This window comes from Mauremys reevesii, linkage group 20 (assembly GCF_016161935.1).
Source record: "Mauremys reevesii isolate NIE-2019 linkage group 20, ASM1616193v1, whole genome shotgun sequence".
NCBI lineage: Eukaryota > Metazoa > Chordata > Testudines > Geoemydidae > Mauremys > Mauremys reevesii.
The window spans coordinates 24,429,325-24,962,871 of NC_052642.1; the positions used below are offsets into that span (position 1 = coordinate 24,429,325).

General features: G+C 44.8%; 6 protein-coding genes and 9 long non-coding RNA genes across 52 annotated transcripts; 10 read left to right on the forward strand and 5 right to left on the reverse strand.

The window, feature by feature from the left end:
- The first annotated feature begins 2,665 nt into the window (after positions 1 to 2,665).
- SLC43A2 (solute carrier family 43 member 2) lies at positions 2,666 to 61,182 on the forward strand. Of its 3 annotated transcripts, none has more exons than XM_039507448.1 (14): positions 2,666 to 4,322; positions 13,980 to 14,176; positions 24,498 to 24,702; positions 26,016 to 26,071; positions 27,110 to 27,186; positions 38,053 to 38,145; positions 40,169 to 40,302; positions 41,270 to 41,469; positions 42,038 to 42,184; positions 49,173 to 49,311; positions 49,638 to 49,770; positions 51,969 to 52,042; positions 53,456 to 53,579; positions 55,451 to 55,612. In XM_039507448.1, the coding sequence occupies exons 2-14, from the start codon at positions 14,017 to 14,019 to the stop codon at positions 55,610 to 55,612; spliced, it is 1,704 nt and encodes a 567-aa protein (XP_039363382.1). In that variant the 5' UTR covers positions 2,666 to 4,322; positions 13,980 to 14,016. The 3 variants fall into 3 exon arrangements, with proteins under 3 accessions (XP_039363382.1, XP_039363383.1, XP_039363384.1); XM_039507449.1 differs by lacking the exon at positions 2,666 to 4,322 and adding an exon at positions 11,101 to 11,189; XM_039507450.1 differs by lacking the exon at positions 2,666 to 4,322 and having other exon boundaries at positions 14,017 to 14,176; positions 55,451 to 61,182.
- Positions 23,307 to 25,421, reverse strand: LOC120387165. The gene is made up of 2 exons (XR_005590049.1): positions 25,319 to 25,421; positions 23,307 to 23,559 (listed from the first exon to the last, which is right to left on the reverse strand). It is a non-coding gene; the product is annotated as an uncharacterized LOC120387165 (long non-coding RNA).
- A 9,725-nt stretch (positions 61,183 to 70,907) lies between the features above and the next one.
- On the forward strand, positions 70,908 to 112,599 carry PITPNA (phosphatidylinositol transfer protein alpha). Of its 5 annotated transcripts, XR_005590048.1 has the most exons (13): positions 70,908 to 71,239; positions 78,218 to 78,248; positions 88,830 to 88,975; positions 92,374 to 92,465; positions 94,310 to 94,317; positions 95,362 to 95,436; positions 95,858 to 95,941; positions 100,033 to 100,110; positions 100,372 to 100,482; positions 106,254 to 106,376; positions 107,443 to 107,512; positions 109,680 to 109,817; positions 112,214 to 112,599. XR_005590048.1 is itself a non-coding variant. In XM_039507453.1 (12 exons), exons 1-11 carry the CDS (start codon positions 70,932 to 70,934, stop codon positions 107,488 to 107,490), a joined length of 1,104 nt encoding a protein of 367 aa, XP_039363387.1. In that variant the 5' UTR covers positions 70,908 to 70,931; the 3' UTR covers positions 107,491 to 107,512; positions 109,680 to 112,599. The 5 variants fall into 5 exon arrangements, 4 of the variants coding, with proteins under 4 accessions (XP_039363387.1, XP_039363388.1, XP_039363389.1 ...); XM_039507453.1 differs by having other exon boundaries at positions 109,680 to 112,599; XM_039507455.1 differs by having other exon boundaries at positions 70,963 to 71,120; positions 109,680 to 112,599.
- Positions 112,600 to 114,132: 1,533 nt separating this feature from the next.
- On the forward strand, positions 114,133 to 144,602 carry INPP5K (inositol polyphosphate-5-phosphatase K). Of its 9 annotated transcripts, none has more exons than XM_039507893.1 (14): positions 114,133 to 114,258; positions 115,045 to 115,119; positions 121,206 to 121,313; positions 122,178 to 122,286; positions 124,257 to 124,373; positions 124,763 to 124,938; positions 127,267 to 127,378; positions 128,024 to 128,133; positions 132,033 to 132,059; positions 134,007 to 134,199; positions 137,047 to 137,184; positions 137,808 to 137,891; positions 140,585 to 140,689; positions 142,329 to 144,602. In XM_039507893.1, the coding sequence occupies exons 2-14, from the start codon at positions 115,064 to 115,066 to the stop codon at positions 142,425 to 142,427; spliced, it is 1,434 nt and encodes a 477-aa protein (XP_039363827.1). In that variant the 5' UTR covers positions 114,133 to 114,258; positions 115,045 to 115,063; the 3' UTR covers positions 142,428 to 144,602. The 9 variants fall into 9 exon arrangements, with proteins under 9 accessions (XP_039363827.1, XP_039363828.1, XP_039363831.1 ...); XM_039507894.1 differs by having other exon boundaries at positions 114,151 to 114,258; positions 115,042 to 115,119; XM_039507897.1 differs by lacking the exon at positions 114,133 to 114,258 and adding an exon at positions 114,385 to 114,392 and having other exon boundaries at positions 115,042 to 115,119.
- Positions 144,603 to 160,448: 15,846 nt separating this feature from the next.
- On the forward strand, positions 160,449 to 285,700 carry MYO1C (myosin IC). Of its 8 annotated transcripts, none has more exons than XM_039507876.1 (32): positions 160,449 to 160,612; positions 222,246 to 222,401; positions 223,087 to 223,202; positions 225,835 to 226,033; positions 226,854 to 226,934; positions 228,827 to 229,006; positions 229,692 to 229,790; positions 230,031 to 230,144; positions 236,660 to 236,731; positions 237,024 to 237,143; positions 237,424 to 237,506; positions 238,270 to 238,375; positions 239,997 to 240,077; positions 246,524 to 246,615; positions 256,808 to 256,902; positions 257,154 to 257,200; positions 257,525 to 257,605; positions 257,821 to 257,926; positions 262,137 to 262,254; positions 262,489 to 262,602; positions 262,777 to 262,853; positions 262,993 to 263,061; positions 263,293 to 263,377; positions 264,161 to 264,320; positions 265,474 to 265,557; positions 270,388 to 270,481; positions 270,602 to 270,657; positions 271,477 to 271,612; positions 275,384 to 275,454; positions 276,229 to 276,326; positions 283,185 to 283,284; positions 284,416 to 285,700. In XM_039507876.1, the coding sequence occupies exons 1-32, from the start codon at positions 160,538 to 160,540 to the stop codon at positions 284,440 to 284,442; spliced, it is 3,192 nt and encodes a 1,063-aa protein (XP_039363810.1). In that variant the 5' UTR covers positions 160,449 to 160,537; the 3' UTR covers positions 284,443 to 285,700. The 8 variants fall into 8 exon arrangements, with proteins under 8 accessions (XP_039363810.1, XP_039363815.1, XP_039363814.1 ...); XM_039507881.1 differs by lacking the exon at positions 160,449 to 160,612 and adding an exon at positions 174,025 to 174,111; XM_039507880.1 differs by lacking the exon at positions 160,449 to 160,612 and adding an exon at positions 174,244 to 174,390.
- Positions 162,909 to 165,544, reverse strand: LOC120387324. The gene is made up of 3 exons (XR_005590120.1): positions 165,301 to 165,544; positions 164,597 to 164,727; positions 162,909 to 163,854 (listed from the first exon to the last, which is right to left on the reverse strand). It is a non-coding gene; the product is annotated as an uncharacterized LOC120387324 (long non-coding RNA).
- LOC120387323 lies at positions 238,416 to 254,720 on the reverse strand. Its single transcript, XR_005590119.1, has 3 exons — positions 253,202 to 254,720; positions 243,541 to 243,784; positions 238,416 to 239,499 (listed from the first exon to the last, which is right to left on the reverse strand). It is a non-coding gene; the product is annotated as an uncharacterized LOC120387323 (long non-coding RNA).
- LOC120387322 lies at positions 274,471 to 293,632 on the reverse strand. 2 transcript variants are annotated; one of them, XR_005590117.1, is made up of 5 exons: positions 293,264 to 293,632; positions 292,631 to 292,712; positions 289,289 to 289,387; positions 276,273 to 276,368; positions 274,471 to 275,576 (listed from the first exon to the last, which is right to left on the reverse strand). It is a non-coding gene; the product is annotated as an uncharacterized LOC120387322 (long non-coding RNA). The 2 variants fall into 2 exon arrangements; XR_005590118.1 differs by having other exon boundaries at positions 274,472 to 275,535; positions 293,264 to 293,631.
- On the forward strand, positions 293,580 to 350,916 carry CRK (CRK proto-oncogene, adaptor protein). 4 transcript variants are annotated; one of them, XM_039507885.1, is made up of 5 exons: positions 293,967 to 294,056; positions 315,980 to 316,535; positions 318,261 to 318,342; positions 331,304 to 331,839; positions 349,668 to 350,916. In XM_039507885.1, the coding sequence occupies exons 2-5, from the start codon at positions 316,515 to 316,517 to the stop codon at positions 349,803 to 349,805; spliced, it is 777 nt and encodes a 258-aa protein (XP_039363819.1). In that variant the 5' UTR covers positions 293,967 to 294,056; positions 315,980 to 316,514; the 3' UTR covers positions 349,806 to 350,916. The 4 variants fall into 4 exon arrangements, with proteins under 4 accessions (XP_039363820.1, XP_039363818.1, XP_039363821.1 ...); XM_039507886.1 differs by lacking the exons at positions 293,967 to 294,056; positions 315,980 to 316,535; positions 318,261 to 318,342 and adding an exon at positions 293,580 to 293,693; XM_039507884.1 differs by lacking the exons at positions 315,980 to 316,535; positions 318,261 to 318,342 and having other exon boundaries at positions 293,701 to 294,056.
- A 12,302-nt stretch (positions 350,917 to 363,218) lies between these two features.
- Positions 363,219 to 425,129, forward strand: YWHAE (tyrosine 3-monooxygenase/tryptophan 5-monooxygenase activation protein epsilon). 2 transcript variants are annotated; one of them, XM_039507281.1, is made up of 7 exons: positions 363,219 to 363,453; positions 382,186 to 382,385; positions 400,900 to 401,006; positions 402,865 to 403,071; positions 410,236 to 410,372; positions 422,213 to 422,259; positions 424,130 to 425,129. In XM_039507281.1, exons 1-6 carry the CDS (start codon positions 363,390 to 363,392, stop codon positions 422,218 to 422,220), a joined length of 723 nt encoding a protein of 240 aa, XP_039363215.1. In that variant the 5' UTR covers positions 363,219 to 363,389; the 3' UTR covers positions 422,221 to 422,259; positions 424,130 to 425,129. The 2 variants fall into 2 exon arrangements, with proteins under 2 accessions (XP_039363215.1, XP_039363214.1); XM_039507280.1 differs by lacking the exon at positions 422,213 to 422,259 and having other exon boundaries at positions 363,228 to 363,453.
- On the reverse strand, positions 410,371 to 412,211 carry LOC120387091. Its single transcript, XR_005590028.1, has 3 exons — positions 412,072 to 412,211; positions 410,831 to 410,948; positions 410,371 to 410,591 (listed from the first exon to the last, which is right to left on the reverse strand). It is a non-coding gene; the product is annotated as an uncharacterized LOC120387091 (long non-coding RNA).
- A 24,567-nt stretch (positions 425,130 to 449,696) lies between the features above and the next one.
- LOC120387496 lies at positions 449,697 to 451,426 on the forward strand. The gene is made up of 3 exons (XR_005590207.1): positions 449,697 to 449,811; positions 450,873 to 451,002; positions 451,296 to 451,426. It is a non-coding gene; the product is annotated as an uncharacterized LOC120387496 (long non-coding RNA).
- Positions 451,427 to 462,163: 10,737 nt separating this feature from the next.
- On the forward strand, positions 462,164 to 464,087 carry LOC120387495. The gene is made up of 3 exons (XR_005590206.1): positions 462,164 to 462,382; positions 462,681 to 463,544; positions 463,859 to 464,087. It is a non-coding gene; the product is annotated as an uncharacterized LOC120387495 (long non-coding RNA).
- Positions 464,088 to 465,716: 1,629 nt separating this feature from the next.
- Positions 465,717 to 469,423, forward strand: LOC120387493. Of its 10 annotated transcripts, none has more exons than XR_005590200.1 (5): positions 465,717 to 466,669; positions 466,777 to 467,821; positions 468,137 to 468,255; positions 468,659 to 468,751; positions 469,077 to 469,423. It is a non-coding gene; the product is annotated as an uncharacterized LOC120387493 (long non-coding RNA). The 10 variants fall into 10 exon arrangements; XR_005590196.1 differs by having other exon boundaries at positions 465,717 to 466,194; XR_005590198.1 differs by having other exon boundaries at positions 465,717 to 466,194; positions 468,137 to 468,176.
- Positions 469,424 to 471,365: 1,942 nt separating this feature from the next.
- LOC120387492 lies at positions 471,366 to 473,936 on the forward strand. 3 transcript variants are annotated; one of them, XR_005590193.1, is made up of 3 exons: positions 471,366 to 471,520; positions 471,636 to 471,686; positions 472,036 to 473,936. It is a non-coding gene; the product is annotated as an uncharacterized LOC120387492 (long non-coding RNA). The 3 variants fall into 3 exon arrangements; XR_005590194.1 differs by having other exon boundaries at positions 471,639 to 471,686; XR_005590195.1 differs by having other exon boundaries at positions 471,653 to 471,686.
- The last annotated feature ends 59,611 nt before the right edge of the window (positions 473,937 to 533,547 follow it).

The window sequence follows — 533,547 nt, forward strand, 5'->3', positions numbered from 1 at the left end:
CTGACCTGCAACTGTGAAGGAACCTTAGAGCAAATGTAGTGGTCTGAGTCTGACAGGATTTGTAAATTTAGTGCTGAAGGAAAATATTTTATTTTTCCTGACTCGCATGAGGAGTTCATGTAGAAAGCAGCATTGCCAAAGTTTCTCCAAATCATTAACTTCTATCCAATGGGGAAATTGTAATTTCAATTCCCTTAATTACAGCTTTAAACCATACGCTGTCAACAAATGCCTCAAACGTGACACCATTACACCTGGACCATGAGGTAGTCCCGCTTGGGTGGACAGGAGCAGCCCTGTGCACTCAACAGGCGACAAACAAGGTGAGATGGAATGAGGCAATCCTCAGTGCTGAGGGAGCTAAGAGTGGCTCAGAAAACAGTTTATTTGATTCTCTGAGTAACGAGATTTGGTGTTAGACACCTTGAGAAATACTTGAAACTAGTTGTAATTCAAGAAGCCAAGTCTAAAGAGCATTTATAGCACTGAGCTGAGTTTGGGTTGATTTGTCTGATGTGGTTCTTGTATGTTTTCTTGTGTTCATCTGAGTGATGTGGAGGCCTCTGAATGTAAACAGTTCTTAATTAAGCCTAAAATGAGCTCAGTTCCACAAAATCAAAGACATGCCCAAAAATAGTCTCAGAGATTTAGGGTGACTCAGCTCTGCTGTCCTGTGCATTGTTTCAGCTTCTGGTTTGTTTAATTCTGAAATTTAATGTATAAATCTGAACATGCAGAAACAACAATAGCAGTAAAAACAGAGCTGTGAGAGAGGGACAGGTTGGGAATGTCTCAGCATGAGTAAATTGCCATCTGTACCTCATTTATTAATCCTTAAACTGATCTCAGTGGTCTGAAAGTCATTGATTTTGTCTTTGGACCTTCAAGGTTGAAATGCTTTCAAATAGTCAAAGTTGGCGGAACAGATTTGGTCAGAGATTTTAGTTGTTTTTCTTTCTAGTAGAACATCTCCAAACAGGAGAGTACTTGTGTGCCTTGGATCCATTATTTCCTCATTGGTGGTTTAGGAAAATTCCACATCAGGGTGTTTCAGTTTTGAAACTAATAGTTGTATTTGTTTAAAGTGCCTTTGCCATATGCCCTGTAGTCTGCTTGACAAGAATTGTAGCCACATCATCTAGGGTTTGTGGAGGTAGAATTTAATGCTGTAATGTCATTCCAGTAGAATCCTAGATTTGCACATGCCCCATGTGATCAAGTCCCTTTTTGATACATTATTGGCTTCTGTTTTTAAGGTATTTTTATTACAATGGCAGAAATGTATCAGAATAAGCTCTATATGCAGACATTTTTCTAATCAGAATGGGATATTTATATCCAGTGAGCGGAGTTATGTTTTTACTGTGATGCCAGAAATTAATCTCATGTGACCTAAATCACTGCAGGTCCTGTGTTTACAAAGTAGCTGCCAGCAATTAGACTGTCTTTCCTGTCAAGCAGACAACTATCAAGCTTGAAAAGATCTTCACCATGATAGGAATGTGTTCTGTGTTCAAGGATCTAATTTGCTAATCCTGGTGTTTTCCAGATAAGAGGCAAGGACACAGAGGTATTGTGTCCCCTCTTGCTCATGTCTCAACAGCACAGGTGGAGAGGAGAGAGGTAGATTTTCTGTGCACACTTTCCATATTCTTTCTAAAGATAGTTCTAATGTCATTTTGCCAGTGCTTGTATGCTGCATGTAGGAGACCTATGGCCTAGAACCCATGAATGGGCAGTACTAGTTCCTTATGTGCCTCCTTTTTGTTATTCTGGCTCTGATCCTACAAATTCCATCAACAGTTTTTTTTTTTTTAGTGATAATCAGTCAGTGACAAGTAGCTACCCAGATAAACAAAGCTGTGTTAGTGTTCTCTGCTATTGGAGCAATTGAAAGGTTTTTTATTTGGTTGGCATTACAGTGATAACTTTAACAGAGTGAGGGACTCAGAGGCACAAAAGGAGCAAAGATGAGTTGCATCTTGGGCCTGGCCTTTCTTAGGATAACCCTCCAGTGAATTCATCTCCTTTCGTGCAGGCACTCAGCTACTATGGTGATGAGCGTGGTAGGAAAACTTACTAGACAGAATTATTTTTCTGTGTTCACACTGGTTACAAAACACCAGGGATCCTGATTTCAGTGCATTATCCTCCTCCGGCCCTCCAGATGTTTTAATCTGGTCCTCGAGCTCCCACCGGGAAGCGGAGTCTGGGGCATGCCCCACTCCGCATGGCTCCTGGAAGCAGCGGCACGGTCCCCACTGTGGCTGCTACGCGTAGGGGCAGCCATGGGGCTCTGCATACTGCCCTCACCCCAAGCACCACCCCCACAGCTTCCACTGGCCAGGAACCACAGCCAATGGGAGCTGCAGGGCGTGGCGCCTGCGCGCAGGGCAGCACACAGAGCTGCCTGGCTGAACCTCTGCATAGGAGCCGGAAGCGGGACATGCCGCTGTTTCTGGGAGCTGCTTGAGGTAAGCGCCACCGGGAGCCTGCCCCCTGCCCCCCTCCTGTGTCCCAACCCCCTGCCCCAGACCTGATCCCCCTCCCGCCCTCTGAACCCCTTGGTCCTAGCCTGAAGCACCCTCCTGCACCCCCAACTCCCCAGCCCCACTCCAGAGCCCACACCCCCAGCTGGAGCCCTCACCCCACCCCAACTCCAATTTCATGAGCATTCGTGGCCCGCCATACAATTTCCATACCCAGATGTGGCCCTCGGGCCAAAAAATTTGCCCACCCCTTCTCTGAGCAATAGTCAGCATAGTCACCAGCACTACCCACCCCATCACCACCACCAGGTAAAGTCATGCAGGCCCTTCTTGGGCAAAACACCCACTGTTGAGGAAAGGTTAATCCATGATTCAAAGACGTCCAAATAGTTGCCTGCAAAAATGCACCTGCTAACAGTGCCTGGTAGATGATCTTGCCGAGAAAACCAGGTTGGCACCAGAACTATCTACTGTAGTAGAGAGCCACCTGGCCTGTTTGCTTTAATTGAGAATATAATGCCAGCCTGCTTGTCCTAAGTACAGAAACAGCCCTGGCACGTATGGAGCACTGACTTCCTCATAGACACATGCTAATGACAAGCAATGGGGGACACCAGGCTGCTGTCAGATATTCCAGATCAATACATGATTTGGGTAGAAGGCCCTAAGAAAAGTAACCTGAAGGTGGATGGATCCTCCCTGCTGATTCTTCCTGGGTCCTGAGCCTGGCTGCACAAAGGAGAAGAATCCACTTAATAATATTAAAGAGGTCACTGATGAAAATGTGTCTGAAGCAGTATATGGACAAGGGTGGATGGGAGATGGAATAGGGAGAGAGCATGGTTGTTTGGATATAAACTCTGCAAAATTTTTGATAATTAAAAAGAATATAAAAAATAGTAGCGTTCTGGTGAGTCAAGATTGCTGCTGTTCCTGCAAGGGTGGATGTTTATAGGGGTTTGTCTCCTTCATTACCCACTTGTTTATTTCTGAGCATATCTCAGAGAATCTCTACAACGTGCTCATCTTTAGAATGACTGAAAATGAGGCTGACGTGAGACTAGAGCCAGCTGAGCTCTGTGTATATATGAGGGAGAGTATGATCAAAAGATTATGGTTTTCATCCAAGTTTTAGTCTGGGATTGCTGATACTACAGGTGATAATATCTTTATAAAAATTATAAATCCACAAGGCAGTGCATCATATGATTAGTCCCACTGCTTTCTTACCCCCCAGATGGCAGATGGATGGAAAGTTGGACAGTTGTTATGTGCAGAGATTTATGGGACTGTTGTGGTGGATGTGAGTGTATCACAGCAGAATTAAGGTGGGCCCTGTTACTTTTAATTCAGTTTATAGTTTGGTCTCTTAGTGCACGTTCACTTGCAAAAAATAGGCCCTTTACTTCACTACAGGTGCAATTCCACTGATAACAGCAAGATTGGAAGCTGTAGTGTAGACAGGGCTTTGTCGTCTTTACCACTGCCTTACCTAGCTTTGCTTTGAGCCATGGTTAGGTGACACAGTGGACAAAGGCATGTGCCTTGTTTGCCATAGTACTTGTCCTGTTACTAGTACTGGTGGAACTGCATGGTTCTGAATGTTGGGTCCCCTTCACAGAGCACATGTATCTGTAATTTACTACCTGTGTATGTTGGGAAGCAGATTCTCACAATATGATATAATACATTTTTTTGTATATCACTTTCATACACATGCTGATACACATACTTCTTCAATCCAGCCACAGCTACCCTGGAAGTAAATTCCATCTCATCTTGTTAGTCTGGACTTTCTCCAGCAGGTGGAGTAAGCGCAGCAGTAACTCAGAGGTAGGTGCCCAGTAGCTGCTACTGTATTCCATTTAGACTGCGGTAAAAGAAGCTTCCTTGCCTGGTAAGTCTGATCATCTTACAAACACACCCTTAATATTTTTCTTTTGTTACAATTAAACCATCATAATTTTTCAGGGGGGAAGGATAGCTCACTGGTTTGAGCATTGGCCTGCTTAAACCCAGGTTTGTGAGTTCAATCCTTGATGGGGCCACTTAGGGATCTGGGGCAAAAATCAGTACATGGTCTTGCTAGTGAAGGCAGGGGGCTGGACTCAATGACTTCAAGGTCCCTTCCAGTTCTAGGAGATTGGTATATCTCCAATTATATATATAATGTGACAGATTAAACATTTGAAACTTTAAATTAAAATCTGGTTTCTTAATTGGTTCAGGATTGGGCCCAGCATGTGTAAACAGTACAGGGAGAACAGTTCTTTAAAGTCAGTAGGACTTTTGCTGTTGATTGAGTTGAGAGCTGGCCTACTGGCTTGCCACTATAGATTTACACAGAGCTGTGATGCAATACTGAAATTTTCTTTAGAAAAGCATCATGTTTGAAACCCACCCTCCACCCCTCCATATGTGTAAAGAATTCCAACTTTGCAAACAGAGATATGAAGAAAAGGATAGGCCAAATTTTAGTTTTCCCAACATGAAATGCATCTCAGCACTTACAAGGCTGCCTGGCTGTGACAGTTTGAATGAATTTTATGTATTCAAGATAAATGAAAATAGTTACATGGGACTCAGCACTGTATGTTATATCAGAAAACAGGAGTAAAATTTTGTTAATGTGTGCTCAACATACATCAATGTGTAGTTTTATTTTTACAATTTAATAATATTTAAATGTAATTACAAATTCTACATAATAAACTTCCCCTTACATCTGTTATTTTGTATAAATCTACATACTAGATATGAATAACACCTTGGGTAACAGATTTACGTGAACATTAGAAGGGTAGTCAATTGATTGGTAAAGTCCCAGGATATTTATGTATTTCCCTGTAGTTTATAGAGGCTTTCTGCTTGGTGGTGCTGAATATGTGTGTTTTCAGTGGAATGGTAGATATGGCAATAAGCCTTCCTTAATATGGGCTTTGTTAGTACAGTCAGTAGATATAATTTTTTTGCCTTTGATAGACATCATGTTCTGAACTCTTAACTCAGTACCAGAAGCTGGTCCCAGAGTGCATAATAAAGGGCGAAGCACCTCTCAAGTGTGAGGGGCAGCATGGGAGGAAGCACAAAGGTGCTTGTTTGAAATTTTAACTGAGCAATGGAAGTTGGTACCATGGACTGGTTGGAGGCAAACATTAACAGCTCTACAGCATGTAAAAGATGGTAGGTGGGTAGCTTATGTTTGATGCAATAGAGAAGGGGAAGCCAGTGAAGGGTTGCAAAGAGAGGGGAGATACGGTCAAAGTCATGGTCTAGGAAAATTATCTTTGTAGCAGCACCCTGAATGGATATCAGTGGGGAAAGATTGCATTTGTCAAGGCCAGAGAGAAGGATATTTTAGTGAGACATGAGATGATGAGAGCATGGACAAGAATTTTAGCTGTGCAGATGGACTGCAGAGACTCTAGTTTAGAAAGGTTATGCAGAAAGAATCTGCAAGATTTAGACGTAATCTGGATGTGAGGACCTAGAAGAGAGGTTACGGGTTGAGTGACAGGTAGATGATGATATTGTCTGCAGCGATCAAGAAAGGAGGTAACAGGGAGGACTTGGGGGAGGGGGAGATTAGGAGAAATGTTTTAGCCATGTTGAGTGTATGGGTGAGTGTATGGGTCAGAGACAGAGGCTGAGGTTTTAGTTTGGATAGGAGACAGGTCTGGTGTAGACAGGTCTGTGAGCCGTCAGCACAGAGATGATAGCTGAATTTGTGTTTACAGGTGAGATTACCCAGAGGTAAGCTGTCAAGGGAGAAGAGAAGGGGACCAAGGATAGAGACCTGTGGAATCCCACAGAACACTGGCGGGGGGTGAGAAGAATCTTCAAAGGACACACTGAAGGAGTGATTAGAGAGGAGAAAAACCAGGAGAGGACAGAGTCACGGAAGCTAAGATTTCAAGAAGAAGAGCATGGTTGATTGTGTTGAAGGCAGCTGATGGGTCAGGGAGGATGAGGATGCAGTACTGGTTTTAACTTTAACTAAAAAGAGGTCATTAGTGACTTTGTCAAGGGCAGTTTCATTGGAGTGCAAGAGGCAGAAGCCAAATTTGGAGAGGGTCTAGGATGGAATTTGAGGAGAGGAACTCTGGACAGTGATTGTAGACTGCGTATTCAATGAGCTTAGAGACGACAGAGAAGGGGGTGGTAGTTGGAGAGGCAAGCAGGGGCAAGGTGATTTTTTTAAGATAGGAAAAACTAAAGCACACTTGCATTGTGAAGGGAAAGAACCAGAGGAGAGTGAGAAGTTAAGGAGAAGAGTAAGGGGAGATGAAAGTGAGCACAAGGTAGACCCAAAATGGTTTGGAATGGAGTCACTGGGGCAAGTACAGGCATTAGAGGAGGAGAGCACACAAGAAACTTTGTGCCTGTGATGGGAGGCAAAAGTTGTAAGAAGGGGAGGGCAGGGTGAAGGACATGTCATCTTTTGCCAGTTTCTCCTGGAAGAAATTGGTGAGATCCTGTGTGGAGAGAGAAGTGAAGGAAGGAGAAGGGGAGGGCTTGAGGAGTGAGTCAAAAGTGGTGGAAAGGTGTCTGGGATTGTTAGCGTGGGATCCATTTAAGTTGGAGAAGTAGAGTTGTTTAACAAGTAAGACACCAGAGAATTAATTTGTAAGGGAGGAAGTCAGCCTGATCACAGGGTTTCCGCTAGTTACATCCCACAGTGTGAGAGCAGGAACAGAGGAAGCCAATGTCATGGTGAGTGAGTTATGGGGGCTGGCAGGGTGGACCTTATGATGGAAGAGGAGCAAAAGTGATGTGGGTGGAGGAGAATGAAGGCCTGAGAAAATCAACAACCATATCAGTGGAAGAAAAGGAAGAGAGGAGAGGGCTGCGAGCAGAGAAGTCCTTAGTGCTGATGGATTGGAAGTCACAGAAAAGCTGGATCAGGGTGAGCACTGATAAAGCACTGCTCAAAGAGACCAGGTGACCAGAGAGGGAGAACTCAGCAACAGAGAGATCAAAGAGAGTGTGCTTGGTGAAGACCAAGTCAAGAGAATTACTCATTTCTGAGTTGGAGGGTTGAACAAGACTACAGTCAAATGTTGAGGGCAGGGCAGGGCATGGTGGACTAAGGAACTGGATAGATCAATATGGGAATTGAAATGAGGATGTTGAAAAAGGAAAAAAAAACTCCTAAGAGTAATTAGTGTTATTCACCATTCCTGCTAACGGTGTTTGTTATTACTATGTTTATTATTAAGGAGAGATTTTTATAAACTGCCTTAAAACCAATCCCTATTGAGAGAGTTTCTTACACTGAGTGAGGCTTTGGAAGTCTGCAGTTACTCAGTATAATGTTTATATGTGTTTGATGTGCCTGGTCAGTTAACTGTGCTACCATGCAGGAAGATGACCTGGAGATGGTGCAAGAAACTGGACTATTCTGTGGAAATCCTTATGGAACGAGATCGGTATTTACACCTGCCTGTCTCACACAGCTGCAGAAATGCAATCTCTGCCAGTCCCTGGGTAATGTTTCTGTGAGCAGGAAGCCAGGCTGTGCTGATGAGATCCAGCAGGTGGAGCAGCTGAGCCTTCCACGTCAGCTCACGCAAGACTAGTTCCCCAAACCGGTTCTAACAGGGCTCTGCCCCTTCCCACAAGCCTTACTTGCACTTTAAATCTGCTGCCATTGACACTTTTCTATATCTTGTTTTCAGCATGTTTGGTATCTACAAAGGCTTAGTCAGTGGATTCAGACTGGAACCCAGTACAATGCTGCTCCTCTCTCCCACCCCTTTCAGGGTCCTTTCTCTCTCTCTGAACTGTGCCAACTCCCTGGTTCCATACCCAAAACTGTATCACAGATACATCGGAAGGCAGGTCTGAAATAGTGAATACATATGGTACAAGCCTCAAATGACCCCAAATCAGTAAACTAAGAACTAGTAACGACAACTGTAGCATGCTTTACTTAGGAAGGGTATGTAATCTCACACACATACAGAATAGGGAAAATGGGATGACTGAGGAGGGTGTAAGGGTTATTGCCAATGATAAATTCAGTAAGAGACAATGAGGTGAAGCTGCAGCAAAGGTGACATGAAGGCTGTATGTGACTATAGCAATAGGAGTCTCCTGAGCAAAAGGAAGGCTGACAGACTGGCTCACTTGGCAGCCCTGAAGTTGAATAATGACTTCAGTTTGGACTCCACAATTTAAAAAGATCAGAAGATGTTCAGGAGAGTTGAGAGGGGAGTGTTGCCAAATCTATTGATTATGTTTTAATTATACTGATTACTTTGAATCCCCAATTAACACTGAAATTCTTGCCCCAAGACCAGGCTCACTAGTATTGGAATTACTGCTCAGTTGGATGCTCTGATGTGCATGACAATCACACCACCACTCACACTGAAAGAAGACTTTGGAGTTGTAAAATCTTTATTTTCATGACGATTAGTCCTATAAGTAAACCAATCCAAGTAAGGTGAAGTAATACAGTCCTGTAATTATGTCCAGCACTATTACATATGTATACTCCCTCTATCCTTGGGGAGGACTCAAAAGGTTGAGGCAGATCCTAGTCTGGCTCCAGCATGCCAGTGGAGAACTCCTATGGCTTAACCCATGACCGGATATTTGATAGGCCTCATATATATGTATAAGCCAATTCTTCTCATACATATGTATAAGCATCTCCTCCCTCCTTTACCACATCTCAACTTCTTCACCCTCATAATGTTGGAGTGTTCTTATTCTATAGGTTATTATATTAATTAGTTTGGGCTCATTAGCATATATATCAATTGGTTACTATGGCTATGTGCAGTTGGACATCTGATGTTTTCTTCCAAAAATACCCTAAACTGGTACCAACTGACTTCTTGCCATCAGCTGTCAGCAATTTTATGCGTAATCTCAGCATTTTGAATATTGCAAAACAAACATCAAGTTTTATGCCATTTTATGACTTAAGGTCACTGCTAGTTTATTTACTTGTGCTAACTCTATTAAGCAACTTCTAAGACTGTTGGGCCTTGCCCAATCTAAGTGCTTAAGCTGATCTGTGTAGGCCTAGACCTATCAATCTCTTGCATTTCTCCAATATCTTCCTATCCTGTATCTTATCATTGTTACATGGGCTACAGGGCCAAGGGAAATGCCCCAAAGTTTGGAAAATGAGACCAGTCATAAATGGCCATGAATATGGGCCAAGGTCAGTCCATCAAAGAGTAGAGTACTGGGAAAAGCGGGAGGCCTACAGGTAGGGGAAAGGATGTTACAGAAAGGAAAGGGGGTGGTAGTTCTCATTAGTGACTCAGGATGGGATGGAGAAGGCTACAGGAGACAACAGTGAAATAGTAGTGACATTTTTGTGACTATAAGAACAATAAAGCAATGGAGTGAGCTTTCAAGGGGGCCCAGATACCTCACAGTTTTGGGTACCTAGATCCTGTAGTAACAGGAAATTAGCTACATCCTGGCAAGGAATGCCTGGGTACTCCATGCCCTGGCAATGGGTGCATGGAAGGGCCCAGGCGATGGGGATGCTGGGATGGGCCCAGGCAATGGGTGGCACTGGGTGACAGGCCCAGGAGATGGCGCACCAGGCAATGGGGGCGAGTAGCCTGGGCAATGAGGGCGAGGGTCCCAGGTGATGGTGCACCAGGCAGTGGGGGCAATAGTGCAGTGGGGGTGAGGGGACCAGGCGAGGGGTGCAGCGGGCAGTGGGGGTGATGATGCCGTGGGGGCGAGGGGCCCAGGCGATGGGTGCAGTGAGCGATGGGGACAACGGGGCAAAGGACCCGGTCGATGGGTGCAGTGGGGGCGATGGTGAGGTGGGACGAGGAGCCTGAGCGATGGGTGCAGTGGGGGCGATGGTACACCGGGGGCGAGGGGCCCGTGCGCTGGGTGCAGCGGGCAGTGGGGTGATGATGCAGTGGGGCGAGGCCCAGGCGATGGGTGCAGCGGGCGATGGTGGGGACCGGGAGCGAGGGGCTCAGCGGGCAGTGGGGGCGATGGTGCAGTGGGGGCGAGGGGCCCGTGCGATGGGTGCAGCGGGCAGTGGGGGCGAGGGGCGCAGGCGATGGGTGCAGTGGGGGCGATGGTACACCGGGGGCGAGGGGCTCAGCGGGCAGTGGGGGCGATGGTGCAGTGGGGGCGAGGGGCCCGTGCGATGGGTGCAGTGGGGGCGATGGTGAGGTGGGACGAGGGGCCTGAGCGATGGGTGCAGTGGGGGCGATGGTACACCGGGGGCGAGGGGCCCAGGCGAGGGGCTCAGCGGGCAGTGGGGGCGATGGTGCAGTGGGGGCGAGGGGCCCGTGCGATGGGTGCAGCGGGCAGTGGGGGCGATGGTGCCGTGGGGGCACGGGGCCCGTGCGAGGGGTGCAGCGGGCAGAGCAGGCGGGGATGCAGCGGACACCAGGGGCGAGGGGCTCAGCGGGCAGCGGGGGCGATGGTGCCCCGAGGGTGAGGGGCAGAGCGGGCGGGGGGCGCAGCTTGCGCAGTGGGGGTGATGGGGGCGGGGGGCGCAGCAACCCCTCACGCTCCGCTTCGGGACCTCAGCGGCGGTGCGGCCTCGAGGCCGCCCCCTCCCATGCCGGGTGGGCGCTGATTGGCCGCCGCCTGTTTCCAGCCCCTTCGCAACCAATCACCTGCCGCCGCTGTTTTGTCTAAGGAGCCGAATAAAAAACACCGGGTGGAACCGGAGCGAGCGAGAGCGGAGCGCGCGCTGGGCGGGTGAGCCGGGGCCGGGGAGACGCTGAGGGGAGCGGGGCGCACGGAGTGGGGGAGCTGATGGAGACGGGGGAGCAGGGGGTACCCGGAGGGGGGAGTTGGGGGCAGTCTGGGGAGGGGACTGATGGAGAGGAGGGGTACCGGAGAGGGGTTGGGGTACCTGGAGGGGGAGTTGGGGGCAGTCTGAGGGAGGGGACTGATGGAGAGGAGAGGGTACCCGGAGAGGGGTTGGGGTACCCGGAGGGGGGAGTTGGGGGCACTCTGGGGGAGGGGACTGATGGAGAGGAGGGGTACCCGGAGGGGGGGGTTGGGGTACCCGGAGGGGTTGGGGCACTCTGGGGAGGACTGATGGAGAGGGGTTGGGGTACCCGGAGGGGGAGTTGGGGGCACTCTGGGGAGGGGACTGATGGAGAGGAGGGGTACCTGGAGAGGGGTTGGGGTACCCGGAGGGGGAGTTGGCACTCTGGGAAGGGGACTGATGGAGAGGAGGGGGTACCCGGAGGGGGTTGGGGTACCCGGAGGGGGTTGGGGCACTCTGGGGAGGGGACTGATGGAGAGGGGTTGGGGTACCCGGAGGGGGGAGTTGGGGGCACTCTGGGGGAGGGGACTGATGGAGAGGAGGGGGTAACTGGAGGGGGAAGTGGTGGGAGGGGGGGACTGATGGAGAAGGGGGAGCAGGGAGTGCTGAGGTTTGGAAGCATATTCTGGAGCCAAGTCAGGGCTGTGTATGGGGGAAGCTGGGGGGCTCTGTGTCAGACCCTGGGATTCCCAATGTGGGGGTCAGTCCCTGCATATTCTGTGGCTGGCATGGTTGCCCTGGCGCCTGTTCTTCCCTCTCTTTTCAGTGCTGTGGCCAGTTCAGACTGGTTTTGGCTGTTGTGGGGGGTGAAGAAGCATCATGGTAGCACATGTGGATGGGGCAGGACTGCCCCTTGTGCCGGGTGACATGGGGGTTCTGTGAGTGGGGAAGTACATGTGGTGGCCAGGGGTTGTGTTCTGCCTCTCGTTGTGGCATTAGGGGTGAGACCTACTCCACACTCATGGCTCTAGCTTCTTAGTAAATTGGGTCAGACCCTCCATGCTGGGGGTGAGCCAGGAGGAAGGGACCTTATAAGTTGGGACTTGCTCTAGATCCAGTAATCACAGGCAGCCCTGGTGTTCCTGACTTTTCCTCATGGCCTTCTCTCCCTCATCATAATTAAAGTGGAGTCTTCTCTGAAAAGTGCCTAATAATAATAATAGGAGATATACCAATCTCCTAGAACTGGAAGGGACCTTGAAAGGTCATCAAGTCCAGCCCCCTGCCTTCACTAGCAGGACCAAGTACTGATTTTTGCCCCAGATCCCTAAGTGGCCCCCTCAAGGATTAAACTCACAACCCTGGGTTTAGCAGGCCAATGCTCAAACCACTGAGCTATCCCTCTCCCTTATAGGGGTGGCTTCTTCAAATGGGGCTATGAGTCTCATCTAGACCAGTGGCCCTCAACCAGAGGTACTTATACTCCCTGGGGGTATGTAGAGGTCTTCCAGGGGGTAGGTCAATTAATCTTATTTGTCAAGTTTACAACAGACTCTAGAGCCCTGCAGGACCCACTGCCATAACAGTGGGAGAAGGATAAAAATTCAACAAACAATGTGGGTGTGGATACTGCAGGGTGGGACAGGCACAGGATTTAAAAAATAGCCCTCCTGTGCTGCAAACAACATGAACACCCTGGCCAAAAGCCACCACTCTCCAGCTGCTCAGCTCTGAAGGTGGCGCTACTGCCAGCAGCGGTGGTATGGTATTGCCACCCTTACTTCTGTGCTGCTGCTGGTGGCACTGCCTTCAGAGCTGGGCAGCCGGAGAGGTTTTTATGTGAGGTGGAACTTGGGATACGAAAGACAAATCAGATTGCAAAAGAGGCACAGTAGTCTGGAAATGTTGAGAACCACTGATCTAGCCAGACCAACAAATCTTCCCACAGATATTTGAGGTAGAGACCCTGAGCCTAGGAACTGAAATAAAGTCCAGGTTTTCCAAAATGGCCACTGATTTTGGAGTTCCAAAGTTCTTGAAAACCAGGCCCAGACTGTCTCAAATAGGGAAGCCAAAATCAGTGGCTGCTTCTAAAACACCACTTTCACAGTTGCTCTTCAGAGCAGATCTGCACTCCAGTGTAGGGGGAATCCATCATTTGCTCAAGCTTGATGGACGCAAAATGATCAAGAATGGCTGAGACGCAACAGGTATAGATAACCATATCGGCGCCCTTGCAGGGGCCCAAACCTCTCCTGCCTTCAGTGCTGCAGATAAACTGATATGTTGGATGATTCTCCATTCTGCAAGCTGCTGTATTTCTTATTGGAGCCACCTTAAAAAGGTCTGCCTTGTCCTCTCTCTCCATCTCGCTACAGGTGTCGGCAGGGCACTGGGGTTGCCATAAAAATGGGCTCTGAGCAGGCAGTGGGAGACATCTCCTACTGTGGTTTCACCCAGGCTGTGCTTTCATACCTGCTGTTCAGTATATGCAGCAGAGAGACCATAATAAGGCCAGGTTCAAGTCAACCTGTGCTCCCTTCCCTCCTGGACTGCTTGACATTGACTCTTCAAATTTCATTCTGCAGAGCTTAGTTTTACACCCCAATGGCTTCTATTTTGTGTGTAGTTTTGCACATCTGTCAGAGCAGATATCTGTACTTGAATTATGTTCCATGTAGCACCTACCTGCAAGTAGCAACAACGAATATCTAATTCTATAAATACTGACACATGGGGATGAACTTAAGAGTCCTGTTTTCCATTTGTTACAGGTTTAGATTCTAGAGAAATAAGTCCTCCCGTGTTGCAATGGCTCCCACACTTGCTACTGCGCATCGGCGGCGCTGGTGGATGGCATGCACGGCTGTTGTAGAGAATCTTCTCTTCTCTGCTGTTCTTCTGGGCTGGGCATCACTGCTCATCATGCTGAAATCCGAAGGATTTTACTCCTACCTCTGTCATGAACCAGGTAAGGAAGAAGTCTGGGGGCTGTTCACATGAATTCAGCTGAGTCTGTTGTTCTGGAGATTTGACAGTGTTGTATGTCAGGGCTGGGACGTGGCAAAGCAGCTCGCAGTCTGTATGTGCTGGTGTGAAGAGCGCCTACGTGATTAGGGTTGATGCACTGATCAGACCTGGAGGAATGCATTCTCCCTCCCTAGATTCTCTTGGAGACTTGCTGACATAACACTTGTATATAACATCCTTGGTGTGTCATGTGCTTTGCAGTGAGAGTGAAGATTGGGCCTTGTCCTGAGGATCTTACAGTCTAGGCAAACACAAGACTCCTAAGCCTTCCTTTACTGTGTTTCCTCTACCTTGCCTCTCTAGCTGGGGTCTTGCTGATCTTTCAAAGAGAACATTCTGATATGCTGTTTGATTGGAGTTTATGGAAAGAGGTGGGTGTGGGGAAAGTGTGACAAAACAGGGAAGATGTTCTAGGTGCACAAGAGATGCTCAGGGCTGCTCGTGGTATGAGACAAAAGGGGATGGAGGAAAGCAGAGCCAGTGGGGGTGCAGCACATGAGCAGGAGAGTCTGGGGAAAAGTCATTGGGCCCACCTTTAACTCCACCCTCTCTTGCCCACACATCCAGGCTTTGGCCAAATCCTGCTACTTCTCCCTCCATGATGTTTCTGAGATCTGTCCTATTTCTTTCTGTCCAGCTAGTAGGAACATTCATCTAGACCACCTCCGCCTCTCCCCACAGTTACTGTAACCTCTCAACACTGGTCTCCCTGGGTGCATCTACACAGCCCATGACAGTGAGTCTTAGAGTCCTGGTCGATGGGTTTGGGTTACCGTGCTAAAAATAGCTGTGTAGACATTGTGGCTCGACTCTTAAGATCACCCCGCTCCCTAGGCTTCAGAGCCGGAGCTCCAGCCCAAGCTGCAACCTCTACACAGCTATTTTTAGCGTGTCAGCCCGAGCCCCACAAGCTTGAGTCTGTCAACCTGGGCTCTGAGACTTTCTGCTGTCGGCTGCCACTCACTGTGTTCATGTATCCCAAAATGCTGATGCCACCCCCTACAGTCCGTTCAGAATGCTGCTACTGAGACCATTTTCCTTACCCATCACTCTGACCATTTTGTACACACACCTTTGATCCTTCTACTGGCTCCCCCTGCTTCACTGCATCAAGTTCATGTCTGTTATCCTCACCTCTGAGTACTTCACAATTTTGCTTGCTGCTACTTCTCTCTTGTCTTGTATAGCATCATCTGCTCCGCCAGGAGTGCCAATCTCTGGTGAAGGGAAGTGATGAGCCAAGAACTACCCTGTGACTGCCTCTGTTCTATGGGGAGGATGCTAGCTGGATTATCACTTGTGATGGCAGAGTATGGGAGATGGGATTGGGAGTGGAGAGGAGAGGTGCACCTAGTCTGAGCAAAGAGGGGTTTGTGAGCTGAGGATCAGCAGAGGGAATGGGAGGACGACCTTCCCTTGGAGAGTTCTCTTCTGAGAAACTTGACAAGATCTGGGCTGAAAGAGAAATGGGCGAAGGAGGTGGCACAAGTTTTGAGGAGCAGCAGTGCTGTGATGGGGGTTGTAGATGTGTGGAGCCAGTCAGGGAGGGGAGAGTTGATGAGGCAAATGGCAGAACTGAAAGAGGAAAGAACAAACTTTTAGTGCAGCAAGTTGAGCAGCATCTCTGGAGTCGTGATTGGCCATGCATGAGTCAGGGAAGCTGATGTAGGGAAGAGTCAGGGCTGGGGGTTGTTGGGATGGATGGAGTAGTGAGGGGGGGGAGAAGAGAGGTGGTGGAGGTGAGTACGGAGAGGAGAGAGTCTCTATCAGGATCGGGGCTGAGAGCAGCAGAGAAGTCTGAGCTGGTTGACTGGTGGCTGTGGAAGGAATATGGTCCGGGGGGAGTGAACAAAACTTAGGGAAGAGGTGACTGAGAGTAGATGGATTAAGGACTCTCCTGTCCTAAACTAGCAACATACAGCAATGTTGCACCCTAAACATCTGCCTCTTTCACCCTAGCTTGGCTGCACTACAGTGCTGGCTAAGTATTTCGTTTCACGTACTATATACATTATGATTGTAGAATGCTGCAAGATGTCCTAGTCTTACAGTTTTGTATGTTGCATTTTTCTTGCCATCTAGTCTAAAATTTATAACCATTAATAACCTCTGTAACTGTGCGGATTAAGAGAACAAAGGTAGTAAAATACCATCCTGCATGACGATCTGATTACTTGTGGTGGGTGGGAAGGAATTGGCATGCACAGTTGGTTAGGCTCATTAAGAATAGCTTGACTGACTTCTTTTGGAGTATCTAGCATTTGCCAGTTCAAGAGGCAGGGTACTGATCTAGCCCATGGTCTGATCCATCACATCCAATACTTAAACTGTTTCAGTCAGGGCCATAACGTGTATCTCCCTCTTCCATGTGCTGTTAGGTGGTTATCACAGTTGTGTGATAGTATGGGATGCTGTGCGAATAAATCTCTGTTTATTCATGCTTCTCACCCCAGCTGTTGCTTATCTGGGATATTTATGTTCCTACCTCCATTTGTTAGGTGACACCACTAAGGGTGTGTCTACACTACAATTAAATACCCATGGCTGGCTTGTGTCAGCTGACTCAGATTTGCAGGACTAGAGCTATGAGGCTGTTTAATTGCATTCAGGCTCCTTCAGCTGACATGGGCCGGCTGTGGGTGTTTAGTTGTGGTGTAGACAGGAGCCCTTTTGTTATTTACAGAGGGATAGCTCAGTGGTTTGAGCATTGGCCTGTTAAACCCAGGGTTGTGAGTTCAGTTCTTGAGGGGGCCACTTAGGGATCTGGGGCAAAAATCTGTGTGGGGATTGGTCCTGCTTTGAGCAGGGGGTTGGAGTAGATGACCTCCTGAGGTCCCTTCCAACTCTGACATTCTGTGTTTTCTATGGTACTTCCCTGTGCACAAGGTATAAATAATTGATTGCCAATTAGATAGCCATTCACCTTTTTTAAATCCACCATCCAGTTCTTCTAAGCTTCCTGGGTTGAGTTAACTATTCTAGAAAATTCCATTTTATACGATTGTGAAAGACAGCAGGTGGTATTGCAAGTATTCTCTCAGCTGTCTGTGCTGGTGAGTTGAGGCTCAGCAGATCTACATAGAATAACCTAGTTAACTTCTCGAGTTCCACCTCTTTAAACAGAAACATCGGATTTTTATCCTTTCCCCTGCATAGGCTCCTCACCAGCTGGAGCTGGGATGGGATGTACTTTGGTTTTGTAATTCATGCAGTCTAAACTCTTCCACAAGAATAGCCACTCTCCAACCCTTCCCCAAATTAGCCAGGACCCAACTTTATTGTGAGCCCCAAGTAATCCTTTTTGATTGTGGTGTGTTTTGTTTTGTTGTTTTTTTTTTTGCCATCTTCTGCCCATCCTGCCCTTCCTCCCCCCCCAACTCCTCCCAGCTCAGTGATATTCTAACATACTTTCTGTCCTGACAGTTTTCCGTACCATAGAAATTGCCAGACCAGTTTAAAACAATGGTCCACCTAGTTGTGTCTCCAAGAGTGGCCAATGCCAGATGTTTCAGAGGAAGGTATTAAACCTCCATCCTGGTCAATGATGAAATAGCTTGCTCACAGGGGAAGTTTTTTTTCCTCACCTTGTCAGTAGTTAACTCCTGCCTCAGTGTATAAGCCATATCTTATACACTGCCATAACTACTATCTAATATAACTAGATGTTCTCTTTATCTGTGTAAATGTCTAATCCATTTAGAATTCTGCTAAATTCTTGGCCTCAATATCGCGGCAGTGAGTTCCATAGACCAGTTATGATCCGTGTTCTCTCTCCCTCTCCCCACCCTCTTCTGTCGTAGGAATTCTTTATTCTGATGCCTATAATCACAACTGCTAAATGCGGGGAAAGATGTATAAGCTCAAAGGCAAGTAGGTTCCCAAAGATCTTGTTTGGTTTTTGGTCACTCTGAGACTCCCTTATAATTTTCCTTCAGTTTCCCTGTGTGATGGGACCTGTGCTACAGTGATGGATACTGTTATAAGAGCCTCAGTAGATAGGCAGATGAGAGAGGTGGGCTGAATTCTAGTCTAAGCTCATTGATTGATTTAACTGGAGTTATGCAGTGTAGGTGACCCCTTTCCCCAGCACTACCCAGTAATATTTATAACCAGTAGCCCTTACCAGGATAGTTAGAGATAAATAGGAGAGGGATTTCCAGCTAAAGATTGGCAGGGGAATGAAATTTTATAACTTTTAACCTTTGAACATTTGTCATTCAGACTCTGCTGCTCACACTATTGCATAGAAAATTTCCTAATTAGTTAAAGATTACTAGCAGGGCTTTCCCTCTCGTCAGCAAAACCTGTTCCCTGTGATCCCTTCAGACTGAAAGAGAGTTAGACATTGTCCCCTTTGCAGCCTCGTTTCTGGAGATTTCAACATCAGTCCTGAAAGGGGCTGTAATTCAGAAAAAGGCTGGTGTTTTTCATAGCAGAAATCCTTCCAGCTATGTTATGGATCTCCATCCAGATGCTCTGCCAAGGGCGAGACTACGGATTCTTGGTAGCCTTATTTAAAGGAAAATGGGGAGGAATTCCTGAAAAAGTAAGAGAATCAAAGTAACAAACTATTTAGGCCAGGTCTAGACTATAAACTTGCATCAGAATAACTGTCACTCAAGGCTGTGAATAATCCACACCCCTGAGTATCACAGTTATACCAGACCAGTGTAGACATCACTATGTCGACAGGGGGGCTTCTCCCATTGACAACGTAGCTACTGCCTCTCATGGAGGTAGATTAACTCTGCCGATGGGAGAAACTCTCCTGTCAGAGGAGTAGCATCTTCACTGAAGCACTACAGTGATGCAGCTGTGCTGGTGCAGCATTTTAAGTGTAGAACTGCCTTAGGAAAGAGTGAGTTCTGTGATGAGGTTGGTGAGTGGAGGACTCCTGTCCTGGGCTAGATGCCATCCTTGGGCACTTTCTGGGAGGTGCATTTAGACTAAACTGGCTGGGAATCTGATAGTGACACTTTGCTCCACTTTTAATTTTACTATTAATTGCCCTTCAAAAGTGTTTGAACTTGAACTTTTTTCCATTGAGTGACTGCTGATTCTGCACACTTTATCTGGATGTGCAGCCTTTATTGGTAATTACTGGGGACTCTGAAGCCTGATGTGTTCAGGGCCATAAGTTGCTGCATTTTTTTTTTTTCTGAAATGAGTTGGGAGGCTGATGTTCAAGGACTTTATAATATACCTTGAAGTTGGCAGAGATAAAGAGCTAGTTAGATAAAGGGTTGCTGAGGTAGGGTTGCAGGATACCAAAAAGCTGATTTTTTTTTAAAAGTAGTAATTGAATTACAGCTTGATGGGTCTGTAATACAAAAAAGTAGAAGGAAAAGGTTGCCTGTTAACTCATGTTTAGAATTTAGCACTAAACCATGACAGTGAAGGTATGTCTACACTGCAAAGGAAAACCTGCAGCTGGCCTGTGACAGCCAACTTGAGCTCAGGCTACAGGGTTGTTTTATTGCTGTGTTGGCTTCCAGGCTTGGACTGAAGCTTTGGCTATGGGACCTGCAAGGTGGGAGGGTGCCAGAGCTCAGGCTTCAGCCTAGAGCCTGGACATCTACACAACAATGAAACAGCCCCACGAGCCAGCACAGGTCAGCCTCAGGTCTCTAGTTGCTGTGTATGCATACCCACAATCTGCAGCCATGAGTGGCTCTTACAAATCACACAGTTTGAAGTGACTTATTTGTGGAAAGGCCAGACATGTGACTCTGCGATCATTAATCGAATAAACCTGGTAAATGTTCGATTTGTGTGGCAGTGTTCTGTTTTTATTGTTAAAGCAGTTGTTACTGAAATCACAGTGCTGTGGAGAAGGTGTTGGTACCATGTAACTGTCTCAGCAACACAAGATCATACTGGGGGGGTGGGGAGGGGAGGGAGTTTTTTAAATTAACTTTGAAAGTCTGACTGTCCAGATGGAGGGAAATTCCATCAACTGGAAGTTCATCATAATGGTATAAGCAGACAGAGTGCACGGTATGGGTTGGAACACAAACTAAATTTAGGGTGTAATGCATAAAATATTAAAAAGAAAAGCCAATTTCTTATGGACATAGGAAACCCGTGTATTGCAAGTCAGTTGTTCACCCATACACAGCCCCTTCACTTTAGTTTTCTATATGCGGTGTCTGAGAAATCAAAGAAAATATGGGAAGCAAAAACGGAAATGAGAGACAGTTGGGCACCTCACGTGTTTATAAGTATGTGTTGCAAAATAAATCTCAGATTAGAAAGTCTGCATGTTTTGGAACCCTCCATCTCCCAGCTGTTCTTGTCTTTTCTCCCCGCTCTCTCCTCTCCTTCCTCCCCACTTCTAGATTAGGTTGCTTGAAGCTTTCCTGACCCAAAAGATTTGGGAGATGGCAGTTACCATTGTTAGGAGGGCCAAGGTCATCCCTGGTGTACTGTTTGCTTAGGATGCATAGAAGTCAGCAAAGGGCAGTTAATGAATGACCTTCTTATGGAATACTTAACTTTTGGTCAAGGGAACCACATGCTAGTGTTTTTTTTGTGGTGGGGAGGGGAATGCAGATCCAGAAACGGCCAAATTCTGATGGGCACTGCGGGGCTTCTGTTGCACCTGAGTTCCCTCATCCTTAAAAAGTTTAAATAATTTGAGCTGGTTCTTAGGCTGTGAGGCTGCTAACTGTTGTTCTGCAGCTGGTGTTGGAGGGTCTGTAAGTGGAATAACTGTTGGCTGCAATGAGTCATCTTAATACTGCTGATACTAGCTAGTTGTTTCTGTTTAACAAGGATCTGAAACTGCTCTAGTGTGTAGCAGAGTTCAGGCCACATCTCTGTTCTGATTTACTCAAACTGTAGCTTCCTGAATGAACTTCATGCTCAGGAACAGTCTAAAATGTTTGTTACAAATGGGATCTGGCTGAAGAAGTCAGAAAGGATGGTGCTGTCAGACCAGAGGACCCTTCTTCTCTGTAGAGTCTCACAAGAGATCGAGACTAGCACTGTGATAGTGCCACACAATGGTCTACAGCAGGATGTGAGCTGTGTATGAGTGAGAATTGGAGTCTTTTCTGTAGCTATCCAGGTTCTATTCAGGGTAATCTCATCCTAGCTCCTTGTCATGTGATGTTGCTAATTCCTATCTGTTGACTGAGTGTGAGAGTTCTCAGGGGTACAGTGCATCTGGGGCTCTCATTATTCAGTTTACTCTCCCAAATGGAAAGCCTTCAGATTAATCTTCTGACGTGCATGTATTGTATACACTGGTCTGGTTTTTGTGTAGACACCATTGTAAGGGGCAGGGAATAACAAGGTGCAGAGCCCCTTGTTGGGTTTTCTTTCATTGCTCTGGGCAATTCCTATTTTTCTGCAATAAGGTGGTGTCTTAGTTTCTACGTGATACCATCAGCAGGGTCTTCCTTTGAGATGGACACAAAACCAGATGATTTACTGAGGCACAAATTGAAGTGAAGCACCCCTGCTCCCAAACATTTCTGGACAAGTGACCTGCACAGAGTCCGTTTAATCTCAGTGGGAATCTGGCTGCTGTTTCCAAGACTGTGCCCCACATTGCTGCCCTCTTTGTGTCTGCCCTTCACGCTTGTGTCCCTCTCATTGGAGTGCATGATGAGGATCCCTGTTGTAAGGGTAAACACTAATAACATTACAACAACAATGAATGAGCCATCCTTAAAGTATTGCCTGTTCTGTTTTCCTTTTCTCCTGAAGAGAGCTCCCTGTTTGACACACACAATCAAAAGTTATAAGGTCACTGCATTGCCAGTGTTCTCCCACCCTCCCTCCTAGCCCACAACTAAGCACTGCAGCTATCTTAATAGAGGGCTAACACAGGGAATTCATTTCTGTTTTGTCTAATTCTTGTTTGTCTGAGTTTAACCTTTCACCCGCTGTTTCCTATGGCCTTATCTCTGCGATTAGCCCAAAGCATTGAGGCTGTGGGTGAAGTGACCCCTTTGTATCCCTGCCTCCCTGACAGGAGTGTTGTAAGGCTTGCAGTTTATCAAGTACTGTGAGATGGGAGTCTGGTAGGACTTGGAGCCGGTCTGCAGTATTTGCAGTGAATCTGAAATTCTTTTGTGAAGAACACCTCAAATGCGGGGGTGATTTCTCTGCATCAGATGTGGTGAGATTGCTGCTGGGGCACTGTGATTACGTCTCCATTCTGCACTTGTAGAATGGATGCTGATAGGCCAAAAACACAAAATGGGTCACATGGACAAAGGGACTGGACATGATGACATGGAAAACTGGCAACAGAGAGGGGACAGGATAAAGGTTTATAAATATTGGCATGAATAACAAAGGGGAAGAATAGGTCAAAACTTGTTGTTCCTTGTGCTAACGAGAGAACCTAGATGAAATAAGGTAGGGAGACTCCAGTACTTCTGGGGGGTATGTGGAGTACCTGTGCTTGTATATTAGGTATGTGCATGTAGAAGGCACCTTCCCAGTCCCCAAATATTGGTGTCACTGAGTATCTGTAGGTATTTGAAACCTGGAGGGTAGAGCAGAGTTTATTTCCAGTTGATACAAAGCTGGGAGTGATCAGGCTGGCAGATGGAACTAAAACCAGAGCTCAGCCGTGTAGAACTAGTTGGAACTCAATAACGACATTCTCTAAAGGTAGAGAGGCTCTGGTAAGAGGGGAATATTCGGAAGCCTGACTTGCAGGGTTGCTGGGCTGTGGGACCACTAGGATTAGAGAGAATCATGAAAGCCATAGATTTGGTAATGCTGAACCAAAAGGCAAATGTCCTATTCAGCTGTCTCTCACAAGATGATTTCTTTTTTCTTGGTGCTGATTAGATCTCACTTAAGTAATGAGTTCAGTTTTGGGCACCATTCTCATATATACTCATGCATAAAAAAATGTCTAAACTTGTAAATGTTAAACTTTGTCAGCTGTATTTGGCAATATTTACTATCGTGAAAACAGTTTGTTATTAAGTACCATAGAAAAGTTCTACATGACATTGATTTTCTCCAGCTGGGGAAAGACCAAGTCCCTTATCATGCCAACAAAGCTTACTTGACTTGAAAATTGATTCTGCCAGAAAATAGAAATGTATAGAAGGAGTGCATCCTCAATTTATGTGAATGACAATGAATGCGGCAGGCTTTCTTTTTAGAACTTTCTGGGAAGTTGTTGCAAGAGAATGAAAGAGCTGACAAGAGGCAGTGAAAACTGCTAATGTAAACTGAGATGAGCTTATGTAGAACTCCTCCTTTTCAAACTGCCCTGATTCCATAGTTGCCATTTTGTGTAAGATAAATAACAAACTTCATTCTATAGAGGAGTTTGCAGCTGGCGTTCTTCACCTGAAGGCGCAAAAAAAAAAAGGCAAGGAAGAAATACGATCAATGTTTTGGACAAAACATTTTCAATTCTCTTAACTCCCAAATTGTAAAGTCTGGGGAAAGGAGAACTGTCTACAGGTATATAGAGACTTCAGCTGAACCATCCTTCCCTGCCATCCAGGGAGCTTGGAAGGTTCATAACTAGAAGAACAATTGGGGCAATGAAATAAGTGACCTGGGAGGCTGTTGAATCACCATCTTGGAGAAGCAGCAAAGAATCCTGTAAAAGCAATAAAGAATCTGCTTGCATCCGAAGAAGTGGGTATTCACCCACTAAAGCTCATGCTGCAAAACATCTGTTAGTCTATAAGGTGCCACAGGATTCTTTGCTGATTCTACAGAACCAGACTAACACGGCTACCCCTCTGATACATGACATCTTGGAGAGTCAGGCCTAAAGCTAGAGACTCATCTATTGGGACTAGCTAGAGTGACCAGATAGCAAGGGTGAAAAATTGGGACAGGGAGTGGGGGGTAATTGACATGTATACAAGACAAAGCCCCAAATATCAGGACTGTCCCTATAAAATCGGGACATCTGGTCACCCTAGGACTAGCTGTTCTTAAACTGCTCCTATCCCAGTGCAGGGAGTTGAGGTGACAGAGCTCATCTGAATGTCAGGCTTTCAAATGATTGTTCTAGACTAAGGGCTTGTCTACATGGTGACTAGAACAGAAATAATTGTATGGGGTATAATTCACACCTCTGGTAATCTTGGTGCAAATCTGTGTGTGCACACCTTTATTCTGGATTAAGATTGGTAAATTGTGTATCTAGGCAATTGCGATCTGTGCCTTTTTGTGTGCAGGGCTGTTCTACCTGCCCCTCTTCTTGTAACTGGGTTTAGTGTGCTGTCTTCCTCACTACACTATAACAATGTTTCTTTTATCCCATATAGAGAATTTTACCACCAGCTCTGCACATGGAAACACGACAGAGCAGGAAGCTGTGATTCGGATTAATGGGTGGCTCATCTGCCCGGAGCAGGATGAAATGCTGAACCTGGCTTTTACCATTGGATCCTTCTTGCTGAGTGCAATCACTCTGCCTCTTGGGATTGTCATGGACAAATATGGCCCTCGCAAACTGCGTCTGCTTGGCAGGTTGGTGTTATGAAACTTACCAACTGTTTCAAAACTAGAAGTTAATTTTGAGCCAGAGGTTATGCTTAGTCCTCAGTTCAATAGTTTATGGCAAGCAGCTCATTCCACTCAGGTTCTTGTATCATGCCTATCACCAGGGGATCTCATCATTTCCATGGTATCTGACCACTATTTTTGTCTTTGTAAAATGGATACTCAGGGGAAAAAACAGCCTGTCTGCTGTTGGACTGGACTGGAAATCTCCCAGAACTCCGTCAGCCATGAATAGGGTAGGGTTGAGGCTGACAGGTGAACTCATTTAGCATTTTAAATTTCCCTATAAGGAGAAGGGGATGGGACTTACATCCATGTTCCTAGAGTCTCTGACTTCTGAATTCCCTGGGAACAAGGTTCTAGGGGGAGAGAAGAACTATTCCACTGTGTCAGTAGGGATGGGAGTCAAGCTGATACTAAGTGAGTGCCCCACCATGGTGCTAGTGGCACAGTGCTGCTGGGGGTGCTATATTACACAAGAAAACAAGGTCTGTCTTGCTTGTGGTTACTAAATTATCCCATCCCACATGACTTGCAAGAAGTGAATGTTACCCCATTTACTCCAGAGTTAATTGCGTATTACCTGTCTAAAGCTTCCCTTGTGCTTTCAAGTGGCAAAGGAATATCCTCACTTCCTGTCTCAAATTATCATGTGGAGTAGGTATTTACAGTTGCTGTGATAGAATGCAGGGGAGAAGTGGTTTGTTGGGTAACTGGGTTCCAGACTGTCTAGATCTGTAAATATTCTAACTCTGTGAATTGCACCTGGAACTGAGCCAGTACCATGTGCTAAGCACTGAGGCCAGGTATTTGTGCTCATTGACCTGCCTCACTTGGGAGGTAGGCAGGTGAAGGCTCTGAATGCTCTTCATACAAACTGCTGCTTTACAGTAAACCAGCCTGGAGGTGACTGAAGTCTGGATAGATGTTAGTAGGGCCATGTCGTAGGGGAAGGTTGTTGCAGTCTCCTTGTCATGTGCAGATGATGGGACACTGACGCTGCCTGAAAATTCAGAATCTATTAGGACCTCAAGTTTGAGTTTTGCATTGGGAAAGGTTGACTCTTCAATACCCATAGAAGGTGCATGAAGAACTTTCACCCATTACTCTAGATTTTTGTCTCCAACCCATCACCATCCCTTCCATCTTATCCAGATTTTGCTTCAGCCAATTAACTCTCAAAGTCTCAGCCTTAGCCAGGCACTGAGACTGCGGAGACAGTGTAACTTCTCTGTAGTAGGCTTTCTGACATGTGGTTAAAGGCTTCAATTCTGTTTCAGTGCCTGCTTTGCTGTGTCCTGTGTGATGATTGCATATGGAGCTAGTAACCCAAATTGTAAGTACTGAGCTCTGTGGACTCTATTGAAAGGGCCTTGGGGTTGTTACACTTTTGAGAGGTTTAGCGAGTAACTGGGGGCTGTAGTGTGCAGAGAACACTAAAATAAGGGCACATACTCTGATTATAGTGTCCTCAGCAAGCTAAAGAGATCACCCGAAAGAAGTACAGCATAAACTTTGCGTATTGCCTACTGGGAGGGTGCAGTGGCTCAAAGGCAGGCCCCAGCTCCTCTTGTAAGCACTGATGGGAATGCAGCCAGCGTCCCATACCGCAAGAATCCTGTGAGCAAAAAGTTCAAAAAACCTGCCGCCTGCTTTGTATCCTGTATAAAGTATAATAACCTTGCACTGCAGGCCAGGCCTGCCAGTGACAAGTGAGATACAGAGCCCCATGGTGTGTTGAGGGGGCATTAAGCTTGGTCTCCAGAGGGAAGATTTTGGGGGTGCTGCTTGTACGGTCCCTTGCTTAGCAGTGTCAAAGGTGGCTCTGAGGCAGCTGTCTCTTTCCCAGCTTCACTCTTTTGCCAGGGTGAAGGTGCCTCAGCAGTGGTGAGCTCACAGTGAGAAATTTAAGAAAAAAAGTTCAAAGGTTCCTCCAGAATTAAGAGGTGGGCAGTAACCAATGCTGAATGTTGAAGTCTTCCCCCGCTCCAGGATAAATGTAGCCACATCCTCTAGCTGAGATAGTGAGGTAGTCCCTGGAGCCCAGTTCTAAGAAGTAATTTTTTCTTTTGAGACCAATGAGACAGTTCAGAGGGGCAGGAGGAGAAGAGACCTTGGGTTCCCACACATCCCAGAGGGAAAACTAGTGTCCACAGCTCTGCAAACTGATGCCCACATCGAATTCTGATTCTCCTAGTACCTGACCTTCTTTCCCTGTGACTTTGGCTTAGAATGAACAGTGTGGAGCTAGAATGAGCCAGTTTGGAAGGAATCTTTCACTCTGTGCAGGGCACTGGCTCAGTCCTTGCTGAAACCAGGATTTTTGGGGACACTGTGATTCTATCCAGTAAATGCTCTTGTTTTTCCACTGCAGCACTGTCAGTGCTGATCTTCATCTCACTGGCTCTGAATGGCTTTGGTGGAATGTGCATGACCTTTACCTCACTTACGGTAAGTGAAGAGTTATTACGTGAACAATTGTGAATCTGCCCTCCCTTCATTTATCCTCTTTGGCCTCCACCCCACAGCTCTTCGCAAGGCCCCACCTATAGGGAATAGGGAGATATTATTTCCCCCTTATTAGTTCAGTGGTTCTCAGACTTTTGTATTGGTGACTGCTTTCACACAGAAAGCCTCCGAGTGTGACACCCCACCCCCCAAACTAAACACATTTAAGCTGGAGGCAAAACGGGGTTTGGAGGTGAAGGGTGGGTAGCCGCTTGTGACCCCTATGTAATAACCTTACGACCCCAGTTCGAGAATCCCTGTGCTAGCTGGTGAGCTGAACTGGCAGGAAGGTGCCAAGTGGATCCTTCATTTGCTGAGTTGAACAGTTTCATGCTCACATGTGTTTTGATACAAATAGGGTAGTTGGCCTATTGAAAAGCTTGATATTGGATGGTTAGCCCAGGGCTCACCTGTCCCTTACCAGTAGAGATAGTTGGTGAGAGGGAAGAGAAGGCTCTTTTCCGTCCTTTGAGCCAGAATCTGTGTTCACTTACACATGTGCAGTGCAGCTGACTGAAGCAGGGCCCACATGTAATGCGTTGAATTTAGCTCTAGCTTACTCTTAGGAGAAGGTGGAGGGGCACAAGGCTCTTGAAATCTGAAGGATGTAGTGAAATCTTGGGTAGGAAGTACTGTTCTTTTGTAAATGGCAGATACTGTTGTGTGTAGTGCTGCATTGACCAGCAACAAAGCACTTAACAGCATAGGGAGTTGTTCTGAGGTGCGGGACAGTACTAGTACAAACCAGTTCCTTTTGGGCATGGCTGTGTGACTTTTTTCTCCTTGGATAGGGAAGGAGAGTTCCTTGGCACAACGGGCTTTGCCCTTTTATATGGATGAGAATTACTCCAAGGTGCTGACAGACTCTTTCTCGGAAGTGCTGAGCTGTTGAAATATGCCCGGCCCAGCTCCATCTGTGCCGCATACTTATGTCTGTTTACTCAGTCCATTGACTGGAGCACAAACATCGACCAGTGACTAAGTCTGCTGCCTCTCTGCATTTTGGGGCTCTTGTTGCTTAGAGATGGGAGCAGATGCAGCAACCCATTTGAGAATAAATTTTTCACCTCATTACTCTTACCCTTGTTAGTGTGGCTGGAACTAGGTGTTCTGAGCTGAAAATCTCTCATAACTGCTTCACAAGCAGTTTTCTATTACCTGTTTTGATCAACAATGTCTCAAAGGTTTGGACCCAGCTCACTTTCCCCTTGTTTCTAAATTTCTGTCTAACCTGTGGGTTACACACAGACTGAGTTCCTGTGAATTGTCATGGGCAGAGGCTGAGTTTGGAGGCTGTTGTATGTATTGTAATGTCAGAATTGTGGCAGCTGCTTTAGATAGCAAGTAAAGTTATAGTCCAAAAGTTTAAAAAAAATGTATAAAACCAGGCTTCTAAATTCATCTGAAAACCCTGCCTGTGGCCTGGACCCAAGGAGTGTGCAGGGTAAATGGAGTATGACACAGGCAGAACATAAGGAGACAAACAGCTAGGAGGGGCCCATGAATAAGCCTGTGGGGCTACTAAGGTGACTCATATCATGTTTGTGTCAAGGGTGGTGCTTTCTAACTTTGTGTTTATCTGGGTCGCTATTGGAGAGATTGTAGGATCCGAAGGAGGAGATGGAGGTTGCATACTATATGGGAGAGGCTGTGTGTGGAGAAGCCAGAGCCCCCGTATGCAGGCATCTTTAACTATCTCTTTCCTGATGTTTTGTCTGACTAGCAATGAAAATTCCACATATGGCCCCTCTTATACTGAAATAATGCAACTGGGTGAGGCCTGGGGAGAACTGCAGGAGCTGTGCTCCTCTCTGGCAGCTCAGACTTATTGCAGTGCACTTTGGTAACAATCAACCTAGCTGCCACACAGGTAGACTGACAGCAGGCCTCCCTTATGCACCCCTCTGCATCTTTCAAGTTCCTCCCCACATGGCCAAATTCAAAGTACTCTTACAGGGAGCGTGACAGTGGTCTGCAGCTCTAGAGCAGAATCCACTTTCACTCGTAAGTGGGGCTTGGTCTGTTGCAATGTCAGAGCATTCTGGAATGGTATGGGGGCTTAGATACGAATGTCATTGGTTGCAAGTGGATGTACTCTGACACTTATGAATTGCAGGTAATAGGATACTTTTCTGCTTGGTGTTGCCACTCTATAATACAGCAAGTGAGCATTTCATGTATCTATAGCTTTTCATAGAAAGAGAAATACAGCAGCTTATTAATACCTTCATCACTGCAAATGATAACAGAAGCAATAAGGAAACTGGTCTTCAGAGGTGAAGGTAAAGCCTTATAAGAATAAAGGTTAGAGTCTGAAACAGTTCTAAAAGTAACTGTTAGTAAACCTTTGTGACTGCCAGTACCCGTCTGGACTGAGCTTGCACCGAGAGTTGTGACTTGGGCTGTGGGGCAGTGGTCTTCAGAGTGCTTTTGTATAACAGTTTATCTCAGCAGGAGACCCATGTTGTAGCCACAGGTCCAGCATTTCAAAACTTGTCTCTAAGTTTGTACCAGTGTCTAACTTCCCAATCTATGCATGGAAATGCAAGTTTGCGGGCATAAAGACATCAGGCTGATTTGCCAGTGTAAATTCTCTTTTGGGCATGTAATAGTTACACATGTAAATGTGGGAACTACTGTGATGGCCCTTTCTAGCTGTGACCTGTGAGCTGTATGTAGAAAGGTGAGAAAAGGAGAAAAAATCAGAGCATTAATCCTGTGCGTATAGGTATTGCAGTTACCAGGGGATGCCTCCTGCTCTGGGGCAGTGTGGATGTTACATACGCAGTGTAGATACTCTGTATAATGAGAAGGGAATTTAGAGGTGAGCTGGAAACAATGAGACTGAAATGAGCTTTAGGTAAGGAGACCTGAAGAGCTTGACATTCATTGCCCAAAGTCCAGATGATGCTGCACTAATGTCTCCAGTCCTAATGAGTGTAATGTGGTGTGAGGAGCCCATTCTGGCTGGTACAGGAACTAACTGCTGAGTGTGCTGATGTTTGTGTATGTGAGTCCTGAGGAAAAAACCAAAGTGACTTCACCACCTCCTCCAATTGCAATGACCTGTAGTGCTGCTTAGGTTGGGAGTGCAAATTCTAGGGGACTCGCCCTCTGCTGCAAGAATGAATTTTGTGCAGCCATAGTTCTGGTGAAGGTGTGTGTGTGTGTGTGTGTGTGTGTGTGTGTGGATATAGATATAAAAAGGCAGCACACATTGAAACTCAGCAAGATGAGTTTTTATTCAGACTCTAACTGCTCAAAGGAGTGGATCCTTTGTGGTTGATGCTGATGAGATTTCCAACCCTTACAAGATGGGTCACAGGTATTGAGCTACGAGTTGCTTGTTTGCTCGGGTTGTGGCTCCATCCTTATCTACTCCAGCCAATAGGTGGAACCCCACCTGGGTGCATAAAGATACTATCTGTCCTCAAATGTGTGTAGGTCAGGTACCCTCCTTGCTGCCCTTAGTCCTGGAAAAGTGAGTTGGTCCTGCCTGTCAGCTGTGGTAGAGGGTGAAGCTTGTCCATGATGCTTGAGGAAGGATGGTGCATATGAACAGCTGTGTCAGGGCAAAGGAGGATAAGATGTGGGACCCTGTGTATGAAATTTGCCAAATCCTTGGGATGTAATAAACAAATGGCAGGCTGTATAGTGTCTTTGATAAGCTAATGTCTGAGCCTGCTCAATCTGTGTTTCCTGGATGTCCTGAGGTGCAGGGCTGACAGGTTGGGGCAGAGAGTGGGAGGGCAACAATGGCTGGTGATGGTGTTCCCAGTTCTGGGAAGGTGGTCAGACAGACTCTGCCTGTTACAGTGCAATGCAGAGATCCCTAGGGAGTGACTTGGACTTAGCCATTGTGAGCAGGCATTTGTAAATGGACAAAGAGCAATGTGTGCTGGTGGCTGACCACAACACAGGAATCTAAGAGCACAGGGAGCTCAAGCCAAACAACACTGCACAGAGATAAACCGATGTGATAAATGACCATAGAGGGCCTTTTATAGATTCTAGCAGGGAGCATCAAGAAGAAAAAAAAGCTGCATTTTAAAATGAGAATAGGGTATAAAACAAGCTTGTGCCCTTTGCTGCTGTTCTGTAATGGGGAAGGGCAGCCTTGTAGTGTGTCTTTATTACTAAGCAGTATTCAGAATATCAAGTTGTTGGTTTTTCCAGAGAAGTGGAACTGGAACTTCCACTGGCCTTGATGGAATGATATGTTCATAGTGAACATTTCCCTAGGGCTTGGAAGGAGTTCAAATTAAATAGCTATTAACAGAAAACCAAGTTTAGACATTGACTAAAAATGCCTTCTCCCAGATGCTCAGATTTCAGTCTCTTGGGATTTCCCATTAATTCTCGCCAGTTGTCCCAGCAAAAACCAGGAAGTCAGAACTTTTATTTCTAATGTTAAAAACAGAAAAGAAAAAATGACCCCAAAACCCAAGCATACACAACTCTTTTCTGCCACATTCATATACTATGAGGAAGCAAGAAGTCCCAAACATGCTTTTTCTTTCTTTTTATTTTGTAGGTCATTTTTACATGAAGTCTCAGTATTGCAACCCCAAGCATTCAAAACATGTGTCAGGCCTTTAATCATAAGGTCACATGTACAGAATGGGGACTCACTACATCTTGAAGAGTGGTTACTCTTAAAGGGACATAGGGGTCGTGGTGGCAACTGGCTGAATATGGGCTCTCGGTGTTAAGAGGCACAATCCTTGGTTGCATAAGCAGAGGAATATAGTATAGGAGTAGGTAGGTGTTTTTGCCACTGCATATAGCATCAGTGAGACCATTACTGGAATACCATGCCCAGTATTGGTATCCACACATCAAGATTAGAAAGGGTTTAGAAATGAGGTACAAGAAAGATTCTGGATCTGGAAAATCTCTTGTATGATGGAAAAAAATCAATATATTTAGTTTATCCAAGAGACGGTAAAGAGGTGACATGATCGCTGTCATTAGTATCTATGTGAGGAAAATATTTCTGATAGTGGAGGGCCCTTCAATCTTGCAGAAAAATGCATAACAAAATCCAGTGGCTGGAAGTTGAGAAGCTACACAAATTCAGATTAGAAATAAGGTGCAGAATTTTAATGGTGAGGGTGATTAGCCACTGGAACAGTTTACCTTGCAATGTGGTGGATTCTCTGTCACTTGGAATCATTAAATCAAGATTGCCTTTCTTTCTAAAAGACGTGCTGTAGCTCAGCCAGAATTTAGGGCTTGATGCAGAAAGTGCTGGATGAAATTTTCTGGCCTGTTATTCAGGAGATCAGACTGTATGAAACTGTCCCTTTTATAGCCTTGAAAATATATGAAAAATAATAAAATTTTGGGTCTGTCTGCCTTTTTATGGTTCACTTTTTCAAGTCTCTTCTGCAACCATGAGAGCTAGAAAATAATTTCATTTCTTTTAAATAATGAAAGCTCATGATTGTGTAACTGCCTGTCCCTAGTAGCTGGAGCTTTAAGGAAAAACTCCCAACATCAAGAGTTGGCAACAGTAATGGGGAAACAGGATATGGAAGGAGGATAGCACCAGTGCCCTTTTCCCAGTCTATTTTGAAGGTTTTCCTTCTAGGACCAGTTCTTCCTTCCCCTCCCCACAAAAAAATCTCAGGTTCAGATAATCAAGTGGTCAGGGCCAACAGTTAGGGCCAGGCTTTCTACAGAGTTCATCCAAATATGCTGAACTCTTGAAAATCCAGCTATTTATTTTAGTACCTAAATGGGAGCTGTGCTCTTTGGAAAGTGAAGTATCAGAGGGGTAGCTGTGTTAGTCTGGATCTGTAAAAGCAGCAAAGAATCCTGTGGCACCTTATAGGCTAACAGACGTTTTGCAGCATGAGCTTTCGTGGGTGAATACCCACTTCGTCGGATGCAAGCAGGACATGCATCCGACGAAGTGGGTATTCCCCCCACGAAAGCGCATGCTCCAAAACGTCTGTTAGCCTATAAGGTGCCACAGGACTCTTTGCTGCTTTGGAAAGTGAGTCTCTCAAAATTCTGCCCTAATGCAGAGAGGAGCACAGGTTCTGCCTTCCCTCCTTGCCATAAAAAGACTTGGATAGGATGGCAAAGGCTGTTTTGCATCTTCAGGCACACTACTAAAAGTTGCCACCAACCACTATGGCTGAAGTGTCACCTAGGCTTGGTCTTGCTTCTGTGCTGTGTAAAAAAGGCTCTTTGTGTGATCTCTGTGGCTCTGAAAGAAAACCAAGCCATGAAGCAGCTGTGTTTGTGGAGTCCTTGCCCTGCTCCAAGCCCTTCCCACAGCAGCTGTTGTAATTCTGTAGGCTTATTTAGGTTTAGGGTATTACTGAGTTTAAATAAGTAGAAGCTGAATTCCCTGCCTGGTGACAAGGACCAGCCTCTTTCTAGAGCAGTGATTCCTGAACTTTAACAACCTGTGAACCCCTTTCACAAAAATGTCAAGTCTGGCGAACCCCCTCCTAAAAATGAATATTTCCAGGGATTTTCTCCTTTACCTGAGTATAAATTATAAAAGCAGTGAGCTTGGAAATACAGTTTGTTTTTTATGACATGCTTATTATACATTATTTATCATTACAGTATTTTTATTACATTATGAAAACGGCAACACTCTTCCAAGATCTCACTTTTGTAGCTTGTATCGCTTTGAATAAGCCTGTTATAAGACAAGGTTTCTATGTTTCATCAAGGAGTATCAGATGTGAAACAGCAGGAAGGTATTTAAGAAGCCAACTCAAAGAGTTCCTCCTACACAGGCATTCAGGTCTTGAGCAGTCCAGGCAAACAACGCACGTTACAACAAAGCTTCAGCTTGTTCTTCATAATAATTTAAAAACAACACTAGCTGCCTATTTAATTTTAAAAACAGCAAAAAATATCCACCTCCCTTTCCATTTCTTATAAGGAGTCTTGAAGTTTAAATCTCCTCAGTGTGATAGAGATGTTTGCTTTGATCTGCTTAGTTCTTGGAAGTCCAGGGGCTCCGGGCTGCCCGGGGTCCCTAGGGACAGCTCTGTCCACCATTAGGGATTTTTTCCCTGAGAACCCCCTGTAACATTTTGTGAACCCCCTGGGGTTCATGAACCCCAGTTTGGGAACCACTGTAAGAGTAAGACAGAGAGGTTACAGTGTGACAAGTGTGTTGTGGTGCAGATTTAGGCCACCACACCCAGAGTTGCAATTTCATGCCAGGGAAGAGATCGCTTTGTATGTTTCCAATGCACGCCTCTCTAAGACACTAGGTTGACAGCTGTTCTGGATGCAGGTATCTGGGTGTGGGCATGTCCTACTGTAGGACCCTGCTGCCGCCGAGTTGTTTTCTCAGGATTCCCCAAAAGTACAGTAAGGGCTAGTCCACACTAGAAGTGCTACGTGGTGCCCTGCAGCACGTCTGGTGAAGATGCTCTTTGCCAGTGGTCACCAACCCATAGATCGTGATCGACTGGTCAGTCCTGGAGCCTCTGACAGTCCATCGCAATCTCCAGTCGCTAAGTCTGACGGTGCAGCAGGGCTAAGGCAGGCTCCCTGCCTGCCCTGGCCTCTCGCTGCTCCTGGAAGTGGCCAGCATGCCCCTGGGAGGCGGCAAGAGTCTCCATGCGCTGCTCCTGCCTGCAAGCACCGTTCCCACAGCTCCCATTGGCTGGGAACTGCGGCCAATAGGATCTTTGGGGGCAGTGCTGCCAGGGGCCACAGGGACATGCTGGCTGCTTCCGGGAGCAGTGTGGGGCCGGGGCAGGCAGGGAGCCTGCCTTAGCTCCGCTGCGCCAGCAACCGGTAGCTGCCCAAGGTAAGTGTTTCCTGGTGGGAGCCCAGAGCCTGCACCCCTCTCACACTCCAACCCCCAGGACTGAGCGCCCTCCTGCACCCCAAACCTCCAACCCTGAGCCCTTTCCCAGAGCCAGCACCCCAAGCCCCTTCCTCCACCCCAACCCCCTGCCCCAGGCTTCACCTAGAACTCCCTCCCACACTCTGAACCCCTTGACCTCAGCCCAGAGCCTGTACCCCCTCCCGAACCCCAACCCCGTGAAAGTGAGTGAGGGTAGGGGAGAGCAAGAGATGAAGGGTGGGGGGAATAGAGTGAGCAGGGTGGGGCCTGGAGGAAGGGGTGGGGTAGATCCTGGGTTGCACTTAAATTAAAAGTGATCTTGTGCATAAAAAGGTGGGAGACTACTGCTCTATGCTGATGGGAGAGCTCTTCCATCAACATAATAAATCCACCTCCATGAGAGGTGGCAGCTTCTCCTACCAACATAGCACTATTCACACAGGTGCTTAGGTCGGTGTAATTTACACTGGTCAGGGAAATGGCTTATTCGCACCCCTGAGCAACGTAAGTTATACCAAAGTAAGTGGTAATGTAGGCCCGGCCTAAATCTCTAAACATCATAACTGCTGCTCCTGCTCTGAGATGATTCAAGGACCTGGAGATGAATTCCATACAAAAGTTTGTAATGAGAAATAACCATGACAAATAACTGAGCCAGATGGAACTTCCAGAGTGTTCCTGCCTGAGAAACACAGGAGGGATAGCTCAGTGGTTTGAGCACTGGCCTGCTAAACCCAGGGTTGTGAGTTCAATCCTTGAGGGGGCCACTTAGGGATCTGGGGCAAAAAATTGGTCCTGCTAGTGAAGGCAGGGGGCTGGACTCGATGACCTTTCAAGGTCCCTTCCAGTTCTAGGAGATTGGTATATCTCCAATTATTACCTTTTATTACCTTTAGGAGTACTTAAAAATGTAAACAGGCAGGAGATCCTGCCTTTGCACAGACTGGCATACCTGCCTTATTACTGGGAAAAATTGATTTGTTTTCCTATTGTAGCACGTGTTTGTGAGAACTGGTCTCTTCAGGTTCGGTCTAATTTTTCCCAGCTCAGCAAGGTCCCTAAACAGCAAATAAAATAATAATATTGCTTTATTTATCAGTTTTAGAAGTGGACAACTGTATGTGTCTGTGGATGTCGACTAAGGCCTCTGTTTAACATGCTAATGATGCCATTTTAATCCCTGAACTCATTTTGAGATGAAAATTGGAAAAGCCGCTCTACTTGGAGCAGAAGTTCTGCCTGTTTATAAGCTGCAGGAAAGAACCAATTTTAGAGACTTCCCAGCACCCCTCTGATTTGAGTGATTTATTTTTTTGAATCCAAGCTCACAGGTATGGGGACTCATCCCTTTCTGGATATTGAAAATATTGGTGGTGTTTCTTCTCCATAGCTCTCCTGCTGTTCCTGGAGTGGGACACATTTTGTGAAGTAGATTCTAAAAAAAGTAAATTGTATCTGGATACTTGTCCTGCCCAGTTGTGTGCTAATATGCTGAGCTTTGTCCCAGCTGCTATTTGCTGTATGTTAATGACATGGAAGAGGACCGGTAGCAATGTATGAATTTGCAGGAACCATCAAAGAGGAAGATTGGGGCCTGGTTAGATATGGGAGCTTGGGCTTCAGTGCAACTTGCTGAAGAAAATAGGTCTGAAAAATTATAACCCAATCATGCCCTTTTACCTGGGTACCTAAGCAACCTAAAAACATTAGAGGACACTGATCCAGGGTAGGATTTGGGATGAGGGTGGGCAGAATCTTAAACCCATCAGCATAAGGTGTTGCAGCATTTGCATCTGCATTTTCTTTGCTTTTCTGTCATTAAGTGCATTTTTTTAAAGTAGTGATAATTAACAATTTACCAAGGATTGTGGTGGGTTCTCCATCACTGTCAATTTTTAACTCAAGATAGCATATCTTTCTAAAAGATATCCTCTAATTCAAGCAGGAATTAAGTGAAGTCCTACAGCCAGTGTATACAGGAGATCAGAATAGATGATCAGTGGTCCCTTCTAGCTTTATGATCTATGAACACTTGTGGCATTGTAGAAAGTGTAGAGTTGGAGGGACCGTGATGCAGGTAGGATGCAGAAGAATGAGAAATAGGGAAGTGAGTAGTGGAGATCAGTATCCTGTGGGTTGTGTTTGTTAGAGGTTGGGGGTATTATTAATCAGGGCCGCCCAGAGGATTCAGGGGGCCTGGGGCAAAGCCGGGGAGTGGACATGGGGGCGGGGGGAGGCGCCACCTGCTCGGCGTTTGTACTCACCAGGTGGTGCTCCGAGTCTTCACTCCCCCTCCCGGGCAGCCCTGTTATTAATTTTATTAATCTCCCCTTTTCTAGCTAATAGACAGGACCGAGATGTATACAATTCAGAGGTGTAGAGAAAGGTGGTGAACACAATGTTTGACATGGAAACTGGTTGGAAAACAGGAGCGTGTAAGAGTGGGCAGTGCGGGAGTAAAGGACAGACACCTTTATGCAGAGGGTAATTAATGTGTGGGGAAGACCTACTCCAAAGGCAGCAAAAAAAGATGCAGCCATGGACATGTCTCTTTTGGTTTACAAGCTGGTTACTGAGGGCTTTTCTACATGGGGAAATTTACTGGTATAACTAGTGATATACTTATAACTCCCTGTATGGACACTCTTATTCTGGAATTAAAGTGCTTTTCCAGTTTGTGTGACATACTGGTATAATTATACTGGTAAACTGTCCTGTGTAGGCAAGCCCTGATGGGGGAACACTAAAGGCAGCAGAGCAGATGAGCACTTTCACAGCCTCATTGCATCCCAGTGTACTGTTGTGGAAAGCCAGATAAATTCTTGAATAATTAACATTTCTTCTGTTTCCTAGATCCAGAGGGAAAATTTTTGGTGCTAGGGGCTTCTCAAAGCAACTTTCTTCCTTCTTCCATATTACAGTTTCAACAAGTTTGTTTTGTTTTTTTTCTCCTCCTACTCCCCCCCCGCCCGCTTCAGCTGCCCAACATGTTTGGTGACCTTCGTTCCACGTTCATTGCTCTGATGATTGGCTCCTACGCTTCCTCAGCTGTCACTTTTCCTGGAATCAAGGTGAGGATGTGGAATCCTGAGCTCTGACAAATTTGTCTCGGCAATTCTGATGTTGCTGTCTTAGGACTCCATGTTGCATGATGGTCATAAGAAAGGATGGTCCAGTGGACAGAGTACTAACCTGGGATATGTGAGACCTGCGTTCATTTCCCTACTGCCACAGACTTCCTGTGTGACCTTGAGCAAGTCATTTTAAATAGGGACAATATCCCTACCCTACCTGACAGGGGTGTTGGGAGGATAAATACATTAAAGATTTTGAGGTGCTCAGATACTATGATAATGGAGGCCAGATAGTACCTCAGATAGGGCTATAAACTGGGCAGGATGGTTTTTAGAAGTTCTGAGATGGTTTTCAGTGAAAAGTGCACAAGTCATAGGATTATAGTGGTGTTAAAGAAACAAAACGTTTTTCCACCTTTAGTGATATAAGCAATCTCGAGTTGAAAAATATAAATTTTAAATCCTGGAATCCATGGGACCAGTTGTAATAAAATATCAGCTTTTGATTATTATCTGGAGGTGTCTGTCTACCTTCAGATAGTGATAAGACTAATTATAGAGTTTTATGGAGAGCTCTGAAAGGGAAGGAGAGCCAATAAATCTGTGCTATTTAATACATAGCTTCATCCACAGAGGCAAAATTAATACCATTTAGCTTATGTAAATCCAAGACTCTGATGGGTCCGGACAGTAGGTCAGATCAAGTTATACCAGCCATGCAGCAAAGTTCCTAATGGGTTTCCTAAGAAGATCTAGATGTAACTTCTCAAATGACTGTACAGTAACTCCTCTTTTAACATTGTAGTTATATTCCTGAAAAATGCTACTTTAAACAAATCCAATTGTTAAGCAAATTACTGTAAATGGGGGGGTTAGGTTCCAGGGAAATTTTTGTTGCCAGACAAGACTGTATTTTACATACAGAGTATAAGTTTTAAACAAACAATTTAATACTGTACACAGCAATGATGATTGTGAAGCTTGGTTGAGGTGGTGAAGTTAGAGGGTGGGATATTTCCCGGGAATGCCTTACTGCTAAATGATGAACTAGCACTTGGCTGAGCTCTCAATGGTTAACAAGTTGTTGTTAATGTAGCCTCACACTCTACAAGGCCGTACGAATAGAGAGAGGGGAGACAGCATGGCAGAGAGAGAGACTCTCTCTTTCTCACACACACCCTGTGTGTGTGTGTGAGAGAGAGTCGCGCATTGCCTTTTTAAGTACTCTGACCTCACTTTAAGTATATTGCCTTTTTAAGTAGATCAGCAAGTTGAGATAGCTGCTGCTGCCAGCAGGCTCCCTCAGTCCTGAGCCCTGTCATGATAGGGTATAGGAGCAGGGGAGTAGGGTGACACCCTGACATTAGCATCCTTTCTCCTCTCCCCCCACCCCACCCTCCATGCAGCAAGCAGGATGCTCCCAGGAGCAGCTCCAAGGCAGAGTGCAGGAGCAACACACAGCAGTGTGGGGAGGGACAGCTGAACTGCCCAGCAGTTTCTAGCCTGCTGGGTGGCTGCCACACAGGGAACTTAGGGGAGCGGAGAGCTGATAGAGGGGTTGCCACCCTGGTTCTAAGCCCCCACCATCTAGCTTCAAAGGGCTGCTTTTTCTGCAAGCACTGGACAAAGCAGGCGGCTGCCAAACAACGGTATAAGGGAGCATTGCGCAACTTTAAACGAGCATGTTCTCTAATTGATAGGCAGCGAAACAACCTTAACCAGGATGATTTTAAGTGAGGAGTTACTGTATTGTTTCTGACAGAGCTGGGTTTCAATTTCAGTAGAAGCTCCTTGTTTTCTTGTACTGATGTCTTGTATAAAGATGTGTGCATAAATTTGTGCAAAACTTTTGTGCTTACATGATGTCACAGAATTCCTTCCTTCCTTAGATGTCACCGTGCAACCCTGTTTTTAAATGCCACATGCTTTCCCCTCCACCTTACTCCCAAATCTACTTCAGCAAACACTAGAGCATAGGATATTTTACGTGCTAATGATATTATTCTGTTGTGAATTCCAGGTTATATATGATTTTGGTGTCTCTTTCATCCTCATTCTGATTGTCTGGGCATCCTGTGCAGGACTAGTTTTCTTCAACTGTTTCTTCAACTGGCCACTGGAGCCATTCCCAGGACCAGAAGACATGGACTACTCGTAAGTGTCTCCTTCTGCTCTTCATTCATTCATTCATTCATGCCTGTCACCCCAACCGGGGTATGGGCCGCCAACCACAGATCTCTCTTCTCTCTCTCCTGGGGGGCCATTCGCCTGGTTGGGTATAGCCCATTTTTTTTTGCTATCAACCTGAAGTCGCGCGCCGCCAGGTATTTCTTGGGCCTCTTTTTTTTTCGCTGCTTTGGGGTCCACTGCCAGTGCCTGTCTGGTGATGTTGGCTTGCTGCGTTGTGTATGTATGTCCCCCCACACCCCACTTCTCTCTTCTTCTCTTCTTCTGCTGCTGGGGTCCTGGGTGGTCCTCTGGGTTAGTGGATGTGTGTCTGGCTGTGGCTGGAGGATCTCCCTGAGGCCCAGCTATATGCTCTCGCTAATGCTGTAGGGTCAGGTTGTTGCTCCTCATCTCTTGCTCTCTGCTGCTGCTCCTGCTGCTCTTGGTGGTCCTCACATTCCATGTGCCATGTAATCCTCCCCTGGTGTAAGGAAGATCGTGTGGGTGGTGGCTTCCCAGCTTCACCACACTTCCCACCACACAGCTTCATCTTCGATCACTTGATTCCAGGCCTTTTCTCTTAAAAACTCTCTCTACTCTTTTGTCTATTGTTCTGGCAGCTGTAGTTTTTTGATTTTTTGGAGTTATAGCCCTCCCCCCCCCCTTTCCCTCCCTCCTTCTGCTCTTAGGAATGTAGAAATTGCTGGACTGGATCAGACATGGGGTACAATCTCTGAGAGAGGCTCGCATCAGCTGCTTCAGAGAGGGAGAGGGAGGTTTCTCTTTGGTAAGTGGGTCCCAGGCTCTTTATTGGTTAAAATCAACATCTGGAAATCCATAGTCAGCCTTCCTGCATCCTGTGATTCCAGTATCCTTAGATCAGTCCATGAATCTCAGCCCTGCTTTGCAGCTCTCACTTTTTTTTTTTTTCCCCCGCCCCCTTCTGCCCACACAGAGTGAAGATCAAGTTCAGCTGGCTGGGATTTGACCACAAAATTACAGGGAAACAGTTTTACAAGCAGGTGACCACAGTGGGACGTCGTCTGAGTGTGGGGAGCTCCATGAAGAACCCCAAGGAGCTGGTAGCTCAAGAGGGAAACAAACTCTGTCTGTCAACAGTGGACCTGGAAGTGAAATGTCAAGCAGACGATGCAGGTATTGTCTCTGGATTGGTGCATGTGACATTCACCCTAGTGCAAAGGGCCAGCACAAGGTGAGTGCACCACTTAACTCCTCAAAATAGGAGCTAAGCAATATTTCAGCCTTGTGCAGGGCCTTGCATGTGGTGAATTTAACCAATGTGTGCAACTCATCCTTGTCCAGATAAGTGTATGTTCAGGCACATATAGCCCCCTCCCCCTGCCTCAGATGCATGCACGTACCTTGATGGCATATGTTGCCACCCTGGCAGATGTCTGGGTGCTGGTGAACATTACATAGTACATAATGTGTGAACTGCTATAGCTAAAGACTGATGTGCTAAATTCTTATAGCTACTCATCATTGTCCTCCCCACATGATCCCTTTTTTAGGGAGTCCCTTCTGCACAAGTTAGTCACTGGTGTGAACTCCCCATTGGACTGTCCCTAGAGTATTGTGTTTATGTAATGTAGCCAGTAGAAGACTACTGATCTAAACAATCCAGTCTGTTCTGATGTCATGTCTGTTTAATAACCGTTACCAGAGGCTGCCTTCTTTAGAGACTCTCATGTTTCCTCTGCAGCATCTCCATCCTTTATGCACAGTGTCTTCAGCCCAATTTTGCTACTCAGCCTCATCACCATGTGCGTCACTCAGCTGCGGCTCATTTTCTACATGGGGGCCATGAACAATATCCTGGGATTCCTTGTGGAGGGAGACCTGGAGACAGGTAGAGTAACGCCCAGAATTCTCACCTCTTCCCTTGAAACAGGGAAATGATCCTGACCATTCACCTACCGGGGATGATAGTTTCATATTAGTCACCAGATGCCATTCTGTTTATCTGCCTGTCACCAGCTCAGTGGTCAGAGTGTAACCGACAGCTGCTGTCATGGTCTGATGGGTAGCTGGAACCTGCTAAAAGCAGAGGGGCAACAAGATGTCAAATAACAAGGTGAACGCTCGAATATCAAGTTATTTTTAGCCAAGCTTGTATTAAATACTTTCCATGTTGTGTCCTTAAGCAGGGGTTACCAAGTTTGGCAGGTCAGGGGAGGGCCATAATAAAAACCTGTTCCACTGAGTATTTTTTATCACAAGCAAGCACAAAATACAGAGCAGCCGAGTTCAACTGCAGATACTTTTCCTTCTCTCCTGTGACTCAATCCAAAGCACTGAGGGGAAATGATGTCATGATAGCCTTGTGCATACTGTTGTGTGTCTGGGAGGCTGACGGGCAGCTTCTGTTCTGGGATTTGTTTGTGCCTGATTCAGTGAAGAAAGCCAACAGGAAAGAGTACATTAGTTTAGAGTTTACTTACTGAAAGTACCCAGAATTGCAAAACAAAATATAGCCCAATTTTGTCTTGTGCAGTAAGATCTGGTTTGAACTTGTTAAATCTGGAATTTTGTGAAGCTGATAAATCAAGAGGCACTCTTTCAAAACAGTCATGAGGCACTAGGGGAGGAGAGGAGAATAAATGCAAGAAACTCAGAATGCCCCAGCATTCCATGAATTGCTTTGTTTCTTTAGTCCAGTGCTTGACAGACTGTAGCATTTGGCTCTCTCTCTCCTCTGGCTCAAGAGGCAACATAGACATTAAACACTAAATAGGAGAATTCCCAGGGTTGGATGCCTTTCCCAAAATGGGCTCCATGCTTCTCACTCACTTAACATTTCTTCTTTCACTGTTACTCTCCTCCATTTTGCTTGTTTTACTGCTTGAGGTTAGTTTGGGTTTTATGTTTAGTCCCAACTTTTTTTTTTTTTTTTAAAGCATGAGTGTTAGTTTTTGTGACAATTTCTGATTTATTGTCTTGGTACAACTCTTATTTGGACCCTGTAATAGTTCAAGTGAACAGATAAAACTCTAAAATGCTGAGAAATGGGTTGTGTCCTATAGACCTGGTATCTGTTTCTGTGCCACCCTCTGGATTTCTCCTGTGGTGTAGCCTGGACCCAGTGTGCTAGTTGCTGTCTTTAGAGTTTCCATAGTATCAGGAAAACAGTAGGATGGTCCGAAGTCTTAGCATTGTTTGGGTTGTGTCTGCTTGGTTCACACGAAGAGCTCTGAGAAGGATGCAGAGGTGTAGAAATGTGCTTTAGAATCAGAAATGTAGGGCTGACAGGGATTTGGAGAAGTCATCAAGTCCAACCCCCTGCACAGTGGCAAAACCAAGTAAATGTAGACCGTTCCTGACAGGACTTTGTCCAACCTATTCTTAAAAACTTCCAGTGATGGGGATTCCACAACCTCCCTTAGAAGCCTGTTCCAGAGCTTAATTACCCTTAGAGTTAGAAACCTTTTCCTAATAGCTAACCTAAATCTGTCTTGCTACAGATTAAGGCCATTACTTCCTGTCCTACCTTCCCTGGACATGGAGAAAAATGTATCGCAGTCCTCTTTATAACAACCCTTTACAGTTTTCAACTATGTTATCAGGTCCCCCCTCCATCTTACTTTCTCAAGACTAATCAGGCACAATTTAAAAAAATCTTTTCTTCATAGGTCAGGTTTTCTATATCTTTTATATCATTTGTGTTCCTCGCCTCTGGACTCTGTCCAATTTGTTCACATCTTTCCTAAAGTGTGGCACCCAGAATTGGACACAGTACTCAGTGCTGAGTAGAGTGGAACCTCCTGTGTCTGTCTTACATCCTGTTGATACGCCCAAGAATATTAACCTTTGTTCCACAGCTACATCGCATTGTTGATTCATGTTCAATTTGTGATCCACTCTAACCCTCAGATCCCCTTCAGCAGTACTACCACCTAGCTGGTTATTCCCCATTTTGTAACTGTGCATTTGAATTTTTTTTTCCTTCCTAAGTGGAGTACTTTGCACTTGTTTCTATTGAATTTCATCTTGTTGAATTCAGACCAATTCTCCAATTTGTCAAGGTCATTTTGAATTCTAACACTGTCCTTCAAAGTGCTTGCAACTCCTCCCAGCTTGGTGTCATTTGCTGATGTTATAAGCAATTCTCCACTCCATTATTCCAAGTGATTGAATGAAAATATTGACTACTACTGGACCCAGGACTGACCTCTGCAGGACTCCCCTAGATATGCCCTCCCAGTTTGACAGTGAACTGCTGATAACTAGTCTTTCAGGATGGTCTTTCAGCCAGTTGTGCACTCACCTTAATTTCATCTAGACCACATTTCCCTAGTTTGTCATGTGGGTTAGGGGAAGGGCTGGACAAATACACTTATTAATTACTTACCCTTTCCTGCTGCTTTTACATACTGTGGTCTGTTCACAGAACAGACCCTGTAACAATGGTGGTTCCAAATGTTTTCAGATTCAAGAGGATGCCCTGAACAGGACCGAGTGTAGGGTAGGCAGTGATGGTTAGAGATAGAGGGTAAAATCAGTAAGCTACAGTCTGACACTGATACTTCCTGCATATATTTATTGCTGACTCAGACCTGACTGAAACTTCCCTGCAGCTGGACAGAGCAGTGGGTTCAAAGCTTCTTATGTTCTAAGAGATAAGAGAGCAAACATGAGTGCAGTAACCTCCTAAGTGACTTGCATGGTCCTCTTGTCCACTCCTCTCCACACCTGTGGTGTCTGAGGCAGGAAATTTGCCTGTCTGTGTCGAAAAGTGCCATCTTTTCCATGGTGGTATAGAAGAAGTAATATTACAACTATATTGTGGTAACACCCCAAAGCTCGTCAGGGGGCTCATTGCGTTGAGTACTGCAAAAGAACAGAGGTGCACATAGTTCCTGCCCTGAGGAGCTCACAGTCTAAGACTATGATTTATGAATGTGTGTGTGTGTGAGACAATTCCCATGTATGTACAATTATATCAGCTCTGCCTCCCCCCAAAAGCTTGCCATCGTTTGCTGAGCCTTTTCTTGTAGGTATTGAGTAGAAGTGGGTTTTGAGGGCTCCCAGTTTTAATTTATTATCCTGTCTGGAGCAACTGCAGGACCAAAGAGAACAGTCTCTCCCTCTCTCTCCCCTCTCCTAACCAGTCCCCACAGTTCGCCTCTAGATGCCAAGGCTGGAGAGGGTTAGGCGTGATATGGGGGAAATGCTCTTTGCCATGGGGTGAACTTCTTGGCCTCTTATTAAAACCCTTGCTAGATGGCTCAGTCTTTTGGGAGGGTGATACTCCTTCAAACCCTGTTGTCTTAGCTGGAGGAGGATGCTGTGGTGTGAAAGTGCCTGTGGATCCAATAAGGACACATCTGCTAGAGCAGTGGTTCTCAGACTTTTGTACTGGTGACCCCTTTCACACAGCAAGCCTCTGAGTGCGACCCCGCCTTGTACATTAAAAACACTTTTTAAAAAAAATATTTCACACAATTATAAATGCTGGAGGCAAAGCAGGGTTTGGAGTGGAGGCTGACAGCTCACAACCCCCATGTAGTAATCTCACGACCCCCAGTTTGAGAACCCCTGTGCTAGAGGGCTAGCAGTGTGTCTGCTTGAGACTGGAGCTGCAGATTCCTTACTTTGTCCTAATGATGACAAATGCAGTGACTCCTGGCATCCTAGGCAGATCCTTGGAGACAGTGTGCCAGGTGCTGACCCCACCTACAAACATTCCTGAGCATGGTGGAGATGAGGGGCAGCTAGAGTTCTGCTCTTTTTACACAGGGTAGAAGAAGGGTTTAAGTTCTCCGCTCCAATGCCTCCAGCATGCCTCATGGGCATTGTACATGTTTGTATTTCTTTGTGATGAAGACATGTAGGGAGGAGGGTACTGAACTTAGTCCTGTTCTGCTTGCAGTTGTGGGCACTTAGTGCTGAAGTGGGCAGTTTCAGATTCTTGATCCTTATTCCAGAACTGCACTGGCTCTGATTTATCAGCCCCTCTGTGTCATGCACAAGTCCACAATCACATGATATGTGGCGAGGAGGGGTAGGGGGAGCATTGTGGAGAATATTCCCCAGTGACTCACCAGAACTGGACGCCGCAGCGTTTCCTCCTGAGCCTACACTAGCTGTTGCACAATGCTGCTTGTAAACTCTTCTCGATTAGCTGGGGAGCTCTTTATATTTATTTATATATATTTATATAGCTCAGGAACCAATCCATGCAACAAACCTCGATGCCAACTCTGCCCACATATCTACACCAGCAACACCATCACAGGACCTAACCAGATCAGCCACATCATCACCGGTTCATTCACCTGCACATCCACCAATGTAATATACACCATCATATGCCAGCAATGCTCCTCTGCTATGTACATCGGCCAAACTGGACAGTCTCTAAGGGCTTGGCTACACTTGAAAGTTGCAGCGCTGGGAGTTACAGCGCTGGTCATGCAGCTGTGCAGGAACAGCGCTGGTGTGTGGCCACATTTGCAGCGCTGTTGGGAGTGCTGCATTATGGGCAGCTATCCCAGCATTCAAGTGGCAACAACGTGCTTTTCAAAAGAGGGGGGTGGAGGGTGGTGTACTGTGACAGGGAGCGGGGAAGATAGAGAGAGTGGATTTTTGGAGCCAACACTGTGTGTTAGCTTTCCTGGATTGAAAAATCACAAAATGTTCGTGAACCCTTAGTCTTAATTGCAAACAGCCTGCCTCCAACGCTGTTTCTCTGTCAAGCAAACATTCACTCCCTGCCTCTCATTTGATCGTTCACAGCCAGGTACAGATAGCTCCTGTTTGCTGTGATCAGTGTTTGTTTTTTTAGATAAGCAGTTCAACGGACCTCCGATCGAGTTCACAACAAAACAAAGAGGCTGCATAACAAAACAAAGAGAGTAATTTAGTTAAAAGCATTCTGGGATATCTCCTTATTCCCTGGAGGCCAATAAAAGCACTGGTGTGTGTCCACACTTGATGAGCAGCGCTGGATCACCAGCGCTGCAATCGCTACACCCCAACCTGGCCAGGTGTACAGCCAGCGCTGCAGCCAGGGAGTTGCAGCGCTGGATGTGCCTTGCAGGTGTGGACGGTTACTAATTGCAGCGCTGGAAAGCCTCTACCAGTGCTGCAACTTGCAAGTGTAGCCAAGCCATAAGAAAAAGGATAAATGGACACAAATCAGATATTAGGAATGGCAATATACAAAAACCTGTAGGAGAACACTTCAACCTCCCTGGCCACACAATAGCAGATCTTAAGGTGGCCATCCTGCAGCAAAAAAACTTTAGGACCAGACTTCTAAGAGAAACTGCTGAGCTTCAGTTCATCTGCAAATCTGACACCATCAGCTCAGGATTAAACAAAGACTGTGAATGGCTTTCCAACTACAGAACCAGTTTCTCCTCCCTTGGTTTTCACACCTCAACTGCTAGAACAGGGCCACCTCCTTCCTGATTGATCTACCTCATTATCTCTAGCTTGCTTCTTGCTTGCTTATATTTACCTGCCCCTGGAAATTTCCACTCTTGCATCCGAAGAAGTGGGCATTCACCCACGAAAGCTCATGCTGCAAAACGTCTGTTAGTCTATAAGGTGCCACAGGATTCTTTGCTGCTTTTACAGAACCAGACTAACACGGCTTCCTCTCTGATACTTTATATTTTAGGTTCTGCTGTGGAATGAAGCAATTGCTCTGTGAGCTCATTTCCTATCTGTGCCTCTCTGTCTGTCCTGGTGGGTATAGTAGGCTTCTGGGGTTTCTGCTGCTAATCTCTTTTTGCTTTTCCACATTTCCTCTCTTGCTGCTGCTGCTTTGCCAATGCAGTGATGGATACAGGTAAGCTGGGTGTTTTAAGCACACTTCTAACATTCCCTTCCTTCCTGTATTTCGGTGATGCTTGGCTGCATGGTGTGTCTAACAAACATGTAGATAAAGTGCTGTTAAGTGTTTCTTTGGGGGAACCTTGCAGTAACAGCACTGAGGGTCCTGGCTCCTGTGACTGCTGACCACTGGCTATTAAAACTCTTCCCTTCTCTAAACCCATCCCTGATCCTGGTCTTTCTGTGGCTAACAAACAGTGATAGGCAGGGAGGTAATTACCAGTCTCTGCTAATTACTCTTCTGACAGTTAGCCCTTAGGGAGAAGATACCCTTGGGCCCTTCCCTTGCTAGGAATCCTACTTCCTCCCCTGCTCCTCCCACCTTCCTCTCCCTCACCAAAACAAGCCCCCTCCCTAAGCATGCAGCAGGCAGCTAGCTTTTTCATCCTGGCCTGTCTTCCAAAAAAACCATGATTACCTTCCCACAGTGGGTCCTACCTGCCCCGATGACTTCCCCTACTAGTTCTTAGCCCTAGGGCAGAATTGGAAACCAGCAGCAGAGGGAGGCACAGCTAGAATCACAGGGCAAGGGAGGGGAGAAGATTCCTGGCTGGAGGTTGGCAGGCAAGGACTTACTCCTTCTCAGACCAGGGTCAGCAGACTCTTCACAGTCAGAAGCCTCTCTGCTGCATATAGTGCCACTCTTTGGCCACTGCTCTATCCTGTAAATTAGCCAGCTTCCAGGTGCCATCTTCCTGGGAACTAGCTACTGCTAGAGTTTTTACTTCTTCTTGGAAATGATGATATATATCCCTGGCTAGAGTGGACAGGTGTGGCAAATCCAGTGTAACACACTTTTGCCTGCAGGGCTACAGTTGATCTGGGACTCTGAGCAATAAATAAGACAACACCCCCATCCCCCTAGTCTGAGGCTACCAATGATCTGGCCTGAGTGGATAAAATGACCAATTGTTATGAAATGGGACCTGCTGCTGTTTTCTGTTACTGCTGAGTCCCATTGGGGGACTTTGACATCTTGTCTCTTTTTTTCTCTGCAGTGAGTCTCTACACCTCTGTTTTTGGGGTGTTGCAGCTGCTCTGCCTGATGACTGCCCCCATGATTGGATACATCATGGACTGGAAGCTGAAGGAATGTGATGATGGTTCAGAACAGGCTGATGAGAATGATGCTAATCAGTAGGTAGCACACATTGCAGGTCCAATCTGATATCTTTAACGGACCCAATTAAACTAAAAGATCTAATTCTGTAGTAAATTGACTATGAGTCCATATAGGGATTTGCACCAATTTAACTAAACTGATTGATTGCCATAAACTATTTTAGTTAAATGATGGAACTTCTGTTTGTAGATGAGGCTGGAGTCTCAGGTACAGGCCAAGACTCGGGTATGCCAATGTGGGGATTTTGGTTTCTTGTATCCTCTGACTTCTCAGGTTCCTAGTTGTGAGTTCTAGTAGCTGCTGCACTGCCTTTGTTATATATTCCTTGCTTTCCCACCAGAGATGGTAAAAAAAAGAAAAAACGTGATCGCCAGATTCAGAAGATTTCGAATGCCACAAGAGCTTTTGTGTTCACCAACATACTACTAGTTGGATTTGGAATTACCTGTCTCATTCCTAACCTGCCTTTGCAGGTGAGTATTTCACAAAAGGAGTGGTGTACTGCAAGGTTCCTCGCATAGGTGCCGACTCTGGGGGTGCTCCAGGGCTGGAGGAAAAATTAGTGGGTGCTTAGCACCCATCGGCAGCCAAGCTCCCCTGCCGCTGGCCCCACTGATCACTCCTCCCCCTCCTTCCCAGTGTCTCCTGCTCACCGAAAACAGAATGCAGGGGCTGGAAGTGGGGATGGAGCATGCTTGGGGGAGGAGAAGAGGTGGGGTGGAGTAGGGGCTTGGGGAAAGGGGTAGAGTGGGGGTGGGGTCTTGGGCAGAGGGGAAGTCGGTGCCTATGGTTCCTGGGCTAAATGTGCAATGAAACTGTCTTGGATAAATTAGAACATAATATAGAATGACAGGCTAAGACAACTGGGTCTCCCTTGTCTCTGCCCCAGTGCTGTGGCCAGACTCCCCATGCCATGGCTACAGCATGGCTCTATGTCTGTGTGGTGGGTGGGTGGGCTCTTCCAGTAGAGCCATGATGCAGCATTGGTCACCACATTCAAAAATCTTGAGTCAGAGACTCCAAAAACTAGAAGGAAAATAAAGAGACCCCCAGTGTTTACTACTTGTAACTCTATTTTAAACCACTCTACTAGCTTTTCTCATTAACCACAAAAGCTAGGAACTTACTTTTATATTTAAATTAAATTTGAGACTCCCTGTAATCATCTGAGTCCAGAAGCTGGGGCTTTAGGAAAAATCACTGGAGTTGGCAACACCAAGGGGACTAATGGCAGAGATGCATCTCCAAGCAGAGTCCTCTGTTGGGCTAGTCTTGGCAGGGCCCCCCAGTCCAGTGAGTTTCAGAGATAATCCAGTTAAAGGTATGGGGGCAGTTAACACCTTTTTAGAGCTGTTGCTTTGGGCACTCTGCAGGCTCAGGCAGATGACACTGAGTTGGTCTGCACTGTGTTCCTGTTTTCAGGCCTTTACAAGTATGAGGACTATAAACACACACACTTTCATGTAAAATAAATAAATAAACCCTGAGATTTAGGCCTAGAGCACCAGCTCTTGTCAGTAGTGCCTTTGTTAATCCAGGCCTGAGCTACAGATAAGCAGGAGATTCCTAGAAAATCTGTAAAGCAGAACAGCATGATACCTGCACAGACTCCACAGTTCAAGTCGTGGGCCAAATGTTGTCCTCCGTTACGCCCTTTAGTATCTGTGGGGTTATACCTATGTAAATGTTTGGCCTGTGGTATGCACCTGGCAGAGGTATGAGACATCAGGGGACAGGACTTGATGACCTCTCGAGTTTCCATCCAGCCCCACATTTCTATAGCACAAAATGCACTGGGAGGATGCCAGCTTTTCCTCTCCTCACCCCCCCTGCACACACTGAATGGTTTTTTTTTTTTGTTTGTTTGTTTGTTTTCATTTTTCTCTCAAAGCTGTTAGAGAGGATCAAGCTGGAAGTGAGTGAATAAAGCTAAGGAGAGAGCAGGCATGCAGATCTCTCTTCAACTTTGGCATTTCCAGTAATGGTTCAAGTGCCTGAACCATTTTAAAACCCGAGGATACGCTTTCAGAACAGCAACCTCCCTTCTGCAGACAGACTGAAGTGTGGGATATACTCCTTGGCAGAAAGGGGAACTGTAACTGGGAACAAATTCCAGGCAGCATTAGGAACTTGGGGTGAAAGGGTACATTCTAGGGTACAAACATGATGATGTTAACAGAAGATTAACTGCATGGTGTCCTGTTTCTTAGCATTGGGGAAGAAGGTATTGACTAGCTGGACCACAGCTCTAGCTGAATAGAGGGGGAAGAGAGAGATCTTAATTTTAGGTGCCACTCAGCCATGTGGGTACCAGGGGCCTGATCTAAAGCCCATTGAAGTAGATCAGATCAGGCCATGTTAGCTAGCTAGATCCAAGAGTGTAATCCATATGCTCCTATTATATGGAACCTTTAAAAGAGATTGCTGTTCTGCTGCAATTGTCAACATCTCAGCTGACGTAACAATTTTCAGGAGAAAAAGATAAGTCAGGTTCAGAAAGCACAATGTGCCATCGTCTCAGACAGTCTGTGTCCTTGTGCTGACCCTAGTATGTGAAGGGGGCTTTGTTTCTGGAGCCGCTTAAGCCTCTCCTGGAACTGGAGGAGCAGCAGGGACAGAGGTGGAGTGGTGGTTTTAGACTGCTATTCAGCATTTTTTCTGCTTCTTTCAGATCCTTTCCTTCATTTTGCACACGATAGTGAGAGGATTCATCCACTCAGCGGTGGGAGGCCTCTATGCAGCTGTGTAAGTCTAACCTTGCTCATATACAGCATGTGACTGGCCTGAGGGTTTGATTACCCAAAGACCCAGGGTGGAAGGGACACATGATGGTGAGATCCTGCTGTCAGAGGGAACAACCGAGTCCACTTATGGCTTACTCTGTGTCACCATAGGACTTGGCAGCAGGACTGCAGTGTCCCAGGTGATTACTTTCCTTGCTTGTGCCTAATGCTGGCCTGTAGTTACTTATTGCAGTGAAACAAGCACAGATATGCTTAATGTGGACCTCAGGTGCAATTCATCCTAAACTGGCTTCGCCACCATATGGGTTAAAAAGCTTGAAATGTTTAGCTAACTTTCCCTAATTATGAGTACTTGTAAGTACAGGTACATGTCTTGATTAAATATTGGTCAGGGCACTCTGACTTCTGGGGCACATAGCTAGTCTGCTCTGAGAATGGAGCTGTTTCTAGACATTTATCAGCTTGTCAGAGCATTGCTCAAAATAAACACATAGTTAATGAGGCCTACGCACCTTTACCCAGTAGAGTGGACCATCCATTCTGTATCCAACATGTACAAGTTCTCAATATATATACATCAGTGTTCTCTTCCAAAACTAAAAAAAACTTTCTGAGCAATGGGAAGATCGATTTCCTCTGACCTGAACTCTTGGACTGATGGACAAACAGATCAATAACCTTTGCTGTAGATAACTTTTTTTTAAGATGTTAGTTTTGTCCAACCCCACCTCTTTTTCTAAGTGTCAAATTTAAAAGTTGCACAATCATGGAAAAACAAAGACATTAACCTGTCCTAAGACTTGCTTTTCATAAGTAATATCTACTACTCAACGACTTTCCAATCAACAACCTAGTTGAACTTGGCAGAGGATCAGACTTTTTTTCTAAATAGGAAAACATGTCTGGCACATGCTAACCCGTTGTACAGCATTTTGGTGATTTCCAGAGTGAGTTAGTTGTTGTGCCCAGATGAGCTGTGGGAATGAAATTGATGGCCTAGCCTCAGATGCTGGCTCAGATGGATGTACAATTTGAAGAAGCCCCTACAAAAAACTATTGTTTTCCCTCTTTTTTGTTTCCTTTGGGTACTGAGAAGCACTCCAAAGAGTTACAGAATACAACTGGCCTGTGCTGACTATGGCACTATGTTTAATCTGCAATTTTGTGTGTTTAAAAAACAAACAAAACCCCCTAAATTTGAAAATTCAGGCAGAGAATAATCCAGAGAAGAGACACTTCGCCCCTGAATTGCATCACCTTAAATGCCAATCTTAATACACATAATATTCATACACAAGGAGAAATTCCTGAGTTCTGTACAGCTGAGCTGGGAGAGATGCCCAGTCTGGTCCCCTGAGTAGCACAAAAGATTCAAGGTGGGGTGTGGTAATTATGTTGCTTTCTGCGTCGACAGATACCCCTCAACGCAATTTGGCAGCTTGACGGGACTGCAGTCTTTGGTCAGTGCCCTCTTTGCTCTTCTGCAGCAGCCCTTGTTCCTGGCAATGATGGGACCATTGAAAGGAGACCCTCTTTGGGTAAGGGAGGAAAGAGTAAATATAGTTTGCCCCAAACTTAGCATGAAGGGTTGGTGGTGGGGTCCACTTTCATTTGTGGGGAGGGGATTCCTTTTCAACAGAACCAACCAAAATGAAGGGGATTCTACGCACAGACCTATGCTGTGATCAGCTATCTAGGGGTGGGCACTGATGTTTGACTGTGGGTCCTGAAGACACTGCTCACCTCAGACTGTGACCAATAACTGCCCTAGAGGAAGGCAACCTGCCCACCCAAGTGCAATGCTGTTTATTTCTGGGGTATGTTTTATAGATTCCTTCCTCATTAATGCCTGCACAGACCAGACTATGCCTTATTAAACTTCTCTTAACTCACATTATCTTTAGTAAGATGTGTGGTTAAAGTTAATGAGCCCTGTGTTAAATCTAGCCATCGTTTTGGCTGATGCCATGTGCCTGGGCATTCCAGGGTAGATGATTCTTTATACGAGTAGCGGTGAGTGCTGGAATCTGACCAGTGAAGATATGGGAAATGGGGATGAGGAGAATCCAGTTCATACTTCCAGCTCTGCTGGGGTCTGTCATTAGCCTTAGGAAACCTGGTTGTAGGGCCATAGGGCTCATGTTCTCCTTGAGAGGTCAGGAGTAAGTCTGCAGAAAGGGGTTCTGCTCAATAAAGGTGAGGAATCAGATGTCTTTCCTTTGGGAGTGCTGGCAGTGATGATGGGCCCTCCAGGAGATGTTCCTTTCCTGTGCAGATGGAGGTATTCTAGAGGCTATTCAGCAGCTCTCAGATGTGTTAGGAATTCTGTATGCTTTTGGACCTGTCTGTTTTGTCTTTGGCTGCCCTAAATGCCTTCAAGAAGACAGGCTGAATTTTTTTTTCTTTCTAGAAGTTCATTATTTATTTATGCACTGAAACACCACAACCACCAGTATGAATGGAAAGGACCTAAGAAAGGGAAGGGAAGCTGCAGCATTAGTTTCTGTTACCAGTTCATGTGCAGCAGGTGTAGTGAGATCGTTTGTTAGGTGGGAATCTCTCTCTCTCTCTCTCCATTTGATAGCGAGTGCAGCAGAACTTCTCGCCAGTGAGCTGCAAGCCTCAGTATTTCCAGTGAGCACTGAGTTGTGGGTTGCTGCTTGCACTAATCTTGAGTTGTGAAGGTCAGGTGCCTGTCCAGGATGGGGGCTGTGTGTGGTCTTTCTCACCAACCCTGTATCAGGCAACTTGCTTAAAGCCCTGAAGCAGAGCTGCTTAGAAGGGGCAAGGATAGATTGTATCAGAAGGATTACATGGCTCTGTTGGAGGTGCAGGAATGAAGAAGAAGCCTGCAAGCAGTCTCATGAGTGAGTTGGAGTCAAACTAGACAGGACGAAGCTTAATTCCTGAGTATGACAGCCAGCTCTTAGGAAAACCACCACTGCAGATGCTGTGTGTACTCCAGTAGTACTTAGCTCAACTGCAGGGCCAGCAGTGTTGGCATAGAATAGCCCCAGTCTCTGTTCTGCCTCTTCCCCTTCTCCTTCCCATGAGCATGAGAGACTGAGAAAATGTCAGTGTTATAGACTGGCTGAAGTCTGTCATAGCCATGGCTGTGACTGCTCTGCCTTGCCTTTTCTGTCTAGCAAGAAATTCTTCAAACATGGCACTGACTGACATGCTTTTGCAGCATTTGCCAGTAGCTCTCTATGCAGAGTCTGCTAGTAATGCTGTATAACTAAAACGTAAGCTGTTGCAGATGTATTGAGCAGGGCATCTCTCACGTCCAACATAAGTGAGTGAAATAATGAGGCCCTGGGGCTAGCTTTGGGGGGGGGGGGCGTGTGTGTGCGACTGGATTGTTTCTTTCCTACCTATCATCTAATGCTGCTTGTCTCTGCCCTTGTAGGTGAACGTGGGGCTTCTTGGAGTGAGTATGCTGGGCTTCTGCCTGCCGGTCTATCTGATCTGCTATAAACACAAGCTAGAAAGAGAGAAACAGCAGAGAAGTGATGATGCCAAACTCTTCCTCAAAATCAATGGCACTCCCAATGAGGAAGCCTTTGTTTAAGCCAGTGCTTCAAACAGAGCCTCCTTTTCACGAGTTCCCCTGCCACTTCAATGGGTCTACCTCTGGCCCAAGTCATGATCCTTATCTCCATGCTCTGCCAGCTTCACACAGCATGGTCTGCTGGCTTAGAGTGAAGACTGAGTATGTTTCTGAGACACATGCCAGGAGGAGGCCTCTCTTCTTTCCTTTTCTAAAAGCTACACAGATCACAAATTGAATGAGCTGAAGCCTGCCCTAACTGGCACTGTCTTGGCTGCAGGAGAATATTTTACTCACCATTACCAAGCTTGGCTACAGGACACTAGTCCCTTGCTTGAAATCCCTGTGCTGTGCACACTGGAAAGGGGACTTCCTGCCGTGTCTTGCAGAAGTAGATTTTCAGTTCATTGCTAAACACTAATCTCTGAGGCTGAACTCAAACTTTTTCTCCATATAATGTAAAGAGATGGTTAGTGAGCAATGGATTCTGCCACATGTGCCAGAACGAAGGGTCCAGCTGACTGCTCTTCCCCCTCCCCACACTCCAGCAGCCGGAGAGTCCTCTACCCCTGCCTGTAAGCTTTCTCTATATGGTAAGATGCCTGCAGTCTTGAACCATTCAGCTGGAAATTGGACCTTGTCTGAAGTGCTTTAAGAAGTGTTGCCTTTCTTCTCCTCTCCCTGCAGTGACCCTGGGAGAGGAGCAGCAGCTGGTAGTGTGGAGATAATCTTTGAGTAGAGCTGAAAGGCTTTTTCAAAACTGGGTCCTATGGTGCAAAACAACTTTGTTTCTAGGTGCTGGTTTTGTTGATTTGTCTTATTGTTGAAAAGAACCAACAGTGCAGAAGTGGACTTGCATGTAGTAACTGGATCCTGTGACCACATGGAAGATTGACATGGTGAGAAAATTTCACTAAATATCAGCAGTACCTCACAGCAGTAGCCTCTTAACATCCTGTGCTCAGAGAACAGCCCCCTTTGAGAGAATCCATCACTCTGAACTGCTGAACACCAGCTTAACTGTAACTGACCAAAAAGTTGCTGGTTGGCAGTGTGAGAGGAGCCTCCTAGGATGTCTGTGCTCTTTCTGGACAGGACAGATGGAGATCACTGACTGTGGGTTGGGTAGACTTCACAGAAAAGTGGACTGGGGGTACCTGAGGAGATCACTGCTCAGAAATGGAGAGAATACAAAGGGAATTTTTGGCCTCCTTATCTCTTCTAGCCATGTCTTTCCTAGGCCTTGTCTACACTGGACTTTGTTTTTCCATAACCTTCCTGCTATTGCTATCAGTGACTCAGCTCTATGGTGGGAGCACTAGTGCAGACAGGCTGCCTGTGTTCCATCTCGACCTGCTCTGAGCAGGGTTACACAACACTGGTTAAATGCCAGTGGCTGGTATGCATTAACACTCCTAGTGGCAGAGCTGAGCTAGTGATTGTGATAGTGGGGAGATTATGGAAAACCCTGAGTCTGGTGTTCTACGGCAAATGCAGTAGTGGTGCTTTCTCAGTCTTACAGTATCTCCAATGCCTGGCACAGGGGAGAGAGTTTCTTGAACTTCACCTCTAAACCAAGCAGGAAAAGCACAAGACTCTGCTGTCACTGTCCAGTAACTCCAAACTGGGATTAAGAAACAATGGTGCATCTGAATGCTCTGTCAGAAGTGACTTTGGAACTAGGGGGAAGAAGGGGAGTTTGTCAGAGTGAAAGCCAACATCTTTGCTATACAAAATTAAAACATTCAGGTGAGCAGACTACCCGAGCCCTTTCCATTTAAAGAGTAAGCTCTGCAGGCATTCTAAATGGCACCATGGAAAAGAATCACTGTTAGAATCCTTAACAGACTCATCGCTAGTTAGGTTGCCTGTGGATAATGATTGAGCAGCGGCGCCCTCTGGTGTTACTATATTGTAAAATCCCATAAGCTGTTTACAAAACAATGACAAAACATTTATTTCAGAGCTGCTTGCTTGTTTTGAATAGATTCCTGCCACTTAAAGAGTATATTTTAAACATTTGTGGGTTTTTACCTGTTGCCTTTATCAGTTGTCACACTTCAAAAGCAACCATGTCTTATGCTGTAATACTGCATCAATGCAAAATTACTTTATTCTATTCTGGTGGCTTCTTACAAGTTTGAGGAGCTTTGGAGATATTTTACTGCCCTTCTCAGCTTCTTTTCCTTGTGTCGAGCAACAACTAGGGAGTACAGCTCAACTTGGCAATTTAGGCCTTAAACGGTAGAGAAAAATCTGAAGTACATACATGCTTGGAAGACACACCAGCAATAATTTAATTTCCTTGTAATGAGAGTATTTCTGGATGGTTTTCTGTAGATTTCTGCATTCTGTATTTCCAAGTGTTGCTACACCTAACTGCTCTGATATTGCACACCTGCTCACTCCCGGACTGTTTACGCAACAAGGAAAGATCAGCTCACATAATGCATCAGAATTTTAGTAAAATCTTTGAGTCCGAATTGTGGCATGAACTGCAGTCAGCTTACTCCATCAGCTTTAGAGAATAATGTGGTAAAGACAGAGACCTAATTTTCAAAAGTGACTGACTAGTGATTTTAGATGCCCAATATGAGAGAGTTTAAAGGGGCCTAATTTTCAGAAAGTGTTGAATACCCACCCTCCCTAAAACAGGCCCTTTTAAACTGGCTCTGAGCATCCAAAGTCAGTAGGTGCTTTTGAAAATTGCAAGCAGAATCCTTAGTTCCATGTCTTACGATTGCAGACAGTCTGAGAATCACAGCCTGCCAGCTGCATGACCTTACAGCTTAGTTGCATGGAAACCTTATTAACTGGGGTCTCAAATTCATTAGGAGAGCCCAAGATTCTATGTTTAATCATGGTAAGGGGACTAGGATATAAATTCAAGGGGCACGTTCCCCTTGTTCCACAGCAGAGACCACACTGATGTTTGTGGGAGGCTCACACAGAAATTGGGACAATACAGCATTTATGGAATAACTAAACATTTATTCCTGCATTTACATCCCCTAATTGCAACTCCTAAATCCCTCCTATTCCAGCAATGCAATCATTAATGTTGACATAGATGTGTGATCTCTAGGCTTTAGAACTGATACCCTATTCACTTGAATAGAAGGCAGAGGAATTAATGCCAGAGTCATTGTTTCATAGTCTCTGCAGCCTCAGGCAGGCATTGTGGTGATGGCTTACAATTGGTTCATAGGTGAAGGTTACTTCTGCCCTCATGTAGGTTAGAAACATAATTTACCAAAAAATTAAACTGAGATTGTGGAGAACCTAGTTATGGGGCTCTCATTAATTAGTTACCTGGACCAGATCTGGCCACAACTGTTTGATAACCTGGCTTTATAATATTTAATATTGTAAAGGGCTAAGATGCCATGGTGATGAGTGGTATAAGTGCTGAGAAACAAGAGACTTCTGTGTCTATGTAAAGGTCTAACTGGACAACCAAAATACTCCCACCCCTACAATGGTGAATATAGTCCTTTCCTGTATATCATGTGTATTCTGCAAGGACACTTCCTACTTAACATGTCTTGCTATCATAAATTAAGCTGCCCATGAACATGTTTCCTTAACAGCAGAGTGAGTTTAATGAGGTATTTGTCCTCAGTGTGTCCAGAGACATGATCCAGAGAAGAACCCCTAATACATGTGCACAGGTCCTTTAAATGCATTAATGTTGAAATTCTGGCAAATGAGTTGCATCAATTTCATAATCTCCAATTGCTAGAAAAGTTTTCTAGCATTCAGATGCTTTCTGTGCATCACTCTCAACTCCACGCACTTCCAATCCAAAAAGAGACAGCTCATCTCATCAGTGTATGTCCCCTGTATGTCTGCAAACAGAAGACTGGCCCACAGCTGGTCTGCAAATGCTTGTTTCAATGATGTGGCTGTCTCTGAGAGTCTGTGTTTAAGGGGTGCCTGTATAGAAAGTGTGCATGCATTTTGGGGTGGTTCTGGCATTGATATGGGTACTTTTTTGCATATGATTGGCCTTTTTATTTAGGATTCTAAAAATCCAAAAGCTGTATGGAAAACAGGCCTTAATATATAACTGGTTGGCCAGTGGATATTTGCAGAAAACAAAGGCAAACTTTGCTGAAAGATTCATTCTGACCTAAACACTTTTGCAGTAATTAATATAACTGCCCCCAGCATAGTGAGAGTGGCCTCTACTCCACAGGTCTTTTTAGAGGAAAACTGCAAAATAATGAGATTATAATTAAAACAACATCAGTAAAGTAGAAAGCTTCCATTTTGACAAGCTGACTAGTTTAGGAGACAGAATACAGAGACAAACATTGGAATGCAGGACAAACCAAATACTTACAATATTTTTGTAGCTACACCTTTCAGTGATACTTTCCTGGCTGCCTGTATCCACATGAATCTGTATTCCAATCTAGAAGTGCAGAGTTAATATGAATTTATTAACCTACATCACTAGGTGCTTCTGCTGGGAAGTGGCAGTAAAATAGCACCTTTCAATGAAAACTTCACAACATTTGCTTCTGTGGAACTAACTGAAACAGTGACTGCTTTTATAGATACATATTCTTATCTACCCCATCTCTGTGCACACTTCAACCCCCATTGTCCTGCACTCCACCCAATCTTTTTCTGTTGTCCTCCCCCCCCCCCACTCCCCTTGGAACAACTTCCCATGTGCCAAGCAAACCTCCCTTTACTTCCTCTAAACTTACTTCTTCTCTTCACCTTGAAGCATTAATCCCCTCCCAGTGCTGTGATCATTCCTCTTTGCCTTTTGTATTTGTCTGAGTTATACCATATGTTCCTTGGGGCAGGGTCTGTGTCATCTTATGTGTTTGTAAAGTGATGTGTATTATTACAGTACTCTAAATAATAAATATGGTATTAAACTAATCACTATAGTCTTTTTGAGGCTGAGCATCATAAAGGTAACACCTTGATCTCTTGAGGGGAGAGACGGGAGATGTAAGCATAGGACATTACACAATACCTTCTGACAAATGGATTGTACTGCAGTTTAACCAAAGAGCCACTTGTCCATTATTTGTCAAGCTAATGAAAAAACACCAGACTTCAAATGCAAAAAGCCCCACCCCAAAGCCAACAGAAAATTAAGGTTAAAAACCACAAGGGTGGGAATTAGGACCCCAATTTCTTTCCCCACCCAGAAACATGAGAGATTCTTGTTTAGCAATAATTTGTCAGGTTTGCATCAGACTGAGCCTGGTGCTGGTGGGTGCATTTCTGCTCAAGGTACCATTTTTCAGATCAGACGCAGACTTGGTCCTGACCTCCGTGTAAGTGAGATGACAACTTTTGCAAGAGTATGCATTGTTAACCCCAGTATTTCTGCAAAATTCTAGCTCTGGCAATTCTTTGTCTGTATTCCCCTATGCTGAAATAGGATACAGGTTAAGTACGTACGCACCCCCAATTGTTTTGTGTTTTCTCTCATTGAATGCCAAATCCTTATTGGAACTAATGCCTTCTTGAAGGAAATGGGAAATGTAGTTCATACCTTTACTGCTATATGTTCTTAAAAAGAATAAGTATTTGGGTACTTTTTAATTAAAATAAAAAAATCATTACTGTGTGGGACAATTTTCTGTGTAGCTGACATAACAGAGCCCTGTACTTTAGAAGGCTGGTACCTTCATAAATAAGTCTGCATGCATTTTTTTTTAATTTAACATCATAAACTTGGCTTCTATAGAAGATATTCTAAATCATAGCTTTATTTCACTGGGCCTGGCTGCAGGATGAGGTCATGGTTTTGGCATAAACAGATGGACTTTGAGAATAGTTACTGATAGTCAGCTACATACCCCAGCTTGCAGACTTTAGCACAGTAACTTTCTTTAGTGAGAAGACCGGGATCAAAAATAGAATAATCTGAGGGATGTGTAAGTATCTATTATTTTTTTTAATGGGATCCTGGCCTTCTACCATTTGTGACTGTGGTATAGAAGGTTGCTATTGTCGAGATGATTCCAGAGCTAATGGCTGAGTGTTGGGTTAAAGTGTTGTATGCTGGCTTTGGAGGGTGTGAGGATATCTCATGCAGACTAATCTGCAGCAGTATCTTGAGTTTGTAGGAACTAGAATCTCAACTGCCAAGTAGCAGAATCCATCTGGGCTTTAGAGTGGCCAGAACTTTGTTTGCCTCACCCCATGCTCTGACTTTGCTCTAGTACTGCTTTCCCCAAGTTCTTGTGTAAAAAAAGAAAAAAAATAAATTTCTTAGCACTGCTTTGATCCCAGCTTTTTAACTGCCAAAATCGCCCCCCACACATTCATTGTTTACTTGAAGCTTTTGTAAATCTGTATCACTACTTTGGAAGGCTAATGTGGTTAGGTAAATTAGTGTAAGTTGTGTGTGGTTCTTGTAGTCTTTATTAAGATGTTTAAAAAAGTGAACGGTACAGAGTTTAAGTGTAGAAGTTTCTGGTTATCGGGGAATAACATACAGATTATCAAGGGGTGCGAAGTTCGGTTTAAGATCAGCTGGTGTAAGGAATACATAATCCCCAATATCCCTGATTGGGGGTAAAAGGTTAACAGGTCAAAGTACAGACATTGAGATATGAGATATGATCATATAATGGCTATGTTCATGTGTGGAGTATGAGTGGATACGATAGTGAGGATGGATTGACCCTCATTTGGTGAGATTTAATGTTCAGTGGTTCTGAACATGGTTCTAGTTCATATGGTCCAACGGAAAAAAGTCTCTTGGTCCCTTTCTCGTAGGTGATGGACGATGTCGTTCTGGCTCATGCCTCCTGGTACTGTCAGTGGCCAGTGATGTGTTCGGTGTAGATGTCCCTGGACCATTGGATGGTGTCTGAGACCATGAGGCGCCAAATGAGCCGTGCGTAGTGGCGACTGATCCCAAAGCACATGCTCGTTGCAGGGATCCCAGGCGCCCAGGGCTCCGATAAGCAGGGCATCCATCTGCACCTCATAGCTCTTCGCTCTCAGGGTGTCAGCCAGGGGAGCATATTTTCCAGCTTACGAGCGTGGGCTTCACAAAAGGCCGGGGTTAGTACATACAAGTTTTGAGCACGCAGGAGGCTGGTTTTATGTTGAGTTTCTTCTAGGTAACTTCCAACTAAGACTATGGTAGGTAATAGATTTCCCCACCAGGCTGAAATAAGATGACCCTATTTCATCTGAAGGGAGAGGAAAGCATGATTTCGTTTGGAAGAAAGGTGTGGCCTGTTACCATATACTCCCCCCCCCCCCCCCCAAACTAGACTTTAGATATTTACTAGTTCATTTTAATGTAGCAGCTGTCTGGTGACTGGATGAGAGGAATGCAATGATCTTCCCTGTAGTTGTTGAAGTTTTGCTTCATAGTTTGAAGGTATCACTGCTGTTGCAGGCCCTTTGAAAGGTCCAGAGGCCTGGCCTACACTACAGGGTTAAGTTGAATTTAGCCACGTTAGCTCGATTTAAAAAATGAACGCATCCACACAACCAACCCCATTCAGTCAACCTAAAGGGCTCTTAAAATCGACTTCTGTACTCCTCCCTGTTGAGAGAAGTAGCGCTAAAATTGACTTTGCTGGGTTGAATTCGGGATAGTATGGATGCATATCGATGGTATTAGCCTCCGAGAGCTATCTCGGAGTGCTCAGGTGTGACTGCTCTGGACAGCACTTTGAACTCCGATGCATTAGCCAAGTACACAGGAAAAGCCCCAAGAACTTTTGAATTTCATTTCATGTTTGGTCGGCATGGCGAACTCAGCAGCGCAGGTGACCATACAGTCCCCCCAGAATCATAGAGCGTAGAATGTTTCTACGTGCCCCCTGTCATCACCATCCCTGAAGTTATCGCAGATTAGAAGGCAAAAAAAAACGAACTCGCGATGACATGATGTCTGAGCTCATGCAGTCCTCCTGCACTGATAGGGCACAGTTTAATGCATGGAGGCATTCAGTGGCAGAGGCTAGGAAAGAATTATGTGAGCACAAAAACTGCAGAGGCAGGATGCAATGCTGAGGCTAATGGGGAAGCAAACGGACATGATCAAGCATCTCTTGGAACTGCAGGAAAGCCAGCAAGAGCACAGACCCCCGCTGCATCCACTATATAACCACCTCCTCTCCCTCTCATGTTCTATAGCCTCCTCACCCAGATGCCCAAGAACACTGGGGGGAGGCTCTGGGCACCCAGCCATTACACTGCAGAGGATGGCCCAAGCAACAGAAGGCTGTCATTCAAACAGTTTGCTTATTGCAGCCACACTAAAAATCAGTGTGGCCTTGTCCTTCCCTCCTCCCCAACCCCACCTACCTTGTCTGTTTTTTTTTTAAATAAAGAAAGAATGCATGGTTTCAAAACACTAGTTACTTTATTTTGAAGGGGGGAGGTTGGTTGGCTTACAGGGAATTAAAATCAACAAAGGGGGCGGGTTTGCATCAAGGAGAAACACAACTGTCACACCAAAGCCTGGCCAGTTATGAAACTGGTTTTCAAAGCCTCTCTGATGTGCAGCGCGCCTTGCTGTGCTCTTCTAATCGCTCTGGTGGCTGGGGTGAAACGATTGTCTGCCGTTGCTTTCACAGAGGGAGGGGCGATTGATAACATGTACCCAAAACCACCTGTGAAAATGTTTTTGCCCCATCAGGCATTGGGAGCTTAACCCGGAATTCCAATGGGTGGCGGATGCTAGCCCCAGTAGTGAGGACACACTCCACCGATTTAATGCACTTAGTGTGGACATACGCAATCGACTGTATAAAATCGATTTCTAAAAATTGACTTCTATAAAATTGACCTAATTTTTAGTGTAGACATACTCCAAGATTAATCAATTTGGTAAATTGTCCTTAAGGCCCAATTTGCTAACCTTAAAACACCACCCCTGCCTATAAGACTCTAAGATGAGGTTTTTGCTTCCCTCCAGCCTAGATGTCTGAAGTAATAAGTCCTTCTACTACACCCCTAACTTCCATAAAAGGTTAGCCCCTGTGAGAGGGCTTTGCTGCCTCAACAATGATCCCTCTGGCCACTTGAGGAGTGACAGGGGCTAGGACTCCCTTTTTCAGGCCAAACTCTTTCACCCTGAAAGACACTGGTTCTAATCATAAAACTGGAAGGGACCTTGAGAGGTCATTAGTCCAGTCCCCTGCACTCAAGGCAGGATTAAGTATTATCTAGATCATCCCTGACAGGTGTTTTTCCAACCTGTTCCTAAACATCTCCAATGAGGGAGATTCCACAACCTCCCTAGGCAATTTATTCTAGTGCTTAACTATGCTGACAGGAAGTTTTTTCTAATGGCCAACATAAACTGCCCTTGCTGCAATTTAAGCCCATTGCTTCTTGTCCTATCCTCGGAGTTTAAGAGGAAGACTTTTTCTCCCCCCTCCTTGTAACAAACTTTTATGTACTTTAAAACTGTTATGTCCCCTCTGCTTTGAATTCTCCAGATTAAACACCCCCCCCCTTTTTTTTTTTCCCAATCTTCCCTCATAGGTCATGTTTTCTAGACCTTTAATCATTTTTGTTGCTCTTCTCTGGCCTTTCTACAATTTGTCCACATCTTTCCTGAAATGTGGTTCCCAGACCTGGACACAATGCTCCAATTGAGGCCTAATTAGCATGGATTAGAGTTGAAGAATTACTTCTTGTGTCTTGTTTACAATACTTCTGCTAATACATCCCAGAAAGATATTTGCTTTTTTTCCCCCAACAGTGTTATACTGTTGACTTATACAGTAACTCCTTGCTTAATGTTGTAGTTATGTTCCTGAAAAATGTGACTTTAAACAAAACTATTAAGCAAATCCAATTTCCCCATAAGAATTAATGTAAATGGGGAGGGGGGTTTGGTTCCAGGGACATTTTTTTCACCAGACAAAAGACTCCATATATATCACACTAAGTTTTAAACAAAAAAATTAATACTGTACACAGCAATGATGATTGTGAAGCTTGGTTGAGGTGGTGAAGTCTGAGGGTGGGATATTTCCCATGCTAAATGATGAACTAGCATTTGGCTGAGCCCTCAAGGCTTAACAGGTTGTTAATGTAGCCTCACATTCTACAAGGCAGCACAAATGGAGGGAGTGGAAACAGAATGGTAGGAGGCAGACATACACATCCTGTGTGTGAGAGAGATGTGAATAGCCCCTTTAAGTACACAGCCCCCCCCCCCCAAGTACATTGCCTTTTTAAGTAGATCAGCAAGTTGAGAAAGCAGCTGCTGCCAGCAAGCTCCTGCTGTCCCAAGCCCTGTTGTCTCTCCTCCCCCCCCCACCCCACTCTATGGAGAGGGGTAATGGGGGGGCAGGAGCAGGGGGGAGGGAGACACCCTGACATTAGCACCCCTCTTTCCCCCCAACCCCCCCATGCAGCAAGCAGGAGGCTCCCAGGAGCAGCACATTGCAGTGGTGGGGAGGGATAGCTGAACTGCAGCAACTGACAGCCTGCTGGGCGGCTACCACATAGGGAACTTTGGGGAGCGGGGAGCTGATATAGGGGGCTGCCAGTCCACCCTGGTTCCAAGCTCCCACCAGCTAGCTCCAATGGGCTACTCTTTCTGCAAGCACTGGACAAAGCAGGCGGCTGCCAAACAATGGTATAAGGGAGCATTGTGCAACTTTAAATGAGCATGTTCTCCAATTGATCAGCAACTTAACAACATTAACTGGGATGACTTTAAAGTGAGTTACTGTATTTAGCTTGTGATCCACTATGACCCCCAGATCCCTTTCTGCAGTACTCCTTCCCAGGCATTTTCCATTTTGTATGGGTGCAACTGATTGTTCCTTCCTAAGTGGAGTACTTTGCATTTGTCCTTATTGAATTTCATCCTATTTACTTCAGACCATTTCTCCAGTTTGTCCAGATCATTTTGAATTTTAATCCTATCCTCCAAAGCACTTGCATCCCATCCCATCTTGGTATCATCCACAAGCTTTATAAGTGTACGCTCTATGCCATTATCTAAATCATTGATGAAGATATTGAACAGAACGAGACCCAGACCTGATCCTTGCAGGACCCCACTCGTTATGCCATTCCAGCATGACTGTGAACCACTGATAACTACTCTCCATGATTTTTCCAACCAGTTATGCACCCACCTTATAGTAGCTCCATCTAGGTTATATTTCCCTGGTTTGTTTATGAGATGGTCATGCATGACAGTATCAAAAGCCTTACTGGGCATAACCAAATTATTATTGTGATTCTTGGTGAGGGACCATCTATCACAAAGGTAGACTCGCCTGGGAGGCAAGACAGATTGGAGTACTCCAGGGGACTGTCAGCAACTTCACATTAAGGCTCTTATAGTGCCTGAGTTTACACCTGATCATTGTGGAGTGAACTCTAAATATAGAACTCACATCACATTTGGATTTGTGTCCTGATTCTTAACAATCTGCCCTGAGATTAGAAATCATGCTCTTGATTCACTGTAGGCAGCTTGACAGCATGGAAACATCTCAAACAGTATTTGTTATGCTGAGAAAGATGTCTCCTAAACTGGTTACAAAATATAGGGTTTTTTTAGACTGGGCCAGGCAGCTCTTTTAAAACTCCTGAATGCAACTTACATGTACTAGCTATTTAAAAAATGTCTGACTTCAGCAGTTGCTGTTTAATATCCTTCAGAGGTACTAGTGAAAGGGAAAGTGTGTTATCACCATAGGATGAGACTATCATGTTTTTTCTTCAAATAGAGAACAAATATTTATTGAAAACTTCTGCCTTTTCTGCATTATTATTGATAATTCTATATTCCCAGCTAGTAATGGACCAATAACATTATCAGGATTCTTTTTGTTTCCAATATATTTAAAACAACCCTCCTTATTGTCTTTAACTACTGGTCATAGATTTTTTCTTGCATCCTTTTGCTTCCTTTATCAATTTTCTACAATTCCTAACATCTGATTTATATTCATTTCTATCAGCTTCTCCTTTTTTCCATTTGTTATATGTAATCCACTTTCAAATCCCCAATTCAATTCAGTTTTTTTAAACAGTATGGCCTTCTTAGGCATCTAGTAAGGCGTTCTTAAATGATTCCCAATTATCTTTCATATTTTTCTGATTTAATTCTTCCTCTTAGAAGTTATATGGATAACAAACACCATCAGAGTTATAATACTTAATGCTAACAAATTTTGGAAACTATATTTGACCTCATGTTTCAGATATCAGGAGACAAGGTGTGTGGGGGGAAATTATTCTGAGAAGTTTTTTTTTTTTCCACCCCTTCCTCTGAAATAGCTAGTACTGGCTGCTGCTGAAGACAGGATACCCTAACAGATGAACTATTGGTCTGATCAAATATGGCAGTTCTTGTCTTCCCACGAGGATTTATCTTATTGTGAGGAAGAAAATGGGTACTGACAAACCAGAAAGTTCTATTTGTATATACATTACTATGGATTTATACTCTGGATTTTTATGCCAAGTTGCCATAGTTAGCTCCCGCATTATGAATAATGCTCAGGATACTTTGTACTCTAAACAGTGTTGCAAAGACACTCTACTGCATTACTTCCATTAAATTGAAGATTTTCACAAACACAGAAAGTATTCCTGATAAAAGGATTCTTGTGGACATGCCGGGAGAGAAGGCTGCGCTCAAAGAACTGTGCATGTGCGGGCTAGATTCACAAAGCGGATTTAGGCTTAGCATTGCAATACTTGGATTTAGGTGCCCTGCTGCCCAATGGAACTCACAGCCCTGAGTTAGGTACCCAGGCTCCCCATGTAATGCAGAGGGGAAGTTAGACACCTAAGACTGGGATTCACAAAAGCCAGCAAGCTGAGCAGGCAGCTATTTAAGATAATCAGTAGGAAATGCTTCAAAAAGACTTAAATGCCTAACTCTCGGACAGAGGGGGGTATCCATCTCTGCTCAGGATTCATAGCTGTGAATCCTCTTGTGGCGTTCCACGCCTAAGCCAAGTTACCCCCTTCTTGCAAACAAAAAAACAAACAAAAATTAAAGTGTGCGAGAGAGACAAGGCAGTGGTGCTCACCCCCTTGCATTCAATAAAGCACTCCTAAAGGTGGAAGACCCAGGTTCAAATCCTTACCATTTATGATTTGGAACAGGACTTGAACCCAGGTTTCACAACTCCCATGAGTGTCTTAAGTATGGGCACATAGGGTATTGTATAGTGAGACTCGTTCCTGTTGAAGTGGTTTCATTTTGTATAAACATTTAGATAGTCATGGGGCCAGAGTGAGTAAGAATGACTCTACCGCCTAGTGGTTAGTACATTTAGGTAGAAGACCCAGATTCCAGTCTCTGTGCCAAATCAGGCACAGTAGAGATCTGAACCTGGATCTCTTACATGAATACTAACCACTAGGCCAGTGGTTTTCAAACTTTTTTTCTGGGGACTCAGTTGAAGAAAATTGTTGATGCCCGCAACCCAACGGAGCTGGGGATGAGGGGTTTGGGATGTGGGAGGGGGTCAGGGCTGCAGGCTGGGGCCAGGAATGAGGGGTTCAGGATGTGGGAGGGGGCTCTGGGCTGGGGCAGGGGGTTGGAGTGCAGGAAGGGGTCAGGGCTCGGGTGCAGGCTCTAGGGTGGGGCCAGAGATGAGGGGTTTGGTGTGCAAGAAGGGATTCTGGGTTTTGGGGGGCTCAGGACTGGGGTGGAGATGCAGGAGGTCAGGGCTCTGGACTAGGGATGCAGGCTCTGGGGTGGGACAGGGGATTGGAGCATGGGGTGGAGCATGGACTTACCTCTGGTGAATCTGGTCAGCGGCACAGCTGGGGTTCAGAGGCAGGCTTCCTGCCTATCCTAGCACCGCAGACCGTGCTGCACCCCGGAAGTGGCTAGCACCAGGTCTGGCTCCTAGGCAGAGACACATGACTCTTGCCTGCAGGCACCGCCCCCTCCAGTTCCCATTGGCCGGTTTCCAGCCAATGGGAGTGCGGAGCCGGTGCTTGGGCAGCACACAGAGCCCCATGGCCCCCTGCCTAGAAGCTGGACCTGGTGCTGGCTGCTTCCAGGGAGCAGCACAGTGTGGAAACAGGTAGGCACTAGCCTGCCTTAGATGGATAGCACTGCTGACGGAACTTTTTAGCGTCCTGGTCAGCAGTGTTGACCAGAGCGACCCAATGCCTTACTTTGAAAAACACTGCACTAGGCTACTGGGTATAAAGAGAGCACTACCAGCACTTCCTCTGTGTTTTGTGCAAGTTAGCCATGCTCTGACCTCACCTACCATATTGGACCCTAGGCACTGAGGAGACTTTACTGGTGAAAACTTAGGCAGCTGGAGAATTCAGGCACCTATAGAGCTGGGCAAGATGAGTGGACAGTTTGGAGAAGTAAACTTTTGGCCTCAGGTGCTTAAAATGGCAGTTAGGCACCTAACTCCCTTTGTGGATCTGGCAGTTGGTACGTGGTTGCTTAACATGGAGTTTTCACAGTGACTACTACAGTGCTGACAACTCTACTGATATTTGCTGTTTTTCTTAACACACCAGCTATTGGGAATGTGAGAATCTCAGCATTCATTTAAATAAAAGAAGTTTCTAGCCCTCTTGGTTGTGGAGACATGCTGGAAAAGCATGACCCCAAGTGTAACCTAAACGCTCAAAACCCAGCAAGCAAATAATACCCCGAGTTTGGCTCCCCCGACCCAAGTGTGATGATTTCTTGGGCTTTTTTTTGGTTGAATGCTTGGGGTTACTGATACTGCAGCTAACATGATACTAAAATATTAAATTCAGAAGCAAGTTACTCTTTCCAAAGTTATCCTAATTGCTGTTTACTTAATGACCAGGGAGCCAGGAGCCAGCCTGTGCGCCAGCTGAGCTGGGAGGGGAGGCAGGAGAGGGAAGGTCCATACTTGTCAATAGGGCTGCCCCCTCGGAGGAGCAGAAAACTGGGCTACCCAGGCTACATGGGAGTGGCCTGGCACATGTCCCAGCACAGCCACCTCGCCCCACGGAAGCTGGGCGGGGCCAGACCGGCCCTGAGGGGAGCAACCGGTCCCTGGTTAACCTAGAGTTGATCCTGACCTCGGACTCCGGCTCCCATCTCTGTCCGTAGCCTCCGCGCGTCCTTCTGGGCTGAGCGACGCAGCCATGAGGGGTGAGGCCGGCTCTCCTCACGCCCGGCCAGGCTAGGGGCCTATCAGGGCAAAGCGACACCCTGGGTACAGCTAGCGCTCGAGCTTCGACTCCCGCGCCCAAGCGCGAGACGGTTACCCGCCTTCCTTCCTTCCCGCCTACCCAGGCACCGCCCCGCGCACATGCGCGTTGGACCCCCGCCCACGACTACCCCTTTAAGGTGGGCTGTGAGTGGGCGGGGCAATGCGGCGGATCGCGCCCCTACGCGATGACGAAGACATCACGTTTGCGTGCCGCCGTGACGCAGTGGTTGCCGCAGAAACGCTCCGCTCCCCCCGCGCGGTGCGGTTCGCAGTGGAGTTGCCGGGAGGCGCCTGTCACCTTCAGCGCGAGCCGGAGCGGGCGGGAGACGCTGCGGCGGCGGCGGCGGGGCCGCCATGGTGCTAATCAAGGAGTAGTGAGTGCGGGCCGCGGAGCCGGGCGGGCGCTGCGCTGCGCTGCACACGCGTCCCCAGCGCGGGCTGTAGGGAGCCCGGGGCCGCGGTCAGGTCCCTTCCCCCATGTCCGCGAGTCCAGGTGCCGGTTAGCGGTGAGGCCGGGGCAGGGTGAGGGGCGCTGTGCTCGGCGACCCCGGGTTGGCGCGTCGGGGTCCCTGCCGCAGCCGGGGGCAGTGCCGGGTCTGTCTGCCGGCGCTCGCTGAGTCGCGGATCGCTCCGGCAACCCGGGGGAGGCTCCGTTTCTCTCCCGTTACGTGGCCTTTCCTCGCCCGCTCGCCTCGTAGCGAATGGTGGCTTCAGGGGCGCGGGCCCTGTGGCTGGAGCCGAGAGGGGGCTCTGAGGGGGAAATGCCTGTGGACGCTGCTCAGCGCTTTGCTGCGCTCATGACACTGGCACGGAAGCTTCAGGGAGCCCCAGTGATGTAATACACCCGCGTGACGCTGCCCCTTCACCCGTGTCCGCGTGTGCGAGTGTGGATCTGGGGACAGCAGCTCACTAGAACGGCATGCTGCTGCCCCTCTTGGGGAGCGGGGTAAGGGGAAGGTCACTAAATCAGTACAGATCTTGTGTTCTTGCTGTGTGGATAGTTGAGTCTATAACACTATACGTCCCTTTGAGATATATGCTGTAGAGCTGAGGGTAGCTTAAATTCATGAGACTGTTGAAGACAATAGACAGGTCCTGCAGCTGTAATATAAGCAGCAGAATGAGGGATCCAGCATTGGCCTGTTGAGAGAGCCCCTCTCCCTACAGGTTTCAGAGTGGTAGCCATGTTAGCAGTGATGAGCTGCCAAAATCTTAACAACCGGTTCCCTATAAAAAGTTCTGATTTAAGGGGGGGGGAGTGGGGGAGGGGCTGGAGTGGGGGGAGACATACCCATGGGGCCGGGGGCCCCTGCAGGGCCTGGGGCAAATTGCCCCATTGCCCCCCCCCCCGGCAGCCCTAGAGCTTGCAGCCCCCTCCCCCCTTACCTTGCCGGCAGCTCAAAGCAGCAGGACGACTCAGGATCTCAGGTGAGCTGCCCAGTTGGTGCCGGCGGCTGGCCCCGCTGCAGCTGGGGGAGCCTCAGCCTCCCCAGCTGGGAATCCTGGGAGCAACAGGATGGTCCAGCCCGCAGATTGGAGTTCTTTGCCCACCCCTTGGCCCTTTAACAACCGGTTCTCCATGGAGGTCTAATTTTAGCAACAGGTTCTTGGGAACCTGTGGGAACCTGCTCCAGCTCACCACTGCATGTTAGTCTGTATCAGCAAAAACAACAGAGTCCTTGTGGCATCTTAGGGTACGTCCAGACTACCTGCTGGATCGGCGGGTAGTGATCGATTTATCAAGGATCGATATATCGTGTCTCATCTAGACACGATGTATTGATCCTTGAATGTGCTCCCCATCGACTCCAGACCTCCACCAGAGTGAGCGGCGGTACTGGAGTCGATGGGGGAGCCGCGGCCGTCGATCCTACACCATGAGGACAGGAGGTAAGTTGGAATAAGATATGTTGACTTCAGCTACAGTATTCCCATTGCGTATCTTACATCGACACCCCCCTGCCTCCATTGTAGACCAGGCCTTAGTCTCCAAGGTGCCACAAGGACTCCTCTCCCTACAGTGACTCTAATTTGACCATTTCTCTGTCATTAGGAGAGCTTCTACCTTTCCAATACTTTTTGGATTAACTCTGGAAACTTTGAATTGTTTTTTCCCTTTTTGGTATTGAATATGTCAAGCTAATTGTTTCTAGTATGTTTCTCCTTATGATGCAAGTTTCCCCTTTAAGAACTGGTAACCTCTCTGCACCATCTTTAGCTTTTCTTAATTAGAGATGGTTGAGTGTTCCTGAACTGAGTTGTGATTTCCCACGGTACAGATGACTGTCATTGCTATTTGGATAGCTCTATTAAAATGCTATTAGTGATCTCTGTTCTGTCCAAGACACAAAGGAAGACTTATGGTCAGGCCAGTGTACCATCTTGTCCTCTATCCTGTCTCTGATAGTGGTTGCAACCAGATGCTTCAGTGGAAGTGTAAGAAAAAGAATCCATATACTGGACTCAAAAAAATAAACTGCTTATAGGGACAGTTTCTTTTTTACCCACTATCAAAGGTTGGCTTATACCTGAAGTATGAAGGTTTACAAGCCTTCTCTTTTTAATCTTGTAAGTGTAGATATTCCTCATTAGCCCAGATCCTCAGAAGTCAGTGGGAGTTAGGTGCTTAAATATCTTTGAGGATCTGGGCCATTATCCATATAAATAACTAATCTATTTTAGAATCCAGCTAAGGTCTTGGCTTCTGTCTTGTGGCAATGAATTCAGCAGACTACTTATACTTTCCTGTCTTTTTTTTAAATCCTGCCTTTCAGTTTAATTCAATGGCCCTTCTTTTTGTATCATTAGAGAGGGGAAATGGAGCACCCAGTTTACCTTCTTCAGTCCATTAATTGTTTTGTATACCCCAATCATACCTGTTCTTATTTGTTTGCTCTATAAACCAAACAAGCAATCTTTTCAATCTCTCATCATGTGGAACTTTCCCTGGCCCCTCTAGCTTTTGCTGCCCATCGGTACCACCTGTTTTCTGTGACATCCTTTTTGAGATAGGGTGACTGGGACCAAACGTAGCATTTTTCCATCCCATTCCTTATACATCCTAGCATTTTTCAGTCCCATTCCTTATACATCCTAAAATGTTGAGTACTCTTTTGACTGCTGCTACATGTTGACAATCCACTGTAATGCTCACATCTCTTCCTTGAGTAGTTACAACTACCTTAGAAGCTAGTAATGTGACTGAATTGTTCAAATTATTTCTTTCAATATACATTACTTTGCATTTTCAACACTAAATTCAATCTGTCACTGTCCTGCTTATTCAATTATCTTTAAGTTCTTCTGATGGTCCTTGCAGTCATTTTTAGTTTTGACTAAGCTTAATTTGTGTCACTGCAAATTTTTGCCTGCTCACCACTTCCCCCGCCATATCTGGATAACAAATATGTGCAACACTTGTCTTGTTAAGGAATGTTGGGATACTCTGGTGTCAGCTCTTTGCTATGTTTAAAACTGACCATTTACTCTACTTTGTTTTTTTATCGCTTAGCCAGTTTCTAGTTTATCATAGTACTTTACCTCATGCTAATTTCCTTAATAGATGTCATGAGCGGCTTTATCCAAGATTTTTTTGGAAGGCCAGATAATCAGTTTTTCTTTAAACACTATTTTGTTGACATGCTCACAGAATTTTATTTGGTTTGAAAGACAAGTTTTTCTCTTACATAAGCTGCACAGGCTTATCCCTATTTATGTGCTTCTATATGTTTCATAGTTCTGCTTAGTTATTTCAGTCAATTTACCTTGTACTAAAGTGAAGCTCATCTGTCTGATCGTCCCACCATTACCCCAGTAGGTATTTTAAAGATAAGTACAACATTTACTTCCCTCCACTCCTCTGATGTAATAACTGATTTTAAAGAGATTGCACTGCTAATAAAAATATTCAGTCATTTAATTCTTAACATTTTCCTGACCTCTTGGGTATGTACCATCTGGGTCTAGGGCCTTGCGCTTTAATTGATCAGTTTGTCTCAGTACTTTTTTTTTTGGATACCTCAGTCTTTGACAGCACTTCTCTATTACCTGAAAAGAGTAGGTTGGAACAGATAGCTCCTCAGCATCCTTTGTAGTGAGGAGTAATGCCAAGAAATCACTTTACTTCTCTACAATGTCCTCTTCTCCTTAATTGTTCCCTTCTCTCCCTGACAAAACAGCAGATTCACAGACTCTCACAAGCTTTCTGCTAGAGCTATAAAATAATTTCTTGTTGGTCTTTCTTATGTCTTTGACTATTAGCTCTTCAAATGTCCTCTTACCGCTTCAAATTTCCTCTCTACTTTTACCTGCCATAGTGTGCTCCTTTCTGTTGGTTTCACTGAGGCTGAACCTTGCTATTCAATCATGGTGTGGTGGGTTTCTTCATTCCTGATTCCTTTTTGAGAGGCGGGGAATGTATGCTCTTTGACTGTTATGATTGATCAATCTAAGGATTTTAGCTTAGTTTGTTTTGACCTTGTAAGAGAAGTATGAAGGTTTACAAGCCTTCTCTTTTTAATCTTGTAAGTGTAGATATTCCTCTTTTATTCGGCAACCTTTCACAAGTGGTGTGCCGAGTCTTCATTTATTCACTCTAATTTAAGGTTTCGCGTGCTGGTAATACATTTTAATATTTTTTAGAAGGTCTCTTTCTATAAGTCTGTATATTATATAACTAAAGTATTGTTGTATTGTAAAATAAACAAGGTTTTCAAAATGTTTAAGAAGCTTCATTTAAAATTAAATTAAAATGTTGATCTTACGCTGCCAGCCCGCTCAGCCCACTGTTGGTCTGGGGTTCTGTTCACCTAGACCAGCAGTGGGCTGAGCGGGGCCTGCAGCTGGGACCCCGGCTGGCAAGGGTCCAGCAGCCAGAACCCCAGACCGGCAGCGGGCTGTGCGGGGCCGGCTGCTGGGACCCCAGACTGGCAGTGGGCTGAGTGGCTCAGCCCACTGCCGCTCAGGGATTCCATCCGCCAGCTCCTGCCAGCCAGGATCCTGGCTGCCAGACCCGCTCACCCCGCTGCCAGTCTGGGGTCCCAGCCCTGCCCACATACAGTGGGTACCTACCTTCTCCTTGGTTCTGGCCCATTCTCTTCCTCTCTATGCACTGAGCTGAGGGTGGGAGTGCACTGAGCACAGCTCTGGGGGTGAAGGGTCTGGCCAGGAGCTAGAATGAGGGAGGGGGCTCAGAGTTGGGGCAGGAGGTTTGGGTGTGGGACACTTACCTGGGCAGCTTCCATATGATGCGAGGAGTGCAGGCTGGAATGTGGGGGGTGGGTGCAGGAGCTCCCATTTGGTGCTCAGGGTGAGGGTGGGGATGTGGGGTGTGCATCGGGTGTGGGGGGCTGGGGAGGTGGGGTGTGCAGGTGTCAGGGCAGAGGGGGGGCTGGGTATGTGTAGGGGTGCCAGAGTCAGGGCTGGGGTTGTGGGGGGAGATGAAAGAGTCAAGCAGAGGTCTAGGTGTGTATGAAGGAGGTACAGGGCCAAGGGCAGGGGCCTGGGGTGGGGGTGGGGATGCGGGACTCAGGGCAGAGGGCTGGAGAACCTCCAACCCCCTCGCTCCTTGTCCCCTGACTACCCCCTCCTGGGACCCCTGCCCCTAACTGCCCCCCAGGACCCCATCCCCTGTCTAAGCCTCCAACCCTTATCCACACCCCCAACCCCAGGCAGACTCCTGGGACTCCCATGCCCCATCCAACCACTCCCCGCCCCCTGATAGGACCCCAGAACTCCTGACCCATACAACCCTCCCCTGCTCCCTGCCTGCCACAACCCCTCTTCACACCCCTGCCTCCTGACAGCCCCCCACCCCGAACCTCCTACTCATCCAACCCCCCCCAGGTCCTTGCCCCCTGACTTCCCCTCTCCAGAGACCCCCGCCCCTAGCCACACCCCAGGATCCCAACCCCTATCCAATCCACCCTGCTCCCTGTCTCGACTGCCCCACCCCTTATCCACCCCCCCTAGACCCAGACCCCTTACCTTGAGGCTCCAAGCAGAGCCAGATACACTACCCCACGGGAGCACACAGCCCTGCCTCTCAGAGCGCTGCGCACGCAGCGGCAGGGCTCCAGGTGAGCGGAGAGCGTCTTTCTCTCCCCGCGGAGCTAACGCTGCCTTGCGGGAGCGCGCAGCCCCGGCCCCCAGAGCTCTGTGTGCACGGCGGCAGGGCTCCAGGGGAGGGGAGAAGGCTGGAGAGGGGCCGGTGGCTTGCTGCACTCAGCCCGGTGCTCCAGCCTGGGACCGCGGACCCCGTGGCTTGCCGCGCCGGGCAGGATTTTTAATGGCACGCCAAGTCCAAGCAGGCAGCCGCGTGCCATTAAAAATTGGCTCACGTGCCGTCTGTGGCATGCGTGCCATAGGTTGCCGACCCCTGGTATAGAGGGAACAGAAGAACTAATAAGGAGGCTGTGAAGTCTAGGGGATAGAGCACTGGACTGGGACGCAAAAGACCTGGGTTCTAGTCTTAACTGTGCTACCAGACTGCTGGGTGACCTTGGGCAAGTCTCTTTAATCTTACCTTGCCTCAGTTTCCCCATCTGTAAAATGAGGATGAAGATATTGGTTGACCTCTTTTGTAAAGCTTTTTGAGATCTACTGATGAAAAGTGCTATATAAGAGCTTATTCTGATTATTTTATTTATTAGTTATTGTGATACTTGCTCATCACCTATTAAGAGAGGGACTATGGGGGAGGAATTGGGAAGCCAGCTCTCTGTGAGGCTTGTTCACTTACTACGCTTTTATTACCACATTTATCAGATCTTACAACCCAATTAGAGTTGAGCCTGATCAGTTTTTCCATAGGAGACCTCCAAGGAAACCAGAGGGTACAACAGGAAGTGGTGTTTGTGATCATAATGGTCACTCTTCCTTCACCACAGAAACAGTGCTCTAGCAGTGGCACATGGTGTGCTGTACTGGAGTAGCTGTCTACTGGATGAGACAAAACCAGGGTCCTTGCTGCTTTATTAGAAAGCCTGTGAAATGTCTTGCAAGGATTAGGGGCTGGAGTCTATGGAGATAATTACACTGTCTCTCTAAATACCTCTCCCCAGTATAGCCTGCTATACCTAGGACCTTTATTTGCTTCTTGGCAAACTACTGTCTAGTCTTACTGTACACTGTTAACCAGCTGTTGGAATTCAGTGGTGGATGAAGTACTCTGAGAAGATAGCCCTTATGCTTATACAAAGATCGCTATTAGGCTATTTCACTTACATTTATGGGTTTGGTATAAGGCCATTTTTTGAGTTACCTAACCAATGGAAGGCAGCAAGCTCTGGGAAAGACACTGTGTTAGGTTAGAAGGAAACTGGTATATCACACAGATAAACCCAAGCTAGCAGAGTTCTGGAGGCAGCCAGGAACAAGTGTTGCTATGTCTGCAGTGTGAAATGTTTGTGTGTTCTAAGTGGTGCAGGTTACAAGGGCTGCAGTTCATTTCCTGTTTTGTGTTCTCTTGCAGTCGTGTCATTCTGCCTGTGTCTGTGGAGGAGGTAAGTCCTTTTCCTGCCGCTTCCTTTTCAGGCCTTTTGTTTAAACAAAACAGTGTTTAAGCTTATGATTGACCAGCCAACAAAAGTCAGGAAATGCAAGAAAGAAATGCATCCACCTTCAGGATTATCTTGAAACAGTATGATCCAATGATTAAGACTGAGGACTGGGAGTCAGGTTTGTGTACCAAGCTCTTCTGCTGACTCAGTCTGTGATTTTTAGGCAAATAATTGAACTTATCTGTACCTGGGTTTTCCCATCTTATCTAAAATAAAGCTAATGATATTGTCCCTCCTCCTATAAAGTGCTTTCAGATCCATGAATTACAACTCCTAGAGAAGTTAATGATAACTTAGATTTGCCAGATTGTTCCAAAGCACAGATTCCTTCTTTGTCTAATATAATCATTTTTCTTTTAAGGTGAGGAAACTTTAATAAATCTCTGAGGTTCCTTTTAATCTGGGTTTGTCTACAGTAGAAAATTTAATTGTGTTAAAATGTGTTACCTAACAATTGTAGTTGTGGACTGTTGTGTTTAAAATTGTCAGTTTGTTATGGTCAATCTTGTTGTCTACCGTATGGTAGACAACCATGACCAACTGTTGTGATTTTTAAACCTCACAGTACAAGAAATGTTCAGTCAGATTAGTTTAATTTGATTGAAAACACACTTACCATCTTTGTAGACACAGTGTAACACATTTCAGATTAAGGGCATATCTACATGGGAAAATTTTTCCAGTTAAATCTACATAAGCTCATGGGTGAATTTAAACTAATAGGGGGATTATACTGGTATAACTCCCTGGGTGGACATTTTTATTCTGGAATAACAGTAGCTTGCTTGCTGGTTTACCTTATGTCGCTTTGGAAGGGGTTTAAGTTAACCCAAAAAAAGTTTAGTTAAGTTAGTCTGAAATAATAGTGTATATCGGTTTAATTTCACACCTTAGTTTATACCAGTATAACTTTCCTGTGTAGACAATCCGTAAGTTTTCCACCTAGGGCAAATCTACACTACAAAATTACGTTGACCTAAGTTGCATCGACATACAGCTGCCACAGTAATTGAAGTGGTTTTACACATCCACACTATGCTCTTTGTGTCAGCAGTGTGCATCCTCACCAGGAGTGCTTGCACTGATTTAACTGCCAGTGTGAGGCATTGTGGGATGGCTTCTGAAAGGCAGCAACAGTCAACTTAAGTAATGCAGTGTCTACACTGACTCTGCATCAACCCAACTACATCGATTTAAGCGCTATGCCTCTCACTTAGGTGGGTGAGTTACATCAGTGGTACCTACGTTTTAGTGTAGATGCTTACAGTTAGGTCAACATAAGCTACCTTATATTGACCTAACTTTGTAGTGTAGACCAGACGCTAGACTACAACGTGCTGAGTTCAAACGAAGTATTAAACTGTGTTTTTGTAGGTGTTAAAAGGATTTTCAGTCATGTTAATCTAAATCAATTGAGTTAATTTAGGAAAAATCCACCCCCCTGAGAGATGTAGCTACATCACCTAACCTCCAGTGTAGACAGTGCTAGGTCAAAAGAAGATTTTCAGGGAGGTGGATTAACTACAGCAATGAGAGATCCCCTCTCATTGCTGTAGTGAGTGTCTACATTGAAGTGACACAGTGGCGCAGCTGTGTGTCTGTAGCGCTTTAAATGTAGATGTACCCTTAACTGAAAAACACACCTTTTTGCCCAGGTAGACAAAGCCTCAGGCCTTGTCTAGTTTAGGATTTTAGGTGTGATGTTAGCATAAATGTGTGCTACTACATCTTAAATCCTAGTCTAGACAGGGTATCGGCATTTAACATCATGTTAGTAGACAAGCACTGAGTGGCAGCTCATGAGTCGCTCAGGTAAATGCTGAAGCCGTGAACTGGCTCTCAGGTATACAGCAGCATAGTATTATGGCTCTATTCACACTGTGAAAAATGGCCCTTTGCTGACAATGATTGTCTGAGTGGGTCCTTCTGTTTTTCATTCCCTTCGCCTGCCCTCACGGCAATGTTGAAAATGGCTTAATTGTAGTTGAGACAAATCCCTTCTCCAAGAACATGATTACTGGAACAATGCTGAATGCAGTTTTGTCCTGTCTGTTCTAGCAGTTAAATCACTGTCAGCACTAGCTAAAGCGACCCACTGAGACATCCATTGTCAAAAATTTGTTATGCTCCCAATGTAGATTTTGGGGCTGTGTGCATGGTGAAATGCACAAGATATGTGGTTGATACATGTCTACCTAAGAGTAGTATGTTAATGTTTAGTCCTGACATTGTGCTCTCACAGTTAGGCTGTCTCTACACCAAAAACATTAATAGTCTAATGGACCTAGAGAAGACACTTCTCATTGGGAAGGAATAACTTGCATTTCAAACAATTATTGCTATGAACTTGTAGTATCTAGGCAGTAGTAGTAGTATCTAGGCAGAACTTGTAGTATCTTGGTTTTGAAAATTCTTATCTAATTATTTTCAAATGTATTTCCTGGGCCAAACATGTACTTTGCTTTTTCTTGGAAGACTGCAAGTCTGCATAGGGAACTCCCTTTGGATGTAAACCATATTTCTAAACAAAATAGCTAGGTTACATTTAAAAAAAAACAAAAAACCTAAAATTCCTAAAGCACTGCATCCATGTTATAGACCAATAGCAGTGAAAATTTGAAGAAGTCCCCCTCTCATTTAATCCAACTCATAGAGTGAACACTGAATCTACACTTCATGGAACTTGCAGCTGAGCAGGTCTTTTCCAGATCTTGTAAAAATTACATCCCAATTTTTGGCTTTGTTTATAGTAAGTTTTAACGGGTGTAGGAGATGGAATTCTGAGAATAGGTGTTTATAATGGAGATGCTGATCTGATTATTTCTTCACTGGCCATTAGACAGCTGTGGAGAACTAACTGTTACTGCTCCCTGGACTTCTGTCTTCTGAGCAGGGGCGGCTCCAGGCACCAGCACGCCAAGTGCGTGCCTGGGGTGGCAAGCCACGGGGGGCGCTCTGCCAGTCACCGTGAGGGCAGCAGGCAGGTTGCCTTCGGCGGCTTGCCTGCGGAGGGTCCGCTGGTCCCGCAGACCTCCCGCGGGCGTGCCACTGAATCCGCGGTACCGGGGACCTCCCGCAGGCAAGCCGCCGAAGGCAGCCTGCATGCCGTGCTTGGGGCGGCAAAATACCTAGAGCCGCCCCTGCTTCTGAGACTGCGCCCCTCTTTTATCTTCCCTCCCTCCTTGTGCTCTCAGCACCACTTCTTTGTAGAGAAATTCTGCCAGGCAATAAATGCTTTTCCAGAGACCTACCTTCACATTCACAAAGTGGCCAAGGAGTTGGAGTGAAAATTCTAGCCCCAAAGCATGTCAGTAGCAGATGCTTCACCAGGCCTGGGCCCCTCTTGGGATATATTTCTCTGTTGCTGCCTCACTAGAAACCTTTCATTTGAAATGTCAAAGTCCAGGGTTTACTTTACTTTCTAATGCCTTTTGATGAGAGAGCTGTGAGCACCATGCTCTTTGTATGTTTCCTTTCTCTGAATGAAACACCTACAGGTTTGGAGAGACACATGCTCTGAGTTTTGCTTGAATAACCAATGAAGAACTGGCTCACTGCAGCAGCCCCATCCATTTGGTCACTACTATAATAAATCCAACCCTTTTGGTGCTCTTGTGCTCCTCTCTGATCTTGACCATAACACTCTGGGGCCGAATGTAGCACATTCCTTTGAAAACATGGCTGGTAGTAAAAGAACAGAATTGTTGCCCTCTAGTAGCTTTTTTCTCCCCTCCAGGCTAAAGCAGCATCATGTTAGTCTCTTCTCCCTAAAGACCAGCCCAAGAGGGCACACATTTCTCTTCCCTCCCCCATATGCACATTTTGGCCATGTGGTCAAATGGGGTGATGCTGAGTGTTTTCTGGTCCTGCAGTTGAGAGCTGATCACAGCAGGCGAAAGTATTTCAAGCAGTTTACAAAAGAAAGGAAAAAAGTCTGTTTGTCTGAACTAATAAATGGTGAGCAGAATCGTCCTCTGTTCTCTTCCGGGGTGACATCTGTGCAAGGTAAAGCTGTTGAAGTCTTTGAAATCCTGCCTCTGTGAAAGGCAGTTGGCATGTGACTGCATCTAGAATTTTGCCTCAACATTTGGCATCTTATTCCCAAATTGAAGAGCACTCAGAAAAGCAACAGAAGTAGTCAGGGGCAGAGAGAATGAGTTATAGGGAAGATGAAAAGAGTTAATTATGCAATATATCTTGAATCAGCAATGAGTGGCAGGAGATACGATTCTGCAGGTATCCAAAACATGTAAACATCCAGATGGAAGGGGAGTCATTTAGGAGCATCCAAGGGGCTATAACTAGGAGCAAAGGAATTTAATCAATGAAAGGAAAATGTAGTCTGAATGTGAGGAAATCCTTCCTGACAGTGAGGTGACTCCAGCCCTGGAATTGTCTGGGGGGAGCCAGATCATCCCAAAGTAGATGGGCCAAAGCACTAGAATATGCTCTCTGATCCTTGCCCCCAGGAGACTGGACTGGCTGGAACCTAACAGGCTTCTGCTTCTCTAAGTTCTCTGATACTGGAATTCAGCTTCATCAGGGTAAAGTGAATCTGTTGTTGGTGTTTTATTCCTCCCCTTGCTGATTTATTCAGTGCTATGAATGTTTAGAAATGTAGGTTGTGTATGTGTAGAAAGTAGAGACCCCAGGCAATGTAAAGACTTATCTTTTGGGCACCCTTTGTGTCTGAGAAGGTTGTCGTCTGAGCCTGAGGATGCCCTGCAGTCAACTCTTGAATGGCCTTGTTGATTTGGAGTGAAGGAATCCAGAATTCCAAAGAGTTCAGTTATAAATCTGCTTAGAAGCCTGTAATGTGAGGAGCAGAAGGGGTGCTCTCCCCATTGGCTCCTTGCTGCCCTAAAGGAGAATAGGAAGTCTCAGACAATATAAAGTTGGTGAGTCTTTGGATTGCCCAGTTAAATGTTGGTTTGGGATAGACCTCCACTATCCTATCCCTTGTGAGGGAGCCCCTTCACAATGAGTGTCACATTCTGACAGCACTGGCAGGAACTGTTTCCTGTAATCTAGCCCAGCTGATAAGGCATGGGATCTGGGCCCATTTTATGCTTGTTGCTTACAAGAACTTGATGTTCAAAGCCACAGAAGAGTGAACATGATTACCATGCCTCTGAAAATCCCAGGTGAAGGAATGCACCCTGTGTTTCATGCCTGACAAGGTCAGTGGACTACCCACTCCAATCCTGGGGGAGAGGATGCTGGGTGAGCTGTTTGCTGCTCTTAGGATTCAGTTTCCAGGCTGCAGGAAGTAGGGTATATTAACTACTACACCTTTATTGCTATTGTAGATTCACTTTTATACACAAAGCTCTGACTAGACACACATGATACTGTTTATGGGTTTTGTGATTATGTCAGTTCTGAAGCAGAAATGGATGAGAACTTAATTCCAACTTCAGTTTAATAGATGGAAATCTATCCTGGAACACCTGGCAGCTGGACACCCAGTGTGTTAACTGCTTCTTGAGGGCCGGTGTCAGTGTATGTGATATAGCAGTAAAAAAGCTGATGTGATGTTGAGGCGTTGTGGCCTGGGCTAGGGAAGAGAGAGTTTCTGTCTATATGGTTCTGATGTGATACACTTGGGATATTGTGTTCCTCAGGGTACCTCATTATTAGGAAGATCTTGACAAACTGGAGGAAGTTGAGAGAAAACAACAAATGATCAGGGAGGCCAGAGGAATTGTAGCTTCTGAGGAAAGAATAACGGCTGAATACCAAATAACTTGGCCAGGTGAACACTAAGGTGAGAATGTGACAACCTACAAATACTGAAGAGAGAGAAGTCCCAATTGTGGTGAAGAACTTAGGATGATTCAAGGACTATAAGTATGAATAAAGTGCGAGAATTTAGGCTGAATATCAGGAAAAGCTTTCAGATTGTGGATCTATTGGACCATGAGCCTGCTGAATGTAGACTGGAAAAAAAAATCTGGATGGTAGGAACAGTATTTCATTATCAGGGAGCGGACAAGCTATCCTATCACGTCTTTCTATGAATCCTTCCCCTTGGTTTGGGCACCTCAGACCAGCATCTGTCTAGCTGTTTGAGCTCTTTCAATTTCTGAGATTTGCAATAATGGGTGCATGGACTTGGCCAGCTGTGTGTGGGTGTCTGACCAGCTGCTGCTTTGAAAGCGTTGTTATGGATTAGAGCGGTGTGTGTACAAGTTCTCTACTGCCTCCTTGTTCTTCTCACATGAGAAAGAGCTTGCCAAACACAAAGGATTCTTTTATTTCTGTATTGAGTTCTAAGCTGCTTCTAGGGAACAGCTTTTTTCCCCAGAGGGGTTGCTGTGTTGAATTCCTATCTCATCCATGAAATTCTGCTAATAGAGTGGACTCTGATCTCTGTGTGAGAGGCCTTACAACACACCCCTGTGGTGGGGTGGCTGTGGAAGTCAAGAGCGAGCTCTCAGGAGTTCCAAAAGCAAGTTTGTATGTCATGTCTACTCTTCCCAGCAGTTCCAGGATTCAGACTTTCGGAGGACACAGCCTGTGTTTCTATTAACATTCCCCTTATTTAACAGACAAATTTATGTGGCAGTCCTACCCTTGTATGAATGGGACTAAAGGATCAGGAATATCAGGGAAGATTAAAGGGTGAAGATGCCAGCCCAGTGGGCTGATCCTCTTAGGACCTGCACTTTGTCTTGTATACCTAAGGTGGAATGAATGAATGAATGAGAGACTGTTACTAAAAGGGATTAGTTTGTACCTCCCAGAGACTCACTGCAGAGTGGACAAAGCCATTCTGTTTGCTCCTCTTTCTAGTGCTGGGGTCACTGAGTTGATGACACTTTCTCTTGCAAAGGAAATACAATCTTCTTCTTCTTCTCTGAAATAAACTCCTGATTCATAACTCCACTGAGTTCTCTGTTGGAGAGAACTGTGTTCTGCTTGTATGGGTCAGCCATAGGAAACCACAAGGAATGCAGTGTGTGAAAAGACAGGAGATGGAGCATTTTGATATGCGATGAGACTCAGTTTGTTGGTGGCAGTGAGGGAGCTGCCCAGAATTACTTCAAAAGTAAAGTGTTCGCACAACTCAGTGCAACATCTTGTGCATATGCAGCAGTGCTCTGACTGAACTTTCCATTTGATTGAGTGGGGAGAGAAATCATTACAGAAATGTTTTTATTCTGGCACACTTCTATGCAGAGGCTTTCTAAAAAGTCAAATGATTCTGCTAAATGTGCTGCTGAAAGGGATTGGGAAGTGAGCCTGAGCCTGAACCTGAGCAGATCCGCTCTGGTGTGCTCTCTGACTCGTCCCCAGCTACCCAAGGGAAGGAGACCTAGACATACCCTTGGCTAGGGGTGGCTCTAGCTTTTTTGCTGCCTCAAGCGCAGCAGACAGGCAGCCTTCAGCGGCTTGCCTGCGAGAGGTCCCCGGTCCCGTGGATTCAGCATCATGCCTGTAGGAGGTCTGCCGGTCCTGTGGCTTTGGCGTACCTGCCGCCGAATCGCAGGACCGGTGGACCTCCCACAGGCAAGCCGCCGAAGGCTGCCTGACTGCCACCCTCTCAGGGACCAGCAGGGCGCCCCCCCGCAGCTTGCCTCCCCAGGCATGAGCTTGGAGCACTGGTGCCTGGAGCCGCCGCTGCCCTTGGCACACCATCAGCTTTCACTTGCTGGGAACAGATCTTTGCTGTTATTTTCTAAATTTGTTCTTGTTCTGTTAATACTCGATGGAAAAAGCCTGCAATGCATATGGGCTGCATTTTATGTTAGATGCTGTGGTAACAGAACTTAGCAGGTATGGAAATACTTCTTTTCAAACAGCTGTTGCTGGACCCGGAAGCGAGAATGCTACACTCTCACTACTAGTTTGGTTTTGTAGGCTTTTTGATCATTCATTCATTCATTCATGCCCGTCACCCCAACCGGGGTAGGCCCCCACACCAGATCTCTCTTAGTCTCTCTCCTGGGGCCATATTCTCTCTTGGTTCCCAGGGTATTTTTTTTTTTTTTTTGAACCTGAAGGTCGCCAGGTATTTCTTGGGCGGCCTTTTCGCAACCTTCCTTGCGCCTGACCTCTGGACTCGTTCTACATCCCTCCCATGTGCCTGCCGATGGTGGCCCTCCTGGCCCTGAGGGTGAGAGAAGTGTTTTGGCTTCTTTTTTCCCCCACCACACCCAGCATGCATCTTCGAGTTGTTGAGTTTCTTTTTCTTCTTTTCCAAAGTCTCTAATCTATTGTCTGTTGTGTTGGTTTTTTTGTTTTGGCTTTTTTTTTTTACAGCCCCCTCTCCTCCCCCCCCCCTCTCCTCTTTACTCCTGGGGGACAGGCAGATGGCCCCAAAGGACCTCTCTGGTGGAGTTTTTTTGATCAGCACCCTGCTTATTTTGTGTGAGGGTATGTATACCCACAACAGCACAGCTCTGGCGCTATGCCATGGTGTAGACACTTCCTGCATTGACAGAAGGGATTTTTTTCCCTACATGTAGTTAATTTACCTCTGAGAGGCAGTAGCTAAGTCAATAGCAGATACCTTCTGTTGACATAGCTGTGTCTACACCAGGGGTTAAGTTGACCCAACTACAGTGCTCTACAATAGACTAGGCCTTAGTTCAGGCATACAGAGCGATGACTAATCCCTATTCCTTTTTCTTCAGAATTTAATTTTTCCTTACTTGCTACACAGTGCTCTGTCTAGGTGAGGGAAGAGTGGGCAGGGTGGATCCCTCTGTTTCATTGCATTTAGATTTATTTTTTTAATGCGCACATCAGCTATGATGCTAATGTTTTTTGGTCTACCTAGCATTTTGTTGACTACCTTTTGTTCCCTTTCAAATAGGCTCTCTACATTTACTGCTTTGGTCAACCACTCCTTTGCTTCTGATACTTTCACCTCTCTGAACTGTCACTTTCCATCCACATCTTAAACATCCCCTTTCAGACTATATACTCTAATTTCCTAATCCTCAGACCTCTCCACTGGCTCCCAGATCCACTTCAGGATCAAGTTTGGAAAATCCTTCATGGATTTGCTTCACCTGATCACATCTCTCTTGACAAGTCTGATCATTCCATCTTCTCCATTTCTGTATATAGTCATGCCACTGATGGTGAGAGAGCCTATCCCTTTATGGCTCCTGTCACCCAGAACATTCCCCCTCTTATGACTCCATCAACCTCTGTTCTACTTCCCCTATCCTTCTGAATTTCCTTCTGCTATTCTTTTTAAAGCATTTGGGAGACACTTTATATGAAAAGCTGTATAGTGTAAAGTAGTGTTGAATTTAGTTGCCAGTACTGATGGAGAAAGGGCTAAGGCTATAAAATTTTGAGTGTCTGCAAGAGGCTCAAAGATCTGGGCAGGAATGTTACTGGATGTTTAAGGCTCTGTGTCCTACATGATAGTGTAATGCCAAAGGCCAGGAGGAGGGTGTTGTGCAGAAAGAGCCTGCCTATAGAAGGTGTAATAAGGAATGGGCCCATGTAATTGGGGTAAATTCAACCATTTTGAACTATAACCCTCTAGCCAAAAGATGATGGTATGCGTGGTGGGGAAGAGAACAAGGGCAATATGAATCATATGGTCATTTGGGAAGCTAAAACTTGTTCAATTAAACATGAGTGAGGCTTTCTTTGAAGTGAGTTTTGGGAAAGAACTGAAGTGGTCTGAAGGAGAAAATGTGGGTGGGAGTAAACTGAGCAGAGGAGGGGAGGAGCTAGGTTATGGAGGACCTGGAAGGTGAGAGCAGGGAACTTGGGTTGGGTTCAGGAGGCAAATAGACATTCAGTGAATGGATTTTAAGGGTGTTCTGAAAATGGCTATGATGCTGGCAGGAGAGAAGGTTTTTACAGCAGAGGTTTGGATACATTGGGAGGAGTGAGATGGGTGTCAGGAATGCCAGCGATATAGAGACTGCAATAGTGAAGCCACCCACAGATGGCTGGCTTTAATTGGTAAACACATAATGAAAATTCCTTTGTAGGATGACTTGGGATCCTTCACAATGAAGTGCTGTATACATGTCAGGGCCTATTGGGAACTAGTGGAGTGTGTGTTATGCATGTCACCTGAACAGCAGACACATCTTATCTGGTTTTATACACAGTGAATAGAAATGAGTGGGTTTGACTACTGCAGAGCTGTTGTCTTCCTGACATTTTGTAAATGGCAGCCAAACACCCATTCATCTTCCACTTCTGGTTTCCTCTGTAAATTTCTCCACATATTGGGTTTCTTTGAGTTTGAGGCAGAGGTTGGAGGATAACATCACTGTTGTTGTATGCATTCTCCTTCTTGTACACTTGAGAGCGATCTGTTAAGTTCCTAAGGGAAGTCATGAGTGAAATTATGCTTAGATGGAAATGGATATAAAAGTGGTACCCATTCTCCAAATGCTTATATTTTGGTTGATACTTGACATGGTTGTATGTTAGGAGTGGGACACAAATCTCATTTATTTTGTCCCCAGCTTCTTGCAGTTTAATTATGTTGACACCATCTAAATTATGACTATTGCAATAATGTGTCTTTAACTCCTTCAGTATCAAGTGGGACAGCTGTATTCTGTGGCAGAAGCCAGTAAAAATGAAACTGGTGGAGGTGAAGGAGTGGAGGTTCTGATGAATGAACCCTACGAGAGAGATGGAGAACGTGGTCAGTACACACACAAGATCTACCACTTACAGAGGTATGTGGGATGGAGAAATGGCCTATTTTCAGCTGTGAGTGGGATCAAAGGGTAAGGAGAACTGTATAAATAGGATACAATTTAGAAAACTACTACACAGGTTAGAGATCATGCAGATTTTCATAGATTCACAGCAACTGCTAGGGCTTGCTGTTGTAGTGAAAGAGAAGAACCTAGGAACTGCTTCCTGGACTGGAAGAGTTACTAGTGGGACTAAAACTCGCCCACCATCACAAGAGAAGTTCAGAGCTATCACTGGGTCTTGGGCTTTTGAGCAGGGGAGTAACGCCAGAGGGAGAAAAAGAAAATAGGCAGTCATGTAGCATGAGTCAGGGGAGAGGAGGGCTCGGTGATGGAGCAACATATACCAGGGTATCAGCCTGAGATTGACAAACACTTCAGAGGACCAAGGTGGTGGAAAGGAACAGAAGAGATGGGGCTAGAGGTGTCACTCTCAGGGCTGAAATCCAGACCAGTGAGGAGTTGTGTGGTGTGGTTCTCGTGTAAGAATGCTTCCAGACTGCATATAAGCATGCAGTATCTGGAGTGTGTGCTATGCAGCCCTGGTTCACCGCTCTGACCCCATCAGCCTGTCTATAACACAATAGCCTTACTCCTTGGTTACTTCTTGCAGAGGTGACCCCAACATACTCCCAGTCCCAAATTTTCCCAAAACCTTGTGCTCTGCTATGATCAGCTGTCTCCGGGAGCATTCAGAGATATATTAAATTTGTTTGCTTCTTTAAAGAGAAGAAAAAACATTACAGCTTACTAATTTAACTGGGGATAAATACATCCTTTCATTCAAGCACAACATGGAGTTGGTTTATTGTGAAAATAAAACAAGTGTATCAACAAGCGGACTGTAGGTTAAATGATACCAAGTACTGTAGAAGAAATAAAGTTTGCTTTACAAACAAAAGTAGAAATAAGCTTTCTAATGGCTAAGACTTAACTTAACAAGTTACAGTCTTTGTTCAGAGTCCTTATCAATTTTCAGTTCCTTCAGCCCCTTTGGTTGAAGGACCCATCTTTCTTAGCTTGCTACAGCTGTGGTCTCAGTGTCTGTCCAGAGATGGATGCCAAGATGGCTTCTCTTAAATACTTATAGCTTCCTAAACTTACTGTTTTGTCCCCAGACTCAGGATGACCTCATGTTATTCTTCCTTTCCTGTGGACTTCCGATCCCTTTGCTGATTTGTATGGAAATAAGGCATCCATTGTTTTTGGTCACACCTTGCTTAGTTTAATTGGAGACAAGTAGACAACTACATTCCTTTCTGTCTGGGAGGGAACCTCTTAAGAATTCATATTTCCTCCTATCTTGTTAATACATACGTTTCACAATAATATTAATCACCAGTGTGTCATTAGCTTTGAGAAAAGACCTTACTTGATTTTTTTTAATATAGTAATGTTGTTTACAATCAGTAGATTCAATTACTTATTTGAGGTTCAGACCCCCATCTTTGTAGCCCAGATAAAATTTCTCTTGCCTACTGAGGTGTAGATGCCATGCTGTCTTCTCCCCTGCTTGATAGCTTTGTTTACCTTATATGTAGATAGAATCATAAAATTGTAGGACTGGAAGGGACGTCGAGAGGTCATCTAGTCCAGTTCCCTGCACACATGGCAGGATAATCATTATCCCTGACAAGTGTTTGTCTAACTTGCTCTTAAAAGTCTCCAATGTGCTTAACCACTCTGACAGGAATTTTTTCCTTATGTCCATCCTAAACTGCCCTTTCTGCAGTTTAAGGCCATTGCTTCTTGTCCTATCCTCAGAGGTTAAGGAGAATAATTTTTCTCCTCTTCCTTGTAATAAGCTTTTATGTACTTGAAAACTATTCTCATGTCCCCAGTCTTCTCTTTTCCAGACTAAACAAACCAAATTTTTTCAGTCTTTCCTCATTTTTGTTGTTCTTCTCTGGACTTTCTCCAGTTTGTCCACATCTTTCTTGAAATGTGATGCCCAGAAGTGGACACACTACTCCAGTTGAGGCCTAATCAGCGTGAGTGAAGAAGTACTTCTCGTGTCTTGCTTACAACACTCCTGCTAATACATCCCAGAATGATGTTTGCTCTTTTTGCAACAGTGTTACCCTGTTGACTCATATTTAACTTGTGATCCCATCACCCCCAGATCTTTCCGCAGTACTCCATCCCAGGCAGTCATTTTCCATTTTGTATGTGTGCAACTGATTGTTCCTTCCTAAGTGGAGTACTTAGCGTTTGTCCTTATTGAATTTCATCCTATTTTCTTCAGACCATTTCTTCAGTTTATCCAGATCATTTTGAATTATAATCCTATCCTCCAAAGCACTTGCAACCCCTCCAAGCTTGGTATCGTCCACAAACTTTGTAAGTGTACTCTCTAGATAGACCTTCACTGTCTCTGCCTGACGACCAGGGTGGGCAGACAGACACATACTCACATCTTTGTCTAGGGCATACTGAGCTTATGCATTGCTTGCCAAACATATTTTAAGAATATAATTCTAGCACATATTCGTAGCTTTTTGTACACACCATGTGCGTACCTCACACAAGAATATTAAGTGAGTTATTAATTTTCCAGTGATATCTTACATATCACCTTTTTTCATTTACAGATTGACAGCTGTGTATTAGGTGTAGTGAGTATGTCTGTCTGTCTGGCCTGAGAGCGTAGTGAACCACAAATGGGCCTCTGTGTCACAGGCAGATAGGAAGAGGGCTTTGAAATTAAATTACATAATGCTGTCTTTCTGTTCTTTTCAAAACAGGCAAAACAGTGATAAAACACTTTACTATCCTTAGTTGTCACTGGGATGTTTCCTTACAGAAAATGAGATTGTGACTGAGATGTTGTGAGGAGAGGCATCCACAGGACTCTTTATTAGGATGTGGGCCATACTGTGAAAGTTTGAGACTCTCAGGTGTAAAATCTTTTCCTGCAGCAACCTGTAGATCCTGCTGTGGCCAAAGTGTGGTGGACAAACTCAGACATTTTCTGTGCCCTGCTGCTGTCTTGGGAAATCCAGAACCCATAGTGGTTTTGATCATTAATTATAACCATGTTATCCAGCATTGTGGTGCTGAAGCTTGGGTAGAAAAATGTTTCCAAGTTGTCAGCCTGCTTTCAACATCAGGTGTGCCCTTGCTCCCCTGTACAAGGCAGGGAAGGGTTGGCACCTAGCCCATATACATTTATCCAGTGTCTGAGCATCCTACTAACAGAACAATGAACAATCCTAGTGACGATAATTTTGAAAACGGAAACACGTGCAGGGCATGGGGGTCTGTATTTCAGAATGGGTGTGTTGCATGTCTCAAGCAGTGTCTGAGTCACAGTCAATTGAATATGGATATAAAAACTCTTTATCTTGCTTCTCTCCCCTTCTCCCCACAAACTGCAGCAAAGTGCCGTCATTTGTGAGAATGCTGGCCCCAGAAGGAGCCCTGAACATACATGAGAAAGCATGGAATGCCTATCCATACTGCAGGACTGGTGAGTACTGGGGAAGTTCTGGACCATGGGGATGATTTTTTTTTTTTTTTTTTTAAACCCAAAGAGGGGCAGTTAGTTTGATTTGGCTGCTGTCTGCAGTCTGTAGTCCATAACCCCTTCCTGTGGTTTGAGAATTTATAGCTAAGGGGGAGTTAAAAGAAATGTCCCTACCTGACAGTGGCAGAGCAGTACAGTGGCAGTACAGAGTTCCTGCTAATAAACAGGGAATCCTAAGTAGCCTGGGGATTGGTTAGGGGCAGGGTGTGAGAAGGGGCAGAAGTAAGAAATGGATGTGATCCTAATACTGCAGGTTTGGAGAAATAGACTTGGTAGTGGGAGAACCACAGTATGACTAGAACTGTGAGAGGTCATTCAAGTGACTTGGCAGCAAATGCATGACAGAGAAACTGTTATGTGCTCCAGTGCAATGGAAGTACTTTGGTGCAGATGTTTGAAGGAGATGGTGTAAGAGAGGAGCTGGGGAGGACATAGTTATCTTTTGCTTAGTGCAGTTTGAAGGGAACAGTATCATCATTGTCCCAATGGTCCCTCCAGTAGTAAGGATAGATCAAAGGTGGTGAAGCTGGAACTGAAAGTACAGCTAGATACTGGTGTATTGCCACTAGAGCAGCATGTTTTATGGGTCTCCTTGCAAAAGCAATAATGTGCAACTTTTAATACAAAATCTCAGCCAGCAAATGCAGAGTTAATCTACTACTGAACTTCGGGATGGTGCCCTGGAATCTACTTGAGGTGGATCGTGAAGATGACACCATCCCTTTTTACTCTTATGTGTTAGAATATTTTAAATCCATGTGGAAAAAGTATTGCTGCAACATTATGGTTGAGAACTTTAATGGACAAATCATCTATTCTTCATTTATTGTTCCCACAGTAACTTGATCTCCTTGTGTTTATGTAATATTTGGGGTTACTATTTATGCTATTTTTTTCTCTAAAGTATTGGGTTTACTAAATGTTCTCCTTAGTGGAGACCTTGTGAATCACATTTTAGTGTCAAATTTTAGAGCCTTGTTCTAACTCAGTGGAAATCATTATTTTTATAATGGAAATACTGACAGACCCTGCGGGCACAAGATAGAATTGTCTATGGCTGTTACAAGATCTTTAGTTGATTTTTCTCTGATGAATAATTGAGTTTTGCTATCCAAGGAGTCTGATTACCACAAGCAGGAGAGATGCAGAGGGCAAAGACTCTAGTTACCACATGCAGGAGTGATGAGGTCTGCATTGGCTTAAAATCTGGCATTCATTTAGTTGCAGAACTGGAGAGAGGCTTATCTGCAAGGTGAAGAATGATTGATCAGCTGACTGCATTTTACCAAACTTATTCCATTTTCTCATCTAGCTGGATGAAATCCAGAAGCAAACAGTCGCAGCACATAATTAGTAGTGCTCTGGGTTTCACCATGTGTGAGAATTTATAGAAGGTTTTGAGTTGAGTGGAGCAAGTTTATTTTTGATAGACTGTAGACACTGACAGGAAAAATGGATTTCTTCCTTCAATGAAGCTGGCAGCTGCCTAGGAGCACTCTCCAGAATTCATAGAATCATAGAATATCAGGGTTGGAAGGGACCTCAGGAGGTATCTAGTCCAACCCCCTGCTCAAAGCAGGACCAATCCCCAGACAGATTTTTGGCCCAGATCCCTAAATTGCCCCCTCAAGGATAGAACTCACAATCCTGGGTTTAGCAGGCCAATGCTCAAACTATTTGTCCCCTTCTTGCTGATATTGGGTAGAAGTGGTTTGCAACTGTTAACTTTTCTTTCTCATTAATGTAATGTATCTCTTTCTTTTCATGTGTTTGGTTTCTTGGAGCAGTTATTACAGTAAGTATTGCTTTTATCAGTGATCTGTTGTGCTTGGAAGTGTGTGTAAATCTGTCTGGAACAAGGCACTGCGTATATGTATAGGGAAGTCTCTGACCTGAGCTAGTGGAGTTGCTACTTTCTCAGTTAGCTGGTTACATGGATGAGGAACTGAGTCTCAACATCTCCTCACAAACTGATGCATTAAATGACAGATGATTCTTTATTTACTGAAGTGGCATTTGACGTTGCATCTTTCAGAACAAACCATTGTGGCAGATAGGTGGAGCAAACATAGGGCACGTCTATCCAGTCCTGCTGCCTTTGGGCAACATGATCCCATGAGTAACCTGCCCTCTGAATTCCTTAGCTCCTTTTATATACCAAGTGCTTCACTAGTCTTTACTCACCCCACCCCAACCACCAAGGTTATATAGTGGCTCCTCTTTTCCTATCATATCTGTCATTGTTTGAAACTGACGTCTCTTGCTCATAAGGGTGGAGAAATTCAAGTAGCTGTGATGAAAGCTCTGCACACTGGACTGTCTGGTTTCAGTGCTTACCTGCAGACTAAGGTGCATGTTTCCAAGGACAGTTTGAATCCAGTTCTGGATCCACATTTTGTTTTTGAAAAGCCAACTTCTTCCCTGTTTCTTCCACATCTATCATCTAGTCAAAGCTGTACTTGGCAGTGTCTGGTTTACTTCTGTTAAACAGGCTTCCTCCCTTGAGTCTTCATTCCTTTCTTTAAAAAACAAAACAAAAAAAACACCCTGTAAATCAAATAGATAGCAAGCTCCAATGCTCTGGGTATCAGACTTAAGTGTCTTGTATGGACAACTTATGCTTTGACCTAATCTTGTACCTGGCCACCAGTGATGGGTGCTTTCAGAAATGTACATACAAATAGAAATCGGAAATCCCATTGTCACTGCATTCTAACCTTGGTCCTAGACTTGGGACCAGCTGTTTGATAACTTTGATGCTATACATCAGTCAATCAGCAATAAGATCATGTTAGTCTCTTGGATCCCAACAGGTAACCAAAATTTTTCTTTATGGCAGAATGAATACATGAAAGATGACTTTCTGATCAAAATTGAAACCTGGCACAAACCGGACCTTGGAATGCAGGAGAATGTAAGTGCTTTCAGTGAGGAACTTTGTGGCATTAAATGGCTAGATCTGTTGCTTGTCCTGTTTTTGAATTCAGTGTTGTTCTCTTCGCATTCCTGGGATTAACATACCTCATGTCAGGTTAGCAAGGAGACTATGCCCCTTACGATTAGACTCCCTTTTGCTTGCTCTGGGTGGGAATGGATGCTTATTAAAACTGTACTCTTGTGCAGAAATTTGTTGGGTTTTGAATCTTCACTTCTGAATTACTCTTTTCTTTAAGTTGATTTTATGTTTCAGCATTAACTGATGAAGCCCTCAACTCTGACCCCTGGTAGTGGGTGCTTGATGCTCAGATCTTTATCTCTGTTCTCCATTCTAGCTTGGAGTGGGAATGATGTGTAGATGGTTTGAATTACAAATCTGACTCCCACTTCTACTGCAGGTTCATAAACTAGAGCCAGACGTATGGAAGAATGTAGAAGCAGTTTATATAGACATTGCAGATCGGAACCAAGTGCTCTCCAAGGTATGCTGGTGGATAAAGTATTTAATGTGATGGCATTAATATTACAAAAGGAAGATTGATGCAAACCTCATTTCTGAAAATTAGCATGACCCTGCAGATAATTGGACAAGGAATGAGAAGGGAAGGAGAGACTTTTTTTAATGGGGGCATGACCATGGTTGCTGGAGGGGCTATACTCAGAATGCTTGATCAGGGCAAACTGCAAAGCATAGGGCAGATGATCCCCAAAACTGGTGGTTTATTCTATAATTAGATTTCACCAAGCCAGTAACTAAGCAGCTTCTGTAACACCTTAATGGTTACCAAGAAGTTAAAACACAGTTCCGTTTAACCAATTCAGCCTTTGGCTCCCACCCAGACAGCCCAGTCTGTTATAATGAGAGTTACTTTACATATGGTAAATAAAGTTTTAAGTTCTACCAATCCTGTGAGATCGGACACATTACCCACCAGGTCAATGAATATTTCAGATCTTACCCAAATGCATGCTTAAAGCCAATCCTTATTAACTAAATCTAAGATTTATTTAAAAAGAAAAGTTACTGTGGGTAAAAGATCATTATATATACAGATATGAATAATGTTCTTGTGTCAGTTTCATAGCAGAGATGGTGAGGCTGCCGATTTGTAAAAATCCTTTTAGAACCCATTCAATAGGTTATAGTCCAATAGGCAGTCCGTGTGCATAGTTTTGTTCAAATTCTTCCATGAGAATTGCAGTGCTAATCCAGAAGAGACCTGGCGACCTCGGTCTTGTGATTTAGACTTAGACTTTCCCTGATGAAGTGTTAAGCAGATCTGAGATAGTAAGGATCAGGCCCGAAAGTTCCTTTATAGCTGAAGTTCAGCTGATAAGCCTCTTGGCAGCAAATAATCACAGCAGGCATTCTGTGGATCAAGAATAAGTAATGTACATTGTTGCTTTGAAGTAAATCTCTATTTCTTAAGCTCACATGGATAACTAGTTGTATTCATTAGCATAAGGCAATTAACTGTTCAAACAGTTCATAGGTAGCTTACTACAAACTTCAAGGAGCAATAAAGACAATGATATTATTACATCACAAGTTCTGTCTACGGGTCAGTATCCCCTTTTGATCTCTGAATCAATGGAATATAGTAATGAAATATCATAGACAGGAACAGAAGTTTAGCATTTATAAGCTAATTAGATAATTGTTAAACTTCTAACAAGATATAGGTAAACACAAGCAATACAATTAGTACCTACTTCTAATTCTCTAACAATACAGGCCTACATATCAAGGGCTCCAGTCTATTTAACATGGCTTTACTAACTATCTACAAGGAATAGCCCTGTTTACCATTTCAGTACTCTTCTAATATGTCTTTGTGGGTTGTTTTCAGGTCACAAGGCTTGCTTGTCGCTTAACTTTTGCTGGCTGAGCATGGCAGAGGGCTAAAGCAAACTGTGGAGAACAGTTGAGTCCTTCATGGACAATTTTGATGTAACTCTTAATTTTGTATCCAGTGCCTTGATACTACAAGGGTGGGCTTGGTAGAAATGCTTAGTTAAGTGTTCTTCATCTGTATATAGCATTGTAGTTGGCCATAGCACTTTGCTTAGCAAGGACTGACATTGTCCTGGTCTTGAAGAGCTTGGATTTCAAAGCAGCACAAAATAGACAATGGAGAAGAGAACAGGCGAGACAGGAAGAAATTCACAAAATAAGGTTATGGGGTTGGTTGGCTGGTGCTATATGCCTCACATTGACTTTTTTTCAGTATTTTCACCTTTTAAAGAGAATTAAGTTGTTTTTGTTTCAGTATAACAAATGCAGTATTCTGAAATGGACACAATATTCAGATCTTTAGGGCCTTTAAATTACAGTAATAACAAATCAATTCCGTCTCAGGGTTCTTGCAGCAAATCTCCATGAGCTCTGCCTTCATGGCTTGTCTAGTCACCAGAACCCTTCCATGGAATTATAGCTTGTATCTACATATCAGAGGTGTGTGTGTGTGTACACATTCTGGTACCATGCACAAAAAAAAATTCATAATTCTCACCCACATACCTTCCAAGTGTAATTCACAGAAATGACTTGTCACATCCGAGGCATGAAATTACACATGCAAAGCATTCTTTGAACAGGTGTTTGAGGCACATTTATCTGGGTATTTTGAAATACGAGTGATATTGAGCAAGAGAAGAGGACTGCATGGGCATTAGGGAAGATGGGGGTGGGGTGGAGGGGAGGAGGAAACTGTTAAACACTTTGACCCATGTATTCCTTCCCCCCCCCCCCCCCAGAAATGTGTGTTGGCGTGGGAAGGGGTCTAAACTAGCCCAAATACTGTGGCAGCTAGTGATTTGTTTACCACCTGTTGGCATCACGACCATTAATTTATGGTTGTGAACATTAAATTAACATTTTTCAAAATGTTTCCCAAGTTTTATGCACTTTAAATCATTTCCATTAATTTCCTTTCTCTCATTTGCTTTCTGATGGTATATACCATATGTATAATATGGTATGTCAAATAAATCCAGAAAGACAAGAATCCAAATCATGTGCAATGCTTACCACTACGTTTCCTGACCCTCACTTTTAAACTAACTCCACTTTAACAGGTCTCTGTGATTGTATAAATAAGGAAACTCAATATCTGAATCCATAGATAATGCTCCACCTCAATATCCAGCCTAAAGTTTTACTAATATGCTGATTAAATCTAGTGTACTATAAGGTTCCAACACTGTTGGTGACATGCTATTCAGAAAGCAATAGAATACAAAATAACTGCACTTTTTTCTATGCTGCATCAGTAAGACTGTAAATAAGTTGCATTACCTTGTTTAAACGGCCTTCTTCCTGTAACTTAGATGCACAGACATAGCATGTTATGTTACTACATTTTTACTGTGTGATCATGTAATTAATATCCAATTGTAGGAAGAGTTAGTCACTGTAGGAACCTAAGGTTCAGTTCTGCAATGAAAAGTATCTGTAAAGATGGCATGGTGTGGTTCCCCATTTAGTGACTCAACTGGAGTAAAGAAAGATATTTTCTCTAATTTAGACTGGCATCAGAATGCAACTGAAGTTTCATTGTGGTTTGTGCATTATTTCTAGTAATAAACCTACTGCAAAACTCTGATTTGAGTGATACTGGTTTAATTCCATATCTCCAATTGGGTTACATTCGTGTAAATCAGGGCACAGTTTGGATCTCCGAATAGAACTGGACTAGTCTGTTGCTCCAGAACAATTCAGCTTGCTCTCTCAGGCTGTATTGGCTCTGCAGTGATGCCAGGAGTAAAGGCTTTTTTGGTCACCAAAGTCTGTAGCTATTACTTGTAATATGCACAAAGAGCAAGTCTCAGTAAGAAGGTGCCACATCTCAATTGCTCTTCTGCTCCTAAATACACTTAAAATTTGAATTTCCTGGCCTTTTTGCAGTTTGTCTCATTGGGAATATTGCCAACACCAAGTGTTTAAAATAATTAATTGGTCCCCCAAAAAATCATGGGATTTAAAAATAAATAAATTTGGAGTTAGTTTCTAAATTAATCTCTTGGCTGAGCAATAAGGAACTTGAATCCCAAAGCAATTGGTTTGGAAGATTGACCTTGAAAATAGGGATTTAAACAAAGTGTCTTCATCTACACTTCCCTGCATCATAGAGAAGGAGTGCATTCTGACATGAGTACGGTGGTGATGCTGTTTGTATAGCACTGACTGATACTGATGCTTAGAAATACACAGGGTATCTCTGCATCAGAGTGCTATGTACGTTATTTCTTACAACAGCCATGTGTTCTAGTCGCCTCACGTTATAGGTGATAACGTGAACCCTGTCTTGAAAACTTTAGAAACTAGTATCAGACACAATGTACTAGTGGATTTGGTAGGGGTAACAAAGGTAACATTAATTTTATAGTACTCTTACTCAGCTAGGGCTAATGTACAGCATGGGGGAGTGCTTTTTTTTTTTTTTCCCTTTGCCAATTTCTTAAAGGCTTCATGGAAAAAGTGGGTCTTGAGAAGGGTTTAGAGTTACTCTAGACATTAACCTCTCCTCCAAGATTTGTTTCTTATGGCTAAACATGTTTATATTTACAACAGGATTACAAGCAGGAAGAAGACCCAGCCAAATTTAAATCTGTCAAGACTGGACGTGGGCCTCTGGGCCCCAACTGGAAGGTGTGAATCACAGACCTCAGCACATCATGTCTGTTTTTGTGACTGGAGTGTGGTTGTCGGGGTCGGTCAGGCGTGTGGAGCTCGGGGTGTTAATTTGTATAAACAAGGGAGGAGGTATTGTCTTAATCTGTGTCAGTGGAGGGTCTTATGAATGTGTACTGAATGAGTGGGCTACTAGTTCTGAGGGTCCTGTCCCAGAAGAAGCTTCCTCCAGAGTTTCTGATTTCAGCTTGTTATATGAACATTCTTCTATCTTTGCAGAAAGAGCTGGGGAAACAGACAGATTGTCCGTACATGTGTGCTTACAAACTGGTAACAGTCAAGTTCAAGTGGTGGGGTCTGCAAAATAAAGTTGAGAACTTTATACAGAAGGTAAGTGAAACGGATCAGTACTGGGTTTTAATGGCACTGCGGCCCCACTCTCCAACCCCACCCCAAGGCCCCGCTCGGTCCTCTCCTCTCCACCTCCTCTCTCCCTGTGTGAGCAGTGGGCAGGGCCTTGGAGGGAAGAGACCAAGTAGAGGAGGGGCCTCCAGGCGCAGCGCAAGCAGGGCCTCAGGACTGAGTGGGGGGCAGAGCCACAGTCTGGGTGCTGGGGCCCACAAAAGTTTAATCGGCCCTGAACCTGGTGCTGATGTGGGGTGGCAAGGAAAATGGAGAAATTCATGTCTGTCTGCAACAAGTCTTGTGGAAACCCACTTCCTGTCAGTTCAACACATCATTTTACCTGATCCCACTTCTCACCTGAAAGACACCCTTCACTTGAAATCTTGTTCATTTAAAAAAATGAGTTAAATTGATTCTGATAGTACACCTGATTGAGTCCCCCGGCAGCTCTTGTGGTTTTTACAGTCACATTTTCTGAATTCGTAAGATTAGTTTCTTCCCTTATTGCTGTGTGGCGCTTTATACAGCAAACTAAAGGAGAAACTTACCAGGTACATCAGCGACCCAGTGAATCTGACTATATGCAAAGTCATGTCAAATGTACAAAGCAAACCAACTGAAAAATAACATTCTGTGTTTTAGTTGTGACACCAAGTGTTATTGTAACAATGGAGAGGGGGAAATCTTTCAGATCATTGTGATTTATTTTGTTGTTCTTAGAGTGCTTGCTCATGTCGATTCCAATTAGGTGTGTGCGCGCCGCGTGCACAGTTGTCGGCAGGTTTTCCCCTAGCACTACCCGTTGGGTTGGCTGTGGAGCCCCCTGAAGTCGCGCCTTCATGGCGCTGTATATAGGGCCCTGCTGACCCTCTGCCTCTCCAGTTCCTTTTTACCGCCAGTGACGGTCGTTGGAGCGTTCTCTTTTCTTCTTGTCTCGAGTGATCTTCTAGTCGTTGTTTTTGTATATTTACCTGCAAATAGTTAATATAATAGTTTAGTGTTAGCGTAGTTTGAACCCTTGTTACCGGGAGTTTTCTACTCCATTTCCTTTCCATTTCCCGGCATGCCCCGGCCCCAGGGATTTAAACCAGACGGGGTCTTCCAGAAGCCAATGCCAAGTGGAGATCTGCACGCAACCTGTCTAAAGTGCTTGGGGGGGGGAGTCCCATCAAACGGACAGGTGCAAGATCTGTAGGGGATTCTGCCCCTGCGCCAAGAAGGAAAGGGACCACAGGTTGAAGCTGCTGCTGATGAAAGCAACCCTGCAGCTGCAGTCGGAGTTGAGCCCCATGGACCTGGCATCAGGGTGCAGTGCACTGGCTTCTCTTAGAGATGCGGTGCAGAGGAAGGACTCTGGGATCAGAGACTCTCAGGATTGGCACTCCCCGGCATCGAAGGCTGCCTTGTGGGCAGAATCGCGGCACCACTCTGTTGCCTGTGCCACATAAGAAGCACAGGAAGATGGACAGGGGGCACTCCCCCTCTACAGCACTTGAGTGCGAGCCAACTAAAGGAGTGCGACCTGTGCTGGGCCACTGCTCCCCACTGGTCCAGCAGCCACCACCGTTGATTCCGGGCCCAAAGAGGGGCCTGTTAAGTCCAGTGCCTCTGGAGGAGGGCCAAGTGGAGGATTTAGACCTTCCCTCCACACCAGAGACCTTCAAGGCAGCCACAGATCTCATAGCCCTGATGGGGCCACACACTCCCGACCAGCGTGAGAGATCGCCGACCTGAAGCCTCTGGTGCCGCAGAGACCACCCATGCTGTCCAGGGATAAACCAGAAATGATGTGTCACCGCTGTCCCTCTCCCCGGCACTAATCGTGTGCACCGTGCCGCCTTGGTCACCATGCTTGGATTCCTCAGAGTCCGACTCTGAGGTGGACTCCTATGTGTCCTGGAGGAGACAGCACTGTGGTCAGTGGCACGCTCAGAGAGCCGCATCCCTCCAACGCAATCTTCAATTCCCTTTATCTTGGACTACCTGCTAAAGCTGAAACAGCAGGGCTTGTCACGCTCATCGATAAAGATTCACCTGGCCGCCATCTTGGCTTTTCACCCAGGAGAGGCGAGCCACTCCGTCTTTGCTAGCCCGATGGTGCAACGTTTTCTTAAAGGACTAGACAGGCTATATCCTCAAATCCTGGCAGCCAGCCACTGCTTGGGCTCTTAACCTGGTACTCTCAAGGCTGATGGGGCCTCTGTTCAAGCCCGTACTGACATGCTCACTGTTCTATCTGTCATGAAAGTGGCTTTCCTGGTCGCGATAACTTCAGCCAGGAGTGTCCGAGCTCAAGGCCCTCATATCTGACCCGCTTTATACCATCTTTTACAAGGACAAAGTGCAGCTTTGACCACACCTGATATTCTTCCCAAAGGTGGTATTAAATTTCCATCCCAACCAGGACATATTTCTCCCAGTCTTTTTCCCGAAGCCACACGGTAACAGCTGCAAGCAGAGGCTCCACTCCCTGGATGTTTGGCAGGCATTGGCTTTTTATTTTGAATGGACAATGCTGGTTTGCAAGTCAAACCAGCTGTTTGTCTTTGTGGCAGACAGGATGAAGGGCCTCCCAGTGTCCTCCCAAAGTAGGGTTATCAGATAGGAACTGTGAGAAAACGGGATGGGGTGGGGGATAATAGGCGCCTATATAAGAAAAAGTCTCCAAAACCAGGGTTATCCCTTTAAAAACGGGACATCTGGTTGCCCTGTCCCACAGGATATCATCATGAATCACGTCCTGTATACGGGCATGCTACGACCTAGCGAAGGCCTCAGCTCCCGCACTGACCAGCGCATTCCACCAGAGCCCAGGTGTCCTGGGCGGCCTTATTGGCCCAAGTCCCAATCCAGGAGATGTGTAGAGCAGCAACGTGGTCCTTGGTCCACACATTCACTTCCCTTTATGTTATTGCCCAGCATGCCAGGGATGGTGCAGCATTTGAGAAAGTGGTGCTTCAATCATTGATTCCATGAACTTTGACCCCACCTTCTAGGTAAGGCTTGGGAGTTACCTAATTGGAATTGACATGAGCAAGCACTAGAAGAAGAGAAAATGGTTAGCTACCTCTCGTAACTGTTGTTCTTTGAGATGTGTTGCTCATATCAGTTCCAAACCCATGCCTTCCCCTCTGTCGGAGTAATCCGGCAAGAAGGAACTGGAGAGTCAATGGATCAGCAGGGTCCTATATGCGACACCATGAAGGTGTGACTCCAGGGGGCTCCACCGCTGACCCGACAGATACTGCTGAGGGAAAAGCGTTCTGACGACCATGCATGTGGCGCGCACACACCTAATTGGAATGGACATGAGCAACACATCTTGAAGAATAACAGTTATGAGAGGTAGGTAACCGTTTTTGTTTTTCTTTTTTCAGTTAACTGTGGCCCTTTAAAAGAAACTTCAACTGCCCACTTCTATTTGAGTGAATTAGTAGGTGTGACTAAGTTCTTTATGATGCCATATATGACAGCCCTTCTAGGCAGGGTACCCAGGAACACCTTCTATGATCCTGGTTATATGTCTGAAAACTAAACCAATTAAGCACTGTGTCTCTAGGACCTGCCATTAATGGGCTATCTATGCAAGCTTCACATGCCATGAATTACAAAGCCAAGAGACTTCTCCTCCAACAATTGCATGTGAAATTGGAGTCTCTTATCATGATTACAATGTGGATCTTCACTATTAAATATAAATAAATCACTTCCTCTATTAAAAAAATCAAAATTCTGTAATTTTTATGAGCAGCAGAAAATAGTATTTAATGGAAAAATATATTGCTCTTTGGTTTTTAAGCCATCTCCTTGTTTTGACTCACACCCCAGTCTAGATGCTAGCCTGGCTCTAAGAGGCACATTGCTCACATCTAAAAAAGCAGGAAGTGTTTAATACTCCCAAAAGAATCGTCTGTACGAAATGCAGCTTTAAATGAAAGTCAGGCCAAATTTGATGTAATATTTAGGCTCCTGTAAAAAGCTTACTTTTATAAAACCTAAGATCAAGGAAATGCCTATTAAATTTAAAAAAATGATATTTTCAAGAAGTCTTCCCTTGCCCTGTTTATAAACTACACATTGCAATTGGGCTAAGCATAGGAACCAAATTGTGAAATTGACTAGAAACATAATATATGTTTGTAAGGCATTAGTGTCTCCATTGCCTTAGTGCAGGGGAGGGCAAACTACGGCCCGCGGGCCGGATCTGGCCCCTCATGGCTTTCAGTCCAGCCCGTGGGATTGACAGCCCCGTGGCGCAGTTAAAATTAACCTCAGGTGCTTGTAACTGGTCAAGGATGAGTTTTTAAAAAATCCCACACTCTTACTTCAATAGTGTGTTTAGTATGATTCTCCTGTCCTGCCCTGTTAGTCCTGAATGTTGTTCAAAAAACAAACCTGGAATGCTTACTTAATCTCACACAGACACACACGTGCGATCAAAGGATTGCAGTCTCCTACCCTCATGAATGAAAATTCAGCTGCAGGTCACTGGATGGGGCACTTGGAAAAGATGCATTTCTTTGGGGATTCAAGACATTGGGTGATTCCGTTATGTTTCCATTGACTTTGGCAGGAATTGTCAAGTCTCCAGTTGCAGCAGCCATGCAGGAAGGTAGATGAGGGCAAGTCAATGCTGTTCTTCAGTGCTGCTTTTTTATCAAGAACCCAGAGTGGGTGTGATACCTAACAAACTCAATAACAACATCCCTGTCCAGAAGAGTTTACAATCTAAGTAGACACAGCAGAGAATGAGGGAAAGGAATGGAACATAAAGGCAAAATGACTGAACAGATGCCTCTTACACCAGGAATGGAAGTGATCTGATGAGCAGACCTGGATTAGTCAATGTGTACTTGGTGCAGATGTGCACAGTCCCCATCTTGTGCAAGGCACCTCTTTTCCCCCCCCCCCCCCAAAAAAAAAAACAAAAAAACCCACCAACCCAGGGCCAGGAAGGAGGTGGGGCATTGTAGGTGGAGGGCCCTGTCTGGATGCAGTAGCGGGAGCTAATGGATCAGAGGAGGGAGCCAAGCCAGCCCCACTGGACTGGCACTGCTGCCGGGTGTGTGTGGGGTGGGCTTGCTCTCCAACACACACACACACACACCCCCCGCAGGGGGAAGGACCCAACAATCCATCCCACCAGGGCCTCGCACTCTCAGAGGGGGCCGTGCTGGGGGCCGGTAAGGTGTGGGGGGTGGGCAGTTCTCATAATGCACAGGGCCCCAAAATTCTTTAATCTGACACTGCTGATGGACTTCCAAATTAAACAAGAGGAATCAGAGTCCATAACTGCATGGCAAATCACTAACACTAATTATTAATTCCTTCTCTTTTAAGCCTATTATGTAGTTTCAAGAGACTGAGTCAATTCCACTGTAAACCTTATTGCATAAACCCTGGCTGTATGCAAGAACACAAAAAGATCCAGTTATGGACATTTTAAAAATCTAGAACACTAAATCACAACATCCATGGCTTCTCTAACAGGGGCATTTCGATTATAATGAACCAGAAATAGTTGGATTTTTTCTTTTTCCCCCTGTAGCTTTCCTATGCTAGGCAAAATGATCCCATTCCCTTATAAAACAAAATGGCAAGCTCTGAGGTTAGACCTGTAGCAATTCCCAGTGCACACATCTTTATGACAATGCACATTAACTGACTGTAAACATATTGTGCTGCATGCTGAATTGTGTGGGATTCTTTTTGCTGAGCTTTTTAAGTCGTTTGTTCCCTCATCTTTGTTTTTGCAGCAAGAAAAACGTCTTTTCACAAATTTCCACCGGCAGTTGTTTTGCTGGCTTGATAAGTGGGTTGATCTGACTATGGAGGACATTCGCAGGATGGAGGAGGAGACCAAGAAACAGCTGGATGAGGTAAGTGGGGAGGAGAGCAGGTGTGGGCTGTGAGGCAGTATCTGTGTATTCTGAGCCCACTATGGGGTGGGAAAAGAAGGCCCTGCCATGGTATGCAATGCGCTCACTTACCACACAGGTCATGCTGCTTATGGTGGTTTAGGTAGTTGGATCTGACTTGTAGAGTCAGCTTCTTTGAGTTCTGGCTTCCTGGTTAGCACAGACTCCTTGTATTGCTATGGGACAACTTTTTTATTGGTTTCATTGGTAATTTAGAAGATCTGTTACTGACTATTTTAAAATAAATGAAGATATCTTCTTACTTGTTACCCTCATGAATGTTCAGCTCAATGAGTCTCAGGGTAGGTTTACACTTACCTTCCGGGTCGACGCGGTGAGTTCGACTTCTCGGAGTTCGAACTATCGCGTCTGATCTAGACGTGATAGTTCGAACTCCGGAAGCGCTGCGGTCAACTCCGGTACTCCACCACTGCAAACGGCGGTGGCGGAGTCGACGGGGGAGCCGCGGAGTTCGACCCCGCCGCGTCTGGATGGGTGAGTAGGTCGAACTAGGGCACTTCGAATTCAGCTATGCTATTCACGTAGCTGAATTTGCATACCCTAGTTCGACCCCCCCCTTCTTAGTGTATACCAGGCCTCAGTAAGTTATCGGCAAAATCAGTCTCTGGGTACGGGGTGTGTTGTTTTTTGTGTTTTTGTTTTTTTAAAGGGAGGGGTGCTTTGAGAAATGTATGAAAACTCCAGCACCAAACCTACACTTGTAATGAATATTCCTTTTAATTTTTTCACACTTCAAAATTTACTTAATTGTAGTACCATGTGCCTTTTGCCCTTTGGATAATAGAGCCCTAAAAGGGGCTGTGGCTTTGCCAGAAATGGTTTCAGGACCTGCACAACTTGTGTTTACAAACTGCTTTAAATTAGGACAGTTTTCAGGGATGTGAGACTTCACCTCTGAGGCCGAGAAACTCTCACTCTCACACCCGTTTTTGATGTGGAGCTGACAGGGAAGCCGATTACCAGCATATGTTGGAACAAATAGCTAAAGATGCTTATTTTCTTTCAGATGAGAGAAAAAGACCCCGTGAAAGGAATGACAGCTGCAGATGACTAACGTGACTTCCTCCTTGTGCACTGTATGTACCCAGAGTATCTGTCACACATTTTGTTGTGACATTCAATGCCATTTAGAGCAAAAATCAAATCGATTCAGGTCAGCAAGGAGTCAGTACAGAAATTGTGCGAGTCAGAAATCTGTAGAGCTGCTCACTTTGCCTGATAATGAATACACTTTTCACTATGCCAGCTGAGTTTACTGTACTGTTTCAGAATTATTTTAAACTGTTTGTGAGTATAAGGAAAGTGTTAAGGAAAGCATCATATTAGAACAGCAAACACAAAGTTACACTGGTGCCTCATTTCTGTGCAATGTACCCATCACTTTGCATACCCTGTTACAGGCCTTTTCAAGAGTCCCAAATAATTAATAAATGAGCTTGAGTCCAGCAGCCCTGCCCTTTTGGACATTTGAGGGTGTATTGGCCTGGATTGTGCCCAGGAACAATGTTCATCAATGGACAAAGGCCTGGGGCAGCATCCATAGTCACAGGACAGAGAAGGAAGATGTAGATGTTTCTTGAAGCTTCTGTTTTTGTCTTGTCTGTGTGCATCACTGTGGACACGCTGACTGTAGTGCTTTGATCCTTGGAGACACAAGCATTTGCATATTTCAATTTTTCCTTGTTGGCCAAACTTTGTGCCAGTGCTCTAGGAAATGTACAGGTGATGGGGACAATTTTTTTTATACTTCTGAACTGCTGACAAGAAGCAAACTTGAGTGGCTGTGGGATAGGAAGCGATGTTTTTATCCATGACTGTAGCAATATTAGTGGGAAAATGGTGGAAGCTAAATGTCTGAAAGGCACTACTGATCAAGAGGAAAAAGTGTAGAAGGTTATACAAGCTGCCTGTACATTATTTATCTAGATGGCAGTAGCTCCCACAGTGTGCTCTGTGCTTTGTAAACAGAGCAAGATGCAGTACCTTCCCTAAAGAGCATACAGTCTAAAAAGGTAAGATAGACAAAGGGAAAGATGTTCAACATGCAAGCCAAATGGGCAGGAAGATGATAGGCATATCTTCTTAATCTCACTCTTTGTTAATATTTAAATTGTTCCCGATTTCTTTGGAGACGTATTAGTTTTGTTCCAACCCATAGCTACAAATCATCTTAATTTAAATTTTAAAAATTCAAGCCAGCTAAAATCATAGCTTTGCCATTCTTTTTCCTATGAGCCCTCCCCCTTCCTTCCTTAACATAATGAACCTATCCTCCTACCCTACCTCCTTGATACACCTCTCCTGAAAATCTTCTACCTCCCTTTGCTCAACATTGTTCTGGGTACCATACACATGTAGAGTAGAAAACGGTCTGTGCCTTGATGAGCAAACAATCAAAATAGACAAGACAGACCCAGGTTCAGGGAAAGGGATAAGAATGTAAAAGCAAACTGAAGAGAATGTTCTCCAGCATCATATTAATTCCACAATCTTTTCTTTGTTCACTTTTAATAAAGAAGTTTTGGGCAGGTTTTTGTTTTGTACACTTTTTCTAAGGTGGGAGTTAGTGAGGGGAAGGAAGGAGAGGTTCCCATTCTGTAGAAAGATCAGAAATTTAAAGGCACTAACATTGGAGGAATTTCTGGTGCAGTGTGGCTCCCTTATTCTGGCTGTTTCAAAGGGCTACCCATGGAGGGATATGGCGCTGGGCCCTGGTGGCCCTGTGTTCCCTTTTCTGCTGTGTCTGCCTGAATGTTCTCCTGTTCCCTTGCCATACTACCTGTTGGCTGGTCTGGGAGTTGCAGGCTCAGTCTCTGGGCTTCTGGTTCAGCTTCAACTTTCATCTCCCTCTTCCCTTCCACTAGCCCCTGATTGAGTTGCTAGTTAAATTCAGTTCCTGTCCATTACCTAACCCCATACTCAGCTTCTCCTTCCATCTGGAAATGAGTTGGTAGCCTTGTCCGATAGGTCTTTTGGGATGAAAGGTGCTAGATAAATATATTATAAATTGTCCTCTTTGGCAGCCTCTGCAGATAGACTCTGGATTGAACTCTGCGCTAGGTTGGATCCGAGGCTTGTTGATGGGACAGAATGGAGTAGCCTGTCCTGCCACTGCTTATGCTGGATTCAGTCTGTGACTAAATGAAGGACTTTTCCTTCAGAGCTGTCAATATTGCACCTTTACTGGCACATTTAATTTCAGACATGGTTTTAAAATGTTTTCCTGTTGTCTCTTTCTCCTAGTTTGCAAGACAGTCAGCAGGAAGGCCCAGAGACTCCACCCTCTTGACCAATGGACCATCTCTGGATCAAGCCTTTCTATATCCAGTTGGCAGGCGATTTTAAATCTCCCATAGCTAATTCTAGATGCCCTTTAATATTGTGAGCAAATAGACAGTCTGGTACTAAGCACTCCAATGTTAACATGTATGTGAAGGAGGCAGCTCCTTGAAGACGTGTGACTTATAGATTGATGTATTTATGACTCCTCCCTCCTTTTTTCATTGTGTTCAGACCAATTTCCATGTGGCCCTGTTTGATTTCCAAGTGGCATTTTTAGCTGAATTAGTCTTGTGATGTGGTGATTTAGATTTATTTTGTTTGTTTTCAAAACTGGGATAAACTGCTGCCTTTGTCCTGTCCCAGCCCTTCACCATTCTTTGAGTGTCCATTTATGGAGAGGGAATTGTCAGTATTTATTTTAGAGTGCAAAACTATTCCACAGAATTCTAGACTCTGACTTTTGCTCCCAAGGTCACGATATTACTGGCATACAGGTTCCAACACGCACCTGTGTTGCTAAGGTCAAGTCTGCTGTTAAGAGACCACCATACGTGGCCACTGCAACAGCATTACTTGGTATGTCTAAACACACACAACTTAAAGGATACCTGCTGTTCAGTCCCTTTATGTGTGAATGCTGAGACCTTGAATGCATCTTTTGTCTAGATAGGTGTCTTTCCTTTGGCCCTTGGAACTATGTTGGTGTTCTATAGTTGTGTGTATAAATCAGCCTTTTAAAATTGTTATGATAACTTACCTGATGAATCTCACAATCTACTGGACTGCCCTTTATTATGATTGCTCATAATTTGTAAAACTAACGCTAAAGAAAAGAAAATGAGTGTCCCAGGACAAGCAGAATTTTGTGATGCTGATAGGCATAAATAATTTCCATATCCAATCACGCTCAGATGTCTGGATTTGTGCTGCTGTTCAGCAATAATACTTCTCTGCATACTCCCCATTATGAAATTGCTAGAACTTAGTTTGCCTTTCTGTGCTGCGAAAAGACAAGATGTAAGGCCAAGCAATCTCTGCACAAGATAATTGCAATTTCCCAGGGTTACAAAGGATGTTGCTAAGTGGCAGAAAACAGCTCCAGGACTCATTCTTAGTCTGTGTCCTTATGGTGGTATCTCAGTTTTAGACAAATAAGCTGGACAGAATCAAACAAACATTACTTTATTAAATACATGAAGAAACATAACTAGGAGAAACAAGGGCTTTCCTGGCTGATTGGTAGAGGCCAGTGTTTGGCTTGCTTCTGCCAGCAGCTATGTAATCAAACTTCATTCCCTTTATCTGTATTGGGTTGAAGTAAAGTGAAATGTAAATGCCAAAGGCAGCTGTGATGATACCATTTCCACTTTCACCTCCACCTCCCCACTTTTTATTTTATTTTATTTTATTTTTTTTAAATAATGCTGGCTCCATGCAGTTATGCCTGACTTGTACTCAGCCTCTTACAAACCTCCATCAGATAGCAGATTCTGAATCAGTCCCATGCCATGCTGAATGAAAGTGTGGGCATGAATTGTGTTCGGTGTAGGAGAAAGATGCACAGGGCTTGCTCTAGAGGAAGAGGCTGGTTTTCAGTCAAGAGGCAGTTTATTCCCCCTCTCTCCATGCCCCCCCCTTTTTTTTTGGGTGAGTCTGTTCTTTTGCCTTACAGATGTCTAAGTGCAATAAGCTCTGTTGAATCGTACTGGTGACTCTAGCTGATCCTTCTCAGTGACCTCAGAGGGTTTTTGGGACGTGGATTTTAGCATACTCATGAAGTAGAAGTAAAACCAGCTCATTATTAAATAATATTAAACCTTAATCTTCAAGACTATTTGGGACCAGGAAAGTTGTTTTTGTGGCACTATTTCTCTAGGGGTTTGAGAAGCAGAGTCCAGGAGTGTACACCCCTTACTAGAGTTCCCTCAATCTAGAATATTTTAATTGAGAATTAACGCATTGACTTGTTAACATCTTGTCAGTAGCAGAGTTTAAGGAGGGATTCTTACACTTGGGGAAAACTTGAGAATATATAACATGATTGTTCTTAGATACTGTTTTTATATATATATATTCAAGAGGTTTTCTAGCTGACATTTCATCCCCATGGAAACAGATTGTGACATTATAAAGACGGGATCAGAAAAAGATTGTGTATGAGGGTGAAAGCTTGTATTTAAACACAAAGCTTTCCTGATTAGCAGTAATTACCAGGAAAAAATGCAGGAAACTGCAAGCTAAATACATGATTTAAAAAAAAAATTCACGTTTATCCAGAGTGAAAGTTTTCCTCAAAGTTGGGATAGAGAGATCCTGTAGAGACCTCTCTCAAGGGCAGTCTTGATCCTTGGTTCCCACTAGTGAGAGCATAGCGAAATGTAACAATCTTCACTGATTGTATTCGTGTGATGTATATCTCTTGCATTGGCTTTGGCAAGAACCCAAAACCTGCTGACTCCCGGAGGGGTTAATGATTGGATGTTTGTTTGTTCTAGGGGGATCGTTGTGCTGTCACATTCTCTTCAGATCCAAACCGGGTGCCCTGGTTGGATTTTAAACACTGCAGTTCTGATCGGAAGCAGGTGCCTTGGTGGAGAGGCCCATGGGCTGGGATGTTTTAGCTGGAGTTTACCTGATGGAGGCCACAGTGACACTCTGTATTCCCAGCATACTTGCACCTTTCTGGGTTTATCCTCCTACAGCCCCTGCTGGGACTCCCTGACAAGTTTTGATTGGTTCATAGTGCTATTCCTTTTACAACATACACTTTGTAGAATTAATTAGATTATCTTGTTTCTTTAATGTGAGTTTGTGCCTTTTTGTCTCCTAATCTTCCAATACAGGCATATTGGAAACAAATCAAATAAAATCTTAGACAGAGCTTTTTGGAGTCCGTTGTCTATTTTATACCTTATTATGTGGGTCTAATATTCCACATGCATATGCTATTGTGTAAAATCTAATGATTATAGAATTATGTACAGAGGACCTACAGTTTGCTGGATTCCTTACAGAACAAACAAGGCTTGATTCTGATCTCACACTAATGTAAATCAGGAGTAACTCCACTGAAGTCAATGGAATTACTCTGTTGTAAAACTGATGTCAAATAAGAATCTGACCATGTTACCTGTATTTACAATCTAATATTAGCTGTAATGTAGCAAACAAGTGGAGAGAGAAGACATAGGTAAAAATATTAAATGGTTACTTAAGTCCATTATGTGAACAACTTGCTGGTCTTTAATATTAATCTTGGTGTAGTGGGTATTTGAGAGGGAGTAAGGGCAGCATAAAAATTAGATTAAAGTAGGGGTTCTGTCAGTTCTAGAGTGACCATATGTCACTTGGGCATTATTTATGTTATTTTTCACAGGCCAATTTTCTTGCTGTGGGTTGGGCCTGGGCCACTCTTCTTTCTGTGAATGTTCTGGGTGTTCTAGCCCTACCCCTGCAGGTGTGGCAGCTCTATCCTCAGACTAGAGCTGGGGTCTTTGGAAAAGGGAGACAGGTTTATGGTGGGGTGTCTTGTTGGGGTTTAAAGATTACTTACTCAAGGGGAAAAAATTCTGGAAAAAGGAGGGCAGAGCAAGCTCTTCCTGTCTATTTTAAATGGTGAAATATCATTGCTGTCAAGCCAGGATTCCCAGTTGGGGTGGAGGCTCTTGGTGGGGGTGGGGACTAAAGCCCTTCCTCTCTAGTCTACCTATGGTTCCTGCACTGTGCTGACAGCAGCTGTGTTTTTCAGGCAGACTAACAAGCAGAGTTTATAATGCAGAGAAATACCACAGTGGTCTTTCCACACCACTTCTTCTGTCCTTTGTCACTGTAGGCTTGTTCCATTTCCCCCAGTGTGGATTGGACTGGGAGGGCTATCTGGACTCCTGGAGACCAGTGGCCCATCTAGCCTGCACTCCTCTGTGGATGGGGCTGTTGCAAGTTGTGGCAGAGGAAGGGGGCAGCATGAGCCCCTGGACTCTTGTGCCAATACCTGCTGGCCATAGTGGGAGTGGAGTGGTTTGCAACAGGGAGTCCAAAGAGCAAGTGTGAAAAATCAGGATGGGGTGGGGGGTAATAGGTGCCTATATAAGAAAAAGCCCCAAATATTGGGACTGTCCCTACAAAATTAGGACAGCTGGTCACCCTAGCTTGCAATCCTTGCTGTCAAGTGGCAGAGAGCTGCATAGGTTACTCCCTGGTCATGCCCATGTAGGGTGGCCAGATGTCCCAATTTTAGAGGTACAGTCCTGATATTTGGGGATATTTATTCTATAGGCGCCTATTACCCCCCCCCCCCCCGATTTATTGCTATCGGGTTACCCTACGCCCACGTTGGCCTCTGTTTGTGTCACGTGATCTGCGCTCCCTCTCCTCCAGCCTGCAGGGAAGCCCGCCCCCATCTTCCCATTGGCAGGCAGCGGCTTCCCCCTCGTCACGTGGGCTGTGGGTGGAGGGTGTGAGCGGGACCGTCGCAGGCCGGGACGCATTGCCGCGAGCGCCGCCGGCCTGAGGAGAGCAGGGGCGCGAGCTCCGCCCACAGGTGCGGCGGGTTAGAGTCCGAGCTGGCCTGAAAGCGCCTGTCTGGGGCGGCTGCGGCCCCGGCCCCGGCCCCGGCTGCGCCGCGCTCGGGTCCCGCTGCCCGGGGGCTCAGGCGCCCGGATAGGCCCGGCCTTGGTGCGGGCCCCCAAGGAACCTGGCCCCGCCTCTCGAGAAGGGCCTACGGAGTCGGGACCCCCCCCCTCGGAGGGTGGGAGCGGGCTCGGGACACCCACTCGGAGCGTGTGCGCGCGGGGGGAGCGGGCTCCGGACCCCCCCTCGGTCGGGGGTGTGGGCTGGGGGGCGTGGAGAGGCTAGGGAACACCCCTGTCCGGCCATGTAGGTGTGTGGTGTGGTGGCGGCGACCTGGGAATGACCCTCACTCCCTCCCCCATGTACTTGTGTGTGGGCTGGGGATGATCCCCCATCTCCCCTGCATGCAGGTGGCTTGGGGACAACTGTCCCCCTGGGTGCATATATACCTTGGGGGGAGGGATACCCTCGGGGGGGGGACTCGGGGACACCCCCATGTAAGTAAATAAATATATTTGAGTTTTCAGGGGGATGCAGTACCTCGGGGCTCCTGTCTGGTTTACTGATGAGGGGAGGGGAGTAGGGGCCCAGGGACACACCTCTGGTATAGGTATGTGGAAGGAAGGGGACCAAACTCCTTTTTTTTTTATTTTTTTTTTTTGTGAGAGGGCACCCTGGGATCCCACTGGGCTGTTGGTTCCTGGCACTCAGCCTGCTGACACCCATTTCCTGACAAGAGCTCCTACTTTCCCAGCAGGTCTTTGAGGAGGGCAAGGATGGAACCCAGGGGCCTGGCCCAGCCAATTGATTTAGAGATCATGAAGAATCTCAGGTAAGCGAGTTTTGGATTGAGCTCCATCAAAACTTGGGGGTTTTGATGAAGTGGGAAGTTTTTTGTAATGTGTTTGTGCCTGAGTTTCCTCCTACTTTATATTGCTTCCTGGCAGGAAGAGGAAGAGAATTGTTTGCTCTCTGGGTAGACTAAGCTGGGGTAGCCAGAACAAAATTAGGTTGGGATAACTACATTGCTCAGGGGCGTTAAAAATCCACATCCCCATGAGCAGTGCAGTCAAACCTACCTAACCCCCAGTATACACAGCTCTCAATTAATGGGAGAATTCTCCAGTTGACTTAGTTACCACCTCTTGGGAGATGGATTACCTGCGCCACTGGAAACCTCTCCGGTTGGCATTGGTAGTGTCTATATTGAAGCGCTACAGTGGCCCAGCTGCTGCGGTTTAAGTTTAGGCATACCCTGAGGAAGGAAGTCAGAGGGAACCAGAGCCTGAAAATGGAGTTCACTACAGCTTGACTGGTGAATTGTGGCTTGACTAGAGTGGACTGTGCTATAACTTTTATTTCTTTGTATTAACCTAAGGACTTTGAATGCTGTGTTCTGTTCTGGTTGTGACTGCAAATACTGGCTGGGTTGCATTAGTCTCAAAAGAGTATACAAGTCTTCTCTACCAGGAGTCTGTCTTGGTTAGATTTGCTGAGCAGAGCTCACAGTATAAAGCAGGAATGCTGGAACCCAGTAGCTCAATCTAGGACGTGGTGAGTCTGTGTGGCCTACCTTGAAGGAAGAGTGAGACCACTTGGGGGTCTGACACCCTAAAGGGGCTCCTCCAAGAGACTGTTTAAAAACTGTAGATCTGTGACGGGTCATCTTCATTCTTTCACCCATTATCTTCATCTGTCTTCATGCACTTTGTTGAGCCAGCTCTTCCAGGGTTCAGGGGCTGGTATATGTTTGTGTTCTGAAGATCTCCCTCGTTCATACTGGTTGCTGCTTCACTGCAGAAAACTGCTTAATTTTATGCAGCAGCTGCAATATTAGTGGCTATTACTAATGGAGCTTAGTGGTTTGTGTCAGCAGTGAGAATTAACCTTACAGCTGTAGTAATATATGGACTATTCCCCTTCTTAAAGAAGAGATTAGAAGATCTCATGACCTGCTGAAATCCCTGATTAGATCTTTTTTTTTTAAATAAAAGCCCTTGAAAGTTTATATAATGGCTTGTAATTACTGAAGCATGTGATGACTGTCCCAGCTCATTAGCAAGGAGTTATACTAATTACCAACTTTGCATAGTCACATAGAGTAAAGAAGAAAAGCTGATTTTCTACTTTTTAAACTTTTGGAACTTGAGTAATTTCAGACAGGAGAACTGAACATTGTTTGACTATTTAACAGGTTTTTTTCTAATTAAAAAAGGCCCACTTCTTAATTTTTAATGTAGAGAGTGAAATCTGCTGTACTTGTTTAGATTCAGAACAACATACCAGAAACCAAAATTCTTCCCTTCACTGGCAAATACAAAGGGAAGGAGTTAAACGAATCTCTGACTTTATTTTTGCTACAGGCCAGTGCTTTTAACATAATGGCTTCTGGGGGGTTGAATTGTGATGTCACAAGCACTGGACTATGGACTTGACAGTGAATGGAGAAAGCTTCTGTTTACAAACCACTATGGGTAATTGTCAGTAATAGACAAAGAAATACAGAAAATGGGTGTAAAACTTAAACTGGGATTTGACTAAGATATTAAGCCCTTTGTGAAGTTTCCCAGATATGTCCTCTTCCCTCTGAACCAAGCAACTGAGGCATTTTGAGGATGTGTAGGATTTCCATTTGCCAGTCTTTTCAGGAGAAAAGCTAGGGCACCAATGACTGCTTATGTGATCTTAGAGTAAATCTATTAATATATGTTGAATAATTGTTTTTTTAAAAACCCTCACAATTTGATTTCTGTAGACATATTAAGGGGAAATAAAGGAAATTCTATTTACTAGAAATAAATCAAATGACGATAAGGCATCATAGATTGTGGAAAAGTTTTTCCAGAGTGCTCTATTTGTCTAGAGCTATGAGGAAGGCACTATAGCAATAAATATTTCTAACTCAGTTTCTCTGCTGTCAGGTAGTTAACAAGAATTTATGGGACTGGGTGCTCTCTTAAAAAAAAAAGCAGCATTGTTCAGTCTTGGAAGTTCATATAGATTCTTTATTTTTTTTTTTTAAGGCTAGAAAGGACCATTGTGATCATCTGCTCCAGTGGTTTTCAAGCTTTTTTCATTTGCAGATCCTTAAAAAAATTTCGAATGGAGATGTGGATCCCTTTGAAATCTTGGACATAGTCTGTGGATCCCAGGTTAAAAACCACTGGTCTAGTCTGACCACCTGCATAACCCTGGCCAGAGAACTTCCCTGTATTAATTCCTGTTTCAAATCTAACAGCTGTGTTTGAATTAGAGCAGATCTTTTAGAAAAAGAATCCAATCTTGATTTAAAACTTACCAGTGATGGAGAATCCACCATTGCCCTTGGTAAGTTGTTCCAATGATTAGATACCCTCACTGTTAAAAATTTGCACCTTATTTCTAGTCTGAATTTGTCTTCATCTTCCAGGTATTGAGTCTTTATACCTTTATTTGCAAGATTGAAGAGCCCTCTATTATCAAATTTCTGTTCCCATTGTAGGTACTGATAGACTGTGATCAAGGCACTCCTCCTTCTCTTTGGCAAACTAAGATATAACTCCTTGAATTTGTTGCTATAAGGCATGTTTTCCAAACCTTTAATGGTGCTTGTGGCTCTTCTCTGGACCCTCTTCAATTTTTCTTCATCCTTGTGGACATCAGAACCAGTGTCAAATACAGAGGTAATATAACCTCCCTACTCTACTCAATAGTCCCCTGTTTATACATCCAACAATTGTATTAGCTTTTTGCTACGGTGTTGCCCTGAAAGCTCATGTTTAGCTGATTGTCCACTATGACCCCTCAAGTCTTTTTCGCAGTCACTGCTTCTCAGGATAGAGACCCCCTTCCTGCAAGTATGGCCTACATTCTTCATTCTAGATATATAACCTTACATTTGGCAATATTAAAATGTACATTGTTTGCCTTCATGTAGTTTGCCAAGTGATGCAGATCACTCTATATCAGTGACCTATTCTCTTCATTATAACCACTTCATGTCATCTGCAGACATTATCAGAAATGATTTTGCTTTTTTCCAAGTCATTAATAAAGATGTTAACTAGGGCCAAGGACCAGTCCCTGCAAGACTCCACTAGAAATACATCAGCTGCTTGATGATTCCCCTTTCATAATTACGTTCTAAGATCTGTCAGTTATCTAGTTTTTAATCAATTTAATGTGTGCCATGTTGATTTTTGTATCATTCTAGTTTATTAATCAAGATGTTGTTCAGTCCCAAGTAAATGCATTACAGAAGTCTAAATATATTACAGCAACTTTATTACCTTTATAAACCAAACTTGTATCTCATCAAAAAATATCAAGTAGTTTGCCTAGACTTATTTTCTGTAAACCATGTTGATTGACATTAATTATATTTACCCTTCTTTAATTCTTTATTAACCAAGTCTCATCTCATCCATTCAATTTTTTTGCCTGGGATTGATGTCAAGTTGACAGCCCTATATTTCTGAGATCCTCCTATTTACCCTTTTAAAATATTGGCACAACATTAGCTTTCTTCCAGTCTTCTGGAACTTATTGTAAATCAGTGTCAAGCAGAAAGCATGCTTGGGAAGGGCTCATTTCTGGGGAATACTGTGCCCCATGATCCAAATGTCTAAAATAGGGTTCTCCTGGCTTGAACAGTGTTCTGACACGTCACTAGGTGCTTGGATCAACAGAGTACCTTGAGTAGCTTCTTTATTTTGCAAGAGAACTTACTTGTGATGTCAGTCAGGTGAAGATCTTATCCTACCTACTCACTGTGATTGTTGAGGATCAGTTAATGTTGATAGAGTTATAAAGTGCTAAGCGTTTATAGAGAATTATACCCAGTCCACTGGGATTGCCTAATGCCCTGTGGTGGTATGCCTTTTGCATTCCGTTTCTACAGCTACATTTTCACTACTCTGAAATTTGTCCTACAGTGATAGCTCACCAGAATGCTTAATCCTCGAATTGTTTGATTTTATTTTACCTCATATTTTCTCATTTTTTGGTGTGGATCCTCAGGCTGTCAGCCCTTTTCTTCTCTTGTCTAGTGACATCCTGGAATTAAATTTTCCTCAATATTTGCTGATATTTTCTCCTTGAACTTTTGTATTCAATAGTTTTTTGGCTCTGTATCTTCACTGCCATCTGGCTTTCCTTCTGAATGCTAATTTGGAGAGTTTTCTCAGGTAATCCATCTCTTCCCTAGTAGAGGGTGAACTGTAGTATATATGAAAGGCCCATCACTTACTGCGGTATCAGCTTATTCTACTGTAGCTTCTGGCTAACTTCAGTATAACATTTCAAAGGGAAATTTTCATTGAGGAAAGATATTCCAGTGGTTAGGGCACTACCCTAAGAGTGAGGAGATACAGGTTCAATTCCCTGCTTTTTCCGAAGACTTCCTGTGCGACCTCAGTCTTTCTGTGCTCCAGTTGCAAAGTGGGAAGAATAATACAGTAGAATCTCAGAATTATGAACACCAGAGTTACGAACTGACCAGTCAACCACACACCTCATTTGGAATCAGAAGTACGCAATCAGCAGCAGCAGAGACCAAAAAAAAAAAAGAAAGGCAAATACAATACAGAACTAAACTACTTAAAATGCTGCTTTCCCTTTATTTATTTATTTATTTATTTATTTTTCTTGTGAATAGTAAACTTTCAAAGCTATATTAAGTCAATGTTCAGTTGTAAATTTTTGAAAGAACAACCATAACATTTTGTTCAGAGTTACGAACAACCTTCATTCCTGAGGTGTTCGTAACTCTGAGGTTCTACTGTACTGCCTTGTATCGCAGAGATGTTGTGAGGATAATTACATTAAAGATTGTAAGTTATTCAGATACTTTTGTAATGGATACTGTATAAGAACCTAAGGTAGGTGGAAATTAGCAGCTTAGTGTTTTAAAGACCACCTGCAATATTATAATAATGGAAAATCCTTTCTCAGAAAACTGTGTACAGTATTAGATACTGTTTGAAAAGTTAGGTGGCAGGTCTGTGCTTTTGGAATCCCTCATCAGAAGCTCTAGGATCTTTGTGGCTTTTTATGCTTTACTCAGATAGAATTGAGTAGTGCACACGCCTGGAAGTTGGAGATTACATTTCTTCTAACTGCCGAAAGAAACATGTGATTCAAATCACATCAGCAATAAATTCTCTTAAACCTCAAGCTCTTAACAGAGTTAAATCTGTTAGGAAGAAATGTGAGTTAGTATGTGAGGTGGGGCGGGACTCATCAGCTTTTGTCAGAAGCAGTAGAGTGTGACTGATCTTAATGCTGTATTTCTTTCAGCTTTACTGAAAGAATGCACCTATACGTTTTTGCTAGGAATAATGCTGAATTTCATGTGAGTTAAAACTTGAGCTGAAGAACCCTGTGAGTGTGCCACTGAGGGTTTTCCTGTACTCAGGATTTGAAGGGTAATGTGGCTGGCACTTTGGAGTATAGTTGTGCTGCTCTTTTGCCCAGATGGCGTCCTTGAATAGTGAAGATGCGCTTCAGGATTCATCATCCCTCTCCCTGTTTGATTTAGAAAGCCTGCACCCCTTCCGCAGCCGTTCTGCAAGTTTCAGCAGTACAGGGTCCAGTGGTCGCTTACAGCTCCGACAACGAGTGGCACAACTCATGGCTTGTGTGGAGGACATCAGCTCAGATGATGAGATTCATGAGGAAGTCTCTCGCACGCTAGATGAGGCTTTCCTGATTTGGGGGAAAAAGCTGAAAGACAAGTGTCAAGAGTTCAGGTTTCATTCTCTGATTGGCGAGTTGTTAAATTTTTGTGTAGCTAGTAAATAGCTTTTCTGATACTTTTCAATTTGTCATTATTTGTAAATCTTGTTTTTTTCCCCCATATATGGGAGGTTTGCAGTGGAAAAGTGCTCACCTGTTTAGACTTCAATTTTGTCTTTTTTTTTTTTTTTTTTAAATATGTAGACTACACTTGGTAACCTGGAATGTGGGCACAGCTTCTCCTCCTCCTGATGTCACTAGCTTACTTCAGCTCAGTTCACAGGGACCGAGTATGGATATGTATGTTATCGGGTAGGTATGTGATAAAGGACACCATGGTCAGTTCTCTGCACGTTTACTGCCAAAATTTGTTTTTTCAATAACTGCCCAATTCTTTTGAACAGCCATAATTACTGTGACGGTTGTGAAAGGTGAAGCGTTGGATCATAATATCACTAAATGCAGAAGTCTAAAGGCTGGGGGCTAGTGACTGTGAAATTAGGAGCATATTGTGATGAACTGTCTGCTTGTTTCCCCGACTCGCATCTTGATCTTTTTATGTAGCAGAACTACAGGCCTTATGTGCCTTGATACAAGCTCACTTACTCAACCATCTACAGCTTTTAAAAATTCTTACCTCACTGGCAGTTGTTGACAACACTTTACAGGGCAGAGTTTTTAAAGAAATCAAGGCGAGCCAAGTGTTTGAGCAGAATCTTCCTTGCCTACTGTGTCAGTCAAGGTGTTTCTGTCCTTGCATCAGTCACCCCATGGCAGTGCCAGTGGGGTTCTGATCTGTCAGATCACCCTGTAGTCAACTCACCCACTTCTCTTTCCTTCAGCTAAATTGCAGCAACACCTTGTAATGGTATCGTTTATCACTTCACCTTCTGTCACCCTGCATTTGTCATGAATTTTGACATTGAGCATAAGTCAGGGCTCTGGTTAAGACCCTGTAACTTTCCTGTTTTAAAAGTTAGCACCACCGATAGATTACACTGCCTATTGTATCATGCATGGGTAAGAATAAGAAACATTATAACTGCTTTTAGGAAAGTCTGTTAGGATGTCATGGTATTAGTCTTACCTGTTTGTGCTCCTAAAACTTATGAGGACTTTGCCAAAAGTATGGATTAGATTGAGCCCAGGATATATGAGTAACCCTGTTGTATTCAGTTTACAGGAGGTGAACTCCAAGATCATAAATTTCCTTTCTGACTTGGCATTTGATGATCCGTGGAGCATTTTCTTCATGACTGTATTCTCTCCTTTGGGTTATATCAAGGTAACTTCTCAATTCTATAAATGGTTAGCACCCTCCATTCATTATTTTTCTCTCCAAACTCTTGATTACTGTGGGTAGTAAGGAGACACCTTGGCAACTGGTACTGAGTATTTTTGTACAGACGCTGATAGTTATCTGTATACACAAGTCTTTCCATTAGACTTGTAACCTACTGGCTTGTTGGCACAGGCACTTTCTGAAGTCAATGGAATCTCAACACATCTTAAAGTAGAAACGGTGCCTTATTTGCCTCGTGGGCATCATAGCTTTAGTAACATTCAGTAAACTAAAGCTTCCTTGCAAGAGGAAGGGTATTTGCACTGCTCATAGTCAGTTCTGCAGATGCCTAGCATTACACACCTGTCGGTTAGAGGTTGAGCTTTTAAAATAGCATTTGTAACCATCTGGCAACGCTGGGATGCAGGGGCAGTTGGCAAAACTTATTCTTGACTTAAAAACTCCAGCCGTGTGTGGCCTCAGATTTTGAGTGAAATGACATGATTTGTTCCTTCTAAGCATGAGTATTGTTACAGATAGTAGCTGTAGGCTAGTGAGGCAGAAAAAGATTAATATTTGGTCTTTAATTGTATGAAAAATATGACAGTTTTCAGTATTCTGAGATCAGGCTATGCCTATACTAGGGGCTTCTGCAAGTATAGCTGTATTAGTCAGGTCTGAAGGGGTCTGATCCCTGACCAATATAGCTGTGCTGGTAGAAAAACCTAGTGCAGGGGCAGTTATTTCAGCAAAACTTCTTTTGTTAGTATAGCTTGAGGGAATAGTTTTAAGCACAGCTTTGCTGGTGAAAGCTGTGTCCACACTGAGAGTATGTCTACACTGCCCATGTTACAGCATGGCCGCCACAGCACTGCTGCAGCAGCTCTGTGACGTGGGCAGTGTAGACACACTTTATCGCCAGGGGAGAGCTCTCCCGGTGATTTAAAAAAAAAACACAAAACCCCGCCCCGAATGAGGGGTGGTAGCTTTATTGACGGGAGTGCGGCTCCTGGCGGTAAAGCACTACTGGCACTTTTCAGCGCTAAAACTTTTGTCGCTCAGGGGTGTATTTTTTCACACTCCTGAATGACTAAGGTTTTATTGCTGAAAGTGGCAGTGTAGACCCAGCTTTAGGAAATCTTTGCGAGTGTTGTGTTACTATAATATGACAGCACTTCTAATAGACATAGCTCCAGTTTCACACTTGGAAATGGTGTGGAAAGTGGAAACATTGGGGGGTCAGGATGCAGGGATTAGATATTCACAGAGTTTAGTAATATGAAACACTCGACGTGGACTCATGAAAAATACCAGCTCAAGAAAAAGATTTTGTCCTTTAGAGTTGTCTGTCTGAATCTCTTTGGAATGGAGATTTCAAAAGTGACTAGTGATACTGGGCGTGTCAATTTTTGGTGTCCATCTTGAGAAGCACTTATGGGTCCTGCCTTTTAGAAAGTGCTGAGCACCCAATCTTTAAAGGTTCACATGAACTAATTTCTCTGATTATTTCAGCAGAAATATCTAGTTAAATGTTCACACCTTCGTAGGTGCCAAAAGCTCCAACCCTCAGTTGTCCAAACATCCAGTTTCCCTCTGATACGTTCTACGATACAATTTAGGCATTTTCAGCACAAAATTCTACAATACATTTGAAAATTAAAATTTTAGGGACAGCATTGTATTTACTTTCAGTTTAAGTAACAAGGAATACTGTACTGATCAGTTTAATATTTAATTCAACAAAAGAACTCCCTTTTTAATTTGAGATTACCTTAGAATTTCCAGTCAATGGCACTTTCAGAAGCTCTTCAGTGTGTGCTTTACCATAAACTTTAGGTCAGACTTGCTGTAGGAAATATGCGACCTTGGGTGTGGCATTCTCCAACTAAAGGCCCGAGGAGCAGACTCCAGTATTTGTGGTATCCCAAGTACTCCATATAACCTGACTGTGGCCTTTTTCTCATCTTTTGCAGCTCTCATCCGTTCGAATGCAGGGACTCCTTCTGCTGGTCTTTGTGAAGCATGCTCATATCCCCTTCATACGGGACATTCACACTCACTACACGCGCACAGGCCTTTATGGATATTGGGTAAAGGATATCTGAGAGCTGATGGCATGGATTACTGCATGACTACATGATGTGGATTTCTTAGGGAGCTTTTTGGGTTTTTTGGCAATAAATGTACTAGAGACTTGTATAGGTTCTTCCCCCTTTCCCGCTCCCTCACCCCCAAGGCCAGAAGGGATAGTTATGATCACGTAGTATGACCGGCATAATACAGGCCACAGAATTTCACCAGTCTATTGGCTGAGAGATTTCTGAATGATGGCTACTGAATATTGCTTTTGTAAATTTAAAACAAAACCCAAATATTTATTCCTTAATAGCACTGTTTGAAATTACAAATGTTGTAGCAATGGATAAATTTGCAGCTGTTGACCGTAATTTCAAAGAGCGCTGTTATTTTTCCACTTCAGGGGAACAAAGGAGGCGTCACCATTCGCATGTCCCTCTATGGTCATATGATCTGCTTCATGAATTGCCATTTGCCTGCTCACATTGAGAATGCTGAGCAACGACTGGATGACTTTGAGAAAATTCTGGAAATGCAGCAGTTTGAAGATGAGAATGTGCCAAATATTCTAGACCATGAGTGAGTGTTACACCCAAGTTCTAGAACAGTTTTATTTCTTCCCCATTTCTGAGATAATTGTGTCTGTCATAGGTTCATTCCACAACATTCTCTTAAGTAGGGATTTATCTGAGGACTTCTTCCACGTGTCACACTTTTACTTTAAATGTCTCTTCAGTGGATGTGTTCCTTGAATTCAAACGGAAAGAGCTGGAAAAGATCTCCTGGAGATCTGAGGCTTGTAGTGCAGGATTGTATTCTCTGCTAATCTCAAATAGTATTTAGTTAGCTAGTCTGAGTAATATAGTTTTCTAGTGGTTGGAGGCCTTTAGAAGATAAAACCCATATATGCTGAGATTCTCCTTTCTCTCTGTGAGTAGAGGTTTTTTTTTTTCTATTTTGCTCTATTTTTGCCATTTTATCTACCTAAATGGATTTGATAGAACATCTACTGATGGATCCTCCATCCACCAGTTCTTGGCAAGTTATTTTATTACTTAATTGCCCTGGGTGTTATACTGTCTCTCAGATTTCTAACCTAAATCATAGATTATATAGATTATATGGGTTAGAAGGGACCTCAGGAGATCATCTAGTCTAACCTGCTGCTCAAAGCAGGACCAATCCCCAAATGGCAAATATTCCACTATCTGTTTCAGGCCACTAGTCTGGTTTTTATTTTTTAATTTTACAGGAATTTCAGAAATGAAAAGAACAGGCTCATTTCCGTGCTTCTTTTGTATTGTGTTCAACATTGTCAATAATCTACTCCATGAGGATTTCATTTCTCATCTCCAACAAATTAAAAAAAGCAATATGTACTCCAGGTTCATCAAACTTGCGCTATAGTGCAAAACCTTAACAGTGCCTGAAGATGTTCTGGTATCAACAGATTGATGTAGCTTATTATCACACATACTGGACATTTGGAAGTTACTCTGCCTCAGTGTTGTTGAAGGTGCCATTAAACTTGCAGTCTAGCACAAAATGTTGATGAAACTGGAGTATTGGCACAGGTGGTGAGTGACCGACGGGCTTGGGTAGGCTAGCCCCCAGCTGGCCTGCCCCTTCTGCCCGGGGCCCACTGCCCTTCCCCTGCCGGAGCCCAGAATGGCCCCCCCCAGCTTTGGAGCGCCCAGCAAGTGGGCAGGCAGGCAGCTTAGTGCACCCCATTCCCATCCTGGAGCGCTGGGTGGGTGGGCAGCGCGAGCACTGGCTCCAGCCGCCCAGGGTCCCTAGCTACAGGCCTGCCTCCACTAGCCTCAGCCTGGGGCAAGGGTGCCGGAGCCCTCCCAAAAGTGGGGGGGGGGGGGCCAGCCCGAGGTGGAGGCAAAGGCAGGCACCTGTCTGGAGCTCTGGCTGGGGGAGGTGGGCCTCGGAGCTACAGCCCAGCCATGATAAGAGCTGGGCAGGAAGATGTGGGGAACTGCAGCTGACCCTCCGCCAGCCTGAGGTGTAGCGGGCTGAGAGCAACCCCTGGCCCGTGTTTCTGCCCCTGGGCTTCTTGCCGCCGCCCCTGCCCCTCCGGGACAGATGGAGGGTCTGCGGCTCCTCACAGCTTTCCACATGTGGCTCTTACCATAGCCGGGCTTTAGCTCCGAGCCCCCCCAGCTGAAGCTGGGTTGGGGAGAGCTGCTGGTGTGGAGTTGTGGACCCTCTGCCTGCCTGGGGCGGATCTGGGGACGGGGACTCGGCCTGGAGCTGCCTGGGCAGGTGGAGGGGCTGCTGCGGCACTCCACAGCGGCCTGGGCTCCCCAGCTGTGCTCCATGCTGGTCTGGCCAGGGTGGAGAGGTGGGGGCTATGGCCCCACACCACACAGTTCCAGTGCCACTGGCCTGGGGCTTGGCCACATGAGAAAGAAGAGACATGGGCCCAGTGGGAAGCAGGAGGGGACCTGGGGGTGGAGTGTGGGCGGGGCCACAGAGGCAGTTTGGGTAGGCTGAGCCTTCCCCTGCCTTTGATACCCACTGCCCATGAGTATTGGTACCTGTTGAAATTGGAAGTATAGGCCTTGTGGAGTGCTGGAGTTTGTTGTGTAGTAGGCAGTGTTGAAAATGGCAAGGAATGTAGGAAACTTTCCCCTTAATTTTGATTACCATCCCTTTAAAGTTTTGGACTGGTGGATTTGACATTCTGTAACCTTAACTGTTACTAAATGAAGATTTTGTTTGTGGTGTTTAGATTAGAAATATAGAAAAGTATCTAAGCAATAGAATAACGCATATTTTTCAACATTCTATTGTAATCTCCCTATAGTCATGATTCCCCTTCCCCCCCCCCCCCCCAAAAAAAAAAAAAGTTTATAGGAAACCATGAACACTTACTACTTTTTTTTTTTTTTTTAATAGCATTCTTTTCTGGTTTGGAGATCTAAACTTCCGGATAGCAGATTATGGAATACATTTTGTCCGAGAGTCAATAAGCAATAGCCGGTACAATCTACTATGGGAAAAGGACCAGGTATGGTCCCCTTTTAATGTTCTGCTGGTTCCAGTGCTGACGTGCTAAAAAATAGCTTACACTGGTGCTTCTGCTCTCACATCTTCTGTCAAAGTTCCTACAGGGACTACAGGGTCCCTTCAGAGAGGCCAAGTTAGAGTAGCTTTGAGTTCCCACTGCTATTCCTAACGTATTCCCTACTGGGACTGGTACAGCTGTGAAGTCTTGCATTTCAGTCCTAAATATTACCTACTTAACTTATATATATTTGTTGCTGTTTCATTCTGACTCAGGTGCAGTGCTGACTGAAGATTTCAGTGAACTTTACTGGCTTGTAAATTGTCCTATTGTCTCTGTCTGTCTCCCTCTCCCTGCACCCCAAGAGGTCATTTAAAATATTAGAGGGCTGGCCCTAGCATATCTGCAGCTCAGAATAACTACTTCAGTATTTCTAGAAAGATTGCTTTAAAGGCTCTAGCAGTTGCAAAGAAGCCCCTCTGCCTTTTCTTTGGAAGATGTGTTGCAGTGTGTAAAATTTTGAATCCTTTTTAGAAGATGCTTCATCATCTCCTTCATGAATGATTCTTTAATCTCTGTTTTTAAACATAATCTTTACAAGTTGCTCTTTATAACACATTGTTTATAACATTTGTTTTATTTCTACAGTTAAATATGGCAAAGAAGAAGGAAGCTTTTCTCCAGGAATTTATAGAGGGTCCCTTGCAATTTAAACCCACTTATAAGTTTGACCTTCACTCTGATGTGTATGACACAAGGTAAAAAGCACAATATATTGTTTCAGGCAGGGAACAGTCTGAGATAAGCCTTGTGCCTCAGTAAATATCAGTCTGATCAACTAAACAGGCTTAGATTTGTCCCAAATTGCTAGTTGACTATCATGGGCAATGGGTGAACCCTAGGCTCGGGGAGGCCCCACTGCTTCTGCCAGAGGCTCCACCCCTCCTGCCTGAGTCCAGAGCGACGACCCCCACGCGGGCACCTCCCCCCCCAGCCAGCCCTGGGCTGCCTGAGCGCCTCAAGCCCCAGAGTGCCAGGCGGGTGTTGTGGCCCCAGCACTGGAGCACCGAGTGGGTGGGCAGGTGGTGCGCCCCCTCCAGCCCTAGAGCACAGGGTGGGCGGCACCCCCTGCCCTTCAACCTCGGAGTACAGGCCAGCCCCCATTAGCCCCAGACTGGGCCCCCCCGCAGCACAGCGCCAGGAAACAGGAAGGGGTCTGAGGGTGGAGTGTGGGTGGGGCCATGCAAGGCTGTTTGTGGAAGCTCAGCCTTCCATGGTCTTCGATATCTGCCGCCCATGTTGACTATGAGGCTATTAGACCCCTTAGTTTATCTGGTTTATTTAATGGGCAATGCTGAATAAATGAACTCTTCTGACTGAAGAGAGCTGTGTTTCCATGTCACATGAAGGGAATGGGAGTGGCAGCGTGGGCCTGGGCTTGCATTTGGAAGGACTAGATCAGAGGTTCTCAAACTTTTGTACTGGTGACCCTTTCACATAGCAAGCCTCTGAGTGCGACCACCATTATAAATTAAAAACTTTTTTATATATTTAACACCATTATAAATGCTGGGTGCAAAGCAGGGTTTGGGGTGCAGGCTGACAGCTGGTGACACCCTGTATAATAACCTCACGACCCTCTGAGGTGTCCTGACCCCCAGTTTGAGAACCCCTGGGCTAGATGGACAATGTAGGCACCAAATCTTTTTATTCAAAAGCGTTGTCTTCAGGGGCCCAACTTTGTTCTTTAATAAAAGAATATCCTTTCGGTTGAGACACTCCTATTTTGAACCCATTTTCTTACTTCTTAAAACAAAATGTGTTTAGCTTTTTTTTCTTATCTGAATGTGAAAACTGATTTTCATTACTTCATAAGAACATAACAAATTACTGTCATCATCCTGTCTCTTGGAATGGCCTATACCAGATACTTCAGAGGAAGAGTCAAGAAACCTCGGAGCACAAAGCTATGAAATGCTTTCTCTGTGGGCAGGTTATCTTCCTAAACCCCATAATTTAGTGGCCGACTCTTGCTAAAACATGAATTTATATCCCATTAAAAAAAACAAGAAGTGCCTTATCTAATACAACTGTGAATGTTTCTGTTATCCATATAAGAACATAAGAATGGCCCTACTGGGTCAGACCAAAGGTCCATCTAGCCCAGTATCCTGTCTTCCAACAGTGGCCCAGGGCCAGGTGCCCCAGAGGGAATGAACAGAACAGGTAATCATCAAGTGATCCATCCCCTGTTGCTCATTCCCAGCTTCTGGCAGACAGAGGCTAGGGACACCATTCCTGCCCATCCTGGGTTGATGGACATATCCTCCATGAATTTATCTAGTTCTTTTTTTAACCCTGTTATGGTCTTGGCCTTCACAACATCCTCTGGCAAGGAGTTCCACAGGTTGATTGTGCATTGTGTGAAGAAATACTTCCTTTTATTTGTTTTAAACCTGCTGCCTATTAATTTCATTTGGTGACCCCTAGCTTTTGTGTTACGAGAAGTAGTAAACAACACTTCCTTATCTACTTCCTTTACACGGATCATGATTTTAGAAATCTCTAATCCTTTCATGAAGCCCTCTTAAGATCTTGGCTTCAGTGGTATCCTGTGGCTGAGTTCCACAGGTTAATTATGTGTGTGTTCCTTTTATCCGTTTTAAATTTTCTGCCTTTCAATTTAATTGGATGTCCCTTTGCATTTCTATAATGAGAAGATAAATAGGACCTCCTGATATATCACCATTCAGTCTGTGTATTTCTGTCATGTCCTGTTGTCTTCGTCTCCTCTCTAAACTAAACAATCCCAATTTTTTTACCCTCTCCATCAGAATTCTCTCCATACCTGTAATCATCTGTTGCCTTTCTCTGCCCCTCTTCTGTTTCTACTATGCTTTGTGAGATAGTTATCAGAGCTCAATATGGCATTCACAGATACAATTTTTAAGTTCAGAAGAGAGTCACTGTGATCATTTAATCTGATCTTCATATGACATGCCATAGAACTCCATCCAACTAGTAATTCCTGAATAGAGACATGTAATTTATGGTTGAACTACAGTATAACTTCTAGGAAGACATCAACTCTTGATTAAAAGACTTCAAGTTGATCACATCCCTTGGTGAGCTATTCTAATGGTTAATTACACACAGCTACACTTAAAATAAATTTACACATACTTTCCTGTTTGAATTTTTGTAGCATCAGCTTCAAGCCACTGGATCTTGTTGTACCTTTGAGGGCATTACACTGATTTATGTAATGGCTTCGTAATATTTGTGGTATTTTTCTCACTCATTTTTTTATACATGAAAACTCTTTCTTTGCTGTTTGACTTTTGCCACACTATGATGCCCAAGTTTTTCCCCAGGTCTTTTAGAACCCATTAAGGTGTATGAGTAGTTTATATTATTCCTTGAAATGTACATTACCTTGCAGGTAAAATTTAATGTTAACAAATGCTTTTTTGTTGCCTGTTCATCTAGCTTGGCTAGATCTTTTTATAGTTCGTTACCCGTCTCTAGTTTTGACTAACCAAAATAATTGTCATCAGCATGTTTTGACACCGCTGTTTACCCACTTTTCCAGATTAATATATCAAACACTGGACATAGCAGAGAACATTGGGACTTTCCACAGTTGAAATCCTATTTTCCTTTTCTTAGCCAGTTTCTATCTTTGTTCAGCATGCCAAAAAGTCTGATCACTTAACTTTGTTAAAGCCCAAACTAGGCCTATAAATTGTCATCAGAGACTAATGTTGCCTTGCAAAGTTCTGGGGAGAAACAAATGGCCTGATGCTTTTAATAAATTAATCTATGATACTTCACATTTGCAGTCCATTATTTTCCTGGACTGCTGGGACACCACAGGGAAGTTTTCAGTTGCTTTAAATCAGTGGCTCTCAACCTTTCCAGACTATTGTACCTCTTTCAGGAGTCTGATTTGTCTTGCATACCCCCAAGTTTCATCTAACTTAAAAACTACTTGCTTGCAAAATCAGACAAAAAAATTACAAAAGTGTGACAGCACACTGTTAACTGAAAAATTGCTTACTTCCTCATTTTTACCATATAATTATAAAATAAATCAATTGGAATATAATACTGTACTTTCATTTCAGTGTATAGGATCAGAGGGGTAGCTGTGTTAGTCTGGATCTGTAAAAAGTAACAGAGTCTTGTGGCACCTTATAGACTGTATTCACCCATGAAAGCTTATGCTCCAATACGTCTGTTAGTCTGTAAGGTGCCACGGGACTCTTGTGTTGCTTATTTCAGTGTATAGTATATAGAGCAGTATAAACAAGTCATTGTCTGTATGAAATTTTAGTTTGTACTGCCTTTGCTAGTGCTTTTTATGTAGCCTGTTGTAAAACTAGGCAAATATCTAGATGAGTTGATGTACCCCCGGGAAGACCTCTGCATACCCCCAGGGGTACACGTACCCCTGGTTGAGAACCACTGCTTTAAATCGTCCATAAAGGTATGTTTGAAACAGCTTTTTAAATTAAGATTGTAAAATATTTAATCTGTGAATTTAATTTGTTTCCCAATTGCTTTAATATTTACAAGATCTGCAGGGCACATTGCAATGGAGAAATTAGCTCCTGACCATCAGGAGTCTTATACTTATCTTTATCTTTATTTTCAGGGGGCAGAAGACACTGTTTTGGTTTAAGTAAGAAGAAAACTCTCTGGCTTTCTTAGATTGTAGATATTGCAGAATCAAAACAAAGCTCAGAGATTTTGATTTGATTCTTGTGAAATATTTGAAAATCAGATTTCTTCTGACTTTCTGTAGGAATTTCCTGAATCTAATTGAAAGTTGTAGTATCATCTTCTCTGCTGTAGCACTTCAAGAGAATCACTCAGACTAATCTTAATTTATTAGTCTGGACTGAAAGCACTAGGCTCTTTATCTGAGCATTAACAGATAGCAGTAGTGTAAGCCGCTGTAAAATTCAGTAACCAACAAATATAAGTAATTATGCAACTTGAGAAATCTTGACACAGTAATTAATGTGGCATTAGTTTGTTAAATATGAATATCATAAACTCTCTCTTTGTAGCTCAAGTTACTTCACTTAAACACCTCTAATGTGTGCATTCAATTTCTGTTAATATTAATTGAGATTTTTTGATTCACCTAAGGTCGGGGACAGGCAGACATTTTTACATTCTGAGTATGTTCTCAAAGGATGCTTTAAACCAGCCAACCACTATCTTTCAATGGATTGCTATATTTTATATTGTTCTGGATAGTGGTGTGTGTGTTCTGAGCTTCCCTTCTCTATGTGGTTATTCCATATCATCAGATAAAGGAGACCGTGTATTAACTTTTTGTATTTAGGCTCTTCATTTTGGTATTGCCTTGCACAGCAGAGCAGACATACTGCAGCTTTTAAAGATTTCTGTCAGTTTGTATTATTACTGGAATACATGGGATTGGTTCCCTCATGTACAGTTACTTAATCACTTAAAATCCTTCAATTTCTCATGTAAGGTGAGTCAGACCTTCATGTAGGGAGGGGAAAGGGTGCTGAATTTTAATCTGAGCAGTACCTCTGGTTTATGGTAGTTTGTCGAAAGTTGTCAAACTGACAGTTTTCCTTACGCATCATGCTACTTTAACCCTTGTAATTCAATTCAGTTCAATGCAATGCATTCTAATTCCTCTTCCATAGGATATGATCTTTTCTCCATTTCACTGTGAAGTGATATATCCATACAGAGGACTGTTGCTTTAAAGTCGTCTTCCCATCACAGAGAGAATCCGGAAAGGCTCGTGTCTTCTCTTGTTGTTGATATATGGTATTAAAGGAAACTCCAAACCATAGTGGTTGCAGTTTTGACATGACGTGTGGTTGCAAGCTACTTAGATGCAAGAATCTGCTGCCTGTAGACAAACTTTCCTCTACTTGATGTTATAAAGCATTTTATTAGGGAAAAGCTTGTATACCAACTACAGAAATTATGCTATCATTATAACACACTGGAGTAGCTTGCCAGAATCCATTGCTGTCTCTCTTCTACATAACAGGTGATGATAGTATGGAAAAGCTACTAGCTACATAATTAGCATCAGTGAAGTTCTCCAGATGGCTATTAATACAAAATTATTCCTGTTCTTTTAAAAATATTGGAACCAAGAATATATAAAAAATACTCGACGTGTGACACAGCTCAGCAAAAGGCAGGAAGTGTCTGACGGGTGCTGTACCCTCCCCAAGGATGGCCATTGGCTTGAGGTCAGGACAGTTTCTGCATTAACTGTAGATTCTTGCATGTTCTTGGAGTGAGTTCTAGGAGAAAGCATCATTTCCTGTATGAAACTGACTGACTAATCCAATCCCACACTCCTTCATTTTATTTCTTTCCAGTTAGAGGGACCCATGAAAGCTGATCTTACAGTGGAGTTCAATTGAAATAAAATCATGGGTCTGGCTGTAGTGCATGCTAGAGCAGAGTTGTAAAATGAAGTTGAGATGTGATTGCTTTGAATGTTGTAGTAATTTTTGACAATTTTGGATCACCTTTGAATAGATGTTATATAGTTACATAACATTGTAGCTTCTGGCCACTGTTTTTTCTTCTCCTTTCATCCACTCTGCTTATACTCTTGTAGTGGGAAGAAACGGAAGCCAGCATGGACAGATCGAATTCTTTGGAGGGTGAAGAATCTCTCCCAGCATTCATCAGAGGATGGAGATTTGTCTGAAGGAGAGCAGACAATCTCTGTGACCCTGAATAACTATATCAGTCACATGAGCTATGGCATCAGTGATCACAAACCTGTTACAGGAACCTTTGGGCTTCAGGTATTGTTCCATTTTTATAATTCTGGAGCCAATATCTCCCCATTAACAAATGGTCATCTTAAAGGCAAAACTAAAATTAATCCTAATTGATTAAATTTAATTCTCTGAATCTTTTTATGTAAGTCATAAGCAGAAATGAGACAAACACAACAAGATGAAGCCCTGCTGGTTGCAGTCACACAGATATTTTCTTATGGATTACAGAATTTGTTTGCCATGGCTTTTTTTTTTTTTTACAAATGAGCAAAGATTTCTTCATCCTCAGACTTTTAGGTTCATGACTCAGGTTGAGAATTTCTCTTCCTTAATGGCTTCCTCTTCCTGAGAGGCAAATCACACAGAGTGAGGTAGGTATTTCAGGGATTCTAGAACTTTTATTAAGCCTTTGCTCCTGAATATAATCATAGAAATGTAGAGCTGAGAAGGACCTCAAGTGGTCATCTAGTCCATCACTCCACAGTCAGGCAGGATTAAGTATACCTAGACCAACCCTGACTGTGGAGTGATGGACTAGATGACCACTTGAGGTCCTAGTTAATTTTGTATATCCTGGTCTCAACAGTGATGGGGGTTCTACGACCTCTAACAGGTAACCTGTTTGAATGCTTAACTATCCTTTTAGTTAGAAAGCTTTTCCTAATATCCATCCTAAATCTCCCTTGCTGCAAACGAAGCAAATTACTTCCTGTTTTGCCCTGGTATGGAGAACAATGGATTACTGTCCTTTTTATAACAACTTTTTACATATTTGAAGACTGTTATCCTTCCTCCTCCTCCCCTCCAGCTGTCTCTTCTCTAGACTAATATGCCCAATTCTTTCGCCCTTTCTTCACAGGTCATTCTTTCTAAACCTCTTATTTTTGTAGTTCTCCTCTGGACTCACTCCAGTTTGTTCACTTTTTTGTTAAAGGGCACAGAATTCTAGCTGAGGCCTCCTCACTGCTGAATAGTGCTGAACAGTTATTTCTTGTTCTTACATATGACACTCCCGTTAATACATCCCAAAATGACATTTTCCTTTTTCATATCAGCATCACACTATTGGCTCAGATTCAATTTGTGGTCTGCTATAACGCCCAGATCCTTTTCTGCCATACTGCTGCATAACCAGTTATTTCCCCTTTTTCTTTATAAGTATGTTTAATTTTCCTTTCCTATGTATAGTACTTGCACTCGTCTTTATTGAATTTCATCTTGTTGATTTCAGACCAATTCTCCAATTCATCAAAATAATTTTGAATTTTAATCCTGTCCTCCAGAGTGTTTGCAGGTTCCTCCCTCCCTTCCCCCCCACCCCCACTTGGTCGCATCTCCAGATTTTATAAGCACACTCTCACTCCATCATCTACATTGTAAATTAAAATACTGAACAGTGTTGGACCCAGGATAAATCTCTGCGGGACCCCACTTGATATGTCTTTCCCATTTGACAGCAAACGATGATTACGCTTTGAGAACAGTGTTTCATTTAGTTGTGAACCCACCTTATAGTAACTTTATTTAGACCATATTTGCGTAGTTTGCTTATGAGACTGTCATATGAGACTATCAGAAGCCTTACTGAAGTCCAGCTATATGTCTACTGTTTCTGCCCCCCCCCCCAATATGGTTACCCTGTCAAATGTTCTCCTCACCTTTAAGCAACTAAGGGCCCACAACAGATGTTGCTGAGAACTAAAGGCAAAATATTGGGGGCTAGTCTACACCAGCAGTTCTCAACTGGGGGGCTGCAAGCCAGTTTCAGGGGGTCCCATAGTCCCATGGGAGGAGTTGGGGCAGGCATGAGGGGACATTGCCCCCACCCCTTCCAAAACTGCAGTGCTTTAACAGAGTGGGACAGTCTCGGGGAAAGCTCAGCACCCCTCAAGGCCCCGCCCCTGGCCAGGTTGCAGGTGGGAAGCTGAAGCTGGACAGTGTGAGGCAGCTGCTGTTCTGGCTGGTGCCATGGAGCAGGCAGCCATGGTGCTCCACTATCTCCTGCTGCTGGTGCCCAGGGCTGTGGCTGCTCCTCAGCTTCCAGCCCCCTTTGACTTCTTGCACAGCCGGTAAGAGCTGCCTGAGAGGAGGGACCTAGCTCTGGGGCCTGGAGAGCTTTTGGGGAGCAGTGACTGCAGGGGGGGCCCTCCTGGCACACAACTTCTAGCTACCCCTCTCCCTGCACCCTGAGCCACCCCCCCTGCCTTCATACAGCCTCTGGCTATCCATCTCCCTGCTCCTTGAGCTACCTCCTCACTGCACACAGCTCCTAGCTACCCCTGCCTGCACCTTGAGCAGTTTTCAAACTTTATGCTGATCCTCTCCCCCCACCTTTGAGTTATAATATTTGGTTGCGCCTCCCCAACCCAGACATGGCCCACTGAGGTGAGTCGGGAGTGGAGGTGGGGCTCCCTCCTCTGGCCCCATGGGGCAGAGCTGGCTCGAGCCCCGCCAGACCCTTCTCCTCCCTCTCCCCCAGTAGAAGTCAAAATATGCCAGAGCCTGTCCACCTTCCCCTCTGTTCCCTGGGCCTGGTGTTTTTATAGCAAATTGGAGGGGCCTCAGAAAGAAAAAAGTTGAGAACCCCTGGTCTGCAATACAGATGCTACAGTGGCACAGCTGTGCCAACATAGACACTTTGTACAGGCTTTTTTCTGTAATTAATCCACCTCTCCAAGAAGTGGTAACTAAGTCAACAGAAGAATTCTGCTGTCAACCTAGCTGAGTCTATGCTGGGGGTAGGTCGACCTAACTCATTTTTCACACCCCTAAGGAATGTAACTAGGTAAATATCATTTTTCAGTGTAGACCAGGCCTAACTGATGGATATAAAGAGATGCATTATTTAAAACAATCTTCCTTTTTGTCTAGATAAAACCTCTTTTTTCCACTCCATTGGTCACTCTGAATCCTGAGGGTGAGTGGAATGCTGCGCAGGATGTTCTAATCAGCTATTCCACGGTATCTGAATTTCCAAGCAGTACCTGGGACTGGATTGGGCTCTACCAGGTGACGTTACCAGACTATCATGCCTCTCTGCAGAAGGAAAATGCCTTTGCAGTAATGCAGATGGGGGTTGGATATGGGGAAGTAGTTCATTTGGCATTGCATACTTCTGTTAATTAGAGACCTAAAATGCAAGTTACTCTCTAGTGTCACTGGTCGCTGATAGTTTCAGTATGCCTGGAACCAACTCTTGAATTATTTATTTGGTAACATGCCTAGGTGGACAGAAAAATGATTTTTAACATCTCTAGAAATAATATTTTGTAAAGTGTGATAAATTATTATTTATGCAAAATGTTCTAGGTATGAGACATAGTGAAGAATGATCCCTTCCTCAAAGTGCCCCTGCCTGCTGGTATAATGTAGCAAAGGAGAACAGAAATGGAAGGAAGAAGGTAGAGAGATTAGGGTACAGAAATCTCTCTCTCTCTGACATGATAAATTGCTAACTAATGCTCAGCGCATGTTTTGAAAGTAGTTTAATTTTTAAAATGAATGGCTTTTGGTTAGAATTATAGTAATATATACTAAAAAGAGCAGATACCTTACTCTCAGGTGTTCCATGTCGCCCCAGTTTGTCTTGCTTTACATTTTAGAGAGCTGATGACTTCTGTCTTCCCCTGCAGGTGACATTCAGGCATGTGAATGACTATGTGACCTATGCCTGGGTAAAAGATGATGAAATTTCGTCCAGTGAAGATGTTACTCAAGTGAGGAAATTACCTTTTTTTTTTTTTTAAGTGTGGGCTTCTAATACCTTTGGGTTCAAGGGCTCCTGCCTCTGTTGTTTTCCCCCATGCTCATTTTCAAGGCTCTGTTGTAAGAGTAATCTTTCTTCAACTGAAGGAATGCTAGCTGGTAATGGAGTAGGTCTTTGTAGCCCATCTTCACCACTCCAACTTAGTTTGATTAGGGTTTTTGCAAAGTGATGCAACACATTTTCTCTGTTCCTACTTCTCTCCCAGGACTGAGTGTGCTGCCAAGACAGTGTTTTATTTTTATTTCTTCCCCCCTCTACTGAAATGACTCTTCATTGCATAGAGAACTGTTGTCTGTACTGTGGTTTTATTTTGATAAATCTGCTTCTATCGCTGAATAAATGGCTGACTCTCTTTACCTCCATGACTGCTAGGTTTGCTCATTACAGTATGGATATCATATGGTTTAGTCATAGCGCATCAATAAATGTCCCACTAATGTTGCTTTTTGTTGTAGTCTTCTTTGGTCCTTTTTTCTCATTGAGAATTTTGGCCTCTTATTAGATAATTTAATCACTGTCTCATAGAAAGCTGTCTAGTAATACTGTTCTAAAAGTGATCAAAATAAGGGTGAAATCTGTATTATTTTTTCATGCAAATTATTTAGTTCCAGAGGTTTTGTCAGATTAAATAGAGGTTCAAATTAATTGCAAATAAAGTAGACCTCCTTTTATTCTCAATCTTGAGGGTGCAGGATTAGTGGACGGATTGATCAGATTTTCCAGTCCAACACTCCAGTAGATACTCAGAACCTCTGAAAAGAAGGAGCTGCTTAGGTGACAGTGCCAAGGCAGGTCTTGATCAGTTACTTTCTGGTGTCCCTGGTCACTGATAGTTTCAAGATCTGTGAAATGTGAGGATAGTTATATAGCTTTTACAGATATGCAGTGTAGTTGTAGCTATGTCAGTCCCAGAATATTAGAGACACAAGGTGGTGAGTTAATATCTTTGATTAGACCAACTTCTGCTGGTGAGAGAGACAAGCTTTGAAGCCACAGAGAGCTCTTCTTCAGGTCTGGGAAAGGTACTCCAAGTGTTGCAGCTAAATGCAAGGCAGAACAGATTGTTTAGCACAAGTAGTTAGCATATATTCTAGGGGGACATTCAAGGTTGAGTGGCCTGTTAACACCTCTGCAATTGTAGGACAAAAGCAGGGGGTTAGTGGGTTACAGATTGTTGTAATAATAAACCATATACCCAGGGTCTCTGTTCAGTCCATGATTTTTAGTGTCTAGCAGAGTAAGCTCCCAGGCTCATCTTTTGAAAGTATTATGCAGATTTCCTTGTGGATGAAGACTGATAGGTCTCGATTGCTTTGTGAAAAGTGTTCACCCACTCTTCAGGCCTTCAGACAGTCCGCCAGCCTCTCCAAGCTCATAATCGGAAGCAAACTCCCCACAGATCAGGACACACCAACTCCAAGCCTCACCATACCATGCCAGAACAACCAATGCAAACCACACCTTTCAAGACCCATGGATCCTAAAAATACCTGTCATAACATGTGGCATACCTCATCCAGTGCACACATGACGTGTGTGAAACCAGACAATCTCTACACTTTTTGAATGAACTCTCAGAGGAAAATGATAAAAGGCAAAAACATCCTATTCTGTGGGTAAACCCTTTTCACAACGTGATCGCTCTATAACCTATCAGTGCTCATCCTCAAAAGAAACCAGTGCAACACTTTCAAAAGATGAGCCTGGGAGCTTAAAGTTATAACTCTGCTAGACGCTAAGGGTATGTCTTCACTGCCCGCTGGATCGGCAGGCAGCAATCGATCCAGTGTGGGTCAGTTTATATTTATAATTCGACCTCCGAGAGCTCTCCCGTTGACTCCTGTACTCCAGCGCCACAAGAGGCGCAGGCAGAGTCGATGGGGGAGCGGCAGCAGTCGACTCACTGCAGTGAAGACACCCTGGTAAGTCAATCTAAGTGTGTAACTTAGATCGATTTCTCTCTTTTCCACCCCCACCCCCCCTCCATGTAGACCAGGGCTAAAAATCATGGGCTGAACAGAGACCCTGGATTTATGATTTATTACAACAATCTGTAACCTACTACCCCAGTCCTCTGCAGTTGTAGGACAAAAGTTGTTAACGGGCCACTCTACCTTGAATGGTCCCTTAAAATATGTGCTGACTACTTAAGCTAAACAACCTGTTCCACCTTGCATTTAGCTGTGATGCTTGGAGTACTGAAGAAGAGCTCTGTGTGGCTTGAAAGTTGGTCTCTCTCACCAACAGAAGTTGGTCCAATAGAAGATATTACCTCACCCACCTTGTCTTACTGAGTGGGAGATTGTCAGCGTACAAAAAGTTGAGCCAAAATAGAGATTGTGAGGTAATGAGTGGCAGCCCATGACTTCATCTCTCTGGCATATCATGAGCGGAGAGAGAAGCCTTTGCGGAGACCTGCAGCATAATAAGACTGAGCATTTTTGTGCTTTCCTGGAAGAGAGAAAGTTCTAGCCCCTGAACGAAGTGTTAAGAACTGCCTTTTCTCCCTCCCTCATTTACACGTATACAGTGGATCTGTTGTAAAGGCTTTATGATCTAGTTCTAGTGGATGGTAAAGGCTGCTTTTTATTAATTGCTTTGTCAGTGGAATTGCTGATTATCTTCCTTCTTTCATATTGACAGGTTTACATCAGTGCTGATGAGATCCCCCATGCAGGAGGAGAGTTTCTCCTTTGTTATTATAGCCATAATATGCAGTCTATAGCTGGTATGAGCCAGCCCTTCCAGGTAAAATGTTCTGGAGTTTTGGATAATGCTGAAGGAGTTTTGTGTGCCTTTCCTAGTATGTGCAGCTGGATGTTTGTGAAAACATATGAACTGCCATATTGGATCAGACCAATGGTCCACCTAGCTTAGTGTCCTGTCTCCAACAAAGCTTCAGGGGGAGTATACAGAACAGGGCAATTTTGGAGAGATCCACCCGTCTTCCCTTCCTGGTTTCTGGCAATCAGATGTTTAGGATTGCCCTGAGCATGGGGTTACATCCTCTACCATCTTGGTTAATACCATTGATGGACCTGTCCTCCATGAACTTACCTAGTTCTTTTTTTGAGCCCAGTTATACCTTTGGCCATCACAACATCCTCATGACAATGAGTTCCACAGGTTAATTGTGCATTGTGTGAGATGTAAAAGGGAAATGTAGTGGTAAACCTCAAGCAAAGAAAGGTACTAATGCCTAGAAGCAATCTGAGTATCTATTCTATCTGAATGTCATAGCGAAATAAGGCACAACTGGTTCTCTCACACATAGGCTCCAGTTCATGAAACCTCAGGCCTTCTGTCACCTAGATGCCTGGCCCACAGAAAGATGGGAATTTAACCTGATTTTCAAAGACTTACCTGGTTTCTGACTGCCGGGTCATCACTCAGCTCCCCTTAGCTACTCCTATAGGACATTTCTACAGCAGTGTTTTCCAGATGACTGGTCTTTTTAGTTGCATCTCCAGGCGTTCATTGTACCTCTGACCTTTCTTTTGTTCATCTCTGAGGAGGTGGCCCATCCTCACAGACTGTAGAAATACACGTACACTGAAACGTAAACAGCAGGCTATCTATCTGAGGAAAACGTTGCAAGTGTGTAGACTACATGAAATGGCTGTTTCTTGCTTGTCCCTAAACCAGCGTTCTTTGCCAGAATCATTTTGACATATCCATATGTAATCTGTCTTGCAGCTGGGGCTGTGTACTCTGGGATGCTTGAAACATCAGTGTCAGCACTATTCTTGGGAGCAGGGGCTTTTGGGAGGTTTTCAAACTCAAAGTACTACATTGTGGGATGGAGTGAAGAGTAGAGCCCTGCAGATCTGAATATATCCGCTTTATATCCATGGACCATGTTGGCGGATCAGATGCGGATACAGATTTTGTATCCGCGCAGGGCTCTAGTGAAGAGGACTGCCTGAATTGGGGAATCTGCAACATTTGTGGCTTCCTGCCCATATCAGGGAGAAAATGTTGCAGACTGCAGCAACATCAGCTGGATGTGAGCTAAAGATTTCCTATGGGTTGCAACCAACCAATACAATCTGCTTTTGCAGTGTGGCTCTCAGTTGTGTGGAGGCACAACATACTGTATAGGTCTGGCAAACTCAAGCAAGAATGTTGTTTGGCATGCCTTTGCTTTTTTCATGTTATATAGTCAGAGCCTTAGTGCGCAAGTTTAAAATTTTCCCTATACTTTCAAATAGTTACGTCAATGAAACATTCATCACCAAATAGAATCTATTTGTACTACTTGTCTCAGTTCTGAGGAAGTCTGTGTGGGACATCTAATTCATTTAATTGTATATTGACTGTTAGAATAACACTGTTCCTAAATGTGTGTCAAATGTCAACTTTTAAAAACATGTTCCTTTTCTTTTAGATTCAGCCAAGCAGGAGATCAGCAGAGAAGGAACTGGCACAGGAAAACATCAATGGCATAGAGAAACCTCACAGTCCCAAGCCATATGATGAGTTCTGAAGTCAGAACTTAGTGATATTGATTCAGGTGTCAGAGATGCTTACCTTCCCTGTGTCTTAGCAATTATAGACCTTCTTCTGTAGGAGATGGAGTCAGGCAGTGCAAAGGGTCCCACAGGTAGGGCTGTTCAGATCATAGACTTAAAGCTTTATAGAAAGTAATTTCTTGTGGAAATGACTCTTTCTGTTGTCATCATAGGAGGTAACTCTCTAGAGCCCTGGTTCCATGCAGGACCACTAATGACAGCTCCTGATCAGTGCTGGCCAACATGAGATCATAGTGGAAATCTCTGTTCCAGTGATTTAATCTGAAGTAGTTGCATTCTGCAGCAGCTTCCAAGTCTGCTGCTTTCCTGCTTTTTTTTGTAGGAGATATTTTAGTAACCATGCAGTTGACTGATTTTTATTTTATTTTTTTAGTGTTTCAGAATTTAAGTGAAATTATTTAAAAAACAAAGTGTTATTTATTAGATATACAATTATTGAGTTTATTTTAAAGTATTTTTTAAATTTGATGAATAAATGTTAGCAAATGATATCTTTGGAAGCAACCAACTATGGGGCAACAGAAGTAATATGAAAACAACGTATATGGGTCACATGGATTTTTCCTTTGACTTTTGACTCCTTTTACGTTCTGCCCCACATTTCAATAATAATCTTTCTGAATAATTTTCCTGCTCGAAATGTTAAAGACAAGTACATATCCAGCAAACCAAACTTTTACTTGATTTCTGATGCCTCTTTCATTGGTAATGAAAATCATAGAGGAATTTGCCTATTATCCCCATGGACAAGAAAGACCTTTTTGTACTAGCCGGCAACTTGGAGTCAATCCAGTATCATGTGGTTTCAGAAATAAATTTGTTTTTAAATGCTGTTGCTTAATGACATTAAAATAGTTCTCAAATTGTGGTCCATGGAGCACTTATTGGCAAAGAGCTGATTGGTCACATGCTAACTCCTCCTTTCCAGCTGTTAAATTATATTAAAAGAAGCTTAAAAAAAATAGATGGTTTGTTATCTTATTGCAATTAATTTGCTGGGGAGGAAGGGGTATGAAAGTTATATGAAACTTTTGGAGGCCATTCATAAATCTCCATAGACCCTTAGATTGCAGAGCCAGTAAAGGGTACTTGTTGTGATTCCTTGCTGCCATTCTCTGCTTTTTACAGGGGGTACACAACTTCAGTAACATACAAACTTGTGATAAGTAATTGATGTTAGTTATCTCTCAGTGCATTGTAAATAATGGCAATAGTGAAAATACAAAACTCAGATCAGGAAAAGGAGCTGTAGAACCAAAAGACATTGGTGTATATATTTTTGGAGACTGGGTGGGGGAAACAGGATGGATTCCTTCCTGCTCATAGTCTTGAAACCTTGGCTAGCTATCTTAGGGCTTGTCTACGCTACCACTTTTGTTGGTATAATTTATTTAAATTTGTATATAAAACACCCCTGAATTACATAAGTTACAATGACAGACATGCTGGTGTGGACAGTGCTATGTTGGCAGGAGAGCTTCTCCCGCCAACATAGCTACCCCCGCTCATGGAGGTGGCTTTATTACGTTGATGAGAGAGCTCTCTTCTGTTGGCATAGAGGGCTACATGAGCGATCTTGCAGCGGCATAGTTGTATCGGTAGAGCTGTGCCGCTGTAAGCTCGCTAGTGTAGACATGGCCTTTGGAATTAGAAAGTGAATTCCCTGGTAATTGAATCTGTCTTAAGGTGCTGTAGTTATGGCTGGTGTATAAGATGTTCTGGGTTAAGAAGGCCTTAGCTTTAAGCTTTGGAAACAGCAGCATGTAGAATGCTCTGGTTAGCTTGTCAAGAGCTTTTTGGATTAAAGACCACCTAGTTTTTGAGGTTTCTAGTTCCCATATAGTCAGGTGTCGGAACTTAATGCTTTGGCACTGGGAACTGTTCACTTGCCAGCAGCAAGTGTGGGGGTGGAAGATATTGTATGCCAGCACAAGAATTAATACAGCTCTTAAGGATAAAACATGAAAAATGTAATAATGTTGATCGTCTGCTATAAAATGAGATTGTTGTATTGTCCTATTTGTACCATTGTTGTGTGAAAATTGCTTTACACTAAAGAGAACTTTTTTCAAAATTTTCGTTTTCAATAGAAATATACTAAATGCCCCTACTGCATCACAAAAAACTAACTGTAGTTTTTAAGCTCTTTTTTTCTGAATTTGAAATTGATTGTATAAATCTGTTTTCATGCTTTCCATGAGGAGGTTCATGGGGAAAATAAAAAAAACTAGGGAACTGAGTTCTTCAAATTCCCGACCACAGCTGGTGATAGGGCAGGGACCAAAATCCAGTTTCTGCTGCTCAGACACACATTGAATTTGTGGGCATCTTTGTGGATATTTTAGGAGCTGAACACTGACACAGGTAAGTTTACATGGCTCCCAACACCCCCTGCTTCTTAACACCACTTGAGGGCTGACCGTTGATCAATTATTGGAGTTGGAAGGTGCTCCTTATAAATTTAGGGCTTCATGTCACAGGACTCTGATTGAAATCACATCTGTTGTGGGCTTTTCCAACAGTAAGATCTTTATCCACTAACTACATAAGACTTGAATATGCTGGGATCTTGGTGAGGAGCTTTGTATCACTTTTATAGATTCCTTTGTTAGGCACTGTACATACAGTAGCAAATTAATTCTAAATTTTGTCTGTTACCTTGATCCCTAAAGGATTTTTAAAGAATATTTTGTGACCAGTGTCATGCAGCTTCTTGGTGGAATTTAATTTTTTCTTAAATACTAATTTTACTTGTATAATATTTAGAAATGGCTTTTAAATCCATTTACTTTAATGCACTGCGTGTCTGTCTGAAATGAGTCTTGGTAATGAAGAGTCCATGAAGTGCATTAATCACTTCTTGTATGTTAAACAATTGAAGACTGATTTTTTCGGGGGGAACCTGGGAGGAATTCTCCCCTGTATTGTAATGATTTTCACACAAACCCTTGATAACCATTTTTGGTGTGCAGTTGGATACTTGTATTTTAAGAGATGATTCTGCAGAGGGGTAGTAATAAATACACTGTAAGGGACTCAATCATTCCAAAGAAGGGCCCAAGGGGTAATGTAATTCTCCTTTGGAGAAAATGGATTTATCTTGAAATAAAATTCTCCCCTTTGAAGGAGTTCTGTATTTAATGTCCCTCCCTCTGAACTGGATCCTAAAGGGCCAGAAAGTCCTTCAACTATAAGGGTGTCTGAGTACAAAAATCATATGAAACTTTAAAATGTTTAGAATGCTGGATATATAGAGCAAAAGCAAGAGGTGCTTGCCTGGAGTGGGTTGGGTCTGTTGAGTAGTATTGAATTTCAGACTGCAAGTTGTAGGCAGAAGGAAACTACTTTAATCTGGTCTTCCACATAAGGCTGAAGCGTTCTTCTATCAGAAACCTTGAGTTAGGGGAAAGGTGTTTTTTACACACATTAGTGTCATTGGTTTTGTAGCACTTCGAAGTTCTGGATAAGTCCAGTCAGCAAGAAGGTTTCTGGTAGTTCAACAGAAAAAGTATATACTCCATGTGGGTGGCAAGTATGTGCAAATTCAGCCCTAGTTAACCCAAGGACAGGTCCATTTACTTTACTGGATTTATCCCTGGTTATATCAGGAATACATTTGACCTGGTATGGTGGTGGTGTTTGAATTTTCTGAATCCCTGAAGGAAATAGGGTAGTTTTCAGGAAACTTTTCTTTAAATAGCATCATAAAGGGCTTCCGTATACTGTGCAGCTGTTTTAATCCCCTTCCAAAACTTTATAAATTAGTGAAATAGAAGTCTTAGGCTTCATCTACACTACCAACTTATGTTGCTGTAACTACGTCACTCAGGGGTATGGAAAATCCACACCCCTGACCAACGTAGTTATACAAACCTAACCCCAGGTGTAGATAGTGCTATGTCGACAGAACGGCTTTTCCTGTCAACATAGCTACTGCCGCCAACGGGAAAAGTTCTCCAGTCGGCCTACTTAGCGTCTTCACTAAGCATTACAGTGTTACAGGATTTACAAGTTTTAAGTGTTGACAAGCCCTAAGTAATACATTCAGATTTGAACAGATTTCCTAACAGATTTCGGAACTTTGCTGATTGATGACTTTAGATGTAACTTCTGATCAGTAAGTATGAGAAGAAATGGCCCATGGATGAGGCTTACTTAAGTCTTTCACGCTCTGTAGACAACATCTTGCAAACCTGGAGTAAAATACCTTCTTAGCTAGTATGGGAGAAGATGAAAGCACATTTAAGATTTTCAGATCTTAAATGTAAGTTCAAACATAATAAAAAACCTGGATAATTCACAGTTCTTTGGGGAAAGATAGAATTATGAGGTAAGCAATGTATCTGATGAAAATAAGGTGACCCTAACTCTCAGAAATTGCTGGAATATATAGTCTGTTGTATTTTGTTTATCCAAAACTGGCTAATACAAATGGCACATGGTTCATTAGTTACAAGTTTGGTTGTGTTTGGGTTTTTTTTCCAAATACTCTCGGTGCTTTTTTGCCTTTCTGATTTCATACTGCCCTCCTCTTATACATGATAAATAGGAGCCCAGCTGGCAGACAACATATTTCCTTACTTTTCCAAACTTTAGTCCTAATCATTTTAATTTTGTTTCATATAAAAATCTCCAACCCTGCTGTCTCCTCGTTCCATTTCCATTGGCTCTTTTCTATTTCTGGTATGTCTTGTTTGAGATAAGTTGGCCAACTAAGTGTAATACAAGATGAGGATCTAATGTCATTTCATATAATGACAGTTTCTGCATCTTCACCTCCCATATTTTATATATTGTATAACATCTTATTTTACCACTGCTATACATTTAGCTGCCCATCATGAAACCTAGCTCTGATTCCTAATGCAGAATTGATCAATGTGTTACAGCAGTTTAAAGTCTACGTAATGTTGTGCTAGGATTGTTTTATAGTTGCATTCTCTTTCTGAGATTTTCAGAATTACTACAATTCTAAAAGTATTAAAATGTACATATGGTTGGAATCCTATTGAAGTTACAGGAAGTTGAGTGTAGATAGACCAATATGCAACATATATATTATTTGGTTAGTCTATAAAGTTTGATCCGATCTTGTTTTAATATTTTGTTCCTATTTAACAAGAAAATCTCCATAATCTCTAGGATTTTATAAAGATGTGATGTAACATGAATTACTGTGTGCCTTATAATAAAATTACTCTTTTAATAGAACCTGGCAAGAGTCTATAAAACAGACCACTTGTACTTAAAATAGTATAAGTGCATATTAGAATTGTGAATGTAATCCAATCTCTGATAAGTGTTTCCATCTCTGCCATACACCAGATTTGTTGAGGTCAGTTGACTGCAAACCAATACAATTTTCATTTTCAATTTCTAGCATTTATTAATGATCAACAAGAGAAGTAAGCCACAAGGTGGCATCACTGAGCTCATTTGTTCTGCTCCTTAAATAGGCAGAAAAATTGTTTCAGACTGTAGAAGAGAAGTCTTTGGTTTGAAGTTTCAGGGGTTTTTTTAAAATGAGGAAAGTACTTTAGTGTGGTCTCTAATGCAGGATACAGCTGTTTTAGAGCCAAATTGCTACAAATACCACTCCAGGACTAACATTTAGGGCCTGGTTTTTAAAAAATGACCCACACTTTCATGAGTAGTATGGGTTAGAGTGGCAGACGGGGGGCAGATTTGTGGCTAGGGGAAGGTGGCGATAGATCAGCGCTCCAGAGACAGTCAGTCCTCACCTTCCTCTGGATTTGAGCCCTCTGTCCATTGTATATCGGAAGTTTGTCCTTTTCTCTGGCTGGGAAACCCCTGGAAGGGAGTGGGCAGCTTAATGGAGAGTGAACAGCTGGGAGTGGAGCAGGATGCACATGGGGGCAGGAAGTTGCTTTTTGCTTAGCAGTGCTCTCCAAACTGGGGCACACCCCCTATGGGGGGGCATGGCAGGCTCAGGCCAGCCCCACAGGGCGGTGGGGAGGGAGCACCACCCTTTCATGCTCCGCTCCCATCGCTACTTTGGCCTCAATTCCGAGCTGTGGATCTGCTCCCGGCCCATCCCCAGCCTCAGCCCACTTGGCCATGTCCACACACACACCCCTGAAGCTGCAGCCCTGACTTCCAGGGGCGTGCATGGGGGGCATGACCATGAAAAGTTTGGGGGCCATTGGCTTCCAGGCTCACTGCTGGGGGAGGTACTGTCAATGGAGAGCAGGAGGCTCTCCTTTGGCTCAAGGAGGGGAAGAAGTTTGAATAAATGTTTGTAAAAGCACCTTGAAGATGAGTCCCTATATGAATGCTAATAAATTATTGGTATTAGAGATAGAAGGGATGGTGTCTTTTCCCTTAGTCCCCATCCATGGTAACATTTAGACTCTGTCTACATTACATCTTATGCTGGCATAATTTCTGTCACACAGGAGTGTGAATAAACCACCCCCTTGAGCAACATAAATTACGCTGGTGTAAGCGCTAGTGTGCACAGCCCTATGCTGGTAGGAGAGCTTCTTCTGGCGATGTAGTGTCTGCCTCTTGCGAGAGTGGATTTTTATGCTAATGGGAGATCTCTCTCCTGTCAGCAGAGAGCATTTTCACCACATGTGCTGCAGCTGTAGCACTCGTAAGTGTAGACATGCTCTTAGACTTGAACAAGAAGGAGAAATGTGTTTGATCGAAGTGTGTGGTTTTAAAAAAAAAAAGTTGCAGCGAGGGAATGTCCTTCCTTGAAAAACTAAATTATCAAAGAAGCTTTTTTCATCTCAGAAGTTGTACAGACAGACACACGTTTTTATGCAACAATGTTCTAACCATGCTAGTGGCAAGCTCTAGTAATGTTTTGTACGTGCCGCACAGCCAATGGGCCCTAGTTGTTTTCATATTTTTTCTCCAGATTGCATGGTAAATATAGTCAGAATGCTAGTGACAGCTACAGTTAAGTTTGCCTAAGCCTTTCATTTATAAGCATCAGTTTTCACTCACCTTCCTGTGACTATGAACTCTGTCCACTGTTGTTTTGTTTTGCTTTGCTTTGTTGGAGAAGTTTGCTAAGATTCCTTGAAGGGCATGGGTGACTTAATGTCATGTGCCTACAACTTAGTTTTCATTTTTCAGGCAGAACTTTTCCAGGTCTGGTCACTACCCAGAATTTAATCTCTAACTTTCCCAGGCAAAAACAGTTCACCTGAGTGAGTAGTAGCAAAACAAAAATTCACTTTCCATTTAAAAAAATATTTTATTTTTAGCAGCTCTAATACTGAATAAGCTGGTGTTAGAAAGCTGGCAGTGAAATAGCCTTTAGTCAGAAATGCTGAGTGTTCAGCTGAAAACTGGTTTATTTGCTTGACTTATGAGAAGAGGTGACAATTTAATTTCATGCATTCTTTGCACCCAGGGTCCAATTTTTTAAACACTGTTTACTTTCTTCTAAGCAAAGGAAGGGTGTATGTGGATACATGGCTAACTGAGCAATATGACATGCAGTTAAAGAACAGTCTCATTCTCTTTGTAGTAAAGAGCACATAGAAGCTTTGCTTCATTCAGTGCATACTGGCTTACATGATAAAAAACTATGCACTTGACATAATGTTTCAGTTGCATAAGACACGTATTGAATAAAGCAAGGGCTCCACAGGAATCCCTTGTTTCAGTTTTCATTGTACCTTGCAGAGGATATATGGTCCCAATGGTGTCAAGCCAGAAAACAAAATTATGGATTTTTTTCTTTAAAAACAAAACCCACCTGTTGTGAATAGTGTTTGCATTGTTAAGCATTCAAATTAGGAAACGCCAAAAATAATGTTTGAGCTGGGTGAAATCTTGTAATGGGTTGAGTTAAAACCCATGGCAATTGTTAGATGTGAACTCACCCTTTAAGTAACATAACCATAAACTCCACCTGAAACAAAAGAGATTTTTGAACTTGCCCAGGAGATTTTGACTGACTGTTGTTTTGGGTACAGGTGTAGGGAGGGTGGTGGAAGAGAGATCAGAAACGGGAGTCAGATAAGAACAGACTGAGGCTGTCTCTACACTAGCACTATTGTCAGTAAAACTTTTGTCAGTCAGGTCTGGAAAAAAACCCACTCCCCAACCGACATAAGTTTCACCAACAAAAGTGCCGGTATGGACAGCGCTGTGTCAGTAGAAGACACTCTCCTACCAATGTAGTTACCACTGCTCATTGGGGGTGGTGTAATTATGCCAAAGAGAGCTCTCCTGTTGGCACTGAGTGGCTACACAGAAGGCTGCTGCTGTAAAATCTGTAGTGTAGACATAGCCTGAGAGAGAGAGAGAGCCTAAACAAGCAGCTGACAGCAAATGGTTGACCCTGGAAGAAACCTGGGAAGCAGTTTTTGTGTTGTGGTGCAGGCTAAAAGAGTGCTCTTGGTGTTGTGACCACAACAAGCTGTTTCTTGCTCTTTGATTCCCTCCATGTTCAAACACAGGACATTGTACATTCTTTGATGCAGTTTTGTTTATTTACTATCACCAATTTCTGTCCCCAAACTTTGCCTACCTAATCAGGTCGAAACGGGGCAACAATAAGGTTTCATGAGCAAGCTCAGCTGACCCAAAAATGTGTATGGGTTTCGGAGTATAAGGAAGCTTTTATACCTTTCTTACAGTTTTTATGAGCTGCTCTTCCTCTTCCCCTCCACCACACACCACCCAACAAAATGAAAGATAACACAATATCTGCACACCAGATAATTCTTAGAATTTTAAAACTGAGCAATCATACAGTAGGGCATAAATTGATCACTGTCTGAGGTAAGAAAGCTTCTCGTTATGGTACAGCATTGCACAATAAAGTGCAGTATTACTCTTCAGAAGAAAAATTGGCCACTGTTGGAGACACATACCAGGCTAGATGGACATTACAACAATTCTTATATTTAATAAATACAGGAGCATTTTTAAAAGGTGGTGGTAAAATTGTTTGTATTAGAATAGCATGTAGAGACCCAAGTCAGGTAAGAGTTCTGTTGTGCAGTGATGCTATACAGATGTATAGTAAGTGACTCTTGGGGACAGGGACTATCTTTGTTAAAGAGCAGACATAACTGGTAGAGAGACCAGCAAAGGGGCCAGGAGGATAAGGTTAAAGTAATAGAGTATGTTTTTCATAGCCTAACTATATGCACAATACACCTCTACCTCGATATAACGCGACCCGATATAACATGAATTCGGATATAATGTGGTAAAGCAGTGCTCTGGAGGGGCGGGGCTGCGCACTCCGGTGGATCAAAGCAAGTTTGATATAATGTGGTTTCACCTTTTATGCGGTAAGACTTTTTGGCTCCCGAGGACAGCGTTATATCGAAGTAGAGGTGTATGTAGGTATAGAGTATGTTTATTGTTTATAAATGAGTGACAGGTACATAGCTATGAGCTCCTGCAAAGCCCAAGAATATTTTGTTATAATACATTCATAGTGTGCCTATCACTGCAGTATGAGTACTTTTATAAATCTTAAATTGAGACGTTAATCTTATTAGGAGAGATAAAGAGCACCCTCCTTTCCATATTGTGATGGATCAGGAAAGCTTGGTCAAATAGATGCATGCTCTAGCTTTTCCAAAAGTGGCCAGTTTCCTGTTTAAGATTGTTTCCCTAAGAAACAGATTCAAGAGGCATAGAGCCTGCTTTCAAGAATACCCTTTGGACTTTGCATTGGTGTTCTTTAGATTGTATTTAGATTGTATGAGAGGTCAGAGGTAGAGATAAGATCTCAGGAAATCTGGACTTACGGCTTTGTATATACAGAAACCAGTACCTTGATTTTTACACCCTGCAGTTTACTGGCAGCTAGTGCAGAGAGCAGAGCACATGCAGCTGTGCTGCTATTGGCCCGCCCTACTTGGAAGGCTGGTGGTTGCACTGTGGAATATCTAGGGGGTTGGGGTTTACAAGTAGTTTCAGAGCCTATTTGTAGTAGCCCAAACTTGAAGATCAAGGGGAGATCCCCATCTGACAGGCAGTGGGCCTTGCAGTGCTGTATGAGCTTAATTTTTTCCTTTGCTTTTCAGTGTTACCAACTTTCATTATTTTATTTCAAGTCTTGTGATAGCTGTTGGGTTGTCATTCCCGTCCCCCTCATGTTCCCCCCCCCCGCCCCTCCCAACAACTTATGTTCTTCTAGGTGTTTGACAATTTTATTCTTTACTATTATTTCAACTAATTTGCCCGGTACTGACGTTAGACTTATCGGTCTGTAATTGCTGGGATCACCTCTAGAGCCCTTTTTAAATATTGGCATTACATTAGCTATCTTCCAGTCATTGGGTACAGAAGCCGATTTAAAGGACAGGTTACAAACCTAGTTAATAGTTCTGCAACTTCACATTTGAGTTCTTTCAGAACTCTTGGGTGAATGTCATCTGGTCCCGGTGACTTGTTAATGTTGAGTTTATCAATTAATTCCAAAACCTCCTCTAGTGACACTTCAATCTGTGACAGTTCCTCAGATTTGTCACCTACAAAAGCCGGCTCAGGTTTGGGAATCTCCCTAACATCCTCAGCTGTGAAGACTGAAGCAAAGAATTCATTTAGTTTCTCCACAATGACTTTATTGTCTTTAAGCGCTCCTTTTGTATCTCGATCATCCAGGGGCCCCACTGGTTGTTTAGCAGGCTTCCTGTTTCTGATGTACTTAAAAACCATTTTGTTATTACCTTTATCTTAGAGATGTTCTGCAGAAAGAATTTGCAAGATTTAGATTTAGTCTCAATGTGAGGAGCTATAGAGGGATCCAAGTTGAAGATAACACCCAGATTACGGGCAGAATGGTGGTTAAGAAAATAAGTAACTGAGAGGACTTGGGTGGCTGGAGAGGAGGCTAAAATTAGTTCTGTTTTAGCCTTCTTGAATTTGAACTGATGGCATATCCACAAGGAGATGTCAGAGACAGACTGAGATTTCAGTTTGGACAGGAAAAGAGAAGTCTGGAGTAGAGAAGTAGCTTTGTGAGTGGTAAGCATAGAGTTGATAGCTGAATTTGTGTTTGTGGATGCGAGAACCCAGAGATAAAGGACAGAGCTCTGTGGAACCTGCATAGAAAGCTGGAGGGGCCGGTGAGGAGGATCCTCTGAAGTACATGCTGAAGAAGTGATTAGAAAGGTAGGAGAAGAATCAGAAAAGGACACAGTAATGGAGGCCAGAGACACAAGGTTTCCAGAAAAGGAGCATGGGCGGCAGTGTGGAAGATGGCTGTCAGGTTGTGGAGATGCTGGTAAACTATTTCTGAGTTTTGCTAGAAAGAGGTAATTAAAGACTTTGGCAAGAGTGGCTTCGATGGAGTACACAGGGAGGAAGCCTGAGGGTCTAGCATGTACTTGGAGGAGAGAAACACTCCAGACAGTGATTGTAAACAGCACCTTCAATGATCTTAGGGTTTGGCCACACTTGCAGGTGTGCAGCGCTGGGAGTTACAGCTGTCTTCGTACAGCTGTGTAGGGAAAGCGCTGGAGTGTGGCCACACTGACAGCTACCAGCGCTGCAGTGTGGCCGCATTTGCAGCGGTGTTGGGAGTGGTGCATTATGGGCAGCTATCCCAGCGTTCAAGTGGCTGCAAAGTGCTTTTCAAAAGAGGGGGGTGGGGTGGAGTGTGACAGGAAGCGTGTGGGGGAGAGAGAGTGGATTTTTGGAGCTGACACTGTGTGCAACCCTCGGCTCCTCTCACCTCCTCGTTCATGCTCCCTGCCTTGCAAATTCTGACCACTTCCCCGACCCCTCATTCACTCTTAAATTCAAATAGCCTGCAGACCAGATAAGCAGCTGCTCTGGCTGACTCCCTTCCCCTCCCTCCCCCCCCTCGCCGTGCTGTTTCTCTCCTCAAGCAAACACTAGGCTGTGGACATTCATCCCCCTGCCTGCCTCATTCACAGCAAACAGTAGCTGTGTTTGTTTTTTAGATAAGCAGCTCCGGGAGCCCTGAGTTCACAACAAAACAAAGAGAGGCATCATAACAAAACAAATAGTTATTTAGTTAAAAGCATTATGGGAAAATTCCGGAGGTCAGTTACAGCGTAGTAAGATTAATCACTGTTTACACTGGCACTCCAGCGCTGCAACACCAGGCAGACGTGGAGTACAGCCAGCGCTGTAGCCAGGGAGATACAGCGCTGTAAGTGCCTTGCAAGTGTGGACGGTGAGTGAGTTGCAGCACTGTAAAGCCACCAGCAGCGCTGCAACTCTCCAGTGTAGCCAAGCCCTTAGAAGTGAAAAGAGGAAGGTGGTTGGGAGAGGCAAGCTGGGTCAAGGGTGTGGTTTGTTTGTTTGTTAAAAGCTGGGAGAGACTTAGGCTATGCCTACACTGGCAATTGAATGACACAACTTTTGTCTTTCAGAGGTGTTAAACCCCTCCCCTCTCCCTGGAAAAACACAAGTTTTGCCGCAACAAGTGCCAGTGTGAACAGTGCGTTGTCGGCAGGAGTGTGCTCCTGCTGACAAAGCTAAGCCTACTCATTGGGGATGGAAGTTTTTTGTCGTCGGGAGAGACAACAAACAGCGGCTACACCGCACAACTTTTAGCAGATGTGGTGATGCAGCCGTGTTGCTAAAAGCTATGTAGTGTAGACAAAGCCTAAAACGGGTCAGCAACCTTTCAGAAGTGGTGTGCTGAGTCTTCATTTATTCACTCTAATTTAAGGTTTCTCATGCCAGTAACACATTTTAACGTTTTTAGAAGGTCTCTTTCTAGAAGTCTGTAATGTATAGCTAAACTGTTGTTGTATGTAAAGTAAATAAGGTTTTAAAATTTTTTAAGAAGCTTCATTTAAAATTAAATTAAAATGCAGAGTCCTCTGGACCGGTGACCAGGACCCAGGTAGTGTGAGTGCCTCTGAAAATCAGCTCGCGTGCCACAGGTTGCCTACCCCTGGCCTAAAACATGTTTGTATTGTAAGGGGAAAGAGCCAAAGGAGAGCGGGGAGGTTAAGTGCAGTTAGGGAGGGGATCAGAGTGGGCATGAGGGAGATCAGGAGATGGTTTGGGAAGGGGTCAGCAAGAAGAGGAAAGCTCTCAAAAAACTGCATCTGTGATGGGAGAAGGAGAGAAAGAGAGGGAAGCTGAGAGGAGGGAGGTCAATGCTGTGTATTGTCAATTTTCTCTTGGAAAAATTGTCAAGATCTTATGTGGAGAGACAAATGAAGGGAGGAGTGGGGTAAGGTTTGAGGAGTGAGTCAAAAGTGGTGAAAAGGTGCTGGGATTGTGAGGGTGGAATTGTTCAGCTAGGAAGATGTCAGAATGTATTTGTAGTGCAGGAAATCAACCTGATCATGGGATCTCTGCTAGAAAGGTTCTGCAGTGTGAGAGCAGGAGTGGGGGGAAGTGGATGTTGGGGATGAGCTGCGTGTTGGCAGTGCAGAAATTGCAATGAGGGAAAGTAGGAAAAGAATTAAGGGTGAAGGAGAGTGAAGCATGGACAGAATCAACAACCATATCAATGGAAGATAGGAGGAGAGGGCTGAGAGCAGATGAGACATCATCAACACTGATGGGAGTGGAAGTCACAGAAAGGCAGTGTGTTTTTTGGGGGTGGAGTGGGAAGTTGATGGGTGATATTGAAAGAGACCAGGTAATCAGAGAGGGGAAACTCAACAATACAGAGATTAGAGACAGAGCAGTGCTTGGTGAAAACCAAGTTGAGTGAACTTCGTGAGTGGGAGAGTTGAACCAGGCTGCAGGTCTAATGACCAGGTTAGGGTGAGGAAATGTGCAGCTAAGACATCCGATGGAAGCTGAAGTCACCAAAGATGAGCATGGGAGATTGATGAGAGGAAGAGAGAGAGAGCCAGGAGTCAAAATCAGAGAAGACGGCTGATGGAGGAGTTGCGTGGATGGTAGATGACAGTAACATGGAGGGGTGATGGAGAAAAGAGTCAGATGCAGTTCATTTCAAAAGAGGAGAAAGAGTAGGAGGAGGGAGGGTTTGATTACTTAGATCCTTGCCCAAAGCACTTTACCACAATTACCTTTTATTCGTTAAATAATTGAGATTTTGACTCCAGCCATGTTTCTTGGCATGTTCTTTGTAAAAATGCTTAAGCCATTTAAGTTGTTGAATTAACTTTAGAATAAATTTATTCTATACGTGTATCCCACATTGAGAACCACTGTCTTAAATCACAAAGTTAAACCAGATTGTTAGAAAAACAGTTCTCTTACGCAGAGGTCTTCCAGGGGGTACATCAACTCCTCTAGATAGTTGCCTAGTTTTACAACAGGCTACATAGAAAGCACTAGCGAAGTCAGTACAAACTAAAATTGAATACAGACAATGACTTGTTTATACTGCTCTATATAATATACACTGAAATTAGTACAATAGTTGTATTCCAATTGATTTATAATATGGTAAAAATGAGAAAGTAAGCAATTTTTCAGTAATAGTGTGCTGTGACACTTCTGTTTTTTTTATGTCTGATTTTGTCAGCAAGTAGTTTTTAAGTGAGGTGAAACTTGAGGGTTTGCAAGACAAATCAGACTCCTGAAAGGGGTACAGTAGTCTGGAAAGGTTGAGAGCCACTGATTTAAGAGGTAAGAATATTTTGTCTTCTCCCTGCAAAGAAGCAGTTGTATCTTGACATATATTTTAAAGTAAATTAATTTATTGCATGTTAAATTTAAATTGCCACTTACTACTTCTGTCCATAAGGTGGGCAGCTCTTCATGGGTCAGCATTGTCAGAGTACACTTTTTGTTTTCTATTAAAATAGGAAGGATGTTTACCATGGAACTTCAGCAAGCTTATCCTTGTTTAGCATCCACATTGGAAATTTCTAATTCTCAGCTGACTTCAGGATAAACAATGTATCTCTGGACATAGATAGTACAGCTGTGTGTAAACAGGAAATACTTCTGAGATGTATTGTGTGTTTTCTATATCCTAAAAATACACTCTGATAAGGGCTATTGTCTGCACCACCACTATTTCCTTCTCTGCTCCTGCAGCAGTGACACTCGGATGAACCTGCCCTTAATTAATACGCTGCAGTGGAAGGGCCAGTTCAAGAAAGCTTGAATTATTATGTTTTCCTTGAGGGAGAAATTACTCCGTGGTGGCTTTTTTTGAGACACAGAACTGCATGACTACCAGGAATATTTCAAATCATCCTTTTGTACCCTGGCAATGGCAGATTTTCTACCTTACAGTGAATGAAATGAGGCAATTGTTTTCAGAATAACAGTATATGAAGGTCACAGAAGAACTCATCAGTGAGTTCTCTTCCAGTTGGTATGCATACTTCCACCTTTTCATGTTCTCTGTATGTATAAATATCTCCTGTCTGTGTTCCATTCTATGCATCCGAAGAAGTGAGCTGTAGCCCACAAAAGCTTATGCTGAAATAAATTTGTTAGTCTCTAAGGTGCCACAAGTACTCCTGTTCTTTCATCAGTGAGTGATTACATTGCTTTTAACAGACTTGTAGCTCACACTCTATGCATTAACATAGAGTACTACTTCATGTTCTTGTTTCTGTTTCCTCAACTTCTCATTCTCTCCAGCTCTCTCTCGGAGAAGAATGATGTCCATTGTGTTCTGTGGAAAGTAGGATTTAAAGGAAGTAATTGAGGCTAGTTATTTAGATATAGTTCATCTTTCCTCTCCCTCCACATTCTTGGATCTTGCCATTTTGGGGAAAGGTCCAAACCTTAGAAATCAGAATGTAGTACAGAGTACCGTAGAGTTGTCCCCAGTCTTTCAGTAACTGCTTTGTCCATCCCAATGCTTAGGGATATCCTGTCTGATAACACGAGCAGTGTTTAGTTACAGTAAAAGCTAGTTTTCCAGGGAGAACTCTGTAGGTTTTGTCTGTCCAGAAGCCTCAGTTTAAAAAAAAAAAAAAAAAAATCCCATGTACATTGATTGTAACAGAGTCCTGCCTTCTTTCTACCACAAGGTCTACTACAACTTAATGTCAAGTAATGTATATAGTGAAACCAGAAAACAGAGGAAAAAGCAGGAAAATTGGTTTAGGGAAACTTGGCTCCTCTCTCTAGCTTATATGGTACTGGAGGAAAACGTTGAAGTCATAGAGGAAATCTCAGACATAGAGATAAAAACGGGAGAGAAGCAAAGAGGGGAAGGAAACAGGGAGATGCCGGAAGAATAAAAATATGAAGTCACAAGGAAATTTCAGGAAGAAAGAGAGACATTCCACAAAAATAAAAATTTAAGATCATTTTAATTGCCGGCCATTCCTCTGACCTGAAATTGACTGACTGCATCTGACTATTTGTGATTTATTACACTCTCTATGTAAGCTCAACAGCTTGTCTCTCTCACCAACAGAAGTTGGTCCAGTGAAAGATATTACCTCATCCATCTTGACTCTTCAATATCCTGGGACTGACATGGCTACAACAGTGCATGCATCTGACTATGTCAGTCCCACACAAGTAGTGGTGAGGACTTCAGTGTAGTAAACAATTGCTTCGCTACAACCTTGGCTTCTCCTTTAAGGTCTAATGCATGGCCTCCCCTTTCTCCTCTGTTTGACATTTTACCTTTTTTTATGAGTCTCTCCTCTTGCCTATTTGTATTTCTTTATTCTCAGTCCTCTTCTAACTTTTTCACTTTCCTCTTCTGTTTTTCTGTTTACTCTGTCTTGTTTGCTACTGAGATCCAGAAGTTTTATGCATATAATTGAAATTATCCCTTTTGAAGATCTGAGAAACAAACTAGATTTCACATACAAAGATATGAATATTTAAGTACCTAGATAGGAAGGCTAGATTAGGCACTGCTTTATGGTTGTGGGAATAGGACAGTCCCCAGCTGGAGAAATGATGAAACAATGATTTTTATCCTAGGAAATAGCTCTGGAAAAGGAACCAATAATTTCTATCCTTTGAAACAACCTTGAAGGTAGAATGAAAAATGCATGACCAGGGAAATGCCTCTTGGCCTAGAACAATCTTTCCTGTCACATAATACCTACAGATAGAATAATAATTCCAAGGGCAAGAAATACCAGTGCAAGCAACAAACTATTTGTTCTCAGACCGGCAATGGAATGATCATCTGTGCCATTCTTTTCTTGTTGATCCTTTCATTTGTGGGTGACATTTAAGGTTTTATATATTTATAAATGTTTTAGGATTTAAGTATTCTCAGTAGCAATCCTCCTCATCTGGAATGACCTTCCTCTGAAAACAAGTGTTTGGGCTCAAATATGGCTACTGAGAGTCGATACATCTACCAACAGCAGGTTTTGAAATATCCAGCGTTTAGCCTATTGGTTGGTATTCTTTCTTTGGTCTGCTCAGGATATCTGTTTAGAGGCTTAGAAGGTGAGGGGTCATTTGCAGTATTTCTAAACGTTATCCCCAAAATAGGGAGTAAAGTACAGCCAGGTGCAACACTGATAGATGCCTCAACGGTATATATGATGGTCGCCAACAGTTTTACCTTGTACTTAGAGTAAGAAATGCTGTGGGGTAACTTTTTCTTTTCTTTCTTTCTTTTTTTTTTAATGGTGACTGCTATGTTTGATTTTGTCAGAACTAGTTAACAATGAAGAGCTTAATAACAATTTAGTTCTATAGTAATTTGAAGGACTTGCTGGAGTTACAGGGGGAATAGTTGGTATTTTCTGTTGCACCATCTCTTTAAATCCAATATCTCACAGTCCAACACAGAGAATCTTTCCTGCATAAAATCTCAGGGCAGTGCTTACAAAGTCTACTATACAGTACTTTTGTGCCAATATCTGTTAAATTCCAGCCATAGCAACCTGACTTTTCTATGTCCTCTGGGTCTGAAATGGAACATCTAGAGTTAACAGCAACAAGCAAGGACATAAATTAATGATTCCTGGAACTGTCTTGACTCACTGTAACAATCCAGAATTTAGTGGAAACTAGTGCTTGAACTTAATTGTAGTTTGAGCTCACACCTACATTTAGTGTAAATACAAGGATTCAGCTCTTCCGCTCACAGTAGGACTTCTGGACCAAAGAACCTACTCAGTCTGTTGTTTCATAGAATACTGTTGCTGTTCCTTGATGTCAGCACCCTCTTCTAAAGGACAGAGAAATCTACTAACTTAGTTCTGGAAAGATGGAACTGCAAATTGAGTACATTCCCACAGGAGAAATCATCCGTGTGGTCAGTCAGACTGGAGAGTGCAAGACTGTAAGCCTGTGTTTCTTATTGTTCTCTTTTCACTTCTTGCTTTGGAGTTAGTTATTTTCAAAATGAGCAATCTAGTCACCACTGTTCTGAGTTCAGGAGAAAAGTTAATGTCAGAAGGCTAATGAGGCTACTGCAAAGACTCCTAATTAGAATGATTGTGACCATCTTTTAAATAGAATTTTTTTAAACTCGGCAGCAGTATAAAAGAAGAGTGTAATTGAGAATTAAGGAAATGGCAGAAGTGTTCAAAACAGTGTTGTATGAGTACACCACACTTAGCATGATTTGTAATTGGTATGGCCCAGGAGCACTTAGCTGGTGCATTAGAATTTGGAAAAGGATTTATAAAATAACTGAAAGGAAGAAAACCAGTTTTAAAAAGAATACTGTCCAGCCTCTTAGATATTCATTGCCCATCTTGCCACTGGATTAATGTCAGAAATTTCATCCAAAAATTAGTAAATACTAAAGAGTAGAAAATAGAGGTAGAACACAAAAACAACAAGGAGTCCAGAGGCACCTTAAAGGCTAACAGATTTATTTGGGCATAAGCTTTCGTGGGTAAAAAACCTCACTTTTACCCACAAAAGCTTATGCCCAAATAAATCTGTTAGTCTTTCAGTTGGCACCGGGCTCCTTGTTGTTTTTTTGGATACAGACTAACAGGGCTACCTCCTGATAGAGGTAGAACAATGTATCAAGAAAAATAAGATGAAAATTGTCCGCATCTTGGTGAACTGGGTTTCCGATCTAGTTACTTCATGACCACTTCATTTAATTATGTTTAGAATCCTGTGTATATGTGCATTGCTAATGGAGAGTCAGTGTTGGGTGGGTTTTTACCTATAGCTCAACACACAAGTAGAGTTAAATGTTCCTGAGAGCATTTAAACTCTGCATTGTTTTTAAAAAAAGTTACAAAATATATTTTCTCTCTCATTCTTTAGGCTTCCATGTGAACAGAACATCTTTGTTGTATTTAGACTGTATTCAAAGTATTCAGTTTTCTAATATCTGTGTAAATTTCACAAAAGGACCTAAAATAAAATGGGCAGTTCAGGAAGGTTAAAGCCTACAGCATAATTTTATCTTGATTTCTGAAGGTCAAGTAACAAATTGTTGTTTTTCCTTTACTGTCAAGGTATGCCCTGAGTAGGAAATTGCAGTTGTCAGTTTTACTGGATTAAGAATACACTGCACCTAGTTATAGGGTGTTTTTCTTTCAAGTGAATAAATCTCGCTTCTAAAATAAATTGACATTTCACTCCTTTACATTTCTGTATTAGTTTTTGTTTGTACAGTCCAGAGCTACTCAGGACACAATTGTGAATTATTTGAATTATTTCTAGTCATTTAAGCCAAATAATTTCATACCTAAATGCAGCTACGTACATATGTCCCTGTCTGTCTATTTTAGGTGCTTGTATGGCTCCCATTACCATAGTATCTGAGTGCCTTATGAGAATAAATACATTAAAGATTTTAGCAACCCTGTGAGGTAGGGAACTACCAAAGAGGATGGAGCTAGGCTGTTCTCAGTGGTGGCAGATGACAGAACAAGAAGCAATGGTCTCAAGTTGCAGTGGGGGAGGTTTAGGTTGGATATTAGGAAAAGCTATTTCACTAGGAGGGTGGTGAAGACTGCAATGGGTTACCTGGGGATGTGGTCGAATCTCCATCCTTAGAGGTTTTTAAGGCCCAGCTTGACAAAGCCCTGGCTGGGATGATTTAGTTGGGTTTGGTCCTGCTTTGAGCAGGGGGTTGGACTAGACACCTCCTGAGGTCCCTTCCAACCCTGAGAGTCTATGATTCTATACATTTATCCCCATTTTACAGAGACGAAATTGAGGCACAAAGAGGCTAAGTGACTTGCCCAAGGTAACACAGGAAGCCTTTGGTGGAGCAGAGAACTGAACCCGTCTCTCATATCCCAGGCTAATGCCCTAACCGTTGGACTATCCTTTCTGTCTTAATACCTCTCTGTATGCAGTAATATGTAAAAATAACTTTCCATTTCCCTACGTGTAGTATTCAAACTTTATTTTACCCAGGTCTTGATTTTACTCTAAATTTCTGTGATTGGTGTTGCAGTTATTAAATATCTTTGCAATACTGATTGCACAAGTGCTTTGTGCTAAGCAGTTGCATTCTGAAGCAAGCATAGTCTGCTACTCCAGTTTCCTTTCACTATCATTTTACTAAGCAATTTAAAACTTCCATATGAAAACTGGTGAGCATACCTGTAAGGCAATCTGCCTTACAGATTGCACAAACATTCATTGAGTAAAACTTCCCTGACCCCCATAAGAAATCCTATACCTCTGGCTTGCCAGAACGTCATGCTGCAGTGCAGACACCATTAGTCTTTCCCATCCTCCTTTTAAATGGCCTGCAAGTTGCATTACGGACAAAGTGGGTATTTACCCACGAAAGCTCATGCTCCAATACATCTGTTAGTCTATAAGGTGCCACAGGACTCTTTGCTGCTTTTACAGATCCACACCAACATGGCTACCCTTCTGATACTTGATTACCATCTGTGTGACAGCAGAGGATGTAGGCTGGACTGGATGGTCTCTCCCAAAGAGAGAGGTTCACTCAGGCCTTCGCCTGAATGATAGGTACGTACCTACATCTTGGGAGAGGATACAAAAGAAAAGCTGTTAGTTCAGCTATTTAAAAAAAGTTTAAAATATTCATTAAAACTGCATAAAACAATAATTTGCTAACTTGAGAAAAGCATCTGTTATGGAGAAACTTTTGTGCCAGGAATTATAGAATAGGTGCCTCAGCAGTCTTGTACAGCAACAGTTGAAGAGGGTGCTGTGAGTGGCATGATATTCTTTTCTACAAAACCCAGACTTGTTAGCATGGCTATGCTGAACGGTTGTGGAAATAAAATGGTTCTCACAGTGTTTAGCTTCACTATTTCACCATGAAATGATGTAGGCTGCTAGAGTTTATAGGTCTAGAGAGTTTCTTGTAGCCTCGTCATTGGCCTGCAGTCAGCTCTGCCTCCTTACCTTTCCCCTATTACCTGTACATGGAGAAAGTGAAGCTGGGCTGGAGTTAACTCATTGCTTGCTAGTGATCAGGTAGGGCCTTTACACCCTGTCTTACAATCTGATGGCTGATTGGTTGATGTCATTCTTTCTGGCAGTTGCAAAAGATTCTGTTGTCATGGCGACTGAACTTGCTTCTCAGTAAGAGAGATGGAGGTCCTTCCATAATAAGGATGAGGCCTGTTGGCAGACAGTATGGATCAACTTGGACCAGCACTGTACTAGTTCTGTGGTTACTCTCTATGGTTGTCTGTCTAACACTTTCACCATTACAAAATATACATAAGCATTTAAAAAGAAACACAAAATAAAACACAAATATGGGGTGTGGTAGGTCCTACATGTAAACAAAGCTGATCATGTAAGTACCCAGTTTTGTTGTCTTGGTTTTCTTGTCTACATTATTTTGCTTGCCTTGAATTCTTTTAGTTGGAGATGAAATAATCAATTTAGAAATATGTGGGAAACTCATGATCTAAAAGCTGGTGAAGATATGATTTCTGTTTTTGTGGTATAAGTATTTTGGAGAACACACTCTTACAAGGGTATTCAGCATTTGAAAGCATTCTGGAAAATCTGATCTTGGTTTTAAAGAACAGGGATTAAGAGAATCACAAAGACTTTGTGGTTTGGGGTATCAGAATCTGCCTTCATTATAGATTGGGAATCTGTTCTCATTGTTTGGGAATACAGGTGTAGATGTTATGGGGAACATGCTCTCATTGTGAGGTAAGAGAAGAGGGATTTAGTGTGCTATGAAGAACCTGTCCTTAGTCTTAAGTAATAAAACAAAAACAAAACACAAACACTAATCCATTTACTTGTCATTGTTCTGTTTCTTCATCATACAAAACAAGATTTGTGACAACACATTTATAGCGCCATCTACAAAGAAACAAAAGCAAAAAAGATTTTTACTCACAGGAAGTGTTGTAAAGCTCTGTCTTTCTCTTCAGTCGTTCCAAAAAAAAGACTGAAATCACAAGAATGAGATGCGTGTGTAGAAAGTGCCTAGTAAAATGGGGTCCTGGGCCAGGACTAGAGCTCCTAGTGCTGTGATAATACAAATAATATATTAGGGAATGGGAGTAGGATGAATACAACAAACACAATTACTCTTATGTAGTTCCTTGACTTATGTCCCTTCATTCCCCATCCCTATAAAACAAGATTCCATATTGAAGGGAGAAATGCCAAGTAATGAAAAATTGAAGTGGCCTTTCCATGAATGGCAGCCTGGAGATATGCAACTAAAATCAACCTTGGAAGAGAACCATAGGGCAAACTAGGAATTAATAAAAAGGGACGAGATGAGAACCAGGTAGCCACACACAGAAATTGTCATCACCTGACCTAAAGTGTGGAAATTTGTGTGTGCCAACAATTGAAAAAGAGGCTCATTTTTTTTAGAACACATGGAATTGCAGTTGGAACCAGATCTTCACTCTAGTCTACATCATAAACAATTCCTACTGTTTTTAAGGAAGAAATACAGATCCTTTTAAACTAAAGCTATGTGTTTAGCTAGAAGAGAAAAGGAAAGCCTTTAGACTAGAGCTCCTAAATCACTATGACTTTTAAATGGCAAAATAAAATTGTTTTATAATAAAATAAATGAAAATTTACCTGCCAAGATCTGAACTAATTTTCAACCTATGGTTTGTTTGCAGTTTTTTACAAGAGAATGTCTATTTACCCTTTTAAAAGAAGGTCCAACTTGCCAATAAGGTGCCACTTCTGTTGGAATGAAGGATTAATCCTGCATGGTGCGCACAAGTAGTTGATGCTGCCTCCAGCATGTGGTATAGTGCAGACAGGACATGGGGAACATAATGCTATTTTTGACACAGGGTGGGATATAGTGATGTTGCCTCTGACGTGTGAGTGACACAGCACAGTGCTATCTGGCTCTCACAAAATTTTCTGTGCTCTCTTCCAAGCTACTTATATGCATGGAACACCTTCTCTGAATCTATTCATAAGCCCAAACCTTTTCCTTCTACATATTCTTCCTCAAGACTCACTCTGCCACAATACTTAATAAATCAGCTGATTTAATGACGACTTTGGGGGTAGATCAGGATGGTTGGCACTTTAATTTTAAATAATTTTAAATGTTTGTGTATATAAAATTGTACATTTGACAGTATCCTTTCACCTTTTGTATGTCACTTTTCTTCTACAGCTGTAAGCTCTTCAGGGCAGGACTGTTATTTATTTGCATTATTGTAGTATCTAGGAGCCCCAGTCATGAACCAGGACTCTGCTTAGCCACATTTTTTTCAGATTTATTCCAATTAATGTTCATTAGATTTAAAAGTACATGTTTAGCTTGTAATACAATTGCATCTGATAGGAAAAAATGAACTTTGCAGTTAAGTTCTGCCCAAAATATCTGGGTATAAGAGCATTCCCAGAGCATATGCATTAAGTTTGCACCTGCTGAATCACTATGTCAACATTTGTCTGACTAGTTGGACCTGTTTTGAACAGTTGGAGAGGGATACAATGCATCCTCCATATGACTTTCTGTTGGATTAATCTTAAATGGAGGTTCAAGGAACAGTTCAGTGCACTGGCTAAATTTGTTTCCATTGGTTAGCAGTGTGTCTCGGGAGGGAAAAATTCTCATGTCGCTTGTGTATTATCAGAGATTGATCGACCTGATTTCATTATTAAGTACTGAATCCACCAGTATTATATTTTTTAAATATTATAATTATGGTGAGGAGATTTGGTGCAAGTGAGTGATGGGCTTTTTCAATGTCTAAGTTCTGATCTGGGCGCAGAAAAAAAAGCGCAAGCAGCATGGTGCAGAAAAATTTCACAGACCTTCCTTTTTCCAGTCCCTCTGGGAGACCCACAATTCTCAGATAGTTCTCCTTGATCTTCCCTCAAGATCATTAACCTTTTTTTTCAGGGTTGAATGTCCTTTCCTGTTTATATTCATAGTACGCACTGCGAGGAGATTCTGTTCTCAACTTCGTCTAGTCTTGATGCCAAGCCTTGCAAATTAGCTTGATGTGTACTGGTAATACTTTTGATTTGTTATATCTTCAGATATTCTTCTCAAGGTAATTTGTTCACTTGAGATTTATTTTAGCCAGTCCATAATTTCATCTAGTCTCAGAGGGGCAGCCTCTCCCTTATCAGCTGTCTTGGCTGAAAGATGGCTTTCCAATAGCTTCTGCTTTTTAGGATTTTGTAGAAAGTCTGGAGCTTGAGAAGCAACTGTAATGGCATTAAACTAAAAGAAAATAGTTGTAGAATAATATCTGATGAAAATTAGATGGAGAAAGTGATTCAGCTGCTGATGGATTTTAGAAGGTTGTGAAGAGAGCTGTAAACTGTGCAGCCACCATCCCCCTAGTGTCTCCCAGAAATCCCTATGCTTTTGGTAGATTGAAGGGGCATTGGCTGTGGTTATTCATTAGATTGGATTTCAGTAAGAACAATGTCCCCATGGTTATAGCTGACTGTTGGGTCCTGCATAATATATGTGAGGCAAAAGGGGGGGAAAGTTACTGCCATGATAGAATGCAGAGGTGGAGTGGCTCTCTGCTGAGTTTGACATAATAGCCACTAGAAGAGCTCAACATGAAGTCTTGTGGTTGACAGAGGCTTTGATAGAGCACTTTAGCGATCAGCGATGGTACTGTTCTGTTCTCTAGGCCTGATGCTTTGGGTTCCGCTAGGAATTGTGTGGCACTTGTACATTTACACATACTGTGTACTTTGAGTATGGCTATGCATTCTGCAGTGTGTGTTGTGAACTAATAAAGGTAATTGTATTCTCCAAAAATAGGAATTTGAGTGCCAAAATCAGTGCCTGTTTTTTTGTATATTGTTTTTCTGCAATGCAATACAAACTTTAAGCATAACTTAATGGAATGGGACTTTGAAATTGGAAAGGCAGAAAACACTTCTGTCCATTTTGGTGCATAAATATAGTCCTGTGTGCCTACACACACACTGACCTGTGAGAACCATATCTGGTGTATGTCAAGCTGTGGTTTTCCTTGCTGTCCCCCCCCCCCCCCCGTGTGGAGTAAGGATGTGGCCCATTATGCCATGTGGAATGTTGGGGAGGGAGTAGGGAGCTCCTAGCGTGGAGTTCTCTAAGAATGGAATGGAATGGAACACTTGCGTAAGTTGGGGCTTTTGTAATTATCTACACAGATTAACATAAGGTAGCCCATTTTTCATGATTCTCAGGTGATTTGCTGTACAATTCAAAGAGACGAACACAGTGATGTTACTATATTTACAGTTCATCTAAATGTTAATGTGTCCTTTTCATCTCTGAATCAATATCTATAGTGACAGACAGGAACTGTCTGTTTACATGACTAGTATTGAACAAGATATGAGTACACACATACAATTAGTATTACCTCTAGTTTCTAACAATATAGGTTTGCATTTCAAAGTTCTAGCCTATCTACCATAGAATGGCCTTAATTAATATTTACATACTGTTCTGACATCTCTCTAATGGTTGAAGGATGCTTAATGCTTTCTGGCCATACATCACACTTTGTATAAGATTTGTTGTTATATAACAGTGGTAGCAAGAATGCTTTGTATGGTCATATTTTAATTAAATAACGTCGCAAGGGAGTTGGACTAGATGACTTTCTGAGGTCTCTTCCAACCCTCATCTTCTATGATTCTTCTGTGATCTTTTCCAAAGGACCATTGCCCCATTCAATGCAAAGAATGGGAAGTTCTCCGTGAACAAGGCAGCTCTTCAATATTTTCTTTTACCCTTATTCAGTATGTGGTCCCATGTTGTATTTACTGCACATCACCCAAACCCTGCACTGAATAAGATTTTTTAAAATTTCTTCACCAGCTTTGCTATGCCACTCAACCTAGTAAGTGTGTCTCGCAGTCACTAATGAATTAATCTTCATGACACCACTATGAAAGAACTGAAACAGAAAAATTAAAGGTAAATTTTCAAGTGTGTACTAATGTAGGAGTGCTCCCAACTTGTAGATCCTGATTTTTTTCGGAGATGCTGAGCAGCCACAGTTCCCGTTGATTGACTTAAATTGGAGTGATGAGTGTTCAGTGCTTCTAAAAATCAGGCCATAGGTATCTAAAGTTGGACACAGAAAAATGTACGTAGTTAGTGGCCACTTTTTTAAATTTGGGTTTAAGCAGCTTGCCTACTTTCATAAAGTCTGTGGTAGACATAGGAATAGAGCCAATTCTTCTGGGTCCCAGGCCAGAAATTTATGTGCAAGAGCATTTATGTTTAAAATTGAAATTTGTTTTCTCTTTTCATCCCCTACCTAATTCACTACACATCCTTGAACAGGAGTCTCACATCTGATACCCTCACCCACTGAATAATCCTACATCACTCGTTGTCCATGTTGTGCACTAATTGAAGCAGATTGTATCATAATGTATACACACAAGGAGATAGAATTAAGGTTGCATTGACAATCTTAATTCTGGCATTTTCTTGCAATTTGAGTGTTTGACTTTGCAAGCTAATGTTATTCAAATTCAGTGGGTTTGTGGGTTTTTTTTGCTGCTTTTATTTTAGATCTAGATAATTCAAAAAAAACCCAAACACAATCCCAAATTCTAGCACATACCACAGCAAACTTATCTTTTTCATAGGGCTGTAGCAGAGTTTGAACCTCTGGGCTCTTCAGATTCTCTGCACATACTGCTACCACTTGTTTTAAGAGTAATCATGTTAGCCGATTAACAGTAGCGGTCAGTTATTCTGTCTCTGCATCAGCTGCTAGAAGGGGATACAATGCATCATTTGCAAGTAAGTTCCGTAATTAAGTGCTAGACAACAGTGGAACGTTGGGGATCAGTATTTCTGGCTTCTCTTTTTAGCTTTGAGTGGGATGGGTTAAATTGCTAAAACGGGGGGAGGAGGGGACTGGGAGCAGTGGCTCCTGGATGCTAATTTGTTCATCTCATGCTCCAGAAATTAAACTTTAACTTTAAGAAGGGCCAGATTCATATGTACACTGTTTCCCACTTTCCAGTGAAGCAAATCAGATATAAAACCAGTTTAACTGGCTTGTTTGACCATATGGAATGTACCAGTGATTTGACCTTTAGCCTTTATCTGCTCTGATTGTGAAGAAAACCTACAAAATGTGACTTGAGTGTAACTTGCAGGTTTCCAAACTTTTTGCCAGCACATCCCCATTTTAAAGAAGTATTTCCAGCCGGGACCTCAGACAGCGTGGAAGATGCCATTTTGCTCTACAGAATGGCGCCATTCACACATCATGATCATGCTCCACATGTACAATTCACTGCATGAATTAAGCTATTTTCCTCAACAAAATGATGTCCTCTGCACAGTGTGACCTCGTACATATGGTGCATACAAGGTTGTGTTGGGCAGAGGGTGCCATTTTGTAAAGTAAAATGGCGTTGTCCATGCATCATGTCGTCCCCCACACTCTACATGCAAGGTCACGCTGTCCAGAGAAAAATCGCATCCTCCACACACTAGGGATTGCTGTGACCCCTTCTGCTGAAATGGGGTCGTTACCCACAGTTTGGGAACCACTGGTGTAACTGATGCAGTGATGTCTGCCTCAGTGGGCAGAGATTCTGAAGCAAAAGCTCTGAAAGGGATAAATTGCACAATTAATTTCAATTAGGTGTTAATTTAAATGCCCAATACTAACTCTTTCACTGCTGATCAAATCATGGAGGAAAAGAGGTATAATATATACTATGAAGATGTGCACAATCTATGGATGACAGCTCACTTGAGCACAAGGAGTGTGTGCTGCTTTGCAGTGATGTGTTGTTGCCATGTTGGTCCCAGGCTATTAGAGACACAAGGTTGATGAGGTAATATCTCTTATTGGAACAACTTCTGTTGGTGAAAGAGACACACTTTCAAGCTTCCACAGACCTCTTCAGGTCCTTGGAAGCAGGGCTGGCTTTAGGCCTATTCCACCAATTCCCCCGAATCGGGCCCTGCGCCTAAGAGGGCCCCGCGCCCAGTGAGAATCCCTTCCCTGGCTAGAGGTGCCTTTTTAATTTTTACTCACTCAGCGGCACTCCGGGTCTTCAGCGGCACTTCGGCGGTGGGTCCTTCACTCGCTCCGGGTCTTCGGCCGCACTTCGGCAATAGGTCCTTCAGTGCCGCCGAAGACCCGGAGCGAGTGAAGAACCTGCCGCCGAAGACCCGGAGCGAGTGAAGGACCTACCGCTGAAGTGCTGCCGAAGACTCTGAGCACCACCCGGTGAGTACAAGCCCCATGTGTTTTTTTTACTTATCCTTGCCAGGGCCCTGTCAAAACTGTTTGAATTGGGCCCCGCACTTCCTAAAGCCAGCCCTGCTTGAAAGTTGCCACTGCTTATTTTTTTTCCCCTAATCAAGAAGGACTCAAGCCCCGGTGCCTAACAGGGCCCAGCAGGGCATCTAAGCTCCTTAGGGGGGCATTGTGCCTGAGGAGCTCAGCAGAATGTACAATAGATTACAATGTTCAAAATACATTTGTATGTGGCATCTCAAGTAGGTGGAGCTTGGTTTGTGGATGGAATTTGAAGATATAATTTCTTTCCCCCACTAAGATTTATGTGCACTTCACATCTGTGTGTGTATGTAACGTGCTGGGGAGGTGAGTGAAGATCCCTATTGCTTCAAACAGCTGACGGCCACCTAAATGTAAGGGGATGATTCCTCCCATTGACTTCAGTGAAGTTACACTAAAGCTTGATTTGGCCCAGGGGGCTTACCATGAGTTTATCCTGATGATGCTTCATGCCCAGTAACGAATCACTGGGGAGAAGAGGTAAAACTATCTTTTCCATCTCCTTAGAAATTTTGTCTGTACACTTAAGAATGGGAGCACTCCCCAACAGAGGCTTTTCTAATAAATAAGCTCATGTTGTTTATATTATAGTAGTGTCATCAGTCCCAACTCAGAGTGGGTCCCCATTGTGCTAGATGCTCTGTAAATGCAGAATGGGAAACTGATCCTGTCCCAAAGAGTTTACAGCCTAATAGACAATACAAAGGGATGGAGGGAAAACTAGAAGTACAGAGAAGTTAAGTGACTTATCTGAGATCACACTGTAGGTCAGTGTCAGATCTGGGAATAGAATCCAAGTCTCCTGACTCCCAGTCCTGTCTGGTATCTGCTGGACCAGTGATGCTGCTTCACTGCTTGTCTCTTATGTATGCAAAATAAGTGAAGTGCCCAAGACTGGTAGGAAAAACAGCCTGATGGTGGCTATGGAGGCTAGATTACGGTAGGTACAGCAACATCATCGACAGGCAGCCAGTTTGTGTAGCTCTTTGCGCAGTTCTGTGAGAAGAAAATTTTAAAATGACTCTTTTTCTCCTTTTAAACAAACCAAGCAAAAGAAGCACGGTCAGCACCTCCCCTTTCATCCTGGCTTCTGTTCTCAAAGTTCTCATATATAAACCCTGTACTGTATGATCTTCACTGCAGAACAGATAAGAAATTTACTGAAAATTAGGGCTATCAAGTGATTAAAAAATGTAATTGTGATTAATCGCATGGTTAATTGCTCTGTTAATATGCCATTTAAATATTTGTTTTCTACATTTTCAAATATATTTCAATTACAACACACTACAAAGTGTACAGTGCTCACTTTATATTGTTTTTTATTAAAAATATTTGCACTGTCAAAAAGAAACAAAAGAAATAGTATTTTTCAATTCATCTATTACAAGTATTGTAGTGCAGTCTCTTTATCATGAAAGTTGAATTTACAAAGGTAGAATTATGTACAAAAAAATAACTGCACAAAAATTAAACAATGTAAAACTTTGGAGCCTACAGATCTATTCAGTCCTCCTCCTTGTTCAGCCAGTTGCTCAGACATACAAGTTTGTTTACATTTTCAGGAGGTAATGCTGCCTGCTTCTTGTTTACAATATCACTTGAAAGTGAGAACAGGTGTTCACATGGCACTGTTGTAGCTAGGGTTACCAGATGTCCTGATTTTATAGGGACAGTCCTGATTTTTGGGTCTTTTTCTTATATAGGCTTCTATCTCACACACACACACACACACACCCGCCCCCTGTCCCGATTTTTCACACTTGCTGTCTGGTCACCCTAGTTGTAGCTGGCATCAAAAGATATTTATGTGCCAGATGCACTAAAGATTCATATGTCCCTTCATGCTTCAACCACCATTCCAGAGGACATGCGTCTATGCTGATAACAGGTTCTGCTCGATAACGGTCCAAGGCAGTGCAGACCGAAGCACGTTCATTTTCATCATCTGAGTCCGATGCCACCAGCAGAAGGTTGATTTTCTTTTTTGGTGGTTTGGGTTCTGTATTTCCACATTGGAGTGTTACTCTTTTAAGATTTCTAAAAGCATGCTCCACACCTCATCCCTCTCAGATTTTGGAAGGCATTTCAGATTCTTAAACCTTGGGTCCAATGATGTAGCTATCTTTAGAAATCTCACATTGGTACCTTCTTTGTGTTTGGTCAAATCTGCAGTGAAAGTGTTCTTAAAATGAGTAACATGCTGGCTCATCCTCTGAGACTGCCATAACTTGAAATATATGGCAGAATGCAGGTAAAACATAGAGCAGGACACATACAAGTCTTCCCCAAGGAGTTCAGTCACAAATTTAATTAATGCATTTTTTTCATTAACATAATCTGCATGGAAGCATGTCCTCTGGAATGGTGGCCAAAGCATGAAGGGGCATATGAATGTTTAGCATATCTGGCACATAGGTACCTTGCAATGCTGGCTACAAAAGTGCCATGGGAAGGCTTCTCACTTTCAGCTGACATTGTAAATAAACAGGCAGAATTATCTCCGGTAAATATAAACAATGTTGTTTGTCTTCACGCTTGGCTGAACAAGAAGTAGGACTGAGTGGACTTGTAGGCGCTAAAGTTTTACATTGTTTTGTTTTTGAGTGCAGTTTTGTAACAAAAAAAAATCTAAATTTGTAAGTTGCACGTGCAGGATAAAGTGATTGCACTCTAGTCCTTACATAAGGTGAACTGAAAAATACTATTTATCAGTTTTACAGTGGAAGATGTGTAAAATGTAGCCCAGTTTAGGATAAGGATGATTGGTCAGTAGAGGTTATTTTGATTAATTGAACTAAACTTTGTAGAAGAACCCCTGTTGGCCCGATTTTTATATAGTCTGTCCAGTGTAAACAAGCTCTTTATTTGCTACCGAGGAAGCAGGTTGTGGGGAAGGCGGGCGGGCTGGCAGGGGCTCCAGTGTTTGGCAGGCTCTAGTCAGAGCAGGAAGGTGTGTGAGGCGGTGGAGGGGTGGGGCTCAGGCAGGTATTTCCTTCCCGCGCCTGACTTCTGCCCTGTGACAGTCCAGCCGCTTTAGGAAAGCAGCAGCGACTCGGCGCGCCGGAGGGCGGAGACTCAGCGCTGCCCGGCGGGAGGCCGCCTGGCCTAGGCTCGGCGGGTAAGTGAAGCACTTGGAGCTGGTTTGGCTCCACGGGGCCGCCCGCCCGCCCACGTTTCCGGGCTGAGGGCCGCGCGGCCCCGGCTCGGGCCCCGCCCAGCGCCGCTGAGGGCGGAGTGAGGGCAGCGGCTTCACCGCGCGCTCTCCGCATGCTCCGGAGCGAGACGGGCGCAGGCTCCGAGGGGAGCTGGCCGTGACGCGCTCTCCGCGAGACCCTCCGCTGCTGCCGGGCCAGGCGCCTGCTTCCCGCGCGGGGCGGGCCCGATCCCGACCCTACAGGTGAGACGGGCGGGCGGGCTGTCCTGCCCGCAGAGCCCCCGTCGCCCGGCCCTGGGCGGGCGTGAAGTCAGCAGCGCTTCTTGCAGGCCCCTCGCTAGTGATCCCGGGAGGCTCCAGGGAAAGGCGGGACCTAGCGACCAAGTTTCACTTTCTGCGTTTGCAGGCGAGGGAATAAGCGGGGGTGGGGGTGTGTGTGTGAGAGCCCCTTACACCGAGCGAGTCCCTAGTGTGCGTAACTTCACCCGCCCCAGTCGCCCTGTGCGAGAGGCCCCCAGCCTCGGAGAGCCAGCCAGTGTGTCCCATTGGATAGTTATACCAACATTGACTCACAAAATCAGTGTGTGTGTATTCACCTGATGCCTGTGTGGTGTCGAGATAACGCCTTCTTTTATTGAGTTTTGTGCTGCTTCAGAGAGAGGCGTCCTGGGTAATAGACATGAAAGCTGAGAGTGAACTTCTGTAGATGAAAGCTTATGCTCAAATAAATTTGTTAGTCTCTAAGGTGCCACAAGTACTCCTGTTCTTTTTGCAGATCCAGACTAACACGGCTGCTACTCTGAAACATGAAAGATATTGTTCCTCAGACCCTTAAACTCTCTGAGTGGTATGGAGCTGAAGGCAACAGGCAAAATTGCCAGTCTACCATTTCCTAAATTGAGAATGCTTTGGTTAATTCTTTAAAATTCCAGTGTAGAATTAAAAAAAAATAATAATAACCTCATGGTATGTTTCTCAGATAATCAGCAAAAAAATTCACTCCAAAATGTTACAAATTGCATTTCAGAGTAGCAGCCCTGTTAGTCTGCATCCGCAAAAAGAACAGGAGTACTTGTGGCACCTGTTCTTTTTACAGATTGCATTATTATTCTGTTTATATTGTAACACCCTAAATTGTTTTAATTAAAACAAAGTGAAGTCCCCAAGAGGACCTGTTCTTCAGGAGCCTGGTGTGAGTCTTAGATAGCCTGTTAATAAAATCATCTAGAGGGATGATTAAGAGATGGGTGTGGCTGAGTGCAGAAGAAAGAAGCTGATTTTGCATTTGCTGTAACAAAGGTGGTAATGCCATGTAACTTTAAAAGCTTTGTTTTATTCCTTATTATCCGAGAGAGAGAGAGAGAGAGAGAGAGAGAGAGAGTGTGTGTATTTTAGGTTATTATATGGCTCCCATTGTGTGCCTTGGTGACAAAATGTGCTTTTCTGGAAGGGTCTTAAACTATGTTGGAATAATAATACTTTGCTCTTATTTAGCAGTTTGTATACACAGATCTCAAAGCACTGTACAAAGGAGGGTTGGTATAATTAGCCCTATTTTATAGATGGGGAAACTGAGGCACGTCTTGTCCAAGATTTACACAACAGGTTAGTGTCAGAGCTAAGAATAGGATCCATGGTCCTGGCTCCCAGTTCAGAGCCTTAGCTGCTGCACAATGCTGCCTGCCCACTTCACAGTCATAATTAGGACCCTACCAAATTCATGATCCAGGTTGGTCAATTACATGTCATAGGATTTAAAAAAACGTAAATTTAATGATTTCAGCTATTTAAATCTGAAATTTCACTGTGTTGTAATTGTAGGGATCCTGACCCATAAAAGCATTGGTGGGGTTTGCAGTACTGCCACCTTCACTTCTGCACTGCTGCCAGCAGTGCTGCCTTCAGAGCTGGGTAGCTGGAGAGCAGCTGCTTCTGTCCCTGAGCTCAGCTCTGAAGGCAGAGCTGCTACCAGCAGCAGCGCAGAAGGATGGCATGGTGTGGTATTGCCCCCCTTACTTCTGTGCTGCTGCTGGCAGGGCACTGCCTTCAGAACTTGGTGCCCGGCCAACAGCCGCCTCTCTCTGGCTGCCCAGCTCTGAAGGCAGGGCAGAAGTAAGGGTGGCAATACTGCAACCCTCCTAAAATAACCTTGTGACCCTCTGCAACCCCTTTTTGGGTCAGGACCCCCAATTTGAGACAAACTGATCTCCCCCATTAAATCTGTATTGTATAGGGCAAGGGTAGTCAATAGGCGGACCATGGGCTAAATCTGGACTACCTGATGCTTTTGAATGGACCCCAAAATATTTTAATGTAATTATTATTATTATTTATTATTTATATTTTTTATATTATTTTTCTCTGGAGTCTGGAACTTGACTATACCTTGACCAAGAAATTTGGACCTTGACAAAAAATAATAGACTACCCCGGTATAGGGTAAAAGCGCACAAGAGACCAGATTTCATGGGGGGAAACCAGATTTCATGGTCCGTGACACATTTTTCATGGTCATGAATTTGTTAGGGCCCTAGTCGTAATCCCACATAAGTGGATATGATTATTTGTAAATAACAGTAATTTAAGGAAAGTATCTGACTAGTCTGCAGAAAGGGTGCATCTTGTTTTAATGATTTTAATCTTCTCTCCTGTAATGTGATTGCAGTTACTTTGTATTTTTATGAGTTTGCAAAAAGACAATGAACCTGGGAACTGGTATGGACAGTTTTGCGCTATTATAGTTAAGGAGGCTTTGGTTGGGCAACTACCTCCATCACTACAGATCGATGACACATGCTTTTAGTTTTCAGTGTCTTTGGACTGACTCAGTAAAGTTCTCAGATTGATGTGGCAAGCAGTGTGTCTAGAGCAGGGATCGGCAACCTTTCAGAAGTGCTGTGCCGAGTCTTCATTTATTCACTCTAATTTAAGGTTTTGCATGCCAGTAATACATTTTAACCTCTTGAGAAGGTCTGTTTCTATGAGTCTATAATATATAACTAAACTATTGTTGTAAGTAAAGTAAATAAGGTTTTTAAAATGTTTAAGAAGCTTCATTTAAAATTAAATTAAAATGCAGAGCCCCCCCGGGCCGGTGGCCAGGACCCGGGCAGTGTGAGTGCCGCTGAAAATCAGCTCGTGTGCCGCAGGTTGTCTTCCCGGGTCTAGAGGTAAACCTAGCACCAGAGCAGTCTGGAGAGAGTGGATTGTTCTCACATCTAGTGTTTGGCTATTTCCCCCCCCCAGTGTTAGATACTTGGGTACAGCCCTATGTTTTTGTGATAGCCTTACTCTGCACAGGCGATGTCTATACTACCACTTATGTCTGCAAAACTTATGTCGCTCAGTGGTGTGAATATTCCACCGCCCAAGTGACATGAATTACGCCAGCATAAGCGCTAGTGTGCACAGTGGAGATGGGAACCGTGAAGTCTGGGTCACCCAGTAGGTCCATAGCAGAGCCAGGGATAGAACCCAAGTCTTGTGAGTTCCAGTCCATTCATGGTTTCTCAACCTGGGAATTGTGAACTGATCCAGAGAGGTCACAACCATATCCCTGCTTTTATGGCTAGATGGGAGGTTCTGAATTTTTTTTGTTCTGTTGGAACATGGGGTCACAGCATGGAAAATTTTGAAAACCTAGTGCACCTTGCCTCCCCATTTGGAAGAATGAGAAGATAATTGGCACTTTTCAAAACAGCCAATGCCTCCTTTAGGATAGCCTGATGTCTGGGATAGAAATTCCAGTATGTCACCGACGAGAAAGAAGTAGAGGCACTTGCTTTAATATCCCTCTCAGTAGATGACAGCAAATGAGGAAACTTTCCATGCTGGTGTGAGCAGTGGGATTGGCACCCTGAGATCCTGTTTTCACGTGGCAGACAATCACAGTTAAAACCATATTTATATACAGCTGAAATGTAGTTGCAGTGAAACCAGTTTATTTATAACATGGCTTCACTCACTCAAATCATCTAAAGAACAGCTCTCTGTAAACTTCTCTCGCTTACCAACAGAAGTTGGTCCAATTAAAGATATTACCTCACCCACCTTGTGCCTTACTCAAATTATGTTAATTTCATGTTTGGAAACCTGTGTTTGAGACTATGCAGAATTACTGTTTATGTACAGTCATTTGGGACTGGACCTTCTTCACAATGTAGTGTATCTGCATTCTACAACAAACCTGGACATGTAGACTGAAGTCAAGCAAAGTGTCTTTCTCCAGGTTTGTTGCATTGCATCTGGTTAGTCTTCTTTTCTTTAAGTCCTGTCCACACTGTGGTTTTTAACTGTTTGTAACCAATTAGTGACATGGTAGGCTCTAAACATGATTTGTGTCTAATCACAAACATAGTTAGTATGGTGATAGTAACCACGGCAGCTAACCTTGTCTCACCCTTTCCAGTGGTCTAGGTTCATATGTGATTCTTTGTGTAACAAAGCGTAACACTCTTATGTTATGGAGTGTTGGGGCCACCCTCACTGTGCCTCAGTAACTGGATTGATTGATCCTTCTGGCTCTGTCTGCTGTAGGACATTCCGGAATGCATTGGCTATGTCCTCTGGGCACTCTTTCCTTTGTTGAGGCAGTGTGGATAGCTTCCCAGACTTTCCAGAATGTACTGACACAGACATGCTGAGACAGCAAATTTAGGTGTTACACTGACAAAGTTTGTGTTATGACAGAAGCTACTGGTGGACAGAACTCCAGCAGTCTTTGTTGTCATTATGTCACGTGTATCATGTTCTGGTGGCAAAAAAAAGCTTCTATATTCTTCCAAGGCTGCCCTCCATTATTTCAGGGGCATTAGTTACCTTGGTCACTCCGGTCAATAACACTTGCTCTATTGCAGTTTACACAGTCCATACGCTCTGGCTCACTGTGGTCTTCTCCATACCAAAATCATCTGCCAGAGAGTGCTGGTCTCTAGAGTGCTTGGGAACACTTCCACCAAGGACGGCTGTCATAGGTAGCTTTTCTTCTGTGCGACAGCTGCTCATTTCACACACCCACTCATAAAGTGCACTTGGCTGGTCACTATCAGTTTGGACTTCACAACACTGGCCCACCAGCAGATAGAGCTCAGTCTGGCTCATTTTCTGCCCTCCCTGTAGTTCAAATCAGCAATGTATGAACACAAACTTTAGCACACCTCTACCCAGACATAACGCGACCCGATAGAACACAAATTCGGATATAACGCAGTAAAGTAGCGCTCCGGTGGGTCAAAGTAAGTTCGATATATCGCGGTTTCACCGATAACGTGGTAAGATTTTTTTGGCTCCCAAGGACAGTGTTATGTCGGGGTAAAGCTGTACTTGTCTCTGCCTTCTTGTCAGATGGCACCTTGGGATGCATGTGGGGTGCTGCTTTCTGCCCTACTTGGCTTCTAGGCACTAAAATGAAGGAGGTGGAAAAAGCAGCAGCTTGCAGTGACTGGAAGACCTAGATGCTAAGACTTCTGTGGCAAAGGAATTATGAGTTTTGCCTAAGAAATCCCCTAATCTTAGGCAGAAAGTGGAGGTTGTCTGGAAAAAAAAACCAACCTGCATAGTTTTGGCATGGGCAGCTGCTGCCAAGACACTGCAAAAGATTTTCCTAGGAAGACAGACAGAATGCTAGGAGTGAACACAAAAACACAATTATGATGGCAGACAACCTGTTGTTTGGATGCATGCTGAATATTGCAAATTGCAGCTGATTAAAGAGACCATGCCTCTAACTGGTCATAAAATTATTATTTCGGCCATAGTGTGGCCAGTTTACCAAAGGTATTTGAGTGTCTTCATTTAGCAACAGTATTCTTGCATCTAGCCCAAGGCTTGACCCTTATAAAGGGCAACACTGGGTATAGATCTGTTGTTTTACGATAAGGTGTGTTTGGAACAGCTGAACAGCTTCAGAGATAGTAAGAGTCCAGGAAGGCCATTGTTTCACAAATACTGAGTTGCTGTGACTTTTATGGAGCTATCGCACTTTGCACCAGCTGAAGATCTGCCCCAAGTGTATTTGGCCATTTAGGTAAAAAGAGCAGAGTTATCTAAACAAACACAACAGAGCTTGAAAGCAGCAAGTGTCCCACGGCTTTACCTCACTTTAAAAATCAATTGTACTCTTTATTTCCATTAACTAAGAATTTAACAGTTGTCTTTGGAGTTTTCATGACTACCTTCTATTTAACTTAAACAGGACATTTCTGTCAAAAAAGGAAGTGTACGTACTGACGCATTTCAACACCAGAGCGCCTGACAGGAGTAGAGGACAGTAAAGTATGAAAATTCAGGTGTTTGACCTTTACTAGTATGATTGTCATTCAAAGTTTAAAAATTTAGATAAATCAGTTTCCTATAGCATAATAGTGAGACCCTGTTCTGTTTAACCTCTAAGAAGTTCTATTTCATTGAAATAGAATAGCTGCAAACCATAGAAATAGGGGGAAATTCTTTTCCATTTTGAAATATTTCTCTCTGTAGTGCAATGAGTTGGTTTTTTTAAAACTTGCTAATGGTTACTAATTAATCTTATATTGTACATTCTGCACTGAATCAGTGTTTACTCAAGGAAGTAACTTTCAACAGCGAGATGTGTTTGTTAATTTTCATAACTAAAATGAGCAATTTCACAAATTACAGAGCACCATTCTGTAATCAACTTTCTGTTTAAAATAAAAGTAACTGATACATATTTAAAACACTAAACAGTGGACCTTACAACCTATATTTCTGCAGTTGAAATTTCTAGTTGTAGCAATTGTTGCTGTGACCAACAATGCAGTTTTAAAAAACAAAATGTTATTGTACAGTCAGAGGTATTAAAGGTTATTAGAGAATTTCCATAGAATCCTATAAATCAGGGCTAATCTACACTGGCAACGCTAAAGCGCTGCCACGGCAGTGCTTTAACATGCCTTGTGTGGTCGCAGCGCAGCGCTGGGAGAGAGCTCTAAAAAACCCACTTCAGCGAAGGGCATAGCTCCCAGTGCTGGTGCCTTGTCTACACTGGCGATTTACAGAACTGCAACTTGCTGCATTCAGGGACGTGTTTTTTAACCTCCCCGCCCCGAGCGAGAAAGTTGCAGTGCTGTTAATTGACCTTAGAAAGAGAAAAACCTTGTTCTGTCTGCTATCTCCAGTGTTCAATAGCAGGTTGTCTTCTTTCCAGGCACCTTGCAAACAGTTCAGAATTGCTTCTTCTGTGTACTGGGAGGGGAAGAAATGCCTACGGATCCTCCTGCCAGAAGTTATGTCTCTCACCAAGAATTTGGATGGCAAGGCAGACCACTCTTTTGTTTTGTTTTTCTAGAAGCAGTGAAGGTTAAGAGGGAGTGGTTTATTGTGGTGCTCAGGGGCAAATTTTTTCACATCTGTGAGCAACATAGGTAGGTTGATTTTTAAGTTTTGAGTGTGGATCAGGCCTGAGTTGGGGAGCAGTGTCCTGATAGGAGGAGGGTAATGAAGGAAGTGAGAACAAATTGGAGAGAGCATAGTTACATGTGATTGGAGAGACCAGTTGCAGTTACCAGAATGTGTGTGCACTGCAGAATGGAAGCGCAGTGCCCCTTCCCTGTTTTCTTCCCTACTTGGAAATTAACAGAGCAAAGAAAAGAGGATAATGGGTCTATCCCATTTAAACTAAACCAGACCACCTGCCAAGTGTCAGTGTATGCTTATGGTATTCTATGTCCAACTGGATTATGTGAGAGGCTCCTTCCAAATCTCAGTTGTTGACCATGTTTACCTGGCAGTTAGTGCTATTCAACCTTTTTCAGCTCAGAGTGAGCCGCACTGAGGATATTTCTGCTTGGTACAATGTGGGACAAAGAATGTGCTGTGTGTTCAAGCTAAAGCAATGAGAATTCAGAAGATGCTTTTGTGTGCCTGTTCTCCCCCCCCCCCTTCCGAGGCTTCAGCTAAGTTGGCTTTGTGTCATCAAGTAAATTTTTGCCTAAAATACTAATTGTCTGCCATCTGAGATAAGCAGCATCTCTAAAAATATCTCATTGGTGTAGATCAAGGAGGGGCGCTGCTATTTAGGGCATATCAGTGGAAAGAAATATTTGCACAACCTGGACATTACTTTGGAAAGATCAGTTCTGCTTGTAGTAAATACCAGGAGGGATGAGCTGGAGTGCCGATGAGAAGCGCAGATGGGAAAGTAATTCAAATACTTCCTGGATGGATTGTATTTTCTAAGGGCTTGTCTAAGGGTGTGGCTGGCATTGAAAGTCCGGCGGCGCAGAGGAGCTAAAGCAGGCTCCCTGCCTGCACTGGCCCCACGTCGCTTACAGAAGCAGCTCACGTGTCCCTGTGTGGCTCTTGGGAGGGGGGAAGGTGGCTCTGCACGTTGCCCCTGCCCCCAGCACCACCTCTGCAGTTCCCATTGGCTGGGAACTGCAGCCAATGGGAGCTGTGGGGGTGGCGCTTGCGGGCACGAGCAGCACGTGGAGCCCCCTGAGCCCCCTCCCTCCAGGGCTGCAGAGTTGTGCCAGCTGCTTCTGGGAGTGGAGCTGGGCCAGGGCAGGCAGGGACCCTGCCTTAGGCCCACTGCATCACTGACTGGGAGCTGCCCGAGATAAAACGCCTTCTGGCTGGAGCCTGCACCCCGCACGCCAACCCCCTGTCCTACCCTGGAGCTGCCTCCCCCACCAAAACTCCCTCCTCACCCCCTCCCAATCCCCTGCCCCAGCCCTGAGCCCTATCCATCCCCCAAACTCCCTCCCAGAGCTTGCACCCCACACCTCCTGCACCCCAAACCCTTGCCCCAGGCTCAGCCTGGAGCCCCCTCCCACACTCCGAGCCTCTCAGCCCCAGCCCAGAGCCCCCACCCGCACCCCAACTCTCTGCTCTAGCCCCTGTGAAAGTGAGTGAGGGTGGGGGAAAGCGAGCGATGGAGGGAGTGAGGATGGTGTGAGCACTGCGGAGCAAGGGTGTTTGGGTTTGATTAGAACAGAGGTGGCCAACCTGTGGCTCCAGAGCCACATGCGGCTCTTCAGAAGTTAATATGCAGCTCCTTGTATAGGCTCCAACTCGGGGGCTGGAGCTACAGGTGCCAACTTTCCAATGTGCTGGGACCTGGCTCTACCACAGGTCCTGCCCTCTCCCCTGAGCCTGCAGTGCCCTTGCTCCTCCACCTCCCTCCCAGAGCCTCCTGCACTCCACAAAACAGCTGATCGGGAGGTGTGAGAAGGGAGGGGGAGGCCCTACTCGCAGGGCTGCTGGTGTGTGGGGGGGCGCTGGGATTGGGGGATGGGGGAACTGATGAGGAGCTGCTGGTGTGTTACTGTGGCTCTTTGGCAATGTAAATTCTGGCTTCTCAAGCTCAGGTTGGCCCACCCCGGATTAGACAGTTTGCATCCCTAGTAGTAGGGAGGGGTAAGACAACTCAAGGGCCTGGAGTCGCATGGGTGGACGCATGGTTTAGAGCCCCTTAACTAGTGATCACTGAGCTTGGCCATCTGTTTGGAAAGCAAGTTCTGATTTAGGTATTTTCTAGACTTTGACTGTATTGTTTAAGATGTGCAAGATTTAGGTTTTGTTTATTCCATCTCATAAAATAAAGCCTCCAAGTGGCTACTTCTACACAGAGCCCAAGTTCAGTTTGCTGAAGTGTTTGACTCTGCAGCCCCCACACCTATGTAGAAGGCACTGAGACTGTTTTATTTGTGCTCTTTAGAAGGTTACTGATAATACAGTAGCCAGTAGGTTTTCTGGATTAAACTGTGCAGAAGGTTTAGAGTTTGTATGTGGTTGATCTTGTGATCCATTTTCTATCCCAATAATTCCCCAGAATGTGGAATTTGTAAGACCATCAGACACCTGTGGTCTCCTCCGATTGCCTGTTACATATGAAAGGAATCCTGGGAATGTGAAGGACTCCCTGTCTGACTTTTCATCTCTGTGTGCTGTTTCTTCCCTTCCCCCTCCAATATATATTGTTGGAGGGGAACCAGAGCCCGCTGGGATAAAGTCAAACAGGAGGAATTTCTGAACACACAGAAAACGCCCATCAGCTTACTGTGCTTTGCCACTCCTCCCCCTTTGTGGAAAGTATGATTAAAGTCAGCCCTCCACCCCTGAGTGCATGAACCATGCACACACAGACGCTGATGCCAGATTCCCTTCATTCCATGATGCTGACTTCAAGAAAGGCTTGCTGTGACAAGCTGGAAATGGGGGCTGTCGGCTCCGTCTGTAACCCAAAGGCTACATCTGTGCCAGACCTTTACCCTAAAATTTCCCACTCCTGCTGTTCTACTGGTAGGAGCTCTAGTGTCGATAAGGCGCCAGCAGCCACTGGTATGTTAGGCACCATTTTGTGTAACCCTTTCAGGACTGTCTAGATCAGGGGTCCCCAACACGGTGCCCGCGGGCTCCATGGCGCCCGCAGGGGCATCTAAATGCGCCCGTGTCCTGGCTGGCGGTGGAGCATCCACTGAAATGCCGCTGAATTTCTGCAGCATTTCGGCGGTGACACCTCTCGATGACGCTTCTTGCCGCTGACAAGTGACGTCATCGAGAGGCGTCGCCACAGAAATTCGGCGGATGCTCCACCGCCGCCACGGTCCTTCATCTGGCGCCCACCAGACTAAAAGGTTGGGGACCACTGAGGGTAGTAAAAATGTCAGTAGCCACTGCCATGATATCTATATCTACTCTTCCTGTCAATCAGGCCCCTAGTTGGGGGGTGGGGGAGGGTCACTTCTGACGCTCTTGCCCCAACATCCGGGTGGTGCCCAAATCTTGCTGCTGCTTCCTTCACAAAATGCTTACAATTTGTGTTTTGTTTTGTTTCTTTCTAGGCATCCGTAACTCCCTGACACCCACATTGCCTCTCTCCCATCCATATAAAGTGCAGCTGCTGAGATCCTCTTCCTTGCCTGTCACACAGGGACTCTGAACTCCCCCCTCGCCACCCACCCTTTGAATCCTTCCACTGTCTCCCCATTTCAAGACATCAAGTACAAGCATCATTTCCTTCCCTTCAAGGCCTTTCATATCTCTGCCCCTCCTTGCATGTTCACTCTTGTCTCTTATCGCAACACCTTCCCCGTCTCCCCCGCTTTGCAAATGATGCCCGCTTCATCATGTTAGTTTGTCATACAAACATCTCCGCACCTTCTTTTAGGCAGCCCATTATGTACAGGTTCTATTGGGTTTCTGGGAACCGGGCGGGCAGAAGCCCGCCCAATGCTAAAGGATCTCCCCCCCACCCCCCCAGCCTAAGGGGAGGATCTACAGGACCTCAGAAACCCACTAATATGTACAGTACTCAGTCTTTTAGCTTCTCCTCCAGTCCCATTTCTGCCAATTAATGATGCTGTGAGGGGTAATGGGGAATAACTGGTATTTTGTTTATAGTTATTGGAAGAGGAATTGCACAGTGTTGTTTATTTATCTAAAAATTGTGTATGTTTAATGGTAACTTTATTCTTACCATCCCACCCTTCACAGTAGGTGTTTTTTTTTTTTTCCTCCCCTCTTGGATTGTGAGCTAGTTGCGGAAGGGAACATGTTTCCATAAGTGTCTGTATAGCACCCGGCACGGTGGGGTCCTGATTCTATTTGAGGCCTCTGACTGATACTGTACTATAAATATTTGATATTAAATGGATGAGGTATATTTTCATGTGTGTAACACAGTTGTTACATTTTAACACATTAGCCTGTTTGCTGCCATCATAAATTTAATGATGAACTATAAATAGTTCATCCAGACATAGGAAACTGTAACAAGCAGAAATTGACTGAGCGTACCTGTGGACTATTCCTCCCTCTGCCCCCCCCCCCCCCAGCAGTATCTCTAGTATTGAGCTTCCTCTCAGCAGTGCCTTGCCAGTACTATGTTAGGATTGCAGCGGCTGTCTACATGAATACATTTATTCTTCTGTAGAACCATAGGAAAACCTACCAGTATCAAGTATCTACAAAGTACTTTACAAATATGTAAGTCTCACAATAGCCCTGTAGTAGACAAGCAATATTTTCCCTATTTTAAGGGAGGGATAGATGCACAGAGGTTAAGTGATTTAACCCAAGATATCACAGCAGGTCAGTAGCAGATCAGGGAGGAGAACCCAGGAGTCCTAATTTAGTCCTCTGTTCTGACCATAGACTGTACTACCATAGAATCATAGAAGATTAGGGTTGGAAGAGACCTCAGGAGGTCTCAAAGCAGGATCAACCGCAACTAAATCATCCCAGTCAGGGCTCTGTCAAGCCGGGCCGTAAAAACCTCTAAGGATGGAGATTCCATCACGTGACAGTGCTTTACCACCCTCCTAGTGAAATAGTTTTTCCTAATATCCAACCTAGACCTCCCCAACTGCAACTTGAGACCATTACTCCTTGTCCTGTCATCTGCCACCGTCTTCTGCAGACTAAATAAGCCCAGTTCCCTCAGCCTCTCCTCATGACATTGTGTATAAGAAAAAACATCCTTCCCTTTTACCCTGCTAATATTTGGGGGGGAAAGCGCCGTCTGGAAGCATTGAAGTGAGAGAATGTGCTGCCAGTGCTAGAACTGAGAATTCTGGAGGGGAGACTGGCACTACGAAGAGCAGCTGTCATGTTTCACCTGTGTGGCTCATTTATTATGTAGCATGTGTAACTCCAAGTGGCACCCCCATAATTGATGAGGCTTCTCTTTGCCATTTGTTTTAATTACCAGTGACATTATCACAATTCACAGTGATGAACTTCAATGATCCAGGTAACATAAACTATTAGAGCTTTCTATTGTCCTTTTTTAAAATTTAATTTAATGTATTCATTTTTATTTTTACCTCTAGCCATATAGGAAATTTTGTTCCAACTGAACCAAACCCTCAGACTTCTCATTCTTTCCTTTTCTCCCTGAGTAGGTTAAAGGGGTGAGGTGAGTCCAGTGCTTAATCTTGCCTAATTGAAGTAAATGGAAAAACTCCAATTAGGAACATGAGAACATCTAGCCCAGTATTCTGTCTTCTGATAGGTTTCAGAGTAGCAGCCATGTTAGTCTGTATCCGCAAAAAGAACAGGAGTACTTGTGGCACCTTAGAGACTAACACATTTATTTCAGCATGAGCTTTCGTGGGCTACAGCTCACTTCTTCGGATGCACAGAATGGGACACAGACAGGGGATATTGATACATACAGAGAACATGAAAAGGTGGAAGTATGCATACCAACAGGAAGATGAGCTATCATCAGCAGGAGGAAAAAAAACACCCTTTTGAAGTGATAATAGAGATGACCCATAGAAGGTGTGAGGAGAACTTAACATAGGGAAATAGATTCAATTAGTGTAATGACCCAACCATTCCCAGTCTCTGTCTAAGCCTGAGTTAATTGTATCTAATTTGCATATTAATTCGAGTTCAGCAGTCTCTCTTTGGAGTCTGTTTTTGAAGTTTTTTTGTTGCAAAATTGCCACCTTCAAGTCTGTCACTGAGTGGCCAGAAAGGCTGAAGTGTCTCCCACTGGGTTTTGAATGTTGTGATTCCTGATGTCAGATTTGTGTCCATTTATTCTTTTGTGCAGGCTCTGGGCGGCGCTTACCTCAAGCGGCTTCCAGAAGCAGCGGCATTCCCCCCTTCCCCCCCGATTCCTTCATGGAGGTGCGGCCAGGCCTCTCTGGGCGCTTTCTCGTCTGCAGGTGCCGCCCCTGCAGCTCCCATTGGCCACGGTTCCTGGCCCCAGTGTTCATGGAGCGGGGCAAGCCCCAGACCCTGCTCCCTGGCTGGAGCTCGAGGGCCAAATTAAAACGTCTGAAGGGCTGGATGTGGCCCCCAGGCCGTAGAGTGCCCACACCTGTACTACAGCATATAGTAAAGCTGTCTCTATCCTGGAGTGCTTATTTATGGGTTTAATATGAAGTCTAGAAGAAGACATTTTCCTATGTAATTAAAGGATTGTCTTCAGAACTGCTCATATCTTTTGTGTGTTCTGATACCTGTTGTATACTTAATACAGCACTAGCACATTTTGCACCTTGAACTCTGTCCAGCATGAAGCAGAGTTTTTAATATAAAAATCATATTTTCACCAGGTATTTTTTTTGCAGCAAGTGACTAAGTATCTGATACACTGCGCTATTGTGCTGGAAATCTGGAGATATTTCAGAGATACTGTGTTCCAAAAACAACAGGGGGTGGGGGTTGGGAACATGCAGAGGCAATTCTCACACTTACAGTCAGAGCCCTATGTAGTCGTGGCACAAGTGGAACAAATTCCACTGCAACAGCCCTGTATTCCATGGCAGCATTAATTTATCCTATTTGTCATGAAATACTCATGATTCCCATCCCCCATACTCCTACATAGACACACACAGCCATGACTTATGGTTGAAAATACTCATTGATGTAAAATTTTGTCTGATTATTTTCAACAGTAACTGTATTCAAAGATTTATTTTCCCTGTTTTCCAGGGAGCTAGGTCCTCTCCTCAAGCCTTGGCTCCCTTAATATTGTCCAGGCGACTGAGCTCAGACCTCCTTCCTCTCTCCCCCTGTTGTATGCCAGGGAAGAGGGGAACTTATGGGCATCTTCAGCATTTCATCTCTCTTGCTCCCCAGGCCTCAACTGCTGCACTCTTCTGCAGGCAGCGCAGTTCACCAGCTTGTGCTATTGGCTCCCATAGCTCCCTGACTGCAAGCTGGACTGCAGGTCTGGCTCTCCATCCCCATGGTGCCTAGTTCCATAGTTCAGTGAGCATGCTTTGAAATCCTATTAAAACTTCCCCTTGTGGGAAAACCTGGAGCATAATGGGCAGCTGCAGGCAGGTCTTGGTAATAGTTCAGGGAGACTGAAAAAAGAACAAAAAAAAAAGTAGGGTTCTTGGCTACAGCAAAATAGTAAAAACCATTACATTTTGGAAAAATGCCAAATTCCACATCTGCAAAATCTGAGTCCATGGGTCCCTGGTTGTGATGCATGGGGCGTTTCTACCACTTGTAGCTATTGTTTCAGGTTGTCTGCAGACTCAAGCAGGTAATACTGGATTGGTTACACTTGGTCATATTTTTCAAGGTTATCTCTGCAACCATAAGGGCGAGAAGCGTAATTTTTTAATAATGAAAGCTGAGTTTCTGGTCTAAAATTCTGAAGCAAGGAATGAATTCTGCAGAATACCCAGGGCACTGCTTATGGTACATGTACATCTGAGCTTTGGGAACTGTTTAGAAATTAGTTTCCCACATGAGCACCCTCGTACAGCACTGAAACTTAAGAGATGAGGTTAAAAAGAGGCACGTGGTCCCTTCTACTTCAGCTTCTTCCTTTCTACCATTAGCTGTGTGTGCAGGGACCCTCTCTCTAGGGCTGGTAGGATTTACTCCCCCCTCCCTGAAAATTTTGTATTTAGTGTCTTTAGTTAGACTTTCTGGTTTTTGGACTGCAGCACTACTAGACTTGGGTTGACCCAGATCTTGGCACCAGCAATATCATGGCTAATGCAGGTCTCAAAGACCCAGAGGAAAAAGACCAGTTGTAAGTAGACTGTTTCTTGCCCCTCTGTGTTCCAGGAGTCATAGGCACACATCCAAAACTTAATTTGCCTTAGGGAGACTCTCTCTTATGAGAAAAACCTATCACTGCCTGTAACAGAGACTATATGCTAGGATCCCAAATCTGCCTTCAGATCAGCAGCAGTTCTGTTTTCCTCTGGTTTTGAAGATGTTCACGCTGGGGAAATGGGGCACCTATGGCACAAAAACAAATGTACTGGACCCTTTGCAGTCTGACAGGCACATGGGAGAGAGCCATGTCAGGAAAGGAGTTCAGTTCTGGGACCCCACTGGTTCCAAAAACTTCCTTGGCTTAAAAAAACCAAACAAACCCTGCTTCAGACAGGAGCAGGCCAGTGCAGGGCCCTCTGAGGTTGGAGATTTCCTTGGCACTGAAGAGACCTGCTTCAGAGAAGATACAAGCTAACATGGAGCCATCTTTGGTGCCACAAATTCTGTCAGAAAAATCCTTCTCTCTGGCAGAAATTAGTTGGTGAGAGAACCCGGTTTGTGCTAGGACTTCCCGTAGCACTGAAGAAACCATGAGGCTGTTTGTTCTGAGTCTTATGTCCATCTCCTGGGCCTCTATCAGTCTCACTTTTTTTCCTTTAAAAAGAGATATTCAGTCCTGTTCTCCTCTGTACTTGAGAACAATGGCAAGAAGAAAAAAAGCATGTAGTGATCTCATGCTGGAGCCAAAGCGCTGCCCATAAGAAGAAAAGACACCGTCACTGATCCAGGGAGCACTTGGGTGATCATTCTAGCCTCTAGGACTCCCAAGGTGTCTCTTCCTTGGGGTGGGGGTGGGTGGTATAATGTAGGTCCCCTAAACACTGATGTGCTACACTCTCTTGACCTATCATTCTTCCCCAAAGGGATCTGGTAATCTGTGCATCTTCAGGTCTGGGAAGTGACGCCACCTCTTTGCTCTTGTAGTGAGGGTTTTGAGGACTCCCTTGGTTATCTCTGCTGCTGTCTGTGATGGGCTGTGAGGTTCACCTGCATAGTATTAGAGCCCAGACATTCATGAGTGCTCATTCTCCATATAGCTCTATGAGGAGATTCTGTAGCCCTGGGGAAGAGGTCACTATTTCAGGGACTGCCACCTACATGTTGGTGGCCTGGACAGTATGAAAGATGGTTGAGGCCTGTGAGAAACTGAAGGACCCAGATCCACTGTTGAGATCTCTGGGGCTTATTCAGCCTGATCAGAAGAAGTAGTGTTACCTCAGACAACACTTTCATGTCATTGCTTCTACCCTCCTGTCTAGAACCTCCAGAAACAGCAGAAGAAACAGGGTAAAAGAAGGCACTTCAGAGAGCCTAACTGCAATATCTGCTACCTACATGCTCTCCTCACCTGCCAGAGTGTCAGTCTTTACTTTCTTCTCTATTTTCCTTTCCTCTCCTCCTTTTGGTGATTGACTGGGCCATTTCTTTAGTGCATTGTGTGGAATTGCCACAGATTATTGGATGCTCGAGATTCATTTTGGGTACACAATCCAGTTCTCCTCTGTGTCACCATACAAGCGCCCTTACTTTTTTATAATGGACTTACTTTTTCAAGAGTCAGGGGCTCCTTTGCAACCAGCACCAATGCAAACTGCCTTCGGTTTTGTTCCGGAGTGGTAAACAAAATCTCAGTGAAAGATGTATTCCTAATAGACTGGAGCAAAGGGCTTCTGTATGCCTTTTCACTGATCCCAATAATTCTGCAAGCAGTCAGAAGGATGCAACAAAACAGAATCAGGTCATAACAATTGTTCCACTTTGGGCTGGTAAGAGTTGAGTTGGGGTTGGGAAGAAAGGTGGTGGTATACTTATAAGTTCTGCCCATATGAATCAACAAAATGAGGTGTTGCTTAGTAGATTGTGCAGATGTTCAGACTATGTTAGTTCATGTTCTCTGGGCTCCCGGAGCGTGGCTCCCCCTCATTATCCTCATGGTCTCTGCTAGGCTTGGCCCCATTTTGATTGGGGATGAATATAAGGTGTAGTATTTCCAAAAGCCACCCACTTGTGGCATCAAAATGAGAAGTCGCAGTAAAATTTGCAAATCTCCCTTTCATAAGACTGATATACACACAGGGCTTGTCTACATTTGAAATGCTACAGCAGCACAGCTGCTGCACAGCACTGTGTCACGCTAGTACTTTGGCATAGACACTCTCTGCCGCGAAGGGAGGGGTTCTTCTCCCTGTTTGTACTGGTGTTTAAGTCGGGTTAACTATATCACTCAGGGGTGTGGATTTTTCACATCCCTGAGTGACATCTCTGGGTCAACTGTAACTTTTGAGTGTAGACCTGGCCACAGTTTTTGTCTCTTAACTATATTGGTTTCTAGCGAAAGTGGCACAGATCCCTAGTATGCATGCCACTATACTGGTATAAAGATGCATGTAATGTATATTTGCCCCCCCCCAAGATTTAGGAGTATAAATTGTACCTATATAAGCACCTTTATGCTAGCATAAAGGCATGTCTACATGCGCATTTTCTGCGCAGTAAACCAGGGTATAAATCTACAGTGTTCCAGTGTGCTGTGCACTAAAAGTACTGCAGTACATCAAAACGGGCTATCCTCAAATGTGGGATCTAAACCTGATACTGTATAGACTAACAGACGTTTTGGAGCATGATCTTTCGTGGGTGAATAACCACTTCGTCGGATGCATGTATTCACCCACGAAAGCTCATGCTCCAAAACGTCTGTTAGTCTATAAGGTGCCACAGGATTCTTTGCTGCTTTTACAGATCCAGACTAACACGGCTACTACCCCTCTGATACTTGAAATCTGATACTGACAACGCTAACAGATGTGCTCCCTGAGACTTAACTATCTTCCACAGGGATAGAGTCCTCATAGCAAATTTGTACCAGACATGGTTCTGAGTTCCACCCTTATCTGAATCTTGGTCTCCCAGTATTCATCACTAGACCTGGTTCTGATTCAGGGCTTTGAGCTTTCATTTTCATATGACAAAAATGTTCCAAACTGGAAATTCAGCAGCAATTTAATCCAAAGTGTTTAAAAAAAAAAAAACCAACAATTTTAATTATTAAATGGAAAGAAGTTAGTTCTGCGGCCTCTGTTATTTATTTTTATATCAAATTCAGTTTGTTTTATGCTGCCCCCATTTGTTCATTGTATCAAAGAATTTTGTAATAGACAATGCACAACGGGATTAATGAAGCTGTCAGGGAGAAGCTGGAGACTGAGCAGCTGGGTAGTGGCCAATTATGTCTTTTGATACCTGGAAAGGTGCAGACGACAGCTTGAAATTCTGGAATAAACCCAGCAGCTGGTTGTCTTACAGTGATCCACGACAAAATGGTTAATAGTGCTGACATTTTAAATACGGTTCTCTAGATTTCAGGATTAACCCACTGAAATGAATGAGACAGCTCACAACTCAGATCTAGTGTTTCAGACTGGCTACAGACTTAGGCAGACAATGCTATATAAGTTTATAAGTTACTCTCAGTTCATGTTTTCTTTGGAATCAGAAGGGGATAGAAACATTTAAAAAAAAAAAAAAGCAAAAGCTGAGATTCTGCTGCACAACTTTGCATCAAGGGACAGCGTCCTCAGCAAATTGTGTGTCCAAGAAATTGCAGGATGCACAAGGCCTTGCCTCTGTGACATTTGGTTGGGGCAGTTGAAGTTAATCTCCGCTTTCTCATCTGCTGTTCTCATGTTGATGATCTCTCTTGATACAGGCACAGCACAAATCTATCATTTCTCCAGGAATAGACTTTCTGGAACTGAACAAACAACTTATTAACTGTCTCTTGAGACTCGGTACCAAACATCAGTAGGGAAGGCAACAATTTTAGGGATTAGGACTAGAGCTGGGACTTTGTACCAATCTGTCACTGGGTACACAAGAAGCTGCTTATCTACACTCTCTGTTCATTGTCAATGTCCCAAGACTATTTTGTTCTTAAATAAATTAGCTTTCATATGCTAATGACTGCAAACAGCACCAGCATGGGTTGCTTTTCTGAACCGTTTCTTAATAATCATACAGTGGGTATTGCTCAGTCAAGCATCTAGATTGGCTAGGAAAAATTAAGTCCAGGTGGTTATCTTCAGAAATCTGGTTGGAGTGAGTTTTGCTCAAGTTTCATGACAAAGTGTGTCATTCAGAACAGATATGAAACTCTTCCCAAAAACAAATATATAATAAGGCAAGCACTCAAGTGCAGTTTAGAACTCTTTAAGGACTCATAGAGTCCTCAATTATAAGCTGAATATGAAACATCAAGAAGGAAATGCTAGATGAGTGGAAAGGCATAAGACACTTTTAAGAGCAGACCCTTTCTTATATGTGTAGGATTGTGATCGGGCTAAGGTTTGAGCAGCAGGTGAAGATTCCAACAGTGGGCCAGGTTAAATGGAAACAAAAAACAATCCCTTTCTGGGGATTCTGACTTGATCAACCAAAGGAATATAGACCACCAAAGCCTGGTCACATTGTTCAGCTGCTGGAAGAGAATCTGTAAACTAGAAACATGACATAAAGCAGCGCTTCTATCTGCAGAACTCTATTCTGGCTTCTGGTCAGCAAAGCTCTCTCTCGCTTACTAGACCAATGCTCAAACCACTGAGCTATCCCTCCCCGTCGCCCATCCTCTTAAGTCTCTGAACCTAACTATGCTTAGGTGCAGCTGACTGCTTCAGCTCAGGGATGTGTGCCTATCTTGTCTTGGTGTTTATATTTTGTTTATTATCATGGTATCTGAGGTACTACATCAGCTTGTGTTATTTCAGCAGGCCTTGGCTACAATGGAAAGTCTATGGCCTTATCCCAAGACAAGAGCAAGTATGGAACTTAAAACCCATTGCCAGGAACTATAGTGGAACATTCCTGTTCGATCACATCCTGCAAAGCAGTGCTTTGTGGCATTTATTGTAGAAACTCCCTTTAATTTGCATGAGCCAAAGGACAGTCTTTCTTTAACTGGGCTTGTGGGTTTTGCATCTCAGTCAGTCTGTGTGAGATGTATGTTGCTTCAGCTACAATTACAGCGTCAGAGAACAACTTGGTTTTGACATCTTTGTAAAATTTACATAACTCTTTGTATAGACGATGACTATGTAATTGCTGAACTGTTAACCTGCTTAGCATGAGCCTACAAATCATTCAATTATGTGGAAGCACTGAGTGAGGGAAGTTCTCAGCTATTCTAATGCCAGCTCCTCCCATTGGGAGGTCTGCAGGACGTTGGTACCTTTCAGAGCCAACAAGGACTCTCTCCTTGGGGTCCCAGGGAGAAAAATAATCGTGGAGTGGTCCTGCCAGTGTGTATAAAGCAAATGTTACAGCACAATTCAAACACACAATGCAGTGTAAGGCCATCATCTAAGGATTATTTTACGGCTTTGAGATTCCATTTTGCATGTGTGCTCTTTCTCTTTCCTTATTATGCAGGGAGGAAGCACAGCAGCTCTTGTCAATTTATTCTAGTTTCCCTGTGCTGCTATGCATACATTTGGGCTGTGGGAGTAGTGTTTCTTGCTCTGGAGAGGAGAGCTGATTGAATTTGAGACATCTAGAATAGCCACATGTTGAGTATTGCTCCAATGCCACCCTCTCCTGGCTGTGGTGAGGGGAGTTGCCAGAATACCCTATATTAGTCTTGGAGGATAGCGAAGTGTGAAGAACCCCATTCTGAGAATTGCTTCCCTCCTCACCGCTGTTTTGTTTGTCCTTCTTTTCAGATTGCAAAGAGTTTTAGTGCTGATCTGGCCTTATATAGTCATTTCCTATTATTAGAAACATCTCCCTGGGATCTTGTTGGGGGAGTAGCAGAGGGAAATCCTGTTTCCTTCATCTGAAATGCAGGGCTAGCAGCACTTTTCATACACTCCATGTCTAATGTCCATGGGATAGGGGGGTTTCATTGTAATTCAGTTTCTGGCCCCAGTCCCTTTAAAAACTATTACCGTTTCTAGAAAGATAGAGCTCCTATTCTTGCAGGTTTCTTCCACTCAGTCACATATGCTGAAACTTAAAGCATTGTGTGTGCACCCTGTAAAATGTGCCCGGTTTTTCTCAGCCAACTATTGTCTTTCTCTGGGTATCAAAGTCTTTTCCTAACGATTTGGAAAACTGACTCACCTCTTTGTTGCCACAGATGACATGGCAAGATGGGCCTGTTCCACCCTTGCCTGTGTCAGAATGGAGCCTGTGCAGGAAGCGAGTGATGATTATAACAGCATTTGGAGAAAGAGAGGAGCTGCTTCATAATGAGGAGGGAATGGATTCTGTTTTGTGTGTGCAGACAGAATGTGTTTTTAGAGAAGCAATTGGCTGCTGAAAGTACTAACATATGCACAAACCTTGGACACTTAACTTTTCCTGTGAAAACATTTTTTCCCCATAAAAGGAAGATTAGGTCCTGCCACTGGGAGGGACTGTTGAGAAAGTCACTTGTGAGGAATGCACATCAGCTGAACTGGGTCAGACTGTTCGTATTAATGATTTTTTTTTAAAAATAATTCTTCTAATAATGCCTCAGATTAAGCAGGGGAGCCACCCAACATTGCAATAAAGTAGGGTAAAGAAAACACTGAATTATTTTTAGGCTCTTTATTATTGAGACTGGTGCAGCAATTACTGCAGGGTTCAAAATGAGTGGTGCTACTGGGACATTCTATTAAGTTATTTGAACAGGCATCAGATTTGGCTGCAGTTTGGTAGCAATCCCCTGAACCACAAGTGTGGTGACATTTAAGCAAGAGTTGGTGATACATGGGATAGAATAGTCACATTCTAGTAGTGATGGATTACATGTGAGATGTACTGTTTAGCCCTGTAATTTTGTGTGGAGACAATTTATAAAGGAGTGGAACTTTTGTTTTGATAAACATGATTAGTGCCTGTCATGCAACTCCTGTTTTATTGATTCAGTAGGAAGCAAGGATGTTCCGAGTTCTTCAGGTTTATTAGGTCAGACCAGCTTCTGTTTTCCAACCTAAGTATCGTAGGGACACAATTGCTCTGTATGTGCAGTAGCCAGATTTAAATCTCAGTGTAACAATTGTCTTGTTTTATCTGTGCCTTTTTCTCGAAAGCGCCTAGTGTCTTGGTATCTGAATGCTGAACAGCACGTAAGGAACATAAGAACGGTTATACCGGGTCAGACCAAAGCTCCATCCAGCCCACTATCCCGTCTTTCAGCAGTGGCCAATGCCGGGTGCCCCAGAGGGAATGAATAGAACAGGTAATCATCAAGTGATCCATCCCCTGTTGCCTATTCCCAGCTTCTGGCAACAGAGGCTAGGGACACCATCCCTGCCCATCCTGGCTAATAGCCATTGATGGACCTATCCTCCATGAACTTTTCTTTTTTTGAACCCTGTTATAGTCTTGGCCTTCACAACATCCTCTGGCAAAGATTTCCACAGACTATGTGTTGTGTGGGGAAAAAAACCTTCCTTGTATTTGTTTTAAACCTGCTGTCTATTAATTTCATTTGGTGACTCCTAGCTCTTGTGTTATGAGAAGGAGTAAATAACACTTTCTTATTTACTTTCTCCTCACCAGTCATGATTTCATAAACCTCTATCATATCCCCTGCTTAGTTGTCTTTTTTCCAAGCTGAAAAGTCCCAGTCTTCCTAATCTCTCCTCATATGGCGGTCGTTCCATACCCTCTAATCATTTTTGTTGCCCTTTTCTGAACCTTTTCCAATTCCAGTATATCCTTTTTGAGATGGGGCAACCACATCTGCACACAGTATTCAAGATGTGGGCGTACCATGGATTTATATAGAGGCAATATGATATTTTCTGTCTTCTTATCTATCCTTTTCTTAATGATTCCCAACATTCTGTTTGCTTTTTTGACTGCCGCTGCACATTGAATGGATGTTTTGAGAGAACTATCCACAATAACTCCAAGATCTCTTTCTTGAGTGGTAACAGATAATTTAGACCCCATCATTTTATATGTATAGTTGAGATTGTTTTCCAGTGTGCATTACTTTGCATTTATCATCATTGAATTTCATCTGCCATTTGGTTGCCCAGTCATCCAGTTTTGTGAGATCCTTATGTAACTCTTCACAGTCTGCTTGGGACTTAACTATCTTGAGTAGTTTTGTAACATCTGCAAATTTTGCCACCTCACTGTTTATCCCTTTTTCCAGATCATTTATGAATATGTTGAATAGGATTGGTCCCAGTACAGACCGTTGGGGGGGACACCACTATTTACCTCTCTCCATTCTGAAAACTGACCATTTATTCCTGCCTTTCGTTTCCTATCTTTAAACCAGTTACCAGTCCACGAGAGAACCTTCCCTCCTATCCCATGACAGCTTACTTTGTATAAGAGCCTTTGGTGAGGGATCTTGTCAAAGGCTTTCTGAAAATCTAAGTACACTATATCCACTGGATCCCCCTTGTCCACATGCTTGTTGATCCCCTCACAGGAGAAAGAGGAAAAGGTCTGAAGATGTATATCTCTGAGCCTAGGATTCCTGGAGTATGCATATTTATTTCTGGAAGAATGGGATTCTCAGGGGTTGGTTGTGGAAAGCTCTATTAGAAACGCACATCAGTAATGCCAACAACTGGTGTTCAGTTGCCTTCTGTGAAGGAGGCATTGGTGATTTCATTTATCATGGAGGTCAGGTGTTCTTGCTAGTTTCAACCATACATGAGGACAGGAGTAGTTTTTGTAAGTGGTGAGTTAGATGTCCTTCACAGCGTCAGGGCCCTATTTTGGGTTACTTTAGAAAGTCAAGGTGCTGTTACCAGTCTGGATCACCTAAAGTATGCAGCACAGGGCACCTTAAGAATGTTTTTGGTTGATGAAGAGACCTATTATCTTCTCCAGCTAAAGAATTCCTATGACATGCTGGAGGGAGCCTTCCTTTTGGAGCCCTCCTAGCCTGTGTTGGATGGGTTGGTTCTGATAGCATCTAGCCAAATACTGTCAGACTGTGGAATTTACATGTATTTGCATTTTTAAGGCAGCAGAACTTGTAGCAAAAAATATTGAAAAGATTGTATTATGTCAGAAATGGTACATGAACCTATAACTGTGTCCTGTACTTGGCATCTTCTTACTTTTTTGAGTACTTTAACCATGAAACCCATCACTCTGCTAATGAAGTATTGTGTACAGAATATACTAAAGGCATTATCTTAGACTTCCAGATTCATATTGTATAGCAAAACCTGGAATCCTGAATGTAGGAGAAGATGAGTGCTTTGCCAAAGCCAGTTTAATGGGACTGGGTTCAGATTCATTTATTTATTTAATTTAAATAGAGCCATCAGTTGCTGGGGCAGGTAGACAGTTCTAGAGCCAGCAGTTGCTGGGGCAGCTAGGCAGTTCATGTTCTGCTTTCTGAGCCTTTCAGTACAGGGCTCACAGGAAGAGTTTCCTGTCCCTTTGTTTTGAATGTGAATTTGCGTGCAGGGAATTCACTGCTTATCAGTAGTGAGCAGAACAGTCCCAGTGCTCTCATCCAAGGCTTCAATGAATCACTACTGAGTGAAGGGGCTTGGAAAAGTTGATTCACATCTCTGCCTTTAGTAGCAATGGAACCTCCATCTAGCCTTAGCACCAGGCACAGATTGTCATTGACCTCCACCTAGCTGGCAAGGAAGAAACTGCTTGGATTGCCTTTGAGCCACATTGCTCAAGGGTCAGCATGTTTTAAACAGAAGGCATTTTACCTGTATGGCTTTCTGACCCCTCCTATCTACCCTCAGTTGGTTCTCTCCTAACTCCAACTTCCCCAAAGATAGGATTATGTTCCCCTCCCATAGGAGTTGATCATATCCTTTGCAGTCTTCTAGCCTCAAAACAGGAATGTTGCCTGTTCTGTCCTGATCGGGGCTTTGGCAACTGTGGAGAGATGTTTTGAGAGCTTGCTTGTGTGAACTAGAGGCAGATGCAGAGCAGTAGGAAGGGGAGGATGTTAGTCTGAAGAATGTGGAACATGGTTCAATGTGGCTTAACACTGCTCAGATCACTTTTATTGATTTATCTTGCACTGTCTCAAATCAACCTGTAGTCTATGGTCTGTATTGGACTCTTTTCCTTTCAGTAATATTCCTGCTAGCACCTAGTTGCTGTTCTTCCATCCATTGTCAGTGCTTTTAAAGCCAGAAGGTGAATTGCACTGAAGGTATGGTTATGGTTGTTAATTATTTTAGTGCCATCAGTGTTCTGGGCACAGTCCAAACATAAAGAAAAATGCAGTCTTCCTGCCCACAGAGTTTATAATCCGCATCTCACCCAGAAGCACAATACACTTGCTGATGGAAGGATGGTCGTGTGGTTAAGACACTACACTGGGATGTGTGGAAAACTGGGTTCAGTTATTGTCTCTGCCAGACTTCCATTTTTGTCCTTGAGAGGGTTAATCGATCTTTCTAGCCTTCAAGTTGATGATCTGTAAAATGGTGACTAAACTACCATTCTCTCTTTGTCTGTCTTGTCTATTTAGACTGTAAGCTCTTCTCATCACTGGTAATTTTTAAATCAAGATTAGATGTTTTTCTAAAAGGTATTATCTAGAAATTATTTTTGGGAAGTTCTGTGGCCTGTGCTACATCGGAGTAGATGACAACAGTGGTCCCTTCTGGTCTTGGGATCTCTGAATCAATAAGCAGAGATTGTGCGTTGGTATGTGTATGAAAAGCACCTAGCACAATATGATCCTGATTTTGGTTGTGGCCTCTAATGTGACTATAATAAAGAGTGATAATGATGGTCTAGTCCTGAGGTGTGGCACAAGTATCTTGGTGAGATTGAGGCAGAATTTTGTTCATAAAGTGGGATTTTTCTGAAGAGAGGGAAGCTGTTGTGTGTGAGGTGCCCGATAACCTAATAACCTGTGGTGCAGATGTGTAATTCCCCACATGTATTTGCATCTCTCTTTTCCATGGTTGGTGGAATCAGGCTAACAGATGTGTAATTCCCCACATGTATTGCATTGTCTCTTTCCTTCCATGGTTGGAATCCAGGCTAGAATTACACATTTTTAGAAAAATGCTAATGGGAATTAACTCTCTTCTGAAAGGGCCGTAGAAAAGCTGAAAGGCTCAGGTGCCAGCCACCCTATAAATCTCGTCAGAGTATGCTGTTATAATGCAGGGGTCACCTGACATGGTTAAAACATGGTTTATTCTTGGAATGTAAGTTGAACTCAACTGGGTTTTAACTGTGTTCCTGAGTTGAGCTACAGCACCAAAAGTCCAAAGCTTCAGCAAGATTTTTGTGTATGGTTTGGTCTCTTCTGTGCTGCAGAACTGATCAATGTTTCTACATTTTTTTCAGGGATCCAGGCTATTGTAACCATGCCCCTTCCCACACACACACACACCAGACACAAAATTTGGTATAGTGCAGAAGTGATCTGAAGAAGAAGCCTTAATTAACTGGGCAGCTCTTTTAAACAAATTCCTAATACACTAGCTCTCTAGTTTTGAGGCTTATTTTAAAGGCCAAGTCACTTTCCATATTGAGGGAGGTTAACTACAGTACTCCAATTGTAAACATACCAGGCCCTTTCAAGCAGGGGGCTGCTTAGGAGCCAGGATGTTGGTTGTGTCAACATGTCAGTATAGCATAGTGTACTTCAGTGCTTTCTGAAGCCAGAGTACAATAAACATGAGACTTAGAATGGCATATTTTAAATAGTGCCTCTCAGCCAGGATCACAAAGCTTTTCTGATCTATAGGAATACTTTCACCCACTGCTGAAACACAGCTTGCTTTTTAGTGGGATGCAGCAGTTGTTTAACAGTTCACCATAACTCCATAGAAGTTGAGGACAAGAAGTGAAAAGAGAACTTGCAGCCAGTTAGAACTGTAGGGGAAAATAAGGGAGACAGTGTAATTATTCAAACTAGAATCTGGCCAGGACACCAGGGCTGATGCCCCAACTCTTTTCAAAAGTGCCATAGGATCCTTGTCACAAATGTTCAGGGCCTTGGTATTCTGTTTCCTCTAAAAGACGGCACTTGCAACAGTACAACGCCTCCTAGCTGCAGACTGTGGGATTGGGTCAGTATGATCAGAGTGCCACACCAAACAGCTAACACCTCTTCCACAATTATCTGGGTTTTAAGATGGCCCCATCCAAGTATTATCTGTGTCCAACCCTATTTCATATAAGACAAGATGAGCTTATAATGGAAATCTAAGGTATACATATTGCTACTGAGAAGATGGGGGGAAGAAAACCTTTACATGGGTTGACTTGAGGTGATGCCAGCAGCAATGAAGACTTGAAATGGGGAATTTCCTTTACCTTTTGGAGCTGAAATGCTTGGAGTACATGGAAGTTTAAGGTGGACTAACCACTGGGTAAGAAACTTTAAGTCTTTAGATTTTTTTTCCAGGTTCTGCTCCTCTCCATGAGGAGCCTGCTAGTAAGGGCATTTGATCACTGCCTATTAACAAGCTATAAACCTTAATGGTCTCTCAGCAGCTCCTAGACACACATGCCAGTACTTCACAGATGAAAAATACAATGTGGTTTGAACAGTAATGCTAGAATATGACCTTAGATCCTCAGATGTATGAGAATCACCAGCCTAATGACTGAAGAATGAACATATCTTCACTTCTACTCCTAAGAGTATCCTCAGGGAAGGGAACCAACTTATCTTTACTACTGTCTCCCCTCTATCCTGCACTGAGCTCTGCCTGCCAACTCTCCTCCCAAGCTTTACAGTCACTGAATAGTGAGGGGCTTTGACTGGGTACCCCTGTTGGCCTCCCTAAATCCCTGGAAACTGGCCCGTACTGGTGGCTAATCTCGGAGAAGTTTTAATAGACAACACAGGGCACCAGGAATAGCCTCAGTTATCAGACCTGAAGGTGCAAAGAAGGGTGTGGTTTCTGCAGAATACCAGGGAATCCAAACTGGGTCTCATTTGAGTCAGAGTAGAAGTCCCTCTATGTAGATGCATACAAGACATTTGAAGCACAAATCTCTTCAATTGGGACTCTGAACAACGGCTCAGTCAATGAAGGCTGTCTTGTCAGTCTATTAGGTTGACATGCTATAGATTTCAGGACAAGGACTTTGTCTTCCTCTGTGCGTGGACAGCACCTGGCATGTGCAAGTGCTCCTTCAGTTTTAATAATTTGCCCAGATAGTGTGTAGCTGCAGCACCCCATGTTGTGAGCTCTTTGAAGAGAGGGATAGTCATGAAACAATATAAAAGGGAAATTCACGGCAGTATGGTTTGTGTAGATTGCAGTTATCTGGATTCTGAGACATACCGCCCAGTACTCATCACTTTTTGAGAAACTCCTGTAGTTCCTGGCATTGTTGCTGTGAATCAAATTGTATGGCTGGAAAATTGTATTGCCTTTAAATACTTTTGGTTATGGAGGACTAAATAGAAGGGAAATCAACTCTCCTGACTCAATGTGGAGTTGATCCCCTTCAAGAGACTGCTTGGCCTCCAACACAGCTTACGATAGCTCCAAGTCTGCCCTAAATTACAGCAGCTTTGTATGACTACCTGGGGCCCAGAATAGCTGGAGTGCAGTGTGTTTCATCCATGCCAGCACAGTGCAGAAGGCTGCAATACCTGAGACCATTTCACGCTCTGATGGTGCTGAATTGTTGCCATCTTGTGACTTCTCCCCAGCATGGTCAGGAAATTTAGAGCTTTGCAACTGCCCCAATGTAGGGGGACTCATAACTCCATGCTATAATGAAGTGCCTCGTGTTGGGAAGTTATCCAAAAGCCCCTGCTGCCAGCAGTAATACTGGGCATTATGGGATAAGTGCTGCAGGTGTGCTAGCATACACTGGTGCAACTCTGGTTGTAAGGAGCTTCAGGTGTGGATGCTTCACACCTGTTCTGGAACCGAATGTTTCTGGGTACATGTGCTAAACTGTTTCAAGGACAAACAAGAAAATCAACCATTTCCTACTACCAAAGTTTCTGTAATGGTTCCTTTGGTTTGCTGGAGTCATGAGAGGAGCTACAGCTTGAGGCACTGGAACTTTGCTGTGGACTTGCAGGTCAGTGTATTTGAGTTTGATTCAGTGTAGCCCACTTGATGTTCCTGTTTGTAGCTGCCTTTTTGTGCAAATTTTGCCACAGCAGAACATATGGCTGCTGTCTTTGCTTTTTTCCTGTGGTGTTCGGTTGTAGGCTCTGGCCCAAGGTTTCCAGCCTCTTTGATTCCTTTTCTTTCCGTTTTCTCTGTCATTAGACAGCTTGTGCTCTACATACAGGCAGCAGGCTTTTTTTATCTTGAGCTTCAGCTTGTGATCTATGTGGCTCTCTCTCTTTCTGTTTAGAAGGGGAGGAGAGTTTTTTTTGCTCACTCTCCTTCTTATACAACGCCTTCTTTAGCAGGCTCCAGTAGGAGTTGGGTAGACAGGAGTGGTTCCTGACAGTACCAAAAATGTCATTAAAAATAAAAAAGGCAGCTGATTGAAGAGAGTTGTCCTCAGATTTCTCGCTTTGAGACAGCGTAACTGACTCTCTGACAGTGACTTGTGAGCTGAAAAGGATCAGAAATGAAGTTCAGGGCTGCGGTAAGATTTGTTTAACTGCTGTGTTCTTCTGCAGTCTTGCTAATATGTGTCCAGCCTGAGAGGAATGGAGAGAATTCTTCAGGGTTTCAGCAGGAAGTTCCTGTGTTTTTACACACTTTCAAATGGAAAACTCCTTCTTGGAAAGTTAAGTGTGAGTGCTTGAGATGAGGAGAAGAAAAGCAAGGCAGGTTGGGGGCTTATATTTTAAGGAGGTGAGTGTATGTGGGGGTACAGAGGGTGGGAAGAGACTGAGACAGGAATGTGCTGGGGTTCTGGGAAGGGCATATGCATCATGTTCTGGAGAGCTTTGTGTGTGATGTCACAGAGATGCCAACCCTTACTAACTTTCAGTAATTCTTGACTTTTTTTTTTAAAGATGTAATTATGAAATTACTAATTTAGGTTTAAATCAAGTAATTTTACAATCACACACATGTAATGTATATAAAGTGTGTGTGTCACCACTCGGGTCTTACGAACACAGCAAATAGCACGGGGGGGGGGGGGAGGGACGCGCCTGGTGCATTCTTCACAACCCCCATGGCACAAGTGCATACTATGCAGCGAGGTTCTGACAGGAGGCAAGTCAGAGTGGTTTTGAATGGGTTGGGGCACCGCTGGATTCACCACCAAAGCCACAGGCTGTGTTGCACTTGAACTGCCCCTTGTGGATGCTGCAGGACTATGTTAGAATGTTCCAGGTCAGTGGCTCTCAACCTTTCCAGATGACTGTGCCCCTTTCAGGAGTCTGATTTGTCTTGCAAACCCCCAAGTTTCACCTCACTTAAAAACTACTTGCTGACAAAATCAGACACAAAAATACAAAAGTGTCACAGGACACGATTACTGAAAAATTGCTTACTTTCTTATTTTTACCACATAATTATAACATAAATCAATTGGAATATAAATATTGTATTTACATTTCAGTGTATGGTATATAGAACAGTATAAACAAGTCTTTGTATGAAATTTTAGTTTGTACTGACTTTGGTAATGCTTTTTATGTAGCCTATTATAAAACTAGGCAAGTATCTAGATCAGGGGTTCTCAAACTGGCAGTCGTGACCCCTCCGGTAGTTGCAAGATTATTACTTGGGGGGTCGTGAGCTGTCAGCCTCCACTCCAAACCTTGCTTCACCTCCAGCATTTATAATGTTAAATATAAAAAAGATTTTAATTATTATAGGGGGTTGCACTCATAGACTTGCTGTTTGAAAGGGGTCACCAATACAGAAGTTTGAGAACCACTGATCTAGTTGAGTTGATGCATCCCCCGGAAAACCTCTGCATACCCCCAGGGGTACACGTACCCCTGGTTGAGAACCACTGCTCTAGGTATCTAGATGGGGAAAGTTCAAGCACAGTATGCAGTCTGTGGCATGGGCAATGAATACAATTCCCCACTGACAATCTCTACAGCTTGCTTCCTGTCAGACTCTCCCTGCACAGTCTGGGGGGGAGGAGAAGCTGGCAGAGGCAGTGGTGATGGAGGAGAGAGGGAATGTGACAAAAATTAATCGGCAGCCTTTTAAAAACAAACAAAGGGAAATACTTCTTCACACAATGCACAGTCAACCTGTGGCGCTCGTTGCCATGGAATGTTGTGAAGGCCAAAAATAGAACTGAGTTCAAAAAATAATTAGATATGTTAATGGAGGATAGGTTGGTCTATCAGTGGCTATTAGCCAAGATGGCGAGTTATTTGGATGCCACTAAACTTCCAACTGCCAGAAGCTGGGTCTGGATGACAAGGATGGATCACTCAAAACTGCCCTGTTCTGTTTATTATCATAGAATCATAGAATCTCAGGGTTGGAAGGGACCTCAGGAGGTCATCTAGTCCAACCCCCTGCTCAAAGCAGGACCAAACCCAACTAAATCATCCCAGCCAGGGCTTTGTCAAGCCTGACCTTAAAAACCTCTAAGGAAGGAGATTCCACCACCTCCCTAGGTAACCCATTCCAGTTCTTCACCACCCTACTAGTGAAAAAGTTTTTCCTAATGTCCAACCTAAACCTCCCCCTCTGCAACTTGAGACCATTACTCCTTGTTCTGTCATCTTCTACCACTGAGAACAGTCTAGATCCATCCTCTTTGGAACCCCCTTTCAGGTAGTTGAAAGCAGCTATCAAATCCCCCCTCATTCTTCTCTTCTGCAGGCTAAACAATCTCAGTTTCCTCAGCCTCTCCTCATAAGTCATGTGCTCCAGCCCCCTAATCATTTTTGTTGCCCTCCACTGGACTCTCTCCAATTTATCCACATCCTTCTTGTAGTGTGGGGCCCAAAACTGGACACAGTACTCCAAATGAGGCCTCACCAGTGCTGAGTAGAGGGGAATGATCACATCCCTCGATCTGCTGGAAATGCCCCTACTTATACAACCCAAAATGCCATTAGCCTTCTTGGCAACAAGGGCACACTGTTGACTCATATTCAGCTTTTCGTCCACCGTAACCCCTAGGTCCTTTTCTGCAGAACTGCTGCCCAGCCATTCGGTCCCTAGTCTGTAGCAGTGCATGGGATTCTTCCGTCCTAAGTGCAGGACTCTGCACGTGTCCTTGTTGAACCTCATCATATTTCTTTTGGCCCAATCCTCTAATTTGTCTAGGTCCCTCTGTATCCTATCCCTACCCTCCAGCGTATCAACCACTCCTCCCAGTTTAGTGTCATCTGCAAACTTGCTAAGGGTGCAGTCCACACCATCCTCCAGATCGTTAATGAAGATATTGTATAAAACCGGCCCCAGCACCGACCCTTGGGGCACTCCACTTGATACCGGCTGCCAACTAGGCATGGAACCATTGATCACTACCCGTTGAGCCCGACCATCTAGCCAGTTTTCTATCCACCTTACCGTCCATTCATCCAGCCCATACTTCTTTAACTTGCTGGCAAGAATACTGTGGGAGACTGTATCAAAAGCTTTGCTAAAGTCCAGAAATAGCACATCCACTGCTTTCCCCTCATCCACAGAGCCGGTTATCTCATCATAGAAGGCAATTAGGTTAGTCAGGCATGACTTGCCCTTGGTGAATCCATGCTGACTGTTCCTGATCACTTTCCCCTCCTTTAAGTGGTTCAGGATTGATACCTTGAGGACCTGTTCCATGATTTTTCCAGGGACTGAGGTGAGACTGACTGGCCTGTAGTTCCCTGGATCTTCCTTCTTCCCTTTTTTAAAGATGGGCACTACATTAGCTTTTTTCCAGTCGTCTGGGACCTCCCCCGATCGCCATGATTTTTCAAAGATAATGGCCAATGGCTCTGCAATCTCATCGGCCAACTCCTTTAGCACTCTCGGATGCAGCGCATCCGGCCCCATGGACTTGTGCTCGTCCAGCTTTCCTAAATAGTCCCGAACTACTTCTTTCTCCACAGAGAGCTGGTCACCTCCTCCCCATACCGTGCTGCAGAGTGCAGCTGTCTGGGAGCTGACCTTGTCTGTGAAGAAAGAGGCAAAAAAAGCATTGAGTACACTAGCTTTCTTCACATCCTCCGTCACTAGGTTCCCTCCCTCATTCAGCAAGGGGCCCACACTTTCCTTGACTTTCTTCCTGTTGCTAACATACCTAAAGAAACCCTTCTTGTTACTCCTAACATCTCTGGCTAGCTGCAACTCCAATTTGGCCTTCCTAATTTCACACCTGCATGCCTGAGCAATACTTTTATACTCCTCCCTGGTTATTTGTCCAATCTTCCACTTCCCTCTGAAGCATATGGTACTAGCCATTGTCAGAAGCCAAGATATTGGGCAAGATAGATGGGCAGTTGGGCTGATCCAGTAGGGCTGTTCTTATGTTTAAAATTAGCATTTGTATTGGAGAAGCAGCAGCCAGCCAAACTCCGTCTATTCTCAGTATTCGCAGAATTAGAGGCGGTTCAGAGAAGGTTGGTGAAAATGATCAAGGTCCTGGAAAATTTGCATATGAAGAGAGATTGAAAAGACGAGGATTGTTACCTTAAACAGGAAACAAATAAGAGGAGTCATGACAAAAATATATAACACAATTAATGGCCATTGGGAACTTCTTTTCTCCCTGTTTCATAACACAAGAAAAAGGCGACGGTCAATTAAATTAAAAGGTGGCAAATACAAAATTGATATAAGGAAATATTTTTTCATGCAATACATAATTAGATTGTGGAACTCATTGCCACAGGAAGTTGTTGAAGACAAGAACATAGCAAGATTGAAAAAGTGATTGGATATTTACATGGATAAGAATATTCAAAGTAGTCATATTTAATGCTAACAGATGTTGAAAGTGGTATTAAAAACTTCATGGTTTTGATTTTACACCAATCCCTAACTGTTAGGGATTTGGAGGAGACCTAATGTGGGGGCAGATTATCCATCATCTGCATAATGTTAGGCATCTTCCCCTGAGGCATCTGTTACTGGCCACTGTCTGAGGCAGGATACTGGATTGGATAGGATCCAGGTCAGATCTAGAAAGGCAATTCCTATCTTCCTATTTTTCTTTAGCCCCAGTGCAGGCCCATTGTTGGGAGCAACAGCATAAATAGGCCCTTGGTGTTCTAACCATCGTTCTGACACAGCTCAGAGCAGATTTTGTGATATGGTGATAAAACCACTTGAGTCTCATCTACACTAGAACTTATTTTGTTGCTATCATCAATACATCTGCAGTCTTGGTGGCATTTATTGTAATTTGGATACTGATTTTTCTTGTGTAGATAAGACCTCTGAGACCAAAGTGGGCTCTTAAGTGAAGGTGTGCTGAATCCTGGTAGTGCCTTCCTAATCCCTCCCCATGCGTATGAACTGGGCATCTGAAGACTGAGCTCTAGAGGTTTGGTTTTGGGATTCTTCTTGCAGAGGGGCAATTTGAGTGACAGAAGGCATGTCCCCACCAGTAGACACACAGGGCAGGATTCCCAGAGGTACGATGTAAAAGGCTATTCATAGCAATGAGTGTGCAGTGAGGAAGCTGATACTAGCTAATCTAATGCTTGTCAGGATGTTGTTTGATGTTCTCCATAAGAAGAAAGGAGATATAGAGGAGCTTTTCATATCCACTGGAAGGTGTGCTGTAATGCTGGTTCTATTATGGAATGTATTGCTATCTCTGAAGGACATCATAGTGTTAGATCATTGTGTAGGGCTGGAGAATTGGGGCAGCGTCCAGCTAGGAGGTTAGTGATGTCCATATGAGAAAGGGCATAGGGCAGTAGTTATAATGAAATGTGATGCAACAGCGTTTGGGGTGAAAGGGCACTGGTGTTTATAGAGGGGAATAGAGCAATGTTTGGAGGCCAGTAATCAAAAGGTACAGCAGAGCATGAGATCAGGATGCTTTGGTGGTGGCGAGTTGATATGGGTAGGAAGGGATGAGAATGGATGCCATGAAGTTAGTGTGTATAATCCTCAGTAAAAGTTTCACTAGAGCAGGGTCTTCCTCTTATTCCTTCCTCCCTGCCTGACCTGGAAGCTACTACAAAGCTCATATAAAAGTGATGTGAAAGGGGATGTTCTGGCTTTCTCATGTTTGTCATAAGAACTCTGTGAAGTTGCCATGGGATCCACAGACCCATGGCTTGAGCTTTGTGTAACACCATAAAATCATAGAAGTAGGTCTAAAGAAAACCATTTTTTTTTCAATCTTTCCTCATATGTCATATGTTCTAGACCTTTTCATAATTTTTTTTTGCTCTCCTCTGGACTTTGTCCACAGCTTTCCTGAATGTGGTGCCCAGAACTGGACACAACTCTCCAGTTGAGGCCTAATCAGTCTGGAGTAGAGTGGAAGAATTCTTGTGTCTTGCTTACAACACTCCTGCTAATGCATCCCAGAATGACATTTTCTTTTTTTGCAACAGTTACACTGTTGACTCATTTAGCTTGTGATCTGCAGTAACCCCTAGATCCCGTTCCACGTATTCCTTCCTAGGGAGTCATTTCCTATATTGTATGTGTCCAACTCATTGTTCCTTCCTAAGTGGTGTACTTTGCATTTGTCCTTATTGAATTTCATCCTATTTTCTTCAGACCATTTCTTCAGTTTATCCAGATCATTTTGAATTTTAAACCTATCCACCAAAGCACTTGCAACTCCCCCCACCTTTTGTATTGTCCGCAAACTTTATAAGTCTACTCTCTGCCATTATCTAAATCATTTAGAAAGATATTGAACAGAACCGGACCCAGGACCGATCCCACTCATTATGCCTTTCCAGCTTGACTGTGAACAGCTGATAACTGTTAACTGGTTGGAAAACCGTTCCCAGAGATGCTGGATACTGGAATAATCGTGGATACTGGAACTAGCAGCATCTTTTTAACTGATTTACACAGCTGGTGCCACTTGGTAAAGAGCAAAAATGCCAGCTCCCTAAATATAGAAATCCACTGTGTTGGCTCTGTAAGTTTCCCTGATCTCTTTCTGGTTTGCCCACTTCATTTTTCTCACAGATATTTTCTGTTTAGCTTGCTGACTGAAATATGAGTATCCCTTCTATGCAATAAACAGACTCATTCTCATCCTTAAAATTCTTTCTTAAAACTGCTTTACTTTCCATTGTTAATCTTTGCTCCATTTTTATCTACACTTGCTCTCTGACATTTAAAAAAAGAAAATAAAGCAACATACAAAACATGGAACAAAGTATATGATCCGCTTCCTTTGTAAAATCAGCATTACCTTGCTTTTTTGTTATCTCTCATTTAGATTATGAACTACGTGGGGCAGGAACCTTATTGTCAAACACAAGAAGTTTCAAATACATCTCTGGTACTGTATGAGTAGTAATAAATTGCAACGTTCAAACTCCAGCAGAATTATTCAATGACGTACCTTTCTCTCTACACTTCTGATTCTCCCTTCTCCCTGCTTCAAGTCCCTGTGACAAACATGTAATATATATTTAAAATGCACACAGCATGATTTAATTGCCAGCATTTCCTGTTCTACTTTGCATTTTAGGGGATTGAATGAATCTGAAGTTTAGATAGCTGGAATAACAGGAATTCCACATCTTCAGTTTTAAAAGCAAAAGCTGCCAGGAGAGATGTTACAACAAACTTTACTAGGACAAAAGTAAGGCTCTTTTCCCCTCTACTGTGTCATTAGTATTTCTAAACTGTTCCAGCTTATGGTCCTTTATTATTTAATAGTCAAAATATGAAGGGCCCTTGAAATTAAACTGCTTAAAGGCGTCAGTCAAAGGAGTGGCATTCCTCTCCCCCTCAAACATTTTTCAGAACAATAGCATAGTGTGGAAGTAAATTCTAAAGAAATGGTGAGTGAATCAGGAGGGCAACATCAGGGAGAGAAGACCATATTCTGAGCATGAGCCACCATTCCCCAAACTCCCAGCAATAACCTCTAGAACACCAGCTCCAAGAGTTACCTATATTTACTATAAAGCAATCAAAAAGAGAAAATTATTTTATAAACAATCCTTGAGTGAGGCAGCCACTGACATACTCACTTCTCTGTGAGTTAAAGGTTACACAGTTGTACTGTGCTAGTGGTGATTCTTTGCTGTTTTTGTTAAAATTCTGATTTTTCTCTTGTCCTTTGCTCAAAGTGGCTTACCCATGTTAGGGGTAGCATTGTTCTAAATGTCCCTTCCAGACCCTGATATTCAAATGTAGAATTGAATATTCATTTAGTTTTTTCTCTCTGCTTCAATGTCAAACAATACATATATAGAATGAGATTTATTATTGTAAAAATAATTATTTGTGCACAGTTAGCTTCAGGGCAGTTCAGCTACTACTCACATGTTCAGTAGCAGGGTACTGTTCTGTAAGACATTAACATGTTGTCTTGCCAGAGAGCCCCCTCTCCCATACCAGCCACTGACCATCTAATTAGTAACACACTGGCTTTTGCTTTTTGCAATGTTGTAGCCATGTTGGTTCCTTGGATTCAGGAGTTTGGTACAAAGACACAACAAGCACAATTAGGCCGCATTACCTACATTATAAATAGTCATGTTGGGGTGCCCAATTACAATGCAGCTGTCACCCAAGTCAGGGTTGGATTAATTTGTTGTGGGCCTGGCACCAAACATATTTGTGGGTCCCCCTGGGTCAAGGTGCAGGGGGCAGGATGGTCAGTCTCCAGAGTGAAGGGCGGGCTGGGGGCAATGAGGCACGGCACGGCGGGAGCGGTGCAGCGGGAGCAGCCCTGCTCCACGCAGCCCAGCAGGAGGGCACTGTTTACAACCCTGCAGCTGCCAGATGCACACTGGCCTGCCCAGTCCTGCGCTGCCAGCATGTCCCTTCCCCTGGAGGGAAGGCCTGCACCCCCCACCCTTATGCCCAGTGCCCCCTTGCCCAGAGACCTCCACCACAGATCTCTATGCCCAGTCCCCACCCCTCCCAGAGACCTCCCTCACTGGCCTCCCACCACAATTGCACAGCACCCTGCACACCACACTGCTTGCCCAGTGCTCCCCATCCATAGACCTCCCCACTGCCCACCATCTTCCTCACAGACCCACCATCACAACTGCACAGCACCCCATATTCCTGAGGGGATTCTGCACCAAAAAATTAAAAATTCTGTGCACAGTATTTTAAAACTCTGCAAATTTTATTTGTCAAATAAATGTGGAGGCTCCAACATGGCAGTGGGGAGCACAGGCCACTGGCTGCATGGAGGTGGGAGATTACCCTGCAGCCTCCCCCCCAGCCCACCCCGGGACAGGGACTCGGAAATGAGGCTGCACCTGACCCTGACACAGTGCAAGGGCCAGGCCTGCCCCAGAAACACCCTGGGGCCCTGCCCCCCTGTGCCAGGCACAGCTGGTGTGGGTGAGCAGGCTCAGCCCGGCAGCAGGATCCCAGTGCAGAGGGACTTAGTGTGGGGGGATCCAGGTGGGAGTAGGAGAGTTCTCTGTGGGGCAGTCTGGGTGCGGGTGGCCCAGTGAGAGATCTGGATGCACAGAAGCTCATTGGGGGTTTCCAGGTGCAGGGGCAATGGGACTCTGCAGGGATCCAGGTGAAGGTGTTTCGGGCTCAGCAGAGGGGTCAAGGTGCAGGGTAGGTGGGGTTCATTTGGGTGGGGGTCCAGGTGCAGGTGGTTGGGGCTCAGTGGGGAGGGTGTCTGGGGGGGGCTCATTGGGTTGGTACAGATGCAAGGGAGGTAGGGCTTGTCAGGGTGAGGGATCGATGTGTCTGCTTAACAGGGGAGCCCCAGCTTCTGCCAAGGGGATGCTGCATGCTGGGCTCCAGCTTCCCCCCCTGTGCCACTTCCTGCTGCTGGTGAGTGCAGGTCAGGCACGACCCCTGCTGCAGTCCCCAGGATGTGTACCTCAGGGGAGGGGGCTTGGCCGCAGTTCCTCATCTGTAAAAATGGGAGTAGCACTCTCCCACTTTACAGAAGCATTGGGAGGATAAAATTCATAGCCATTGTGAGGTGCTCAGATACTACCGTACTACTAGTCATAAAAGCCCGAGACAGAAAAGGGAGTTCCAGAAGCTGACTCCCACCCAAACAGCAAGAAAAAGAGTGATTTTTTTGGTGCAATGGAGGAGACAACTAAAAGAAGCAGCCAGGGTGTACTGGGTCTGGAGAGCTTAAAGACCAACACTTTTCTGCCCACCTGCAATACCCCTAGCCTCCATTCGCCTTGTGACTTCCTTGGGCAGTTGTGCCCAGCAGGTTGAGAAGCTCTGCTTCAAACCACACTACATTTTTAAAGAGAGTTTAAAAACTACAAGCAAAAGACAGCCAAGAGGTGTGAGATAATAATATATTACAGGGGAGATTTTCAGAAGTGCCTAAGAGATTTAGGAGCACAAATCCTGTTGAGCTTTGAGTGGGACTGGTGATTTTAAAGTCTCTTCTACATTATATAACACCATTTATTGTGAGGGTTCCCAAGTGATTCACAAACTCAGAGGGTTGGCCAAGGCACTGGGGTGACACTGAAAATGCTTCATTATGATTTCTAGCTCATTTACCCTTTTGTGTAAACTCCAAAATGGGATTGTTTGGAAATTTTGGTATAAAAGAAAAGACTCTTGTACCCAGGGCAAGGTATTAGTGCATTGTACAGCCCCTGCCCTCAGGCAGTTAGTGGCTGGATGTTCACCAGATCATATCATATCCTTACATTTACCCAGTACTCATTTAAAAGAGAATCTCATCCTCTTCCCTCACAGGGAAAAATGTCAAACTGGGGAAGCTCAAACTAACTTTTAAAAAAGGTCACTGAAAAAAATGCTCTGTGAATTTGTCATGCAGCGCTTGGAAGGCCCTGTTTGTCATTTGGGTTGTGGAAGGTCTACCACACGTCAACATTTAAAATTAGTTAAAAATAAAATGGTTCCACCCCAAAACACTATATAAGGATTTAGTGAGCCAACCTAAATGCATGTTTTCTCAGCCCATGCCAGGCAGTACCATGTGTTCAAGTTATATTGTATTCAAAGGAACTAAGTTCTAAGGAGGCAAATTCTGATCCATTATAGTCCATCATTTAGTCGCAGCTGGTGTAAAGGAGTCATAACTCTATGAAACTACACCATTTGACACCAGCTCAGAGTCTCCCAAAGTATAATTATGGAGAAGAAAAGGCCTGTGGAAGTAGGCTGCTTTGCTAATTGCATTGGCTCAGTCCCATCTTTCAATAGTAACTGCTTTGCTTTTCTGGCTCTGAGCCACTGTTGTACTGACTGTTCTGGAGAAGAGATTAGAAGCATAGAGTGGGTTAAAATAAGGTGGGAATGGCTCCTCTATGATCATACACAATCATCAAGTCAAAAGAAAGTTAATTCTACAACTGTGAGCTCTGCAACTCCACAAAAGGATGGTAACAAACACCTGTAATGTCCAGTAAGCACTCAGGAGGCAAGTTTGAGAAAGAAGGCACAGAGTGCTCTATTAGTTGGACAGGCAGTAAAATCAGACTGAGACTGCTTGGATTTCTGGGGAAACCCTCCTCTAGTTCACACAGGGCAAACTGAGAGGCCCAGAATCGAGATTAGCATAGTCCCTCCCATACCCAGAAGACATCTCAATAGCATAGTCACTGCCATACTTGTAACACGATATCTATCCTTACAAGAACCAGGCTTGTGGAAACAGTTGTCACTTTAGCTCAAGTATAATCTTTGGGCAGTGAAAGTGCTGAAGCAGAGCTTTCTAGATGCTTGGGATCTTTGAACTAGGGAATTGTTGCCACCTAAGGTGGTGGTAGTAAAAACTAGCAATGCCTGAAAAATATGTATTGGCCGCTCCCAGAAATGCTCTCATTGTTGAACAAGTGATATCCAGTATACTTGCGCCACTTCAGAGCAAGCCTTGACAATGTTTCTGCTTGCATCATTTTGCAAGGATGCTGTTAGTGAAGCCAGTGTGGATGGGAACCATGTGATGGACACTCAGCACCAAAGTTGTAATTACAATGGAAAGGCACTTGAACTGCATGTCCATACAGACTGTTTTTTCACCTGATGTTGACACGTGGCTTTAACATACCATTTCCCAACAGTGTCCCAATTATTATTTTTTTTCTAATACACCTTTACCCCAATATAACACAACCCAATATAACACAAATTCGGATATAATGCGGTAAAGCAGCGCTCCGGGGAGGAGGGGGGCGGCTGCGCACTCCAGCGGATCAAAGCAAGTTCAGTATAACGCGGTTCCACCTATAACGTGGTAAGATTTTTTGGCTCCCGAGGACAGCGTTATATCGGGGTAGAGGTGTATATAGGAAGTTACAAGGGGTAAACAGTGATTTTCAGAAGAAAGCAGGCAACCAGAGAACAGGACTTTCATCAAAGGTAGCGTCAGATTTAGAATCAGTCTTTGCTTTAAATTCCATTGTTTTGCTTTGTCAGTAGGTGAGATGATACGATAGAGCAGGGGTCGGCAACCTTTCAGAAGTGGTGTGCCGAGTCTTCATTTATTCACTGTAATTTAAGGTTTTGCGTGCCAGTAATACATTTTAACCTTTTTAGAAAGTCTCTTTCTATGAGTCTATAATATATAACTAAACTATTGTTGTATGTAAAGTAAATAAGGTTTAAAAAATGTTCAAGAAGCTTCATTTAAAATGAAATTAAAATGCAGAGTCCCCCCCCGGCCCAGTGATCAGGAACTGGGCAGTGTGAGTGCCACTGAAAATCAGCTTGCATGCCGCCTTTCACACGCATGCCATAAGTTGCCTACCCCTGCCATAGAGGAAAGACATAGATGTTAAGGCCAGAAAGGACATCTAGGTGACCTCCTGCATAACACAGGCCATAGGATTTCCCTGTATTAATTCCAGCCTCAAGTCCCATAGCTGTGTTTGAGCTAGAGCCTATCTTTCAGAAAAACATGCCATTTTGATTTAAAAATTTCCACTGATGGAGAATCTACCACAGCCCTGTTCCCCAAAGAGGTTACAGTTGAAATAGACCAGATAGACTCAGGGAGGGAAAAGGGGGGAGAACACACAAGCAGCATGGAGAATGTGATGGTAGCAAACAGTGTGTTAATTCCACAAATTTTTTTGATGGGTTTAGTAAGAAGTGAATTAGGTAAATTGAAAGAAAAGTGAAGGAAGAGGGAACACTGAAAGGGCACCGAGGGGTCAGGATAGGGGAGAAGGGGGGCAGATCCCCTTAAGTTAAGATGAAAAGACTGTAGAGGAACCGGAGGGTTGGTGCAAACAATTAATCAGTACAGGTCAGAGAAGGTCCAATCAAAACTACAGAAATTTCTCTGAACCTCCCTGCTTGGCTGCTTCTGCAGCTGCTCTTACTGGCTGGCTTCTCCCAACACTTTCCCCCCCTACACATACACCGCCCACCCCCCAAAGCCCAGGGGGGAGGAAAGTAGGGGAAGCACCACCTGGGTCCTAGTGCACCCAGAGTTGTGTGTGTGTGGGGGGGTCTCTTGCATAGCTCTGAATGGGTGGGTAGAGGGGTAATGGGGAAGGGGTGGCCTTGGCTGGGGCCTATTTTACCCCCTCCCCCTGCCCCAATGCAGCAGTCCCTGTTTTGACAGCTGCTCATAGGAGCTGGAGTCTGTGGCTGATTCCTTTGTCCTCCTCCCACCAGCTTGAAAGAAGCTGCTCAATGTGCTGGGGAGAGTGGAGGAATTGGTTTATGTGACTCAGGCATTTTGCAATAGAGGATTGGTCAGGAGGAATGGATTTGAAGGTTGATTGCAGAATTGCCAACCCCCAGCTTTTCAAAACTCAAGAGTCAAGCTCCCAAAAATCATGAAATCAACTTAAAAATCACAAGAATTAACCAAAAAAAATTTTTTTGGTGAGATTCTTTACATTTGCCCTCTTGCTTAGAGTCTTTCTCCACAGCCATGAAGGATAGAAACTTTTATTTTTCTTAATGAAAGCTGAAAGTCTCTCAGAATCACTTGTCTCAAAGGGCAGGAGCTTCAAGAGGGACACCAAATATCATAAGACTCAATAAAATCACATGAGTTGGCAGCAGTGTTTGTGTGATGCTGCATACTGAGGCCGCACATAGTGGATTTGGGCCAAACTTTTCTCTTTGTGAGGGATTGTCTTTGTTAACGTAAATAACAAAACACAAACCTTAACCTAAACTTTCTGCTGAGTTTTGCTGCTGCTAGGGTTTTCCCCTGCAGGACATTAGTCCCTGTCCCAGAGGCGTACTCCAGACCCTCTTATATCTTGGGATGGAGGTAATAGGACCCATCTGGCAGTGTGAGTCAACAAAAATAGCTCTGCATCTTTGTCCAGGGCTGTAGCACCTGATGGTAAGGTTGGCTCAGCGGGAAAGCCCTGCATTCCTGGCTTGTTGCATTAGCAGAGAGTGACCCAGGGGCTGCTGTGACTTGCTTGGGTCCCCTTAGGAATCTGCCTCAGGGTAGTTCCTGGTAGTGGTGATACAAGTGACTGATGAATTCTGGGGTATATAAGCAGAGTGGAAGCCAGCTGGTGTGACTTTTTTCAGACTAGCCACTAACTTCGTAGTTATTTTCCCAAATACTTCGTTTAAGTATTGGTCAGATAGCAAAGTGGATTTGGGTATTTGTAGATTCCGTGGCCAAAAAGGAACATTGTGATTTTCTAGTCTGACCTTCTGTACGACACTGACAACTCCCCCAAAATAATTTCTGTTGAACAAGAGTATATTTTAAAAAAAGAAATCCAATCTTTATTTTAAAAATTGTCAGTGACGGAGAACCCACTATGACCCTTGATAAATTGTTCCAGTGGTTAATTATCCTCACTGTTAAAAATTTACCTTATTTCCTGTCTGAATTTGTCTAGCTTCAACTTCCAGCCATTGGACTGTGTTTATACCTTTGTCTGCTAGATTGAAGAGCCCATTATTAAACATTTGTTCCTCATGTAGGTACTTACAGACTGAGCAAGTCATCCCTTATCCTTCTCTTTGTTAAGCTAGGTGTGTCTTGAGCTGACCTAGGAGATTATCTCCATTCTCCTATTCCCTAATAGTAACAGCCTAAAATGCAAATAAAAGGAAGTTTAGAAGTAATAGAAATACGAATTTGGCAGAACTGGAGTTGGGGTCACATCCTTGAGGTCAGATAGAAAGCGATTGAAGGGAATACATTTAATTAAGTAGATCAAATTAAAATATAATAAATTAATGGGCATTGGAGATTGGAAAAAAAACCAGTGGGGGTACGATCTATTTGATTTTGCAAGGGCCAATATAGGATTGTTTCCTACATTAGATATTTATAGTATCATTATTTATGTACTTATCTATTTGTATTAAAGTAGAACCTATGATATGCTAAGAGTTTCATAGATTCCAAGGGCCAAAGGGACCATAGTGATCATCTAGTTTGATCTCCTGTGTAGCACAGGGCATAGAACTTCCCCGAAATAATTCCTAGAGCAGAACTTTTAGAAAAACATCCAATTTTGATTTTAAAATGGTTAGTGATGGAGAATCTACCACCACCTTTGGTAAATTGTTCCAATGCTTAATTGCACTCACTGTTAAATACGTTATGCCTTATTTACAGTTTGAATTTCTCTGGTTTCTCTCTGTCACACAGTTTTTGGTGCCACAGCTGTCAGTCAGGAGTGTGGGGGAAAAAAACCCACATCCCTTACCTGACACTTCTGTGCTGGCAAAAACCACAGTATGGATGCATCTATGCCTACAGAGTTCCTCTGTTGGCACTGTGAATATCATTGGGGAGACAACATTACTATGTTAGCAGAAAAACTCCTGTTGGTATGTGCTGCATCTACACTAGGGGGCTCTGCAGATGTAGCAGGCTGGTCGAGATGACCTCTTGCAGTCCATTCCAGCTCTTCTTTTCTATATTATTTAATAATGATCAAAGGGTGCTCAGAGCTTTGCTCACACTACAGCTGTTGCTGGGGCTGCAAGTGAAGCAATGGGATGTAGTTGTGGAGGTGATGCCCACTACTTCCTGCCTGTAGTGACACTTCAGTTTAAAAATTGCAAGGTATTACTCTAGAGCAGGGGTGGGCAAACTACAGTCCACGGGCCACCCCTGGCCCCTCCCCTGCTGTCCCCACTCCCCCGCTCGCTCTGCTGCCAGCACAATGCTCTGCGCTGCGGTCCTGTGAGCTCCTGGGGCAACGCAGCTGCACAGCCCGGCCTGACCCGGTGCTCTGTGCTGCGTGGTGGCGGTGGTGGCATGGCCCAACTCCAGCTGGGCAGTGTGGCTGTAGCACTACCAGCCACCTGTGCTCCAGGCAGTGCAGTAAGGGGGCACAGAGCAGGGGGAGGGGGTTGGATAGAGGGCAGGAGAGTTCGGGGTGGTGGTCAGTGGTCAGGAGTGTGAATAGGTGTTGGGGAGGGGAATAGGGGTTGAATGGGGGCAGGGATCCTGGGGGGCAGTCAGGAAGGAGGGGGGGTTGGATGGGGTGGCAGGGGGCAGTCAAGGGACAGGGAGAAGGGGTGGTTGGATGGGACAGGGGTCCTGGGGGGGGGCTGTCAGGGAACGGAGGGGTGGATGGGGCAGGAGTTGGGGTGGGGACAGATAGGAGATGGGGGCCGGCCCTCCACCCCCTCCTCTAACTGGCCTTCCATACAATTTCCGAAACCCAATGCGGCCCTCAGGCCAAAAAGTTTGCCCTCCTGTGCTCTAGAGGAAGGGTAGGCCATTGGTTAGGGGACTTGCATAGGACTTGGGAGTTCTGGGGTCAGTTCCCTGCTCTGCCACAAACTTCCTATGTGACCTTGGGCAAGTTATTTAGCTTCTCTCTGCTTAAGTTCCCCTGCTCTCCTGGGTGTTGTGAAGATAAATACGTTAAAGATTGTAAGGTCCACAGTTACTACAGTGATGGTAGCCACATAAATACCATAGATAGGGAAATGTTTTCAATTCATAATCCCATATAAGTTTCTTCTTAACATAGTTGCCCAGGAGAGTCAGTTTTGAGATTTGAGGCCACCCCCCCCATTAAAAGTGGTCCCTTCCCATGTGAAAGAGTTCAGTTGATTGTGCCTGTGTAGTGCTCATTAATGATGAGTTACTGAACTTGTCTCTGTGCTGCTCCCTCTACTTATTTAGTCCTGATTGCCTGTTTTTCCTCACACAATCTGGCCACTGTTAGTGTGAGAGTTTTCTTCTCTGTGTCCTGGCACTTGGAACATCCTCCCTATATCTGTTTCCTGAGCCCTCCATCTCATTCAACCTCAACAGAAAATGTGCCTTGGCTGCCTGTAAGTCTCTCATTGTGTATCTATATTGTTGAGCTCTAGAGCGCTTTGTGGTACAATTGATGTGAAGGATGCTACCAAAATTAAACTGGTGTGTGTTGGCTTTCACAATATTTATTGCTCGTCCAAAACACAGATTTACCCTCCACAGCTCTTACTGAAATGGCAGAAACAGGAAAGGGAGAGACTCAGAGCAGAAAGCAGGTTGAAAATCTGAGAACCATATGTGCTTCTCCTTAATTTTTCCCTCTCTTGGGGAATCTGAAAGGGAGGGATGCAATTTTATTGATGAAGGGGGTGTTCTCTAAGGGTTTCTACTGTATTGGTGAGATGTTATTGTGTACATCAAACTGCAGTCAGGTTAGGGCACTGCACTGAGGTCTCTTCCATTCCGTATGATATAGATGTCCAGGGCATGAGGTTATTTGTGCAGGAGAAAAGGGCTCTGATTCCTGATGGGTACTTTCTACGCCAGCATGAAGAAGAAGAGGTAAGTGCAGTTGAGGAGAGAGAAGTAATATGTAAGTGAGTTTGAAGGAGCGGTCTTACTAGCTTAATGATGTGAAAAGAGGCAAAAGAAATCCCTTTTCTCATATTTATTATTGTTTATAGATCTTTGTTATAATTTCAGTTGTGCTGTTGTCAGAAATCAGGAAAAGGTGCCTGGACTAGAGCTGCCAACGTGTTAGCACTTTGGGCATTTACTGCTCCATGAAAGGCTGTTTACCTCAAGGCAGGTCCTTTACCACAGGGTATGGAAATAGGAAAGCAGTTCAGACTCAGGCTATGGCTATACTTGCACTTCAAAGCGCTACCGCGGCAGCGCTTTGAAGCGCTAAGTGTAGTCAAAGCGCCAGCGCTGGGAGAGAGCTCTCCCAGCGCTGTCCGTACTCCACCTCCCTGTGGGGAATAACGTACAGCGCTGGGAGCCGCGCTGGGGCTTTGACCACATTGGCGCTTTGCAGCGCTGGAGAGGGTGTGTTTTCACACCCTGCTGCAGCGCTGCAAATTTGCAAGTGTAGCCATGGCCTGAGTCTTAACTGAAAGATCCTTGGGGAGATCTGGATTCAGTTTAATTCTTTGACAAGAATACTTAATCTCAGCACTGTTTACTAGTTCCTGGAAGTGGTGTATCAACCAGTATAAATATTTTCAAGAATGAACAAAGTATCAATCATTGTTCTTGTGACGTTTATTTGATCCTGCTTTAATACTGATTGGAATTTTGGCAACAACTTTTTCTCCCAAAGCTGCCTGGTCTTCTGGAAAACTGGCCATTGCTAGTGTGAAGTGGATGGGGGATTGCTTTATTAATGGGGGTTGCTTTATTTCCCTTGTTTGTATGCTGGTCCTGTGTCTGTGGTTTGTGGGCAAAGTGCTCAGTGTGTCGTGAAAGTCTCAGCCTTTTGATTTCACTGGTTTTGGTTGCAGGCAGCAGGGAGTGACGGTATCCGGTTGACAATGGAGAGTGCTCTGACAGCCCGTGACCGTGTGGGGGTTCAGGATTTTGTCCTGCTAGAGAACTTCACTAGCGAAGCAGCCTTTATTGAAAACCTACGTAAACGATTCAAGGAGAATCTGATCTATGTGAGTAGCAGAGAGCAGCCAGAGTGCTGATCTTTGACTAGAATTTGGATATTTGCTCTGAAAACTGGACATAGTGATTTTGTTCTGCAGGTGTGGGATCTGGATGTGGTGGTGTCCACCAGCTCCCCTTTTATAGCCCTTGATCCTGTTTCTCAGACCCGTTCTGTGTACTGACATGTTGGCATAGATAGGGCCTGATGTTCAGGTTGCTGAGCATCTGCAGCTCCATTTAACTTCAACTGAAATTCTGAGTGCCCGGCACCACTGAAAATCCAGCACATACTGTATTCTTCTGACTTCATAAAGCTATTCTGTTGTGGTCTTAACAAACCCAGGCTTAGCTCTGATCCCAAATATTCTAATGAATGGTCAAAAATAACCCAGAACTGAAGTTGCATTGCTGGGATGTCCAAAAGCACTAAAGCAGTCACTAAAGGATGTAAGTGGAGCATTTTCAGTAAAAGGGACCCATCCAATACAAGTTCTGTATTCCCACATTTACTAGCTGTGAGGTTGTTTCTTCAGACTCCCAATTCACTCTCTTCAAAGCGGTTAGCAGCATGCCAAATGCCCTTGTTGCAAGCTGGCCCTGTAACAATATCTGGGGTTCCAAAGTAATTCTGAAGGCTCCTGTAGAAACAGATGCTAGCCTTCATGTAATGCTTTTCCTTTCGGTTCTTTTCAGACTTACATTGGCTCAGTTCTGGTGTCAGTAAATCCATACAAGGATCTGGAAATCTACAGCAGACAACACATGGAGCGATACCGTGGCGTTAGTTTCTATGAAGTCTCTCCTCACCTGTGAGTGGCCTGTGGGTAAACAATACAGTTTGTGCTATTCCCACCTGGCTTGTTTAATACTGGTATACAGAAAACAAGACTTTTTTTCCCTTCCATCTTCCAAACAGAGTACTGGAGTGGGGGCAAAAGAGACCTTTAGAAAGGGTGGGGTCTGGCTGTTTTATTCCTGCTTTTCTTTCCAGAGAGAGTGAGTTACCTTTGACAGTGTTATTTGGAAAGGGAGTTTAATTCCTTCCTGGCCAAATGATTTGAGACTCAGAGGAATCTGAGCTGCTGATCAAGCCTAGGCAGGATCACAGACCTCATAGTTCCAGGGTTATTCAGTGTCTAGATGATCTGGTTCTAAGTTTCCCTTGCTGCTAAGCAGCTTATTCAGCTTATGACTAAACTGGGGGAAAGTGTGTGTGTGTGATGGGTTTTTTCCTACCTCCTCTGTCACTGCTTGACCAATATTAATCTGGTATTTCCCTTGTTGCTAAGATACCATGAGCCCGTTGGAACAAGAAATGTATTTATTTACATGGCCTGGTGAACATTCCCAATTTCCTATTTAAAATAAAAGATTTTTGAAGCTTGAAAGTTATTTTTGAACGTAACTGAATTTTTCTGTCAGACCAAAAGAGAGAGAGAGAGGACACAGCTGAGTGAGCCTAGCTAACCAAAGTGCTCGCCGAGCCGGGGCCCAATCCTGAGATACCTCTTGAAGACTCTTTCTTCCAAAGACCTTTGAAGAGACAGGGAGAACTATTTGGGCTGTTTCCTGTTGTTGGCAGGTGACTCAACAGTTCAAGTGAGATGGGAGTATGTTACAAGCATGATGAGGTGGTGCTAGAAACATGGTTGTTTGGGAAGATCCAGAATCCTGTCTATACATATGTTAATTAGAACGTAACATTTCTGGGACAGGGGCTGTTTATTTGTTTGCAGTGTACAACATTGAGGATTCTGTCAGCACTAAACAAATCCTTTAAATATTGGAGCATTACCCTGTTCTGCTTCTATTCAGTTATACATTGTACCAGGGAAGATGTGCCCTGCAAAGTACTACTCTTTCAAACAGTCCAAGAATTAAAAAAAGTTCTCACCCTCATTGCAACCAGTTCATGAGAAATTGTAACTGTACAGCTCAGTAAATCCTAAGTGCAGGGACTGCCAACACTATTCTGATATACGAGACAGTATTTCCAAACCAACTCCTTTAGGGGTGTTTTTGTTGCACAGAAAATAATTTGAATATTTTTGAATGTTGTGGGAAACACTCATTTTAAGCATTGGACTGTGTTCTGTTTCATCGATTACTGTTAGCAGCAATTCAGACCATTTTTCCGAGGCTTTTTTTTTAAATGGGCTCTATAAAATGAAAACAATTCTACCTTGCTATCCAAATATCAAAATACTTTAAAGCTAGTGGGAACACTTGAGAGTCAGATTATCTGTGGAGTCTGTAGTACCTAGTCATTGAAAAGAAAAAAAGGTTTATCTCAATGAACTTGAAATGCTGCATGTCTCTGTGACAATCAGGGTCCAGGCCCAAAGAGAGAATGGGGGGTCTGATCTCCCAAGAGTAAACAATTTAATCAGCTGGTTGTGTACAATGTTATTGTGTATAAAATTTTTGGATAAGGTCTTCTATGAAAGCTTGTAATGTTCTGAACTTAATAATCATTATGAGATAGGTATACACGCTGTGTTTATGAATGTATGTATATAGAGAGCTGAGTTTGTAAAGCTTTACCTCTACCTCACAGTAGGGCAGTGGTCAGCCAAGCAGGGAGGGACGCCTCCCCAACCAGACAAGACTAGTTCCAAGCACCTACCATTGTACTACCCAGGAAAAGACAAATTATGGGCTATCAGAGTTAATGGGAAAACACTTGAGGCATCCTGGCTAGAATTTCCCCATCCAAAGTAAGAATGAGGCACCATGCAAAGGGGCGGGGGGAGAGAGGGGACTTGAAACTGAAGTTGTGATACCTATTATATTGTTCATGGATTCACAGAGACTGTGAATAATGATGTGGACAGCAGTCATCCCTAAATAAATGAGATGCATCACAAAATATAAGGTATGCAGTACTCTTGGCCTTTCCCTTGCACTTAAGGGTGTTATAAACCCCATACATAAGAATATGCAGTCCAGAGGCAAACTCTAAAACTAAAATACAGTTTACATTTATTCAACTGTTTTGATTTGGGAAATGCCCCGGAAGTGGAATTTGGATAGAGAAGGGAGAGGAATTTGATAAACTATAATAAATTACATTTTTACAAAGCAAAACCTTAAGTAGCAAAAGAAGAAATTGTTGCTCGCTAATGCTCCTTTCTTTGCAAGGAATGTGTTTTGAAATTCTATGATCCATCTTGATTTAAACAAGACTTGAAGGTACTCCAGAAAACTGGTGTGAGCAATAATTATAGAAGCTTTGGATCAGTCGTTTCTCAATCCATATAAACGCTATTCTCAAAGAACCATCTTTTCTGGGATTTTGTACTGTTAGAATATTGGGCTGGAATTGGCATATCTTCTGGTTGTGATTGTGACAGTATGGATACTCTAAAAGCCTAACTGAGGATTCTCTGCCTTTCATATTTGTGAAAGCAGACTTAATTTCCAATTATCATTGTTCCTTAGTTATGCTATTGCTGACAACTCATACCGTTCCCTTCGCATTGAGAGGAAGGATCAGTGTATCTTGATATCTGGGGAGAGTGGAGCTGGAAAAACTGAAGCCACCAAGAAAATCCTGCAGTACTATGCAGTGACATGTCCAGCCAGTGACCAAGTTGAAACAGTGAAAGATCGCCTCCTACAGTCCAATCCGGTCTTAGAGGTAATTTGAAGTCCAGGATATGAAACTTGGCATTGTGTAGGCAACTCAGTCCCCTGATTTACCACAGATACGCATTTGGTGCTGCATTTTTCTGGTGTTATAGTGACCTCTAGTGTCAAGTTCTGTACAATCCTTACAGTTCCCTTTACTGTTTCCACCATCCGTTCAAACGTTCTGGGTGTGGGCCTGTGGGAGGGAGAAGTTTGGCAGGTTTGGGCAAGGCTAGGATGTCTGTGACCATTGTGTGCAGGCTAATGAGTTCCTATGAAGTCATAGTGGTGATGAGGGAAGAAGCTTTAACAAGACACCTTCGAGTGGCACATTTTCCTAATGGAGTGGGATTAGGATAAATCTATGCAAGGAGGAGAGGAGTGGTTTAACAGCCCCATGCAAGGTGGTAATCTTACATTTGCAGTATGCATACAGCTCAAACAATCAGAACTCAAGTAGCTGATTACTTTCTTCTTAGGAGATATTTACCCTAGAGAGCTTACAGTGGGGTAGCTGTACCACTGTAAGATCTCTCATGTAGCTGCTCTATGCTGATGGGAGAGAGCGCTCCTGTTAATGTAATTAAACCACCCCCAAAGAGCAGCAATAGCCATTTTGGCGGGAGAGCTTCTCCCGCCGACATAGCGCTGTGCACACTACCACTTATGCTGGCAAAACATATGTCACTCAGGGGTAGACAGACCTGTGTCTGTAAGCCAGTAAATAAGCCACTGGCAGGTTTGTGAAAAATATTTTAAAATGCCCTATTTTGTGGTTTCCTTGTTTTTGAAGCTTGTTTACTTTTTTATCTGGTATCTTTTTAATTTAGGCATTTGGAAATGCAAAAACCCTTCGGAATGATAACTCCAGCCGATTTGGGAAATACATGGATGTGCAGTTTGATTACAAGGTGAAAATCTGTTTTATATACTTCATTGTAGCCTTGCTCGGATGCCCAAGCACATAGATAGTGAGATCTGCATCAACAGTTCAGGTATAGTAAAAACCCTAGCCTCTTGTGAATGGAGTCTACTGTTTCAGAAAAGTTTGGGTACAAAATGTTTTCTAGAGTTGTTCAGATTTATAATTGTGTATCTCTCTCTCTCTCTAGATAGATAGATACACACATTTCATTGTGAAGCAGCTAGAATTGCTACAGGCACAGCATGCCTGACACAAACATAAAAGTTAAGAAAGTGAAAAGTCAAACCAAAAGTTACAGAGACTCTGTTCTTCCACCTACAGGCACTCACCTTACCACTACCACAACTATTGTGCACCACAGACGATGCACCATGACCATAACACTGCCCTGTTTTCATCCTGGTTCACAAACACTTTTACCAGCTAATTTTTCCCAACCCTAGTGATTGTGGATTTGTAGTGCAGTAGTTGGTTGCGCTGAGGAGAGGGTAGTTTAATAAAGGGTTGTGTGTACAATGGTTATTAAAGGAGGTGATGAAAGGCTTGTATCCCTAGGGGGGAAGAGTTAAGATTGCAGTGTATGGTTGTAGTGGCAGTGGTAAGGTAAGTGCTTGTGAGTGGAGTAGTAGAGGGTATTTAGTGTTAGGGTTTTGAACTTCTCCTTCCCTTGCCTTTGTGGGTTTGTTTCAAGTATGTGGTGTGTGCAGCAACCCTCATAGCTTCCAGCAAATTTTTGTGTATGTATTAATACCATGGAGTTTTTTAAAGTTTAATTGGTGGTGGGTATTACTGGCAGAGAGGAAAGAGAGGAAGACCTGTGGAGGTAGAAGTGTGTTTGCAGTGTTGTTGTAGTTGTGGTGATCCTGAGATACTAGAGAGACAAGGTAGAAGTGTGGCAGGAGAATATTTTATCCGCTAATCAGTGTTTTGTAGGAAATATGTCCATAGTGAAAAGTAAGACAGCCCAGGCAAGATTTCAGCCAGGGCCCAGATTCAAAGTTTTCCTACTACAAATATATATTAAGAGAAACCAAATCAAAACTACATAGACAGTTTAAATGGCATAAAAATTAATCCAGTGAAAAATCTTACCACAGAGAACCACCTACTTTTAGAGAAAAATAAGATCTCTGCTCCATTTTAGCCCATGTTAGAACATGGCATTAACTAAATCACCTCCATTTTTATATATACAGATATATAAAAAAATATGGAGGATGCTGGGGTCCTGTGGGAGGGGGCAGGGCGGGAAAGCATGTGATCCTGAAATTAAAGACTATGAATATGCACAAAGAGACAGAATTAAGATTGTAGAGGCAGCCTTAGTTTTCTGTGTAGAGTTAATGTATATAGCTTCATCTTGTGTATTTTGTTTGTTTCCTTTCTAAACTAAATACCACAATGCCATGAGAATTAACATAGTGTAAAACCTAGATAGACAGAAATCATCCTAAGCTTTTAAATATCTCTGGATCATGGACTCCATCCTTGTCTCTAATATAGCAGAAATGGAAAAGGTCCAGAGAAAAGTAACAACATTATTAGAGGCAAGGATGGAATCCATGTCAAGAGACATGTATAATTTTTTTATGGTGGGGTGACCAGAAGTGAACACAACATTCAAGGTGAGCTGTAATATTGATCTGTGTAATGGTTTTATATTTTGAGTTTTATTCTCTAATACTTTGTGTTTGATCTACTCTGTGGAAATCCAAGAGCTCAAACTCACACTCAGTATTTGTTAGTTTATGAGATAGTTTATGCTATTACATGACAAAGATTACTTCTACTTTTTGTGACCCATTATTCCAAACTCTTTGTCTTTGATAGCCTACTTCTTAGATGGCAGAATGTTTCAGCTTATCTTCTTTGGTTTAGGGGGCACCTGTGGGGGGTCACATCCTGAACTACCTACTGGAGAAATCTCGTGTTGTCCATCAGAATCATGGCGAGAGGAACTTTCACATCTTCTACCAGCTGCTAGAGGGAGGGGAAGATGACCTACTGAGGCGTCTGGGCCTTGAGAAGAACCCACAACAGTACCATTATCTAGTGAAGGTGTGAACAGGGTCCTGCAGTTTGCTAATTTCTTCGTTTGCATGTTCAGTAAAGGGAAAAACTCTCCTTACCTGATAGACTTTGTTGATGTTGAAGGAGAGATCAGAGTGTTGATCTGTAAGGAGATAGAAACTTTCTGGGTGAAAGTAATGATCCTCATTATTAAACTATCTATCCTGTATTATAGGATAGATGTAATTCTTAGGTTGCCTGCCCCTGTAATAAACTATGGCATGCGTGGCGAAGGCAGCATGCGAGCTTGATTTTCAGCGGCACTCACACTGCCCGGGTCCTGGACACCAGTCCGGGGGGCTCTGCATTTTAATTTCATTTTAAATGAAGCTTCTTAAACATTTTTAAAACCTTATTTACTTTACATACAACAATAGTTTAGTTATATATTATAGACTTATAGAAAGAGACCTTCTAAAAACGTTAAAATGTATTACTGGCATGCGAAACCTTACATTAGAGTGAATAACTGAAGACTTGGCACAGCTCTTCTGAAAGGTTGCCGACCCCTGGTTTATTACTTCTCAGTATCTTTCCCTTACTTCACAGAGTTATAAAGATATTGGTGAGATGGCCCCTTCTGTAACAATCAACGCATGATAGAACTATGCGGGCTGTATGTACAATGCGTCAGGCTGTAAGGATTACTGTATCTCAAAATCTGTGTTTTTAGGGTCAGTGTGCGAGGGTCAGTTCCATCAATGATAAAAACGACTGGAAGGTTGTGCGAAGGGCCCTGTCAGTCATCAACTTCAACGACAATGAGGTAGAGGTAAGAAATGCCTTGAAGTGCATCTGAGTCTTCTCCCCTTAGAGGACTGTCCTACTTCAGTTAGTTCTTTCTGCCAGGAGGCAGCCTTTGAATGAGTGCCCTGCAGAAAGCTAAATGTAAAAATGTCTCCTACTGATGGACATGTAAAGAAACTGCCCTCTTCCTCCCCATCGCAACTAAGCTTTAATCCATATTGATTCCCATCTTCTTGACCATTATTTCTTCTTTCTCTTGTACTAGGATTTGCTGAGCATTGTAGCTAGTGTGTTGCACCTGGGGAATGTGCAGTTTGCTGCCAATGAACAGGGCAATGCTCAGGTGACCACAGAGAACCAGATTAAATATCTGGCCAGGGTGAGTATAATCCATTGGAGACATTCCCATATACTAATGTACTTGGTGCTGTTGCTGTTGTATTACTCCAGGGCAAGATTTAGTATTTATTAGATCTTGACACTATTAAAGGGACGCAATCAATTGAAAGTCACTTTTCTATATGAAATAATTAAGGTCAGAGGTTTAAAATTTTACCCAATTCCTATTAGCCTGTGTGAAAAATACTTTCCATGCGCTTTCTCCAAGTTTGTGCCTCTCTGCCATTATAGAAATAACATAATTATGTAATGTTTGTGTATAATCCTTAATAGTCATATATTTTGTTAGTAAATGCAAAAGAAATATTCTCTGAATATATTATTCATCATATTTTATCTTGTTTGTTGATTAACATATTTGCTGAGTAGTATTTGACCTATTGTGAGCTGCAGCAGTACAGCAAAATATTTCTTGCTGAATAAATAGTTTCATGACTCCTTTCCCATTCATTACATGAACATTCCTCAAGTACCATTTGACCAGCCCTACTTGCACTATATATCTTGCTTATGTTAGATATTTCCTCCTCTCCCCTCCCCTGCCCTATTGTGCTCTCTACCTCCTCCCTTTATTTTCTGACTCTTCTCCCCTTTATAATGGCTAGTCTACAGTACAGAGCCGTTGCTGGTATAGTTATCCTGGTAATGCCTTTTAGTGGGGGCTCAGTATATACCAGCAAAAGGATTTGTTTTGCTGGTATAGCTATCCGAATGACATAAGCTATATAAATAAGGAGGACTCTTTTTTATTTTTATTTTTTCCTTTCCCCAGTATAAACTGTGTCTGCATGCGGGGATTTGCCAGCATAGCTATGCTGGCAAAACTTTGTAGTGTAAACCTGGCCTAAATATCTTGCTTTTCTTTTCTAGCTTATTCACTGTTTTTCTGCTGCCCACCCCATGCCTATCTATGCATCCATATGCACGGCCTTGGAATTTTACCATAGTCCTGATACCCATAAACAGATATTCTACTGTCTTGGAGCATTGCCCAGTTGAGATCCTAATATACACTCCCAAGTTCTGGGGTTCCTGACAGTATCCTGTTCCTAGATCCCACTCAGGGGCTTCATTTTTCATGTCAACCTTAGGCTGTAGTAGGCTTCTCATTAAATTTAGAACCTATCTTCTCTCCAGAAACCCTCTTTTGGCTGCTGGGAGAGAGAGAAGCATTCTCTCTTTCTCTTCCCCCTTTCAGCCCCAGAGACACCTATTTGCAGTGTGGGTGGGTGTTTGAGCTACATAACCCTGCTCCCAACCTCCTAGCTGCTGTGATAAGGCTTTCTCCCCCTATAGTAACACCCCCTCAGCTTTCTCTTACTCTACCCTTCCCCCCCACTAAATAGATGGCATGCCTGCTCCTGCTGTTGTAGTGTCCTGATGATCTGATTAGGATTGTTGTGTCTGTGCTGGGTGCAGTACAGATACCCTCCTTCCCCAAAGAGCTTACAATTTAAGATAACTGACATGTGGAGAGTGGGGGGAAAAACGGGATACAGTCAATGACAAACAATATTTATATGTATTTGCATTAAAACATTTATAAGTTGTCAACGTTCCCCATTTGCTTCTTGGTCCACATTGATTAGATTATTTCTTGTAGGCATCACAGCAGAGAGGGATTTGGAGGAGAGGATAGTGGCCGTACTGATCAGATCAGAGAGTATGATCCATGTGTAAGGGATGGCCAGGAAGAGGGCACAGAGGTGTTTGTGTGAAAAACTGACAAACAGGCAGATAAGGCTGATATCATTGCTAGAGCAGAGGAGGCAGAAAGACTAAAGGGTGATGCAGTAACAGATGAGAGGAGGAGAAGAGGGAGGAGCAAGTTGTGAAAGGTATTGATGGTGAAGATGGGAAACCAGTGAAAAGATTCAGAGTGTGGGAGTGATGTGGCCATAGCAATAGGTGAGGAAGATGATCTCACAGCTAGAGAGGAAGTGGTTATTGTGAAATAATGAAGTCTGGGTGAGTGTTTTGACTATCTGGACTGAGAGAAAAGGATGGTGACATTAGTTCTTCTTCGAGTGCTTTTTCACGTCGATTCCATTCTAGGTGTGCGCACCATGTGCACAATTGTTGGAGACTTCTACCTTAGCGGTACCCGTAGAGTCAGCTGTGGTGCCCTCTGGAGTGCCACACTCATGCGTCGGTATATCAGGCGCTGCCGGCCCTATGCCCTCTCAGTTCCTTCTTACTGCCCGTAGTGGTCAGTTGGAGCATTCTTTTACTTGCTTCCCAAGTGGTCATCAGTTTTTTCTTCTCTCTCTAAACCTCCTATTCCAACTGTAAATAGTTCCATTTGTTGTTAGTAAGTGCCTGGTAAGTGTCTGTCAGTCAGTTGAGGGGGGATGGAAGGGGCACAGGACTTTGCCCCAAGTGGGGCATGCCCCGTCTCCAGGTTTTAAGCCCTGCTCTGACTGCAACAGGCCTACGCCTGTTAGTGACCCGCACAGTAGCTGTTTAAAGTGCCTGGGGGAATCCCACATAAAAGAAAGGTGTCGCATCTGTAAGAACTTTCGTCCCAGGACACAAAGAGTGCAACATTCTGTTAAGGGCCCTTCTGATGGAGACCGCCCTTCGTCCAGATTGTGAACCGGCACAGCCCAATGCAGCACCCAGCACTTTGGCTTTGGAGTGTAGTGCACCTCCAAGCACCAGGCTACTCCCGGTACCGGCCCCCATCGCCGGTTCCGAAGAAGAAGGTTAAGAAGATGACACTGAGCAAACCTAATCAGGGGCTGTTGGGCAAAGGACCAAGCTTGGGCCACCTGCCAAATCTGGACCTGCAAGGAGGCTCCGCCTCGGGGAATTCCTCCCCCAAAAGGGACCCACTACCAAATTTGCGGAGGGGTAGGGAACCCAGACTGACAGTGCAGTCAACACCCGCTCAGCTCCTGGCACCAGAAGAGCATAGAGTGTTCCTGCTGCAACTGGCCCTGCATGTGGCGTTGGATCTGACTAAGTCTCCCTACAAGTGCAAGCCCGCCGGAAAGGCCTTGCACTAGTCAAGCGAGCGCTGCCAGTCTCCGGAACCAAGGGAGAGCCCTATGTTGCCACGTTCTTGGTCTCCACATCAACCCAGGTCTCCGGCTCGCCGATACGAGTCATCTGCCCTGCGCTTCTGGTCTCCGCCTTCACGCTGGAGTTCACCCAGGGACAGACTAGCATCCCACAGTCTGCACCGGTCATCATCGCGCCATCAGTCATAGTCACCAAGACCCTGGGGACGCTCCACAGCATGGTGCCGCTCTCCCTACTCCTGGCACCTGTCCTCCGCGGAGACAGTTAGACCCCATACCCAGGCTTCAAAGACCTGGTCACCAGAGACAGAGGACTTCTCCGGCTCAGAGAAGCAGTTCAGCCCCTCACCTAGATAGTAGTGCAATTGGGCTCTGGAGGGTGCATCAGCTGCAGCAATGCCAACCTGGCAGCAAGGCCAGTGGCTGACGCAATGGCCTTATTGGAACGCCTTGCGGGTACCAATTATGCCAATGCAGGTGGAACGAGGCTGTTTGGGAGGATGTCCACGGTGGGTGACGCTCCCTGGCCAGCTGGAGGAAGCTGCTAGAAGCTCCTTGATCGCCGCGTCGGACAAGCCCAGATCGGCACCAACAACACTGGGATCGGTGCAGGATGCACTGGGGGGCGCTGTGGGCGAAGAACCAGTGCCTACCCCAAGACTTCTCTCCCTGGTGGGTGATGATACCCCGGGACCTCCCTTGGTAGTCCTCTTCCTCCCCAGACAAGGCAGTGGCAGGAGTCTCCTGGGCTAGTCCATCTGATGACTTCAGGGAGCATCAGGTGCTGCTCCGGAGGGTGGCTGAGAACTTGGGCCTCAAGGAGGAGGAAATGGTGAAGCAAGAGGACACATTGTTTAACGTGCTTTCCACATCCACCCCTGCTTGCGTGGCATTCCTGGTGTACGAGGGGGTCCTGAACATTGCCAAGACCCTCTGGCAAACCCCATCCTCCATTCCACCCAGTTCCAAGAGGGCAGAAAAAAAATATTTTGTCTCACAAAAGGGTTTGAATATCTGTACACTCACCTGCCTTGGTGTCATTGGTCATGTTGGCAGCCAATGAAAAGGATAAGCAGGGGACGGTCAGTTCAACTCTCAGGAATAAAGAGGCAAAGAAACTGGACTTGTTTGGTCGCAAAATTTATTCCATGACCAGCCTCTAGTTTCAGGTGACAAACCACCAGGCCCTCTTGGGGTGTTACAGTTTTAACTTGTGTGACTCCCTCCTCAAAATTCAAGGACTCCATGTTCCAGGAGGCAGCCTAAGAGTTTGGGTCTCTGGTGGAGGGAAGACACTGTGGCAAGCCGGTGCTCCCTCTAGATGGCCTGGGATGCAACCAACTTAGCTGCTCGGGTGGTGGCCTTGGTGGTGGTCACGAGGCACAGCTCCTTGCTCTAGACTGCTGGCCTGTCCCAGGAGATGCAGGCCTCAATTCAGGACCACCCATTTGACGGTGTCGGACTAGTCTCTGACCAGATGGACGTGAGGTTGCATGGCCTGAAGGACACTCAGGCTACCCTCCGCTCACTGGGGATGCATATGCCTCAGGCTTCCAGGCCGCCGTTCCAGCCTCCTCTGCTGCCAAGGCAGTGGCTGTCTTGGCAGGGGCCTGCAAGAAGGAAAGATACAGGGTTTACCTGCCGCTGACTTTCCTCTTCCTGCTCTCCTGTGCAGCCTGGCCCAGTGAAACATCATGGGGGCCAAAAGCACTTGTTTTGAGAGTGTGCTCAGGAGCAACGCACTAATCAGCGCATCGGATCTGCCCTTCCCTTTTCCTAAACTGCCTCTGCCCCTTCTGTTTGGCTTGGTCGAAGGTCACCTTGGACCACTGGGTGTTGGACATAGTGTTATCAGGCTACACCCTCCAGTTTACAACCGCCCTTCCCTCCCACCCCCCCTCTTCCCTATCCCTCTTCAGGGAACCTTCTCACGATTAACTCCTTGTTCAGGAGGTAAACAACCTACTGCAACTGGGGGCAGTGGAGGAGGTCCCTCAGGAAATGAAGGGGAAAGAGGTGCTACTCCCATTATTTCCTGATACCAAAGATAAAAGGGGGCCTACGTCCCATTCTGGACCTGCTACGGCTCAACATATTCCTCAAAAAGTTGACGTTTCACATGGTGTCCGTGGTCTCCATGATACCTTCCCTAGATCTGGGCTACTGGTATGCCACTCTCAATTTGAAAGATGATTATTTCCATGTCTCGATCTTCCTGGGACACAGATGGTTCCTACGCTTTAGGCCAGTGCCATTTCCAATTTACGGTGCTTCCCTTTGGCCTCTCCTCGACCCCGCAGGTCTTTACAAAGTGCATGGCCCCAGTAGCCACTTACCTGAGATGCTGGGGGGTTCAGGTATACTCCTATCTCAATGACTGGCTCATCATGGGCAGATCACAGGATCAAGTACAGAGCAGTCTTGATCTGGTGTGAGCCACATACCGTGACTTGGGCCTGTTAGCCAACACGCAAAAGTCAACCCTTGTACTAGTGTAATGGATAGAGTTCATTGAGGCAGTTCTGCACCCCGCAAGGGCATTCCTCCCGGAGTCCTGCTTCCAAGCCATGTCAGCTGTAATATCCTGTGTAAGGGATGATCCCTTACCACCGCCCATACCTGTCTATGGCTGTTAGGTCATATGGTGGCCTGCACCTATGTGGTTTGATGTGCCCAACTCCATCTCCGGCTGTTGCAGGTGTGGTTGGCATCAGAGTACATCCCCAACAGAGACAACCTAGACTCGGTAGTCAAAGTGGCTGAACCACATTCGGGCATCTCTGGCATGGTGGCTGGACCCTGTGTTGGTCTTGCAGGGAGTTCCCTTTACGGGCTCATCCACGTTGCTGACTCTGGTGACCGACGCTTTGGACCTCAGATGGGGAGCCCACTGGGAGAATCTCAGTACTCAAGGCTGCTGGTCAGGGGTTGATTTCTCCCTTCACATAAAAGCCAAGGAGCTCAGGGCAGTTCACCTGGCCTGCCAAGGTTTTCGGTCCCAATTGCAGGGCAAGATTGTTCAAGGAACTGAGAGGGCATAGGGCTGACAACACCTAATATACTGATGCATGAGCATGGCACTCTAAAGGGTGCCAGAGCTGACCGTATGGATACTGCTAAGGCAGAAGTCTCTTGACTGTGCACGTGGGTACGCACACACCTAGAATGGAATGGACATGAGCAACACATCTCAAAGAACAGTTACGAAACATGTGTAACAGATTTTTTTCTGTGCACTCTGCTGGAATGGTCCTAGTAAACCAGTAATGGCCAGTCACCCTATCTTACTGTTGAGTGCATGTGCTAGGAATGAGGAGTGAATCACTGTGAATCTCAGCAGTGGACAGGATGAGTTAATCAGTGAAGAGCAGGACTTGATTAGCTATGGGGTCTAAAGTTTCTAATGTCTCTCAAACAGATGTGAAATTAATAATACTTTCTCTAACTGAGTTTTTCTTTTGGTGGTTTGCAGCTCCTGGGGGTTGAGGGCTCTGTGCTCCGGGAAGCACTGATCCACAAGACGATCATAGCAAAAGGGGAAGAGGTGAGAACATGAGCTGGCAAACTGGGAGCCATCCAGAACTGCAGCCAACTAATATGGTCTTCTTTGTAACCAGGTGAAACGGTTCTCCTTCCGGCTGCAGATTTCTCACAGGTCTGAGAGGAAACTGTCTCTGTATTTCTTGGTCTCATGTAACCTACTTGTGACTGACTAGTAATCAGTACCTCTGGGAGATTGTGATGTGTGCACAGCTAGTTATTAGTATTGTGTTATGAAGATTGCATCAGTCAGTGGACTGATTATTTGAATTTGTCTCTTCTCCTTCCACATACAGTTGGTCAGTCCTCTGAATCTGGAGCAGGCAGCCTATGCACGGGATGCTCTAGCCAAGGCAGTATATGGGCGCACCTTCTCCTGGCTAGTGAATAAGATTAACAAGTCTCTTGCCTACAAGGTACATTTATCTCTCACTTGCACTCCCGTGATCATGCTATACGACTGTGCTACTAAGTGGGTGGGAAGAGCGAGTTCAAACCGCTGAACTAGGAAGCAGAGAAGGGGTTCAGTTCAATACTGAACAATGATTTTCTGACTGCATTCCTCTCTCTCAGAGAGGAGTGAGGACCAGACAGTAGAATATTATGGGAAGATAGCAGTGGAGGTTCACGACTGTTTTGAGCCTAATGATTAAAGCTACACCAAATGTGACAGAGTATTCGGTGTCTTTGTTACAGGGGGCAGAATGCCCAGGTTGGAGGAGTGCAACAGTTCTAGGGCTGCTTGACATTTATGGATTTGAGGTTTTCCAGCACAATAGGTTTGTTTCACTTCAGTGTCTTTGAACTTTGGATAACCTTGTTTCCTTTGATCTAATCCTGTTATTTTGTTTCATTCCCTCAACATTAGAATAATAGTCTTCCCCATGCCTGACACTTCTTTAATAGGAGAGGTTTATGTAACATGAGATTAGATGTCAACTTTAGGAAATCAACAAAATAGCTGCTAGTAGTAGGCAAACACCTTCTGAGCGAGAGGCCTAGTCTTAACTTCTCTGCATAGGGACCTCTGTGCCGAGTTGGGACCCTGCTAGAACGCAGCATTCACTACTATTTATCTTAATGTTTCAAGGATGCAAAACTGATTTTTGCCCATCTTGGAACCTATCTACACGATAGCTGTAATCACACCTGCATGCAGTTATGTGGTATGGGTCTGGGGTGTCCTCCTAACTCATTTTTGTTGTAGTGTGAATAAGAGAGCACTATATAGAATTATTTTATGGAATTATATCGGAGCCTGTAACCTAACTATGGCAGATATCCATTGTTGGATTTTTAGTGTAGATAGGCTCTTATTTATATATACTATACCCACCTTCCTCCTTGCTTATCTCTGATGGCTCTTTCTCTCTTCTGGGGCAAATCTGACTATTAATTGGTTCATCTCTGTAGAGTTCATATGAGTCTCTAGATCTCTTGATTTGTACCCAGATTATGCATGGTGCCCGACCAAAATGGTGCAGACTTTGTTTTACTGACAATACAGCGTGGGAGTAACTAATTCTTTCTGATTGTTTACAGCTTTGAGCAGTTTTGTATTAATTATTGTAATGAAAAACTGCAGCAGCTCTTCATAGAACTCACACTAAAATCAGAACAAGAGGAGTATGAGTCAGAAGGCATAGCGGTAAGAGCTAAGACCTCCTTTTGTATTGTTTCCTCTGTAGCATCTCCTATTGGGAGAGGCCAGTTAATTAAAGGGAGCTGAAAATAACTTACAGTATGTAAACCAAGAATTTGGAAGTAAATATTTATTTTTACCTTATTTGTCTGTGTGTGATCCACCAGAACTGGTTCATACCAAAGGGGCTTCAAACTGGGCTCTGTTTCTGCACATGCAGTCACCTTCCCACAGGTGATAGCATTTATTCAAACAAAACCCATTCAGATTAGAACTAGTCCTGTTCCAGCATTAGTGATTATCTTGTTCTGTAGTCCTTTGTCTAGACAATGCACAAAAATCTTAATGCTGCTCTCAGCTAAGGAAAGTTGTCTTCTAGCTTGCTAGGTTAGAAGCTGTGTGTTTGGCACTGAAAGTCCTGCAGTTTTGCTCACAGCTATGATATTTGTAACTTTGAGGCTATCAAACATCAAAATTAGTCCATAAATTATTGTCCTGTCAAGAATGTGATGTGACATTGTGGCCCTTTGGCATTTTGCTGCCAGAAAATGTAGATCCTACCAATTTATTTTTGGAAAATTACTGTTTTCTTCTTGCCTTGCTTCAGAAAAACCCAAACTCCTGCCTTTCAGACTTCCAAGCCAGACTTGTAAGAGGGGCAGAATGGTGATTGAGTTGTGTTTGATCCTTTATGTGCTACTGTTGGGATCCTTGCAGTCATATAATCAAGAAATAGCAGAAGCGTCTGTGGTGGATTCTCTGCTTACTTACTGTCTGGAGATTCAGTGCAGGTACCTGGTGCTGGCTAAAAGGCACTCAGATGCTTCACTGATGGGTGCTATAGAAGAACCCAGATGGATAGGAGAATAAGGATGCTGTAAGACAGCCCTTTAGAAATTTCTTTGCTCCTTCCTCACCTTTTTGTTGCTACCACCAACTAAATATATTTTGTGAATGGCCTGGTTCCCAGTTTCTGAAGAGGTTCTTTCCCTTGAATCTTGCGTTCAGAATTTGGAGACCTTTTTCAGAGCAGCAACCACAGAGATCGGCTGCCCTTTGAGTTAGGGAGACTACCTTTCACAAATCTGAATGAAAGATGAGAAACTGTGATGACGTGACTCAGTGATGCCCTGGAACAAAGATAAATATTTCATTTTAGGGGGTTTGGTTTCAGGAATAGTCAGTCTTTTTGTGTGGCATATGCACAGCAGGAGCAACAATCCCAGCTCTGTATTATTTAGTTCCATAATATAAGCTTTTATATTTCTAGTTGCGACTGCCTAGTGTATTTGAGATAGACTTCTTCTAGAGAGGGACACTGTCCACTCCAGCCATATTTCAGAATAAAGAGCATGGTTGCATAGGTTTCCCCTTTCCTTTTGACTGTGATGGGACAAAGATGTTCACCCTCTCTCTGGCAAAGCAAACAAACCCAGGGATCGGAAAAATAAATGTATATTTATGAAAGAAATAGATCTTTCATACTTGACATGTGGGCCTCAGGAAGACTGTGTTTTAAATATTTTCTATCCTCGGATATACACTGATCACTAAGACTATTTCCTTCCAGTGCAGAATCAAGACCTTTTAATCAGTCTTTAATTGTGTGTCTCTTTGTGAATGGCAGTGGGAACCTGTCCAGTATTTCAATAACAAAATCATTTGTGATCTGGTGGAAGAGAAATTCAAAGGCATAATTTCTATTTTGGTGAGTTGACAAACCTGTATTTATTTATATCTATTTTTAATAGAAGATATTTAGGAGCATAATGGGAAGTGACTAGTCGTAGGTGAAAAGGAAGTGGAGGCTGGTGTACAGGTTGTTTGTGGGAGTGGGGAGTCTGAGGATTGCAGAGGAAGGTAGAGAAGTGAGTAGAGCCCAGTGTTAAGTATGAACCATGTGTGGTAGACCCAGAGGATAACGGTCTTCCATGCATGTTTTTGCATTTGTTGGCATTTCTAACCACACAATACTGTTTAAGAGCTTTACACTGAATAAGATAGAAGTTGCTTTTGAAGCAAAAATGTTGTAACTTATATTTTGATTGGGGTAATACTGAGACCTGTATAGCTATAATGCCATACAATGCATATGCACAAATAAATTTCTCATTAACCACATCTGAGAGTATAGAAGAAGCAAGAATCTTCCAAGAAAAAAAAATCATCAGAAAACAAATGTCTGAATGCACCAAAGCTCCCCCCCCCCACACACACCTTTAAACTGGCTGTCTAAGAGTGTCCTGCAGAGAGTCTGTCTGTTGGGGGAGAGGGGGATTCTGAGCAGAGCACCTATAGTCAAGAGCACTCTTTTTTTTTGGATTTTTTCTACATTTTTAAAGATATTGATTTATATTGCAATACAGAATACAAAGTGTACAGTGCTCACTTTATATTTTTTTATTACAAATATTTGCACTGTAAAAATGATAAAATAAATAGTATTTTTCAATTCACCTTATACAAGTACTGTAATGCAATCTCTTTATCATGAAAGTGTAACTTACAAATGTAGATAATTTTTTTTATATACTGTTTTATTTTTGAGTACAGTGTAAAACTTTAGAGCCTACAAGACCACTCAGTCCTACTTCTTGTTCAGCCAGTCGCTAAGACAAACAAGTTTGTTTACATTTACAGGCAATACTGCTGCCTGCTTCTCATTTACAATGTCACCTGAAAGCAAGAACAGGCATTTGCATGGCACTTTTGTAGTCAGCGTTGCAGGTTATTTACGTGCCAGATATGCTAAACATTTGTATGCCCCTTCATGCTTTCATGCTGATGATGCTCATTAAAAAAATTATGCATTAATTAAATTTGGGACTGAACTCCTTGGGGGAGAATTGGAGTGATGTGAGATTTCTAAAAAATAGCTACAGCACTCGACCCAAGGTGTCAGAATCTGAAGTGCTGTCCAAAATCTGAGAGGGATGAGGTGTGAAACATGTTTTCAGAAGTCTTAAAAGAGTAATACTCTGATGCAGAAACTACAGAACCCTAACCACCAAAACAGAAAATCAACCTTCTGCTGGTGGCATCTGACTCAGATGATGAAAATGAACATGCATCAGTTCTCTCTGCTTTGGATCGTTATTGAGCAGAACCCGTCATCAGCATGGACGCATGTCCTCTGGAATGGTGATTGAAGCATGAAGGAACATATGAGTAGTGCCATACAAACACCTGTTCTCACTTTCAGGTGACATTGTAAACAAGAAGCGGGCAGCATTATCTCCTGCAAATGTAAACAAACTTGTTTGTCCGAGCAATTGGCTGAACAAGAAGTAGGACTGAGTGGACTTGCAGGCTCTAAGATTTTACATTGTTTTGTTTTTGAGTACAGTTTTTTGTACATAATTCTACATTTGTAAGTCCAACTTTAATTATAAGGGACCTCGAGGTCTCTTCCAGTCTTAGAATCTATGAATAAAGAGATTCCACTACAGTACTTAGGTAGATTGAAAAATACTATTTCTTTTGGTTCTTTCTTATAGTACAAATATTTGTAATAAAAAATAGTGAGAACTGTACACTGTTTTCTGTGTTGTAATTGAAATCAATATATTTGAAAATGTAGAGAATATCCAAAAATATTTTAAATAAATGGTATTCTATTATTGTTTAACTGCGCGATTAATTGCAATTTATTTTTTATCGTGATTCATTTTTTTAATCACTTGACAGCCCTAATTTTAATTTCTCCATCCTGACTCTCAGGTTGTAAAAATAATACAGCCATAGCAGTGTGTAGATGGGATGTTAGATGGGGTGGGATCTGAGTTACTACAGAGAATTCTTTCCGGGGGGCTGGCTGGTGAGTCTTGCCCACGTGCTCAGGGTTTAACTGATCGCCCTATTTGGGGTCAGGAAGGAATTTTCCTCCAGGGAAGATTGGCAGAGGCTCTGGACTTTTTTCGCCTTCCTCAACAGCGTGGGGCACAGGTCACTTGCTGGAAGATTCTCTGCACCTTGAGGTCCTCAAATCGTGATTTGAAGACCTCCAATAACTCAGATATAGCTTAGGGGTTTGTTACAGGAGAGGATAGGTGAGATTCTGTGGCCTGCATTGTGCAGGAGGTCAGACTAGATGATCATAATGGTCCCTTCTGACCTTAAAGTTTATGAGTCTTTGCAGTTCCGAAGAAGCAGAATGAGCCACCACCAAAGTAGCCACCTGACCTTTGATCTCCTGCTTCCAGCAGCAGTGAGAGAGAGCAGCCACTGTGGCAGCTTAACTAAGTGGCAAAATGGATTTGCCTGGCTCTGCTCCCCAAACCTAGCTGTTGTTCCTTCTGTGAAGATGGGAGAGGAATTCTCCCACCGAAGCAGCTGGGATGGGAGAGGGGAGCCAAGGAAACCCAGGCTACAACATTGCTGAGCTCCTGCTGCAGGTTCGAGTGATTTTCCACATGGGTTCCACTCTTGGTGCACATGTCCCATAAATGGAAGATTAGATTCTTTAGGTCAGTAAAAGCAGCAAAGAATCCTGTGGCACCTTATAGACTAACAGACGTTTTGCAGCATGAGCTTTCGTGAGCTTGCATCCGATGAAGTGAATATTCACCCACGGAAGCTCATGCTGCAAAACGTCTGTTAGTCTATAAGGTGCCACAGGACTCTTTGCTGCTTTTACAGATCCAGACTAACACGGCTCCCCCTCTGATACTTTAGGTCAGTAATATCCACTTGGGCAGTACCTGCACCCTAGATGTCCTGGATTGTCCCCCCCAGCCCAAAGGCATAAAGGGAAGAGCAGGCCCAACTATTCCTCAGTTCCTTTTTACCGCTTGTGGCAATGAGACAGAACTTCTGCAGTGTCCATTTTCCTATGCACTGTGCTGGTGTTAGTTAGCAACTTTAGTTGTTTGTTAGTTCATATAGTTATTGCCTGTTGGCTAATATCTAAGAAAAATTATATATAAAATAAGTTGCAGTGTAGGTAGACATATACCAACCCTCCTACCCCCCCCCCCAAAAAAAAAAAAGGTGCTAGCAATATGGCAGAAGCTAAATCATCAGGGTTCAAAACCCGCCTCTCATTAAGTTTCAGTGCTGCATAAAAACTGGTATTCCCAGTGCCTGCTCTGCCTAGGAAAGGGTCATATCCCCAAGCAATATTCCCTATATTGTCTTTCTCTAAGCACAATCAGAATGCTAGAGAAGCCCACCTGAAGTTGTTCCTCTTCAAGAGTTCAAAACGCCTTCTCAGACACTGTGACATAGCTAAAAAACAGTCTATGGTCCTCTGATCAGTTCCTCTCCATTAGTGGCCTGGTGAGCTGACATTCCACCCTGAACTCTTGGGTCATATCTATTAAGAGACCCCAGTTATCCATCTTCATTCTGGCATCTGTCTTCCGATGGGCAGGAATGATGGGAGAAGGGATGAGCCAATGTCTCCTTCTCAGATGCCTGGCAAGTCAAGACACAAGCATCATCAGATTTCTGACTCATCTCAGGCTCAACCTCCTAAGGGCCAAAAGTCTGAAAAGGTCCCATGAAGTGCCCCAGTACAGATTACTAAGAGAGTCCCAGTTGTACCTACCATATCTGCAGACTGTTCTTTCTCTCAGTACCCAGAACCGTGTTCTTCAGTACCCAGCAATACTTACTGTCTTGGTACCCAAAGCATACAGAGTACCAAGTGACTTTGGGCCTGATATTACAGCTGTGTCTCCTAGAGAGGCTGAGGATGGTGATATCTAAGCCACCAACTACTGCACTGTTGGTACAGCAAGTCAGGGAGGTATCTCCTGTACCAACTTCTCCCTTTATATGCAGGGCACTCTGGATAGAATGGTCCCTCACTTGGAGGAAGTGTACTCTTTCTCCTCATCCCCATCTAGACACATCTCCCACCCACTCGCCTTCCCCCTGGGGTACCATACTGGGAATCAGGAAGGTACTTGAGGGAAGAGTCTACAAAGGAAAGTAGGGGAAGACCTGGACTCATAAGAAACATTTATCTTGGTACCCTCCTGTGTGTCTCCCACCTCAGTACTTATAACCCTATTAACACTGTCCTTACTGGACACACTGGGGTGTACAGCCGTATTTGTGTAAGCCTGCATCATCTGCGCCTTGCAGGGTTAGACCCCCCCCTTCAAAGACACAATATGGACCATCCCAGCCAGGCCAATTAGTGAAGACCCAGATCCTGGAAAGAAATGAGGAGGAGGAAAATGATGAGGAACAACCACCACAAGGGGAAGAACAACTTGTTCCTGCTGTGAGCTCATCCTCCCCTGATGAGGCAATAAGCCCCTCTAAGTCTTCCTCAGTGAATAGGCTTAAATTATTCCAAGAGCTCATTAGACACATGGCAGAGATAGTGGAGATACCTCTAGAAGTAATGCAGCAGCAGTCCCATGAGCTCCTGGATATCTTGCACCCTTCCTTGCCCAACAGGCTCCCCATGCCAATTAATGAAAGACCATTGGAGCCCACAGGTGACGTATGGCATACACCAGCCTTGATACTGGTCACACCCAAGCTAGCAGAAAGAAGGTACCGTGTCCCTTACAAGGGATTTGAATACTTTTATTCCCTCCCAGTACCACATTTGCCTGTAGTGGCTGCTGTCAAGGAAAGGTCAAAAATAACAAATACCTCCTAGAGACGGACACAAAGAAACTAGACCGTATCTTGTGCAAGGTTTACTCATTAGTCAGGCACCAGATGTGTGTGTGGCTAATTATCACCCTCTCCTCTCCACTGGAGCTGGGATAAGCTGTCTTAGTTCCGGACAAGCTACCTCAGGACCATTGAGAGGAGCTGAGAACGATCATGACTGAGGGGCATTTGATAGCCCACACTTCCCTATAGGCGTCACTGGATGTGTCTGACAGCACAGGGTGTACTGTGGCTATACTGGTGACAATGATGTGGTCTCCCTGGCTCTAGTCCTAGGGAATCCCCAGGGAGGAACAAATAACAATCACAGATCTTTCCTTTGAGGGCAGTGAACTTCTTAATTCTAAAATGAACAAGACCCTCCATTTTTTTTAGAAGACCCCAGGGCAAATGTGTGTTCACTGGGTCTGTATTTTCCATCCCCAAGAAGGAAACAAACAAGACAACAGGTTTGCTTCAGGTGGCATCCTTGTACCCAGTATTTTCAATCCTAGAGCACTTCTGAGCTGCCTTAGGGTGCTCTACTAGTTCAGTGGCATCATCCTGCACTGCAAACTTGTGAAGCAACTATCAGGGCTTTGCTGCAGATATATTCTCTAAACACTATAAATAATGTATTCATGCCAGTTAAGCAGGACTCAGTAGGAGCATCTTGCAGGCTGTTGTTGGATGCTAAACCGCCTCCTGTATTGCTGTTGTGAATGCAAAGCAACCAGCGAACTAGTGATAGGTAGGTTAGGGGCAGTTGAGGATAAGTAGATCTTGGGTTATCTATTTATAAAAACCAAAAAAAATGTAAATGTGTATAGAAACTGTATATATTTAACTGTTTTACTCTTCTCCCTTTGGAGGTCATTTGTATTCTTAGGTTGTCAGCAATTGAAGCAGGAAGCATGTCTTTTTGTGTATTTTTACAACATTCAGCAAAATGGGGCACTTCTTACAGTTATGGGCACTGCTGTAATACTAGCTCTAAATAATAAATCATATATTCTTGCTTAACTAGCACAGAAAATTGAAGGGCAAACCTAATCAGTTTCTATCTGTGAGACTTCCTAAACCAGTCTAAATTCCTTTCTTTTTTAGAATCAATTCTGTGCATAGATTAGAGTTACAGGGCTTGATCTGATTTCATTTTATGGTCATATTTGAATAGTGCTGCTCTTGAAAACTCAACTGAACTGTGGGAGTAGGCATGTTCTTTGTATACAGGGAGACGACCTCTCACCAAAAGTCAAAGTGTACTTGTCTTCATCTGCTGGCTGGAAAGAATCTAAAAGTCTAACTAGTCTCCAAGAAGAAAAAACTTCTCCTTTTCAACACAGCAGTTCTTTATTATGTGAGTGAATTAGGCAGCCTCTCTAGTACAAGACAGAAAACTGCTAGAGAAACCAAATGGAGGGCAGCATTTTAGTCCGATGGGGGTAGATCTGGCTTGCATGCTGACATGTGTAGAAGGAAATGTTGAACATGTGCATTTTGTTGTATTGCTGTGTGTGTTGATTCCTTGCTGTACAGGATGAGGAGTGTCTGAGACCTGGGGATGCCACAGACATGACATTTTTGGAGAAGCTGGAGGAAACGGTGAAGAACCATCCTCATTTTCTCACGTGAGTGTTCAAGTAGCTGTTGCTAGTTTTGTCTTTATGAGGAGGGACCAAATACAGAATAAAGCTAATGGGTTTTAAATATACCCAGTCTCTGCTGTACCTATTGCTGTATTTGTATTACAGTAGCACCCAGAGGTCCCAGTCATAGTGGGGCCCCGTTGTGCTGGGAAGTGCATAAAAGCAAAAGATACTTGTTGTCCCAAAGAGCTTAGATTCTAAGGCTAGGTTTATACTACAGCTGGGATTGACTCTCTGAGATTGATCCACCAGTGGTAGATTTAGCGGGTCTAGTGAAGACCTACCAAATCAACAGCAGATCACTCTCCAGTCAACCCCTGTACTCTACCCCCGACAAGAAGAGTAAGGTAAGTCAACAGGAGCGGTTCTGTCGTCGACCCCCTGCGGTGTAGGCCCTGCGGTAACTTGACCTAAGATATGTCGGCTCCAGCTACGTTATTCATGTAGCTGGAGTTGCGTAGTGTAGGTCAACTTACCATGGTAGTGTAGACATAACCTCAGTTAAGATAACAGAATAAGTGGGTATAACTAACAAAAATAAGGCTAAAAAGAGAAAAGAATAGTAGTGATGTTATGGTGGAAGTCTGTTATAGACCACCAAATCAAGAAGAGGAAGTGGATGAGACATTCTTCAAATAACAAGGAGCCCAGTAGCACCTTAATGACTAACAGATTTATTTGGGCATAAGCTTTCGTGGGTAAAAATCCACTTCTTCAGATGCATGGAGTGAAAATTACAGATGCAGGCATAAATTTACTGACACATTCTCTCCTCTTCTTGTACCAGTATATTTATGCTGGCATCTGTAATTTTCACTCCATGCATCTGAAGAAGTGGGTATTTTACCCACGGAAGCTTATGCCCAAATAAATCTGTTAGTCTTTAAAGTGCCACCAGACTCCTCGTTGTTTTTGTGGATACAGACTAACACGGCTACGCCTCTGATATTCTTCAAATAGGTAACAAGATTAGCTAACACACATGAGCTAGTATTAATGGGGGATTTTAATTTCCTTGATATCTGTTGGAAGACTAATACAGCCAAAGGTGGTAATGGAATCCATAGAAATGTAGGACTGAAAGACAACTCAGTAGGTCACCTAGTCCAGTCCCCTGCACTGAGGCCAGACTAAGTATTATCTAGACTATTTCACAAAGCTGAAAACAATTATGGACCAAATCAACTAAGAGGAAGAATTGAATCAGGAAAATATGAATGATGATTGAGAATAATTTAAGAACACCTTACTAGATGCCCCAAAACCACAACCCCATGATCAAGGGTGAAGGCTACAGTGGTTAAAAATAGAACCTGGATTAGAGGGGAAGTGAGGGTAGGGTTCCTGCTGCGCACACAGTTGATAGTAATGACTATAAATCAGAAATTAAGAATTGTAGACGGTTGATAAGGGAAGCCAAGGAGAACACATGCCAGCATAATAAAGAACAATAAGAAGGTGTTTTTAAATTCTGATAATGATTTTGGTCCTTTACTAGACGGAAGTGGTAGAAATGTTAAATAAATGTTTATTTTCTGTATTTGGGGGAAGAAACAACTGATGCAATCTCACACAGTGATAAGTCTTTCCATTCCACTAGTATTTTGGGAAGGTGTTAAACGGAAGCTATTAAATTCAGATGTTTTAAAATCAGATGGTCCAGATAACTTGCATCAAGAGTTTTAAAAGAGGTAGCCGAGAAGTTCACTGGACCATTAATATTGATTTTCAATATGTGTGGTTAAATTCCAGAATACTGGAAGATAGCTAATGTTGTTCCAATTTTTAAAAAGGATAAACTGGGTGACCCGGGTAATTATAGTCCTGTTGGTCTGACATCGCTCCCAGGCAAGATAATGGAGTGATTGATATGGGACTCAATTAATAATGATCTAAAGAGAGGTAATGAATTAATACAAATCAAGATGGATTAATGGAAAATAGATTTTGTCAAACTACTTTGATATCTTTTCTTGATGAGATTACAAATTTGACTGATAAAAGTAATAGTGTTAGACTTCTGTACAGCTTTTGAGTTGGTGCAGTGTGACATTATGATTAGAAAATAGAACGATATTAAATTACCATGGCACACGTTAAATAAATTAAAAACTGGTTAACTGATAAGTCTCAAAATGTAACTGTCAACAGGAAATTGTAATGAAGCATGTCTGTTTCTAGTGCTGTCCTGCAGGGATTGAATCTTAGCCCAATACTGTTTAATATCTTTATCAATTATTTGGAAGAAAACATAAAATCATCACTGAGTTTGCAGATGAAACAAAAATTGGGGGAGTGGTAATTAAAGAAGAGGGCAGGTCACTGATTCAGAATAATCTGGATCACTTGGTAAACAGGGTGCAAGCAAACAATATGTGTTTTATTATGGGTAAATGTGTAAAACTGGGAAGAAAGAATGTAGGCCATACTTATAGGATATATCCTGTAAGTTCTTAGTATGTGTAGGGGATATCTGAAAGTTGAGGAAACAACTAGGAGGTTATCCATTTTGGATCTGGTTTTGACCAACAGGGATGAATTAGTTGCAAATGCGAAGGTGGCTGGGAACTTGGGAGGAAGTGACCATAATCTGACAGGATTCAAGATGCTAAGGAAAGGAGGACATGTGAACAACAAAACAAGGACACTGGACTTCAGAAAGGCAGACTTCAACCAACTCTGAGAAATAGTAGGCATGGCTCCACAGAGAGACCAGTTAGGAAGAAAAGGAATTGAAGGGGGTTGGCAGTTCCTAAAAGATGTAATACTAGAAGTTCAGCATCAAGTAATTCCTATGCAGAGAAAAGAGTTTGATATCTAAAAACCCAATTGGATACATATAGGAAATGGAAGGAGGGGAATGTCACTAAGGAAGTGGACATGAGAATAACATGAGCGTGTAGGAACAAAATCAGGAAAACCCAGGCAAGGAATGAGTTGCAACTGAAAAGAAATGTTAGAGATAACAAGAAATATTACAATAACAAGAAATAACAAGAACAATAACAAGAAATCTACAAATATTAGACAAAAAAGAAAGATCAGGGATGGCGTGGGTCTGCTGCTTAATGGAGAAGGTGAACTGGTAACTAAAGATGATGATAAGGCGGGGATGTTCAGTGCCTACTTTGCTTCAGTCTTCACACAAACAAAATAACATGACCAGATGACTGACTAAGTTATCAGAGACAATAAAAGGGAGGGGACAGAGATCAGAGTAAGTTTAAAAAAAAAAAAAAAAAACCCCCACATCAGAGATCTTCTGACTAAATTGAATGAATTCAAGTCATCAGGGCCTGATGCTATTCATCCCAGGGTGCTGAAGGAATTAGCTGAAGAAATCTCAGAGCCACTGGCAATAGTATTTACAATCTCATGGATGACAGTAGAGGTCCTTGAAGGCTGGAGAAAGCTAATGTGGTGCCCATCTTTAAAAAGGGGACAAAGGAGGAGCCAGGGAACTATAGACCCGTCAGCCTCACCTCCATACCTGGGAAGCTAACTCGAGCAATATATAAAACATTCAATTTGCAAATATATGTCAGATGAAGGGGTGATCACTAGCAACCAGCATAGATTTGCTAAGAACAAATCTTGCCAAGCAAGCTTGATTTCATTCTTTGCCAAGGTAATTGGTTTGGTGGATAGGAGGAATGCGGTGGACATAGTACAAGTGGACTTCAGCAAGGCTTTTGACACAATCCCACATGACATGCTCGTAAATAAACTGGAGAAATACAGGTTCTTCTTTGAGTACTCATTCATGTCAATTCCAATCAGGTGCGTGCGCGCTGTGTGCATGACAGCCGGAAGATTTTTCCCCCTACCAGTATACAGAGGGTCGGCCTGGGTGCCCCCTGGAGTCATGCCTTCATGGCACCCAATATAGGGCCCTGCTGACCCTACCCCCACTCGGTTCCTTCTTGTGACGGCTATCTGGAACTCCCTACTGCTCTTGCCTCAACAAGTGCATGCTTTGCAGTATCTCTGTCCTCGTGTACATAGTTAGATTTAGCAGCATAGTAGTTTTATAGTTTAGTGTAGGTTTTCTTACAAGTTTCCTTTGGGGGTCTTTCCCCCTGACGTTTTTCCCTGGCACTGTGGTATGCCTCGGTCCCCGGGCTTTAAACTGTGATCAGATTGTGGCAGGTTTATGCCAAGAAGTGATCCGCACTCGTCATGCCTTAAGTGTCTAGGCAAGGGGCATCTCCGAGATTGCTGCAAAATCTATAAGGGTTTTTGCCCCAAGACCCTTAAGGGCAGAGAGCAGCACCTCTCTGTCCTACTTATGGAGGCAGCTCTTCAGCTCCAGTCTGAGCACGCTGCGCCTGACTCAGCCTCGAGCGCCGCATCCTTGGTGCGCAATGCGCTGGCACCGTCACTGAGAGAACTGGTGCCGAGGAAGGGTGCAGAGACCCTCGGCCACGGCTCCGCCCACGGGGAGGCATTGGTGAGGCACTGCTCTCACTCCCCAGTGCCCCATCAGAAGAAAAAGGCAGATAGAGGGCACTCCCCAGCTAGGTCTAAGGATCATTTAACCAGCAAACCTCCATCAGGCACTCAGTCACCTCCCGTTGACTCCTGCCCCAGGAGGGGTGCAGTCGAGTCTGGACCTGCGCCATTCACCGGGCCGCAACTGCAAGGACATACAGCTCCTCTCCATGCTGGAAATGTTCGATTCAGCAGTGGACCTGTTGGCACTCAGGGCACCACCCTCACATCCTAGGAGGGAGAGGTTGCCAGCACTGATCCCAGGCCCAGTACATTCTGTAGGCAAGCTGGGGATAATGTCTGCCATAAGGCCATCCCCTCTGCATCGACCACTGACAATGGGGTCTCTGCAGGGGAGCTGCTCCAGTCCCCAAGCTGGCACCGATCCCCAGCACCGAGGCTCCACTCCTCCCCTGGTCAAAAAATCTCCCAGCTGTCATGCACGCAGCACGTAAACACCTGATTGGAATGAACAATACATCTCAAAGAGAAACAGTTACAAGAAGGTGAATAACTGTTTTTTCAGGGGAACTACCATTAAGTGGATACATAACTGGTTAAACAACCACAAAGAATAACTATTAATGATATCAGATTAGAAGGATGTCTCAAGTGGGGTTCCCCGGGGATCTGTTCTGGGTCCCGTGTTGTTTAACATCTTTATTAATGATCTGGATGCAGGAATGAGTATGCTTCTGATCAGATTTACAGATGACAAAAAGCTTGGGAGTGGGAGGATTGTAAACACTTTGGAGGATAGAACTAAAAATCAAAAGGGATCTTGATAAAATTTAGAGAACTGGGCTGCAGATAAAAAAATGAAATTCAACAAAGACACATGTAAGGTGCTACATTTAGGGAAGGAAAAACCAAATACAGAATGGGGGATAACTGGCTTGGCGGCAGCAGCAGCACTACTAAGAAGGATCTGGGAGTTGTGGTGGATCACAAGCTCAACATGAGTCAACAATGTGATGCTGTTACAAAAAAGCAAATGCAAGTAATTGGAGGTGATAGTATCGTTCTACTCAATGCTGGTTAGGCCTCAGCTGGAGTACTGTGTCCAATTTAGTCATCACTTTATGGAATGGATCCTTTCCAGTTTCTCTACATCCTGAGTCAAGCAACAAAGATGATCAAAGGGATTGAATACAAGACACATGTTTAGTTTGGAAAAGAGGAGACAGGGGAGACATGATAGCAGTCTTCAAATGCTTGAAAGGCTGCCATAAAAAAGGATGGAGGAAAATTGTTCTCTCGAGCTACACAGGGCAGGATAAGAGGCAATGGGTTCAAACTACAGCATAGCATATTTAGATTAAATCATAGGGAAAACTTCCCAACTGACTGGGAACTCCTTGTATTGGTGGAAAGATCAATTTAATGTCTGCATGGGCATCCCTTTCTTCTGCCCAGGTCTAACTATGACAATGGGCACAATACTGTTTTGGGTTAGGAGCACACCTCAGCACACTCACAACTCGGCAGTACAGCCACCTCAGGAAACCAGCCTCCATATCAACTTGTTATAACTCAGGGCAGTCAGAAATGACTGCTTTCAGTTCCTAGCCCTCATCAAGAGCAAATCAGTCAGAATCATTATGGACAATGCGGCTTCCATGTTCTGTATCATCAAACAGAGAGGAACAAGACCGCTTCCTTGTGTGCTGAAGCTATAAAGTTATGGTACTCATGTGTAGGCCATCAGATTTAGATCTCAGCCATTTACCTTCCTGTAGTCCAGAAAGTCACAGCCAATGTGCTCAGGAGGCGCTTCTCACCACACTATAAATGGGAGTTGGACTCTCAACTCCTTCATGGGATATTCCAGATGTGGGACTTCCACGGAAACTATTCACTACATTCAGTGACAGGAAGTGTCCCTAATTCTGCATAAGATGAGACCTTGGTCACCTCTCTTTGGAAGATGCCTTTCTGCTTCCTTGGACAAAGGGCCTGTTCTGTGCATTCCTTCCGACACCACTAATTCTAAGCGTGATGAACAAGATCAGGCAAGGACATGGCCAAGGTTATCCACGTAATACTGACCTGGCCAAGGCAAGATTGTTAGCCTTACCTGCTTCATCTCTGTGTCCAACTGGTGCTCAAGCTTCTGACCATTCTTCATCTTCTTTCCCAGGATGTGAGTCATGCTTCACCCCAACCTAGAGGTCCTCTGTCTCCAAGCATGGCTCCTAGATGGCTCACAGGATTAGAATCCACCTGCTCAACAGCATTACAACAAGTATTACTAAACAGTAGAAGGGAGTCAACTCATATTACTTGCCTTCAGATTTGGAAAATGTTCAACCACTAGTGTCACTGTCACTACCTTGTGCTTGAATCTTCTTTGTTCTCAGCCAACTTGAATTATCTGGCGGATTTAAAAATTTGGTTTTATCAATTATCTCGGTTAATCTCGCCACAATACCAGCATTTCATTCCCCACTAGAGGTTTTTTTTATTTTTTCTCCCCCTCTGTTCTTGAGGTTTATTAAGGGTCTGGGGAATCTTTATTCCCAGGTTAAGGATCCTACTCTGACATGGGATCTCAATCTGGTACTTGGATACCGTATCAGACCTCCGTTTGAACCTGTGGCAGCTTGCTGCTTGCCTCACTTATCTGTTAAGACATCCTTTCTAGTAGTTATCACACCAGCCCACAGGATTGGAGAAATTGTAGTCTTGATCGCAGATCTCCCACTTACTGTATTTTTCAAGGACAAGGTCTCCCTATGACTGCACCCAGAGTTCTTATCTAGGTTGCTGTCAAATTTACATCTTAGTCTATTCATCTACCGATATTTTTTCCTAAACCACATAAATCTCAGTGGGAGACTTCCCTTCATATGTTGATGTACGATGGGCATTGGCCTTTTAACTGGACAAGACCAAACAATTTTTGATATCACCTAGATTCTGTCTCCATTGTAGATGGATCAGAGGGGTCCATGATCTCTTCACAGAGACTGTTGAGATGGATCTCTGAGTGTATTATTTCTTGCTGTGGTGCTGCCAGTGGTTTGTCTCCCCAGAGGATTATAGCACACTTTACCAGATCGCAAGCAACTTCTTCAGCTTTATTCAAAAACATTCCAGTGTGTGAGATATCCAGAGCTGCTATATGACTTCAGTGGGTACTTTTTCTAAACACTATGCCTCGGTCCATGCTGTAGATCTGATGCAGCACTTGGTTCTGCTGTACTGTCTTCAGTCTTCGACTTGATTCTGAAGCTTCCTCCTTGTGAGTATACTGTTCAGGAATCACCTGAAGTGGAGCACCCATAGGGATGCTACTCAAGAAGAAGAAAAGGTTACTCGCCTTGTGTAGTAACTGTGGCTCTTTGAGATGTGTCCCCTGCCGGGTGCTTCACTATCTCCTCTGCTTCAGACTGTTTTTGATGGACATTCGGATAGAGAAGGAACTGAGGGCAGTTCGCCTGTGCAGCACTATATACTGTTGCAGCATGGCATAAGGTTATATAGAGCGCATGCACAGGCTGAATGGACACTGCTAATGAAAAATCTCCCATCAAAGGCTCAAGAGGCACATGTATACCTGAAGTGGATAACCCATAGGGGGACACATCTCAAAGAACCACAGTTGCTGCACCTTTTCATTGTTTTCATCAATACCACTGCCTGCCCAGTTATTCCCCATTTTGTATTAGTTTTTAATTCTAATCCTGTCCTCCAAATAGCTAGCAACCCCTCCCAGTTTGGGGTCATCCAGAAATTTTATAAGCATAGTCTACATCCAAATAATTAATGAATCATTATTGAAAATGTTGAATAGTTCCATACAAAGGACAGACTCCTGTGGGACCTCACTAGATACATCCTCTGAGTTTGACAAAGAGCTATTGATAACTACTCTTTGAAAACAGTCTTTCAACCAGTTGTGCAACCACCTTATAGTAATTTCATCTAAACCTATTTCCCTATTTTGCTTATGAGAATGTTATGTGCAGCTGTGTCAGAAGCCTTGCTAAAATCAAAATATATCACAACTACAGCTTCTCTTCTATGCACTAGACCAGAAATCCTGTCAAAGAAGAAAATAAGATTGATTAGCAGGATTTCTCCAAATCCATGTTGACTATTACTTATCACCCTATTATCCTCTAAGTGCTTATAAATTGATTGTTTAATAATGTGTTCCAGTATCTTTCCAGGTATTGAAGTTAGGCTGACTGGGCTATAATTCCCTGTTCCTCTTTGTTCTCAGTTTTGAAGATAGGCACTTCTGAACTTCTCTGGGACCTCACCCATCCTTCATGAGTTCTCAGTAATAATCACTAACTGTTCCGAGATTGATTCAGGTACTTCCTTAAATACCCTACATACTTCATCAGGCCCTGCCAACTTGAATAGATCTAACTCATCTAAATAGTCTTCAGCTTGTTCTTTCCCTTTATAACACAACAATAAAAAAACAAGCAGCATAAATACAGTAAACAAATACAAGAAATAAAATTACTTATAACACAGAAATGTAGAAAGAACTGAGATAATCATCCGTACACATTTCATACAGGAGAGAGGCCTACAAAAACAGAGTAGGTACAAGAGAAATCAGACACTAAAGGTCATTGTTAGTCAGGTTCCTCAGATAACAAGAAATCTGAAGAACTTTAAAGAAGTTTTTAACTTAATCCTCTATTTCAAAAATAGACAATGCAATCACTAAATAAAGTCTTAACACAGGAGTCAGGAGAGCATAAATATCCAGACAAACCGATGAATGTTAAATAGTTTGCAAACCAGAGAAACAGTTCAGGACGATCAGCCAGAAAACTCTTGCAAGAGTCCAGACTAGGAATAAGTAGAGCATGGACTGGAAATGTATGATTTTTAGTGAGATTTAAACAACGCTACTGCTATTGTAATGAATCTTCCTTAGGTTTTTTTTATATAGCACCATTCACCATGGCTTTCTGCTTTCTAGTTGACATTCTGGGATATTGCCCCTTCTTTGACTCTAATAAAGTATCTCTACAGCCTCCACACAAATTTTGTGGGTTTGCAGTCCCTAATTTTGCCCTTCAGGTTGCTTTATCTCCATTTCATAGAATCATAGGAATGGAAGGGACCTTGAGAGGTCATCTAGTCCAGTCCCCTGCATTCATGACAGAACTAAGTATTATCTAGACCATCCCTGACAGTGTTTGTCTAACCCGTGCTTAAAATTTTTAGAATGGTAATTTTAAAAACTGCAACACCAATAAGCCAGGTCTTTTCAGTCATTCCTGAACCTTTTCATATTCTCAATTCAGGGTCTGAATGGCATCATCCTTGTGACAACCTCCCAGGGTGGGTTCCCTGATAACTTAATCTCTGTTGCCAGAAACCTTCAGGTCTCTGGCCTGCTGTCTCCAGTGCGATTTCACATGCACACAGAGTTGATTCCCTTTCTTCTAAAAAGTTAATCACTTATCCCTTTGGAACAAGTCCAAATATTTTTTCTGGTACTGGAGTGATAGTTGCTGGTCTATGGCTCCCATTTACCTTAGTATTGCTGTTCCTAGAGAGAAACACAGTGTCAGATTACCTGTTTTCCTCCGGTCCCATCCCTCTGCCAAGAGCTGTGATGGTTCTGTACTTAGCATCAGTAGTACATGTAGATGAATCCTATTTGAGGCTAATATCTTCTCCCCGTTAAGCCTTTTTGCTTTCTCCCCAGACATAAGCTGGCTGACCAGAAGACTCGGAAGTCTCTAGGCCGAGAAGAGTTCCGTCTCTTGCACTATGCTGGAGAGGTCACCTACAGTGTCACAGGTAAATGTTACACAACAACTACACCATTGTCTGGCACCAGGGTCACTTTTCATCCCCATTTTCCCCCACTTCAGACAGTTACACTTCCTTTTTCTCCTCCTGTCTCCTGTTGTTTAGATTAATACATTCACACAATATCTAAATATGTAATTTGATTAATCAAATTACTTTTCCAGCTCAAGGTCCTGCCTTACGGAGGAGGACTTCCCATGAAACAGCCACAGCAGATTGAGTTGTTTGTTTTTCTTTAGGTTTTCTGGATAAAAACAATGACCTTCTGTTTCGGAACCTGAAGGAGGTGAGTGTCGATCGAGAACTGCCTGTTTTGTGGAGCATTGTAAAGGATCAAGTTGAGAATGGAGAGGGCTGTGAAGGTATCATCTCTGTCTTGGACCTTTCAGTCTTCAGGATGTATTGTTCACATGGCTACACTATGCAGAAAAAAACCTGAGGTCTCAGAATTTGTTTTATCTTTGGTGTTTATCATAGAAATTAGAGATATAAGAGACAAACTGGGTCTCATCTGTTCCCCTGCCAATTCCCAAAAATATACATTCTAGTACTTTGTCCAGTCTGCCTTTAAATTTTTTTAATGCATTTGTCCTCTGCTGTTTCTTTCTAGACCATGTGCAGCTCAGAGAATCCCATCATAAATAATTGTTTTGAGAGGACTGAGTTGACAGATAAAAAGAGACCTGAAACGGTAAGAACACAAGAGTTGGACTGAAGCATAGTCGTTTCCAATTGCTGAAGATAATGTCTCATTCTCTCTAAGATTGTGGTATAAAATAGGACTTCCATGATGTTTGAAGCTTTGATACTGAAAAGTTTGTTCTTAGCCTTATGCGTGTGGTGCAGTGTCACAAAAACTAGTCATAATCAATCACTACATATCTGAGTCTGTCTTCTTTCTTCCAGGCGGCAACTCAGTTTAAGAACAGTCTGTCCAAACTAATGGAAATTCTGATGTCCAAGGAGCCATCATACATTCGCTGCATTAAACCTAATGATGCTAAACAAGCTGGTAAGGTTTTAGTGACTCTCTCTCTCTTGTATGCTGCTTCAAAGGTAATAAAGGTAATAATTGGAGATATACCAATCTCCTAGAACTGGAAGGGACCTTGAAAGGTCATCGAGTCCAGCCCCCTGCCTTCACTAGCAGGACCAATTTTTGCCCCAGATCCCTAAGTGGCCCCCTCAAGGATTGAACTCACAACCCTGGGTTTAGCAGGCCAATGCTCAAACCACTGAGCTATCCCTCCCCCCAGACAGGAAATTTCCAGTCTTTAGGAATGTGTAAGAAATTCACACCAAGAGTTATAACTTGGGAGCAGAGGTCAGGTAAAGATGCTGTCCAAAGTCCGCTAAGATAAAATAATTGATTTGTAGAGCGTCAAGATGGGTGAGGTAATATCTTTTACTGGACCAACTTTTGTTGGTGAAAGAGACAAGCTTGTGTCTATTCTGTATTCATTATCAGTTCTTTTCTTGCCCTCATCGTACCCATGACTTAGTCACTGGAGAAGTGCTATCAGGATGTAGAATGACCATCATCAACGTTCCCAGCCTCTCCATTCTGATTCTGTACCTAGTTCCTGTCTCATAAGAATCCTAAATAGTTATTAGGTTGCTTTGTGGCCTGTGTTATACAGGAGGTCAAACAAGATGATCTAATGGTCCCCCTTCTGGCCTTAAAATCTATTAATCTGTTTTTTAAGCTTTGCTGTTTGTTGCTGCCTGTTTATTGTCATCATATTAATAGTAATTTGAGTTTGGGTGTTATTGCCAGGGACTTTATTTTGCTTGGTGCCAAGCAAGAAATGCTCAATAAAATGTATTAAACATATATAAAAATAAAAGGGAAAACCATTAAAACTTGTCAGAGTTGAAAAATTGAAACATAATTAAATTCTTCATTTTAACAAGCTTTCTTATTCTCCCTCTTTCCCTTCTCCCATTGTCATAGCATCTTTTAAAGGGAAACTCTTGCTTAGAAGTCTCTTAAATGGCATCAAGTATCCTTGTTGAGGAAAGAATCCATCTCAGGTGGTATCTCTGATATTTTGTCATTGATGCTGTTTCTTTTTAAGACAAAACATGTCAAAAACACAAAGGGGAAGAGAGAAAAGAATAGCAACAGATAGGAAAATGCAACTTCTATTCTTGGTGCTTGCAGTTCAGTTACAGGAAGATCATAGGCACAGCACATGGCCCATGGCCCAGTTAGGTACTGTTGGCAGGCAAGAATTGCTGTTTGCTGTGACCAGTTCAATAAGCTAAGTTCTGAGATGTGACTCTTTGCAACAATTATTCAGAATATAGCTAGAGAGATGTTGATGTTATCCAGTTTCCCCTTCTTGTGTAGTCTTGTCAGAATGTCTAGGAAATAGAAGACCCAATGATGTGATGATAAATCTTCAAACCTCCATGTGTGGTGGTGGTGGTGATGATGGGGATGCCAGTGCTGGTGAGATAGTGGATAAAAATTGATTATTTTTTATTTAAATCATACAGGTTTATTTGTTAAAACTAAATCTATTTAAAATAAAATTTAAAACTGGTAACCTATATCAAAGCATAATTTATGATAAATTAAAATTTAAATACAAAAAATGTTATTAAGCAATACATGATTGCTACCAAGTTTTAAAGAGGGTTCAACCACTGAACTACAGGAAGTCACTGGCTAAGCCCCTGGAATCAGGGTTTGTTGAATTGCTAAAGCAGCTTTGGACAGCAGTAGCCTCTTCTGAAGGTGAAGAGAAAATATTTTCTTCATTCAGTTTATTCAGCTAGTTCAGTTCAATGACTAGTTGATTAAAAATTAAGAAACCAATTGGGAATAGAAAAAAGCAGGAAAGCATGTTTTCCTCTTCCAATCTATGAATAAAACTAGGTGGAAGAGAATGAAATTATCTAGTTCTAACATCTTGAAGGATGAGGTGACCAGAAACAATCCGTTCATTTCACTCACTACAAATAATACTTCCTTTGTTTAATAAATCAGGTAATTTAAAATGCAAAACTTGTTTTTGCTAAAAAATAAAAAAAAATGTTTTTTTGTATATATCCAAAGGTAATTTTGTTAAAAAAATTAAAATGCTGTTTTTGGTGCATTTTTCCATTGAATTTGAATTGCCTTCCAAACTGAGCTTGACACAAATCACAGGTAAAACGTTAAGCATTTAATAGATAGGAAATGCATCATTTACCATTTTCTAGCATAATTTTAAAAATGTAAAAATTAAGAATGTAAATATAAGTTAAGCTATGTAACTGATTAAATAATGTGTGTGTATAGATTGTATCCTCGGGACTAGCAAAAAAAAAAAAAAAAGCACCAAAATTAATGTTTATTGAAAATAACATTTTTTAATGGTTACCAACTAATGAGAATCAATAACTAAAAAGTACAAATACAAAACATTATTAAAATCAAATATATCAATCATGGTTACCTGCTTGCTGGTTTAAATGATTAAAATTGGTGATTTAAATCAGTCCACCTTGGTTGGGTAATGTGGGTGGTGGTGGTGATGATTATGTTACGCCAGTCTTTGTCACACTAAAAGGATTGCTGTCATGCTGAGCTGTGTAAGTTGCCCAGTGCTCCTGAGAAAAGTCCAAAGAAATCGAAGCCTTGTCCATTGTCAGATTTCCACATGGTTCATATGTGAATATGTTTGTCCCCATAGAAAGGTTTGAGTGTGTTGCTGTAACAAATCTGTAATCTTACCAGAAGCCTTGAAACCACCTATTTAGCAGCTCTTTTAGCTCCAACAAGCTGTTTATATTTCTTTGAATCTGTTTTGTGCTTTCTTTCAACAATTTTACTGAACAACCTATAATAAAGCTCAACATAACCATAGGGTTGCCAACTTTTTACTCTCATAAAACCGAACACCCTTGCCCTGCCCCCTGCCAGTTCCCTCCAGTGAGGCTCCTCCCCTCCAAATGAGGCCCCACCCCCACTCCCTCCATCCCTCCCCGTCGCTCACTCACCCCACCCTCACTCACTTGGTCATTTTCACTGGGCCGACTCAGGGGGTCGGGGTGTGGGAGGATGCTGAGGGGTGGGGCCGAGGAGTTCAGAGTATGGGAGGGGGCTCCAGGCTGTGGCAGGGGGCTGGGGTGTAGGAGGGGGTACATGCTCTGGGGTGCAGGTTCCAGTGTGGGTCTAGAAATGAGGGGTTCAGGGTGCGGGAGGGGGCTCTGGGCTGGGGCAGGGCATTGTGGTGAGGGCTCCAGCTGGGGGTGTGGGCTCTGGTGTGGGGCTGGGGGATTTGGGGTGCAGGAAGGAGCTCCAGGCTGGGGCTGAGGGGTTTGGAGTGCAGGAGGGGGGATCAGGGCACTGGGGCAAGGGGATGGGGTGCGGGCTCTGTGGTGGGACTGGGGATGAAGGGTTTGGGGTGTAGAAGGGTGCCCCGGGCTGGGACCAAAGGGTTCGGAGGGCAGGAGGAGGGTCAGGGCTGGGACAGAGGGTTGAGGCACTGGAGGGATTGCAGGCTATGGGAGGCACTTACCTCAGGCAGCTCCCAGAAGCAGCAGCATGTCTCCTCTCTGGCTACTACGCGGTGGTGTGGCCAGGTGGCTCTGCGTGCTGCCCCATCAACAGGTGCTGCTCCTGAAGCTCCCATTGGCCGCCTTTCCTGGCCAATTGGAGCTGCGGAACCAGCACTGGGGGTCGGGGCAGCGTGTTGGAGCCCCCTGGGTGCCCCTACACATAGGGGCCGGAGGCGGGACATGCCGCTGCTTCTGGGAGCCGCAGGGAGCCTGCCTTAGCCCTGCTGCACCACCGACCAGACTTTTAACGGCCCGGTCCGGGGCCACCAGGGTCCATTTTCGACCAGGCATTCCGACTGAAAACCACACACCTGGCAATCCTACATAACCAGCCTTCAAGTCTCCTCCTGGTCCCTGGAGTTCTTAAGAATGACACTACCCAACTGGTACTGAGCTTTTTCAGCCTTGGATTCGGCCATTATATATGAGGAGAACTTCTTAGTATTGTATGAGTGAGGAAGGCTGACTTTGCATGGCAAATGGAATGTTCACTTAGTTGATACCTTGGCTGAGTTCCTGATGGCAAAGTTAGTCATTATCTAGTTGGTTAGTTGGCAGAGTGATTACGAAGAGCTGATACCAGAACAGTTCCTTTTCCAGACTGAAGGACCCTTTTCCAGATTGAAAGACAGTGTAATGTGATAATTTTCCACCATTAATGTGATTTCTAGGTCGGTTTGATGAAGTTCTAATCCGACATCAAGTGAAGTACTTAGGACTGATGGAGAACCTGAGAGTGCGCAGAGCTGGTTTTGCTTATCGCCGGAAATATGAAATATTCCTGCAGAGGTAGGATTTACAGTAATTGTCTCAAATCTGTTCTCCCTCACTATCTCTGCACTGATGTGTTCAGAACAGGAAGCTTCTCTACAGCAAACAACATGTAGTCTGTTTAACTAAAAGGCCTTGGTTACCAAAATGAATCTCTGTCAGAGGGAGAGGCACTGTGACTCCCCCTTTGTACCCTGCAGAAGTACTCCAATTTACTTCTCATTATAAAGTCTCTCACCTGTTTATTTCCAGGTACAAATCACTCTGTTCAGAAACATGGCCCACGTGGGAAGGGCGGCCCCATGATGGAGTGGCTGTGCTTGTGAAACATCTAGGCTACAAACAGGAAGAGTATAAGATGGGCCGGTCAGTTATTTCTTTCTTCCCTAATTTGGGGTTGTGAGTCATAGGGAGTCTGTGTTTAAATATGGCCCCTATGTCTAGAGGGTGGAGGAGAGAGCAGAAGCCCCAAGGGGACAGTGAGGGCAGGAAGTAGGTCCCTCTGGCCTCTTACACATAATCGTACATTTCCATTTCCAGAACAAAGATTTTTATTCGTTTTCCCAAGACTTTGTTTGCAACAGAAGATGCTTTGGAGATACGGAAGCAGAGTCTTGGTAAGTCGTACACATTTAACCAGCTGGTTTAGGAGACAGCTATCAGTGTGCTTTGTTTTTTGAATTTACCTATTCTCGGTCAGAATCCCAACCTTGGCCACTATTTCTAAGAGAGAGCTTGTCTCTTTTACAATTTCAGCCACAAAAATCCAGGCCACATGGAGAGGCTTCTATTGGCGACAGAAATTCCTGCACATGAAACATTCAGGTATGTGAGGGCATGGGAAACTGAATAAGCTTATGGCTAATTACATGTATAGTTCGAAGCCTGTATTCTGTTTCTAGCAAGGGGATGGATGGAAAGGGGAACAGAAGTTGATCTGAGTTTGAGATGCAAAAATAAAAAGCCAGAAAGCATAGAGTAGAGGGGAATATTTTGGATTATATGGAATTAAGGAGTTCTGTCCAATGTAATGCCTTTTGTTTTTATTGTCTTCAGCAATAACTATCCAGTCATGGTGGCGTGGAACCCAGGGACGCCGAAAAGCCGCCAAGAAAAAGTGGGCAGTGGAGACAATTAGACGGTATGTTTTTAAAAAAAGAAAAAATTGTCACATAGATTGTAATGTAGACGGAGATTCTCAAAACCTAGTTTCTAAAAATGAACAGATGAGGATAAACTGTCTTCTCAGTGTAGTTTCTGTGACTTTTTTTAAAAAAACACATTTGTTGAACAAAGCTCAAGAAATGTGGGAATTTGCCTGTTTTCAATAACACAAGGATTCTGGTTCCTCAGTGGAATGGAGAAGTTGGTGGATCTGTAGTTATTTTCATACACTCAGGACTATGATGTGAAGTTTGAGTATGGTGGCTGAAAACAAGCACTGTTTTTCCTATATGACAGCACTGATTACAGATCTCTAATACAAACCTCTAAAACTGGGTTCCAGTGCAACAGGGGAACTGAAACATTACCCCTGCATTTTTTATATATGTTGAATCCTCTATCCCTATGGACAGTTTCCTTGTACTATCCGCTCTCAACCTTATATGCCCTGGGAGTTGCTTATAGAGCACATGTTCTCAGTTCTTCGCAGATCCCTGCCCAGTTCCCATTCCTTTGCAAAGTGTGTCTTCTGTTTGTCTGACGGTTTCCAATTAATTTGTTTTTTTTCCCTGCAGATGCTAAATTTCTTGTTTATAGTCAATTGCCTTCAGTAATGGGGGCATAGGAAGTCTTGGTGTTAAACAGGTTTGTTGTAGAACCATAGATGATTAGAGTGGAAGACACTTAGATTCTTTAGTTGAATAATCTGTATCAAACCCATCCATAATGGTTACTGATCTCCCTTCTTCTGTCCATTCAGGTTTATTAAAGGTTTTATTTACCGGAACTACCCTCGCTGCTCAGAGAATGAATACTTCCTAGATTACATTCGCTACTCCTTTTTGATGAACCTCAAACGCAATTTACCAAAGAATGTTTTGGACAAATCATGGCCAACTCCCCCTCCATCACTCTGCGAGGTAGGCAGAAGAAAAAGAGGAGGAGTTGACTACTTTGCATAGACAGAGTCCTGCACTGTAGTTTCAGTTATTGAAGGCCCTGGGTCACACACGTCACTGAGAGAGTGAAACCTGTAGAACCTTCATTAGTAGCGGTGATGTGTGAGAAAGAAAGAACTATGTCTGACTCTCATTCTACACTGAATTAGCAGAACTGGCAGCAAAAACAACCAAAACATAAGTTAACAATGTATACTGAGCATCTTTGTGAAATTACAAAAATGAAATGACTGTTGATTATTTAATTTATTTTACGTATAATTATTACTGAGGTCAGTAAGTGACACTAAAAATGGAATCCAATTATGACATTGTTAAAAAGCAACTTTTCAAAGTAGAACTGCACTTTAACACATTGGGTATGATTTTCAGAAATGCCTAAGTGTCTTAATATTTTAAGTGTTGGACAATTATCATTTAGCTCAGAATAAAATTTTCAAAAACACCTCAGGGACTTCTGTAGGCATTTTTGACAATTTTACCCATTTTGTTCTGAGTTAAATGGCTTTTGCCTGAATGGTTAAATTGGGCTGAAAAGCAATGGAATGAGATTTGATTACCCATAAAGAAAGTAATTAAACTTTGTTTTCCTGTCCAGTATATTACTTTATGTTTTGAAGAGTGGCCTCTAACCCAGAAAGGTGACTGTGCCGTGGATACATGCTTTCTCCACCTGAAAGTTCACTGAGCTGCAATATAATCCCATAAAATCTTATCTAAAGGCCCCATTTTCATGACATTTTCCAAAAAATTTGTTCCTGGGAGTGGATCTTCTTGGCCCCTTAAGATTCTTGTGTGTGCCTTGTTTGGCTCATAGGTACCTCCAAAATAGGCTGGAGGATGTGAGGAGGAAAATTCCCAACCCCAAGCCCAAACAATCTGGTTGGAGTACAATGCATGACAAACTGTCTCAGCACAGGGCAATAGATTACTTGTTGTTTTTAATTTAAAAAATATTTCTGCAATAACATACAGTGTTGAAGATGAATTGTCCAAATTCAGCCTTGCATATTCTGCATTCATATCTCTTCTCTGTTCTCTCCTTCTGCTCTGTTAGAATTGTTTTGCCTTTGTTCAACTGAAAGCCATCTTCACTTACCATTTATTTCTTCAGGTATCTCAGCTCTTGAGACAACTGTGTATGCAAAACATGGTGTGGAGCTACTGCAAGAGAATCAGCCCAGAATGGAAACAGCAGGTGCAGGACACTTACGATACTTACCAGATCTCTCAAGTATTGCTAAGAACAAGAGGTGGGATCCACATAGGCACTTAGATGCCCAGAAAAATCACACAGCACTGTGATCCACAAAGCCAAGTTAGAAACCTAGGCTCCCTATATAATGAACGGGTAGAGATGGGTACCTTAGAATGTGATCTACCACACTAGGTAGGGAGCCACATAAACTAGCCAATGGGCAATACAAACTGGGGGCAGGGGCGAGGAGTCCTAAGCAGATTTAGGGACCTATTTCTGCTTAGTGATCAGTGATACACAAACTGCCTGGAGTCAGGTGGCTTAGGCACCTAAAGTGTCTTGTGGGAATGAGTTAGGCACCTGTTGTGCTCCACACAAAAGGGGGAAGTGGGGAGGATTGGTGGTGCCCACCTTATAAGTTTTAGCCCAATGGCTAGCAGATTTGCTTGAGATATGGGAGACCCAGAGAGAAAGAAAGGATTTGAACAGGGGTCTCCAGGCTCTCAGGAGGGTGCTCTGACCTATGGGATATTGTGATGTGAGGCTCCTTCAACCTCTTCTGTTGAAGCTGTTTCACTGTTAACAAGTGATGAACAAGTGATTGGAGCAGCAGAACGGGATCCTGGGTATCCCACCCCCATGCCCCCAGTGCGTGCCCTAGCCACTGGACTACAGAGGTGTTCTCCCTTTCTTTGTCCAAATGACTATTTACTAACCACTGGGCTAGATGTTATAAGGTAGGTGCTGCTGCAGCTTCCTCCGCCATCACCTCCTTCCCCGGCAGCCAGATTTTGAATGAAACCTGATCTGGTAGACAGCCTGTGAGCACACCTACCAGATTGGGCCTCACAAGTGACTTGGCAGCCAAACGCTTATCTTCCCCCAGTTTATGAATCACTTTGGGGCTTAGGTGTCTGGGCACTTAGAGGGAGGCAGCAGTGAGCATCCCAGAGGCAGAAACATGGGTACCTAGGGAACCAGGTTCCCTAGGTACCTAAGTGCTGAGTAAGTTTAGGCACGTACACAGTTTGGTGGTAGTTTTGTGGATTGCACTGGCGCTAAAACTGGGATTTAGGTGCCTAAACCTGGTATTTTGGAACCCAATCTGGGTTTTAGGTGCCTAAGTACGTTTGCAGATCTGGGGCCTAGCAGTTTTTCTCAATTAACATTATTTATTAAGGTGAAGCAGGGGCTGGGGGATTGATAGAGGAGAAAGGAGATGAGGCATTGGAGAGCAGTTGAATGGGGGGCAGAGGCAGATAAGATCAGAGGAGGAGAGGGCAGGAGTCCCAAGAGGGTAGCTAGAAGCAGCAGGGAAAGAGGGCATCTTGTGAGGAAGAAGCTGTCATCAAATGCCCACTGACAGTCAGTTTCACAACTGTCTCATCATCTTTTAGTGGCTAGTCCACCTAGGGGATAACAGCCTACTGCTGCTACTAGTTAGTTCATCAGCTCAAGTGGTAGAGTTTTGTGCTTTGGATCTAAGGGTCCCAAATCCTGCTGCTGATGAAGCTGGAGGTTAATACAGTTCCATGTGCTGTAATTTCTGGTGGGGTTTTCAGTTTGCTTTTAAAAACAATTAGGAAATCAATTCCCAAAAACTACATTAAAAGAACATTGTGGTTGCAAAGTGAAGTACTCAGAATTTAGGTTGCCCTGATGCACGTGTATTTTGATATAGTCTTTCATTGGGAAGTTTATGCTTTCATGGAAGAAGTTTGTTTTGAGGAACAATTTGAGGTATGGTAACTCAGGTCAATTAGGGAAGAGAGTCCTAGGGTAGAAACAGCCATATATAACCCAAATAAATAAAGCATAGAAAATATTAAATAGGTGCAATATAACTGAATTACCACTGCTGTTAGCACCTTAGCATTTGCATTTCCTGACTTTGGACTTGTCTACACAAACCTTTAGTTTCATTCCAAGTGCTGGTCCCTGTGTGTATTCCACTGTGGGATATACATGTGCTCTACAAATCTGAGATAGGATTCTTTCCAGCAGTATCCATTGCTCGACACCGTCACCATTGCTTTCGTCATGCTCTGCGTTAAGGGAACAAGGGGTTATGCAACCCAATTGCCTCTCCAGTTCCTTCTTACCACCACATGATCTGAGTCAGAACCCTTGTGTCCAGAGCAGATCCTTGGTTTCAACCTGTAAATACAGTGTTAAAAATGTGTTTTAGTGTTAGTTTACTTAGGGTACGTCCATACTTACCAGCCGGGTCGACAGGTAGCATTCGACTTCTCGGAGTTCGAACTATCGCGTCTAATCTAGACGCGATAGTTCGAACTCCGAACATGCTCCCGTCGACTCCGGAACTCCACCACCGCGAACGGCGATGGCGGAGTCGACGGGGAAGCCACGGACTTCGATCCCGCGGCATCTGGACAGGTAAGAAGTTTGAACTAAGGTAGTTCGACTTCAGCTACGCTATTCGCGTAGCTGAAGTCACGTACCTTAGTTCGACCCCCCCCCAGTGTAGACAAGGCCTTAATGTAGATAGTTAATACCTTCCCCACCCCAGGAAGCATCCCCTGCCTCCTCAGTATGGAATTTGGATTATGCCTAGGTTTTTTAAATCTGTCTCTTCTGCCCTCACTCCTCTTCGGTCAGTGACAAGCACCACCAATGTCTTTATTGCCTAGGAGAATGCTACATCTCTGCAAAGTGCAGTATTATCATATCTGGCAAATTATAACATTTTTGCAGATATCTTACATGGCATCTGGAACAACTCATTGCAATTTTACAATATTAGTATTCATAATATCCTCAAGTGTCCCCCAGCATCGTGGGGAGGGAAGCACAAGGGACCAGAGGATTAGGGGGGTACAATATAGTCAAAACAATTCTGTAGGAAGATGATAAAATCATTTTGAATGGATTTGAGAAAATGGATGAAGCTGTAGGGATAGAAGAAAAGGAATGGCTCTTCTAAGTGTCTGGTAGCGTTGTATTTTCTCTCACACGCGTGCGCGCGCACACACACACACACACAACTCAGGAGTGATAATCTTACAAGAGATGCAGAATAGCAAGGCTAGTCATTTTCCCTTTCCACAATACTCCTAAAGCTATGCAAATCAGATGTGTGAATGAGCAATATTCCAGTCCAACAGCTCTCCAGATTGCATGAAAAGATCTATGTAAATTCATATTGATATATTGAGTCACTGAGAATAATAAACCATCAATGAGATTCCATTTCCTGCATGCAATAGCTCTGTGAAAGCAGATAATGATAAATATATTAAACATGTGAGACATTGCTAGAATATCTCCTAAATATGTTATATTTTAATTTAAATACAGTTTGTTTATATTTACATAGCTCTAGTTACATACCTTACAAAGGCCCTTAAAACACTAAGCACACCTAGTAAAACATGACAGGTAGGCAAATTCCTGGCAGTAACCCCTTTCTCTCAGGGTCTCCCCTCCCCAGGGAACTCCCACCCACTATCCCCTCAGTGTATGCCTCAGTATATGGCTACTGCCAGTCATTGTCTAGCCCCACACACTGGGGCAGACTGCAGTATCAGCCTATTCATCACTGGCAAGGAGGGTTTGGACGTGCTGCTTTGGCCTACCCCTGTAACCCCCAGTACCTGTTAGCCCAATGCTAGGCCGCATCCTTTCCAGGCTGGAGCTCCCCAGCTCCTCTGCCTTTCCCCAGCCCTGCTCCACTCAGGTACCCGGTCTAGCTCCCTGCAGCCAGGCCCATCTCCCTCTATAGCCAGAGAGAGACTTCCCAGGCCTTCTTATAAGGCCCTGTTGCTCAGTTTGGGGCATGGCCCCAGCTGCAGCCACTTCCCCAATCAGCCCAGCCTAAAGGCTGCTTTCTCTAGCCACTGCCCTTTCCCAGGGCTGTTTTTAACCCCTTCATGGCAGGAGCAGAGGTCCACCCTGCTACAGTCCTTATATGGCAAAAGCTGTTACTTTGCAAGGTCATACATCTAAGAACTAAAAATGTGGGTTATGTTTATATGACTGGGGACTGTCCAGGAAAGCAGTGCCTCTGAAAGACACGTAGGTGTCATGGTGCATAACCAGCTGAACATGAGCTCACACTGTGGTGTGGATAAGAGAAGACTTGCTATCCTTAGCTATATAAGCAGGGGACTATTGAGCGGAAGTAGGGAGTTCTTGTTATCACTGTATACAACATTAACTGGATCATTACTGGAATACTCTGCTCAGTTCTGGTGGCCAAGCTTAAAAAAGGATGAGGACAAAATAGAAGAATGAAGTCTGGAAAATGTGCCTTACAATGAGAGAATGAAGCTCAAACTGTTTAGCTTAACAAAGAGCAGGTTAAGAGGTGACCTGATCAGCATCTATAAGTACTGTACCTGCATGGGGAAAAATTGCCAATACCAGAGGATTTTTGTAATCTAACAGACAAAGGCATAAAAGATCCAATGGCTATAAACTGAAGCCAAATAATTTCTCACTAGATATAAGGCACAGATTTTTAATATTAAGATTAATTAACTGTTGGAACAATTTACTTAGGGATACGGTATTCTCCTTCACTTGAAGGCTTTCTATCAAGCTTGGATGTCTTTTTAAAAGATATGCTGCATCACCACCAGAAGTTATGGGCTTACTACAAGCAGTACTTGTTGCAATTCTATGGCCTATATTATGCAGGAGATCGGACTATATGATCATAACGGCCCCTTCTGGCATTAAAATCTAAGACGCTCTCCTTTACGGAGCTTCTGGAGATAGCTATTGGTCTATATTTAAAGATAATTTTATTCTGTTACACAGATCCAGAAAACTTGTTTTTTTGTTGTTGTTTGTTTTTTCTCCTTGCAGTTAGATCAGAAAGTGGTTGCAAGTGAGATGTTTAAGGGTAAAAAAGACAATTATCCTCAGAGTGTTCCCAGACTCTTCATCAACACTCGACTTGGTGAGTAGCACTCGGAAACCTGAACAGGGAATACTCGTACTTTTTCCTCTCTCTCTTTTCTACTCATTTCTCTTCCTGCCATAGTGTTACTCCTGACCTTCTCTTTGATTGCTCTTTTAGGCACCGAAGAGATAAACCCTAAAGTCCTTCAGGTTTTAGGAAATGAAACAATCAAGGTGAGACTTTGTGTCCTGTGATTACTGTGAAGCTTCTGCAATGATTCAGTGGAAGTGAACTCTTTACCAAGTGTCTGGATTTCCTGGCATGATGTATTAAGAATTCTACATTAAATTAGGGGGTATCTATGATGATAACTCTGTGCTGAGGTGGTAATGTTCCAACTGGAAAAATTGTAGTTTTGAGGTGTGTGTAAATTTGGATTATGGTGGAGAATTTGGAATTGAAAAGAGTGTTTTCCTGCTGGTGGAGATGATCCACTAGGTGAAAGGGGCTAGAGTAGGCCAAAATGCATTATAACCATGAGTTAAATTTGGCCTTTCAACACCACTGTGAACTGGGTGGTATTATCTTCTTGTTGGTGGAGAAATTGAGGTATGGGTTAGGGCCAGCTTAAATCACATAGGCAGTCCTGAAAATAGAAGCCAGAATGCTTGTCTGCCTCCCCCATAAACTGTATGCAGTGTTGTTATAGCTGTGATGGTCCCATGATATTAGAGAGGCAAGGTGGGTGAGATAATATCTTTTATTGGACCAACTTCTGTTGATAAGTCAAATTTTTGAGCTTAGAGTTCATCTTCAGGCCTGGGATTATATATAACAATGAAAGATATCAAATTCCAGACCTGAAGACGACGACCTCTGTATGAGCTCAAAAGCATTTCTCTCTCTCTCACCAACAGAAGTTGGTCCAATACAAGGTATTACCTCACCATCACCACCACCCTTGTCTCTCTGACTCCCATAAACTGACTAGTCAGTGCTTTCTACATTGGAGGGCAAGACATTACTTTTGGCAATCATAACACTTGTTTCAGTATGCAGTTCCCGTGGTCAAGTATGACCGGAAAGGATACAAGGCAAGAGTGCGGCAGCTACTTCTCACTCAGAATTCCATCTTCATAGTTGAAGAAGCCAAAATCAAACAACGAATTGACTATGCCAATCTGACAGGTAAGGCAACTGCAGGACACATGATTTTTGCTCACTTAATGATTATAGGTGGGGGCGAAGACTCCAGATGTCTGTACATAAGAAGACAGTGTTAATAGAGTAGCTTTTTAACTTTAATATCCTAAAATTGGGATTTGCCAAAATGGAGCCCCTACTAGTGTGCACTGTAAATATTCTTTGTACAAGTGTGATTTTTGGGATGATTCCAGAATTGATCAACTACGTACACTTGCTACATGGGAGTGTCACCGTCTCCAAACGCCAGCCAGCGCAGTGTTAGTCCCTCAGCTCTTTGGGGCATTGCTTAGTTTTTCAGGCCTCAGGCATTTAAAGTTTATTGGTGAAGATACTGTAGAAAAATGCTAACGAATATTACTCAGAAATAATTTGTACCCAGGTCAGCCCTTGGCTGATGTACTGTGGTCACCACTTGACTTTACCTTGTCTGTGAAATCTCTTCAGACCTACTTACTCCCACTCCCCTTCCCCCTCTTAGTTCCAAAACTCCCTACAGTCCCAGACACTGCAGTCTGCCGCATTATTGCAAGTCCCCTTTCCTCCTTTCTCATCCAGTTCAGGAATTCACCGCTGCATTGCTCCAGTCCTGACCTCTCAGGCCTGGTCTACACTAGGCGTTTAAATCGGTTTTAGGAGCGTAAAACCGATTTAACGCCACAACCGTCCACACTAGGAGGCACCTTATATCGATTTTAATGGCTCTTTAAACCGGTTTCTGTACTCCTCCCTAACGAGAGGAGTAACGCCAGTATTGGTATTAACATATCGGATTAGGGTTAGTGTGGACGCTGATCGACGGTATTGGCCTCCGGGAGCTATCCCACAGTGCACCAGTGACCGCTCTGGACCGCAATCTGAACTCGGATGCAGTGGTCAGGTAAACAGGAAAAGCCCCGCGAACTTTTGAATATTTCCTGTTTGCCCAGCGTGGAGCTCCGATCAGCACGGGTGGCGATGCAGTCCGAAATCAAATTTAAAAAAAGAGCTCCCGCATGGACCATGCGGATGTGATCGCTGTAAGGGCAGGCAAATCCGTTCTATCAGCGCTCCGTTACAGAAGATGAAATTCAGAATCCTTTTTTAAAAATCTCCAGACAGACGCCATAGCAGGGACTCAGCGCACTGCAGCGTGACAAGCGTAACGGAAAGCCAAAGAATCAAATGGACGCTCATGGACTGGAGGACTGAAGCTATCCCACAGTTCCTGCAGCCTCCGAAAATTATTTGCATTCTTGGCTGAGCTCCAAATGCTTCTAGGGTCAAACACACTGTCCGCGGGTCAGGGCATAGCTTGGCAATCTACTCACCCACCCCCCACCCACCCCCAGAAGCGAAAGGTAAAACAATCCTCTGACTCTTTTACATGTCACCCTATCTTTACTGAATGCTGCAGATAGACGCGATAGTGCAGCACTCAACACCAACATCCTTGCTCCCCCCCGCCATGGGCGGCTGATGGTACAATATGATGGAAATCCATCCTCATCATCAGCATCAGCTAATCGTGCAAAAAGCTGGAAATCCATCCTCATGATCAGCTTCAGCTGATGGGACAAAAGGACTGGTAACCGTCCTCGTCATCAGCCTATTGGCCCTAATTTTTTCTGGTGGATGGATGGTGCAATATGGCTGGTAACCATCCTCATCATAGCAACAGGGGGCTGAGCTCCATCAGCCCCCACCCTTCATGTGTAAAGAAAAGATTCAGTTGCCCCTGGACTAGCAGTGGGATGCTGGGCTTCTCTCCTACACACTGCTTAATGTCCTGTCTGGACTATCATAGCAGCTGGAGGCTGCCTTCCACTCATTTCTCACTAACAAGTCAGTGTGTCTTATTCCTGCATTCTTTATTAATTCATCACACAAGTGGGGACAATGCTACGGTAGCCAAGAAAGGCTGGGGAAGAACGGAATCAACAGGTGGGGTTGTTACAGGAGCACCCCTGTGAATAGCATACAGATAATTTCTGCAGGCTCTGACACAGAGCAGCTGTGCTCTCTGGTTCTATGATACGGTGGTTCTCTAGCACACTTGCCTATATTAGGCAGCACTGATTCTATTTTTAGATACCAAAAAGGAGGGATTGACTCAGGAGTCATTCCCAATTTTGCTTTTGCCCCTGGCTGATCGGCCAGGGGCACTTATGACAGCAGCTAATGGTACAAAAGCGATGGAAGGTGCAATATGGCTAGTAACCAATCTTGGCTTTTGCGCCCCTGGATGATTGGCCAGGGGCACTAGCAGCAAATGGTACAAAGGACTGGTAGCCATGATCATCCTCAGTTCCAATTTATGGAAGGGTTTGGATGGTGCAATATGGCTAGTAACCATCTCTGCTGTCATGCAAAAGCAAAAGCATGCTTCTGTGTAGCGCTGCTGAATCGCCTCTGTGAGCGGCATCTAGTACACATACGGTGAGAGTCACAAACGGCAAAACAAGCTCCATGATTGCCATGCTATGGCATCTGCCAGGGCAATCCAGGGGAAAAAGTCGCGAAATGCTTGTCTGCCGTTGCTTTCACAGACGAAGGAGTGACTGACGACATTTACCCAGAACCACCCGCGACAATGATTTTTGCCCCATCAGGCACTGGGATCTCAACCCGGAAGTTCCAAGGGGCGGGGGAGGCTGCGGGAACTATGGGATAGCTAGGGAATAGCTACCCACAGTGCAACGCTCCAGAAATCGACGCTAGCCACGGACCATGGACGCACACCACCGATTTAATGTGTTTAGTGTGGCCGCGTGCACTCGATTTTATAAAATCTGTTTTACAAAACCGGTTTATGCAAATTCGGAATAGTCCCGTAGTGTAGACGTACCCACAGAGTCACAGAGTTGTCAACATTTATAAAAAGTTTTCAAGGGCAACACCAATTCAGGGGGTTGGGTCCCACAAGACCCTATCATTCCAGGGCTGAGTATGCTTCAGTGAAAGTTAGGTTATTTTAATTTGAATGTCCTAATCTCAGGCTGCAAAATGTTTGCATCTTAGATTTTAATCTGAAACACTTCTAACCCCCATCATTATTAAAAACCAAACACACCCAAATCCTTTTAAAACAAAATGCTATACCGCACACAGTTCTACACCTGGAAGAGAATGAATCATACATGAGATGTTAATGCACAACTGGAAGGTGATCAGATACTATGGTGATGAAAACAGTATAAAAACCTACGTACAATAGAATTTCTGCATACTTCAAGTTATCTGGGTGGGCCCATTAGGGTGTGTTCAGAGGAAAAACTTTTAGATTCAGTCTGCATTTCATGTAAAAGCAACAAAGAATCCTGTGGCACCTTATAGACTTTCGCCGTCTCCATTTCATCTCCATCTTAAGGAGAGGATGGCAGGTCTGTTCTCTTGTAACGTTCTCTGGGGCATATGTCCTCAGTGAAGTCCTCATTCGCAGGGATAACTTTGGCATTTCCTGACTTTTGTTTTATATTCTCAAACTTAGCAACGCCATTAATATATCTTTATATTTAATGTAAGTTTACATTTTGGGCCAAGCCTTAGTTTCTGAGTGATTATTGGGAGATAGGGACAGAACAATCAGCGGCTGTTTCGTTCTCTTCCAGTTGGGGCACCATATAACTTGTTTGTCACACTCATGACAAATTTCTAAAATGCTTGGAAAATTGATGGAGTCCTTTGTACTCAGTTCAGGCTTCACAAGGACCACTAGTATTCAGACTGTCTAGGCATCAAAATACGTTGGAGTCAAACAGCATTTCTGTTTTGCAGGAATCTCAGTCAGCAGCTTGAGTGACAGTTTGTTTGTGCTTCATGTGCGCTGTGAGGATAACAAACAGAAGGTAGAACCTCATCTGTGTCATTCACTGTCTCACTATCCATAAGTGTTGAACATCCCAAACTGTATGAAACAGCTGCAGGTCCTGAGTTTCGGGGAGAAGGAGAGAGGGAGTATTCAGAAGCGCTAGAGAGAAGATATAAATAGATCTAACTTACTTTTGATTTCGCACTGCTTTCTAATTGACAAAAAAAACAACCCAACCCAGTGTCCTGTACTAGGGAGATGGGTTCCCTCATAGATGCCGACTTCCCCTCTGCCCCATGGGTGCTTGACCCCTGTCTCCACCCCTGCACCACCCTCACCCTGCCCGAATTCCACCCCCCCATCCCCAAGTCCCCACTCCTGCCTCCTTCCCTGAGCACATCATGTCTTCACTCCTCCCCCTCCCTTCCAGAAAGTCCTAAGCACTGCCAAACACCTGTTTGGGGGGGCAGACAGGAGCGGGGATGTGGTGCGCTTGGGGGGGGAGGGAGGAGGAGGTGGGGGAGCTTGGCTGCCATGGAGTCGGTGCCTATGGGTTCCCTGCTGGATGTCGCAGCAGTTTGGATTGGTTCTATGTCTTGGCCTTATTACTAACAGCAGCAGAAGTAAGCGTTTAAGTCCGTATCAGGAGATGTATATTATGATATACATGTCCTGGACTTCTCCAGCAAGTGAAGCTCATACAAATACAGACTATATCCTGCAGGCCCTTGGGGATAATTCTGGGCTCTTATACACTGAAATAAAATGTTGAAAATTAGTGATTACAAAGATCTTTTATGGCTTTTTTCAGGGAGATGTTGTACTACAAAGTGATCATGTCATTGAGACACTAACCAAAACTGCCATGAGTGCTGACAGAATTGAGAATGTCAACGTCAGTCAAGGCAGGTGAGTTCCTTTTTTGTTCTGAATAGGGTATTCTGTTCAAGCCTTGTTGGGAAGTGAAAAGAGTTACAGTTAATCTAAACAAATAATTGACTTCAAAACCTCCTTAACTAACTGTATGTTACTAATTACTTTCTCACAGAAGTAGCAGATCACTTGTCACTGCTGCATGATGCAACAGTAGCTGTACTGACTATCATGGTAGCTATGACATCATTACTTTTCTGTCACTGACAGAGTGATGAGTCACTGTGGTAACATGCAATCTGTAATATTAGCGAGATACATCTAAGTAAAATAAGTTACAATAAGGAGCACAGTTCGAGTGCTGGCTCAGGTCCATTCCATGTCAGGTGTGTGTGCTCGCCACATGCACCGGTGCTGGAAATTTCCCCCCCAGTGGAATCCATAGGGCCAGCTCCAGCACCCTCTGGTGTTGTGTGCATATGCGGCAGTATAAGGAACACTGCCAGTCGCCCTTGCCCTCCTCCCCATCCTTTCAATTCCTTCTTGCTGCCAGTGACAGTGCTGGAAGGAGCTTAGCTTAGGGACAGGGTGTGCCCCATGTCCCCGGACTTTGAACTGTGTGAGCGGTGCGAGAAGCCCATGCCAATCAGCGATCCCCTCCAGAGCTGCTTTAAGTGCCTGGGGGAGACCAACATGCACGACAGGTGTAGAATCTGAAAAGGATTCAAGCCGTACACGAAGGAGTGGGACATAAGGATGAGAGTGCTCGTGCCACCACCACCTTGAAATAAGTGTCCTCTCTAGAGGAAAGCCAGCACTAGGGGCACTGCAACAATCCCCATAGTCACGGCATTGCTCCCCTGCACCACAACACTCAGCATCACTCACGCCAGCGGTTTCTGGAGCTGTGCTACCCGTCTTCAGAGACCCACCCAAGTCCTCGGCACCAATCTCTGGACTCTCGGCGCTGGTCCCCAGACTCATGGCGACAATCACCAATCAGTGCCAGCTTCCCAAGGCATACCATCAGTCCCCAGAAACTCGCCACCAGTCCCTGAAGCCACAGTGCCGGTCCTCACTGTCCCACTCTCGGACACCGGAGCCCTGGCACCAGTCCCCAAGCTTGAGGCGTCAATCTCCAGAATACTGTTGCTGATTCCCCCGAGCACTATCGCCAGACATGTGGCACCCTGATATGGGGCTGCGATACTGCTCCCCAAGTGTGAAGCACTGGACCATCTGGTATGGTGGGGAAACGGAAGCAGCAATGGCACTGACCTGCTTACCGAGGGAAGACCCTTTCTCCTTGGGCTCCGAGGATGAGGAAGTCACAGCAGCCAGGCACACTCTCCAGTGCCACCAGGTTTTCCCCTGGGGCTGCCAACAAGCACATGGCCCCAGAGCCAGTGGTCTGCACCCTGGCAGTTCTGGAACTCGCGGGGGGATTCCCCCCATTGCAGAGTCCCAGGTACAATGCTCACTGCCTGGGGCATCAGAAGGACAGTCGACAACTGTCTCCTGCCTGACTCAGACAAGGGGTTGCTTCAGGGTACTCAGGAGCCTCCACTAGCTTTGGATGAGGCTGCACCAGCCAGGAAAGCAGAGTCAGTCCCTTCCCCAGTTCTAGCCTCCTCATCTTCCTCACCCAATGAGGCAGTGACGGGCCAATCACATGTGGTGCCACAGGATGATTTTAAGACACCAAGAACTACTTAAGCATGTGGCCACTAATCCTGGACTGGAAGCGGAGGAGTGTCAGAACCAGCTGACATGTTTGACATCTTGGCTGCAGTGGCCCTATCGAGAGACACCCTGCCTGTCCACGAGGATGTCGTAAAACTGGTCAAGGTCTTGTGGCAAACCCTAGCCTCTCTGTCCCGTTGCAAAGCATGCAGAGAGAAAATACTATGTCCCTGCTAAGAGCTTTGAGTATCTTGATTTCCACCCTTCCCTGAGTTCCTTGGTTGTCTGCTGCCAATGAGCAAGATAGGGTCAAACCAGTTCGACCCCCAAAAATGACACAAAGAGGCTCGATCTTTTCCGCAAAGAAGTTTATTCAACCGCCAGCCTCCAGTTATGTGTCACGAATCACCAAGTCCTGCTCAGGAGGTATGATTTCAATGTGTGGCAATCCATGGCCAAGTTTGTGGACTCATTGCCACAGGAATCCAGGCAGGAGTTTCTGGCCATACATGAAGAGGGCAAGACTGAGGTGAGGGCTTCCCTCCAGGAGGCCTCTGACAAAGCCAACTCCATAGCCAGAACAGTGGTGTTGGCTATTTCAACGAGATGGGCATCGTGACTGCAGCCTCAGGCCTTTCTGCAGAGGTCCAGCAGTCCATTCTGGATCTCCCTTTTGATGGATTGAGCCTGTTTTCTTAACAGATGGACAGCAGGTTGCATGGTCTGAAAGACTGTAGGGCTACATTACGCTCTCTGGGCCTTTATACTCCTGTGCCTGCAAGGAAGCGATTTAAACCCGGCAGTCTCAGAGATTTGTAGGCCAGACCAGGTCAGAGCCCTACCAAAAGAAGCACTGGCTGCATTCACCCAGTGAGGCTCTCCCCGATACACACCGGGAAATAAGCAGATATTTTGTGTGTGCCCACAAGGGCGACCTCCCAGTCTACAACCCAGGATCCAAGCACCCTTTTATTTTCAAATGGTCTCTTGCCCTACCTCCCTGCTTGGGCCACTATAACGGTGGATCAATGTGTGATCAGAACCATAGCAGTGAGGTACACCCTCCAATTTTTTTCCAACCCTTCTTCCTCCCCCCCTCCCCTTCCCTCTTCAGGGACCCTTCTTATGAGCAATTTCTTGCCCAGGAGGTGCAAACCCTCCTGTAGGTGGGGGCTGAATGGGAAGTTTCAAAAGAACTGACAGGGAAAGGGTTTTACTCCTGCTACTTTCTGATACCGAAGGCCAAAGGGGGTCTACAACCAATCTTGGCCCTGCGAGGTCTCAACAAATATCTCAAGAAGTTGACGTTCTGCATGGTCTCTTTGGCCTCCATCATCCTCTCCCTGGATCCTGGAGACGTGTACGTCTCAACTTAACAGATGTGAACTTTTCTATTTTCCATGGGAACAGAAAGCTCCTACGATTCGTAGTCGGGCAGATTCACTACCACAGTGGCTCTCAAACTTTTGTACTGGTGACCCCTTTGACATAAGACTCTGAGTGCGACCCCCCCTTATGAATTAAAAATACTTTTATATATATTTAACACCATTATAAATGCTGGAGGCAAAGCAGGGTTTAGGGTAGAGGTTGACAGCTTACGACCCCCCCCCGCATGTAATAGCCTCGTGACCCCCTGAGGGGTTCCGACCCCCAATTTGAGAACCCCTGCATTACAAGTTTGCAGTGCTCTCATTCGGACCTCAGGGTGTTCAAATTTACCCGTACCTTGACAGTTGGCTCATCAAGGGTTACAAGACCACAGGTCCGTAGTCCAAGCCTCCTGCCAAGCGCTGGGCCGGTTGATAAATGAACAAAAATCAACACTGTTGCCAGTGAAAAGGACAGAGTTTACAGAAGTCTTTGACTCTACTCACACCAGAGCCTTCTTACTGGAAGCCAGGTTCTGAGCAATGTCGGATCTGATTGCCCAAGTCACGACCCATCCGCTCACCACAGCCCAGGTATGCCTCAGACTGCTAAGCCACATGGCAGCATGCACCTATGTAGTTCAACATTCAAGACTGCATCTCAGACCACTGCAGATGTGGCTGACGTCCATCTGCTCCCCAGTCAGGCATCACTTGGACAAGGTCCTCACAATTCCACCGCAAATACTTTACCTCCTTTGCATGGTGATCGAACCTGCACCATGTAACCAGAGGAGTTCTGTTTGTAACCCTACGGCCTATGGTGTCAGTTGCCTCGGACTTGGGGTGGGGAGCCCATTTTGGTCTCTTGGGACTCGAGGCTTATGGTACCAACAGGAGCTGCTGTTAAATATAAATGTTATAGAGCTCAGGGCCATCCGTCTGGCTTGTGAAATATTCCTTCCCTAGTGCTCGGGCAAGGTAGTGCAAGCGTTGACAGACAACACAGCTTCAATGTGCTACGTCAACAAGCATGGGGGAGTGCGATCATTGGCCCTCTGCCCAGAAGCCCTTCGCCTGTGAGACTTCTGTATCCAACACGCTATGCATCTGGAAGCCTTGCACCTCGCCTCAACAGGTCCTTCTTCTCTCACCATAAGTGTTCCCTCACCCAGAGGTCATCAGGACCATCTTCCAGAGGTGGGGAACTCCTCAAATGGAGGCAAAACAGAAAATGCCACCAGTTTAGCTTCTTGCCAGGTCTTGACAGCGGTTCACTATCTGATGCCTTTCTTCTGTCATGGGCAGAATGTATACCTTCCCACCAATCCACTTATCAGCAAGGTCCTCCTGAAGATCACGACGGACAAAGCACGAGTCATTATGATAGCCCCGGCATGGTCTCGCCAGCATTCATGGATTTAGCGGTAGCAGCCCCTTGGATGTTTGCCAACCACCCAGATTTGTTCTTGTGGGACCACAGGCAATTACTGCACCCTAACCTTGCCTCCCTGCACCTGACAGCATGGATGCTGTATGGCTAAGCTTCAAGGAACAGGCTTGCTCCATGCAGGCCCAGCAGGTTCTCTTATGAAACAGAAAACCCTTCACCAGAGTCACTTAGCTGGATAAGCAGAAAAAGTTCACCTGCTGGGCATCTGAATGGAACTTTTCTACAACTCAGTCTTCTTTACAATCCATTCTGGAATACCGGCTCCATTTAAAGCACCAAGGTCTGGCACTCAGTCAAGGTGCACCTGGCAGCTATATCGGCTTTCCACTCTCACATCCAAGGTAGATCAGTCTTCTTACATGCAAGGATGATCAGATTCCTTAAATGCCTTGAAAGACTCTTTCTGCAGGTCCGTGATCGGGTTACTTAATGGGATCTCAGCCTGGTCCTCACCAAGCTCACTGGTCCTGCCTTCAAGCCCCTTGCATCCTGTTCTCTTACATCTTTTGTGGAAGGTCACCTTCCACGTAGCCATCACTTTGGCAAGATGAATCTCCAAGATTAAGGCCCTGACCTCAGAACCCCCTTCTACGGTGTTCTACAAGGACAAAGTCCAACTGCGCCCCAACCCAGACTTCATGCAAAAGGTGGTATTGCAGTTCCATGTCAGTCAGGGTATCTTCCTGCCAGTGTTCTTCCCAAAGCCACAAAATTCCAACGAGGAGAGGCATTTGCATACTCTGAACATAAGATGTGCCCTGGCCTACTTTGAATGAACCAAGTCCTTCTGCAGGTTTATTCAACTTTTCATTCTGGTGGCTGATAGGATGAAGGGTTTCCCGGTGTCATCTCAGAGAATTTTGTCCTAGATCACTGCCTGCTTGTGGATCGAACCACCACTGGAGGAATTTGAGAACCTGAGGAGAGAGTGTGACCAGTCTATCTATATGGTCCCAGTTCGGCCTGTACATAGGGAGGGTGGGTGGGAGGGACGCAGAAAACAGAATTGGAGAGAATATTCCAATTCTACTGAGCTCATGACCCAGTGGTCAGAGGTTATTTGAGCTCAGGCATGGTAGAAATGGGATAGACTGTTCACAAAGGGAGGATCAGGATCAGGGCATTGAACTGGTGCTCCATCCTTGGGCGCACCTTCAAAAGTTTGACGCTGAGCTTGAAGGCTGCTTAGCTGAGCTCTGGCCCTGGCCAGAGGACTGAGATGGGTGCCTCCTGTTACTCCTGCCCTCTTCCTAGCGCAGGCCCCCAGTCAGGACATCTTTTCATCACAGTATGCCACCAGACAGCAGGCTAGAGATGCTGCCATGTTTGGTAGAGCAGTGCTTCAGTCTACAAGTCCGAACTCTGGCCCCTCCTCCTGGTGACTGTTTGGGAGTCACCTACTTGGAATTGACATGAGCAATCACTCGAAGAAGAAAAAACGGTTACCTGCCTTTTGTAACTATTTCTCTTCAAGATGTGTTGCTCATGTCCGTTCCAAGACCCACCCGCTTCCCCTCTGTCAGCATAATCCGGCAAGAAGGAACTGAAGAAGCGACGGGTCGGCAGGGCCCTATATACGCCCCTGGGTGCTCCACAGCCGACCCGATGAGTACTGCTTGGGAAAAACCTTCTGCCCATCATGCACACACCTACTTGGAACAACAGTTATGAAAGGTAGGCACCTGGTTTTTCTTTGAGATGTGTTGGGTCATGGAATGGACATGAGTATTCTCCTTCCCCTCTGTCGGAGTTTCAGCAAGAAAGACCTGAGGAGAGGGGCACAGCAGTGTCTTATACCAGCACATACATGCGCGACTCCAGATACCACTGGGGGAAAAACTTCAGGCACCAGTGCATGTGATGAGCATATACACCTGACATGGAACGGACATGAGCAACACATCAACAGTTATGAGAGGCAGGTAACTGTTTTTTGTGAAGTATTTGCATTGTACTGTAGCATTAGCCAAGTGTTGCTGTGCTCAGAGACAGATAAACATTTCCAGTAAAATAGCCACAATTATACTGTTCATGAACAAGTTGGGACTTAGGCCTGGTCTACACTAAGAAGGGGGGTCGAACTAGGGTACGCAAATTCAGCTACGTGAATAGCGTAGCTGAATTCGAAGTACCCTAGTTTGAACTACTCACCCGTCCAGACGCCGCGGGATCGAAGTCCGTGGCTCCAAGGTCGACTCCGCCACCGCCGTTTGCAGTGGTGGAGTTCCAGAGTCGACCGGAGCGCGCGGGGAGTTTGAACTATTGCGTCTAGATTAGACGCGATAGTTCGAACTCCGAGAAGTCGAACTCTCCGCGTTGACCCGCGCGGTGAGTGTAGACCTACCCTTAGCTAAGGTACCATGTGAGGACTCTTCCTGTTTCTTTCAGCATAAAATTTACAACTGGGCAAGGCAAAGAAGGAATAATTGACTTTACTTCAGGATCTGAACTGCTCATAGCCAAAGCCAAAAATGGCCACCTTGCTGTGGTAAGTGTCTTCGGGTGTAAGAGTTTGCACAGCTTGAGAAGGAAAGTAATTAATCTAAATGTGTTTAGAAAAGTGGGTTTTAAATTATGATCGTCTTTGTTTTATATAGCACCCCTGATGTGCGTCAAGTTCTCTACACAATGCGGGAAGCATTTGCATTGCAACCTCTCTCCCATTCTGAGTCGTTTGAGGGCTGCACACCTCTTTTCCTGCAATTACCAGAAACTGTTCAGACTTGGCTAGGCTGCGTCTCTAGCTACAGTGGTGCAGTTCACTATTCCCACCTTATCTGTTCCAAACCCACATTAGAAACTGTTGATTTTAGAGCAGAAGTAAGAAACAATCCTTTACCCCAATCTCAGTTCCTCTCTGGGACTGAAATAGCCATATTGTTGCTTGAACAAGACCACTTGTCATACTCCTCCAGATTTGTTCCCCTGTGCTACCATGTCACAGATAAGTCCAAACACACTAAATCTAAAAGGGAAAAGTTCCAAAGTCTCCATCACACTTTCAGACTGGCCAAGAGGTCAGTCCTAGAAGGGAAATAAGTCCTAAGGTGGAACTATCTAAGCTAGCAGCCTTACAGATCGAGGTTTGAGAAGGGCAAGCGAAAGGGGAGTTACTTATTCACATAAAACAGAAGACTGGTTGGAATTTGGCCAGGCCACTGAAACCAGCATCCCTTTTCAGGGCTACGGACATCTTCCATAGTCCCCTCGAGACCCCATTTGCTCTTATGCCTACATTATGCTATATCCCAAAATATTGTATGATTTTCAACCCTATGGGACTGTCCACTAGCATTTGCCCATTAGAACAAGTTTGTGTACTCAGTTTCTACCACATGGAACAAGCAAAGCAAATCTTCCTCCAGTGACGTGCCAGACTGCTGGGTTAAACTTTTGGGAGTCTGGCTGAGATTTAAGAAATCCTGACTTTCTCCATGGGCAAATTGTTGCGTTTGCTTTCTGATTTACAGAATCTGGCTGAGTTTGTTAGATCAGGACAAGTTCTTACTTATTCTGCATCCTGTACAGGGTAACACTATTCCAGGCCAGACTTTGGTATCTTCATGGGCTAATTGTTAATATTTACAGTATCTTTGTTTCCATTCCACTTTCTCCTCAGGTTGCTCCTCGTTTGAATTCTCGATGATAAAATTTGTCAGCACGAAAGGATCTGTTCCTCCGTCAGTCTGGATTGCCTTTTATACCAGTGGCTGGAAGTACTTCCCTGCAGTTTTTTTTTGCTGCTTTGCTCATTTCCTTTAACAGTTACCAAAGAACTGCACTTCCATAAAACAAAGTGAAAACAAAATATAATCTGAAATGACCAAAAAAAGAGAGGAGGAAAAAAAAAAAGCACCTTTTCTTACTGGCAACTGCCCGGGTCTGAGTTTGTTTTTACAGCTGGGGCTCCTAAGTCATGAACATGGCTGTGTTCAGTAGGAGTCAAGGTTGTTGTTCATGCAGAGACCAAGCCCTGAAGTGAAATTACAAACTTTTTCTGAGCTGTCATGATATGTACAAAAGCATGATCCTAAGAAATACAGTATTGTATCTGTATTGTCCAACTCAAAAGTGCCATACTTTATCAGAGAACAATTTATGCACAATTTTGCTTTGTTGCTTTCTGAAGCTTTGTATAAAAATATTAAGAAGCCATATATGAATGAGTAAAATTCTGTAAATATTTTTTTAGCTCAGTGGGTGAGTTGCACTAAGAAAAGCAGAGCTTCTACGGGAACTTTTGAGACTTTTAAAAAACAATTATGGAAGGTAATGTAGCAAATGTACTCTTTTAAAGCACCTATCTTTCCTCATATGGATCCTGCTTCCAAACGTGGTGCACCCCCCAATGCTGTAGTGCCTGTTTCTTATGCCCACCTTCCCAACATGTGCATGCGTGTGTGGAAAAGACTGCAGACACACACAGCTCTTCGCCCCCCCCCCAAATGCCTGAAAGAACCGTCAGGTGTTTATTAGCTCTGGCCACATGCCTTAGTAGTACTAGTGAAGGATTCACAAGTGACCTGTTCTGCTATAAAATTATACCTCCCCTAAAGCCCGTGGTCTCTCTGCCCAAGTTGCTATGTGCTGCAGTTATTCAGCAGTGCCATAGGTAAAATCCCTACACATCAGCAGGGGTAGTTAGGGGTTTGCATTCTCAAAATAAACACAGACCTTAGAAACAGCCTTCCACAAACACTGTTTTAAATGGAACCAGCTTGGCCACATGGTGGCTGCACTTTGTGGAATCCTTGCCATTAAATTCCATGCTATATCATTTTACTCTATAGCTAAGAGTGATCTGTGTATGTTAAAATATTCACCAAAACTGCACAGGGGGTAGGGGAAGGAAGAGTGCTACTGAGGCAAATAGAGCTAAATATGAAGAGGTTTTTTTTTTTAAATACATAAATTTAGGAGGAAAAAGCTTGGAGGTGAACTGCTTTCTAGTAAACAGCTGCATCACAGTAAGCTGCAACTGCCACAGTTAAAAGTCTACTGGTAGTGCAAAGCACCATGTACTTGCCTTCTTTGGGGCAGGGTCTACCAGCTGTAATCAGGGGGCAATGGCACACACCCTTTAAGCTTAAAAAAACCCCAAACATGCTGCCACTGGTATGCAATGAGCTCACACTAATACTTTGTTTTTGTCCCCTACTTCTGTGTGTTATCAAACACTGCATCAAGCCTGGAATGCTGTACACCCTGTAGGGTATATACTATATTAATGCTGTATACACCGATAGAATCCCTAAAGTCTGCTAAATAAATTTTTTTTATAACCAAAAAAGATGAGGGTTTATTTTAGTTGTTTTATTTTTTAGAAATATAAAGGATATTCAACAGGTGAACAACTGTGTTTATTGTTAGCAGCTACCCTAAAAACCAATACAATTCTTACCTTCTAATGAATGCTGTGCTTCTAAAAGTATCATCATCGGGCAAGCTTGTGCCTGAAGCTTAAGTTTGGTCATTAGTGGCAGTTATTTGACTGGTGAAGGCAGAAGTTTAGTAGAACACCAATAAGCCAAGTCCTGCTGTTGGCCATTGCATACCAATACTGCACAAATATAAATGCTGTCTCCGACCCAGTCCCATCAGGCCTTTGACTGCTGGAGGCAAAGCACCCAAGAAGAGATGTCAGTTTGAGCTAAGTGCAGATGATTAAGGTGTGGTCTATACTAAAAACTTAAGGCAGTATAAATATGTGACTGAGGGGTGTATTAAGTAAGTCCACATGCCTCAGCACTAGTTATACTGATCTAACTCCTCAGCTGTAGACAGTGGTACGTCAATCAGAAGGCATCTCTTATCATGCAGCTACTGCCACTTGGGCAGGTGGTGGACCTCTGCCAACGGGAGAAGCTCTCCAAGCACCGTAAGTAGCATCTTCAGTAAATACTGCAGTGCAGACAAACACTAAACTGTAACTGAGGCAAGGTCAGATGAGGAATGAAAAACGTGTAAGATCACTTTTCTAAAAATGCTAAAACTACATATTGGAAATTCTGCTTAACTAAAGGTATATCCAACATCAGTGCTTTTAACTCTGAATATAAACAAGCTCCTAATAGCTTGCAAAAGCAAGCTTCTCATAGGAGAAAGAATTTAGTCTCCCATCCCTTGGAAACAAGGACTGAGACACAATCCCTTTTAGATGATAAAAAGGGATTGTGCTGACATAAGACTTACTCATACAAGACAGAATGCTAAAAGTTCAAACTCAAAAAAAATAAAACAAAAAACAAAACATAGCCCCTTGTTCCATAGCTTAAACTTTGGGTAACTGATCATTCTTAGAGTTGTAAACTGATAATTGTTCTCTCATAGACATATTTCTCATACAGTCCTGCAATGAACTGAGAATACTAGTCACTAGCTTTAAGCACTGATCTAGGAAAAAGACCAAAAATAATTTCTAATAAAATTTGCATGTAACAAAAATTTATGCCAGGGTATTTATGACCTGACCCATTCGATAAAGTGGACTCATCTGACCAACATACATATTTTAGTACAACCAATACCAACATTACACATCCAGACTATTCCAACTTACATGATGAAGCACTACAGGCTGCCAAACCATAACTTAGGCCTTGTCTACAATTCAGTTTTGTTGACAAAAGTGGCAGTGTGCACACTGAAGTGCTCCTCCTGATATAACTCCACTGCTCCACCAACATCATAAAACCCCCTCAATGAGCAGTATAGACTTTTTGCAACTATGACCACGTCTACACTAAGTCAAGCTAGTTTGTGGAAAATTAAAGGTAACAAGATGGAGTTAGTTTGGCATGAGATGGGCAAACCAAATGTCCATGGCTGCTTCACTTAGTCAGAACAGAGGCCATTACCCATACTCTAGTTAGAACATATTCAGTATGTACATTAGATGTAGATAAGCTTCTTCCAGGTCCACTGTGTTAGCTGATGAGCTATCAGCTTGAATACTTCATTCACAATGTGCTGACTTAATACCTTGTAAGTGTTACCACAGGAGCAAACATTTGAAATACAGGTAATTAATAAACTTCAGATTTAAATAAAATGATGAATACATGCAAGTAGCAATCATTCAACAAATCATAACTTTTCCATAGACAACTTACATGCCATACTTTTGTTGCAATTATGTAACAGTGGTAGCAACAACGATCTACATTGTCATATTTTAATCATATAATGTCACTGTCAGTCCACACTGCTTTGGATCATTATCGAGCAGAACCAGTCATCAGCAGTGAATGCATGTTCCCTGGAAGGGTAGTTGAAGCATGAAGGAACATATGAATCTTTAATGCATTGGCACATAAATATCTCGTGAGGCCAACTACAACAGTGCCATGCAAATGCCTGTTCTCACCCCTTCAGGTGACATTTTAAACACGATGCAGGTAACATTATTTCCCACAAATGTAAACAAACTTGTTTGAGAAATTGGCTAAACAAGAAGCAGGGCTCACTGGACATATAGGCTCTAAAGTTTTACGCTGAGTGCACTTTTTTTTTTAAACACACAATTCTACAATTGTAAGTTCATGGTAAAGAGACTGCACTACAGTACTTGCATTAGGTGAATTGAAAAATACTCTCTCTTCCTTTATTTACAGTGCAAATTAATAAAAATATAAAGTGAGCACTGTACACTTTGTATTCTTTGTTATAACTGAAATCAATATATTTGAAAATGTAGAAAACATGGACAAATATTTGGTATTATTGTTTTACAGTGTGATTAATTGCCTGCTTACTTTTTAATCGCTTGACAGCCTTTGCATAGGAATGTTCTAACTCTGGAAAGGGCTCGTGGGAGACCTGCAGATAGTTCTGAGGCCACCGAGCAGCTACTGACCCTGCACTTCTTGTTCTAGGAAACACTTGCAAGGAGGTATTTTCTCCCCCTGTACTTCATGGGCTGCTTCAATTTGCCATTTGACCTGTATTTCTTTCTATAGCATCTGGCAGGATCCAGGTTTGTTAGTTTATTTTTCTGACAGAAAAACTTCAGCTTCTTTTCATATAGTTACCATCATATCACTAAGATGGCCAGGAACCTGCATCATCTGATCCAAAAACCGTCATACAACGGCCCTGTGCCCCCTGCCCCGCCTTAGAAAGGTTGAGGAACCATACTTGCAATTCTGTCTTCCCATGTAAGCATTGCTTGTGAAAGCATTCAGGGGGAACCTAGGGTGTCAGATGACAGATCATGGTTGTTTTTACGAAGGAGGGGGCTGACAATATCTGGCTAGACATGGCTGCCTGGGAAGGGCCTACAGAGTGAGGAGACCACTCCTTCAGGTAAAAATCTCCCCCACTTAGAACCACTGAGGCCCTGACCACCAGGGATATTTTCACTACTGAAGATAAATGTGGCTATCAGGTTAAATTCTGACTGGTGCCCACTAAGGAACTGTCTGGCCTCATAATATGGAGGTCGGGGCAGACCAGTAGAAATAAATAAGAGATGGGCTAAGGCCCCTTAGTACCTGCCCGTTCTTCCACAGCTGGAGCTGCTGTCCCTCTCATCACTCCGTAGTCAGATGCTGGGGGCAGAAGGTGGTGGAGACAACACCCTGCAACAGAATCTGGGTACATTGGTATTAGGACATGGTGATCAGCAGTTGCTGCTGGTCACAACCTGATATTTTCCCAGTTCTTTAAGGGTGGTATAAAATCCCTATCCCATTATTCAGTCTTTTCAGCATGAATGATATTGGATACATAGCTATAACCTTTGTCTGGGGCAGCTGCAGACCTCCTAATCACAGTTTCACAATACACAGTTCACTCTTCTGAATCTAGCTCACCTTTTTAAAATATATACATTTTACGATTTGATTCTCTGTGAAGGTGAGCAGAGTAAACTACGCTATTTATTTCCCCTTTGGCAGTTTGCCTTCTCATCCTGTTTCAGCAGTAGGAGCAAAAATGGACTCCAATGCTCTGAAAATGTTTCAAGTGGCTAATGCTCTCCCTGTTCTCTTTTCCAATCCCCTGCCTTTTTTCCTGCCTGAAGTGAAACCCTATCCAAACTGGGCTGCTTCTTACCCAGTGGAGCTACCCTCTCCCAACCTGCCTGGCAGGAGGGAGAAAGGGCATGCGGAGGCAATCCACTTGGGCTGGGCTGAGGAAAAATTACATCCTATCTGCAGAACCAGCTAAGCTCCCAACAAGGGGAGACCATGAAAAGACCCTTCCTTTTGCCTCTGGCTTTTCTCGCCTTACTCCATCCTCAGAAGGGGAAGTGCAGCTGAGGGGACAGTCTCACCCAGAAAAAGCAAACAGCCCTGGGACACAGCTGGTTAACATTACTGAACCACATTTTAGTTTAAACATCTGAAATACAGTTTGAAATTTTTCTCAGAACACTGTGGCAGCAGAGAGGTATGGCTGAGCCTGCCTGCTGCTGCTGCGACAGCAGAAAAAAATGGAGAGAACTTCTGGAGGCAAGACAATACCCCACAGCCAGTGACTGACATGTCTGGTTCTGCCTCCAAGCTGCAGGTAGGCTGAAGAACCCCATTGTAACAGATCTGGCAGAAACAATGAGCACTTTAACATACAGCCTGTGTTAGATACACTAATGGCTCCAGTTCTTTAGAAATGGGGACCAAGTTTCAAAAGTGATCAGCAATTTTGAGTATTCAACTACAGACACCTTAAAGGGGACCTGATTTCAAAAGGGTCAAGTTGGGTACCCAAAATCTAGTAACTTGTGAAAATCTGTCACCTAGTATAGAAACAAGCTCCTTAAAAACTCAGTGAGAACTTTGATCCTGTCTGAATTTCTTTACCAAATACTTCTGTTACTAGTGTTTAAATGTAAGCTATCCTGCATATATTTTTATTCCTGTTACTCTTCCAGCTCCTTTGATATATTAAATTTTCCTGCTACTTGTAATGTATGAACGTCTACTCTAGCTAAATTCTAATCCAAGTATAAAAGAGGAACTCACAGTAAATTTGGCATTTTTTAATTTAGGTTTGTTTTATTTAAGTTTAATGTTAATTCCATGCTGTGTTTCAGTAAGAACAATACAGATTCTGTATCTGTGGCTCCAGTCAGATATCCAGTAGTACAAATTAGCTTCAAGTTACACATACTGAACAAAAGAGGTTGAGCGAGCGAAGGGGGGAATAGGGATGGGGAAGGGGAAAAAAATATTGAACACACATGCAGGCTTTTCAATGCTACCTTCAATGCTAACCTGCTTTGAGGAAAATTAAAAGGAGGCAAGAATGAGCAGCCACGGATTGTTGAACTGTTACCAGTACCAAATTTTTCAGCAACATTTCAGCAGTTTGGAAACTTTGTCGTCCCCCGCCCCTCCCAGTAGATCTGCACAGAGAGCTGTACATATCTATGTCTCAATCACCACTGGACACATGCAGGTGAACATGTCTATGAAGGGAGGCTGTAGCCCAACAGGCAAAGAGAGAGAGCGCACACATTGGCCAACACCTTAGAAATCATAAAGGAAGAACAAACTCAACACCTGTAGTCACCCTCCTAGTTCCAGGCCTCTGCTCAGGAGAACATGCTCCACCCTGCCCTGGGAAATCAGCTACTCCCAAGATGGGGAAATTCTCCCCCTGCACCCAGAATGAGCAGGAAACCTTTTATTAGAAACCAAGCTGCAGCTAGAGGGAAGCAGGAGTCTGTACTCAGCCTTTACCAGACATTTATCTTAGAGGCCAGTCAAGATACTACAGTGGTGGTGTTCCCTGGAGCAGCAGTGACACCCAGTGGCCAGTCAGGGTAAATCACAGACTGCATCTGCCCTGGAGCAGCAGACACACCCAGTGGGTGGCCAGTCAGAGTCATGTACAGACTGTTTACTCAGGAGCAGCGGTGACACTGTAGGCTAGTCTGGGGTAATGCATTAACTGTCTCTTCCATGGAGCATCGGTGACACCAAGTGGCCAGTCAAAGTAATGCACAGGGTGTTTCTCAGAAAAAAATCAGTAACATCACGTGGTCAGCAGTGGGCACAGCCAGCCATTTGTGGTGTGTGTGGGGGGGTGAGACAGAAAATGATGCCAGCTGCAACCCCCCCTTGCCATAAGGCCCTTCCCCTTGCTGTGGCTCTACCCCCTACTCCTCCTCAGTGAAGTGCCAGCCCTGCCTCCTCTCCTCCAAGGCCCTGGCCCATGGTCATGTCAGAGGCCAGAAGCCAGAGTTGGGCAGGGTGAAGCAGTTGCTGCACTAGCTGATGTCATAGTACAGGCAGCCACAGAGCTTCTGCATCTTGTCTTCCTGCTGCTTGGGGTCCCAGGTCCGCAGCTGCTCCTCAGCTCCCTACTTCCCTTTGACTGTTCACAGTCCATAAGAGCCTCCCAGGTTGCGGGGCCCAGGTATGAGGCCAGCACAGACCACAGGGAACAGGACCCAGGACAGAGCACATCAGCCCTGGACCCTCCACCTGGCCTGAGTGGTGCACCCTGGTGGGCAGACACACGGGCCAAGGGCTACTCTCGGGTCCCCCTGCTCACATCCTCTGAAGCAAGCCAGAGTTGGTAGAGAGGAGGACTAGAGTGGTGTGACCAGGGATGCTCACCCAGTGATGTAGAAGGAAGAGAGTTGAGGACTGAGGCATGTCTGGTTAGTCAAGTTGCTCTTCACATAGTTACCATACTTCAGGAAGACTCCATAGACTTTTTGAGAGGGGACAAAGGACTCCCCCAAGCTTATCATGCCTCACATAGACTCAAAGGACTGTTGTCAGAGACCCACCTCATGCTGACAAGAGTCTTTGCAGCCCTCCCTCAATACTCAGCAAACTTTTATTTGCTCTTACTCCACAGGTAACTGTCTGATTTTCATTTACCTGGATGGTCTCAGGGTGGCAGCTCCTTTTGGTCTCTGCCAGAAGGCTGGCCATTCTCTCATCTACCCAAAGTTAATAGGAACTGAAAAGAGAAAGAGAACACCTGTAAGCTAGGCCACCACTGCTGTGTGCAACACAGACAGATATGCTTTGTGAGGGAACTGCTGAAAAGTAATAATTGACTGATCAACACTATCATGTTGAAATGTACATAGCAACATTCTGTGTAAAGTTATGAAATCCCCCTGTAGGGTGTTAAAGGCACATGTTCCAATTCATATAGCCCTGATTAGGTAGCACTGGCCAAGCAGGCCTGTCATGTTTCCTCAAATTACATATCATCTGTAAACAAAGGCCACAGAGGACAAGATGGGGAAGAAAGAAGAATTTCAGCATCCCCAGGCGCAAAGAAACAGCACAAAGCCTCCTTCCTACACCAGACTCCATGTCTCCTTGCTCTCAGAAAGAAAGAACTTCACCTAAGGGTCAAGCTTGAGCAAACACTTTTCAAAGGGTGATAACTATAAAAGTGAGGGGCGGGGGGAGGGGGCGCAAACGCAAGCTTCCGCGCAGGCGCAGCGCTTTCCTTGCAGCCAATGGCAAATCAGCTATACAAACTGTCATGTTTCTGACCTTCTCCAAATGGCGGTGCCGCCAGCCCAATTAGGTATGTCGAGAAGCCGAGGGAGGCCCTCTCCTTGTTCAGTGGCGGTTTAGCCCGCACTGGGGCACGCCTCCACCCACATCTCAGTACCGGCCTTCAACTGCCGCCGATTGCCTCTGACCTTCTTGTAATGGCGGTTGTGCAGCGCTGTACTTTCCCCATCCCTGACCGTCCCATTATGGCGGCTCCTCGGGAGCGCTTAGGCCAATGGCTGCTCAGTGCGCGCGCGCATTTCAGAGTAACCTGGAATTCCTGTCTCGACGGGGCACGTGAAAATACGAAACGCGTCCTTTTTGCCCCCTCATGACCGCCAATGGCCGTGCCGTCTGCGCAGGAATATGACGTCTTCGGATTGTCGACTTTTTCCTCGCCGTGGCTCAGCTCGTGTCGTCACGTCTGGTAGGTGAGGTCAGCACAGGGGCCGCCATTTTGGGTGGCGGGGCTGGGATCGGAGTGGGGGCCTTGGGTGGTTGTGGCCCGCAGGGGGAGTTAGTGCTGCCCACGGGGTAGCGGCCCCCATGGCCGGGCAGTTCGACTCCGAGGACCGGGCGAGCTGGTACTGGGGGAGGCTGAGCAGGGCCGAGGCGGTGTCGCTACTGCAGGGGCAGCGCCACGGGACCTTCCTAGTGAGGGACTCGGGCACCATCCCCGGGGACTTCGTGCTGTCGGTGTCCGAGAGCTCCCGGGTCTCGCACTACATCGTGAACAGCCTGGGGCCGGCGGGAGGCCGAAGACCTGGCGGCGAGGGCCCCGGGGCCCCAGGTGAGTGAGCGGGGCCGGGCCGGGCCGGGCTAGGGAGAGGGGCTGCTTTGATTGTCTGACTCGGGGGTTGTTGCTGCAGCCTGGCCCTATATCCGACTTTGTTTTGCGCTGGGGAAAGCGCGGCCTCAGTTTCTCCCGAAACAGCGGGCAGCCCGCGGGCACCAGCCAAAGAGCCCCATTGCCCCTACCCCCGCCCACTCCAGAGTGGCGCTCAGGCTCCTGAGGCCCGGCTGTGGCGTTCGTGTTTGTCTTTTGGTTCCGCACTGGGAACCTCTAATTTTGGGGTCCTTCGTTACTGGGGAGCGGCTCCAGGACTCCCATCCCCCGACACATGACCTGCAGTATTCCTAGCGTTAAAATCGGGATGGACGGTATTTGGAGGACTAAAATAGTGCATATATGGACACTGACCAAGATGGGGGGCGTCTAGACTTCTATCCTGAAGTCATTACAGCTCAGATTTCCCATCGTTATGTATAAGCCAGGTATGGAAGAGTAAACTGCCACCACCTATTCAGAGGAAGTTGAAATTTTATTGTTGTTTTACGTTTTGGATTTGCATGAAACAGTTGGGAACAATTGGCACATTAGAGACTTGGAGGATTTGAATAATGACATTTTAAAATTCTCTCTTGAATGAGGGAAAACCCAAGATTTCCATTATTTAATTTCAAATCTCAAGTGACTGATTAGTCTGAAAATGAAATATGTTAATTTAGTAACTTAAGTGCTCTCACTGTTTAAATAAATGAGTAATTTCTCTTAAGTGAGATGTTAAAAGTGGATACTAAGCACAAATACCCTTATTTTATCCTTTCATACTTGGAGAATATGTAGATGTTATGAATTCTAGAATGGATTAAAATCTGCTGTATGAAAATATAAATGTCAAACTGTATTTTAATACAGTTAAACAATATCAGACATCTAGAATCAAAGGACATTGGTCATACTTACAGGATGGAGGACTGTATCCAAAAGCAGTGCTTCTGAATTTAGGAGTCATGAGCATGACTTCCCAATGCAGCGCAGTTGCTAAGAGGGATAATGTGATCCTTGGATGTATAAATGGAAATATTGAGCAATACGATATTACTTTTGTATGGAGCATCACTGAAACCATTATTAGAATGCATCCAGTTCTGGTGGCTACACTCCAAAAAGGATATTGAAAAATTAGAAATAGTCGAAAAATTGGGATATTTTGAAGTCTGGAAAACGTGAAATCCAGCAAGAGACTTCAGAAGTCTCTTAATTAATTTTAAGAAAAAGAAGGTTACAAGATGAATTGAACCTGGTATTTAAGTACCTTTGGAAGCGGGGTAATAATTCCTTTTTTTCCAGAGCAGAGTGTCCATGTGGGGGAGTTACATCAGCATAGATCAGGCTGGGCAAACTTTTTGGCCCAAGGGCCACATCTGGGTGGGGAAATTGCATGCAAGGCCATGAATGTAGGGCAGGGGTGTGGGAGGGGGTGCGGTGTGCCGGAAGGGGCTCAGGGCAATGGTTTGGGGCAGAGGAGGGCTCTGGGGTGTACAATGGAGCACATGGAAGGGCGTTGGGGTGTGGAGTGCCGGAGGGGGCGCAGGTCAGGGGTGCAGGGGGGAGTGCAGGAGAGGGCTCAGGGCAGGGGGTTGGGGTGCAGAAGGGATGTGAGGTGCAGCAGGGGGCTCAGCAGGGGTTTGGGGTACAGGAAGGGTGATGGGTGTGGCAGAGGACTTGGCATGGGGTTGGGGTGCAGGAGGGATATCATGGTGCTCATGGCAGGGAGTTGGGGTTCAGGAGGGGTTCGGGGTGTGGGCTCTGGCCCGGCACTGCTTACCTGGAGTGGCTCCGGGGTGGCGGTGGCGTGCTCCCTGCCTGCCTTGGCCCTGCGCCGCTGTCAGAAGCGGACGGCACCATGTCCCTGTGGCCCCTTGGGGGGTGGGGGGGCAAAGAGCTCCGCGTGCTGCCCTCACCTGTGGGTACCTCCCTCGAAGCTCTCATTGGCCGTGGTTCCCCATTCCTGGTCAAAGGGGGCTGCGGGGGGCAGCGCACGGAGCACTCTGTCCGTCGTCCGTGTGTCTCCGTCCCCGCCCCTCCCCCCCCTCCCCGGGCCTGCAGGGACGTGGTGCCGGCTGCTTCCAGGAGTACCATGGGGCCATAGTTTGTCCATCCCTGGCTTAGATCTAGCGGAATGTTTCCCTTTATAGACACGTCCAAAGGCATAATAAGTGCTAGCGGCTGAAAGTTAGTCTAATTCAACTGGAAATAATGTGCAATTTTTTGTGTGCGCGGATAGTTAATTTTGGGAACAATTTAACAAAGGATATGGTGGATTCTCTATAACTTGATGGTGTTCAGTCAAAATTGGAAGATGTCAAGTCTAAAAGATGTGCCCTAATTTGAATACGAGGTTTGGATTTGTTTCAGGAATTAATGAGTGAAATGTTATGGCTGGTGTTATGTAGGACAGAATAGATTATCATAATGATCCATTCTGGTATTACTCATCAGTGTGGGAAGCAAATGTACGCATTTCACAAAGATTCTCTCTCAGTCTCTAAAGAGGCAGAGTATGATAGGGTACAGAGTATATAGGTTGGGATTTTCCATTATGTCCAAGTGATTTAGGCACATTGATGCCAGTGTGTGCTCCCAAATCACTTAGGTGTTTTTGAAAATCCAGACTATAATTTCAGGACTCAAGTAACCTTTACATAGAGATATCCATGCACAACACTGCCTGGAACTTATGACATTACACGTGAGCAGTTTCTTTTGACTCGATGACACTACATGCATTTGTAGGAATTTGCAAGATTGGGGTCTTGGAGGTCAGACACTTATGTCTACATCGTGGTCAGAGTTATGATCGCAGCACATTTAGTCATACGTGATCTAGCTATGATCGGTGTCTACATGTACTGCAGTTACACCTCTGATTGTCGTGTAGACATATCCTAAGTCTTTCCTCTCTCCTGCCCCAGCAAATTCGTGTGTAATTAGAACACTGTTCAGGAGTACTAATCTCTTCTGAGTAAGAAAGTAGGTTTATGCTACCAATATTTCTGATCCTTTTCTTTTTAGCTGTAATGGTTCTGATGTTGCAATAGCTGTACTTCTAACTTAAATAGTAGAGATTTTTTTAGCAAACATTACATGCTTGGATGTTTTTGAAAAGTGGAGAGAATATTTTTATATCAATAGATGCAAATCTCTTATACCACATTATTTTGTTTACCTCAACTTAAGACCTATCTAAAACAGGCCTGGAGAACAAAAACCTGATTTGTTGGAGTCACTGGGATCAGAAGGGTCATGTGCTGAGACCGAGCGAATGGTATTGCAAAAACTAGTAAAGAACTCATTAATAAAGGTAATGAAGCTGGTATTGCGTCATACATGATATGAATTGCATCATGTTATTCCTAGAAGTCATGGATGATGCAATCATAACGAAGCTTACATCACTCTGCTGAACAAATTGCCCTATATCAGCTCTAGAAATCATACAGTGTCGTGCTCTCTTATTTGTCAGTGTTTGATTTTGCAAAGGGACACATTTCTGTTTAGCCAAAGTGAGCGGAGATGCCTCGTACTTGTGTGAACAGTGCAGATAACTTATGCTATGTTTGTGGTGAAGTGACTTTTGCATCACAAAAGCGCAGTATAACCACTATGGTTAAGAAAGCCTATCACCTTTATTTTGGCTGCAGAATTGGAGATCAGGACAAGAGGTGGGCCCCACACATATGCTGCAATACTTGTTCAACCACTGGCGAAGATTTGTTGCACAGGAAAAGGAACATAAGAACGGCCGTACCGGGTCAGACCAAAGGTCCATCTAGCCCAGTATCTGTCTACCGACAGTGGCCAATGCCAGGTGCCCCAGAGGGAGTGAACCTAACAGGCAATGATCAAGTGATCTCTCTCCTGCCATCCATCTCCATCCTCTGACGAACAGAGGCTAGGGACCCCATTCTTACCCATCCTAGCTAATAGCCATTTATGGACTTAGCCACCATGAATTTATCCAGTTCCCTTTTAAACATTGTTATAGTCCTAACCTTCACAACCTCCTCAGGTAAGGAGTTCCACGAGTTGACTGTGCGCTGCGTGAAGAAGAACTTCCTTTTATTTGTTTTAAACCTGCTGCCTATTAATTTCATTTGGTGACCCCTAGTTCTTGTATTATGGGAATAAGTAAATAACTTTTCCTTATCCACTTTCTCAACATCACTCATAATTTTATATACCTCTATCATATCCCCCCTTAGTCTTCTCTTTTCCAAGCTGAAGAGTCCTAGCCTCTTTAATCTTTCCTCGTATGGGACCCTCTCTAACCCCCTAATCATTTTAGTTGCCCTTTTCTGAACCTTTTCTAGTGCTAGAATATCTTTTTTGAGGTGAGGAGACCACATCTGTACACAGTATTCGAGATGTGGACGTACCATGGATTTATATAAGGGCAATACTATATTCTCCGTCTTATTCTCTATCCCCTTTTTAATGATTCCTAACATCCTGTTTGCTTTTTTGACCGCCTCTGCACACTGCGTGGACATCTTCAGAGAACTATCCACGATGACTCCAAGATCTTTTTCCTGGCTCGTTGTAGCTAAATTAGCCCCCATCATGTTGTATGTATAGTTGGGGTTATTTTTTCCAATGTGCATTACTTTACATTTATCCACATTAAATTTTATTTGCCATTTTGTTGCCCAATCACTTAGTTTTGTGAGATCTTTTTGAAGTTCTTCACAATCTGCTTTGATCTTAACTATCTGGAGCGGTTTAGTATCATCTGCAAACTTTGCCACTTCACTGTTTACCCCTTTCTCCAGATCATTTATGAGTAAATTGAATAGGATTGGTCCTAGGACTGACCCTTGGGGAACACCACTAGTTACCCCTCTCCATTCTGAGAATTTACCATTAATTCCTACCCTTTGTTCCCTGTCTTTTAACCAGTTCTCAATCCATGAAAGGACCTTCCCTTTTATCCCATGACAACTTAATTTACATAAGAGCCTTTGGTGAGGGACCTTGTCAAAGGCTTTCTGGAAGTCTAAGTACACTATGTCCACCGGATCCCCCTTGTCCACATGTTTGTTGACCCCTTCAAAGAACTCTAATAGATTAGTAAGACACGATTTCCCTTTACAGAAACCATGTTGACTATTGCTCAACAGTTTGTTTTTCTATGTGTCTGACAATTTTATTCTTAACTATTGTTTCAACTAACTTGCCTGGTACCAACGTTAGACTTACCGGTCTGTAATTGCCGGGATCACCTCTAGAGCCCTTTTTAAATATTGGCGTTACATTAGCTAACTTCCAGTCATTGGGTACCGAAGCCGATTTCAAGGACAGGTTACAAACCTTAGTTAATAGTTCCGCAACTTCACATTTGAGTTCTTTCAGAACTCTTGGGTGAATGCCATCTGGTCCCGGTGACTTGTTAATGTTGAGTTTATCAATTAATTCCAAAACCTCCTCTAGTGACACTTCAATCTGTGACAGTTCCTCAGATTTGTCACCTACAAAAGCCAGCTCAGGTTTGGGAATCTCCCTAACATCCTCAGCCGTGAAGACTGAAGCAAAGAATCCATTTAGTTTCTCCGCAATGACTTTATCGTCTTTAAGCGCTCCTTTTGTATTTTGATCGTCAAGGGGCCCCACTGGTTGTTTAGCAGGCTTCCTGCTTCTGATGTACTTAAAAAACATTTTGTTATTACCTTTGGAGTTTTTGGCTAGCCGTTCTTCAAACTCCTCTTTGGCTTTTCTTATTACACTCTTGCACTTAAGTTGGCAGTGTTTGTGCTCCTTTCTGTTTGCCTCACTAGGATTTGACTTCCACTTTTTAAAGGAAGTCTTTTTATCTCTCACTGCTTCAGGAAAGGAAATCTATGCCTTTTGCAGTGCCAATGATGTGGAGAGAGCCAACAGATCATACCAGCAATTGTTACTTCTGCATGGTGCCTCCAGTTGGGAAAGGTGTGTCAAAGAAGAAAGAGTGGACTGTGCATTATCCAAACATTCCATCAGCTATACGCCCAGTACCCCACAGAGAAGGACTGCCGGTTCCTGATGCACCAGAATCATTCTCACTTGAGTCAGATGGGGAAGAGGAAGTGGATGAAACTTCCCATCCTGAACCATCAATGTCACAGGACCCACATTTTCTACCATCCTCCTCCTCTAAACCACACCTCATAACACAAGGTGAACTGAATGACCTTGTCAGGGATTTGGAACTACCCAAGAGTAAGGCAGAGCTGTTGGGCTCCAGACTACAGCAGTGGAATCTCCTGGCAGGTGATGTTAGGGTTTCCATGTTCCGTGACCGTCAAAAGGATCTTGTCCCATTCTTCTTCATGGAAGGTGATCTTGTAGCCTGCAACAACATTGATGGTGTGATGGCAGCCCTCAACATCGTTCATGATCCAGATGAGTGGAGACTGTTCATTGATTCATTGAAGACGAGTCTTAAAGCTGTTTTACTGCATAATGGCAATATTTTGCCATCAATTCCAGTTGGTCATGCAGTCCATATGAAGGAAACCTATGACAACATGAAACAACTTTTGAGGTGCATAAACTATGACCAACATCAGTGGCAGCTTTGTGGCGATTTGAAGGTTGTTGCTCTCTTGCTTGGTCTGCACACTGGATACACAAAGTACTGCTGTTTTCTCTGCGAATGGGATAGTCGTGCAAGAGATTCCCACTACATCAAGAAAGATTGGCCACTCCGACAGTCATTGGAGCCTGGGAGGAAAAGTGTTCAGCATCCACCACTTGTTGAATCAAGGAAGATTTTGTTACCACCCTTACACATCAAGCTGGGGCTGATGAAGAACTTTGTCAAGGCCATTGACAAAACACAAGCAGCTTTCAAGTACCTCCGTGGAAAATTTCCAAGGTTAAGTGAAGCTAAGATAAAGGAAGGTGTTTTTGTTGGTCCTCAGATTCGTGAACTTCTTCGAGATGATGAATATGACCATGCACTGCGTGGCAAGGAAAAGACGGCATGGAAAGCCTTCCAGTTAGTGACAATAAATTTTCTCAGAAACAACAAGGCAGACAACTACAGGTCGTTGGTGGAAAACCTCCTCAAGGCATACAAAAGCCTTGGTTGCAACATGTCACTAAAGAGACATTTTTTGCACTCTCATCTAGATTTTTTTCCACCGAACTGCGGAGCAGTGAGCGACGAGCACGGCGAGCGATTTCACCAGGACATTGCAACAATGGAGAAACGCTATTAGGGCAAATGGAGCCCATCAATGCTTGCAGACTATTGCTGGACAGTGACAAGAGATGCTCCATTTAATGAATACAAGAGACAAGCCAAGAAGCGCTTAATTTAATTGTATGTATCCTTGTTTTGTATGTAAGATTGCATGAGTTTGCTTTGCTTGAGCTCCTGGCACCCATAGGGAAGTGCTGTAGAAGGTAATAGAGAAGAAGCACGTGGGAGAGTAGAAGGAAGCAAAATATACCTATAGTAAACCCTTATATAACGTGCGTTTATTCAGCGTGTTTTTGATACAACACGTTTTTCATTTAGTGACCCATTTTTATGTTGCGCGCCCTATTTTTATATAGCACGTGCTCCCATGGACCTGTCCATTCAGGTCAGGTGAGAAAACCATCGACTCTGCTCCCTCCTCGGTCCAGCTGTACCCGCGGCCTTTGTGTTGTTGACGCTGCATTTTACCAAATTTTTGGATATTCTATCATGACCACCTTTATCATTTGCATTCATCATGCCACCTAAGAGGAGTAGCAGTCCTAAAGAAAGCGAGGAGAAGAGAATGATAAGAAACAGGAAACAATGATTTTAGCTAAGAAAATAGAGATACTGGACGAGCCCTGTGTTGGTGCCCGAGTCAATGCGGTTGGTCACGAGTATGGTGTGAATTAATCTACTATTCGCACCATTAGGAAGGCGAAGATGGCATTAGAACGCATGTTATGGCTGCAGGTAATGCTATTCTTACCATCAAGAGGATGACGAGGGCACATGTTCAGCTAAATAAAAAAGAGACTTCGTTGAACACATGGATTGAAGATCTGACTCAGAAATGGGCACCACTCTGTGGGACAGGCATTCATGAGAAGGCATGGAAATTGTATGCAGCCATGTGTGAGAAGGAAGGTGAACCATTCAAAGGAATGTCATTTAGTAGTGGCTGGCTTGATAATTTGTAGAAAGCGCTTTAACATCCATAATGTGATGTTTACGGGGGAATCTGCATCAGCTGACCACCAAGCAGCAGAACTTTCCCTGCTGAGTTAGCAAAAATTATTGAGGATCATTATTATAAGCCCCAGCAGGCTTTTAATGCTGATGAAACAAGTTTGTTCTGGAAACAAATGCCATCCTACATCACCCAGAAGAAGCATTCAGCACCAGGATTTAAAGCTGATCTGTGCCAATGCGTCAGGGGATTGTAAGTGTGAAGCAATCAGGGCGGATTTGAGTTAAATCACTAGTCAGGAAGACTCGATTTAATCATGGTTTTCTACTGAAAAGTGCATTCTTGTTGGTTGTTATACCTTAGTACATATTCTTCACAACTCAGAGATGTAGGTTTCATTTTTAGAAGGTACACACTATACATTTTTAAAGTGATTTATTTTGAAAACTTTTCAGATTAGTTTTACAGCTATATCAGAAAATGAATGATTGTTTGGTTATTTCATTTACCAAAGGTAATTGAAGCAGATAGTTCACCTCCCACTGACTTCATAAATATCTCCAATTCAATAGGTTAATCATTAATATTTGGAAGATTTTCTTTCCATGCTGTATTAGGAGGAGAATATCACCAGACAGACATTTTAATTGTTTTATTTAACTAAAACAATGTTACATTTTTTGGATTTTTTTTCTTCAACAGCAAACATATAATATTTTAACAAAACAAGCATATGAATTTTTGAATGTAGTTAAACATTAAAGTTTTTTTAAATCAGGTTTGTTTTTGTTAAAATTGTTTTTAACTAAAATAGTTACATGAAATATTTAAAAAAAAAAAAACAAACCAAAAATACCAGAAGTTAAATTGCCTGTCAGCCAAGTCAACATGAGAAACTTAAAATACTGGCTTCTGCAACTAACTCAGTTGTCTTACCTTCATATCATACAGGAAGATCTGGATGACCTTGTAAACTGGAGTAATAGTAATAGGATGAAATTTAATAGTGAAAAGTGCAAGATCATGCATTTAGGGATTAATAACAAGAACTATTGTTATAAGCTGGGGACGCATCAGTTGGCAGTAACAGAGGAGGAGAAGGACCTCGGAGTATTGGTTGATCACAGGATGACTGAGCCGCCAATGTGATATGTCTGTGAAAAAACGGTCTTGGGATGCATCAGGCAAGATATTTCCAGTAGAGATAAGTAGGTGTTAGTACCGTTATACAAGGCACTGGTGAGACCTCAGCTGGAATACTGTGTGCAGTTCTGGTCTCCCATGTTTTATAAGGATGAATTCAAACTGGAACAGGTTCAGAGAAGGGCTACTAGGATAATCCGAGGAATGGAAAACCTGTCATATGAAAGGAGACTCAGAGAGGTTGGCTTGTTTAGCCTAACCAAAAGAAGGCTGAGAGGAGATATGATTGCTCTTTATAAATATAGCAGAGGGCTAAATATCAGGGAGGGAGAGGAATTATTTAAGCTCAGTACCAGTGTGGACACAAGAACAAATGGATATAAACTGGCCATCAGGAAGTTTAGACTTGAAATTAGATGAAGGTTTCTAACTATCAGAGGAGTGAAGTTCTGGAACAGCCTTCCAAGGGGAGTAGTTGAAGCCAGATACGTATTTTGCCCCAAGACTAAGCTTGATAAGTTTATCAAGGGGATGGTATGATGGAATAGCCTAATTTTGGCAATTAATTCGTCTTTGACTACTAGCAGTAAATATGCACAATGGCTTGTGAGGGGATGTTAGATGGGGTGGGATCTGAGTTACTACAGAGAATTCTTTTCTGGGTGTCTGGCTGGTGAGTCTTGCCCACATGCTCAGGGTTTAACTGATTGCCATATTTGCAGCTGGGAAGGAATTTTCCTCTAGGGCAGATTGGCAGAAGCCCTGGGGGTTTTTCGCCTTCCTCTGCAGCATGGGGCACGGGTCACTTGCTGGAAGATTCTATGCACCTTGAAGTCTTTAAACCATGATTTGAGGACTTCAATGGCTAAGACACAGGTTTGATACAGGAGTGGGTGGGTGAGATTCTGTGGCCTGCATTGTGCAGAAGGTCAGACTAGATGATCATAATGGTCCCTTCTGACCTTAAAGTCTATGATTCTGTGATTCGTTTTCCTGTTCATAATCTGGCAAAGAAAAACAAGCTTTCCTGCTTTTTCAGGTCCCAAACGATTTCTCAATTTGGAATGAATTAGTCCAAAGGAAGAAAATATTCTTTCTACACCAGCAGAAGAAGCTACTTCTGTTAAAAGTGAGATTATCACTTCAACAGTCTGACTCCACATGCTTAAGTGACTTCCACCAGTTCGCTGGCTTGACTTTCTTTAAAACATCAGCAAACATATTTCTTGAATGGTACTTATTCCCAAACTGAGTCTCTTTTAGGCCTGCTGCCATTATAGGTTTTCCCTTCTAGTGAGAGAATGGTATGGTAGATCTCAAATCAATGAAGGCTACACTCAGAAAGATCTCAAGACTTCTGGAATATGCTGCTCAAACAGTTTCACTTTTGTTTCTCCTGCCTGTCCCTCCCTTCTCACATTTATCTCCAGACTTCTTCTCCTTGTCCAGATCTGTTCCGCCCTCAACAATCTTCTGTTCATTGAACTTCTTGAAACTTTGCACTTTTAGAGAGAGGTAAGGGTTTGACTCTGTGTACACAAATTTGCAGAGGGACAATAGGGTTGAGGTCTGTTATTTCTCACCTCTATTATTTATTTAAAAACATTTTTGCCGTTAACAAGCATGTTATCTCTGGAGATGCAAACCCACAGTTTGAGAACTGCAAAACTAACTGGGTTTCCTAATCCATGAACTATTGGACCTCATTTACAAAACTTTTCTTAAACATTACATGAATATATTCTCATACTATAGAATTAGAATTAATAATCCCTATTCCATGATGAGATATCTTTGAGCTATAATGTATCTTAATAAAACTATCTTTAGATAGGTTTTTTCTTCAAAAAGCATTTTATCAAAAAATCTGATTTAAATAAAAAAACTTGATTTTTATCTACCCTGAAACCAATGCTTGTTTACCGTGCTGAGAACCCTGTGCCTCAAAAGGCAAGCGGAAGTCTCTCTTGTTGGTTTGCTGGTTTAACAAAAAAGCCTGGGTAAGATCTAAACTGTTTACAGAATGGTTTACTTTATGCCTCTGGTAGAACTTTATTTAAAGTCACAAAACCATCTTTCGAGATTTTTGTTGTTAGTGGACAGTGCCCCAGGTCACTCAGCTGAAGCTCTACAGGGTGCAAATGAAAATGTCAGGGTTGTTTTCCTTCCACCAAACACCACCTCATTGTTGCAGCCCTTAGATCGAGGCGTAATCAAGACATTTAAATGTTATACAAGCTGAACTGTCAAGAAGATGCTAGAGGCATTGGAGGAAAACTCAGAAATGGGCATACCAGACTTCTGGTGTTCATATAACATCACACACACAATTGAAGGTATCTAGGAGTCCTGGGATGAGGTCACTGTTCCTACCATCAACACCTGTTGGAACAAGTTGTGGCCATCAATGGTGAATAATTTCACTGGCTTCCCTACAGTACAAAAGGAGGTAAGGGAGATAAATGCAGATGGCGGGAATGTTGGGGGTGAGAGATTCTCAGTTCTGGAGGAGACTCAAGTGGAAGAATTGATAAACTCACACCAGGAGGAGCTAACTGAGGAGGAGTTAGTGGAGATGCATGAGGCCACCGACAATGAAAGTGAAGACGAGCAAAAGGAATAAAAACTCACAGCAGGATATTTAAGGGAAAATTTACAAATCATAGAAAAAGTCATAAGTAATTTGATGAAGATCCAAATATGAACAAGAGCCTAACGTGCAAATGGCCCTATCATGAGCTGTACCAAGTCATTGCTGAGTCAGGCAAAGCAGAGTCTCATCACTGACTACATCATGCCCTCTACACGCCAGTCAACAGACACATCAACTTCAGCATCCCAATCATCAGCTGAGCAGGAACCAGAAAATACCACTACTGCTGCATCCTCACCACAGTAACAACATTCCCCAGCCATCACCTAGATCATTGTCTTCAGCAAGTCACCAATTCATAGTTTTTAGGGTAATAAATAAAAAAAAAATCAGCTTTGTCATGCCTGGGAACGTAAGCCCTATTTTTCCCATTTATTCTTCAGTTTATATAACACACGGTTTTCTAGGAATGTAACTACTGTGTTATATAAGGGCTTACTGTACATGATTTGATTGCAATGCATATTCTTGTGGAACACTCAGATTCTAGGCAGGCGAGGGTTACAAGTCCTGCAGGAGGAAAGTGTATTTCATCACTCTCAATTATCCCTTCTGGATGATAGCAAGGTGGCTGTTGGAACATGAAGGGAACTGAAAACAGCCTTCTTTGCCTGAGGCAAGGTCACTAGAATGTGGTGGCATTTTTGGAATGGGACAGGAAGTGAAACTGAAAAATTGGGGTCCCAAAAGGACTTTCCTTTCCGTCTCAAAAAATGCTTATCAATGTAGATGAAGGGATGGAAGCAATGGGACAGAGGACAGAGCTTCTAGTAGAAATATTCTTAACTTCAGGAAATACAGAGATAAGGTATATGCCGGCACAACCTTAACTCCCCTTCCATGCAGCTGGCAAGAGCCACTGGGAATTATCTGCATGCACTCCTGCTGCATTTACTGTAATAGTTATAGCTGTAGTGAGTAGTGGAAGGATTATTTGGAGCAGCTTGGCAGAGCTGTGATTGTGATATGAGGCAATATGGGGGGTGTGTACTTCTCTTGGAGGGGGGCATCCCCCCCACCTCTGTATGTGTGATCAAAGGAAAGAGGTGGAAGAGAGAATCAGTAGGCCTCATTTTAGTGCTGCATTTTGTAGGTTGTGTCAGCAGTGAGGCACAGGGCTAGCCCTGTCATGGGGGTGGTCAGCAATTAAGTGGGAAATGTGTAGCCCGTGGATTTCAAGAAGGATACGTGAAAGTATAGCATTAGATGGCATTGTGGTCCCCCCAGATCCTGGCTTCCCCATGTGGGGCTGGGAGAGAAGCTCAGAGCCCATAGAGGGACAGTCTTCAGTTCCTGACACAAGGATAAAACTAACTTGGCAAGCTGATCAATTAATATCTGTTGACCAGCTATTTGAGCACCATCAAGTAGTACAGCAAGAATGCCCTAATGTAAGCGGAGGCCAACTGTTTTGATTGTATCATGTTGCATTCGTTCATTATTTAGAACTTAATTTTATTGTTTTTTCTTTTTTTTTTGGAGTTAAAATAACTCACTTACGTAACTTTTTGGTTGTAATTAGGAATAAATATCTTTCTAAGGTAAAGCCTATTGGAGACCATGAAGTCTTACACCCTTTTTAAAAAACTGTTCTAATAAATTAGTGCTTTAAATATTGACCAGTGTTTGACCAGTCAATTGACCAATTACTTTTGGACCCGTAAAATGACCAAACCTAGCACAAGAGGCAGGGAGAGGGGCTCCCCCCTCCGCCCCCCGAAGAGCAAGGACCTTGCAGATCGCACATGAGGGGGGAGAATGTGGGGCTGCCACATGCCCTGTACCCTAATGCTTCCTATTCACACTGCCACCCATCTCCATGTCACCTTTTTCACTCCCCTGATTTGAGCCCTCAACCCCTTTCCCAGGCCTACCACCCATACCTGTTTATCTCCCTCTCCTCACTGCAACCGCAAATCTCTGCTCCTTATTCTCAACACTCTTCAGCCCCCTGATCCCCCTTGCAGCACACATTTGCATGTGTATTTATTTTCTTTTAAAAAATTATAGTAGAGCACCAGCTCCAGTATAGGTAAGATGAAGACCAAGCAGTCTGTTTAAAACTAGACTCTTCTAAATGCTCTAAAATCCACACACTTTCTCAGATTGCTTTGAAATTTTGTCTGCCTCATGGAGGCATGGAGCTTGGTCGGTGAACCAAATTTGGGGCCATTCGAACAAGTGGTTCCTGAGATTCAGCCCCCGGGGGAAAAAACAGCTCTTCTTAAAGCTGACATGTTTGGCAGTGAGTTTTGTGCATAGCTAGAGCTTAAACCAGGGCTGAGACTATTATACCAGGGTCTCAAATGCTTGAAAGTTACCCCAACAGAGTACATGCCACCCACTAGCCTTCTGGGGGAAATCAAATTACGTTATTAGCCAAAGAGTAGTTCTTTAGTGAGGCACATCAGCATTTGAAGTGTGTGGCATTGCATCAAACAGATTCCACTGAGCATGTGTGGGCAGACAAGGTTTTTAGCCTTGAAAGTTTCACACCAGCTGGATGGCTTGAGAATAAGCAGTAGTCCTTTGACCCAGACCCAGCTAGCCACTGTCTGTTGGAGTCTCGCTGCAGGCAAAAGTCTGGAAACGCTCAGAGGGCATATTGCTAAAATCTGTCTCTTGGTTGGAGGGGGTGGGGTATTTTTGGTGGCAGTAATAAAAGTATGTATATATTTTTAAATTATATATGCAAATGGTTACTGGCAGGGGAGTGGCATTTTAGAGTGGAGAACTGGGAGGAACAGAGGTGAAAGGGGTTTAGCACTACATAAAGGGGACAGGGATTTTGGGGATGAGTGGTAGGGGAGATGAGTAGGGTTCGGGGGCTCAGGTGATGGGGAGGGACACACACACACACACACACACACACACACACACACACACACACACACACACACACCAGGGAGAATAGAGTCAGGAACTCCTGTCAGCCCCATCTTCTCACTGTCTGTGTGTGTGCCAGCACTTGTGGGGGCGGGGGAGAGAGGGAGGTTGAGCTCCTCACCCTGTGTGTGTGTGTGTGCGCGCGCGCGTGCGCCAGGATATGGGGACTTGCTGCCCCTCGGGGGGGGCTGATCCTCCACCTGCTCCCTCATTTGACCTGGAGTCAGGGCAGTCCCTGTCCTTCTGAGGGTGTCTGAGCCCATCTCCCTGCTCCCCAAGTGATCCAAGATCTGGGGAAGCCCTCTCCTTCTGGGTGGGGAGCTAACAACTGGCATAGTGGGTGCATGGGCCAAAAACAGACTGCTGACACTGAGGCGAGAATGAACATGCTTGATGCATATCTGGGAATGAGAACACCCACTGAGATTAATGGAGTAGTTCAGATATCTCATGGGGTGTTTTCTCAAGGCTTGTCTACATTTGAAACACTACAGTGACACAGCTGCACTTCAGTGTAGATGCTACCTACACTAGTGCAAGGGATTTTCCTGCTAGTATATGTAATCCATCTCTCAGAGAGGCAGTAGCTAGGTCGATGGAAGAAATCTTCCATTGACCTAGAGATTTAAAATTTTTATTAAAGTAAATGTTTAAAGTGAAATATACACAGGTTGAGAGGGAAGGTACTGTACATCTGGGGTCAGGCTTGGGTTATGGCGGGTTACAGATATCGTTTGCAAGGATGAAAAGATACATACATATCACATAACCGGCATAGACCCAGATTGGGGTGCAAGGGTTTGTAAAGTGTCAGTGAATAAGTGGGCTTGGGTTCGCCACCCATGGAATGAATAAGGAGTCCAAGTCAGTATCGGTGGAGCGGATAGGTATATGGGTGGGGTGCGTCCCTTGGTCCCTCAGGGAAGGAAGTGGGTTATTTCCCTGGTCGGCTGTCTCAATTACTCAGTGTGGTATTGGCGGTGTCCGGTGATGTGTTCGGTATAAATGTCTCTGGACCACCTGATGGTGTCAGTGTCGGACACCATGAGCTGTCTCATGAGCCGGGCATAGCGTCGACCGATCCCACACGCTCTCAGAACCGGCTCGTTGCGGGGGTCCCATGAGCCCAAGGCTCCCACGATCAGGGCGTGTACCTGGACTTCGTAGCCCTGGGCTCTCAGTCTCAGCCAGCGGGGCGTACTTCGACTCCTTCTGTGCTCAGGCCTCATGGAAGGCAGGTGACCGGTTTTCGAAAGGCACCGTGATGTCTACCAGGAGGACCTTCTTCTTTTCTGCGTCTGTCATGACGATGTCGGGTCGCAGTCGGCAGTCTGTCCCGGGGATGGCGGAGTTGACGGTGATCTTCCCCAGGGACGGTGGGATGGCTTTCACTAGTCGGTTCTGGATGGCGTTGTGGCGGTGCCGACAGGCTCCGGAGTGCTGCTTGCATCTACACAGGACGTGCGGCAGGGTCTCGTCTACACTGGGGGTTAGATCCACTTAACTACGTTGCTCAGGGTTGTGGATTTTTCATACCCCTGAGCAACATAGTAGGTTGACTTAAGTTTTTGATGTAGACCAGGTCTCATTCAACTGAGACTGTCACATTAAGATCAATGGGCTATGTCAGATATCTCTGAGCCTCCTATGCCTTCAGAATTATCCTGTGGTGGAGATATGCATATAGAAAAGCAGTCACTGATGACTAGTTTCATAAATATTATAACAGAGTGGTAAGAGTGAGTTTTTTAAAGAACAGCATTTCTAAATGTTCCAAAATCTGCATGTGAGCTGACTATCTTGACATCTGCTGTGCTTTTTGGGATGTAGGGTAGAATTAGTGATCCAAATTTGGGGGTCATTTGTGCAGTGTTCCTTAAACAAAGGCCTTCCCCCCACAACTTTTTTTGTGTACACCAGGCTTCTAAAACACTCATAGCTTAATGGGATGGAAAGGGGAGGGTGAACTGGAAATGGTGGCAGGGGGGCTATATGTTGTGGGGGAATAGTGGGTGGGGGGGCAGAGAGACACCAGTTTTTTTTCTCCTATTCTTAAAGTTACTATAACCACCACATAATAAAATTGTCAAGTTCTTGGGACATGGATAATGTCATGGAGTCCCTGGGCGATGCTCTGGAACTGCTCCCCACAAGTCCAGCCTCCTCTCCCTTGGAGCAGACTTTTTCAGGGCAAGAAGCTCACACGTCCTCACCTCCTGGGTCTCTCCTTGGAGCATTCAGCATCCTCTGCCCCTCCATGTGCTTCCCACAGTGAGCCCGCCCCAGCAGGGTCCTGGGGAAGCCACAGGGTCCTGCACCCCCACTTTGCAGTCAGACGTGACTCTCAGCCAGCCAGTAAAACAGAGGTTTATTAGATGACAGGAACTCGGTCTAAAACAGAGCTTGTAGGTACTGTGAACCGGACCTCTCGGCCAGGTCCATTCTGGGGGGCAGTGAGCCAGACCCCCACATCTGCACTTCACTCCTCGTCCCCAGCCAGCTCCAGACTGAAAACCCCTCCAGCCCCTCCTCCTCTGAGTTCCTTTCCTGGGCCAGGAGGTCACCTGACCTCTTTGTTCTCCCACATCTTTAGCATCCCCTTGCAGGGGGGGAAGGGCCTGGCCATTAGTTGCCAGGCGACAGAGGGTCTGCCAGGAAATGAGCCCCCCCCCCCCCCCAGTATTCAGAGAAAAGAACAGTCCCACTTCCTCACAGATGTTTGAGTTTTTTCTCACTGGTTTCATTAGCAACTACTCACTACAGACATTTGAAAGCATGACTGTTATCCCCATTCTACTACAAAAAAATTGCACAAGTGTGGGGGGGGCTCTTATTAATCACATAGCATTTGTGTAACCTAGTGAAAAGAATAGTGGTCTGGGACTCAGAAACCTGAGCTGTATTCCTGGCTTTGCCACTGGCTTGTTGGGTGATTTTGGCCAAGTCACTTCACCAGGCTTGGTGCTTCAGTTTCCCCATCTCTGCAATCTCTTTGAGATTTACTGATAAAAAATGCTTTGTAAGAGCTAGGTGTTCTCATTACTTGTCCACAGGAATATCTCAGAGAACTGCACACCTACATGAAAACTAAAAGTGTCTATGACCACTGTCATTCCCCACCCCCCCTTTTTTTAAAGGATATTTAAATGGTAAACTTCATTAACACAGATTTATGGTTGTTTGGCAGTACTGTGTGCCCTTTCAGAACATCAAGTTCAGCAAAACTCAAACTTGTGAAAACAAATAAATAAAGAGTTAAGGTACATGCCCATACACCTTTGTCCTGTGCTGAACAGGCACTCCCCACACTCATATACAGAAAGAACACCACGTCTACTAAATCTTACAGTTCTCTCAACCCCTTCATCCTTATACACACACTAACCTTTCATTAAACCCACACACCATACTCATCTCCCACTGAACTGCTGACAAATCCCCATGGCAAAGCAAGAAGATTTCTGTGCCCCACTGCTGACACAACCTACACAATACAGTGTTGAAATGAAGGATACTGGATCTCTCAATGTACACATGCACCTCTTTCCTTCGATCACACACAGTGGGGTCAGGGAGAGAAGCTTTCTCTCACACATGTAGGGTATGGGTACACTTGCAGCCGTACAGCGCTGCCGCGGGAGCGCTCCAACGGCAGCTCTTTGAAGTGCGAGTGTGGTCGCAGCGCCAGCGCTGGGAGAGAGGTACTCCACCTCCCCGTGGGGTTTAGCATACAGCACTGGGAGCTGCACTTTGCAGCGCTGTAACTTGCTGCGCTCAGGGGGGTGTTTTTTCACACCCCTGAGCGAGAAAGTTGCAGCGCTGTAAAGCGCCAGTGTAGCCAAGGCCTCAGAGGGTCACCAGCTCTTCCAAGCCACTCCAGCTAATTCTTCCACCATTCAATACTGCTACATCTAACACAGTTTATGCAGCTGGAGTTTGTGCAGAAAATTCCCATTGGTTCTTTCCAGGTCGACAGAGTTATGGTTGTATGGGGTGTACATTAACTCTTAACTGTATTTCTTAGTTTTCACAAGTTTTGGGTTTTGCTGAATTCTACATTCTGGAGGGCATGAGCTATTGCTTGACAGACTTAACTCTGCACAGGCAAAGCTGTTAGGTTGGTTATTCAATATTTTTAGCATCTTCTGAATTATCTGCTGTATTCAAACTACATTTCCTTAAAATAACCCCCTGGCCAGCAGATATTAACGACATACCTACAGACCTTTCTGAGGTTTCTGGTCTAGGTCAGATTTGAACTGAGACTGATCGGGTGTAGTGTAGGTTCACTGGCTGCTGTTTGTTCCTTTGAGCCATTGAGCTGCAGATAAAATTGGCAGACTAGAAAGCCTCTTGATTATTGTACATATACGGACAGAGTATAGTCCATTGGATGCATGAGGCTATAGGAAAATTAGGGTTGTACCTATTTAAAGAGATGAACTCTTTTCTTGAATATTTTAAATTTTGTTCTCTCAGAGGGGTAGTGAGTGCCATGCTCTAGCTGGAGTAAAGGTGGAGTGATTGAGACCATTGTGCCAGGAGCAGGGCCCTGGCTTGATCCCCAAATCTGGGCCAAAAAAAAAAAAGGTAGAATCTGTCAACCTTGAGGAAAAGCTGGTTTGGGTTTTTATTTGTTTTTTCTTTTGGCCCTCCTTTCCTGCCTCGCTCCCTTGGGTACGCAGGACCTCTTGCTCATATGACCCTGAATTTGGATCAGTAACCCTATCCCATGCTCCCATGAGGCACACCAAATTTCAAGGCAGTCCAAGCAATCAAAACCTGTCATTCTTTAAACAAAAATATATTGTTAATCTTATCTATAGCAGAGTTGGCCCTTCTGTAATAAGAGAATGACATGAAATCTAAAGAGACCGAGAATGGGCTGCTTTAAGGGTGGTTATGCCTTCTGACTACACTCTGAAAATGAAGTAGAATGGTAAGTATTTTACCCCAGAATGGGTTTCCAGACTTAGGAAGTGTTACCAAATAAATAAATAAATAAATCTTCCAACGTTACTCCTGTGAGTAATTATCCCCATTTTACAGCTGGGGAAACTGACTCAGAAGTGATTTGTTCATTGTCAGAAAGAGAATTTGTCTCAACCTGAGAGATGAGTTGAAGGATCTCTGGCTCTGACCTGTGCTTAGATTACTAGAACATCTCGCCCACGTAATCTCTCATCCCTTCCACAAAAAATATAAATTGTTAAATTCTAGATCATTTTTTGTCTTCAGCCCATGCCTCCACTTCCTGATCAAAGGGAAAGATTTGGATTGCTGCTCTGACCTCATGAACAGGACAGAGGCCAAGTTGAGACACCATAACTAGTTAAGAAAAAATTCAGCCTTTTATATGTCTTGACCAAATGAGCCAGCTGAAGGAGTTGCGGGACAGTGCTGCAGATTAGGGTGTGAGAGGAGGAAGCTAGAGAACTACTCTTTCCCTAAAAGCAGCAAAGAGTCCTGTGGCACTCAGCACTGGATTGGAGGTGGTGGGGGAAGGTGAGAGGGTCATTCTCTAAGTAGCCTCATGCTGGAACTTTACCCAAGAGCTATCTCCTTTGGCAGCAAGCTTACCTTGGTAGCTTGACACCCTATCCCCCACATTATTCCCTCCCTGAGTATTGTTCCACCAGAAGATGAGGGCAATGTGCTACTGGAATTGGCTTCGGCAGGAACAGACCCAGAAGATAATTGTTTTACCTCTCCAAACAAATGTTTCCTTTGGTGTTCTTGTTCCTTGCGATAATATCAGACTACCTCACACATCAATTTATCCTCAGTACAACCTCTGTGAGGTATTTAAGTGTAGTAAACACTTTAAAAGTTTAATAGGTTTTTAAAGCCAGAGAGGGGACTATATGTTAATCTAATCTGATTTCCTGTATCAAATGGGCCATAGAACTTGACCTAATAATACCTATTAGTGAAGGGAATTATTCTTCCCTGGCATGTAAGTAAACTCTGTCAAGCTCAATAACTTGTGGTTGAACTAGAGGATTCCTATTCTTTGATAAGCTAAATAGCTTAAACTGCTTAAGTTTTTCATTGCAAAGAGTGTTTTCTAGAGTCACTTTTTTTTTTGGTAGCTCCCCTCTGATCTTTCTCCAGTTTTTCAACATTATTTTGAAAGAATGTGTGCTAGAAAAGGATACAATATTCTGGTAGGTTTTTCAGTAGTGCTGTATACAAAGGTATTATCACTTCTCTTCTAACTGTCCAAAGATCATGTTAGCCCCGTATTTTACTGGGAGCTAATGTTCTCTTGGTTATCTACAATAACCTTTATATCCTCCTAGGGTTTGTCTTCACATCAACAGTTATCTTGAGTTAGTACTATTTGAGTTATTGCAGACACACTTCAAAACAATACTGGAGTTACACAGAGTGATTAATTAGCAGCACAGTTGTTGGATTAGCGGCTGATGAATTGTTGTAACTGAGGCTGTTGCATCCCCACTGCATTACTAGCTCCAGCATCGCCAGAGCATTAACACATCCCCAAAGGCTTTCTAGCTGGAGTTTAAAGCACCACGTAACGCAAGTTAGAAATTTTTTTGTGTGGACAGGAGTTAAGGGTAACACTAGATTTATAATTTGAGCTAACTGCTGTGAAGATACACCCTTAGAATCACTGCTCTCCAGGATACAGTTCTTCCACCTTCTACTCCTGCGCTGATTTCAGAGGGGCCACTTGTGGAATTAGGTGTTACTCAGTGTGAGAGAGGCCGGGTCTACACTACAAAGTTAAGTCAATGTAAGCAGCCTAGCGTCAACCTACCTGTCCAAGTGTCTATGCTTAAATTTGTTTCCTGCAAAGTATATGCCCCAGTACAGCGATGCAGTAAAACCACCTCCCTGAACGGCATTAAGCCATGGTTGACATAATGTGGTTGATGTACTGCAAGTGTAGACTGTCCTCCAGCAACTGTCCCACAATGCCTGACACTGACCCCCTCTGGTCACAGTTGTGAACTCCACTGCCCAGGGGATACAGAGAATGGAAGCCACTCGGTATATTTTTGAAATGCATTTTCCTGATTGCCCAGCTTGGCGAACACACCTTGCAGCCCTCCCTTATTGTGTGCAGCTGCCCAACCAACCACGCTGGCTACATGCTCCAGATGTGTTCCTGCCTGAAGTAGACAGGAGGTATTGGATCTTTTGGGCCAGTGGGGAGAAGAGGCTGTGCAGGCACAGCTATGGAGCAGATGTAGAAACGTGGACATCTATGAGCAGATTGCATGGGGGATGCAAGAGAAGGGGTACAGCAGTGTCACGTGAAAGCCAAGAAACTACAACAGGCATATCAGAAGGTCAGGAAGGCCAACGGTTGATTTGGTGCCAAGGTGCAGATCTGCCGCTTGTACAATGAGCTTCATGTCAGACTTGGTGGAGACCTCATCCGCACGCTGCAGAGTATCGTGGATTCCTTGGTGGAGCCAGAGAGACAGACCCCTGCTGTGAACAGCGAGGGGGATGAGGGACATGTGACCTGAAGGTTGAGCTAAGCCTCAAGCCAGGATCTGTAGGAGACTCGACTGCAGTCTAGTCAGTCCCAGCAGCCGAGCACAGGCGAGTCTAATGCAGGGGAAGGAACCTCAGGTAAGTGTGTGAATGCATTTCCCATTACAGTGTTTAAATATACAAATGATGCCCCATCCCAACTTACCAGGACCCAAGTAGTGACATTTAATTAATTTTACTCATACTAGAAGTGGTAACTGTCCAAAAAAAAAGACAGGTAGAGTTATCTGCTGTTCATTGCCCCATAGATTTAACAGGGGGTGGCATGTGGAGCAGTTTATGTATACAGACATTCCTGGAATTCTCCAGAGAGATCTCGATTAAACTTTTGTGGGGGTACTCAACAATCCTTTCCTGAAGGTTTCTAGGGATGTCAGCCTTAGCAAGTTTGCAGATGACACTAAACTGGGAGGAGTGGTTGATACGCTGGAGGGTAGGGATAGGATACAGAGGGACCTAGACAAATTAGAGGATTGGGCCAAAAGAAATATGATGAGGTTCAACAAGGACAAGTGCAGAGTCCTGCACTTAGGACGGAAGAATCCCATGCACTGCTACAGACTAGGGACCGAATGGCTGGGCAGCAGTTCTGCAGAAAAGGACCTAGGGGTTACGGTGGACGAAAAGCTGAATATGAGTCAACAGTGTGCCCTTGTTGCCAAGAAGGCTAATGGCATTTTGGGTTGTATAAGTAGGGGCATTTCCAGCAGATCGAGGGAAGTGATCATTCCCCTCTATTCAGCACTGGTGAGGCCTCATTTGGAGTACTGTGTCCAGTTTTGGGCCCCACACTACAAGAAGGATGTGGATAAATTGGAGAGAGTCCAGCGGAGGGCAACAAAAATGATTAGGGGGCTGGAACACATGACTTATGAGGAGAGGCTGAGGGAACTGGGATTGTTTAGCCTGCAGAAGAGAAGAATGAGGGGGGATTTGATAGCTGCTTTCAACTACCTGAAAGGGGGTTCCAAAGAGGATGGATCTAGACTGTTCTCAGTGGTAGAAGATGACAGAACAAGGAGTAATGGTCTCAAGTTGCAGAGGGGGAGGTTTAGGTTGGATATTAGGAAAAACTTTTTCACTAGTAGGGTGGTGAAGAACTGGAATGGGTACCTAGGGAGGTGGTGGAATCTCCTTCCTTAGAGGTTTTTAAGGTCAGGCTTGACAAAGCCCTGGCTGGGATGATTTAGTTGGGTTTGGTCCTGCTTTGAGCAGGGGGTTGGACTAGATGACCTCCTGAGGTCCCTTCCAACCCTGAGATTCTATGATTCTATGATTTCTTCCTCTATGGTAAGATAGTGTCAGAGGGGTAGCTGTGTTAGTCTGGATCTGTAAAAAGCAACAAAGAGTCCTGTGGCACCTTATAGACTAACAGATGTATTGGAGCATAAGCTTTCGTGGGTGAATACCCACTTCGTCAGACGCATGTAATGGAAATTTCCAGAGGCAGATATAAATATGCAGGCCAGAATCAGTCTGGAGATAACGAGGTTAGTTCAATCAGGGAGGATGAGGCCCTCTTTTAGCAGTTGAGGTGTGAACACCAAGGGAGGAGAAACTGCTTTTGTAGTTGGCTAGCCATTCACAGTCTTTGTTTAATCCTGAGCTGATGGTGTCAAATTTGCAAATGAACTGAAGCTCAGCAGTTTCTCTTTGAAGTCTTGGCCTGAAGTTTTTTTGCTGTAGGATGGCTACCTTAAAATCTGCTATTGTGTGTCCAGGGAGGTTGAAGTGTTCTCCTACAGGTTTTTGTATATTGCCATTCCTAATATCTGACTTGTGTCCATTTATCCTTTTCCTTAGAGACTGTCCAGTTTGGCCGCTGTACATAGCAGAGGGGCATTGCTGGCACATGATGGCGTATACAACATTGGTGGATGTGCAGGTGAATGAACCGGTGATGTTGTAGCTGATCTGGTTAGGTCCTGTGATGGTGTTGCTGGTGTAGATATGTGAACAGAGTTGGCATCGAGGTTTGTTGCATGGACTGGTTCCTGAGTTTGAGTTGCTATGGTGCAGTGTGTGGTTGCTGGTGAGAATATGCTTAAGGTTGGCGGGTTGTCTGTGAGCGAGGACTGGCCTGCCTTCCAGGGTCTGTGAAAACAAGGGATCATTGTCCAGGATGGGTTGTAGATCACTGATGATGTGTTGGAGAGGTTTAAGCTGAGGACTGTAGGTGATGGCCAATGGAGTTCTGTTGGTTTCTTTCTTGGTTTTGTCTTGCAGCACGAGGCTTCTGGGTACACATCTGGCTCTGTTGATTTGTTTCCTTATTTCCTCATGCGGGTATCGTAGTTTTGAGAATGCTTGGAGAAGATCTTGTAGGTGTTGGTCTCTGTCTGAGGGGTTGGAGCAAATGCGGTTGTACCTCAGTGCGTGGCTGTAGACGATGGATCATGTGGTGTGTCCGGGATGGAAGCTGGAGGCATGAAAGTAGGCATAGCAGTCGGTGGGTTTTCGGTATAGGGTGGTGTTAACGTGACCGTCACTTATTTGTACTGTGGTGGCTAGGAAGTGGGCCTCCCGTGTAGATTGGTCCAGGCTGAGGTTGATGGTGGGATGGAAGCTGTTGAAATTGTGGTGGAATTCTTCCAGGCTCTCCTTCCCAGATGATGAAGATGTCCTCAATGTAGCGTAAGTAGAGAAGGGGCATGAGTGGACGAGAGCTGAGGAAGCGTTGTTCCAGGTCAGTCATAAAAATGTTGGCATATTGTGGGGCCATGCGGGTGCCCATAGTGATACCACTGGTCTGGAGGTATATATTGTCACCAAATTTGAAATAATTGTGCGTGAGGATCAAGTCACAGAGCTCAGCAACCAGTTGTGTTGTGTCATGGTCAGGTATACTGTTCCTAACAGCTTGTATTCCATCTGTGTGTGGGATGTTTGTGTAGAGAGCCTCCACATCCATGGTGGCTAGGATGGTGGTGTTTTCTGGAAGATCACCAATGCATTGTAGTTTTCTCAGGAAATCAGTGATGTCACAGAGATAGCTGGGAGTGCTGGTGGCGTAGGGTCTGAATAGAGAGTCCACATATCTGGATAGTCCTTCAGTGAGAGTGCCAATTCCAGAGATGATGGGGCGTCCAGGATTTCCAGGTTTGTGGATCTTGGGTAGTAGATAGAATAACCCCGGTTGGGGCTCTAAGGGTGTGTTGATTTGTTCCTGTGTTAGTGTAGGGAGTGTCCTGAGTAGATGTTGCATTTTCTTAGTATATTCCTCAGTGGGATCTGAGGAAAGTGGCCTGTAGAATTTGGTATTGGAGAGTTGTCTGGCAGCCTCCTTTTGGTAGTCAGACCTGTTTATGATGACAACAGCACCTCCTTTATCAGCCTCTTGGATTATAATGTCAGGATGGTTTCTGAGGCTGTGGATGGCATTGCGTTCTGCATGTCTTAGGTTATGAGGCAAGCCTATGCATCTATGCTCCAATACATTTGTTAGTCTATAACAGGGGTAGGCAACATATGGCACACGTGCCGAAGGTGGCAAGCGAGCTGACTTCCAGTGGCACTCATACTGCCCAGGTCCTGGCCACCAGTCTGTGGGGGCTCTGCATTTTAATTTAATTTTAAATTAAGCTTCCTAAACATTTTAAAAACCTTCTTTACTTTACAAACAACAATAGTTTTGTTATATATTATAGACTTATAGAAAGAGATCTTCTAAAAATATTAAAATGTATTACTGGTACGCGAAACCTTAAATTAGAGTGAGTAAGTGAAGACTCGGCACACTTCTGAAAGGTTGCTGACCCCTGGTCTATAAGATGCCACAGGACTCTTTATGGTAAGATACTTCCCCATACCAGTCGGCGATGACTTTGGCAATCACCATTGCAGCAAAGGCTAGTGTATGTGGGGCCAGGTGGCTTCAGTACACCAGCAGCAGCTGTGCTGTCTGTGCCTATGTTACCCTCAGGAGTGAGATATCAGCTAAAATTACCACCGTCTGTGGAAAATAGTGCCAATGTTCAATGCCTTTTCCATGGGCATAAGTGTAGGGCAACAGAGGCTGAAATTTTGTTTTGTACAACTGAATTCCCTTTCCCTCCAATGCCTCTGCTCGGCCATACTCTCCATGGCTGGGGCTGGTGAGTGATGTTGTGCACAGGCACTCCCAGGCTGAAGTGTCAATAACCGTGTCTCATTTAAAACTTTAGGGAAGCCAAGGGAAGGGAGTTATGAAACTTAACTTTCACTTTTCCTTGTGCTATACATAGAATACCTCTGTATGTTTTGTCTGTAGCTGCTGCTGTTGTGGTGTTGAGAGGTCCCCCCACACACACACACACACCCATGGAACATCAGACCATGATAAGGAGGAGAAAGAAGAGGATATGTGCAGAGAGGTCCTGCAAGCTAGTGCTGCATCGGATCATAAAAAGAGGGCCTGGAGGGTGAATGTTGCAGACAGTATGGAGAGGGAAAGAGTGGATAGGAGAAGGAAATGTACCAGGACATAATGGGCCTTCTTCATCAGCAAACACAAATGCTGCAGACCTAAGTGCCCTGTAAGCTGCGTGGCCATGCAGCAGCCTGTTTAGCGCTGCCCAGCTGACCTGCCATGGCCAGGGGAGGGGTGCACCATAGACGCCGATTTCCCTTCTAACCGCGGGGGGTACTCGACCCCCACTTACGCCCCGTGCCCTGCCCCTAATCCACCCCTTCCCCCAAGTCCCAACCCCTGTCCCTCCTCTTCCCTGCCTCCTACCCTGAGAGTGCCCCGTCCCCGCTCTTCTCTGCACCTCCCGGAGCTTCCTACATGCTGTGAAACAGCTGTTCGCAGGGGTGGGAGGTGCTGGGAGGGAGGAGTTGGTCAGCAGGGCTTCTGGCAGGTGAGAGGCGCTGGGGGGGTGGGGGTAGCTTGGCTGCTGGTGGGTGCTGCTGAGTAGCACCTGCTAATTTTCTCTATGGATTTGGCACTCTAGAGGGGTGTCCCTCCCCCGGTCCCAACTGAGCCCTGGACCTGCCATGACCGGGGCACCCCTCCCCCAACTCAGCCCCAGCCCAGACCTGCCGGGGGAAGGGTGCTTATCCCACGGCCCCAGCCCCTGAGATGCCGCGGTGGGGAGAGGTGCCTCTCCCCCCCTCCCCCCCAGCCCAGGAGCTGCTGTGGGGGGAGAGAGCTGGGGGGAATCCTCTCTGTGCCATCGCCCCAGAACACCCTCCTGCACCCTTAACCCCTCATCCCTGGCCCCATCTGGAGCCCTCACCCTATGCACCCCAACCCCCAGCCCTGAGCTCCTCAGCCCCACCCCAGAGCCCGCACCCCCAGCTGAAGCCCTCATCCCCCCCCACACCCCAATCCTCTGCCCCAGCCCTGAGCCCCACCTCAGAGCCTGCACCCCCAGCTGGAGCCCTCACACCCCTGCACCCAGCCCTGCTCCACTCTGCTCCAGCCCTGAGCCTCCTCCCACACTCCGAACCCCTTGGCCCCACCCCACAACATGAATTTTGTTATGTGCACCAATATGAAGGTGATGTGTCTCACATAACATTTATTCTGTACATGTGTGGGAAAAATTAGAGAGAACACTGCTGCAGACTCTTGTTGACCTACAGGTTCAACAATCACAGGTTCACTTCCCTTTGCAGTCCGTGGAGAACTCCATTTTAGCACCTTTCTACACCTCCCCCCACCAACTTTCCACATAGCATCAGGGGATGCATCCATATCCCCTACCACTCCACGCTGGTGGACAGTTAGGAGAACCATAGCTTCACATACACTGATGCATGAGAGTCACTATTGCGGCACGTGTAGCCAAAATGAACTGAAAAGGACATTAATTGTCTGTCTCCTTGTTAAGTTCTGTTAATTTATTTCAGAAGTTTTTATTGTATTTGTTTTTTTTAATTGTACCCTGGGTTTTTTTACACTGGTTTCGGTTCTCAATAAAAAATATTTTTTGGTAAATTAATTTTTATTACTTCACAACATATGCTGCAGAATGCCTAGCACTACTGAAAGCACTGACTACTTGTTGTACAGGTGGACAAAACTTATAGGATCAGTGACAAAAACACAGTGTAATAATTGTAAATGTACAAGCAGCACTGGAAAATTAATAGGCCCATTAACAAACAGTGTTATATTCATACATGTACAACAAGCACCACACAATTCCTAATAGCCACCAGAATTCCAGGGCAGATAGAGCACGTTTGACCATATCATCTTACTGTGGCTGAGTATTAAAGTGCTCTTTCAAGGCCTCCCTCAGCTGCATAGTTCCACATTGAGCTCTTGTAATAGCCCTTGTGTCTGGCAGTTCAAACGTAGCAGACAGCCACTCCACCTTTGCCCTCCATCCCAGTGGCAATTTTTTCCCCTTTGCCTCACAGATATTGCAGAATGCACAGCAGAATGCAACAGGCAGCTATAACCATTGGGATACTTTTCTCACTCATATCCAGTCTTGAGTAAACAACCCCAGCATCCCTTCAGTCTACCAAAAGCGCATTCATCTCTTATTCTGCACCTTCTGAGCCAGTAGTTGAATCTCTTCTTGGTGCTGTCAAGGTGGCTGGTGTGTGGCTTCACAAGCCAGGGGTAGGCTAGGTACCCCAGGATCACAGTTGGTATTTCAACATCACTAACAGTAATCCGCCAGTCAGGAAAGAATGTCCCGGCTTGCAGCTTTCTGAACAGTCCTGTGTCCTTCAAGATGCAAGCATCATGCACCTTCCCTGACCAGCCAGCGCTGAGGACAGTGGAGCGTTCCAATGTTTGCATAATCTTAAAAAAGTAGCCTGTTCTGTTGATGTACTCTATGGCAAGATGAGCTGTTAGCAAAATAGGGATGTATGTGCCCACTGCAGTTTGGGAACCCCATTGCTGAAAATCCATCCAGTATGTCCTGCACATTACTGCAAGTCATAGTCCTGCATAGCAGGAGGCCATTAATGGCCCCCGTTGTAGATTTTCCAAGTCCAAAGTGATGTCCTACTGACTGGTAGCAATCTGGTGTTGCAAGCTTTTTGAAAACAATCACCACTCACTTAGCTGTCAGTACAGCTATCATTCTAGTCTCCCTGTGCTAGAGGGCTGGGGTGAGTTTGGCTTACAGATCCAGGAATGTGGTCTTTTGCATTTGACAGTTATGCAGCCACTGCTCATCTTCCCAAACCTGCATCATGATGTGATCCCAGTCAGTGCTTGTTTCTTGGGCACAGAAGCAGCGCTTCCTGGTCTGCAGCTGCTCTGTGAATGCCACCACCATCCTTGAATTGGTTTTTGCTATATCACACAGCAAACTGTCCTCCACAAAATCTTCATGTCACCCAATGCTGAAGTTCTTAGTATGGCTCTCCAAATACCAGAGGATCATTCATCCTGTGCTTGCAACAGTCATGACAATAGTGCAGAGCTGTTCGGGCTTCATGCTTCTGTCAGAGTTGGCGAGAGTGGGAATGCAGCAAGGCTTTGTGGGATTTTTAAAAAAGATGAAAAATTATGGGATATGGCTGACATTACGGGATGGAGGAAGTTGCATGATGGGTATTTGACCCCTTGCTCCTAGTTACTCCTGTGCAACTTGCTTCTGCCTCACCAATTTCCCAAAAGGCAGTGTGCCAGACAATGGCAAGTTTCGCATTGGGATATTTACCCTGGTGTACCATGCACTGCACTGACACACACACCTGGTGAGTATGTGAAGTGTCAGTGCAGGGAACCAAGTATGTGCACGCACAAGCGATATGCTAACTGTGATGGCTTTATGCCAACATAACTTGTCAATCAAAGTTTGTAGTGAAGATGTGACCTAAGGATGCCAGAATGTGACCCAGAATGTTTGTGATTTGTCCTTGATCACACAGAGAGATTGGCAGAAACAGGAATTGAACCCAGAACTTTTGAGTTCCAAATCAGTGTCTCCTTAGGGGTGACAAAGGTTTGATCCAGATAGTCCCCTCTAACTGGCCCACTGACAGAAAGTTCTTAACTGTGTTTCAGGTGGCCAAATCTGATGCCATTGGCCTTAAATCATCACTTCAGCAGAGCACATTGTTCTATCGTAACTTGAAAGCCTTCTGTTTAGTTTGGCTAGAAAGGATAGAAATCCATAAGCATGGACTCTAGGTGGCTTATGTTGTGGCATCTCAGAGGCCATCTACAGCTTGAGGTAAAAAGGTTTGCCATGTGGTACAATCAGGCCCAATTAGTCCCTTTTACTTGTCCTGTGCAAAAATGTTTGACTACCCTCTTTATCTGTTTGAGTACAATTTAAAAATTACCTCTATCCAGATAAGTTTGGCAGCTATTTCAGTTTATTGTACCCTAGCAGAAGTTAGACTCTGCAGCTCTTTGTCATAAGGTTCAGACAGTTCAGGGCAACTGCACCTGTATTTTTGCTTAGTGGTCCAGTAAGGACATCGATACTCAGGCTTCCAGCTCCCCAACTGTTGGCTGTCTTGAGTGGATCCCTGTCCCTCTCCCTTCTGACCAGGGTATTTCTAGGCTGAACAGTTTCTTGTGTTCTCTGTGTATTTCCCAGTACAGATAAGTTGCCCAAGGATACCTGTTTGCTTTCTTTTCAGAAACTGTTAACAGGTGTAATAGCTACAGTTATAAATAGGGCTGTCAAGTGAGTAAAAAAAATTAATTGCGATTAATCGCACTGTTAATAATAGAATACCATTTATTTAAGTATTTTTGATGTTTTCAACATTTTCAAATATATTTATTTCAGTTACAACACAGAATACAAAGTGTACAGTGCTCACTTTATATTTATTTTTATTACAAATATTTACACTGTATAAAAGAAAATATATAGTATTTTTCAATTCCCCGATTGCAAGTGCTGTAGTGCAATCTTGTTATCATGAAAGTTGAATTTATAAATGTAGAATTATGTTAAAAAAAAAAAAAAACTGCATTCAAAAATAAAACAATGTAAAACTTTAGAGCCTACAAATCCACTCAGTCCTACTTCTTGTTCAGCCAGTTGCTCAGACAAACAAGTTTGTTTACATTGGCAGGAAATAATGCTGCCCGCTTCTTGTTTACAGTGTCACCTAAAAGTGAAAACAGGCATTCACATGGCACTGTTGTCGCTAACATTACAATATATTTACGTGCCAGATGCCCTAAAGATTTATCTCTGTTCATGCTTCAACCACCATTCCAGAGAACATGCATCCATGCTGATGACTGGTTCTGCTTGATAACAATCCAAAGCAGTGGGACCAATGCATGTTCATTTTCATTGTCTGAGTCAGATGCCACCAGCAGAAGGTTGATTTTCTTTTTTGGTGGTTCGGGTTCTGTAGTTTCCGCATTGGACTGTTGCTCTTTAAAAACTTCTGAAAGCGTGCTCCACACCTAGTCCCTCTCAGATTTTGGAAGGCACTTCAGATTCTTAGACCTTGGGTTGAGTGCCATATCTATCTTTAGAAATCTCACATTGGTACCTTCTTTGTGTTCTGTCAAATCTGCAGTGAAAATGATCTTAAAAGAAACAACATATGCTGGGTCATCAGCCGAACCTGCTATAACATGAAATATATGGCAGAATGCAGGTAAAACAGAGCAGGAGACATACAATTCTCCCCGAAAGAGTTCAGTCACAAATTTTATTAATTTTTTTTTAATGAGCATCATCAGCATGGAAGCATGTCCTCTGGAATGGTGGCCAAAGCACGCAGGGAAATACGAATGTTTAGCATATAAATAATTTACGTAAATAACTTGCAATGCTGACTACAAAAGTGCCATGTGAATGCCTGTTCTCACTTTCAGATGACATTGTAAATAATCAGGCAGCATTATGTCCTGTATATGTAAACAAACTTTTGTCTTTATGATTGGCTGAATGAGAAGTAGGACTGACTGGATTCATGGGTGCTAAAGTTTGACATTGTTTTGTTTTTGAGTGAAGTTATGTAACAAAAAAATTCTACATTTGTAACTTGCACTTTCACAATAAAGAGATTGCACTACAGTACTTGCATGAGGTGAATTGAAAAAAACTTTGTTTATCATTTTTAGAGTGCAAATATTAGTAATAAAAATAATATAAAGTGAGCATTGTACACTTTGTATTCTGTGTTGTAATTCAAATCAATATATTTGAAAATATAGAAAAACATCAAAAAAAGTAATAAATTTAACTTGGTGTTCTGTTGCTTAACAATGTAATTAAAACTGCGATTAAGCGTGATTAATTTTTTTAAATCGGGATTAATTTTTTTAGTTGAGAGAGTTAATTACGATTAATTGACAGCCTTAGTTATAAGTTCTACACAGTTCTTTCTATACAAACCTACTTTATTCTTAAGGAGAAAACATTAATAATTATAAAGACACCTACACAACTCTAACATGCAGTCTGGCAGGCACAGACCTTCCAACCCTACCATAAGGCTTGGAGCGCTCTGTGGACCAGGGGTCCTGTCCATTTGCTGGATCAGGAAGAAGCCCATGAGCCAATTTAAAAAAACAGACTATTTATCTCCACACCCTTTTTTTGTTGGTCCCAGTTTAAACTACTATACACATATCTGTCCGGGTGGGTGGCTTCCAAGGCTGATAATGTAGGAAAAGTACATTAGCATCCCCACTCCCTGCTAGAGAAGGTAGGTACAATGTCCTAACAACACATTTTTAGTACAATGTCCCCCAAAGGTATTAACTGTAATTCAGTGAGGTTTAACTTAATTAATAGATTTCATCTTAATTCCATAAGGTTTGTTCAAGATAATCTAGGATATTGTCAATCTGTCACATCTATTTCAGTTTATTGTCCCTTAGTAGAAGTCTCTCAGCACCACCCCCATTAAAAAGCCCTTGGTCATGGGATATTAATGTGGCCCTGACAAAGCTTATCAAAGTTTCTTTAGAATCACTTATTTCCTCTGAGCTTAAGTTCTTTACATGCAGTCATTTTGCTGGTGGCAATGACTTTGGTCTAATGGCCAAGTTATCTTATACCAGTCTTTCCTGAGATAAAGTGTTGCTGCAGAGTTAGAGTTCTCTCCAGTGTGGTATTGGAGTTCCACACTAATGATCCTATTGGCCTGCCAACATTCTTCCCACACCTGCCTGCCCATGCAACAGAGACCTTTCTCCATATGTTTGATCTTAAAATGTCCCTGGGAGGACTAAAACCATAAGAAAATCAACACAATTTTTGCTTCATTTGGTACCAACACCATAGAGGATCATGTCTAAGTGGATGCCTGATTGTACTTCATACTGCTGTGACCTGGTTGGCCTGAAATTAAAATGGCATATCTGGGCTCCCATCACAGCTTGCTAGGGAGATTTAAAAAAAATTATCACAGACATCTGCAAAGCAGCTACATGGCCCTCTCTCCTCACATTTACAAAACATTGTTGCTTGAATGTGGCCACAAGAAGGAATCCTCTTTTTTGGTTCTTTATTTTCCAGACCTTGTTTATAAGGCAGGGAGGGAAAACTATGGCCTGTGTACCGGATCTGGCCCCTCAGGGTTTTCAATCTGGTCCGCAGGATTGCCAGCCCCATCGCACAGTGGGGCCAAGGCAGGCTTCCTGTCTGCCCTGACCCCGTGCAGCTCCCGGAAGCGGCCGGCACCACATCCCTGCGGCCCCTGAGGGAGAGAGGGGTAGAGGGCTCTGCGCTGTCCTCGCCTGCAGGCACCACCCCCTGCAGCTCCTATTGGCCGGGAACGGGGAACCATGGCCAATGGGAGCTTCATGGATGGTTCCTGCAGGTGAGGGCAGTGCGCGGTGGAGCCGCCTGCCCCGCCCCACCCCCAGGAGCCACTGCCAGACATACTGGCCACTTCTGGGAGCGGCATGGGGCCAGGGCAGGCAGCCTACCTTAGCCCTGCTGCGCGCCGCTGGCACCCCGGAGCCGCTTGAGGTAAGTGCCCTGGGCTGGAGCCCACACCCCAAACCCCTTCTGCACCCCAACCCCTTGTCCTGAGCCCCTTCCTGCATACCGCACAAACCCCCTCCCAACCTCTTGCCCCAGCCCTACATTCATGGCCCTGCATACAATTTCTGCACTCAGATGTGGCCCTCAGGCCAAAAAGTCATGTTTGTCCCCTTCTTTCCCCCGTTATAAGGTAAGGGAGGCTAAACTCTCACCACCCACCCCACCAAAAAAGGTTTGTTTTGTTATAGGATGTTCCTTACTTTCAGTTAGCTAATTTATTCTTACGATTATATATTATAATGTAGGCGTTTTGAGAGGTATCTTAATTCATTCTTTCCTCTTTCTCTGCCCTATTGGCATTGGTCATGTTGTTTTTGCTCATTTGCTTACATTTCCTTGTGGACACCTCTTGGGCTTCTTAGTCTGCTGGAATGTGAATCCTGGACTGATTGAGTGTACCTTATAATTTTGCTTCTCTGAAGATATTATCTAGGTGAATCCTCTCATCACAAACACCTCATCCCATAATTCTGAGAGGTATTTTATTATATACTTTTTCTCTGATAGTATTTTTTGCTAGTTGATCATCTTGAATCAGCTTTTCTTTCTGGGAGCATTATCTCCTGCTCAGTTGAAGGAACTACTTGGAATATTCAGGAAGTCGGCCTGAGCCAATGATCCACCCTGGTAATGCTGCCCTTGATGGTCAAAAATGTGTTAAGAGTTAGGGGGAGGAGTTCTAGCCTTGCACTAAAGAACTAAGGCCCATGAGCAAGAGTTCTGTTAGAGATCCTCTTTGGAGAAACAGATTTACAAGGTAAGCAACTCTTTTTTGATAGAAGGAAAATGGACTAGACTAAGATCTTGAAGTATGACTGTTTCTCCTTCGTTACCCCTCATCATTACTTGATGAAGTGTGAATCTCTTTGTCTCCATTTCTCCCACAACAACTGGTTATACAATATATGGAATATCAGACTTATTGTTTTCCAAATAAATTGAAGAACATAAAACCAGGAAAAAAGAGAAATAGACAGCTGGACAACTGAAACCAAGATTGGCAATTCATCACTAGTATATCATTCATAATGTATAGTAGTGTGGGATGTGATTTATTTAGTTGAATATCTGTTGATGCATTTGATATGATGGTTTATAACTCACCTGCCATTTGACAAATATGAAGAAGGTGACTTATGCTAAGAGAAATTAGAAGTAAAAGATTAATGCACTTGTTGCACATGTTTTGGAAATTTGTATTGCTACATTGATTTGTATAGGTGTTTTTTTTTTATTAAAAAAAAAATACACTTAAAGGAAGAATAGCCTCATTTGTGTTGGCTCCAAAGCCAAGCTGCTAAAAACTCATTGTAGTGTTTAGTATCTGTCTTCAAACACCATCTTCACATGTCTTCGCTAGCAATGTTAAAAGGCTGCCGCGGCAGTGCTTTAATGTGGCTGTGTAGTCGCGGTACCAGCGCTGGGAGAGAGCTCTCCTAGCACTATAAAAAAAACACACTAAGGCCTTGTCTCCACTGCCACTGTACAGCGCTGAAATTTGTAGCGCTCAGGGGTGTGGGTTTTTTTCACACCCCTGAGCGAGAAAGTTGCAGCACTGTAAAGTGGCAGTGTAGACAAGGCCTTAGTTACTAGTAGTTGGTCAAAAAACACACTAACTATAACTGCAACGTTGCTCTCTTGATTTAACATTCAGGACGGTGATGCTGTGAAAGTAGAGGGCTAAAAAAGCTGCACCGTTCCTTCTTTATCTTGGGCTTGTACCTAAAATGCATTCTATATGAAATACACAGATGTCTTATACTTTGGAAATTAAAATCCTGTACCGTCCCAAGTGAAAAGCTGAATGTCGCTGAGTTTATAGATGTGGTAGGTCAAAGACACACACAAGAAACAAAACTCCTTTACTTCCTTCAGAATAAACTTGGGAGTGAAAATCGGATACTTATTAAATAGTAAAAATCTTCATTAACACAGAACATCAAGTTCAGCAAACTCAAACTTGTGAAAACAAGGAAATACAAAGTTAAGGTAAGTGCCCATGCAACCGTACCTCTGCCCCTCTGGAGGTGGAAAGAGCCCTTGGCAATTGTCTACATGCAGGCCAGTTGCTTTCAGTGTTCTAGATATAGAGGTACTGAATAGTGGAAGCAATAGGTGGGGCCGATTGTTAGAGGTGTGTTTGTGATATAAGGAGATCTGTGGATTTGTTTGAGGAATGCAGAGGTGTGATTTTGATATATGGGTATCTGGCTCTATGCCGCCATGCGTAGGATCAAATGAAAGAGGCGAATGTGTAACTTGAGGTTCCAGTCTGCATCATTTCAATGGAGAGGTGTGTAGGGTATGTCAGTGGTAGGGCTATGGGGTTGACTTTCTATGGGTCTGGTCAATAGTAAGAAGGGATATGAGAGCAGTCTGTGGATTTAAAGATGGGTAAGGGAAAGTATAGGTTTAGGTGGCATCCTGCGTGCAAGCGTTTAGGTGGTATAAAACAGTGTTAAGTGGTCATTAAATTTTACAGGAGTCAAGCACTTAGAGTTGAGCTTTGACAGAAAGCTGGTCTTAATCTTAACTATAGCATAACTGGCTCACTGCTAAAAAAATTTTCTAGTCTGCCTAACCCCACCTTCCTAGTTTGACAAACTTTACTTCTAAAAATAAGATCCCATTCCATCTGAATAAAATCCACACACTCTACCTCCCCATTCTGGAAGTTACAGGATACTGTTCACTTCACTATTCTAACAAATCAAACTTCAGTTTTCTTCCATGTTTGCATATATACAAATCACTAACTAGGTTAGATACAATGAACAACATTACCCTGAAGTATAGTGCCTAATTCTGCATCAAATTATTCATCTGTAAACTTCAATAATTTTCGTTGAGATTAAATTTCAACTTGTCACATTTTTATTATATTCTCTTTAATAATGTGCTGCCATTTTCTTTTAGGGTTGAATCCCTCCAGATTCCGAATAGGTGACCAAGAGTTTGATTCATTACCATCTTTACTGGAATTCTACAAAATACATTATTTGGACACTACAACCTTGATAGAACCTGTTTCCAAATCCAAGCAGAATAGTGGAGTTATATTGAGGCAGGAAGAAGCTGAATATGTGCGAGCTCTCTTTGACTTTAATGGAAATGATGAGGAAGATCTTCCATTTAAGAAAGGAGACATACTGAGAATCCGGGATAAGCCTGAAGAGCAATGGTGGAATGCAGAAGACAGCGATGGAAAGAGGGGAATGATACCTGTTCCTTACGTGGAGAAGTATAGACCTTCCTCTGCTTCGGTATCTACTCTGATTGGAGGTAACCAGGATAGTTCCCACCCACAGCCACTGGGAGGGCCGGAGCCAGGGCCCTATGCCCAACCCAGCATCAACACTCCGCTCCCTAACCTTCAGAATGGCCCTATTTATGCCCGGGTTATCCAGAAGCGAGTCCCTAATGCCTACGACAAGACAGCCTTGGCTTTGGAGGTACATAATGGGCAAAAATTAGAAAGAAGAGATTTGTTCAAGGGATTTCCCTTTCAAACACATAGCCTTTGTAGGAATGCTGAGTGGGAGAAAGCATTGTAATATTACTCTTGATGTAAAACTAATAACTAGTTTAATGATTTGGGTGGAGACTTTATTTTAAACCTATTAGACTAGAGAAGGTTCTGATAATTTATATTATAAAATGTTTAGGGTATTGTATTCACTGAACAAATAACCTATTTCACTAAAAGCATTACTAATATAGCAACGCTTCCCCATCCACATTCTTCTTATTCACTTCATGCTTCTGAGGTTTTTTTTCCAATAACAAAGTTAAGAGTTCATAAACTGGTTATTTGAATACTTGGGCACAGTCTCTTTCCATTCCTAAGTGGGCATGCTGACTTCTCTCCCACATCTCCAATTTAATAATACAAATGGTTCTGTGGCAGGATTCATGTATGATCTCCTTTAATAACACACTGAGATGGTGCTGATCATGCATGCATGTGGTTTATCTGGAACATCACACACTGAAATAAGAGCACCTTTTAGGTGATTGCTCTTTCAATACCTCCCTGTGTTTCATGTGGTCTGGTAACTCTACACATGGAAAGCATTGGGACGAGTGGATGCAGGATGCTTCTTGATGCATCACCACTTTTCCTTAAAGCGCTGAATCATTTTTGGATTGTACATTCAAATAGTCATACATGCATTCTTTTCTTTTTTCTTTTAAAATGAGATGCCAAGGAAATAGGAGTACTCTATGGCACACTTCAACTAGATATCCTTAAAGTGAAGCTTGAGGGAATTGGGAGCAGGGCATTCTCAGTGGTAGGCTTTCCTCTCAGGGTGGCATGTAAAACGCATCTCTTTATCTAGGCTTTCCTTTAACTACAATCTCTGGATTTTCTTTATTTAATCTGCTTCCTGTGTCCACCATCTTGGGTTCTTTCAGGGAAGCTGAGACAGTTTCTGTGAGGAGGCACAGAGGAAGCGCTCCCCATTCTTGTGATAATTTAGTTTTATCTTGTTAAAATGTACCTAAATACCTCAGTGATGTGGACGCTATACATAATTACAACATTATTAATAATGCTGTCATAGCAACATCAGAAGTAATGTGGTGTTAATCAGATTATAGATGTATAACTTGGAAAATCCAAAACTTTGTTTCCTAAAGATATTGTAACCAGGGTGCACGCATGTAACTTGTTACTATATATGCTATTGCATTTATGCTTTAAAGGTGAAATGGAAAGCTAAAATAAAAATCTGAGTAAATCAAGAAATGTGCCCTAGAATTAACACACAAACATTTTTTCCAGGCTTTTGAGGGACACTCAGCACATAGTTTTTATTTTTTAGAATTTCATAAAGCCCTAAAATTGTTTACTTTTCTAGCTTGACTGGAGATGGCCCAGAATGATGCATTATGGGATATCATAGGTACCAGATGTACACGAGCTCCGATATTGATGTTGTCATCTCTAGCAAACCAAAAAGAGCAGCTGTTTTTGTTTTTTGTCCAAAGTTCAGTGAAATTTGAAATTATGTGTTGAGTGACACCATATCCTCCAATATCTCTAGCAGCCTTATTAGTGGGTACAGTTGGTACACATTTTTGGACTTCCCTCTTTAGGTTTAGTTCACATTTAACAGAAAATTCCAGTGCAAAGTTAAAGCTTGTAAGCAACCTTTATAAAGAATTAAGAAAATGTATGTTATAATTAAATGTACGGTAACAGAAAGCTGCTGTGTTGATTGGTGATACAAAGTGGGATTGAAAGTATTTATTTTCCCTTAGAAAGCATTGGAAATGTAGGTTGTCTTGTGCAGCCCATTTATAAGGGGCAAATTACCTGCAGGTGCCTTGGCCAGGTCTTCCAGTAGTTGAGTTCATGGGATTGGACACTCATCCTTTCATGATAAATGACCTATCAGTCTGCCACAGTTTGTAAGGAAGTGAAATTCCGCTGAGACCTTTTCTCCCCTGTTCCAAATGCCTTTAGAGAATACTACTAGCACAGGGGTTCTCAAACTTCATTGCACTGCGACCTCCCTTTTGACAACAAAAATTACTAAATGACCCCAGGAGAGAGGATCAAAGCCTGAGCTCGCCTGAGCCCCACTGCCTTGGGCAGGGGGCAAAGCTGAAGCCCAAGGGCTTCAGGCAAGCGGGGGGGCATGTAACCTAATCCCAACCACCTGGAGCTGAAGCCTTTGGGCTTCGGCTTTGGCCCTGGGCAGTGTGGCTTGGGCTTTGGCCAGCATGTCTAAAACCAGCCCTGGCAACCCCATTAAAATGGGGTTGCAACCCACTTTAGGGTCCCGACCTAAAGTTTGAGAACTGCTGCAATCTTCTTTCCTAACTAAAGCCATGAAGTCATAGTGTCACAGGGTCTGCTCATCGCTACTGTGCCTCCTCTGGGTCACTCTGGAGATTAGCTGATTCTAGGTCCAGTGCCTCTTTTCCATCTCTCACCACACACCCTGCCTTGTCTTCCTGGCTCTCAGCAAGGCAAGATGCTTATGTGTTCATGGCTCAGCCCTCTGGCCAAGTCAGATGTGTCCTCCCCTTCTGGATTATCAAAGTCTCTTCTTGTGAACGGGCACAGGAAGTCTTCCCATTCACTGCCCAGCCAGTGCCACTTCCCCAGTAGCTGGTAGGGGAACTTGGGTCTGCCCCCCTACTCCAAGTTCCAGCTCAGAGATCCTCTAATCACCAGGTAAGGTCTGTTCCTTTCTGGACCTTACTGCCTCTTCCCTGGGCCTTTCCTAACCTTCTGGCTCTTCCTCCTCTGGGTTTGTCAGCCCCAAAGTTCCTTCCTCCCATGTAGTGACTGTAAGCTACTTCCCTGCAGCCCCCCTCGGCTGCCAACTTTATAAATCCAGACCACTCATTCCTCCTCAGCTGAGCTCCCTCATTATTCAGTCAATGTAGGGGTGTTGGAACAATTTGTATAGTGGGGGTGCTGAGAGCCATTGAACCAAACTGTAAACCCGGTATATAATGAAGACTACATCAAGCCAGGGGGTGCAGCAACACCCCTAGTTCCAGCACCTATGGGTCAGGGGATTACTAAAACACCTGATTCCCCTCAGCTGTGGCCTGTCTGGTTAATTGGCCCCCTTTTTATCCTACATTAACCCCTTCCAGGCAAGCATGGGTGAGTACCCCGTTCAAGTAGGTACCCCCTAGAGACTCAGCTGTTTAAAATGGGGGGTGGGGATTACACTGATTGTGCTTAACAAGTTAAGGATTTAACTAAGATTTGATTCCCTTTTCCCTTTTTCATAGACTCCTAGAAATGTAGAGCTGGAAGGGATCTCCAGAGATCATCTAGTCTGTGCACATGCTGAGCCAGGACCAAGTATACCTAGACCATCCCTGACAGGGGTTTTTCTAACCTGTTCTTAAAAACCTTGAATGGTGGGAATTGCACAACCTCCCTTGGTAACCTATTCCAATGCTTAACTGTCCTTATATTTAGAAAGCTTTTCCTAATATCTGATCTAAATCTTCATTGCTGCAAATTAAGCTTGTTACTTGTTGTCCTACTACCTTTCGGTGGACATGGAAAACAATTGATCACTGTCCTCTTTAGAGCAGCCCTTGACATATTTGAAGACTTGTCCTTCCTCAGTTGTCTTTTCTCAAGACTAACACATGCCCAGTTTTTTAACCTTTCCTCATAGGTCAGGTTTTTTAAACCTTTGATTATATTTGTAGTTCTCCTCTAGACTCTCTCCAATTTGTGCACACCTTTCCTCAAACGTAGTACCTAAAACTGGGCACAGTACTCCATCGGAGCCCTCACCTGTGCTGAGTGTAGTAGGACAAATACTTCCCATGTCTTATATACAACTCTTTTTTGTTAATACACCCCAGAATTTTCATCAGATTGTTGGCTCATATTCAATTTGTAATCCATTTTAACCCCCAGATCCTTTTCAGCAATACTGTTGACTAGCCAATTGTTCCCCATTTTGTATTTGTGCATTAATTTTTTACTTCCTCAGTGTAGTACTTTGCATTTATCTATACGGAATATTATCATGTTGATTTCAGACCAATTCTCCAATTTGTCATGGTCATTTTGAATTCTAATCCTGTCCTCCAAAGTACTTCCAAGTTCTAACCTCTCCCAGCTTGGTGTCATTGGCAAATTTTATAAGCATATTCTCACTCCATTATCCAAGTCATTAATGAGGATACTGAATAGTACTGGACCCAGGACAAACCCCTGTGCATCCTCCCAGTTTGACAGCAAATCATTATAACTATTCTTTGAATATGGTTTTTCAACCAGTTGTGCATCCATTTTATAGTACCTTCATCTAGTTTATTTTATTTACATTTGAACTATCATGTATGTAGGGCTTGAAAAATTTGTGAAACATCTACTAGCCCAGGGGCTGACCCTACCAATGAGGGTGCAAAATACCAATTCTGCCATTTCCCTCACAATTTAAAGAAATAAAAATAGTATGGTTCTTGTTCTTTCTCTATTATTGGCAATTCTGATTTTTTTAAAATTGCCCTTACATTTCTTTTGCTCTGGTAGATCTTCTCTTCCCCCCCCCCCCCTTCCTGGCTTCACTCCATACAATGTTTTTTGTCTCAAATAGATCAGTGTGTATCTTACTGAGTTGTCTCCACTGTGTTTCTTTTCCCTATACCCTGTGCACTCTACCTCCTCCCAAATATTTGTCTTGATCTCTTCCCCCTTCTGTCTCTTAGTACCATATTCCTCTCATTTCCTTAAATCTTTCTCTTTTCTCTACAGTATACATTGTACACTATTTGTGCATCTGTACCCTACCCTGGTCATGCACCTACTCTGTGCACTCCATTGACTTATATTCAATTAATGTTTCGAAAAATTTCCACATAACCGTAAGGGCAAGAGACTAATTTTTTTAATGAAAGCTTTGATTCTGCAGAGGCTGACTGTGCTACCTGGGGAAATTTTCTGCTTGCCCCAGGCAAGTGGCTTTTTCAAGCCCTCTATTTGTGATCCAGACTATGAATAGCACTTTTGTACTGCCTCCATAAGATTAAAAATAGTGTGTTTTAGAAAAGCCCAAGAAAAGAGCTGCTTTCTGGAGGAAATGATACCCTGACAAAGCATATACTGAATATTGGAAGAAAGATCTAGTATACGTATCAGATGTTGTAAAATTAAAGCTATGTTGATATGCATAAATGTTCACTTTCAAACATAGTTAAGGAAATGAAGGTTTAGAATCTCACTAAGGATGTAAATGATCCTGAAATACCTTCATCCCCTCTTCATCATTACTTTGTTACAAAGTGTGTGCCTTGTATAGATCCTGTATGCAGCGCTAGTGGGACTCTGTGTAACTCTCATTATATTTGAGTCAGTGGAGATGATTATGTGGTAAATGCCAGGATTTTGCTGTAAAAATGTAACAGCTACAGCTGGTGTAATGAAGATGGTGTTAAAGTTCTGGGGTAACTGCACCTCTGACCTTGTGGCCTCCTTGAGGATACTATTCTCAGGCCTCTAGTCATTAGCTTTTTTGCAGCAGGAACCTGCATTCTTTTCCCTCCAGACAAGAGATTTAGGCTGCAATTTCCTCCTACAGCTCACTATGATCACTTTAGCACAGTGGTTCTCAAACTGGGGATCAGGACCCATCAGGGGAATCGCAAGGTTATTACAGGGGGAGGTCGCAAGCTGTCAGCCTCCACCCCAAACCCCGTTTTGCCTCCAGCATTTATAATGGTGATAAATATATTGAAGTGTTTTTAATGTATAAGGGGGGGGGTCGTACTCAGAGGCTCGCACCAGTATAAAAGTTTGAGAAGCACTGCTTTAGCAAGTCTGACTTAAGTTCAGCAACTACTTTCCTGCTACCTCCCATGGGCTGTGACAGGGTTAATCAGTGGCCAACCAGACTTCATGAAGCAAAGTATTTATTTAGAGAAAACATGTCTCGAAAACAAAAAACAACTTATATATTCCAGTCTTACTAGGTGTCAGCAGTCTGCCACATGGGGACCCTGGTATGTTTCAAAACCCATCAAACCATTTCAGCAAGGTTTGCTCCAGTTGGTTGCAGTTTCATGTTAGATCTCGGATCCAATGAGTGATACCTCCCGCCGCCCACTCATAGCAGACTGACCACTAAATACAGTTCTCATTTCTTTGTTTTCTGGGCCTCCTGAACTGGGTCAAAACCAGTATATGCAGTTTCCCCCAAGGTGCAGTACTTTTGCAAACTTGTTTACCTGTCTAGAGATGTGTAGTAATTACCCTTAGAGACATAGGTTCCTAATAGTTCATTCCTGTTCAGTGACTTCCCTTCAGTTACTGCATTGCTTGTCTTGTTTCAAGAAGGAAATTAACCTCTTTACACCCAGCAGTGAACAATACAAGGTGAGAGGGAAAACTGAGTTGCACATATTCTTTCATAAAAATAAATGTTTCCCAATTCTCCACTAATGGGATAGATAAACTCTCTGTAAAACCGTTCTTTAAGGGCATCTGAGCAAAACAGAGCATTTAAATTAACCTGTCTTATTTTGTGCATTATCAGACTTTGTCAAATGTTTGAAACAAAGCATTGGAATGCCAAGTTTTGAAACTGATTTAAGAAGCTCTAACTTTGATTGGTTGAGAGTTAACAATTTAACTTAAAAAAAAAATTAAAAGCTATTGTAATACCTTGGAAACTGATTATGCCTGTTTTCCAATGAGGTGAAGATTTTTTTTTCAATCTTACTTTGCTTTATCAATCTAAAGAGATTGGAAGTATTACTGATAGGTCACATCCAAATGAGAGACAGCTCCATTCACTAAATGGAGATAGTGAAACAGTGACAAAGAATACTAAAATATAGAAATCTCCCCTTTTGATAACCTTCATTGAAGGTGTCGAAACCAGAACAACTATTTTTCTTAACTGTGTACAGTAGTACTCCATATGTGCCAGAGGGACAAGTTAAATTTGCTTTGGGAACCATAATTCTTACTTTACTGACTCTGGTAGCTTTTTTAAATATATAACAGTGCACTAAAGAGGCTTTCATTTTCATATATTGTACAATCTTGGGAGGAATGGGCCAGGGGAGACTTCTGGGGGCAGGGGAAGTGCCAAGATAAGTTGCTAGTTATTCTGTAAGATTTATAATATAAAAACTTACAAACCAAATTATCTGTTTTGTAGTATATTTTACCTAGAATTTAATTATTGATCTGTATTTACTGGTGTCCCACAGCCCCTTTTTTCAGGTTATGCCAGCACAGAGGGATTGCAAAGCAGCCATAAAGCCCCTTGAGAATACTTCCAGTGCAGTGGGACTCTGACAAGCTCAGAGCTGGCTCCATGCCTCCCCCAGTGCAGAGAGTGCACTAGTAGTGGCAGGAGGTCAAAGTGGGGGGCATGGCTGAGGGTGGCCCTTTGCTCCATCTGTTTCCCGGTGCTGCTAGTCCTTCATTCACCACCAGGTGCTGCAATGTCTTCAAGGCTACCCCAGTGGTTCTCAACCTTTCCAGACTACTGTACCCCTTTCAGGAGTCTGATTTGTCTTGCGCACACCAAGTTTCACCTCACTTAAATACTGCTGAGTTACAAAAGCAGATATAACAATATGAAAGGGTTACAGCACACCATTACTGAAAATTTTCTTACTGTCTCATTTTCTCTGTATGAAATTTTAGTTTGTACTGTGTTCTCTAGTGCTTTTTATGTAACCTGTTGTAAAACTAGGCAGATATCTAGAAGAGTTGATGTTTCTCCTGGAATACCTCTGTGTACCCCACCAGGTATGCATACTCCTGGTTGAGAACCACTGGGCTACCCTAACCTGCAGTCCCAGGGTAGGAGAGATGCAAACCACCTCTGTTCCACTGTTCCTGTGTGGTGGGCTCTGAATTGTCCCTCTTCAGCACTCTCACTTCATTTCCAATTATCCCTTTCGAAATTTGCATACACTGTCACATCTAAAACAGAAGATTTAACCTTATCAGAGAAAATATTTTAATCTATGGAAACACTTGGTTATAACGCATTGGTAAAACCTTTGTTATATTAAAGGCAAAATGAACTGAAAGTAGGTTTCTGGAACATTACAACAATGGATGAAACAACAAAAGCTGTGCAGGTGATGAAAGAAATGGGGACACACCATTTTGAAATTCTTGAAGCAAATTAATGTCAATGGCCAAGAGCTGATAAAAAACATTTTTTAAAATGTCAGTGTAATTAGGAAGGCAAGATGGTTAGCGCTCAGGAATAGCATTAACTATGACTTCCAAAGCAGAAGAATCAGAGAGAGTGGGAGCTGATTAACAGCAGATTATGTTTAAAACATGATACGAGTATGACAATTATACAGTGTTATGCACCAACAGGCAACTACAGTAAGATCAGTGATCATTTCTACAGTTGCCAACAAACTCTGACAATATTCCCAAGCATGACATTTGCTTAATAATGGTGGATTTTAGTGTCAACATTGGGGATGATGATGACAGAGTGGATAAAGCAATGGGCAAGCTTGAACTTGGTTTCTAAAATCAGAATGGTGAAAGACTGATAGAACTGTCTGGTATCAGGGCTTATAACTGGTGGAACACTATTCCCAGACAAAGTTATACATAAAATAACTTGAAATTTCCCAGATGGAATGGCAGCATTAGATGGCAAAGGAGCTTTAAAGCTCTCAACAGCTGTTCTGGAAAAATGTCATTTGCTAATGAAAGCAGCATTAACATACTGTATCTGCCTCATAGTGTGTTGTGGCATTTCAGTCTGGAGGTGATGAATACATGGATCATTTTGGCCAGATCATCATCTAGGAGGTAGGTGTGAAGTTCTACTAGCCAGCTGAAGGTAGAAATAGGCATATTTCACCACTGATACCACATGGGTATCTTGAGCTAGTGATGAGCTGATCAGGACTTGAGGCTTTGTACCATTTTGATGAATAGGGGTTAGATGCTTTCTGGGGAAGGGGAAGATCAGCGTCTTGGTTAGTTCTCTGAAACATTTTCCCCTTTCCCTAACTACTATTGCTTAAACTAAACTCAGGCAAGACCAACGTAAACTGATCTCTTGAAGATGTTATGATATCCTAGTCATAGCATTGGCTGCTTCTATGGAAAATGACATACAGCTGAATGTCACCAGCATATTGCTGGTAATGAGGCACATGATATCTTGCCTCTTCAACTCTTATGTAGATATTGGGTGGGAAGAGAGGAGAGGACAGATCCTTGTGGGCCTCATGAGGTGAAGGTTTTGGCATTACTACTCTGGGTCCTGTTAGAGACTATGTAATTCTGTACTGTCTGCCACCATGCATGGTGGTCACCAGCACCTTATGGTCAACTGTCCTGAAAGATGCATTAAAGACTAAGTATATGAATGTTGACCTATGGTCACTGGAGGAGAGTTTCAAAGGCACAAATAAAAGTTAGGTCCCTAACTCCTATTCAAAGTCATTTGAAGTTAGGCCATCTAACCCCAGATTTACAAAGGTATTTAGGCACCTAATGATGCAGACGGGCATCTAGTAGGATTTAGGATACTGAGGTTGGTTGCATAATATGACTAGACACTCCAATAAATCCCACTAGATGCCTGTCTGCAATGTTAGGTGCCTAAATACCTTTGTAAATCTGACCCCCAACCACCATTTGTGCCTTTGAAAATCTCCCCCTGTATTCATTGTCATAGGTCATCATTTAATGCTATTAGGGCTGTATCCTAGTCTGAAGCCTAATTGCAATGAATCCAGGATGTTGGCAGATGTTGCATGCTCTTGGAGTCTGGTTGTGTCTAATCGATCAATGATTTTTACTAGCAATTGAGATTTTCTGTGTCTGGCATTGTTGCATCCACCTGTTGTCTCGTGCTTGCCAAATTGGGACCAACATATTATCTGTTTTGGTCAACAAGTGGTTATATTGTTCTACCATCTCATCAGCCTTGTTTTGCCTTTTTAGGAGATGCTGGCAGTAAGAACAGGAAAGCAAAACCATTTATGTACCATGCCCACTTCTAAGCCAACAATCAGGTTCAGCATGTGGATCCAGAGATGGCATGTGTGCAAGGCATCCTGGATGTTGACATTATTGCATATTGTTGGAGTTCAGTTGTCTTAGCTCTTCATGATTTTGACTAGAAATTGAGAGGTTTCCTTCATCTACTAGTATGGAACCAGCTATTGTCTCATTTTATACCTAGATTATAAACTCAGTGTTTATACATGACCTAACACAATGAGGCTATGATTTATGACACTTTTGCAATACAAATAATACATATTAATAGTATTAGCTTCCTGAGGGCTAGGCAGAATATTTCATTTTTCAGCAATGTTTGTAGGCTTGCTTTTCTGTGGCAAGTGTGTTTTGATTTTCATTAGAAGTGGGCAGCATTCTTTATTGCATTCACTAGGCAGAATGGGAGTGCAGGACATGGATCTGTTTTATACTGGTGGCTCACATATTTCTCAGGTTTTGATCATACTCCACACAGATGGTTAAATGACTAATGCACTCTGGTTTGGTTTAAAGTTTTCTTCTTTAATAATGAATTCCTCTCATATTTGGTTGCTCTTTTCTGTAAAGTAGGATCAGCGCTCTTTCCTTTGATGTTTGGATTATTCAGTCTGGGTTAATTTAGGCAATTCACTATACAGGATAGCTGTGCTGGCCATGGTTTATGCTGTGGTGATGATGGAGGAATATGTTCTCTGCTTTTATTGTGAGAAGTCTTTGTGCTGTTAATGGATGGACTCAAAGTGGATTTCTTAGTATCAGTACTCTGTTTGCCTGCGTATGCACTTCATCTGACAAAAGTTGTACGTGAACTGTGTTGATCTATGTGGAGGGCAAGCAAATTGGATCAATGTTTCCACATGCTCAATAGCTTTGGCTCATTCCTCTGGACTCTTCCCCCCTCTCCCAGCCATATTACACTGTAAACCCTTGTGCAATTTGCTATGCACTGTCATTTCTAGGTGTTGGTCAATATTATTGTTTTTCTAGATTCCTGCTAATTAGGGGTTCAGATTTTTTTTCCCTAACTGCATTTTTCCAAAATTAATCTTTTTGTTTTTACCCTGTTTCTAATCACTAGGTCCCTTATTATTTCTCTGACCTCTCTGGTGTTCAACTCCTTTCAGTTTCATTTCTTTAAATTGCAGCAGTATGCTGTTTACCTCCTCTTCTGGATCATTTAATTAAGTAGTTAAATAAATCCAGTTCTAATTTTGATCAGTATGGCGTCTCACTAGATGCACACTCTCTTCTGTTTCCCATTTCCCAATTCAGTGCTTTTCATTGTCAAGTCTTTTAAGCCAATTTTAATTCACCTGAGTGTTCTTAGCCAAGACAATGTAACTAAAGCCTTACAATTACATCCGGGGCTTGAAAAACATGAGATACCTAACAGCAAGATGCTGCTACTAAAGAGTTGAAGGTGGCCCACCAGCAAGTCCAGGTGCCACAGTTCTAGTGCCTTGACTGCTACAGAAGCAGCAAAGAGACATATATATTTCTTAAACTTAAATTCTACAGCAATTGAGTTAGGAGCCCTGATTGGTCATGGAAAGCTTCCTGTTTGCCTGTGGCAAATAGATCAGTGGATTTTTTCCAAATGTGCTTTTCATGGAAACTTCTTTATTAGTCACATTACAAAAATAAAACAACAACAAAATCCTCAAGGTGCCTCTGTGGCCAAATGGTCATATTATTTCTGTTCATGCACTCCTAGTCCTTTTCCTCTGATCTCATTTTAATTTAAATATAGATTGTAATCTCCAGGGGAGGCAGGAATTCCATCTTTCTCTCTTCTATAAAGCACCATGTGCATATGTGGCACAACGTTAAGTAATACAAAATCTAGCACTGTTGCATCTGCTGTGCCCTCGGCATTCCCTAAAGAGCAATAAATTTTGTCTGACTTATTTGGTGGTTCAGTTGTCCTGTAGACAGTTCAATCAGACAAGGAAATTTGTAGAAGCTGGACTTTGAAAAAGGGGATAGTTTAATTTCTGACTTTTATTTAAAAAAAAATGAATAAGTACTATTTCAAAATTGGCTTGGTCTAGAAACAACTTCCTATTTACTGTTAGTCCTGGGACTAGTTTTGATAAGGATTGCCATTAGGAGAGCTTAAATAAACTTGCCTTAAATAAAAAGTACCCATGGCAAGGTAATTTCAATGGAGAATTCAATCCCCTTTGTGAAGGCTGTGATGACAAAGCATCACTTTAAAGCAGCCTTACTGGTAGAGAACTTTTGCAGATATCATGAGTCCAAATCTGTTCTCACAGATTCAGAGTGCCTGGCTCACTGAATTTTGGCTTAGCTACAGAGCTAGTAAACTTGGCCAAGATATATTCCTCTAGGTCAAGAAATTTGTAAGCTGTGTTAGTTAAGTATTCATAGCTTAATAATTTATTAGCAGATAATTGATGAAAGATTGAAGGAAAAAAATATTAACCACCTTTGGCTGTTCAGGAGTATTTGAACTCCCAAACATAGGTATTCTGTCACTAATTATATGAAGTAGAAAAATATCCAGGGTTGGTTATAGGGGAAGCAGCAGCAACCCTTTTTGTAGGGTGCCTAAAGCTTTCCATTCTTTCAAAATAATAATCTTACAGTTTTTATCTAAAGAACTCTAATACAACCATGGGTTGGAGCAAACTTAAATTTGGCAGGAAGATAGTCTTGGGGGTAAGGAGATGGCTTTTGTTGGCCTCATGAAAATCTGTTCACATTAGACAGACTTATAAGTTGTTGAAAACTGGCCATTGCCTGTCTGTGCTTCTCAAGGTACAGCTTGTTTTTGGTTTGCTGCTAAACCCCTTCAACTCACATGTCACTGTGCATGCACTGTCCTGGTTTTTCACATTAGTAGTGCGCACACAGACTAAAAACTCTGGATAGAACACAGCCAAGTGGATCATCCATGTCAATCTACATACTGCCATGGCTTCTGTACTTACACAGTCAAATTACCTCTGGCTCACAGGAAAACAAACTGTACAGGGAATCAGAAGACCATTAATGCGAATCTAATTTTACCAACTGGTAGTAACAATGCTGTGTCTTTCACAACCTTTTTTGTTGAGCAAACCCTTACAGGGTATGTCTACGTAGCATTCTGGAACCCTGCCCATGAGAGTGAGCCTCTCGGTCTGGGTTGACTAGTGCTCTAAAACTAGCTATATAGACAGCACTTTTTAATTGTGGGTTGGTCTCTTCAGCCCATTCTCTCCCTAGGGTTCAGAGCCTGAGCTGCAACTTCAAAGTGCTGTCTATAAAGCTAGTTTCAGAGTGCTGTCATGAGCCCTGCTCACCCAAATCTGTCAACCCAGGTTGTGAGACTTTGTTGTGTGGGCAGGCTCCAAAATGCTGTGTAGACATACCCACAGACTACACAGGTGCAAGTAGAAACCAGACCCAAATTTCGGCCATTTACTGACACTGTCTGTCAGTGTGCCAAATATTAGTGCTTGGCTAAAGTGTTAAATAGCACTAATCTCGCATTTGTAAAGCATGTGCAACAGTGCCGAAGTCTTTGTGCTCAAACCCGACTGCTGATGCATGATATTTTTTGGGGATTGGGGGGTAGGATTTGTGAGTTGCATATAATAGAACTTGGTTATGCCCTTTTTAAAAAAGAGAAGAATGGCCAAAACAAAAATCTAAGAAATCACATACAAAAAATCAGATTAAAATTGTTTAGGTTGCAAAGTCAAGCAGTGTTACTAGGAAATGCCAGACTTCAGGTTGTCTGGGCAGTGCTGAGGAAATTAATTAGAGTTGTGTAGCCTGTGGCACATGGTTCCCAGTTTCACTTGCTCTAAAAAAGTTTGAAGGGGTATAGAGATTGATGCAGGGGACTGCAGGAAGAATGATACAAGGTAGATTAATGCCACCCAGGAGAACATAGTTCTATTGCTCCCTCAGCCACAGACTTCCACTGTGATGGTGGTCAAGTCAATTTACCAGAATGTTTTGGACGGAGTGTGTTACTCATTTTCTGAGTCTAACTGGAGACACTTACACAGTGATTTTCAGAATGGCTGAATGCTCAACAACTGCAGCTGAAATACATGGATGCTCTAGATACTCAAACTCTGGTAGTAAATTGATTTGGAGAAGTGAGCACAGAGTTGAAAGTCAGGAGGTCCTGAGTCTCTGCCACTGATATCACTGTGACACCTTGGTCAAGGTTGTCTGTCTTTTTCTCTCTATTTTCCCATCTGTAAAATGGGGATAAATATGCTTGCGCATCTGATACTCAGGGTTGTAGAAGATTAATTAATAGGGCTGTCAATTGATCGCAGTTAACTCACGATTAACAAAAAAAAAACCCTGCAATTTAAAAAATCATGATTAATTGCACTGTTAAACAATGGAATACCAACTGAAATTTATTAAATATTTTTGGATGTTTTTCTATATTTTCAAATATATTGATTTCTGTTACAACACAGAATACAAAGTGTACAGGGCTCACTTTATATTTTTATTACAAATATTTTCCACTGTAAAAAGATAAAACAAAATAAATAGTATTTTTCAATTCACCTTATACAAGTACTATAGTGCAATCTCTTTACCGTGAAAGTGTAACTTACAAATGTAGATTTTTTTAATTGTTACATAACTGCACGCAAAAACAAAACAATGTAAAACTTAGAGCCTACAAGTCCCCAGTCCTACTTCTTGTTCAGCCGATTGCTAAGACAAACAAGTTTGTTGACATTTACGGGAGATACTGCTGCCTGCTTCTTATTTACAATGTCACCTGAAAGTGAGAACAGGCATTTGCATGACACTTTTGTAGCTGGCGTTGCAAGGTATTTACTTGCCATTCATATGTCCCTTCATGCTTTGGCCTCCATTCCAGAGGACATGCTTCCATGCTGATGATGCTTGTTAAAAAAATAATGCATTAATTAAATTTGTGACTGAATTCCTTGGGGGAGAATTGTATGTGTCCTGTTCTGTTTTACCCACATTCTGCCATATATTTTGTGTTATAGCAGTCTCAGATGACGACTCAGCACATGTTGTTCATGGTAAGACTACTTTTGCTGCAGATCTGACAAAACACAAAGGTACCAATGTGGGATTTCTAAAGATAGCTACAGCACTGTACCCAAGATTTAAGAATCTGAAGTGCCTTCCAGAATCTGAGAGGGACGAGGTGTGGAGAATGCTTTCAGATGTCTTAAAGGAGCAACACTCCGATGCGGAAACTACAGAACCTGAATCACCAAAAAAGAAAATCAACCTTCTGCTGGTGGCATCTGATTCAGATGATGAAAATTAATAGGCGTCAGTCCACTCTGCTGTGGATGGTTATCAAGCAGAACCTGTCATCAGTACGGACGCATGTCTGCTGGAATGGTGGTTGAAGCATGAAGGGACATATGAATCTTTAGCGCATCTGGCACATATATATCTTGCGTTGCCGGCTATAACAATGCCATGCGAACACCTGTTCTCACTTTCAGGTGACATTGTAAACAAGACGTATGCAGCATTATCTCCTGCAAATTGTAACCAAACCTGTTTGTCTGAGCTATTTGCTGAAGTAGGACTGAGTGGACTTGTAGGTTCTAAAGTTTTACGTTGTTTTATTTTTGAATGCAGTTTATTTTTTGTACATAATTCTACATTTGTATGTTCAACTTCCATGATAAAGAGATTGCACTACAGTATTTGTATCAGATGAATTGAAATGTACTATTTCTTTTGTTTTTTACAGTGCAAATATTTGTAATAAAAATAAATATAAAGTGAGCATTATACACTTTGTTTTCTGTGTTGTAATTGAAATTAATATATTTGAAAATGTAGAAACATCCAAAAACATTTAAATAAATGGTATTCTATTATTGTTTAACAGTGCAATTGAGATTTTTTTAATCGCTTGACAGCCCTATTAATTAGTTAATATCTGTACAGTGTTCTGAACATATAAGCTGTTATAACAATTCCAGTTACTCTAAAAAATTATCCCTAATTACCAGGACACACAAAATTAGTGGAGACTTGCAAATTCTTGTCTTTATCTCCCTGTATCTTGATTTCCTGTCTGTCAATTGGGAATATTGATATTCTGTCTTACAGAGCAGTTATGAAGATAAATTAATTATTGTTTGTGACACTCAGATATGATGATAAGCACCATAGATGAGCCCATGAGTAAATTAATAACGACATATTCAGTGTGGCATTTGGATGATATGAAATAAATAGGACATAGGTCCACGTGTAGCAGTCAGACTGGATAATTGTAAAGGTTCCTTCTCGTCTTAAACATCTACCCCATTCTCTGAGAATCATCCATCCAGTGTACTGAATTAGGTGAGTACTGAGGAAAAAATTATGTGCTGGCAATCATTTAATTTAAAAGACTGTCATAATGTCTATGCACAAGTGAGCAGAAATAAAGTTCCACAAGCAGCCTTACATTTGGCGTTACCTAACTCTTGAGGGTTTGACTTTGCAATCAACTTACATTCTTCTAATTATAGACTTTTCTATGTAATCAGGTATCTGCTATATTAATTGATCTGCAGTGTAGGTGTAGCCGTGTCAGTCCCGGGATATTAGAGAGACAAGGAACAACTTCTGTTGGTGAGAAAGACATGCTTTAGAGCTGTTTGAGACTGCAAGTAAGTACTTTTCATAGAAAAGTACCAGCATGAACAGTACCAAAATGAGCGTAACAAGGAATCAGATACTTTTCTGCACTATGTGATAACAATTTACTTGTTCTTGTCCTGCAGGTTGGTGAGCTGGTAAAGGTCACAAGGAAGTTGGTCCAATTAAAGATATTACCTCACTCACCTTATCTCTCTAATATTAATTGAGCAACACTTAAAGTAAAATACTAAGGAAATGACTTGTTCAAACACTGAACTTTTTAAAGTGTGATTAATTTTGGAATGTGGTAAAATATAGACCTAGAATGTAGTCTGACATTTATACCAACTTACTGTATGACTTTGGGCAAGTCACCTAATAGGTCTCGGTATTTTTCCTGTCTGTCAAATGGGGATAATGCTTGCCATACAACTGATCAAGTCTTAATGTCTGTGAAGTGCTCAGTCATATGGAAGATGCTCTAAATGCTGCTGTTTATTACTATTATTACTAACATGTAATACCTTTAACTTGCTCTCCCAAACCAGAGAATTTCACCACTATACTCTTATAGCTACCATTATCACTTATTTCTGTGCTCAGGGTCTTGCAACACTCCTTTGAGGAATTGTTGACACTGAGCGGGGCTGTTGTATCTGACCTATTATTTCTTTAAATATTTTGCTCAACCTTTCAGTTGTATTTGAGATGTCTCTCTTTTAAACCGCTGTTATGTTTCCAACATAGTAATGTATTTCCTTTATGCACTTGCAAACTGTCTTCCCTCTTATGTTCAGTTATTGGTCCCACCCAGGAGAAACGCAAGCATCTAGTGTTAGTTCAGCAATAATTAATTTACCACAACAGGAGGGCTGATTTGTCAAGCCACAAGAACACACTGAAAGAGACTGGTGCAGGGTTGCAGACTCTATATTGTAGGCAGTGTTCTATCCACACATTGCTGCATTTCTCTCTCTGCTCTTCTGCTTTCTTCAAGAGTTTAATAATTTGGATTAGGCTGTTCTGCCAAAGACTGACTATTTGAGACAGCAAGTAAGCATTTTTAATTGAAGAGTACAAGTGTAAACATTACCAAAGTGAGGTTAACAAGGAATTAAATACTCTTCTGCACTATGTAATAACCATTTACTTGTTCCTGTCCTGCAGGTCGGTGAGCTGGTCAAGGTCACAAAGATTAATGTGAGTGGTCAATGGGAAGGAGAGTGTAATGGTAAACGTGGTCACTTTCCATTCACGCATGTCCGCTTGCTGGACCAACAGAATCCTGATGAAGACTTCAGCTGAGTGTGGCTCAACAGTTTTGCTTACAGATGGGAACAATCTGTCTGTGTTTCACTGCAGCCGCCATTTAGACTGTGTTCCTACAGATGTCGAAAGGAGTATTGCTTATACAAGCATTCTGATACCTGCAACCCCCGGGACTGAACACCACCTTTCCTTATTCAGGGTACGAAACTAGATAACCTGTGTGTCAAGTGGCAGAACTAGTACATGATTGTAGGTTGTAATGCCTGCATATGTTCATGTACAGAGCATACCGTACCTTACCTGCAGCAGCAGGTGGAGAAAGCAGCAATACATCTGTTGATTAGAGTTTTTAGGTTTCTCAAGTCCCATTGCTTATGTTGCTGCTTGCACGGGCAATGCAAATCAACCTTAGAAAATTCAACATATGGGTAGGAATTTCACAAACAGTTAATTCTGGAGCTTTTGCCTTTGTTTTCGTTCTAACTTTATTTGCCCTAACAAGTCTACATAATGTTTTGCACCATGCAAATAATCTTTTTAGATGTAGAACATACATTGGGATAGCTTTGTGACTTACAGATATCTAACACTTCAATAGTAAATAAGAAATCAAATCTTCCTCCACGTCTTCAGATGAGTTTGAGGACACTAGAGATTGGTTTTTTCAGTACTGTTGCTTCAAACTTTGCTAGTAGCTAATTTAACTTCAAGTTGAGATGTTATATTAACACATCCTGATATTTTTTACCCACAAATACGTGTTTTAAGGAATTGTAGACCTCCATACCAGTGCTGACAAATGTGTGCATAGCACTTTACTCATTAATTCATAGCTTCAAGGTAGTATTTGATTCATAAGTGTAATAAAATATGCAGCATTGCTCTGAAAAAGTGACACAGAGCACATTAGCCAGTTGTAAGAGAGAAAATTAAATTACATTGGGACAGTTTCATAACTCCTTTATCCTTAGTGAATCGTCTTAGTCATTGGCTAGAGTAAATCAGTGTCAAATATCTTGAACTAACAAAACTAAACATTACCTTTATTTTAAAATAACTTTTTGGACTGCTCTGCTTGTTTCCATCTGTAAAGCATTTGATAGTGAATTCATGAGAAGATTTTATTTGTAATAAACTAATAGAAATACTTGTGTGCTTCTGGACTGATTATAAAAAGGCATAATAGAGTATACTACTTCATAGCAAATGATAAAAATCAGTGCATTGGCTAGGTTATATTATGCACTACTTGAATATTCAACTTTTTCTACTAATCCTTATCTGATTTTCTTTAACATTAAAATCAGAATGGATACAGTAAGGTTTGCAAATTAAAACAATGAGGTAACTATCCATTGCCTGTATCTTAAATTAAGTTCTCCAAATACAGCAATCTAGTGACCAATATATTCAAAGTTATTTTGTATCTTTTGTGGCTACATTGTAAACAGGATTTTTCTAAATCGTATAAAATTGAAACACCATGGACATGTACAAGTAGTTAAATACCAATAGAATGTCTCTGAACAGTTGTAAATGCTTCAAGGGCTAGTTCCCACCACAGAGGCTACTGCTGAGAGGCATGGTTCCCATAAAATAGAATACTATTAAATTTTACCTAAAAACTATTACATACTGGAAACAGTAATACTTTTCCTTTATCTGTTACATAGTTGCTTTATGTTAGAACTAATTGATCAGTATGTCTGTTCAATTTTCAGGTAGTGGGGACAGATTACCATAGAGAAATCCTAACTGATTTTTTTTAAAAGTACTACTAAACCCTCTGTAGAAAACTTACAACTCATCTATTTTTGTGCTAATTACTTGACGGACAGAAGTAATTAAGTGACGGCATTTCTAATCTAATTTGAATTGATACTGTGCTTCTAAGTTAGTGCTGAATGTGCTTAAAAATGCTTAACGATAAACTAATAATGGGCTGGTAAAATGTTCGTTTCTTTACATCTAAGTCATACTTTTTTCCCCGACCTTGCTACCTACAGGAATTGAATACTTGATACAGGCAGTCTCTAAATACGATATCTATACATATAGATTAATTGCTGATAGATGCATATATTTTTCTTCACATATCACAAAAGAAGCATAAATAAAGGAAAGTATCAGAGAGGTAGCCGTGTTAGTCTGGTTCTGTAAAAGCAGCAAAGAATCCTGTGGCACCTTATAGACTAACACGTTTTGCAGCATGAGCTTTCGTGGGTGAATGCCCACTTCGTCGCATCCAACGAAGTGGGCATTCACCCATGAAAGCTCATGCTGCAAAACGTCTGTTAGTCTATAAGGTGCCACAGGATTCTTTGCTGCAAATAAAGGAAAGACGTATTGCCTTACTGAGAATATTGAACAATTTAGTCAACTTCAGCTGATTCTTCCAATCATAATTAAATCATCCTGCATATCCATAGTCATGTAGAAGTAGCAAAGAATCCTGTGGCACCTTATAGACTAACAGATGTTTTGCAGCATGAGCTTTCGTGGGTGAATACCCACTTCTTCGGATGCAAGCCATCCATAGTCATGTCTACAAGATTCCATTCCCCAACTTTTGTAGGTAAAGTGTCTTTAAGAAAATGTGATTTTGGTATGCAGGTTATTTTTTAATATGGAGGGGATATAAGGAAATTGTAATTGCTAAATAAATGCCCTATACATTCATTTAAACTAAAAATACAAATGTATTATTATGTAGCTATGTTTTTGTGAAGACCATATAATTGCAAATACTTTACTTTTATTATAGACTTTGGCAGAGCAGAAAAACAATCATCCCTACAAAAGTCTTAATACCTGCTGTTATTCTAGAAACATAAGTTCTTGTGAAACAGATTTTCTCAGCCCCCACTATACTAATTACTAAATTTTCAGATTAAATATGTTTTTGTTCATCAGATACAGGCCTACAGGATAAGATGGCATTTGTACAAGATACTGATTAAACCTATCTCACCAATGTCTTAAAGCAGGATAGATAAAACTAAATAATTCATAAATATGTAGATGGAATCGTCTTGTGGCCTTTGTTCCCTCTTTTGCACACCCCCCTACCCTCCAAAAACCCAAACTCATTAGTAAGAATGTTAGAAGTCATACAAGTTTTAGTTGTCTCTGTCAGTGTTTGGGTTTATTGTGCATAGGCAGGTGCTAGAACGAGAATACTAATGGTTTCTAGAAATACACCATGAAAAGTAGAACGCTCAACTACACTGTTCTCCTAGTGCATTTACACGTTATATCACACTAAACGAAGTACAACTTGGCTGCTATGTTTTTTTAATGTATATTTCATTTCTGTAAAACCCAGACTTTTATACTAATATATGATCTGGTTAATCTGTTTCAATTGTATTTGTTAATGCAAATATTTCTAATCATTTGAGTAAAAACACTTCAGGTTCTTAATGGTTTTGGGGGAAAGATGCTAAACAAACCAATTTGAAGTAAAAATATATGAACGTGCCATTGTATTATAACACTATACACTTTCTTGACAGTTAAAATCTACTTTTTTATTTTTTTGTAGCATGTAATGTATATGTTCATAGTATGTGAAATAAATAAAAAAATATAGTCAAAAAATTGGGTTGGTATAATTTTGGAGCAGCTGTCTGCAAGTTTTTCATTTATTTTCTAATGGTGTAAATATAAATTAGCAAGGGGACAATATGATTGTCTCTACAATAATGGTTTACTCAATTATGTCCTCACCCAAAAGAGGCTATTAAACATTACATTTGGGAGAAGCTGATAAACGTCAGCTTTGAGTAAACTTAATTAACAAGAAAAGTAATACTTAGGCCTCTGAAAAAAAAAGGTGATTGATTCATTTAAAAAACCCTGAATGTAGTCTTAACTCTTACTGACAAATATTAATGCTTATTTTCCATGCAGAAATTAAAATCACATGCAAAATTTCTCCCATAATAAAAAAACTTTTACAATTCTTAGGTATAATATTCTAGCAATAATTCTCAGTCTTGCACATAAATAATTTAGCAATCTGAATAGGCTCACTAGGAAAATTCAGACCCTTTAATTTACTTTTAGAAATTATGAAACAAATATAGGCAGTACAGTGTAGTCCTTGTTTTTTTGCATATTAAAATTAATTCTACCTTGGTCCCACGCTTTCATCTTCAGACTTTTAAAACTATCATAAAGTTGTATGGGGAATCTGGGTAAAGGACAATGGTGGATTATGGGATAAGTTTTAGCTGAATGTTTCTACTAGAATGATCGTCAGTTAAACAAATTTTACAATATTCACATTTAAATTATTGTTAGGTGTCACAGTTAAAACCTCAGAGATTAATGGGCAGTCTTGTACCTCTGAGCTCCTGAACACAATGCATCATCCTGAGATCATGAGTCTGCACACAGTTTCAAGATTATTTTCACAGCCACGGTCATTAGTGAGAGAGATTTTTCTTAATTAAATTTTAAAGTCTACAAGTTAAGTCTGTGGAAATTTCTGTGGCCATATAGTTCATAGTGGGCATCCACTGTTCTGGAGAGTGTACTCATGGGTTAGATGTGGCCATTCCATCATAATCACTAATGAGCCGCAGGGCCATCTAGTTAACAGATCTAGGCTTTGGGTCCCATAAAGAAAGTCTTAGTGTTCATTTTATTTTTTAAAAGGTGTGTGTTTAGCAAAGGTAGCCTTAAAAGTATAAATTGATGCAAACAGAATGAAACAATTAAAAGCACAGCTGTGGCCTGCTCCTGCAGCATGAGAGTGGGAGGACAGAAACTAGATACTCCCCATTGCCACCACCATACATACATTATGTAAAACAAGTCTAGTTTTTGGGGGGGGGGGTATACTAAAGAATAATTTTACTAATTTTCATACCCCTCGAATCCTTAGGCTAGCCCTGTATATAGCAATGTGACAAGGCATGGGCACAAACTGGCTATATTTGAGGGGAGGTGGCAGAAAACTCTCCCCCCCGCTCAATGTATGCCTATGGCTAGTGTTTGATATTTTCAACCCTCTGAGTATACTCATTTATTACCACACCACTATTGCATGCAGAGCTTTCCAATCAGTGCCTCTGGAGCAGTGGTGGGAACCTGTGGCCCCTCAGGGTAATCCACTGGTGGGCCACAGGACAGTTTGTTTACATTGAACATCCGCAGGCACGGTCACCTGCAGCTCCCAGTGGCCGTGGTTCGCCGTTCCCAGCCAATGGGAGCTGTGGGAAGCGGTGCGAGCTGCACTGGTCGCTGCTTCCCACAGCTCCCATTGGCTGGGAATGGCAAGCTGCAGCCACTGGGACTTTTGGGCAGCCGTGCTTGCCGTCAGTGTAAACAAACTGTCTCACGGCCTGCCAGCGGATTACCCTGGCGGGCTGCAGGATGCCCACCACTTCTCTGAGTGTATATGGAGGACATACCAAATATTCCCCACAAATACATCCACCCCTCCACCAGGTACTTCCAGAAGTGCACAAAGAATGGCATCACTAATGTTGTATACAGTAGTAATAAGCCATTCCTGATTCTTCTTCTTCTTCTTCTTCTTCCCTTGCCTATACATCTAAGGACAGTATTTGTTTTCTTCGCCTCCACGTCACACAGAGAGCTTATGTTCAGCTGGTTCATAAGTCCTTTTCTGAATCAATAGGTTCCAACATACGGTCCTTTATCCTATACGTGTGACCTACACTCTTGGTTTCTAGATGCTGCAGCATCTAGCTAAAGTAAAATGCATATTGTTGAAGGGAGTCCACCCCACTATTGTAATTACAGATTTTGCATGGAAGCTTCACTGAGAAATGTGTGCACATTAATGGCTCTTCTCAAAATGCTCCTGAATTTAGGGAAATATTAGCCCTTTTTTCAAATGGGGAAACTGAGGCACAAAATCTAACTTGTCTAAGGTTACCTAGGAAGCCTAGGGCAGAACCAAACTCACAGTCCAGATCTCAAATACCAGTCTAGTATCTTAACCTTTTTTGTAAGCTTAAATATATGGATCTTAAATTTGTCTCTCACTTGGTTTTGTGGTTAAGAGGGAACTTGATTACAGACTATAAATACTTACATGGGGAGCAGATTTCTGATAGCAGAGGGCAGGGCTCTTTAATCTAGCAAACAAAGGCATAACAAGATCCAGTGGCTTGAAGGTGAAGATTGACAAATTCAGAATGGAAATAAAACACAATTTTTAAAGAGTAATTAATGAGGAATGTAGTAGCATATATCACTTGAAATCCTTAAGCCAGAATTTGATGTCTTTCTAAAACATATCCTGTAGGTCAACCAGAAGCTATGGGCTTGATGCAGGATTTGTTGGCTGAAATTCTATGACATGACGACTGGCAGATTAATGTAAATTAATGTAATGGTCTTTTCTGGTCTTTAAATCGCTAAAAGGGCCCTCTCAGCCCACCACCTAAGGGATCTGATGCCAACCCTACAACTACAAACTGCAGGAACATTTACTTACTACTGCCTGTGAGAAGCAGCTACCAAGCAGGCTGAACTGGAGAAGAAAGTGGTGAAAAGATTGATCAATATGGGAAGGGGAAGAGTGGAACTAGGGTTTGTTTGTTTATGGGAGAGGGAGAGTATCTTACCCAGGGAGTGTTTTGTGTATCAACAAGTGCAGTAGAATATTTTAAGAGAGCCCTTGTTTAAAAATGTTGCAAGCATATCCTAGGGCAGTGATTCTCAGCCAGGGGTACACGTACCCCTGGGGTACGCAGAGGTCTTCCAGGGGGTACATCAACTCATCTAGATATTTCCCTAGTTTTACAATAGGCTACATAAAAAGCACTAGCAAAGTCAGTACAAACTTAAATTTCACACAATGACTTGTTTATACTGCTCTATATACACTATACTCTGAAATGTAAACATTTTTATTCCAATTGATTTTTTAAGATTATATGGCAAAAATTATAAAGCAATTTTTCAGTTAACAGTATGCTGTGACACTTTTGTATTTTTATGTCTGATTTTGTAAGTAAGTAATTTTTAAGTGAAGTGAAACTTGGGAGTACACAAGACAAATCAGACTCCTGAAAGAGGTAAAGAAGGGAGTTTAATTTTTTCCCCCTTCCTCTTGAGTTTTGCCTCCATCTGCTGGACTACAGCAGCACTGCGTTCCTGATTCTCTACCTCCATCTAATAATAATAATTAATAATAATGACGGAGGCTCACTGTTCTCCATAATAGATAGCTTGAGTATGATAATGTATTTCACAAATGGCTGGAGACTTCAAATTAACTGGATGGTCAGTAACTGAAAACTGGTGACTTTTCCTATTAGGACAGATTAAGGATTCTGTGTGCGAAGTCTGCCTCCCTCCAGCTCCTTCACCAGGAATGTTAGTGTCGCCTGCTACTTACTCACACCACCACTGTTTTCCTTTATCAGTGGAGAAAACCAGGTTTGTCCATACCACAAACTCATCTGAGCAAGCAAATATCCAAATATGTGGAAGCCTTAGCAAAAAGTTCAGCCTACATTTATTTGCTACCAGCATTCTCAGCCTATATATCAGCATGATGGGATGATCCATATGAATGCAAAATAAAAAAATAAATAGTTATAACCTATTTAAGAATGATGCAATGAGCATATAGGGATGAGGGGAGTGGCACTATGTTAAAAATATTACCTATTTCTGCATCACTACAAGATTAAAGCACAAGATATGGTACTACTTGGTGTCTTTTACGGCCCACCAAATCACATGTGGAAACAGGATGACCAGCTCCTTAATCACCTATCTATAACAACTAACAAGTACTAAAAAAAAGCTCAGTAACCATAGGGGATTCCACGGGGTTCTCAGGCAGCCGGTACTAAAACAGCCTAAGAATTTTGAAAAGTTAGTGGTAGCTTTATATATATAAACATAATGGCCCTACTGGGTCAGACCAAAGGTCCATCTTGCCCAGTATCCTGTTTTCCGACAGCAGCCAGTGCCATTGCCCCAGAGGGAATGAACAGAACAGGTAATCATCAAGTGATCCATCCCCTGTCGCTCATTCCCAGCTTCTGGCAAACAGAGGCTAGGGACACCATTCCTGCCCATCCTGGCTAATAACCATTGATGGATCTATCCTCCATGAATGTATCTAGTTATTTTTTTAACCCTCTTGTGGTCTTGGCCTTCACAATATCCTCTGTCAAGGAGTTTCACAGGTTGACTGTGCGTTGTGTGAAGAAATACTTCCCTTTATTTGTTTTAAACCTGCTGCCTATTAATTTCATTTGGTGACGTGTGTGTGTGTGTGTGTGTGTGTAAATACACACACATAGTGGATTGAAAGGCCAGTTGCAAAAAGCTCAAAACAATTATGATACAAATCAGCTGGGTGAGAGAATTTAAAAAGAAAAATTTTATAATTGGAAATCATTTATTAATATTTTACTAAATGTCTCAAAACCCACACAAGAAAGAAGGCAGCATTGGTTACAAAAATAATCTGGCTTAGTGGGGAAGTGACAGCTGTGCACTCTCTCCGTCTAAAAAAAATGGAACAAAGGGAAAGCTGATAGTCATTAATATAAATTCAAAGCTAGGAATTGTAGAAAATGTATAAGGGAAGCAATAGCCAGCAGAGTTATAGACAATAAGGAGTATTTTAAAGTATATTAAGAACAGAAAGACTCCTAACAATAGTATTGGTCCATTACTAGATGAAAAATGGTAGAATTGTCAATAATGCACAAAAAGCAGAAGTGTTCAATAAATATTTGTTCTATATGTGTTGGAAAAAAATGATATAGCCATATCATAAAATGAGAATCACACATTTTCCATTCCAGCAGTAACTCAGGAGAATGTTAAACAGCAGCTACTAAAGCTAGACATTTTAAAATCATCAGATCTAACTTGTATCCAACAGTTTTAAAAGATCTGACTGATGAGTTTGCTGGACCATTAATGTTGATTTTCAGTAAGTCTGGGAGCGCTGGGGAAGTTCCAGAAGACTGAAAGAAAGCTCATGTTGTGCCAATATTTAAAAGGATAAACAGAATGCTTGGGTAATTATAGGCCTGTCAGCCTGACATTGCTTCCAGGTGAAATAATGATGCAGCAGATGCGGAAGTCGGTTAATAAAGACTTAAAGGAAAGTAATATAATTTAGGTCAATCAATAATGGATTATGGAAAATAGATCCTGTCAGATGAATTTAATATATATTTTTTACAAGATTACAATTTGGTTAATTTAGGAAATAGAGTTGCTGTAATATACTTAGACTTCTGTAAGGTACAGTAACTCCTCGCTTAACGTTGTAGTTATGTTCCAGAAAAATTTGACTTTAAGTGAAACAATGTTAAGTTAATCCAATTTCCCCATAAGAATTAATGTAAATGAAGGGGTTAGGTTCCAGGGAATTTTTTTTTCACCAGACACAAGACTATATATATACATACATACACACAAACAGAGTATAAGTTTTAAACAAACAATTAAATACTGGTACACAGTGATGATGATTGTGAAGCTTGGTTGAAGTGGAGGAGTCAGAGGGTGGGATATTTTCCAGGGAACACCTTACTGCTAAATGATCAACTAGCAATTGTCTGAGCCCTCAAGGGTTAACTCTCACAGTCTACAAGGCAGCAGGAATGGAGGGAGGGGAGAGAGCATCAGAGACAGACAGAGACACACACTGTGTGTGTGTGAGAGAGAGATGCGCATTTCACCTTGAAGTACACTGCCGTGTTAATTAGATCAGCTTGCTGAGACCACGGCGGCTGCTGCCAGCAAGTTCCCTCTGTCCTGAGCCCTGTCTTGTGTCCCCCCTGCTCTGTGGAAGATGGGGTAAGCAGGGTGCAGGAGCAGGGGGGAGGGGGACACCCTGACAGTCCTCCTCTTCCTCCCCCCGCCACAGCAAGCAGCAATCTTGGGGAGCAGCCCCAAGGCAGAGGTCAGGAGCAGCACATGCACTGGGGGGAGGGATATCTGCAATTGCTAGTCTGCTGGGCAGATGCTGCACAGGGAATTTAAGGGAGTGGGGAGCTGATAGGGGAGGTGCCGGTCCACCCTGGTTCCAAGCCCCCACCAGCTAGCTGCAATGGGCTGCTCTTCCTGCAAGCAGGCGGCTGCCAAACGACATTAGAAGGGAGCATTTCACAATTTTAAACAAGCATGTTCCCTAATTGATCAGCAACATAACAACATTAACCAGGACAACTTTAAGTGAGGAGTTACTGTAGTTGACTTGAATACCATGTCTAATTCTCATGCCCACAAACAAATTGGAGAGAATTCAGAGAAGAACCATGAGAATGATTAAAGCGCTGGAAAACATACTTCCTAGTGAAAAACTAAAAGAGATCAACCCATTTATCTTATGAAAGAGAAGGTGAAGGGGTGATGTGATACAATGTATAAATACCTATATAGTGAACAGAAATTTTATAAGAGCAGGCTCTTCAATCTAGCACAGAAAGGCATAACAAAAACCAACTACCGAAAGTTTAAGTTAGATATATTTGGTCTAGAAATTAGGCACAAATTTGTAACAGAATCATTAATCATTAGAACAACTTAGCAACATTTGTGGTGGAATCTCTATCACTGGAAATATTTAAATCAAGATTAGAAATTATTCTAAAAGATATGCTGTGATTCAAACAGAAATTAATTCAAGGAAGTCATATTGCCTGTGTTGTGTGGGAAGTCAGACTAGATGATCACAGTGGTCTCTTTTTGCCCTTATAATCTATTAATAAAAACAAAACTGTACATACTTTTCTAATATTATTTCTTCATGGAAACAATTGTTGTAGTTGCCACAGGGATATTAATTACAAATTAGAGGGTAGATGTCCATGAGAAAGTCTTTTTAAAATATGGCTATGAAAAAGTAAAAAATGATTGCATTTGCTTTAAATTGATCAGTGCTATAAGTTTCCTTCTCAAAACCTTAGCATGGCCAACACCGAGCATTGAAAAATCATGAGTCAGGCCCTCCAAAATCATTATATTAAAAACAAATAATAAATTTGGAATTTTTTATTTGTATTCTAGGGTTGAAACCTTATGTGACCCCTGGGTCACATTTTCAAGGTTTTCTTCACAACTATGAGGGCAGTCCTATCAGTTTTCATCCTCACAGAAACCTGAACACTTTCAAAATATTAGCTTGGGATCTAAAATTAATTACTTTTCTATATACTAAAAATAATGTAGTGAACAGAGACTCTGGATTATTACAACAATCTGTAACACACTAACCCCCCTTTTTTGTCCTATGACTCCAAAGATATGAACAGCCTACTCTGCTTTCTTTGAATGGCCCCTTACAATATGGGCTACCTACTTATGCAAAACAATGTGTTCCACCTTGCATTTAGCTGTGAAGTGATGCTGGGAATTTTTTTCCTCAGACCTGAAGAAGAGCTCTATGTAAGCTGCAGGGCCATAACCAGGGTAGGGTAAACTGGGCAGCCATCCAGGGCACAAATCTACGGGGGGAGAGAGGGGGGAAATTATGAAAAAAAACTGGAAGGGGGCACAAATATGCTTGCATGCCCCAGGCACTAAAATGCCTAGCTATGCCTCTGGTAAGCTTGAAAACTTGTCTCTCTCACCAGCCATGTCTACATTAGTGAGCTTACAGCAGCACAGCTGAACTGATGCAGAGAACTCTCCCATTGACATAATTAAACCACCTCCAATGACCGCCAATAGCTTTTTCAGCAGGAGAGCATCTCTGGATAACAAAGCTCTGTCCACACTGGTGTTTCTGTCAGTGTAACTTATCTTACAACATAAGTTATACTGACAAAGGTGCTAGTGTAGACATAGCCACCAACAGAAATTGGTCCACTAAACTATATTACTTCACCCACCTTGTCTCTCTAATTGTAAATGAGTAACACAGACACACATTCCCTGTCGGCCCACAGAGCTCCAGGGCTATGACAAAATGCCTAGAATGAGGTGAATGGTATCAGAGGGGTAGCCGTGTTAGTCTGGATCTGTAAAAGCAGCAAAGAATCCTGTGGCACCTTATAGACTAACAGACGTTTTGTAGCATGAGCTTTCGTGGGTGAATGCCCACTTAGTCGGATGCAAGTAGTGGAAATTTCCAGGGGCAGGTATATATATATATATATATATATATATATATATATATATATATATATATGCAAGCAAGAAGCAAGCTAGAGATAACGAGGTTAGTTCAATCAGGGAGGATGAGGCCCTGTTCTAGCAGTTGAGGTGTGAAAGCCAAGGGAGGAGAAACTGGTTCTGTAGTTGGCAAGCCATTCACAGTCTTTGTTTAATCCTGAGCTGATGGTGTCAGATTTGCAGATGAACTGAAGCTCAGCAGTTTCTCTTTGAAGTCTGGTCCTGAAGTTTTTTTGCTGCAGGATGGCCACCTTAAGATCTGCTATTGTGTGGCCAGGGAGGTTGAAGTGTTCTCCTACAAGTTTTTGTATATTGCCATTCCTAATATCTGATTTGTGTCCATTTATCCTTTTCTGTAGAGACTGTCCAGTTTGGCTGATGTACATAGCAGAGGGGCATTGCTGGCATATGATGGCGTATATTACATTGGTGGATGTGCAGGTGAATGAACCAGTGATGGTGTGGCTGATCTGGTTAGGTCCTGTGATGGTGTCGCTGGTGTTGATATGTGGGCAGAGTTGGCATCGAGGTTTGTTGCATGGATTGGTTCCTGAGCTAGAGTTACTATGGTGCGGTGTGCAGTTACTGGTTAGAATATGCTTCAGGTTGGCAGGTTGTCTGTGGGCGAGGACTGGCCTGCCTCCCAGGGTCTGTGAAAGTGTGGGATCATTGTCCAGGATGGGTTGTAGATCCCTGATGATGCGTGAATGAACACACAATGGGTGCGAGGGGACAAGGGAACAGTAAAAATGAGGGTGTTGGTATAAATCAGTAGTCACTGTAGTTACAGGTATGTATCACGTAAACCCACAACCCACTGCCAAGGAATCCTTACCCCTCCTTACCCACCCACTCAGTGCCAGGGGCCTTTCAGCCCCCTGCATATCTGGGTGCCACAGGCCCCTGTCCCTCCCATTTCTCATTAGTGCCACAGGCCCCCTCACTCGCCATTATCCCTGCCAAGGGCCCTTCACCCACTATATCCTAGTGCAGGGGCCCCTAAACTCCCATTTAACACCTCAGGACCCCCTCTCTCCCTCATTTCCCAGGAGCACCAGAGGCCCCTCATCCCCCCCTCCGCCATATATCAGTTCCAGGGGATCATCAACCGCTATATCCTCAGAGTGCCAGCAGCCCCTCACCCTCACACCGCCATCACAGTGCCAAGGGCCCTACCCCTCATAGCCCAGCCACAGGTCCCTTCCCGCACGCTTCCGGGGCCTGGCAGCCGCAGGAGACGTGACGTCACGTCGGACCCCACCCCTGAGTCTCTCTCCTCCCGCCGGTTGCCAGGGAGCCGCTGTTGCCATGGTGGGTGCGCGATGCGCATGCGTTAGCTGGCGGAAGTACCCGGATATAGCAGGAGGCGGTGCTACCGCCGCCATCTTTGCCAGGAGAACAGTGAGCTGGTAGTGGCTGAGCATCCCGGACTCATCAGCCTCCATCCACCCCGTGTAGTCCCCGTCGCCGCCCCGTCTCGTGGACATGGACGATCGGGAGGACCTTGTGTACCAAGCTAAGCTAGCTGAGCAGGCTGAGCGCTATGATGGTGAGAGCCGGGAGGACGGGCGGGCCGGGTAGTGCCGGGGGAAAGGGAGGGAGCGGCCACAAAATGGCGGCGGCTGGGCAGGGGGGCAGAGGCGGCGGAGGGGGGCACGAACAAAATGGCGACTGGGATTGCCCCGCGGGATTGGAGGGGCCAGGAGTAAGGGACTAGGGTGGACGGGCGGCCTAGTCCTGGTGGGTGGTGTCTCGGCTCGGTTGTGGCGGGGGTCGGCGGCGACAATAACGGGGAATAAAATGGTGGTTGGGAAGGGCGAGTCGGGGGGGTGGGGACCCGTCCCCTTCTCGGCTCGATGGAGCCCGACAAAGAGACCCTGTGTCCTTTCTTGTGCCGTCACTAGCGCGGGCAGAGGTGGTTCCTTTTACTGGAGCCCTGCTGAGCAGTGGGCCAAAGAGGGCCGGTTCGGAGTGGTTGAGTCCTGTGGAGTGGGGGCCAGGTCACTTCGTCGCAGTCAACGTCCAGGACACCCCTTCCCCCTCGTGATCGGGGTTTCTGGCCCTTGGTGGGCCCTTCTTTACCTTCATTCCTCCTTCCCAGACCTGGCCCTCGAAGGTGCCTCGCCCTTTTTTGCCCACCATAGTTTGACGATGTGCCTTTTTAGATTGATTTTTTGTTACCCTCTCTACTCCCCCCGGCATACGCTATGGAGTTTATTAAATACAGTGTACTTCTCCCTGCCTGAAGTAAATGTAAATCTTATTAGTTTGTCGCCTTATGCTTAAAATTACAGTATTTTAGGTGGGGAAAATTCCTAAGCCTTGTGTTTTTTTTTCTTTAAAGTTCATGGGCTGTGCTGATTTAAATATTTGTAAGGTGTTAAATATCTCTGAGCACTAAGGCTATTTTTCCTGAACCTACACTTAGGTAATATATGCTGTTGGCATCATTTGAAAAATCTGCTTGTCATGCTTGCTTTAAACCCTTGCCTCTCATTTAAAACTAAATTAATTTGTCACTTATGAGTAAAACAATCTGAATGTGAAAGTAGTGTAAACCTAAAGAATACAGGTTTTCTGATCAGTTGGCTCTGTTGCCTTAGTTGCTCAATTTTTGTCCTGTCACTTGAGAAAGCTATGATCAGGATCTTTCCTACTCTTACTGCTGTTCAGAAGGAGGGGCAGTAAAACTGACAAGCACTAGGTCAGGTTCTCTCTGGAGCTACTACTATTAGCAATACATGCAAGCACTGAAGGATATATTTGGGGTGACAGGTGAGGACACAAAATGGAGCCATAAGAAGTGATAAGTCAAGGAAATGTTTACCTTTTGGAATAGCCATGAGGCTTGGGGGAGTGCTAGAACAGTGGCTCTCAGGCAGGGCTCTGTGTATCCTTGGGGGTAGCAGAGGTCTTCCAGGGGCTAGATCAACTCATAGATACTTGCCTAGTTTTACAACAGGCGACATAAAAAGCACTAGCAAAGTCAGTGTAAACTAATATTTCATACACTGACTTGTTTATACTGCTCTATATGCTATACAGTGAAATGTAAATAAAATATTCAATTTGATTTATTATTGTGTGTAAAAATGAGAATGTAGGCAATTTCTCAGTAATCGTGTGCTGTGACACTTTTGTATTTTGATGTCTCAGTTTGTAAGCAAGTAATTTTTAAGTGAGGTGAAACTTGGCGGTTAGTGAGGCAGATCAGAATCCTGGAAGGGGTACAGAAATCTGGAAAGGTTGAGAGCCACTGTGCTAGAGTAATTCAGAATTAAGATATTTCTTCTTTCCAGTAGCTAGAGAAGGGTTAAAAAACATTGTCTACATAAGGCCTAGTTGACAATACTAGGTTACTTGATATATTGGCAAATCACAGTGTAGATGTAGCATATATCGACAAAAGCACTCTTTGCTGGTAACTAAATCAACACTAGGGCTTTTACTGGCAACACTAGGGTTTTTGCTAGGTATGTTAGGGGTGTGATTTTTTTTTATTTTATTTTTTTATTTTCCCTTTCATGATCCTAAACAATCTAGCTATGCTGGGAAAACTTGTGTAGCTCAGGCCAAATTTGGAGCCCCAAGCAGGGTCTGTGAACAGCACCCTGGTAGGTATTTCTCCATCCTTCTCGGTGGCTTTTTGAGGTATGCATCTCTGCATGGCATTTCCCTGGTGGTACATCTTTCCTCTTAGTGTCTGGTAACTTTTCAAATTCTGCTATAGGCATTTGCAGTGCAAAGTAACCAGCCCTCCTGACAATTAGAATATTAATTTGTAGGATTTGCCTTTTGGTGAGAAGATTCACTATCTACTTTTTGTGCTTCTGTGAATATCTGTTCAGGAAAAAGGAAGCAGAACTGGTTACTTCAAGAGGTGAAGGGTTACGCACGCAGTGGTATGACTGGTAATGAGATTTTTCTGTTAATCAGGCTTTGCTAGAATGCAACATTTGTAGAGTCCAAAGCAGTTTGTTGGAATGGCTTTGTAAAATAAATTAAAGGAACGATGTCAGGTTAAAATAATTGTTAGAAATGCATTTTTGTATCTGTGCTTACCTTGGCATATTCATTGCGTATGTTGAACACATGCACCTGCATTGCAATATCAAGTATTGTGGTGATATCAACAATGCAAAAAGATGATGAAATAAGTAGACAGTCTTTTTGATTTGTCATGAGGACAAATGCAATGACTTCTAAAATATTTAGATCTCTATAGCACTTTTTATCTATAGATGTTGAAATGTAAGTATCTTTTCAGTTTTACAGATGGGGAAACTGAGGCATAAGGATTTGAAAATGGTTTGTACAAGATCACACAGTAGATCAGTGTCAAAGTTGGGAAGAGACCCCAGGTTTCCTGACTCCCAAGTCTTGTGCCCTTTCTACTAAACCATGCTGTCCCCTGCTATTTTTATAAACTGCTTACCAAACAATGCATCTTGTAATGTAAATAGTAAAACACAACGTGGGCCAGTCCTTGCATACCTTGGATGCTCTCACTGGTCTAAAGCTGTTGCCTCAAAGTAAAGAATAACCTACTTGAAGTGACATTGTTTATACAAAACATTGTTTGGGAAACAACTTGTAAATGAGATCTGGCTGACTTAGCCACAATCAAGGTGGATTTATTAAAATCAGAAGTTGTAGTTTTTGTTAAATTTTAATTGTCATTGTAATAGACACACATCTTGTTCAGGCAATGAGATTGCTTTGTCTAACTTAATGCTGTTTCTTCATTTTACATATTAACTTTGTTTAGTTGTGTGTCAAACTGAAGCTTTATTGTGTTACACTAAGACCATTCTTAAATGTTCAATATTGGTTGAACATAAGTGTCCTGTGAAGATAATAAATATTTAAGAATATCACTGAAGCAAAGACCTTAGGAGGATTAAAAAATGAATGGAATATATGGGTAAGAACATCATACAGAGAGATAATAGCAAGAATTTAAAAAAAAAAGGAAGCAATATAAACTCTATTACTGTATAAACCAGCTAACCAAAGACTCAAAGTAATAGCAAAAATTTTTTTGGAGTATATTACAAGCAGGAAGCCTGCTAAACAACTAGTGGGGTCACTGGACAGTGGAGATGATAAAGGAGCACTCAAGGATAATAAGGCCATTGTGGAGAAACTAAATGAATTCTTTGCATCAGTCTTCATGGCTGAGGATGTGAGGGGATTCCCAAACCTGAGCCATCCCATTAGGTGACAAATCTGAGGAACTGTCCCCGATTGACATGTCCTTAGAGGGGCTTTTGAAACAAACTGATAAACAGTAATAAGTCAGCAGGACCAGATGCTATTCACCCAAGAGTTCTGAAGGCACTCAGATGTGAAATTGCAGAACTACTAACTGGTTTGTAACCAATCATTTAAATCAGCTTCTGTACCAAATGACTGTAGGATAGCTAATGTGATGCCAAATTTTTTAAAAGGGCTCCAGAAATGATCCTGGCAATTATAGGCCAGTAAGCCTGACTTGAGTGTTGGGCAAACTGGTTAAAACTAATGTTAAAAAATTATATAGTACACAGGGTAAGAAAAGACTGTACATCTGAGTATAGGGCTTAGATTATCCACAAATACAAAGCATGTTTTAAAAGTCATAAGATACATGTAGTGCATAATCAGCAATAACCCAAATTTAGGTGAATAAAATTAACAATACAGTTTAGATATTAGCATCCAAGTATTTGAGTACATCACTCATGAAAAGTTTATACAGAGATTTGGTTGTGGAAAGCAAAATATATCAATGAGTGAAGATTGTCCCTCAATAATTGAGAATTTAGGGTAGGTTGTCCATTTAAAAACCTTCCATCAGAACAGAATTATCAGACACACAGATGAACATAATTTCTTGAGGGTGAGTCAGCATGTTTTTTGTAAAGGAGAATCACCCTATCTGCTAGAATTGTTTGAGGGCATCAACAGGCATGTGGACAAGGGGGATCCAGTGGATATAGTGTGCTTAGATTTTCAGAAAGCCGTTGACAAGGTCCTTCACCAAAGACTCTTAAGCAAAGTAAGCTGTCATAGGATAGGAGGGAAGGTTCTCTCATGGATTGGTAACTGGTTAAAAGATAGGAAACAAAAGGTAGGAATAAATGGGTCAGTTTTCAGAATGGAGAGAAGTAAATAGTGCTGTCTCCCAGGAGTCTGTCCTGGGACCAGTCTTATTCAACGTATTCATAAATGATCTGGAAAAAGGGATAAACAGTGAGGTGGCAGAATTTGCAGATGTTACAAAACTACTCAAGATAGTTCAGTCCCAAGCAGACTGCGAAGAGTTACATAAGGATCTCACAAAACTGGGTGACTGGGCAACAAAATGACAGATGAAAATCAATGTTGATAAATGCAAAGTAATGCACGTTAGAAAACATCCCAACTATACATATAAAATGGTGGAGTCTAAATTAGCTGTTACCACTCAAAAAAGATCTTTGAGTTATTTTGGAGAGTTCCCTGAAAACATCTACTCAATGTGCAGCATCAGTCAAAAAAGCTAACAATATTGGGAATCATTAAAGGGATAGATAAGACAGAAAATCTCATATTGCCTCTATATAAATCCATGGTACGCCTACATCTTGAATACTGTGTGCAGATGTAGCTGCCCCATCTCAAAGAAAATATATTGGAATTGGAAAAGGTACAGAAAAGGGCAACAAAAATTATTAGAGGTATGGAACAGCTGCCATATGAGGACAGAGTAATAAGACTGACTTCAGCTTGGAAAAGAGATGACTAAGGGGGGATATGATAGAGGTTTATAAAATCATGATTGGTGTGGAGAAAGTCAATGAGGAAGTGTTGTTTACTCCTCGTAACATGTGAATTAGGGGGTCACCAAATGAAATTAATAGGCAGCAGGTTTAAAACAACCAAAAGGAAGTTCTTCGCAGAACACAGTCAAGCTGTGGAACTCTTTGCCAGAGGATGTTGTGAAGGCCAAAACTATAAGAGTTCAAAAAAGAACTAGATAAGTTCACGGAGTATAGGTCCATCAATGGCTATTAGCCAGGATGGGCAAGGGTGGTGTCGCTAGCCTCTGTTTGCCAGAAACTGGGAATGGGGGGTGGGGGTGGATCAATGCTGATGATTACCTGTTCTGTTCATTCCCTCTGGGGCACCTGATATTGGCCAGTGTTGAAGACATGATACTGGGCTAGATGAACCTTTGGTCTGACCCAGTATGGCCATACTTATGTTGTGTTCTTGATTCCTATTTAAGGGATGTCAGAAAAATAACTTTCCTTCTTCCCTAATTAGGCAACTGTACTTGTTCCCTAATTCCCTTTTCTGAGATGGCTAGATCAGAGGTTCTTAGCCTTTTTCTTTCTGAGGCCCCCCCCGACATGTTGTTAAGAACTCCACAGCCCACCTGTGCCACGACAACTTTTTTCTGCCTATAAAAGCTAGAGCTGGCGTTAGGAGGTAGCAAGCAGGACTGGCGCCCAGGACCCCACACCACAGGGGGCCTTGCAAAGCTAAATTGCTCAGGTTTCAATTTCAGCCCAAGGTGGCAAGGTTCAGGGCCCCGGGCTTCAGCCCCGCGTGGTGGGGCTTTGGCTTTCTTCCCTGGGCCCCAGCGAGTCTAACACTGGCCCTGCTTGACAGACCCCCTGAAATCTGCAGTCCCCCAGAGAGCCCCAGACTCTTGGTTGAGAACCACTGGACTAGATGAACTTCTAGTCTGATCTGGTATGGCAATTTTGGTGTTTTCTGTGTAAAATGGGCTAATGCCCTTTTCGGGTTAAGAGGTAACTTGATCTTGGTCTGTAAGTACCTACACGTGGAAAAGATTTCTGATAGTGTGCTCTTTAATCTAGCAAACAAAGACGTCATAATAAGATCCAGGAGCTTGAAACTAGACTAATTCAGACTAGAAATTAGGTGAAAATCTTGTAACAGTGAAAGGAATTAACCAAAGGAACAATGTGTGGAGGGTTGATTTGCTATCACTTGAAATCATTAAATCAATGTCTTTCTAAAAAATATGCTGTAGCTTACCCAGTAGTTATGGTGGTGATGCAGGATTCACTAGTGAGATTCTACAGCCTTTGTTATGCATGAACTCTGACTAGATGAAAATAATGATCCAGTCTGGCCTTAAAAATCGATTTGTATGTAAAGTTAGTCTACTCTGGAAGCATGTTTAGTTTGCATAGCCAAGTACTGTAATCTTAGGAAATGCCAGATTTACCGTTGCCTGTGCAAGCTTAAATCTGCCCCCTTCTGCATATGCATTATGATAAAATTGTTTAATTATGTGATCAGACTTTTTTTTTTCCACAGGATCGTTGCCTCATTCTCTTACAAGATGGATGGTGCTCAGGGAATAAGGCAGCTCTTCAGTATTTCCTTGAATCCTTGTTCAGTGGTTAGGCCAATACCTTATTCACAGCATCCAAATGCTACAGTGAAAATACAATTATTTATTTATTCGTGGCTAGTCTGTGATCCTCACAGATCTGAGCCTCACAAACATCAGTGAATATTTCTTCTCAACTCTCTTGCGAGATAGCAGAGTATTTATTCCCATTTAACAGGGTGGGACTTGAGCCACAGGGATACTTAAGGCCATAACTTGGTCTTTACTAATTTTGCATTCCTTGCTAATTATTTCCCAATTTGGGACACCTAGGACCTTATTTTTCAGAATAGTTAGCATCTTCATAGGACTTCATATATATAAAGCACCATACAGACATTAACTCATTATTACAAAACACTTGAAATGTATGTGAGTAAATGTTGTATCTATTTTATGGATTGAGAAACTGTGATGGAGAGGCAAAGTAACTTGTCCAGGACCATATACTGAATCAGCAGAGGGGTGGGGTTAGGAGGCAGGACCACCCCCCTACCTGATACCCCTGTGGACATTTCTTCAGTCTTACTGCCAGAGCTGGGCATATTGAGTTTTCATTGCTTTCATAATCAGTAGTGAATATGCAAACTTTCTGTTGAGGTGTCTTGTCCATTATCACATAGGAAGTCTGGCAGAAGTAGGGATAGAACCAAATTCACCCAGGTGGCTGTTTTTAATTTCTGCTTGTTCTTTACATTTGACACTAAGGTACTTAGGTGTATTTGCTGTTAACAATGGGGAAAAATACAAAATATTGACAAAAAAAATCCTCAATATTGTAAACTAAAATGAAAGTTATATATTTTGGGTTCAGAAATATAAGAAGACTTGACCTGACACAATAATGGGGGGAGGGGACCCCAGAAAAAACTGTGTCTCGAGAAACAGTTTATTAATTTTAAATATTTCAGTTGTTAATAGAAAGGATTTTGAAGGGCTGCAATAACATCATTTTAAAAATTACCCTAATTTTTTCCTTATTAATTCTGAGAGAATATTTCATAAATTGCTTTGCAATTTTTCCCCAAAATTTCCAACTTTTCCATAGTGGGTCTTGGGGGAGGGGCGGGGGGCAGGGGAGGTGTATTTTTTTTCAGAACCCTCACAACTGTAGTAGGGCTGCAGCTGAACCATTCACGTTTGCTATTAATGTAATAGATTTGTACCTTTTTGAATTTGCAGAATTCATTGACTGTCTAAAAGAATTTTTTCTTTAGTTTCGGGGGCGGTCTAGATTTTGTCTGCTGTAACCTGTTAGGGAATAAGTAATTTCTTCCAGCTGCTGAGCTATGGGATATTCTGATGTGGGACTCTCCCTCATTCTCTCCTTTTGAAGCTGTTACTCTTTGTGTAGAGTCCTTGGAGTGGTGGGGGACTAGATTCTGGGTCTCTGACCCTCTGAAGTGGGTTCCCTAACCACCAGGCAGTAGAATAATTCTCTCTCTGGCCTAGTGACTTTTCAGATATTTAACCCAAGTGGAACAGCTTCAACAGGACATATAGTCATCTCCTCCCTGCCCCCCTTGCCTAACTAGAAGTTCTTAGGAAAATCTGGTAGTTTTAGAGCCCCGGGAGTTGAGGGATTCTGGTTATGCCAACTTGGGTTCACCCATGTACATTTCTCAGTTTTTTAGCCACTTTGAAGAAAATAATTCTTCTGTTTTTCCCTGAGCCCAGACTATTTGTATCAGCTATAAAGATCAGGTTTTTTACCCGGACCAGAATTGCTTAATCTGATTGTCAGGTTGCTAGATCGTTAAATCTTTGTATTTCTCTTGGTAAGACGCATCTATATTTGTAAAATCACAGAAACGTCCCACTAGGTGGCTGGTTGTTTAAGCAGTATTAATAGTTTTTTAAGGTTTTGGAGAGCCTAAAGAAATGATGTCTCTCTCTTGTCCCTCTCCCCTCCTCCTCTGCATTTGAGATTCAAAGGATGTGCTTGGAGTTAGGAACTAAAGGAAGTTTGGGGCTTGGTGACTCTTATACCCTTTGTACAAGTTTCCAAAGAAGGGTTTGATCTCTTACCAGAATGTTGGTAATTCAGGTAATCCAGGTTTGATTTATCCTCAACAGAATCAAAACAGCTGGATATAATGGGGCACACGGCCTAGTCCTCTGCATACCAGACTCGGAATGTGCCCAATTACTGAGTTCTCATGAACCTTTTAACTTTTGTGGATAAAGGCTGTTTCCTGGGCCATACTCATTCTGGGGGGAGAATGGGGAAGAAAGTTAGTGAATCCTTCTTGGAGTAGGTTAGAAGGTGGTGTCAGGGCATATGCTGGGTGCATCTTATAAAGGACCAAACTGTATCCAGCTCCTTTGCTTTGGCCATGGCTTTTATGAAGACCCATTTGGGTTAGGAATTTGGATTTGTCCTTCATGGCCCATGCAAAGGCTTGTGATCTCCCTTTCAAGGCTTTTCAGGCCTCTTCAGTCCAAAGATGGATGGGTTCCTGAGGAAACTGAAAACAGAGTAAAGTTAAGTTGTTGTTTTTTTATAGCAGTTATTCACAGAAGCACATTATGAAAATCAGTGTCTCCTCTGTCAGAGAACAAAATTCATAATTCCCTTTAGTGGTCTCAGTGTCAGGCAGAGCTGCATCCAGGCAACAGATTTGAAGGTAAGAGAACCTGCATCATGATTTATAAAAACCAGTTCTTTCTGTTTAATTTGTCCCAACTTATTTTGCCATGACATGTCATTTCTTATGCCTGGTCCTGGAAATCTGGACGGGGGGGAGGAGGATCATTTGTGGGACAGGTTCAATGTTAAGACCCTATTCACTTTTCACCTAACTGTGCTAAAAAGCACTATAGTTGATCCCATTGGAAAAGTACAGGCCACCATTAGTGGCTGATAAAACCTTTAGTGTCATGTCAGTTATTCGTCATGTGGAATCAACTCTGCCTGTAAGTTTATTTCTCACAACTGGTAAATGTGACGTCATGCTCAAGAACAGACAGGGACCTGCATTGTGTATTGAATGCCATTCTTTTGAATTGGAGGAAAGATCTCTCCTATATGCCTTTGTCAGTTTCTTTTGGCCCCCTAAGACTCCGAAGAAAATTTGCTAGGACAGAACCAAGTTGATGCTGATCATGCTAACCTGGGGATAGCAGGCTTGACTGTCAGTGTTGATACCTAATCATAGATAAAGTGCAGCAAATGGGTGACAATACCATATCAGTGAACAGCTGACAAATCTTATTGCAAGTTGGCTGAAGTGTTGTAAAGCGCAGGAGCCCCGCAACAGTCGCAGGTATGTGCACTAGACAAGGTTGTAAAAAAGTTTCACCTAACATTTCTCTAGTTCCTTCCATCTGAGGATCTTAAAAGCCATATTTTAAAAATTAAAGTTTCATCACGCTTATGGGGTGTCACGTAGCATTTCCATTTTACAGATAAGGAAACTGAGACACAACAATGTTAGCTAACTTTGCCCAAGATCGCACAGCAAGTTTATGGTAGAGCTGGGATTAGGATGCAGGGCTGAACCCCAGTAGTGGTCTCTGTCCACAAGACCCAGTGTTTTGGAGGGCAGAATGCCTTGCATAGTTATGTACCTATAGTGGTCAGAAATACTAAGGCATATTGGATGATTCTACTTAGAAGTGAATATAGAAATATTTTAGGATGCCTTTTTTACAAGCTTAGAAATCAACTGTTTGGTCAGAGTTAAAGCCACTCTTTAATCAAAAGCAAAATAATTTATGGAACCTATCTCTCACACAAGCTACAAAAACTACATATTATAATCATAGTTTCGTAATACTGCCACTAGTTAAGGTTGTCAAATGTTTGTTTGAAGACCCTGTTTGTAGTTTATAAATTTGCTGAATTTCAGCTCTTTGGGCCAGAATGTTCCATACTATATGATGTTTCAACAAAACGGTTAAGCTATTTCTGAGAAAGGGGTCACAGAAAAATATATTTTTCCTATGTTAAATTCTTACAGTGGATTAATTTAAAAGCACAAGTCCCTCCATACTTTCAGGTAGGGATTTGAAGTTTGACGGGGGTCACCTTACTGCTAGGAAAACGCCTTTGCTATCCAGGTGACAATCTGCCCAAATTTGGTTAAATTGTAAGCCTCTGAAAATCTCAGTGCACACATCCTTAGCAGAGGTTTGTTCTGGACTGGTAGCATTAATCTCCAAGGATTCTGTCTGCACTGAGCATGTGCCATACCAACACAATTTCTGCATGCAGACTGGACTGAACATTCATCATCCTTATGGTGCATCTGAGCATGTTCCAGCTTGGGGCTGCTCTGGTAACTGACCAGAAGGAGACAATGCTGCTATGGTTTGTGCTCCCCTAGCTGGTGACAGGTTGGCATGGAGAATGAGTAGATAGTCTGACTTGCTTGATTGTAGAAAGGTGAGGTGGGGAGGGTAACACTGGGGCAGGCTGCTGGTGGTGGCAATGGGAGCAGGGGTATGGAGACAGGATGGAACAGGCTGGGGATGCATCTGCAGGAGACAGCAGAAGTCTAGCCACTAGAATACACTTCCCTGCAGAACCTAGATTTAGAACCCAGGACTCTTGAGTTCCAACAGTCCTTTGCTGTTGGCAGATAGCTGTGAAAGCCAGTGGCAAAGTCTCTTATCCCCCTCCTAGGATTTATGTTTATGCTGCAGATAGACACCTCTGGCTGGCCTGTGGCACCTGGCTCAGGCTAAGGGGCTGTTTAATTGTGGTGTAGATGTTTGTGTTTGGGCTAGAGCCTGGGCTCTAGGACTCAGCGAGGTGGGAGGGTCCCAGAACTCAGCCTGAACCTTGAGGTCTAAACTACAATTAAACAACCCCTTGGCCCAAGCCCCGTGATCCCCAGTCTGTACGGGCCAGCGGCAGGTGTTTAATTGCAGTGTAGACATAACCGTAGTGACTGAAGTCCACATACAAGATAAGTCTGTTCCTGTTATCAGTTACCCTGTTAACTGTCTGGGCTGTGGTTCTAAAAGGTACCAACCATGGTGTAGGCTTGCATGGGAATCAGTGTGGTTCCATGTGATGGAATTTGTTTTGCCTTTTTTTAAAAGTAGGAAATTCTATTTACCCTCCTCCCCCAATTTTAAAATATCTTTGATTGCAAAGTCAAGCAATCAAAAGCTAGAAAATGTCAGAAAGATTTCTGTGCAACCTTAATTTGGCCCTTTTGTGCATAAGTGTTGTAGTGCAGTAGTTAATTTATGATTACATTCTATTTTTCCACGGAATCCTTTCTCATTAAGTGCACAGGTGGATGGTGCTCAGGGAACGAATCAGGGTTATATAGTGAATGAGGCTGTTTGTGGAACCTCTTGTGATTATTGAGCCTACAAATTTACCATAATTGTAAACTCAATTGTAAAAATTGTATGTGCAAGTTCATAAGTTGCTACAATAACCTGTAATAATAAATATTGATGGAAAATGTCTCGTTGCTTTCAACAATGCATGTTATAAACTGGTGCAAGAAAACCAGACAGACTAAATTAGTTAATAGAAAAAGGCCATGTTGATAAAATTCAAGGATTATGTTGAAATCATGTTTGGTAAAAACAGAATATGTGGAACCAAAAATTAATTAACCAAAATTGGTGTCAGATATTAGACCTAACTGATGGACAAAATAATGAGGGGACGAGCTATTCTATCCATCACTCCTTTGTTGGGTTTTTAAAGAGAGATTTTGGGGGGAAAGGCAGAAGGGTGAGAACAGATGAAGACTACTGAAGTGAGCTTCATCATGGCTGCCACCTCCACCATCTCCTGGACTTTTTTTTGTCCTAATCCTAAGTGATGTCCTGACCAGACTGGACCCCAGAGAGGAATCCAGATGACTTTGCTACCCCCTACCAGCTCCAGCTGAATCCCAAACACCACCTGAGATGAAATGGGATTGGACTTTAAAATTAGCAGCAACTCCAGCTCATCTCAGCTAACTTTTTTTCCACAAAAGGACAGTTATTACCATCTTGTTACTATCTAAGGCAGGGGTCGGCTACCTTTCAGAAGTGGTGTGCCGAGTCTTCATTTATTCACGCCTAATTTAAGGTTTCGCATGCCAGTAGTACATTTTAACGTTTTTAGAAGGTCTCTTTCTATAAGTCTATATTATATAACTAAACTATTGTTGTATGTAAAGTAAACAAGGTTTTCAAAATGTTCAAGAAGCTTCATTTAAAATTAAATCTAAAATGCTGATCTTATGCCACCAGCCTGCTCAGCTCGCTGCCAGCCTGGTGTTCTGTTCACCTAGGCCGGCTGGCGCAGGGCCGGCGGCCGGGACGCCTGACCTGGGGGTGTATGTGTAGGGCAGAAGGCTGGGGGTATGTGGGAGTTCAGAAGTCAGAGCAGGGGGCTATGGGGAGTGCAGGGCAGAAGGCTGTGGGGTGGGTTCAGGGGTCAGGGCAGAAGGCTGTGTGTGTGAGGGGGGTTCAGGGGTCAGGACAGAGGGCAGTGGAGGTGGGGGGGATTCAGGGGTGTGTGGGGGGGGTTCAAGGGTCAGGGCAGAGGGCTGGGGGTGTGAGGGGTGCAGGGCAAAAGGCCGGGGGTGTGGTGGGTTTCGGGGTCAGGGCAGAGGGATGGGTGTGTGTGGGGGTCAGGGCGGTGGAGGTGTGGGGGGTGTAGGGCTGTGTGTTGGGGGGGTGTAGGGAAGAAGGCTGTGTGGGGGGGGTCGGGTCAGGGCAGAGGGCTGGGGGGATGTGTGTGGGGGAGGGGGTCAGGGCAGAGGGCTGGGGTGTTTGGCTTGTGGGGGTGCTTCCAGCCCCCTGCCCTGAGCGGCTCATGGCAGGGGGCTGGAAGGGATATGCCCTGTTTTACCCCCTTCCCCAAGGCCCTGTCCCTACCTCTTTTCTGCCTCTATGGAGCAGCGAGCATGCTGCCACTCTTCCTCCTCCCCCTCGCAAGGGCCATCAGCTGATTGGCACAGAGCAGGAGAGGAGGAGGGGCAGGAAAGCAGCACCCTGGGGAAGAAGTGAGGGAGGGGGGAAGCTTGGCTGCTGCAGGACCAAGCTTCTGCCTCCTGCCCCCACAGGGGAGAGCGGTGGGCAGGACCATGGCAGGCAGCAGCGTGCCACTCAAAATCGGCTTGCATGCCTTGTTTGGCATGTGTGCTGTAGGTTGCCAACCCCTGATTTAAGGCTATGTCTACACTGGCACTTTTGTTGCTTGGGGTGTGGGGGGAAAAAAGACACACCTGAACGACAAAACTTTAGCGACGAAAAGCATTGGTGTGGACACTGCTTCATTGTCCACACCAATTCAATTCAATTCAATTTTCAATTGTCCGGAGCCATGCTCCCATTGACAAAGCTACTGCCCCTCGTTGGGGCAGGCAAACGGAAAAAACGTTCTCTCCGATAGCCAGGAACTGTTTATCACCCTGGAGACATTACCCTCCAAACCCAGGCTCCTGGACCTCGAAGGTGGAGAAGGCCCCTCTGGTGAGTGTACCTTTGTAAATATAATACATGGTTTAAAAGCAAGCATGTTTAATGATTAATTTGCCCTGAAGACTTGGGATGAATTCTCAGCCAGTAAAGCTACTGGAATGCAGTCAGGCAACATCCGTTTATCTCTCTCTGTGATCCTCAGGAGAGTGGTATCATTCACGGTCACCTGGTGGAAATAGGGGAATATTATTAAGGAGACATTCAGAAGTGGCCGTGCCTGCTGGGCTGTGTGCCCGTGGCTGAAAAGAAATAATTCCCGCTGTTAGCCATACGGGGGGTGGGGGGTGGTGGTGGTGGTGTGCTGCATGTTAACCTGAAAACCGTATCCCCTCCTTTAAATGGCCAACCCATTTTAAATGGTCAACCCAACTCTCCCTTTTTTCCTCCTGCAGTTGCAAATGTTTCAATGCTACCACTATCATCTCCGTCCCAAAGGGTAGCGCAGATGAGAAGGCGAAAAAAATGCACTCGCGATGAAATGTTCTCTGAGCTCATGCAGTCCTCCCGCACTGAAAGAGCTCAGTAGATGTGTGGCGGCAAACAATATCGGAGTCCAGGGAAACACAAAATGAACGCGAGGACAGGAGGCGGGATCAAGAGGAGCGGTGGCAGCAGCGTGATGAGAGGAGGCAGGAGGCAATGCTGAGGCTACTGGAGGATCAAACTGATGCACTCCATTGTATTTTGAGGTGCAGGAAAGGCAGCAGGAGCACAGACCGCCGCTGCAGCGCCTGTGTAACTAACCACCCTCCTCCCCAAGTTCCATGGCCTCCTCACCCAGATGCCCAAGAACGTGGTGGGGGGGAGGCCTCCGGCCACCCAACCACTCCACCCCAGAGGACTGCCCAAGCAACAGAAAGCTGGCATTCAATAAGTTTTTGAAGTGCAGTGTGGCCTTGTCCTTTCCTCCTCCCCTCTTCCGCCACCCCACCCGGTGCTTCCCTCCTCTCTGACCCCTCCCAGGCTACCTTGGCAGTTATCCCCCCATTTGTGTGACGAATTAATAAAGAATCCATGAATTTGAAACAATGACTTTATTACCTCTACAAGCGGAGATCAAATTGGGGAGGGGAGGGCGGTTGGCTTACAGGGAAGTAGAGTGAACCAAGGGGGCGGGTTTTCATCAAGGAGAAACAAACAGAACTTTCACACTGTAGCCTGGCCAGTCATGCAACTGGCTTTCAAAGCTTCTGTGATGTGCAGCGCGCCCTGCTGTCCTCTTCTAACCGCCCTGGTGTCTGGCTGCGTGTAATCAGCGGCCAGGTGATTTGCCTCAACCCCCCCCCCCCCCCCACCATAAAGGTCTCCCCCTTGCTCTCTCAGCTATTGTGGAGCACACAGCAAGCAGTAATGGTTTTGCTGAGGTCTAACGGAGTCAGTAAACTGCGTCAGCATCCCTTTAAACATCCAAATGCACGTTCTACCACCATTCTGCCCTTGCTTAGCCTATAGTTGAACAGCTCCTGACTACTCTCCAGGGTGCCTGTGTAGGGCTTCATGAGCCATGGCATTAAGGGGTAGGCTGGGTCCCCAAGGATACCTATAGGCATTTCAACATCCCCAACAGTTATTTTCTGGTCTGGAAAGTAAGTCCCTTGCTGTAGCGGTTCACACAGACCAGAGTTCCTAAAGATGTGAGCGTCCTGTACCTTTCCCGGCCATCCCACGTTGATGTTGGTGAAACGTCCCTTGTGACCTACCAGTGCTTGCAGCACCATTGAAAAGTACCCCTTTTGTTGTCCGGTCCCAAGATAGGGATATGCATTCCATCTCTCATCCCACCACAGTTAGGGAATCTAATTGCAGCAAAACCATCCACTATGACCTGCACATTTCCCAGAGTCACTACCCTTGATAGCAGCAGCTCAGTGATCACGTTGGCTATTTGGATCACAGCAGCCCCCATAGTAGATTTTCCCCCTCCAAATTGATTCCCAACTGACCGGTAGCTGTCTGGTGTTGCAGGCTTCCAGAGGGCTATCGCCACTCATTTGTGAACTGAGGGCTGCTCTCATCTTGGTATTCTTGCGCTTCAGGGAGGGGGAAAGCAAGTCACAAAGTTCCATGAAAGTGTCCTTACACATGCGAAAGTTTCGCAGCCACTGGGAATCCTCCCAGACCCGCAACACTATGCGGTCCCACCAGTCTGTGCTTGTTTCTCGGGCCCAGAATCGGTGTTCCACGGCATGAATCTGCCCCGTTACCACCATGATGTCCAAATTGCCAAGGCCTGTGCTTTGAGAGAAGTTTGTGTCCGTGTCCTTATCACTCTCGTCACTGTGCTGCTGTTGCTGCCTTACCTGCTTTTGCAGGTTCTGGTGCTGCATATACTGCGGGATAATGTGTGAGGTGTTTACAGTGCTCATAACTGCCGCGGTGATCTGAGCGGGCTCCATGCTTGCCATGGTATGGCGTCTGCAGGAGAGCAGAGTGGCAACAAAAGTGTGATGATGGTTTGCAGCCCTATTGTACCGTCTGCTGCCAGCAGCACCCAGGACACAACTGCGGCTGAGCTGGGTGGGCTGCATGTTTGCCATGGTATGGCATCTGTGCGGGGGAAAAAGGCGCGAAATGATTGTCTGCCGTTACTCTCACGGAGGGAGGCGCGACTGACATGTACTGAAAACCATCCATGACAATGTTTTTGCCCCATCAGGCAGCGGGAGCTCAACCCAGAATTCCAATGGGTGGCGGGAACTGTGGGATAGCTACCCACAGTGCAACGCTCTGAAAGTTGACGCTAGCCTCAGTATTGTGGACGCACTCGGCTGACTTAATGTGCTTAGTGGGGACGCACAGAATCGACTGTATAAAATCGCTTCCTAAAAAATTGACTTCTATAAATTTGACCTAATTTCGTAGTGTAGACATACTCTGTGGTATTAAGCAGGCTGAGGTCTCTGTATATCAGCTGTTCTCAAACTATGGGGAGGGCCTCCCAAGGGAGGTGCAAACTTTGTGCTTTTTTAAGAGCTCTGGGTGTCTGGGGCTCATGCGGAAGGGACGTGCACATGTGTTAGGTTGGGATAAAGAGGACAGCTGGAGCACTGCCACCTAGGCGTGGGTGTCTCCCCCCTCTCCCTCCATCCGGCACTGGAAAGTAGCAGGGCTCCAGCTGTCAGCCCTGAGATGGCCGTAGTAGTGCAGAAGTAAAAGTGGCAATAGGACGCCAAGTCTGCTGCAAAACTTGATATTGATCAATATCACTTTTAACATTGCCACCCTTCTATTCTAGAGCTGGGTGCTGGTATATGTACCGGCAGTTGGCGGTGTAAACTACTACAGACACAAAAGGCAATCCCAATCAAAAAGGAGGGGGGCGGGGGGATAGCTCAGTGGTTTGAGCATTGGCCTGCTAAACCCAGGGTTGAGTTCAGTCCTTGAGGGGGCCACTTAGGGAGCTGGGGCAAAAATCAGTACTTGGTCCTGCTAGTGAAGGCAGGGGGCTGGACTCAATGACCTTTCAAGGTCCCTTCCAGTTCTAGGAGATAGGTATATCTCCTATTATTATTATTATTATACGAGTTTGAGAACTACAGCTGACCCAACCTCATTTATTGCAGAAATTGGAAGTTGTTCAAAAATAACTAGGCACTAGATGTTTCAAGTTGGGCAGCCAAAATTAGTGGATGCGTGGCAACCTCAGCCTTCTCTTGGCTACTCATCTGTAAAACTGGGATAATATCCTCTTGTCTAAGGAGTGTTGTAAAGATAAATTCACATATTTTTAAAGCATTCACACTCCAAAATGAGCATCATAGGAAAATCCATATTTCTGTATTGTATTCTGTGTAGGGTTTAAATGGTGGAAAGCATGTAGCCATACAATGAATGACAAGGCTACAAAGAAATATTGAATAACTAGCTGTCCAGTGGACACTGTACATTCCATGCACTGAATGAGGTAGGTGTTCTGTGGAAAAAATACTATGTGATCCTGTAATAACTAGATCCTAATACGTACAAACAGGAAGAATATGGTTGCATAGACATTAGTTTTGGCATGTCCTAACTTTTGAGGGTTTGAATTTGAAGCTTTAACATTATAAGAGAATGTTTTAATTAATTTTAATATTTATATTGTACAAGTGCTCAGGCATCAATGAGGATCATGGCACTATACGAAGAGGTGGACCTGATCCCTGCCCAGAAGATTTCAGTGGTTTAATGTGGTCTAGTGTTACCGTGGGAATTTGTCTAATATTTTTAGAGTTGCTTGTCTTAAGTTCGCAGCTGTCAGCTGAAAGATGAGGAATCACAGGTGGAGGGGTAGGACTGAGTCCAGTTTGTTAAAAATGATCAGTGCATAATTCTAAAAATTTAATCTTTTACTGAATGGCCTGAAAATCTTGGTTGTGAGAAGGAATAAAGTAAATAAGCAACTCAGAAGTCTGTGGGGAATCTCTATTTAATATGCCTAATTTAGTAACCTTTTCCTCCCAGAAATGGTTGAATCAATGAAGAAAGTGGCTGGAATGGATGTGGAGTTGACAGTGGAAGAAAGAAACCTTCTATCTGTTGCATATAAAAATGTGATTGGAGCTAGAAGAGCTTCATGGAGAATAATCAGCAGCATTGAACAGAAAGAAGAAAACAAAGGTGGAGAAGATAAACTAAAAATGATTCGGGAATATCGGCAAATGGTAAGATCTAGTTAGTGAGATAATTATGTACTTGAATTAGAAAATTTTCTTCTGCTAAGGCAAAATACCATTTGACTGTCTGGCCTTGAGGGCTAATGAATCCTCGTTGAGTTCCAGTGGGTTCCCGGGGAGAATACTCGGCTGACAAAAACATTTTACTGATGGTTTAATCAAATGCATGTTGTCTTGCTCCCTCAATATTGTGATGCCTAAACACCCTCTTCCTCCTCCAAATTGCTGTGATATACAGGTGACACATGACAGAAGCAGAAGAGAAGACTGTTTAGAGTACTCTTGTCAGATGTTGTGTTCCAAATTGTGGATCTGTTTCAGTTAGCTTTCTTGAGGTCTTCTGCTGTTGGTGTGCTGTAAACAAAGCAGAATTGTGATGACTCGCTAATCCAGTTGATTTGCACCTGGTGACAGTGAAGTGGTGGTTTTTTTTTTCCTGTGACTTTTCCAATTATTTCCTAGATACAATTGCTTTAAGGATATTCTTGTCTCTGTGAATTTGAATTTTCTTCTCTGGGAGAAAGTTTTTCTACATGAATTTCAGTCTGACACTTAGAGGAGCTTTAGACTTGGTGGGGTAGTTTATTGACTACTAGTGGGGAAATGTTGAGGCCATTTTAGTAATTTGGCATTGCAACGCAAGGGAAAGCAAGGTACTGGTTTGATCAGGTCTTGTACAGCGAAAGTTGTCAACTGTGGTGTTTGATCTGCTGGGTTTAATGAGACATTCTGGTTCTCCTAGTCTCTCTTGTATTTAATACTGTAGGTGTCTGTTCTGCAATTGTATGAATTGACAAGGGCCGCTCTTGGGTGACTCTTCTGTCTGAAAGGTCCTAGACAATAGTGCCAGGCTTAGCTTATCTACTTTGAAGACACTTGCATGTGAGGTTCCACAGCGTGCCGTTTTGTCCAGCATATATTTAGAGCTGTTGATGGCATGGCATTATGTACATAAGAACATAACATAAGAACGGCCGTACCGGGTCAGACCAAAGGTCCATCTAGCCCAGTATCTGTCTACCGACAGTGGCCAATGCCAGGTGCCCCAGAGGGAGTGAACCTAACTGGCAATGATCAAGTGATCTCTCTCCTGCCATCCATCTCCATCCTCTGACGAACAGAGGCTAGGGACCCCATTCTTACCCATCCTAGCTAATAGCCATTTATGGACTTAGCCACCATGAATTTATCCAGTTCCCTTTTAAACATTGTTATAGTCCTAGCCGTCACAACCTCCTCAGGTAAGGAGTTCCACAAGTTGATTGTGCGCTGCGTGAAGAAGAACTTCCTTTTATTTGTTTTAAACCTGCTGCCTATTAATTTCATTTGGTCACCCCTAGTTCTTGTATTATGGGAATAAGTAAATAACTTTTCCTTATCTACTTTCTCCACATCACTCATGATTTTATATACCTCTATCATATCCCCCCTTAGTCTCCTCCAAGCTGAAAAGTCCTAGCCTAGCCTAGGCTCAACTACCAGCTCCACCCTTTTCCTGGTCTCTCCATGCCTCCCGTTTGGGCTGGAAGGGAGTATTGGGTGGAGGGAGGGAAATTAGTGCTGAGTGGTTGTGAAGAATGCGTTTACCAGCTAGATGCAGCAAGGGAGTTGTGAGGGGAGCCCCAAAGGCCATATGCCACATTGGAGCCCCATGTAACTAAATAGGTATAGAAACTGATTTAAATGAAACTGCAACTTTCTTTTGTAGATAAATTCTCAGAATGCCTTTCAAAAGAGTTCCTGAACAAACAGTAGCTTGCAGTGAGTGATGTGGACTGTTTGTAAGCAAAGTTACTACAACCACTGAAGTGAAATAACCTTTGAAATATTGGGTTTCTAAACTGGTTCTTGATACCATTGAATGACTGGGACCAGTGTCATTTCAGCGATGTAATTTTTATGAAGATCAGTGTTTTTTCCATAACTTTGTATTTAATTTTTTTTAAAAAAATGCAATTTTTAAGGCAGCACATTTAGGAGGGACTGCATCTCAGGAACTCCCTTGACCAAATGACCTTGAAGTCTAACACTTCCTGTGAATTCAGAGTGCTCTGAAATGTTGCCTTTTATTTGAAATTTTTGCTGCTGCCTCTCTTCTATTCCATGCGAGCTCCTAAATGTGTACTAAATTTTGTTACTTAGGCCTGGTCCACACTGGGGGGCAGTGTCGAGGTAAGATACGCAACTTCAGCTACGGGAATACCGTAGCTGAAGTTGCGTAAGTATCTTATCTTGACTTACCTCCCGTCCTCACCGCTCGGGATCGACGTCCGCAGCTCCCCCGTCGACTCCGCTACCGCCACTCGCTCCGGTGGAGTTCCGGAGTCGACGGGAGCGCGTTCGGGGATCGATATATCGTGTCTAGATGAGACGCGATATATCGATCCCCGCAAAATCGATCGCTACCTGCCGATTTGGCGGGTAGTCTGGATGTACCCTAAGATCAGCATGCGTGTTACTTTGGATCTTCTTTATGGATCTGTAAACTTTATTATTCTGCTTTTGAAGCTGGATCTTGGTGTGGGATACCAGATGAGCTTAGGAGCTGTCCAGTGATGAATTTGTAGCTGCCATTCAGTGTGTTCCCAATTGTGGTCAAAACAGTTTAAAAAAAAAAAAAAAAACAACAAAAAAACGTGCTATAGGGTTTGCCAAGTGGGTCCCAAGTGACCCAAATTTGCTCCACTAAATGTGCCTTGACCTCTCAGCTGGTATAGCAAGATTCAAAATAATCTGAATGTGCATGTGAATTTTAGAGCGCATTTTAAAATTGGTCATTAAACAGAAAGCTTTGTTCAGTCTTAACTATAGAAAGACCCCACTGCTCTTCCATAATATAGCAAATTCGTATAGAATCCAAATGTAGGTCTGGAAGGGACCTTGAGAGGTCACCTTTATCATGCTGGTGCTGTGAGATGGGATCAAATGTACTTAAACCATCCCTGGTGGTTGCTTGGAGCAGGGTCCCTGGGGGGCAGTCAGGAAGTAGGTGGGATGGCGGGGGGCAGTCAGGGGCAGGGGTTCTGGGAGCGGTCGGGGACGGGGAGAAGGGGTGGTTGGGTGGGACAGGGGTTCTGGGGGCGGTCAGGGACAGGAAATGGGGGGTTGGATGGGGCAGGAATCAGGGGGGGCATATAGGAGGTGGGGGCCAGTCCACGACCCCCTCACATAACTGGCCTTCCATATAATTTCCAAAACCCGATGCGGCCCTCAGGCCAAAAAGTTTGCCCGCCCCTGGTCTAACCTGTTGTTAAAAACCTTTGTTGCAGATTCCACAACCTCCCTTGGAAGCCTATTCCAGAGCTACCTGTACAGTTAGTTGACATTCCCTTCCTTTTCTCCTCCTCTCCCCACCAACCTTCTGCAGACTGTCTATTTCATGTCCTACCTTCAGTGGACATGGAGGACATTTGCTCAGTCCTCTTTATAATAACCCTTAACATATTTGAAGACGGTTATCAGGTTCCCCCTTAAGTGTCGTTTCTCAAGACTAAACATGCCCAATTTTTTTAGTCTTGCCTCATAGGACAAGTTTTCTACGCTTTTAATCATTTTGTAGCTCTCCTCTAGACTCTTCAGTTTGTCAGTCTGTCTTAGGGTGGAACCCAAAATTGGATGCGGTACTCCAGCTGAGACCCCACTGTGCTGAGTACAGCAGGACAGTTACCTCCTGTGTCTTACATGAGATACCCCTGTGGCTGAGTAACATTTTTGGCTCTCATTCAATTTGTGCTCTTCTGTAACCCTGAGATCCTTAGCAGTACTACTGCCTGCCCAGTTATTCCCCATTTTCTATTTGTGCTTTTTTTCCTTCCTAAGTGTAGTACTTTGCAGTTGTTATTGAATTTCATATTGTTGATTTCAAACTAATTCTTCAGTTTATCACGGTCACTTTGATCCTATCCTCTAATGTGATTGCAGTCCCTCCCAGCTTGGTATCGTATACAAATTTTATAAGCATACTCTCCTTTCCATTATTCCAGTTGTTAGTGAAAATATTGAATAGTGCTGGACCTCACTAAATACGTCCTCCCAGTTTGACAGTGGATTGATAACTCCTCTTTTGTATGGTTTTTCAACCAGTTGTTGTGTACCCACCTTATGGTGATGTCTTCTGGACCACATTTCCCTAGTTTGCTTATGAGAATGTCATTAGGGACGCTGTCAGAAGCCTTGCTAAAATCAAAATATGTCATGTTCGCTGCTTCCTCTATCCGCTTGGCCCGTAACCATGTCAGAGCAGAAAATTAGATTGCTTGAGGTGATTTCATTCTTGACAGATCCATTTTGGCTATTACTTATTACCCAATTACCCTTTAGGTCAGGGGTGGGCAAACTATGTCGGCTTGGCGCCGGGTCATGGGGCCGCATGGCCCCGCTCCAAGGGTCATGGGCCGCTCCACACATAGGAGCTGGAGAGGGGACAGGCCACTGCTCCCGGCAGCTGCTTGAGGTAAGCGCCGCTCAGAGCCTCTGCTCAGAGCCTCTACCACGAGCCTCTCCCCAACCCCCTGCCTCAGCTTTGATCCCCCTCCTGCTCTCCAAACCCCTCGATCCCAGCACCTTCCTACACCACAAAGTCCCCAGCCCCATCACAGAGCCTGCACTCCTAACCAGAGCTCTCACCTCCTCCCGCACCCCAACCCCAATTTTGTGAGCATTCATGGCCCGCCATGCAATTTCTATTCCCCGATGTGGCCCTCAGGCCAAAAAGTTTACCCATCCCTGCTCTAGATCCTTGCAAATTGATTTTGATATTTTGTTCCAATATCTTTCCAGGTATTGAAGTTAGGCTGACTGGACTATAATTTCCCTGATCCTCTTTGTTTCTCTTTAGAGATAGGTACTACATTTGGCCTTTACCGGGCCTTTCAGTCCTCACCCATCCTCCATGCATTCTCAAAGATAATCTTTGAGTTCAGAGATCAATTCAGCTAGTACCTTAAGTATCCTAGAGGTCCTGCTGACTTGAATCCATATAATTTATCTGAATAGGCTTTAATATGTTCTTCTATTCTGATGTGTGCTTCCCTTCCCCATTATTAATATTAATTGTGTAAGCCAGTGGTCCCCAACCTTTTCGTCTGGCAGGTGCCAGACGAAGGACCGTGGCAGCGGTCGAGCATCTGAGGAAATGCCAAATTTTGGCGACATTTCGGCATTGACGCCTCTGGATGACGTCGCTTGTCGGCGGTAAGCGGCGTCATCCAGAGGCGTTGGCCGCCGAATTTCGGCGGCATTTCGGTGGATGCTCGACTGCCGGCCAGGACATGGGTGCATTTAGATGCCCCCGCAGGCACCGGGTTGGGGACCCCGGTGTAAGCACTGGGTCATAATTAAGCTTTTTAGTAAAGACTGAAGCAAAATAGGCACTAAACACCTCCGTCTTTGTGATGTCTTCTGCAATTAGCTATTCTTCTCCACTAAGTAGTGGACTGTCATAGAATCATAGATTAGGGTTGGAAGAGACCTTAGGAGGTCATCTAGTCCAACCCCCTGCTCAAAGCAGGGCCACCCCCAACTAAATTATCCCAGCCAGGGCTTTGTCAAGCTAGGCCTTAACCTCTAAGGATAGAGATTCCACCACCTCCCTAGGTAACCTATTCCAGTGCTTCACCACCCTCCTAGTGAAATAGTTTTTCCTAATATCCAACCTAGACCTCCCCCACTGCAACTTGAGACCATTGCTCCTTGTTCTGTCATCTGCCACCAATGAGAACAGCCTATCTCCATGCTCTTTGGAATCCCCTTTCAGGTAGTTGAAGGCTGCCATCAAATCCTCCCTCATTCTCCTCTTCTGCAGACTAAATAGGCCCAGTTCCCACTCCGCTTGATACCGGCTGCCAACTAGACACTGAGCTGTTGATCACGAGCCGTTGATCACAACGATCTAGCCAGCTTTCTGTCCATCTTTATAGTCCATTATCTAATCCATACTTTAACTTGCTGACAAGCATACTGGGGGAGACCATATCAAAAGCTTTGCTAAAGTCAAGGTATATCATGTCCACGCTTCCCCATATTAGCAGAGACAGTTATCTCATAGAAGACAGTCAGGTTGGTCAGGCATGACTTGCCCTTGGTGAATCCATGTTGACTGTTCCTGATCACCTTCCTCTTCTCCAGGTGCTTCAAAATGGATTTCTTGAGAACCTGCTGCATGATTTTTTCCAGGGACTGAGATGAGGCTGTAGTTCTCTGGATTCTCCTTCCCTTCTTTAAAGATGGGCACTATATTTGCCTTTTTCCAATCGTCTAGGATCTCCCCCAATTGCCACAAGTTTTCAAAGATAATGGCTCTGCAATCACATCAGCCAACTCTCTCAGCACCCTCGGATGCATTGCATCCGGCCCCATGGAGTTGTGCATGTCCAGCTTTTCTAAATAGTCCGTAAGCTGTACTTTCACCACTGAGGGCTACTCACCTCCTTCCCATACTGTGCTGCCCAGTGCAGCCATCTGGGAGCTGACCTTGTCTGTAAAGACTGAGGCAAAAAAGGCATTGAGTACTTCAGCTTTTTCCACATTTTCTGTCACTAGGTTGCCTCCCCCATTCAGTAAGGGTCCTTCTCTGACCACCTTCTTGTTGCTACCATAGCTGTAGAAACCCTTCTTGTAACCCTTCACATCCCTTGCTAGCGGCAACTCCAGTTGTGCTTTGGCCTTCCTGATTTCACTCCTGCATGCTCGAGCAATATTTTTATACTCCTCCCTAATCATCTGTCCAGATTTCCACTTCTTGTAAGCTTCCTTTCTGTGTTTAAGCTCACTGAAGATTTCTCTGTTAAGCCAAGCTGGTTGCCTGCCATATTTGCTATTCTTTCTGCACATTGGGATGGTTGTTCCTGCACCCTCAATAAGGCTTTTTAAAAATACACCCAGTTCTCCTGGACTCCTTTCCCCCTCATATTAGCCTCCCAGGGGATCCTGCCCAACAGTTCCCTGAGGGAGTCAAAGTCTGCTTTTCTGAATTCCAGGGTCCGTATTCTGCTGCTCGCCTTTCTTTCTTTTGTCAGGATCCTGAACTCAACCATCTCATGGTCATTGCTGCCCAGCTTGCCACCCACTTCTACTTCTACCAATTCTTCCCTGTTTGTGAGCAGAGGAGCACTAGTTGGTACCTCCAGGTCTTGCACCAGGACGTTGTCCCCAACACACTTCAAAAACTTCCTGGATTGTCTGTGCACTGTTGTATTGCTCTCCCAGCAGATGTCAGGGTGATTGAAGTCCTCCTTGAGAACTAAGGCCTGTGATCTGGAAACTTCTGTTGTCCGAAGAAAACCTCATCTACCTCATCCTCCTGGTCTGGTGGTCTATAGCAGATGCCACCAGAACATCACCCTTGTTGCTCTTGCATCTAAACTTAATCCTAAGACTCTCAACAGGCTTTTCTCCAGTTTCATACTGGAGCTCTGAGCAAATGTACTGCTCTCTCATGTACAGTGCAACTCCTCCACCTTTTCTCCCCTGCTGTCCTTCCTGAACAGTTTATACACATCCACGACATTGCTCCAGTCATGTGAGTTGCCCCACCAAGTCTCTGTTCCAATCACATCATAGTTCCTTGACTGTGCCAGGACTTCCAATTCTTCCTGCTTGTTTCCCAGGCTTCTTGGATTCGTGTACAGGCACCTACGATAACTAGTCGATTGCCCTGCTTTCTCAGTATGAATCAGGAGGCCTCCCCTGTTGCACTCTCCTCCTTGTGTTTCCTCCCGATATTGTACGTACCTCAGGGCTTAGGTCTCCATTCCCTGGCGAACCTAGTTTAAAGCTCTCCTCCTCACTAGGTTAGCAAGCCTGCCAGCGAAGATGCTATTTCCTCTCTTTGTGAGGTAAATGTTATCTCTTCCTAGTGATCCTTCCTGGAACAACATCCCATGGTCGAAGAATCCAAAGCCCTCTCTACCTGCGCACCCACGCATTTACCTCCACAATTCAGTAGTCCCTACATAGGCCTTTTCCTTCAACAAGGAGGATGGATGAGAACATGACTTGCACCTCAAACTCCTTTATCCTTCTTCCCAGAGCCACGTTGTCTGCAATGCTCAAGGTCATCCTTGGTCTAAGTCATCTCAGTCTAAGGGCAGACACTCAGTCACATCCTGAGTTCTAGCTCTAGGCAAGCAGCACACGTCTTGAGTTTCCCAGTCTGGATGGCAGATGGATGACTCTGTCCCTCTTAGAAGGGAGTCCCTGACCACCACCACCCATCTCCTCCTCTTGGGAGGGGTGGTCATGGAACCCCCGCCCTAGGACAGTGCTTCTCATGCCTTTCGGTCGATGGGGTCTCCTTCTGATCCCTTCCCTCAGATGACTCTTCCAAACCATTCTCCACCATAGTACCAGTGCAGAGCGCCTGAAAACGGTTTCTTACCTCTATCTGCATTGGTGGTACATGGGTTCTCCTCTTTCTTCTTCTGAAGGTCACGTGCTGCCAAATTTCTTCCCTGGTCTGCACTGCCCTCTCTGATTCTTCAGCATGCTATGCCTGCAGTATCAATTGCTGATTTCTATCCAGACAGTCTTCATTTTCTCTGATGTACTGTGGGGTTGGTACTTGGGTCTCTAGTCCTTTAACCTTCTCTTCAAATATGGAGACCTGCTTGCACTTGTACAGACGAAGTTGCTTCTGTCCTCTGGGAGAAACACACACATGGCATATCCTGTGCAGGTCACAACAGCTGATCGCTCGCTATCCATATTGTCTTTCCTCTAAAAGCCACTTCAGATGTATTTACTGCTCACGGAAGCCTGCACTTCCCTTTATTTTTGCTAGGTGTAACTCCTCTTGTTGCCTTATCCTTTCTGATTTTGTCCCTTCATGCTTGCGCTATTCTGTAGTATTCATCTTTAGCAATTTGGCCATGTTTCCACTTTTTATAAGATTCCACTTTTTTATAAGATTCCTCAGGGTACTACAGAGCTCCCGATAGAGCCATATTGGCTTCTTATTACAGTTCTTTCTGTCTTAGCTATTGTACCTTTATACTGTCTCTCTGAGGCTTTGGCTACACTTGCATTTCAAAGCACTGCCGCGGCAGCACTTTGAAGCGCTAAGTGTAGTCAAAGCGCCAGCGCTGGGAGAGAGCTCTCCCAGCGCTGTCCGTACTCCACCTCCCTGTGGGGAATAACGTACAGCGCTGGGAGCCGCGCTCCCAGCGCTGGGGCTTTGACCACACTGGCGCTTTGCAGCGCCGCAATTTGCAGCGCTGGAGAGGGTGTGTTTTCACACCCTGCTGCAGCGCTGCAAATTTGCAAGTGTAGCCTAGGCCTGAGAAACTGCCAGCTGTTCTGAACTCCTATTTTCCTTAGGTTTTCTTCCCATAGGGCCTTGTGTATGAGTTCTGAGTTACATCTATTCTTCGAGTGCTTGCCCATGTCGATTCCATTCTAGGTGTGCTCACCCACGTGCACAGATATATCGGAGATATTTGCCTTAGCTGTATCTGTAGGGCCCCCTGTGGTGCCCTCTGGAGTGCTGTGTTCATGGGGCAGTATATCGGGCACCACTGGCCCTACGCCCTGACAGTTCCTTCTTACCACCTGTGATGGTTGGTTGGAGCGCCTGGTCTTGCTTACCCAGAGCATTAGCAGTTCTTCGCTGTTCTGATTGTTCTCCTTTGTTATTTAGTCAGTGATTAGTTAGCTGTTAAGTGTTTTAGTAGTAGTTTAGTAGTTAGAGTCCTGGAGTGGGGCATGCCCCTCTCCCCAGTGTGGCAAACCCAGGCCAAATGGCTACAAAGGGGGGGGGGTAGGAATTAGTCCCAGGAGGATTAAAAGGCTTCTCCCTATCCATTGAGGAGAGAGAGCTGTGAGAAATTAGGTTCAGCTGGAACAGGGGTTACCAGGGAACTAATTTGGTTCAGCTGGCCCCAATTGCTGGTGACCTTTTTAAACCCTCCCTGGCAGGGAAAGGGGGGGAGTAAGAGAAGCAGAGAAGCTGCCAGCAAATAGGTGCAGCAAGGCTCTGCCCTCTTCCAGCAAGGAAGACTGCAGTCTGTCCCCAGAAGGGGAGTAAAACAGCAAGGGGCTGACTGAGAGGAGGATCAGCCAGACCCTGCGTGACTGGGAAGGCTTTTACTTTGCCCAAGCCTGTGTCTCCAAGGCAAAAAGGGACTGAGCCAGCTGACGAGAAGCAGGTACTTTGCCACATGAGGCTTTAAGCTGTGTTCTAAGTGCAGCTGGCCGATGCCCATCAGTGACCCTCACGAGAGTTGTCTGAAGGGCTTGGGGAAGTCCCATCGAAAAGACGAGTGCCGGATCTGCAAAACCATTGATCCCTGGACTAAAAAAAAGCGGGACATTTGGCTAATGGCCCTCCTCATGGAGACTGTTCTGCGCCCAACATGGGAGCCCTTGGACTCCACGCACAGTACTCTGGTGTCACCAGGATCCACCCGGCACCATTCCCCCTCACCAGTATTGAAGAAGCAGTCTAAGTCTGGTCTGCAGGCACCACGCAAGGAAATTTCGGGCAAAGGACCTGAGCTAGGCCTCATACCTGCAACGGAGGCTCTTTGGGGGGAGGGGGATTACTGCTTTGGTGGAACCCTCTAGCCCAGCCGGGGACCTGACTCCCAGGAGCGGTAGGGGCCCATTGCAGGTCTATCTGCGCCTGAGGTGGGGGGCTGACGGCCAAAGAACAATTAGGCCGACCGGCACCCTAGACACCTGGCCATATGGTGGATCCCGGCAAGATACTAGCTCAGACGACCAAGCTGGTGATGGGTCCGCCCCTAAAGGCAGTTGAACATCCCCGGACCACAGGCGTCATTCCCCTTCGCCACTGCCAAGGACCCCAGTACTGCAACACCAGTCTCCAGCCAGGAGGCCCAGATCTACTGCAGTCTCCGCCTACAAGACACCGGACTCCAGAGTCGTGACGCTGATCCCCTAATTCTCTATTCAGCGGTCTTCCTGTCAGAGATCGCTAAGGCGCTGGTCACCATCACCTTGCAGATCTCCTAGGGGTTGGTCCCCTCCAACTGGAGATTGTTCCTGGTTGCGGCACCGGTGGCTGGGGCCCTGGTACAGTTCTTTGGGCAGGCACCGGTCCTCGCCTTCCCCATACCGGTCACCCACAAGATTCAGTCGACAGACTCAGGCTTCCATGGCCCTGCCTTGGCCACCAGAAGGGCAGTGGTCTGGGTCGGAGGGACAGTTCAAGCCCTTCCTCTGTATGAGGCGAATCATCTCTCAGCCAAGAGCTCGCCAAGGCGTCTGCAGCACTGGCATTGGGTGAAGGGCAATGGCTTGCCCAGTGACAGTATTGGAACCTATAGGGGGTGCCTGTTAGGCTGGCATCATACTCCTCCCAGGCGGCATCGGAGAAGCCGTTGGAGGCGAATAAGGGGGTCTGTCCTGAGAGAGCCCCATTGCAGCTCATTCTAGACTATCTTCTGCACCTCAGACTTCAGGGCTTATCACTCTCATCCACCAGGGTCCATCTAGCGGCCATTTTGGCCTTCCACCCACTGCTTGAAGGCAGGTCAGTTTTCTCTCCAGATATCCCAGCCAGATTCCTTTTGGGCCTGGAGCGCCTCTACCAGCATGTCTGGGATCCTGTTCCTCCATGGGACTCGAATCTGGTGCTATCATGGCTCACCGGTATTCCCCACCCCCCATCGAACCTCTGGCTTCCTGCTCTCTCCTTCTCCTGTTGCTCTCCTAGAAGGTTGCACTCCTGGTCACAGAGGTGTCAGCCTGCCAGGTATCTGAGATTCAGGCGCTCACCTCAGAACTGCTTGCACAGTCTTCTACAAGGACAAGGTCCAGCTAAGATGCACCCTGTCTTCCTTCCTAAAGTAGTCTGTTTTATTCGAGCCGAGACATTTACTTATGCAGCTTCAGAAAGATATCAGGAGGGCTCTGGCCTTCTACATGGAAAGGACCAAGCCATTCTGCAGGTTGATGGAATTGTTTGTCACTGTGGCCGACAGGAAGAAAGGTCAACCTGTTTCCGCTCAAAGAATTTCTTCCTGGATAACTGCCTGCATTCGCTTTTGCTATGATCTAGCAAAGGTCCCGCTCCTGGCGATTGTCACCGCCCACTCTACCAGGGCACAGGCCTCTTTCGTGGCCTTTTTGGCCCACGTGCCTATTCAGGACATCTGTATGCCAGCCACCTGGTAGTCGGTCCGTACCTTCACGTCCTATTATGCGCTTACCCAGCAGGCCCAGGAGGATGCTTTGCAGTACTGCTCTACCAAGCTGCCAAATGATAAACTCGGAGCCCACCTCCATAGATACGGCTTGTGAGTCACCTAGAATGGAATCGACACGAGCAAGCACTCGAAGAAAACTGTTACGACAGGTAGGTAACCGTTCTCTTTGAGGTGTGTTGCTCATGTCCATTCCATTAACCACCCTCCTACCCCTCTGTCAGAGTTGCTGGCAAGAAGGAACCGAGAGGGCATAGGGCTGGTGGTGCCTGATATATTGCCGCATGAGTGCGGCACTCTAGAGGGCGCCACAGCCAGCCCTACGGATACTGCTAAAGCCAGAAGTCTCTGACAACTGTGCATGTGGGCATGCACACCTAGAATGGAGTGGACATGAGCAACATATCTCAAAGAACAACTGTTACGAAATGTAGGTAACCGTTCTTTAAGTCCATTGTTTCTGTTCAGCTGCTCTCACCTCCATCCTTTCCTTAGAATTATGAAATCATCATTTCATGATCACTTTCACCTAAATTGTGTTCTACCTTCAGATTTGCAACCAGTACTTCCCTTATTTTGCTCATGTTTGAGCTGCTTCGGGCGGGGGAAGGGCGTTCATAGTATAAGCAGCACTGGGCTCAAAGTAGGCTGGATTCTGCAAGGATTCCCTAGCTTTTAGAGTTTCTTTCCTCCTTGGACTTACACTGAGGGATAGATAGCTCAGTGGTTTGAGCATTGGCCTGTTAAACCCAGGGTTGTGAGTTCAATCCTTGAGGAGGCCACTTAGGAATCTGGGGCAAAAATTGGTCCTGCTAGTAAAGGTAGGGGGCTGGACTCGACCTTTCAAGGTCCCTTCCAGCTCTAGGAGATTGGTATATCTCCAATTATTACCTATTACCTTTACAGCCTAGCTTTGTCAACCTTCAAATCATTACTCCTGGGGACATTCTGCGCCAAAAAATTAAATTCTGCACATATTTTAAAGTTCTGCAAATTTTAATTGTCAAAATAACACTGCATAATCATGCCAGTTTCAATTATTCTGGTAATTTATTTCAAAATACCTGTCAGCAAGTATGTCTGTAACAATACAGAGACACACACAAATTCCCCCAGGAGTAGAGTAACAGATTCTTATGACAACCCAGTTCCTGTTTCTCTGCCCCTCCTCCCCTAGGTATCAAGAGGGAGAAACGGCCTGTTCCCAGGCTTGTATGGCGTTTCCTGTGTGCTGCCCTCTCCTTCCCTCAGGCAGTGTCGTCTTCCTGCAGCTGCCAGGAACCCTCTAGCTCCCTCCCCTTCTCCCAGGCAGTGTCTTCTATGTGCGAGCTGGGCTCTGCCAGGTCCAGTGGCCCCTAGTGGTTGCTAGCAGCACTGCAGCCCATTTCTCTGGGGGAAAGGAAATTCTGCGTGCACATTAATTTCCGCATTGCGCAGTGGCGCAGAATTCCCCCAGGAGTAAAATCATATTGCAAGGCCACCCAGCCCTGCAATAGGCCCAATAAATACATCACAAAATAAAGAAAATAGTCTTTGCTTTGTGGTTTGTAATTGATTTGTATATAATCACAAAGAAAATACCTTACAGATCTGTTCTAATTCAGAAGAATTGTAGATGGTGTGGTCATAGCAGACTGTCTTGTAACTATTACATTTGAATAATTAGTTTAAATACAGTAACTTTTGGTAGCTTGTGCTCTCACTGCTGGTCTTTGCTTTGTTAGTGCTGCCTGTTGCTGCTTTATTCTTTTCTTTTGGGATGTCTCTTAATAGTCACATGCCTCACAGGTTACCTTTTTTGGCTTTGTTTTTCTCTTGCATCTGGTTCTGCTCTTTGGCATATTTTTTTTATCTTGTTCATCTTCAGTTGGCTTTTCTTTATAAGGCAAAGCTCCAAGAATCTGTAGAAATGTATTGAATCCTTTGAGGGAGGTGTTTATAACCTAAAAGGGTGCCATGAGATGACCAGTAGGGTAGCTGGCTTGTGCTATTCCTCATTACAGCTATCTGCCAGTTTGTGGTTTTAATAAAATAAAGTTTAAAAAAAAAAGGGGGGGGGGAGAGCTAGGGGAGTTGTGCCAGTCTCGCAAAAGGCATCTCTAAGACCAGTCTAGATGATCTTGCAAAATATTTCCAGAGACACAATTACTGGTGTAACGTCCTTTTTGCAGACTTTTTTTAAAAGACTTTTTAAAGACTTTTGCATGTATGATGTGGGTACTAGCTACTTGTTACCATCTCTTCCCTCATGTACCTGTGAAAAGTTGAATTTTGATTCTCTCAAAGTACTTGGTAGACTTGAACATCTTAGGGTATGGCTACACTTGCAGATGTAGAGCGCTTTGAGCTAAACCAGCCTTCGGGGAGCGCAGTAGGGAAAGCGCTGCAGTCTGTCCACACTGACAGCTGCAAGCGCACTGGCATGGCCACCTTTGCAGCACTTGCAGCGGCATTATGGGCAGCTATCCCACGGTGCTGTGGCTTGTGGGAAGGGGGCAGAGGGTGCGGGGCATTCTAGGTCCTGTCCCAATGCCCTGTGATGCATTGGTTAACATCCCAGCAATCCCTCTGCTTCCATCCACATTTGGCACCATCTTTCAACATTCTTTGTGCTGTGCGCTGTGTCTTCCCTTTTGGTCTGCGGGAATGGAGCCCGAATTGTTGAGGAATATGCTGACGAGTCTCGCCAGCACATCATGTTTGGCAGTAGAGTTACTCCTTAAGATCCAAACTGACAGTGAGGATTCAGATGATACCGACGCGAGTAACGCATACGACACAAGATTGCTTGTGGCATTCACGGACATGCTCACCACCGTGGAACGCTGCTTTTGGGCTCGGGAAACTAGCACTGAGTGGTGGTCATGCAAGTCTAGGATTACGCGCATTGGCTGCAGAATTTTCAGATGAGAAAAGCCATTTTCATGGGACTGTGTGATGAGCTCGCCTGCACCCTGCGGCACAATGACACACGATTGAGAGCTGCCCTGACTGTGGAGAAGCAAGTGGCTATTGCATTCTGGAAGCTGGCAACTCCAGACAGCTACTGATCGGTCGCTAACCAGTTTGGAGTGGAAAGTCTACCATTAGAATTGTGTTGATGCAAGTTTGCAGGGTCATTAATCACATCCTGCTAAGAAGAACCGTGACTCTGCGTAACATGCATGACGTGGCTGGCTTTGCACAAATGGGTTTCTATAACTGTGGAGGGGTGGTAGATGGGATGCATATTCCAATTCTGGCACCAGCCCACCTAGCCTCAAAGTACATTAATCGGAAGGGGTATTTCTCTATGGTTCTCCAGGCACTTGTGGATCACTGTGGGTGTTTCATTGACATTAACGCAGGCTGGCCCGGAAAGGTGCATGATGCACACGTCTTTCAGAACACTGGCCTGTTCAGGAAGCTGCAAGCCAGGACTTTTTTCCCCAGACCAGAAAATCACCATGGGTAAAGTCAAAATGCCCATTGTGATCCTTGGAGATGCTGTTTACCCTTTAATGCCATGACTCATGAAACCCTACACAGGGAGCCTTGACAGCAGCAAGGAGGGGTTCAACAGGCTGAGCTGGTGCAGAATGACTGTGGAGTGTGCTTTTGGCCATTTAAAGGGCCGCTGGCACTCTCTGTATAGGAAGCTGGACCAGGCCAATGATAGCATCCCTGCGGTTATATCCGCGTGCTGTACCCTCCATAACATTTGTGAAGGGAAGGGTGAAAGCTTCTCTCAGGCATGAACTTTGGAGGTTCAACACCTGGAGGCTGAATTTGAACAGCCAGAGAGGAGGGCTGTTAGAGGGGCCCAGTGTGGGGCTGCAGGGATTATGGATGCCTTGAGGGAGCAATTTGAGGCTGAAAGCTAACAGTAATGTCTGGTGCCCTGCACGGGTGCCCTGCACGGGAGTGAAGTGCAGTGGTTCCAATGTTAGTAGGAATCTGTGTTTGCTACGCTGAATTGCAGTGCCTGTTGCTTTTCTGGGCTAAGGTATCTTTTACTTTATGCAACAATAAAGAATGTTTTCAAAGCCAAAAAAATCCATTTATTGAAAAGAAACCCAATTGCTTGGGAAACAGGGCAAGGGGGTGGGGTGCGGAACGGTACAATCACAGATTTGCATATGTCCTATTATCATACTCAGCCTTCCTATCTGGAGTGCTGTGCAATGAGTGCTGCACTTCAGGATGGCTATACTGCATGGTGATGGGGATTGAGTGCAGTGGGTAAGGGTCATAGTTTGCAGGGCTGGGTGGTGAAGCTACAGGTGTTGGAGGCAGCTGGTGGCGATAAGAACCTGGATGTTGGGGAAAGTGGGTTGGAGGTGACATGGGGGCACAAGGGAAAGAGTTTTGGGACAAGGGCTGCAGAGGGGAGTGGGCATAGTAGTTCTCCGCCTGCATGGCTAGGAGCACCTGGATCAAGTCTGCTTGGTGCTCCATTATGCTTATCAGTCAATCTGTGCTTTGCTGCTGGAGCTCCACGCTTTTGTGCCAGCGATCCGCATTCTGCTGGCAGATCCTCCTTTCACTCTCCCTCCACTCCTGTGCTTTTAGATTCTTGTTAAGTGACTGCTGCATTACTTCATGCAGCATGTCATCTTTGCTTCTGTGTGGCTTCTTCATGATTCTTTGCAGTCTCTCGGCCAGTGATAACACAGACGGCTGAGATCTGACGGTTGCATCTGTAAAGGCAAAATGCAACACTTAGAGGCAGCATTGTTCACACCAGACAGAGCAGTGCTTCCCCCGTACTTAAGGAAAGCAAGCACAGTCTACACAATAGCATAATTTGCCTGTCCCAACCCGAGCACACATAACCCATAGGATCCCCAAAATGGTGAGTAAGCACTGGGTCAAGGGGGACTGTTTCATGGCTGTACTGTCCTCTGAGTTTCTGTGCCTTGGGGAGAGCCAAGAGGTGCAGGGGGCCCCTATACTGAACCCTATGGCTGGAGCTGGGACTGGACAGCTTCTTCCCCCTCAAACACTGGTGAGGCCCAGCACCTTGCCATTGCTCCATACTGGGGATTGCCTGGCACGTGGAGGCATGGTCACCTGGAAAGACTTGCTGAGAGCACTCCACGCCTGGCTGAGCAAACAGGAAGGGGATTTTCAAAATTCCCAGAGAATTTAAAGGGCGGGTCTGACGGTTGGTCACCTGAGGGCGAAGGCAGGGCAGTAGAGTTCAAACTGATGACCAGAGTGGCTAGAACAGGCATTGTGGGATGCTTCTGGAGGCCAATCAGAGCGCATTAACAGATCAGGGCATCCACACTGGCGCTGTGGTGCTCCAGCAGGGGCACATCAAATGTTATTCCACTCACTGAGGTGGAGTACTAGGAGCGCTCTACATGCCTTGCCAGTATGGACTCGTTGTGAGTTGGAGTGCACTGGGCTGCTTTAATGCGCTCTAACTCGCAAGTGTAGCCATACCCCTAGTGTTGGTGGCAGGGACCTTGACTCTAGAATTTACTTCCTGCCTTGGTCCAATATAGTCAAGAGTGCAGCCTTCTAACTGCCTAGTTACTGTTTGTCACGATAGGGATTCTCAACCTTGTTCTTTCTGAGGCCCCCCAACATCCTATTAAAAACTCACGGCCACCTTATGCCACAAGAACTGTTTTTCTGCATATAAAAGCAAAGACCAGCGTTAAGGGGCAGCAAGCAGGACAACTTCCCGGAGCCCCATGCCACATGGGGCCCCATGAAGCTAAGTTGCTTAGGCTTCAGCTTCAGGCCTGGATGGAGGGGCTCAGGCCTCTGGGCTTCAACCCCAGTCGGTGGGGCTTCAGCTTTCTGCTCTGGACCCCAGCAAGTCTAATGCCAACCCTGCTTGGCGGATCCCCTGAAACCTGCTCGTGGCCCCGGACTCCTGGTTGAGAACTACTGCATTATGTGACGAGTCTCCCTGAATCTAGTTAATATTTATTTACAACTTTTAAAATACATACCTGTGCCCAGAGAAGACCAGCCCTGAGGTAGTTTTAAAAACTGAAAAATAAGATAAAGTATATTGGGGAAAATGACTTTGCTGTAGTTAAGAACTTCTGCATCTTCTTCCTCACTTTTTTCATTTTGACTGTTTGGTGACGTTATGGTCTTTTGATACTGTCCAAAAGAAGTTGAGTATCAGAGGGGTAGCCGTGTTAATCTGGATCTGTAAAAGCAGCAAGAAGTTGGACTCTCATACACACATGCTAGTTCCTATCTAAATTGGATTATTCTTCCTATTTTTTAGCATTTGGGATTGAATATTTCTTGTATCCCTTTATACTATTACATCTTCTTTGCTAATCTTTGCTTTTTTTTTTCCCCTCCTCCTTCCCCACCCTCCACCCCAGGTTGAGACCGAGCTGAAATTAATCTGTTGCGACATTCTGGATGTACTGGACAAACACCTCATTCCAGCAGCTAACACGGGCGAGTCCAAGGTTTTCTATTATAAAATGTAGGTGACTTGTGGGGTTTGGGCAAGTGCTATCCTTATAGTTTGCATAAAATATTGAAGTGAAATCAGTACTGGTAAATGTGCCAGATTAACAGTTATGGAGATGAAAATTTTACAGCCATGGAATAGGTACTGCATATAGAGTGGAAACGTAGTTCTCTCCACACTGTCCTACCATTTTTGCCTACTTCAAGAAATAAGATGATGGTTTGGTCATTGTGCCCAGTTAGTCCTTGTGTTGAACACCAAGAGGCTCAGTGACTAATTGTGATGGTACATTTTCTCATGGATGCCTGCCAACTAGAGAAAATGTATTCAGATCACCAAATAGCACTCAAGTGGAAACAAATTTTAATTACTATACGCTTGTAATTGGTCTTGAACAAGTGATACAGAATGAAAGGCTATTTACCCCCATTAGCAACCCACTGAACCATTCAGTGCTTTCTGTGTAAAATGTGTGTAATATATAAAAACTAGGTTAATAGAACACACCTAAATATTTAAATCAAGGAATGCCAACATTAAAATTGCATGTCTAACTTAAGTTCAGCCCCTTGTGCATACCCATCATGATAGTTGCTAATTCTGATATACTTTTTTCTTAAAAACTATATAATACCATGCAAATTTTCTTAAATATAGATGTATAGAATTGTGTGGTATTTTTCTATTATAGTTATAAGTAATTTAATTGTTGTAAACTTTCACTTAGTTTTTAAATGAATTTTAATTTTTCCAGTGTTCATTCACTATCCATTTTCTTTTTACCCATCCACATAGCCTTTCTGAGGTGCATTTCTGGGGTGGAGGCATCTTGCTACAAGCTTAAGTGGATTGTAAAAATTAGGGAAGTTCATTATTACTGTATTTATTTGTGTTTTATACTTATAGTTTTCATATATCTTCATGGACTGTCTGGAATACTCAGTAGTATATCATGTTACATATGTATCTGAGGTAATCTGAACTGAATGAGATGGAGCTAGATAAGAGTGTCATCAGCATATTGTGAAGGAACTTTTAGCCTGATCTCTTTACTAACCGTCCTAATGGCCTCATTTATGTTGACTAGGAAGTATGACAAAGTAAGCCCTAGGGATAGCCTCCTACTACCCTCTGAGCTTGAGGAATGAAACCACTTAAGGGCAGACCCATCCACTCCTAATAGAATATGTAGATAGATCAGAACATTTGTGACATCAGAGGTAGCTAATGTCAGCATGGACACCTGAATCTTTATCCATCACTGAGAAGGAATTGAGCACTGTAGTGTAGACTTCTGCTAAAGTGATGGGAGGGAGGGTTTTTCCATTGCTGTAATAAATCCATTCCATGGAGAGGTGGCAGCTAGGTCAACACAAGAATTTTTCATTGGTCTAGTTGCATCTACAGTAGGGGCTAGGTCGACCTAACTGTATCACATAGGGTGTTGATCAGGCCTCTGTGTATGATACTGACCAGTGGGTGAGTCTCCCATTTCGTGTTATCAAGCATTTCCTGCTACTTGTAAAAAGGTCCAGGATGGCTTCTCTAATGGTGGAATTCTCTTCTTTCTGGACTTGAAAATTGTCTCAGTAACTTGAACTTCAGTGAAACATATTCAGTGTTTTTTAGGAGTAGTGTGGTTTAGTTACTTCAAAAAGTGACACAGGACTTGCTTATTTATATTTTTTTCATGGCTGATTGTCTTACGTTCTTAAAAAGCATGTACCTTGTATTTTCTAGACATATATCTATAGTAAATGCCCATGCTATACCAATTTATTAATGTACAATTATTATCAACATTAACTGTTTTTTTCAACAGCTAATGTGAAATCAAGGAATCCTGAATCTGCGCTCTTTATTCTTTCAGGAAAGGGGACTACCACAGGTACCTGGCTGAGTTTGCCACAGGAAATGACAGGAAGGAGGCTGCAGAGAATAGCCTGGTGGCTTATAAAGCAGCTAGTGATATTGCAATGACAGAACTTCCGCCAACACATCCCATACGCTTAGGTCTTGCTCTCAACTTCTCTGTATTCTACTATGAAATTCTTAATTCCCCTGACCGTGCCTGCAGGTAAGTAATGTTTGAGAAGACTGGAAGGCTTCTTTAAAATATAAAACCAGCTACAGTGTAGCACATATAGCTTGTAAATTTGAATAACTACACTAGGGGCTGCTAACAGGGAGTTTTGCAAGGGAGTTTGGAAGGGGGCAAGGTTCACTTGCTGTTCTTTAAAACCTGTAAATTAAACTACATTCAAAACTTCTTGATTTAAACAAAGCCCTTTCATGAGCTAGGTAGCTGCAGGAGACAATGCAGGCAGAAGCCCAGCAACAGAGTGGGGGCTATCCAGTTTATTGTGCTGAGTGCAGCATGGATTACCTGCCCTGTGGGCGGGTGGTGTATGTGTGTATTTGGTGTAAGGAGCTCATGGCCCTCAGAGACCACGTACGGGCTTTGGAGGCCAGGGTGGCGGAACTGGAGGAGCTAAGGGAGGCAGAGAGGTATGTTGATGAGGTTTTCCAAGACACTGTAGAATTGTCCCACCTTCAGTCAGACAGCCCCTGCGCTGTTGAGGAGGATGAAAGGCCCAGGGAAGCAGAACAGTCAACAGGAGCAGAAGGAAACCTTCCCATAGTTGGGACCCTCCTTCCAGATGGTGTTAGGGTATCCTCTTGCACTGACGTTACCTCTCTGGGGAAGGGATCTCCAGTCACTAGGAAAAGGCAGGTGTTAGTAATGGGAGATTTCGATCATTAGAAACATAGATAGCTGTGTTTGTGATGACTGGGAGCACTGTATGGTGACTTGCCTGCCTGAAGGTTGCAGATCTCTCGAGGCATCTGGACAGACTTGTGTAGTGCTGGAGAGGAGCCGGTGGTCGTGGTACATGTAGGTACCAATGACATAGGGAGGGGTTGGAGAGACGTCATAGAGGCCAAATTTAGGCTGATAGGGAAGAGACTGAAATCCAGGACCTCTATGGTGGCGTTCTCAGAAATGCTCCCAGTTCCATGTGCAGGGCCAGGTAGAGCTTCAGAATCCCAATGCATGGATGAGACGATGGTGTAGAGAGGAGGGGTTTAGATTCATTAGAAACTGGGGAAACTATTGGGATGGGGGGAGCCTATACAGGAGAGATGTGCTCCACCTAAACCAAAGTGGAACCAGACTACTGACACTTAACATTAAAAAGGTTGCAGAGCAGTTTTTAAACTAGGAAATGGGGGAAAGCCGACTGCTGCAGAGGAGCACGTGGATCGGACAGAGACTTCTCTTAGAGGAGAGTCTATTGATAGAGATTTTCTAGGTTATAGTCAGGAGCAGAGAATGGAAGAGGATAATGTAAGGGCCAGATCAGCCGAGAAACATTCACATAAAGAATCGGACACATCAGTAAACAGTGACAAATTTTTAAAGTGCTTGTACACAAATGCTACAAGTCTAAATAATAAGATGGGTGAACTAGAGTGCCTTGTGATAAAGGAGGATATTGATATAACAGGCATCACAGAAACCTGGTGGACCGAGGACAGTCAATGGGACACAATCATTCCGGGGTGCAAAATATATCAGGAGGACAGAACAGGTCGTGCAGGGAGCGGAGTGGCACTATATGTGAAAGAAAATGTAGAATCAAATGAAGTAAAAATCTTAAGTGAATCCACATGTTCCATAGACTCTCTATGGATAGTCCTTTCATGCTCTAATAAGAATATAACATTAGGGATCTATTATCAACCACCTGACCAGGACATTGATAGTGATGATGAAATGCTAAGGGAAATTAGAGAGGCTATCAAAATAAAGAACTCAATAACAGTGAGGGATTTCAGTTATCCCCATATTGACTGGGAACATGTCACCTCAGGACGAAATGCAGACACAAAATTTCTCGATACTTTAAATAACTGCTTGTTGGAGCAGCTGGTACGGGTTCCCACAAGGGGAGAGGTAACTCTCGATTTAGTCCTGAGTGGAGCACAGGAGCTGGTCCAAGAGGTAACTATAGCAGGACCGCTTGGAAATAGTGACCATAATATAACAACATTTAATATCCCTGTGGTGGGAAGAACATCTCAACAGCCCAACACTGTGGCATTTAATTTAAAAAAGGGGAACTATGCAAAAATGAGGGGTTAAACAGAAATTAGAACCCAACTTAAATGTATTTCTCTCCTTTCCCCCCCCCGACCCCCATTAAGAAACACAGTAAAAGAACTAAAAAAGAGCTACCGTGGCTTAACCAGGTAAAAGAAGCAGTGAGAGATAAAAAGGCATCTTTTAAAAAGTGGAAGTCAAATCCTAGCGAGGTAAATAGAAAGGAGCATAAACACTGCTAAATTAAGTGTAAAAATTTAATAAGAAAAGCCAAAGAGGAGTTTGAAGAACGGCTAGCCAAAAACTCAAAAGGTAATAAGAAAATGTTCTTTAAGTATATGAGAAGCAGGAAGTCTGCTAAACAACCAGTAGGGACCCTGATGATCAAGATACAAAAGGAGTGCTTAAAGATGATAAAGTCATTGTGGAGAAACTAAATGGATTCTTTGCTTCAGTCTTCACGGCTGAGGATGTTAGGGATTCCCAGACCTGAGCCGGCTTTTGTAGGTGACAAATCTGAGGAACTGTCACAGATTGAAGTGTCACTAGAGGAGGTTTTGGAATTAATTGATAAACTTAACATTAACAAGTCATTGGGACCAGATGGCATTCACCCAAGAGTTCTGAAAATTCAAATGTGAAGTTGCGGAACTATTAACTAAGGTTTGTAACCTGTCCTTAAAATCGGCTTCTGTACCCAATGACTGGAAGATAGCTAATGTAATGCCAATATTTAAAAAGGGCTCTAGAGGTGATCCCAGCAATTACAGACCGGTAAGTCTAACGTCTGTACTGGGCAAATTAGTTGAAATAATAGTAAAGAATAAAATTGTCAGACACCTAGAAGAACATAAATTGTTGGGCAAAAGTCAACATGATTTCTGTAAAAGGAAATCGTGTCTTACTAATCTATTAGAGTTCTTTGAAGAAGTCAACAAACATGTGGACAAGGGGGATCCGGTGGACATAGTGTACTTGGATTTCCAGAAAGCCATTGACGAGGTCCTTCACCAAAGGCTCTTAGGTAAATTAAGTTGTCATGGGATAAAATGGAAGGTCTTTTCATGGACTGAGAACTGGTTAAAAGACAGGGAACAAAGGGTAGGAATAAATGGTAAATTCTCAGAATGGAGAGGGGTAACTAGTGGTGTTCCCCAAGGGCCAGTCCTAAGACCAGTCCTATTCAACTTAAATGATCTGGAGAAAGGGGTAAAAAGTGAGGTGGCAACATTTGCAGATGATACTAAACTGCTCAAGATAGTTAGGACCAAAGCAGACTGTGAAGAACTTGAAAAAGAGCTCACAAAACTAAGTGATTGGGCAACAAAATGGCAAATAAAATTTAATGTGGATAAATGTAAAGTAATGCACGTTGGAAAAAATAACCCCAACTATACATACAATATGGTGGGGGCTAATTTTAGCTACAACGAATCAGGAAAAAGATCTTTGCAGTGTGCAGAGGCGGTCAAAAAAGCAAACAGGACGTTAGGAATAATTGAAAAGGGGATAGAGAATAAGACGGAGAATATATTGCCCTTATGTAAATCAATGGTACGCCCACATCTTGAATACTGTGTACAGATGTGGTCTCATCTCAAACAAGATATACTGGCACTAGAAAAGGTTCAGAAAAGGGCAACTAAAATGATTAGGGGTTTGGAACGGGTCCCATATGAGGAGAGATTAAAGAGGCTAAGACTTTTCAGCTTGGAAAAGAGGAGACTAAGGGAGGATATGATAGAGGTATATAAAATCATGAGTGATGTGGAGAAAGTAGATAAGGAAAAGTTATTTACTTATTTCCATAATACAAGAACTAGGGGCCACCAAATGAAATGAATGGGCAGCAGGTTTGAAACAAATGCAAGGAAGTTCTTCACACAGCGCACAGTCAACTTGTGGAACTCCTTGCCTGAGGCGATTGTGAAGGCTAGGACTATAACAGCGTTTAAAAGAGAACTGGATAAATTCATGGAGATTAAGTCCATTAATGGCTATTAGCCAGGATGGGTAAGGAATGGTGTCCCTAGCCTGTTTGTCAGAGGGTGGAGATGTATGGCAGGAGGGAGATCAATTACCTGTTAGGTCCACTCTCTCTGGGGCACCTGGCATTGGCCACTGTCGGTAGACAGGATACTGGGCTAGATGGACCTTTGGGGTCTGACCCAGTATGGCCGTTCTTATGAGCAATATGCTGGGTTTCCTTGTTTTCTGCTGTATATAAGTTGAAAAGCTTTCTAATAAATTAACCACATAGGCGCAGAAGAGAAGCTTTGAAACTTCACCCAGTGTTAGGGCTCTGCCTTATGCATCTTTTAAGTAATTCAAGAGTTGGCGAGCATTCAAGGAGTCCAGATTAATTTAATTTATTTGGGAGAAACAAAAGTGACAAAGCAGAGAGTGGTAAACTAATTTGTAAAAATCTGAACTTTTCAGGGATGAATACTTCAAGTAGGACTGTCAAGCGATTAAAAAAATTAATCACAATCACGCTGTTAATAGAATACCATTTATTTAAATATTTTTGGATGTTTTCAACATTTTCAAATATTGATTTAAATTATAATACAGAATACAAAGTGTACAGTGGTCACTTCATATTTATTTTTTTACAAATATTTCCACTGTAAAAAACAAAAAATAGTATTTTTCAGTTCACCTAATACAAGTACTGTAGTGCAGTCTCTTTATTGTGAAAGAATAAAACTTTAGAGGCCTACAAGTCCACTCAATCCTATTTTTTGTTCAGCCCGTTGCTCAGACAGACAAGTTTGATTACATTTGCAGGAGATAATGCTGCCCGCTTCTTGTTCAGTGTCACCTGAAAGTGAGAACAGGTGTTTGCAGGCACTGTTGTAGCTGGCTTCACAAGATAATTACGTGGTAGATGTGCTAATGTTTCATATGTCCCTTGATGCTTCAACCACCATTCCAGAGGACATGCGTCCATGCTGATGGCGGGTTCTGGTAGATAACAATCCAAAGCAGTGCGGACTGACACATTCATTTTCATCATCTGAGTCAGATGCCACCAGCAGAAGGTTGATTCTCTTTTTTTGGTGGTTCAGGTTCTGTAGTTTTCTCAGCGGAGTGTTGCTCTTTTAAGACTTCTGAAAGCGTGCTCCTCCATACCTCGTCCGAGTATCATCAGCATGGAAGCATGTCCTCTGGAATGGTGGCCGAAGTATGAAGGGGCATACAAATGTTTAGCATATCTGGCATGTAAATACCTTACAATTAGGGATGTAAAATGTTAACCAGTAAGCATTAGTCTACTGGTTAACCTGTCTTAACCATTAACCTCTGGGCCGGCCAGAGGGGCCACAGCTGCACCACCTGGCTGGAGCAGTGCTGCCTGACCCTCGCAGCCCTGGCCAGCTGGCCCTTTAATTGGTTAACTGTTTAAAGGAAATTTTTTTAATCGTTTAAATAGTTAACTTTGTGAATGGTATTTACATCCCTATTTGAAATGCGGGCTACTAAAGTCCCATGCAAACACCTTTTCTTACTTTCTAATGACATTGCAAATAAGAAGTTGGCAGCATCATCTCCCGTAAACATAAAAAAAAAAAAACTTGCTTGTCTTAGCGATTGGCTGAAAGAGAAGTAAGACTGAGTGGACTTGTAGACTCTAAAGTTTTGCGTTCTTTTTGTTTTTGAGTGCAGTTATGTAACAAAAAAAAATCTACATTTGTAAATTACACTTTCACGATAAAAGGTGGCGCTACAGGCGTATTTTTCAATTCTCCTCATACTGTCTTTTTTATTTTTACAGTGAAAATTGTAACAAATAATATAAAGTGAGCAGTGTACACTTTGTATTCTGTATTGTAATTGAAATTAGTCTATTTGAAAATATAGAAAAACATCCAAAAACATTTAATACATTTCAGTCGGTATTCTATTGTTTAACAGTGCGATTTAAAAAAATTAATCAGCGGACTAATTTTTGAGTTAATCGAATGAGTTAACTGCGATTAATTGACAGCCCTAACTTAAAGCAATTACAATTTTAATTAAAGGCCATTAAATCTAATGAAGAAGGAAGCAGTATCTTTATTTTCAGTAAACTGCAGGGTATAGTGTGTAAGAGGGTGGCCCTGGCTGGAGCTCCCTTGTGTGTCAGGCCATGGCACAACCTGTGTGCCTGCCTCAGTTCCCCTTTCAGAATCCCGAGTAACTCCATTTCATGCTGTCCTGCTTAAACAGCCCTCCTTGGAACCAGTTTATGATGATAACATTGTACAAATGGTCCAGAATATCCCAACCCATAGTCCACTTATCACCCCAGTGCAAGTAGTCACTAAAATCCCAAGACACCTTCCCCCTCAATGTCGTGTATATCCTACACCAGTGTCTTCAGCCACACCTGGACTCTCAGTTCTCTTCTGCCCCTCTGCCAGGACAGCCACATCAGCCCTTCCAGCTAGAGGGCAACCCCACTGTTCTCAGTGGGAATGCCCACAACATCTCTGCTGATAGCTCACCTTTACCTTAGGAGCATCCTTCACTCCTCCAGCCCTCCCATTGTTCCCTTGGATCCAGCTTTCTGGTGTGGAGATGTCAATAAGTAAGCTTCTCTGCTGCTCCCCTGTCTTCAACCCTTGCCTTTGGCTCTCTTAGAGCCAGCAAGCACCTCCCTCTGCTGCTGTCTGGCATCTAGCCCTGGATCAGGGATGCTAACCAACAAACCTCTCTTGCTGCTTGCCTGCCTTGAGTCTTCTTCCAGGAACCACATACAGTCTTCTGGGTCTGGCAGCTCACCTGTCCCTTTCCCATCTGACTCAGTGGGTGCTCTTAAGTGAGCCCTCACTGACTAGGTCTCTTCTCCTTAGGTCCTAGGTACCCTCTTTTAAGCTCAATTGGAGTTAGCTGATGAGGCACAGGAGCATTGGCTCTTACCTTATTAAAGGCCCAGTGTCATCCTGTGACATAGCATCCAAGTGACTTTGAAGTCAATGGGACGTAAGCTCTTAAGTATTTAGGTGCTCTTGAAAATTTTACCCAAAACTGGTAGCTGTGGTCTCATTACTGAACTAAAAAAATCTTGTTTGTTCAATGAAACAAGTTAAGCTAGATACCTTTATAGGTGTTTGTTTTATGACATCTTACATATTAATCTGATATTTGTAGGTTGGCAAAAGCAGCTTTTGATGATGCTATTGCAGAACTGGATACACTGAGTGAAGAAAGTTATAAAGACTCTACACTTATCATGCAGTTGTTACGTGATAACCTGACACTATGGACTTCAGATATGCAGGGTGATGGTAAGTAGACATCTGCTCTAAAATGCTGCTCCACCCTTTATCTCCCCAAAAAAATTCAAGTTAAGCTAAAGGGGACCTGCAAGCATGTAGGTGTGGGGTGGATTTGGACTTGTGCACTTTTTTGTTTGATTGTGTTTTCCTTACAGCTTACAATAGCGAATTTCTATCTTCCCTTCTTATGTTGGATGATATGTTGGATCCTTAAAAGAGGTTTTCTCCCTGTTAAATTAAAATATTTGGTTTCAGTAATAACCCTTTTGAGGACAGAAGTTATTTTTCATTTAATCAGGTTTAATTTTCTTGGTGCTTGTCATCTTTCCAGTTGTCCATAGTCCATAAACCTGAACTTCTAATAAGTAAGTCTAGCAGGAAGACCAGTCTTCTTTCCCTTCCCCCTTAAGTTCCCTACTATCACCATTATTCAGGGTTTTTCTACACTTTAAAACAAACCAACCAACCTCAAAACACAAGCCTCCTATTTTTCCTCTTCAGGTCAGCGTTAATATCTCCATAGGCATTTGGATTCATGGTGAATGACTTTGTTCATGGAGGAATGAGTAAATGTTCCTAGTAGGACTGTCAAGCAATTAAAAAAATAATTGCGATTAATCGCACAATTAATTGCGCTGTTAATAGAATACCATTTATTGAAATATTTTAGATGTTATCTACATTTTCAAATGTTTTTAATTACAACACAATACAAAGTGTACAGTGCTCACTTTTATTTATTACAAATATTTATGCTATAAAAACAAAATAAATAGTATTTTTCAATTTACCTCATACAAGTACTGTAGTGCAATCTCTAGTGAAAGTGCAACTTACAAATTTAGTTTTGTTACATAACTGCACTCAAACAAAACAATGTATAACTGTTGTAGCTGGTGTCTGCAAGATATTTATGTGGCAGATGTGCTAAAGATCCATATACCTCTTCATGCCTCGGCCATCATTCCAGAGGACATGCTTCCATGCTGATGAGTCTCATTAAAAAAGGGTGTTAGTTACATTTGCAACTGAACTCCTTGGGGGGAGAATTGTATGTCTCCTGCTCTGTTTTACCCACATTCTGCTATAGATTTCAAGTTTATAGTAGTCTTGGATGATGACTCAGCACGTTTTAAGAATGCGTTCACTGCAGATTTGACAAAATGCAAAGAAGGTACCTGTGACGGGTTGGGTCACAGAAACCCCCTTGGGACTGCCACCTGATGTGCAGGGACTACTTCTAAGCCTTTTTTCCCTGGCAGCTTGGGACTTCAGTACCTTGCCTGGTTGTGCCAGACACACTAGCTGGCTACAAACATAGATCCAGGTCTGAACCACGTCCTCCACAAGCTGCAGGCTTAACTGAAAACAGCTTAAGAAGTACTCCTGTCTCCAACACCCAGATACCCTGCTCCCAATGGGATCCAAACCCCAAATAAATCCATTTTACTCTGTATAAAGCTTATACAAGGTAAACTCATAAATTGTTCACCCTCTAACACTGATAGAGATGCACTGCTGTTTTCTTCCCCAGGAATTAATTGCTTGCTCTGGATTAATAAGCAAAAAGTGATTTTATTAAGTATAAAAAGTAGGATTTAAGTGGTTCTAGGTAATAACCAAACCAAGTAAGTTACCAAGCAAAATAAAATAAAACACGCAGGTCTAAGCCTAATACAGTAGGAAACTAAATGCAGGTAAATCTCACCCTCAGAGATGTTCCAATAAGCTTCTTTGACGGACTAGACTTCCTCCTAGTCTGGGTTCAGCAATCACTCTCACCCCTGTAGTTATTGTCCTTTGTTCCAGTTTCTTGCAGGCATCTCTTTGGGGTAGAGAGGCCATCTCTTGAGCCAGCTGAAGACAAAATGGAGATGTTTCCAGGGGCTTATATAGTATCTCTCTTGTGGATGGAAACCCCCCTCTTCCCTGTGTAGAAACACAGCTACAAGATGGAGTTTTGGAGTCATATGGTCAAGTCACATGTCCATGCATGACTCAGTTCTTTACAGGCCGATGCCATTGCCCATATGCTAGTTTGAAAGTTCCCAAGAAAGCTCAGATGTGGATTGGTGTCTCTCAAGGTCCATTGTTAGTTAAGTACTCCCAATTCCTTGAATAACCCCTTCACACTATGTTTACCAAATCTGCCTTAGGTACTTCCTACAGCAAACACTTTAAATACAAACATAGAGCCAACACTCATAACTTCAGATATAAAAATGATACATGCATACGAATAGGATGAATACATTCAGTGGAACGTAACCTTTGCAAAGATACGTTACATGGCATATCTAGCGTAAAACATATTCCAGTTATGTCATATTTACACTCATAAGCATGTTTCTATAAAACATTATGGGGTGCAATGTTACGGTACCAATGTCAGATTTATAAAGATAGGTACAGTACTCGACCCAAGATTTAAGAATTCTGAAGTGCCTTCCAAAATTTGAGAGGGATGAGGTGTGGAGCATGCTTTCAGAAGTCTTAAGAGTAACACTCTGATGCGGAAACTGCAGAACCCGAACCACCAAAAAAGAAAATCAAGCTTCTGTTAGTGGCATCTTTAGCTATCTTTAGAAATCTCACATTGGTACCTTCTTTGCATTTTGTTAAATCTGCAGTGAAAGTGTTCTTGAAATGAACAACATGGCTGGGTCATCATCCGAGACTCATATAACATAAAATATATGGCAAAATGCAGGTAAAACAGGAGACCTACAGTTCTCCTCCAAGGAGTTCAGTCACAAATTTAATTAATGTATTTTTTTAATGAGTGTCATCAGCATGGAAGCATGTCCTTTGGAATGATGGCTGAAGCATGATGGGGCATATGAATGTTTAGCATATCTGGCATGTAAATTCTTTGCAATGCTGGCTCCAAAAGTACCATGCATCTGTTCTCACTTTTCAGGTGACATTGTAAATAAGAAGCGGACAGCATATCTCCCATAAATGCAGAGTTGTTTTTCTTAGCAATTGGCTGAACAAGAAGTAGGACTGAGTGGACTTGTCGGCTCTCTAAATTTTGCATTATTTTGGTTTTGAGTGCAATTGTTTTTAAAAAAAAAAATCTGTAAGTTGCACTTTCATGATAGAGATTGGTATGAAGTGAATTGAAAAATAAGATTTCTTTTGTTTATCATCTGTACAGTGCAAATAATTGTGATAAAAATATAAATTGAGCACTGTACTTTTTTTATTCTGTTGTAATTGAAATCAATATATTTGAAAATGTAGGAAACATCCAAAAATATTTATTACATTTCAATTGGTATTCTGTTTAACAGGGCTATTAAAACCTGCAATTAATCACAATTAATTTTTTTGAGTTAATCGTGTGACTTAATTGCAATTGATTTGACGGTCTTATTTACTAGCAGTGGTGGTAGTGATTAATTTGGTGGTGGTATTCCCTTAAAAATAAAAAATTGAGTGCCCCAACAGCATTGTGCTTGGGTGTAGAGCATTGATTAGTTGTTCTTTTCACAAGGATTAAAGAGGTTTATCTTGGTATCCTAGCCAGATTCCTATTTTTAAGTGTTTGTTGGAGGGTACAATCTTTTGAGCCACAGGGCTCTTTTTTTAGATCAAGGTGAGGAAGCAGTATGTCTGAGCTAAATACAGGTTGGGACAGATTGATAAACTGAAAGCGTAATGTGTTGGAGTTGGTCACTTGAAATGAAATAGGCAATCAGGGGTTAGATTGTTATCCATAAAGGGTTTGAAGTGGATAATTAAGGGGTAGTAGTTGGTGTGGTCTGTTAAATTGTTGTAATGAGCCATAAGACCAATGTCCCTCTTAAATCCATGTTTTCTTGTGTCTAGCAGAGCTATGAATTCAAGTCCCAGGCTTGTTTTTTTGAAAGGTGTTCTGCAGGTTTCCCCTGAGGAGAAGTATTGAAAGGTTAGGTATGGAGTGATCGCTTTGAAAAGTGTTCACCCACCAGTGATAGTGGTTTTTGTCTTCTATAATTTTTCTGTGTGAGATCATTCTAGAGCATAGTGATTGTCTGGTTTCACCCATATAGTTGTTGGGGCATTTGATGCACTGGATGAGGTATACCACATGTTGTGATAAGCATGTGTAGGACCCGTTAATATTGAAAGGTGTATTGTGGGGCAGTATTGATCATTGTAACTATAGAGATATCTGCAGGTTTTGCATCTGTTGTAGCAGGGTTCAATGCCACTTTGAGTTGTCTCTTGGTATGTGGCGAACTTGCTTCTAATATTGAACTTTGTAGGGTTATTCTATTGATAGTAATCTTTTTTCCTCAGAGTACTTGCCTCCATGTGCATGGGACTGGAAAATCATGCAAGTAGCATCTGTTGGTCCATCCCTGTGCTCTGGTTCTTCTCATGCTCTGCACAGAGGCTATAAGGGGAGGTGTGGACTGGCTCCCTCTTCAGTTCCTCCTTACCACAACCGCATGGCCTGAGCTGGAATTCTGTGTCTGGAACTATCCTCTCATTGTCTTCATTCCTGTAAATATAATTGTGTATAGTTTTACTGTTTTTATATTATTTTACTGTAGCTGCGTTTGTCCTCACCCTGGGGACCTTCTGTGCCCACTTTTGGGCGTACCACTATGCACAAAATTCTGGAGTTCAGTAACTGGCACCTGCCCTTGCTCTTTGTTAGTGACTACCTTTGGTGTCTTCAGCTTGCTCATACCTCAGTCAGGCACAGTTTCTGTCACTCCTTTCCATTCCGGAGCAGAGATGGACGAGAGCTCTGAGTGAAGAAGTTCCTCAGGGAGAAAGCCACGAGACTGTCAGTGACATACAGTTGGCGGAGATTCCCCATTTACCTCAGCTGTGGTCCTCAAACAGCACACCCTCCGAACATGAGCTTTGGAGCAAAGACTGGATCAGATCGATCTACAGACTGTCTCTTGGGCTCCTCATGAAACTAGGGAGTCCTTTCACAGGCATAAAATCAGATTTCCCCCATAAGCCTGCTTGAAGAGAAGGATCCCTCTCTAACTTCTTACAAGTTGGATGAGCCTTTGCACACAGGTCCCAACCATGAAGGGAAAATGTGCAGGAGTAAAGCTCCAGTGGTACTAACCTTGGTAACAAACACCAGTGCTGGCCGTGACCTCTAACTAGCTGAAGGACTGACAACTGTAACAACCAAAAGCTCCAACTGAGGTGCTCTTTCTTTCTCCTTGGTACTGGACTGACCCTGTAAAGACCCACTGACCACTAAGTCTGACATGGCATGGGATCTGACAGAACCAACAACTGGGACCCTTGTACCCCTGGATTGGCACTCCTGGACCCACAATCTCTTCTACTTTTGTGCCCAGTCCTTCTCAGGGAAACCCCAGAAGAGGATACAACCTCAAGGAGAAAAAATTACTTTCCTAATCCATTTGTGAGCCAGGGCTTCCTCACCAGCTCTGATGGTGGTACTGAATGAAGCAGGATCCAGCCTTCCCATTGGCTGAAACGGATGTCAAGATAAAACATCCTTCTGCCTCCCCGCCGCCTAGGTATTTCTTGGACCTGTCCTCTGCCCAGGTAGGGTCACCCTCCAGGAGATTGCTGGTACCCAATGCCTTGGGGCCCCCTCAACTAGCCTTTGATCCTTCTTACTGGCCCTGTTGGTGTCCAGAGGATCCTTATGCACAACTCCTTAGATACATGTGCTCTACTAGATAGTCACATAATCCCTCTCCTCCTAGACAATGGCACCCAACTCTATAGGAGTACATGGAAGAGGAAGATGATGAGCTGGTACCAATAGGCATACCCCCCTCCTTATTTGAGGAGCTTCACCACCCCCACCAGATTACCATAGGTACTATCAAGCTCTTGCAGAGGGTGGTTGCAGAACGTCACATTCCATTAGAAGTCCAAGATACACAGTATAAGCTTGTGGATATCCTGCAGTCCACAGAACCCAACAGGGTAGCTCTCCTGGTGAATGAAGCTGTTATGGAACCAGCTAGGCATACACTGACAATATGTACTCCTACCCCTAAAAGGGCTAAAAAACATTATTTTGTGTCTGTAAAAGGGGTAGTATTCTTGTTCTCGCACCCTGTCCCCAATTCCTAGTAGAACAAGCAGCCATGGAAAGATCCAAGCAGCAACACCTTAAGATCACCCTTCTCTATGTGGGTGCAACAGAATCAGTATCAGGGTCAGCAGGTATTTCTGCAGTTTTAGACTACCGTCTCACTCTAAAGACATCTGGTTTCTCTGTTAGCTCATTAGATATCAACCTAGCTGAATTAGTCCATTTCATCCTCTGGTAATGGCTATTCTATTTTTTACTCATGTGTTAACCACCAGTTTTCTAAAGGGTGTGACTGGGAACTTACTACTTCAGTCTCCTACTTTCATCACTTACTGGACCATCTTTTGAACTGTTGGTTGACCCTGTGCTTGATGTCCCATCTGTCTATGAAAGTTGCCTTCCAGGTTGCCATTGTCAGCCAAGGAGGGAGAGGTGAGCTTGGGGTCAATTGGGGCCAACCTGCCCCAGTCACTACATTTCATAAAGAGACGTTACCCCTTGGCCTCCACCCAAAATTGATCCTGAAGGTAATTTCTGAGTTGCACATAAACAAATCAATTCACTTACCAATATTCTTACTGAAGCCTCGTGCTTTTAGAGAGGAAAGGAGGCTTCATTCTTTCAGTGTCAGAACAAGCACTAGTGTTCAACCTGCAAAGAATAAAACCTGTTCAGAAATCACCTAGACTATTTGTTGCTGTAGCAGACCAACCACTGGCTGTTCAGACTCTTACTGCTCAAACTCTTAAGTCGATTTCTGGCTATATTCTCCTTTGCTATCAGTTGATGGATATCCCTACCTGGGAGCATTTCACTAGAGCACAGGCAGGATCAGTACCATCTCTCTGAGATGTGCCTATGCTGGACATTTTTAAGGGGGCAACCAGGAGTAACAGCTGTATTTTTCACAAGACATTATGCTTTGGTCCAAGCCTCTTCTGCTGATGCAACCTTGGGGTTTCCATTGTTACAGGCGTCTATACTGCCTGCATCCTTGCACCCCTTTCCGAATACTGCTTGTCATTCATCTGTGTGTGGAATACATATAGGAACCAGGACTTGAGGAAATAAACAGCACTTACTTGTAACTAGAGGTTCTTTGAGATGTGTGGTCCCTATCTGTATTCCACTACCTGTTCTCCTTCCCCTCTGCTTTGGATCATACCTAGATTTGTGGTAGAGAAGGAACATTAGAGGTGGCCAGTTCATGCTTTCCCTTATGCCCTCAGTGTAGAGCACGAGGAGAACCAGGGCACAGGTGTGGACCAAAGGATGCTACTTGGAAGACTTTACCAGTCTCAAATGGTGTTCATGCATACCCACATGTGGAATACAGATAGGGACCACACATCTCAAAGAACCTCCAATTACAGGTAGGTAACCTTAATTTATTGGGCTAGATCATTAATAGAGATCTAGACTACTCACCTTCTATTCCTACTTCCTTGAAGTCTGACATTTTCTGAGTAAGTGAAAGGAACCACAGACTCTTCCCTCCCACCCCCACCCCAAATGTCACCCTCGGTCCAAACTTCAGGTTTCACAAAGGAGCACACATGGTGCTCCTATGTGTTTCTAGAGCAGTGGTTTTCAACCTGTAACCTTTCCAAAGAGGTCCGCACCTCCATTTGAAATTTTTAGGAGTCTAGCAAATGAGAAAAGGTTGAAAGCCACTGTTCTAGACAGCATTTCAACTAGTGCAGAAAGTTCCATGTTCAAGTTTATGGATCTGTACAGATAGTATACTACACTTACTGGTAAATGCAGTCATCCCTTTGATTAGATGCTCAAAATCATTGTTCCTTTAGTATGGTGGTTGCCCTTTGATGAAACCAAGTGGGATTAGTGTCAGTGATGCACTGAAGTTTGCCTTGCTACCGTGAGGTACCAGTGCATTGTGTCTCATTCTAAGTAGCTGTGCTTAGTTGAATGCAAGTTCATTAAAATGTGTTCAGTAGAATCCATAGAAATTAGATAGGAAAAACTATTTATAGTAGGTCACTTTGTTCCTCTCCCTGCCAATGCAAATTATTCATTCAAGCGTTCATTTTTTGTTGTCCTAATCAAGTATTGGGCTTCTGCTTCCTTGGCTCCATGCCCTAGTAGTTTGCTTTTCCTGATGTTCCAACTGACTTTTTTTCCCTTTTTCAACTTAATCTCATTGCTTTCCTGGTGTTTATTATTAAACAGGATATCTGAAAACCCCTTGTCTGCTCATAAACTATTAAAAAATTATCTTCACAATTCTAACTAAAATAATGGGAAATTTCAGGTCAGCAAACTATGTTTACAAAATTGGAATTTGACTAGTGGACTGATTAATCTTTGTAAAAAGAAATAACACTGTAGTGATGATAGCTAGTATGTTAGAATATGCAACAATACAGTTACTAGTATGTGCGCCGCCCCGTCCCCCATAGGCAAGTAACAACCACACTGGATGCTTCTTGAGATCATGCCTTATCAGTCAATACACCTTCACTTTTTTTATCATCTTGGTGAGCAGAGCAATAGATATCATTGGGATGTGAGGTTGCTACTCAGAACCGCATGGGAGAAAAATATTAGTTACATTAATCACCTCCTGAAAATTAGGCTTGCTATGGATATTACAGACTTCGAATTGTGTAAGATGTTTGACTTGATACTGCCCAACATTTTGTTTAAAAACTAGAATATCAGATTAATTTTGGATACAGTAAATGGATTAAAAACTGGCTGATAGGTCTCAAAATGTAATTATAAATGGGGAATCATCAAAGGGATGTTTCTAGTGAGGTCCAACAGGCATTGGTTCTTGGCCCTAGGCTATTAAACACTTACTGATAACCTAGATGCAAACATCAAATCATCAGTGATAGTTTGCAGATGATCAAAAAATTTGGGGGACTGGTAAATAATGAACAGGACAGGTCACTGATTCAGTGGATTGCTTGGTAAGCTGGGCACAAGCAAACAGTGTGTTTTAACATGGCTAAATGTATGTGTTCTACAACAAAGAATGTAGGCCATACTTACAGGATGGGGGACTCTCTCCTGGGAAGCAGTGACTCTGAAAAAGATGAGCGGGTCATGGTAGATAATCAGCTGAATGTGACGCTGTGACCAAAAGAGCTAATATGATCCTGGGATGCATAAATGGTACTCTCAAACAGGATACTCCTGGGGGAATTCTGTGCCAAAAAATTAAAAATTCTGCACACATTTCAAAATTATGCATATGTTGTTTGTCAAAATAACACAATATAATCACTCCAGTTTCAGTTATTTTGGTAATTTATTTCAAAATATGTTAACAAGTATGTCAACACCCATAGCATCAAAAAAGATTCCCCCAGGAGTAGAGAGTTAAAGAAATCCCCATGACAACCCAGTTCCAGTTGGGGGGTTCTGGAGGGGGCTTCATGGGGCCCCTGGAGCCCAGACACCTGCAGTCCCCCAACTCCCCAGAGCCCAGCTGTGGGGCCTCCCTCCTCCCCCTAGAGCCCAGTTTAATGTGAAATATTGTTATTGATAAAGGTCTCTTTCTTTGACTTTGATTTTTCTAATATTAATACAATTTTTAGTAACTATGCTAAATTTAGAACTTCTGTAAAATCGGGGTTTGACTGGTAGTATCTGATTGTTAGGGCCCTACCAAATTCACACTTCATTTTGATCAATTTCACAGTCACATGAATTTAAAAATTGTAAATTTCATTATTTCAGCTATTTAAATCTGAAATTTCAGAGTGTTGTAATTGTAGGGGTCCTGACCCAAAAAGGAGTGGGGGGCAAGGGTCTCAAGGTTATTTGGGGGTGGGTGTTGCAGTAGTGCTACCTTTACTTCTGTGCTGCTGCTGGCGGCAGCACTGCCTTCAGAGCTGGAGAGCGGCAGCTGCTGACCAGGAGCCCAGCTCTGTAGGCAGAGGCGCTGCTGCCTGCAGAGCTGGGCCCTCAGTAATCAGCCACCACTCTCTGGCCACCCAGCTCTGAAGGCAGCAGCACAGGATACTACTGACAGAATTCAGTTCATATGGCCCGCATATTTCTGTGCCCCCCATGCAGAAAAATGTTAAAGAAATCTGCGGGGGAGACACACGTCTCTTCCCTGTCCGCCCAGGCAGCATATCTGTTCCAGCCTGGAGCAGCTGCAGAGATGCAGATCACTGCAGGGGGAGGAGGTCTGGGTGTGCGTGCCTGTGGGGAGACATTGATCACCTTGGGGGAGGGGCTGGCCAACAAGCGAGAGAGACTCTGTGCCTCTCGCTTGATAATGCGGCTCGAGGGGCGTGAAGGAGGGTAGGATTTTTTCTTATGCAGGAGGAAAGCTCTCTCCCCAGGCAGAAATGTAGCAGCCTGCCTAGTAAAATGTCACTTCTTGAGAATTGAAAAAAACACTTAATATTACTATCATGTTAACTTAAAAACAATCAATTTTCAGTAAAGAAACTAGCATGTGTGTTGAAAAAAACAAAACAAATACCCACCAACACTTTTTGTTGTTGTTGTTGTTGCTGTTGATGGTTAATTTATCTCCAGTCTCTGTGGCAGAAATGTAGCAGCCTTTCTGCATAGTAACATTAATTATCCTAGGGTTAGTTAACTGTTCCCATTCTCAGTCAATTCACCCAGGAGCATAAAACCTGTAAAAGTTTTAAGGCCCCTACATTACCAGGGTGATGTAAAGCCTTATAAATGTCAGCAAGGGAATCCGCTAGGAAGATCTATGCACTTTCTCACTTTTTTCCTGTGCCAAAGTGGCACAAGGGGTTAGATTTTTACTTACCCTTTTTTTAATAAAAGACTTTTGAGGGCAAAATAAAATATTTACCAAGTAGTCAATAAGATGTCAGGACAATCAGAAACGAGCACTTTCCAAACTACCCAGCTAGGTACAGGAGAATGATCAGCGAAACTGTATGACTTTCATGTGTGAAAGTCTGAGCAATTTAAAATGACATTCTACTTTTTTTTCCTCTCCTTTCTTTGGTGTTCTGTTATGTGATTTAAATGAAAATCCGGGATTGTAACTGGAATGCAGGGTATTAGTTACCAAGTATTTGGAACTTTCATGTGTGTTACGAAATGCTGAATAGTTATTGTGACTTTTTTCTGTATTGTAGTTTAAATAACTTACCAAAACAGTTGAAACTGGTGTGATTATATTGCATTATTTTGACAAATAAAATTTGCAGAATTTTAAATGTTTTGGTGCAGAATCCCCCCAGGAGTAGTGGGATTAAGAGTGGCATGGTATGGCATTGCCACCCTAAAATAACCTTGCAACTCCAACTCCCTTTTGGGTCAGCACTCCCAATTTTGAGAAATGCTGGTCTCCACTGTAAAATCTGTATAGTACAGGGTAAAAGCACAAAAAGACCAGATTTCACGGTTCATGATGTGTTTTTCATGGCCATGAATGTGGTATGGCCCTATTGCTTGTGAACCCATTTAATATGGGCACTGATGTGTACTGATGTATACAAAAAGCATAATGTATATGCACCTGTTTGTGTACATGTGAGAAATGCCTTAAAAAAAATGAAAGGGAGGACTTTATTTTACTATATAACTACTAATTTATCTGGTAAATCAGTGACCCAATAAAACTGTAGTTCTAGTTTGGCTTTAACTAATTCTGTTCACTTTTGATTGAATTCTGTAGGTTCTGTATCCCTGGTCCTTAACAAATTTGCTGTCACTGGGCTTCTACAGCTCTCCATCTCGTATCTTTTAACCATGTGTCATATCCAAGCTGTTAATTTATTTTCATGCTTGTAATCTTGTCTTTCATATGATTTCTGTTTTCCCCTTCTTTCCTGCTATGTAGATTCCTAAAGGAAAGTCCAACTGTTCATTTCCTAAAAACTCTACTTTGTAAGTCCTCATCATGGCTCAGTGAAGTTTTTCAGCTTCAGTTTTCCTCTTGTCACTAATAATGCTTTGCATACTATTATCCTGCAGCTGATAAATTGCTTGTATCTGACTCCAGTCCAGGGCTAAGCACTTTTCTACCCATTCATGACCTGTCTCCGCTACGCGGCATCAGATGTAACTGACCTGAATAGACCTAGGCGTTTTTGTAACTGGACTGGGTAGATATTAAGAAGATGTGGGCATGAAAAATACTTTCACTTTAGTCTGTTATATAGTATTTGCTTAAGTGTGCCTGTTAGAGCATGCTCAGATCTTCTGTACATATTAACCATCTTCCTGGGCTAGGTCTTCTACTGTTTTGCTCTTTAAATTGAGTTGATCTGTCATATAATTTTGTGTGGTGTTTTTTGTACAGGTAGGTTTTTTGTTCACCATAAATTATATCTTCCAAAATCTCCCTTACATTGTACCTAGTGCTAATCCTGGAGATGCCCTTTGCAGGCATTTTGATTGGAAGCTAAAAGTCATTTGACTGATTTGATTGGTTTTTACAGCAAATTGTTTGAATGGACAATCCTGTTTATATGTTGTCCCTGGAGGCAGAACTATTTCATTGTGGTTAAGAGTAGTATAGAAAAAATGTACCTGAATTACTTCAATTGATTTGACCCATGCACATGTTGCAGGACTAGCTTTCGTATGTTAAGAATTGTTCACTTTATGTAGTTCCATTGGATTTCAGGAAAAGGCATAGACAGATGGCAAGCATGCTTCTAGTTGGGGGAGTGGGAAGGGACAACTTGTTTAGACCTCATTGAGGCAACAGTTCAGATGAAAAAGCTGGTGTTTCACTGCATGTTGCAGCCCAGGTAAATAGCTCCAAACTAATTGACATCAAACAAGAAGCATGAGAGAGAATCTGCCTAAAATGTCTTCTTTAATAACTTCAAGTCCAGGATTCTTGGCTTGTTTTTCTGCATTAGAGTTGCAAAGTTGGAAACTGTATTCATACCAGTTTTGATTGGTAACACTAATATACTGTGCAACTTCAGTGGCGCTCTTTTGCAAAATTGACTGTAGCACTGAGACTGAGGTGGCCTTCTCGTCACTAGAAGGGGCTTGCCTGGTATAGCTATCCTCATAAACTCTCCCAGTGGAGATGCTGCCATTACAGGCAACAGTTTTTTTGGCAGAATAGCTTATACTAGTTCCTTGAACAAAATAAGCTATATCAGCAAAAGGACACTTTGCCAGAGGAAATGCATCTACACTTGGGCTTTTGCCAACGTAGCTATGTTGATTGGGGATGGTGGATTTTTTCCCACACACCTAAATGAGAGCTATGCCAACTAAAGTTCCAAATGTAGATCAGGCCTAAGCAAAATGAGTGGCAGATGTTTCATTTTTTAAATACCATTTCTTCATTTAAGTCAACATTGTTCATTTTTTAACAGTAAAAGTTAGATTATTAGGGAAGTACGATTTGATCTGTTGTATGGTTGTAGTCGTCGCTAGGTTTGTGTTGATTTTCAGTTATTCCATAATTTTGACTTGGCTGTGCCTTTTTAGAGAGCATCTAGTTTGATATGTGCATCTTTTCATTGTCAGTTTATTGGTTCTTGGATGGCTCTGTCCTAGCTGGGAACATGTACTAATAGCCTGTGGCATAATTCAGTGTTTAAAAAACGTGGCAAGCTTGGAGTGCAGAACTTTTTCTTTGGAAGGACTTTGCATTAAAACTGGTTTTATAAATATGTTCTATATATGATTAAACTGCATGAAAACAGTCAATGTCAAGATGTTAGCAACTTTGTAGGTTTCCTGTATAGAAATGATGAAGCAGCTGACTACATTTTTACACCTTTTGTAGGTGAAGAACAGAATAAAGAAGCGCTGCAGGATGTGGAAGATGAAAACCAGTGAGACACCATGGCCAACAAGAGAACCCATCTCTGACCACACCCACCCTCCCCAACAAATCCCTCAGTGTCACTCTGAGAACCACCAAATCTGACTTTTACATTGGGTCTCAGACTTTAGGTTCCTGCCCTCTTGGGTTTCTTTTTTTCCTTTTTTTTTTAATTTAATTTTATTTTTTTGGGGGTGTTTTTTTGGTTTTTTGTTTTTGGGGGGGTTTGGGTTTTTTTTTTGTTTTTACACAGTTTAAAAGTTCTTAAAGGCAAGAGTGAATTTCTGTGGATTTTACTGGTGCCAGCTTTTAGGTTCTTTAAGACACTAACAGGACTGCATAAAGATTTTTTCAGCATTACTGTATTGTCTTCTGCCAGATGTGACAATTATTATTATAAGTGAATATTACATCTGAAAGCCATTAGACTTCTAGGGGAGAGATTTGTTATCGCACTGTAGGGCGCATGTGATGGCATTTTTCCTTTTTTATAATTGTTTAAACTGAATTTTATACCAGTGTTTAAACTTAATTGGGTGTTTAGCTTGAAGTTTCAGGTTGCATTGGAACGTTTATTGTAGTGATTTTACTGTTTTAAAAAAAAAAAGTTTCCAAACTGCTGAAATGTTGCTGAAAAATTTGGTGCTGGTAACAGTTCAACAATCCGTGGCTGCTCATTCTTGCCTACTTTTTACTTTTCCTCAAAGCAGGTTAGCATTGAAGGTGGCATTGAAAAGCCTGCATGTGTGTTCAATATTTTTTTCCCCTTCCCCATCCCTATTCCCCCCTTCGCTCGCTCAACCTCTTTTGTTCAGTATGTGTAACTTGAAGCTAATTTGTACTACTGGATATCTGACTGGAGCCACAGATACAGAATCTGTATTGTTCTTACTGAAACACAGCATGGAATTAACATTAAACTTAAATAAAACAAACCTAAATTAAAAAATGCCAAATATTACTGTGAGTTCCTCTTTTATACTTGGATAAGAATTTAGCTAGAGTAGACGTTCATGTATTACAAGTAGGAGGAAAATTTGAATATATCAAAGGAGCGGGAAGGGTAATAGGAATAAAAATATATATATGCAGGATAGCTTACATTTAAACACTAGTAACAGAAGTATTTGGTAAAGAAATTCAGACAGGAGCGAAGTTCTCACTGAGTTTTTAAGGAGCTTGTTTCTATACTATGTGACAGATTTTCACAAGTTACTAGATTTTGGGTGCCCAACTTGACCCTTTTGAAATCAGGTCCCCTTTAAGGTGTCTGTGGTTGAATACCCAAAATTGCTGTAAAAGCAACAAAGAATCCTGTGGCACCTTATAGACTAACAGACGTTTTGCAGCATGAGCTTTTGTGGGTGAATACCCACTTCTTCGGATGCCAAGTGGGTATGCCAAGTGGCATCCGAAGAAGTGGGTATTCACCCACGAAAGCTCATGCTGCAAAACGTCTGTTAGTCTATAAGGTGCCACAGGATTCTTTGTTGCTTTTACAGATCCAGACTAACACGGCTACCCCTCTGATACTTGACACCAAAATTGCTGATCACTTTTGAAACTTGGTCCCCATTTCTAAAGAACTGGAGCCATTAGTGTATCTAACACAGGCTGTATGTTAAAGTGCTCATTGTTTCTGCCAGATCTGTTACAATGGGGTTCTTCAGCCTACCTGCAGCTTGGAGGCAGAACCAGACATGTCAGTCACTGGCTGTGGGGTATTGTCTTGCCTCCAGAAGTTCTCTCCATTTTTTTCTGCTGTCGCAGCAGCAGCAGGCAGGCTCAGCCATACCTCTCTGCTGCCCCGGTGTTCTGAGAAAAATTTCAAACTGTATTTCAGATGTTTAAACTAAAATGTGGTTCAGTAATGTTAACCAGCTGTGTCCTAGGGCTGTTTGCTTTTTCTGGGTGAGACTGTCCCCTCAGCTGCACTTCCCCTTCTGAGGATGGAGTAAGGCGAGAAAAGCCAGAGGCAAAAGGAAGGGTCTTTTCATGGTCTCCCCTTGTTGGGAGCTTAGCTGGTTCTGCAGATAGGATGTAATTTTTCCTCAGCCCAGCCCAAGTGGATTGCCTCCGCATGCCCTTTCTCCCTCCTGCCAGGCAGGTTGGGAGAGGGTAGCTCCACTGGGTAAGAAGCAGCCCAGTTTGGATAGGGTTTCACTTCAGGCAGGAAAAGAGGCAGGGGATTGGAAAAGAGAACAGGGAGAGCATTAGCCACTTGAAACATTTTCAGAGCATTGGAGTCCATTTTTGCTCCTACTGCTGAAGCAGGATGAGAAGGCAAACTGCCAAAGGGGAAATAAATAGCGTAGTTTACCCTGCTCACCTCCACAGAGAATCAAATCGTAAAATATATATATTTTTAAAAGGTGAGCTAGACTCAGAAGAGTGAACTGTGTATTGTGAAACTATGCTTAGGAGGTCTGCAGCTGCCCCAGACAAAGGTTATAGCTATGTATCCAATATCATTCATGCTGGAAAGACTGAATAATGGGATAGGGATTTTATACCACCCTGAAAGAACTGGGAAAATATCTGGTTGGGGCCAGCAGCAACTGCTGATCACCATGTCCTAATACCAATGTTCCCAGATTCTGTTGCAGGGTGTTGTCTCCACCACCTTCTGCCCCCAGCATCTGACTACGGAGTGATGAGAGGGACAGCAGCTCCAGCTGTGGAAGAACTGGCAGGTACTAAGGGGCCTCAGCCCATCTCTTATTTATTTCTACTGGTCTGCCCCGACCTCCATATTATGAGGCCAGACAGTTCCTTAGTGGGCACCAGTCAGAATTTAACCTGATAGCCACATTTATCTTCAGTAGTGAAAATATCCCTGGTGGTCAGGGCCTCAGTGGTTCTAAGTGGGGGAGATTTTTACCTGAAGGAGTGGTCTCCTCACTCTGTAGGCCCTTCCCAGGCAGCCATGTCTAGCCAGATATTGTCAGCCCCCTCCTTCGTAAAAACAACCATGATCTGTCATCTGACACCCTAGGTTCCCCCTGAATGCTTTCACAAGCAATGCTTACATGGGAAGACAGAATTGCAAGTATGGTTCCTCAACCTTTCTAAGGCGGGGCAGGGGGCACAGGGCCGTTGTAGGACGGTTTTTGGATCAGATGATGCAGGTTCCTGGCCATCTTAGTGATATGATGGTAACTATATGAAAAGAAGCTGAAGTTTTTCTGTCAGAAAAATAAACTAACAAACCTGGATCCTGCCAGATGCTATAGAAAGAAATACAGGTCAAATGGCAAATTGAAGCAGCCCATGAAGTACAGGGGGAGAAAATACCTCCTTGCAAGTGTTTCCTAGAACAAGAAGTGCAGGGTCAGTAGCTGCTCGGTGGCCTCAGAACTATCTGCAGGTCTCCCACGAGCCCTTTCCAGAGTTAGAACATTCCTATGCAAAGGCTGTCAAGCGATTAAAAAGTAAGCAGGCAATTAATCACACTGTAAAACAATAATACCAAATATTTGTCCATGTTTTCTACATTTTCAAATATATTGATTTCAGTTATAACAAAGAATACAAAGTGTACAGTGCTCACTTTATATTTTTATTATAAATTTGCACTGTAAATAAAGGAAGAGAGAGTATTTTTCAATTCACCTAATGCAAGTACTGTAGTGCAGTCTCTTTACCATGAACTTACAATTGTAGAATTGTGTGTTTAAAAAAAAAAGTGCACTCAGCGTAAAACTTTAGAGCCTATATGTCCAGTGAGCCCTGCTTCTTGTTTAGCCAATTTCTCAAACAAGTTTGTTTACATTTGTGGGAAATAATGTTACCTGCATCGTGTTTAAAATGTCACCTGAAGGGGTGAGAACAGGCATTTGCATGGCACTGTTGTAGTTGGCCTCACGAGATATTTATGTGCCAATGCATTAAAGATTCATATGTTCCTTCATGCTTCAACTACCCTTCCAGGGAACATGCATTCACTGCTGATGACTGGTTCTGCTCGATAATGATCCAAAGCAGTGTGGACTGACAGTGACATTATATGATTAAAATATGACAATGTAGATCGTTGTTGCTACCACTGTTACATAATTGCAACAAAAGTATGGCATGTAAGTTGTCTATGGAAAAGTTATGATTTGTTGAATGATTGCTACTTGCATGTATTCATCATTTTTATTTAAATCTGAAGTTTATTAATTACCTGTATTTCAAATGTTTGCTCCTGTGGTAACACTTACAAGGTATTAAGTCAGCACATTGTGAATGAAGTATTCAAGCTGATAGCTCATCAGCTAACACAGTGGACCTGGAAGAAGCTTATCTACATCTAATGTACATACTGAATATGTTCTAACTAGAGTATGGGTAATGGCCTCTGTTCTGACTAAGTGAAGCAGCCATGGACATTTGGTTTGCCCATCTCATGCCAAACTAACTCCATCTTGTTACCTTTAATTTTCCACAAACTAGCTTGACTTAGTGTAGACGTGGTCATAGTTGCAAAAAGTCTATACTGCTCATTGAGGGGGTTTTATGATGTTGGTGGAGCAGTGGAGTTATATCAGGAGGAGCACTTCAGTGTGTACACTGCCACTTTTGTCAACAAAACTGAATTGTAGACAAGGCCTAAGTTATGGTTTGGCAGCCTGTAGTGCTTCATCACGTAAGTTGGAATAGTCTGGATGTGTAATGTTGGTATTGGTTGTACTAAAATATGTATGTTGGTCAGATGAGTCCACTTTATCGAATGGGTCAGGTCATAAATACCCTGGCATAAATTTTTGTTACATGCAAATTTTATTAGAAATTATTTTAGGTCTTTTTCCCAGATCAGTGCTTAAAGCTAGTGACTAGTATTCTCAGTTCATTGCAGTACTGTATGAGAAATATGTCTATGAGAGAACAAGTATCAGAGGGGTAGCCGTGTTAGTCTGGATCTGTAAAAATGAGAGAACAATTATCAGTTCACAACTCTAAGAATGATCAGTTACCCAAAGTTTAAGCTATGGAACAAGGGGCTATGTTTTGGGTTTTTTTTTGTTTTTTTGAGTTTGAACTTTTAGCATTCTGTCTTGTATGAGTAAGTCTTATGTCAGCACAATCCCTTTTTATCATCTAAAAGGGATTGTGTCTCAGTCCTTGTTTCCAAGGGATGGGAGACTAAATTCTTTCTCCTATGAGAAGCTTGCTTTTGCAAGCTATTAGGAGCTTGTTTATATTCAGAGTTAAAAGCACTGATGTTGGATATACCTTTAGTTAAGCAGAATTTCCAATATGTAGTTTTAGCATTTTTAGAAAAGTGATCTTACACGTTTTTCATTCCTCATCTGACCTTGCCTCAGTTACAGTTTAGTGTTTGTCTGCACTGCAGTATTTACTGAAGATGCTACTTACGGTGCTTGGAGAGCTTCTCCCGTTGGCAGAGGTCCACCACCTGCCCAAGTGGCAGTAGTTGCATGATAAGAGATGCCTTCTGATTGACGTACCACTGTCTACAGCTGAGGAGTTAGATCAGTATAACTAGTGCTGAGGCATGTGGACTTACTTAATACACCCCTCAGTCACATATTTATACTGCCTTAAGTTTTTAGTATAGACCACACCTTAATCATCTTCACTTAGCTCAAACTGACATCTCTTCTTGGGTGCTTTGCCTCCAGCAGTCAAAGGCCTGATGGGACTGGGTCGGAGACAGCATTTATATTTGTGCAGTATTGGTATGCAATGGCCAACAGCAGGACTTGGCTCATTGGTGTTCTACTAAACTTCTGCCTTCACCAGTCAAATAAATAACTGCCACTAATGACCAAACTTAAGCTTCAGGCACAAGCTTGCCCGATGATGATACTTTTAGAAGCACAGCATTCATTAGAAGGTAAGAATTGTATTGGTTTTTAGGGTAGCTGCTAACAATAAACACAGTTGTTCACCTGTTGAATATCCTTTATATTTCTAAAAAATAAAACAACTAAAATAAACCCTCATCTTTTTTGGTTATAAAAAAAATTTATTTAGCAGACTTTAGGGATTCTATCGGTGTATACAGCATTAATATAGTATATACCCTACAGGGTGTACAGCATTCCAGGCTTGATGCAGTGTTTGATAACACACAGAAGTAGGGGAAAAAAACAAAGTATTAGTGTGAGCTCATTGCATACCAGTGGCAGCATGTTTGGGGTTTTTTTAAGCTTAAAGGGTGTGTGCCATTGCCCCCTGATTACAGCTGGTAGACCCTGCCCCAAAGAAGGCAAGTACATGGTGCTTTGCACTACCAGTAGACTTTTAACTGTGGCAGTTGCAGCTTACTGTGATGCAGCTGTTTACTAGAAAGCAGTTCACCTCCAAGCTTTTTCCTCCTAAATTTATGTATTTAAAAAAAAAAAAACCTCTTCATATTTAGCTCTATTTGCCTCAGTAGCACTCTTCCTTCCCCTACCCCCTGTGCAGTTTTGGTGAATATTTTAACATACACAGTTCACTCTTAGCTATAGAGTAAAATGATATAGCATGGAATTTAATGGTAAGGATTCCACAAAGTGCAGCCACCATGTGGCCAAGCTGGTTCCATTTAAAACAGTGTTTGTGGAAGGCTGTTTCTAAGGTCTGTGTTTATTTTGAGAATGCAAACCCCTAACTACCCCTGCTGATGTGTAGGGATTTTACCTATGGCACTGCTGAATAACTGCAGCACATAGCAACTTGGGCAGAGAGACCACGGGCTTTAGGGGAGGTATAATTTTATAGCAGAACAGGTCACTTGTGAATCCTTCACTAGTACTACTAAGGCATGTGGCCAGAGCTAATAAACACCTGACGGTTCTTTCAGGCATTTGGGGGGGGGGGGGGCGCGAAGAGCTGTGTGTGTCTGCAGTCTTTTCCACACACGCATGCACATGTTGGGAAGGTGGGCATAAGAAACAGGCACTACAGCATTGGGGGGTGCACCACGTTTGGAAGCAGGATCCATATGAGGAAAGATAGGTGCTTTAAAAGAGTACATTTGCTACATTACCTTCCATAATTGTTTTTTAAAAGTCTCAAAAGTTCCCGTAGAAGCTCTGCTTTTCTTAGTGCAACTCACCCACTGAGCTAAAAAAATATTTACAGAATTTTACTCATTTATATATGGCTTCTTACTATTTTTATACAAAGCTTCAGAAAGCAATAAAGCAAAATTGTGCATAAATTGTTCTCTGATAAAGTATGTCACTTTGGAGTTGGACAATACAGATACAATACTGTATTTCTTAGGATCATGCTTTTGTACATATCATGACAGCTCAGAAAAAGTTTGTAATTTCACTTCAGGGCTTGGTCTCTGCATGAACAACAACCTTGACTTCTACTGAACACAGCCATGTTTATGACTTTTATGAGCCCCAGCTGTAAAAACAAACTCAGACCCAAGGCAGTTGCTAGTAAGAGAAGGTGCTTTCTCCCCCCCTCTCTTTTTTTGGTCATTTCAGATTATATTTTGTTTTCACTTTGTTTTATGGAAGTGCAGTTCTTTGGTAACTATTAAACGAAATGAGCAAAGCAGCAAAAAAACCTGCAGGGAAGTACTTCCAGCCACTGGTATAAAAGGCAAGCCAGACTGACGGAGGAACAGATCCTTTCGTGCTGACAAATTTTATCACCGAGAATTCAAACGAGGAGCAACCTGAGGAGAAAGTGGAATGGAAACAAAGATACTGTAAATATTAACAATTAGCCCATGAAGATACCAAAGTCTGGACTGGAATAGTGTTACCCTGTACGGGATGCAGAATAACTAAGAACCTGTCCTGAGTTGTACTGTGTTTCGGCCTACAACTCCCATCAGCCACCGCGGAATTAGCGGCGCGGTAGAGAGGCGGGGTCCGCTGCCCGCTACTCGCAGCGGCCCCGGCGCCTTCGGTTTGGGCGGGAGGCGCTCTCGGCAATACAGCTTCCGGCTGCAGAGCGGGGCCGGAAACGGAAGTTGTTGGAAGAGGAAGTGATATCAGCGGTCTGAACACCGACCGCGGTAACCAGGGAACTCGGTTTCGTTCTGCGTGAGTCGCTTCCATTATGAGCGACGTACCCTGGGAGGTGTAGTTTTCAAAGTGCTGCCTCCGCCTTCGGCATGTTTGGTACCGGCACGTCACAGCCAGTGACCCCAGCGCGCCGCAACCTTCCTTCCCAACGCCCCCACAACCTTCCCCGACCCCTCCGCACCCCCAACGCGCCGCGACCTTCCCCGACCCCCGCACTCCCCAACCTTCCCCGTCCCCGCACCCCAACGCGCCGCGACCTTCCCTCCCAACACCCCCAACCTTCCCCGTCCCCTCGCACCCCCAGCGCGCCGCGACCTTCCCTCCCAACACCCCCAACCTTCCCCGTCCCCCGCACCCCCAGCGCGCCGCGACCTTCCCCGTCCCCCGCACCCCCAGCGCGCCGCGACCTTCCCTCCCAACACCCCCAACCTTCCCCGTCCCTCGCACCCTCAGCGCGCCGCGACCTTCCCTCCCAACACCCCCAACCTTCCCTCCGCACCCCCAGCGCGCCGCGACCTTCCCGTCCCCTCGCACCGCCAGCGCGCCGCGACCTTCCCTCCCCCCGCACTCCCCAACCTTCCCCGTCCCCGCACCCTCAGCGCGCCGCGACCTTCCTCCCAAACACCCCCAACCTTCCCGTCCCCTCGCACCCCCAGCGCGCCGCGATCTTCCCGTCCCCTGCACCCTCAGCGCGCCGCAACCTTCCTCCCAACACCCCCAACCTTCCCCGTCCCCTCGCACCCCCAGCGCGCCGCGACCTTTCCCGACCCCGCACCCCCAACCTTCCCGTCCCCCGCACCCCCAGCGCGCCGCGACCTTCCCTCCCAACACCCCCAACCTTCCCGTCCCTCGCACCCCCAGCGCGCCGCGACCTTCCCTCCCAACACCCCCAACCTTCCCTGACCCCGCACCCCCAACCTTCCCTGCACCCCCAGCCCCCAACCTTCCCGTCCCTCGCACCCCCAGCGCCGCGACCTTCCCCGTCCCCGCACCCCCAGCCCCCAACCTTCCCGTCCCCTCGCACCCCCAACCCGCCGCGACTTCCCCACCGGCCCGCCGCAACCCCAGCCCGCCGTGACCCTCCCCGCCCACCGTGACCTTCTGTAACCCGCACACCCCCAGCCCGCTGCAACTTTCCCTGCACCCCAAGCCTGCCTCTGTCCCCACCCCCCGCACACCCAGCGCTCCGCGACTTCCCTCCCACCCAACGCAGCCTTTAGGAAGTGTGGGGCCCAATTCCAACATTTTCTGCAGGCTGGCAGGGATGACTTTAAATGTAAAAACAAAAAAACAAAAACAAGCCTTTCATTTCTTAGCAACCGGTTTCTAAAAAGTTCTGATTTAAGGGATGTGCCACAGTATGTATTTTTTGTACCAATAGGGTTACCAAACATCCGTATTTTCCTGGGAGGAATCCCGGACAGCAAGTTAAGAACCAAAAAGCCTGACCCTATGTAGTGCCCCTGATTACCTCCTTTAATGGCAATCCGCTTACAGGTTTTGATGGTTCTTTTGGATCCCGCCACCCACTCAGCAGGGTGAATCTTTGTTCTTTTTTATGATGAAATTATTTGGCAGTGCTTCCACTCCCCTCGCTCCTGGAGCCTGACAGGGTCACCAGGGCAGCTTGGGTGGAAAATTCTAACTACAGAGGAATCCCCACTTACTTGCCAGATAGTTGGAGACTTCCAGGAAATAACACAACACACACAAATATATTCAACACAACACTTATATTAAATAGGCAACAAATACAACATAACAGGGCGAAACACTATTTTTAGGGTCACCGGTGCCCACACTTAAAATACCCGTGACTTGATGTAACAAGTGTAAGATCAGTGTCCTGTTGGTATGTGTACTTTGCTGATGACCTATACAATTCTCTGCAGTGGTTTAGCAGTGTGGCTGACAGGGTTCAGTACAGCCCAAAGGACCCACAAGCGGGAGGAGGTGGTGAATCCCTCCAAGGGTGTAATAAGCAGCAGGTTATAAAATCCTCAAACCCTTACTCCCTGGCTTGAGGACACAATTCAGGGAGTAGAGGTTTCCCCAAAACAAATTCCCTGACTAACTAACTAAAGACAGTGCACTCACGAACTCCATGAATGACCTTCAGGTTTGAAGATGGCTCTGGACTCCTCAGTCACTGCAGAGGGGCTGCGGTCTGCTGGCAGGGATCCTCCTCAGACAGGAGTCAGGCTGCGTTGGTCCCAGGATCTCCCCTCATCACAAAGGGGTGCAGGGCTCAAGGTGTAGGTTATACAACTACCCTCACATCCAAGCGGTAGCCTCCTGCCCAGCCTCCAGTCACACACTTAGTGGTCAGCTTCCCTGGACTAGCAGCGCTGACCATTTGGGGACTGGTCTCACCAGGGAGCTGGAGGTGAACCCAGCCTGGCTAGGGAAATTTCCCAGCAAACGCTACAAATTGGGAATCATCCATGGGGAAGGAAAACCCAGCTGGGGGATCTGTGGTTGGGTCCCAAGAGGCCAGTTCTCAGGGGGAACCTGCCTGCAGGCCTGGGACTCCCCAGCTCCCCACACAGCCAGTCCTGCCCTGGCCCTCGCTGGCTCCAGCCTCTTTCAAATGGCTTCTCCCCTTTCCTGAACCACCTGGGAGGGCATCTCACTCCCTATTGGTTGCCGGGCAGACTCTGAGTTTGCCTTGGCTCCTCCTCCCTGAGCTGCCCGCAGACAGAGCTCCAGGAATCAAATTTAAAATTTAATTTTAAATTTAAAAATTCCTCCTGGACGGCAGTTTAAGAACCAAAAAGCCTGACATCTCTGGGAAAATATGGATGTATGTTAACCCTACCTAAAGTTATTTTTTAAAAAGATGGGCCTGAACTAGAAATGAGCTCTGTTTCACATGTGTGGGTCCCTGCTGTTCCCTGGGGGTGTGCTAGGGTGACTAGCTATCCTGATTTTATAGGGACAGTCCCGATTTTGGGGTATTTTTCTTATATAGGATCTTATTACCCTCCACTTGCTGTCTGGTCACCCTAAGCTGTGCACATGTGTGGGTCTCAACTGCTCCCTGTCCCCCTTCATTGAAGCAGGTGTGCAGGGTTGCTGCCCTGGGAACTGCAGGACACCAGTGGACATGGGGCTGGCTGGAGGTAGGGTCTGGCTGCAGGCAGGGCAAGGGATGCGGAGCTGGCTGGAGGCGGGGGCATGGGGTGGGCTGGCTGGCTGTCTTCAGGCAGGGCCGCTGGGGGGGGTGCAGCATGGGTTGGCAGGGCTGGAGACAGAGCAGTGAGGGACTGTCTGGCTTCAGGTGGGGGGTGTGGCAGGGGTTGGCTGGAGACAGGGCAGGGGGTGCAGGGCTGGCTGCGGGCAGGGAGTGCAGGGCTGGCTGCAGACAGGGCCTGGTGCGGGCAGGGCAGGGGGTGCGGGGCTGGCTGCAGACAGGGCCTGGAGTGGGTAGGGCAGTGGGTGCGGGGCTGGCTGCAGACAGGAGCTGGCAATGAGCAGGGCAGGGGGTGCAGCAGGGGCTGGTGTGGGCAGGAGGTGCGGGTACAGGGTGTACAGCCCACCCTGTATGGTAAGTGCTCCCTCCCCCACCGGGATAGCAGCAGTAGCCTGAGGCTCAGAGGCTATTTAAAGGGCCCGGGTCTCCCCTGCTTCCACCACCCTGGCCCTGTAAATAGCCGCCAGAGCCCTGGGGAAGTGGCAGGGCTCATGCGGCTATGTCCAGGCTGCTCAGGTCCACTTCTGCCATATTCTTGTCCGATTAGGGCTCCTGGATGATTCATCTGCAAATTAATAAAGCCAAGCAAGAACTATCACGCAACATAGCAGACAGAGATGCTAAAGTTTTTTTTGTCCCCCCCTCCTCCCCACCCTTCTGCTGGATTTAGTACCAAGGAAAACAACATCATGCATCAGAGGCTACTGCCTTCAGGCGATAGAAAGGGAGTGAGAGCATCGAGACTCTGAGCATTGTTGATGGCATGCAAAAGCCGTCCACCTGGGAGCCGAGGAGATGCCGCTGTCAGTGAGATAAATGTCTGGTTTGGTGAAAGCTCTGTGTCGGGGCCCCCCTAGCTCCAGGTAGGGAAGCCCCATTAGCTGGGGCTGGGTTTGTAAGAAATAGTTCCTGACCAGCTGTGCTTACAAGGGAGAAAAGGTCCCCGTTTTCAGAGGTTGCTCATTTCTGTCATCAGAAACAGTGTCTCCTCCGCAGCAGAAGGTTGCATCCAGGAGGATGACTCCAGGTGGTGAGTATTTTTTACTTCCTCCCACGTTTCTCTCTCTCTCTCTCTCCTCTAATGTATTGGCCAACACACACTCTGTCTCTCTGTCCCTCTCTCTCTTTGTCCTTGCCTCTCCTTGTGCTGTCTCCCTTCGTAGGACATGGGCAGGGGTGTAGGTGTGCATCCCCACAGGCTAGGTCTTGTGAGCTATGAACAAGTAGGGGCCCAAAATCATGCAGGGTAGCGGGCGCAAGAGTGGAGTGGATACTCTTGATGTTGACTATCTGTTTGAGTGTGTAATGCTGGCTGATGCATGGCTTTTGCAGCTGCGCTGGCAGAGGCATTGTCCAGGAGCCCTACCTGGAGGAGAGACTCTCAGAAGTGGACCTGATCACCCTGAACATCCTTCTAAGCAGACATGAACAGTCCTCAGCTTTCTCCCTCCTGCATAATTGGCTGTGAGTAAATGGTCAGTGCTTGGAATTCCTTATCTGTACTTGCTATAATTTTCTTCAGACACCATGTGCATCCTCATTGGGTACAGGGCTCTGTGGGATTAAGGCTGGGGAAGGGACCAGAGTTGCAGTTGCCTGGGCTACTAGGATGATCCGAGGAATGGAAAACCTGTCTTATGAAAGGAGACTCAAAGAGCTTGGCTTGTTGAGCCTAACCAAAAGAATGTTGAGGGGGGATATGATTGCTCTTTATAAATATATCAGAGGGATAAGTATTAGGGAGGGAGAGGAATTATTTAAGCTTAGTACCAATGTGGACACAAGAACAAATGGATATAAACTGGACACTAGGAAGTTTAGACTTGAAATTAGCTAAAGGTTTCTAACCATTAGAGGAGTGAAGTTCTGGAACAGCCTTCAAAGGCGAGTAGTGGGCGCAAAAGACATATCTGGCTTCAAGACTAAGCTTGATAAGTTTATGGAGGGGATGGTATGATGGGCTAGCCTAATTTTGGCAACTAATTGATCTTTGATTATTAGCAGGTAAATATGCCCGCTGGGATGTTAGATGGGGTGGGATCTGAGTGACTACAGAGAATTTTTTCCTTGATGCTGGCTGGTGAGTCTTGCCCACATGCTCTGGGTTTAACTGATTGCCATATTTGGGGTCGGGAAGGATTTTTTCCCCCAGGGCAGATTGGCAGAGGCCCTGGAGGTTTTTCGCCTTCCTCTGCAGCATGGGGCACGGGTTACTTGCTGGAGGATTCTCTGCAGCTTGAGGTCTTCAAACCACAATTTGAGGTCTTGAGTAACTCAGACATAGGTTAGGGGTTTGTTATAGAAGTGGATGGGTGAGATTCTGTGGCCTGCATTGTGCAGGAGGTCAGACTAGATGATCATAATGGTCCCTTCTGACCTTAAAGTCTATGAGTCTAAGCGAAAAATCAAGCTAATTCCATTTCAAAATATGCCAATCCCTAAGAACCCCAAAGCTCTGTGACTAGATCTCACCTGGTGTGTAGTCTGGGACTGCGGTGGGCCCGCTGTGGACTCTCTTCCCCTCTTTCCTCCTGCTTGCCCCCCGACTGCTGGGAGCCCATAAAAAAAAAAAAAAAGGCAAGACGCTACAACAAGGAACAACCTACAAGCCAAAAACTAGCCAACAAGCAACTCACGAGCCAATTAAGCCAAAAACTAGCCCAATTGCTGCATATTTTTCTGCGGGTTTGGCATTTCTGTGCCAAGTCTGCAGTGCAGAGTGGCTTTTTCGGTGGTTGTTGCAAGGGGTCTGTAGTGAGTTGGTGTGGCTCCCCCCCTTGCCCAGCAGAAGGAGTGCCCTTGCAGACACCCAAGTGGGCGGAGCCACCACTGCCTGTTCCCGCCCCCAGAAGTCAAGGGGCGGGACAGGAAGTAGGAAAGCTGGCCGCCGGAGCTCAGTCAGGGCCCAGCCACCACAGGGAGCAGACATGCTGCCAGGAGCTCGCGACTGGGAAACCTCCGGGACCCGAGGCAGTTGCCCGGACTGGCCGGAGCTTCCCCGCGCCCACTATGAGGAGGAGCCGCCGGAGCCTCCCTGCGCCCATTACTGGGAGGAGCCGTTGGAGCTTCCCCACGCCCACTACGAGGAGGAGCCGCCGGAGCCTCCATGTCCCTGCTGTTACCCGGAGGAGCCGCCTGAGCCCGCCTGGCCAGAGTTCCCCGAGGAGCTGCTGGACCTGCCACCAAGCCCCAGTCGAGAGGAACCTATGCTGGTGGACTGGCCTGGGACCGATACCATGGACGAGGTAAGCCCTGAGGGGGGAACTGGAAGTAGCCTGGGGATAGCCGACCCCAGTCAGGCTGCAGACACATACGAGCCTATGTCAGTGTGTTGTAGTCAGGACCCCACTGACCTGCAGCGGTGATAGCCACTGCTAGGGCCCCGGGCTGGGACGCAGTGGAGTGGGTGGGGCTGCGTCCCCTCTGCCACCCCATTCACGGGTGGCAGTATTCCCCCTCACCCAACGCTCAGGTGTAAGGACCTGGTCCTATATACCAACCTGTTGCTGCTCAGCCCCTGCACCAGAGGGCCTGAGCCTCCCCTTGAAATGTGATTGCTGCTCAGCCCCTGCACCAGAGGGCCTGAGCTCCCTTGAACTGTGTACTATTGCTCAGCCCTTGTAACAGAGGACGTGTAGTGAGTCGGTGTGGCTCCCCTCCTGCCCTCAGGAGGGTCGAGCCCCGGCGCGAACGATTACAGGGTCCTTTCTACTTTTTGTCCTAAATGTGTAATGGGAAAAGGGTTGAGGGTGGAGTCCCACTGTGTGGGAGAGGTGAAAAAAGCCTACCCGACATTGCCGACTGAGAGGGTAACTTAATTATTTACCTCCTTTGTGCTGGTTTTAGTACCAAGAGAAAAGAAGTCACGCGTCAGAGTCTACTGTCCTCACACAATTGAAAGTGAGCAAGAGCGACGAGACCACGAGCATTGTTGATGCGATGCAAAAGCCGTCCATCTGTGAATGGAACCGCCACCACTCCCAGTGAGATAAGTGTCTGGTTTGGTGGTTGCTCTGCTCACGGCCCACCTCCTGGTAGGGACACCCCGTTAGCTAGGGCTGGGTTTGTAAAAAAAGGTTCCTAACTAGTGGTTACGAGGGAAACAAGGTCCCCATTTTCAGGGGCTGGTCATTTTTCTGTCCACAAGCAGTGTGTCCTCTGCAGCAGAAGGTTGGATCCAGGGGGATGACTCCAGCTCGTGAGTTTCTTGACTCCCTCCCATGTTTTTCTCTCTCTCTCCTCTGTGTTGGCCAACACACACTCTCTGTCTGTCTCTCTCTGTCCTTGCCTCCTCTTGTGCTGTCTCCCTTCGTAGGACACAGGCAGGAGTGCTAGGTGTGCATCCCCACAGGCTAGGTCTCAGGAGCTATGTACAAGTAGGAGGGGATGAAAATCATGCAGGACAGTGGGCGCTAGAGTGGATGGGTGTCTGTCAATGTTGACTCAGTCTCTGTTTATCGAGTCGGGCGGATGGAGATGGGATGAGAGAGGGAGGCAGGGATGAGGACAAGATTAAATACACCAATAGAACTCTGTGTAGTGATGGTACTTGCTTGGCTTTATTAGTTTCCAGAGGAATCATCCAGGAGCCCTAGCTGGGTGAGAATATGCAGAAGTGGACATGAGCAGCCTGGACATTCTTCTAAGGAGACATGAACAGTCCTCCGCTTCCTGCTTCCCGCTTAACTGGCTGTGAGTAAGAGGTCAGTGCTTTGAAATCCTCATCTGTACTCACTGTAGTATTTTTCACAGCCCGTGTGCTTCCTCGTTGGGTATGGGGCCCTGTGGTATTAAGGCTGGGGAGGGACCAGAGTCTGCTGTGCAGAGTGACTATGTCGGGTGCCGTTGCAAGGGGTGCTTTTGGGTGTAATGGGAAGAGGGTTGAGGGCGGAGCCCTGCCATGTGGGAGAGTTGAAGGGAAGAGCCTAGAAGACATTATGAACTAAGGTGGTAACTGATCTGTTTTCTCCCCTTGTACTGGGTTTAGTACCAAGGGAAAATAAGTCACGTGCCAGAATCTACTGCCCTCATGCGATGGAAAGCGAAGGAGAGCGATGACACTGCGAGTATTGTCGATGCCGTGCAAAAGCCGTCCAACTGGGAGCGGAACAGCCGCCACTCTCAATGAGATAAGTGTCTATTTTGGTGATTGCTCTGCTCACGGCCCTCCCTGCTCCTAGTAGGGACGCCACATTAGCTGGGGCTGGGTTTGTAAGAAAATGTTCTTGACTAGCTGTAGTTACGAAGGGCACAAGGTCCCCATTTTCAGAGGCTGCTCAGTTCTCTGGCCAGGAGCGGCGAGTTCTCTGCAGCGGAAGGTTGGATCCAGGAGGATAACTGCAGGTGGTGAGTTGCTTGCCTTCCACCCGTGTTTTTCTCTCTCTCTGTCTGTCCTCTAGTATGTTGGCCAACACACACACTCTCTGCCTCTCTCTCTCTCTCTCTCCTTCCCTTTCCTTGCGCCATCTCCTTTCATAGGACACAGGCAGGGTGCTAGGTGTGCATCCTCACAGGCTAGGTCTTGGGAGCCATGGAGAAGGAAGAGCAGAGAAAAATCATGAGGGGCAGTGGGTGCTGAGGTGGTGCGGTGACTCTGATTACTCATCTCTGTTCACGAGTCGGGCTCAGGTAGATGACAAGGGAGAGGAAGGCAGGGATGAGGGCAAGATTTCATGCATGACTAGAACTTTTTGTACTGATGGCTCATGCGTGGGTTTTGCAGGTGCACTTCCAGAGGAACTGTCCAGGAGCCCCAGCCCGAGGAGAAGCTGGCAGAAGTGGATCTGATCAGCCTGAACATCCTTCTAAGCAGACATGAGCAGTCCTCAGCTTTCTGCCTTGCACATAACACTTTATGACTTTTAGCAGCACGGCTGAAGCTTAAGATAAATGCATGGTAGAGGCTGAGTACAGGCGGCTGCTTCACTTTAGGTGGGTTTGGTTTCTTATAAAAGTTTTCCTCCTTTTTCTGGGTGTGGGAGGAGAATTTCCCTATTTTGGGAGTAGCTGTGGGGTTACATCCAGGGGAAGAAACAATAGTCTCTTCTGCATAGTGACTCTCTTGGGTGCAGGTGCAACAGGCTGCTCAACATACAAACATTAGAAGGGCAGTACTTGGTCAGATCAAGGATCCATCTAGCCCAGTGTCCTGTCTTCTGACAGTGGCTAATGCCAGGTGCTTCAGAGGGAAGGAATGGAACAGGGAATCGAGACGTGATCCATCCTGTGTCGCCCATTCCCAGTTTCTGGCAAACAGAGGATAATGGCACCATCCCTGCCCATCCTGACCAATAGCCATTGGTAGACCGATCCTCCATGAATTTACCTAGTTCTTTTTTTAAACCTGTTATAGCCTTGGCTTTCACAGCGTTCTCTGGCCAGGAATTCCAGAAATTGAATGTGCATTGTGTGCTTTTTAATTGTATCTATAAAGGTGTAATGGGAGATGGGAGAAGAAGAACATACACAATATTGCAGATTCTGATGATAACTTTTGTTTTTCCCTCCTTGTGTTGTGCTTAGTACCACAGACAAAGAAGTCAAGGGTAAGAGCCCACCCCTGTTGTGAGATGGAAAGCGCACAAGAGCCATGAGACAGCGAGCATTGTTGATGCCAGGATATGCAGATACCGTCGAGCTGGAAGTGGAGCAGCCATGACCATCAGTGAGAAGTGTCTGGTTTGGGGAGGACTCTGGTAACGGCCCACCTGCCTCCAGGATGAGAATTGTCGTTAGCTGGGGCTCGGTTTGTAGGAAAAGGTTCCTGAGTAGCTGTGGTTAGGAGAGAGACACGGTCCCCATTTCACGGGCTGCTCATTTCTCTGACCATAAATGGTGTTTCCTCTCTAGCAGTCAGGGCTGGCTCCAGGCACCAGCTTATCAAGCAGGTGCTTGGGGCGGCAACTCCTGAGCGCGGCGGCACTTTCAGGTATTCGGCGGCAATTCAGCAGAGGGTCCCTCACTAGGAGCGAAAGACCTCCTGCTGAATTGCCACAGATTGCGATCGCGGCTTTTTTTTTTTTTTTTTTGGCTGCTTGTGGTGGCAAAACCCCTGGAGCCGGCCCTGCTAGCAGTAGGTTCAATCCAAGGGGATGACTCCAGCTGGTGAGTTTCTTGCCTTCCTCCTGTGTTTCTCTCTCTCTTCTAATGTGTTGGCCAACTCTCTCTCTCCTCCCCCCCCCCCTTTGCCTCTCCTTGTGCTGTTTCCCTTCATAGGACACGGGCAGTGGTGCTAGCTGTGCATCCCCACAGGCTAGGTCTCGGGAGCCATGAAGAAGTAGGAGGGGATGAAAAGCATGCTGGACTGTGGGTGCGAGAGTGGAGCGGTGACTGTCAGTGTTTACTCGGTCTGTATTCATTGAGTGGATTTCACGCACCAATAGAGCTATATGTAGTGATGTCTCATGCTTGGCTTTTGCAGCTGCGCTTCTAGAGGAATCATGGAGGAGCAGCAGCCGAAGGAGAAGGTGGCAGATGTGGACCTGAGCAGCTTGGACATTCTTTTAAGCAGAGATTAACAGTCCTCAGCTTTCTGCCTTGCATATAACTGGCTGTGAGTAAGCGATACAGTGTTCAAAGCACTGAACTCCTCACTTAAAGTTGCCCTGGTTAACGTTGTTACGTTGCTGATCAATTAGGGACCATGCTCGTTTAACATTGCGCAATGCTCCCTTATAACGTTGCTTGGCAGCTGCCTGGTTTATCCAGTCCTTGCAGGAAGAGCAGCCCGTTTCAGCTAGCTGGTGGGGGCTTGGAACCAGGGTGGACCGGTAGCCCCCCATCAGATCCCCGCTTCCCTAAGTTTCCTGAGCGGCAGCCACCCAGCAGGCTATCAATTGCTGGCAGTTCAGCTGTCCTCCCCCCCTCTGCCATGTGCTGCTCCTGCCCTCTGCCTTGGAGCTGCTCCCCGGAGCCTCCTGATTGCTGTGCAGGGGAGAGGGGAAAGGGGGGCTAATGTCAGGGTGTCCCCCTCCCCCTAATCCTGCCCCCCACTTACCCCGTCCCCTTCTCCATCTAGAACAGGGTGGGGACAGGACAGGGCTCAGGGTGGAGAGAGCCTGCTGCCTGCAGCTGCTGTCTCAACTTCCTGAACTACTTAAAAAGGCAATGTCCTTAAAGTGGTGTCAGTGCACTTGAAGGGGCAATGTGCATCTCTCACTCTCCCGCCCCCCCGCCCCACACACACAGGGTGTGTCTCTGTCTCTCTCTGCCATGCTGTCTCCCCTCCCTCTCTCCATTTGTGCTGCCTTGTAGAGTGTGAGGTTACATTAACAACAATGCGTTAACCCTTGAGGGCTCAGCTGAGTGCTAGTTCATCATTTAGCAGTAAGGCATTCCCTGGGAAATATCCCACCCTCTGACTGCACCACCTCAACCAAGCTTCACAACCATCATTACTGGTTACAGTATTAAATTGTTTGTTTAAAACTGATACTTTTAATTCCTCATCTTTACTTGCTCTAGTATTGTTCACAGGCCATGTGCTTCCTCACTGGATACAGGACTCTGTGGTATTAAAGCTGGGGAGTGGCCAGAGTCTGCTGTTCAGAGTGACTGTCAGGTGCTGTTGCAAGGGCTGCTTTTTGGCTGAAATGCTAAAGGTGTCATGGGAAGAGTGTTGAGGGCGGAGTGCCGCCGTGTGGGAGAGGTGAAAAGAAGAGCTAACGCGACGTTGCCTGCTTAGACGGTAACTTATTTTTTCCCCTTGTGCTGGCTTTAGTACCAAGGGAAAAGAGATCAGACGTCAGAGTCTACTCCCTTCATACATTGGAAAGTGAGCAAAAGTGATCGGACCGCGAGAACTATTGATGCTACGGAAAAGCCGTCCAACTGGGAGTGGAACAGCTGCTACTCTCAATGATAAGTGTCTGTTTTGGTGATTGCTCTGCTCATGGCCCCCTTGCTTCTGGTAGCGATGCTCCGTTAGCTGGGGCTGGGTTTGTAGGAAAAGGTTCCCGACTAGTGGTTATGAGGGAGACAAGGTCCCCATTTTCAGGGGCTGCTCAGTTCTCTGGCCAGGAGCAGTGTGTCCTCTGCAGCAGAAGGTTAGATCCAGGAGAATGGCTGCAGGTGGAGAGTTGCTTGCCTTCCTCCTCTCTCTCTCTCTGTTCTCTAGTACGTTGGCCAACACACACCCTCTCTCTATCCTTACCTTTCCTTATGCTGTCTCCCTTCTTAGGACATGGGCAGGTGTGCTAGGTGTGCATCCCCACAGGTTAGGTCTTGGAAGCCCTGGAGTAGTAGGAGGGGACGAAAACCATGTTGGGCAGTAGGTGTTAAAGTGGAGTGGTGACTGTTGGTGTTAACTCGGTCTCTGTTCGTCGAGTGGGGCCGATGTAGATGGGATGGAAGAGGGAGGCAGGGATGAGGCCAAGATTTCAAGCACCAATAGAGCTGTGTAGTTATGGCTCATGCTTGGCTTTTGCAGCTGCGCTTGCAGAGGAATTGTCCAGGAGCCCCAGCCCAAGGAGAAACTGGCAGAAGTGGATCTGAACAGCTTGGACATCCTTCTAAGGAGACATGAACAGTCCTCAGCTTTCTGCCTTCTGAACAACTGCCTGTGAGTAAGCGGTCAGTGCTTTCAATTCCTTATCTGTACTTGCTGTAGTTTTCTTCACAGGCCATGTGCTTCCTCGTTGGGTACCGGGCACAGTGGTATTAAGGCTGGGGAAGGGACAGGAGTCTCCTGAGCAAAGTGACCATTTTGGATGCAGGTCCTGTCTAGTTGCAGGTGTAAAGTAATAACGGGAGATGGATTGAGGGCGGAGCTGTGGGATACAGGAGATGTGAAATGAAGGACTACGCAACATTGCAGACCGAGATGCTATTTTTTTTTCTTTTTCTCCCCTCTGCTGGGTTTAGTACCAAGGAAAAAGAAGTCACACGTCAGAGTCTACTGCCCTCATGCGATGGCAAGTGAGTGAGAGCAGCGAGCCTGTGAGCATTGTTCAGGCCAGGCAAGAGCCGTACATCTGGGAGCCGAGGAGATGCCACTGTCACTGAGATAAGTGTCTGTTTTGCTGAGGGTTCTGTTCACGGCCGATCTGACTCCAGGTAGAGACACCCTGTTAGCTGGGGCTGGGTTTGTAAGAACAGGTTCCTGACTAGCTGTGGATACGAGGGAGACAAGGTCCCCGTTTTCAGGGGCTGCTCATTTTTCCATCCACAAGCAGTGTGTCCTCCGCAAGAGAAGGTTGGATCCAGGGGGATGCCTCGAGCTGGCGAGTTCTTTCCCCTCCTCCTGCATTTCTCTCCCTCCCTCTCTCTCTCTTTCTCTCTCTTTTCTGTACTGTGTTGGCCAACACACACTCTCTTTCTCTCTGTCTGTGTCCTTGCCTCTCCCTGTGCTTTCTCCCTTTATAGGACACGGGTAGGTGTGGATCCCCACAGGCTAGGTCTCAGGAGCCAGGAAGAAGTAGGAGGGGATGAAAATCATGTGGGGGTAGTGGGTGCGAGAGTGGAGGCAGGTATTGTAAAATATCTAGCACGGTAGCATGTTGGACAGTGATGGCTCTTCCCTAGGTGGTTTGCTGCTCTTGCAGAGGCCCGCTCAAGGCCAATGGAGCCGCCCCAGACAGAGGAGAAGCATTTGGAGGAACGAGACCTGCACAATCTAGATGTTTCACTTGGCAGTGGAGCTAAGGAGTGCTCTCGTGATATTCGAGGAGCAGGTGCTCGTTTTTGTGAAATGATATTTCTCTATCCAGTATCTGCAGAGTGAGGTGCCTTGTGGAGACCAGAGAGATGCTTCTCCTATCCATGGGATGGGTCCTGGGGAAGGTCCAGCTCTGCCTGTGGCTGGCAGTGGTCTGGGATTGTCCCTTTCCTGGAGGGCTGTAGCTCCTTAGGAGTGGTGAGTATTTTAGGCCCTGGGTAAGCTGAAGAAGAATAAAGAAGGAGGGAGCAGCAGCCAGTGACGTGTGTGTCCGTTGTTCTTCCATGCACAAGTGGTGACCTAGCTTACAAGTGTTCTCTCTCTCTCTTTTCAGTCGTACTGAGATTGGTCAGATGAGAGATCGGCCAACCTGTGGCAGAGACCAAAGAAGGAGCAGCCACCCAGAGCCCATCCCTAGGGATGGAAGCCGGACAATGATCTGCAGAGTAAGAGCAAATGGAAACTTGCTGAAGTTCAGTATTGAGGGAGGGCTGCAAATACTCTTGTCAGTGGAGAGAATTTGTGAGTATGGGGAGGGCCCCTGAGGAAAGGCCTCGGCATCTCACGGGGGCACGATAAGCTCGGGGGAATCCTTTGTGCCCTCTCAAGGAATTGTCAGGTGCTATGGAGTCTTCCCAAAGTGCAATAACTCTTTGTGGAGAGCCAGGAAGGTGACTACAGGTGCTGAGTTTGCCTCCTTCCTGTATGTGTATCTCTGCTCTCATATGTTGGCCAACATGTGCGCGCTCTCTCTTTCTGTCTCTCTCCTTGTCTCCTTGCATAGAACATGGGCAATGGTGGATGCTCACAGTCTAGGGCTGGAGAGCCTGCATCCCACTGGGGCATTGGGAGGGGGAAGAGAAGCATGATGGGTACTAGATCCTCCATTGGTAGTGGTGGGGGTGACTGTAGGAGTTGACTCTGACTCTGTTCATCAAGTGGGGCTGATGTACGGTGGGTGAGAGAGGGAGGGAGGCATCTCTCACACCAATAGAACTTTGGGCAGTGACGGCCTCTGTGATGGGTTGGATCACAGACACCCCCCTGGGAGCTGCCAACTGATGTGCCAAGTCTACCTCTGCCCCTGCTTTCCCTGCTAGCTTAGGACTCTAGCACCCTCTCTTGCTGAGCCAGATACTCCCATCTGCTCCAACATAGACCCAGGGTCTGAATTACTTGCCCCAAAGCTGCAGGTTTACCTGAAAACAGCTCACAGAAGTGTGCTTGTCTTTAGCACTCAGATGCCCAACTCCCAATGGTGTACAAACACAAATAAATCCGTTTTACCCTGCATAAAGCTTATACGGAGTAAACTCATAAATTGCTCATCCTCTGTAACACTGATAGAGAGAGATGCACAGCTGTTTGCCCCCCCTCCAGGTTAACTCTGGGTTAATTAATAAATAAAAAGTGATTTTATCAATACGGAAAGTAGGATTTAAGTGGTTCTAAAGAGTAACAGACAGAACAAAGTGAGTCACCAAGCGAATTAAAAAGCGCAAATCTATGTCTAATCAAACTGAACACAGATAATCTCACCCTCAGAGATGCTTCAGTAAGTTTTTTTTCCTCAGACTGGACCCCATCCAGGCTTGGGCACAATTCTTTCCCTGGTACAGCTCTTGTTCCAGCTCAGGTGGTAGCTAGGGGATTCTTCATGACTCCATGGAGCTATAAAGGTGTAATGGGAGATGGGAGAACAACCACCTACACAACACTGCAGATTCCGATGATAACTTCTGTTTTTCCCTCTTCTGTTGTGCTTAGTACCACGGAGAAAAGTGAAGGGTAAGAGCCCACCTCCGTTGTGAGATGGAAAGCACCAAGAGCTGTGAGACCACAAGCGTTGTTGATGCCAGGCTATGGCGATGCCGTCAATCTGGGAGTGGAGCAGCCGTCACCATCAGTGAGATAAGTGTCTGTCTGGTTTGGGGAGGACTCCAGTAACGGCCCACCTGCCTCCAGGCTGAGACTTGTCATTAGCTGGGGCTCGGTTTGTAGGAAAAGATTCCTGTCCTGCTGTGGTTACGAGGGAGACAAGGTCCCCATTATCAGGGGCTGGTCTTTTCTCTGTCCACAAACAGTGTGTCCTACGCAGCAGAAGGTTGGATCGAGGAGGATGACTCCAGCTGTTGAGTTTCTTGACTCCATCCCACATTTTTCTCTCTCTCTCCTCTAATGTGTTGGCCAACACACTCTCTGTCTGTATGTCTGTGTGTGTGTGTCTCTCTCTCTGTCCTTGCCTCTCTTTGTGCTGTCTCCCTTAGTAGGACACGGGCAGGTGCGTTAGGTGTGCATCCCCACAGGCTAGATCTTGTGAGCTATGAACAAGTAGGGGACCAAAATGATGCAGGGCAGTGGGCGCTAGAGTGGAGTGGTAACTGTGGATGTTGACTGAGTCTCTGCTCTAGTGGGGCTGATGTGGATGGGATGGGAGACGGAGGCAGGGATGAGGGCAAGATTTCACGCATCAGTTGAATTTTGTGTAGCGATGGCTCTTGCTTGGCTTATTTGCTGCGCTTACAGAGAAATCATCGGGGAGCAGCAGCAGGAGGAGAAACTAGCAGACGCGGACCTGGGCATCCTGGACATCCTTCTAAGCACAGATTAACAGTCTTCAGCTTTCTGACTTCCACATAACTGGCTGTGAGTAAGCGGTCGGTGCTTCGAATTCCTCATCTGTTCTCGCTCCAGTTTTGTTCCTGGTTGGGCACATAGCTCTGTGGGGTTAAGAGGAGGGAAAGGCACAAGTCTCCTGTGCAGAGTGGCTATTTTGAGTGTAGGTGCAACAGGCTGCTTTCTAGTTGTGGTCCTGAAGGTGTAACGGAAGAAGGGTTATGGGTGGAGGTCTGGGGTGCGGTAAATGGGAGAAGAACTTATGTGATGTTGCCAACTGAGATGCTAACTTGTTTGTTTCTCCTCCACTCCCTTGTGCTGGGTTGAGGGCCAAGAGAAAAGAAGTGGAGGGTCAGCATCGGCTCACCTCATGTTACGGAAAGCGAGTGAGAGCGACGAGATTGCAAGCATTTTGGATGCCAGGCAACAGCCGTCCAGCTGGGAGCAGAGCAGCCGCCACAGTCAATGAGATAAGTATCTGTTTTGGTGATTGCTCTCCTCACTGCCCACCTGAATCCAGATACAAATGCCCCATTAGCTGGGACTGGGTTTGTAACAAAATATTCCTGACTAGGTGTGGTTCTGAAGGAGACAAGGTCCCCATTTTCAGGGGCTGCTTATTTCTTTGTTCACAAGCGCTGTGTCCTCTGCAGAAAAAGTTGGATCCAGGAGGTTGATTCCAGGTGGCGAGTTGCTTGCCTTCCTCCTGTGTTTTTTTTTTCTCTCTCTCTCTCTCTCTTCTCCAGTACGTTGGCCAACACACCCCCTTTCTCTTTCTGTCCTTGCTTTTCCTTGTGCTGTCTCCCTTCGTACGACACGAGCACGTGTGCTCGGTGTGCACCCCCACAGGGTAGGTCTCGGGGGCCATGATGAAGTAGGAGGGGATGAAAATTGTGCAAGGTAGCGGGCGCTGGAGTGGAGGGGTGACTGTCAGTGTTAACTTGGTCTCTGTTCATCAAGTGGGGTAGATGTAGATGGGCTGGAAGAGGGAGGCAGGGATGAGGGCAAGATTTCAAGCATCAATAGAGATGTGTGTAGTGATGCTCATGCTTGGCTTTTGCAGATCCATTTCCAGAGGAATTTCCCAGGAGCCATAGCCAGAGGAGAAGTTGGCAGATGTGGACATGATGAAACTGAACATCCTTCTGAGCAGACACGATCAGTCCTCGGCTTTCTGCTTCCCGCATAACTGGCTGTGAGTAAGAAGTCGGTGCTTTGAATTCCTCATCTGTTCTTGCTGTACTTTTCTTCACGTGCCGTGTGCTTCCTCGTTGGGCATGAGGCTCTTTGGCATTAAGGTGGGGGAAGGGCCAAGAGTCTCCTGAGCAAAGTGGCTATTTTGGGTGCAGTTACAATGGGTCCCTTCTAGTTGCAGGTGTAAGGTAGTAATGGGAGATGGGTTGAGGGCAGAACCGTGGGATACAGGAGCTGTAAAATGAAGAGACTACGCGACATTGCAGACAGAGATACTATTTTCTTTTTTTGCTTTTCTCCCCTCTGCTGGGTTTAGTACCAAGGAAAAAGAAGTGTCACGTCAGAGTCTACTGCCCTCGTGCGGTGGCAAGTGAGTGAGAGCAGCGAGCCTGTGAGCATTGTTCATGCCAGGCAAGAGCCATCCATCTGGGAGTTGAGCAGAGGCCACTGTCACTGACATAAGTGTCTGGTTTGGTGATTGCTCTGCTCACGGCTCATCTCCTGGTAGGGACACCCCATTAGCAAGGTCTGGGTTTGTAAGAAAAGGTTCCTAACTAGTGGTTATGAAGGAGACAAGGTCCCCATTTTTAGGGGCTGGTAATTTCTCTGGCCAGGAGGGGTGTGTCCTCTGCAGCAGAAGGTTGGATCCAGGGGGATGACTCCAGCTCGTGAGTTTCTTGACTCCCTCACATGTTTTTTTCTCTCTCTCTCTCTCCTCTAATGTGTTGGCCAACACACACTCTGTCTGTCTGTCTCTCACTCTGTCTCTGTCCTTGCTTCTTCTTGTGCTGTCTCCCTTCATAGGACACGGATAGGAGTGCTAGGTGTGCATCCCCACAGGCTAGAACTCGGGAGCTATGAACAAATAGGAGGAGATGAAAATCATGTGGGGCAGTGGGCGCTAGAGTGGAGCGGTGTCTGTGGATGTTGACTCAGTCTCTGTTCATCAAGTCGAGCGGATGTGGATGGGATGGGAGAGGGAGGCAGGGATGAGGGCAAGATTAAATGCACCAGTAGAGCTCTGTGTAGTGATGGTACTTGCTTGACTTTATTAATTTGAAGAGGAATCATCCAGGAGCCCTCGATGGGCAAGAATATGCAGAAGTGGACCTGAGCAGCCTGGACATCCTTCTAAGGAGACATGAATAGTCGTCATCTTTCTGCCTTCTGCATACCTGGCTGTGAGTAAATGGTCAGTCCTTTCAATTTCTCATCTGTACTCGCTGTAGTATCCTTCACAGGCCGTGTGCTTCGTCTTTGGGTATGGGGCTCTGTGGGATTCATGCTGGGGAGGGGCCAGAGTGACTATGTCGGGTGCAAGGGCTGCTTTTTTATTGTAATGCTAAAGGTGTAATGTGAGATGGGTTGAGGGCAGAGCCGTGGGATACAGGATTTGTGAAATGAAGAGACTGCAACATTGTAGAGGGAGGTGCTAATTTTTTTTTCATCTCCCCCCTCCTCCCACCCCGCTGGGTGTCACATCAGAGTCTCCTGCACTCATGCAATGGAAATCAAGTGAGAGCAAGAGGACCTCGAGAATTATTAATGCCACGAAAAAGCTGTCCCACTGGGAACAGAATAGCCGCCACTCTCAATGAGATAAGTGTCTGTTTTGGTGATTTCTCTGCTCACAGTCCATCTTGCTCTTGGTAGAGATGTCCCGTTAGCTGGGGCTGTGTTTGTAAGAAACTGTTTTTGTCTAGCTGTGGTTATGAGGGAGACCAGGTCAGGGGCGGCTCTAGCCATTTTGCCACTCAAAGCATGGCGGCATGCCGTGGGGGGCGCTGTGCCGGTCGCCGGTCTCGCGGCTCTGGTGGACCTCCCGCAGGCATGCCTGCGGATGCGCCACTGAAGCTGTGGGACCAGCGGACCCTCTGCAGGGACGCCTGCGGGAGGTCCACCGGAGCCGCCTGCTGCCCTCCTGGCGACCGGCAGAGCGCCCCCCGTGGCATGCCGCCTCAAGCACGCGCTTGGCATGCTGGGGCCTGGAGTTGCCCCTGGACCAGGTCCCTATTTTCAGGGGGTGCTCAGTTCTCTGGCCAGGAGCGGTGTATCATCTGCAGCAGAAGGTTAGATCCTGGAGGATGACTCTAGGTGGCAAATTGCTTGCCTTCCTCCCGTGTTTCTCTCTCTCTCTCTCTCTCTTCCCCCTCTAGTATGTTGGCTCTCTCTCTCTCTCTCTGTCTCTCTCTCTGTGTCCTTGCCTTTCCTTGTGCTATCTCCCTTCATAGCACACGGGCACACGTACTAGGTGTGCACCCCACAGGCTGTGTTTCAGGAGCAGTGAAGAAGTAGGAGGAGACGAAAATCATGTGGGGCAGTGGGTGCTAAAGTGGAGTAGTTACTGTTGGTGTTAACTTGGTCTCTGTTCATTGAGTGTTGCCGATGTAGATGGGATGGAAGAGGGAGACAGGGATGAGGGCAGGATTTCAAGCACCAATAGAGCTGTGTGTAGTGATGGCTCATGCTTGGCTTTTGCAGCTGCGCTTGCAGAGGAATTGTCCAGGAGTCCCAGATGGAGCAGAAACTGGAGGAGGTGGATCTGAGCAGCTTGGACATCCTTCTAAGGAGACATTCAGAATGCAGAAATCTGAGGACTGTTCATAACTGGCTGTGAGTAAGAGGTCAGTGCTTTCAATTTCTTACCTGTACTCGCTGTAGTTTTCTTCTCAGGCCGTGGGCTTCCTCATTGGTGTCATGGAGTTTGGTGGAGACAAGGCCCTGCACCCCCGGCTTCCTGCCATTCACAAAGACTCTCAGCCAGCCAGTAAAACAGAAGGCTTATTTAGATGACAGGAACACAGTCCAAGACAGGTCTTGCAGGTACAGATAACAGGACCCCCTCAGTTAGGTCCATCTTGGGGGGCGGGGGGCCAGGCGGCCAGAGCCCCGTCTGGGCTCCCCTCCATTTTCCCAGCCAGCTCCAATCGGAGACTCTCCAGCCCCTCCTGTCTGGTCTTTCTCCCTTTCCTGGGCCAGGAGGTCACCTGATCTCTTTGTTCTCTGACACCTTCAGTTGGCCCCTTTTCAGAGGAGGGGCCCAGGCCATTAGTTGCCAGGAGAGAGTGCCGGCCATTCTCTATGCAGACAGTATCACAGGGGCCCTCTAAGCTTTGCAAAAATCATACACCCTGATCTCCCACACCTAGATATTTAAGAAAGGTGTAGGGGAAATTGAGGCACCCACACAGTATTCAGAGAAAACATTCAGAACATTCCCACTTGGTCACAGTTGGGTTTAGGCTCTTTGGGATTAAGGCTGGGGAAGGGACAAGAGTCTATTGAGCAAAGTGACTATTTTGGGTGCAGTTACAATGGGTCCCTTCTAGTTGCGGGTGTAAAGTAGTTGAGGGTGGAGCCAGGGGACACAGGAGCTGTGAAATTAAGAGACTACTTGACATTGCAGACAGAGATGCTAATTTACTTTGTTCTTCTCTGTGCTGGGTTTAGTGCTGAGGAAAAAAAATCACACGTTAGATTCTACTGCCCTCATGCGATGGAAAGCGAGCGAGAGGGATGAGACTGCGAGCAGTGTTCATGCCAGGCAAGAGTCATTCATCTGGGAGCTGAGCAGACCCCACTGTCACTGAGATAAGTGTCTGTTTTGCTGAGGGTTCTGTTCACGCCCCAGCTGACTCCTGGTATAGACACCCAGTTAGCTAGGGCTGGGTTTGTAGGAAAAGGTTCTTGACTAGTGGTTATGAGGGAGACCAGGTCCCCATTTTCATAGGCTGCTCAGTTCTCTGGCCAAGATCGGTGTGTCCTCCGCAGGAGAAGGTTAGATCCATGAGGATGACTCCAGGGGGTGAGTTGCTTGCCTTCCTCCTGTGTTTCTCTTTCTCTTCTCTACTCTACTGTGTTGGCCAACACACATTCTCTCTCTCTCTCTCTCTCTCTCTCTCTCCCTTCATAGGACACGGGCAGGAGTGCTAGATGTGTATCACCACAGCCTAGGTCTCAGGAGCTATGAAGAAGTAGGAGGTGATGAAAATCATGCAGCGTAGTGGGCACTAGAGTGGAGCAGTGACTGCAGATGTTGATTGTCTCTGTTCGAGTGGGGATGATGTGGATGGGATGGAAGAGGGAAGCAGGGATGCGGGCAAGATTTCAAGCACCAATAGAGCTTTGTGTTGTGATGGCTCATGCTTGGCTTTTATAGGTGCACTTGCACAGGAATTGTTCTTCAGGAGCCCCAGCCCGGGGAGAAACTGGCAGAAGTGGACGTGAGCAGCCTGGACATCCTTCTAAAAAGACATGAACAGTCCTCAGCTTTCTCTCTCCTGCATAACTACACTTCACGACTTTTAGGGGCACGGCTAAAGTCCAAGATAAATTCAGGGTAGAGGCTGAGTACAGACGGCTGCGTCCCTTTAGGTGGGTTTGGTTTCTTATAAAAGTTTTCCTCCTTGTTGTGGGTGCAGGAGGAGAATTTCCCTATCTTCTAAGCTGCTGATCTTCCAGGACAGAGAGGAGCGGGTTCTTCTGAGCAGTGGCCTGCAACCAGGAAGGTGAGTACAGATGCTGAGTTGGTCCTTCTTCCTATGTGTGTGTTTGTGTGTCTCTCCCTAAGCTCTAATATGTTGGCCAGTATGCTCACGCTCTCTCTTTCTCTCTTTGTAGTCAAGTACCAGAGGGGTAGCCGTGTTAGTCTGGATCTGTAAAAACAGCAAAGAGTCCTGTGGCACCTTATAGACTAACAGACGTTTTGGAGCATGAGCTTTCGTGGGTGAATACCCACTTCGTCGGATGCATCTGACGAAGTGGGTATTCACCCACGAAAGCTCATGCTCCAAAACGTCTCTCCTTGTACTGTCTTCTTGCATAGAACATGGGCAGTGGTGCATGCTCGCAGGCTCTCCAGACCAAGCCTGTGAGCAGGCATCACACTGAGGCATTGGGAGGGAGAAGAGAAGCATGATGGGTACTAGATTATCCATTGGTAGTGGCCGGGGTGACTGTGGGAGTTGACTCTGACTCTGTTCATCAAGTGGGGCTGATGTAGAGTGGATGGGAGAGGGAGGGCGGTATCTCAGACATCAGTAGAACTTTGCGCAGTGATGGCTCCTGCTTGGGTTACAGGCTGTGTTTGCAGAGGGATCGTCCAGGAGCCCAGACAGAGAAACTGGAAGAAGTGAACCTGAGCAGCCTGGACATCCTTGTAAGCAGAGATGAAGAGTCCTCAGCTTTCTGCCTTCTCCATGACTGGCTGTGAGTGAACAATTATGGCCTCTATTCCTCCTCCGTACCACTCTAGTTTTCCTCGGAAGCCATGAACCTCCTTGTTGGCCATGGGGCCCTGTGGGATTAAGACCAGGGGAAGGGACAATAGTCTCCTCTTCACAGTGACTCTCTTGGATGCAGGTGCAAGGTGCTGCTTAACATACAAATGTAAAAATAACAATACTGGGTCAGACGAAAGGTGCATGTAGTCCAGTATCCTCCCTTCCGACAGTGGCTTCGGTCAGAGGGAATGAACAGAACAGGGAATCACCGAGTGATCCATCTCCTGTTGCCCATTCCCAGCTTCTGGCAAACAGAGGCTATGGACGCCATCCCTGCCCATCCTTACTAATAGCTGTCGATGGACCTCTTCTCCATGAATTTACATAGTTCTTTTTTGAACCCCATTAAGCTTAAGCCAGCATTCTCTGGTGAGGAGTTCCACAGTTTGTGTGTGCACTGTGTGCTTTTTAATTGTATCTATAAAGGTGTAATGGGAGATGAGAGAAGAAGAACCTACACAACATTGCAGATTCCGATGATAACTTTTGTTTTTCTCTCTTGTGCTTAGTACCACAGACAAAGAAGTCAAGGGTAAGAGCCCACCCCCGTTTTGAGATGTAAAGTTCACAAGAGCCGTGAGACAGTGAGCGTTGTTGATGCCAGGCTATACAGATGCCATCGAGCTGGGAGTGGAGCAGACGTCACCATCAGTGAGATAAGTGTCTGGTTCGGTGAAGACTTTGCTAACAGCCCACCTGCCTCCAGGCTGGGACTTCTCGTTAGCTGGGGCTCAGTTTGTAGGAAAAGGTTCCTGAGTAGCTGTGGTTAGGAAGGAGGCAAGGTCCCCATTTCAGGGGCTGCTCATTTCTCTGTCCATAAATGGTGTGTCCTCTCTAGCAGTCAGGGCTGGCTCCAGGCACCAGCTTATCAAGCAGGTACTTGGGGCGGCAACTCCTGAGCAGGGCAGCACTTTGAGGTATTCAGCGGCAATTCGGTGAAGGGTCCCTTACTAGGAGCGAAGGACCTCCAGCTGAATTGCCACAGATCGCGATCGTGGCTTTTTTTTTTTTTTTGGCTGCTTGTGGCGGCAAAACCCCTGGAGCCAGCCCTGCTAGCAGTAGGTTCAATCCAAGGGGATGACTCCAGTTTCTTGCCTTCCTCCTGTGTTTTTTTTTTTCTCTCTCTTCTAATGTGTTGGCCAACACTCTCTCCCTGTGTCTATCTCTCTCTGTCCTTGCCTCTCCTTGTGCTGTTTCCCTTCATAGGACATGGGCAGTGGTGCTAGCTGTGCATCCCCACAGGCTAGGTCTCGGGAGCCATGAAGAAGTAGGAGGGGATGAAAATCATGCTGGACAGTGGGTGCGAGAGTGGAGCGGTGACTCAGTTGTTTACTCGGTCTGTATTCATTGAGTGGATTTCACGCACCAATAGAGCTGTATGTAGTGATGTCTCATGCTTGGTTTTTGCAGCTGCGCTTCTAGAGGAATCATGGAGGAGCAGCAGCCGAAGGAGAAGGTGGCAGACGTGGACCTGAGCAACTTGGGCATTCTTCTAAGCAGAGATTAATAGTCCTCAGCTTTCTGCCTTGCACATAACTGGCTGTGAGTAAGCGATACTGTATTCAAAGCACCGAACTCCTCACTTAAAGTCGCCCCGGTTAACGTTGTTACATTGCTGATCAATTAGGGAACATGCTTGGGTAACATTGGGCAATGCTCCCTTATAACGTTGCTTGGCAGCTGCCTGGTTTATCGAGTCCTTGCAGGAAGAGCAGCCCATTTCAGCTCGCTGGTGGGGACTTGGAACCAGGGTGGACCGGCAGCCCCCCATCAGCTCCCCGCTCCCTTAAGTTCCCTGTGCGGCAGCCACCCAGCAGGCTATCAATTGCCGGCAGTTCAGCTGTCCCTCCCCCCCACTGCCATGTGCTGCTCCTGCCCTCTGCCTTGGAGATGCTCCCTGGAGCCTCCTCCTTGCTGTGCAGGGGAGAGGGGAAAGGGGGGCTAATGTCAGGGTGTCCCCCTCCCCCTACTCCTGCCCCCCACTTATCCCTTCTCCATCTAGAGCAGGGTGGGGACAGGACAGGGCTCAGGGTGGAGAGAGCCTGCTGCCCGCAGCTGCTGTCTCAACTTCCTGACCTACTTAAAAAGGCAATGTCCTTAAAGTGGTGTCAGCGCACTTGAAGGGGCAATGTGCATCTCTTGCTCTCCCCGCCCCCACCCCCACACAGGGTGTGTCTCTGTCTCTCTCTGCCATGCTGTCTCCCCTCCCTCCCTCCATTCGTGCTGCCTTGTAGAGTGTGAGGTTACTTTAACAACAATGCGTTAACCCTTGAGGGCTCAGCTGAGTGCTAGTTCATCATTTAGCAGTAAGGCATTCCCTGGGAAATATCCCACCCTCTGACTGCACCACCTCAACCAAGCTTCACAATCATCATTACTGGTTACAGTATTAAATTGTTTGTTTAAAACTGATACTTTTAATTCCTCATCTTTACTTGCTCTAGTATTGTTCACAGGCCGTGTGCTTCCTCGTTGAGTACAGGACTCTGTGGTATTAAGGCTGGGGAGTGGCCAGAGTCTGCTGTTCAGAGTGACTGTCGGGTGCTGTTGCAAGGGCTGCTTTTTGGCTGAAATGCTAAGGGTGTCATGGGAAGAGTGTTGAGGGCGGACCGCCGCCGTGTGGGAGAGGTGAAAAGAAGAGCTAGCGCGACATTGCCTGCTTAGATGGTAACTTATTTTTTCCCCTTGTGCTGGCTTTAGTACCAAGGGAAAAGAAATCAGGCGTCAGAGTCTACTCCCTTCATACATTGGAAAGTGAGCAAAAGTGATCGGACCACGAGAGCTGTTGATGCTACGGAAAAGCCGTCCAACTGGGAGTGGAACAGCTGCTACTCTCAATGATAAGTGTCTGTTTTGGTGATTGCTCTGCTCATGGCCCCCTTGCTTCTGGTAGCGATGCTCCGTTAGCTGGGGCTGGGTTTGTAGGAAAAGGTTCCCGACTAGTGGTTATGAGGGAGACAAGGTCCCCATTTTCAGGGGCTGCTCAGTTCTCTGGCCAGGAGCAGTGTGTCCTCTGCAGCAGAAGGTTAGATCCAGGAGAATGGCTGCAGGTGGAGAGTTGCTTGCTTTCCTCCTGTGTTTCTCTCTCTCTCTCTCTCTGTCTCTCTCTGTTCTCTAGTATGTTGGCCAACACACACCCTCTCTCTATTCTTGCCTTTCCTTATGCTGTCTCCCTTCTTGGGACATGGGCAGGTGTGCTAGGTGTGCATCCCCACAGGTTAGGTCTTGGAAGCCCTGGAGTAGTAGGAGGGGACAAAAACCATGTAGGGCAGTAGGTGTTAAAGTGGAGTGGTGACTGTTGGTGTTAACTCGGTCTCTGTTTGTCGAGTGGGGCCGATGTAGATGGGATGGAAGAGGGAGGCAGGGATGAGGCCAAGATTTCAAGCACCAATAGAGCTGTGTGTAGTTATGGCTCATGCTTGGCTTTTGCAGCTGCGCTTGCAGAGGAATTGTCCAGGAGCCCCAGCCCAAGGAGAAACTGGCAGAAGTGGATCTGAGCAGCCTGGACATCCTTCTAAGGAGACATGAACAGTCCTCAGCTTTCTGCCTTCTGAACAACTGCCTGTGAGTAAGCGGTCAGTGCTGTCAATTCCTTATCTGTACTTGCTGTAGTTTTCTTCACAGGCCATGTGCTTCCTCGTTGGGTACAGGGCACAGTGGTATTAAGGCTGGGGAAGGGACAGGAGTCTCCTGAGCAAAGTGACCATTTTGGGTGCAGTTACAATGGGTCCTGTCTAGTTGCAGGTGTAAAGTAGTAACGGGAGATGGTTTGAGGGCGGAGCTGTGGGATACTGGAGATGTGAAATGAAGAGACTACGCAACATTGCAGACCGAGATGCTAGGTTTTTTTTTTTCTTTTTCTCCCCTCTGCTGGGTTTAGTACCAAGGAAAAAGAAGTCACACGTCAGTCTACTGCCCTCATGCGATGGCAAGTGAGTGAGAGCAGCGAGCCTGTGAGCATTGTTCAGGCCAGGCAAGAGCCGTCCATCTGGGAGCCGAGGAGATGCCACTGTCACTGAGATAAGTGTCTGTTTTGCTGAGGGTTCTGCTCACAGCCGATCTGACTCCAGGTAGACACACCCGTTAGCTGGGGCTGGGTTTGTAAGAACAGGTTCCTGACTAGCTGTGGATACGAGGGAGACAAGGTCCCCGTTTTCAGGGGCTGCTCATTTTTCCATCCACAAGCAGTGTGTCCTCCGCAAGAGAAAGTTGGATCCAGGAGGATGCCTCGAGCTGGCGAGTTCCTTCCCCTCCTCCTGCGTTTCTCTCTCTCTCTCTCTCTCTTTTCTGTACTGTGTTGGCCAACACACACTCTCTTTCTCGCTGTCTGTGTCCTTGCCTCTCCCTGTGCTTTCTCCCTTAATAGGACACGGGTAGGTGTGGATCCCCACAGGCTAGGTCTCGGGAGCCATGAAGAAGTAGGAGGGTTGAAAATCATGCAGGGTAGTGGGTGCGAGAGTGGAGGCAGGTACTGGAAGGTCTTGTGCACCTTTAGTGTTTTTGTCAGTGAAGGCTCGTCCATAGGTGGTTTGCTGTTCTTGCTGAGGGCTGCTCCAGGGCAGCGGAGCATCTGCAGGAAGCAGACCTGCACAATCTAGCTGTTTCGCTTTGCAGTGGAGCCGAGGAGCTCTCTTGTAATATTGGAGGAGCAGGTGTGTGTTTTTGTGAAATGATATTTTTCTATCCAGTATCTGCAGAGTGAGGTGCCTTGTGGAGAGCAGAGAGATGCTTCTCCTATCCATGGGATGGGTCCTGGGGAAGGTCCAGCTTTGCCTGTGGCTGGCAGTGGTCTGGGATTGTCCCTTTCCTGGAGGGCTGTAGCTCCTTAGGAGCGGTGAGTATTTTAGTCCCTGGGTAAGCTGAAGAAGAATAAAGAAGGAGGGAGCAGCAGCCAGTGACTTGTGTCCATTGTTCTTCCATGCACAAGTGGTGACCTAGCTTACAAGTGTTCTCTCTCTCTCTCTCTTTTCAGTCGTACTGAGATTGGTCAGATGAGAGATCGGCCAACCTGTGGCAGAGACCAAAGAAGGAGCAGCCACCCAGAGCCCATCCCTAGGGATGGAAGCCGGACAATGATCTGCAGAGTAAGAGCAAATGGAAACTTGCTGAAGTTCAGTATTGAGGGAGGGCTGCAAATACTCTTGTCAGTGGAGAGAATTTGTGAGTATGGGGAGGGCCCCTGAGGAAAGGCCTCAGCATCTCATGGGGGCACGATAAGCTCGGGGGAATCCTTTGTGCCCTCTCAAGGAATTGTCAGGTGCTATGGAGTCTTCCCAAAGTGCAATAACTCTTTGTGGAGAGCCAGGAAGGTGACTACAGGTGCTGAGTTTGCCTCCTTCCTGTACGTCTATCTCTGCTCTCATATGTTGGCCAACATGTGCGCACTCTCTTTCTGTCTCTCTCCTTGTCTCCTTGCATAGAACATGGGCAATGGTGGATGCTCACAGTGTAGGGCTGGAGAGCCTGCATCCCACTGGGGCATTGGCAGGAGGAAGAGAAGCATGATGGGTACTAGATCCTCCATTGGTAGTGGTGGGGGTGACTGTAGGAGTTGACTCTGACTCTGTTCATCAAGTGGGGCTGATATATGGTGGGTGAGAGAGGGAGGGTGGCATCTCACACACCAATAGAACTTTGGGCAGTGACGGCCCCTGTGATGGGTTGGATCACAGACACCCCCCTGGGAGCTGCCAACTGATGTGCCAAGTCTACCTCTGCCCCTGGTTTCCCTGCTAGCTCAGGACTCTAGCACCCTCTTGCTGAGCCAGATACTCCCATCTGCTCCAACATAGACCCAGGGTCTGAATTACTTGCCCCAAAGCTGCAGGTTTACCTGAAAACAGCTCACAGAAGTGTGCTTGTCTTTAGCACTCAGATGCCCAACTCCCAATGGTGTACAAACACAAATAAATCCGTTTTACCCTGCATAAAGCTTATAGGGAGTAAACTCATAAATTGCTCATCCTCTATAACACTGATAGAGAGAGATGCACAGCTGTTTGCCCCCCTCCAGGTTAACTCTGGGTTAATTAATAAGTAAAAAGTGATTTTATCAATACGGAAAGTAGGATTTAAGTGGTTCCAAATAGTAACAGACAGAACAAAGTGAGTCACCAAGCGAATTAAAAAGTGCAAATCTATGTCTAATCAAACTGAACACAGATAATCTCACCCTCAGAGATGCTTCAGTAAGTTTTTTTTTCCTCAGACTGGACCCCATCCAGGCTTGGGCACAATTCTTTCCCTGGTACAGCTCTTGTTCCAGCTCAGGTGGTAGCTAGGGGATTCTTCATGACTCCATGGAGCTATAAAGGTGTAATGGGAGATGGGAGAACAAGCACCTACACAACACTGCAGATTCCGATGATAACTTCTGTTTTTCCCTCTTCTGTTGTGCTTAGTACCACGGAGAAAGAAATGAAGGGTAAGAGCCCACCCCCATTGTGAGATGGAAAGCACCAAGAGCCGTGATACCACAAGTGTTGTCGATGCCAGGCTATGGCGATGCCGTCAATCTGGGAGTGGAGCAGCCGTCACCATCAGTGAGATAAGTGTCTGTCTGGTTTGGGAAGCACTCCAGTAACGGCCCACCTGCCTCCAGGCTGAGACTTGTCATTAGCTGGGGCTCGGTTTGTAGGAAAAGATTCCTGACCTGCTGTGGTTACGAGGGAGGCAAGGTCCCCATTTTCAGGGGCTGGTCTTTTCTCTGTCCACAAACAGTGTGTCCTATGCAGCAGAAGGTTGGATCGAGGAGGATGACTCCAGCTGTTGAGTTTCTTGACTCCATCCCATGTTTTTCTCTCTCTCTCTCCTCTAATGTGTTGGCCAACACACACTGTCTGTCTGTGTGTGTGTGTGTCTCTCTCTCTCTCTCTCTCTGTCCTTGCCTCTCCTTGTGCTGTCTCCCTTCGTAGGACGCGGGCAGGTGTGTTAGGTGTGCATCCCCACAGGCTAGGTCTCGTGAGCTATGAACAAGTAGGGGATCGAAATGATGCAGGGCAGTGGGCGCTAGAGTGGAGCGGTGACTGTGGATGTTGACTGAGTCTCTGCTCTAGTGGGGCTGATGTGGATGGGATGGGAGAGGGAGGCAGGGATGAGAGCAAGATTTCACGCATCAGTTGTATTGTGTGTAGCGATGGCTCTTGCTTGGCTTATTTGCTGCGCTTACAGAGAAATCATCGGGGAGCAGCAGCAGGAGGAGAAACTAGCAGACGCGGACCTGGGCATCCTGGACATCCTTCTAAGCACAGATTAACAGTCCTCAGCTTTCTGCCTTCCACATAACTGGCTGTGAGTAAGCGGTCGGTGCTTCGAATTCCTCATCTGTTCTCGCTCCAGTTTTGTTCCTGGTTGGGCACATAGCTCTGTGGGGTTAAGAGGAGGGAAAGGCACAAGTCTCCTGTGCAGAGTGGCTATTTTGAGTGTAGGTGCAACAGGCTGCTTTCTAGTTGTGGTCCTGAAGGTGTAACGGAAGAAGGGTTATGGGTGGAGGTCCGGAGTGCGGTAAATGGGAGAGGAACTTATGTGATGTTTCTAACTGAGATGCTAACTTGTTTGTTTCTCCTCCACCCCCTTGTGCTGGGTTCAGGACCAAGAGAAAAGAAGTGGAGGGTCAGCGTCGGCTCACCTCATGTTACGGAAAGCGAGTGAGAGCGACAAGATTGCAAGCATTTTGGATGCCAGGCAAGAGCCGTCCAGCTGGGAGTGGAGCAGCCGCCACAGTCAATGAGATAAGTATCTGTTTTGGTGATTGCTCTGTTCACTGCCCACCTGAATCCAGATACAAACGCCCCATTAGCTGGGGCTGGGTTTGTAACAAAATATTCCTGACTAGGTGTGGTTCTGAAGGAGACAAGGTCCCCATTTTCAGGGGCTGCTCATTTCTTTGTTCACAAGCGCTGTGTCGTCTGCAGAAAAAGTTGGATCCAGGAGGTTGATTCCAGGTGGCAAGTTGCTTGCCTTCCTCCTGTGTTTTTTTCCTCTCTCTCTCTCTCTTCTCCAGTACGTTGGCCAACACCCCCCCTTTCTCTTTCTGTCCTTGCTTTTCCTTGTGCTGTCTCCCTTTGTACGACACGAGCACGTGTGCTCGGTGTGCACCCCCACAGGGTAGGTCTCGGGGGCCATGATGAAGTAGGAGGGGACGATAATTGTGCAAGGTAGCGGGCGCGGGAGTGGAGGGGTGACTGTCAGTGTTAACTTGGTCTCTGTTCATCAAGTGGGGTAGATGTAGATGGGCTGGAAGAGGGAGGCAGGGATGAGGGCAAGATTTCAAGCATCAATGGAGATGTGTGTAGTGATGGCTCATGCTTGGCTTTTGCAGATGCATTTCCAGAGGAATTTCCCAGGAGCTGTAGCCAGAGGATAAGTTGGCAGATGTGGACATGAGGAAACTGATCATCCTTCTGAGCAGACACGAACAGTCCTCGGCTTTCTGCTTCCCGCATAACTGGCTGTGAGTAAGCTGTCGGTGCTTTGAATTCCTCATCTGTTCTTGCTGTACTTTTCTTCACATGCCATGTGCTTCCTCGTTGGGCATGAGGCTCTTTGGCATTAAGGTGGGGGAAGGGCCAAGAGTCTCCTGAGCAAAGTGACTATTTTGGATGCAGCTACAATGGGTCCCTTCTAGTTGCAGGTGTAAAGTAGTGATGGGAGATGGGTTGAAGGCAGAACCGTGGGATACAGGAGGTGTAAAATGGAGAGACTACGCGACATTGCAGACGGAGATGCTATTTTCTTTTTTGCTTTTCTCCCCTCTGCTGGGTTTAGTACCAAGGAAAAAGAAGTCACACGTCGGAGTCTACTGCCCTCATGCGATGGAAAGTGAGTGAGAGCAGTGAGCCTGTGAGCATTGTTCATGCCAGGCAAGAGCTGTACATCTGGGAGCCGAGCAGAGGTCACTGTCACTGAGATAAGTGTCTGGTTTGGTGATTGCTCTGCTCACAGCTCAGCTCCTGGTAGGGACGCCCCATTAGCAAGGTCTGGGTTTGTAAGAAAAGGTTCCTAACTAGTGTTTATGAAGGAGACAAGGTCCCCATTTTCAGGGGCTGATCATTTCTCTGGCCAGGAGGGAAATGTGTCCTCTGCAGCAGAAGGTTGGATCCAGGGGGATGACTCCAGCTCGTGAGTTTCTTGACTCCCTCACATGTTTTTTTTTTCTCTCTCTCTCTCCTCTAATGTGTTGGCCAACACACACTGTCTGTCTGTCTCTCACTCTGTCTCTGTCCTTGCTGCTTCTTGTGCTGTCTCCCTTCATAGGACACGGATAGGAGTGCTAGGTGTGCATCCCCACAGGCTAGATCTCGGGTGCTATGAACAAATAGGAGGAGATGAAAATCATGCGGGGCAGTGGGTGCTAGAGTGGAGCGGTGTCTGTGGATGTTGACTCAGTCTCTGTTCATCGAGTCGAGCGGATGTAGATGGGATGGGAGAGGGAGGCAGGGATGAGGGCAAGATTAAATGCACCAGTAGTGCTGTGTGTAGTGATGGTACTTACTTGACTTTATTAGTTTGCAGAGGAATCATCCAGGAGCCCTTGCTGGACGAGAATATGCAGAAGTGGACGTGAGCAGCCTGGACATCCTTCTAAGGAGACCTCAACAGTCCTCAGGTTTCTGCCTTCTGCCTAACTGGCTGTGAGTAAGCAGTGAGTGCTTGGAATTCCTCATCTGTACTCACTGTAATTTTCTTCATAGGCCGTTTCCTTCCTTGCTTGGTATGGGGCACTTTTGGATTAAGGCTGGGGAAGAGACCAGAGTCATACTTGCCAACTTTCACTGGGTAGATAAGAACCCTGAATTCACAATATTCCAAAAATCAAGCTAATCCTATTTCAAATAAGGCCAAAACAAGCCAATTCCTAAGAACCCCAGCACTCAATGACTAGATCTCTCCTGGCGTGCAGTCTGGGACTGTGGTGGGTCCGCTGTGCACCCCTGACTCTCTCCCCCCTTTGCCCCTGCTTGCCGGAAGCAGCAAGCTACAACGAGCAATAAGCTACAGGCCAAAAACAAGCCCAATTTCTATGTTTTATTTTCCCCTTTGAGATTTGGTGTGTGTGACCAGAGTCTGCTGTGCAAAGTGACTATTTCGGGTGTCGTCGCAAGGGGTGCTTTCTACTTGCAGTCCTACTGGTGTAATGGGAATAGGGTTGAGGCGGAGCCCCACTGTGTCTTGGGAGGGGAAAATAAGAGCCTACCCAAAGTTGCTGACTGAAAGGGTAACTGATTTGTTTTTCTCCCTTGTGCTGGGTTTAGTAGCAAGAGAAAAGAAGTCACAGGCCAGAGTCTACTGCCCTCGTGCAATGGAAAGAGAGCAAGAGCAATGAGTCTCCAAGCGTTGTTGATGCGACGCAGAAGGCGTCCATCTGGGAGCGGAACCGCCACCACTCTCAATGAGATAAGTGTCTTCTTTGGTGATCGCTCTGCTCAAGGCCCATCTTGCTCCCGGTAGGGACGCCCCGTTAGCTGGGGCTGGGTTTGTAAGAAAAGGTTCCTGAGTAGTTGTGGTTACAAGGGAGACGATGTCCCCATTTTCAGAGGCTGCTCATGTCTCTGGCCAGGACCAGTGTGTCCTCCGCAGCATATTAGATCCAGGGGGATGACTCCAGCTGGTGAGTTTTGTTGACTCCCTCTCATGTTTTTCTCTCACTCTCTCCTCTAATGTGTTGGCCAACACACACTCTGTCTGTCTGTCTCTCACTCTCTGTCCTTGCCTCTTCTTGTGCTGTCTTCCTTTGTAGGACACGGGCAGGTGTGTTAGGTGTGCATCCCCACAGGCTAGGTCTTGTGAGCTATGAACAAGTAGGGGACCGAAATGATGCAGGGCAGTGGGTGCTAGAGTGAAGCGGTGACTTGGGTGTTGACTGAGTCTCTGCTCTAGTGGGGCTGATGTGGGAGGCAGGGATGAGGGCAAGATTTCACACACCAACTGAATTTTTTGTAGTGAGGGCTCTTGGTTGGCTTATTTGCTGCACTTGTAGAGGAATTATCCAGGAGCAGCAGCCGGAGGAGAAATTGGCAGACGTGGGCCTGAGGAGCCTGGACATTCTTCTAAGGAGACATGAACAGTCCTCAGCTTTCTGCCTCGTGCATAGCTGGCTGTGGGTAAGTGGTCAGTGCTTGGAATTCCTCATCTGTACTTGCTGTGATTTTCTTCACACTTCGTTTGCTTCCTTGTTGGGTGTGGGGCTCTTTGGGATTAAGGCTGGGGAAGGGACCAGAGTCACAATTGCTAACTTTCACTGGGGAAATAAGCACCCCGACTTTGACAATAAGCCAAAAATCAAGATTAACCCATTTGAAAACAAGGCCAAAACAAGCCAATCCCTAAGAACCCCAACACTCAATGACTAGATCTCCCCTGGCGTGCAGTCTGGGACTGTGGTGGGCCCGCTGTGCACCTCAACTAGCCGTCCCCTTTGCTCCTCCTTGTCTGTGCTTGCTGGAAGCAAAAAGCTACAAGAAGCAATAAGTTACAATCCAAAAAGAAGTACAATTTCTACGTGCTTTCCCCACAGGTTTGGTGTGTCTGACCAGAGTCATCTGTGCAGAGTGACTATTTCAGGTGTCGTCGCAAGGGGTGCTTTCTACTTGTAGTCATAAAGGCGTGATGGGAGGAGGGTTCAGGGCAGAGCCCCAACATTGCCAATTGAGCTGGTGACTGACTTGTTTTTCTGCTGGATTTAGTACCAAGGGAAAAGAAGTGACAAGTCAGAGTCTACTGCCCTCATGCGATGGAAAGCGAGCGAGAGTGATGGGACTGCGAGAATTATTGATGCCTTGAAAAAGCCGTCCAACTGGGAATGGAATAGTCATCACTGTCAATGAGATAAGTGTCTGTTTTGGTGATTGCTCTGCTCACGGCCCACCTTGCTCCTGAAAGGGATGCCCCGTTTGCTGAGGCAGTGTTTGTAAGAAAAGGTTCCTGACTAGCTGTGGTTTTGAGAGAGAAAGAAGATCCCCATTTTTAGGGGCTGCTCAGTTTTCTGGCCAGTGTGTCCTACGCAGCAGAAGGTTGCATCTAGGAGAATGAGTCCAGGTGGTGAATTGCTTGCCTTTCTCTCGTGTTTCTCTCTCTCTCTCTTCTCTAGTGTGTTGGCCAACACTCTTTCTCAATCTGTCCTTGCTTTTCCTTGTGCTGTCTCTCTTCTTAGGATATCGGCAGCCGAGCTAGGTGTGCACCCCCACAGGTTGTGTTTTGGGAGCCGTAAAGAAGTAGGAGGGGACGAAAATCATGCAGGGCAGTCAGTGCGAGACTGGAGCGGTGACTGTTGGTGTTGTGGGGCTAAGACAGATCCAAAGCGACGCAGGGAAGAGGGCCTTAATTGGGCTCTATGTAGTGCAGGAGTTCTCAAACTGGGGTTTAGGTCCCGTCAGGGGGCCGCAAGCTTGTTATTTGGGGGTTTGTGAAATGTCATCCTCCATCCTAAACATCACTTTGCTTCCAGCATTTATAATGGTGTTGAATATACAAAAAGTGTTTTTAATTTATAAGAGGTGGGTCACACTCAGAAGCTTTCTATGTAAAAGGGATCATCAGTACAAAAGGTTGAGAACCACTGGTGTAGTGATAGTTCTTGCTTGCCTTTATTAGCTTGCAGAGGAATTGTCCAGGAGTCTCAGCTGGAGAAGAAGCTGGCAGAAGTGGACCTGAACTGCCTGGACATCCTTCTAAGGAGACATGAACAGTCCTCAGCTTTCTGCATTCTGGATAACTGGCTATGAGTAAGAAGTCAGTGTTTTCAATTCCTTATCTGTACTCACTCTTGTTTCCTTCATAGGCCGTGTGCTTCCTCGTTGGGTACGAGGCTCTTTGGGATTAAGGCTGGGGAAGGGACAAGAGAGTCTCCTGAGCAAAGTGACTATTTTGGGTGCAGTTAAAATGGGTCCCTTCTAGTTGCAGCTGTAAAGTAGTAATGGGAGATGGGTTGAGGGCAGAGCTGTGGGATACGGGAGATGTGAATGAAGAGACTATGTGACATTACAGACGGAGATGGTAATTTTATTTTTTTTCTTCCCTTTACTACTTCCTTGGTACTAAACCCAGCAGTCACACATCAGAGTCTACTGCCCTCATGCGATGGAAAGTGAGTGAGAGCAGCGAGCCTGTGAGCATTGTTCATGCCAGGCAACAGCCGTCAATGTGGGGGTCGAGCAGACGCCACTGTCAGTGAGATAAGTGTCTGTTTTGCTGAGGGTTCTGCTCACGGCCCATATCAGTTTTTTGCCTTTCTCTGTGTTTCTCTCTCTCTCTTACTCTCTTCTCTAGCGTGTTGGCCAACACTTTCTGTCTCTTTCCTTGCCTCTCCTTGTGCTGTCTCCCTTCACAGGACACGGGCAGGAGTGCTAGGTGTGCATCCCCACAGGCTAGGTATCAGGAGCTATGAAGAAGTAGGAGGGGATGAAAATCATGCAGGGTAGTGGGTGCTAGAGTGGAGCGGTGACCGTCAGTGTTGACTCAGTCTCTGTTCATCGAGTCGGGCTGATGTAGATGAGATGGGAGAGGGAGGCAGGGATGAGGGCATTCATAGAGCTCTGTGTAGTGACAGTTATTGCTTGGCTTTATTAGTTTGCAGAGGAATCGTCCAGGAGCCCCAGCCGGATGAGAATGTCAGAAGTGGACCTGAGTAGTCTGGACATCCTTCTAAGGAAACAAGAATAGGTTTCTGCCTTCTGCATAACTGGCTGTGAATAAGGGCTCAGTGCTTTGAACTCAGAGTCATCTGTACTCACTGTAGTATTCTTCATTGACCGTGTGGTTTCTTGTTGGGTACAGGGCTCTGTGGTATTAAGGGTGAGGAGGGGCCAGAGTCTGCTGTGCAGAGTGACTCTGTTGGGTGTTGTTGTAAGAGGTGCTTTGTACTTTTAGTCCTAAAGGTGTAATGGGTAGAGGGCGGAACCCCGCCGTGTGTGAGAGGGGAAAAGAAGAGCCTATGAGACATTTCTGACTGAGACGGTAGCTTACTTGTTTTATCCCCTGGTTTTAGAACCAAGCAAAAAGACGTCACATGTCAAAGTCTACTGCCCTTATGAATGAGAGTGACGAGACTGCGAGCGTTGTTGGTGCCAGGCAGGAGCTGTCCATCTGGGAGCAGAACTGCTGCTACTATCACTGAGATAAGTATCTGTTTTGCTGAGGGTTCTGCTCATGGCCCACCTGGCTACAGGTAGAGACACCCCGTTAGGTGGGGCTGGGTTTGTAAGAAAAGGTTCCTGACTAGCTGTGGTTTTGAAGGAGACACGGTCCCCATTTTCAGGGGCTCATGATTTCTCTGGCCAGGATCGGTGTGTCCTCGGCAGGAGAAGGTTAGATCCATGAGGATGACTCCAGGTGGTGAGTTGCTTGCCTTCCTCCTCTGTTTCTCTCTTTGTCTTCTCTACTCTACTCTACTGTGTTGGCCAACACACACTCTCACTCTCTCTCTCTCTCTCTCTTTGCTGTCTCTCTCTCTTTGCTGTCTCCCTTCATAGGGCACGGGCAGGAGTGATATGTGTGCATCCCCTCAGGCTAGGTCTCGGGAGCTATGAACAAGTAGGAGGGGACGAAAATCATGCATTGTAGTGGGCGCTAGAGTGGAGGGGTGACTGTGGATGTTGACTGTCTCTCTTCAAGTGGGCCTGATGTAGATAGGATGGGAGAGGGAGGCAGGGATGAGGGCAAGATTACCTGCACCAATTGAATTTTGTGTAGTGATGGCTCTTGCTTCGATCATTTCCTGCGCTTGCAGAGGAATTGTCCAGGAGCAGCAGCTGAAGGAGAAAGTGGCAGACGCGGACCTGAGGAGCCTGGACATCCTTCTAAGCAGACATGAATGGTCCTCAGATTTCTGCCTCCCGCACAACTGGCTGTGAGTAAGCGGTCAGTGCTTGGAATCCCTCATCTGTACTGTCTCCGGTTTTGTTCAGAGGCTCTGAATTTCCTCATTGGACACGGTGCTCTGTGGGATTCAGACGAAGCAAAGGCACAAGTCTCCTGTGCAGAGTGAGTATTTTGGATGTAGGTGCAGTGGGCTGCTCTTTAGTTGTAGTGCTAAAGCTGTAATGGGAGGAGGGTTGAGGGCGGAGCCCTGAGGTGTGGTAGATGCGAGAAGAAGAACCTATGCACGTTGCAGACTGAGATGCTAACTGATTTGTTTTTCCCCCTAGTGCTGGGTTTAGTACCAAGTGCAGAGTCAGAGTCCACTCTGCACATGCCATGAAAAGGGAGCGAGAGCTGGGAGATTCTAAGTATTGTTGATGCCAGGGAAGAGCCATCCAGCTGGGAGTGGAGCAAGGACCACTGTCAGTGAGATAAGTGTCTTGTTAGGTGAAGGCTCTGCTGTGGTTATGAGGGAGACATGGTCCCTATTTTCAGGGGCTGCTCAGTCCTCTGGCCAGTACCGGTGTGTCCTCTGCAGCAGAAGGTTGGATCCAGGAGGATGACTCCAGGTGACAAGTTGCTTGCCTTCCTCCCGTGTTTCTCATTTTCTCGCTCTCTGTCTCTCTAGTGTGTTGGCCAACGCTCTCTTAATCTGTCCTTTCCTTTCCTTGTGCCATCTCCCTTCTTAGGACACAGGCAGGCCTGCAAGGTGTGCATCTCCACAGGTTAGGTCTTGAAAGCCCTGGAGTAGTAGGAGGGGACGAAAACCATCCGGGGTAGTGGGTGCGAGTGTGGAGCAGTAACTGTCAGTGTTGAATTGGTCTCTGTTCAAGTGGGGCTGATGTAGATGGGGTGGAAGAGGGAGGCAGGATTGAGGGCAACATTTTCAAGTACCATTAGAGCTGTGTGTAGAGATGGCGCATGCTTGGCTTTTGCAGCTGCACTTCCAGAGGAATTGTCCAGGAGCTCGAGCCAGAGGAGAAACTGGCAGAGGTGGATCTGAGCAGCTTGGACATCATTCTAATCAGACAGGAACAGTCCTCAGCTTTCTGCATTCTGAACAACTGGCTGTGAGTAAGAGGGTCAGTGCTTTCAATTCCTTTTCTGTACTCGCTGTAGTTTACTTCACAGGCCTTGTGCTTCCTCGCTGGGTACAGGACACTGTGGTATTAAGGCTGGGGAAGGGACAAGAATCTCCTGAGCAAAGTGACTATTTTGGGTGCAGTTACAATGGATCCCTTCTAGTTGCAGATGTAAAGTAGTAATAGGAGATGGTTTGATGGCGGAGCCGTGGGATATGGGAGATGTGAGATGAAGAGACTACGTGACATTGCAGATGGAGATGCTAATTTGTTTTGTTTTCTCTCCTCTGCTGGGTTTAGTACCAAGGAAAAATAAGTCACATGTCAGTCTACTGCCCTCATGCAATGGAAAATGAGTGAGAGCAGCGAGCCTGTGAGCATTGTTCATGCCAGGCAAGAGCCGTTCATTTGGGAGCCAAGCAGATGCCACTGTCAGTGAGATAAGTGTCTGTTTTGCTGAGGGTTCTGTTAACAGCCCATCTGACTCCAGGTACAGACACCCTGTTAGCTGGGGATGGTTTGTCAGAAGAGTTTCCTGACTAGCTGGGGATACAAGGGAGACAAGGTCCCCATTTTCAGGGGCTTGTCATTTCTCTGTTCACAAGCAGTGTGTCCTCCGCAGGAGAAGGTTGGATCCAGGAGGATGACTCCAGATGGTGAGTTACTTGCCTTTCTCCTGTATTTCTCTCTCTCTTCTCTAGTGTGTTGGCCAACACTCTCTTTCTCTCTCTGTCCTTGCCTCTCCTTGTGCCGTCTCCCTTCATAGAACAGGGGCAGGAGTGCTAGGTGTGCATCCCCACAGGCTTGGTCTTGGGAGCTATGAACAAGTAGGAGGGGATGAAAATCATGCAGGATAGTGGGTGCTAGAGTGGAGCAGTGTCTGTGGGTGTTGACTCAGTGTCTGTTCATTGAGTCCGGCGGATGGAGATGGAATGGGAGAGGGAGGCAGGGATGAGGACATTCATAGAGCTCTGTGTAGTGATGGTCCTTGCTTGGTTTTATTAGTTTGCAGAGGAATCGTCCAGGAGCCCTCGCCGGAGGAGAATATGCAGTAGTGGATCTGAGAAGCCTGGACATCCTTCTAAGGAGACATGAATAGTCCTCGGGTTTCTGCATAACTGGCTGTTCCTCATCTGTACTTGCTGTAGTTGTCTTCACAGGCCGTGTGCTTCCTCCTTGGGTACGGGGCTCTGTGGCTGGAGAGGGCCCAGAATCTGCTCTGCGGAGTGACTATGTTGGGTGCCATTATGAGGGCCAATGTAGACAGGAGAAAAGGGGCCTGAACCCTGATTACAGGGCGGTCACCCTTTCTTTAGTAAAATACGCCTCCTTTAAACTCGGTGTGTGCAGGGGGCGGGGGGAAGTCCCCAATGTGAAAAGATCTGGAAATGAACAGGTAAGGGAGGGATCCTGCTGAGTGTCTCCTTTCCGATCATCCTCCATCTCTCAGCGACACCCTTCCGGACTTACCTTCCTACCTCACCAAGAAAATAACTTTGTGCTCCCTAACCTTTACCAGAAAAGACCCCTCTTCCTTGTGACGCAGTCCTGTTAGTAGGGTTAGGTGCACCCACGTGCTGGCTCTGAATACCACCGCATGTGCTTACAACACCTGAACATCAACACATTTCAGAAAGGATAGCCACATCAATCCCTTCGGACGTAGCCCTAGGAATCTCCTCTATCTCCAAAGAGACACAAGGCCTGGAATTTGGACACAGCTGAGGGAGCTGTCCGAATGTCTACAGTTGAACACTCATCAGTGCGACGGTGTCTTTCTTGTGCACAAGAAAACACAGGGTCAAAGTTGTGGTTGGTTGAGCGGTGTAAATTGGGCAGGGCAAAAGGACTTGAGGAAGGATGAGATGGAAGTGAGGGTCTGAAAGGAGCCCCCCACCTCACCTGTTCATTTCCAGACTGTGTGACATTTGCATGGTTGGGCCATTTCTTGGCTTTTTTGAGAAAAGGGGCGAATTTTCCACGGCCTCCACCATCCCCTTACAGCTGCCCCTTCGCCACACCATGTTGCATCTGACCTGGATAGGTCGCAAGTAAGATTTCACTTCAAATCTCAAAAAAGTCCAGTAGAAATAATTGTGGGGGAATTTCCTGTCACTAAGAGAAACGGAAGCTCTAGCCTTCTCAAGCGGTGGGGTGTCACTCAGCCACAGGCACAAAAAGGCTCCCCTAGTTTAGGCGTGCGAGGGATAAGACCTTACACCCTGGTTACAGGGCAGTCATTTTGCTGGGCGTGTCAAAGTGACCTGTGGTTTAATTTGCTTGGCAAAGGAGACCCAAACCTTCCTTTCAGGGTGGTCCTTAGGAGAGCGTGGTCTCATTGCCCAGCAAGTGCCAGCGGCCCAAGAGGAGCTAGAAAGGGGAGACCTGCACCCTTCTCACAGGGATTGGTCAGTGGCAAAGAGCATTTTAAAGGCTAGGTCCTAAGGAGCTCAAAGCCACAGAGACCTTGTGGTGATCTGCGTGTAATGTAATATCTCATTGTAAGGTGACGAGGCCAGCAAGAGTTAGTTAACTCACAAACTGACCTTGACCCATGGCCAAACTTTAAAGACTGGTTAGGAAGATATGTAAAGGAATAGAGGTTTGAAATGCAGCCTGCATTGTTAGAGATTTACCCTTCTATGTTAGCTCAGGTCTTGTCTCTTTCTATAGCTGTGATTCAAAGATCAAAAAAGCAATATTAACATTTAGGAAGACACTGGAGTGAGATAACGTTATTGTCTACATCGGGGGTCGGCAACCTTTCACAAGTGGTGTGCCGAGTCTTCATTTATTCACTCTAAAATGTATTACTGGCACGCGAAACGTGAAGGTCTCTTTAGTTCTGTAATATATAGACATAGAAACTAGTGTTGTATGGTAAAATAAACAAGGTTTTCAATATGTTTAAGTAGCTTCATTTAAAATTAAATTAAAATGTTGATCTTCCACCGCTGGCCTGCTCAACCCGCTGCTGGTCTGGGGTTCTGTTCCACTAGGCTGCCAGCAGCCTGTGCGGGGCCCTGCCCACATACAGGGGGTAGCTACCTTCTCCCTGGTTCTGGCCCATTCTCTTCCTCTCTCTGCACTGAGCTGAGGGTGGGAGTGGACCGAGCACAGGGCTGGGGCTGAAGGGTCTGGCCAGGAGCTAGAATGAGGAAGGGGGCTCAGGGTTGGGGCAGGCGGTCTGGGTGTGGGGGCACTTACCTGGGCAGCTCCCATTTGGTGTGAGGGGTGCAGGTGGGAATGTGAGTGGGGGTGCAGAAGCTCCCGTTTGGTGCTCAGGGTGGGGGTGGGGATGTGCAGGGGTGCGAGAGTCAGGGCAGAGGACTGGGGCCATGTGAGGGGGTGCAGGTGTCAGGGTGGGGGGGCTGGGTATGCGGGGGGGTGCCAGAGGCAGGGCTGGGGTTGTGGGCGGGGTGAAGGAGTCAACAGAGGGCTGGGTGTGTATGAGGGAGGAACAGGGCTCAGGGCAGGGGCCTGAGTGTGTGTGTGTGTTGGTGGGGTCAGAGCTCAGGGCAGAGGGCTGGGTGACTGCCCCCCTCCGAACCCCCACGCCCCCCCCCTCGTGGGACCCCGGCCCCCCCCCTCCAGGGACCCCTGCCCCCCCCTCCACTCCTGGGACCCCTGCCCCTAACTGCCCCCCAGAACCCTATCCCCTATCTAAGCTTCCCTGCATCTTGTCCCCTGACTGCCCCGCTAGAAGCCTACCCCCTACCTGTCCCCTGACTGCCCCAACCCTTATCCACACTCCGAGACAGACCCCCGGACTCCCATCCAACCACTCCCCACCTGACAGGACCCCAGAAATCCTGACCGGTACAACCCTCCCCTGCTCCCTGCCTGCTGCAACCCCGTCCATACTCCTGACAGCCCCAGCTCCTTGTCCCCTGACCACGTCCTCCAGAGACCCCACCCTAACTGTCCCCTGACCCCTATCTAGCCCCCACCCCTGACAGACCCTGGAATTCCCATGCCCCATCCACCCCCCTGTTCCCTGTCTGCCGCCTCGAGAGACCCCCCGCCCCTAGCCACTCTCCGGGATCCCACCCCCAACCGACCAACCAACCGTGCTCCCTGTCCCCTGACCCCCCCCTTACCCAACCGGCCGGGCCCCAGATCCCCTTACCATGAGCCTCCAAGCAGAGCCAGCCTATGCTGCCCCGCGGGAGCGCACAGCCCCGGCCCCAGAGCTCTGCGTGCGGGGGCAGGGATCCGGGGGGCGGGGGGAGAAGGTGGGGGAGGGGCCGGCGGCTTGCTGCACTCGGCCCTGTGCTCCAGCCCGGGAGTGCGGACCCTGCGGCTTGCCGCGCTGGCAGGATTTTTAATGGCACCCTGGAGTCCCTGCAGGCAGCCGCGTGCCATTGAAAATTGGCTCCCGTGAGGTCTTTGGCACGCGGCTGCCGGAGGTTGCTGACCCCTGACCTACTGTCTCTGTGGCTCCATGAGGGAAATAACTAGTGACACCGTGTGGCCACGCAGGGTAATGCACAGAGCATTTTGCTCATGGAGCAACAGTGACACTGTGTGGCCACGCAGGGTATTGCACAGAGCAGTTCCTGCATGGAGGAACAGGGACACTGTGTGGCCACGCAGGGTAATGCACAGAGCGTTTCACGCATGGAGGAACAGTGACACCGTGTGGCCACGCAGGGTAATGCACAGAGCAGTTCCTGCATGGAGGAACAGGGACACTGTGTGGCCACGCAGGGTAATGCACAGAGCATTTCACGCATGGAGCAACAGTGACACCGTGTGGCCACGCAGGGTAATGCACAGAGCAGTTCCTGCATGGAGGACCAGTGACACCATGTGGCCAAGTGGGGTAATGCACAGAGCATTTTGCTCATGGAGCAACAGTGACACCGTGTGGCCACGCAGGGTAATGCACAGAGCAGTTACTGCATGGAGCAACAGGGACACCGTGTGGCCATGCAGGCTATTGCACAGAGCAGTTCCTGCATGGAGCTACAGTGACACTGTGTGGCCGCGCAGGGTAATGCACAGAGCAGTTCCTGCGTGGCGCTACAGTGACACCATGTGGCCAAGTGGGGTAATGCACAGAGCATTTCGCTCATGGAGCTACAGTGACACAGTGACACCATGTGGCCAAGTGGGGTAATGCACAGAGCATTTCGCTCATGGAGCTACAGTGACACCGTGTGGCTGCGCAGGGGAAGGCACAGAGCAGTTCCTGCATGGCGCTACAGTGACACCGTGTGGCCGCACAGGGTAATGCACAGAGCAGTTCCTGCGTGGAGCTACAGTGACACTGTGTGGCCATGCAAGGTAATGCACAGAGCATTTCACGCCTGGAGCAACAGTGACACCATGTGTCCACGCAGGGTGATGCACAGTTGCTCCATGAAGGAAATGCTTTGTCCAGTAGTCAGAGTGACCACTCTAGGGGCAGCTCTAACAATTTAGCCGCCCCAAGCATGGTGGCATGCGGCGGGGGGCACGCTGGCGGTCACCGGTCCCACGGCTCCGGTGGAGCATCCGCAGGCACGCCTGCAGGAGGTCCACCGGAGTCACCTGCTGCCCTCCCAGTGACAGGCAGAGCACCCCCCGCGGCATGCCATCCCAAGCATGCGCTTGGCGCGCTGGGGTCTGGAGCCAGCCCTGGCCTACCCGGTGTGTGTCTTGCTCCATGAGATAAATGCTCTCTGCATTTTCCCAAGAGGCCACCCACTGACACTGCTGCTCCATGAGGGAAATACTTTGTGCATTCACCCCGAGTGGCCCCTCATTGTCACTGTCCCTTGATGATGGGAAATGGTTTGTGAGTTATCTGGATTGGCCACCCGGTTTCACTCTTGCTCTGGGCGGAAAATACTTAGTGACACCAGGTGGCCACTCGAGGTAATGCACCCAGCATCTCCTTCAGTGCATTCCAGCCTGCCCCCCACCGGGACCCATTCAACCTCCTCCAACCTGCTCCGGCATCCCCACACTTGCCAGCACTCCACCCCAATCTGCCCCCTGCATGTGTCCCTCCAATCAACCCCATCTGTTCCCCATCTCAGGGCACCCCAACATCCTCCATGACACCCAATCCCTACACCTCAACCCCAATTGGCTCCAACCTATTTCTCCTTCGCTGGGCCCCACTTCCCCAGCACCGCATTTCCCCATGCCACCCACAGCCAGCCAGGCTTCCCTCTCCAATTCCTGTTAGCCTTCCCAGCCACACTGGGGCCTTTCAACCCCCTCCACCCTGCCCTTACTCTCCAAGGCTTATGAATCCCACATTCCCTTAGTACAGCTTGGGAACCCTAAATCCCTCTACCTCACAGTGCAGCCCCCAACCCCAGATATCATACAACTAAGCCACTGATGCACGGACCCCAAGTTGCCTACTGAACGTGTCCATTGATCAGCCCCATGGACTCTCTCTCTCCTTTCCTCGCCTTGTGCTGTCTCCCTTCCTAGGACATGGGCAGGTCTGCTAGGTGTGCAGCCCCAAAAGCTGTGTATCGAGAGCTGTGAAGAAGTAGGATGTTGCATCTCATGCATCTCATGCGGGCCGGGATAAAGCACAACAACCAATATGATTGCAAGCAGAATCGTTTATTGTGTACAATGCATCATATTATATAGGCTTCTCCATATTAGCAAACGTCAGACACACCAACATCACATTGCTGCTGATTGGTTCTTTGTCTGATACACACACTTTTCACATGCATGGCCCTTTGCTTACTGGTTTCCCATTTCCCATGCAATCCATCTGATTATGGACTTGTTTATCACCTTGAAACCGATCCCAGCTAGGCCACCTGGCGTCTGTCTCCCACGGGCTAGCTCTCAACTTTCTCATAACAACTTTATCTAACTCCTCTATTCTTGTTGTCCTGCTGCTGTAACTTTCCAGCAAGGCAGCATAGGGATGATGTAACCCCACATCTCCCCCTCTTTTCTTAAAAAAAAAGAAAAACATCCAATAAACCTCTCCAAACTTCATTGCAAAAGGCGTACAAAACAGGGCAAGCAAATAAAAAACAAAAAACAACTCCCAACGCAATTATTCCCATATGGAGAAGAAAAATAACCCAAGTGGGCCAGCCAAAACCATTAAGCCAGTCCCACAAAGGATTATAAGCATGCATAAGCTTATACATATTATTCTGCAATTGCTAAAGCAACGCCTACATAAAATGCAAATAGTCAAATTCATACAACACATACCTACAAAATTCTTACAACCATGTCCTTGCTTTCCAAGACTATTGGTATGCAAATTTTAATAACCATTCTAAAATAAAAGATTTGGCCAATAAAATTTCTCTTACTTAAGAAAATGTATTAAACTTTAGCATATCACATTTTTCTTCTGATGTATCCAAACACTTTGTTTTGTAGCCAGAATTGTTGTGTTTAATATTTTTATGAGCTGGTCTGATTTGAAATTAAGCGGAAGGGTTGGATTGAAATGCAGATACTGGTTCTATTCAATTTAGAATACAAACACCACAAGACAGAACATAAAACACAAAACTTAATTTTAACTTAGTTTTCTTTAAATGCTATGCAACTGGCATTTGTTAGTAAATCATAATTAATGTATTATCTAAAAAACAAAAACAAGTCTACCTCTTCTGGGCAATTAATCATTACTTATACTAATACTCTTATTTTATTAATTTTAGGCAAAACAGGGGAACATTAATACAAATGCCTTTTGGCTTGCTCTTTACTTTTAAGTTCTGCTTTTAAACACTACAAAAAAAAAACCACATCACCACTTATAGTGCCCTTAGAGCCTAATACAATTTCAATTACATAGCACTGTAAAATTAATTAAAGAATGTAAACAAAATTGTTCATAGCCAAACAATTGCAAACTAATTTCTTCACCTGAATTTATTTACAAACATTTCAAAGACACCAAAAACTTTTCTCTTTAGCATCTTTACAAAATTCAACTGCTATTCCCTCCAGCAACTACAAAGTTAACTTTGTAACTCTGCCTTAAATCACTCGCTTGTTCTCCAACAACCACTTACCAATTCAAATCACCATTTCAAATATTCTCCTGAGTATTTGAAATCCCCATGCTTGTGCTTAACTACTTTTTCTCTCCACTACATCCTCAAAAGTTTTCAGCCTGATTTCCAATCTCTCTGTCTATTGCTTGCCCGCCTGGGCCCAATCCTTTTTTCCTCTTGCTAAACCGTTGCTTCCATGGGTACCAACTTATTTTACTACCAATTTAGCTAGGAGAATGGGCTTTTTAACTAGCCCCAAACCTTCTGATATTGTTCACAGAAGAATATCTGTACTTTCCCACTGTGGGGGCTACATACTCATGCATGCAACTTTAATCACAGCATCTATTTTCCGCCTATCTCATTTAATATTGGCTACATCTAGTATCAAACAGCCTTGCAACTGCCAATAGTCAGCACATAACACATAGCCTTACTAGATTTTTGTAATTTCTTGTGTTAACAAAAGCACTTTACATAAAAGTACTTTGGGTCACATAGGCCCAAAGCCATTCTTCCAAGTTACCTAGATTTATGCCTAGTAACACCAACAACTCCCCCCTTTGAGAATACTCAACAAACTTTTGGCTGAGTCTTCTCAAACTTTGAGAACAAAAAACAATTAAGCTCTAGGGAGCTGGGGTTAGTAATAAGGGGGTAATTAGTTCCACAATTATCCTCCCCATGGACCCGGCAGGATTCGGTATGTGAGAGCCCACACCCACCTCTAACCGGTCCCCATGCTGGGGAGGAGCACTGCGAATGTTCACACTTCCACCCAGACAGTGTCCAGGTATGTCTCTACAACCCCAAATCAGATGGTACTCCTAATGTATCTGTAAGAGCAGTGGGCCATCCTGGTGCTCAAAATCACTCCAAATGGCCATCAGCTGGTTATTCAGGATTTTAAACGTACTAAATCCCACAGCAATGCTTTCCCAGCCTCAGTAATAGCCCATACCATCTCTGCCAGTAGCCTTTGGATCCTAAAACTAATGGCGAAAATGATATGTAACTCACCAACTCCAGCCTGTACTTGAATTAGCGGAGCTCCAACAATAAAAAACTAAATAAGGTCAATATCATTTACAATCCAGTTAGGGAGGGCAATACATACTGAAGGATTTATCCAAAACACAGGGCGCAACCTGTAAAATAAACCCCAAAATCCAATCAATACCACATTCTCAGCAGGAGTCCCACAAATTTCATCCTGCCAGTGTACAATTCTTTGTTTCTTCACCAGGGTCAGTTCTCAATGGCCTTTTTGGTCAGGAATTCCTGGACTTTGGCAATGTCAATGATGTGAGTGTTTTTTTCTTCTTTCCCACCACCGTCGTGGTTCAGCTTCTACGGGGGAGATTACCAGGACATCATCCTGTAGTGGTTTTGCTTCTTTCAAAAAAAAAAAAATCCAATAACACAATGGGGGCTGCCAAGGGACAAGGGAGAGGTTAGCCAGCACGTCACCTTGTCCTTTTTTCCTGCTGTTTAGAAGCACAATGGAGCTAGAAAAAAAATAGGCCAATCATCAGTAGCAGAATTCTCCTGATGTGAAGGGGTCTTTTTGCAGTAAGAATCATGGGTCCAAGCAGTCAGTCTCCTGGTTCCAAGGAGTGGCAGGGCTGCTAGGGTCTTTGGGCAGCTCTTCCATACCTGTAAGAAGAGACAGCTAACACATTCCGTTAGTGCCTGGTAGGGTTTTGCAGCTCTCATAGCTTTTTGGGCCCAGTCAAGCCCCCCTTTTCTTGGCTGTCCGCCAAGTCTTAGCTGTGAGCGGTGTGTCCTTGACTGGGGCGAGAAAAGAATGAGCTTTCTTCGGTTAACTCATTCTGTTCTTTTTCCTTCCCTGCTTGGCTTCTTTTAATCTGTGCATCCTGTGTCAAAACACCCAGCTGTTGCTGCTCATACCGGAGAAGCATAACGGCTTTCCCGGCATTGTCCCCGGCTTAAACCAGCCAGCGTAGGATGCCTTCTCCAGGTTCCTGCCAAAACAACTTACTTACTGGCTTACTGGCCAAACGACCTCCGGGGCCACGGCACGAGCCTCTGCCTGCGCCGTGCACTCCAACGTCTTCCCGTCCAGGGCTCGCTTCCAGCGAAGCACCTCCTTGTCCTGGGCCCGAAGGGTGGTTAGGAGGAGCCTCCCCAGCTCCCCCTCTTTTAAGTGAGTCAGTGCATCAGGGGAGATTCTTTCCCCCTGTCGGTTCATGATGTGCAATAAAAGCTTCTGTGTTATCTTTTCTTCAGCTGATATAGCAGTACTCATGATTCACTAGCCACTCACCTTTGAGCTCAAATGCGTCTCCCTTTCGGACGCCCAGGAGCTGGCTCTTCTCCAGTACCTCCTGCCGCGGCTGTTCTCCCGCCTGTTCAGGACAACGACTCGATCCGATTCGAATCACGTCGGGGTCACCATTTGTTGCATCTCATGCATCTCATGCGGGCCGGGATAAAGCACAACAACCAATATGATTGTACACAATAAACGATTCTGCTTGCAATGCATCATATTATATAGGCTTCTCCATATTAGCAAACGTCAGACACACCAACATCACATTGCTGCTGATTGGTTCTTTGTCTGATACACACACTTTTCACATGCATGGCCCTTTGCTTACTGGTTTCCCATTTCCCATGCAATCCATCTGATTATGGACTTGTTTATCACCTTGAAACCGATCCCAGCTAGGCCACCTGGCGTCTGTCTCCCACAGGCTAGCTCCCAACTTAACAACTTTATCTAACTCCTCTATTCTTGTTGTCCTGCTGCTGTAACTTTCCACCAAGGCAGCATAGGGATGATATAACCCCACAGTAGGAGGGGACAAAAATCCTGCAGGGTAGTGGATAGTGGAGTAGAGCGGTGTCTGTTGGCGTTGACTCAGTCTCTGTTCATCGAGTGGGGCAGATGTAGATGGGACTGCAGAGGGAGGCAGGGATGAGGGTAAGATTAAACACAGCAATAGAGCTCTGTGTAGTGAAATGCTCTGTGCATTACCTTGCTTGGCTTTATTAGTTTGCAGAGGAATCATCCAGGAGCTCTCATCAGTCGAGAATATGGCAGAAGTGGACCTGAGAAGCCTGGACAGCCTTCTAAGGAGACATGAATAGTTCCCAGCTTTCTGCCTCCCGCTTAAATGGCAGTGAGTAAGCGGTCAGTGCTTTCAATTCCTCATCTGTACTTGCTGTAGTTTTCTTCACAGACCATGTGGTTCCTTGTTGGGTACGGGGCTCTGTGGGATTAAGGCTGGGGAGGGGCCAGAGTCTGCTGTGCAGAGTGACTCTGTCGGGTGTAGTTGCAAGGTGTGCTTTCTACTTGTAGTCCTAAAGGTGTAATGGGAAGAGGGTTGTGGGTGGAGCCCCGCTGTGCAGGAGAGGTGAAAAGAGCCTACGAGACGTTGCTGACTGAGCTGGTAACTTACTTGTTTTATCCCCTGGTTTTAGTGCGAAGGAAAAAGACTTCATGTGCGAGAATCTACAGCCCTCGTGATGGAAAACGAGTGAGAGTGACGAGACGGCGAGCGTTGTTGGTGCCAGGCAGCAGCCATCCATCTGGGAGCAGGACAGCTGTTACTATCGCTGAGATAAGTATCTCTTTTGTTGAGGGTTCTGCTCCTCCAGGTAGGGACACCCCATTAGCTGGGGCTGGGTTTGTAAGAAAAGGTTCCTGAGTAGCTGTCGTTATGAGGGAGACAAGGTCCCCATTTTCAGGGGCTGGTCAGTTCTCTGGCCAGTAGCAGTGTGTCCTCTGCAGCGGAAGTTAGATACGGGAGGATGACTGCAGGTGGAAAGTTGCTTGCCATCCTCTCATTTCTCTCTTTCTTTTCTACTGTGTTGGCCAACATTCTCTCTCTCTCTGTCTGTCTGTCCTTGCTTTTCCTTGTGCTGTCTTCCTTCGTAGCACACAGGCAGGCATGCTCGGATTGCATCCTCACGGCTTATGTATTAGGAGCCATGAAGAAGTAGAAGGGGATGAAAATAATGCAGAGTAATGGGCATGGGAGTGGAGTGGTGACTGTCGATGTTAACTCGGTCTCTGTTCATCGAGTGGGGCTGATGTAGATGGGATGGAAGAGGGAGGTGGGGATGAGGGCAAGATTTCATGCACCAATAGAGCTCTGTTTAGTGATGGTACTTGCTTGCCTTTATTAGTTTGCAGAGGAATCATCCAGGAGCCCTCGCCAGATGAGAATATGCAGAACTGGACCTGAGCAGCCTGGACATCCTTCTAAGGAGACTTGAATAGTCCTCAGATTTCTTCCTTCTGCATAACTGGGCTGTGAGTAAGAGGTGAGTGCTTTCAATTCCTCACTTGTATTCGCTGTAGTTTTCTTCACAGGCTGTATGCTTCCTCGTTTGGTACGAGGCTCTGGGATTAAGGCTGGTAAAGGGACAAGAGTCTCCTGAACAAAGTGACTATTTTGGGACATAGTGTACTTAGATTTCCAGAAAGCCTTTGATAAGAGCCTTTGGTGAAGGACCTTAGGTAAATAAAATAGCCATTGGAAAAGAGGGAAGATCCTTTCATGGATTAAGAACTGGATGAAAGACAGGGAACAAAAGGTAGGAATAAATGGTAAATTTTCAGAATGGAGAGGAGTAACTAGTTGTGGTCCCCAAGGGTCAATCCTAGGACCACTCCTATTCAATTTATTCATAAATAATCTGGAGAAAGGTGAGGTGGCAAAGTTTGCAGATGATACTAAACTGCTCAAGATAGTTAAACCCAAAGAAGACAGTTTGTGAGATGTTTTTGAAGTTCTTCACAAAGTGTTTGGTCAGCAAAATGGCAAATGAAATGTAATGGGGATAAATGTAAAGTAATGCATATTGGAAAAAATATCCCCAACTATACCCACAATATGATGGGGGCTAATTTAACTACAGCTAATCAGGAAAGACATATTGGAGTCATCACGGATAGTTTTCTGAAGATGTCCACGCAGTGTGCAGCGGCAGTCAAAAAAGCAGACAGGATGTTTGGAATCATTAAAAAAGTGATAGAGAATAAGGCAGAGAATATCTTATTGCCCTTATATAAATCCATGGCCCACCCACATCTCGAATACTTTGTACAGATGTGGTCTCCTCATCTTAAAAAAAAGATATACTGGTAATAGAAAAAGTTCAGCGATGGACAACTCAAATGATTAGGAGTTTGGAACGTTGCCCATATGAGGAGAGCTGAAAGAGGCTAGGACTTTTCATCTTGGAAAAGAGGAGATTAAGGGGGGGTATGATAAAAGTATATAAAATCACTAGTGGTGTGGAGAAAGTGAATTAGGAAAAATGTATTTACTTTGTTCCCATAATATAAGAACTAGGGGCCACCAAATGAAATTAATGGGCAACTGGTTTAAAATAAATACAAGGAAGTTCTTCACACAGCACACAGTCAACCTGTGGAACTCCTTGCCTGAGGAGGTTGTGAAGGCTAGGACTAACAGCATTTAAAAGAGAACTGGATCAATTCATGCAGGTTAAGTCCATTAGCCAGGATGGGTAAGGAATTATGTCCCTAGTCTCTGTTTATCAGAGGGTGGAATGGATGGCAGGAGAGAGAGATCACTTGATCATATACCTGTTAAGTTCACTCCCTCAGGCACCTGGTATTGGTCACTGTCAGTAGGCAGGATACTGGGCTGGATGGACCTTTGGTCTGACCCACTATGGCCATTCTTACGTTCTCTCTTCTCCATGACTGGCTGTGAGTGAACAATTACGGCACTCTATTCCTCATCCGTACAACTCTAGATTTCTTCAGAGGTTGTGAGCCTCCTCATTGGGCATGGGGCTCTGTGGCATTAGGACCAGGGGAAGGGACAATAGTCTCCTCTGCACAGTGACTCTCTCTTGGATGCAGGTGCAACGGGCTACTTTCTTCAGACAGTGGCTAATGCCAGGTGCCCCAGAGGGAACAAACAGAACAGGGAATAAGCAAGTGATCCATCTGCTGTCACTCATTCCCAGTTCCTGGCAAACAGAGGATAAAGGCACCACTCCTGCCCATCTTGACAAATAGCTGATGGAGCTCCATGAACTTCTCTAGTTATTTTTTGAACTCCATTAAGCTTGACCTTCACATAATTCTCTGGCAAGGAGTTCCACAGGTTGAGTGTGCGTTGTGTGCTTTTAATTTAATCTGTAAAGGTGTAATGGGAGATGAGAGAAGAAGAACCTACACAACACTGCAGATTCTGATGATAACCTTTGATTTTCCCTCCTGGTTGTGCTTTGTAGCAACGAGAAAGAAGTCAAGGGTAAGAGCCCACCCCCGTTGTGAGATGGAAAGCACGCAAGAGCCATGAGACAGCGAGCGTTGTTGATTCCAGGCTATGCAGATGACGTCGAGCTGGGAGTGGAGCAGCCGTCACCATTAGTGAGATAAGTGTCTGGTTTGGGGAGGACTCTGGTAACTGCCTGCGTGCCTCCAGGCCGGGAATTAACATTAGCTGGCACTCAGTTTGTTGGAAAAGAGTCCTGACTCGGGAGACAAGATTTTCAGGAGCTGGTTATTTCTGTGGCTAGGAGTGTGTCTCCTCTGCAGCAGAAGGTTGGATCCAGGGGGATGACTCCAGCTCATGAGTTTCTTGCCTTCCTCCCATGGTTTTTCTCTCTCTCTTTCTCTGTACTGTAGTGTGTTGGCCAACACTCTCTCTCTCTCTCTCTCTCTCTCTCCTCTCCTCTCCTTGTGCTGTCTCCCTTCACAGGACATGGGTAGGCATGCTACTTTGCATCCCCACAGGCTGTGTCTCAGGAGCTAGGAAGAAGTAGGAGGTGACAAAAATCACGCGGGGCAGTGGGCGCGAGAGTGGAGCGGTGACTGTCGGTGTTAACTTGGTCTCTATTCATCGAGTGGCGCCGATGTAGATGGGATGGGAGAGGGAGGCAGGGATGAGGCCAAGATTTCAACCACCAATAGAGCTTTGTGTAGTGATGGCTCATGCTTGGCTTTTGCAGCTGCGCTTCCAGAGGAGCTGTCCAGGAGCCCCAGCCAGAGGAGAAAGTTGCAGAAGGGAACCTGAGCAGCCTGGACATCCTAAGCAGACATGAACAGTCCTCAGCTTTCTGCCTCCTGCATAACTGGCTGTGAGTAAGGGGTCAGTGTTTGGAATTCCTCATCTCTACTCACTTCAGTTTTGTTCAGAGACTGTGAACTTCCTCGTTGAACATAGTGCTGTGTGGGATTCAGACTAGGGAAAGGCACAAGTCTCCTGTGCAGAGTGAGTATTTTGGATGTAGGTGCAACAGGCTGCTTTTTAGTTGTAGTGCTAAAGCTGTAATGGGAGGAACGGTTGAGGGTGGAGCCCTGAGGTGCGGTAGATGCGAGAAGAACCTATTCATGTTGCAGACTGAGATGGTAACGGATTTGTTTTCCCCCTTGTGCTGGGTTCAGTACCAAGGGAAAAGAAGTGGAGGGTCAGAGTCCGCTCTCCTCCTTTCATAAGGTTTGATGTGTCTGACCAGCGTCTGCTGTGCAGAGTGAGTATTTCAGGTGTTGTTTCAAGGGATGCTTTTTGGTTGTAATGCTAAAGGTGTGATGGGAGGAGGGTTCAGGGCAGATCACCACTGTGTGGGAGAGGCAGAAAGAAGAGTCTCCCCAACATTGTCAACAGAGATGGTAACTTGTTTGTTTTTTTCCCCTTCTGCTGGATTTAGTACCAAGGGAAAAGAGAGCACGCATCAGAGCCTACTGCCCTCATGCGATGGAAATCAAGCGAGAGCAATGGGACCACGAGAATTATTGCTGCCACGAACAAGCCGTCCAACTGGGAGAACAATCGCCCCTCTCAATGAGATAAGTGTCTGTCTTGGTGATTGCTCTGTTTTTTGAGTAGCTGTGCTTATGAGGGAGACAGGGTCCCCATTTTCAGGGTCTGCTCAGTTCTCTGGCCAGTAGCGCTGTGTCCTCTGCAGCAGAAGGTTAGATCCAGGAGGATGACTGCAGGTGGAGAGTTGCTTTCCTTCTTCCCGTGTGTGTGTGTGTCTCTCTCTCTCTCTGTTCCCTACTATATTGGCCAACACACACCTGTTCTCTATCTTTGCCCTATCTGCCTTTGTAGGACATGGGCAGGCATGCTAGGTGTGCATCGCCACAGGTTAGGTCTTGGGAGCCCTGGAGTAGTAGGAGGGGACGAAAGTCATGTGGGGCTGTGGAGCAATGACTGTTGGTGTTAACCCGGTCTCTGTTCATAGAGTGGGGCCAATGTAGATGGGATGGAAGAGGGAGGAAGGGATGAGTTCAAGATTGCAAGCACCAGTAGTGCTGTGTATAGTGATAGTTCTTGTTTGGCTTCATTAGTTTGCAGAGGAATCGTCTAGGAGACTTAGCTGGATGAGACTATATCAGAAGTGGATCTGAGCAGCTTGGGCATCCTTCTAAAGAGACATGAATAATCCTCATGTTTCTGACTGGGTAAGAGGCTCTGGTATTAAGGCTGGGGAAGGGACAAGAATCTCCTGAACAAAGTGACTATTTTGCGTGCCGTTACAATGGGTCCCTTCTAGTTGCAGTTCTATAGTAGTAATGGGAGACGGGTTGTGAGCGGAGCCGTGGGATATGGGAGACGTGAAATGAAAAGACAACAACACATTGCAGGTGGTGATGCTAATTTTTTGGGTTTTTCCCCTTTGTGCTGGGTTTAGTACTAAGAGAAAAGAAGTCAAGCGTCAGTCTACTGCCATGACATGGTGGAAAGTGAGTGAGAGCAGAGAGACTGTGATCATTGTTGATCCCAGACAAGCACCATCCATCTGGGAGCTGAGTAGAGGCCACTGTCAGTGACATAAGTGTCTGGTTTGGGGAGGGCTCTGCTCACACCCCGCCTCAGTTGAAGTTGGGAAGCCCGGTAATGTAGGGCTGGGTGTGTAGGAAAAGGTTCCCCACTAGCTGTGGGTTACGAGGGAGAAAAGGTCCCATTTTCAGAGGTGGCTCACTTCTCTGATCAGGAACAGTTTCTCCTCCAGAGCAGAAGGTTGTATCGAGGAGGATGACTCCAGGTGATGAGTTGCTTGACTTCCTCCCATGTTTCTCTCTCGCTCTCTACTCTAGTGTGTTGGCCAACACACTCTCTCTCTTCGCCCCCCCTTCTTGTGTCGTCTCCTTTTATAGAACACTGGCACGTGTGTATTGCATGTCTCGTGAGCCATGGAGTAGTAGTAGGGGACGAAAATCATGGAGGGCTGTCGGTGCGAGTGGAGCGGTGACTGTCAGTGTTAGCTTGGTCTCATCATGGGGGGCCGATGAAGGTAGGATGGAAGAGGGAGGCAGGGATGAGGGCAAGAGCTCTGTGTAATGATGGCTCATGCTTGGCTTTTGTAGCTGTTCTTACAGAGGAATTGTTGTTCTGGAGCCGTAGCTGGAGGAGAAACTGGATCTGAGCAGCTTGGACATCGTTCTAAGCAGACATGAACAGTCCTCACTTTCTGCCTCCTGCATAAATACACTTCATGACTTCTAGCATCACAGCTGAAGCCTAAGGTAAATGCATGGCAGCTGCTTCCCTTTAGGTGGGTTTGGTTTCTCATAAAAGTTTTCCTCCTTGTTCTGGGTATGGGAGGAGAATTTCGCTATTGTGGAAGTAGCTGTGGGATTACGATGAGGGGAAGAGACAATAGTCTCCTTTAGTGTGACTCTATTGCAGAGGTCCCCAATGCGGTGCCTGTGGGTGCCATGGTGCCTGCCGAGACAGCTATGTGCACCTGCCTACTAATTGCCAAACAAGCAGCCGCCGAAATACCACCCGGAACCAGCGTCATCAAGAAGCGTTGCTGCCGAAACGTTGCTGATTTTCGGTGGTGGTGCCTCTCAATAACACTGGTTCTTGGTGGCTGCTTGTTTGGTGACCACGCTCCTCGGTGGCTAGTTGTCCGGCACCCGCCACACTAAAAGGTTGGGGACCCCTGCTCTATTGGGTGCAGGTGCAATAGACTGACCAAGCACTGCCATTCTTACGTTCATATGTTATGCAGACCAAGGGTCCATCTACCCCAGTATGCTGTCTTCTGACTGGCTAACACCAGGTGCTTCAGAGGGAATGAACAGAACAGGGAATCGAGAAGTGATCCATCCTGTGTCGCCCATTCCCAGCTTCTGGCAAACAGAGGTTAAGGGCACCATCCCTGCCCATCCTCACCAATAGCCATTGATGCACGTGTCCTCCATGAATTTACATAGTTCTTTTAGGAACCCTGTTATAGTCTTGGCTTTCACAGCATTCTCTGGCCAGGAGCTCCACATGTCGAGTGTCGGTTGTGTGCTTTTTAATTGTATCTATAAAGGTGTAATGGGAGATGAGAGAAGAACCACCTACACAACATTGCAGATTCCAATGATAACTTTTGTTTTTCCCTCTTGTGTTGTGCTTAGTACCACAGAGAGAGAAGTCAAGGTCCCTGTTGTGAGATGGAAAGCATACAAGAGCTGTGAGACAGCGAGCGTTGTTGATGCCAGGCTATGGCGATGCCGTCGAGCTGGGAGCAGAGCAGCCATCACCACCAGTGAGATAAGTGTCTAGTTTGCTGACGACTCTGGTAATGGCCCACCTGCCTCCAGGGTTGGACTGGTCATTAGCTGTGGCTCGGTTTGTAGGAAAAGATTCCTGACTAGCTGTGGTTACGAGGGAGACAAGGTCCCCGTTTTCAGGGGCTGGTCATTTCTCTGTCCACAAGCAGTGTGTCCTACGCAGCAGAGGGTTGGACCCAGGGGGATGACTCCAGCTAGTGAGTTTCTTGACTTCCTCCCACGTTTTTCTGTCTCTCTCCTCTAATGTGTTGGCCAACACACACTCTGTCTGTCACTCTCTTTCTGTCTTTGCCTTTTCCTTGTGCTGTCTCCTTTCTTAGGACATGGGCAGGTGTGGTAGGTGTGCATCCCCACAGGCTTGGTCTCGGGAGCTATGAACAAGTAGGAAGGGACCAAAATCATGCAGGGTAGTGGGCACTAGATTGCAACAGTGACTGTGGGTGTTGACTGAATCTCTGCTCTAGTGGAGCTGAAGCGGATGGGAGAGGGAGGCAGGGATGAGGGCAAGATTTCGTGCACCAATTGAATTTTGTGTAGTGATGGCTTTTGCTTGGGTTACTTGCTGCATTTGCAGAGGAATCATCCAGGAGCAGCAGCCAGAGGAGAAATTGGCAGACATGGACCTGAGCAGCCTGGACATCCTTCTAAGCAGAGATTAACAGACCTCAACTTTCTACTTTCCACATAACAGGGTGTGAGTAAGCGGTCAGTGCTTGGAATTCCTCCTCTGTTGTCACTCCAGTTTTGTTCCTCATTGGGTATGTGGCTCTGTGGGATTCAGACAAGGGAAAGGCACAAGTCTCCTGCTCAGAGTGGCTGTTTTGGGTGTAGTTGCAATAGGCTTCTTTCTAGTTGTGGTCCTGAAGGTGTAACAGAAGAAAGGTTATGCGTGGAGGTCTGGGGTGCGGAAAATGAGAGAAGAACCTATGTAACGTTGCTGACTGAGATGCTAATCTGTTTGTTTCCCCCCTTTGTGCTGAGTTAGTACCAATAGAAAAGAAGTGGAGGGTCAGCGTCCACTTCCCTCATGCGGTGGAAAGTGAGTGAGAGTGATGAGATAGCAAGCATTACTGATGCCAGGTAAGAGCCGTCCAGCTGGGAGTGGAGCAGCCACCACCTCATTGAGAGTAAGTGTCTGTTTTGGTGATTGCTCTGCTCACGGCCCACTTCACTCCAGGTAGGCACATCCCCTTAGCTAGGTCTGTGTTTGTAAGAAAACGTTCCTGACTAGCTATGGTTCTGAGGGAGACAAGGTCCCCATTTTCAGGGGCTGCTCACTTCTTTGTTCACAAGCGCTGTGTCCTCTGCAGAAATCGTTAGATCCAGAAAGTTGATTCCAGGTGGCGAGTTGCTTGCCTTCCTCCTGTGTTTTTCTCTCTCTCTCTCTCCTCTGGTACGTTGGCCAGCACACACCCTCTTCTGTCTCTCCGTTCTTCCCTTTCTTTGTGCTGTCTTCCTTCATAGGACACGGGTGAGGTGCTAGGTGTGCATCCCCACAGGCTAGGTCTTGGGAGCCATGGAGAAGTAGAAGCGGAGAAAATCATGCGGGGCAGTGGGCGCTACAGTGGAGCAATGACTGTCGGTGTTGACTCGGTCATGGTTCATCGAGTTGGCCTGATGTAGACGGGACGGGAGAGGGAGGCAGGGATGAGGGCAAGATTACTTGGACCAATTGAATTTTGTGTAGTGATGGCTTTTGCTTGGCTTTTTTCTGTGCTTGCATAGGAATTGTCAAGGAGAGGGTGGCAGACATGGAGCTGAGGAGCCTGGATATCCTTCTAAGCAGACATGAACAGTCCTCACCTTTCTGCCTCTCGCATAACTGGCTGTGAGTAAGTGGTCAGTGCTTGAAATTTCTCATCTGTACTCTCTGTAATTTTCTTCACAGGTCTTGTGCTTCCTTGTTGGGTATGGGGCTCTGTGGGAGTAACATTGGGGAGGGGCCAGAGTCTGCTGTGCAGAGTGACAGTCAGATGCTGTTGCAAGGGCTGCTTTCTGGCTGAAATGCTAAAGGTGTGATGGGGAAGAGTGTTGAGGGCGCAGCCCCGCCATGTGGGAGAGGCGAAGGGAAGAGCCTGGAAGACATCGTTGAGTAAGGTGGTAACTGATGTGTTTTCCTCCCTTGTGCTGGGTTTAGTACTAAGGGAAAATAAGTCACGCGCCAGAATCTACTGCCCTCATGCTATGGAAAGCAATGAGACTGCGAGTATTGTCGATGCCACGCAAAAGCCATCCAACTGGGAGCGGAACAACTGCCACTCTCAATGAGATAAGTGTCTGTTTTGGTGATTGCTCTGCTCACGGCCCTCCCTGCTCCTGGTAGGGACGCCACATTAGCTGGGGCTGGGTTTGTAAGAAAATGTGTCCTTCGTAACTACAACTAGTCAACAACAAAGTCCCCATTTTCAGGGGATGCTCAGTTCTCTGGCCATGAGCGGCGAGTCCTCTGCAGCAGAAGGTTGGATCCAGGAGGATCACTGCAGGTGGTGAGTTGTTTGCCTTCCACCCGTGTTTTTCACTCTGTCTCTCTCTGTTCTCTAGTATGTTGGCCAACACACACCCTCTCTCTGTCTGTCTCACCTTTCCTTGTGCCATCTCCCTTCAAAGGACATGGGTGGGGTGCTCAGTGTGCATCCCCACCGGCTAGGTCTTGGGAGCCATGGAGAAGGAAGAGCAGAGAAAAATCATGAGGCAGTGGGGCTGAAGTGGAGCGGTGACTGTTTACTCATCTCTGTTCATTGAGTTGGGCTCAGGTGGATGGCATGGAAGAGGAAGGAAGGGATGAGGGTAAGATTTCATGCACAAATAGAACTTGTTGTACTGATGGCTCATGCATGGGTTTTGCATGTGCACTTGCAGAGGAAGTGTCCAGGAACCCCAGGCTGAGCAGAAACTGGCAGAAGTGGACCTGATCAGCCTGAGCATCCTTCTAAGCAGACATGAACAGTCCTTTCCTTTTTGCCTCCCGCTTAACTTGGTGTGGGTAAGCGATCAATGGTTTGAATTCCACATCTGTACTCGCAGATTGTTGGGCTTCTAGCCTGCGAAGAAAACTACAGCAAGCCAAAAACTGTCCAACAGGAAACTCAGAAAGCAATTAAACTGCAAAAATTGGGCTTGTTTTTGGCTTCTTTGCAGGTTTGTCATGTCTGACCAAAGTCTGCTGTGCAGAGTGACTATTTCAGGTGTCGTTGCAAGAGCTGCTTTCTATTTGTAGTCCTAAAGGCGTGATGGGATGGGGGTTCAGGGCAGAGAACCACTGTGTGGGAGAGGCAGAAAGAAGAGCCTCCCCAACATTGCCAATGGAGATGGTAACTTGTTTGTTTTTCCCCCTTCGGCTGGATTTAGTACCAGGGGAAAAGAAATCTCGCATCAGAGTCTACTGCCCTCATTAGCACAAGCTCCAGCGTTTCTCTCTGCAGGTCCCTGTCTGATCCTTGGGGTCAGCCGAGATGGTGGCCTCACACAAGGCTAATCTGAGGTGATCCCTTAAAGCCAGGACTTGTCCGAGCAGGGGTCAGGTTGCCTAGACTGCTATGACTAGTGTGACTGTACTGGGGGGTTGGTGGCTGCATCAAAGCCTGGGCAGGAAGAGGTGCATGAAAGGGAGTTCACCTTGTCCTGATTAACCAGCTGTGTCCCCTCCTTCCCCCTACCAGGCCCCCAGCGAGTACGAGACCAGCCCCGAGCAAGTCTTCTACCGCATCGCCCACCTCACCCGCAGGCAGCAGGATGTGCTGTGGGTGGTGGCCGTGACCTCGGCAGGACGCAGCAACATCAGTGCAAAGGTCACTGGGAAAGGTGCGGCAGGGCCGGTGGGGTGGGGGGGCAGATGGGATGGGGCAATGGGGCTGAGTGGAGGGGAGCTGGGTGTCTCTCCGGGTAACAGAGTCCTGGGAGAGGTGGAAGGGTCGGGTCGTCTGGCATTTAGATTTGGCTCAATATAGAGGCTGGGGGGCCCACTACACACTCTGCATCCAGGCTCGGGTTTGACATGTGCCCTGGTGCTGGCTCTGGGTCGGCCCCTCGTCTCCAGGACTAGCCATAGCCGGCACCTCGCGATGCGCCGGCTACTCCGTCTGCCCATGGGCCTGGAGCAGGTTCTGCGGCATTGACAAAGGTGGTGAATCTCAGCCCCGGGTGCAGCAGGGTGAGGTCTGCACTGGTGGGATAGGCAGGCTCTGTGTGCCTGGCTCGTCCGGCCAGACTGATGTTCCTTTCTTCCCAGCCCAGACCATCTCCTTCGGCAGCACCATCACCATTCCGTGGATGAAGGACGTGAGGCTGCCGTGCAGTTGGGGAGCCGGCCCCTGTCATGAAATGGACCAAGGACAGGTAACTAAAACCTCCCTTTTCCCCACTGCGCAGCCCCTTGGGAGGAGCCCTGATCCTGTGAATGGGATTCTTCCGTCCTAAGTGCAGGACTCTGCACTTGTCCTTGTTGAATCTCATCAGGTTTCTTTTGGCCCAATCCTCTAATTTGTCTAGGTCCCTCTGTATCCTATCCCTACCCTATCTACCACTCCTCCCAGTTTAATGTAATCTGCAAACTTGCTGAGAGTGCTGTCCATGCCATCCTCTAGGTCATTAATGAAGATATTGAACAAAACCAGCCCCAGGACCGACCGTTGGGGCACTCCGCTTGATATCGGCTGCCAACTAGACATGGTGCCATTGATCAGTACCCATTGAGCCTGATGATCGAGACAGCTTTCTATCCGCCTTATAGTCCATTCATCCAGCCCATACTTTAACCTAATGGCCTTCTATGAGGAGATAACTGGGTCTGTGGATGAGGGGAAAGCAGTGGATGTGTTATTCCTTGACTTTAGCAAAGCTTTTGATACGGTCTCCCACAGTATTCTTGCCAGCAACTTAGTCAGACATGACTTGCCCTTGGTGAATCCATGCTCACTGTTCCTGATCACTTTCCTCTCCTCTAAGTGCCTCAGAATTGATTCCTTGAGGACCCGCTCCATGATTTTTCTAGGGGCTGAGGTGAGGCTGACTGGCCTGTAGTTCCCCGGATCCTCCTCCTTCCCCTTTTTAAAGATGGGCACTACATTAGCCTTTTCCAGTCATCCGGGACCTCCCCCGTTCGACATGAGTTTTCAAAGATAATGGCCAATGGCTCTGCAATCACATCCACCAACTCCTTTAGCACCCTTGGATGCAGCGCATCCGGCCCCATGGACTTCTGTTTGTCCATTTTTTCTAAATAGTATCAAACCACGTCTTTCTCCACAGAGGGCTGGTCACCTCCTCCCCATGCTGTGCTGCCCAGTGCAGCAGTCTGGGAGCTGACCTTATTCGTGAAGACAGAGGCAAAAAAAGCAATGAGTAAATTAGCTTTTTCCACATCTTCTGTCACTAGGTTACCTCCCTCATTCAGTAAGGGGCCCACGTTTTCCTTGACTTTCTTCTTGTTGCTAACGTACCTGAAGAAACCCGTCTTGTTACTCTTAACATCTCTGGTATGGGGAGGGCATTTGAGGAAAGGCCTGATAGTTTGGGGGATCCTTTGTGCCCTCTCAAGGAGTTGTCAGGTGCTATGGAGTCTTCCTGAAGTGCGGTAACTTTTTGTGGAGAGCCAGGAAGGTGATGACAGGTCCTTCTGTAGTTTGTCTTTCTTCTTGTGTGTCTCTCTGCTGTCATATGTTGGCCAATATGCACTCTCTCTCTCCTTGTACTGCAGGGGTTGGCAACTTATGGCATGTGTGCTGAAGTCGGCACACGAGCTGATTTTCAGTGGCACTCGCACTGCCTGGGTCCTGTCCGCTGGTCTGGGGGCGCTCTGCATTTTTACTTAACTATTGTTGTATGTAAAGGTTTTGTTAAACATTTAACAAAACCTTATTTAATTTTAAATGAAGCTTGTTTACATACAACAATAGTTAAGCTTGTTAAACATTTAACAAAACCTTTTTAAGCTTGTTTAAATGAGTTATATAAGGTATAATATATATTACTAGCATGCAAAACCTTAAATTAGAGTGAATAAATGAAGACTCGGCATACCACTTCTGAAAGGTTGCTGACCCCTGTTGTACTATCTCCTCGCATAGAACATGGGTGCATGCTCACAGGCTTGGATTGGAGAGTCTGCATCGGACTGGGGAACTGGGAGGAGGAAGAGAAGCATGTACTTGATCCTCCATTGGTGGTGTGGGGGGTGACTGTGGGAGTTGACTGTCACTGTTCATCAAGTAGGGCTGATGTATCCTCCATGAATTTACCTAGTTCTTTTTTGAATCCCATTGTAATCTTGGCCTTCACAACATTCTCTGTGAAGGAGTTCCACGGGTTGAGCGTGCATTGTGTACTTTTCAATTGTATCTATAAAGGTGTAATGGGAGATGACAGAAGAACCTACACAACATTAAAATTCTGATGATAACTTTTACTTTTCCCTCTTGTGTTGTGCTTAGGTAAAGGTAATAAGGTGAGATTGGTATATCTCCTAGAACTGGAAGGGACCTTGAAAGGTCATTGAGTCCAGCCCCCTGCCTTCACTAGCAGGACCAATTTTTGCCCCAGATCCCTAAGTGGCCCCCTCAAGGATTGAACTCACAACCCTGGGTTTAGCTGGCCAATGCTCAAACCACTGAGCTATCCCTCCCCCTGGTACTGCAGACAAAGAAGTCAAGGGTAAAAGCCCATCCTGGTTGTAGATGGAAGGCGTGCAAGAGCCGTGAGACAGCTAGCATTGTTGATGCCAGGCTATGCAGCTGCCATCGAGCTGGGAGCGGAGCAGCTGTCACCATCAGTGAGATAAGTGTCTGGTTAGGTGAGAGCTCTGCTCACTGCACACTTGGCTCTAGGTACAAATGCCCTGTTAGCTGGGGCTGGGTTTGTAACAAAATGTTCCTGACTAGCTGTGGTTATGAGGGAGACAAGGTCCCCATTTTCAGGGGCTGCTCATTTATCTGTTCACAAGTGGTGTGTACTCTGCAGAAAAGGTTGGATCCAGGAGGATGATTCCAGGTGGTGAGTTGCTTGCTTTCCTCCCGTGTTTCCATCTCTCTCTCTCTCTCTCTCTTCTCTTGTGTGTTGGCCAACACTCTCTCAGCACAAAAAGAGGCAAGGACAGATTGACAGTCTCATCAGCACGCACAGGCAGGCGTGCTAGGTGTGCATCCACACAGGCTCGGTCTCGGGAGCCATGGAGAAGTAGGAGGGGACGAAAATCATGCGGGGTAGTGGGCGTGAGAGTGGAGTGGAGACTGTTGACTGTCACTGTTCATTGACTGAGGCTGATGTAGATGGGATGGGAGAGGGAGGCAGAGGTGATGGGAGATTTCACGCACCTTCACAGCGGTGTGTAATGCTGGCTCATGCATAGGTTTTGCAGCTGTGCTGGCAGAGGAATTGTCCAGGACTTCTACCCAGAGGAGAGGCTGATCTACCTGAACATCCTTTTAAGCAGACATGAGCAGACATGAGCAATCCTTAGCTTTCTGCCTCCTGCATAACTGGGTTTGAGTAAGAGGTCAGTGCTTTCAATTCCTTATCTGTACTCGCTGTATTATTCTTCACAGGCTGTGTTCTTCCTCGTTGGGTATGGGGCTCTGAGATTATGTCTTGGGGGGGCCAGAGTCTGCTGTGCAGAGGGATTATTTCTTGTGCCGTAACAAGGGGTGCATTTTAGTTGTAATACTAAAGGTGTAATGGGGGGGAGGCGGAGCCCTGACGTGTTGAAGAAGTGAAAAGAATAACCTATGCGACATTGTCCACTTTGTAGGACACGGGCAGGTGAGTTTGGTGTGTATCCCCACAAACTACGTCTCGGGAGCCAGGATGAAGTAGGAGGGGATGAAAATCCTGCAAGGCAGTGGGCGCGAGAGTTTAGAGTCACTCTGTGTTGACTGTGTCTCTGTTCATTGAGTTGGGCAGATGTAGATGTGTTGGGGGAGGGAGGCAGGGATGGGGACATTAATAGAGGTCTGTGTAGTGATAGTTCTTGCTTGGCTTCATTAGTGTGCAGAGGAATTGTCCAGGAGCCCTAGCCAGAGGAGAAGGTGGCAGAAGTGGACCTGAGCATCATTATAAGGAGACGTTAACAGTCCTCACAGCCAGTTTAGTGAGAGGCAGAATGCTGAGTAAGCCGTCAGTGCTTGGAATTCCTCATCTGTACTCGATGTAGTTCTCTTCACAGGCTGTGTGCTTCCTCGCTGGGTACAGGGCTCTGTTGGATTACGGCTGGAACTCCTCACCAGAAAATGTTGTGAAGGCCAAGACAAAAATGGGGTTAAAAAAAGAACTAGGCAAATCCATGGAGGGTCGGTCCATCAATGTCTGTTAGTCAGGATGAGCAGGGATAGTGTCTCTAGCCCCTTCTGCTTTCCAGGCAACTTAGCGTCTCCCCCTTGGGTAGTGTTTCCCTCAGTCCTATGTGCCAGGGGAGTCTCTCTGCTTTGCTTGGGCAGGGTTTCTTTCCTCTGGTCCTCTAGAGAACAGTAAAACTCCTCCAAACTCTACTCAGCTCTACTTTCCTCACCCCTGCTTCAGTCAGAAAGGGAATTGTATTAGGTCTTTGGAGAACCTAGACCCAATTAAGGCCCCAACAATTACACTGTAGTAACCTTTCCCTAGTGCACAGGGAATAAAGCCTCGATAATTGTAGGGCTTTTATACCTCCCATCTACAACCCTCCTGCTGCTCTCTGGCCCTGCTGTATCACAGCACCCATGTCACTCTTGCTCCATGAGGGAAATATTTTGTGATTACCCTGCGTGGCCACATGGAGTCACTGTTCCTCTGAGAGAAATGCTCTGTGCATTAACCTGCGTGACCACAGGGTGTCATTGTAGCTCCATGCAGGAACTGCTCTGTGCAATAGCCTGCGTAGCCACATGGTGTCACTGTTCCTCTGAGAGAAACGGTCTGTGCATTACCCTGCGTGGCCACACGGTGTCACTGTAGCTCTGTGCAGGAAATGCTGTGTGCATTACCCTGCATGGCCACAGGGTGTCACTGTAGCTCCACGTAGGAAATGCTCTGTGCATTACCCTGCGTGGCCACACGGTGTCACTGTAGCTCCACGCAGGAAATGCTCTGTGCATTACCCTGGGTGGCCACACGGTGTCACTGTAGCTCCACGCAGGAAATGCTGGGTGCATTACCCTGTGTGGCCACACGGTGTCACTGTAGCTCCACGCAGCAAATGCTGGGTGCATTACCCTGCATAGCCACACGGTGTCACTGTAGCTTTGTGCAGGAACTGCCTTGTTCATTACCCTGGGTGGCCACACGGTGTCACTGTAGCTCCACGCAGGAAATGCTCTGTGCATTACCCTGCGTGGCCACACGGTGTCACTGTTCCTGTGAGAGAAATGCTCTGTGCATTACCCTGCGTAGCCACACGGTGTCACTGTAGCTCTGTGCAGGAAATGCTCTGTGCATTACCCTGCGTGGCCACACGGTGTCACTGTAGCTCCACGCAGGAAATGCTCTGTGCATTACCCTGCGTGGCCACAGGGTGTCACTGTAGCTCTGTGCAGGAAATGCTCTGTGCATTACCCTGCGTGGCCACAGGGTTTCACTGTAGCTCCATGCAGGAAATGCTCTGTGCATTACCCTGCGTGGCCACACGGTGTCACTGTAGCTCCATGCAGGAAATCCTGTGTGCATTGCCCTGCGCGTCCACATGGTGTCACTGTTACTTTCTAGAGAAATGCTCTGTGCATTACCCTGCGTGGCCACATGGTGTCACTGCAGCTCTGTGCAGGAAATGCTGTGTGCATTACCCTGGGTGGCCACAGGGTGTCACTGTTCCTCTGAGTGAAATGCTGTGTGTATTACCGTGCATGACCGCACGGTGTCACTGTAGCTGCATGCAGGAACTGCCTTGTTCATTACCCTGCGTGGCCACAGGGTGTCACTGTAGCTCAACAGACGAAATGCTCTGTGCATTACCCTGTGTCGCCACAGGGTGTCACTGTACCTCCATGCAAGAAATGCTGGGTGCATTGCTCTGCGCGTCCACACGGTGTCTCTGTAGCTCTGTGAGATATGCTCTGTGCATTACCGTGCGTGGCCACAGGGTGTCACTGTAGCTCCACGCAGAAAATGCTGGGTGCATTGCCCTGCGTGGCCACACGGTGTCTCTGTAGTTCTGTGCAGGAAATGCTGTGTGCATTACCCTGCATGGCCACAGGGTGTCACTGTAGCTCCACGCAGGAAAAGCTGGGTGCATTGCCCTGCGCGTCCACATGGTGTCTCTGTAGTTTTGTGCAGGAAATGCTGTGTGCATTACCCTGCATGGCCACAGGGTGTCACTGTAGCTCCACGGAGGAAATGCTGTGTGCATTACCCTGCGTGGCCACAGGTTGTCACTGTAGCTCCACGGAGGAAATGCTGTGTGCATTACCCTGCGTGGCCACAGGGTGTCACTGTAGCTGCACGGACGAAATGCTCTGTGCATTACCCTGCGTGGCCACACGGTGTCACTGTAGCTCCGTGCAGGAAATGCTGTGTGCATTACCCTGCGTGGCCACACAGTGTCACTGTAGCTCTACGCAGGAAATGCTGTGTGCATTAACCTGCGTGGCCACACAGTGTCACTGTAGCTCTGTGCAGGAAATGCTGTGTGCATTACCCTGCATGGCCACAGGGTGTCACTGTAGCTCCACGCAGGAAATGCTGTGTGCATTACCCTGCGTAGCCACACAGTGTCACTGTTCCTCTGAGAGAAATGCTCTGTGTATTACCGTGCGTGACCACATGGTGTCACTGTTCCTCTCAGAGAAATGCTCTGTGCATTACCGTGCGTGGCCACATGGTGTCACTGTAGCTCCGTGCAGGAACTGCTCTGTGCATTATCCTGCGTGGCCACACGGTGTCACTGTAGCTGTGTGCAGGAAATTCTGTGTGCATTACTCTGTGTGGCCAAACGGTGTCACTATTCCTCTGAGAGAAATGCTCTGTGCATTACTGTGCGTGGCCACACGATGTCACTGTAGCTCCACGCAGGAAATGCTGTGTGCATTACCCTGCGTGGCCACAGGGTGTCACTGTAGCTCCACGCAGGAAATGCTGGGTGCATTGCCCTGCGCGTCCACACGGTGCCTCTGTAGTTCTGTGCAGGAAATGCTGTGTGCATTACCCTGCATGGCCACAGGGTGTCACTGTAGCTCCACGGAGGAAATGCTCTGTGCATTACCCTGTGTGGCCACACAGTGTCAGAAAGGCAGGTGATATCAGATGCCCAGCTGGGAAGCAAGAAGGCTCTAACCCTAACCCTAACCCTAACCCCGCTGGGCTTCTCTACCCAAAGCTGGGCAGCCGCGGGGAGCGGTAAGGCCAGGCTGTGCCGCCCTGCTGGGCATGGGCCTGGGCCCGAGCCCGGGCCCAGACCCTGACCCACTGCCCGGTGTGTCTCCTCCCTGCATTGGTGCAGTGACTGCGGGTGCCCTGCCCCCCCCCCCCCCCCTCAGAGGAGAAGGACCATTGTAGCCACATGGGCCAGTGTCTTCTGTGTGTCCCTCAGCCCCACATGTGGGGGGAGGGGAAATGAGCTCTGGCAGCCCCCTGGGGCAGTGTCCAGTGTCCCGCCCCCCGCTGCCGCAGTGACCCCGGGGGGCGGGTCTCCACTATTTGGGCAGCGACCCCCCCCTCCAGGGGAGTTTCTGGCCCAGTCAGGGCAGCGTGAGGGGACAGCGGCTTCAGCGGGTGCCACTGAGCATGCGCCGGGCGTGGTCCGCGCGCCTGCGCACTCCCAGCCCAGGCGGCCGCCGCCGAATCCGCTTCCTGGGTGTGAGCCGGTGACTCCGCGTCCGCAGGGCGGGGCCAGGCTGGGCTCGAGGGAGCGGTCGTGCCCCGATCCTGGCGCACCTCGAGCCGGAAGTGACGTGGGCCCAGCGCCGGGCAGGGGGGGTCGCGGTGCGCGTGGGGGTCCCGGCCCGCTCGCTGATTGGCGGAGAGACCCCGGGGGCAGCCGCGCGCAGCCGCGCGCGTGGGGCGGACCGAGACTCCCGGAGTCGGGGGTGAGGGAGGGGCAGAGGGTGGAAATGGGGTCAAGCGGGGGGTGGGGGAGGGGCAGAGGGTGTGAAACGGGGGGGTCAGGCGGGGAGGTGGGGGAGGGGGCAGAGGGTGGTTCAGCGCCAGGTTCATACCTGGGTAGGTTTTGGCAGGTGTCTGGAATGGACACCACGGACACACATTCATGTGCCTCCCCACGTGGTGTCTGTCTAGGTTTTGACTTCGGTTTGTTGGATCTATGCTGCAGGCAACCGAAAATAAGGACATTGAAACAACTGGAATCAGTCTCAGTCCCTTTATTCATTAATTGGGTAGTAACTTGTTGGGCTTTGTCCATATCATTAGTAATTGGTATAAAGTGGGTCTCCTTACGGGCCAGTAACGATTTTAGCTGTAACTGTAGTGGGGGAATGTAGGCAAGAAAGGTGGGTCACAGGGGGTTACTGTTGCGTTACATGCGGGCCAGATAAAGCACAACAACCAATATGATTGTACTCAAGAAATGATTCAGCTTGCAATGCATCATATTATATAGGCTTCTCCATATTAGCAAACGTCAGACACACCAACATCACATTACTGCTGATTGGTTCTCTGTCTGATACACACGCTTTTCACATGCATGGCCCTTTGCTTACTGGTTTCCCATTTCCCATGCAATTCATCTGATTTATGGTCTTGTTTAACACCTTAAAACCGATTCCAGCTAGGCCACCTGGCGTCTGCCTCCTTCTGGCTAGTTCCCTACTTTCTCACAACAACTTTATCTCACCCCTCTGTCCTTGATGTCCGCTGCCGTAACTTTCCACCAAGGCAGCATAGGGATGATGTAACCCCACAGGTTACTCTCCTGACCCCCAGCTTCTTCCCACCTGTTGCTGTCCCGGCCCATCAGGGTAAGCAGCTGCTGCACTGGGACACTTTATTAACTTAGCTTTATCTGTATGATGGCCCAGGAGCCAAAGTTTGCTGACCCCTGAATTATAGGGTTGGCTTATGAATGGGTCATAAAATTTTTCCATTTGTACTTACCCATCTTGCGGGGGGTGGGCTTATAAACAGACTGGCTTATGATCGAGTATATACGGTAAGTCAGGAACTCTTCCCAATCTTAAGGATTGTAGTGCATTGGTGATTGTACTCACGACATATTCTCCATATACAGAGCATATAATCTCTTTTCCTAAATGTTGATCCCTGTGCTGATCATTGTTTAAAGCGATTAACTGTTTCATTTTCTGTTGAGTCTTATTAAACAGTTAAAGTCATGCATATTATAAAGAGTAAATCGCTCTGTTTTGTTTTGAAAGGTAGCTATAATGAGTACCTCATATCATCCTTTAGCCTCATATTCAAGTTTGTATAAGGTTAAACTTCCCCCCGTTATCCAATTATTACAACTGGCTTTGTCTCCCCAAGTTCCATAAGGTGTCCCGTGTTTCAGGGAAGTTGAATTAGTTATTGAGGAGGTAAAGGTTTTACAACTGAAGGACATAAATCCACACCATGTAGAGGTGAAGCATAGGAGTTTATTACACACAGCGCTGGCAGAGTGTCACCTTGCTTATTAGGCTCAGAGACACTGTCAATCAATTGATTACAATAGAATATATGGCTTTTCCATGGGCGGGGGAAAGTGACAGGGTAGGCAGTTCCACACCCTGGGATAGGTCTGGCTGCAAGACAAGATAGCACATAAGACCATGGGCAGAGACATTATGTAACCAGTTAACCATTGGCTAAAGTTAGCAAATATATATTTTATCCTAATAAGTATTAATTAAATGTTAAACATGTTATCAATGTTGAATTCTGATTTGGGGTACATAGGAATGGAGTAGCTCCTCTGATTGTTTTAACTCCTAGGAATGTATCTGCTTGACAAAGAAACAGTGAAAGTATATGGCAATAGAGATTGTGTCAAAGTATATTTTCCACAACCAGCTGGGGCTGAAGCAGTTTTACTTAGCACTTAGCATAGTCCGCACTAATTCATGACCTTGAAGACAAAACAACTTCTCCCTTATCTCAGGGCTAAGCCGAATTTCAAATTAACCCGTTCCTAGACAAATTGCTCACACTGTAACAGAGGTTTTTCTTTGTGATTAAAGCTCCACTGAGATATATGATCTTATCTAGATTGAAGGTACCTTCTAATGGGCATTGTTTAAATGAATTTTCACGCGTATACAGATTCCAATCATTTAAATACCTGCAGGTTTTAGGACCATAATGTACGTACATGTAATATGCTGGGGCACCCTTAGGGGGTGAGGTGGAATATTTAGACAGTCCCTTACCCATTTTCCACTCACACAGGAGAGACTCACAAGGAAAGGGGAGGGAAGATGGGTTTACACACTCCTAGACCCAGGCAGCTTCCTCGCCGGACTATGCCAGGCTGAGTCAGCCCACCGTGGGTCGGCTCTCCTAAAGATCCACTAGTTACTGGGCTAGCCCGGTAACAGCCACTCACACTGGTGTACACACACACACACACCAAGGCCTCTTTTTCTTCCTTTTTCTTTTTCTTTTTTTTAACCCTTTTTCAACCTTTTTATCTTTTTGCTGTCTAGGCTTATTTTGGCAAAGCAAGGTTATCTTTTGTTTATTCTGCTTCTCTTAGCTGATCACTATTTGCTAGGCCTCTGGTCCCTTGACCATACTCTGGAGTTTGGGTCTGGAAAAGAGCTGACACAATCCACATACTAGGTTGTTATATAAAATGCACATGGATTTTAACCTTTCAGTCCATCCTCTTGACCCTAGGGTTCCCTAACCCGCCAGGTCACATATACCAATTCTAATATACTCAGCCTACTGCGGAGTTGCCGGTAAAGCACCAGTACCATCAGGAATGTCAGGATAGACTCCCCACATAACTTGACAAAATAGCACCGAGATCCATCCCCAGGGGACTTTATCACCTGAGATGGCATCACCCATAATCATCGTTTTAACCTCCACGGCCTGGTTCTTTCCCTTCTAGTGCTTAACATGGGTCTGGTCCACGGTTTTCCCTATCTGAATGTACATCAGACAGCCTTCCCCAATATGCCTCTGGGACTTGGACACCAACTCCTCGATCTTTGCCTGCAGGGCGTGTAGCCACTCCTCGAGATACTTACTGCCGTAGTGTCATTCCGGATCCCATGTTAGGTTACCCATCATTGATGCAGTACGGTGGAGCCGCGTCCCATCAACAGTCATGGTTGACCTTCGGGGGACCATCATGCACATGGATGGATGTCTCGAGGGGCAGGGCTTTCCATTTAGCTTGATGGAGTGGTTCTGGGCAGTCGCTGGGGACGGGATATAGGGTTCCACCGCTTCCATAAGGGCTGGGTGGACCCGGCCATTGAGGAGATCGGTTACAATTCCCCGTGTGATGAGGGCCAAAGTTTGTCCTGCTCTCCTACAACTCTCCCGTAGTGCCTTTATTTTTGTCCCATTTATTAGCAGACTGGTGACTTCTTGGCCCAGGTATTTTGTTATATCTGATGAGGTGGATACAGAGTTTGAGAGATCCTTTAAGCTGTCTAGGATAAATCGACTGGCCTTAATAGTATCCAGTCCTCCCTGGGCATTAGAGATTATAGCATCTGCCACCCTTGATTCCAGCTGGTCCTTCCTTTCAGCTTGATGTGCTATGGTATAGGTGTTGCAAACAGAATTACCTGCACCAAACCATCCTGCAAGGGTATCTAGTAATCCCCTCCTCTGTCTAGTTAAGCACTCACCAATTTGGTTTGTTAGGCTAGTAATGTTTCTACTCATTTGAGGCCTGACCTTTGCATATTGTCTGTTCACTACCTCTAAAGGAATATGCACCTCGACCCTGTAAGTGTGGAATACCACCAAGGTGAGGACTGGTAGTGCTGGTCCTATCATTATAATCCTGGTTCTGGAACAGGGATTTGTTCAGGGCGTGACATACAATTGGGTGGTTCCACTCTGTCTCTGATAACCCAGTTAATTGTTACCAGTTGTGGACATTCTAATTTGGGCCATCGTTTAACAAATATGTGCCATGCCTTTGGGGTTACCTGCATCCGTGCCTAAAGTGGTAAGCTCCATCCTGAATCAGCAAGTCCAACCTCCACAGGTACCATGTCGGTATAATTGGCGCATGATCTTTCATGAGTGTTTGGTTTCTTTCTCCCAAAATTCCACACAAATTCCAGTATCTCGGTCTGTGCGTTCCCTCCCAAGCCATCGTGGCAATATGCCATGTAGTTGTGCTCAAATGAGGGATAGCCCAAGACCTGGTAGTACCCTTCACTAGTAGTACGCAGCTGTTCCCCCTTTAAAGGTAATTCGGACACTGGTTGCATTAAGTATAGACACTGATCATCTCAGGGGGCCACAGCATCATCAAAGAGCCTTGCCCTGTTCAAAGGGGTAGCTCATACGCTTCCACGATTCCTTCCAAAAACGCCGTAATCTCCGGTATCTGACACCAGCGGATAACAGGGCAGTCGGTTGTTATCAAAATTGTAATGTTATTAGCCTCCCTGTTTTTGTGAGCATCAGTGTGTGATTTTATTTGGACCTTCTTGCATTCTACTGTGTGCTCATGTCCTAACCACAGTGCCACCTTTACTTCTGGCCAGATTTGTTTATTGGCCACTGCATGTGTTTTGGACAAACTAAAGTGTTTTCTTAGTGCGGCAATTAAAGCAAAGCAAACCTGGAGGAGGGGGGTTAGTGACCCATTCCCAGTCCTTTTCACATGGCACACTACTTGCGTCCTTCCTCATGCATCACAGGGACAGCAGGAGACACAGCAGAAGCCTCCCAATGGTCACTCTGGTTGTCCTGGTCACCCTTCAGTCCTTCCTCCTTCTCCTCTTGTTCACCCGTGGAAGCATTGTTAAAATTGTTTAAATCAGCATCTGTCAATACTAACTGATTTTGGTGACGCCAAAATGTTTTAAATTTTCCTTTAATCTTTGCACATGTATTAGTAGTTAGAAGGACCTTTGTCGGGCCTTGCCATCTTGCATTTATCCAGGGGTTAAAGGAATTTCTAAAGCCAACATATTACTAAATTACTAACTTTAAATGCAGGTTTGTCTAGACTGCTATTATTATTCAGCTCGGTTTGGTGTTTTTTTCTACTGGGTTGTATAAATTCTTTAACTCTATGTCCAATGCCTTGATGTAGTTTTGCAGGCTGTCTGCAAAAAGCCCGGATCCCCCTGCAGGGAGTGTCACAGTGCTAGGCATTTTCCTTGCTCTTCCTGTCATTAGCTCAAAGGGTGTCAGTTGAATCAGCCTATTTGGGCTTTCTTTGATTTGATACAACATAGCAGGAAGCATAGGAGCCCATCCTTCTCCTGTATCCAGTATTGCTTTTGTTAAGGCTGTTTTTATTGTTTTGTTTATTGTTTTTGATTATTTTTGAGCTTTCAGGGTGGTATGGAATATGGAATTTTTGCTTTATTCCTAGTGCTTTACATGCGTCTTTTATTACTCACTCTGACCAAGGAACTCACTTTACAGGGTATGTTGATAGCGGCAAACCTCATCTGGGTATTAGCTCGAATCCTAGTAAAAGAAATATAGTTGTGGCAGTACAGTTCTTGGTTTGGAATGCTTCTACCCACTGGTTTCAGAGTAGCAGCCGTGTTAGTCTGTATCCGCAAAAAAAACAGGAGTACTTGTGGCACCTTAAAGACTAACAAATTTATTTTGTTAGTCTTTAAGGTGCCACAAGTACTCCTGTTTTTTTTTTCTACCCACTGGGTAAAGGTGTAAATAATTTCCAAAATGTAAGTGTACCCTCTGCTTTGTGGCAAGGGTCCAGGAAAATCAATTTCCAAATGTTGCCACAGTCCCTCTGGTCGTGGTTGGTGGTTCAGAGGCACCTTTTCTTTTTACCCAAATTTACTAGTGCCTATGTTACACATTTTTTGAGAAATTGTAAAGCATTTTTTTTTTATGGCTGGCCACCACCAGTATTTCAGGGCGGCCCTCATTTGTCTCTACCTCAGAGGAGCTGGAGAGTGGATGCCATGGTGCAGTAGAGTCTGGCTATGGCTACACTTGCACTTCAAAGCGCTGCCACGGCAGCGCTTTGAAGTGCTAAGTGTAGTCAAAGCGCCAGCGCTGGGAGAGAGCTCTCCCAGCGCTGTACGTAGCGCTGGAGAGGGTGTGTTTTCACACCCTGCTGCAGTGCTGCAAATTTGCAAGCGTAGCCATGGCCCTAGTTTGGGTCCAGCAATCACTCACACCCCCTGTAGTTACTGTCCTTTGTTCCAGTTTCTTTCAGGTATCTTTGGGGGTGGGGAGGCTCTCTCTTTAGCCAGCTGAAGACAAAATGGAGGGGACTCCCAGGAGTTTAAATAGACTTTCTCTTGTGGGTGGAGACCCCTCCTCTCTCCTATGCAAAGTGCAGCTACAAAATGGAGTTTTGGAGTCCCCTGGGCAAGTCACATGTGACTGAGCACGTACTGAGAATAGTCTTTTCTCACGAAGCCAACCAACTGCTTCACTAAAACCTACTAAGAATCAGACAAGTATACACAGAGTGGGTGCAAGGTTGTTTCATGCCCTAGGCAAAACTTTCACCTTGTGCCCCCCGTCAAGCCCTGTGGCAGCTCTCCGCCTCCCCGCCTCTGCCCTAAGGTGCCCCCCTGCGGCAGCTCCCCCACTCCACCCTGAGGTGCCCCCCCGTGGCAGCTCCCCCTGGCTCGGGGAGCCCTGCGGCAGCTCCCCGCCCCAGCTCACCTCTGCTCCGCCTCCTCCCCGAGCACACCATCGCCGCTCCACTTCTCCTGCCTCCCAGGCTTGTGGCGCCAATCAGCTGTTTGGCACCGGAAGCCTGGGAGGGGGAGAAGCAGAGCAGGGTGGCGTGCTCGGGGGAGGAGGTGAAGCAGAGGTGAGCTTGAGCAGGGAGCAGTTCCCCTGCGTGCTGTGCCCCTTCTTACTTGCTGCAGGCGGCCCTCCCCGCGCTCCTCTGCCCTAGCTCCCTCCACCTAAATGCCGATGACGACCAGGGCGGCCGAAGATCCAGCCACCGCAGTCGCCGCTGAAGGAGCCGAAATGTCGCCCCCCAAATGCTAGTGCCCTAGGCGACTGCCTAGGTCACCTAATGGGTTGCACTGGCCCTGAGTATACAGCCAATATTCATAACTTCGAATACAAAAATGATATGTGCATACAAATAGGATTAATAGATTCAGTAGATCATAACCTTCATGTAGATATGTTAACTGGAATATGTAGCATAAAACATATTCCAGTTAACATGTCATATATACATTCATATATGGTGGGGGGTAGTCAGGGGCAGAGGGTCCTGGGCGGTCAGGGGACAGGGAGCAGGGGGTGGTGGAAGGGGGATGAGTCCTGGGGGGTGCCATCAGGGAACAGGGGTGTTGGATGCGGTAAGGGTCCCGTGGGGGCCGTCAGGGGGTGAGAAGCAGGGAGGGCATAGCCTCCCCTAACTGGCCCTCCATACAATTTTGGAAACCTGATGTGGCCCTCAGGCCAAAAACTGTGCCCGCCCCTGCCTTAGCCTCTCTTGCTTAGGGTTAGGGTAGGGAGAAGTAGTAACTGGCTTGTTCTGCAGCATGGGATGTTTAGGTTGGATCTTAGGAAAAACTTTCCAGCTGTGCATATAGATAAGTACAGGAATATGTTCCCAAGAGAGGTTGTGGAATCCTGGTCGCTGGAGGTTTTTAAGAAGAGGTTAGACAGATGGTCTGTGTATACTGGGTCCTGCCTCAGGGCTGGAGGATGGACTAGCTGACATCTTGAGGTCCTTTTACCCCATATGTTTCTGTGATTTTTATGATTAATGATCCTAGCCCTTCACTTCGATGTTGTCTCCCTCTGGAGAATGGGGTCTTTAATTAAAGAAACTACTAAATAAAAATATGCATGGGTCAGCTTCCCTCTCAATGTGCTTTGTTAGTCACTGGGTGTGAAGGAGTGAAACATGATAAAAAACTGTCCACATATGAATGTGTAATGACTGGGTCCAAGGGAAGCAGAATGTGAGAACACAACTGTATTGCACTTTGTGATGTCTGTGCTGCCTCTGGGAGAGACCCTCCCAGCCTGGGTCCCCAGACTGGCCTTGGCAGGCTGTATGTAACTGTGAATGTGTTGCAGATTGGGCTGGAGCTCAGTCTCTTAAGCCTGAGCTGCAGCGTCTACACCAGCGGTATATGTACCCCTGGGGTACGCAGAGGTCTTCCAGAGTTGCTACGGAAAAATCACTAGCCAAGTCAGTACAGAGTAAAATTTCATACAATTACTTGTTTACTGATCTATATAATATACTGATCTATATAATATACTGATCTATATAATATACATTAAAATGTAAAGTACAATATTTATATTCCAATTATTTATTTTATAATGATATGGTAAAAAATGAGAAAGTCAGCAATTCATGGTGTGCGGTGACACTTCTGTATTTTTATGTCTGATTTTATAAGCAAGTAATTTTAAATGAGGTGTAACTTGGAGTGCATAAGACAAATCAGGCTCCTGAAAGGGGTACAGTAGTGTGGAAAGCCACCGATCTACACAGCTATTTTTAATGTGCTAGCACCTACAGTGGAGCACCCATAGGGAGACGCATCGCAGAGAACCATTGTTACTCAATTTGTGCAGTAAGTTCTTCTTTTGCGTGTTACCTGATCTCACTGGTCGTCTTTCCCCTGAGCAGGGTTTCCCGTCTCCAAACCCGATGTCATCTCCCAGCTGGAACGAGGGGAAGGGCCGTGGGCTCCAGATTGCCAGGGCTCAGAGGAAAGAGAGATCCTGAGAGGCAGTTGCATGGGTGAGGGATCATTAAACCTACTCAGCTGTTGAAGGAAACAGCTGGGATTCCCAGCAAAGACCTTGTGAGGTCTCTGGGTTCAGGGTGGTCCTCAGCAGGTGTCATATCGTCAGGATGGGTAGGAAACCATGAACAGTATCTGCTCTAACTCCTGGCATTCGTTCCCTCCCCAAAGTCCCTTCTCCCTGAGTGTTTGGGTGGGAATTGGATGTAGAATTTATCCCCTCCTCTCTCCCCTTTGGGGAAATTCAGTCCCTGGTTTTTCTCCATCTCCAGCTATTCTCTTGGTTCCCCCCCCCTTTCCCTTCCGGTTTCTGAGGTTTTTCTTTCTCTATCCCAGCAGGTGAGGGGATGGTCAGAGAGACCATGGAGCAGAAGCCTCAGCAGGAAGAGGAGCAAGTGAAAGCACGTGGGGCATTGTTGCAAAGAGAGTGTGTCCAGGAGTTGTGAGCAGGGAAAAGGTTCTCAGGGGCAGCACAGGCCAGAGAAGTGGCAGGGAAATGATCCAGCACAGAAAGTTGGAATATCTGTTAATTATTGGGGAACTCACAAAGGCCTCAAGGAAGCCACGGCCCAGCAGAGAATTCTGATGGGGGAGAGAAATAACACAGGCTTTGAGTGTGGGAAAAAGTTCAGGAGGCGCTCACGTCATCAGAGAATCCATGCCAGAGTGAGACCTCATGAGTGCTGTGAGTGTGGGAAAATCTTCACCGAGCACTCATGCCTTTTAAGCCATCAGAGGAGCCACACAGGACAGCAAACCCTATAAATGCTGTGAGTGTGGGAAATTCTTCTATCATGACTCTTCTCTTATTTATCACCAGAGAAGCTGCAAGGGAGATAAACACCATGAAAATCTCGTCTGGGTCTCAGAAAAGATTGCTTTTTTCCTTTTGCTAATTCCCAAGTAGTGAACTTTAAGGGAGCATTTGTGGCGCTCCTTCACGTGAGTTGTCTGCTTTTCCCTTTTGCAGCTCACCCTTCCTCGGATTGAAGCCCACAGTGTTTTTCATCAACTCCTTTGTTCTGCGTCATGGAAGTGTGCGTCCCTCCAGGAATGTGTGTCAGCCCCAGGTGGGGGAGCTAGAAGAGACCTTTACTCAGTTCATGGAGGTTAAAATCTACCTGGGCCTTGACCCCACTAGGGTTTTACATGGAGTTAGCTAGATTGAGTTAGGGATCCTGATGTAAAAACACAACAATTTTTTTCAGTGATGAAAATAGCTCATATAGCAGCCAGGGTAACGTAGCAAATCTCCTCACCACTGGACACAACCTCCATCACTTTTCGTAGTCTGTTCTCAGTGGTACCTGATGACAGAACAAGGAGTAATGGTCTCAAGTTGCAGAGGGGGAGGTTTAGGTTGGATATTAGGAAAAACTTTTTCACTCAGAGAGTGGTGAAACACTGGAATGGGTTACCTAGGGAGGTGGTGGAATCTCCTTCCTTAGAGGTTTTTAAGGTCAAGCTTGACAAAGCCCTGGCTGGGATGATTTAGTTGGGAATTGGTCCTGCTTTGAGCAGGTGTTGGAAAATCATAGTGCTAATGAAGCCTTTCCGTATTAGGCCTGAGTAAACCAAAGTTATGTTATGCTTGTCCAAACTGTGTTGGAAAGCTTACAGAACTCATTAGACTGAAGGCTGTGTATCTACCTAAGTCAGCTATTTCGCTTATCAGTTTTGTTTGGCTCCCCAAGTATATGTTGGCTCCCCAAGTGTATGCAGCTGCGTTCACATGTATGCATCCAAAGTATCTAGTACAAAGGGTCAACGGATGTATCTTGTGTCCCCTTCAGAATGACAAATGTATCCTCAACAGCTGTATGTCTCTTGTAGCCCCCACAAAATGATATATGTATCCTGCATATCCAATTATCCCCTAACAGATGCATGTACAGGTTCTACAGGTCAACCAAATGACGTAGACAAACGTAGGCTAAGTTGTTTGTTTCGGGGTATAAAGGTAAGCCCATCTGGCCATGTAAGGTGTGTCTCTTTCTCTGGCACTAGCCGAGAGGAACACCCGCTCAGCTGACCGATCAATAAAGGGTGTGGTACTCGTCTTCCTGTCTCCGTGCCTCCTTGGTGTAATTAGGTAAGCTCCGGGGAGAACGAGCCCTTTTGGCTAACACAGGGGGTTGGACTAGATGACCTCCTGACGTCCCTTCCAACCCTGGTATTCTATAATTCTATGAAATTTGGAGCATCACATTTATACTTTGCAGTGGGAGGAAAAGTGATTGTTAGTCACCAGGACAGATTGTCTCATTCTCAGTTGTTCCCATGTTGCCCTGGGTTCTGCCCCATTTTTCTCAGTGTAAATATAACAGAGAAGGAGCAGGGATAGAGGGTGTGATGAAGTGGGGATTTTCCCTTGTTATGTTGTATGTGAGTCTTACTGTTAAGCCTATATGAGTTTTACTGTTTTGCATGAATACAGTGTGTGCCTCAGTTTCCCCCTGTGGTGGTAATAGGGGTGTGTGACTTTGGCTGAGACCTCTGGGGTGGGTGAGGTTGCTCCAGCTGCCTGCACCTATGCTGTGACCGGTGTGTGACGTTGCACTACATATGCTTTATGGAAACATGCTTCTGAATATGATATAACTGGAATATGCTTTATGTTAAATACCCCTTGTATGGTGTCATTAGAAAGTTTGTAATCTACTGAGTGTGTTCATCCTATGTGTTTGCATGTATTATCTCTATATTTGGAGCTAGGAGAATAAGATATAAACTTGTCTCACTGATGTAAACGTATTAAGTGGAGGCCTTTAAGGGTGCTCCAGAAAGAATCAGTCCTAAATGGCCTTAGTTACTTGAATGCCTTCCTGTGTAGGTGTGGGCCAGCCCATGGGGAATGGAGATGAGGGGTCTTACAGTGATATGTGACCATGCCACCTGGTACTGAAATCCATCTTAAACCTGGTGCTTTTCCATTTAGCAGGAGGGGTGGGGACCCAGAGAGATAAGATTCCAGCCTTGTGCCAACACTATAAAAAGGGGGTGAAGCAGCACAAAGGGGGCCAGTCATGAGCAATCCCCTGCTTACCAGCGAGATGTCTGCTGGAACTAACACTACCTGGGGAAAGGATCGGGCCCAGACTAAGAAGGAGTCTGATCTGTGAAAGAAGCTTATTGGAACATTCCTGAGGGTGAGCTATTACCTGTCATCAGTTTCTTAATGTATTAGGCTTAAACTTGTGTGTTTTTGCTTTATTTTGCTGGGCGACTTACTTTGTTCTGTCTGTTTTTACTTGGAACCACTTAAACAAAAATGATGTTAAGTAGGATTTATTAATGAACCCAAAGTAAGTGATTCATACCTGGGGGAGCAAACAGCTGTGCATCTCTCTCTATCGGTGTTACAGAGGATGGACAATTTATGAATTTACTCCATATAAGCTTTATACAGAGTGAAATGGATCTATTTGGGGGTTTGGATCCCATTGGGAACTGGGTGTCTGGGTGCTGGAGACAAGTAAGCTACTGAGCTGTTTTCACTTAAAGCCTGTAGCTTTGGAGGCGTGGTTCAGACCCCCCGGTCTGTGTTGCAGCAGGCTAGCGTGCCTGGCTCCACAAGGCAGGGTTTTGGAAGACCCAAGCTGGCAGGGAAAATGGGCTCAGAGGTCATTTCAGTACATCAGGTGACAGTCCAAAGGGGGTGTCTGTGACTGAACCCATCACACGGTGCCTTTGTAACCCGAGACCCAGGAATGGGATGCAACCGAGTGACCTTTTGCTCAGGAAGAGACACAAAGACAAGGAGGGTGAGCAACGGGGGTGTCTGAATTTGGGTCACTGGAAGCTGGCAGTCTGCTTGGGGGGACTGGAAGAGTGGGAATCCAGGGCATCTGGCCCACAACTCTCCAAGATGGACTGGGCTGAAAGTAATTGATTTCTGTGCTAACGAGTTCCGTTCTACGGTGCCTTCCTGTCGAATAATAAAAATTCTGTTCTCCCGGCTGTCTGAGAGTCACTGCTGATTGCGGAGCTGGGGTGCAGGGCCGTCTGGCTTCCCCAGGATCCCGCCCGGGCAGACTCGCTGTGGGAAGCGCATGGTGAGGCAGGGGATGCTGAATGCTTTGAGATCAGACCCAGGAAAGTTGAAGCTGTGTAAGCTTCTTCCCGTGACTGTGTGCTCAGAGAGAGAAGGCTCCCCCAGAGTCCTGACTGGCTTCGTATGGAGTAGTTCCAGAGCATCGCCTGGTGACTGTATGACAGAGGGGGGGGAAAAGAAGTTTTTTTTTTTTTCAACCTCTGTGACACCTGAAACAGTGGTGTGTCAGAGGGATTCCCACCTTCCGAATTACCCCAGCAGTGTTTCCTTTTTTAGAGCCATGTGGAATTGATCTTCTACACTTTCTACAGTTCCACCACTGAATGTGTCCTATGAGTCAAGGTTTTCAGCCCTCTGTTTGTGGATCATAATTTGTTTTCTTTGCTCCTAAAACAGTAATTTAGGGCCTGAGATGAAAGTGTCACAGACCTGGATGGGGAATTTGAATGGATCTCAAATACAGTTGTAGGGATATTAAAGAAGGTTTATATTAAACATGGTTTATATGAGAAATAAGTTATAAAGTATCAATTAACAATAAATTAATAAATCAAGGTTTATGTTAGAAGTAAATTTGTGATTCCCAACATTTAGCCTCTAACCTGCAAGCCACCAGCTGTGTCTGTGTAAAGCCTGCTCAAAGAGATACTTGGTATAAAACTTGTTAAACATTAATTATCTCTAAGTAAGCCAAAACAGTAGTTGTTATAGTGTATAAATAGAGACCCCCCCACCCTCTGTAAGTTTTCATCTCACTTTACCTTTTGGGGTGTTACCAATTTATGTGAGACTCCCTGTCTTTTAACAATTAAAGATAAAGAAACAGTGAACTAAATGTAATTAAGATAGAGAATGTTTGTGAATGCGTGCCTAGTTTAAACAATGAATGAATGGTTAGGGAGTTACCAGTCTGAAAAATTCAGTGTCGGCTGAAGAAGGTGTCAAGTGGAATCAACCAGATGACCCCCACCACCTCAAAGGAAGGAAAAACAAGCATCTGACAGAATGGAGCCAGCCACCTGCTGATTGATTTAGCAACAGCAAAATGAAGCAACTCTCATGGACTGACATAGGAATAAATTCCTATAAAACTGGACTCTAAAGACTGAGGACTTTGAGTCTGTGGTTCTGCTGCCAGCCTCCAGGAGCATCAGATGCATCTGACACAGACTCGGCTCCATCCTCATGACCAAGATACCTGGCCAGTAACTTGGCATGAGCAACATCTAGGCTGGTAACTATAACATCTATACAGAACCTGAATGAATGATTGTGTGAATGAATATGTGTGTGTGTGTGTATAAGGAATAAGTAGTGATAGAAATAAGTAGTAAAACAATGTTGTTTGCTTTTGTCTTTTGCTGTCTTTTGTTTTGTTATGGTATTTACAATAAATGTGGCATCTTTGCCTTATCCCTCTTAGGCCTTGTCTACACTACAAGACTATTTCGAATCCATAAGGTCGAATCCACAAATTCGAACTAAGTTAAGTCGAATTTGTGTATCCATACTAAATACACTAATTCGAATTTCTGAGTCCACATTCACGGGGCCAGCGTCGACTTTGGAAGCGGTGCACTGTGGGAAGCTATCCCACAGTTCCCGCAGTCCCCGCTGCCCATTGGAATGCTGGGTAGAGCCCCCAATGCCTGCTGGGGGAAAAAATGTGCCGAGGGTGGTTTTGGGTAACTGTCGTCATTGAACCGTCAATCACGCCCTCCCTCCCTCCCTCCCTCCGTGAAAGCGCCTGCGGGCAATCTGTTCGTGCACTTTTCTGGTCAGTGACAGCGTGGACGCCACAGCACTGCAAGCATGGAGCCCGCTGCGATCCTTGCCGTTTTCTCCTCCTTGCACTTTATCGTCCACCTCTTCCACATTCAGCTGCTGAGAAATTGGGCTACTTTTCAATGGTTCTGCAAGCACTGGGGGACCATAGGGGACGTTTTACCAACATGAACGTCAGATGGCCGGGCAAGGTTCCTGATGCGTGTGTTCTCAGGAACTGTGGGCTGCTCAGATGCCTGCTGGAAGGTAGTTTCTTCCCGTACCACGAAATAACTGTTGTGGATGTGCATTTGCCTATAGTGATCCTCGGTGACCCAGCCTGCCCGCTAATGCACTTGCTCATGAAGCCCTATACAGGCGCCTGGGACAGCGACAAGGAACTGTTTAAATACCAGCGAATAGCGAGCAGCGTGACCTGTGACTGTTCTGTTTCTTTACAGAGAAGCTGAACCTGCCCCTGTTTCTTTACCCAGTTACTGTTGACTCTCCTCTTTGGTTAAATACCCCATTCTCCCCGTTTCCCCCACTTCCAAGACATGTGTAAAAATAAAATAGATGTCACACTGTTACTGAGGAGAGGTTTCTTTATTCATGACTTTTCATTAAAGGGTTGAAACTGGAACGCAGACTGTGGTGGGTAGGGTGTGCGCTGATGTAAAGACCGCCTCTAAACTCAAGGAATAACAGGCTCCTGCTCCTACAGCGGTCCGCAGTGCCGGACTGCTTGTTTCAACGGAGCCTGCCATCCCTCCTTTTTGGGATTCTGTGTGCGGGGGGCTATGTGGCCTTGTGGCGGAGGAGGACGGATACAGATTCCTCTGCTGCGTGACTCAGCGGTCCAGGACAAGGACCGCTGTATAAGATCTGTAACCGCCCTCCCCCGCTAAAAAGTCACGTCCCCACCACCCACACAGAACCTGGAAACCACCTCCCATACCGACCACGGTGCCTACTGACTGCACTGTGTGTGTGACCCGCTGCTGATCCGGCCCCCGTGTCTGTACCCTGGGAAAGGTGCCTGTCCTATGCAATTAGCAACGCACTTCCCCACACACCCCATTCAAACAAAGTCTTCAGTGAAAAAACATGACGGAAACAGTACTTAAGTAATAAAAATACTTTGCTGTTAAGTACACAGTTATGGGATGGGACTGGGATTGGGACTTGTTTGAGTCCGGAAGGGAAGGACTTATGCAAACATAGGGTATGAGAGTTTTTGGTTACTTGAGCACTCTGCTGGGGTGCAGTGACAGTATTCACGGCCCAGGGCGGGCATCCTCCTGGTTATTTAGGGTGAGGGGGGTATGTGACTTTGTGGCGGGGGAGGGCGGTTGCAGAGATACTGCCGGGGGCTCTGTCCTGCAGCGGTCCTGCAGAACATACACAAGTCGCCGGAGCGTGTCCGTTTGCTCCCTCACTAGAACAAGCATTGCTTGAGTCGCCTGCTTGTGTTCCTCACGCCACCTGTCCTCCCATTCGCTGTGTGAGCCCTGGTACAGAGAGACTTTCTCCCTCCACTGCCTCTGCTGGTCTGCCTCGGCTAGGTAGCAGCCCACACATTCATCGAAAATCGTGTCCCTTGTCTTTTTCTTTCGCCGCCTAATCTTCGCCAGCCTCTGCAAGGGGGATGCTGTGGAAGGTCTGGAGACAGTGGAAGCTGTGAGATGGGAAACAGTTAGTGAATTCCTTGCAAAGATACTTTTTTGCGAACAATTAACTGAGTCTAGGCTGTGTCTGTGAATTTTTGGTTGAGACCCCTGTGCCTGCTGTTGCACAAATCATTTGCGCGGTGGATTGTGGGTAAATGTCGCCAGTCATTCCTTCCTCCGGGAAAGCAATGGCAGACAATCATTTCGAGCACGTTTTCCATGAAATGCCGTGGCACACGCCATAGCGTGGCAACAATGGACCCTATTTTGCCTTTTGTGTATGTCACCGTATGTGTACTAGATGCCGCTGACAGAGGCGGACCAGCAGCGCTACACAGCAGCATGATTTTGCTTTTGCATGACAGCAGCGATGGTTACCAGGCATACTGCACCGTCTACCATACCATGAACTGGTAAGAAGACAGTAATAAGATGGTCGTGGTTACCTGTCCTTTTGCACTGCGCCATTTGGTGCTGTCATAAGTGCCCCTGGCTGATCAGCCAGGGGCGCAAAAGCAAAATTTGGGAATGACTCCCCGAGTCAATCCCTCCTTTTTGGGTATCTAAAAATAGAATCAGTCCTGCCTAGAATATGGGCAACTGGACTAGAGAACCACTGTATCATAGAACCAGAGAGCACAGCTGCTCTCTGTCCAATCATGCATAAATTTTGAGCTGAATGCTATTCACAGGGTGTGCTCCTGAAACAACCCCAGCTGTTCATCACACAAGTGGGGGGACAATGGTATTGGAACCCAGGAAGGCTGGGGGAAGAACGGGATGAAGTAATATAGAATGCATGAATAAGACACAGGTAGTCGTTTGTGAGAAATGAGTGGAAGGAAGCCTCCAGCTGCAATGATAGTCCAGAGATGACATTAAGGGGTGTGGAGGAGGGAGCCAATCATCCCTCTGCTAGTCCAGGGGCAATTGAATCTTTTCTTTACAATGAAGGGTGGGGGGCTGATGGAGCTCAGCCCCCTGTTGCAATGATGAGGACGGTTACCAGCCATACTGCACCATCTACCATGAAAAATTAGGAACAGGCGACCTTGATCGACCGGTCCCAAGCAAGTTGGTATGGTTGTTGGGGCAGTGCAAAAGGACTGGTAACCATATGTGCCAATAGGCTGATGATGAGGATGGGTAGCAGTCCTGTTGTACCATCAGACACCCATGGCAGGGTGGAAGGAAGGATGTTGTTGTTGAGTGCTGCAGCAGCGCGTCTATCTGCAGCATTCAGTACAGATACGGTGACATGTAAAAGAGTCAACAGAGGATTGTTTTCCCTTAAACTTCTGTGGGTCGTGGGGGGTGCGTAAATTGCCGAGCTATGCCCCGACCCACTGCGGACACTGTGTTTGACCCTAGAAGCATTTGGAGATCAGCCAAGAATGCAAATGCTTTTCGGAGACAGCAGGAACTGTGGGATACCTTGCGTCCTCGTTCCCCCCTCCCTCCATGAGCGTCCATTTGATTCTTTGGCTTTCCGTTATGCTCGTCACGCAGCTGCATGCTGAGTCTGTGCTATGCCGTCTGTCCGTTTATTTATTAAAAATACTTTGGACCAGGCGTAACATAACAGTTCTTCCCCTACTTAGATGCTGGAGTCTCCGAGTGAGATAACCATGAGGACGGGCACTGAAGGAGATAGAGAGCGCATGCTGCATGAAATGTAGCACGAACCACGGACCTATGCAGCCGTGCTCTGGGAGGCAGTGCTCCCTGAATACCGCATGAAAGCCTCGCGCGGAAAAGTGTGCTATCACGGAGCACCCAATAAGGCAGTTCTCCCCAGGAACCTCCTGCTGATGCTTATCGATTAACGGCAGGAGAGCTTCGTGGAGTTCTCCCAGGAGGATTTCTGTTCTATCACCATATATACAGAGACCTCCTTTTCACACACTTCAGATTCCTGTTATATTAAGAATAAAAGTTAACATGGTTAAAGCACTTACCGACTGCTCCTACCCCTGATTCAGGATCCGGGTTCCTGGCCGGGGAGGGTTGGTAGGGGATCTCCGTGACGGTGATGAAGAGATCCTGGCTGTCGGGGAAAGCAGTATTGTAAGCGCTGTCGCCTGCCTCGTCCTCCACAAACCCTTCCTCATCTTCCCCGTCCGTGAACATCGTCGAGGAACTGTCCGTCGACACTGTCCCATCATCAGAGTCCATGGTCACTGGTGGGGCAGTGGTGGCAGGCTCCGTAGCATCCATTGGCCGCTTTGATTTTTTGGTAGGCTTGTCTGGGGTCCTTGATTTTCACGCGGCACTGCGTTGCATGACGGCTGTATCCTCTGTCTGTATCATGGCTTTGGAGACCTTCTCGTAGGTCTTTGCATTCCGTTTGTTGGAGCGCAGCTCCGAAAGCACAGACTCCTTGCCCCCCACACCGATCAGATCGAAGAGTTCCCAGTCAGTCTATGCTGGGTCCCTCTTTCTATTCAGAGATTACATGAACTCCTCTGCTGGAGAGCTCTGCATTGCTGCCGGTGCTGCTGAGCTCGCCCCAATGTCCAACCACAAAATGAGATTCTAACTGTCCAGAAAGGAAAAGGAATTCAAATTTTCCCGGGTCATTTCCTGTGTGGCTGGTCAGAGAATCAAAGCTCGGACTGCTGTCCAGAGCGTCAACAGAGTGGTGCACTGTGGGATAGCTCCCGGAGCTACTAAGTTCGATTTCCATCCACACCTAGCCTAATTCGAACTAGCCACGTCGAATTTAGTGTTACTCCACCTGCTGGGGTGGAGTACCAAATTCGAACTAAAGAGCCCTCTAGTTCAAATTTAATGGCTTCCTGGTGTGGACGGTTGAGCGGTTAGTTCGAATTAACGCTGCTAAATTTGATTTAAAGTCCTAGTGTAGACCAGGCCTTAATAAGATCCTGCTGGTTTTTATTATAGTGGTATAACACAGTGAGATCATTTGGAGTTTACATTGCAGTTTCCAACTGTTGGCCAAGCCTGTGGTAGGACTTTTCCTACTGAGACGAGATTGTTTGCAGATGGGGAGGCTGGCTGGTTGGTTTGTTTATTTGTTTTTTTCCCCATTATGATGATGCTAGCACTTTTGTAAATAATATGAGACAAAACTAATGAGTGAAGGAGGTTTGAACGGCTCAGAGGAGAATGCAATGGGAGAATATCTTGTCCTGATTCTAAGTCATGTAGCGTATAGGACTAACCAGCTTGCTTGCATAGGTTTATAGATATAAAATAGATATCTATTAAACTTAAAATATATGAAAAATCTATTACAATAAACCAAATACTTGTCTCTTGCGTTACAGCCAAGATTACTTTAAGGCTATATCCCGTATGTTAAGCTAAGGAAAGTTGTTGGTGTCACTAGGCATAAATCTAGGTAACTCGGGAGGATGGGTCTGGGCCTATGTGAACCAAAGTACCTCTATGTAAAGTGCTTTTGTTAGCTTTACTCAACTTTTGTAACCTCTTGTGTTATGTGCTGACTACTGGCAGCTGCAAGGCCGCTTGGCACTAGATGCAGCCAATATTAGATAAGATAGGTGGAAAGCAGATGCTGTAATTAAAGTTATATGCATGAGAAAGTAGCCCCCATGGTGGGAAAGTACAGATAAACCGTCACAAGGGGGTATAAATGCTGGGACCCTGCCTGCATGTGGGTGTGCAGGATTTGAGATTGTAATTTCTCCCTTGCACCTTTTTTGAGCTCAAATAAACTTGGTTTGCTTCTCCACCCTGGTGTGTTAATTAGTGCGATGCACACCGGGCAACGAACCCCGCTGTTGCCTCCCTCGGGCCCTCTGGGCCGGCAACAAAGTTAACTTTACTTTTCTGGGTAAATTGTCTTAACAAGATATAGAAGTAAATAAGTATCCATGCCTACCTGTTAATACATCTATATTATGTCTCTAACCTTCTACCTAGACCAATAGATAGTGAAGAATGGCATGGGGGGGGGGTTCAACCTTCCTATGCCGACAGACTTAACAGGGACACCACAAGGAAACTTATGTGTGTATGCTGTATATGTGTCATCAATATGCACAAACCTATTAGCCTATGGAGTAAGTGTAGGCTAATGTTTGTGGGTGAGGAATAAACTGTGGCCATAGGAAGGAGGATTTCCGGCACTTATGCCCTATAAAAGAGGTGACCTGCCTCACTAGAGCACTTCATTTCATTGCACTCTGCTCTATCATTTTCACTTACTCTATCTTACTCACAGTCACTCACTCTATTCTATCTACAATGGCTACTACTATTAGTAGGCTGTCCTTTAACTTTGTTTCAAGGGAACTAGACTAAGCTTGGTTTTCCTAAGCTTGTCTTCTTAGGGTTTATTGACAAACTTAAAACCTAATAAACAAAACTAATTTTAAGTTAAAATTAGCTCTTAGCATTAAACTGCAAGGCTGGGCCTGTGTCTCTACACCCTTTCTTGATAACCTGGGGGTAAAGTATGTTAACCAAAGCTTTGCTGTATATAATACTATATTATCATATGTATCTTTTGAATAGCAGTAATGCAATTGTACCTTTGTAACTCTGGGTATTTTACTATTGACTTACTATTTCATTGATTTTAATAAAAAGTCTTTAAGGATATATCTGTCTCAGTGTGAGCTTCCTGTCATACCCCTGAGGGTCCTTTGTAAATTCTGTGAAGCCTACTTTGAAAGAAGTGAGTCCTGAATAGTGTCCCCTATGGAAAGGAGAGGTGTGTCTCAAATTCTGTCCCCTCCAGAAATAAAGGGTGTGTTATCAATAGTACTTATTGTAGAAACTCAAGGTGTGTCACAAATACTGTCCCCATTGGGACCAAAAGGTATGTTCTGAATATTGTTCCCTCTGGAAACAAGAGGTGTGTCTTGAATAACGTTCCCTCCAGAAAGCAGGGACGTGTGATCAATAGTACTCCTCGTGAGAAGAAGCGGTGTGGCCTGTGTACTGTCCCTGCTGGGCACGTGAGATGTGTTATGAGTACTCTGCCCTCCAGAAATAAGGGGTGAGTCACAAATACTGGCCCCTCTGGAAACAAGCGGTATCCACTGAATAGTGCTCCCTGAAGAAACAAGGGGTGCGTCATGAATCGTGGTCCCCCTGCAGAAACAAGAGGTGTGTCATAGATAGTACTCCTCCTGGGAACAAGGGGTGTGTGCTGAATAGTGTCCTTTCTAGGAACATGAGATGTGTTATGACTCCCCTGCCATCTGGATGTAAGGGCTGTGTCATGAACAGAAAGAAGAGGTGACCCCTGAATACTGACTCCCCAGAAACAAGAGGTGTGACCTGAATTGTAGTCCCCCAGAAACAGAATGTGTCGTGAATTGGAGTCCCCCTAGAAACAAAGGGTGTGTCTTGAATTGTAGTTCCACCAGAAACAAGGGGTGTATCCTGAATACTGTCTCCCTAGAAACCTGAGGTGTATCCTGAATACTGTCTCCCCAGAAACAAAGGGTGAGTTGCAAATTGGAGTCCCACCAGAAACAAGGGGTGCATCCTGAATACAGTCTCCCCAGAAACAAGAGGTGTATCCTGAATAATGTCCCCTCCAGAAACAACGGGTGTGTCGTGAATTGTAGTCCCACCAGAAAGAAAGGGTGTATCCTGAATACTGTCCCCTCAGAAACAAGAGGTGTATCCTGAATACTGTCTCCCCCAGAAACAAAGGGTGTATACTAAATACTGTCTCCCCCAGAAACAAAGGGTGTATCCTAAATACTGTCTCCCCCAGAAACAAAGGGTGAGTTGCAAATTGGAGTCCCCCCAGAAACAAAGGGTGAGTCGTGAATTGTAGTCCCACCAGAAACAAGGGGTGTGTCCTGAATACTGTCTCCCCCAGAAACAAGAGGTGTATCCTAAATACTGTCTCCCCAGAAACAAAGGGTGAGTTGCAAATTGGAGTCCCCCCAGAAACAAAGGGTGTGTCGTGAATTGTAGTCCCACCAAAAACAAGAGGTGTAACCTGAATACTGTCTCCCCCGCAGAAACAAAAGGTGTATCCTAAATATTGTCTGTCTCCCCAGAAACAAAGGGTGAGTTGCAAATTGGAGTCCCCCCAGAAACGAAGGGTGTGTCCTGAATTGTAGTTCCCCCAGAAACAAGAGGTGTATCCTGAATACTGTTTCCCCCAGAAACAAAGGGTGTATCCTAAATACTGTCTCCCCAGAAACAAAGGGTGTGTCGTGAATTGTAGTCCCACCAGAAAGAAGGGGTGTATCCTGAATACTGTCTCCCTAGAAACAAGAGGTGTATCCTGAATACTGTCTCCGCAGAAAGAAAGGGTGTGTCGTGAATTGCAGCCTCCTCAGAAAGAAGAGGTGTAACCTGAATACTGTCTCCCCCAGAAACAAAGGGTGTATCGTGAATTGCATTTCCCCCAGAAACAAGAGGTGTATCCTGAATAATGTCCCCTCCAGAAACAAAGGGTGTGTCGTGAATTGCAGTCCCCCCAGAAACAAAGGGTGTGTCCTGAGTTGTAGTCCCCCCAGAAACAAAGGGTGAGTCGTGAATTGGAGTCCCCCCAGAAACAAGGGGTGTATCCTGCATACTGTCTCCCTCAGAAACAAAGGGTGTGTCGTGAATTGCATTTCCCCCAGAAACAAGAGGTGTATCCTGAATAATGTCCCCTCCAGAAACAAAGGGTGTGTTGTGAATTGCAGTCCCCCCAGAAACTAAGGGTGTATCCTAAATACTGTCTCCCCAGAAACAAAGGGTGAGTCGTGAATTGTAGTCCCACCAGAAAGAAGGCGTGTATCCTGAATACTGTCTCGCTAGAAACAAGAGGTGTATCCTGAATACTGTCTCTGCCAGAAACAAAGGGTGTGTCGTGAATTGCATTCCCCCCAGAAACAAGAGGTGTATCCTGAATAATGGCCCCTCCAGAAACAAATGGTGAGTCGCAAATTGGATTCCCCCCAGAAACAAAGGGTGTATCCTAAATACTGTCTCCTCAGAAACAAAGGGTGTGTCGTGAATTGCAGCCTCCTCAGAAACAAGAGGTGTAACCTGAATAATGTCCCATCCAGAAACAAATTCGCGTCCTGATTTCTAGTCCCCTGAGAAACAAAGGGTTTATCGTGAATTGCAGTCCCCCTAGAAACAAGAAGTGTATCCTGAATACTAACCCTACATAAACAAGAGGTGTGTCCTGAATCCTGTCCTGTTGAGAAACAGGGATGTTTCTTTCCCTTATGGCTTGTAAAAAGTGATATTAGAAGCAATGGGGCATGGCTCCCTGGTGCCCTCTGTATCAGTGCCCCTGCACTTGGTGCAGCTCCATGCAAAGCTGGTCCTAGGAACCTCTTGTCTGCTGTGCAGAGGGCAGGGGCTGATGTTGGGGTGTGTGTGGGGGTGTGACAGGCATCTGTGATGTTGCCTCTGTGTTATGAGTAGCAGATGCTGAGTGCTGCTGATGGACTCAACAAACCTTCTGATTAGTGAGGTCTCTGCTTAAAGTGAGAGTGTGCTGTATCTCTCATTCCCCGAACACACACAGCCTCTCTCTTTCACATACATGGTTGGACTGTTATAGTCTCTACTATTTTATTCTTTCACAGAAGTAATATGTGTACGGTGCATTTCAAGGATTACAGTACTCTTCGTTTATGAAATGCACAGACCACAGAAACAACTTTAATTCTTAGAGTAGTAACATTATTTAAGGTAGAAGTGAGTTCTAAAATGCCTCACCTGGCCATGGCTGGCATAATTGAAATTCATGATTTAAAACAACAACGATAGAGCACAATATGATAAAAGTCTGGCAATCAAATAATAGTATCCTGCTAGAACATAAATTTTGCTTCAACGCACAACTTTAGACACTGCAACTTAAGGTTGCTTATTTTCCAATCGTATTTTTAGTGATATCTGCAAAAGACCTTAACACTTGTATGAAAATAAATGTAGTTCCATGTATAATACTAATAGCCATGATGGAATCAAATATTAGTGAGTCATGTACATGATTTTGATAGGTAAACATAAATGCAAAAAAATTTAGAGACATTAATTTCCTTTCTTAATAAAAGAGACAACAACACATTAATAATGTTTTTTTTAGTGAATGGTTTTTCACTGTGCTAAAGAGTATTTACTGCCATTATCTAGTCAAAATTAAATAAATGCAGAGTGTGTGTTAAGCGGATTTTAAGCAGAGTTTGTTTAATACAGATATATACAAATTGAAAAAATAAAGCTAGTGTACAAAATATGAAACTTGTGTTTCTGATATCATTGTTAAAGCTACAGAACTGACACCCTGATGCTTGGAAGTGGGACTGTCTTGCTGTATTATCTCCTGATTGGTGTAAACTTACAATATTCCTGCCAGCTAAATCCTATGTATCTTATTCTTTAATTGAAACAGATACAAAGTCCAATTAACTTAAATAAATAATGTGGCTTTATTATGTGGAAGAAACCTGGAGTTTTCAGGTGCTCAACTAGCCCCTGGAATCATCATTAAAATTGCTTCACCGCCTCAATATGAAATGTTGCCTCTGGTGAGCCATGAGTGGCCAGAGGGCTGTGGGCTATGGCAAGTTCCAGCCCCCTGTTTGACAGCATGAAGTCGGCCTTGAGCTGTATGACGAGTGCCAGGCAGCACAAGCTGCAGCAGAAGTGGAGGTGCAAGGGTGGCAATATGCTATGTGACCCTTATGTCTGTGATGCTGCTGAGGGTGGTGGCATTGCCTTAAGACAGAGATGGACAAACTACTGCCCGCTGGCCACATCTGGCCCGTGGATCCCTCCTGCCCAGCCCCTGAGCTCCTGGCTTGGGAAACTAGCCTCTGGCCATCCCCTGCTGTCCCTACTGCTGTGCAGCCTCAGCTTGCCCTGCTGGTGGTGCAATGCTGTGGGTGGCAAGCAGGGCCACCTTTAGGAAGTGTGGGGCTCAATTTGAATACCCGGCGGTGGTCTGGGTGTTTGGCGGCACTTTGGCGGCGGGCTGTTCACTTGCTCCTGGTCTTCCGTGGCACTGAAGGACCCATCACCGAAATGCCGCTGAAGACCGATAGCGAGTGAAGGAGCTGCCACTGAAATGCTTCCGAAGATCTGGCCCACTGAAGGATGAGTAAAAAAATTAAAAAGGTATGTAATTAAGTGCTCTTCTTTAGGGCATGGGGCTCTCTTAGGCATGGGGTCCGATTTGGGGGAATTGAGATACCTCTTTCAGCAAACCCCAAGTGCACCTACGTGGAGTCCCATACTCTCTGCAGGTAGCCTTTTCTTTTTAGGAGTCTATAATTACCATATTTCAGTGTTACCTGGTGATAGAGTTTGAATCTTCTATAGATTTGCATTGTAAGAAGAAAGGTTGATCACTACATCAAGAGGAACAGTGCTTCCTGCTGTCAAGCTAGAAATGAACTAAAGAGTTTTTGTGGCACCTGAGTCTGTATTTATAGGTGCCTTTGGCTTCTAAGGCATGCTGGGAAATGGAGGGGGTGGAGCTTAGGCAGTATATAAGCTGGTGTATTGTCACCTGAAGTCATTCAGCTTTGTGGTGGTCCAAAGAGATGTGCCTAGGTGCTTCTATGGGTGTTTTTAGTCATGGTGAGTATTGATACAGGGTAACGATGCAATGTATTTGTGGTTAATGTACTGTTTTCCTTGTCTTATTGCTGTGTAATGTGGTTTTATTTCATTTCAGGTTGTTCATAGTGTGTTTAATTTATGATTTTTATTTTCATTGGGAGGGAAGACATTGGGGGTTGTTTCCGATAGAGCATCTGTTAAACACCCGTATCCAGTACCAGTGGCACATCTGTGGTGTTGGACTGTTGTAGAAGAATTGCAGTATTCTGTTTGGGTTAGGTGGGGACCGGTCTGAGGAAACTGTAATATTTAGTAAGAGTTTTGTCTCTTAACTGTCTGTATTTTGTCATAAGGCTTCTTCATATTTGCAGCTGTATCCAGATCTGGTACCAAGTTGCCTTGTGACATGATAGGTTGTGAATATTTTTATTTTTGACTGTCATGCTGGTGCTGTATGTTTGTGAGTGATTTCAACATATGGGAGTGAAGGCCTGTCTACCGAGGCAAAGGGGACGTTGAGAGCGGGAGCTCCTGTCCAATTTCCAAACATCAGTATATGTGAAAGAGTTTGATGGTCAGAAGCGTTTGTGATGTTGAGGCTCTTTCATTAGTTATGGGAGTGCTCTAAAGTTTGTCCATTCTTAATGGGCCTGTCAGTGGTGGGTGGGTGCTTGTTGTATGGAGATTGATTGATTGCTGGCAGCTTGACCTGTCTGTAACTAGAGATGCTCCATTCTCAATTCCTCTCTCTTACACAGCAGTGGGTTTGCATGACAGGTCACCAATTCATCATTGTGTTCTCGTCTACATGGGTGTGGTTTTCTGAGGAGGATGTGAGCATCCTAGTTAGCGACAGGCCCCTGTGGTGTAGGGAAAGGGGAAGGGGCATGAGTGTGTAGAGGTGTAGCTATTTTCTGTGTGGATGAGTGTTTGCACCCCGCCCCTCAGAGCACCCCAATTAGTAGTAGGTGTTCCTTCTCAAGGAAGCAGTATGTAGGTGAGGTCATCTTTCATATTGTGGTGTTAGGAGCTTTGACAGCAAACCTCAGTTATAAACTCAACTCACAAACTTTGTTTTTATTTGCAGATGTGTCAAGACTACTTGGTACAGGATCTGATTCCATGGAGGGTTGTGACTATGTCTCCTTGACAGTCATGGCGTCGCTGTATGGCTATTGATGTATGGCAGTGAAGGCTCTTGGAGAAAGGAAAATAACTTTGACAGCCACTCCTGCTCTCAAGAAGATAAGTATCTCCTGAATGGTTTGATGGTCAGAAGTATTTGAGCCGTTGAGGATCCTTGTTTAGGGATGGGAGTCCTCTACACTCTGCCCATTCTTAATGGGTGCATTAGGGAGTTTACTGTATGGAGGGAGTGTGCACTTTCCTTGGAGGAAGGTCGATTGCTGCGAGAGTGACCCGTCTGTAACTAGCGATGCTCCGTTCTCAGTTCTTTTTTCTTACACAGCACTGGGTTTGCATGATAGGTCACCACTTCATCTTTTCTCCATCTTCTCCATGGTTGTGGTTTTCGGAGGAGGATGTGAGCATCCTAGTTAGAGATGGTCCCCTGTCATGGTGGGATGTGGAGAGGGCCAGCAATATGTGGATGAGTGTGTAGGGTGGGTGGGTGCTTCTCTGAGTGGAGTGTAATGTGTAGTAGATATGACCTCCCCTCCATATTGCTTCCTGAAGAGAAGGAATTTTTCATATTGTGCAGTTTGGAGCTTTGTGAGTCGAGTTTATAACTGAGGTTTGCTGTCAAACTTTGTTTTTATTTGCAGATGTGTCAAGACTACTTGGTACAGGATCTGATTCCATGGAGGGTTGTGACTGTCTCCTTGACAGTCATGACGTCGCTGTATGGCTATTGATGTATGGCAGCGAAGGCCGTTGGGGAAAGGAAAAGACCTTCTTGAGAGGAGGAGTGGCTGTCAAAGTTAAGTATCTCCTGAATGGTTTGATGGTCAGAAGTATTTGAGCCATTGAGGAGCCTTGTTTAGGGATGGGAGTCCTCTACACTCTGCCCATTCTTAATGGGTGCATTAGGGAGTTTACTGTATGGAGGGAGTGTGCACTTTCCTTGGAGGAAGGTCGATTGCTGCGAGAGTGACCCGTCTGTAACTAGCGATGCTCCGTTCTCAGTTCTTTTTTCTTACACAGCACTGGGTTTGCATGATAGGTCACCACTTTATCTTTTCTCCATCTTCTCCATGGTTGTGGTTTTCCGAGGAGGATGTGAGCATCCTAGTTAGTGACGGTCCCCTGTTGTGGTGGGACGTGGGGAGGGCCAGCAATATGTGGATGAGAGTGTCTAGGGTGGGTGGGTGCTTCGCTGAGTAGAGTGTAATGTGTAGTAGATATTCCTTATCTTCAGGAAGCAGTATGGAGGTGAGGTCATCTTTTATATCGTGTAGTTGGGTGCTTTGTGAGTTGGTTTTTCAGTTAAGCTTTGTTTGTATTTGCAGATGCTTCCAGATCTGGTATTGTGTCGTGTCAGTCTGTGGAGGATTGTGACTACATCTGTTTGACTGTCACTGCACTGCTGTACAGATGTCGACGTATGGGAGGGAAGGCCTCTGTAGAAAGGAAAAGAAGATATTGAGCGTGGGAGTGGCTGTCAAAGTTAAGTATTTGCTGACAGCTTTGATGGTCAGAAGTATTTGAGATGTTGAGGCTTCTCGTTTATGGATGAGAGTCCTCTAAACTGTGTCTGTTCTTAATGGGCATGTAAGGGGTGGGTGGGAGCTTGTTGTATGGAGGGAGGGAGTGTGTGTTTTCCATGGATGAAGGTTGATTGCTGGGAGAGCGACCCATCTGTAACTAGAGATGCTCTGTTGTCCGTTCTCTTTTCTCACGTGGTACTGGGTTTGCATGGCAGTTCACCACTTCATCCTTTATACGTCTTCTACATGGTTGTGGTTTTCCGAGAAGGATGTGAGCATCCTAGTTAGTGAAGGGCTGCTGTTGTGGTGGGATGTGGCGAGGACCAGTAATATGTGGATGAGTGTCTGGGATGGGTGGGTGCTTGTCTGTGTGTGTGGGGTGTAATTTGTAGTAGATATTCCTTTTCTTCAGGAAGCAGTATGTAGTTGAGGTCCTCTTTTGAATTGTGTAGCTGTGCATTTTGTGAGTAGGTTTGCAGTTGAGCTTTGTTTGTATTTTCAGATGCATGCAGATCTGGTGTCGTGTCGTGTCATTCTGTGGAGGGTTGTGACTACATCTGTTTGACTGTCACTGCATTGCTTTATAGATGTTGATGTATGGGAGCGAAGGCCCATGTACAAAGGAAAAGGTGATTGGGAATGGCTGTCAAAGGTAAGTATCTGCTGGAGGGTTTGAATGATAGGTCAAAAACTATGTGTGCTGTTGAGGCTGTAGGGATGGGAGTCCTCTGAAGCCTGCCTGTTTGTAATGGGTTCATGAGGCAGCTCATTGAATGGGAGTGGGAGTTTTCCGTGGAGGAAGTTGACTGATGGAAGAGTGACCTGTCTGTAACTAGAGATGCTCCATTCTCCCTTCTTCTCTCATAAATGGCACTGGGTTTGCATCACTGATCACCACTATCCTGTTTGTCTGTCCTCTATTGGGTGTTGGTTTTCCGAGGAGGATGTGAGCATCCTAGTTACCGATGGGCCCCTGTCAGTGTTGGGAAAGGGCTATGAGTACTGTGTAAATGTGAGTATTTTGCATGTTGATTTTAAATGTATAGAAGTAGTTGGTTGCTGCTTCATTGTAGGTAGGAATGTGCTGGGGCTCTTTTGGGGTGTCAAATAGGTTAGTTTAGCAAAGGGAGTGTGGTATTGTGGTGTTGTGACCATTAGCAGTAATCTGGTGTTTTATTGTTTGTGTGCCAGAGGAGTAGTTGAGTCCAGAACTGAGGGAATGGGCTGTAGCAAGTGTGCCCCATTTGGTTTACATGGGTTCTTGTACGTATGGTGCCAGTGGGCACAGAGGAGCTGTTTGCATCCATGAGGTAAGTGTTCATTTAGAGCTTTTAGTGCAGTCCTGTTGATGGGAGTGTGGTCTTTTCTGTGTTAGATAAGGTGGGGTTATGATGAATGGGTTCATCACCAGTTTTGTGTGTGAGACAACAGATGGAGAAGACAATATTTGGGTTAAGTTGTTGCTTGTTCTCTAGAAGAAGGTTGGATTTAGGTGGGTGGTTAGTGAGAGTGTTGTTGTGTTTGCCCTAAAATGTTGAGTAGTTTTCCTTCAATATATTGTGTGATGTAGGTATGGAGATGTGTTGATATTCCTCAGGGAAGGGGTATTGGTGGGGAGGCGAGTGTGGAAAATATGTAATTGGACTGAGAGTTGCAGTTCAAGGGAGGGGTGAGGGAATCTCATGACCGGTGAGTCCTGTGTTCCCGTAGATGGTTTGTTGAAGAAATAGGGTGGGATTTGTTGCATCATCTGTGGGTTTGACTTTGAGTCCTTGTTGGATTATTATTTTGTGTTAGCAGATCCTTAAGAGGCTTCAAGATGTGCAGTTTGTGAAAGAAGGATAGATGTGAGGCCCCATCTGGTGGAAAAAGAGTGAGTATCTGGTTATATTTTTCTGTGTTTTGTATTGTGTGCTGTTCTTTTAAAGTCTTGCTTTGTGATGCATGTATGTGGATGTACATGTTGGGGTACTAGTATCGGTAATCTGTAAAAGAAGGTGTCACGGTGTATGCAGTTGGTGTTGTATTTGCTTGTGGGGGAATGGAAAAGAGTGATGCAGAAATCGGTGCTGGGTGTGTAATTGCAGATGTTTGAGATGGTCTTCATGGTGTCAGTCAGTGTGTACTGTGAGCGTCATGAAATGTTTATATCATTGTAGGTTTTGTGTGAAGATGGTGGCCCAGTTGGGCAAAGAACAAGTGAAGTAGAAGTATGCCTGTGGGGGACATGAAGTACTTATTCCCAAAATGGAAGTGGATGTGATGTCAAGTTCGCAAGTTAAGTATGTGTCATTTGTTGTTCTGTGTGATGTTGGAGATGGGAAATGTCTGTCACTGGGTGCATGTCAAAGGGTATCACATGTACTTTTGTTTTAGAAACTGAGATGTTTAGCATTTGATCCAAGGTCATTGAACTTGTGAATTCTTGTCTCATTCTCATAGGAATCCATTTCCATCTCTGTGTTCGGAAAGTATCAGTGTCTCCGGAGAAGACTTCGGTGTGCGTCGTTTGGAGCAATCGGGCTTTGATATTGTATTATTTGGGTCAAGATGTGAAGTGTTGTCTTTTTGATGGCTAGAATGTAGTAGAGCAGTGGGGCTGATGTCACTGTGTTCTGGTAGATACCTGAGCAATCATATTATGAAATGCCATTATTGTCATTTCTGTCATTCGAATTGGAGAGGATGGGTTCATATGTGGTGATGATCCTGTAACTGACCAAACAAAAGTACTTGCACAAAATGCAATTGTTTTTTGAAATGAATGGTTTGTTTGCCACTTGGAAAGTTCTAGCCATCAAAGTTGCAAGAGGACACAGTTAAGGGTTTTATCATTTATTGGGGCATCCTGAAGTGTTTGTGAATTTTGTTCATATTGCTGTGTATGCTGTATTTGTTAGGTTGTAATGTATAGTTTTGGTTGTGATTGGATGACTCCCTTAGTCATCCACTTTGTAGCGTGCTAAATCACTGCAGTGATTTCTGAAACCATGGTACAGTGCAGTCAAACGGCCAGAAGGCTGACGTTATAACAAATTTGTCAGCCTTTTGGCTGTTTCGCTGCACTGTACCATGGTTGGGACTGTCCCGGACAGTCTTTGACTTAACATTTTGTACATGGAGGTGCTATAGAGGGAGCATGCTGGCCAGTTGCTAGGGGAGGTACAGTCAAGTCCCATTCCTGTCTCTCACAATAGATGCATGGTTTTGGACATGTGATGGGGGATGTGTAGAAGTATATGGAAGTGAAATGCCAGGGTTGCTTATGTTAATGTGTGTACAGGACTGTACACACATTCAGTAATACTGATTTGTTGTATGGTGGTTTATTTATGTAACACGGTGTCCCATATTTGCAAGCTCTTACTGTAATGGCTGCCTTCTTGAATAAATAAAGCATTGTGTAGTGAAGCAGAGAATCTGCGTCCCTGTGTTTCCTTGGTTGCAAAGTAGCTGTGAAGTGAAGTTTGGAGAAGTGAGTGTACCTTCCATGTAAGCCCACCCTCACAAAGACCACAATTACTTCAATGGGG

Excerpts from the sequence above, each read along its gene's own strand:
- SLC43A2 (XM_039507448.1), top strand. The coding sequence starts at position 14,017 with ATGGCTCCCACACTTGCTACTGCGCATCGGCGGCGCTGGTGGATGGCA. Across the intron at positions 26,072-27,109 it reads TGGAGCTAGTAACCCAAATT|CACTGTCAGTGCTGATCTTC; the intron begins GTAAGTACTGAG and ends TTTCCACTGCAG. Across the intron at positions 42,185-49,172 it reads GGAGGGAGACCTGGAGACAG|TGAGTCTCTACACCTCTGTT; the intron begins GTAGAGTAACGC and ends TTTTCTCTGCAG.
- INPP5K (XM_039507888.1), top strand. The coding sequence starts at position 120,741 with ATGGCGTCCTTGAATAGTGAAGATGCGCTTCAGGATTCATCATCCCTC. Across the intron at positions 121,016-121,205 it reads GACAAGTGTCAAGAGTTCAG|ACTACACTTGGTAACCTGGA; the intron begins GTTTCATTCTCT and ends TTAAATATGTAG. Across the intron at positions 121,314-122,177 it reads ATGGATATGTATGTTATCGG|TTTACAGGAGGTGAACTCCA; the intron begins GTAGGTATGTGA and ends TGTTGTATTCAG.
- PITPNA (XM_039507453.1), top strand. The coding sequence starts at position 70,932 with ATGACGAAGACATCACGTTTGCGTGCCGCCGTGACGCAGTGGTTGCCG. Across the intron at positions 78,249-88,829 it reads TGCCTGTGTCTGTGGAGGAG|TATCAAGTGGGACAGCTGTA; the intron begins GTAAGTCCTTTT and ends TAACTCCTTCAG. Across the intron at positions 95,942-100,032 it reads GGAACCAAGTGCTCTCCAAG|GATTACAAGCAGGAAGAAGA; the intron begins GTATGCTGGTGG and ends TATTTACAACAG.
- CRK (XM_039507884.1), top strand. The coding sequence starts at position 293,813 with ATGGCCGGGCAGTTCGACTCCGAGGACCGGGCGAGCTGGTACTGGGGG. Across the intron at positions 294,057-331,303 it reads CGAGGGCCCCGGGGCCCCAG|GGTTGAATCCCTCCAGATTC; the intron begins GTGAGTGAGCGG and ends ATTTTCTTTTAG. Across the intron at positions 331,840-349,667 it reads AGACAGCCTTGGCTTTGGAG|GTCGGTGAGCTGGTCAAGGT; the intron begins GTACATAATGGG and ends CCTGTCCTGCAG.
- YWHAE (XM_039507280.1), top strand. The coding sequence starts at position 363,390 with ATGGACGATCGGGAGGACCTTGTGTACCAAGCTAAGCTAGCTGAGCAG. Across the intron at positions 401,007-402,864 it reads AAGGTTTTCTATTATAAAAT|GAAAGGGGACTACCACAGGT; the intron begins GTAGGTGACTTG and ends TTATTCTTTCAG. Across the intron at positions 410,373-424,129 it reads TTCAGATATGCAGGGTGATG|GTGAAGAACAGAATAAAGAA; the intron begins GTAAGTAGACAT and ends CACCTTTTGTAG.
- MYO1C (XM_039507876.1), top strand. The coding sequence starts at position 160,538 with ATGGAACTGCAAATTGAGTACATTCCCACAGGAGAAATCATCCGTGTG. Across the intron at positions 237,144-237,423 it reads ACAAGTCTCTTGCCTACAAG|GGGGCAGAATGCCCAGGTTG; the intron begins GTACATTTATCT and ends TCTTTGTTACAG. Across the intron at positions 240,078-246,523 it reads AAGGCATAATTTCTATTTTG|GATGAGGAGTGTCTGAGACC; the intron begins GTGAGTTGACAA and ends CTTGCTGTACAG.